The sequence below is a fragment of the Pleurodeles waltl genome, chromosome 4_2 (genome assembly GCF_031143425.1).
Source record: "Pleurodeles waltl isolate 20211129_DDA chromosome 4_2, aPleWal1.hap1.20221129, whole genome shotgun sequence".
In the NCBI taxonomy this organism is placed as follows: domain Eukaryota; kingdom Metazoa; phylum Chordata; class Amphibia; order Caudata; family Salamandridae; genus Pleurodeles; species Pleurodeles waltl.
Window position 1 is genome coordinate 432,106,655 of NC_090443.1, and position 507,651 is coordinate 432,614,305.

The 507,651-nt window shown below is 45.1% G+C and overlaps 1 pseudogene; it reads right to left on the reverse strand.

Moving 5' to 3' along the window:
- Window positions 1–34,830: 34,830 nt before the first annotated feature.
- On the reverse strand, window positions 34,831–280,666 carry LOC138293885 (serine/threonine-protein kinase N2-like; annotated as a pseudogene).
- Window positions 280,667–507,651: the final 226,985 nt, after the last annotated feature.

Genomic DNA, 507,651 nt, shown 5'->3' on the forward strand with positions numbered 1-507,651 from the left:
AATTTCACAGTTTTATTGAATATCATTAGGATATAGGTATTTTGTTATGTGAAACCTCTACGCATATCTTTTTTTTTATCATAAGCTTTGCAAAATTTGGCAGTTGAAAGCCTCTATCAGGGAGAGAGGCGCATGTGCTGGCCTCTGGCTGAGTTTGGGTCACTTACAATGAAATGAATAAGATTTTAATGGTATATGTAATGTTTAATGGTACTAAGTGTAATGTACACTGTTACATTAGCATTGTTTACCAAGAGTTCCCATTCTGATTGCCTGGGTACAGCTCCTATACACTGAACCCCTTGCTAGGGAGAGGGTAAACAGGGGCCTATCGCAGATTTTTAAACTCCATCAAGGTACGAGACAGGGCTTTCCCCTCTCCCCATTATTATTTGTCTTAACACTGGAACCCCTGGCAGCCTGGATACAAGACCCTTTAGTCTGGGCACTCCGATGGACACATCATTGGGAGGACAAGATCTCCCTCTATGCACACAATATCTTACTGTATATTTCAGACACAGAGCTCGCATTACTCTAACTGATGCAAATTTTTCACATTCACAAAGACCTCTCTGGCTACACCATCAATTACTTAAAGAAATGTATGTCCTCCATAGGAGAGAATTATGGCAACCGAGGGATTGCCCAGCTGAGGTGGTGACCGAAGGCTTTCTCTAACTGGGGATCTACATTACCAGGAACCAACTTTCCTACTATGACACAAACCTACATCCCCCCATTAGACAGACTAAAGTGAGATATCCAACACAGTAGAACTCTCCCCCTGACACTTTTGGGCAGTGCAGCATTATTTAAAATCATGTCACTGCCTCACTTTCTGTATGTGCTGCAGAACACACCTTATCCCGTCCTCCACCAGGTACTTTAAGGCTTATGACAAAGAAGTGGCGTCACTGCTATGAAACGGTGGTCCCGCACGGATAGCGCAATCGAAATTCAGACAGGGGTGGTCTGATGGGAGAGTGGCATTACCAGACATTCAGAAGTATTACTGGGTGGCACAACTGACCACCATCAATGACTGGGCCTGGGAATCATCAGATAAACTACATTGGATCACCTTAACCTTCAACCAGGTGGCTACGAGAGAGCCCTTTACGGGGCCCCCTAAATGACTGAAAATCCAAGGACCAGCAGCCACAACTGTCCAGATTTGGCATTAAAAAACAATAGATTTCTGGGATGGTCCGAGAAAACTAAGCTAGCCACACCTTTATGGGACACAGTGAAAGTGGGGAATTTTAAGAGACCTCTCCGGGTTCTCTAAGAGGGACATTATAGGTATCTCCAAGGTGGGGGATGTATGGAACCAAGATGGGATCCTATCTTTCGCGGACCTGAAACGAGAATACCAGTTGCCCCCTACATAAATGTATTGATTCTTACACATATGGCATGCACTAACCACCGCTATACCCAAAGTCAGACAACTCCCTGACTCAACACCACTAGAAAACTGTCTGCTAGACGGCTATATGACATGCAAATTCATCTCTCTCACATATCAGAAAATAATCTACAACTTGCCTGGCACCCTAATATACCTCCGGGACAAATGGGCTAATGATCTGGCAGATTCAGATGACGCAGATTGGGCGAAAGCCACAGCCTGCCCTAGGGAGACAGCCATTAAATGCAGATTCTGAATAGTACAGTTAAACATACTACACTGCTCGTACTACTCTCCGACAGCACTGTACAAAATGGGAAGAACTACAATGACCAACTGTAGGCGAGACTGTTACCAATTAGGCACCTTCTGCCATGTGATCTTGGAATGCCCAAAAATCCAGGCCTATTGGCAGGCAGTTTTGAATTGTGTTTATAGGGTCCTGGGATCCGCTTTGTCCCAGTGCCGAAATGGTGTCTTCTGAATGCATGAGGGGCACATGACTCTCATGCGGGGCCCAGATATGGGTAACACTGGGTCTAACTATTGCCAAACGAAAAATATTGCAAAATGTTGGGGAGTTGAGAATGTACCACGACTAGCTGAATGGAAAAAATACATCAACAGGTGCATGATGGCAGAAAGAACAATATATAAGGGAAGAGGTTGCCCATGGAGATGGGATATCATTTGGGGTGTATAGAATACCTACGGAGGTAACATTTGCAGAACCCCCTGATGGGATGACTCTTTAGAGCCACAGTTCTAGGGAAACATGCAGGTGACCCAACCCCTAGAAAGTAATACGAAGAAGAAGGGACTATCAGGGTAATTCAGATTATTTACTAGGCAGAATGTGGTGTGATGATCTTCTCTGTACCGTTGTTGTTGATTTCTTTAAAATCACTAATAAAAGGTTTTGGAAAAAAAACGTTCCCAGCCTGATGACGTGGGATAATTAAATCATGTAAATATATGAACGTTCCAATACTGGGAATCTAAAGTCATATTTCTGGCTGATATAACATATTAGCTCTTGGATTGGAACAGTTCGAGCTGGACAGTGAATGTTGTTTGTAGGTAGATCTTGTGCACTGAGGCAGAGGAGTGCATGCTTTGGACAAAACCAGTTTCTTTTCCCTTTATTCCACCAAGCTGACCAAAATGTACCCAGGTAGCTGAGGTAGGAAGGAAAGGTGGGCTTTAACTGTGTTGCCTATATCAGCAAATCTTAAGTCTGGTGCAAGAACTTACCAGTCCGCAGCAAGCAGGCAGTTCACGACACTAAATGTTTCTGCCGACAACAGCCCTTTCTTTTGATTGTTTTGGGAAAAGATATCTGCAGGGGCAAGGCAGGTACTAATAGATGAACTATCACCTCCTCGTTATGGGTCATCACTTGTGGCTCGCGTAGGGTGCATAATTAATAGCCATTATTTTCCATGGTTGTGGCTATGAGTCAATTAACATCGCCCAGAGTCACGGTCACAATGAGGCCCAAACAACCAATTGCTACTGCAATAGCAGTCTCGCACAGAGGGCTCTTTTGAAAATAAAGTCCCACTCCAAACTCAGTCTTAAAAATACAAAATGCACACCAAAGATTCTCTTTAGATAATATTCAGTAATTTCCTTGATAATACCCAGAAGCAAGGCATAGGCTTAGCATAACCCAATCAGACACAAAGCTTTCAGCGGTCAGCACCCGATCACATAGAGTCCTCATCAAGATAAGCTCGTGCCTGTCTGCTCCCTCGCGGGGACTGGCACCTGCTAGTGCAAGCGAGTTAAAAGGCAACCGTCCTCGAGATAAGAAAACCCGGCATACTCATTGTTTTAGGTAATTGTGGCTGAGGTACCTGTCCTTGGGCTTCTGCTGTGTGCTAAACAGGAATTTATGGATTTATCTACCCACTTAATACTTGTCACGTGGCCAAGTGTTTTCTTAAGCAGTATGTTTTTAAAAGTGGATTTGCAAATGTTCCTAACCACATTTAAGATTGGATGTGCTACTATCTTTGAATTGCAGTTGGTTAAACTGTATTTGATTTGTTAAGTATACTATGCTGGACATACTAAGATGAACTCAGTCATCTTTAAAGTGGCATTATTTGGTAGTGTGCAAAATAAATAATCAAGGTGAGTATCAGGAGCAGACCAAACCAGTTGTAGAGTTCTAATTAATTTCATAGCTTACTGCCCCAACCCTACAAAACCTCAGAGAAACAGATTAATACCAGAGAATATGTAATCAAATGATGGAGCAACAATTCAAATGTATTTTACTTCTGTAGTTCGTAAAAGGGGTATGATTTTAATAAGAGCCTTATTAACAAATAGATTATAAACCTCAGCACAGAAAGTTTGACTACTTGTGCTGATGTATACACACTGTTTCCGAAAGACCTCAGATATACTCCATCCAACAGTTCTGGTGTTAGTATCAAAACTGGAATATGTCTGTGTCACTTTACCCGATGATTGTGGATTGTTTGTGTTGTGGAAATTGGGCACTTGAAGAGCTTGGGTACTTGTGAATTGCACAAAAACCTTTTTTTATTTGTTTCCTTTTCACGGAAATCATTTGCTTTAGCAACTATCAGAAACTGCTCCAAACTTTCCCTTATCAAAGGTGTATAACCTGGGATGAAAAGGATTCACATGGAAAATTATTCTCCAAAGGAAAGAAAACATGTTTAAGTTTTCAATTTCGTAATTCTAACTCCGAATGCAAAAGTAATAGAAATTTAAAATATACTTATGTTCCTACTTTCATTTCAAAACGATTTTTTATTAAAATACTTTGCCTTCCTTATCACCTTCTGGAAATCAGACCATTTGGTGCAAATTCAAATCACTTAATTCTGATTCATTAAGGTGTAAATTTAGAAGTGCAGACTATCCCTAAAGCTGAGACTTTGTGGGTATTCAAGCGTGTGTAAGGACCAAATCCCTAAAGCTCGGTAGTGGGTGTTAGTTACGACCAGGCAATCCCAGCCCATCCTGCCTCCGTAGGCAAACTACTATTCAGGTGAGGTTAGTGGGTTCATGTGCCTTTCACATAGGCTCACAAAAACAAACGCAGAGCAAAATAGCATTATTCCATGAAACCGCTGGCAACACAGCATAAAATAGCATTGGCCCTGGATCTGACGTTTCTGAACATTGGTATTAGTAGGTCTGCAGTGATGTAACTTTCTAGTGAAAAACCACACACAGAAGTCAGAGCCCAGTACAGGTGAAAGGAATCCCCTATAGAGGACTGACTTAGGAACTCAAACATGCAAAAACGTTGATACCACTCTGCGGTGGCGAATAGATTGAACAAGTGTTCTCTGTATTGCTAGAAGACACCCTGTACCTCCTCTGAGTGTAACCACCATTTGTAATCCACTAAGCAACAGCAGCTGAGCCTGTCTGCCCTGGTGTTCAAAGATTCTGGCAACTGTTGCATAGTCAGAGATGCACTGAGTGCTCAGCCACTTCCAGAGAGGTAGCGCCTCACATCTCGTTTGCTGCAGTACCACATGGTGGTAGTGTCTGTAAGCACCTGTACCCAACTCCCTTGATAGCAAAGAGGAACATCTTCAGTGCAAAACAAGTCAATCGCGACTCCAGCAAAATTATGTGGAAGAAAACTTCCACTGGAGACCAGAGTCCTCTAATTTCCACCTCTCCCAGATGGCTTTCACAATCAAGCAATGATGCACCCATCACAACCATTAATTCTGGGTGGGGTAAGGACAGGGGGTCAGCTCCTAGTCCATTTTCTATTGAGCAGCCATCACTGCATATCTTTCGCAGTCTTTTTTGACACCTGAATCATCACTGCATGTCTTTCGCAGTCTCCTTTGACACATGGGTGGAACTGGACATATTGCCTTGGTGCTGCACTCACAGATTTCAGATCCAGCTGTAGAGCCCACTTGTGCTACCTGGTGTGGGACACATGTATGAAGACTTAAAGCCAATCTCATTGAGGCCCAGGCTGCAGAATGAAACATCAGGATCATAGTCCGAATATCCTAGACCTGTTGAGGGGGAGGGATCGCCTAGAAAAGCACTCAGAAGGAGTCATGTGTGACTTTGGCAGACTGATGTAAAAACCCAACATTGCCATTAGGTCGGTCATCATCTGGAGGTGACCTGAGTCGAGCCTACATTCAGCAATCGGTTGATGAGACATAGGAAGACTGATATTCTCAATCTCCGAAGATGAGTTGGGACCATTACTTTTGTGAACCCCCGAGGTGCACTGGCCAGGCTAAACAGGAGCACCGATGCCTAGAAATGTTCATGGCCTACCTTAAACAACAGAAAGCATGTCTGAGACTGCCAGATGGGGATGCAAAAATACACAGTCTCCAAGTCGAGCGCTACCATCCAGTCTCCTGGATCCAGGGCAGACATATCTTGGGCCAGGGTGAGCGTTTCGAATTTATCCTTCTGAAGGAAAAAGTTCAGAGGGTGCAGATCTGGTAGGGAATTTCAGCATCAGAAAATAATGTGAGTAGTAACCAGTCCCAATCTCTGATGCTGGTGTCCTCTCTACAGCTCCAAGGAAGCTAGATCTTGCATTTTGGAGCACTCTGACACTTACAGTGCAAGACAGAGTGTCCTTGTCCAAGATGGTAATGCTCCCTTGGCTACTTTAAGTTTTTCATAACCTCCCACTCCGTGTCTCCAGATCCACATTTCACACACTACACTCAGCCCTAGGGAGTTTCATTTGGACTTAGGAGAGACGCCATATTGCACTCTGTAAATTGCAGTTATCCGTATACAAGGGAGGGTTGAGGGCTCTGAATTTTGAGCATTGTTACTTGGTAGCACAGTTGCAGAGGCCCACATGCTGGATGGCAGGACATCTCACAGGTGAACTGGGATCTCCCACAGAAGCCCAAGCACAATGTGTGGTCCAACAGACCTTCCTTCCCCGTGCAAGGCCCCCACATTACGCTACTGGAGTATTGCATATAAGAGCTTTAAACTCAGATTGTGACTCATGCTGCAGATTCCTCGCTGCTCACCTGAGATACCTTTGGGCTCCATAACTTCATTCAGTGAAATGTTGGGTAAGGTGGGTATGGGGGTCTGGAATGAGGCAGGCATGAGTAAACTAAGTACCCTGATTCAGGAAGGTGCATTCAACCCATGATCGCTTACAGGAAAAGCATGACATTCCAGCAGGTCATTTCTTGGCATACACTTGCTGGCTGACCTGGAACAACTCTGGGGCATCACCGACACTAAGCTAGATCAGCACCCTCTCATACATACACTATACATAATGGGTGGAGGCCACAGACTTGTCACCTGGTTTGTTAGTACACTTGCATACACCACACACGACCCATTGAATTTAGTCTGCAGGCAGTAGGAGAGGGACGTAGATCACAAGTTGACCAGGAAAGAGTGAGAGAAAGTACTTACATACCTTGGGAAGTTGTCACGCAATGCGAAGTTCCAGTACATCCAGCATAACACCCCCGCGACTGGCCCAAATGGTTGGGCCTTCCTTCGGTTGACCGAGATGCCAACAACCCAGAGCCAACAGGGTGCATATGTTTTGGAGGTAATCATAGGTTGTAGCCTTATGGGTGGTGGTGTCCACCACAGTGGGGGATGTGACAGTTCACATGGATGTATGCACGGAAAAGGTTGCATTGCTGGGATTGTTTAGGCGCTCAAAAACAGATAAAGATGCAAACTGTTTAATAGATCTGGCATTGCTGATAGCTCGAAGACTAATTGCCTTGTACTGGAAAGCCAGGGGCTGTCAGATATAGATCGCTAGTGTGTGGCAATGCTTAAGTGGGGGCAGGCGGTGGCAGCAGCACTCAGGAGGCAAGAGGCAAGCAGATTGTGCAAATACCGCATAGCAGCACACTGGAAAGCACTATTAATTGACTTACATACAAAGATGAGTTGAGAGACCGGCACTAGTGTCTACCCCGGTGGGGAAGTACCAGCTCCCCCTCTTGCAGGCTCCCCGCACCCATGCCCACACCCCAACCTGCTGTAACCCCTCCTAGCCCGTCTATGGGTAAGTGAAATCGCCCTTCCCTAGTACCCTCTGATGCCCCCCATGCAGATTCCTAGCAACCACTGGAATTATTCTGATGTCACTGTCGAATCTCCATGTTTGTAGTACCTGCCTGAGATGGAAGATTCTGTAACACTGCTGATAATATTACAACATGGGTCAACACCACCACATGACTTGTTTTCCACTGTTACTCTTTGTTCTTGTTTGTAAGGACTGAACCAAGGACTTCTGTTGATATTAATATTGACTGTGCGATGGGACTATTAATTCCACCACTGTAAACGTAATTTGCATAAATGAGAAGCATGTAAACTGTGATAATACAAAATGCAATAAAATTGGTTCAAAAACAAAAAGAGAGCTAGAACTTGGAGTATAGACAAGAGATTCTCCCGGAGATGTTGCAGAGTCGGTGGCAAGTCCAATGGAACAAACACGAAGGGTAAAGAATAGCTATGTTCTATAATCTGGATCACACATTGGTCAGATGTGATGCTCCTCCTACCAGGGAGCTGACAGGTGACTATCTCCTACCGATTGTGAGCTGCAGATGGCAAATTAAAGCATCTGTGTGAACGCTGTTGGGGGGGGGGAATTGGTGGTTAGAACATTGTCCCTGGGATGCTGCATGCTGATGGCCTGTTCCTCTGCCTCTACTTCGAAAGGATTGGGAGGCTTCCTGCTGGCGCCTTTCTAGGTAAATCCTTGTTAAGCCTCGAAAGGGGTGATACGTATCATGATGATGGGGTCATTTTTGAAGACCTGCAGGATGCCAGTGTTCTAAACACCTCTCCAGGCATTAGCCTGTACTCACCTAGCCTGGCTACAGCAACAGAGGACTCTGCCTCATTCTAGACAGTGATTAGGAGGACAGCAAAAGTGTAAGACTTCATCCTGCCAACTGCGGATCAAAACTAATGTGCCCAATGAATTCCTCATCCTCAAACAATCAAGTCAGAAACCTTTCAATGAGGTATTGAGTGGCACCTGGGCAATATCAGGATCTTGCCCGCCAGTCAGTAGGCAACTAACACAGTTGTGTACACCTGCTCCTGACGTCCCAGGTTTTGTACTACAATATCCCACCCTGGAGAGTTTAGTAGTGCAGACATCCACCAGCTGACTGAGCCCAAAGGCCTTCCCAAAACTACCATAAAATACAGTAAAAGCGATTGGAATAATTTGCAAAATGTATGTTTTCGGCCGCCAGCCTTGATTTAAGGTCAGTGAATGCCTCTTGTCTCCTGGGCAGGTGTTCACAGACCCTGTGGGACAAAGTGGCAGAGTTTTTGCCAGCTGTTTCAGACGTCATCCGAGTCACGTTGCAACAACCCATCCTGGGTTAACCCCTCCAGTCCACCACAACAACACCTGCAGCCTGAATCCGGAGGATCCTCTGATCGCAACAGAACCGGACAAAGATTCCCGAAGCCAAATGAACCCCTGCACCCGCAGCCCCCTGGCGTTAAGGAATGCGACCTTCAGTGCAGCTACATCCAGCACATGCCACCCCCACCCTTGTCCAGCCTTTGGTTTCCCGGAACTGACCCCCTGGACTTCACCTGTAGCATCTTTGTGGCCCCCGGGGTTACCCTATTGGAAAGAATTGGGAGCCCGATGCAGTGTTTGCCCCTTGCACCCGATTGCCCCTGCATTGCTGAGGGTGTGTGTTTGGTGCTGACCTGCGCCCACCCCTAGTGCTCCTCTAAACTCCCCCAGCTCTGCTCTCCAGAGACGTGGATACTCACCTGCAAGCAGGCCTGATTCAGAGTGCCCCTAATCTCCATAGGAGCCCATGTTAAATTTGCCTCATCTTTGACCTCTGCACCCGGGCGGCCCCGTTTTGCTGGTGGTGGGTGTTTTAGGGTTAACGTGAACCCCAACCTGTGGAATTCCTAACCCCCAGAGACTGGAACTGTAAATCTTGTACTTACCTTTAAATCGTACTAACTTTTCTTTACCCCAGGAACGGTTTCTGAATATTGCACTTTCAACTTTTGAAACAGATTATTGACATTTATTTGGAAACTGTACAACTTGCCAATTCTAACAAAAGTGGTATTGATACATATGTGGAATACTTGTTTATTCATGTACTTACCTGCAACTTGAATCTTGTTCTTCTAGAAATAAATTAACAAAAGTTATTTTTGCTATATAAAAAACCATTGGTCTGGAGTTAGTCATTGAGTGTATGCTTTCCATATTTTGTCTGTGTGTCTATAACAAATGCTTTGCACTACTCTCAGATAAGCCTAACTGCTCAGTCACAACTGAGAGCATTAGTATTATCTACTTTAGCCTCTGTTAAGCCTCTGGGTAACTCCTGGATTCTGTGCACACTATGGCCCTCATTCCGAGCCTGGCGGGCGGCGGAGGCCGCCCGCCAGGCTTCCCCCCTCCGAAATACCGCTCCGCGGTCGTAAGACCGCGGAGGGTATTCCGAGTTTTCCCCTGGGCTGGCGGGCGGTCTTCACAAGACCGCCCGCCAGCCCAGGGGAAAACTCCCTTCCCACGATGACGCCGGCTCGTAATAGAGCCGGCGGAGTGGGAAGGTGCGACGGGTGCAGTTGCACCCGTCGCGTATTTCAGTGTCTGCTTTGCAGACACTGAAATACTTTTAGGGGCCCTCTTACGGGGGCCCCTGCCGTGCCCATGCCATAGGCATGGGCACGGCAGGGGCCCCCAGGGGCCCCGCGACTCCCCCTCCCGCCATCCGGTTCCCGGCGGGAGAACCGCCAGGAACTGGATGGCGGGAGGGGGAGTCGGAATCCCCATGCCGGCGCAGCATGCTGCGCCGGCTTGGAGGATTCCTTTGGGGCAGCGGGAAACCGGCGGGAGACCGCCAGTTTCCCTTCTCTGACCGCGGCTGAGCCGCCGCGGTCAGAATGCCCCGCGGGGCACCGCCGGCCTGTCGGCGGTGCCACCGCGTCCCACGGCCCTGGCGGACTTGTTCCGCCAGGGTCGTAATGACCCCCTATATCTCATTTTGAGATAGTATATGCCGAGCCAGCTTCCTACAAGGAGATTTTCACTACCAGGACATATGAAACCTAAATGTACATTGAGGACAATTAGGGACCATGCACTCTGCCCCTAGTGCTGCTTAGGGCCTTTCCTAGGGGTGACGTGCATTAAAAAGGAAGGTTTGGGTCTGGTCTGCCCATGTGGCTCGGGGCCTACTCTATAAAACCCAAAATAACTGAGTCTATATTTTACAAAGGAGTCAAAACGTTAAGCATCCCTATTCCACCTCCTCAGAATTAAATTCAACACTGAGGGTTGTCTGTTTAACCCTATCAGGAGTTTCTCAAACTACCTGATTATAATTTTACTTCGTATGAGATTGGCATTCCATCTCTTAGCAATACAATGGCTTCAACCAAGCTTTGCAGTTCAGGGTTTGTTTGCACTGCTTTTAAATTGCAATTGCACCACCTTGATGTTTCAAGCAGCATTTGTCCAGAGATGTATTTCCTATTCTATTCTATTCAGTGTCTGTGGCTATTAATAACCATCCTGTGATGCCAGAGGCAAAGTTATTAACTTATAATCCTGGTTCTGCATCGTAGGAATCTTCATTGGAGTCATAAACTACCCCTCCTCCTCTCCATCTTAAAGTCTTAGATGGTACGAAGTAGTACATTACGGATCCATGTACATACATGTTATTCCCATCAGAAGAAGTTAAGTTCTGGAGCAACTGCCAGTTTAAGTCATGATAGCACATCGAAGTTGCTAGCTTCTTAAAGGAGCAGAGCTTTTTTCAGCTTTCCTTGCCCATTTGTCTACATTTACTTTAATTTGCTACATGTTTTGCTGTGCCTCATACAGCAAGGTTAAAAATATGTTGCAATATTGTTATAAGTGCATTTTAAACGTTAATTGGGCATTTATTTTTTAAATGAAATTAAATTCGCAGATTTGGCCTAACATAGGCTGTAACCTTATTAGCTTCCATTTCATAGTATCAGTGTGCTACTATTTATATATATATTACCCAGTGGCAGTTGCCACTGGGTAGCTGTTGTTAGGTCTACGTTTTCCATAGGAAAGGCCTTTTTTGGTTAGCTAATAACTTGGCATTATTGGATTCACAAAACTTTCCAAAAAAGTGCACTTTTTGACTCGTTTCTTCACGGAAAGTTTCAGGATGGTCTGTCACGTGGGGGCGAGTAAAAGGGAGGTTCCAGTGCTTAATTTGTAAATAAAAACGTGCTGGTACCCAAAGACCTCCTCTTAAACATGTGGCTGCTGCAATTAAATGGGCGAACATGAAATATTGAGGCAGCATGATCCTGAACACATCTCGGGCCTCTTCAATCCATTTAAAGTCATTCCCTGCCCCTTCAGCTCACTCTTGCAGCTTTCTTCTTTCTCCCTTTGTGACGCTTTTTCGACTACCTCTTCCTCCGTCTTTCCCATATGTGTCTTTTGCTCGCAATAAATGTTTGAGGCAGAAAAATAAGTGGTGGCCTTCAAAAATAAGTGCTGGTGCTCCGCACCGGAAACAACAAGCACAAATTAACCACAGGGGTGGGGTTTGAGGGTGGAGTTCCAAAACACAAAATCTTCATGTATTTTTCATAGACTTTTTTTCGGAAGTGGTACCTCAAAAAACAGCTCAACGGAATGACACAGAATTTGGCAGGAAGCTGTATCTTGGTCCGGAAAGCATGCCTTTTATGACTTAGTGTGAATCAGTGCAATAGAAAGCTCTATTTTTTTAAGCTGGGTTCAGAGGACACTTGACAGAGTACCTTGAACCTAACCATCTAGATATACATATAGTTTTTATCCTTAGTTTTTGAGAAATTAAGGATCACAAATATATGTATATATGGACGGTTGGGTTCGAGGTACCCTTGCAAGAGCCCTTCAAACCCAGCTTCAAAAAACTAAATCTTTGTAATTGGCCTAGGAGGCTTTCTTTCATTTTGGCCTCCTCGCTGCACTCCCACAGGAGAGAGTGCTCTGACTGGCTGGCCGGAACATGAGAAAACATTGTTGCAGGCAGCCATTACAGAGATTGGGGATTAGTCCCCTGTCCTGAGTTTAACAAAAAAACTTATAGGAGAGCAGGGTAAGGATCCCCTTTTCCCCTAGCCCTTGTTGAGGTGGGGCTAAACTAAAAAATAAAATGCTTTGTCACAATTCTGTTGGAGTTCCGTGGATTGCAGCATAAAAAAGTGAAATGGTGGCCTGTGGTCCTTTTAATTAAAATTAGGAGGTCTTGCTGTAAAATATTTGGGGAGGGGCTGGGAGTAAGGCCTCCGTCCCCGAGCCATTTTGTGCCCCCAGAACCCATTCCCTCCGAACAGAAAAAGTTTTGAAAGGGGAGGTGGTGCACCCTGTTGAGGCTCCAGGAACCCTATCCCACAGGGCTGGCTCAATGACTTTGTCCCAGGGAGTGAAATCCCAAGACATAGGAGCGTAGGAAGGGAACATGTCTCCTCCTCCCCAGTGGGAGCTTTAAAAATTACTCCCAACAGGTTGAAGAAGACATGTTTTCCTGCCTGTGGAGATGGGGCCCCCAGGGCAATAAAGGGCCCAGAAAGGGGAGCTGCATGCTTCGATTCCCTTATTAAAAAAATAAATAGAAGGCACCAGGGAATTGGGTCACCAGGGCCCCAAAAGGCTTGTGGAGGGGGACAGGCAACCGCTCCCTTTAAAAAAACAGAAAGACCCTTGGAGATGGGGTCCTCAGGCCATGAAGGCCTGGGGAGGGGGGTGGCCCAATAAATATTTAAAAAAAAGGTGTTGTGGGTGGGCGCCAGGACATGCAGGACTTCTTTTTTATGAAAAGTGAATAACGAATGAGCAGGATTCACTGCTCTTTCACGCCCCATTATTGCCCTGTAAAAGCTTTTTTGTTTATATATTTTTGAGCTTGGCGGTACCCCAAGAGTAAGGAGGGGGACCACCAAGCCTATGTTTTTTTATGTTGTTGGGAGCTGAAGGGTGTTTAGCAGACCTGCAGCAACACCAAAAATCTAACAGTATTTCTCTTTGTTGATTAAATTCATGACCCCAGGAGAAATTATCATATTTTTAAAAGCACTAGGAGCAGGGGCTCTATGCTCTTCAGGTGGAGCGCAAGGCTCACTTGTGGTTGTTTTTATGATTGCATTTTCTGGGCAAATTATTTTTTTTTAAAAGACTCAGGCCCTCATTACGACTTCGGCGAGCATACTAGAAGACCGCCGAAGCTGCGGGCGCCATTATACCGCCAGTGCTTGCTGTATATGTGGCTCCCTATTATGACTTTTCCGCTGGGCCTGTGGACGTTAACAGTGTTTTTGTCCGCTGGCCCAGCGGAAAAGTCACATCAACATTGCAGCCGGCTCATAATAGAGCCGACGGCAATGATGATGTGCAGCAGGTGCAGCAGCACCCGTCACACATTTCACTGCCTGAAATTCGGGCAGTGAAATGCACGATGGGGCTGTGCCTGGGGGCCCCTGCACTGCCTATGCCAGGTGCATGGGCAGTGCAGGGTCGCCCAGGGGCACCCGAGTCCCCCCTTACCGCCAGCCTTTCCAGGGCAGTGTTTACCGCCATGGACAGGCTGGCGGTTGGGGATTATGACCTACAGGCACAAGCCTGGTGGTATGTTGGAGGGGCCGGCGGTATGGCCGTGGCTAATGCGCCACGGTCATAATACACCAGCCTGTTGGTGGTGTTAGCGCCAGCTAACCGCTGGCCGCCAGGGTCATAATGAGGCCCTCAGTGTCATGTTGATTTAAAAAAAAAAAAGTCTCAACTATTTAAACATTTTCATCAACAAAATATAATAATAAAACCTATAATAAAAGAAAGGCTCACAAACATTTTCTTTTATTAAAACTTTATTAAATATTCTTATGATAACATTAATAAACACTGCATTGTGTGAATTACTGAAATATATATTGGATTAACATATTGGTGATATTTAGAGAAAGATGATAGATCTGCTTTACATATATACTGATATGCTCACCCCTTGATAAAGCAAATAGGCTAACTTTTTATATTTTGGCGTTTTGACGCCTGACACAAATCAGTAAGTCTGCCTGAGTGCCGCCAGGACCTGCAACACCATCTGATTGCTGCCCCTGCCAGAATGCTCTACATGGAGTGGGGTTGGCTGCTCACAGGCCTGGTCCTGCAGCCAACCATGTGCGTGGTAGGGGTTTACTGCTCGCAAGGGGTTGGTCACTGAGGTTGTCCACAGGCCAGGCGATGCAACCAACCAGCCACCACTCACAGCGTGGCTGTGGGTGACAGGGATTTGGATACCTGCAGAAGTTTGGCCACAGGGCCTAGGCATTCAGCTGTGCACAATGGTGGTTTGGCTTTATGAATGTTAATTAAAAAATTAACTTTCTGTTTAAAAAAACAAAAAAAAAAACTAACATTTCACAGAAAAACAAAAAAGTTAAAGTGACGGTATAGTTAGGTGGAAATTTCAGTGACAACATAACATTTTAAACTCAAAACACTGAAATTCATTAATGAGAAGACTGTGCATGGGGAAGGCACGACTTGTAGTTACCTTAGGGCACACGCTATGGTTACTTAAGATAACTAACTAATCAATTGCTATTTTTGGAGTTTAAAACGTTATATTGTCACTGAAAAATTTCGCCTAACTATACTGTCACTTTACCCTTTCTTTTTTCAGTGAATATCTAGAGATGTTTAAAAGTTAAGTAATATGTTATTACTGTATCAAAGGCCCTGCACGGCAGGCCCTCCGGCTAAACCCTTGCAGACAAGTAACCCCCTGCTGCGCTTGACTTTCAGGCTGCATCGAACCACCTGCTGGCAGCCAACCCCATGCTTTGCACAGCCTTAGCCTGTGCTTAGTATGGGGTTGCCTCAGTGCCTGGCTTACAGCCAACCCCCCCAGGCAGCCTACCCTACCCCACTCAGAGCCTTTGGCATGTGCAAAGTGCAGTTGGTCTCTCAGGTCCTGGCCACACTAAGGCAGAACCCATTCCACAGGGAACATTTGTAAAAAAAAAAAAGAGAAGGGGGTGCAAAGCCCTCCTCTCTGAACCTTTGCAGGCCCCTGGGTTTCTATCCCAGGGCAGTATTTTGGTATTAATGGGAGAGGAGGAAGGTAGCCCAGCAGAGCATTTGTAGTCTCCTGGTACCCCATTCCCCAGGACCTTTTTTTTTTTTTTTAGGGAAGTGAGGAACTCAGCACCACTTCCCAAACTGCTCCTGGCCCCAGGGACCCCATCCCCCAGGGTCCAATTCATAATAAAGGGAAGGGAAGGGGAGCGTGCAACCCACACCTCCCCATCCCTTTATTGGGCCCTGGAAACCCCATCCACTTGGACTGAATTCATAAGAAATGTAAAGGGGGCATGAGGCACCCCTTCCCTTGTCTGTTTTGCGCCCCAGGGACCCCACCGTCTGAGCCATTTATTTTTAAGGGAAGTGGGGTGCACAGCCCACCTTCCCAAAACACTTTGGGCCCCCATCTCCTGGGGCCTTTCTTTTTTTTATGGGGAGAGGGAAGTGTGCTCCCCCCCAAGCCAATAGTGTCCCCGGCGATCGCATGGGGCCTTTGTTATTTTTTTTTAAAGGGATAGGGCACGCAGCCCCCCTCTCCAAGCCACTTTGGACCCAGGATCCCCATCCCCTGGGGACTATTGTTAATTTATTTTATTTTTAAGGGGAGAAGGTCCACTGTACCTCCCTCCCCAACCCACTTTGGGCCCCAGGGACTAGCACATCCTTTTTTTATGCGGCGAGGCTAATAGTGGCTTAAGGACCCCATCCCTCAGGGCATTTGTTAGTTTTTTAAGGGGAGGGGTCCTGTGGCACCAGAGGATAGGAGATTCTGGAGCCCAAAAGTGGCTTGGAGAGGGGGTTCACTGCCCTCTCCCATTATTAAGTAATCAGTCCCGGTGGATGGGGCTCCATTAGAGGCAAAGGAGGGCTGAGGGCATGCCCTTACCCTTTATTGTGAATTCAGCCCCAGGGGATATGGTCCCTAAGGGTCAGGTCTGGTTTGGGGAGTTGGAGCCCTACTGATGCCCCATCTGCAAGACCCCTGGGCCTAGCACACTCGAGTGTCAAATAATTTTATACTTAAAAAAAAAAAAAAAAAAGGAACATGGGTCAGCGTTTTGCTTTAAAAAAAAAAAGGTTTTTAGCCCCATCAGACTCCTGCTGGGTCGCAGTGCTTTTATAATAAAAAAACTAAACTAAAAAAACATGCTGCCACTTGGCGGGGGTGCTCTACAACCCCCTCCCCAACCACCAAGGATGGGGGTGGGGGTAGGGGGCAGTGTATCCCTACCCTGCCCACATATAAATATTTTTTAATATTCTCAGGATAAGGGACTAAGGGGGTCATTCTGACCCTGGCGGCCGGTGACCGCCAGGGTCACCGACCACGGGAGCACCGCCAACAGGCTGGCGGTGCTCCCGAGGGCATTCTGACCGCGGCGGTTCAGCCGCGGCCAGAATGGGTAAACCGGCGGTCTCCCGCCGGTTTACCACTGCCCTTGTGAATCCTCCATGGCTGCGGAGCGCGCTCCGCAGCCATGGGGATTCTGACACCCCCTACCGCCATCCTGTTCCTGGCGGGTCTCCCACCAGGAACAGGATGGCGGTAGGGGGTGCCGCGGGGCCCCCGTAAGAGGGCCCCGCAAAGTATTTCAGTGTCTGCTAAGCAGACACTGAAATACGCGACAGGTGCAACTGCACCCGTCGCACCCCTGCAACTACGCCGGCTCAATTCTGAGCCGGCGTCCTCGTTGCAGGGGCATTTCCTCTGGGCCGGCGGGCGCTCTTTTGGAGAGCGCCCGCCGGCCCAGAGGAAATGTCTGAATGGCCGCCGCGGTCTTTTGACCGCGGTGCGGTCATTCAGCTGCGGTACCTTGGCGGACGGCCTCCGCCGTCCGCCAAGGTCAAAATGACCCCCTAAGTCCCCAAGCCCTGTAATGGCTGGCTGCAACATTTTTCCTCAAAGTGCCGGCAGCCAGTCAGAGCACTGACTCAGCACTTCTTCAGGAGCGATTTGGCACAAGGGAAAAAAAATCCTCTGGGCCAATCAAACAGTTTTAATTATTTCTTTTTAATTGGGCTTGACGAACTCTTGCAAGAGTCCCTCAAATATTATTGTTTAGATATACAATTGTTTTTCTCCTTAATATCTAAAAAATGAATGAACAAATTTACACCAAATACCAAAAACCCCATCTTCAGATTCTTTTTTTTCCTCTCTCCTTTTCTTCATCTTTCTGGTGGAGGTGGGTGGGTCACTTGTGAATCCAGAAAATTCTTCAAGCTGCAAAACTGCACCTGCAGGTAAGAAATTTTATGTTTTGCAGCAGGAACGTTTTCTGGATTCACATGCTGTGCATAGATTACGTAGCAATATAATTGTCTTGTGGAGGATTGGATGAAGATGGATTTTAAATTGAAAACAAGTGTTTTAGTACCTTCTGAAGCACTTGAGCTTGCTCATTTGGATGTCTATGCAGTAATGCGTTGTAAAGGTGTGTCTACATTGCTGTCATAAAAATCTCTTGTAATGGTGTGTTTAAAAGAAAGGCAATGGTTGCCTCCTTCTTCCTTGTTGAGTGTCTTCGGTTTTGTTCCCAATCCTCAAGCAGCATTAGTGTGACATATTTGTATTGTCTTTGAAATACATCTGGCCACTGTACCCTTAGTAACTGGCTTTCCAGTGGTGTTCTCTGCACGAGACAAATAGTTGTTTTTATTTCCTATATGGTTTTGTCCTCTCTATATAGTACATTAATGCTTTTCTAGCGTCCAATGTAGGTAAAGCTCTCTCCACTTGATCTTTTGGGTTTTGGAAAAAACTTGGTATTTGGATAGTTTGGTTCAACTGATGATTTGTCCTCATGACAACTCTGTCCTAATGAATTTGCATATATGGCTCTTGGACTGTGAGAGCTTGTAATTCAATCGCACTCCAAAGCATCGCTATAGCCTCCAAAAATGCAGTCTTTTAATGTGAACATCTCATGTGAAACTCTGTGTAATGGCTCAAATTGTGGTTTCATCGATTGGGTTAACACCAGGTTAAGGTTCCATATGGGTGCAGGTACTTTCCTTGGAGGTGCTATTCTTTTTGCACCTTTTGAGAATTTTTTTAATACTGCTGCAGTAAAGAAACTTCTTCCTAAACTAACCCTTGTGTCAGCTACTATTGCCGATAGATGTACCCATAATGAACTAGAAGTTAGATTAAAATCCATTAGGTATGTTAAGTATCCTAATACTGATGATTCCTTAGTGTTCTTTCATAACAACTCCTTTTAAGGACACCATAAGGTGTTTTGCTTGCATTTTGAAGAATAACACTTTCATGTTGTTGGTCTTTTTGCTTCTCCGAGTACAGCCATCATTTTTTCAGATAACTTTAGGTGTCCGAATTATGGGCCATATTTATACTTTTTGACGCAAAACTGCGCTAACGCAGTTTTGCGCCAAAAAAATTAGCGCCGGCTAACGCCATTCTGAAGCGCCATGCGGGCGTTGTATTTATTGAATGGCGTTAGCCGGCGTTAGCCGACCGGCGCTGCCTGGTGTGCGTGAAAAAAAACGACGTACACCAGGCAGCGCCGGCGTAGGGAAAAATGGCGTTTGGGCGTCCAAAAATGGGGCAAGTCAGGCTGAGGCAAAAAAATCGCCTTAACCCGATATGCGCCATTTTTTTTTGGCGCCCAGACGCCATTAACATGACTCCTGTCTTAGCAAAGACAGGAGTCATGCCCCCTTGCCCAATGGCCATGCCCAGGGGACTTATGTCCCTGAGCATGGTCATTGGGCATAGTGGCATGTAGGGGGGCACAAATCAGGCCCCCCTATGCCACAAAAAAAAATATTAAAAAATACTTACCACAACTTACCTTTTCTTCCCTGGAATGGGTCCCTCCATCCTTGGGTGTCCTCCTGGGGTGGGCAAGGGTGGCGGGGTGTCCCTGGGGCAGGGGAGGGCACCTCTGGGGTCATTCTGAGCCCACAGGTCCCTTAACGCCTGCCCTGACCCAGGCGTTAAAAAGAGGCGCAAATGCGGGTTTTTTTGCCCCGCCCACTCCCGGGCGTCATTTTTGCCCGGGAGTATAAATACCACGCACATGCCTGGGAGTCATTTTTTAAGACGGGAACGCCTGCCTTGCATCTCATTAACGCAAGGAAGGTGTTCACGCCAAAAAATGACGCTAACTCCATGAACTTTGGCGCTAGACGCGTCTAACGCCAAAGTATAAATATGGAGTTAGTTTTGCGTCGAATTTGCGTCGAAAAAAACGACGCAAATTCGGCGCAAACTGAGTATAAATATGCCCCTATATGTCTTCAGGAGCCAGGCTGTTAAGCTTAGGCTTTCACGTTCTGGAAGTAGAACTCTTCCCTTGTCCATAGATAACAGATTTTGTTGTACTGGTAACCTTTAAATCTTTCCCTTTGCCAACTGGATTAGTTCTGAAAACCGAGTTTGCCTTGCCCATTATGGTGCAAATACTATCAGTGTCATCCTGCTTCTTTTACATTTGTTGATCACCCTGTGCAAGAGTGGTATTAAGGTAACAGTGTAAGCAAGTGTCTGTGAGCAATTTATTGACAGGGATTCCCCAAGACTGGGGGTGATGTCTGGTTGCGAAGCTTTGGCATTTTGCCTGCCATGGTATTACAAACAGGTTGATTTGTGGTGTTCCCCATTTCTGAAAGATTATTTTGAGCACGTTCTGATTCAACTCCCATTCGTGTGAGCAGGATACTTGCCTGCTGAGTTTGTCTGCCTCCACATTGTCCTTCTCCAGCAGATATAATGCTGTTATAGATATCTTCCTTTGTATGGCACAGTTCCAGGGCTAATCTTGATAACGGGGGGATTGAGTTCCCCCCTGTTTGTTGATGTAGAACATTGTTGTAGTGTTGTCTGTTTGAATTAACAAGGATTGATCGGATAACTGCCTCTAAAATGCTTTTAAGGGTAGGAACACCGTTTTCAATTATAGGATGTTGATGTGTTGCACTGCCTCGTCTTCCTTTCAAAGTCCTCTGACTTTGAGTGAGTTCATGTGTGCTTTCCATCCCATATGTAAGGCATCTGTAATTATTGAAAGAGTTGGCTGTTGGAACTTCTTTCCCTGCGTTATATTTGACCTGTTCCACCACGCTATCCCCGTAATCTACTCTTTGCCTGACAACCACTAGATCTTCCCAATTCCCTGTCAGTTGTGACGATTGAGCTTGAAGTCATTCCTGTATTGGTCTCATGTGGAGTCACGCATATGGTATTAAGGCAGTGCATGATGCAATTTTTCCCAGTAGTTTCCCTACTGTCCTCACTACAAGAGCTTGCCCCTTCCAGTATTGATGAGTCTCCGCAACCAAGGATTGTGTTCTCTTCTTGTTTGGAATTTATTCAAGCTCCCAGAAATATGTTTCCTGTTTTGGATGTGAGGATGATTTCTCTATGTTTATTTAGAATCCCAAACTGAATTTATTACTTGTTGAATACGATTCTTGCATTTTAAGTAAGAGTTCGCTCTCACCAGCCAATTGTCCAAGTATGGGTAGACATGACTACCCCCTTCTTCTGAGGTGCGCTGCTGTCAGCACTTTGTTGGTATGGAAAATATTCTGAATGCCAGTACTGAGAACTGATAGTGAATCTTGTTCACCACAAACCATAGAAATCTTTTGTGATGTGTGATCATGGGAATGTGCAAGTAACTGTCTTTTAACTCTATAGTTGCCATGAAGTCCCCCTCCTGTAGTTGTGGGATGACCTCCAGCCATGTCGTTATCTTGAATGTTTGAGTCTTTATGAACTTTTTTATGAACCTTAAGTCAGTCAGCCAGTCAGTCAAAGAACATTATTCGGCAATTGCCATAAAAGTGCATACAAAGACACATGTTACAACTCTGTAAATAGTATAAAACACAATTAAAAACTATAAAAACAATTTCTAAAAACACCATGTAAGCATCCGATCTAAAGCCCCTTGACATGTAACAGATAAATATACTAAAACATGATTAAGAATCGCAAAAACACAGAAATTACAAATGTTATCTCAGAATAGAAATCTCTCACAAACATATAGAGATTAAAATAGAGTAGACCTTTTCCGAATGCTTAAAGAAGCGATAACAAAATTTAGTACGTGATAACAAGTTTGAATATCTGGCAATCTCTGAAAATATAATAGAGCTTCCTTATAATAGATAGGTCTAAGATGACATAAAATGGGTAAAATAAAAGCCTTTCTAGGAGCAGCGTATAGAGAACAAAAGAGAAAAAAATTTGAGGTACTCTGCTTTGATCTGGAATCACAGGGGCAGGATGGTAAATCCTTATTCCAAAAACATGGTTTGGGAAAGGCTACCTTAAAATGAATCAAATTAAATCAAAACATTTTTAAAAGAGAGGTTTTTTTAGAACTTGAAAACCAGATCAAATAAGGTTCAAGACGCTAAGATACATCCCTGTCTTACGCCCCTTGTTGACGGGATAGAAGTTCTCTGACCATATGGACCAGTCTGAACTGACACCGTTAAATCTGTGTGTAGGCGTTTAATAAGCTCCAAAAGGGATGTATCACAACCTAAAGCTTCCAGAATTTGCCATAACTTCGACCTATTAACCATATAAAAAACACTAGTTAAATCAATAAATGCCATATGAATAGACTCTTTTTTGGCTGTCACGTATTTACTAAGTATCAGATGCAGATTTAAAACTTGCTCAACTGTGCCTACACCAGGTCTAAAACCAAATTGAATTGGGGATAAAATCTGGGCCTCGGTCACCCAATCTTCTAAACGGGATAAGATCACACTTCCTAAAATCTTTACCGTTGAATCAATAAGAGAAATTGGTCTATAACAGGAAGGATCTTGTCTGTTTCCTTTTTTGAAGATGGGAACAATAATAGCAGATTTCTATGAAATAGGTACGTTACTGTTTACCGCGCTATTCAATACATTTGTAACTAAAGGCCCCCAAAGGTCAGTTTCAGATTTAAAAAGATCAGCTGGGACCCCGTCAGGGCCAGGAACCTTTTCCTGCCTTAGCCGATTAATGGCGCTTAAGATCTCATCGAGATCAAAGGTAATATCTAGGGCCTTGATATTAGAGTCTGAAATAGAATATGCAGTAAGGTTATCTTCTATATACAGGTTCTCATTATCATCGTTACCTGGGCAAAATGCTTTCCTAAAATGGGTCACCCATACGTCCTCTGCAATGAGGCACTCAACGGCCTTAGTGTTGTTATCTGAAAAGTAAGGGTGATTTATCACTTTCCAGAATTTAGAAGTGTCCTTCAGCTCAGAGGCAGCCAGTAGTTCATCCAAGGCCTTAGACCTGATTTCTGATTTCCTTTTTTCAAGAGCAGCCTTATAATCGGCCTTAGCTGGTTTAACCAGTTGGCGGGGGGAACTGCTTTAAGAGCATCTTTAAGTTTATTATGAGCAGAAGAGCACGCAGAATCAAACCATCTATGGGCCACTGGCCCCTTCAAGGGCCTGTCCACCACCAAGGCTCGCAAGATATCAGTACTTAAAGATTCAAATTCATGGACTATACATTCAGGGTCTAACTGCTGAGACACACATATTAATAGAGTCAGACCTACTTCTTACAATTTCCTGATTAAATAATTTAGGATTTATTTTGTCCCATTTTAAACGTAAACCGCAATTTGGATTGTAGACAGTACCAGCTCTCAAACGTTTATTCTTAGGAACCTGGTTGATTTTAAGATCCAAATTAATGCTGAGGGGATTATGGTCACTGGCGCAGTGAGGCGTGATCTTAAATTCTTGAATTAGATGATAATCAGAGGAACCAATAAGTATATAGTCAATAATGCTCCCCTTCGGTTTCCCTGTGAAGGGTGGTATATTACAGGCATCAGAAGCCAGTTTCTCCGTAACAAGTGCCAAATCAAACTTACATATAAAATAGTTTAGGGCATCTCCTTCAGTAGTGTGAGTAAAATGGATTGATGACTCTCTGCCCTCATCCGGGAAGGCACATAGTTCTGTGAGTTCCTTGCTACACAAAGGAGTGTTGAAATTGCCCACCCATAGTGTGATTAGATCGCTATCTTGTAAAACATTTGATGAATCAATGACGTCTGCTACCTCCTCCAGGCATCCCATAAGGAGACCCCGGGGAATATTGTTATAAAAATTTAAAATCAGGATATCTTTTTGTCCGCTAATAGATACTAAAACAACCATAAAATGAGGTGAAGACCAGATTAAGGACATGTTCAATAGAGGGAGATGTAAGGGTACAAGAACTAAAAGAACTAAAAGGACGCCACGTGCTCTCCCCATTGGGGAGGTTATAGCCGGCTGACACAGAGAAGTAAATCCACTCAGAAGGAGTGTATCCTTAGACCAAGACTCCTGTAGACAAATTATGTCATAAGAAGAAATAAAGCTCCTCCAATCCGAGTTGTCAGTTGTAGGCTGCAACCCCGCTATATTCCAGGTAAGCAGAGTTAGTGGTCTAAACCCAGGACATGGTGTTAAAACTCTAGTATTTATAAGAGTTGACAAATCCAATGCAGACTTTCCTGCATCCCGAGTACATTCATTGTGAACATTACCAGCTGTTGATCTCGCCATGTTAATAGGGCAGGGGTAAACTGTGGCCGTCAGTCAATCGTTTTCGTCAAGATAATTGAGATCCAAAAACCGGTTACTAGTGGGTACATTTACCTGCGATTGAGACCTTACTGGGTCAGGTGTGTGGGTTCTTAGGTTAGTAGCGGAGCGATGTGGTAGGAGCACGGGGTCATAAAATTGACACAGGGGATGTCTTTAGATCCTATTACATGACCTATTGCATTGTTCTGAGTTGGTCAAAAGATAGTCCACTGAACAAGAATTGGCAAAATTTAAAACAACATAGTCTCCCTCCTCCATTTTCTTTGAATATCCTACTGTCCTTACTCTGTAGGCCATAAGAATCTTATAATTATGATGAAAGTTAGGTTTAATATTAGATTTCAACCAGTGGCCTGCTTCCCTGATTAGGGATTGGGTATCCTCTCTTTTTGAACTCACCAAAGGGGATACATTTGATAGAACCAGTACATACGGATTGCAATCTGGGGTAGATGTAAAGAATCTGCATAGTTTATAGATTTATTATGACCCGTGACATGCAGCCTAGAGGAACAGACTTCCCTGGTCAGCCCCTGTGCAGAATCGTCAACTAAGTTACCTTGGCCAGAAATGGCCTGTAGAGGTGGGGAGGGATTACTTGCTCCTTGGGGTAAGAAAGTAGATAGAGGATTGGTTTGATGAACTACGTCTTGGCTGTAAGATTTTCCCGTACTTACTAATCCTGGCTTAAGTATATGAGATAAAGTACTATTCACATCATTACAAAAGCAGTCAAGCTTCCTAGTAATCATTGTGATGAGTTTCGCCTCTAAGGTTGCACAAAAGGATTTGAGTATAGAATCGATAACACTCGTAAAATCTTCAGGGGCATCCTTTCTCAGAAAACATTCAGGGGTGGAAATCAGGGAAACTGGATCTTTAGCACTTGAAACCAAAAGGGTAGATGTTCTCTTTTTCAGGGCCCAAGGCCTTTTTTGTATTTTTAGACTTTTTCCCGGCTCTCCTCTTCTTCAGAGGAGGAGAGTCAACCTGAGAAACAAGAGATTTCCAGAGGTGGATTAACAAATGGGGAAGAAGAATTGTTTAAATCTGTGGGAGGAAGTATTTCATGGCCCGACTGTATAATACTAGAAGGCGGGCCGGTAGTAAGGGCCCGGTTCTGGAATTAGTGTTTATATGAACAATAGGTTCCACGGGGGCTGCTGAACAGTGCTTTGGACAGCCCCAATCCTTTCTTCTACTTGCTCTAGTTCGGATTCAATGGCCCCCATCACAGAGGATAAATAGCTAGTAATGGAGGACTGGAGAGAGCTGGGCCCACCTTCCCCCTTTTGCAAGTTAATCTTTCTCTTCCCCATTTTAGATGACGGTCTCCCACAGCACCTTTAACAACTTCCAAAAGAAGTTACCGCAAAGCGGGAGGAAGAGACGTTAGAGGGGGGGCACAGCCTCTTCCGGTTGATGAGGGGCGAAGGACGGGCCCGCCCTTGGCCCGGGCGCCGCCCGCGCACGTCCCGCGAGGCAGGAGCGCTGTGAAGATTTTAAAGGGCTCCTGCCCTTGGAAATGCTGCCGCCTCCGCCTCCTCCCAAAAGTGCTGTCAACGCGCGTCGCGCGAGGCGGGAGCGCTGTGAAGATTTTAAAGGGCTCCTGCCCTTGGAAATGCTGCCGCCTCTGCCTCCTCCCAAAAGCACTGTCAAACCTTAAGTCTAACTAAAATTGGAAGAAGTGAGCCGTCTACTTTGGGAATAAGGAAATATGTTGAACAGTTTCCCTTATTGATTTCCTGTTTTGGAACCTTTTCTATTGCATTTTGTGCTAGTAATCAAATCTTCTACTTCTTTGAGGAGCTGTGTTGTTTTCTCCTTCGAGTGCATTTTACGCCTTCCTTCGACTCTTTACTGGTAGAATTTTTTAAAAATCTATGCAATATCTTAATTGTATTAAGTTTAGTATCCATTTGTCTGTATTTACTTCCTCCACTCCTGGAGGATATTTTTAAACTGCCCCCTACCTGTGTTGTATGTAGGTAAGGCTGTTTGTTGTCATCTTTATAGTTGTTGCCTCGATTTGATGGTACTTGTGAGAGGCTTTGTGTTTGTGCTGAGCCACTTATATGAGGGGTTGGATCCCCACTTCTGGGGCTGACCCCTTCCTCTGCCTCTCCCACGAAAGGGCTGTCTGCCCTGCTGTTGGCTCTGCCATCCTTGTTGGGATCCCACTGTCTGATTGGTTCCCTGAAAAATGGTGTATGTTTCCCATCTGAAAGCTTCCCCTTCCGACGGGTCTGCGTAATGGTGTTGTTCCCCTACTCATTTCTCCCCGAAACTGCAGGATGCCCATTGATTTTGCTGTCTCATTATCTTTAATTGGTTCAGCTTGTCATCCACTGAGCTACCAAAAAGTTGTTCCCCATTGAATGAGCTATTGACGATGTTGGCCTGTACTTCTGGTTTGAATCCTGAGATTCTTAGCCACGAGTGCCTTCCAAGGGTTACCCCCATCATCATCTGACAATTGGCTGTATAATTTCCGTCCAGCGCAGACTTCAGGTGTTTTTGTGGCAATGTTTTTACCATTATCCATCAAGTGTGCAGCCTGCTTGCTGTACTGTTTTGGGAGGTGCTTCATTAGCTCTCCAATTTCCTCCCAATGCTGGTGTGCATTCCGGTTCAAGAGAGCACTGGAGTTGGGAATGTGCCACTGGTTAGCAGCACTACGTTCCACTTTCCTCCCCACGAGCTCCATCTTTTTGCCTTCATTTTCAGGAGGGGACGTTGGCTCTTTTCCTCGCTGTTGAGATGATGATAGAGTTTGCTGGTACTGACCCTTTAATATAAGCAGGATTCTTTGTTTTTTCTCAGCTCTTGGGGTTACACCTCTGCAAGTCTCAGGCTCCTGAAATGCTTCCCTTCCCCCATCCAGAACACTAGGGAGCATCAGCAGAAAATGCCTGTGTTGGTGTCAAGGTTTACAAAAGAAAACATGATTGTGTTTTTTCTTCTTCCAACTAAACCCCAAATTTATCAGCAGGCTGTTTGATGACTTGATTGTACATGCCTATGTCATCAGGAGGTGAAGGCCTCAAAGGGTAAGAGTCTACTCCTTCCTCTGGGGAGTCCGATTCTAACTCCTGCCATTGATCCATGTACTCAGCTTCTGAACCTTTGAAGCATTACATTAGTTCGTCTTCCTTTTCTTCATAGAAGGGTTCTTCCTCCTCTTCTTGAGGTTCAGGAGTCATGTGGGGGGGGTGGGGGTTCAAAGTCCTCGACCCTCTTGTCCCCAAAGTTCTTGTGCACTGAAGCCTTTGGTAGGATCCTGAAACTGTCATCTAACTTTTTCACCTCCTTTCGATTTTGTTGACCCATTCTTCGTGGTTGAAACTGGGAGTTCTCCTCTTGTCTGTGGAAGAATCTTTCAACGATTTAACATTGCTGAGTTTTGGTGGTCATGTTTTGACCCGTCTCTTTTTGATATTAAAGCATCTTGACCCTGTATGTCCTTCTACACCGTGTGTTTCTGGAGTCTTTCCTCCACCTGATTCCCCCTCAAGGGATCTGTGGGACTCCTTGTCTTTGGCGTGCCTGGTGGTGGCACGTGTTTCAATGCGGCGGCTTCCCTTGATGTCTGCGAGCCAGATTTGTTTGACTATGTCGATTTTTTCACACCCGAAGGCTCTCTTACCGTGACTCTCTTCATCACCTGCTCCAAAATGTCGACAAACTTCACCTCTGCGTCCGATGTCTCTTCCCCTGCTTCCTCGTCAACATTATCCTCCTCTTCGCTAGAGACACCCAGGTCTCTCAAAGATGGTGTTGTCTGCTGATTTTTCATGCTGTGGTGAGCCCTTCTCCGTCTCCCCCATACCCTCAGTGTTTTTAGTGTAAACGTCAAGCAAGTGTTGCAGTCCTCGTTATGGTGCTCAACGGGGAGACAAAGGTTGCAGACTGGGTGAGGATCCTTTTGACAAAGCTTGTGGTGGCAGTTCTTCCAAAACTGAAACTGTGTTTTCTCTATATACGCCCCTCAGCGAGCTCCCTGATCGGTTATTCTCAACTTGCTGAACTTCAATGTTTCTCTCAGGTTACTGCGTTGATGTAGATGAATCCTGTTACTTTCTTGGCAGTTTTTGCACCTTTTCAGTCAAAATCTGTGTAGGAGACCTGTCAGCAGGCTTCCAGACCCAACGGCAGAAAAAAAGAATCTGAAGATGGTGACCAAAGGTAGGAGTTTCTGGAGGAAGCACATCACAAGGACACCAAATGGAGGTATCGTTGATGCCCACCAACAAACAAAGCAAAAAAAGAGGAAGGACTACGCAAAGAAAAACGAAAAAGAAAAGAAGAACTACAAAATACTGAAGAATTCTGGACCCAACCACTAGATGGCACAATAATGCACAGCACGTGAATCCAGAAAACATTCACGCTGCAAAGGCACGCTTCCTGTACCAAGATCTAGCTTCCTGACAAATTTGGTGTAATTCGGTTAATTAGATTTTGCGGTATCGCTTTCCAAAAACGTAAATGGAAAATGAATGGGGAAATTTAGTTTTGGGATCCCCCCTTTTTTTCTTGGCATTCGCTTGACGCATCACCCCCAGAACTTTCCAGGAAGGAGCTGATGTCAGTGAACTTGTTTTTTGGAAAGTTTTGTGAAAATTCATCAAATCACCCCAAAGTTATTAGCTAACCAAAAAAGTCTCTTATTGCGGAAAATCAGATCTAACTATAACTACCCACTGGCGACTGCTAGTGGGATAGATTATGGAGATATATAAATGTTATCACTATAAATATTATCAACATAAATCCTAAATTACAGATTATAGAATATAGACCATGCCCCAGAAAGAACTGGTCTATGTTATTTACTTTTCAAGGAAACATACAGTTTGGTCTCTAATCATCATTAAGATTACACGAACACTCTCACATCTACGGCATGGTCTCTAGCCTACCTTGGTCATGTCTATAGGAAACAATGTGTGTTTTTCGTAAGATCATTAGAAAATTTAGGGGGACACACCATTGCATCTGACCAGAACCTGGGTAACACCGATAATCATATTGAATATGGGGTTCACTAAGAGAAAGATGCCTCTGCAGTAATGCACCGTAAAATGCCTACGTGAAATTACTAACATCAATTCAATTGAAACAAACATCTGTTATTGTATGTAGTCACAAAGAAAAGAGTCCCAGTCGTTGCTGTGCAATACCATATCACATACATATTCAATTATTTTCTTTAGCATCACGTGCACAACATTTAGAGAGGGCAGAGCTCATCAGTGCCTTGAGACAAAATAAAAATCTGACATTATATAGCTAATCTGAAATGCCAGCTAATAATGGTCACAGCAAGTCAATGAATTGCACATTGCTTTTGTATATAACAACACTATGCTATTTTAGTCTGTAAACGTTGACATTTCGACCCATTAAAGCCAATGGCAATCATCAGGACAAATGGACCATCTGGTGTGAATCATACTTTTAAAGAAGCATTTGCAATGCAATAGGTCTAGCATTTGTGAGAGTTAGAGCTATTGGCTTTGTAAATGACAATGTCTTTTACCTATGTGTTTTGGTTTGGAGTGCAGTCAATGTATGGCAGGTACCACAGCAACCCTCCCGAGGCATGTCGTTGCAGGAGAGAGGACACAACGAGGCCGCTATCTTGGGAGTGTTTGTGCCTCATTCCTTCAGACTGGTTGTGATACCCTAGAGAGGCAACCCTTTCTAGTGTCTTTACCTAAACTTTTATAGCACCAAACAAGCGAAGAGAGGCAAATTTGTGGCATTTAACCCGGAGAATGAGGGAGTCAAAGGAGTCAGAGGCAAAGAAAAGGGGGGAGCCATATATTTCTGTGTGTTAAACTTTTAAAGGAATTATTCCTCTACATTTGCAAAACCAGCCTAACTTTTAAAAACATTCACTCTATACAAAGAGAATAACAGAAGAAGCAGCTTAACTGCAAATTAATTATAGCAATTTTGTTAAGAATGGCACCTGCTTTGCAGCACTATGAAATGGAAGAACCTTTATTCTCAAGTGCTATATTTAAAAAAAATAATAATAATAAAAGAGAGAGAGTGTTATCCCTAGACTGTCCCAACACGCACCACACAAAGAACCCTAGGGGAGAGGATGTGGTGTAAGGACCACAGCTGCTGACTTTGGAGCTGGGGAACACAGTTCGAGTCTCAGCGCCAGCTCAACATCTTGTGAATCTGGGTAAATCACTTAAACTCCCCTTGCTACCAAAAATTACTGTGTTCTTGTGCAACGTAACTGGTGCTCATGTAAAGCACTGGAATACCTTTGTATCGAGTTCGCGCTAACTGTACTCTATTTGAAGAGGCACAAGGTTCATCCAAAGGCTAGATGTTTTCAGCTATCAAGCCTGAGGCTGTGAAGTGCTCGAGTCTGGAGTAACGACTCCTTTTCCACCATTTTGGAGATGATACCTTTCGCCATCTTCTTGCCTAGAACTAACCCATGTGCTTGGTTGGCGACCCTCTGGAGGTTATAAAGAGCACGTGCTATCGCCTAGTGTTAAGCTCTATTCAAGTCAGTTGGTTAATGCACCCACTGCAGAGGTCTTGACAGAATGAGAATGTCATGGAATACAATGCTGACATAGCTTTTTCACCTCTTCATCTCTGCAAGGTCGATGCAAATGAATTATAGCGATTTAGTTAAGAATGGAACCTGCCTTTCAGTGCTATGAAAAGGCAGAACCTGTATTACCAAGAGCTGTAGGAGAAAAAATGAGTAATTGCCAGACTGCCCCAACACGCACCAGACAAAGAACCCTAGGGGAGAAGATGTGGCGTAAGAGCCTGCGCTACCGACTTTGAGCTGGGGAACACGGTTCAAATCTCGGGCGTCGGCTCAACATTCTGTGATTCTGTCCAAACCACTTAATCTCCCCTTGCTCCCAAAAATAAATGTGCTCTTGTGTAATGTAACTAGTGCTAATGTGAAGCACCGTAATACCTTTTTATTGAGTTTGCGTTATATAAAACTGCAAAAAGAAAAGCACTCCAAAACCTTTGTGTTGAGGTTGCGCTGTATAAAATTGCAAAAACAATTAATAAAAAAGCCTTCGCAGACATTGCAAAGAAACAGCAAGATGCCCAAAACCAAGGAAGATGAAAAAACAACGGACTGCCATAAGCGAAGCCGCGAGAAAAAATAGTACGCCACACTAAGGTACAAGCCCGATCGTGCAATAATACATGTAACAGGGTCAGTCTCCAAGACGGTCACAAAACAGCTTCAAGGCGGGACATACGTAAAGCATTTACCAACAACTCAAGGGATTTCTGAAATCTGAGTAGGGCAGCGATTGCACGCTGCTATGCTCAATCTAAAAACAAAGTGAAATCCCCCATTAATGCTGTGAATAATGTTTTGATTCTGAAAATTCACTAATAACGGGTAAAAACTACCCACAAGAATACATAGCCAAATGAATGAAGCTTCCCTGGTGCTCCTTCAGATGCAACTGGGGTTCTAATACCACAGACGTTTTTTACTGGTACTGAGACTACAAGAAAAAGCAGTGAAGGCTAATTAATAAAATACCATTCTAGATTAGACGTTTATACATGGAATCGTCTTACGATGTGCTCGAACTTACTCAAAAATCACAAGGTGCTAGGAGAAAACAGTTGGTTACAGTAAACCTGTTAGTATGGAACCCTGAAACTACATGAGCGGACTCCACCAGGAAGTAACTGTGTGCCACTGGACCAAAAAGAGCCTATGAGGTATCAGTTGTGAATGCATCTAAGCTAACTCAAAAATTGCAATAGATATCGGGAAACAGCAAGTTTTAGTACACCCATCTGTCCAAACTGTTCAAGCCGGATGAGTGGGCTCCGACAGAAACATGATCTCTGATTCAAACAGCTACACCACTGATTGGCAATGGATGACGCTATTATGGGTAGTGACTGTGTATGTAAGGACAACTAATGTGTCATTCCTCTGAGTAGAATTATGAGTTATGTGCATTGGCAGACATAGGTAGCGTAAAGACTGAGCTAATCATACTGTATGACAGTGACTGAAGGGTATAATGGTAAGAATTGTCGATCAAAGGATTGCGCTCTTAAAAGTTTGTTGAGTCAAATTGAAAGCAAGTCTATACATGCATTATTGTGGCGGGCGAGACAAACACTGTGCAGTACATACAAAGATAAGCCTTAAGTAAAATTTTCAAGTTACATATACACAATTATGAACATATCAATCAGTCACAATCGCCTATATTCTGCATACATACAACCTTGTTAATTGCACAGCTGGACAGCAAGAATTGACTCAATATTTTGATACGGAAGCCAAATAAATCCAAGATTTCAGTTGAACATTGCCACATTTCTGAGCTCACGTAACTGAGTTTATTACAGTAATGTGTAATAAGTCAGTCCATCTACACTGTCGTTGGTAATTGCACTCAGGCAATTTAAGGTGTATTAATTTAGGCATCCTTGTAGCAGTGAATCACAGGAGCCACTGTTCATGATTATTTAAGCATGATTGTGTCATTAGAACTTGCATAATGTAGACAAGAGAGTATGTCATCATTGGAATGCCCCTGAAGCTTGAATAAAGTAGACTAATGATGAGGAAGGTGTGAAAGGGAGTTTGAACGTGGAAGGGTAAACCAATGACGGATGTCTCCTTTAAATGCAAGTGAAATACATGCGTCTCCTTGAAAATGAAAAAGGTAAATCAAGATATCATACCTTCGATTTGATTGTGTTCTTGGATGGTGAATATGGTAGGCTACAGACCACGTCGTAGATGAGACTGCTTTCTTAGAAGGTGAATAATGTTGGCTACAAACCAAGCCATAGATGAGTTTCTGTCATTAAGGCGTAAACATGGTACACTTGGGATCAAGCCATAGGTGTCTGTATTCCTGGAATGCTGCAGGCCTAAATGAGCAATGGTGTAACAGAATCCTTGAATGGCCAGGTGATACAGAAGAAATCTGTTCAGACAGTGAATCATTGTGCCACCGTAAAAACAAAAAAACACTCAAAACGATAGCAAAAGGTGGCAGTGTTTTATTGTATTTCAATGTGTAACATAATACCATCCTCTGATCTCTTTGCAGTTTTCTCTTTTGGTATGATGCCATTTGTTGCTAGGAAAAGCCACAGCAGCACTAGGGCATTGGTATAGGGAAGGAGAGGGCCTTCTCACCTCCTGCTGTTGAGAAAGGCACACAGAAACAGTAAAATGCTACAGTTCGCAGAAGGGTGCAGATGTAAAATCCATGTTACATCTCTGTATACCTTACTGCATAAGGGATAACTCGTCAGTGCCATACTCCTATTTGAAGCAAGGAGGGATTTTGTTTTCAGAATTTCAGTGTTTTTCGAAGTACATTCAAACTGTATACCGTGCAGTGGACTAGGGATACCTTCCCCTGGCTTTGGGACATCAGAGACTCCAACCCTACACCAAGAGGGGGCTTAGTGCTGCTTTGGGGTCAATAACAGTAGAAGTCCTTTAATCTAGATATACAACACTTCTTCTCCATTGGCACAGTCTGGTCATAATGCCTAATAACAGATGCCAACTGAGTCGGAAATAAAAACGACATTACGCAAGTTCTCCGGAGTGGGATCTTCAGGCTTCACAAGCAGGTAGGAAGTGGAACTGGATTTGTAAACAATAACACACTGAGCTCTTGGAAATGTTCCAAAGAAATTTACTTCATTCTTCTTATGACGTTTCATTTTAGCTGATCTCAGGCTTCTCCACCAAATCCGAACCGTGCTTTCGGATCCTGAGGAAGTCCAGTATCTTTCAGCCAGCATTTAGGTAAAGCATTTGGGAATAACAATTATGATTTTTGTCATGATATTGTACGAAATCAGATAGGCTGTCCATTCATAGGTGGCACAAACGTGGATTGTCTTTACCCTGAAGTAGAGGGGTGTACAAGCGACCTAAATAAAAGACAAAACCATGATCTCTAATTTGATATCAAGAAGTAAGAGTCCTAAGTTAGTCTTTAAAAACCTCTCTTCCCATCAAAGGATGGCATTCACCTCTATCAATCCATCAACCTCTGGGAACAGAACTCTAAAAACAGGAGCACCCAAAATAGAAATCTGGACTTTTCAAGGCCTTCCTCAGAGAACAGGAGAGACATCTGTCTCTGTTCAGCAAGGAATAGTTTCTTACCTGTAACTCCAGTTCTCTCGTAGGGGTATTTCCATGATAGTCATAAGCACTGAATAGTTAGGCAGGCGTGCAGAACTATCCAGTGCTTATGACTATACATGGAAATCCCCTACGAGAGAAGTGATCTTTCTTCAAAAAAGTGGTTCATATCTGTTCCCAATTTTCTAACCACTGATGGACACTTTGATTTCATCTCTCTCTTCTAAAATGACCTCTTCTCCAGACGTGCCATCCCCAGATCCCCCCCTCATAGACCTCTGCTTTTCTCACCCAGACCCCAGCCAATATTACTCTGTCATGTTACCTTCCATTACCTCCACAAAAAGACCAACCTTCACTCATCCACCACAGGCTGCTCTTCTAACATGAATCACTCGAAGAACCAACTCTGAACTCACCTCTACTTAAAATACTTTCTCTCTGCAAGTATCAGCTAAAAACACATACTTGCTGGAATGGTTCCTCTTATCATGAAAGACGTGAGTGGACATGGCCCCATGTTCCACAATATAGATACACATTTGGAATAGGACATGCCGATCTAAAACCCCAGCTAATCAGCTCTTTCTACCCGCCTGTCATCCACGTGGATGCATGTCCCTATTCAACAGCTAGTACTGATCCAGCAATGCGGAACATAATCCCAAAGAGGGGAGCTGGCTTAGCAACACCAGTCCTGAGGTGAGGAGCATAAAAACCAGATTATGGAGATGCAAAGCCACTGTGGAGAATTGCCATGTCCACTGTGCATGGCTGCTGTCGCATGGATTCAGGCGCACTCAGAGGCATGTCTTTTCTCCGCATATCAGCCTCTTGCCCTCATGCAGAGCTGGACACTGATTACCATCAAAGTTAATTTTAGAAGCTAACAAGAATCGGAGACATAATCAAACTCTTTGAACATGTCCTGCTCCTTTTTGGTGAGAATCCGGGGCTCCCGTGGGGGGGGGGGGTCAGCTTTGGAGGTTCTGCTGTGAACTCCTCGTCAAAGTTACTAACGTCTGCACGCCACTTAATCACTGGGACAAACGGAGGGTTCAGGCACTTACTAAGGAGAGCTTCCCAGTCCATGTTCTGTGGGAACAAAAATAAAGAAATGTTACAAGGTACAACTTTAGAATTCTTTAATAATACATTCTCAGTTTTTTATCACCCTGGAAGTACTTAGGATTTAAAATGTTTAGATGTTTTAAAAAAAGAGTAGGTCAAACAAGTGCCACGATACAGCCATTCAAACAGTCCGAATAGGCCCTTCTAAAACTGAGAATGTTTCCTCAGAATGAAAAATAAGAAGCTACTGGACAACTGAAAAAGATCTAAAACTGGGAGAGGAAGTGAGAACATATGGACATCACGAATTAAAATACTGTTAGTGTGGAGTGTATTCGTTCTCGGTGCTGAACAAATATTATGCCACATAAAGAGGGAAAAATACCTTCACTGTACCTCACTCTTAATCCCTGTTCTTCCTTCGCAATTGCTATGGAACTGACTGTGCTGGCAGTCAGGACTGGAAAGAGTTGCTATGAAATGAATGCTCTCACCTTTAAAAGTTCTGTTCTCTGTGTATAAAGATCTATCCAGACATGAGCCACACTCCATTCTAGCATCACCTATATCCACATTTAGTCCCTACATGCCCTTTTTAACAAATACAGCAGGTAGGACCATTGCATATGCTAGACGTGGAAATGGCCATGTGCATGTATTTAAGGAGGAAGACAAATGACGAACAGTAGTGGAATGACCATGTAGGTATTTTTCCTTTCTCTGTATCCTGCCTTCTTTCTTTCCCAACTTACTTCAAAATGTGATTTCACAGCCTTTATTACTTCGAGGGAAGACAGTGTATGACTGACCATGCTTCAAGCAAACAAGTTCTGCAGAAATTCCTAACCAAAAGCCACCTGTTTTGCGGCCACTATTCTGCCATAAAAATATCTTGGGTGGAAATGTCTCTTTGGATTGTGACAGATGTTAATGCGGCTTCCAGGGGCATGGCGTTCCATTCAGCTCCCAGACCATATTCTCCACATTAGAATGCTTCCCAGGTGCCAGACTGCAGCCAGAAATGTACTTACAACAGTGCTCCTGGTTGCACTAAGTGGTGTGCAGTTATAGACTGACTTTACATTGCCCCTGAAGTGACAGAGCAGAACCTCAGAAAAAACGCTTGTGCGATTACATAAATTTCTTCCCTCTTACCCTTTTTCTATGTCCACAGACGCAGAGCATAAAGAATTGTTGGTAACAGTGACTGAATACTAATTTGGGACCTTTTCAGATGTTAAAAAGAGGCCACTCCACAGAATGGGGAGGTGGGAAAGCAGTAAGGAATCTCCACCAGAAAGAGCGTTAGTTAAGGTAAGTAACTTGTGCTTCTGATTTCTCACCTTACAATAGATTACAAAGCAGTACCTCACCAGGTGGAGTGTGTGTGGCGTCGGCAATGAACTGAATAATCTTGCAGAACAGCGATGCCAAAATAGCCTTTCCATCACACCTGTTGATCATGGCAGTGGTGCTTTGTGAAAGATATACACTGAGGACCAAGTCACAGCCTGACAGATATCAAGGACAGACACTCTGCATGCCAACGTTGTGGTAGCAGCTTTAACCCTGGTGGAATGAGCTCTCAGACCTTTCCGAGGGCTGCTTCTTGCCACTGTGTAGCAGATCCTAAAGCAGAGGACTATCCAACTCAACACTGTCCTCTTCTGCACAATGTTTCCTTTCTCATTCCAGAAAAATGAACAAATAGCGGACTATGGTTCCTGGTACAACCAATGGAAGGGCATAGAATTCTTATGGGTTCGAGCCGATGGAGCCTCTCCTCCTCTTTTGAGGGGTGAGGGGAGCAAAAAACGATGGCAGTGATGGACTGCCCAACGTCGAAGGGAGTCATGGTTTTTTATAGGAAGGCCACCTAAGTCTTCAGCACAAATAAGGCTAGGAAAAAGATGATGTGGGGCAGTTGCACTCAGAATGCCTACATTTTACTCCAGTAATGAGCCAATGTAATTACAATGAGAAAAACGGTCTTTAACATAAGGTGACTCAATGTGCAGTTTCATATTAGCTCATGGGGCATACACATGAGAAATGCTAAGACCAGGTTATGGTCCCAGGGTGGTATCACAAATAGTTTGTGAGGGAACGTGTCAAACCTTAATAAACCTCATCACAACACAACTGTTGATCTGGCAAACGCAGAAAAGACAAAAGGGTCAAAAATAACTTTTCATAGTGCCTGCTGAAAGGTGGTGCTGGGCCAAAGACAAAATGAACAAAAGAATATCTGCCAGCTAAGCTTGTAAAAGGACAATCTTGCGGATACCACAATAAGCAACAAATTTGTCCCAGCACGAGTGGATTTCGTCGCAAGGGTGCCTGGAGGCAAGGATGACATTCACCTCCTCAAGAAGGAAATTGAATGCAGTCAATTGCCACTGCTCCATCTCCCCTCCTGTAGGTGTAGATTGCATACACTGGATAGAGGAGATCCATGCATAGTGGCAGTTTAATCGGATCACGGATGCTCATGCACAGAAGTTCTGTGTACCACATTCTGGCCCAATTCAGAGCCATTTCGATGACTTGAGCCTGGCAGTTCCTGATTTTTTTCAGAACTATGGGCAGGAGAGGTAGGGGCAGAAGTTCAACACTGCATGTTCGACAGTAGTGGATAGACCTAGCCAGTTTTCTTCTCCCATTGCTGGAAGTCAGCCTGAACCACTTCAGGATGTAGACAACACTCTTGATCGGTCAGATGCTGCCTGCTCAGTTTGTTCGCTCTGGTATTAAGGTTCCCTGCTAGGTGGTTTATGATCATCAAAATGCTCAAGTGCTCCAACCACCTCAAGAGGTGCAGGGCCGCCAGATACAGGACCTAGAACCCCACTATGGTTTGCCAGTTACAATGCCACATTGCAGTGGTGTTGTCATTGAGAACCAGCACCAACCTCCACCTGGACAGTAAGTAGGCCTTCAGAGCACGAGAAAGGGCTGCTACTCCAATAAGCAGATTGATGTGGAGCTGGTCCACTCCTGGGAAACAAAGTTCCATGATCTCTGCCTTCCCCTCATAAACTTCCAAACCCAGCAGGGACACATCCATTACCACCATCAGCTCGGAGTAGGGAACGGAAAGAAAGTCTTCCAAGTACTGGGTGGACCAATTGTGTCCGAACAGCCACCAGTGCAAATTCTGAGCAGAGTTCTCAGGGATTTAGAAGGTGTTGGCCAGATTGCGCTTTTCTGATTTTGTAGTGCAACATCAGTTGAGCTTGAGCCAAAGTCACTTTAACACTGGATTCAATAGTAGATCATCTTCTAAAAAGGATGGCGTTATTACTGGTGTTGGGGTGGGAGGGACCGGCATGTTTCTCAGAGTACAAGTCTGTTAACAAGTCTCACTGGGACCACTGGTCCCAGAAATGGACTCGCAGGTGGCAGCATGACTGGAGGTCCCTACAGTTCCCTTGGGCCCAAGAGCGCTCCAGAGGGAGCCGAACCAAATTGAAAATTTGCAGCATGGCTTCCCTGTAGGCCTTGATATACTGCAGGATCTGCAATTCAGATAGTGATGGGAACAAATAAGAAATTGGTTACGTGGCCGGAAACCTTGAAGTGGTGCAACTGACAGTGTGATGCTATTGCTCCTTCTTCTTTCAAGTCAAAGTTGTGGGATGGGGTTACACCCACTTAATTTTTTTATACTTGCAGTTGGACTATGACTTACTGGAAGACTTTAAACCTGAAGTTGAACAGTTGAAGGAGCAGCCCTAAGACTGGGATGAAGTCCAATCCCATAATTTGTAGCGTTAGCAGGGCCTACATGAAGGCAGAGACTTCTTGTGTTTGGCAACATACAACTTTGCCTTCTGGTCTCAGATCGTCTTCGGGTGCATAAGGGGGCACATATCGTGCTTAGATTTGTGTCTAGAGCCCAGACAAACAAGTTACTTACCTTTGATAAATCTTTATCTGGCAAAGACTCTATTAAACCACAGGTTCTTCACCTTAGAATGTTTCTCAGGGCTCAAACTAGATCTGGAAAACCTTGAGAAGTACCTATGTGTGCCTGAAGGTGGTGTTGATCGGCCCATGTCACTGACATCTGAAGTGACGTTTGTGGTGCCCTTATATGTGCCATGCCAGGGTGCTGACATCAGTTTCTTTTCTGACTATTTCCACACCAAAAATATGGAGCTACATAAAAACCAATGTTTTGACCAGTTATCAGTGTCTAATGGGATCTTTAGAGTGAACATCCTACATGGCAGAACACAGAGGATTGGTGGTTGGGTGAGGCATCTGCTGTTAGAACCTCTACCCGAAAAATTGTTTCCGAAGGTAAGTAACTTGTTCTTTTGACAGAGACTTATAAATGAAGATTCATCACCTTGGAACAGATACCCAGGCAATATCTCACTGGAGGTGGGGCTGAGAACTGGCTTAAACCAAAATGTCCTGGAGGTCCGAACAGGCGAAACATCCATCTTGACAGACCTGACTGTCCAAGCAGTAATGCTTCATGAACGTTTGGAGTGACACCCATGTGGGAGCTTGGCAGATGTCCAGGACAGGACTTGGTGTGCCGTAGTAGTGGCAGCTATGGCCCTGGTGAAATTACCCACCAGCCACAATTCAAGAGCTTGACCATTTTTGCACAGCCTTGCCCTTCTTTGCTCCAGTAAAGATGAAGAGTTGATCATCCACCCGGTGGTCTTTGGTGCGATCTGTGTAGAGAGAGTTTTTCATTTTTTTGGGTCCAGGCGATGGAGTGTCTCTAACTCTTTGGAAGGATGAGGTGGAGCGAAAAAGGTAGGCAAACTGATGTCCTGGCCAACGTGAAAAGTTATGACCACCTTTGGAAGGAAAGAGAAAAATATCCGAAGGTCCAGTTTGCCTGGAAAAAAGGTGGCGTATAGAGGATGAAGGTCAGCGACCCTCTGGGCTGATGTGGTGTCTATTAGAAAAAATGCCTTGAAAATCAAGAGCCTCAGAAAGCAGCTGTAAAGGGGCTCAAAAGAAGAACATATTAGGTATGTGAGGACCAGACTGAGGTACTGTTGGGGCATTATGAAAGGGGTAGGGCAAAACAAATGTTGCAAACCTTTCAAAAAGTGAGTCACAGCTGGTGACCTGAACAGACATGTTTGATATGGCAACCAAAGGAAAGCTGAAACTGCAGAGAGCTAACCCACAACATTGCCAAGGACAAGGCATTGCCCAGCTAAAGATACAACAAACAGTAATACTTCTGACAGAGGTGCAGAATGGGGGTCCGCTTCAGGTGAGAAACACCAAGCCACTAAGCAATCCCAGTGGCAGGGGTGTACAGTAGAGGGGACGCCTGGCTGCCAAGATAACATAACAGACCTCAGGAGTGAGATCAAAAAACCTCCACTGTCGCCACTCAATCTCCAGGCATGAAGTTGAAGAGTGTGCTGGTTCGGGTGTTAGACCTTGCCCTGTTACTGGGACAGAAGAGCCGTCCAAAGGAGCACCCTGACCGCAGGAATGATGCTCATGCTTAGATCAGAAAACCATACTCTTTGTGCCCAATCTGGAGCCACTAGGATGATTTGGACCCAGTCGGCCCTGGTCTTCTAGAGAATTCTGGGGAGGAGTGATATTGGCAGGAAGGCATACAGGAGTCCTGAGTTCCACTAGATATGAAACACATCTTTGGTTGAGACACAGTTGGGAAACTCCAGTACGAGAAGTGATGGCTGGGTATTCCCGGCGATGGCAAACAGATTGATCCAAGGTTCTTCCCTTTCTTGGAAGAGACGTTGCACCACCTCCAGATCTCAAGATGTAATTGTCATCTGTGATCTGCAAGGTATCAAGGGCTGAATTTGTCTGCCCTCATGTTCAGGGATCGCAACAGGTGTTGTACAACTAGGAAGATGCCTGGGCCCTCCCGCCAAGCACACAGCCCTCAGCTCCAGAGGACTGATGTGGAGCATCTGTCTGGTTCCTGGGTGGATCCAGAGGGCCCACCCAGGAACCAGACCGAGGGGAACCTGCTGGCAGTATTCCAGCCCGGGCACTTCGCAGCTCTGTGGGGCTCAAAGGCGCTCCATAGGGAGTCAGTGGCCCGAAGATCGCGTGATGGTGCCATAATACTCTTTGACTGTGCAGGTGTTGCTTCAACTCCTGGGAAATTGTGCAGGTGTTGCTTTGACTCGTGGGAAATTGTGCAGGTCGAGATGATAGTTCCGCAGGTGGAGTGTGGGAGCAAGGTCTCAAAGCACGCTACTTCAAGGGGAAGCCAAAGAGCACATTGACTTATTTTTCTTGTGCTTCTTCTACTTACCTGACTTGGAGCAGGAGATCTGGAGCGAGAAGAAAATCATCCACAGGATTGGCCTCATCACAGGGAACAGAGCAGAGACTTCTGTTCGCAGATTGTCTTGGGGTGCACAGACTTCCACTCAGCACAGGCCTTGGGGTTGTGGGCACCAGAGACAGACCAAGTGGGAATCAGACACAGACATCTGGCTGTGAAATTTCCCATTAGGTTTAAACCCAGTAGGTTTAGAGGGGAACATGTCCCGAGCACACCAGGAGCAATTACTCAAAAAAGATCTACAAAGAGTCAAAAAAGTTTGTCAAAAATGACTGAGGTAGCTCTCTGGATCCATGCTGTTGGTGCAGAAAGGAACTTATGTCAGCAAGCCACGGTTGGCACCATGACGTCACTTCTAATTCAGACGATGTTAACGAGCTGCCAATGGATGCCACCTACTGGTGCACAAAGGTAGTGGTCAAGATTTTCCAGATCCAGTGTGATGCATGGGGAATATCTGAAGATGAGGAATCTGCGGTTAGAAGTCTCTATCAGAAACCAAAGAGACACCTCATGTGGGTATGTGACCGCCATGGTCCCAACAGTTGCTTGAAACCTGGTGGGGACATTGTTCCCCAAGCACATTGTGAAATCATTGGAAAACGAACAAAAACGGGAGCAGAGCTTTAACTCACGACAGAATGTGCAGGAAAAAAGGAACTCATGTCAGTGCACAGGGGTAGCACTTATATGCAGCTCAGTCCTGTCACATCTGGGGCATTGTCAAGCCAGTGAAGTCACTCGATGCTACCAAGCAGCGCACAGAAACACTACTATGAAAACGTTTCTGAATCCAGTCTGACAACCGAGGATTATGCAAAAGTGAGGAATTGGTTGTCAGAAGTTTCCATAAGGAAAAAGACATCTAAGAACTAAGGTTGCCACCCATTTACTCTGATGAAGATGTGAGAAGATTTGGTGGAGAGCCAACATGCTAAACTTTTCTCTCTTCACCCAACTGATGGCACAGGTCTGATCTAATACTGCTCGGTATTCTAGACTTTGGGGGTTATTACAACTTTGGAGGAGGTGTTAATCCGTCCCAAAAGTGACGGTAAAGTGACGGATATACCACCAGCCGTATTACGAGTCCATTATATCCTATGGAACTCGTAATACGGCTGGTGGTATATCCGTCACATTTGGGACGGATTAACACCTCCTCCAAAGTTGTAATAACCCCTTTGTCTTTTCTTTTCCACTTAAAGGTAGCTGGAATAAAGGCTGCGCTAATTTGGCGTTTTAGTGGCCGTTCTATCACATTATTCTGACAGAGGGATTGAACTTCCTGTTCTAGCCTGTCCAGGAGGAAAGGTCTTGACACTCTGGGGGACATGTTTTGTAGACAAGAAAATAATATGATTTTATATTCATCGTGGCAATATCAAATACCGAACTTTCTTTGTTTTAGTCTCTGCCATAGGAGGAGTTTGAAATGCCCTCCATTTCCAACACAGCAGTGCTTAATGATAGTGGCAGAAAAGAGGAGCCACTACCTGGAAGTGGAAGCCTTGCTTGCAGCTGCAGAACGTTGTTGGAACCTCAACCACTAGGGAATTGTTTGCTCACTGCCTCATCCAGTAATGGATACAGAAGTGCTCCTCTATCATAACTTCTGAATAGGACTTTGGGAATTATTTACTTTTCTCTAGGAACAAAGGCAAAGACATCACAGTCTATGCTTCAGTCTTCGTGCCGGATTGATTCAGGATGATTACCAGAATGACAAGATTTTTTGTTGGTTTTAGTCTGGGACAATGAGTGAGAGAGGAAAAGAAAGAGATATAAGTCAGAGGCAGGAAAAGTGACTGATTAAAAGATATCACATATCTCGGGCTATCAAATCTGCCTAGTCCTTGCAAGCGCTTAGCCAGATCAAATATTTCATGCTCTCTTTTAGGATGTTTCAAGGACTAACAGACCACAGCTGACATGTATGATAACACTTGATCTGGACTATGAGAAATAGGTTTATTCAGAGCAACAGTTTCAAAATCTCCACCTCAGACTACATACATTAGATTTCCTCAGCGTGGGCACTAGAATGAGATACTGCACAATATGGCATATTCACGATCTTCTGTTGGGCCTAAGAGGACAGAGGCTTTCTTTTTCTGGGGGGGTCTGACAAATAGACCCCAGAGATTTGTAGAACTTTTCGGCTACTGAGAAACAGTGTCCCAATGAGGACTTTCCTTAAAAAAGAAACTGTTACACTCTAGAAATATATACCACTTCAAGCAAATTTCTGCTGGATGGAGGAGGGCAGGTGTGCCTAGTAGGTTCTAATCAGTACTCACATCTTGCTGGTGGTTTACACTGAAGTATTTTATTTTATTTTTTAAAAGAAACTGAGGTCGCATACACCTCTTAGCTCTTCTATTAATTACTTTATTAAATGTTACCACATCATTCCTCGGACGTGCTTTATGAGAAGGGGCGTCCAAATAGGCACACATGCAGCTGTACTAAATTTTAAGAAGTAGGGGGCGAAACGTGTTCTCAAAGCACAGTGTCTTGTTTTGAATCTGGAGGAAGTAATCTGTACACGATCCTGAAAGTTTGCCTTCCCTGTGTCCTCCTGCCTGTTAAGTAGGGGTGGGCAGTAAACTTTGATCTGCTGGTGGAGTTCGTGGAGTTTTGCCACTCTGTGGAGTTTGACAAAAACGTCACCAACCGTTGTGTGAAAGAGTTTACCGGCGCCTACCCCTACAATCTAAAGCTGCCTTGTTAACCAGCATGGTACCCAGCACTGGCATAGTCTCTTTAATGGGTTAGACCTGTTGATGTTCACGTCTGTGTTCATTTGTGACGCACTTTACATGAAAAGCAGTTTCCCTGAGAGTAGACTTGTTGTGATGCAAATGCATCCCCCTGTCACATGTGCAGGGCTGGGGGAGGTCAGAAGAGAAGATGCTTTCGGGTATATTGTTTCCTGGGAGCTAGAAGCTGAGTCAGCGGTTGGAGAAGACATCCCCTCGGGGTCAAAAAGAGGTAAAGAGCTAGAGGGGTGTGGGTAGGGCTTATAAAGAGCCAGAGAGAGAGGGTGTTGGTAAAGACCTTCCTGCCTCTGAGAATGCACAGCAAGCAACACAGGGTAAAGGCTGCTGGAGCTTTACGGTGCAGGAATGCGACTGAGGAATTACTACCATTTTATGGTTTAAAGTAGTGTAAGGTGTAGGGAGTATGGTCCAAGAGAGTCCAGGGTGTGTAGGAGCAAGATTCCCCAAATTATTGGTGGGGCACAGTTCATCTGTATAGTTTAAGGGGGAGGAGAGATGAGATGATGAGCATGCTCTACAGAATGCCCTTACTTGCTTACTATGATGCTTCAAGAAAAAACATAACCACACACATGCTTGTTATATGAGCAACACGATTTGCTCATATAACAAGCATGTTTACTCACCCTTCCAATTTTATTTTGGGGGTTTCTCATTTTACTTTTAGCAGTTGTTACGATTCTGCATGTGCGGCAACTTTCAATGAATTATGCTTTCATTAAGAATCACTGACATGACTATAAATTCTTCTCAATACGCAGGTCTGGGGTGTTAAACTGAGAGGCGGAGCTGCAAAACACAGACATGTTCCCCTGTCCCCTCATCAGCCATCCATATTTCCCTTTGTCACTTCATCTTTCTTTACATCCACAGTTCTGCCTGTCCCACCTATATCCGTCATCTTAATTCCCTTCTCTGTCATTATTTTCTCTTGTCCGCTGTCTCTTCATCCATCATTCGTTCTCTTCCCCCTCTCAACTTCCTAGTTACCCTTCTCGAACCTCACTCTTTCTAAATCTTTCTTTGCTTCTTAACCAGTCTTTCTCCTGTTCAATGCCAGTTGCTCCTCTACCCTGCTTTATTTCCAGCCTCTTTGCACCTTTTTCATTCCATCAACTCTCCCCTTCCCTCCGCTCTATCCATCTCCTCTGTTTTTGCCCAAACTCCTAGCTCTTTTTTAACCTCTCTCCACCCTTTCCTCCTTCTCTATCACTCCCATTTCTGCTCTTTATTTTCCCTTCGCTCCCTCTCTACTCTTCTCCGCCGCCACTCAGAGTGCCTACGGTTTTAAAGTGATGATACAGTGCAGAGCAGCCCTTGACAGCCCTTGGAGAGCACTTGAAGTGACGCTCGAGCCCTGGATCTATGCGATGTGCATCTTTCGAAGTCCAAGCTCTCTGGCAGAGTTTGGAATACAAAGGGTGGGTCGAACTCCACAGAATTTCAGAGTTTTTCTGTAGGTCCATGGAATACCACAGAGTGAAACTGCGCATGTTTCACCCTACTTTTAAACAGAATGGGGATTCTTATTTTTGATTTGAGTTTTGTCACATCTTCTGCTTTTTTGACTCCTATCCTTCCTGGAGATATCACCCTTTTTCTGTGCAAAAGAAGGTTGGGGCGATTGCAAAGATGCAACACTGGAGCTGCTGGCATGGTTGAGTCCACTGGAGCCGGTGAAGGCTGGGAGTCATCTGCTGGTGCTGGGCACAGGGGCCATTTCACAGCCAAGGGCTCTGGCTATAGAAAAGAGGCCAAATTAAGTATCCTCACCTAAGAAGTCAATTTCACTATAGATGTCAGAATATGAACCTTTGTAGCAAAAGATACTAAAGGTTTAGATGTGGACCCTCTTGATGTGAAAGCAAAACTCAAGAAGGATGAGTACCTCAACGTGGGAGGAGAGGTTTGGACACCCTCAACTGGGAACAGGAGTTTCAATAATGAGGCAGATGTTCTGGGGGCCTGTTGGAAGAGGGGGAGGGGGGTGGGAGAAGGATGGTGATGGGAGGAGGGAAGCTTACGTAACAAAGGTGAGGTAGGTGTCAAAGAGAATTTTCAGGTTCCTCACTTTGGCAAGAGGGTATTCCAAGGTTTACAGGTAAAGCAAATGGCTTCGATCAATAAGACCATGGTCTTATCATTCTTAGAGAGGTGGCAATCTATAGATGAACACGTTTGCCAAAAGACTCTGTGAGCAACTCTCTTATCTGGTGTAGCAGTGCATGGAGATTAAAAATCCCTTGACAATCAGTCTTCAGCTAAAATAACAGACTGCTTTAACGATGTTTGAAAGACAGGAAGGTGAAGTGTTCAGCTCGTCATAATTTTTCTCCAACCTGGAGATATTAACTGAAGGGGACGCTAAGTTTCTAATTTGCATCACTTCTTCCTCCTGGAAGAGGATCTGCTCTCATGTCTCTCTAAGACAATGCTTAAAAAAAAAAAAAGAGAAAGTATGATTTCTAAGTAAACGAGAAGGACAAGCTAAATTTCTGCAAAGATCTTAAAAACAGACTGAAAACAACAAACGTTATCCAGGAAACTGGACTAGCACCTTCCAGAAGGACGACATCCAATTCAGCATCCTTGCCAAAAGATGGACTTCAGTAGTGCTCAGGTGGATCATGAGCATCTTGGTCTCTTTAAAACTTTTGGCAGCATGAAGTAAGTGGACCTGATTTTCTTTTATCAGCCTCACAGTATTCGAAATGGTGGCGGAGGTGACACAGGCTGTCTGTAGCTAAAGAGCTGAAGTCATAACATGCGGTAGTACCGGAGGCTATGATGCTGCAGCAGTGGTACCTGTAATGAAAAAGGTGGCACTGGAAGATAAAACCTTTGGTATATGTCTTGATCATATTCTGCAATTAAGTGAAGAAATCCAATGGATGTTCAGATACTTAGCCAGGGAGGGATGACCATCGGAACTCGTTGTGCTTTTGGTATTAGTTGCTGAAAATGTCTTCGACTCAGTAGCGTGGTCATACCTGCAGATGGTTCTGGAGAGGATGGGCTTTGGTCCTTCTTCCCAGCACAGGGGAAACTGCTGTGCCTGCACCCTACAGCCCGAGTTAGGGTGAATGGTGCACTGTTGGACTGGGAGGGGTATAAAACAGGACTGCTTGCTGCCCCTCTTCCTGTTTGCGATAGCAATGGAACCAGTGGCTAACTGCATTAGCAGAAATGCTCTGACTAGGGGCCTTCAGTGGGACTACGGCTGGGAAGACATGGTCTTGCTTTATGCGCACAATGTCCTGGTATATCTGGCAGAGCCATTGAGCTCCACTGATAGAATACTGGAGATTTTTCACAGTTTTCAGGTGATACTCCGGGCTCTGCATCAATTGGTCCAAATCTTGCCTACACCCAATTGCAGGTTGGCAGTCTAAGGCGCACTGTCAGTGCCACATTCCGAAGGAAGGCACAGGTTTTAAGATACCTCAGCATCTACATCACATGAGAGTGGACTGCTTTAATGAACACTATCTGGGCAGTCTCCTGGAGAAAGTCATCAGCGATGTGAGCCAGTGGTGACGTCTGCCCCAGTCATAGATGGACAGGGTAGCCCTCTATAAAATGATCTACTTACCAAAACTTTGCATGCCTCACAGAACTCTTTGTCAGCGATACCCGAGGTGTTTTGAAGTCAGTGTCCTCTGAAATCTGATGCTGCTTTGAATCGGGGGTATGCCATGCATAGCTCTGGAGATACTCACCAAGCCATCTGCAGAGGGGGATATTGTGTTACAAAATCTCTGCTTGTACTACTGGGCAACGCAATTGGTGGTACCTAATGAACTGCTTGTTGCGGACTAGAGAAAAAACATTCTAAGGGTGGATAGGAGAACCCTGGACTCACAGGGGTGTAGCCAATGGCAATGCTGTTAAAGAGGCCAAAAGAGTTACCCAGCTCCACTACAATAGTGGTACATTTTTGGAGGACAGCTACAAAATGGACTGGGTGGCAGTGAGTGTTGATGCTAGAGACATCACAGTGGGAGGCAACCAGGATGGCCTCCTTGCAGTGGGTAGAAGGTCACAAGAAGTTGCATGTGATTGACATCTCGAAACTGGGAGACGTTTGGATGTCTCAAGGAATTATGACTTTTGAAGAACTCCAGACTCAATGTGACCTGGCTGGGGGCCAATATCTACGATATCAACAGGCCAGACACCTACTCTGGGGCTGTATAGGCCCAGAGGAAGTAATATCAGACGAGAGTCGGAGTATGGGGTCCTGGGTGCCCCACTCCATGGCCACGCCATCTCAGTTACCTAAAAATAGGACTCTATTGGCCAATAGCACCCCCTCTCTGACAGTGCTGAGGGAGAAATGGGAAGGAGATTTCAGTAAATTGGGAGACAGGGACTGGGGAGTAGGCTGCCATTATACAAGTGAACTGACAATCATGGCAGGCTTTAGGCTGATCCAGCTCAAAATCTTGCACTGAGCGTATTACACCAGATCTAGATTTTTCTGTCATGGGCAGGATAACTTCAGATTGATGCCTCAGGAGGTGCATGCAAACAGGTACACTCATACACACAATATGGGTGTCCACAAATCCGCCTGTTTTGGGAGGCAATTAAAAGCAAAATATCCTTAGTGCTGGAGGAACCCTTGGAATTAAACACAAGGGTGGTGATGCTGGGTCTCAAGGGGGACCAAACATTGAATAAATACACACTCCTCTTGTGTAATGTGACTCTGTTGATCGAGTGTGATATTATACAGAAATTGGTTTCTTCCGCACCGGTAAGAGAACAGCATAGATTGTTGCATGAGAGTAGAAGAACAGATCTATATAGTGCTTGGAAGGGACAGGAGGAAATACAGTCAGGTGATGGAACTGAAGGGCGGATCAATGGATAATGTTGGGTTCTACATATTGTGTTGTACTAAAGTGTCATTATTTCTCCTAGAGTTGTCCTGTACTGGGAGCACAGTCTCTGGAACTACACTGACCAGCCAGATGATGTGACACAATATGCTTAGGTGGCGGGGGGTCTAGTGTGATAACTGGAAGCTTTGATATTGGCAGGCTATCATACTGCATGTAATCCCTTCAGTGAAGCATAAGAGATGGTGCTTAATGATCCTCTCTACATCCGAAATACCCCGGACACAGCTCTTCCTCTTTTAATTCGATGTGTACATACTTAAATCTCCAAGACCAGTGTCCCTTGGATCACCATTTTCCTGAGTGTTGCCATCTTCACTAAAGAAGGCATGGACGATTGCCATACCTGGTTTCCTGTAATCCTGTTCCTGGCTCTCATCTTCACTTTCCTGCCCAGAACAAGGGTACTGAAGCTGGATGGGGGCCAAAGAGGTATTCTGAAGGTTAAAACATTGAGTAAACTGAGCAAACTGACGCAAGACAAAGTAGAGGAAATAGGCAAGGTAGATTTATAACCTAGACTAAGGTTACTGACAAGGCCACTATCAGTGAGGAAAAAAACTGTGGTTGAGCCAGAGGCACATGAAAGTCTCCAGGAGCTGATGTCAGTGCAACAATCAACTGTCTAGAAATCTACAGGAGCCCAGCTGACAAGGATACCATTGATGGCGTTAGAACCGACAAGACTGGATTTGAAGCACCTGTCATCAACGATGCAAGAGCTCACGATTGGACAGCAGAGAGCAGCAGTTGATGTCTAGAAGCAGGTCAAAGGAGAACCAGAGGTCAGTGCTGATGAGACGGTCATTCATTCAGATAGTGACTTTTGATGGGAAAAAACAGCTGACAAGGCAGCAAGCAACACTGAGAAAAACGGTTTGACAGTGGACAAGGTAGTAACATGCTAGCTTAGGCTTTTTGACAGTGACCCCTTGAACACTCAGAGAGACTGACTTTTTGAAGGAAGTCTTAAGAGACAGCTTCTTTGGATTTACAGGAGATGGCCACATAAATTAAATGTTTCTAGCTCCAGGGGACGATGGGTAACCTGCTGCCTGAATCCTATGGGAAGGATCAGAGGGTCTCTAGTTACAGAGGAAGCCCATGGGACAGACGTAACTGTAATTAGCATAATTCCAGTTTTTACTTTGTGGAAGAAGGCAGAGTTTTTCTTTAATAAATGCAGGTCTGTGAGTTCCTTCGTAGAAAATCTAGGTCTAATATCATACTTTTTTAGTGTCATATTCGGAGTGAAGTCAATCTGTGCAGCTTATCTATTAAGGCCTTTAGGAGTATGATGTATGGCATTGCTATAATCAAAACAAAGCACAATCACAGCCCCAACGAGGCTTACCTTTCCAGAATGACTGATGGAATAATCTTTTTTTAAACTTTTGGCAGCATGAAGTAAGTGGACCTGATTTTCTGAACCTGGGCTTCAAAGTTCAGATCTTGATCAACCTAAACTGGGTTCCAAAGATCAGCTTTTGATAAAACTAAACTTTTTTAGCTTTGAGAATAGGAGCAGAAGCCATACTACAGTATTATGGCAGAGAGCTTTACTCTAGGCAGAAAGAATCACCTCTGATAATCTTGCACTTATCACCATTCCGGATGAAATTTTTTCTGTTCCACCAATCACGGTTGGTTGTGAGCCACTCCTAAACGTTTCAATGCAACCTGAGGCCTGGAGTTCGAACTTCAACGTGAGCTGGGTCTCGCTGCAGTGCTAGAGTATCTTAAAGTTGAATGTCAATCATCTCTTTCAACTACTGAACATGCATCACAAATAGTACGAAGCTGAGTGCAAACCACTGTTAATTTGTTTTATTCATTTGAACATCTTCTGATGTTTTAAAGAGGAAACAAACAAGTTACTTGCCTTTGGTAACGCCTTGTCTGGTAGAGACACTATCTAGCTGCAGATTCTTTACCATAGAATTATCCCTAGGTGTCAGGCTGGATCTGTAAATTGTTTTGTGAGCAGTACCCCAGGGTGTCGGAGTCCACACCAGAAGTGACATGCCTATATGGGTGCCACCCCAGCACGCTGGCGGCAGTTTGTTTTTGTGACTTTCCATGCAGGAGCTCGGAGCTAAGAACACTGACCACTGGTGTATGAAACTAGGGCCCTGAAAAAGGAAACAGCCCTGTATCTAAAAATCTGTTCGCAGAGCGGGGAGGATGAGTGGGTCAGTAAGGAATCCGCGGCTAGAGTCTATCAGTTAAGGTGATACCGAAGGTAAGTAGCTTGTTCATCTGACAGACTTCTAGCCGCAGATTCCTTACCTTAGGACAGATACCCAAGCAATACCTCTCTGGAGATGAATTAGCAAATTTGATTCAGACTAGAAAGTCCTGCAGGACCAAACAGGCAAAGACATGTCCTGTCCAGGCAGTACTGTTTAGTGAACACATACAGTGAGGCCCACATAGCTGCCTGGCAGATGTCCAGGACTGGAGCTCCACGTTATAACGCAGTGGTTGCAGCCTTGGCTCTGGTGGAATGAGCACGCAAACCCTGTGGGGGTTGCTTCTTGGCCAATATGTAGCAGATAATGATCCATTGAGAGATGGTTTGTTTCTGCACGGCCTTTCTTTTTTTTGCTTTAACATCCCACGTAGAGTTAATCATATACTCATAATGGTTCTGTGTGGTCAAGGAAGAACGAAAAACCACTCTTTCTGGGTCCAGACTGTGGCTTGTCTCCTCTTCCTTAGCGGGATGAGGCAGAGTGCAAAAAGTAGGCAAAGTGATGGATTGGCCTATGTGGAATGGGGTGACTACCTTCGGCATAATAGATGCTCGAGTCTCAAGAGCCAGTTTGTCTGGGAAGAATGAGACGTATGGAGGCTGTGATGACAGCGCCTGCAGTACACTTACCCTCTAGGAAGATGTAATTGCTATCAGAAAGGCAGCCTTGATGGTAAGAAGCCTAAGATGGCAGGTCTAAAGTGTCTCAAAGGGAGTACACATGACAAAAGTAAGAATAAAGTTAAGGTCCCCTTGAGGCATAACGAAGGGAGCTAGAGGAAATAAGTATTGAAACCCTTTAAGGAAGCTATTTACAGTAGGAGACTTGAAGAGGGAAGGCTGATCTGGCAGCCTCAGGAAAATGGAGATGGTAGATAAATAACCTTATAATGACCTCAATGAGGAGCCCTAATGGGCTAGGGTAAGGGTAAATAAAAAAAAACTGGGAAAAGGGTGCAGATAAATGGTCAAACCTGTTTGGCTGTACATCATGCCAGAAATTTGCTCCACCGGCCGGCGTATACCGTCTTGGTGGAGGGATGTCAAGATAACATTGCAGATTTTGGATGGAAGGTAGAAAGCTGTCAAATGTTGCTGTTCGATCTCCCTCCATGAAGGCGCAGCGTTGTCAGGTTCAGGTGGAGGACCCTCTCCTGCAACAAAAGATCCTCCCAAAGGGCCAGCCTGATTGTAGGACCAATGGGCATGCTCAACAGCTTGGATACCAGACTCTCCGAGCCCAGTCTGGAGCCACAAGGATGACTTGGGCTCAGTTGTTTATCTTCCTGAGAACTCTGGGTCAGGACTGGTATGGGCGGAAAAGTGAACAGGTGGCCTGAGCTCCATTCGAGACAAAAAAGCATCTCTGAGCAAGAGCCCCCAGGACACTTCAGCATGCAAAACTGCTGACATCGTGCATTCTCAGCTTTGGCAAACAGATCTAACCTTGGGTCTCTTCACTGCTGAAAGAGACCTCACACCACCTATGGATGGAGATGCCATTCATGATCCCTTAAGCATTTTCAGCCAAGTTTGTTGGCTCTGGAGTTCAGAGACCCCACTAGGTGTTGAACCACCTGTGAAATGCCTTGACATTCCATCCATGCTCAGAGATGTACGGCCTCTTGACAAAGGGTCCACGACCCCAACCTGCCCGGTTTGTTGCAGTACCACATAGCGGTAGGGTTGTATGTGAACACTTACATTTGTCTTTCCTTGATGGAGGCTTGAAAGGCTTTCAATGCCAGTCTGCTCGCATGAAGCTTCAACATGTTTATGTGGAGTCTGGATTCTGATCTCCACATTTCCCAGGTGGTCGCCCTATCCCAGGAGTGACAACTGTCACTACTGTGAGGTCTGTTTGGGGCAAAGATAGGGGTCTGCCTCTGACCCAATCGCGGTTCGATAGCCACCACTGCAGGTCCTTTGTAGTTCCCTCCGGGATCTGGACTCTGTCAGAGAGATTCCCCTGATGCTGCGTCCACTGAAACTTCAGCACCCACTGCAGAGCCCGCATATGCCATCTGGCATGTGTCACTAGCAGAATGCAGAATGACATGCGGTCCAGCTGCCTTAGAGTCAGTCTCACTGAAATTCAGGATAGAGGCTGAAATATCTGGATTATTGTCTTCGGGATCAAGCGCAGACAAGACCCGAGTCAATGTGAGCATCTTGAACTTATCCTTTCTAAGGAAGAAGTTGAGGGTTAGGAAGTCTAGGAAAGGGCAAAGGCCCATGTCCTTTTTGGGGACAGAAAGTAGCAGGAGTAGCAAGCATACTTCTGGCCCTGGAACCCTCCCTATGGCTCCCTTGGCCAGGAGAGTCTTGACTTCTTTGCAGAGCAAGGTCAGATGACCCTCCATCAGCCGGTCGTAAGATGGAGGTATGGCGGAGAGTAGATTCGAAGGGGAGGGAGTAGCCCCTCCGAATGATCTGTAAGATCCACTTGTCCGATGTTATGGACTGCCTGTGGTGGAGATGCTGGTAGAGTCTGTCACCAACTGGATGCCCATGATCTTGATGGGCTAGACTGAAAGGGCTTAGAGGCTGCAGCTGCTGGGGGATGGAGGGGAGGGGAGGGTGGTGGTGTTTGTAGCTAGCTAACCGACCCACAGGGTTGGGAATAACTATGCCCTCACCCATGCATAGGCTGGGAAGCGTACACGGAGCGGTGGCTAGGATAGGGCTGGCGCATCTGAACATCATTTCTGTAGCCACGAAAGGGGTGAAAGGCAGACTGGGGTTGACCTCGGGCAGCTGAAAGGCCCAAGGACTTGGCAGTAGCCCACAAGCCCTCAATGTGCTCCAGCACAGAGTCTGCCTTGTCTCTGAAGAGAAGTTTGCAATCAAAGGGCATGTCCATGTGGGTGGCCTGGACATCCCCTGAAAAGCCAGATGTTCTCAGCCAGGTATGGCGCCTGAGTGCCACCGTCAATGGAACTGCTCTGCCCAGCGAGTTGGTTGTGTCTAAACAACAGCAAATAGTGAGCTTGGCTGTGTCTTCCCATCCTTGACCCCTTGGGAGTGAATGGGCCGGGCCTCTTCTTGGTCCCGTGGCAGGATATTCGCACCCGTGTCTCACAAGGTGTGGGAATAGCATCCCAACAAGCATGCAGTGTTTACTGACCGCAATGCAAGGTTGAGGGAAGAAAACATTTTCTTTGTGAAGCTATCCACCTCTTGGATGTCCTGGAGTGTGGCATGTAATGCGCCATGGGAAGTGGAAGCATGGACCACTAAGCTTTCTGGGGTGGGGTGTTGGCTGAAGAAAATTGGGTTCCCTGGAGCGGGGTGATGGTGGCGGATCATTGTCCTGTTCACAGGAGCCCGTGCTGGGCTTGGACTAACTCCCCAGTAGGACATCTGTTAGTGCTTCATTGAAAGGGAGCAGGGGTTCAGAAGAGGGAGCACCCGGCTGTAGCACTTCCGTCAAATGTTAATCTTGACTGCCACTGAGGGCAACTGGAGGTCCAGGAACTCAGCCACCCTCTTCACCATTATAGCATATGTAGCTCCCTCCTCTGTAGTCATAGTAGGGGGGGAAAGCATGCTGGTATCTGGAGACGTGCCCAGACTGCTGGCATCACTCGGCTTTCGGGACCACTCCTCAAAGCCTTCAGTGCCACTGACCGCAAGGCAGAGCATGATGTGGTCGTGCCCCAGACACCATGGACACACGAGGTGTGGGTCCATACCCAACATTCCTCAGTGACCGGTGCCACATGGTTTAAAACCCAACACATCAGGAGGAACAAAACCTCAAAAAAGGGGTCGACAAACATTGAAAAAAGCCTATAAAAATGTGACAGAGGGTAGCTGTCTCGGGATCTGCGATGACTGGTGCGGAAAGAAAAGGACTGACATAAGCGAACCAAGGTGGTGCCTATATAGGTGACACAAATGTCACTTCCAACACGGACGATGCCACAAGGAACCGATCAACACCTCCTATTTCTGTATAGGAGTACTGCTCAAGAAAATCTTCCAGATCCAATATGATGCCTGAGGAAATTCAAAGGTAAGGAATTTGCAGCAATAAGTCTCTACTGGATGAAAAGAACTGACGTACGCACTTCCGGTACAGACAACATGAGGAACTGAACAACTACATCTGAGGATAATTCCAAAGTAAGTAATCTGCAGCTAGAAGCCTCTATCTGATAAATATAGTCATCCTAAGGCTTAAAATAACATAAAGCCGGAGCTCCTATAACCTCTTTCAGTAAAACATTAACGGCCTATATCTCTCCTTGACATCGTTTGCTGGTGTAAACTAAAATAAACATTCATTATACTGTAAGTTTTAAAAGTAATGTTAACTTTCAATTATTGGTTTCATGCTTCATCTTTCTCCAACAGTGCCAAATTCAGCACCAGGACTCTTGGTAAATGGAAGACTATAGACACTCCTAGCAGACTCACCCGGAAAAATTATTGCTTTTTACATCTTCTGTGTCACGTTCACTGGAGCCCAAACGTCGCTCTGGATTCCTTCTCAGGAGCTGAAACATAAGACATATTTTCTTAACACTGCTTTTATCCTGTAATTCTTAAATCAGTGCCAGAAAATGTTTCTGTAGCTTAGTCAGCAACAATTAAAAGTAAAAAGTGCTTATGGCTACTCACCCTTCTCATAATCCCTATTGCCTCCGTGGACAGGAACCGTGGGTATCGGACTTCATCATTCACAATGCTATCAAACACCTCCTCCTCATCGTCACCAGGGAAGGGGGACTAAAGGAGATAGAGACACAAAACAAGTGAATATTACATGGACGAAGGGAAATCAGACTACTCCACAAGTCAAGGATATCCTCTTCGGATATATTAGCAGCACGCTTATCAAAGGGGTAATGCATATGATGAACATACCTGCTGTATTACAATGAAGAGTAAGGATAAAACTTTGTATGCTCTTCAGGTCAAACATAAGCACCGTTTATTCTGTCATAGTGCCTGAGTGCTTTTGCCACCCTAAGCTGTATAAAGGAGTTTGAACACTGCCAAAACTGTTATTACTGCAGATAATGCTTGTAAACATATGCCACCTGAGGTTGCCAAGGCTCTGCCCAGTGTCAATACCCTGGTTTTCCATCCCACTGTCTGGTTCAGTGCCAAGCTAGATAATGTATGCACTCTTGGTCATCTCATGAAAGCTACGCTACTGCCTACAAACATCTTATGCAGAAAAGATAATTGCCAACCCTACTTCTATCACCTGTGAAGCCTGAATTTTATATGTGCCAACTATTTCCTCATGAAAATTTGGGCTACTTTCCTCATCTCCTTCCACCATAAGACAAGGCTGTGTACTTCACAAAAACCTACATTGTCCGATGCACCCAGCGCACTGCCCACATCTAGTATAAAATACAGAACTTAAGTACTACTAGCATTAGGAGCCATCCTCTAGGAAGCCAACCTACAATCCACACCTTCAGCCAAGACATGGAAAAGCAAAGATGCTGCCTGGAGACCTGTTCCATCTGATGCAACCAAGGAAACACACCTACACCCAAACCAAACTGCTGTCCCATGTATTGAAGGGATACTACTCTTGCCTTCAGCCATCACGTGGAAAACGATTATACTGCCCACAAACCATGACTCTTAATCATGTGCAATAAAAACACATTTTGGGTGCCCCATGTGATTTAATACTGGCACACATATTTATCTTACATTTTAAACGTCTAGGGAAGTTCACAGACATTGGGCCTATGTTACCACCAATAAGCTGATGGCATAGGTTTATGTTACAGTTATTAACAAGACCTCCATCAACATCTTAAAGAATACCTTTTGGAACTGCAAAGCTGGATGACTAGAATGAAAACAAAACTCAATCAAAACAAATCCAATACATTCAAAATCAATAGTGTTTTAATAAAAAAATTAAATTAAAAAGAAAAAACTAAACACCAAATTCCTGTAAATCACCTAAGACTCCAAAAACAACACTAGAAAAATATGTCTGCCTCACCTCAAACAAGTAGATCTTTGCCCCGAGATAATCCGGAATGTCAAGTGCCTTCATGTTAGATAACAAACTAAAACTAGATGCCCATAAAAAAAATCACTTAGGTGCTCAACCTCAGAAAAGACTAATCAAATCAATTATGAGACTCATTGCAGAGAAACATCTTAAATAGACACTGATAACCCAGATCATGGAATATGGGATCGCTACTCTCACTGCCCCCTCTCCTCCCACCACCCACACTATTCTATGAGCTCCACTGAAAGTTGTCCTTTGTACAACCTCGAAAACGATTAGACACCCAACGGAATTTTAAAACATCATGCCAACATTGACTGAACCCACTTAAAGCCCCCTCACTTTTAAATATCCCTGCATTCTATTCAAAGCTCTCGATATAACACGGGCACATTACCTGAAAAGCACATTTTATATTATTATGAAGATGGAAACACACGTTTTTTTAAACAAAGTATTAATTGCATTTTTAATTTTGAGAGCATTACAACTCATTGTAGAAATGCACACATGCAAGGGTGAACATAATCACAACAATGGCGTATATATTTTATTGCATGATAGTAAGAACAGTTAGATGACTCAGAGTTGCTGCTGTTTTTGGTAGTGTGAAAAGTGAGCGATTTCAGTCTCTTTTTGCGGCATCCATGAGAGACTGGAAAAAGAAGGGAACAATATTGTGTACTAGGATAGGTCCAACATGATTGACGAACTGGGAATGGGGGGTGAGGGGAGAAAGAAGAAGTGTTTAAGCAGGGGGCATAGCCGGAGCAAAAGGGGAACCTGTCAGTATGACAGAGGCAGGTGGGTAACTTCTTGTGGCGAGGATAACTGTTAGTTGGGGTGAATGCTGTTGCTGTGGCCTCCAGGGGGAGCACTTCTGGCCACTGTAGCTGTTAAGGACTCTAGGAATGTCTTAAGCTGTTGCAAGGGTACTCTTCCAGAGCCTTCTGGTCTCTTCCCTGTGGAGTGCAGAATGTTTGCACCGCCCACTCAAGGAGGGCCATGGACAATGTGGTTGATGAGGGTGTGGCTCCTGACTTCCATTGGGAAATGACTGTTCGCTTTGCTAGGATGAAGGCCAGACTGGCTAATCTTGTGGCTGTAGGGTTGATGAACATACCTTTATGGTACCAGCATTCTGATACTGGAAACAATTAGGAACGAAGCCTCCATTCTAACCCACTCCTTTTTGGGATTAGCTCCTAAAATCTGAAACCGCAACCTTGCACGTTTCAGACATGACCCATTTTTCAATCATGTTTTGTTTTTTAAAGCTTAAAAAAAATCACCTATTCCTGAAAATGCAGGGTACATCCTGTAGGACTCCTGCCCACTATCAACAGTATCCTCCTCTTCAAATAACCATGGACAGGAATACTGGTGGAAGCTTGATAAAATTTTACAGAGTGTGTGTTCCCTGTAGCATATATGTGACAAACCATATAGGGAGTCATTACAACTTTGGCGGCCAGCTACCGCCGCCCGCCAAGCTGTAACCGCCGGGCGGCCGCACTCCCGCGGTGCCCATTTGGTCATCCCCGCTGGGTCGGCCGGCGGAAACCACGTTTTCGCCCGCTGGCCCAGCGGGATGTGGGCCGCAACATGGAAGCCGGCTCCAAATGGAGCCGGCGGTGTTGCGGCCGTGCGACGGGTGAGTTGCACCCGTCGCGCTTTTCACTGTCTGCTATGCAGACAGTGAAAAGCTGCACGGGCCCTGTCAGGGGGCCCCACGACTCCCCGTACCGCCAGCCTTTTCGTTTTCATTTTAGCCCTGGCGGTCCCGTACCGCCAGGGTCAAAATGACCCCCCTAATGTGAAGAGCATAGGAACAGTAACATTTGATCAAACGTAATATTTAAAGAGAACTTTGTAGAGACTTTCTGGGGTCTTGCACACGGAGTTTTGGGGAAATTGAGGGGTTAACTTTGAAGCATATGTGGTCAGTGATAGTGGTGAAAATTGAACAGCATTTAAATGCATTTTGAAGCGTGCCTGAACATTGCTTTTGACACTATTTTTAAAAAACTAAGTGGACATTTAGCCGGAAACATTGATCATACATGGCTTCAGTGTACATTTACAGGGAGCAAAATGTAAGTCTCTTTGGGAACGTTGAGCACACTGCATGGCAAACAATGTATTCTGAACAGGATCTGAATGTGTTTCGAAGGCAAGAATAATCTCTGGGTAAAGTAGACATACTGCATTACTGCCTCTAACTATTGGCAGTCAGTGCAGCAAATATTGCACCAGGAAACCTGGAGCAGACATCCAACTGCATGGCATGTAGTCAGGGTAGGGCTATGCTAGTGGGCTTCTGTAAAAAGCGAAGTGGTTATGCCTCTGCTCATGCTGAGAGTACTGGCTCTGTCTCCACTGACAGGGACAGTAATGAGTCAGGCGAAGTCCAGAACTCGATCTAGAACGAAGTTTAGTGCCACAGGATGGGTCCAGACTTGCTCGTCATGCATGTATGCCCCCCTCCCTCTGTAGAGGGAACAGAAACTGAAAATGTAACAAAAGGTCTAACCACTAAGTGAAGGAAGACCCCTCCCCATCTCCTCTGCACACGTAGAAGGCCTTTCATTGACATATAGGCATTGACTCCCTCAACTTAGAAATGCAAAATATTAATATTACCAACAATTTACTCTGAGAATTTACTATAGTAAAAGAGAGGTTACTAGAAGCATGGATGAGGATTCACAATGTAAGGCAGCTGCTTACTTAAAATAAAGATTAGGAACCTATTGCGTCACAATCATTTTGGAACCATCACTTTTGAAGAGGACCTTTCATAGACAGTAATAATGGCTTTTTTAGGAGGTTCTATTGTTCAGAAATCTACAAAGAAAAAAACGTGAGGCTATGAACATTTAAAAGTATTTTAAAATACACTTTGCAGGGTTGTTTGAGGATATTCTCTAAAGGAAACGTTTTAAAAATGAATGTACATCTGTTCATTCAAAAGCCCACTGGGCCAGTTGCAGTGGTCCGCACTTGTTATGCTTGAATTGAGTTTAGTCCCTCTTCTCTCCTATCTTTATTTCTCAGATTGTCCGTCTTCCATCTCTCCATTCCCATCTCTATCCGCCTACATAAATGCACGCGGTGTAAACAGCATTCATCCCCTCTCTATTATGAGATCGTTTTTTTTTTTAATGGCAAACCCAGTCCCTACTGCATTGTCATTTCGGGCCTGTAATCAGATACATGTAATTCAAATACAAATGCAGGCAGAGGCATAGGGTGCACCCCAAAAGACACCTACTGACACATACATGACAAACACACAATAGCACGCATGAATCATTTTTTATTGCTATAGTTTATTAAACTCCCTGGAGCCCACGGGATAGTGGGGGTTAAAATAGTCTGATGGTGCAATGATAAAATAGAAAATAGAAAGAAATGAAAAATACACATAGGTTAAACGTTCAAAGCCATAGTTAACTGCCTGGGTGCACAGATATTCTCACTTCCCCTCCACGCAAAGTTTATTTGTGTTATGTTAAGTCGTGCATCCCTGATAGAGCGAAACCGTGATAACAATTTACCTGTGTTCGGACGCTCTTTAGGCCGATGAATCTTTTGACTAAGTGGGAACTCTCTGTACTCTTAATCGATCAGTCGCATCAAATCAATAATCAATAACGTACATAAGCAATACCTTGATCAACATAACACTTAATGATTAATCCAGAATACATTTCGGCGGACCCTGACCTTTCAGTCAGGAATAACCACACCAGTTTATTGCCAAGTTAGTGAATTTATTTCCCTATATTAACAAAGCTAGCACAATATAAATGTGTCTCAACACCAAATGATAAACATAAATGAACATTAATAGCTGTCCATATCGTCGAAACAAGTGTAATCTATGTAGCATTTGAATCACAAGACATTCGATAATGGCAATGCAAAGCACTAATACGATAATCTGTAATGGGCTAATTGCGTACATTTAGTCAGCATAACAAGATCTCAAATTGCATCGTGCGATATATGGAATCCTCATCTAACCTCAAATTAGCATCGGCATGTGGGTCTTCATGCAAAAACAATTTAGCAACATTAATTTAGAAAACTCCTAGCTAGGGACCTTATCAAAATCAGCAGTTGGTTACCTAAAAGAAACACAATGCAATTTTACAATTTCCTTTCATAATTACCAATTCTGATCAGCAATCAATGAAGTCTTCGTCTCACAGGTATCGTTTCTCGGTCAGCATGGGACGGGACAAAAGGGCAGGGGTGAACGGGGCAATTGCCTCACGGCGGCAAGGTAAGACTACTACTTCATGCAAAGGGATCAAAGTTAAAGTCCCTAGGGCAAGAATCGTTAGAGTCTCTTTCTCTCGACTAGAGAAAGCATCAAAGTCTCTCAAAATGGCGTCGCAGCAAAGTGGGCCATAATAGCTACGAAGTCAAAATGGCGGGATGTCCAATGATAGAGAGCTTTCCTCTCGTGCACCTGGGTTTTATAGACAACAGTTCGAGTCCAGTAGGGTCTCCATTGGAGGGTTCATAGGTTAGCTTCAAATTGTCCAATCAAAAACGACAGTTCTCAAGCTTTTACTTAAGCATACATTATCCTTGGAGATGGGTACGCAAATCGCAACATTGTCTCCCAATTAGCTCACTTTCAGAGCCTCCATTGTCCGCATCTGCAAGTCGACCTTGAATTAAAGAGAAAATATGCCATGCTGGCACGAAACTTTAAGATAAGCATGTGAACAGTTTCTGTGGAAAAGTACAGCTTCAAGCAAAAATACACGTTTAATAGCACATTGGAAAAATACGAACATCTAAACCGTGAGACCAGGCCACTAGGCCAAAGCCTCCTCTAAAGTAATGCTAAGCTAACGCATTTCAAACAAGCAAATCGTAGCATACGTTTATGATTATGTCGGATTAGTGCAATTCTAATACACCACGTTATATAAAGCACGCGTATAAATGTTGGCAAACTACTCTGAGGGCACATTTTGTCCCCGTACAATCTTTATTAGTTCGGTTAATGTCACACATGATTATTTCACACTACGTTTATGCGTTAATAAATCAAAACCTTCATTTTCTGCTTCATCAATCCCTCCTCTGATGACTACTTGTCATCACACAAATTTAGCCCACAAATTTTATTCCATTAAAATTCTGTCAGTTCCCTCTTCCTTTTAGTTCCCCTAGTTTGTGCTTTGTATTCTTCTGCCATTCTTTTCATAATTTTCTCCTCCTTTCTTCTTTTAATTCTTTCCATAATCATTATTATTCCCCTTTTTATTCCCCAAATTCCAAATACACAAATTATCACTATTAAAATTCCCTCTATTATTTTTAACAATATTCCATTCCAAATTCCCCCAATCCAATGTCCCACTGAAGCAAGTCCTTTTCCAACCTTCTCCCACACTCCTGGTTCTTTCAGTTCCTTCAAATCTGCACTTTCTTTTGTTAGATTAGCAAGCATAGTTTTAATTTTCACACTATTGTCGGGTATATAAGTACAACAGTGTCTTGCACCAAGCATTTTGCAAACACCTCCATCCTTTGCTAAAAGAATGTCTAAAGCAAGCCTATTTTGAAGAGTCATAGCTCTTTCCGCTGCAAGTTCAGCATCTATCAGGATTATAGCACCTGAAAACTTTGTCAACATGTTATCCACTATAGTAGACAACTTTCTTATTTTGATAGAATTCAGCACAACTCCCAATGAAGGAATCATGGCTCCAAATATATCACCTACCACAGCAGCTGCGGTCTCTCTTTTCTGGATACGATGGGATCCAGATGTCTTTTGAATCATCGATACGTCATCCAGCTGATAAACCTTTGGGAATACTATACCCAAATAACATCTTCCCCACCATCCCTTTGGAAGACGATAATAGGCATTATACCCACAAATGTAATATACACCTGGAATGACAGGGTCAAGTCCGTCCATCATGAATGTCCATTTGGCCTTAAAGATAAACGTGTGTTTACACTCACTTGCTCATACAAAAATATTATCATAATAAGATTCACCTCGATATATACAAAACTTCCCTACATGCCAAGCATCTAAAGCAATTTTCCCTTGTGGCTTTATTGCAGCAAAATCATAATTATCTACTGAAGTCCTCTTATGTAACTCCTTTTCTAATTTCGCCTTCATTTGTGCCCTTCTATCATCTGTGCGATCTAAAAAGCTTATTTCTACTGCAGAGAGTGAGCAGGTAAGATTTTCCCTATGAGCGTGAGCCGTTTCAAAAGGTTGCATTGGCTCGAAAAATTCCCTCATAATTTTAGCATCCCAATCTTTTGCAGTCTGGCTTAGCTGCACTATTATAGGAACATAAGCAAAGGTAACATCATAATTTGAGTAAAAATACTGTATGTTAGTTTGACCATAAAACCTAGACATTACTATACTACATGTAATCCCGTATGTAAGAGGCACTGATGTCGGTATCTGGGTACACACATAACAATCTTTTGCATCCATTGTCTCAACATATTCTGTTAGTAAGCGATAGAAAACATTATACGAAAGCTCTTTCCTTTCATGCAAGAGTCTCTCATCCAGTGCTAGCCTTTTCAATGGGGTTAGTTCGGTGACAGTAACAGGAGCAATAGTAGAAGCAGCAATAGTCTCACTTTCACCCTTTCCATGAATTCCAAACACAATTGCCATTATTATTAGTACACATGTAACTACCAAGGCTATACACACATATTTACAATATTTCTTTCTATTGTTTTGCGTCATGATCTGTATAGAATCAGAGAGCTAGAAGCACTTATAAATGAAACTATTTAGCAATTCAGTTACAAAGCTGAGCGAGCGCAATGTTCACACCGTCTTCTTCAAAGGCCAAGTCACTTATCGGTTAGCAGCATTTGTCTCAATTCGGCAATAACTCTGTCTTTATCGGTTTAGCAAATGTCTCATCCGGTTTAGCAATGTCTCATCCGGTTTAGCAATGTCTCAGCTGGTTGTTTATTTCACGTTAGATTGTAGCAAGCAATGTCATTGATCACCCTTTCAATCAACACTGTCCATGAAACTTTTCTTTTCTATTGGTATCTCTTCTTCTTCTTCTTCGTTCTCGATGCTTAGAGATACAAACTCGTCAGTCCAATCGTCATTGACTGCATATGCCCATTCAGGACCGGAATACCTTCTGTTCGGTATCCTTTTCCTTTTCAATTTTGCTTCTCTTTTCGATTCTGCCTCGCTGGTACTTTCCTCTTTTGTCAAGTCTTTCTCTTCACTCGAGGTTGGCACCACGACAGACACTTCTTTCCTTTTCTCTTTTACTTTTGGCCTTTCTCCGTCGTTCAATCCTTCTCCAGACCTTTGTTTTACTGGTGATATACTTAGTCTCCTCTTTGCACCGTGTCCATTTGATGGACCTGCGACCTTTTCTGTAGAAGTTTGAACTTTTTCGTTCTGCTCTGCCTTGTCCCCTCCTTCAGGGGAATCGATCACGTTCTCTTTTTCTTTTTCTGTATCGTCTGTTTCTGGGAAAGCCCTCCTCTGATCAGGCTCTCCTGCTTTTTCACTTTTTTCGAGCCCTTCGTCACCGTTACTTTCGTCAGGCTCTGTATCACTTTCAGCTGCTTCAGGTTCTTTGTCACCTTCAGCTGCTTCAGGCTTTTTGCTACCTTCAGCTGCTTCAGGCTCTTTGTCACCTGCAGCTTCTTCGTCGCTGTCTGAACTTTCTCCTTGGTCTTCCCCAAGTGAGTCGGACTCTTCGTTCTCCAATAATATTTCTCTCTCTCCTGCTTCTGCCTGTTCGCTTTCAGTTCGCTTTTGTCCTGTCTCAGCACTCGGCACTGTTTTATCAGGCACTGGCAATTTCAGCGCTTCAACTTCCTCATCTGTGGGACACAACACCTTCTTTGTGTGACTGGCGTGAATCCAGTTGGGAACCCCCGCACACTTCACAGCGGTAGTTGTCGTCAGGATCACTTGGAAAGGGCCTTTCCAACGGGGTTCCAGGCACAACTTCCTCACGTGCTTCTTCACCACGACCCAGTCACCTGCTTTCAGTGCGTGTCCTGGACCTTGGATCGGTGGCAAGGTGGTCGCTTCCACCTGGTGAGAGAAAGAGCGAACCACGTCAGCCAGTCCTTTGCAGTAGTCTAACACCATATCATCTGTAATATTCAAAAGCATGTTTGCGGGAACTGCAGGAAGTCTCATAGCCCTGCCCATGAGAATTTCGTGCGGAGACAATCCAGTTTTTCTATCAGGAGTGTTTCTCATTGACATTAGCACTAAGGGCAATGCGTCAGGCCATTTCAAATTTGTTGATGCACATATTTTCGCCATTCTTGATTTCAGTGTACCATTCATCTGCTCCACCAGTCCTGATGCTTCAGGGCGATAGCTACAATGCAGTTTCTGCTCAATGTTCAGCGCTTCGCAAAGTAACTTTATCACCTCGTTGTTGAAGTGACTTCCCCTATCTGATTCTAAAGAGATCGAGAATCCGAAACGTGGTATCAACTCTCTCAATAATAGCTTGGCAACTGTAAGGCTGTCATTTCTACGTGTGGGGTATGCCTCAATCCAGTGACTAAAAATGCACACAATCACCAACACATATTTCAGACCTCCATGCACAGGCATCTCAATGAAGTCCATCTGCATACGACTAAAAGGACCGCTTGCCCTACCAATGTGACTCGCATTCACAACTGTTCCCTTCCCTGGGTTCATCTGCTGGCAAGTGACACATCGATGGCAAACTGCTTCTGCAGCTTGACGAAATCTGGGGTTAAACCAATCAGTTTTGAACAATCTTATCATGGCATCTCTCCCTAGGTGAGCTTGCCCATGATAGAACCGCGCAAGCTGTGATAAGAGACTATTTGGCAAAACAAATTTTCCCTCATGTGAAACCCATAACTCGTCTTGTCTCTTTATACATTGTGATTTGATCCAGGAATCTCTTTCATCCTCCTTGACATTATTTTGTAGTGCTTTTAGTTCTTCTATTGTATCTACGACCTTCAAGGCAAATGCTTCAGCTTGTTCGAGTTCTGGCTCACTTATTGAGTTCCATTCATCTCTCAGTAATAGACAGTTCAAGGCACAAAATCTTGCGACTTGATCCGCATATGCATTTCCTAGAGAAACATAGTCCTGTCCTTTCGTGTGAGCACTGCACTTTACCACTGCGACTTCAGCTGGCACTTGAATGGCATGTAACAATTCCCTTATTCTTTCCCCGTTTTTCACTGGGGATCCTGAAGAAGTCAGGAAACCTCTCTGTGACTATAGTTGTCCAAAGTCATGCACAATCCCAAACCCGTATTGACTATCAGTGTAAATGGTGACTTTCATCAATGCAGACAGTTGACATGCTCTGGTAAGGGCTACAAGTTCTGCTACTTGTGCAGAATAGACTTCTTGGAGCCATCCCGCTTCCAAGACCCCTGTTATAGTGCATACAGCGTATCCTGCTTTCAAAATCCCCATCCCGTCTCTTAGACATGAACCATCAACAAAAAGAATTTGGTCATTTTCATCAAGCTTAGTATCCTTGATGTCCGGTCGGGGTTTTGTGCAAAATTCAGTCACCTGAAGGCAGTCATGCTCGACGTCTTCAGCGTTCTCAATTTCGACATTTTCTCCAGGAAGCAAGGTTGCTGGATTCAACGTAGTGCACCTTTTCAGCTGCACATTCGGTGAGCCCAGAATGATCGTTTCATACCTTGTGGGTCTTGCTCCAGTCATGTGTTGCGTTCGGGAGCGGGTCAAAAGTATCTCAACTGAGTGAGGGACCATGACTGTTACTGGGTGTCCCATCACTATTCCTTCACTCTGAGTGAGGCTGATACCAACTGCTGCTACGGCGCGCAAACACCCTGGGAGTGCTGCTGCGACCGGATCCAAAGTAGCTGAAAAATACGCTACTGGTCTGTTTACGCCACCATGGGCTTGAGTCAAGACAGACAAAGAACATGCATCACGTTCATGGCAAAACAATGTGAAAGGCTTTGTGTAATCAGGCATACCTAAAGCTGGAGCCCTACACATGCATTCTTTCAATTCAACAAAAGCATCCATCTCATCTCCTTTCAGCTCAATTTGATCCAAAATATCCTTCTGGGTCAGTTTCAGTAAAGGCTTCGCTAGAGTCGAGAAGTTGGGAATCCACTGGCGACAGTAGCCCACCATTCCCAAAAACTTCCTCACCTCCCTTCTAGTCTTGGGCGGACTCATTTGAAGTACACTTGTTATTCTTTCCTTCATTATTCTCCGTGACCCTTTCTCTATCTGGTGACCCAAGTATTTCACTTTCTTCTGACAGAACTGCAATTTGGAAGGAGACACCTTGTGTCCATTCCCTCCCAAATGGTTCAACAGAGCAATGGTATCGGCTGTGCAGCCACTTTCTGTCTTTGATGCAACCAGTAAGTCGTCAATGTACTGTACTAGGGTTGACTCGAATGGCAACTCTAACTCTTCCAAGTCTTTCTTTAGAACCTGATTGAATATCGACGGTGACTCAGAAAACCCTTGAGGAATTCGACACCAACTGTACACTCTGTCTAGGAATTTGAAACAAAAGAGAAATTGGCTGTCCTCATGAAGAGGCACAGAAAAGAATGCTTGTGACAAATCGATGACTGAGAACCACTCAGCATCGCAAGGGATCTGAAACATTATCACAGCTGGATTCGGTACAACAGGGCAGCATTTAACTATGATGTCATTTATTTTCCTCAAGTCCTGCACGAGTCGGACCTTTCCACTTGGCTTTATTAGTCCCATTATCGGTGAATTACATGGACTGCTTAACACTTCTTTCAGTACCCCCTGTTTCACAAATTCGTCAATGAGTTGGGCAACTTTCATGAGGGTATCTTGTGGCATGTGGTATTGTGGGGTCTGGGGAAAGATCGCATTTGGCTTTACCATCACTTTCACTGGTTCCACTCCTTTCATCAATCCCACCTCTTTCCCTGTCATGTCCCACACTTCCTTTCCGACTGTTTCCCGTAATTCTGCTGGAATATCTTCTTCAGTTATCATCAGGAAAAGACAAATCAGAGGATACTCTTCATCGACCGTTTCCATCTCATCTCCCTCTACACTATCCTCTTCTTCCCCATCACTGCTCGTCTGGATGGTTATTCCTTCGTTCGAACACATGATTGAACAACCCAATTTGCATAATAGGTCTCTCCCTAACAGTGCTATCGGGCTTGAGTCACATACCACAAACTAATGCACCCCTTGATAGTTACCGATGCTGACTGGTACCGGATCTGTAATTGGGTTCGTCAGATGTCTGTTTGCTACTCCCACCACTTGAACTGTCCTCCCTGAGAGTGGCAAATTTGGTACTTCACTACTCTTAACAGTTGAACGTGTGGCTCCCGTGTCCACCAAGAATGAAACACGATGACCCATTACTCTTCCCTCTACGTACGGACCCTTTTGATCAACTTCTAAGGATGCTGCAAGCACACAATCTCCTTCCTCCTCTGAGCTCTCACTCTCCCATACATTGTTTATTCCACTCTCACTGTGTAATGGGAACTGTTGTACGGTGCCATTTGTACTCATTACCTGACCCGAGACCTGTGGAGGAACCATCACTTGCTGCTGACTCATTGGTGCCAAAGGTATTTGCATTTGCTGATTAGGTACCATGGGTAACTGCTGTTGCATCGGCTGCATTTGCGTCATCTGCATACGAGGCATCTGCATCTGCTGCGGCTGCATAGGTTGTAATCCCTGCAATTGATTTACGGTCTGAAAATTTGGGTTTGGACCTCTCATTTTCGGTCCCCTCATTGTCTGAAATGCATTGACATCATTGTTTTGCTGACCAATACCTACACCTGCACCTTCCTGCACCACCATCGGGCACTCGCGTTTCCAATGACCTACAATTCCGCACGCGTGACACGGCATCACTTTCTTCATTGCCTGCACACCCGTCACAACAGTGTTTAAATCCGGACCATTATTCACAAAACCTCCTCTGCCTCTGCCTCTCGCCTGTGGCTGAAACGTCATGTTTCCCTGCGACTGCGGCTGCGGCTGCGGTACCTGCTGTTGGAACCCTTGCATCCCTGGCAAACCTTGCAGACCTTGCAAACCTGTCTGAGCTGCTTTAAGTTGCATCATCATCACCTTTTCTTTCAGCTTTTTCTGTTTCACCTCAATTTCGTCGCTACAGTATTTCGCGTAAGTCAGGACCTCATCAATCGGTTTCGACTGCCAACAAATCAAATGCGACTTTATCATCTGACTTATCTCTGGTCTCAACCCTTCCACAAATCTAAACACAAAATGAAGCATATCCTTCGCCTCAATTGTTTCCGTGCCACTGTAATTTTTGAACGCCTTCAACAACCTCTCATAGTAACTATGAATCGATTCTTTTGCCTCTTGGGCCGTTCGATCAATCTTCTGCCAATCCACATTTTTCGCGGCAACCTTCGTCTTCAAATGCTCAATCACCTTATAGTACAAGCTCATCACCATAGGTGATGGTGCACCTGTCTCCCTGTCTCTTTCTGCTTCACTTGTCGGCCAACCTACAGCTCTTTTGCAATCCTCCCACAAATCTGCCGGAACCACAATCTCAAAAAGAGTGTTCAGGTCTTCCCAGAGACATTTTGCAAGCTTCACAAACCTATCAGTCTGTTGATACCACTCAATCGGCTTCTCTCTCAGTTTAGGAAAATCATCCGTAAATGACTGAATGTCACTCCTGTGCCATGGTACATGTACTAATTTTCCCCCTGCTGTCTCCCTCATTGGTAACATGGTTACTGTCTCGCTGCTCTGCGGTCTTTTCTCGTTATGCTCTGTAGCACTGTCCCTTCTCTTATCCTTCCTCTTTACCCACCTGCTTTCCCACTTGTCTAAGCACCTCCACACTTGGGCACTCTGCAACAATTCTCTAAGGTGTGCCTTCATGCCTGCTGACCTCATGTGTTCAAAATCTGTGGTCCCAAAATCCAACCTATAGCTCCTGCTCAAGTGTTTCGTCTTGCCTATGTCAATCCCGTTTCTGTCCGCTACTTCCTGCAAACTTTTATGTACCTTGTTCACTTCTTTTGTAATCTTTGGACATAGGTATCTCAGCTCTTCTTCCGTGTAGGACTCTAACCTATTCACACCCATAGTCCCTTCCACCAATTCTTGTGCTTCCATGTTCAGCCTCATCCTATTCAGGTAATCTTCTCCTTTCCCACTGTCTGAACTTTGTGTGGAATTCAAGCTGTTGAACCACTGTGTCAGCTGTTGCGCATTTACCCCCATCAGTGTAGCATTTACATCGACTGCCATCGATGGTTGCGGCAACTTTTCAGTATTCGATGTTAAAGGTATTATCAGTGGGGGACTCGACCTCACCAGTGTAGACTGAGCACATATGGGACTAAACTCCATCAAGGATCCAGATCCACTTGGCTGAGCCGCTATCGGAGTTATCCCTGGAGTGTTCTCTATGCACCTCCTTTCTGTCCCATTCTGCAGCATTGATCCCTGACTGTTCATGCCTAAGTTAGGCTGGCTATACAGAGGTACCGGTGGACCTACAGTAATGGGTAGTGATATCGCGTCTGGGTTCTGTCCATTTCCCATGTTCTGAGGCATGTTCATCCCCATACTATGGGTCGTCATTGTCGGCATGCCCATCTGACTCCCTGTCATCTGACCATATGCGTTTCCTCCTTGCACCTGCTTTTGAGGCATCATAAACTGTGTTGATTCAGCCTGTGTCATTGTTGGATTGTGACCATTCTGTACTCCCCTTACTGTTTGTTCTAGAACCATTCCTCCACTATTGTCACTGCTGTAGTACCCTGGCATCTGCGGTTGATAATTTTCTGCTGGTTTCAACACGGGCACATCTGGATATATTCTCCTAACCTGTGGTATCTGCGGGGTGAACAGTAAACTCAGGTCCTTAGATCCCGATGGTGCTCCTGAACTCTGATTTTCACTGTTCTGTACCGATGCCGGAGGGGCAGAACTGGTACTTGGACCTTGTCCATTCTCCGCATAAGGTGGTGGACGGTCGTTCAGCAATTGCATTATTAACTCCTCATCCTCTAACTCCTCTTCTCTTCTCAACTTTTCCTCGTCCTCTCTATCCTTGGAACACTTCCTGTCTGTCTTACAGGTAGCTTTCTTACCTGTCTCCTCTTCTTCCTTAGTAATTGCGGGAAACAATTTTATTCCCTGCAATATATCTGACCTCCACACCTTCTGCGCATTATCCCACCTAGCATCCGCTAGTGTCTTTTCTACCTTCCTCATCCTGGTTTCAAACTTATTTTTCTGTTGCTGTCTAGCCATTTATTCCCAGATTGCTAGAGCCTCAAACTGTGCTGGCCTTGGAGGTACCTTCATGTCATACATCGTGAATCTCAAATTCTCTAGAATCCTTATATTGAATGTCCCATGTATCGGGAACGCTACGCTCCCATGTTTCTCTGTCAGTTTGTGCCATTGCTTTAGCCAAAGACACGGAGCTACCCCTTTTTCCTCCATTACAATGTAAGCTGGTGTGCCCTCGGACGGCGTCTCCTCTCCTACGCTCGCTTTAATGTAAGACTCCCCCTTCATCGCACTCCTAAATGCTTTAAGGAATTTCATTTTCTCGTCTTTTATTTCACAAAGTTTATAATCAATAGGTGCTTTTATTCCACAAAATTTGTAATCAATAGGTGACTTTAATTCCCGGAATACTCTTCGCTTGCCTTTCCCCTTCCAATCGAGTCCCACAGACTGCGTCCAATCCGTGCGCGACCCTTCTCTCCAACCAACCTATCCCAGCGCGGCTCCTAGTGACGTCACACTCACACACACTGCGGCTGACAAAGCCTCGCGGCTAGTCTTCCTTCACTCAGCTCCTCCCGTAACAACTTCTTGCATGTATCGCGAGCTACCAAAAACTAAAACAGATCTGTCGGTTTACTACAGGAAGGGTAACACAATCGCTTCAGGACCTTAGGGACTTTTCACTAGCCTCGGCCGCTATTCCGTCTTTCTCAGTCCCCACATTCGCAAGCAAATCTGACCTGCAGACCTACTCTCAACTTGTCAATGATCTGTTCTAGTGCACTTAGAATCTTGTCAGAGCCCGAAGTCGAAGTTTCTTTCACTCCCTAACACACGTACCGACTTGTTGACCACGCCCGATCAACCTACTAAACCGCCCAGACCACAACATGGATCAACATACTCCGGAGTCTCTTGACCTCGCAGGGCCCGTCTCAACAACAACAACCACGTGGACCTTTTTATGCACAAAGCGCCAGACGCACATGAAGTTCGACGACTTCCCTACTCTCACACTCGGAGCCGCACCTCCGATATCTCTATGAAGTTCGACGACTTCTCTACTTCTACACTCGGAGTCGCACCTCCGCTATCCTTTAAAAGAAAAAAACATCCTCGCAACCTTTTCACACACCCTGCGGCAATAAGCTGTGCAAGCGCAAAACCCTAACTTCACTCATACCATCACTAGTACCGCCAACGCTGTTTCCACACCTCCGTTCTCTCCATTCGCAAGCTCCGAGATCCCGGGAAAGACGCGGTGGACCTAGCCCATCATCATTCTGTCAATCAGTTTTATCCAAGAAAAATCTAATTCAACTTCTCGAATGAGGTCTCAAAATGCGTAACCGTTAATTCAACACCATGTATTTTAATAGTACAGGGTCCCAAAAGACGAAACCGTCCTCTGCTACCATCTACTGATAGAGCGAAACCGTGATAACAATTTACCTGTGTTCGGACGCTCTTTAGGCCGATGAATCTTTTGACTAAGTGGGAACTCTCTGTACTCTTAATCGATCAGTCGCATCAAATCAATAATCAATAACGTACATAAGCAATACCTTGATCAACATAACACTTAATGATTAATCCAGAATACATTTCGGCGGACCCTGACCTTTCAGTCAGGAATAACCACACCAGTTTATTGCCAAGTTAGTGAATTTATTTCCCTATATTAACAAAGCTAGCACAATATAAATGTGTCTCAACACCAAATGATAAACATAAATGAACATTAATAGCTGTCCATATCGTCGAAACAAGTGTAATCTATGTAGCATTTGAATCACAAGACATTTGATAATGGCAATGCAAAGCACTAATACGATAATCTGTAATGGGCTAATTGCGTACATTTAGTCAGCATAACAAGATCTCAAATTGCATCGTGCGATATATGGAATCCTCATCTAACCTCAAATTAGCATCGGCATGTGGGTCTTCATGCAAAAACAATTTAGCAACATTAATTTAGAAAACTCCTAGCTAAGGACCTTATCAAAATCAGCAGTTGGTTACCTAAAAGAAACACAATGCAATTTTACAATTTCCTTTCATAATTACCAATTCTGATCAGCAATCAATGAAGTCTTCGTCTCACAGGTATCGTTTCTCGGTCAGCATGGGACGGGACAAAAGGGCAGGGGTGAACGGGGCAATTGCCTCACGGCGGCAAGGTAAGACTACTACTTCATGCAAAGGGATCAAAGTTAAAGTCCCTAGGGCAAGAATCGATAGAGTCTCTTTCTCTCGACTAGAGAAAGCATCAAAGTCTCTCAAAATGGCGTCGCAGCAAAGTGGGCCATAATAGCTACGAAGTCAAAATGGCGGGATGTCCAATGATAGAGAGCTTTCCTCTCGTGCACCTGGGTTTTATAGACAACAGTTCGAGTCCAGTAGGGTCTCCATTGGAGGGTTCATAGGTTAGCTTCAAATTGTCCAATCAAAAACGACAGTTCTCAAGCTTTTACTTAAGCATACATTATCCTTGGAGATGGGTACGCAAATCGCAACATTGTCCCCCAATTAGCTCACTTTCAGAGCCTCCATTGTCCGCACCTGCAAGTCGACCTTGAATTAAAGAGAAAATATGCCATGCTGGCACGAAACTTTAAGATAAGCATGTGAACAGTTTCTGTGGAAAAGTACAGCTTCAAGCAAAAATACACGTTTAATAGCACATTGGAAAAATACGAACATCTAAACCGTGAGACCAGGCCACTAGGCCAAAGCCTCCTCTAAAGTAATGCTAAGCTAACGCATTTCAAACAAGCAAATCGTAGCATACGTTTATGATTATGTCGGATTAGTGCAATTCTAATACACCACGTTATATAAAGCACGCGTATAAATGTTGGCAAACTACTCTGAGGGCACATTTTGTCCCCGTACAATCTTTATTAGTTCGGTTTATGTCACACATGATTATTTCACACTACGTTTATGCGTTAATAAATCAAAACCTTCATTTTCTGCTTCATCATCCCTACTTCACTACTTTATGTGATCCTGCACAAGTCACTGAGGGACATATGTACCAACACATTTTCCCATAGACATAAATGGGTAAAATCCTTTGATACATCTGGCCCTTAATCTCCCTGGAACTCAGTTACCATATCACCTAAAGTACGAGCTCTTAGTAGTACACTGGCACAAGTGCAAAAAAAATGGGAAGTTGTGTTTATCTTGCGAGTTATTTTTAAATAACTAGTCACGCTGCCTCTTATTTCTAGCATTTTACTAACTTTTACAGTACAAACAAAAGGAAAGGCAAACTTATGGCAAAAGGTTTACCAACTCGCACAATAAAACATCGAAACGTTGACATACCACGCAGTTATCATTTATTTCCCAACTGAATTTTGGGCGCTGCAAATCTATACGCAGGATCACGAATGATTACGGTCCGGGGCAGGTCGCCCGCACTAGCGGAAACTATACTAGCAGCTCTTCTGCAACCCTCCTTTTCTGAAGTCTCATGGACCACAGACCGTACTTAATTGCAGATAAAACCTACTTTTTTGCCTCTATTATCAAATGATTTTTGAATTGCCAAACTTCCACATACATATATTTTTCCTTGCTCTTGGTCATTTTAAATCATAATTGTTTGCTGCTGTATCAAATCTATTAGTTAATTTTCTGGACCAATGCATAATTAAACATTATTTGATCTCATACATTTATTTCATTTTCTTCTAGTATGCTCCTGCTTTACAAAAATCTAATTTAATAAATAATGATTCCGAGGAATAAGAGGTACTGCTCACACCCATTACTATCGTATAGAAAAAATATACTACCATCCATAGCCTCTGCCAGCCTATAAGTATACATAAGCAAAAAGATAGATGCTAAAACTCACTAAACATGGCCCTCATTTACGGCTCAAAAGAAGTGGGCAAGCCATGAGAAATGGCTGAAACCCTGACATCCTCTTATGACGGTTTGAAGCTTACCTCTCCCACCATCATCTCATACACCAGGACACCAAAGCCCCACCAGTCCACTGCTCGTGTGTAAGATGTATCCGTTAGCACCTCTGGAGCAAGAAATTCTGGGGTACCACAGAAAGTGCTGGTGCGGTCTCCAAAGCCCATGCCTAAGCGAGATAAAAACACGTCACTGGGTAGAAATAGCAGTTACCTAATTTCAGATATCTATTTAGGAGAAGGCTGGGGCTAGACCGCCGTGCACCCTCTATATTTTTCATCAAAACAAGGTAGGAAAAACACACTCTGTGTATGCAGCCGTTCAGAAACCCTCCTAGTTGCAGCTCAACATGCATGCAAACAAGGAAACACAACTTTCATAAGGAAAGTCTCCTCCAGTCACTCCATCACACCTGCTTCAGAAGAAACTAAACTGGAAAGCCTTGCTGAGGGTCACCATATGTACATCTGTACTCACGTCAAAGCCACCTTAAAGGGGCATTTCATTCTACAGCTGTTCTTGTATCAAGACCCCTCCTTAGCAACCGTTCCAACTCCATCTAGATGACATGGATGCCTGACACCCACAAACCCCATCATCAATGATCGATCCACTGCACAAACATTTCCAACTGTACCTACACTACAGCCACAGTGAGAACTCACCTTACCATTGCTGTACACCTATGCAAAGGCTCCAAAGTGAGCGAGCGCCTCTGCGAAAACTCTTCAAGCTACACTCAGACTGTGACCACACAGAGACCACTCCCAACCATCTCTGCCTGCGCCCAGACTCAATCCACACTGAGTCACCTAACCTAATGACAAGGGCTATTACCACTGCTGAAGCCAGATCTGGCATGGGGCCTCAAAACTTACTCGTAGAAGGGTACTGTCTAGTTTCGGCTCCAACTAAGACCTCTCATTGCCAACATTATACTATGCTCCTAGCATAGTGCTCTAAAACATCCATCTATATTACCACCGGTATGTAGGATGAAACCTAACCAAAGTGCAAGATTTTTATCGAGACTGCCCCACAAGCAACAATTCAGCTGTATCCCCGGATAGACTTCATTGAGCGACTTTGCTATCAGCAGGCCACTCGACTGGAGATAAGCTTGCTTTCACTGAAAGAACTCACGCACCAGCAACAGTTCAATTTTACCCCGGCGGGATTTCACTGAAGGTACCCTCCATGAACCGACAATTCAAATGGAAATAAGGTAGCTTTTAACTGGGAATGCGCTCGACCAAACAACATACAACTCTACATAGTCTAGCATTCACAGAGCCCTTCTGCACTAACCAACAACTCTACTGTATGAAGGCTTGCCTCAACTCAGATGCCTCCCCAATATTTCCAACTGTAGTTAAGACAGCTTTCATCAAAACAATTCCCCCACCAGTTAAAAAGTCAACTGTACCCACACTAGCCTTCTCTGGGACTCCATCACTAGCTGAGAATTCCAACCATACAGAAGAAAACTGTTATGTACTTTTAAAGACAGAACCCCAGTTTTGGTACACATGCTTGAATTATTCTCACCTGTCGGTAGTCAATAACAGTGCACATGTAAACTCAATGAGCACCGCAGTATAACCACAACACTATTTCACTCATACTTCAGCCAAAGAGGTGGAGAGAGATGGAGTCTAATGAAAAGGGAAGGAGGTGGATCACATGTGAATTTATGAAAAATACAAACGTTACAGAAGGAAAATGTTACTTACTCTGTAAGCAGCTGTTTGTAGCATGTAGTGCTGTAGACCCACATGCTCAGTATACTCCTGCCATCTCATGTTGGGCTGGGATGCTTCAAGTTGTTTTTCTTTAAAGAAGTGTTGAGTCACGGGGTATTGAGGGACTCCTTTCTCAGCACGTATTCACATGGCCATTGACTCCACAGTCAGATTGTTTTTCGCATAGCGGGTGAAAGTATGGAGTGAAAAGTGAGGATCGTGTGAGGTTTAAGTGCTGAGGAAGAAGACATGCAACGGACACTGGCTCCTTGGTAGGTGGGTGGGTGGGAGCATGCAAGTCTACAGCACTACATGCCACAAACAGATGCTTACAGGGTAACATTTAATGTTCTTAGCATGCGGGATTGTAGATACAGATACTCTGCTTAGACTGTAAATAGTATCCCAGAAAGCGGTGGTTAGCTAGCGTAAGATGCAGATGTCTGAAACACTGTTCTCAAGTCTGTCTGGCCACCTCTAGCCTACTGCAACACATCTAAACAATAGTGTTTGATCAGAGTATGTTGAGTTGACTACTTAGCTACCTTACATATATTGGCTATAGGAATGTTTCCCAAGAAAACCATGGCGACTATGGGAGTGTTTCCTACGAAAGCCATTGTTACAACCCTCTTACAGGTTGAGTGTACCCTAGGAGGGATAGGCAGAGTTCTTTTGGCATTATCATAGCAGGTTTGGATACATTTGCCAACCCGCCTAGCTATGCCAGGTTTATATATTGCCTGACCTTTATGAGGTTTAGCAAAGGTGACAACTAATTGCTGAGTTTTATGAAAGGGTTTAGTTCTGCCTGTATACTACATCAGAGCATATTTGACATTTAGTGTATGAAGAGGTCCTATAGCCACGGAGTCTGGGTGAGGGAAAAAGACTGACAGGTCAAACGTTTGGTTGCAGTGAAAGGGAGATATAACCTTGAGGAGGAACTTGGGGCAAAACCCTGGGTGGAATGACTCTTGAGGTCTTCCATAAAAGCCCTAATGACAGGAACTGAAGAATGGTCTCCCTTTTGTAAGTAAGTGGCTACTGCAACTAAGAACTTAAGAATGTTCTCTGTTTTGTAAGTAAGTGGCTACTGCAACTAAGAACTTAAGAATGTTCTCTGTTTTGTAAGTAAGTGGCTACTGCAACTAAGAACTTAAGAATGTTCTCTGTTTTGTAAGTAAGTGGCTACTGCAGCTAAGTATAGGCATATGGATGTGTAAGTTAACCCTGTCTTTTGAAGATGAAGTAGGTAGTGGACAGTGGGTTTAAGGGGATGAAGTGGCCACTTAGTGGCATAACAAGCGTGGGGAGTGGGTCTGTGAGGTTTTTTTTTAGGATGCCTATGCATTCTTGTGGCAAACGGAGGTATCAGGCTCTAAGAACACAGGTGACAGTTTTTTTTGTGTGTGAAAGTCCAGCCATTGGGGAGATTGTCGTCGCAAGTGACGGAACTCCTGAGGAGTGTTGAGAACCAGGGTTCTCTGGCACAGGTGGAAGATACCAAAATGAGAGTGAAAGGTTTGCCAAAGCTTCCTCACCAGAAATGGAAGAAATGGGAGAGGAAGAAAATCGTAAACAAATACTCCTGACTAATTCATCCATTGAGCATTGCCTCTATTCTGGGGGTGTGGGAACTCGAGGCAAAGCTTTGACATTCTGTGTTTTCGTGAGTGGTGAAGAGGTCTATTTGTGGGACAGCAGTGGAAGTATGAGAGGAGGACTTGTAAATGGAGTGCCTACTCATGGACTTGTTGATGCATCCTGCTGAGGAGTTCTGCAAAGCTGTTATCCACTCCTAGAAGATACACTGCTAGTAAGTATATCTGATAGTGTATGACCTACGGCCATATCTGCTGTGCTAATGCTGAAAGCTGAAGTAAGTGAATGCCCCCCTACCTCCCATCTCCCCACCCCACCCCCTCCCGTTTCTGTAGGTAATACATGGTGGTCATATTGCCTTTTTTGACGAGGACTACCTTGCACGGAAGTTTTAAAAGAAAACTTCTACAGCTAAGAGAATGGCTAGAGGCTTTAGACAATTGATTTGGAGACCTTTTTATGAGGGAATCTCAAACCCCGAATTTTCATGATTTGGAAATGAGCCCCCATCCTGAGAGGGAGGTGTCTCTTGTGGTCACTTGCGGATGATGTCTATATAGGGACTGCCCTGCAACAAGCTGTTGATGTTCCACTCCTGCAGAGAGCAATAAGTATTGGCCATTATCAACACTAGATCTGCCCTGTGACCCTCTGCTTGTGACCACTATCCTGAGAGGTGCTTTGATAGCAGACCTATGTGGAGTCTGGAATGGTGAACTATGGCTATGCAGAAGGGCATCATGCCTAGGAGGCACATACCTATTCTGACTGCAAGAGGACCATTTGACTGGGAGACAGCAGCTGTTGGAAAGCTAGCACTCTTTGTTGGTTTGGGTACGCCTTACCAGTAACAGCATTTAGGATGGACATGAGAAAAGGTTGCACACGAAGGTGCTGGAGGTGGGACTTAACCCTTACTATGGAGAAGAGAGATGGTAGCTTCAATGTGGCTTCAGCACTGCTGCCTGCTAGCCATCTTGATCAGCCAGTCATCTAAGTAGGGTAGAACGTGAGTGCCCTCTCCCCTGTGGTGGCAACTGGTAGGCATCTTTTGAAGACCCTTGAGGCTGAAAAGGAGCCCTTTGTATTGGAAGTGCTACCCACTTACCATAAACCGGAGATCGCGCTGATGAGCAAGGTGGATTGGTATACGAAAGTAGAGACCTTGATGTCTAGCACCATCATGAGGTTGATTTGCTGTAGTAGAGGGATCACATCCTGTAGGGTTGCCATGTGGAAATCTTCTGAGAAAATGTGCGTGTGGAGAGTCCTGAGATTGAGCATTGGCTTTTTTGGGGGGAGGAGTAAATATTGAGAGTAACCTCCTTGGCCTCGTTGATAATGAGGCACCGCTTCTATTGCTTGTTTTAGGAAAAGGGATATGACATTCTAGTGTAGAAATGGAGGTGGTCTGAGCTCATGGTATGAGACTGGGGTGGAATGTTTCGTGGGGTTGAGAGCAGTTTTAGGCAATACCCGTGGGTGATGACTGTAAGAACCCATCAGTTTGATTTCCTCCTAGCGTGGAAGGACATCTTGAAATCCCCCCCTACCAGTGCTGCTTGATGGGAGGTAATGTGGGAGAAGTAGGCCATTGCTGTAGGCCCTTCTACCTCTACCTTTGTTGTAGATGCTCTATAGCCGTAGCCCCTGCTGCCTTTATGGGGTGACTACTGCTGCTTTTGGTATGTGTGTGATTGCTCAGGGGAAGCGGTCTTTGCTGTATGGCAAGAGACCCATTGACTCTGCAAGATAGTGTCCCTTTTAATTTTTTTCTAGTCTCATTAACCTAGGTTCGAAAGAGATGCACTCCATCGAAAGGCAGGTTACTGAGATGTCGCTGGACTTCTAGCTTGTAGCCAGATTTGCAAAGCTAAGCGTGATGGCAGCTAAGCGTGATGGAGATGTTTACTTCTCTCACAGTGGTGTCAGCAGCTTCAGAGGCACAGTGTAAAGTGGTGTTTAAAGTGGTTTTCCCTTTTGCTATTATTTCCTCCTTCCTTTTCCTGAACTGGCCAGGAAGACGTTGGATGAGTTCCTCTATCTCCTACCACTGAGCCCTGCCATAACATGAGAAGAATCTAATGGAATTTGCAATCTGCCTCTGAGTGGTAGGTCTATCTGCTATCCTTTTCCCGGCTGTGTCAATGAGTTTGCTCTCTATGTGGGGGAGGCACGTTCCGAGTGGCTTGTGCAGAGGCTCATTCACAAGCAGTGTGCACCACCAGTCAGAGGGCACATGACACTTGGGGGGTTATTCTAACTTTGGAGGAGTGTTAATCCGTCCCAAAAGTGACGGTAAAGTGACGGATATACCACCAGCCGTATTACGAGTTCCATAGGATATAATGGACTCGTAATACAGCTGGTGGTAAATCCGTCACTTTTCCGTCACTTTTGGGACGGATTAACACCTCCTCCAAAGTTAGAATAACCCCCTTGATGTATAGGGGGTCGGATGGGGGTGGGGGGGTTAAAATCTTCTCTAAGTGAAGCATAACAACCTTGGCCTTGATCCATTGAGCAAAGATGGCAGGAGCTGCCCTAAGCATTCCCTTGAGCATAGTGACAAATTGCACAGAGTGATCTGATTTTGAGTGTATAAATAGGAAATCCTCCTCCTCAGGCATGACATGAAAACAAGAGGATTAACCCCTCTACATCTCTGACTAGATTCTACTTCTGACTTCTGTATGGAAATGCAATGTGTGTTACCTATTTTCCTGAAATTGACCACAGACTCATCAATGGATGTGTCAAGTAGTGGCAACAAAGTCATTTCACCTTGCTTCAGTCTGGCTGTAGAGGGAACCTTGCCCTCTTCAGACAGCTTTTCAATGAAAAGGAGATATAGTATACCACTCTGTCTTGCTGCTACCAAATGGATAAAGCATTCACAATGTTACCAGAGTTGAAGGTTTGCCCATTAAGGGCCAGATGTAGCAAGCCGTTTGCATGTCGCAAACTGCGAAAATCGCAGTTTGCGCCATGCAAACGGCCTAACGCGATGCACATTCACAAATTGCGAGTCGGTACCGACTCGCAATTTGTGAATGCGATCGCAAATAGGAAGGGGTGTTCCCTTCCTATTTGCGACTCGCATCGCTATTCAGAATTGCTTTGTGACCGCGAATGCGGTCGCAAAGCAACTCGCAGTTACCACCATTGTCACACTGGTGGTAACTCATTTGCAAAAGGGAAGGGGTCACCAGAGGACCCCTTCCCCTTTGTGAATGTCAACAAAAATATTTTTTCAGAGTAGGCAGTGGTTCTATGGACCACTGCCTACTCTGAAAACACGAAACCAAATGGTTTCGGTATTTTTTTCATTTTGCAACTCGTTTTCCTTTAAGGAAAACGGGCTGCAAAATGAAAAAAAAAAACTGCTTTATTTAAAAAGCAGTCACAGACATGGAGGTCTGCTGACTTCAGCAGGCCACCATCCCTGTGAGTGCAGGGACTCGCTATGGGGTCACAAAATGCGACCCACCTCATGAATATTGATGAGGTGGGTCTTTGCGACCCCATAGCGAGTCGCAGGCGGTGTCTGAGACACCGTTCTGCATCTGAGATTGCGACTCGGAAATTGCGAGTCGGACAGACTCGCAATTTCCGAGTCGCAATCTCGGACTTTACTACATGTGGCCCTAAGTCACAAGTGCAGTCCTCTTGGTCTAGTTGTGCAGTACACAGAAGAAAGTATTTCTTTACTGATATGAAGCTCCAGCTGAAACCATTGAATCCATCTCCACTTTAGAAGGTAAGATATAGTGGTGTCTGAAGCCTTATGTTTTTTCCAAGATTGAAGAGTTAACTGAAGCACAACCTGGATCTTTCATTTGTAATCAGACCTTCCTCTCATAGGTGATCCAAAACAAGGATAGCCATGATAGCTACTTGTTACTATTTTATGTGTATTTGTGTAGCACACAACTCACGTAAGATGGTATCCTGATGCTGAAGAAGGAGCTGTATGGGCCGAAAAAGGGTTGGGGATAGGAAAAGAGACAAGCCTTTAATTTCTTTTTGGAACTGAAGAACTGAGGCGGGGGAGGTCGTTCCATTTGGGCATTTTCTTTAAACTCAAAAAGAAAACTAATTTTTCATTGTAGGAAATGGGCAGGCTAAACTGATGCCTTTTTCAACAGACTATGACAACAGCTAATATCCGAAGGAGTGACCCTAGGAGCTGGTTCTGGACTAGTATTGTCTGGAATGACAAAAGTATACCATTCTGCATCTTTAGCAATCAGCAGCTGAGCTTCGGTATCGAGCTGGTCCTGCGTGCCTTCGCCTGTACATTCCCATTCACCAGGACCATCGCCATCATAATCATAGTCTGTATCCTCCTATGTTTGTATGGAGGTTGAGGAAGAAGGCAGAGGAGGTTTTGCTAGGTCTGTGAAACGGGAAGAATAACTGATTGCAGCAAAGTAGGTTGTGGTGACCCTGATGTAACATGAGGTGCTGACACAGACACCAAAGAGGCATTACAGGTGGAAATGCCTGGTATTTATCCTGAACCATTCTGTACAGGTGAAATCAGTTCCCCTAGCTGAACCTCTACCACAGGCATTTTGGGGCCTATGATATTTCGTGTTATCTCTGTGGTGCGGCATAAGAGGGGGTCCATGGTAATATTCCCAAAGTGTACAATATGATGGGTGTAAGGTCTTTACTGATTTTTGTTGAACATGAGTTGTCCTCATGAGGAGAACTATCATGTGTTCTTTCTGTTGTTCATTGTCATCCTGTTTTTATCACCCTCACCGTCTTGCTCAGTAGAAGAATCCCATAACCATCTGGCTGGAGGCTTAATAGGTATTCTGATAGAGGGAATAAGAACAGTCTTCATCGGTACAGTAGATGTAATCTGTGAGATGGGAAAGACTGAACTGGCCTGGAAGAAGCTGGATGAGTTTCTCCATCTTCTTCCACTGAACTGCATCATACATAACAGGTGAGGAAACCAATGAAATTAGCAATCTGCCTCCAAGTAATGGGTGAGACGGGTAAGACAGGACAAAAAAGACAATGGCTGGGCAAGTAACGAGGCAACAGACTACAAAGGATGATCTAGAGGTAGAAAAGCAGCTGTGGTAAACTCTGTGGCTGATGATGAAAGTATAAATAACCACAAAAGATGGGCCAAGGGAGATTTAGAGACCTGCAGGTCTACACTCCCATCTTCTATATCTAACACACACAGAAACACCTGGGTCTGAGGACAGTCAGAAAGCGTTAGAACCCCCCCAGCTGGACAGAAAAGCTACTTTTTAAGGACAAATGCCCTCATCCACAAGGGGTGGCATGCTTCATCATTGGGATTCTCTTCTCATTGTGACAGCTGATCACAGTGGAAGTCATAAATACCTCTCTAAGAAGGAGGTGCTCTTCGGATGTTTTAAGAGATTTGGTAGAAGCCCTATGGTGAACTAGCAGGTGGTGAGGCTTGCAGAGTGTGCACTAAGTTAAAAAAAAAGATTAAAATTTACTCCTGAGCAGGCGTACAACTTTATTAATGCTGGACTGGGTCAGGATTAAAAAGGAGAGAAGGGACACTGCAGTGGTCAACTGACCTTGACTCCATGTGTCACTAGATGAAGGGCAACATATTTCAGCCAACTAGACCCTCAAAAGAGGTGTAATGGCATTTGTCAGAACCTCTATGTGATGCTTCTGCTCAATTAATAGGCTCAAGGGAAGAAAAAATACAAAACCAATAGGTGGTCCATAGTCACTGCCAACAATGGATCAACTACATTAGAACCCACAATCGGTGGGAGTTGACTCTCAACTCGAGAAACTCTGGCGTGGAGCTCAGGGTGCGCTCAGTCCGTAATCGAAAGCCTCTGAAGCGTTCGAGGACCCTAAACATAACCAATGTGAATGCCGTCCTGATGGATAAGATGACAAGGCTGTTACTGCAGCAGCTGCAGTAGACAATAGAACAACAGAGGCACATCTGACTTATGGGCAGAAAACAGAGAAGTACAAAACTGTTGATCGGTTCAACTGTGGGGCATCTAACTTCAGAGGTGATTACTGGTGGATGGAGACAGTTGGTGAGGTGGCAACTGTCGGCTGTGAAAGCAACTCAGCAGAAGTCAGCTTAACAAGCAGATGAGGCAATAAACTGCCAATTTCTATTTTTGTTAATGAAGTATCAACAGAACCTGAAGAGACTGAGCTTCTCAAAAAAGTGTTGTGGGTGCCTATTTTTGAAATGTCCTCTATGTGTGAAGATAACTGTGCAGTTCAAGTCTTTGCTTTAGTTCTAGGTCAACATCAAGCTTCTACTTTATTAGGAGCAAAACTTGAAGTACTAGCAGACTTTTCTTTCAAAAGAGCAATGGTAGAAGTCTATTATGGTCTTTGAATCTTTTACTGAAAATGTAAAGCAGATGTCTTATACTTTATTTATGACCAGGTGCAAGAGAACAGATGAAGAGTAGTGAGGGGAATTTATGTACATTATCTTTTTGGCAGAGGAACTGCAAGCTGTGAAGACAGACTTCTTTGAAAGTATCTCAGACATTTTGAAGAGGTCTCCGCTGCTCTTAACTACCACACAAAAGGTGAAAAAGTGTTGCTGTAAGCCCTTTATAAAGCGGAGAATGAAAATGTATCAAGAAGGCAAAATACAGAGATTGGAAAAAGTGACGGTGACTGGGAGACCAGCAGCAGGTGATTTCCTTACACTGGACACACTGCAGAAAATCTGAGCATTTGAGCCTTTGATGAGGGTATTTGAAGCATGTAAATCTATGAAAGATCCAAATGTGGGAGTAGCTTGCATTCATTAAGATAACTGCAGCATTAGGTAACAATTCTACTTTACCTAGGTTAGCTATCACTAAGACCCCCCTAACCAAGAAATAATCAAACCAAACCCAGGCTGTCACTATGAAACCTCCCCAGCACATGACATTTCCAACTGTAGATAAGCTGGCCTTCAATGGGAGATCTTCCCTGCTGGTCACCACTTCAATTATACTCAAGCAAGCTCACACTGAAAGAGAAACACTCTACCCAAAAAATCAACACTCTTCAAGCTAGACTTCACTAAGTGAGCTTTCCCATCCAACTCCATCTAAAAGTAGACTGGGAACTCTCTAAGAGACCCCCCCAAAGCCACAAACACACTTGCCGCAACTCAGCTAAGCCTCAGTCTAAGTCACCAGTATGGTGTCAACAGTTCTAATTTGCTGGGAAATATACTTCTCACTTTGTCAAGCAATTAAACAACCGCTAACATACCTTCTTTACATAACCCAAAATCAGCTATTTTCACGTAACCTTCAGTGTCGAGTAATAAGTTGTCCAGTTTAAGGTCCCTGAAAAGAAAAAACAACATAATTTTATTTGTAATCTGGCATTATCAAGTATCCCACCCACATCAGATAATAGCAATTTATTATTGAGTCTCCACATGTGCATGTAATGTAGGGAATTCACTATGTATATCAGAAGGCACTGTCTGCAGCTCACAGTGGTGCTCCTATGGTAGTACTGCCTGAAACACACACTGCTTCTTGGCTGGTGCTTCCTGGGGTTTACTATGCTCCCTGGCTTGTGTTGCTTGGAGCGCACACTGTTTATTGGCAGGTACTATCTCGAGTTCACATTGGTTGTAGTGCGATATTTGCACTTTTGACATATCATTTCTTTTGTGAAAAGACCAATATAGAAGTATAGTCTCACTCAATGCTGCTACCGAAAATGTCCATTTTTTCCTGATCCACATTATACGTGGTCTGTAGTGTTCCTCACACTTTTCCCTTAATGTTTATAATGTGCAACAAGTTAATCTTCTTTCTTACCGGTAGACTATTTTGTGATCATGCAGAAACTGCAATCCAAGCACCACACAGGCTGAATAGAACCTGTAAAGAGAAAACATTGAGGTATCAATACCCACCCTCTTGTCTTTATACTCTGAGTGAACGTAACTATGATTATAAATGATCTCTTGCTGATTGCTTTACACTGTTAACAAATGGCTGCAACAAAACTATGGGTTCTGATTCACCCTAAAGGTTGTTATTGCATACACAAACCCTGCTCTCCTTCTATCTCAAATGAAAGGCTATTTGATTATACAACCTCTAAAATACTGAGAAGAAGAACAGCGCATACGCCAGGCTGTGCAGTGCTTTCAGACCTAAGGCTGCATCTCGAGACAAAGATGCATCCAGCCAATGACTGCAAATGGTGGACAAGTGATCCATGTGGCTGCCCTACATATAGATATAGATATTTCTGCAACTGGTACTCAAATTCTAAAAACTCAACTTCTGTTTAGTCTATTGACTTTTGATAGGCACAAAACTACCCAACTCACAAGAGCAGCTTCTGTCATTTTAAAGCCATGAATAAAATATCCCACTATTTCTGAGAAAACTTTAAGAGAGATAAAAATATTCAGATTGTTTATAGTTTCCAAGACCAAGTGAGCTGGTTGTCGCACTTGATTAAGTTGCAATATTGTCAAAACCATAGGCATAAATGCGTGGTCACTCTCAGTATTACTCATCTTAAGGAAACTTAAATGCAGATCTCTTAAAGAAAGCTCACCTATTTTTCTGCCACGATAATTAAGACTAAGATAGCCGTTTACATCTCTATAGGTTTTCATGAGATGCCCTACTCTTGCATTATTTTTGCTTTAAGGAGCAAAGGGTTGGTGTCTCATATGGTTTGCAGGAGTTCAGTAGGATTCCTGAACGAATCAGTTGTGTCAAACGTTAAGTCATCATTTAAGGAGGCCTAAAGTATTTGAAACTGGTTATTTACCTGTAACTCCATTTCTCCAGTGTGGGACTTTCAGAAAATCACATGCTTGAGTCATTCTCCCTTGTCAGGCTGAGAATCTTCTGTATTCTTAAAATAGCAATCAACCATGTTAAAACAGCCATAGGTCCAAACAGCAGTATTTATTTAGTGCTGCATCCTCATATGAAACAACCTAAGCTTTAGCCAGTGAGCTGAAAGTGCTAAGCAGTCTACTTCCCCAAAAAGCCATAATGGCTCTGATTGCACAGGATACGTTTTAAGTTCTGACTAAAGGCAGAGAAGGAGAAGTGTCTTCTGCAAGAAATATCTGAGATCCACCCAGCTGATGGCCTCAAAGGGCTGCAGCATCAGCTGACTGAGAATTATGTTCAGCTCCCATGGAACCTGAGGCAGGCAGGAACCCTCCATGAATCAGTTAATGATCCTTTGAGCAAACAAATATGCACCATCATCACATCTTCTGACCTTTGAAATTGCTAATAACTGAACGCTAGCTGAAGAAATTCATATAGGCTTTCCTTCACTAAGGGAAGAACCATGCGGTAGTATTTGGTGTGGTTGTAATGAAACATGGTTTAGTCCTTTAATGTTGAACCATAAGCAGAAAAGTTTCCACTTAGCATTGTACTTTGTGGTCATCACAGTCACACTGCTTGTGCTGGTATAACTCGGCACTTTGCCGAGATCTCCCAATGCTTCAACTCGAGAGGGGCAGGTACCCACACTATCTGGTTCTGCGACTTCAAATTGTGATGTAGGACATGCCCATTGATCTTGGACAAGAATTTGGGGGTAAATCTTCAGTGGGATAGATGAATGTCAGTCAGTCATCCTAGACCTGTGCACCAAAATTGGCCTGGCCATGCTGAAACTGTCAGTATCAACAAATATGACTGTTACAGCCTTCCTTAGAACCTGGGGAATGAGAGGAAACAGCAGAAAGACATAGATGAAAACAGTCAACCATGTCATCGAGAAGGCATTGTTGCTGGTTCTCAGAAGCTGCTAGCATAAGAGGGTATTTTCTGTTCTGCAGGATAACAAACAGGTCCAGTGTGGAATAACTCCGCTTCATAAGATACGTTAAAGTTGTTGGCTGTGGAGTTCCATTGGTGATAATCCAATAAGTAATGGCTAAGGACATCTCTCTGCATGTTTTGAACCCTTGGTAGATAAAACTCAAGATATAGCTACTCTGTTTCCTGTTGCCAAGGCTCACAGTTGTTGTGATTCCTCAGACAGGGTCTTGTACTGGCCTGTTTCGCAATGTAATACATAGAGGTTATGTGGCTGAATCAGATTAGAACAGTTTGGTTTGTCAGCCACTGTAGAAACAATTGGATACCTTATCAAATGGACTGAAACTCAAAGACTGTGATGTAGAAGAATTTCTCAAACATCAATTGCATGCCTCTTGTGGATAATGTGTATGCTGTATGTGAGACCCGGCCGTCCATGGAGGCATCTGTTATCATGGTGATCCTCTCAGTTGTTGCCTGAAAAGGGAAGCTTGTGTTGATGTTTTCTGGATATTTCCACAACAGGAGAACTTCTTTGTGGCAATGACTCATGAGATTGTTGTGACGACCCATACCACCTACCCAAGCCTTACAACTGCAGCCATCCACTGGGTAAGACTGTTTGGGATGCCAGAAGCTGCCTGGGGAAATTGCTGCAGTACAGTTGCGCTTCATAGCAGGCCTTCACCGAAACGTAGGTTTTCTCTTCCTATGGCATGTTCACCAGTTACTTGACAACATATGGAAGTACCTGTGGTCCTGACTCCAAAGATGATGTGCTCTGAGTTGGTAGTGCTGCCCTGCCACTGAGAATCTCTCAGTACTGCTGGTTTGGGTGTATGGGTGGGTGAAAGCAGACATCCTCTGGGTCCAGAACATTAGGATCTCTCCCTCTTGCAGCAACATAAAGACTTTAAGGGGTTTCCAGTCCAAAGGACTGTTTAGGTCAAAACCTACCAGACATCTGGGCTGTCTGGCAGTAAAGACATATTAGGGACATGCTAGAAGATGAGCAAGAAATGCATTTGCCCACTGCTTACCATTAGCTTTGCTTTTTGTCCTCAGATTTGCCTGCTTACTGTTCACTGGCTGTGTTTTAGGGTGCCTAACTTGAGTAAGTCCCTCCCGTGGGGCATACCACCTCCCTGAGTGGCTCCTTGTATTCTTTCACGACTACTCGCTTTTTGGGAACTTATTTTTCTTTTCTGTGAAGCACTTTAGGAGAATGCATGTTTTAAAGCTATCTGGCCTTGCATGCTTCTCCTCCTCAATGCTCTATGTACGGCTTCTGTAAGACATTTTGTGGATTCTGAAGTCACTGTTACCAGCGGCTGTTTTGGTTTTTGTTGTGATTTACGAGGCACATTTTATGCACGAAAATGAATGTTTTGTTAAGAGGACACTTTTCACAGGGTGTGCGTCACGAGCTCCCATAGCATGCCTTCTGCTGGGATGCCAGAAGCTGTTATTTTGTTTTTATAACTGTTACAACTGCTAAGACTTGTAGGTCAAATAGCCGGTGAAGAAAGGTGTTATCTTTATAGAAGGGAACCAAACATCACTGGCTCATTTACTGCTTGACCAGGGGCCTGAAAAGACAGAGTTTATTGTTTTCACTTCTGTCTGCTTTTAAACTTCTTAATGCCGGTAATGAAATGTGTTCCTCTAACACAAAAGAAAATACCTTAGCATAACTATGTTCATATACTACTGATACTTTGCAGTTCACAGTTCTATTTAGTTTTCTATTTAGATGTCTTTCTGTTGGATGCCTATGTAATGTAAGCAAGCATTCCTTTGATTTCTTGGAATGTGCTTCCCACTACGTTAAACTACTTAGCCAAAGTTGTATAACTCAGTTACTTTCATTTATTGTTTGACAATTCAATACGCGGAGTACTACTCTTCTGCATTTAATACAATAATCGAACCAAGGCATATTGTTCTGTTTTTATAGTGATAGCTTTTCCCAACGGCATAATGTTTCACATGTGCTTTTTTTAATAAGAAAAACATAATAAAAAAATACATCTTTCGTAGTTGGCTTTGGACCCATCACGTAAGGGAGACCGTGTACTGTTTTTTCAAACACCCATGTTCTTCTTAATAAACCCATCGTGAACTGGAACATTAAGCACCGTATATAAAATAGGACATGTTGTAGGCGACTAGGGATGGAGCCTGCAGTAAACAGCAGCTTAAATGTCACATCCTCTTGTCTCAGTGCTGGTTTATTGTCGAGCATGACTACACCCACTCAGAAGATAAGTATAACTACTGTAACTATATAAATTATATATACACACACACACACACACACACACACACACAAACACGCTCACTACCCACCTCTTAACTCTAAAATTACTCTTACCATTACTCACCCCATAACCCTAAAATTACACTTACCACCCTTTACCACTACACCACCCCTAAACCCTAAAATTACCCTATCCACTACCCACCCCTAAAAACCGATAATTATCCTTACCACCCTTTACTACTTCCTACCGTTAAACCATAAGAGTATCCTTATCACCCTTGCCATTGCCAACCGCTAAACCCTGAAATTACCCTTACCACCCTGTGCCACTACTCACCTCTTAAACTCTAAAACTACCCGTACCACTACCCACCCCTAAACCCTCAAATTACACTTACCACCCTGTACCGCTACCCACCCCTACACCGAAAAAATTCCCTTTGCACTGTTTGGTACTACCCACCCCTAAAACCTAAAATTACTCTAACTACCCTGTACAAGTACTCGCCCCTAGCCCCTAAAACGCACTTCATCACCCTGTACCACTACCCTTCCTAAGACCAAAAGAGAGATAGCGAGAGAATTAATGAGTGTGAGTGTATTTTTAAATCATGCGTGACAAAGGATGTGGGGTAAAGGCAATTTCCTATATATATATATATATATATATATACAGGGAGTGCAGAATTATTAGGCAAATGAGTATTTTGACCACATCATCCTCTTTATGCATGTTGTCTTACTCCAAGCTGTATAGGCTCGAAAGCCTACTACCAATTAAGCATATTAGGTGATGTGCATCTCTGTAATGAGAAGGGGTGTGGTCTAATGACATCAACACCCTATATCAGGTGTGCATAATTATTAGGCAACTTCCTTTCCTTTGGCAAAATGGGTCAAAAGAAGGACTTGACAGGCTCAGAAAAGTCAAAAATAGTGAGATATCTTGCAGAGGGATGCAGCACTCTTAAAATTGCAAAGCTTCTGAAGCGTGATCATCGAACAATCAAGCGTTTCATTCAAAATAGTCAACAGGGTCGCAAGAAGCGTGTGGAAAAACCAAGGCGCAAAATAACTGCCCATGAACTGAGAAAAGTCAAGCGTGCAGCTGCCACGATGCCACTTGCCACCAGTTTGGCCATATTTCAGAGCTGCAACATCACTGGAGTGCCCAAAAGCACAAGGTGTGCAATACTCAGAGACATGGCCAAGGTAAGAAAGGCTGAAAGACGACCACCACTGAACAAGACACACAAGCTGAAACGTCAAGACTGGGCCAAGAAATATCTCAAGACTGATTTTTCTAAGGTTTTATGGACTGATGAAATGAGAGTGAGTCTTGATGGGCCAGATGGATGGGCCCGTGGCTGGATTGGTAAAGGGCAGAGAGCTCCAGTCCGACTCAGACGCCAGCAAGGTGGAGGTGGAGTACTGGTTTGGGCTGGTATCATCAAAGATGAGCTTGTGGGGCCTTTTCGGGTTGAGGATGGAGTCAAGCTCAACTCCCAGTCCTACTGCCAGTTCCTGGAAGACACCTTCTTCAAGCAGTGGTACAGGAAGAAGTCTGCATCCTTCAAGAAAAACATGATTTTCATGCAGGACAATGCTCCATCACACGCGTCCAAGTACTCCACAGCGTGGCTGGCAAAAAAGGGTATAAAAGAAGGAAATCTAATGACATGGCCTCCTTGTTCACCTGATCTGAACCCCATTGAGAACCTGTGGTCCATCATCAAATGTGAGATTTACAAGGAGGGAAAACAGTACACCTCTCTGAACAGTGTCTGGGAGGCTGTGGTTGCTGCTGCACGCAATGTTGATGGTGAACAGATCAAAACACTGACAGAATCCATGGATGGCAGGCTTTTGAGTGTCCTTGCAAAGAAAGGTGGCTATATTGGTCACTGATTTGTTTTTGTTTTGTTTTTGAATGTCAGAAATGTATATTTGTGAATGTTGAGATGTTATATTGGTTTCACTGGTAATAATAAATAATTGAAATGGGTATATATATTTTTTTGTTAAGTTGCCTAATAATTATGCACAGTAATAGTCACCTGCACACACAGATATCCCCCTAACATAGCTAAAACTAAAAACAAACTAAAAACTACTTCCAAAAATATTCAGCTTTGATATTAATGAGTTTTTTGGGTTCATTGAGAACATGGTTGTTGTTCAATAATAAAATTAATCCTCAAAAATACAACTTGCCTAATAATTCTGCACTCCCTGTATATATATATATATATATATATATATACACACACATACATACAAACACACATATATATAGTATATATAAGAACAATGTAATATATAAAGTATAAAAGATATTTATTTACATATTCACTGAAAAAACAAAGGTTAAAGTAATGGTATAGGTAGGTGAAAATGTTAGTCATAACATTAACGTTTTGAAATAAAAAAAACACAGAAAATCACCAGTTACATTTAGCAGAGCGAACTATAACTTGCACCCCGCCACTGCTTAAGACCACCCATTTTACATCACTCATGATGTTCTATGACATCACTGATGACATCAGTGAGAGAGAGAGGTGGCCCTGGACCAATCTAAATGCTCCTTTTTAAATTGACGCTCCTGCGAGACTCTCATAGCCCCAACTGTCCGATTATACAAATATTAAATGCTGAACCTTAATTTCTCAGAAATTGCTGAACAGATTTACACCAAATCACAAAATCTGTGTGCCAAGATCTAGCTTGCTGCCAAATCTGGTCTAATTCCTTTTAGCAGTTTTAGCTGTATCCCCTCCGAAAGAATTCTATGGAAAATGCAAGGAGAAATTTGCTTTTGGGAAACCCCCCATCTTCTCTACCAATGCTTGACGGATCACTCTGAAACTTTCCAGGAAGTTGCTGAAGTAAATTTAGTCTTTTTTGGAAAGTTTACTGAAGATTCGTCAAACAACGTTAAAGTTATTAGCAAACCAAAAAAACACCAGGTCTATGGAAAGGCAATCCTAAATATAACTACCCAGTGGCGATTGCCCCTGGGTAATATACAGATGCACAAGATTGATTTATTTCCGACATATTATACACTAGCATATCGAGATAAAATAGAAAAATCTGTCTGGTTGCAAAAGACTTGCTCTTCTAGTTCTTGTAAATGCAAGGGATAATCCTTTGCTGCAGAGTGACGAGATATTTTTGGGAGAAATTCCAGCATGCGCCCCAGTTCCACAATCTGTAGCTTCCTGTGGCTGGTCATGGTCTTCCTCCTTTCAGACGCAAATTGTGAAATTACCCAGCCCCATTGCCTGATTGATCTCACATATTATATCACTCATCACAAGGAAAAGCAGCATTACGGAGTCAGGCATGGTGGTGGTATTTAAAAAGTGCAACTGGGAATCTTTCTGACTGTACTGTACTGTGTTGATAGAGTTGAAACTGTTGGCCTCTGTTTGAGCTGTAACCCTGATCACAGCTTGTAGAGGTAAATATTGCCTGCCCTCGCTGCAATACAGGCTTGAAGCAGTTCTATATCCTTGAGACCTGGCACCATGAAACGAAGGTCTTCTTTACTGCAGCTCCAAGGAAGACAGTGGTGACTATGTCAGTTATTTATGGATGGTGGTTTATTAATGACATGTTGCCGAAAGAGTTTTTGTGTCAAAGGGCATACTGAGAATCTTGGCTTTCTCCTCGGATGAAGGCGGTGGATTTCAACCAGAATTAGTAGCAAATCTAGGGTTGTATCCCAGGTCTCAGTAAGTGTTGCACTACCTCCCCATTCCAATTTTCTGGCCACACACAGGAGATCCCACAACCCCCAGTATTCTGTGGCTTAAGTTTGAATTAGCCACAAGAGCAGGCTATGGCACTGTCATGTTAAGAGATTCTCTGGTTTCTGTCCATCTTCGCGCTGAGAGGCACTTGGTGAGTAGCCATGTGCTTAATAAGTAACAATCAAACAGAATAGAATAGAACCCTTACAGATTTAGGGGGTGATTCTGACCGCGGCGGACGGCGGTCGCCGCCCGCCAAGCGGTTCAAGCCGAAAGACTGCGGCGGTCATTCTGGCTTTCCCACTGGGCTGGCGGGCGACCGCCGAAAGTCCGCCCGCCAGCCCAGCGGGAAACACCCTTCCCACGAGGAAGCCGGCTCAGAATGGAGCCGGCGGAGTGGGAAGGTGCGACGGGTGCAGTTGCACCCATCGCGAATTTCAGTGTCTGCAAAGCAGACACTGAAATTCTTTGTGGGGCCCTCTTACGGGGGCCCCACGACACCCCATACCGCCATCCTGTTCAGATGGCGGTATGGGCTGTCAGAATCCCCATGGCGGATTCCCATGGGCAGCGGAAAGTCAGCGGTACACCGCCGGCTTTACGCTTCTGCCCGCGGCTGTACCGCCGCGGTCAGAATGCCCGGCGGAGCACTGCCAGCCTGTTGGCGGTGCCACCGCCGACCTCCGCCATGGCGGTAATTACCGCTAGGGTCAGAATGACCCCCTTAGATTTGCAACTTAGTCCAGTAGTTCTTACGCCAGGTTTAATTTGGAGAGAAACTCATAAGTCTTTGTGCTCGATTTTGTCTCATTTCTTTGCTTTGGTCATAGGTGGTGCCTGTGTAAGTGACTCATAGATCTGGTGATGTGATGGGTGTCATCTGTGCGTTCCGTCCTCACGGGTGATGTGACAGGCATAGCTCTCGTCTTCCATCCTCATAGCAACATCTCCTCAGCAGCAACGATGATGGATAATTACAGCAAGGTGGGCCTGGACTTCATGGCACAACTTCTTTGGTTTCTTGTTCCCAATTCGACTGGACTTCACTTGGCAGAGACGTGTAGTTGCATCCTCCCATGCCAACTGGGCTCCATTTAGAAGTGATGTGTCCTCTTTCCTTCTGGCTCAGGCAGCACCAGTTCACAGCCCACAGGAGCTGCCAGCAGACAAGGCAAAACTTGATTTCATGAAGTCTTTCATGCATTTCTCAGCAGGATCTATGTAAAGAGACAAGGAGACCCACTTACATTGCAGGTGCTCCTGACTTCGCTCTATCTTGTAGTCTTGCTTTCTCTGGGTGGTCCTCGTTGGGTTTCAGTTTCTGGACAGTTCCCACCTGAAGGGTCAAGCAAATTACTTCCCTCTCTCAGCAGGTAAGATAGGCAGCGAGGCACTGGACAGACCCTCAGCTCTTTCAACACAAAGTGCAGTCTTCAGGTGATGACCTACACCTGTGGAAGACTGGCTTTCAAGCAGACTCTAGCCTTGGTCACACAGCTCCTCTTTGAGTACTTTGTGAAGTACTCCTTTCCTTGGTGAAGAAGAACTTGGGACAAGAACAAAGGGGGGTGGTTTGGACTCTGAACCTTAATTGCTATGCATGTAGTGTTAACTAAGTCTTTACAGATTTGAAGGTACTCAAGGTCAGGGTCTTTATCTTACCAGATCGAGGGTATACTTTTTTTGCTTCTTCTAGAGGAGGAATATCAGTCAATATTTCAGTGAGCATTCAATTTATCTAAGATACTGCAGGCCATAACTGTGAAGAACTCCAGTTGTCTCAGAGCTATATTTAATTTGCTGTCCAGTACTGAGCAAGCCGGAGGTGCTGTGACTACAGAATATTAAGCCATGACCTTTCCTTTCAACGCAAACCACATTTTTGGGACACAATATTTCCTTGTTCATCCTTTGGCTGAGTGTCAGTATCACTATGTACTCTTGCTTTTGAGTCTTTCCTATGGCCATGGGCTGTCCAGCTAACTGAGTGGAAGGATCAGGACTATACAGTAGGGAGAAAAAGTGTAATTTTGTTTTAATCAGTTTGATCAGTACACGCAAAACAGTAACAAGTAATATGCACAGTTCATGGCTGTATGAGTCATTTCTTTTATCATGTTAATTTCAGTACCCACATGGTGTAACAAGATCTCATCAGCAAACATGAGATATATTGCATATTAATATGTAGTGGTAATTTTAACTGTAAATTTGTGTTTATATAGCACTTACTACCCCTGACGAGGCGTCAAATTACTTTTGGGTGAGCAGCACACTACTCCGGAACCCAAAAGAATTAATGGTGGATTAGTATAGGGAAATATGAGTACAGTATTAGTATTAGAATGGGGGATATAAATTAATTTAAGCAGAGGACATGTTAGTCTGTTAGTTGATTTGAATAGAATAATGGAGGGATAGGGGAGGGAAGAATCCAGAAGTGTTAATTGGGAGTAAGATGAGGTTTAGGATGAGTAAAGGAGAGGTGGAGGATGTAAGAGTCTGTAGAAAAGTATTAGGGAGATCATAGAAGTTAAATGGGGATTGGGAGGAGTCAAAGGAGAATTAAGTAGGGTTGTTTGGACGTTCACAGTTGTAAACTGAGGTTTGGGGTGAGCCAGGAAGGGGACAGGAGGGAGGAGTCTGGGAAGGGTTATTTTGGAGAACATAGTAGTAGAATGTGTTTGGGATGTGTCAGAAAGTGGAGATGGAGGATAGACTGATAGAGGGATAGGGTGATGGTCACACGGAGTAAAGCTTTCAAGAAAGTAAAATGTTTTTTCTCTCTTGTACAGTAGGTATAGAGTAGTAAATATATAGCTACATGATTACATAATCAGGGAATAAATGTGTAAGGGATATAGGGGGTCATTCTGACCCCGGCGGTCATGGACCGCCGGGGCCAGGGTTGGCAGGAGCACCGCCAACAGGCTGGCGGTGCCCCGCAGGGCATTCTGACCGCGGCGGTTTGGCCGCGGTCAGAAGAGGAAAACCGGCGGTCTCCCGACGGTTTTCCGCTGCCCAAAAGAATCCTCCATGGCGGCGCAGCTCGCTGCGCCGCCATGGGGATTCTGACACCCCATACCGCCATCCTGTTCCTGGCGGCATGGCGGTATGGGGTGTCGTGGGGCCCCTGGGGGCCCCTGCAGTGCCCATGCCAATGGCATGGGCACTGCAGGGGCCCCCGTAAGAGGGCCCCACAAAGAATTTCAGTGTCTGCTCAGCAGACACTGAAATTCGCGACGGGTGCAACTGCACCCGTCGCACCTTCCCACTCCGCCGGCTCCATTCGGAGCCGGCGTCCTCGTGGGAAGGTTGTTTTCCACTGGGCTGGCGGGCGGCCTTTTGGCGGTCGCCCGCCAGCCCAGTGGAAAACCCAGAATCACCGCAGCGGTCTTACGACCGCGGTGTGGTGTTCTGGCGGGGGTACTTTGGCGGGCGGCCTTCGCCGCCCGCCAAAGTAAGAATCACCCCCATAGTATATTGAGATTTAAAGATGCATCATATAAACACATGCTTTCAAAGAGTTACAGTACTTGAAGCTAGTTTATTTGTGTACTTTTATAACAGTATTTTATATTTGCTCAATATTTCAATAGTGAAATGCTTGTAGATAAATAGTTAAGATAATATTTATCTATTGTGATAGATAAAAACAGATTCATAAGCATCTAATCAAGCAACTTATATAAAAACTACACAATGACTTATGAACATGTCAAGGATAATAAACACAAATATATATATATATATATATATATAGATATATATGTATATATATATATATATATATGTATATATATATATAAAATGTCACTTACTCAGTGTACATCTGTTTGTGGCATGAGACGCTGTCATAGGTATATTCCCCAGAGAAGCAATTGTGGCGCCTTTTTTCCTAGTGGAATGCACTTTTGGTGTAATAGGTAGATCTCTTTTCGCTTTGATATAGCAAGTTTGAATATATTTAACTATCCATCTGGCAATGCCTTGTTTGGATATAGGATTACCTGCATGAGGTTTTTGGAATGGTACAAACAATTGTTTTGTTTTACGAAATTGTTTTGTCCTGTCAATGTAATACATTAGTGCTCTCTTTATGTCTAATGTATGTAAGGCTCTTTCGGCTACTGAGTCTGGTTGTGGAAAGAAGCATGGGATTTCCACTGTTTGGTTTAGGTGGAACGGCGATATGACTTTTGGTAAGAATTTGGGATTTGTACGGAGAACCACTTTATGTTTATGTATTTGTATAAAGGGTTCTTGTATAGTAAATGCTTGTATCTCACTTACTCTTCTAAGTGATGTGATAGCTATTAGAAAGGCCACTTTCCAAGTTAAGTATTGCATCTCACAAGAGTGCATGGGTTCGAATGGTGGTCCCATGAGTCGTGTTAATACAATATTAAGGTTCCACGAAGGTACTGGTGGTGTTCTTGGGGGTATGATTCTTTTTAGTCCTTCCATAAATTCTTTGATGACTGGGATTCTAAAAAGCGATGTTGAATGTGTAATCTGCAGATAGGCAGATATTGCTGTGAGATGTATTTTAATTGAAGAGAATGCTAGCTTAGACTTTTGTAAGTGCAATAAGTAGCCTACAATGTCCTTTGCGGAAGCATGTACTGGCTGAATTTGATTAGTGTGGCAGTAGTAAACAAATCTTTTCCATTTGTTTGCGTAACAATGTCTTGTAGTGGGTTTTCTAGCTTGTTTAATGACCTCCATACATTCTTGTGTAAGGTCTAAATGTCCAAATTCTAAGATTTCAGGAGCCAGATTGCTAGATTGAGCGATGCTGGATTCGGGTGTCTGATCTGTTGTTTGTGTTGCGTTAACAGATCTGGCCTGTTTGGTAATTTGATGTGAGGTACTACTGATAAATCTAGCAGTGTTGTGTACCACGGTTGGCGAGCCCAGGTTGGTGCTATAAGTATTAGTTTGAGTTTGTTTTGACTTAGTTTGTTTACCAGATAAGGAATGAGTGGGAGAGGGGAAAAAGCGTAAGCAAATATCCCTGACCAACTGATCCATAATGCATTGCCCTTGGACTGAGGGTGTGGGTACCTGGACGCGAAGTTTGGGAACTTTGCGTTTTCTTTTGTTGCGAATAAGTCTATTTTTGGTGTTCCCCAGCGTAGAAAGTAATCTTGTAGGATCTGGGGATGAATTTCCCATTCGTGTGTTTGTGGGTGATCTCGACTGAGATTGTCGGCCAACTGGTTCTGAATGCCTGGGATGTATTGTGCTATTAGGCGAATGTGATTGTGACTTGCCCAATGCCAAATTTTCTGTGCTAAGAGACACAGTTGTGACGAGTGTGTCCCTCCTTGTTTGTTGAGGTAATACATTGTCGTCATGCTGTCGGATTTGACAAGAATGTGTTTGTGGGCTATCAGTGGTTGAAATGCTTTTAATGCTAGAAACACTGCCAACAGTTCTAAAAGATTTATGTGCAGTTGTTTTTGTGGATTGTCCCATTGTCCCTGTATGCTGTGCTGGTTGAGGGGTGCTCCCCACCCCATCATGGAAGCATCTGTTGTGATCACGTCTTGAGGCACTGGGTCCTGGAATGGCCGCCCTTGGTTTAAATTTATAGGGTTCCACCATTGAAGCAAGAAGTGTGTCTGGCGGTCTACCAACACTAGATCTTGGAGTTGACCCTGTGCTTGTGTCCATTGTTTTGCTAGGCACTGTTGTAAGGGCCGCATGTGTAATCTCACGTTTGGGACAATGGCTATGCATGAAGACATCATGCCTAGAAGTTTCATTACAAACCTTACTTGGTAGTGTTGGTTTAGCTGTATGTTTAATGTTATATTTTGGAACGCTTGTACACTTTGTGGACTTGGAGTGACAATCGCTTTTTGTATGTTGAGTGTTGCTCCCAAGTATTGTTGTATTTGGGATGGTTGCAGATGTGATTTTTGGTAATTTATAGAAAACCCTAGTTTGTGTAGAGTTTCTATAACGTATTGCGTGTGAAGAAGACACTGTTGTTGAGTGCTGGTTTTTATTAACCAGTCGTCTAAGTATGGGAATACGTGCATGTGCTGTCTCCTTATGTGAGCGGCTACTACTGCAAGGCATTTTGTGAATACCCTTGGGGTTGTTATCCCGAACGGTAACACTTTGAATTGATAGTGCACTCCGTGTATTACAAACCTTAAGTAATTTCTGTGACAAGGATGTATGGGTATGTGAAAGTATGCATCCTTGAGATCTAACGTTGACATGTAGTCCTCTTTTCTTAGTAAGGGAACCACGCCTTGAAGTGTTACCATGTGGAAGTGATCCGACTTGATGAAGAGATTCAGCGTTCCGAGGTCTAATATGGGTCTTAACGTTTTGTATTTCTTTGGAATTAGGAAATATAGTGAGTAGACACCTGTTCCTTTCTGATGGTTGGGTACTAACTCTATTGCTTGTTTTTGTAACAATGCTTGGACTTCTAGTTGTAACAGGTCTAAGTGCTGTTTGGACATATTGTGTGCCCTTGGGGGCACATCTGGTGGGAAATTTATGAATTCTATGCAATTACCATGTTGGATAATGGCCAGGACCCATGTGTCCGTAGTTATGTGTGTCCAGTTTTGGTAGTATGCAGTAAGTCTCCCCCCCACTGGTGTTAAGTGTTGGGGTTTTGTGACATTGAAGTCATTGTTTGGTTTGACTTGTCTTAGGTGTTTGGAATTTTCCCCTTGCTCTTAGGAATTGTCCACCCCTATATGAGCCTCGAAACCCTCCTCTCTGGTATTGTCCCTGATAGGTGGGTCTGGTTTGCGAGATGGAAGGCTCTGGTGTTTGCATACGAAACCCCCCTCTAAATTGTGGCTTTCTAAATGTGCCCCTGCTTTGTGGGGAGTAGAGCGCGCCCATGGCTTTGGCCGTGTCCGTGTCCTTCTTTAATTTTTCAATTGCTGTGTCCACCTCCGGCCCAAACAATTGTTCTTGGTTAAAAGGCATGTTTAACACAGCTTGTTGGATTTCTGGCTTGAATCCTGAGCTTCGTAACCATGCATGCCTGCGAATGGTTACCGCAGTGTTGACTGTTCGTGCTGCTGTGTCTGCCGAGTCTAATGCGGACCTTATTTGGTTGTTGGATATTGCTTGTCCATCTTCCACAACCTGTTGGGCACGTTTCTGGTGTTCTTTGGGCAAGTGCTGTATAATATGTTGCATCTCGTCCCAGTGCGCCGTGTCGCAGCGAGACAGTAGGGCTTGCGAGTTTGCGATCCGCCATTGATTGGCTGCCTGTGCTGCCACTCGTTTGCCCGCTGCATCAAACTTCCTACTCTCTTTGTCAGGCGGTGGAGCATCTCCTGATGATTGAGAGTTTGCCCTCTTTCTTGCTGCTCCTACAACCACTGAGTCTGGTGTAAGTTGCTGTGTTATAAACACAGGGTCCGTTGGGGGAGGCTTGTATTTTTTCTCCACCCTAGGCGTGATAGCCCTTCCGTTCACTGGCTCCTGGAATACCTGTTTTGGGTGCTTGAGCATGCCCAGGAGCATTGGCAGACTGTGGTAGGAAGTGTGGGTGGATGCCAAGGTGTTGAACAGGAAATCATCCTCTATTGGCTCTGAATGTATTGCTACATTGTGGAACGTAGCTGCCCTTGATATTACCTGCGTATATGCAGTACTGTCCTCTGGAGGTGACGGCCTTGTTGGGTAACAATCTGGGGTGTTGTCTGATACTGGAGCATCATATGAGTCTCATGTATCCGGATCATCCTGTGTCATCCCTGTATGAGTAGGTGACTGCATTGGAGATGTTGTTACCGGGGACAGCTGAGGTGAGTGTAGTGGGGAAGGTTGTGACGAAAACCTCGGTGGTGGGGTTTTATCTCTGGCCACTTTTGCCTTTGGCTGCATTTCTGACTCTTGAAATGCCAGCTTTCTTTTGGTTTTGATTAGAGGAAGCGTTTGTATTTTTCCAGTCTCTTTCTGGATATGCAACCTCCTTTGCGTATGGTCTGGTTCCCCCATACTTATTTCCTGCTCAAATCTGTGTTTTTGCATTTGGCTGGAAAGTCCTTGCTCTTCTGTTTAAGAGCTTCTTTTCGGCTCCAAAGCCACTTTTTTCGGTACCGATTGTTCGGTGCCTGAATCTCGACCGGAGTCGGATGTCTTCGGCAAATCTTTAGCCTTTTTCGGTGCCGATGTTTGGTCACCTTTTTTTCGATGGGTTAAGCCATGGCCTGCTGGCGGTGGCATCCCCTTGGCCTTTACGATCTTTGTGTGAGTTTTGGACGGGGCAGTTTTATTCACTGTTTTCTGCACCGTCGTGGGTCGTTCGCTTTCGGATTTGTCAGAAAGACGAGAGAGAGAGAGAGAGAGAGAGAGAGAAAATGTCACTTACCCAGTGTACATCTGTTTGTGGCATGTAGTGCTGCAGAATCACATGCTGTGCATATATGGCCATCTAGTGTTGGGGTCCGAGTGTTGCAAGTTGTTTTTCTTTGAAGAAGCTTTTTTCAAGTCACAGGATCGAGTGACTCCTCCTCTCAGTGATAGTGCGCATGGGCATCGACTCCTTTGTTAGATTGTTTTCCCGCAGGAGGGTGAAGTAAAGACTGAAGAATTGTACAGGTACAAATATATATAGAAAGTAAAAAAGATGTCCATGCAACGTATGGAAAATGTCACTTACCCAGTGTACATCTGTTCGTGGCATGAGACACTGCAGATTCACATGCTGTGCACTGTTGCTGCCATCTAGTGTTGGGCTTGGAGTGTTACAAGTTGTTTTTCTTCGAAGAAGTCTTTTCGAGTCACGGACCGAGTGACTCCTCCCTTTCGGCTCCATTGCGCATGGGCGTCTACTCCATCTTAGATTGTTTTCCCCGCAAAGGGTGAGGTAGGAGTTGTGAGTATACTAGAGGTGCCCATGCAATGGAGTAGCAATGTATGTACATAGTGTGTATTAAAATAATAATTATATATTTACAATTTTCATGCAACTAAAAACGGCTACATGCTCCCGGGGAGGTGGGAGGGCGCATGTGAATCTGCAGCGTCTCATGCAACGAACAGATGTACACTGGGTAAGTGAAAGTTTCCGTTCAATGGCATGTGTAGCTGCAGATACACATGCTGTGCATAGACTACAAAGCAGTAATCTCCCCAAAAGCGGTGGTTAGTCTGTAGGAGTTGAAGTTGTCTGAAATAATGTTCTTAACACAGCCTGTCCTACTGTGGCTTGTTGTGTTGCTAACACATCTACACAGTAATGCTTAGTAAATGTATGAGGCGTAGACCAGGTGGCTGCCTTACAAATTTCTGTCATTGGTATATTTCCAAGAAAAGCCATTGTGGAGCCTTTCTTTCTAGTGGAATGTGCCCTTGGTGTAATGGGTAATTCTGTTTTAGCTTTAAAGTAACAGGTCTGAATGCATCTAACTATCCATCTGGCAATGCCTTGTTTGGATATAGGGTTACCTGCATGAGGTTTTTGGAAAGCTACGAACAATTTTTTTGTTTTACGAAATTGTTTCTTTCTGTCAATGTAATACATTAGTGCTATTTTTATGTCTAATGTATGCAAGGCTCTTTCAGCTACTGAGTCTGGTTGTGGAAAGAAGACTGGGAGTTCCACAGTTTGGCTTAGATGGAATGGTGATATGACCTTTGGTAAGAATTTTGGATTTGTACGGAGAACCACTTTATGTTCATGTATTTGTATAAAGGGTTCATTAATAGTAAATGCTTGTATTTCACTCACTCTTCTAAGTGATGTGATGGCTATTAGAAAGGCTACTTTCCAAGTTAGAAATTGGATTTGACAAGAATGCATGGGTTCGAATGGTGGGCCCATGAGTCGTGTTAATACAATATTAAGGTTCCACAAAGGTACTGGTGTTGTCCTTGGGGGTATGATTCTTTTTAGTCCTTCCATAAATGCTTTAATAACTGGGATTCTAAAAAGCAATGTTGTATGTTTAATCTGCAGATAGGCAGATATCGCAGTGAGATGGATTTTAATGGAAGAGAAAGCTAGATTAGACTTTTGTAAGTGTAGTAATTAACTTACAATGTCTTGTGTGGAGGCATCTAGTGGCATAATTTGAATAGTCTGACAGTAGCAAACAAATCCTTTCCATTTGTATGCGTAACAATGTCTTGTTGTAGGTTTTCTCGTTTGTTTAATGACCTCCATACATTCTTGTGTAAGGTCTAAATGTCCAAATTCTAAGATTTCAGGAGCCAGATTGCTAGATTGAGCGATGTTGGATTCGGGTGTTTGATCTGTTGTTTGTGTTGAGTTAACAGATCTGGTCTGTTTGGTAGTTTGATGTGGGGTACTACTGATAAATCTAGCAGTGTTGTGTACCACGGTTGGCGATCCCAGGTTGGTGCTATAAGTATTAGTTTGAGTTTGTTTTGACTTAGTTTGTTTACCAGATAAGGAATGAGTGGGAGAGGGGGGAAAGCGTAAGCAAATATCCCTGACCAACTGATCCATAACGCATTGCCCTTGGACTGAGGGTGTGGGTACCTGGACGCGAAGTTTTGGAACTTTGTGTTTTCTTTTGTTGCAAATAGGTCTATTTTTGGTGTTCCCCAGCGTAGAAAGTAATCTTGTAGGATCTGGGGATGAATTTCCCATTCGTGTGTTTGTTGGTGATCTCGACTGAGATTGTCGGCCAACTGGTTCTGAATGCCTGGGATGTATTGTGCTATTAGGCAAATGTGATTGTGACTTGCCAATGCCAAATTTTCTGTGCTAAGAGACACAGTTGTGACGAGTGTCCCTCCTTGTTTTTTGAGGTAATACATTGTCGTCATGTTGTCGGTTTTGACAAGAATTTGTTTGTGGGCTATCAGTGGTTGAAATGTTTTAAATGCTAGAAATACCACTAGCAGTTCCAATTGATTTATGTGAAGATGGTTGCAAATGTGATTTTTGGTAATTTATAGAAAACCCTAGTTTGTGTAGAGTTTCTATGACCTATTGTGTGTGAAATTGACATTGTTGTTGAGTGATGGCTTTTATTAGCCAGTCGTCCAAATATGGGAATACGTGCATGTGCGGTCTCCTTATGTGAGCTGCTACTATGGCTAGGCATTTTGTAAATACTCTGGGGGCTGTTGTTATCCCGAACAGTAGCACTTTGAATTGATAATGTTTGCCTTGAATTACAAACCTTAGGTATTTCCTGTGAGAAGGATGGATGGGTATGTGGAAATACGCATCCTTGAGATCCAGTGTTGTCATGTATTCCCCCTTTGTTAGTAAGGGAACTACGTCTAGAAGTGTTACCATATGGAAATGATCTGATTTGATGAAGAGATTCAGTGTTCTAAGATGTAAAATAGGCCTTAACGTTTTGTCCTTTTTTAGAATTAGGGAATATAGTGAGTAAACGCCTGTTCCTTCTTGGTGATTGGGTACTAGCTCTATTGCTTGTTTTTGTAACAGTGCTTGGACCTCTATATGTAATAGGTCAAAGTGTTGTGGAGACAGTCTGTGCAGTTTTGGTGGCACATCTGGAGGGAATGTTGTGGATTCTATGCAATAACCATGTTGGATAATTGATAGGACCCATGTATCTGTGGTAATATGTGTTCAATTGTGGTGGTATTTGGTTAGCCTCCCCCCCACTGGTGACAAGTGTTGGGGTGTTGTGACATTGAAGTCACTGCTTGCTAGGGCTTGGTTTGGCGGGCTGGAATTTCCCTCTTCTTCTTGGGAATTGTCCTCTATAGGAACCGCAACCCCCCCCCTTTGGTATTGTGATTGGTAGGTGGGTTTTGTTTGGGAAGTGGAAGGTTCAGATGTTTATTGCCGAAACCCCCCTCTAAATTGTGGTTTTCTAAAAGTGCCTCTGAATTGTGGGGAGTAGAGCGCGCCTTTGGCTTTGGCCGTGTCCGTGTCTTTTTTCATTTTTTCGATGGCAGTATCGACTTCCGGCCCAAACAACTGATGTTGGTTAAACAGCATATGTAATACCGCTTGTTGAATTTCTGGTTTGAATCCAGAATTCCACAGCCATGCATGTCTGCGAATCGTTACAGCCGTGTTGACAATCCGGGCTGCTGTATCTGCAGAGTCCAATGCAGACCTTATCTGATTGTTAGATATGGCCTGTCCCTCTTCAACTACTTGCTGGGCACATTTTTGGTGTTCCTTGGGCAAGTGCTGGATGATGTCTTGCATCTCGTCCCACTGTGCCCTGTCGTAGCGTGCAAGTAGGGCTTGCAAATTAGCAATTCACCATTGATTGGCTGCTTGTGATGCCACTCTCTTGCCCGCCGTGTTTAATTTTCTACTGTCTTTGTCGGGTGGTGGGGCATCCCCTGATGATTGTGAGTTCGCTCTTTTTCTTGCCGCCCCTACAACTACTAAGTCCGGTGTGAGGTGTTGCATTATAAACACTGGGTCTGTTGTGGGTGGTTTATATTTCTTTTCGACCCTAGGCGTTATAGCTCTTCCCTTTACAGGCTCTTGGAAGACCTGTTGTGCGTGCTTGAGCATGCCCGGTAGCATTGGCAGGCTTTGATAGGATGCATGGGTGGATGCCAGAATGTTGAAAAGGAAGTCATCCTCCACTGGTTCAGAGTGCATCGTTACGTTGTGAAACGTAGCTGCCCTGGCTAGTGCTTGCGTATATGCTGTACTGTCCTCTGGTGGTGACGGCTTGGTTGGATAACACTCTGGGCTGTTATCCGATATTGGTGGATCATATAAATCCCATGCATCAGCATCATCTTGGGTCATCCCAGTATGTGTGGGTGACTGCATTAACGGTGTTCCCACTGGTGACAAGTGTGGTGGGTGCAGTGGGGATGGTAGTGGTGAGACTTGTGGTGGTGGTGACTTGTCTCTAACAACTTTGGCCTTTAGTTGCATCTCTGTTTCTTGAAATGCAAGTTTTCTTTTAGATTTGAGTGGCGGTAAAGTCTGAATCTTGCCAGTATCCTTTTGGATATGTAACCTTTGTTGTCTTTGATCTGGTTCCTCTATATCCAACTCTTGCTCAAATCTATGTCTTTCCTTGAGTTGCATGGAAAATCTTTGCTCCTCAGTGTATGAGGTTTGTTTCGGCTCTGAGGCTGCTTTTTTCGGTACTGAAGTTTCTAACGTAATAGTCTTTTTCGGTTCCGAGGAGCTTTTACAGGGTTTGGTCGATTCGATCCCTCTGTATCGAAATTTTTCAGTGCCGGAATCTCGACCGGAGTCGGAAGTCTTTGGCAACTCTTTGGCCTTTTTCGGTGCCGATGTTATCTGGTCACCTTCTTTTCTGTGGATTGGACCATGGCCTGCTGGCAATGGCGTCCCCATGGCCTTGAGTTTCTTGGTGTGACCCGGAGTCTGGGACGGGGCAGGTTTACACACGGTTTGTTGCACCGTCTAGGGTCGCTCACTGTCAGATTCATTTGAGTCCGTTTCTTGGATGGAGATTCTTTCTTCCTCCTCGACGTCGAGCTGTTTTTTCGGTTTTGACGCCATTTGCAGTCTTCTTGCACGTCGATCTCTCAAGGTTTTCTTCGATTGAAACGCTCGGCAAGCATCACAAGTATCCTCTCTGTGTTCGGGCGACAAACACAGGTTACAGACCCGGTGCTGGTCTGTATAAGGATACTTTGCGTGACACTTAGGACAGAAACAGAAGGGAGTCCGGTCCACTAGTCTGGGACGAAGGGTGTGGACGGGCCGACCAGGCCTCGAAGAAGAGTGGAAGCCCCGAAGGGCCGCCGACGCGGTCTTAATGTCAGTACCAATACTCCAACACTAAACCAGTACCGAACGAGAACAATAGCGTCAAATTTTCTATACTTTAGCTAACTTTCCCGATTCGAAATACAGAGCGAAGAGGAACACGTCCGAACCCAATGGCGGAAAGAAAACAATCTAAGATGGAGTCGACGCCCATGCGCAATGGAGCCGAAAGGGAGGAGTCACTCGGTCCTGTGACTCGAAAAGACTTCTTCGAAGAAAAACAACTTGTAACACTCCGAGCTCAACACTAGATGGCAGGAACAGTGCACAGCATGTGTATCTGCAGCTACACATGCCATCGAACATACATATTTACATAATAAAGTACTACGATGGCTACAAGTTTCCAGGGAGGAAGCATGTGAATTTGCAGCACTACATGCCATGAACAGATGTGCACTGGGTAAGTGACATTTTGCGTTCAATGGCATGTGTAGCTGCAGATACACATGATATGCATAGACTGAAAAGCAGTCCCACTCCCAAGTAAGCAGTAGTTAGCCTTTAGGAGTTGAAGAAGTTTGAAATTGTGTTTTAAGCACTGCTTGACCGACATTTGCTTGTTGTCGAGAGAGCACATCCACACAGTAGTGTTTAGTAAAAGTGTGTGGTAAGGACCATGTGGCTGCTTTGCATATGTCTGCCTTTGGTATATTTCCCAAAAATGCTATTGAAGCGCCTTTCTTTCTAGTTGAATGTGTTTTAGGAGTTATGAAGAGTTGCTTTTTAGTTTTAAGATAGCAGGTTTGAATACACTTTACTATCCATCTTGCCAATCCCTGTTTGGAAATGGGATTACCCTTATGATGTTGTTGGAAAGCCACAAAACATTATTGAGATTTCCTAAAGTCTTTTGTTCTATCTATACAACACATAAGAGCTCCTTTAAGATCAGAAGTGTGAAGAGCTCTTTCAGCAACTGAATCTGGCTGTGGAAAGAAGACTGGCAATTCCACTGACTGATTAATGTGAAATGGTGAAACCACTTTGGGTAAAAAATGTGGATTTGTCCTAAGTACTATTTTGTATTTGTGTACTTGAAAAAAAGGTTCTTCGAAAGTGAATGTCTGAATTTCACTTACTATTCTTAAGGAAGTAATTGCTACTAGGAAAGCAACCTTCAATGAGAGAAACAGAAGAGGGCAAGAATGCATGGGTTCAAAAGGTGGGCCCACAAGTCATGTGAGCAAAATGTTAAGATTCCATGCTGGTCGAACTGTAGGTGGAATAACTCTTTTAAGACCTTCCATAAAAGCTTTTATGAATGGAGTTCTAAACAGAGAGGTATGTTGTCTGTTTTGGCTGATATTGCTGTTAAATGAATTTTAACAGATAATTATGCAAGATTGGCATTTTGTAAATGAATCAAATAGCATACAATATCCTGTACTGATGCTTTAAGTGGATCAATGTTTTTAGGTTTCCATTTATTTGTGTAGCACTGCCTGGTTGAAGGTTTACATGCTTGTTTTAGAATGTTCATACATTCTGGTGGAAGCTGTAGATATCCAAATTCCATGACCTCAGGAGCCAAATCGCTAGGTTGAGCATACTGGGATTGGGTTGCCTGATCTGACTGTTGTTTTAGGTCTGGTCAGTTTGGGAACTTGTGATGTGGTACTACTGACAGATCCAATAGCGTTGTGTACCAATGTTGACGTGCCCACATGGGAGCTATGAGTATCATAGTGAGGGAAGTGTGACGGATCTTGTTGTCCAGAAACGGAATTAATAGGAGAGGGGGGAAAGTGTAAGCAAATATCCCTAACCAACTGGTCCATACAGCATTCCCCTTGGATTGTGGGTGTGGGTATTTGGATGCAAAGTTTTGGCATTTCGCGTTTTCGCTTGTTGCAAAAAGGTCTATGTTTTGTGTTCCCCACATCTGAAAGTAACATTGAATTACTTGTGGGTGAATCTCCCATTTGTGTATATGTTGCTGGGTCCTGCTTCAGAGGTCAGCTAGCTGGTTGTGTATCCCTGGGATGTATTCCACTAGCAGGTAAATGTGATTGTGAATTGCCCATTCCCAAATTATTTGTGCTAGAAGTGACAATTGGGATGAATGTGTCCCTCCCTATTTATGCAGATAATAAATTGTTGTCATGTTGTCCGTCCTCATTAAGACTGTTTTGTGCATAATCTGTGGTTGGAATGCTTTGATGGCTAAGAACACTGCCAGCAATTCCAAGTGGTTCATGTGGTAAGTTTGCTGGATTGAGTCCCATTCTCTCTGTACTGTAAGATTGTTGAGATGTGCTCCCGAACCTGTCACTGATGCATCTGTGGTGACTATAGTCTGTGGCACAGGGTCCTGAAATGGCCGCCCTTTTGATAAGTTGGTGTGATTCCACCATTGCAGAGATTTGTAAGCTTGGCAGTCCTACAACACTAGATCCTGTAATTGACCCTGTGCTTGAGATCATTGTTGCGAGAGACACTGTTGCAGTGGTCTCATGTTTAGACGTGCATTGGGCACTATTGCTATGCATGATGCCATCATTCCCAAAAGCTTCTTAACAAACCTTACTGCGCAAGTTCGATTGACCTGCAATTGGGATATGAGAGTGTGAAACGCCTGAATTCGTTGTGGACTTGGTTAGGCCAAAGCTGACTGAGTGTTCAGAATTGCTCCTAGATAAGGTTGAATTTGTGCTGGCTGAAGGTGAGATTTCTGGTAATTGATTGTGAACCCTAAATTGTGTAGGCTTATCTATTGTGTGTCATAGACAGTTTCGAATGGTGCTGGCTTTATTAACCAGTCGTCCAGATAAGGACACTCTTCTGAGGTATGCCACAACTACTGCTAGACATTTTGTGAATACCCTTGGTGCTATGGTTACTCAAAAAGGTAGTACCTTGAATTGATAGTGCTTGCCTGCTATCACGAATCTTAAATAATTGCGGTGTGCTGGATGTATAGGAATGTGGACGTAAGCGTCCTTTAGGTCTAACGCTGTCATGTACTCTTATTTTTGTAACAAGGGAATGACATCCTGTGAAGTGACCATGTGGAAATGCTCTGACAGGATATACTGATTTAAAGGTCAAGGATCGAGAATTGGTCTGAGTGTGGCATCCTTTTTTGGTATGAGGAAGTATAGAGAATATACCCCTGTCCATTGCTGACTGATGGAAACCATTTTTATTGCACCTTTGAGTAGAAGAGATTCTACCTCTTGTTATAACAGAGCAATGTGTTCGAGAGAAAGCCTGTGTGAACGGGGTGGAATGTTTAGTGGAGTGGAGTGGAGATAAGTTCTAGGCGATAAACATTGCGGATAATTGTTAGTATCCATTGATCTGTTGTCATTTGTTGCCAGTGGGGATGGAGCTATTGTAGACTTCCTCCCACAGGAGATGTTTGCTGTTTGGGGGTGCAGGGAAAGTCACTGCTTTGATGAGTTGGAGGCACCTCTTGCAGCAGGGGATTTACCTCTGGATCTGAAATTGTGTCCTCTATAAGATCCCCTAGGATAGTATTGTTGCCCCTGTTTTTATTCGAACGTAGAGGCCTCTGAAATTTATGGCTTAAAACCTCCTCTAAATTGAGGTTTGCGAAATGAGCCCCGAAAAGATGTTGTATAAAAGGCTCCAATGGCCTTTGCTGTCTCAGAACCCTTTTTTAGTTTATCAATGGTTGTGTCCACCTCTGGTCCTAAGAACTGCTGGTTATTAAAAGGAATGTTAGGGACCGCCTGTTGTATTTCAGGTTTAAATCCTGAGGACCTCAACCAAGCATGTCTTCTAATTTTGATGCTAGTGTTTATTCCCCTAGCTGCCATATCAGCTGCGTCTAGTGCTGATCGGATCTGATTATTGGCAATGGCTTGTCCCTCTTCCACTACCTGCTGTGCTCTTTTCTGATGTTCCTTTGGGAGGTTTTGCAGGAACTCCTGCATCTCATCCCAATGTGCCCTGTCATACCTAGCTAACAGAGCTTGGGAGTTAGCAATGCACCACTGATTTGCAGCCTGAGTTGCTACCCGTTTGCCTGCTGCATCAAATTTGCAGCTTTCTTTGTCAGGGAGAGGAGCATCCCCTGTGGACAGGCTATTTGCCCGTTTTCTGGCTTCACTAACTACAATGGAATCTGGTGGTAACTGCTGTGAAATAAAAACTGGATCAGTTGGTGCCGCTGTATATTTTTTATTTATTCTGGGTATTAACACCCTAGCCTTCACTGGTTCTTTAAAAATGTCATCGGCATGTTTTAGCATACCAGGTAACATTGGCAAACACTGATATAATTTGTGAGTTGAGGAAAGAGTGTTAAATAGAAAATCCTCTTCTAATGACTCAGAGTGCATCTGAACACTATGTTACGCGTCTGCTCTAGAAATGACCTGATTGTAGGCTGTGGTATCCACAGGTGGAGATGGTCTTGTAGGATACAAATCAGGATTATTGGGTGGGATTGGGTCCGAGTCATACATGTCCCATGGATCCATATTATAAATACTATCACCCATATAGTCTGGTGGTGGTAGTGTATGAGGTGGTGGTGAAGAGGAAAGATAAGGTGAATGTGGTGAAGAAAGCTGAACAGTCTTTGGCTTTTCCTTATGTTTAAATATTTTCGGCTGTGAAGGGCCTGCATCCAAACTCTCCTGGAATGCTAAATTTCCTCTTTGTAATTGGAGGGGGAGAGGCAATAATCTTTCTAGTTTCTTTCTGGATTTGAATCCTTCTTCTTTGTGTTTGGTCCATGACCTCAAGAATGGATCTAATGTCTGTCTCATCTCCCTCCTGTTCTGAAGATGAAACCGGTTTTCTGCCTCTTAATGAATGCTCTGAAAGCTTGGTGGCAGCATGCTTCATACGGGCCGAAAAAGTGGTCTGAGCACTAAAGGAAAGTGTTTTCGGCTCTAAAGATGGGCTTCGATGTTTCGACTCCGAAGAGGTGCATGGATGTTTCTGGTTCGATGTGTATGAAGCTGACTCGATTCTGAAGTGGAAGCCTCCATCTTTCGACTTGACGCTGAAACAAGCATGATAGTCTGTTGTTGTGAGTGAGACTTGGTCTTTTTCGGGACGAACCAGAGGGTCAGTCGATGATTTGTTGTTTTCTGGGTTGAGCCATGGCTAGCATGCAGTGGTATACCCAAGGTCTTATGTGATTTTATCTGAACCTCGGTCAAAGTCAGTCTTGAACGGAGACTGCAGTCTGTGCTTGTTTCTCACCAAAGATGCCGAGCGTTTGCTCTGTGAACTTCGACTCCATCTCCAACCACCCTGCTCTTCGATCTCGCTAGGTCTTCTTCGATCAAAAGGACCGACGCGCCTCGAACATCTCTTCTTGGTGATCGGGAGAAAGGCAGAGGTTGAACACCAAATGCTGGTTGGAGTAGGGGAACTTGGCATGGCACCAAGGATAGAATCAAAATCAAGGGCAGGAGCGCCTAAAAGGACGTTTAATCGAACCAGACGCTACAATCGGATCAAGTGTAGTCAGAAACTGCGTTTGAAAACGATACAGACGTTAGGAAAAAGGAAAAAAAAAAGTTCAGATAGCACCAAACCAAAAGTACCGGAGCGAGAGGGAACACGTCTGAACCCAACGGCGGAAAGAAAACAATCTAACAAAGGAATTGATGCCCATGCGCACTATCACCGAGAGGAGGAGTCACTCGATCCAGTGACTCGAAAAAAGCTTATTGAAAGAAAAACAACTTGTAACACTCCGAGCCCAACACTAGATGGCGAGATATGCACATTTGTTAAACAGACCTAAAGAGCATGTATATATTTTAAGATAAAATAATTATTATAAGTATTTGTACAAAGAAATACACAGATCTAGATATATGCACATAATGAAACTATAACATGTTTACGTACATGGGGATATGCAGTCAATTGATGTTTGACTATGGTGGTTACGTAGGAAAAGAGTCATTTTTGAGTAGTCTTCTGAAGATAAGATAGTTGTCTGTGGATCTTATATTTTGGGGTAATGAATTCCATAATTTGGCCGCTTGAACAGAGAAAGATGTACCACCTATTATCTTTTTCTTGTATCAAGGTGTTTTGATGTGGGGTGCCGATCTTAAGTGGAGGTTTCTTTGTTGGATGTATTTGATGATTTTATTCCTGATGAAAAGCGGTCCTGTTCCATGTATGATACATAACTGCTTGAAGGTGGATCTTCTGGCAACCACTACCCAATGTAGGGCCCTCACGGCACGGGAGATGTGGAGTAGTGGCTTTACATGCAGGAGTAGTCTGCCCGTGGAGTTCTGAATATGTTGTAGTTTTTTCATAGTAGATAGAGATGATCTATGGTAGAGGCCATTGGCATAATCAGTTTAGATAGTACAAGAGAGATATTAGCCTGCACCTTTTTGGAAATCCGAGTTAGGAGAAGATGTGTCGCAGAGTTTTCAAGGTGATGAAGTTTGATTTTGCTAATTTGCCCACTCACCTCAAGCATTCATTGTTAACTTGGAGTCCATGGTTATGCCAAGGTTTCTTACTTCCTTAGATAGTTTAGGAAGTGGCCCTAGATTGTCAGGCCGGGTTCAGAGTGGGTCATAGTTTTTCCAATCGTCACATGAGTGGTTCTGTTTTGGAAGCATTCAGATTGAGATGGCTCCATGTCATCCACTTATCAACGGCTCTGAGACAACTGAAGATTTGTGAGTTTGCAATGTTTTGGGGTATTCAAAGTTTAAGGAATATTTGTGTGTCATCTGCACAGTTGTAGTATGTGAGTTGAAATTCATTGACCACTGTTGGTAATGACTTCACGTAGATGTTGAAAAGCATGTGTGAGATCATTGAGCTTTGAGGGGCCTCTTGCTTTTGTGGAGTAGGGTTTGGATGAGAAAGTGGGAGTATAGATGACATTAGTTATGTTTTGAAGGTAGGATGTGATCCAGTTGAGAGCAGTCCACTCTATGCCGGTGTTGCTGAGTCTTTGTATTAGAGTTTCATGGTCAACTGTGTCAAAGCCAGCTGAGACGTCCTGGAGAAGTATTGCAGCAATTCCATTGCAGTCTTTAGTGTTTTTAAGATCATTCCTGAAGGCGATGAGGGCAGATCCAGTGCCTTTTCCTGGGTGGAATCCAGTTTGATAGTCTCAAAGTATGGAGTTATCTTCAATGAATTGTGACACCTGGGCGAAAGCTTTCTATTTCTATCAGTTTGCCCAGGAAAGGACCATTTGTAGTCGGTCTGAAGTTGTTGGGGTCCTGCAGGTCCAGGTTTGTTTTCTTTAATAACAGGCATATGTATGACTTTTTAAGATCTTCAGAAAAGATTCCTGTGTAGATGAAGAAGTACTGATGATTCTTCTTACTGGTGTGGCAGCAGAAGCAGATAAAGGAATATACCTGAAGATGTGTGGTGGACATGGGTGAGAAGGGCAGCCAGAAGGCCTGCTTGCTTTGGCCAGATCCATAAATTCACTTTGTGATATTTGTTTGAAGGAGTGCGGAGGCTGTGTTAGCTTACTGTTGGAGGGAATTGTTGGAAATGGGTTGGTGCTGGTGGTTTTCCTTTGTTTTAAATAGGAGTCCAATGTGTCTGCCTTGGTTGTATAATGATTTGCCATTTTGTCTACAAAATCTTGAGCAATGGGATGAGTAGCAAGGGAGGAGAATTTACTGTCTAGGAAGCTCAGTCTAGCCATGGTTTTGGTGCTACAGAAGCTCTTTATACACACCTATACCTTTTGCTAAAGTAGAAAACAGAGTATTTGCCAAGATCCTGGCAATTAGGCTAGCCTTGGTCTGGTCTTGTGGGTGCACCCAGTCCATTCTGGGTTTGTTTGAAGCTGCAGCACGAGTCTCAATTTTAGCAGATTACACAGCTATATGGAAAGTTTGAAGTCATTGGAATAGCCGGCAGTTCAAATGCTTTTCCCTCCCTGGAGTGCCAGTTTATGTTCCAGATGCTCAAAAAGATTAATACTGGCCCAGAATACATGAAGTGTGTCAAATCGCTCGATCATAAACCCTTTATTTATTTAAGACTATATTAAGAGCTCTTACAATAATTTCCTCTACTTTGAAGGACCAGACAGGAGCCCAGGAATTTTTTGCGTTGGCAATGAAATGTAAGGTCAGGGAGAATCCCTTGGTGGAAGGGATAGCTGTTGCCTCTGACTGGTCAGAAAGAATATTACTTTATCTCCTGTTGTACGATTTAAATCCCAACAGATTAATGCAAATAGTACAGAGCTTTGGGAAGGATAGTGATTTCAAATAAACTGGACCAAATCAGTGATCTATCCCCCAACGAACTGGACTCCAAAGAAACTAATTAGGCAGCAGCTTCAGATTTGCAAGGAGGGGCTTTGCTACCTAGGTATTTATATCATAAAAGATCAAGAGATATTCCTAAAATCTAACTTGGGTGTCATCCTAGGGAAATTCAGAGGATGTGAGCTGCTGAACATCCCGACTGCTCGCACAGTACTCCACGTAAAGTTCCAGGGAGTTTGTTTTAGACTGGTGGAGGGAAACATCCATTGGCTGTTAAGCTGGTAAGGGAGGCAGAGATGTTCCAGTGTCTGCAGTACTGTCGACACAGAAAACAAATGATCTAGTAACATGAACATTGGTGAAAAAGGAATGGGGGAGGAGGCATGAAATAAAATTCCAGAGAGCCTAGCACCATCTGGCAATGAGCAGCGGTTTGGTCTTTGACTTATCGTTTGAAACTCTGGTAATATCTTATCAAGTGAGACTGAAAACAACTTTGAACGCTTAAACACCACCCCTAAAGCAATGAAACATAAGTGTGAGGCACTCGGCACTCTTTACAAGTAAATGCAAATTACAAAACCTTGTCTGAGATATTACACCAAAGGATTTGACAATCAAAGTCAAAACAGTTTGAATACGTGGTTAAGTCCGCGTAGTTTATTGAGTGAAGTCGGTTTCTGGATTGCTTTGCGGACTTGGTTTATATTATTCTGGATCTGTGGACTTCATGTGAACGGACGACGTATGTGCAGATTCATTTCACTTTCATCATGTATCGGCCCTGAAGAAGTCGTCGGGGTTATTTGCCCATGGCGAAACACGTGTTGGCTTGGAATAACGGGAGTTTGGACTGTTTTTGAAGACTTCACTCAAACTACGCGGACTTGACCAAATATTCAAACTGTTTTGACTTTGATTGTCAAAACCTTTGGTGTAATATCTCAGACAAGGTTTTGTAATTTGCATTTACTTGTAAAGAGTGCCTCACACTTATGTTTCATTAGTTTTGTTTTTTTGTAAACCCTTAAGGTTGGGTGTAGTCCCTTGTGAAGGCACCTTTTGAGGTACATTTATGGCCTGACTTTCCCGGAGTGCCTTTTCTTGCCCCTCATTACACCCCCCCCTTCTTTACCACCCCTAAAGCAGCACCAAAATGGTCAATGATATCAGTTCTTAAGCTTGAATTTTAGCCTATTGTATAAGATGAGGTGACATTACTGTATCAGTGTAGAAAAGCTGCCCTCTCAGTTGTCCTTCATATTGTGCTTTTTATGATGTATAGAAGTTGCACCCCAAGAAAAGACCTTTCCCTTCTCAATGGTTTCTAGATTAGAATGAAAAGCTTTGGACTCACCTGTGCAGATGCAACAGACTAAGGCAACACTTTTACAGATATTCCAAAATGCTAGATCAATATGACAGCCAATAATAAAAGTTATTCTTGTTGAAGAGAAAGAGACCTTACAGTAGATTTGACTTGGCACGGTTCATGAGCTCCAGAACTACCCGGGCCTTTCTGGTCGTGGTCCAATTCCTTTGGAATACCATAATACCATGAACAGTCCCGTCAAGCACCACTTGATCTGGTCTTGCGGATGAGTGCTCTGTGACAGGCTAGGTGACCCTCACACTTCTTTGGATAGACAATGCTGAAACTGGAACCAAGCCTGGTTCTGAACCTTGGTTTTACAGATGCCCTACATATCCAACAGTTGACCTCATCAGAAGTCTCATTTTGGTTCTTGTAAAGAGACAAGAGTCAATCTGAAAAATGCCCTCTCTACCAGGGGAGGCAGTAAAATGGAGAAAACACCCAAAAAAGGCACTATATGAGGAGAAGCACTTCTATGCATGCTGCTAAGTGAAACAAATTGCAGCTGTGCTTGAACAGTTATGGACTCACAGGTAGAGTGCAGTCCCAGTGTGTAAGGGGAAGATGTTCTTTGAGGTGGTCATTCAGAGGTCCCTCAGGCAAAACTTGTAGATTGCAGCATCTTTTGGAAAGGTTTGTTTCTGGTTTTGCCTACAGCACAGTCACTCCCAAATAATTGGGAAGGAATGAGATGGCAAGGACAAACTACAAAAGAATGCAGGTTTTGCTGGACCTCTGAACAACGGGCTTTCCAAATAACCCACTTAGAACTTATCTATACAGCATGGGTTATGTATACTTTCATTCAGGCAATCACAGCAGTGAACACATTTAGGAAGCTGTTGCGTGGGATGTAGAGTATTCTGAAGTCTCAATATGAATCACAATTAACACAAAAACAGAAGATCTAGAAAACATTTCTTTAAAAAAAAAAAGGAAAAGAAAAAGCCCAGTTCTCCTTATATCCAAATTATGCAAAATATGCTCTGTTCGGGATGAAGCAGTGTATAAAGCAGATTAAGAAATTCGCTGTTTAAATATGAAAAAGGGATCATACCTTCATCAAAACTGAAAGTTGATTCACAATACTACCTTACAAAGGACTCATCAAAGCACATAGGATGACTCATCACTCTTCTTGTGGAAGCAGTCCCTCAAATGTAGCCCTTAGATGGACACCCTTCCTGATCTAGTCTGTTTCTTTGAACACGTCATACCACAAAAGTACTACAATAACAAAGTTTCATTACTTTTTTTTAGCCAAATGTTTGTGACTCACATGGCTCGAGGTTCGGAGAAGACGTCCGAGTGGATATGCATCATCAGGTACCCACCAGCTGTGTACTCCATCACAAAGCACACATGGTCTACCGTTTGGAAGCAGGCTAAAAGGTTTACCAGGAACGGGTGCTGGGAACTGTTCACTGTTTCAAAGATCCTTTTCTCACACATGAGGCTGGAAAGAAAAGGGGAGAAATTGGGGTACTAACCAACATGTACACAGATTATCAAACACGGGTCTCCAAGCAACCCCTGTGCTGGGTAAACAAGGCACTCATCAGAGGCCCAGACCCAAAAACAGATGGTTGCTACCCTCACCTTAAAGACGAGCCTGCTTCGAGGCAGTTATAGCTGGTCAAAGCCTTACACATAATCAGCAAAATCACTTCTCTTCCGATGACCATGGGCTCTGCGCTGGTACATGGGCTCAGAGTTAGCATTCCTCTCTAAAGATTTGTCTGGAATCAGAGATTGGATGGCAGCGAGGTATCTGTAAAATTTCTGACAATTAGGCAGTGTAGGAAGCTGGTTGTATATGTAGTGTAGCAATGTAAGGGGACACTATTCAGATAGTGCAGGGCAATCCTTTTTTGGCTGACATGGGTTAAAATAATAACCCTAAAAGCTCTCTTTTGTGGTAGTGTGGGTGAGCAGTTAGGCTTATCAGAGGACAGTGGTAAGCATTTATTGGACACACAGAGCCAGTAAGCGAGACACACACTCAGTAAAGAAATCGAACACCAATTTATAAAAACAACATTTATTTTTATATGATTTTAGATTCCAAGATCATCAGAATCAGGTAAGTACTTTTTGAGCTATTGTTATACGTTTCAAAAGTTGACTGCGATTTCTGAAGCAGTAATGTCATTCTATGGGGGAAAACATGCATTGCATTCAGGCATTTGTCAGCTACTTACAGGACTGTTTTTCAGGACTTAAGGTGAGTATGGGGCAAGGTCCATGGCCACACCAACAGGTCACCTCAGGGGGCTTTGGAGCATCAGGATGCAGAGGTGTGTTACTGCATCCGGTGCCCCATGCAATGGAGATCTGTCAGCTTGGAAAGGGGTTGCAAGCAGGGCCTAGTGGGCCAGTCTGGGGGAACCCACAGGGCGGCACGACCCTTGTGATGCTTGGGCATATAGGGACAACCATTGGTCCACTTCTCCTTGGGCTGGCGAGGGGCTTGGGAGCAATGGTGTCTCTTGGCGTCAGGTTTTTGTGCCGAGTCACTCGCGGTTGAAGGGGCCAGTGGAAAGATGCGAGTCCAGTCTGGCCAGACCCAAGGAAAGGCTCGGCTCTTGTGGGTCTCAGGGCCCTGTGGGCACTGTCACCTCCCTCAAACTCAGGCTGTGAGGAGTGGGTGCAGAGGCTCTTTGAGGTGTTGGGTGGCGGCAGTTGAGGACTCACTCTGACTTGGGTTTTGCAGAAGGGGGGAAACAGGTCAGCTGGGCCACTCATGATGTGTGTCTCCCTGCCCCTGAAGTCCCTCGACTTGGTTTTCCTCGGCATTGGTGTACAGACTGGAACCAACAAGCCTTGGCTGCTGCAAGGCGTTCCGGTACCCCAGGTGTTGGTGTTGTGATGCTCCCGTCAGTCCTGACATCCCCACACTTGGAGGGAGGATGTTTGAGACCTGTAGGAGCACAGTGACCTTTTCCTGGGTGGCTGCTGCGTCTGTAGTCCCGACAAGCGGCAGGACAGTGAACCGGACCTTGCTTCTTTGGTGCCTGCGGCTGCAGGTGAATAGCTTCTCTATTTCAAGGGAGATTCTCCAGCGATTGGCTAAGCAATGGCAGCTCTCTGGGTTTCTTGGAGTCTGCACAGCAGCAGGGCAAGTGTTTTTTTCCACAATTGTCAGGGGCAGCAGGCAGGCTGGCACCAAGTCAGTCGTTGCTCCTCTGTCATCAGGTCAGCAATCTTCTTTATCCACTCCTTCTCTTTGTCAGTCGAAATCTGAAGTCCTGGTATGAGTGGGTCCCCTAAATACTCAATTTAGGGGTGTTAACGGTAGTAGCCAAACAAGCTACTTACCCCTGGGGTCACTAGACTCCCTAGATTATCACTTCCTTTGGGGAGTGGGAATCACCTTGTCCCAAAATTCATAATTCCACCACACACAAGATGGTGGTATTCTTAACTTTGTGTTCACTTCAGGCTGGTCACCCTAGAAGTGTCCCCAGCCTGGCATTGCAACACGCCTCCTGCACAGCTAATTTTTCCAACTGGGGAAGCTGGGGGAAGGACTTTGAAGTCCCTGGCATGCAGATTTACCAGCCATCCTGCTGGCAGAGGTGATAACACTGTTGGCCAGAGTAGGCATTGTTTCTGACCTCGGAGAGCGGAGGCTCTCCCCTCCAGGGGGTCAGAAACTCGTATGCGGTGGCAGGCTGGTCAATACCAGTCAGCCAGCACATCAGAGGACTAGAAGGTTTCAGGGGGCACCTCTAAGATGCCCTCTGGGTGCATATCAAAATAAATCCATTACTGGCATCAGTATGAATTTATTAAGATGAAATGTTTGATACCAAACACCAATATTTTGCATGCAGCCATCATGTAGGTGGGTTACTCGTGCTGACAAAATGTCCAGTAAATGCTTTAAGATGAATGCAATGTCTGGGAATAGAACTAGGCATCAAAGAGGTATATCTGCTCATGCAGATATGTCCTCACATGTATTATAATGCACCCTGCCTTAGGACTCTCAAGACCTTTTGTAGGGGTGACTTGTATATAATCTATGCAGTGACTTTGGCTTGGCAAAAAACGTGTGTGTCATGTCGTGTTTTCACTTGGAGCTCGCACCCTAACACGCAGTCTGCAGTGGCAGGCTGTGTGCAATTTTTGTGTGGGTTCCGTAGGGTGGCATAAGTTATGCTGCAGCCCTTAGGGACCCACTTTAGTACCCATGTCCCAAGAACCAGGGGTACCCATTTACTAAAGACTTACACGGGGTGCTAAATTCCTGTGCCAATTGTGAAAAAAATATACTCTGTGTTGGAAAATGGGTTATTGGTAAGGGCAGGTAGGTACCTACACCTAGCAACAAGCCACCAACCTCCACTTAGGTACAGTTAGGTTTCAGTAAATTAATCCCAGCTCAACCCTTGGTAGCTTGGCAACGAGCGTCAAGGCTTAACTTAGGAGACAGTGTGTAAAGCATTCAAATATCACAAAACAGTAATTAAATAAAACACAGGAAACAGTTTAAAAATCCAAAACCAATTTATAAAAATAGTTTATATTTTTATCTTTAAAATGACACAAAAACGAATAAAATCAGATAAAGGGAACTGGAGATATGAATTTTTAAAGAATTATTATTTTTCTAGCGCTTAGAAACAAAAAGCACCAATCGGGTCATCTGGTTGCACCAGGACCGGGGCAAGGTCAAAGTTTCAGGCCGACCGCGATGGAGCCCTGCTCAGCTACAAGTCGCGGGAGGCCTCGGTTAAAAAGTTACCTTCTGACTTAGTTTTTATTTTGAAGATTTTCTTCAGCGGGACGAACATGCCAGTTGAATCCGACCTCCTGGAGCCCTTGTCCGGATACGCGATGTGGGTTTCCTCGGTGGAGATTTTTACCTTCGGACTTAGTCGTTTTTTCAAGGTGAAAATCCTTCGACCGGGGTAAACCTGAATCTTGATCCGACGTCCGTGGAGCCCTTCTCGGATACGATGGCTGGGAGGTCCCGGTCAACTTTTTACCTGCGGACTTAGTCTCTTTTTCAGAGGTTTTTCTTTACCGGGACGAACCACCAAGTCAGGCTGGGTCGCGGTTGAGGCAAGCCGGCTAGAATTTCCGCAGCGGGTCGGTCCCTCTCTGGAGCTTTTTTACAAAATTTCTCAAATCTTCTCCAAACTTCTGGGGCTTCACCCAGATGTTCTTTTAAGGTTCTTTTGGGGTCCACAGCTCACCCCAAGGATCCAGAAGTTCTGTGATGGTCCTTGGGGGGTGCGGACTTCAACTCCCAGAATGCACCTGGCGCAAACTCCTTTTTGGCCACTGGGCAGTGGTCAACTGGTCTCTTTTTTCAGGAGTTGGTGCAGGGGACTCTGGATAGCAATTTTTCACCTGTAGCAAACAGGGAGTCCCTCCTTGAACCAGTTGAAGCCAGGCAAAGTCCTTCTTGTGGTGAAGCCCAAGTGTGCAGCTGGTGCAGTCCTTCTGAGTGCAGGTTCCAGGTGCAGGCCAGGGGTCCAGCAGGGCAGTCCTTCTTCTCCTTTAGTTCTTTTCTTCTTGAAATCTGGCAGGGATCTGAGGTGTGGGGGCAGGCCTGCCAGTTTTATCCTTGCTCCTGTGTGAAAAGCAGGGGGGTCCTGGTTCTCCAATCAGGTACAGGGTCGTCCCCCTGTGATGACCACTTCCTGGGAAGTGTGGCAAAAATCCATCCCAAAAGGCAACATTCTCTAAAAATCCAACATGGCTGAATCTGATTTTTGGAGGTTACATCTGGCTGAGCCCACCCACTGGTGTGGCTAAAAATCATAAACACACCCCTCTCCTGCCCTCTCCTAATCTAATCAAGGGGGCACCTAGTTGTCTGGGGTTGCAGGATGTGGGGGTGTTGCTGGTTGCTCCAAATGTCCTTCTCTGCCTTTGAAGACCAGTTTGGCAGCCCTCCCCCTTCCTGCCTCACCATCTGCTGAGGGGAGATTCTCTCCCCCAAGCACATTCCTTTGTGTGAAGCCAGGCCACTTCACACCTCATCAAGGCAGCTTTGACTAAGCTGCTGCAGGCTGGCCAATCAGAGCACAGCAGCAAAAACAATGCAGGGCTGAAATTGGCAACTTTTTAGGTAAAGTCTAAAACTCTTTACCCGAACAAGTTATATTAAATCCAACAACTGGAAGTTGTGGGATTTATTACAACAATTAATTTGATAGCAAATTCTTGGTATGCAACATTTAAGGAGACTTTAAAATTTAAAATAAAGTCTCCCCATTCTAGCCTATGCAGGCCATTTACTTCAATGAGGGAAAAACGAATTTGGCTGTTTTTACCTCACCAGGGTTTATAAACCTATTTTTATAAAGTCCCTGCTTATAGTTACATGGCACCCAGCCCTAGGGGCACATAGGGCACACATTAGGGGTGACTTATATGTAAAAATAAGGTAGTTTAAGACTTTGGAACTACTTTTAATTCCAAAGTCGAATTTGCATATAACTTTAATTTAAAAGCAGCCAGCAAGGCAGGCCTGCCTTTAAAATGACACTGGGCACCTCAGCAGTGCACCTAGGTGTGCACTACCTATGCTGTGGTCCCTAAACCTACATGCCCTACCATATACTAGGGACTTATAGGTAGGTTAACTTAGCCAATTATAATTAGCCTAATTTGCATATTGATTTTACACAGAGCACAGGCCCTGGGACTGGTTAGCAGTACCCAGGGCACCATCAGAGTCAGGAAAACACCAGCATAAAGTGGAAAATGGGGGCAAAAAGTTAGGGGGCCTCTGCAATCAGCCCTGTTTTCTCACACTCTGTGTTAAGGAAAGAGCACTAGCACTTAGATCGGATTAGTAGGTCGCAGTGTACTGCCATAGTCGCAAATCTAATGTCTCTCTATGGTCTGGAAATAAAACTGAAAGCAGTCTGGTGGTCTCTCTCTGGTGGAAAATTCAATCCTTTCCGGTATCAAGAGTGGAACTGGGAATCTGTCTGCAGCACTTGAATTATTGGGTCATTTTACATTTGGTTTTCACTGATTCAGTGGACAAATCGGTGACATTTGCCACCCTGTCGATGCAGGAAGCCAAGGCATCAGGCAACGGAAGGATGATAGGTGGGTGGGGCTATTGGAGGGGGGTATTGCTCTGGCATTGACTCGGAGATGTGTTTTTCTGTATTGTTGGATGAGAGAATGTAGGTTGAGGGTGAGTGAGGGCTCCGGGCCAGAATAGGGGGCGCTCTCCCCCCCACACATAGCCCTGGACTCTGGCATTGGCCCAGGGCTGTTATGCAGGAGGGATGTGTGAGGAGGTGAAATGTAAAGGTCTGGGCTAGACTTGGATGAGCATTTTTGCTGCCCTATGGAGATCAAGGGTTCAGATGGAGCCAGGCTATGGCCATGCCATTTATTCACCTGCCATTGATTTACTGGGTGCACTGCAGCGTCAGGTTAAACCAGGTAAGGTGTCTCCTAGACTGGAATTATGGACTGCAGAGTTTTGCACTCAGGATTACAAGGTGTGGAATCTGCGGAAATGGTGATACTGCGCTAGACGCACATGGCCTCAATGAATGGCCAATGGCTGAATTCTACCCAGTTACCACTCCGAGGGAATACCACAACTGGTACTAAGGACCTAGGTATCTTCGGAGGATTGTATGGGTTTGAATCTAACCATGTTTATATGGAGACCCTCACTGAGCTATCCTTTTTTTTAAGGACTAGCTAAGGAATTGGACTCTATCTTGGAAATCCTATTTCAAGGATATAATGATAGTGCAGCTTTAACAGAAGTTCCCTTTTTTCCAATATTCATATAGCACAAAGTTGGCCAAAGGACATTAGAGTGCTTGACACAACACAGGGAGATTAAATGATTTGCCAGAATCACAGGATATTCAGCCAACGCCGGGGCTTGAAAGTCAGCAGCCCTAGCTGTTAGGCCACATCTCCTTCTCCCTTTCTTTTGAGAACAGTAGCTAATTTTAACGGGAGAAGCAGGATGCTATGTCAAATGCACTGCATTTAAGGGGTGAGATATAGGCAATATAACAAACTGAAAATTGATTAGTACTGTTAATCGTCCTGAGACTGAGCACCCATGGAGAAAGGGATTCAGCATTTGCTATTGAAGCTCAACTGGATACGCGGGACGAGGAGTACAAAATAAATGAAAAAGGAGGCCAGGTTCCTGCTCTCACCTTTCAACTTCATCACGAGCAACTATGTCACCTTTTTTCAGTGCTTTGATGGCATACAGGCCTCCTGTCCTCTTGTACTCAGACAGCAGAACCTGAAAATTGACAGAGAAACAAAACTTAACTCCTGCACAATGGCACATAAAGGGAGATCTGTAGTACTTGAGAAAAAACTGTTAAGATTAAAGGTTGAACGGAAAGAAACAAGTAGGAGGGGTTAAACGCCACTTGAAGAAATTAGCTTTCTGATCTAGATGCAAAAACAGAGTGCATGATAGGAAAGTTTGAAACAATTGATATTTAATTTTGTAAGGATGGATGTGGAAGAGTGACTCCAGTAACTTTCTTTATAGATTTCACCACACGTTCACACCCCAAACAAGAGAGCAAACACTTTCACTTCATTAGTCAAAAGTCCACAGTAAACAGTTATAACCCGAAAACCTGTACACACAGAGCAACTGGTGGATACAGTTCCCCTTTCTGCCTTACAGGTTAACAGCATAAAATACAGACAAAGCTTTGTCAATGGGAAAAGAGCTCACCTTAAAAATATAAAACCAGATATATATCTGTAGAAATAGTTTTTATGCTTGAAGCGCTTTGAGATTTACATGCTATGTGTTATTGTGCCCTCTAGTGGTTAACATAAATTGAGCCATAAAGGCTCTGTCTGCTATCGTTGCTGCCCAAAGGAACAAGCTTTGGGGAAGTGTATAGGTCTTGCCTTTGCAAGCTACTGGCCTTGACAATATTTTGCCAAAGACGTACAGCATCAGAAAAAAATAAATGCCCACACAGGTGTACAGGTCATGACACTATGAAGACCTAGCATGATGATGACGAGTGGGTGCATATGTCACCAAGCATGTATTAAGCATACAGCATTATGTAGCTGTCATTTTGTATATCTTTTTTTATTTACCATGTTAATGTGTAAATCAGTTCCGCAGTTTGGGCTGTAGCTGTGTCTAAAATTACTATAAAAAATGAATAGTAAGACAAGTTTTGGGACCCCCTTCTCGGTGACCTCTTGATGAATCACCCCAAAACTTTCCTTGCTCAAGTAGGCAAAGATCACTTTAAAAAAAAAAAAAAAAGAACGTTTCATGAAGTGTCGTCAGACAGCCAAAGTTATTAGCAACACATAAAAGTAATTTCCTATGGAAAGACCATCTTAATGAAATTGTTACTTACCAGTAGGAGTAGTTTTGCAGCTTGAAGAGTTTTCTGGATTCACATGCTGTGAATGCTGTGTGTCTATTCTGCCATCTAGTGTTTGGGTCTGGAAATGTCTGTTTTCTCACCCTTTTATTTTCTTCCTTTCCTCCTTTGGGCTTTGTCGACCACAATTTGGTGCTTGGTCCATCCCCTATGTGACATCAGATGGTGCCCCGGACGTTCCTGTGCGTGGTAGCCATCTTCAGATTCTGTTTTCTCTTTTCCTACTGGATGTAAAAAAATATAAATTTTCTTTTCTTTTTTTTTTTAATATGACCTCAAACACACCTGTTTGTAGTGTTCTCATTTCTGGGAGGTGGATGAGTTGCATGTGAATCCAGAAAAACTCTTCAAAATGCAAAACTACTCCTACTGGTAACCAACCATTTCGTTTGCAGCATGAATCCTTTCCTGGATTTGCACGCTGTGCATTAGATTATGTCTCGGTTTCATCTTCCCTGGGTTGGATGGGGTGAAATGAGGATGAGTTCGCAAACAGGTGCTCTAATACTTTCTGTCCCATCTGTGCCTTTTTATGCATTTGTATATCCAGGCAGTCTTTAGAGCAATGTATCGCAGTTCTGCTTTAAAGACCTGTCATTAGTTGTGATAGGACCTTGTTTAGGCTCCACATGGGGCCTGATTTTCTTCTTGGTGAAGCTATTCTTTTTGTGCCCTCTAGGAATCTTTTGATTATTGGCGCTGTGAAGAAATTTTTGCATGATGCTATTTTAGTGTAGGCCACAATTGCTACTAAATGGACGTTGAGAGATGAATAATTAATTCTGTTGTCCAGCAAATGTGTGCCATACGTTGTGACGGGTTCCTGTGTGGCTATTGCCTGATAGGTATTGTTCCTTGTGGACCATACGAGACAGCTTTTCCATTTAGCTGCCAAGCATTGTCTTGCTGTTGACTTCCTTGCTTCCTTTAGTATTTCCATGTTCCTAGGGTGGCAGCCATAGGTGACCAAATTCTATGTATTGAGGTGGCAGGCTTATACGGTGAGTGTGGATGGTTCTGGGTGAAACACTTGTCCTTTCTGCATTGTCAGGAGGACCTGCTCCACCATGATTTAGATCACCTGCCCCTGGACAGTTCGAGTAGATCCGACTACCAGGTTTGTCTGGCCCATTGTGGGGCTATGAGAATGAGATATGTTTCCAGTTGGTTGGCCTTCTCCAGTACCTTTGGTATCAGTTGAATCAGTGGAAAGGTGTAGGCAAATCTCCAAGACCAGTTTAGTGACATGGCATTCCCTTCAGATTGGTGGAGTTGAAACCTGGAGGCAAAGAGTTGGTATTTTCTGTTTTCTGCACTTGTGAACATATCGATTGATGGTGTTCCCCAGAGCCTGAAGATGCTTTCTAGGCTTTTTTGTTTTGTCTCCCATTTGTGTGAGCTGCGTTCCTGTCTGCTCAGTCTGTCTGCCTCTATGTTGGCCTTTCCTGGTAGGTGGATTGCCTGTAAGTTGATCCTCCTCTGATGAATTGCCCATTTCCACATCTCTTGGGCTAGTTTGCTCATGGTTAAAGAATTTGTGTCCCCCTGCTTGTTCAGAAAGAACATTTGTGTTGTATTGTCCGCCTGGATTAGTATGGTCTTCCCTGTAATGTGTGTTAGAAAAGCTTTCAGGGCTAGCAGCACTGTCTTCAGTTCTAGGAAGCTGATGAGCTTTACTGAGTCTGTGCTGTGCCACTGACCACAGATTTTCAGCATTCCTGTGTGTGCTCCTCACCCCTTGTGGGAAGTGTCCGTTGTAATGGTCACTGATGAAAATTGTTGCTTTGAAGGGTCTCCCTATAGTTATGTGTTTTCATGCCCACCACTGTACCTCCTCCTGTATTTTTGTTGTTACAACCACTAGAGCTTCCCAACTCCTGGTGTTTTTTTCACCAGCTGTTGCATAGCCATTCTTGGAAAGAGCACATGTGGAGTCTAGTATGGGTTTTGAGGGAAATGCATGATGCCATCATGCCCATCAGTTCCATGACTGTCCTCACTGTCATAGATTGCCCCCTCTGGTAGAGGTGAGTTTGGTCTGTGATTGCCTGTATTCTCCTCTGAATTAGATATGCGCTTTTTCTTTGACCATCCAGTGTTGCTCCCAGGGATGAATTTTTGTGGTTTATGAAAACCCAGTTTTTGTAGAGTTGTGATCACCGTTTGAATGTCTTTTGACATTTCTCCTTTGTTTTGGCCGTTACAAGCCAGTCGTCCAGGTAAGGGGTAGATGTGGATTCCATGTCTTCTCAGGAAGGCTGCAACTGTAGCTAGGCACTTTGTGAAAACCCTTGGTGCAGACTTTATTCCAAAGGGTAACGCTTTGCATTGATATTGTACCTTCTCAAGCACGATTCTGAGGTACTTTTTGCGTGCTTGATTCATAGGTATGTGCAGGTAGGCATCCTTTAAGTCTATGCTTGCCATGTAGCCCCCCTTTTACAGGAGCGGAATTATCTCCTGTAGCGTCGTCATTATGAAGTATTGCATGCGAATGAATTTGTTTATGAATCTGAGGACCAGGATTGGTCATAGTGTGAGGTGCTGTTTTAGCACCAGAAAAGAAGGAGGGTAGTTTCCCTTGCTTAACTCCCTTGTTGGTAACCCCTCTATTGCATGTTTCTGCAGGAGTTATTTTACTTCATTCCTTAATAGTACCAGTCATTTTTCCTAATACTTTTTCCTCTTTGGTGGTCTTGGTACTGGAGGTCTTGTTAATTCTATTCAGTAACAGTGGTGCACCATGTTTAATACCCACTTGTCTGTTGTTATTTTTGCCCATTCTTGTGGGTAAAGAGCTATTCTGCCTCCCGCTGGTGGTGTCTGTGGGTTTAAGGCTGTTTTTGAGTCACTTTGAGCTTCACCCACCTCCATTGGAGGTTTGCCCTTTAGTCACCCTTCTACCATGAAAGGGCTGTCTTGCAGGTTGTTGCCATTGGTGGTATCCCGATTGTTGACCAATTTGTTGTGTGCAGCCTTGGCCTTGTTGTTAATGTTGTTGTCCTGTTAGAAAATGTTCCCTTCCTAAGGCCTTCTGGGTTTGTTTCCACTTCTGAAAGTACCGCTGTATTGTAAGGGACCCATTGCCTTTGCTGTCTCATTTTCCCTTTTTATTTGCTGTACAGACTCATATAATCCCTGGCCAAACAAGGCCTCTCCTGTGAAGGGTTTATTGATAAATTTAAGCCTGGACTTCAGGTTTAAAGCCTGAGATCCTGAGCCAGCTATGTCTTCTAATGGATGTGTCTGTACACATTTGTCTGCTAGCTGTATCTGTTGCATCCAATGCAGATTTTAAAAATGTGTTGGTGATGTTTTTCCCCTCCTGAATAATTGCCTTGGCTCTTCTCCTGCCCTCCTCTTGGAGTTTTTTATTTAGTTCCTCCACCTCATCACATTGTTGGTGTCCCTATCTATTGAGTAGGGCATTTTAATTGGCTAATCGCCACTGTGTTTCAGCTTCCCTTTCCATTTTTCTCCCTGCCATGTCCAGCCTTTTGCTTTCCTTCGCGGGTGGTGGGCCTGTGGTGGTATGGGCATTACTCCTTCTTCTAGGGGTCATAATAATGATAAGAGTGCCACAGTGTTTCCCTGGATATATTTGGGGTCCTTTGAAGATGGCTTATACTTCTTTTCTATCCCTGGCGTTACACCTTTACTTGATGCTTGATCTTTGAAAGCTTCCTTGCCCTGGTCCAGTGTGCTAGGGAGCATAGGATGATACAGGTTTCCCTTACTTGGAGGTCTCTTTTGTGGACTCCGGAGCCTCAGTGCATTTATTCTGCTTCGACGGTCTGCCTTCGTCTGTCTCCCTGTACTAGGATCCGTGGACCACTTTTGCTCGTAGCTGACCTTCCAGCGCCATTTTCTTGAACGTCGGGCTGCCTTATGTGACTTTTTTGGTCAGGAACCTTAGTCTTCGAGGGTTTCGGCAGTCATTTTACCTTGTCATGTTTTTTCTCTATGTTATTTGTTGCACATTTCTTCTCTGCATTCCCCTAGAAGATTTCTATGTCTGATACCCCGTGGATTGATTCAGCACCTCTAGCATGTTGCTCACCATCGCTGGAAAGGCCTAGATCCTTCTGGGATGTGGTGGTTTTTGGCTGACCATTGCAGGGTGATGCTCTTCCCTCTGTTTTCGGCAAGCCTTACGTCTCTTGGGCACGAACGCAGCGAGGGCCTCACAGTCCTTGTCCCCATGGTCCCCCTGAAGGCAAAGGTTACAGACTTTATGCGGGTCACGCTGTACGAATTTGTGGTGGCAGTTTGGGCAAAACTTAAAAGGGGTGTTTTCCATGACCCCCTACCTTGTTTCTCTCTGATCATGTGAGAAATCTGGTGAGTTCCTCTGTCGTTCTCCTCCATTGGCTTTGGACGATTTTCTTGGAAAAAGCCCTACTACTTTGGATTCTTTGGCGTTGTTCGTAAAAACTTCGGACCTCCTCCTTTTACTTCCAGACCCAATGGCAGAAAAAAGAATCCAAAGATGGCTACCAGGCAGAGGAACTTCCGAAGCACCCTCCGACTTCACACAGGGGACAGGCCAAGCACCAAATGGTGGTCAACGACACCAGAGAGGGGGGTGAAAAAAAAAAAAAAAAAGAGCGAGAGAGAAAACAGAAAACAAAGACATTTCCAAACCTAACCACTAGATGGCGGAATAATGCACAGCATGTGAATACAGAAAAGGATTCATGCTGCACAACTATAACTACTCAGTGGCAGTCGCCATTAATATATATGCGCTCCAGGATGATTTAGGTCTTTATTAGCAGTGGAAAGCAGATCATCATCTTCGGGATCTGTCACATTTTTCTTTCAACCCAAGAAAAGCCAGGAAGCATGAATGCAGCTGTGTGCGGTGAAAAATGGACAATAAGGCCTCACTGAAATACTTAGAAAGTCTTATTACAAAACAACCAGCAGCATGTCTCTCAGCACAGGAGCAGGGATAGCTTACAGTGGAGTTAGTTGTTTCACATGTTCGTAAAGTGAATACAGCATTTTCATGCAAAACAATATTGTATTCTGCTGTACATGAATAGGGCTTAACTTTTTATGTCTGAAAATTGCAAATATGTGAACAACTCCTCACAATGTTGTACTCTCAAACACCCTCGATGTCATCTTAATTAGATGAACAACTTAAGAAAAATAATTTGGTGAATAACTTAAGGGCACTAATTAAGTGAACAACTTAAGGGCATAGCTAGTTGAATAGACCTTTTGCAATTGTGCACTTTTGCAAATAATGCAGTAATTGTAAACCAAAAGCAGAATGTTGGAACCAGGTAGAATCAAATTCTGGAAAGTGTGTATGCAGAAGGGCATTCTCTGAAGGTTTTTGTTTTGGTCTTTTGATTCAAATGAGTTTGGAAAAAAGTGCTGTTTATTAGATTATAGAAGGGCCACCAGAAAAGATACCATTTTGTAAACAGTAGCTACACATTATGCAATGTGTGTGTTTGTTGGCGGCTGGGGCTCAACGTGGCACCAAGCAAAGATTATTGCACACGTGTCGGATTAAGCAAAGAACAATTTTAACAGAAGAAACCTCACCTTTTTCACTAAATGGAACATTTTTGGGGCCAATAATGCATTCAAATTGTTGTGCATGAAAGAATACGTTCATATGTTTGATAAACGGCTAAAAGCCCTTTCCCATATGCAACACTTGTCAAAGCATGCTCCCACCCCCTCAAGACATACACAGGATGCTCTGCCCTCAGGACACAGACCTTGTTATAACAAGAACAATTATAATGAGGGCTGACGCTTAATGGGAAATTGGGGGCCAGCCCATGCTCTGAGCACCATATATCAGCTACATATACATATAAGCTACACACACACACGCAGAAATCTCTCTCTCTCATATAAATATATGTATATATGAAAAATGTTACTTACCCGGTAGACATCTGTTCGTGGCATGTAGTGCTGCAGATTCACATGCTTTGCATAAGTGTGCCATCTAGTGTTGGGCTCGGAGCGTTACAAGTTTTTTTCTTCCCCAAAGAAGGTTTGAGTCACGAGATTGAGTGACTCCTCCTCTTGGTGATAGTGTGCATGGGCATCGAGTCCTTTGTTAGGTTGTTTTCCCACAGAAGGGTGAAGTAAAAAGTGTAGAAATGTACATGTAAACACACACACACACACACACACACACAGAATGTATATACATATTTACAGAAATAAAGTACCACAACAGCTACAGGCTTCTGGGGAGGTGGGAGGGTGCATGTGAATCTGCAGCACTGCATGCCACAAACAGATGTCTACTGGGTAAGTAACATTTTCCGTTCGATGGCATATGTAACTGCAGATACACATCCTTTGCACGGACTGTAAAGCAGTCCCCCTCCCAAAATAAGCAGTGACTAGCCTATAGGAGTTGGAGTAGTCTGAAATTGGCTTTAAGATAACAAGTTTGAATACACTTTACTATCCATCTGGCTAATCCTTATTTTAAAACAGATACACATCCTTTGCACAGACTGTAAAGCAGTCCCCCTCCCAAAATAAGCAGTGACTAGCCTATAGGAGTTGGAGTAGTCTGAAATTGGCTTTAAGATAACAAGTTTGAATACACTTTACTATCCATCTGGCTAATCCTTGTTTTAAAACAGGATTACCCTTGTGAGGTTGTTGAAAAACCACAAAGAATTGTTTAGACTTTCTGAAATGTTTTTGTTTTATCTATATAGTACATGAGAGCCCTTTTAACATCACAAGTATGAAGAGCTCTTTCAGCAACTGAATATGGCTGTGGAAAGAAGACTGGCAATTCCACTGACAGACTGGTATGAAATGGTGTAACTACTTTTGGAAGGAATTTTGGGTTGGTGCTAAGGACTATTTTATTTTTTTGAATTTGAAAGAAAGGTTCTTCTAAAGTGAATGCTTGAATTTCACTAACTCTTCTTAAGTAAGTAATTCCTACTAAGAAAGCAACCTTCCATGACAAAAACTGCAAGAATGCATGGGTCCAAATGGTGGACCAAGAAGTCTTGTGAGCATGATGTTAAGATTCCAGGCAGGAGCTGGTAGAGCTCTAGGTGGAATAATTCTTTTAAGGACTTCCATAAAAGCTTTATAACAGGAATCCTAAACAGAGAAGTATGCGGTCTGTTTCGGAGGTAAGCAGCTATTGCTGTTAAATGGATTTTAATAGATGAATATGTAAGATTTGCATTTTGTAAATGAAACAAACAAAAGACACTATCTTGTACTGATGCTTTAAGTGGGTTAATGTTTTGGTTGGCAGTGATATACAAAATGTTTCCATTTAGCTGTATAACACTGCCTACTTGTAGGTTTGCGTGCTTCCTTTAGAATATCCATACATTCAGATGGAAGCTGTAGATAGCCAAATTCTATGACCTTACTAGCCAAACCGCTAAGTTGAGCATACTGGGATTGGGATGCCTGATTTGACCTTTGTTCTGAGTTTATAGGTCTGGTCTGTTTGGCAGCTTGTGATGTGGTAGTACGGACAGATCCAATAGTGTTGTGTACCAATGTTGACATGCCCAAGTGGGAGCTATGAGTATCATAGTGAGGAAGGTGTGACGGATCTTGTTGACCAGAAATGGAATTAGTGGGAGAGGTGGAAAATCATAGGCATATATCCCTGACCAATTGATCCATAGAGCATTGCCCTTATGAGGGTGTGGTTACCTGGATGCAAAGTTTGGTCATATTGCATTTTTGTTTGTGGTAAAGAGGTCTATGTCTGGGATTCTCCACATTTAAAGTATTGTTGAATCACTTGTAGGTGAATCTCCTATTCGTGTTGCTGCGTCCTGCTTAAGAGGTCCGCTAGTTGATTGTATATTCCTGGAATACACTGTGCTAGTAGATGAGTCTGATTGAGAATTGCCCATTTCCAGATTGTCTGTGCTAATGGGGCAACTGAGATGTGTCCTCCCCCCCCCACTGTATTTGCAGATAATACATTGTGGTCATGTCGTCGGTCCTTATCAACACTGTCTTTTTTATGATCTGTATTTGAAAAGATTTGAATGCCAGGAACACTGCTAGTAATTCCAAATGGTTTATGTGGTAGGTTTGTTGAATTGAGTCCCATTCCCCTTGTATGGTTGAGATGGTCTCCCCAACCTATCATTGATGCATCTATTGTGATTATCGTCTGTGGTAAAGGGTCCTGAAAGGGCCGCCCTTTCAATAAGTTGGTGTGATTCCACCTTTGCAGAGAGTGATAAGTCTAGCGTGTTCAGAATTGCTACTAGATACGGTTGTATTTGTGCTGGCTGCACTTGAGATTTTTGATAATTGATTGAGAATCCTAGGTTGTGTAGGGTGGCCACTGTATACTGTGTGTGCTGTTGACAGGTTTGAACTGTACTGGCTTTTATTATTCCAAAAGGTAGTACTTTGAATTGGTAGTGCTTCCTGCTATTACAAATCTTAGAATTTTCAGATGTGCTGGATGTATGGGAAAGTGGAAACAAGCATCTTTTAAATCCAATGCTGTCATGTAATCTTGTTTCTGTAGCAGGGGAATGATGTCCCGTAGAGTGGACATGTAAAAATGTTCTGACACAATGTACTGATTGAGGGTTCTGAGATGTAAGACTGGTCTGAGAGTACCATCTTTCTTTGGTATGAGGAGGTATAGTGAATAAACTCATGACCCTTGTTGGGATATAGGTACCATCTCTATCGCAACTTTGAGTGGAAGTTATTGTACCTCCTGTTGATACAGAGTAAGTTTGTGTGAGCGAGGGGGAATGTTTGGTGGAGTAGAGATGAGTTCTAGGCGATAACCATGTTGGATAATTGATAGAAAACATTGATCTGTAGTAATGGTGTGTCATTGTGGGTAAAATATTTCAGTCTTCCAACCACAGGAGATGTATGCTGTGTGGGGATCTGTAAAAAGTCACTGTTTGGTAGAGGTGGAGGAACCTCTTGGGGTAGTTGATTTACCTTTCCCTCTAAAATTATTTCCTATTTAAGAGCCTCTGAAGGAGCCTCTGTTATTTGAATGTGGCCCTTGTTTCTGTTGGGATGTGGATGGCTCTGAGGTTGATGGTTTGAAACCACTCCTAAACTGCGGCTTGCGTTAAGTTCCCAGAGTAGGTGTAGGGTAAAGGGCACCCATAGCTTAGCTGTATCATTCTTGTTACAGCTTTTCTATGGTGGTATCAACCTCTGGGCCAAATAAGTGTTACTTATCAAAGGGCATATTCAACACTGCCTGTTGTATTTCTGGGTTAAACCCTGAAGTCCTTAACCATGCATGCTTTCTAATGAATCACTGGTGTTGATACCCCTTGCTGCTGTATCTTCTGCATCTACTACAGATCTAATTTGATTATTAGAAACAGCCTGCCCTTCTGCCATATGTTGTGCCCTTTTCTGGTGTTCTGGTGGAAGGTACTGTAACAAATCTTCTATTTAGTTCCAATGAGCTCGATCATATCTTGCCAACAGTGCTTGAGAGTTTGCAATCCTCCAATGGTTGGCAGCTTGAGTTGCTACTCTCAGCAGCATCAAATTTACAACTTTCCTTGTCTGGAGGAGGAGCATACCCTGTAGATTGGCTATTTGCTCTTTTTCTTGCTGCACTGACGACTATAGAGTCGGGGGCAATTGAGCTCTAATAAAAACTGGATCAGAAGGTGCAGGTTTATACTTTTTATCCACCCTTGGTGTAATAATTCTAGATTTTACGGGTTCTTTCCAAATGTCCTATGCACGTTTAAGCATGCCTGGGAGCATAGGAAGACACTGATACTCCTTGTAGATATTAGTGTATCAAATTAAAAATCATCCTCAATGGGATCTGTATGTAACTGTACCTTATGATATGCAGCTGCCCTAGCCTAGCTATTACCTGATTGTAAGCAGTGGCATCTTCAGGTGGAGATGGTCTTCCAGGGTATAAATCAGGATCATTAGAAGGGATGGGATCTGAATCATATAAGTCCCATGGATCTATATCCTGTTGAGTGTCACATAAATCATCTCCATGTGTTGAGATAGGGAATTGGGGAGAGAATTGTGTAGGTGAAGGTGGTGGAGTATCTGATGGTGGAGAAGCAGGGAGTAAAGGAGAATGTGGTGGTGAAGGCTGATGTGGTGCCTTTGGTTTCCCCTTTTGTCTAAATATTTTAGCAGATGGAGGCCCAGTTTCTAAAGTTATTTGGAAAGTCAATTTTCTTTTGATTGTTGGAGGAGAAGCTGTTATTCTTCCTGTGTCCTTATGTAAATGGATTTTTCGCTGTTTAGCGTCCATTACTTCCAATTTGGGCCTTATTTCAGACGACTCCTCAGTAACTGGAGCATATTTTCCACTCACAGGTTTCAGCTCCGAAAGTTTGGAAACCAAATGTTTAAGTCAGGCTGAAAATATCGGCTCCAAAAGCGTTGTTACTTTTCTCTGCTCCGGAGTGGAAGTCTCTGATTTTCAGCTCGATCCTGAAACAGGTGTAGAAAGCTGTTTGGTCGGTGCTGAATGCACCTTTGTCTTGTGTTTTGGTGCTGAACCCGAAGTTTGGTCATCTGATTGTATTTTTTGGGTCCGACCATGGCTGGCAAGCAGTGGGGGACCCAACACAGGTGCTGAAGTCATATTTTTTTTTATTGATGGGAAGGGGCTGATGTACTCATGTAGTGAGCCGGGGAGATGGATTGTCTGTCGCCATCAGAATCTCAAACCAAATTGGAGTCTGCGATAGAAACAGCTGTGTGATGAGCCAATTTCTTCTTGTGCGTGTTCTTCCCTGAAGATGTCGGGCATTTGTTCCGGCGACTTGGACGCCATCTCCAACCGAAGTGCTCTTTGATCCTTAAGAGTCTTCTTCGAACTAAAGGACTGCCAAGCTTCACAGCTCTCTTCTCTATGAGCCGGAGAAAGACAGAGATAGCACACCGAGTGCTGATCGGTGTATGGAAACCTGGCGTGACACCGAGGGCAAAAGCGAAACGGAATACGTTCCATCAGCCTGACATTGTTCGACTACCATGCGTCGAAGTAGGCCCAAGAAGGGTGAGGTCATCCGTAGAGGCCGTTTAATCGACCCCGACGATTACAATCAGATTGAATTTAAGTTTGGAAAACACGATCAAGAACTATACCGACATTTATAGAAAAGAAGAGATGAGTTCAGATAGTAACAAAACCCCGATCTACCGGAGCAAGACGAAACATGTCCGAACCTGATGACAGAAAGAAAACAATCCAATAAAGGACTCGATGCCCATGTGCACTATCACCAGTAGGAGGAGTCACTCGATCTTGTGACTCGAAAACCTTCTGCAAAATAAAAAAAAACAAAAGACAACAAGCAACTTTTAACACTCCGAGCCCAAAACTAGATGGCGGACTTATGCAAAGCATGTGTATCTGCAGCTACACATGCCATTGAATGAATATATATATATATATATATATATATATATATACATCTATATATATATATATATATATATATATATATATATATATATATATATAAGGAAAATGTCACTTAGCCAGTGTACATCTGTTTGTGGCATGTTCCGCTGCAGATTCACATGCTATGCACAGGTCCTGCCATCTAGTGTTGGGCTCGGAGTGTTACAAGTTGTTTTTCTTCAAAGAAGTCTTTTTGAGACACAGGACCGAGTGGCTCCTCCTTTTCGGCTCCATTGCGCATGGGCATCGACTCCATCTTAGATTGTTTTCCCGCAGACGGTAAGGTAGGCGTGATAGAGTGAGAATAGAAAGATGTCCATGCAATGGGATAGAGATGTACATACATATGTACAAATTTTAAATGTAACTTAAACGGCTACAGGCTCCCGGGGAGTTACTTGGTCACCACTTGATTTATTCCGGGTGGAGCCGTGGCCTTCAGTCAGTAGCGTCCCCGAGGCCTTTTGTTTGGTCTTGTTCTGGGTCGGGGCAAGCGTACTCACCTGCTAGCCCGCTGTCGGTGGTCGGTCGACGTCGGATTCGTCCGAATCGGATCCTTGAACGGAAATAGCAGTGTGGATCATCTCTTCTTCTTCCGCGTCGAGGCATTCGGTTCTCTTGGACGCCATTTGTAGCCTTCTCGCCCTTCGGTCTCTCAAGGTCTTGTTGGAACAGAAGGATCTGCAGGCCTCACAAGTATCCTCTTGGTGATCTGGAGACAAACACAGATTACAGACCAGATGTTGGTTTGTGTAGGGATACATGGCGTGGCACAGAGGGCAGAATCGGAACGGGGTACGGTCCATGGGGCTTCGATGCTTCTTGCGGTCAGGCCGACCAGGACCAGGTTGGGCGCGGGTGCCCCGAAGGGCAACTAAAGGTGTGAGCCCGCCGGTACCGAGGTGTCGATGCAAGATGGGGCGCGATCGTGAACAATACCGACGTATTCCAGTGAATTATAAGTTTTCCGAATCGAACAGCCGGAGTGAAGGGGAACACGTCCGAACCCGATGGCAGAAAGAAAACAATCTAAGATGGAGTCGATGCCCATGCGCAATGGAGCCGAAAAGTAGGAGTCATTCGGTCCCGTGACTCGAAAAGACTTCTACGAAGAAAAACAACTTGTAACACTCCGAGCCCAACACTAGATGGCAGGAACCGTGCACAGCATGTGTATCTGCAGTTACACATGCCACCGAACATATATATACATATGTACAAGTGAAAGTTGAACTTAAACGGCTACAGGCTCCCGGGGAGGTGGGAGGGTGCATGTGAATCTGCAGTGGAACATGCCACGAACAGATGTACACTGGGTAAGTGACATTTTCCATTCTATGGCATGTGTAGCTGCAGATACACATGCTATGCATAGACTACAAGGCAGTTTTACCTCCCATAAAAGCGGTGGTTAGCCTGTAGGAGTTGAAGTTGTTTGAAATAATGTTCTTAGTACAGCTTGACCTACTGTGGCTTGCTGTGTTGCTAACACATCTACACAGTAATGCTTGGAAAATGTATGTGGTGTTGACCAAGTAGCTGCTTTACAAATTTTGGCCATTGGTATATTTCCTAAGAAAGCCATTGTAGCCCCTTTTTTCCGTGTGGAATGTGCTTTAGGTGTAACTAAGAGCTGCCTTTTAGCTTTAAGGTAACATGTTTGGATGCATTTTACAATCCATCTTGCTAAACCTTGTTTTGAAATAGGGATACCAGTATGTGGTTTTTGGAATGCCACAAATAACTGTTTCATTTTCCTAAATGATTTTGTTTTATCTATGTAATACATTAAGGCTCTAATATCAAATGTATGCAGGGCTCTTTCTGCTACAGTCTGGCTGTGGGAAGAAGACTGGTAGTTCCACGGTTTGATTAATATGAAAAAGTGATACCACTTTTGGTAGAAATTTAGGGTTAGTTCGTAGTACAACTTTATGTTTGTGTACTTGTATGAACGGTTCTTCAATAGTGAAAGCTTGAATTTCACCGACTTCCCAATTATGTAATTGCAACTAGGAAGGCAACCTTCCATGTTAAGAATTGCATCTGACATGCCTGCAAAGGCTCAAATGGTGGGCCCAGAAGTCTTGTAAGCACTATGTTTAAATACCAAGAAGGATCTGGAGGTGTTCTGGGTGGAATGATGCGTTTTAAGCCTTCCATGAAGAGCTGTACTGTACATTTTGCAAATATGCTGAAGTTGCAGTAAGATGTATTTTTATAGAAGAGAATGCTAAATTTGATTTTTGTAAATGAAGTAAATAGCATACAATATCTTGTATTGATGCTGTAAGAGGGGCAATCTGTTTAGATTGACAGTAATATACAAATTGTTTTCATTTGTTAGCATAGCACTAATAGTGGGTTTTCTTGCTTGCTTAATCACTTTCATACATTCTGATGGTAGCTGTAAATACCCAAATTCTATGACCTCAGGAGCCAAATCGCCAGTTTGAGTGTGTTGGGATTTGGATGCCTGATCTGCCCTTTGTTTTGTGTCAACAGGTCTGGTCTGTTTGGGAGCTTGGAGTGTAGTACTTCTGACAGGTCTAACAATGTTGTGTACCATGGTTGACGTGCCCACGGTGGTGCTATGAGTATCATACTGAGTGTGTTTTGATGCAATTTATTGACTACAAATTGAATGAGTGGGAGAGGGGGAAAAGTGTAAGCAAATATCCATGACCAATTGATCCATAGAGCATTGCCCTTGGATAGGGGATGTGGGTGTCTGGATGCAAAGTTTTGGCATTTTGCGTTTTTGCTTCCGGCGAACAGATCTATGTTTGGTGTTCCCCATTGGTGAAAGTATTTTTGAAGTACTTGACGGTGAATCTCCCACTCGTGTGTTTGTTGATGATTTCTGCTGAGAACATCTGCCAATTGGTTGTGTATCCCTGGAATGTATTGTGCTACCAGGTGAATTTGGTTGTGTATTGCCCATTTCCAAATTTTTTGAGCTAGGAGGGAGAATTGGGACAGATGTGTCCCTCCCTGCTTGTTTAGGTAATACATGGTGGTCATGTTGTCTGTTTTGATTAGGACATTCTTCTGAGTGAAAAGAGGCTGAAAAGCTTTGAGAGCTAGGAAGACAGCTAACAACTCTTAAGTGATTTATGTGTAGCTGTTTGTGTTGGGCATCCCATTGTCCTTGGATGTTGTGATTGTTGAGGTGAGCTCCCCAGCCAATCATTGATGCATCTGTTGTAATTATGGTCTGAGGCACAGGGTCTTGAAATAGCCGACCTTTGTTTAGATTTGTGGAATCCCACCACTGAAGGGACATGTATGTTTGGCGGTCAATCAACACTAGATCTTGAAGTTGACCCTATGCCTGTGACCATTGTTGTGCAAGGCACTGTTTTAAGGGCTGCATGGTTAGTCTTGCATGTGGAACAACTGCAATACATGATGCCATCATTCCTAATATTTTCATGACAAATCTTACAGTGTGCTGTTGACCTGTCTGTATGTGTGCAATTATATTTTGGAATGCTTGTATTTTCTGCGTATTTGGACTTGCTAGCGCTTTTTGAGCATTAAGGATTGCCCCTGAATACTGTTGTATTTGTGCAGGTTGTAGTCGCGACTTTTGGTAATTTATTGGGAACCCGAGTGTGTGCAGAGTTTGTATTACGTAATGCGCATGGTTTTGACACTGCGTATGACTGTTTGCTTTTATTAGACAATCGTCTAGATATGGAAAGACATGTATATGTTCTCTTCTTAGGTAGGCTGCGACTACCACTAGGCACTTTGTGAATACCCTTGGAGCTGTTGTTATTCGGAAGGGTAACACTTTGAACTGATAGTGCTTTCCTTGAATCACAAAACTGAGATATTTTCTGTGCGCCGTATGGATGGGTATATGAAAATACGCATCCTTGAGATCTAATGTTGCCATGAAATCGTGTTTTTGGAGTAGTGGGATAACATCCTGGAGAGTTACCATGTGAAAGTGTTCTGACAGGATGTAAAGATTGAGGGTCCTGAGATCTAATATTGGCCTTAGGGTGCCATCCTTTTTGGCAATCAGGAAATACAAGGAGTAAACTCCTGTCCCTACTTGATTTTGTGGCACTGGTTCTATTGCTTGTTTGAGTAATAGAGATTTGACTTCTTCCTTCAACAGACTGATATGTTCTGTGGATAGTTTGTATGGTTTTGGTGGAATGTTTGGTGGAGTTTGTATCAATTCTAGGCAATAACCATTGGGGAGGTGTGGAGTGGAAGGGAATGAAACAAGTCACTGTTTAGTGTTTTGTGAGGCTTGTTTAGGTGTTTGATATTTCCCTCTACCTCTGGGGTACTGGCCTGAATATGTGTTCTTAAAACCACCTCATTTGTATTGAGGTCGGTAGGCTGGTTTTGGCTGTGATGTGGATGCCTCTGCAGAATGTGCCCTAAATCCACCTCTAAACTGAGGTGTCTGAAAGGATCCTCTGTATTGTGTGGTGTATAGTGCACCCATCGCTTTTGCGGTGTCTGAATCCTTACGCAATTTTTCAATTGCATTGTCCACTTCTGGGCCGAAAAGCTGTTTTTTGTTGAACGGCATACTCAACACCGTTTGTTGGATTTCGGGTTTGCATGCCTCCTGATTGTTACATCAGTGTTGACGCTCCTGGCAGCTGTATCTGCTGAGTCTCGGGCAGACCTAATTTGGTTATTGGTGATGGCTTGCCCTTCCTCCACTATCTGCTGTGCTCTCTTTTGGTGTTCCTTAGGGGGATGCTGAATTATGTCTTTCATCTCATCCCAATGGGCCCTGTCGTATCTAGCCAACGCCGCCTGTGAGTTGGCTATTCGCGATTGGTTGGCTGCCTGGGATGCCACTCTATTCCCTGCAGCATCAAATTTTCTACTCTCTTTGTCTGGTGGGGGTGCATCACCTGACGACTGTGAGTTAGCCCTCTTCCTGGCAGCACTTCCCACAAGGAACCACAAGGTTACCACTACTGAGTCTGGAGGGAGTTGCTGAGTTATATAGACAGGATCAGAGGGAGGTGGCCTGTATTTTTTCTCTACCCTGGGAGTTATTCTTGCTTTGAGAGGCTTGCTAAATATTTGATCAGCATGTTTTAGCATGCCCGGGAGCATAAGGAGCAACTGGTATGTTGTGTGCGTGGAGGATAGTGTATTAAACAAAAAATCGTCCTCCAATGGTTCAGTGTGCATGGTGACACTATGGTATTCTGCAGCCCTAGCTAGTACTTCATTGTACCCTGTACTATTCTCAGGTGGTGAAGGCTTAGAGGGATAGCAGTCTGGGTCGTTACCGGGAATGGGATCTGGATCATAAAGATCCCATGGGTCCACATTATCTTGTTGCGGGTCAAAGGAATGTGATGGTGAGTGCATTGGTTCAGGACTGGTAGGAGGAGAGATACGCAGGTGTGCAGCATGAGGAGGAGTAAATTGAGGAGGTGGTGGTCTCTCCTTTGTCTTTGCCACTTTAGCTGGAGGCTGTGTAGTGTCCAATTCCTCCCGAAAGGCTAATTTCCTCTTAGGTTTTAGAGGAGGTGCTGTTAAGATTCTGCCAGCTTAATATAAATCCTGGCTTGCCTTTTGTACATTCCTTCCAGTGTTGGCAGTATTTGGGAGTCCTCCTCAGAAGTTTTTTGGCTTTCTTTGAGTGTCTTAGAAAGTCCATGCTCCTCGGTGTAACCTGCTCTTTTCGGCTCCGAAGCTGGCTTTTTCAGTATCGAAAAAGATGGCGTTGTGGATAGTCTCGGCTCCGAAAGGGATTTCTGAAATTTTGACTCGGAAGAGCGTTGTTTGCTCGATTCGGAGACGGAGCTTTTGGTCGACTCCCATGGCTTCGGAGGTGTGGCCTTTTTCGGTGCTGAACCTGGGGTTTGGTCACCGGGTGTCTTCTTTCGGGTTGAGCCATGGCCTTCTGGGAGTGGCATCCCCAAGGCCTTATATTTCGGTTTAGTTACTGTGGCAGGCGTACTCACGTGCTGTCCTGCTTCCTCGGATTCCTGGTCGGAGTCTGATCTTCGAACAGAGAGTGCAGTCTGCATGATCTCTTCCTCTTCGACGTCGAGATGTTCAGAGCTTTTTGACTCCATCTCGAGCCTTCATGCTCTTCTGTCCTGAAGTGTCTTTTTTGATCGGAAGGATAGGCAGGCCTCGCAATGTTCTTCCTGATGATCTAGGGAAAGGCAAAGATTACAGACAAGGTGTTGGTCTGTATAAGGGAATTTGGCGTGGCACCGAGGACAGAATCGGAATGGAGTCCGATCCATGAGGCTTCGACACGGTCAGCCCGACCAGGCCCGAGTTGGGCATCCACGCCCCGAAGGGCAAGTAGAGATGTCTGTTCCGACGGTACCGAAGTGTCGATAGAAGATGTAAAGCGACCGATACAATACAGTCGAAAAATTACGCGTTTTCAAAGTTTTCGGAATTGAACTATCTGAGCGAAAGGAAACGCGTCCGAACCCGATGGCGGAAAGAAAACAGTCTAACATGGAGTCGATGCCCATGCGCAATGGAACCGAAGAGGAGGAGTCACTCAATCCCGTGACTCGAAAACACTTCTTCGAAGAAAAACAACTTGTAACACTCCGAGCCCAACACTAGATAGCTGAAGTATGCACAGCATGTGTATCTGCAGCTACAATGCCATCGAACACACACACACATATATATATATATATATATATATATATATATATATATATATATATTGCCCACCGGTTGTCTCGCAGCGCCCGTTTTCAAACCAACGTATTTCGACCCTAGCTTTTAGGCAGCAATATAAATGTCAAGATAACTCTTGTGATTATGTTCTTGGTAGAGAAAGAGATCAGACGTTTGATGCCATAAAGTAGTAAAGAAGGTGTATATGCCTGCTGCAAAGAACAGATCTGTATTTTATATGAATAGCTGAGTGGATTAGTAAATCCAGCCATTACCTGCGCTTTAAAACAAATGAAATGTATGTGCAAGGCAGGCTATGGAAAGATGAAGTGCACTTCTGCTGTGTGGTAGTGAGGGAATCCGAGGAGGTGGTCATGGGACTGGGAGCACCAAAAATGATTGTCTGACTGGGCGCCACCAGTGCTGAAGGCTGGGATGATGGGTATGTGGTAAGGTGAAGTAATAGTGTGTCTTTTTGGGGTTTTTTCAGGGTCTTCAGAGAACCTGCTGATTGAGGGAAAAAGCAAAGTTAAGGTGACTGACACACCAGAAATTTTGTGACCGTCTACACAGGCTAGTGTTTTAAAGGGACAGTTTAGTCAGTAGCAGAGATGACATCTCGCTGGATGACTGCTGCTCAAGCCCTAACTCGGGTTATGGAGGATAGCTCTGAGGCAGGATGAGAGACTGAGACAGCAGATAGTGAGACCACATCTGACGGAGAGGACAATGGAGCAGTCTCTGGGAGTGATATTTCAGTCAGAGGAGTCCCATCTGACAACTCCCCTTCCAGTGATTATGATGGAGACGATGAGGACAGTCATGCTGACCCTTTGCAAGCACAGTCTGTGCAGCGGGACAACAGCAGGTTAGCCCAACCCAGAGAGCACATGTGTGCAGCGGCAATCACAGACTCTCTTGGCAGCCCCCCAATTTAGTTCAGCCACAAATGTCACCTTTTATTGGTGATGCTGGATGTAAAGTCGATACGGCCAACTTTTGGGATGTTGACTTCCTTCAGAAAATTGTGCAGCAAACAAATTTGTGCAGAGAACAAATTCTGAGGGAGCATAGAGGCACTCTAGGGCCCCGTTCTAGGACACGCCAGTGGACTCCCACTTCGCTGGCAGAGTTGAAGATATTTTTGGGCCTAACGCTCAAAATGGAGTTAGTGTACAATGCCACCTTGCAGTCCTACTGGACGACATGCACGGTTTGGGTAATCCCCATCTTGGCAAAGGGCAGTGACAGGGAAAGGTCCAAATCGTACTGTGGAGACAACACAAAGATCTATCACAAAAACAACCTTGTTTTGTAAGGCGGGCACTTGCGTTTTTGGTCCTGGGCTTGGCAGCCATATAAGGAAACCTACCAAACCCTGACATTTCTGAAAACTAGACACCAGGGTAAGTCCACGGATGTGTGGCTTGTGTGGATCCCCCAAAAGTTTCTTACCCAGAATACCCTGCAAAGGTGAAACACTGAAAAAAAACCTCTATTTTACCTTGCATTTCTGTCAAACATACTACAGGAATATGTGGGGATCCACAAAATTCCTACTACCCAGCGTTTCCCCACTTGCCTTGATAAAAACGCTGCCCAACTTGTGTGTCTGTGCCTAGTGCCTGCGACAGGTATGGATCGCCCCAGGGTCAACAGTAGCCCTCATGTAAGGACTACCGTTGACCGTTGTGTGATGCTTTCCTTTCACAGGTACTAACCCAAGGCAGGATGTAGTGTTTTTATTAGAACAAGTTGGGGAATGCTGGGTGGTAAGTAGTTTGTGGATCCCTGCACATTCCTGTAGTTTACATCACAGAAATGCAATGAAAAAAAGTGTTTTTATTCCACGTTTTACTTTTGTAGGGCATTCTGGGGAAAATAACTTTGGGGAATCGTCACAAGCGATACTTCCCTGGACTCCCCTTGATGTGTACTTTTCAGAAATGTTTGCGTTTGGCAGGTTTCCCTAAACGGTTCCCGATCTCAGGACTAATTAGAACAGTCCCCTTAGTTATCATTATTGCCACAATATGTTTTGAGGACCTTCCCTGTTGCGGGCACTTGGTTGAACCAAGTGAGGTACCATTTTTATTGGGAGACTTGGGGGAATGCTGGGTGGAAGGATGTTTGTGGCTCCCCTCACATTCCAAAACTTTGCATCACTTAAATGTGAGGAAAAAGCCACATTTTGAGGTTTGCAAAGGATTCTGGGTGACAGAACATGGCGAGAGCCCCCAAATCATCCCATGCTGGACTCCCTTAGGTGTCTAGTTTTAAAAAATTTATTGGTTTGCTAGATTTTGCTAGGTGCCGGCTGAGCTAGAGGCCAAAATCCACAGCTAGGCACTTTGCAAAAAACACATCAGTTTTCATTGGAAAAATGTGATGTGTCCAAGTTGTCTTTTGGGGCGTTTCCTGTCACAGGCTCTAGGCCTACCCACACAAGTGAGGTAAAATTTTTATCAGGAAACTTGGGGGAATGCCGGGTGGAAGGAAGTTTGTGGCTCTCCTCAAATTCCAGAACTTTGCAATGCTGAAATGTAAGGAAATGTGTTTTTAGACACTTTTTGAGGTTTGCAAAGGATTCTGTGTGACAGGACCCAGTGAGAGCCCCACAAGTCACCCCATTCTGGGTTCCCCTAGGAGTCTAGTTTTAAAAAATGTATTGGTTTACTAGGTTTCCCTAGGTGCCAGCTGAGCGAGAGGCCAAAATCCACAGCAAGGCCCTTTGCCAAAATCAAGTCAGTTTTCAGTGGAAATACCTTGCGTTTTGGGGCATTTCATGTAGCGGGCACAATTTTTATTGGGAGACTTGAAGGAACACAGAATAGAAGAACAAGTGCTACTGCCAATTGTCTTTCTGTACATTTAAACCTTCCAAATGTAAGACAATGTGTAAGAAAGAAGTCATTTCGAGAAATGCTCTATAATTCACATGCTAGCATGGGTACCCGCGAATTCAGAGATATGCAAATAATCACTGCTTCTAAACTCCATATCTTGTGCTCATTTTGGTAAAATATAGAGGTTTCCTTGATACCTATTTTTCACTCTTTATATTTTACCAAATGAACTGCTGTATGCTGGGTATACAATCAAAACCCATTGCAAGGCGCAGCTCATTTATTATCTCTGGGGACCTTGGATTCTTGATGAACCTATAAGCCCTACATATCCCTGCAACCAGAAGTAACATTATATTGCTCCCAAAAATATGCCAGAGTTGAAAAAAGATACAGAAGCAAACAGACAGAAATGGCTGTTTTTTTCAACTCAGTTTCAATATTTTTATTTCAACTGTTAGTTTCCATAGGAAAACCTTGAAGGATGTACACAAATTACCCCTTGCTGAATTCAGAATTATGACTACTTTTCAGAAATGTTTAGCTGTCTGGGATCCACCATTGGTTTCATACCCATTTCTGTCACTAACTGGAAGAAGGCTGAAAGCACACAAAAAAAGTAAAAATGGGGTTTATCCCGGTAAAATGCCAAAACTGTGTTGAGAAATTTGTTTTTCTGATTCAAGTCTGGCTGTTCCTGAAAGCTGGGAAGATGGTTATTTTAGCACTGCAAACCCTTCATTGATCCCATTTACAAGGAAAAAACAGATGCTTTCTTCTGCAGCACTTTTTTGCCATTTTTCCCAAAACAACCACTTTTAGCTGTATTTTGGCCATTTTTTCGGTGTCCTCCATGGAAAGCCACAAACTCTGGGTCCCCAGCGTCACAGGAGGACACAAATTTGGCTTGGATAGCTTATATGGACAAAACGTTATGGGGCCTAAGCGCAAACTACTTATTCCATATAGCCAAAAACGGGCTCAACAATTTGGGACGAGGCAGCAGCTAAGGGGTGAATGGAAGCTAAATGTCAGAAAACAGAGGGCAACATTTATTCTTGTTTTTTTTTTTTTTTTTTAAGATAAAAATTACATTTTTATCAAAAGTGAAAAATGACGACAAACCTGTGCTGGACATGAATCCTGCTCTGATAGTCAGCAGTACGTAAATGCAAATGCAATGCAGTTCTGTGCTGATCTCCTGATTCAAATGTTAGTGCTGTAGCCACTAAGGCAGGCAATGATTGCACAGAATTAGACTTAGCTTATGATTTGCTCACGTTGTGTGAGCAGGTTGTGCAGACACATATAACTGGATACTATATGCTGCTGGATAATAGTGTTAAAGCCTGGACTGTTGCCAGCAAATGTACAAAGTAGAGCCATTCAGTGGAAGGAAGTGAATAGCAAATACAGAAAAAACAAACAAAACAAGCACAACAATGGAATGGGTGAAGCAATGGATGAGATGGGGCTAGGTAAGAAGTGCATGAAGCATGGCGGTGGCGAGTATTTGGTGGGTGAAGAAGTAAACGAGAGAGACATAGCTGGCAAAAACATACACTCTGATGGAGTGCTCAAGCAAAAAGAAAAAAGTATTGCCCTAAAAGTGAGCTGTGGAAGCAGAGAAGGCAACCAATTAGAAAGAAGGTAAAGAGGCTATGCTACAGGGGAGGGACAAATCCAAGATTGACAAGTTGTGATAGAAAGGCCATCGAATCGGAAGCAGGCAAAAGAAAACTAGTACAGGTACGCATTGGGTGGGCTGGGGGCCCTGGATGTTCTTACCCACAATATGTATTTCGCAACCAGAGAGGCAAGCTGTCTGATAGGCTTGATATGAAAAGTTTGCAATGAAACACTTCAGAACCCAACCACTAAATGGCGGAATAATGCATCATGTTATCTAGAAAAAAATTCACGCTGCTAAACGAAACCTTCCCCTTAGATGGCAGAGCTTCCCCATCCGATATTAAAACAGACACTATAGATAGCTGATTTGAAGGCAGCAGAGCTATTAAAATATATATTGCAGAAAAACAACACAGAGGGGAATGCACACATGATAACAATAACATCAGTGTGAGGTAACTATTGGACTACTGTATTCAAAGGTTTTAAGTCTAGAAGTGATATGAAGTTTACAATCATTTCTTCATATTACCCATGAATGGAATACCCTGCCTAAACTACTGGGACAAAATGAGTGACTGGGAGAAGTTGGCAACAACTGAGCAAAGATGTAAAGAGAGAGAGTAGTAAAAAGTGAAGACATTCCACGTTGTTACACAATAACAAACATTTTAGAATTACTTTCCCAAAGTGTCCCCGGCCTAAAACTGCAAGTAGTTTGAAGTCCTGTAGAGTCAGTTCTGTTTTTATCTGGCTACTGTAGAGAGACAGAAATAGGGTCAGGTTATAATTACATGTCGAAAGCACAAACATGAAGGTTATATCTTACACCTACACAACATTAATCAAGCTGCGTGCCCTGGCTTTAGAGGGCAATAGTTTAAAGGAAGAAAAACTGTTTCCCCAGTATCTTTCATGCATGCATTTACTTGAATTAATTTCCTGTTGTCAGCCTGAGAACCCCCTGTAAACAATGTTAGCAAAGCAGTGTAAATATGCAAATCAGCCATAGACTATATGCAGAACAGGAAAACGGAAGTAGCTGAAAATAATTTTGTAATTAGCTTAAGCCAGTGGTTCCCAACCTGTGGTCCGGGGACCCCTGGGGGTCCGCGAAGCCTCCTCAGGGTGTCCGCGACTGCTTAGAAAATTAAACAATATTAACAGATTAGGTCCCCAGCTTACAGTAATGACTTAGTGGGGGGTCCCCGGACTCCAATAATGAGTCAGTGGGGGTCCCCGGGTTCCAAAAATCATAAAGTGGGGGTCCACAGAAGTCAACTTCACTGGCTTAAGCTAAACCCTGCGCTGCTGCTCTGATTCCATATGTTCTGCTGAAACAATACCATATGGAAAGAAATGTACTCACATTTAACAACTTCAGTTCCCAGGGTCAACTAGGGCCTTCACAGCAAGAGGAAAGGTGGCCCCAAATGCACAGCCACCAACAAAAGATTACAACAGAGTGGTGTAGTTAAAAGGTGAGAAACAAGCTATGTGGCCGATTAATAGGAAAGAAAAACAATGAAAAGACTACCTGAAAAGAGCCCCCTTGAAAGAATGGTCCCAAAAATAATTGGATACAAATGTTAATGACAGACACTCAGACCTTGTCAAAAGCCTAAAAACATTCTTCTGACAAAAGTTCAATCTTTGGAAACAAGTGCGGGCACCGGTCTCTCCTTTTGGAAGTGTGACGACTTATCAGGGCAGAGCCCTTAATGCAATATATAGCAAAAGGCCAGTTTCAGAGGTCAGTGGACTCATATGGGCTACATTACATTTCTAAATTGCTCAAGACAAGACTGGAGTCTGTGTGAATGGATGACACTCAATAGAAGGAAACACAAATTTCAGTCCTTCCTTACTGTACTCAAGTGCATATCAATACAATTGAAAAACTGCACAGAATTGTAAAGCACAAATGAGCTTCCCACATGGTGCAACACCGATCACATATGGTAATAAACCTGGCCGAGTATAAACTGTATTTGACAATAAACATAATGCCTCTGGAAGGTGAATCTAAAGATTTTCTGCTGGGTCAAACAGCGGATCCAGTTTAAAACAGTAGCCATAATTCAAGAAAGGTGATCTAGTTTCTTTGGTTTATTATAATATCCACACAATTCTACCAAAAGCCAAGCCTTGAAACGCCACAGTTTCAGGTTCCAGGTCAATGTGCACACATTTAACAGTGTCAACTGAGGATGCAGGACTCTGCACCGTAACTGCGGCAGACAATTTCAACACAGACCATTTACAGGATCCCCAAAAGGGAACAGTGGCAGCTATGCGAAACAAACCTTAAAAGGCAAAGATGGAATTAGCACAATTGCATTTAGACTACCTCTAATACCCCTGACCACCCTAGAAATCAATGTAGCAAGTGATTAAGCGCGCAGAGGACAGTCTACTACTTACTGTTGGACAAAAAGGAATTCTTCAGTTTGCTAGTCAGCCAGTCCTATATACATATGGATGACGCTGCTTGTTAACTCAAATGGAATTGATTTACTGCTGCTTATCTAAAAAGGTCAAAGATCTCCAAAACAATGAGCTCATTTGCCAATGTACGTCAATACACTGCACTGCATCTGTCAGGGTTTGTATGGGTAAGTTGGTCAACTGAAGAATGTAAGGGGTGGCTGGATTCCAAAAAGAGTTCATCTTTCCACATGAGCCAGTACCCAATGCCAGCTGCTGGCTGAAGTAAAGCAGAACATTGCTGTTGTATTCAGGTCAGGGTATTTTTATTTTCAGTCATAGGGAGGAATGTCTAAAGAGTCCAGTAAACAGCACTAAGCTAAAGGTGATAAAGAGAATGGACTTCTTTGCGAAACAGAGGGCTTCGATGTTGAGTAGTAGGGGTTCTTTTTACAAACATGCCTCTGACGACATCAACTCTGCGAAGGTGCTGTTTTCCCAAGTCGCATGCTCAGCGACGCCCGCGGGGTGGTTGGGGGGGTGTGGGGAAGGGAAGGCGAGGGGAGGGTTACATTTAAAAATAAAAAAATAAAAATACATTTACCTGTGCCGCCACGTTCACAACTGCTCTGCTCCTCTCCTCTGCCAGCAGGTGCAGACTCCCAAGCCTGCCCTGCGCCAATCCTGATGCTCCTCTGAGCAACATCAGGATTGGCTGGGGGCGCCCAGGTAGACTGTGTTGCTGGGCTGAAGAGAGCCCTGTGCGCATGTGTGTTTGGCCGGCCCGAGACGGCTGGCCAAATATACATGTGCTCTCAGGGGGGGTTGCTAAGCACACCCCCTCATTGCTCGTCACCCCCGTGGCCCCGCCGCTTTTCCCCCAAAACGATATTGAGCAAGGTTTATTGTCGTTTTTGTGGAAATTATTTGCAGATGCCGCTGCTGGCAGGGGGGCTACACTCCTTCGCCCTTATGGAGGAGCAGCCCCTGATCTTTCCTACAGGCGGTGCCGGGAACCAAGCTCTGCACTGCCAGTTATTTTGGCTGCTCTGTGCACTGAAGGAGCCTTCTCACACCTTTTGGCTTCCCGGTGCACTGTCTTTGGTTGCTGGCAGTGGCTGGGTATGTGGTGGTATGGAGGGTTCTGACCAATTTTGAAGCTACTGCTGCATCACTTAGCCAGTAGATGTTACTCCTTGGCTGACTTGATTCCTGGAGCGCGTGGGTTACAGCCAAGCTAACGGCAGTTTGATAAGATAGTTTATCAGGCCTCAATAAGTTTAAGGGCAGATATTACCAATGTCTGTTACAGCCCTATTCAAGATGGCTACACATATTTTAAGGAGGTATTTACCCATTCATCCTGGTGCAATGTTACTTCCTGTCTTTTTAAGTTTGTTCTTTGAGGTACACAAGACTGCAGAGAAGTTCTAACACTGTATTGCAACACAGTTGTGAGCTTCTTTGTTGGTTAAGCCAGATTCAGCTCTAGTTGATCTGATACTTCAGCCATGGTTTTAGGACTGTGTGCTAGTTCTTCTTAAGTCAGTTTTCTTCTACAGTCAATCATTTTCCTTCCAATCATCTATGAAGGTTTTTTTATGCCTTGTGGCTTTTTCCTTATGTCTAACTGTGACCCCCTCACAGCAGACATCTGACATAGCTCATGTTCTATTCTGTGAAGGAGCAAGGTGGCTACAGAAGGAGCGTCACCTGTACGTTATAGATCCCAAGACCAGGTCATCAAAGAAGATCCATCATTCAACCAATGACAGTTCTTCCACCACATCAGCGGAAGCTAGAGAGACTTAGTTATCAAGCTACATAACCTATCAATTCTAATGCCATCTTCTTCAGTGGAAACACTAAGCATGTCCTGTGTGCCATCTTGACAAGGATCCATACACTATGGAATGTCTGTATTGGAGGCAATCGTACTGGTGCTATAACAGGGCAGTGTGCTAGGCCTTCCCTTCTAGGAAGAGTCAGAAGGATCTACAGAGCACAGTCACTTCCCATTCCTTGCATAACACATTGGCCGGTAGTGATTCCTCAAGATTAATACACAGAGAACCATTCTCAATACAGGGTGAATCAAGAGGGATCCACTAGATGGAAGTCAGTGCAGCCAGCCAATACCCTAGTCCTGGATCCAACTACAGGTACAGGTCTGGCGATGTTCATGATCTCTCGAGTAAGACAGATCACTGCTCATGGTGATACTTTGACTTTGAAGAATGACTGGTGAATGAAATCCTGGCGCTGCTCCGGTACAGATGCTTTATTAGAAACCTTAAGTAGAAGCAAAGCTCTGCCAACAAAGGACCATCTGATCTGAAAATAAAAGCGGTCATAAAGCAACGTTCTTGACATCCTCAGCCATGATCACTTGCTGTGTGCAGCACCCTATGCCTTCAATCTTTGTCTATTATTTGCCTACTCAAATATTTCTGGTCTATGGCAGGACACAGAAGCCTCAGATTCTCCCCATTCCTGGAGGTTTCCAGGTTAAGGTGGCAATCTTCAGAAGTCATGTAATGTCCCTGTATCCCCACAATGGATAACAAACAATATCCACTGGACAGATCAGGGTGCAGGATAGGTGCTTCCCACCAATGGATATTTGTGCTGCACATTAACAGGATTATTTAGTTCTTTGATTCTGTCACAATCTAATGATATATACAAATAGTACACACTTGCCTGCACAGACCTCAACCTTATGGAAACCTATATATATGTTGTATTGTAAAACTCAAGACATTCAGGTCAACATAGCTTGATTAGCTTTCCAGGAGTTTTGTTTGTTTGAATAAATAAACAAAGCACTAAGCAATATCAATAAAATATTAAAGTCTTTATATGTTTTTAATACGTTAAAACGCATTATAAACCTGTTTTATTGATACAGAGGCCAAATAGTGCAAAATACCTCTGGCACAAGGGCACATTAAGGCTCATTAGTTAAAAAGGTTGAAATTGAGATATTGTTAATAAGAGATATTTCTCTTTATGAAAAGTGTTCCGGGCTTGTATAGATGCACCAACATATTCTACTGCTAAGGAATATTAAAGAAAGTCCCTGAAAGAGAACCTGGATAGATTTACAGTAAAAAGGTAGGGATGTGGTGTACAGCAATGTTCTCATTTAGTAAGGCCATACCTAAGTACCGAAGGATTGTAGTGTCTAGTTCAGACTACTTAAACACCGTTAGCCTAATTCCAGGCTTCCAATTGTTAGTAAAACGAGAAAAGAACTGATCCTTGACCAAAAGCCTAGAAGCATTTTATTGGCAGCTTCTTTTTGAGTGTTTTGTAACATGTTCATGTCTTGTTGTATCCTCAGAATTTTTGTCCAATCTCCAATCATAGTCATCCTTTTTTATGGTCACAATAAATATCAACTTGCTTAAGCTTCAAAAAATGATGCAGTAACAATGCTCCTGATGTAAATTAGACGTCTGACTGTTACGCTGCTTATCATGAGACTTCTTATACTGAGTCAATGAGTGGTGTCTGTATTTGGCATCTACATCGTGGCATGAGTTTACATAGCCGTAGATGCCCTTTTGTAACAATCCTCTATATGCTTTGTGAAAATTCTCAAGGAAGTCATAAGCACTTCCATAGTCAAACTTGGGAGCAGCGGCTTGGCAGACCTTTTTAATTTAAAAAACATTGATACCAAATATTGCAATTTTTAAATGCAGATAAAACATTACACCCTATCTATGATTACATTTTTTAAATTTTCTTTTACTGAAAATTGCATTTTAAAACTTTGCAGTATATTACATACCTTTTAGAATGCTAACAAAGCTACCATAATAGAAAGAGAAACTTGTCTTTCTTGAAATCATTGTTATGCATCATTTGAATTGTAGGAAGCTGGCCTGGTGTGAGGTGGGTATCTAAGGTACTTACACCTTATACAAGGTCCAGGTATCCCCTCTCAGTGTAGTGTAGGCAGTGTCTAGAAGCCAGACTCTTTAGAGGTAGCTATGGATGCGCAGCCAAGGCATATCTAGGAGACATGCAAAGCTCATGCAATACCACTGTAGTCACACAGCACTTACACACATGAAAGAAAACACTCAGTGTTACAAAATAAAATTAGTTACTTACCTGTAACTGTGGTTCTCCAGTATTAGTATCTTTCATAGATTCACATGCTTGAATCATCCCCGTCGTCGAGGTGGGAGCTTCACCGTAACCCCAAATACACATAGCTGTAAACTTTACACACTAAGCCCCAATGGCCCACCTAAGTTCTTTTATAGTCTATCCATGTACTTTAGCAAAAAAACGGAGAAAAAAAACAAAGTTGAGCCACAGCCAATCAGGCATCCCCACCCTTTAGAACACTCCCAACAGAGGCTCTTTCCCTCAGATTTTCTAGTACAAGTGTGAAGTTAAGAGTTCATGTAGAAGGGGAGCCTCTGAGGGGGAGGAGGGCATGTTGCATGTGAATCTATGAAAGATACCAATACTGGAGAACCACAGTTACAGGTAAGTAAGTAATTTTCTTCTCCAGTATTGGATCTTTCATAGTTTTACATGCTTGAATTAGAGTAGCGAGCAGTAACATCAATTAAGTAGGCCTGTAGCTGTACCCTTATAAACAGAACAAGCATAAGAATAACAATAGTAATAAGAGTACCAGTACCTCCATTTAGCATTCAATGGTAATGTAGCAATGTTCTTCTGAAAATAACAATCAGGCACAATAAGCATAGATCTCTGCATTACAACAAGAATCTAGCTTGCTACTATAACCAAGAACTACAATAATCATTAAAAATAGAAAAAAGTTTAACCTTGACTAGAATAAGGAACCATTGCTCACCTACCCTGTTTGCGGAGGTGGGATGACTCCAGAGGCTCACCTTAACGAAATAAATGCCTCAACACTGCTTGCCCCACCGCTGTGTCCATGTTATTCGTCTCCTCGAGACAGTAATGTTTTGTGAACGTATGCTGGCTGGACCATGTGGCCGCTCTACAAATATGCCGCAGGGGCACCACTGCGAAGAGTGCAGATGATGTGGCTACCGTCCTTGTCGGATGGGCTCTTACCCTGCTGTGGAGCAGTTTACCAGCCTGAATATGACAGAATTGGATCGCCAGGCCAATCCACCTGGCTACGGTCTGCTTGGATACTGGAAGGCCCTTCCTTGCGTCTCCAAAGGCCACAAACAACTGGTCTGATTTGCGTATGCTCTGAGTCTTTTGCAGGTAAAACTTGAGACATCTTTTAATATCCAACGAATGTAATGCCCTTTCTGCCACTGTCTGCGGATTAGGAAAAAAGGTTTTCAAGATAACCGGTTCATTCAAATGGAAAGTTGAGGGCACCTTCGGAATATACTTAGGATTCGTTCTCAGAATTATGCTAGTAGTGGTGAACTGAAGAAAAGGCTCCTTGATGGTGAATGCCTGTATGTCACTTACTCTCTTAGCCGAAGTAAGAGCCAGCAATAATGCAGTTTTCCATGAAATGAACTTCAGTTCCGCTCTGTGGATCGGCGCACAAAGGGGTTTCATGAGCTGCCCCAGGACCACATTTAGGGACCACAATGGTGGAGGCTTCCGCACCGGTGGAAAAGTACAAAACAGGCCTCTCCGGAATTGTTTCACAATCCTGGTGGAATATAAGGAGACCGTATTCTGAGACCTGCGGTATCTTGAAATTGCCGCCACGCGCATGGAGGAATATGAGAGTCCAGACTTTGCTAGGTGCAACAAATACAGTAGTATCTGTTCTGGAAGAGAGGAGATAGGATGGATCCCTTCCGCTGCACACCACACACAAAATCGCTTCCATTTCAAGCTGTAGGTCCTATTGGTAGTATCCACCCAAGCTCTGGCTAGAATCTCCCTACATTCCGAAGAGATGTTTACGGTGGCGTACTCATGGAACTCAGAAGCCAGGCCGATAAGTGGAGAGATGACGGATCCGGATGTCTGACCTGGCCCCGGTGCACTGTCAACAGGGATGGCTTCCATCTGAGTTGCACATGTGGCTGTTCCGAGAGCATCAGGAGCTCCATGAACCACATCTGTCTGGGCCACCTCAGTGCAATCAATAGGAGGCGACAACCCTCCACCTTCATCTTGTGGATGATTCGCGGTATCAGTGGGATCGGAGGAAAAGCATAGGCATAAACGCCGGACCATCTCATCGAAAACGCATTCCCCCACAACCCTCTCTGGGGAAGCCAGCTTGCATAGTAAGGGCATTTCTTGTTCTCGAGAGTGGCAAACAGATCTATGTTTGGTCTGCCCCATAACTGGAAGAGTTGGTTGAGGACCTCCTGGTCCAGTTCCCACTCATGGTAGGGGATAATTGTCCTGCTCAGGGTATCTGGCAGCATGTTGGTCTGTCCTGGCACGTGCTCTGCCTTTAGAAAAATGTTGTGCGCTATGGGCCATTTCCAGATGTTCTGACCCTGCTTCGAGAGCTGTAGAGACCTTGTGCCATCCTGCTTGTTTAGATAAAACATGCTCGTAGTATTTTCCGTCCTGATTAAGACATTCAAGCCCTGAAGACTTGGTAAGAAAGGGTTTAGAGCAAAATCTATTCCCTTGAGCTCCAGCTGATTTATGTGGACTTGACTGTCCCTTGGAGTCCAGGATCCGCTGATCTGAAGATCTTGGAGGTGGGCACCCCAATCTTCGAGGGAAGCATCCCTCGTCACTATATAGCGGGGTACCTGATGAAGAAATGTGAGACCGCTGGACAAATTTGCCGGTGTCGCCCACCAAGCCATGGCTGTTAGCATTTCCGATGTGATGAGAATTTTGTCCTCGAAAGAGCCCTGTACCTGGCACCATTGAGCGTCCAATTGCTCTTGTAGGGGTCGCATATACAGTCTGCAGTCTGGAACCAGCGGAATGCATGACGAGATCATTCCCAGCAATGACTTGCAGGTGCAAACTGAAACGCACTTTTTTGCCGAGAGCTTGCGGGCTAACGTGTTCAGCTTTAGTTTCCTTTCCTGAGACGGGTACGCTTTGCTGCGGACAGTGTCTAGTACCACTCCTAAGAAATTCAATGTCTGTGTGGGGCGAAGATGTGACTTCCGGTAATTGATGGTAAGCCCTAGGTCATCAAACAACTGGAGGCAGACAGAGATGTGTCACCCCACCTGAGCCTTTGAGGGTGCTTTGATGAGCCAGTCGTCGAGATAGGGAAACACCTGCATGCCCGACTGGCGGAGGTGAGCTGCCACTGGAGCCTGCATCTTTGTAAAAATTCTGGGGGCTGATTTCAAACTGAAAGGAAGGACCCGAAACTGTAGATGCACACCAGCCACCTTGAACCTGAGGAATTTTCAATGGTTGCGGTGTATTGGAACATGAAAATACACATCCTGGAGGTCTAGGGATGTCATATGATCTCCGGTACTCAGGAGACGCAAGATGTCCTGCAGTGTTACCATCCTGAACGATTGTTTCTTCAGAAACTTGTTTAGTGACCTTAAGTCCAGAATGGGGCGGTAGTTTCCTGAAGGTTTCTTTATCAGAAAGAAGCGTGAATAGAACCCCTTGTTCCTGTGAGGAGCAGGGACCACCTCTATTCCGCCCTTGAGTAGCATCACCTGTACTTCCTTGAGGAGTTGGGTTAATCGTGGAGGTGGAGGGCCCAACGGAGGGACGTCCGGTGGTTTCTGTATGAACTCCAGAGTATGCAGTCTGGCCACTACATCCAACACCCACCTGTCTGATGTTATGGCCTTCCAACGAAGGAAGTGAGAAGTGATGCGACCCCCGATCTTGGAGCCCCTGGTAGCATAGGAAGCTGGTATGGCTAGCTGGTCATTGTTTTCTGCCGGTATCTCTTCCCTGTGGCGCCGGCCTTCCCTTGGCTGGGTGCCTATATGCAGTGGTAGGTGGCAATCGATAATGCTGCTGATGCTGGCAGTATTGCTGCCTGAGTCCTGTTGCAGAAGACTGATACTGGGGTCTGTACTGTTGGAAGCCACCTCGAAAGGAATAACTTCCTCTACCCCTTGCCCCACGAAAGGGCTGCTTCCGGTACTGCAAGGTACCAAGCGATCTCGCCGTATCAGTATCCGTTTTGATGGACTGTAGCATGTCGTCCACATGCTTCCCAAACAGACTTTCCCCATCATATGCCATATCCAGAATACGGCTCTGGACCTCCGGACGGAAGGATGTAGACTTGAGCCACCCCTGCCTACGTAAGATCGCTGCTCCTGCGAGTTGTCGGAATCCTGTTAAGGAAATGTCTATTGTGCAGTCAATGATCTCCGCCGCGATCCGCTCACCCTCCTGCAGCACCTTCTTTGCTTCCACCTTGACATCTTCAGGCAAGAGATCTATATAAGCAGACACGTCCGCCCACATCTGGCGATCATACCTTCCTAGTATGGCCAAGGAGTTAGCCGCCTTTACCGTGATGGCTGCCACTGAGGAAAATCTCTTACCAATATTGTCTAATCTCCTCCCCTCCTTGTCTGGAGGCACTGCGATAGGTGCCGAAGGGTTTTTAGATTGACGCTGCGCTGCCTGGAATATTACCGAATCCGGCTTCAGTTGTGATATTAAGCAGGCTGGAGTGTTATCAGGGACCTTGTACTTCTTTTCCAGCTTTGGCATTTGGGAAGGCACTGTTGCTGGATTTTTCATTGCCTTCAACCCCTCCTGCCATAGGAAATCCACTATCGGGATCGCTCCTACTGATCTCCTTGACGGCTCTTTGAAGTCATATAAGAAACAATCTGTTTCCTGACAAATAATAGGCAAGTCGAATCTCTTGGCTGCCCTTTCCATTAAATTGTGAAAATCCCTGATGTCCTCAGGGGGTGAATCAACTGGTCCTGCCGGCGGCGGTGACGGTGTGGGAATGAGGTAGTCATCCCACTCACTAGGAGCCACCTCCATTATCTCCCCTTCTTCCCTCTCGTCATCCGTCGAGATGTGGTCATCCTGTGGTTGGGGAACCAATGGGACGCTTCTGCGTGGTGTTCCCGGGAGACTGGTCATAGGGGTTTGCATAAGTGTCCGCTGACTGTAAGGCCTGGATGGAGTTACAGGCGTCGACAGTGGAAAACACAAATAGTAGTCCATTAGCATACCCTGGAGATCCATCACCAATGACCGAGGCATGGGGAAAGAAGATTCTTGTTCCCCCGTTGGGTATGAAGAGTCACCTTGATATGTAGTTGAGGAATAATAGGGCTGCTCCTGCCCTTCCTCCTCCTCATCCAAGTCCTGGCATTTTACATGCAGCTGAGATGGACTACTGGCTGCACCAAACATTCCCGGAATAAATGTCCTCATCATCATCCAGGAGATGCTGCTGGGGATATGGCAAGACCTTGCTTGGAGAAGTATGCCTTGGAATAATTGGTGATGTTTTTTCTCCGGTGGTGATAAACGAAAGAGGGAGGAACCTTGCTGAATCGTGCTCCACTCCCAAATCATGGCCGACGATTGAGGCGACGAAATTTCCATCGTTGTCGTCGACAGTTCCGTTTTCGTCGTCAACAGTCCCTTCGTCGACAGTTCTCTCGTCGACGGTGGTGTCGTCAACGGTTCTTTTGTCGATGACTCATGCGTCGTCAACGGGTCTCTCGTCCATGGTTGTCTCGCCGACGGCGCAGATGTGCTAGTCGACGGCGCCTTCTTGATCCTCATGGACAGGTGCTTCGTGCAGTCGGCAGTGTCGTCGTCGACAGATGGACTATTGATGCTTCCACCGTCGACGATGTTTTCGTCGACGATGCCTTCTTGAAGATTTTAGCGGTGATAATCGTCGTCGATGAAAGCGCCGATGATGTTACTATCATCGGAGACACCGTCGTAGTAAATGTCAAAGTCATTGTCATGACCGTCGACACAGTCGTCGACGGGGTCGTCGTCGACGGGCATTTCTTAGTAGCATCAGAAGAAGGTCTCACCGGATCCCTCTCAGGCGACAGGGACAGAGAGGCACTTCTTGTGGGTGCCTTTTTCCCCACAGGCGTCGTAGCCTCTGAGCGAACCTTTTTGAAGAGTCCTGCCTGGGTCTCTGATCCGGAGGTAGCAGGCTCTTGGCACCCCTGCTTCTCCATTGATGTATACCTTGACTTTTTAACCACTTTCTTCGGTGGCTCCTCGGGTAGTCTTCCTTTCTCCCCAGGTCTCTTGAGGGAGCGAGATGATGTTTCACCCTCATCTGAAGATGGGTTTTCCATGGCCTACCTTCACGGTCCTTGGGGGTTTTCAGACTAAAGGTGTGACAGATTTTACAGTCTCTCACCTTGTGGTCAGGATGCAGGCAGCAGATACACTTTTTGGGGGGGTCATCAACATGAAGTCTCTTCATCCCACAACTGCCACAATCCCTAAACAGACCGTTCTTAGTCTGCTGAGACATACTGAGATTGTAAGGTGAAATTTTCTGACAGAAAAACTCCTGTCAGAAAGGAAAACTGAGCAGAGCTCAGGGAGACTCCCTTCACACGACGTGCGGTAGAAAATCTGAGGGAAAGAGCCTCTGTTGGGAGTGTTCTAGAGGGTGGGGACGCCTGATTGGCTGTGGCTCAACTTTTTTTTTTCTTTTTTTTTGCAAAAGAACATGGATAGGCTATAAAAGAACCTTGGTGGGCCATTGGGGCCTAGTGTGTAAAGATTACTGCTATGTGTATTTGGGGTTACCGTGAGGCTCCCACCTCGACGGCAGGGATGATTCAAACATGTGAATCTATGAAAGATCCAATACTGGAGAAATAAAGGTACTTTATTTTAGGAAGAAATCACCACAAAATACTAGAAGGATAACCCACCATTAGGAGGTAGGTACTAAACTAAATATATACACTAGCAATCAGAAACAGGCATAGAAAAGGTTAGAAAACAGTGCAAATAGCAATAACAATAGTGACCCTAGGGGGAGCACAAACCACATACTAAAAGAATGGAATGCGAATAAGGTATCCCCCCCACCTACGTAAGTAAAATGTGTAGAGGGGAGATGGGACTAATAGAAAACCACAGAGGTAAGTAACAGTACCCCCAGCGACCAGGAATGTAGGAGTAAATCACTGTATTTTCCCCAAACCACCCAAAAGGAGGAAAAGAAGAAAAAGAAGAAAAAGACACCCAGACAAGACTGCAAGAAAACCAGCAGTGGATTTCAGAAGAAAGAATACCTGTGGAGAGAGAGGACCAAGTCCAAGAGTAACAGTGGACTCTAAGAGGAGTAGGAGCCACTACCCACCCAGCTTTACTTGCAGCAGTTGGTCAACGGGGATGAAGAACAGGTCAGCACTGCAGTCCTAGAGCCAGAGAAGAGCTCCTGATCGATGCAGGTAATGTCCCATGCCGGAAGGGAGAAGGCAGACGGATATCAGTGCAGGAATCCGACCAACAAGCCTTGGCAAATGCAACTTGCGGTTAGTGAAAAAGTGGTGCTGCCAGGGACCAGCAACGCCCAGAAGGACTCATCCCAGGAGGGGGAGCCAGATGTACCCTCAGTGTCACAGAGTCCACAGGAGCAGAGGCAGCACCCATAGGAGTCCACAGGATGGAGACACAGGAGTCGCAGAAGAAGTGCAAGCAACACTACAAAAGAGGATTTCATGCCACAGGACAACCACGCAGGAGGCTGTGCTTTGCAGGATGGAGTGCTGGGGGCTGGAGCTACACGTCACCTGAAGATCCCTTGGATGAGATGCAAACAAGCCTTGGCAGCTGTAAGAAATGCAGTGGAGGGGGGTACTTGTCCTGCGAGGGAAGGCAAAGGATTATCTCCACCAAAGTTGGACAGCTGGCAGAGAGGATCAAGAGGACTACTCCGGACCATCACCCGTGATGCAGGATTCATATAGCTCAAGATGAGGGGAAATCCATGCAGCTGGCCGTCGCTTGTTGTAGTTGCCTGTGTTTGCAGGGGAGTGATTCCTTCACCCCAAGGGAGATTCCATCTTCTTCTTGTGCAGGCTGAAGAGTTGCAATCTTCTGAGGATGCATGGCCAGGGAAATGTTGCAAAGCTGGCAGGAGACATGGAAACAAAGTTGCATAAGAGTCTTCTAGCAGCGTTTGTCGATTCCTGGAGGGTCCAGTGGTGGTTCCAGTGGCCAGAAGTCAAAGTGGAAGTTGCAGAGGAGTCCTGCTGGAACCTGCAAGCCGAATCTGAGGACCCACCCAAGAGAGAGACCCTAAATAGCCCTGGAAGGGGGACTGGTCACCTAACCAGGTTAGCAACTAAAAGGGGGGAACTCTGACGTCACCTACCTGGCCTAGTCATTCCAATGCTCCCAGAATTCTCGGTCAACCTTGGAAACAAGATGGCAGAACCCAGGGACGCCCCTGGAGGAGCTCTGGGCACCACCCCTGGGGTGGTGATGGACAGGGGAATGGTCACTCCCCTTTCCATTGTCCAGTTTCGAGCCAAAGCAGGGACTGGGGGTCCCTGAGCCGGTGTGGACTGGTTTATGCACAGAGGGCACCAAATGTGCCCTTCAAAGCAAACCAGAGACTTGGGGAGGCTACCCCTCCCAAGCCGGTCACACCTATTTCCAAAGGGAGAGTGTAATACCTCCCTCTCTCACAGGAAATCCTTTGTTCTGCCTTCCTGGGCTTGATGAGATCAAGCAGCAGGACGGCAGAAACCTGTCTGAACACCAATGTGGGGGTCCTCTAAGGAGCCCCCAGAGTGCATGGAATCATCCTTCCAATACTTGCAACAGATTCAAACATGTTTGATACCAAACATGCCCAGGTTCGGAGTTACCATTATGTAGCTGGACATAGGTGGTGACCTATGTCCAGTACATGCGTAAAATGGCGTCCCCGCACTCACAAAGTCCATGGAAATGGATCTGGAGTTTGTGGGGGCACATCTGCTAGTGCAGGGGTGCCCTCACGCACAGGTACCTGCACCATGCACTCTGGGCCAAGAGGACATACCATATGGGTGAGTTATAGTGACCCGTTTCACTCAGGCTGCAATGGCAGGCCTGCAGAACCATTTGCATGGGCTCCCTATGGGTACCAGAATAACTGCTGCAGCCCATGGGGATCCCCTGGAACCCCAATGCCCTGGGTACCTAGGTACCATATTCTAGAGACTTACATGGGAGGACCAGTATGCCAATTGTGGGAAGAAAAAGGTACAATTTAGAGGCGAGAGAAAAACTACTGGGGTCCTGGTTAGCAGGATCCCAGTAGACACAGTCAAACATACTGACAACAGGCAGAAAATGGGGGTAACCATGCCAAGAAAGAGGGTACTTCCCTACAGGAATCTTCACTGAAGTTTGTTTGTATTTCGCTCTGTTTCCTGAACGTTTTCCTTTACATATAGGCAGCTAAATTATTTTTAATCCTGCAAACTATTTTCAAATTAACTTTATTTATATATTTTTAAAACAAAGAGAACATTTTTAAAATTCAAACATTTGTAATATGCTGCAATGTTTTCTATGCATTTTAAATTGTCACTTTTTCAAATAAGCATATATTTCTTATGTACATTGAAAAGGGTTCACAAATACAGATACGGGTGGGACTATTCAACAGAACATAAAAACTGAATGAGACAAATAACGAAGGAGAAGGGAAAAGAATGGAGTAGTGCTTGTGTATTGGAACTGAAGCAAGAGAATGGTAAAATAGGCCGAAGGACTCAAGCGCACGTTTCAGCCGAGCTTACTTTTTCTGAAAGAGCGAGAGGATGGTGACCAATTTAACTCCAAAGGGAAAGATAAGCATGAGAGATATGGTTAAGGGATGTAGAGTTGCCACAGGAAAATGTCTGCTTGAGTGTTTGCAACGTACTTGCCGTCAGTAGACTTTTTATAGCGTGTGCACAAATTGCAAGGGCGGAGGGTGAGAGCAGGTCACTTGAGGCAGCCTTACCTTTGTAAAGAGTTACCCGCTGACCCTTTGTTGTCTCGCCCCGACACCAGCTCCACTTGGGTAAATGGCTCGAGTCCCACGAGTTTTTCGTTCTGGAAGAGACATGCATGAGCTTAAGTAAGCCGGAACCTAACACGCCCCTTTCTCATCCACAGTGGCAGAATTCTGTTTCCTATTCTGTATTCTTGCCCTTTCAATCCACCTGCAGCACAGTGCATTACTAAATGTCAACTGTGATTCTGCAACATGAATATGTGACAGAACAACTAGGTCCTAAACAACTATAGCCTAAACCACTACTGCTAAACAACTAAAAAGTCTCTACAACTAAGTACTGAACAACTACTGTCTGAACAACTACTGTGTCTGAATAACAATTGCCTGAACAACTAATATATATATATATTCTAAACAACTAATAAACCATAAAAACCAAAAGGAAAACCTTACCTTAAAATTAGTTGTTCAGTACTTAGTTGTAGAGACTTTTTAGTTGTTTAGCAGTAGTGGTTCAGGCAAGTAGTGGTTTAGACCTAGTTGTTCAGGATGTTTCCCCTGCAACATACCACATATGTAAACATACCACATGAACAAACTGGGGAAATCTTACATTGTCCTCTAACTCTCGCTCACCTCACAACCATGCCTTGGTCTCTGAATAAACATTCGCACGGATCTTTCAAAACTAATAAAACCCAAACTACTGCTGTACACATGCTAAGCACATCTGATTTGGAAGCAAGAGGAACAAGTGAGAGGAATGACAGATGCCCTGCAAGGGTAGGTCTCCTACTACTACTCATGCTATTGGCTGTGATAATCTTGAGGTGACCCACTGATACTGTCCACACACAACAGGCCCATACCATACCACACCATACCATAGATAGAAGCTGATTTTATTACATGAGGTTAAGTCACAAGGCATGCACCACAATCAAAAACAGCCAGTGGGTGTTGCTGCATGACAGTTAGCCACCTATAAGTATCATCTTGCGATGGACACACACTTAAGTGAATTCATCATGTGTGTTCTCAATGCTGAGATTATACTGGGATTTATCTTTTTAACTCAACCCATATGCAGTTCCATGATAATGTGCCTGTGTGTTCAAACACGTCCAGTATTCTTGAGTAAACTCTGTGCACAATCTAATTATCAAGGTATATGCATACAAGCCAGCTTCCTTGGTGTACCATCATGCCCTCTACCAATGCTGCCATCCACCTAGCATGTCTGTCCACTCTGTTTACAATCTCCCAACCTGCCCGGTGGACAAGCTCCAATCAGAATCCTGTCTACAGTCTCACCCATGAAAGCCTCCCAGGGGTGTCGATGTTTCCCTGCTCACTTCTGTGCTCATGATCTTGTTTCTGTGGTGTTGTCTCTGCATCCAGGTTCAATTTCTCAATTGCAATATCGCTGTAAACAAGAGGTTTAAAATATGAGGCATGCCCAGTCCGGGTTTATGCTTCATCCATCAAAACAACAATGGGCCTGGGAAAATGCACATGACAATTCCACATTGAGCCTGATGGTCATCTTTGGGAATCGCTGTCAACATGATTTATAACAGCTATGTCTGAAGCTGGATTTTTTTCTTATTTTGGGATTACTTTTTCCAGCTAGCACACTGGAGAAAGAGAAGAGCTTACTCTGTATCATAGTTGCACAGCATTGAGGAAGGAGAGTCGATCAATCCAAGATTAAGTATTCCTTATAACATAAATGTACACACAGTGATTCCTAAAGAAAATCAATTTAGAGAACCCATTCTCTTCAGGGAAGAGAGCGACTGGACTGCCACTTTAGCAATATTTTAGGCTACTTTTCCCAACCAGGTAAACAATCAGCACCTCTTAGCATGTCTCCAATAGACGTCTTAACAGGATCAAAGCCTAAAGGTCCACTGGTCACTGAACCCTCCTGGAGGCACACTAGTGGGCATCTGGGCAATAGGTAAGGCCTTGGTTGTTTAATAGGAGTGCTCCAGTCGCTGCTTACAACAATCCTATTCCCGACTTCACTAAGCTCATGTGCTGTTTTACTTACTCTTCTGTGAGTTTTGCCAGTGTTTTCTGTAAGAGGCCGAAAACCCCCCACTAGGAGATGTCATAGTCAGCCTTTAGTAAAGAAATGAGAGTTACAACTAATTTAACATGGGAAATACATACAGACTATCCTTCCCCTCACTCTTACTTGTCTCCAAGCAGCTTGTAAAAGTGTTCATGTCTTTTTGGGTCCAAAATTAATATTTGCATCTATCCCTGTTAGAGAGAACAATTGGGAGTGCCCAGATGGACAGAGGGCTTCTTCCAAGGCCAATCAGGGCACGGACGCACTACACTGCGAAGAATCTAGGCCAAACAAAGGTCAGATGGATTTTCTCCACAAACCTTAAAGAGGTGAGCCCAACACGTTAGGTACGACCCAGCAGTTGACATGTGGGCACACAGATTGATTGCTGACCTTTAGACTGGCTTTTCTAACCGGTTCATCGGTCTAGAGTTTACATGAACCCAGGCCTGGCCCCAGGATAGGGGGTGGAGGGAGGTAGTCATAAATTAGTAGGCGAGTACAAACTTTCGAATGGCAGGACAGTCCATGCTATTGGGATGCTCAGGGCAATTGTAGAATGCAGCTATGTTTAATACAGCACATGAAATGGGGAGAAGAAAAACAATGTTTTTCTAGCATCAGTACCCAAAACTTTTCTGAAGAGAGGGTACATTTGGCATGCCATCCCTTAGGACAACAGTTTCTCTTTAATGACTCTCACTGCACTAAAAAGTAAAGTTTCCTAACTGTACGTGTAGTTTTGCTGCTTGAAGAATTTTCTGGATTCACATGCTGTCCGTTATTCTGCCATCTAGTGGTACGGTACGGAATTCTCCAGTATTTTGTAGTACTTTTCCTTTTGTTTTCTGTTTTGCGTAGTCCTTCCTCTCCTTCCTGTTTTGTTTGGAGTGACCGTCAACAGTACCTCCATCTGGTGCCCTCTGTGACGTTGTGTTTCTTCTGGAAGCTCCCACCTTTGGTCGCCATCTTCAGTGCTCTTTCTTTTCTTTCATTTTTCTCCATCTTCCTGGTGGAGGTGGGTGGGTTGCTTACTTGTGAATCTAGAAAATAGTTCGAGCTGCAAAACCACACCTACAGGTAAGAAACTTTACGTTTTGCAGTATGAATCTTTTCTGGATTCACATGCTGTGCATAGATTACGGAGCAGTATGGTTGTTTTATGGAGGATGGGCCTAAGATGGATTTGAAAATAAACGTTTTAGTTCCTTCTGGCCCATCTGAGCTTTCTTGCTCATTTGGATGTCTATGCAGTAGCGGCCAAACAAATTTCTTGTAATGGTGTGTTTGAAAGAAAGGTGATGGTTTCCCCTTCTTCCTTGTTGAGAGTGCCTTAGGTTTTCTTCCCAATCTTCCACCGTCATTTGCATGACAAATTTGTATTGTCTCCAAAATCCATCTGGCCACAGTACCCTTAGTAACTGTCTTTCTCACATTGTTCTCCGCAAATGAGACATAGTTGCTTTGATTTCCTAGATGGTTTAGTCCTCTCTGTATAATGTATGTAAAGCTCTCTCTGCTGGATCCTTAGGGTTTTTGGAAAAAACGTGGTGCTTGGATAGTTTCGTTCATGTGAAATTGTGAAACTACTTTTGGTAGAAACTGAGGATCTGTCCTCAGCACAATTCTGTCCTAAAGAATTTACATATATGGCTCTTGGATTGTGAGGGCTTGTCTTTCACTCACCCTCCGAAGCGACATTATAGCCACCAATAATGCAGTCTTTAATGTGGGCATCTTTATGTGAAACTCTATGTAGTGGTTCAAATGGTGGTTTCATTGATTGGTTTAACACCCGGTTAAGGTACCGTGTGGGTGCAGGTATTTTCCTTGGAGGTGGTATTTTTTTTGCACCTTCCAAGAAATGTTTTATTACTGGTACAGTAAGTAAGGAAACTTTTTCCAAACTACCCCTTTGTGTAACCTACTACCGTTAGATGTACTCGTAATGAACTATAAGTTAGATTACAATCCTTTAGGCATGTTAACCCGTAGGGTGCCCTGGGCGAGGTGGTTACGTCCGCTGCCATGCGCTCAGGAGGCAAGGATGTAACCACCTCGGCCAGTAATGGGTCCTCGGGGGAAGCGCTCCCCTTTCTCCCATGGGCAGGGATGGAAGGGAAATTGCTTCCCCTTCTATCCCCGTCCAAGCCCCCCCCCACTGACGTCTGATGACTTTAGCGCACGACTGCGCGCTGACCTCATAAGAGGCCACCCCCACCATGCTGCGGATCGCAAGAGAAATGCTTCGGCATTTCTCTTGTAATCACAGACTGGGGGCAGAGAGCATATCTGCAGCGAGGGGTGTCAGAAACCTCTAGACATCAGGGATCTTTTTTTTTTTTTAAATAAATTTTACACGAGGGGGAGCGACCCCTTAGGAAAGGGTCGTTCCCCTGGGGAAGCAAATTTATCTTAGGCAGGAGGGATTGGACAGAAACCACTAGACACCAGGGATTTAATTTTTTTTGTGTGACAATTTCACGCAATGGGAGGGACCCCTTTGGCAAGGGTCGCACCCCTGGGGGGCAAATTTATTTTAGGCTATTTCTGGCCCCCTTTAGGGCAGACTGGCTTATTTTTATTAGGCTAATCTGCCCCCAAAGGGGGCAGAAACCACTAGGCACCAGATATTTTATTAGCGCCAATTTCATGCAAGGATCGCTTCTCTGGGGGGCAAATTTATTTTAGGCCATTGCTGCCCCCTGGGGCCAGGGGCAGAAACCGCTTAGGCACCAGGCATTGGTAGGTGTGTGTGTTTTGTTTAAGGGCGCGGGGGCAGCCCCTTGGGCATGGTTCACGCCTCATGGTGGTACATTACTGATGGCCATTTCTGCCCCCCTTGCGGGCAGATCGGCCTATTTTTGTAAGGTCCATCTGCCCCAAAGGTGGAGGTGGGGTTCAGAAAGCCCACAAGAGATCAGGTAAGATTTTTTTTTTATTATTTTTTTTTTTTAAAAGAGGGTGGGAGTATGGCCATATCCCCACCCCAATTAAATGGGGACAAAGTTGTTCTGTCTACTAGTGGGCAGATGGGGCAATTACCCCCAATCCAGTCCCCAGGGGAGCAGAAAGCCTACTAGAGGACAGGGAATTAAAAAAATATAATAAATAAATAAAATAGTGGGGTGGTGGCTACTAACCCGCATGTGTATGGTTATGCCCTCACCCCAACTGAAGGAGGTAACAGTCTTTCAGCGCTCCCCCCGCACACTAAAACATCTTATCCCACGGCAAGCAAGAAAACTTTTGATTATTTTGGGTTTTGGTTTTACACTTGGGCCATGAGAGCTTGTCTAACACTCAAAATTGTCCAACTTGGAATGGTGAGGGCTGCACTTTTTGGACTTTGGGACGCTGCCATGTACAAAAATCTACAAGACCTAGACACATCTGAAAACTAAACATCTGGGTGAGTCCCACAACATTTTCTTACCGACAATTCCCTGCAAACCGCCAACTTTTCTGGAAATCACACATTTCCCCCACATTTTTGTGGTGGAACCTTCAGGAATCCACAAAATTCCCACCACCCAGCATTGTCGCATCCTTACCGATAAAAATTCAGCCTAAAACCTTTTTTTTCAAACTGCCCTTTTGGTCCCGGTTTGGTTCCTCCTCATTTTTGACATGTTTTTGGCTCCTCCCTGTCACAGGCAGCGGGCCCACCTACACAAGAGAGGTATCCTTTTTACCGGGAGGCTGAGGGGAACGTTGAGTGGTAGAAAATTTGTGCTGGTGCAGTGATCCCACACACAAATGTGGGGAAATGCAATTTTTTAGCTAAATTTGAGGTTTGCTGAGGATTCTGGGTAAGAAAACACTAGGGGATCCACGCAAGTCACACCTCACTGGACTCCAACGGGTGTCGTGTTTTCAGAAATGTTTGCGTTTGGTAGGTTTCCCTATATGGCTGCTGAGCCCAGGACCAAAAACGCAGGTGTCCACATAGTGTTTTGGGGCATTTCCTTTTGCGGGCACTAGGCCTACCCACACAAGTGAGGTACTATTTTTATCGGGAGACCTGGGGGAACGCTGCGTAGATGGAAGGTTGTGGCTCCCCTCAGATTCCAGAACTTTGCAGCACCGAAATGTGAGGAAAAAGGTTTTTGCCACATTTTGAGATTTGCTAAGGATTCTGGATAACAGAACCTGGTGAGAGCATTACAAGTTACCCCATCCTGGGTTCCCCTAGGTGTCTAGTTTTCAGAAATGTCCAGGTTTGCTAGGTGTTCCTAAGTGCCGGCTGAGCTAGAGGCCAAAATCCACAGCGAGGCACTTTAAAAAAAATAAGTGAGATTTCAATCTCAAAATGTGATATGTCCATGTTGTGTTTCCTGTTGCGGCATTAGGCCTACCCACACAAGTGCGGGACATTTTTATCGGGAGACTAGGAGGAACACAGAATAGCAGAACAAGTGTTATTGCCCCTTGTCTTACTCTACATTTTTTCCTTCCAAATGTAAGACAGTGTGTAAAAAAGATGTTTATTTGTGAAATGCGCTGTAATTCACATGCTAGTACGGGGACACGGAGTCAGAGATCTGAAAATAACTACTGCTTCTCAACACCTTATCTTGTGCCCATTGTGGAAATACACTCTTTATATTTCACCAAATGAATTGCTGTATACCCGGTATAGAATGAAAACCCATTGCAAGGTGCAGCTCCTTTATTGGCTTTGGGTACTTTGAGTGCTGATGAACCCACAAGCCCTATATATCCCGCAACCAGAAGAGTCCAGAAGACGTAACGGTGTATTGCTTTAAAAAATCTGACATGGCAGGAAAAAGTTATAACATGGAGAAAAATAGCTTTTTTTCATCTCAATTTCAATATTTTTTTTAATTTCAGCTGTTATTTTCTGTAGGAAAACCTTGAGGATCTACACAATGACCCCTTGCTGAAATCAGAATTTTGTCAATTTTTTTTTAGAAATGTTTAGCTGTCCGGGATCCAGCATTGGTTTCACACCAATTTCTGTCACTAACTGGAAGGAGGCTAAAAGCACCAAAAATAGAAAAATAGTCCAATGTCCCAGTAAAATGCCAAAATTGGGTTGAAAATGTTGGTTTTCTGATTCAAGTCTGCTTGTTTCTGAAAGCTGGGAAGATGGTGATTTTAGCACCGTAAACCCTTTGTTGATGCCAATTTCAGGGGAAAAAAACACAAGCCTTCTTCCGCAGCCCTATTTTCCATTTTTCTGTTTTAAATTAAATTTTTGCTGTATTTTGGCTATTTTCTTGGTCTCCTCCAGGGGAACCCACAAACTCTGGGTACCTCCAGAATCCCCAGGATGTTGAAAAAAAGGACTCAATTTGGCGTGGGTAGCTTATGTGGACAAAATGTTATGAGGGCCTAAGCGCGAACTGCCCCAAATAGCCAAAAAAACAGGCCTGTCACCTGAGGGGGAAAAGGCCTGTCAGCGAAGAGGTTAAGTACTTTAATAATGTTTAATAATTATTATAACTTTAGGTGTCTAAATTCTGTCTTCAGCAGCCAGGCTGCTAAGCTTATTCTTTCTGGTTCTAGATGTAGACTTCTTCTCCTGTCCATAAATAACACATTTTGTTGTACAGGTATAGTGAAATATTTCCCGTTTGCAACTGGATTAGTTCTGAAAAACAAGTTTGTGTTGCCCATTGTGGTGCAATTAAGATCAGCGTCATCCTGTTCCTTTTGCAATTGTTAATCACCCTCTGCAAGAGTGATATTGGGGGAAAGCATAAGCAAATGTCCCTGGTCAATGTGTCGACAGGGCATTCCCCAGGGACTGGTGGTGATGATGCCTGGATGCAAAGCTTTAGCATTTTTGCGTTCTCTGGTGTTGCAAACAGTTCGACTTAAGGTGTTCCCCACTTCCAAAAGATTTTTCTGAGCACTTTCTGATTCAACTATTCGTTCTATTCAGTTCTATTCGTGTGAGCAGGATTCTTGCCGGCTGAGTTTGTCTGGATCCACATTGTCCTCCTCTGGCAGATGTATTGCTGTTAAAGATATCTTCTTTGAATGGCCCAGTTCCAAAGTTCCTGGGCTAATCTTGATAACTGTGCGGATAGACTTCCACCCTGTTTGTCTATGTAGAACACTGCTATAGTGTTGTCTGTTTGAATTAACACAGATAAACATGATAGCTGCCTTTGAAATGCTTTTAAGGCTAGGAACACCGTATTTAATTCTAGGAATTTATGTGTTGCACTGCATCCTCCTCCTTCTAAAGTCCTCTGACTTTGCATGAGTTCATATGTGTGCTCCCCCTCCCATATGTGAGGCACCTGTTATTGATGGAATTGACAGCTGAAATTTCATTCCTTGTGTTATATTTGATCTGTTCCACCATGCTATCTCTGTTTCTACTTTGCGTGACAACCACTAGATCTTCCCAAATTCCTGTGGCTTTTGACCACTAAGCTTGCAGCCATTCTTGTAATGGTCTCATGTGAAGTCTTGCATATGGTATTAAGGGAATGCCAAATGCAATTGTTCCCAGAAGCGTCCCCACTGTCCTCACTGTAAGAGCTTGTCCCTTCTGGTATTGATGAGCATCCACAATCAAAGATTGTGTTCTCTTCTCATTTGGAAACACTTTCCCTTGAATTGAATTTATTCTTGCTCCCAGAAATAAATTTCCCTGTTCTGGAGGGGAGGATAATTTCTCTAAGTTTATTGAGAATCCCAAGGCGAACACTGTCTTTATTGCTTGCTGAATATGATTCTTGCATTTTTGTAAGAGTTTGCTCTCACCAGCCAATCTTCTAAGTATGGGTAGACAAGAATACCCTTTCTTCTGAGGTGAGCTGCTGCTGATGCCAGGCACCATGTGAACAACCTTGGTGTGGATTTTATTCCAAATGCCAGTACTGAAAATTGATAGTGAATCTTGCTCACCACAAAGTATAGAAATCTTTTGTGATGTGTATTCACAGGAATGTGCAAGCATGGGACTTTTAAGTTTATAGTTGCCATTAAGTCTCCCTCCTGTAGTTGCAGTATCGTCATCTTGAATTATTGAATTTTTATGAACCATAAGTGTAAAATTATTCTAAGTGAGTTGGTCACAGGGGGAATAAGGAAATATGTTGAATACTTTCCCTTGTTGATTTCCTGTGTTGTAACCTTTTCTATTGCTTTCTTTGCTAGCAATTCATCCACTTCCTTGAGGAGCAGTGTTGTTTCGTTCTTGGAATGGATTAAGTTTAGTATCCACTGAGGCCATTTGGGACAGACTGGACTGTCATGTTTTGAAAAATTATAGACAGTGGTTACACCGAGAGGGAGACCGGTCGGACCGCATGTTGGCCTGGTTGCTCAAATGCAATAGACCCCCACCACTGATTCTATCCCTGTGTGGACTGGATAGAGAGATGGTTGTAGGACAAGTGCCGATCAACTCATTGTTATGGGGCCACTTGATAGGGATATTTGCATCCCCGACACGTGTAGACACTCCTGAAGTGGGAGAGTTCCTTAATGAGATTAAAATCCCCAGATTGACGGAGGCCCAGTCCGAAGGTCTGAAAGGAGACATACAACTGGAGGAGCTACAAGAGGTCCTCTGAGAAATACCTTGCAGAAAAAGCCTGGGTCCGGATGGACTCCCGGTTGAGTATTTTCAAAGGTAGTCCACCTTTATGCTCCCTGGATTGCCGGAGACTCTCTGCGAGGTGTACAATGAAGGTGCCTTACCAGCTCACATGCAAGGAGCCCTGATAATCATGTTACCGAAACGGGTAAGGACCCTGCCGACCACAGCTCCTACCGGCCGCGGTCTATGCTCAATGTAGACATTAAATAACATGCAAAAGTTCTAGCCATGTGGTTAGGCTGGGTGATCACCCACCTGGTCCACTAGGACCAATGTGTGTTTATGCCAGGGAGAGGTACGCATGCACATGAATCTGCGGAGGCTCTCCCATGTGATGCACAAAACCCAAGACACAGCGATACGGGAAGCACTAATCGCCTTGGATATCGAAAAGGCATTTAATTCCCTGTCCTGGAAATTTCTGTGGGAGGCAATGAGACGGATGGGCCTCAGGCCGGGCTTCCTATCGTGGGTGCGCCTGTTATACACAGCACCAAGAGCTAGAGTGTGCACTGGACAGGCGGTTTCTTACTTGCTCAGCGTTGATGGGCGAATAAGGCAGGGATGCCCGCTGTTGCTGCTCCGGTTTGAGCTCGCGTTGGAGCTACTGGTGATATAACTTAAGACAGGACTTCAGGACTGTGGTGTACAAGAGTGCACAGTGACACATATTGTGTCAATGTATGCTGACGACATCCTGATACACGTGTCTGACCCAGAACGATCGGTGACCCTCCACATGCGACATATGACCAGGTTTGGGGAGATCTCGGGCCTCTGCGTCAACCGGCACAAGACAGTGCTCTTTCCCTTGGCATCCCTAGCTGGGCTTGCAGCGCCCAACGTGGGAGACCCGATCGTTTCACAATTTGGGGATACAGGTAACTCACAACCACTACTTACAGTATGATTTGAATATGAGCAGAGTACTTGCTAGTCTTCGGACCTCCATCCAGTTTTTGACCACGTTGCTGTTATTGGTCATGAACAGGGTGGCCCTGAGTAAGATGATCCTGCTACCCCGCTGCCTTTTAATCAATGCAAAAGTTGTTCTGCTACTGACACCATCTTTATTTTGACAGCTCTACAAGTTGCTAGTGTCCCTGGTATGGGTGGGAACAAGATGCAGGGTTCACCATGTGGTCTTAAAATTGGACACAGACAACAGTATTCATACTATCTGGTGGGCCAGCTCCAATATGCGGCCCTGTGGTGTAAGGACGGTCTTAACTGGGAGAAAAAGTTACTGGAAGGCTCTTGGCACTAGATAAGCTTCCTAAATTACTTATGCAAGGTTCCAGACTCTTGGCGGACACCTCCTTTGCCCTCTTGAGGTTGCCCAGACTAGGGAGCTGGCAGTTACGCAGGTTCTTCAACGAGCACTCTACGCACGGCTCCTCCCACTTTGGTGGCTGCACCAATTCGAGCACATAAAGGGCTCTATGGATATCTCAAGATGGTTGGAGGGAGCCTATAAGAGCTAGGGACTCATTTCAGAATTGGCTGGAGGCAATTTTTGCAGTATGCAGGCGTATCACGATCAATCCGGGAGATTTGGACGTCCTTCCCAGAGGAGCCTGTCGTATTGCAGATGATATTGGACCCTGGCTCTGCCAAGGATATTCTCTCCGGACTATATGCTGCCCTTCAGAAGAACAGATGGATGGATGTGTCGATGGCATGCAGAGCTTGGGAAGCGGACCTAGAGATAATGCTCACTGACCAGGAGTGGAACAGGGCCTAGGCACAATTACAGGAGATGTCAAGCAAATGGCAGGTTTAAATTGACACAATTTTATTACCTGCAAAGAGCATACCTGACACCGCAGCACCTGCATAGGATTTAGCCAACACGCTCCGCTGAGTGCGCACGCTGTGGCATATCCCCGGCCACATTTGGCTATGTCACATGAGAATGTAGGACGCTGCACCCTTTTGGAATGAGATAATACGGGAGGTGGGCAGAACAACAGTGGTAAAGGTGGAGTTGACAATACGACATTGCTTGCTTAGTCTACTGCCAAGCTGCGAAACAATGATGTACAGATTTGCCAGATTTGGGCTAGCACTTGCAAGACGATGTATTGCCATTCACTGGGCTAGCCCGATCTCTCTGACCTAGAACAAATGGCAGACCAATTTACTGGAACGGGCAGTGGCAGAAGAATGCCGACTCTGAAACGTACGCGTGGACGAACACGCTGAACAGGATTTGGAGCTCTGGGGTGCCATGATGGATTGTCTAGGGGAGGTGGACACATTAGTGACAGCTGATTTAGCCTCGAGCTCAACTGGGGGCGGAGGCGGAACCATCCCTCGGCTGTCTGTCAAGGTGGATGTATCCTAGTGGACTCGGTGAGACACTCAGGGTCCCACAGGGGCAATTAGACACCTGGGAGTACTGTAGATGTGTATTTCAGAGTAGAAGATGCTAGAAGGAATAAGGGAGGAGCTCCTCGCCCCCTCCTTTCACTCTGGGTGTACTAATACTGTATTGACATAGATGCAAAAGTTTGTTCATTGAGGTGGCTGCTGGTAGCTCACTCTGGCCCTTGGGGACTATGACACCTACAATCCTGCGTTTCACCAGCCTCCCGTAGAGTGGGGTACTGAGAGTGCTGCAAGTGCACCACATGGTTCTCTGTAAAGTTATTGTGAGGAATCTGCTGCTTTATTTATTGTTTTGCCTCTGTTGAGACCTCTGTATTGTTTGATTTAACCAGTTTAAATGTGAATAAACAAAGTGAAAGAAAGTTTAGTATCCACTTGTCTGAAGTTATTTTTCTTCACTCCTGGAAGACATTTTTTTAATCTGCCCCCTACTGGTGTTGTATGTAGGTAAGACTATTGTTTGTGGTTGTCTCTGTGGTTGTTGTCTCACCTTGATGGCACTTGTGAGAGGCTTTGTGTTTGTGCTGAGTCACTTATGTGTGGGGTTTGATCCTCCCTTGTGCGGCTGACCCCTTCCTCTGCCTCTCCCACGAAAGGGCTGTCTGCCCTGTTATTGGCTCTGCCATGCATGTTGAGATCCCGCTGTCTGATTTCTGTGTGTTTTCTGTCTGAAAGTTTCCTCTTCTGATGGGTCTGCATAACGCTGCTGTTCCCCTACACATTTCTCCCAGAACCTGCAGGGCGCCCATCGATTTTGTGGTCTCATTATCTTTCTTTAATTAGTTCAGCTTGTCATCCACTGACCTGCCAAAAAGTTGTTCCCCACTGAATGGGCTATTGAGGCCTGTAGCTCTGGTTTGGATCCTGAGAATCTTAGCCACGAGTGCCTTCTGAGGGTTACCTCATCATAATTTGAAGGCCAGATGTATGAGCTACAGCTAGTGCTGACTTCAGGCATGTGTTGGCAATGTTTTTGTCACTATCCACCAAGTGTGCAGCCCTCTTTCTGAACTGTTCTGGGAGATGCTTCATTAGCTTCCCAATTTCCTCTCAATGCTGGTGTGCAGGCGGTTCAAGAGGACACTGGAGTTGGCAATGCGCTAATGGTTACCAGCACTGCGTTTTACTTTCCTCCTCTAGAGCGCCATTCGCTTGCTTTCCTTTTCTGAAGGAGTACCAACTGTTGTTGGTTCATTGGCTCTTTTCCTAGCTGTTGAGACTATGTCAGAGTTTGCTGGTACTGGCCCTTCAATATAAGCTGGATCCTTGGTTGAGTTGATATTTTTTCTCTGCTCTTGGGGTTACACCAGTGCACGTGGCAGTCTGCCGAAATGACTCCCTTCCCTGATCCAGAGCACCAGGGAGCATCAGCAGAAACTGATTTATTGCCTGGTATGGAATTAAGGTTTCAAGAGAAAACATGACTGTTTTTTCTCCTTTCAACTGACCCCAAAATTTGTCAGAAGCATGTTTGATGACTTGATTACACATGCCTATTTTATCAGGAGGTGAAAACCTCGATGGGTAAGAGTCTACTCCGTCCTGTGTGGGAGTCAGCTTCTAACTCCTGCCACTGATGAATGTATTCAGCTTTGGAACCTTGGACGCTTTCCATGAGTTGATCTTCCTCTTCTTCATAGAAGGGTCCTTCCTCCTCTTCTTGAGGTTCAGGTGTCAGTCAATTCCTAAAACCCTCTGTCCCCAAAGTCCTTGTGTGCCGAAGCCTTTGGTGGGATCCTGAAACCCCTCAGACTGTCATTGAACTCCTTTTTTTCAAGGAACACAGACATTTCAGCCTTCAATCTTTTGCTTCCTTTCGATTTCGGCAACCTGACCTTCGGGGGCTAGACTGGGAGCCTTCCACTTGTCTGCGGCAGAATCTTTCGACAATGTAACAGTCATTGAGCTTCAGTGGTCAAGTTTTGACCCGTCTATTTTCAATGTCGAAGTGTCTTTATCATGTATGTCCTTTGACACCTTGGAATTTTCGGAAGTCTTTCCTCCACTGGATTCCCCCTTGAGGGATCTGTGTGACTCCTTCTCTCGGGACATGGCTGCCGGCGGGTGCGTGTTTCGACACAGCTGCTCCCATTGATGTCTGCAAGTCAGATTTCTTTGACTTGGATGATTTTTTTGTGCACAAAGTCCCTCTTACTTCTGTGTCGCCTTCTCCTCATTGTTGATGAACTTCACCTGCACGTCCGACATCTCTTCCCCTGCTTCCTCAACGACATTGTCTTCCTCTTCGCTAGAGAGGCCCAAGTCTCTCAAAGATGGTGTTGTCTGCTGGTCCTGCATGCTGTGGTGTGCCCTTCTGTGTGTCTCCCTTACCCTCAGTATTTCTGGTGTGAATGCCGAACTAGCGTTGTAGTCCTCAGACAAAGGTTGCAGACTCTGTGCGGATCCTTTTGGAAAAACTTGTGATGGCAGTTCTTACAAAATTGAAACAGTGTTTTCTCCATCTAAGTCATTCAGGGTGCCCCCTGAACGGGAATTCAGTGAATTTCTTCCTGATTTCTTGAACTTTCCTTCTCTTATCTTCCTCTCAGGTTATCCTGTCGGTGTTGTAGACTAATCAGGTAACTTTTTCGGCAACTTTTTCGTCGCAATCTTCTTCTCTGTTTTGGAGATCCTTCAGCAGGCTTCCACACCCAAATGGCAGAAAAAAAAAGGTTCTGAAGATGGTGGCCCAAGATGGGAGTTTCGGGAAGAAGCAAGGCGACGTCACAAGGGACAACAAACAAAGCAGAAAAGAGAGGAAGGACTACGCAAAACCAAAACCAAAAAAAATAAGGACTACAAAATACTGGAGAATTTTGGACGCAACCACTAGACGGCAGAATAATGCATAGCATGTGAATCCAGAAAAGATTCATGCTGCAAAACTAGACAATTCAATTTTCCCTAAAGCTTAGTGTGATTTAAGGTGACATTCATATAGCCTCTGGGGTGAAGTTCAAATAACACCATGGGCACATGTAGAGGAAGGCAGTAATGCAGGATTCACTGAACAAATTGCATCCTGCCTTTACATTTTCCATTTTCTGCTCTGGTGGGGTAAGCCACCCAATTTAGAGATCCTTAGTGTGTGCCCTGTCCAATGGGACATTTCCAGCTTCACCGAGGTGTGCTTTAAATGATGGCTGGTTAGCCTGTGATAAATTCAATTTCCTAAATATGTTTTGCAAAAATATCTTCCGCAAAACATCTTTCATAATAAACTCAAACTTCGCACAATCTTACACTAATTTTAGTCTTGCACAGTAGGGCATAAAAAAGGAACTTTTGTCAAAAATATTTTCTCACAAATAGGACAGCTCAGGTTCGTTAGATTAATAAACTAAAGATAGTAAGATATTTTTAATACCCAATATTAGTCCTTTACCATGTTAAAAGTGAATAAAAAATAAGAAAGAAGCCAACGCAATATCATTTTTGCACTTCTAATTTGAAAACAGGTAGCTTATAATATGTATTGAAAAGAATGCTGAAAGGATATGTTTGTGTTATTGGAAATAGATGCATTAGGGCATGACTGTACGAGGAATGTAATTAAGGGTAATGCAGCTAGAACAGTTTCAATGTACTTGCAAGCACTGTCAATACTTTTTGCCATGTACGTATACAAACATGTATGAAAAGAAAAATACAGTTAAAATAAGAAAAAATAACTGGCTATAAAATGGAGATTCGGAATTTATAAAAAGAGGTTTTCATCAAAACAACAGTATATGCAGTAAAGCAAAGGCATTGCAAAAGAAGTTTTGAAATTAAATTTTAGCAAAAATATTTGGAAAAACTGATTTAGCACATAGAGATAGTGGCAGTTCATCCATCTAAAGTTGCAGAACCACCATCATGTTTGAATAGGTTACCATTATGACTACCCATTTTCATAAAAAGTTATGCATATTGTCTTTAGCGTGCTGGGAATCCGCTCTCAGGCTTAGTGGCAGCCTCAACATGCTGGTACAGACAAAGTACCTCAAATTCAGGGACCCATTTCTAATATCAAAACTTCAGTCATCATAGATGGGCATTAGCAGAATTTCCATAAAAGATTCCCTCGAACATTCCAACTTTCATGGAAAAAGCGCTGCTTCTATGACATTTCACTGAATTTTCCACTACTGGTACGGTGAGGATTTACAGCTGCCACACTGGCGGAGAGAAACTTTTTCAGCAATATCTTAATCAGCTACCTACAGCCTGAGGAAATCTGGTCCCACACAGAACCCCCAAAAAGGAAGCCAAACACAGCCACAAGCTAAAACAGCTTTTCTACAAAATTATCACAGAGGCCCCTCTTTTAGCCAGCCTTCCTTGTGGGTCAGTAAAGCTCACATACATATTTAGAAGTAATCTTACCCTGCAGTGAAAGAGGAAAGGCTGTTCTGGCCATCAGAAATAAATCCGGGGTGCATCTGAGCAGAAGGGCTATATGTTCCTGTGGTACTGGCAGTGGGAAATGCTCTTTGCAGGAGCCGCACCCATGTAGCAATGTCGATGTTCATCTGGCGAGCACGTAGGAAGGCTTTACCTACAAATAAATACACAACTATGTAAATTCATCCAAGCACACTCAGGCCATGTCACCCGTATGCCAATGTAGTAACAAGAGCATTTGAGCTTGATATTTCACACATATAGTAGGAAACATGAAGGGTCTGTTTTCAGTAGGCTACATCACAAGGATGACGTTACACAAAACTAGACAGTGCAATAAGAGACCCTGTCAGTGTGATTTTAACTGTGACAAACTTGCCCCTGTTCAAAGGAAGGTATGACTGATTGATCCCTCCGCTTCCACATCTAACTCACCAAACCTCACTGGACTCCAACGGGTGTTGTGTTTTCAGAAATGTTTGGGTTTGGTAGGTTTCCCTATATGGCTGCTGAGCCCAGGACCAAAAACGCAGGTGTCCACATAGTGTTTTGGGGCATTTCCTTTTGCGGGCACTAGGTCTACCCTCACAAGTGAGGTACTATTTTTATCGGGAGACCTGGGGGAACGCTGCGTAGATGGAAGGTTGTGGCTCCCCTCAGATTCCAGAACTTTGCAGCACCGAAATGTGAGGAAAAAGGTTTTTGCCACATTTTGAGATTTGCTAAGGATTCTGGATAACAGAACCTGGTGAGAGCATTACAAGTTACCCCATCCTGGGTTCCCCTAGGTGTCTAGTTTTCAGAAATGTCCAGGTTTGCTAGGTGTTCCTAAGTGCCGGCTGAGCTAGAGGCCAAAATCCACAGCGAGGCACTTTAAAAAAAATAAGTGAGATTTCAATCTCAAAATGTGATATGTCCATGTTGTGTTTCCTGTTGCGGCATTAGGCCTACCCACACAAGTGCGGGACCATTTTTATCGGGAGACTAGGAGGAACACAGAATAGCAGAACAAGTGTTATTGCCCCTTGTCTTACTCTACATTTTTTCCTTCCAAATGTAAGACAGTGTGTAAAAAAGATGTTTATTTGTGAAATGCGCTGTAATTCACATGCTAGTACGGGGACACGGAATTCAGAGATCTGAAAATAACTACTGCTTCTCAACACCTTATCTTGTGCCCATTGTGGAAATACACTCTTTATATTTCACCAAATGAATTGCTGTATACCCGGTATAGAATGAAAACCCATTGCAAGGTGCAGCTCCTTTATTGGCTTTGGGTACTTTGAGTGCTGATGAACCCACAAGCCCTATATATCCCGCAACCAGAAGAGTCCAGAAGACGTAACGGTGTATTGCTTTAAAAAATCTGACATGGCAGGAAAAAGTTATAACATTTAGAAAAATTGCTTTTTTTCATCTCAATTTCAATATTTTTTTAAATTTCAGCTGTTATTTTCTGTAGGAAAACCTTGAGGATCTACACAATGACCCCTTGCTGAAATCAGAATTTTGTAAAAAAATTTTTAGAAATGTTTAGCTGTCCGGGATCCAGCATTGGTTTCACACCAATTTCTGTCACTAACTGGAAGGAGGCTAAAAGCACCAAAAATAGAAAAATGGTCCTATGTCCCAGTAAAATGACAAAATTGGGTTGAAAATGTTGGTTTTCTGATTCAAGTCTGCTTGTTTCTGAAAGCTGGGAAGATGGTGATTTTAGCACCGTAAACCCTTTGTTGATGCCAATTTCAGGGGAAAAAAACACAAGCCTTCTTCCGCAGCCCTATTTTCCATTTTTCTGTTTTAAATTAAATTTTTGCTGTATTTTGGCTATTTTCTTGGTCTCCTCCAGGGGAACCCACAAACTCTGGGTACCTCCAGAATCCCCAGGATGTTGAAAAAAAGGACTCAATTTGGCGTGGGTAGCTTATGTGGACAAAATGTTATGAGGGCCTAAGCGCAAACTGCCCCAAATAGCCAAAAAAACAGGCCTGTCACCTGAGGGGGAAAAGGCCTGTCAGCGAAGAGGTTAAGTACTTTAATAATGTTTATTAATATTGTTATTATTATAACTTTAGGTGTCTAAATTCTGTCTTCAGCAGCCAGGCTGCTAAGCTTATTCTTTCTGGTTCTAGATGTAGACTTCTTCTCCTGTCCATAAATAACACGTTTTGTTGTACAGGTATAGTGAAATCTTTCCCGTTTGCAACTGGATTAGTTCTGAAAAACAAGTTTGTGTTGCCCATTGTGGTGCAATTAAGATCAGCGTCATCCTGTTCCTTTTGCAATTGTTAATCACCCTCTGCAAGAGTGATATTGGGGGAAAGCATAAGCAAATGTCCCTGGTCAATGTGTTGACAGGGCATTCCCCAGGGACTGGTGGTGATGATGCCTGGATGCAAAGCTTTAGCATTTTTGCGTTCTCTGGTGTTGCAAACAGTTCGACTTAAGGTGTTCCCTACTTCCAAAAGATTTTTCTGAGCACTTTCTGATTCAACTATTCGTTCTATTCAGTTCTATTCGTGTGAGCAGGATTCTTGCCGGCTGAGTTTGTCTGGATCCACATTGTCCTCCTCTGGCAGATGTATTGCTGTTAAAGATATCTTCTTTGAATGGCCCAGTTCCAAAGTTCCTGGGCTAATCTTGATAACTGTGCGGATAGAGTTCCACCCTGTTTGTCTATGTAGAACACTGCTATAGTGTTGTCTGTTTGAATTAACACAGATAAACACGATAGCTGCCTTTGAAATGCTTTTAAGGCTAGTAACACCGTATTTAATTCTAGGAATTTATGTGTTGCACTGCATCCTCATCCTTCTAAAGTCCTCTGACTTTGCATGAGTTCATATGTGTGCTCCCCCTCCCATATGTGAGGCACCTGTTATTGATGGAATTGACAGCTGAAATTTCATTCCTTGTGTTATATTTGATCTGTTCCACCATGCTATCTCTGCTTCTACTTTGCGTGACAACCACTAGATCTTCCCAAATTCCTGTGGCTTTTGACCACTAAGCTTGCAGCCATTCTTGTAATGGTCTCATGTGAAGTCTTGCATATGGTATTAAGGGAATGCAAAATGCAATTGTTCCCAGAAGCGTCCCCACTGTCCTCACTGTAAGAGCTTGTCCCTTCTGGTATTGCTGAGCATCCACAATCAAAGATTGTGTTCTCTTCTCATTTGGAAACACTTTCCCTTGAATTGAATTTATTCTTGCTCCCAGAAATATATTTTCCTGTTCTGGAGGGGAGGATAATTTCTCTAAGTTTATTGAGAATCCCAAGGCGAACACTGTCTTTATTGCTTGCTGAATATGATTCTTGCATTTTTGTAAGAGTTTGCTCTCACCAGCCAATCTTCTAAGTATGGGTAGACAAGAATACCCTTTCTTCTGAGGTGAGCTGCTGCTGTTGCCAGGCACCCTGTGAACAACCTTGGTGTGGATTTTATTCCAAATGCCAGTACTGAAAATTGATAGTGAATCTTGCTCACCACAAAGTATAGAAATCTTTTGTGATGTGTATTCACAGGAATGTGCAAGCATGGGACTTTTAAGTTTATAGTTGCCATTAAGTCTCCCTCCTGTAGTTGCAGTATCGTCATCTTGAATTATTGAATTTTTATGAACCTTAAGTGTAAAATTATTCTAAGTGAGTTGGTCACAGGGGGAATAAGGAAATATGTTGAATACTTTCCCTTGTTGATTTCCTGTGTTGTAACCTTTTCTATTGTTTTCTTTGCTAGCAATTCATCCACTTCCTTGAGGAGCAGTGTTGTTTCGTTCTTGGAATGGATTAAGTTTAGTATCCACTGAGGCCATTTGGGACAGACTGGACTGTCATGTTTGGAAAAATTATAGACAGTGGTTACACCGAGAGGGAGACCGGTCGGACCGCATGTTGGCCTGGTTGCTCAAATGCAATAGACCCCCACCACTGATTCTATCCCTGTGTGGACTGGATAGAGAGATGGTTGTAGGACAAGTGCCGATCAACTCATTGTTATGGGGCCACTTGATTGGGATATTTGCATCCTCGACACGTGTAGACACTCCTGAAGTGGGAGAGTTCCTTAATGAGATTAAAATCCCCAGATTGACAGAGGCCCCGTCCGAAGGTCTGAAAGGAGACATACAACTGGAGGAGCTACAAGAGGTCCTCCGAGAAATACCTTGCAGAAAAAGCCTGGGTCCTGATGGACTCCCGGTTGAGTATTTTCAAAGGTAGTCCACCTTTATGCTCCCTGGATTGCCGGAGAGTCTCTGCGAGGTGTACAATGAAGGTGCCTTACCAGCTCACATGCAAGGAGCCCTGATAATCATGTTACCGAAACGGGTAAGGACCCTGCCGACCACAGCTCCTACCGGCCGCGGTCTATGCTCAATGTAGACATTAAATAACATGCAAAAGTTCTAGCCATGTGGTTAGGCTGGGTGATCACCCACTTGGTCCACTAGGACCAATGTGGGTTTATGCCAGGGAGAGGTACGCATGCACATGAATCTGCGGAGGCTCTCCCATGTGATGCACAAAACCCAAGACACAGCGATACGGGAAGCACTAATCGCCTTGGATATCGAAAAGGCATTTGATTCCCTGTCCTGGAAATTTCTGTGGGAGGCAATGAGACGGATGGGCCTCAGGCCGGGCTTCCTATCGTGGGTGCGCCTGTTATACACAGCACCAAGAGCTAGAGTGTGCACTGGACAGGTGGTTTCTTACTTGCTCAGCGTTGAGGGGCGAATAAGGCAGGGATGCCCGCTGTTGCTGCTCCGGTTTGAGCTCGCGTTGGAGCTACTGGTGATATAACTTAAGACAGGACTTCGGGACTGTGGTGTACAAGAGTGCACAGTGACACATATTGTGTCAATGTATGCTGACGACATCCTGATACACGTGTCTGACCCAGAACGATCGGTGACCCTCCACATGCGACATATGACCAGGTTTGGGGAGATCTCGGGCCTCTGCGTCAAACGGCACAAGACAGTGCTCTTTCCCTTGGCATCCCTAGCTGGGCTTGCAGCGCCCAACGTGGGAGACCCGATCGTTTCACAATTTGGGGACTCACAACCACTACTTACAGTATGATTTGAATATGAGCAGAGTACTTGCTAGTCTTCGGACCTCCATCCAGTTTTTGACCACGTTGCTGTTATTGGTCATGAACAGGGTGGCCCTGAGTAAGATGATCCTGCTACCCCGCTGCCTTTTAATCAATGCAAAATTTGTTCTGCTACTGCCACCATCTTTATTTTGACAGCTCTACAAGTTGCTAGTGTCCCTGGTATGGGTGGGAACAAGATGCAGGGTTCACCATGTGGTCTTAAAATTGGACACAGACAACAGTATTCATACTATCTGGTGGGCCAGCTCCAATATGCGGCCCTGTGGTGTAAGGACGGTCTTAACTGGGAGAAAAAGTTACTGGAAGGCTCTTGGCACTAGATAAGCATCCTAAATTACTTATGCATGGTTCCAGACTCTCGGCGGACACCTCCTTTGCCCTCTTGAGGTTGCCCAGAACAGGGAGCTGGCAGTTACGCAGGTTCTTCAACGAGCACTCTACGCACGGCTCCTCCCAATTTGGTGGCTGCACCAATTCGAGCACATAAAGGGCTCTATGGATATCTCAAGATGGTTGGAGGGAGCCTATAAGAGCTAGGGACTCATTTCAGAATTGGCTGGAGGCAATTTTTGCAGTATGCAGGCGTATCACGATCAATCCGGGAGATTTGGACGTCCTTCCCAGAGGAGCCTGTCGTATTGCAGATGATATTGGACCCTGGCTCTTCCAAGGATATTCTCTCCGGACTATATGCTGCCCTTCAGAAGAACAGATGGACGGATGTGTCGATGGCATGCAGAGCTTGGGAAGCGGACCTAGAGATAATGCTCACTGACCAGGAGTGGAACAGGGCCTAGGCACAATTACAGGAGATGTCAAGCAAATGCCAGGTTTAAATTGACACAATTTTATTACCTGCAAAGAGCATACCTGACACCGCAGCACCTGCATAGGATTTAGCCAACACGCTCCGCTGAGTGCGCACGCTGTGGCATATCCCCGGCCACATTTGGCTATGTCACATGAGAATGTAGGACGCTGCACCCTTTTGGAATGAGATAATACGGGAGGTGGGCAGAACAACAGTGGTAAAGGTGGAGTTGACAATACGACATTGCTTGCTTAGTCTACTGCCTCGCTGCTAAACAATGATGTACAGATTTGCCAGATTTGGGCTAGCACTTGCAAGACGATGTATTGCCATTCACTGGGCTAGCCCGATCTCTCTGACCTGGAACAAATGGCAGACCAATTTACTGGAACGGGCAGTGGCAGAAGAATGCCGACTCTGAAACGTACGCGTGGACGAACACGCTGAACAGGATTTGGAGCTCTGGGGTGCCATGATGGATTGTCTAGGGGAGGGGGACACATTAGTGACAGCTGATTTAGCCTCGAGCTCAACTGGGGGCGGGGGCGGAACCATCCCTCGGCTGTCTGTCAAGGTGGATGTATCCTAGTGGACTCGGTGAGACACTCAGGGTCCCACAGGGGCAATTAGACACCTGGGAGTACTGTAGATGTGTATTTCAGAGTAGAAGATGCTAGAAGGAATAAGTGAGGAGCTCCTCGCCCCCTCCTTTCACTCTGGGTGTACTAATACTGTATTGACATAGATGCAAAAGTTTGTTCATTGAGGTGGCTGCTGGTAGCTCCCTCTAGCCCTTGGGGACTATGACACCTACAATCCTGCGTTTCACCAGCCTCCCGTAGAGTGGGGTACTGAGAGAGCTGCAAGTGCACCACATGGTTCTCTGTAAAGTTATTGTGAGGAATCTGCTGCTTTATTTATTGTTTTGCCTCTGTTGAGACCTCTGTATTGTTTGATTTAACCAGTTTAAATGTGAATAAACAAAGTGAAAGAAAGTTTAGTATCCACTTGTCTGAAGTTATTTTTCTTCACTCCTGGAAGACATTTTTTTAATCTGCCCCCTACTGGTGATGTATGTAGGTAAGACTATTGTTTGTGGTTGTCTCTGTGGTTGTTGTCTCACCTTGATGGCACTTGTGAGAGGCTTTGTGTTTGTGCTGAGTCACTTATGTGTGGGGTTTGATCCTCCCTTGTGCGGCTGACCCCTTCCTCTGCCTCTCCCACGAAAGGGCTGTCTGCCCTGTTATTGGCTCTGCCATGCTTGTTGAGATCCCGCTGTCTGATTTCTGTGTGTTTTCTGTCTGAAAGTTTCCTCTTCTGATGGGTCTGCATAACGCTGCTGTTCCCCTACACATTTCTCCCAGAACCTGCAGGGCGCCCATCGATTTTGTGGTCTCATTATCTTTCTTTAATTAGTTCAGCTTGTCATCCACTGACCTGCCAAAAAGTTGTTCCCCACTGAATGGGCTATTGAGGCCCGTAGCTCTGGTTTGGATCCTGAGAATCTTAGCCACGAGTGCCTTCTGAGGGTTACCTCATCATAATTTGAAGGCCAGATGTATGAGCTACAGCAAGTGCTGACTTCAGGCATGTGTTGGCAATGTTTTTGTCACTATCCACCAAGTGTGCAGCCCTCTTTCTGAACTGTTCTGGGAGATGCTTCATTAGCTTCCCAATTTCCTCTCAATGCTGGTGTGCAGGCGGTTCAAGAGGACACTGGAGTTGGCAATGCGCTAATGGTTACCAGCACTGCGTTTTACTTTCCTCCTCTAGAGCGCCATTCGCTTGCTTTCCTTTTCTGAAGGAGTACCAACTGTTGTTGGTTCATTGGCTCTTTTCCTAGCTGTTGAGACTATGTCAGAGTTTGCTGGTACTGGCCCTTCAATATAAGCTGGATCCTTGGTTGAGTTGATATTTTTTCTCTGCTCTTGGGGTTACACCAGTGCACGTGGCAGGCTGCCAAAATGACTCCCTTCCCTGATCCAGAAGACCAGGGAGCATCAGCAGAAACTGATTTATTACCTGCTATGGAATTAAGGTTTCAAGAGAAAACATGACTGTTTTTTCTCCTTTCAACTGACCCCAAAATTTGTCAGAAGCATGTTTGATGACTTGATTACACATGCCTATTTTATCAGGAGGTGAAAACCTCGATGGGTAAGAGTCTACTCCGTCCTGTGTGGGAGTCAGCTTCTAACTCCTGCCACTGATGAATGTATTCAGCTTTGGAACCTTGGACGCTTTCCATGAGTTGATCTTCCTCTTCTTCATAGAAGGGTCCTTCCTCCTCTTCTTGAGGTTCAGGTGTCAGTCAATTCCTAAAACCCTCTGTCCCCAAAGTCCTTGTGTGCCGAAGCCTTTGGTGGGATCCTGAAACCCCTCAGACTGTCATTGAACTCCTTTTTTTCAAGGAACAAAGACATTTCAGCCTCCAATCTTTTGCTTCCTTTCGATTTCGGCAACCTGACCTTCGGGGCAAGACTGGGAGCCTTCCACTCGTCTGCGGCAGAATCTTTCGACAATGTAACAGTCATTGAGCTTCAGTGGTCAAGTTTTGACCCGACTATTTTCAATGTCGAAGTGTCTTTATCATGTATGTCCTTTGACACCTTTGCATTTTCGGAAGTCTTTCCTCCACTGGATTCCCCCTTGAGGGATCTGTGTGACTCCTTCTCTCTGGACATGGCTGCCGGCGGGTGCGTGTTTTGACACAGCTGCTCCCATTAATGTCTGCAAGTCAGATTTCTTTGACTTGGATGATTTTTTTGTGCACAAAGTCCCTCTTACTTCTGTGTCGCCTTCTCCTCATTGTTGACGAACTTCACCTGCACGTCCGACATCTCTTCCCCTGCTTCCTCAACGACATTGTCTTCCTCTTCGCTAGAGAGGCCCAAGTCTCTCAAAGATGGTGTTGTCTGCTGGTCCTGCATGCTGTGGTGTGCCCTTCTGTGTGTCTCCCTTACCCTCAGCATTTCTGGTGTGAATGCCGAGCTAGCGTTGTAGTCCTCAGACAAAGGTTGCAGACTCTGTGCGGATCCTTTTGGAAAAACTTGTGATGGCAGTTCTTACAAAATTGAAACAGTGTTTTCTCCATCTAAGTCATTCAGGGTGCCCCCTGAACGGGAATTCGGTGAATTTCTTCCTGATTTCTTGAACTTTCCTTCTCTAATCTTCCTCTCAGGTTATCCTGTCGGTGTTGTAGACTAATCAGGTAACTTTTTCGGCAGCTTTTACAACTTTTTCGTCGCAATCTTCTTCTCTGTTTTGGAGATCCTTCAGCAGGCTTCCACACCCAAATGGCAGAAAAAAAAAGGTTCTGAAGATGGTGGCCAAAGATGGGAGTTTCGGGAAAAAGCAAGGCGACGTCACAAGGGACAACAAACAAAGCAGAAAAGAGAGGAAGGACTACGCAAAACCAAAACCAAAAAAAATAAGGACTACAAAATACTGGAGAATTTTGGACGCAACCACTAGACGGCAGAATAATGCATAGCATGTGAATCCAGAAAAGATTCATGCTGCAAAACTAGACAATTCAATTTTCCCTAAAGCTTAGTGTGATTTAAGGTGACATTCATATAGCCTCTGGGGTGAAGTTCAAATAACACCATGGGCACATGTAGAGGAAGGCAGTAATGCAGGATTCACTGAACAAATTGCATCCTGCCTTTACATTTTCCATTTTCTGCTCTGGTGGGGTAAGCCACCCAGTTTAGAGATCCTTAGTGTGTGCTCTGTCCAATGGGACATTTCCAGCTTCACCGAGGTGTGCTTTAAATGATGGCTGGTTAGCCTGTGATAAATTCAATTTCCTAAATATGTTTTGCAAAAATATCTTTCGCAAAACATCTTTCATAATAAACTCAAACTTCACACAATCTTACACTAATTTTAGTCTTGCACAGTAGGGCATAAAAAAGGAACTTTTGTCAAAAATATTTTCTCACAAATAGGACAGCTCAGGTTCGTTAGATTAATAAACTAAAGATAGTAAGATATTTTTAATACCCAATATTAGTCCTTTACCATGTTAAAAGTGAATAAAAAATAAGAAAGAAGCCAACGCAATATCATTTTTGCACTTCTAATTTGAAAACAGGTAGCTTATAATATGTATTGAAAAGAATGCTGAAAGGATATGTTTGTGTTATTGGAAATAGATGCATTAGGGCATGACTGTACGAGGAATGTAATTAAGGGTAATGCAGCTAGAACAGTTTCAATGTACTTGCAAGCACTGTCAATACTTTTTGCCATGTACGTATACAAACATGTATGAAAAGAAAAATACAGTTAAAATAAGAAAACATAACTGGCTATAAAATGGAGATTCGGAATTTATAAAAAGAGGTTTTCATCAAAACAACAGTATATGCAGTAAAGCAAAGGCATTGCAAAAGAAGTTTTGAAATTAAATTTTAGCAAAAATATTTGGAAAAACTGATTTAGCACATAGAGATAGTGGCAGTTCATCCATCTAAAGTTGCAGAACCACCATCATGTTTGAATAGGTTACCATTATGACTACCCATTTTCATAAAAAGTTATGCATATTGTCTTTAGCGTGCTGGGAATCCGCTCTCAGGCTTAGTGGCAGCCTCAACATGCTGGTACAGACAAAGTACCTCAAATTCAGGGACCCATTTCTAACATCAAAACTTCAGTCATCATAGATGGGCATTAGCAGAATTTCCATAAAAGATTCCCTCGAACATTCCCACTTTCATGGAAAAAGCGCTGCTTCTATGACATTTCACTGAATTTTCCACTACTGGTACGGTGAGGATTTACAGCTGCCACACTGGCGGAGAGAAACTTTTTCAGCAATATCTTAATCAGCTACCTACAGCCTGAGGAAATCTGGTCCCACACAGAACCCCCAAAAAGGAAGCCAAACACAGCCACAAGCTAAAACAGCTTTTCTACAAAATTATCACAGAGGCCCCTCTTTTAGCCAGCCTTCCTTGTGGGTCAGTAAAGCTCACATACATATTTAGAAGTAATCTTACCCTGCAGTGAAAGAGGAAAGGCTGTTCTGGCCATCAGAAATAAATCCGGGGTGCATCTGAGCAGAAGGGCTATATGTTCCTGTGGTACTGGCAGTGGGAAATGCTCTTCGCAGGAGCCGCACCCATGTAGCAATGTCGATGTTCATCTGGCGAGCACGTAGGAAGGCTTTACCTACAAATAAATACACAACTATGTAAATTCATCCAAGCACACTCAGGCCATGTCACCCGTATGCCAATGTAGTAACAAGAGCATTTGAGCTTGATATTTCACACATATAGTAGGAAACATGAAGGGTCTGTTTTCAGTAGGCTACATCACAAGGATGACGTTACACAAAACTAGACAGTGCAATAAGAGACCCTGTCAGTGTGATTTTAACTGTGACAAACTTGCCCCTGTTCAAAGGAAGGTATGACTGATTGATCCCTCCGCTTCCACATCTAACTCACCAAACCTCACTGGACTCCAACGGGTGTTGTGTTTTCAGAAATGTTTGGGTTTGGTAGGTTTCCCTATATGGCTGCTGAGCCCAGGACCAAAAACGCAGGTGTCCACATAGTGTTTTGGGGCATTTCCTTTTGCGGGCACTAGGTCTACCCTCACAAGTGAGGTACTATTTTTATCGGGAGACCTGGGGGAACGCTGCGTAGATGGAAGGTTGTGGCTCCCCTCAGATTCCAGAACTTTGCAGCACCGAAATGTGAGGAAAAAGGTTTTTGCCACATTTTGAGATTTGCTAAGGATTCTGGATAACAGAACCTGGTGAGAGCATTACAAGTTACCCCATCCTGGGTTCCCCTAGGTGTCTAGTTTTCAGAAATGTCCAGGTTTGCTAGGTGTTCCTAAGTGCCGGCTGAGCTAGAGGCCAAAATCCACAGCGAGGCACTTTAAAAAAAATAAGTGAGATTTCAATCTCAAAATGTGATATGTCCATGTTGTGTTTCCTGTTGCGGCATTAGGCCTACCCACACAAGTGCGGGACCATTTTTATCTGGAGACTAGGAGGAACACAGAATAGCAGAACAAGTGTTATTGCCCCTTGTCTTACTCTACATTTTTTCCTTCCAAATGTAAGACAGTGTGTAAAAAAGATGTTTATTTGTGAAATGCGCTGTAATTCACATGCTAGTACGGGGACACGGAATTCAGAGATCTGAAAATAACTACTGCTTCTCAACACCTTATCTTGTGCCCATTGTGGAAATACACTCTTTATATTTCACCAAATGAATTGCTGTATACCCGGTATAGAATGAAAACCCATTGCAAGGTGCAGCTCCTTTATTGGCTTTGGGTACTTTGAGTGCTGATGAACCCACAAGCCCTATATATCCCGCAACCAGAAGAGTCCAGAAGACGTAACGGTGTATTGCTTTAAAAAATCTGACATGGCAGGAAAAAGTTATAACATTTAGAAAAATTGCTTTTTTTCATCTCAATTTCAATATTTTTTTTAATTTCAGCTGTTATTTTCTGTAGGAAAACCTTGAGGATCTACACAATGACCCCTTGCTGAAATCAGAATTTTGTCAATTTTTTTTTAGAAATGTTTAGCTGTCCGGGATCCAGCATTGGTTTCACACCAATTTCTGTCACTAACTGGAAGGAGGCTAAAAGCACCAAAAATAGAAAAATGGTCCTATGTCCCAGTAAAATGACAAAATTGGGTTGAAAATGTTGGTTTTCTGATTCAAGTCTGCTTGTTTCTGAAAGCTGGGAAGATGGTGATTTTAGCACCGTAAACCCTTTGTTGATGCCAATTTCAGGGGAAAAAAACACAAGCCTTCTTCCGCAGCCCTATTTTCCATTTTTCTGTTTTAAATTAAATTTTTGCTGTATTTTGGCTATTTTCTTGGTCTCCTCCAGGGGAACCCACAAACTCTGGGTACCTCCAGAATCCCCAGGATGTTGAAAAAAAGGACTCAATTTGGCGTGTGTAGCTTATGTGGACAAAATGTTATGAGGGCCTAAGCGCAAACTGCCCCAAATAGCCAAAAAAACAGGCCTGTCACCTGAGGGGGAAAAGGCCTGTCAGCGAAGAGGTTAAGTACTTTAATAATGTTTATTAATATTGTTATTATTATAACTTTAGGTGTCTAAATTCTGTCTTCAGCAGCCAGGCTGCTAAGCTTATTCTTTCTGGTTCTAGATGTAGACTTCTTCTCCTGTCCATAAATAACACGTTTTGTTGTACAGGTATAGTGAAATCTTTCCCGTTTGCAACTGGATTAGTTCTGAAAAACAAGTTTGTGTTGCCCATTGTGGTGCAATTAAGATCAGCGTCATCCTGTTCCTTTTGCAATTGTTAATCACCCTCTGCAAGAGTGATATTGGGGGAAAGCATAAGCAAATGTCCCTGGTCAATGTGTTGACAGGGCATTCCCCAGGGACTGGTGGTGATGATGCCTGGATGCAAAGCTTTAGCATTTTTGCGTTCTCTGGTGTTGCAAACAGTTCGACTTAAGGTGTTCCCCACTTCCAAAAGATTTTTCTGAGCACTTTCTGATTCAACTATTCGTTCTATTCAGTTCTATTCGTGTGAGCAGGATTCTTGCCGGCTGAGTTTGTCTGGATCCACATTGTCCTCCTCTGGCAGATGTATTGCTGTTAAAGATATCTTCTTTGAATGGCCCAGTTCCAAAGTTCCTGGGCTAATCTTGATAACTGTGCGGATAGAGTTCCACCCTGTTTGTCTATGTAGAACACTGCTATAGTGTTGTCTGTTTGAATTAACACAGATAAACACGATAGCTGCCTTTGAAATGCTTTTAAGCCTAGTAACACCGTATTTAATTCTAGGAATTTATGTGTTGCACTGCATCCTCCTCCTTCTAAAGTCCTCTGACTTTGCGTGAGTTCATATGTGTGCTCCCCCTCCCATATGTGAGGCACCTGTTATTGATGGAATTGACAGCTGAAATTTCATTCCTTGTGTTATATTTGATCTGTTCCACCATGCTATCTCTGCTTCTACTTTGCGTGACAACCACTAGATCTTCCCAAATTCCTGTGGCTTTTGACCACTAAGCTTGCAGCCATTCTTGTAATGGTCTCATGTGAAGTCTTGCATATGGTATTAAGGGAATGCAAAATGCAATTGTTCCCAGAAGCGTCCCCACTGTCCTCACTGTAAGAGCTTGTCCCTTCTGGTATTGAGGAGCATCCACAATCAAAGATTGTGTTCTCTTCTCATTTGGAAACACTTTCCCTTGAATTGAATTTATTCTTGCTCCCAGAAATATATTTTCCTGTTCTGGAGGGGAGGATAATTTCTCTAAGTTTATTGAGAATCCCAAGGCGAACACTGTCTTTATTGCTTGCTGAATATGATTCTTGCATTTTTGTAAGAGTTTGCTCTCACCAGCCAATCTTCTAAGTATAGGTAGACAAGAATACCCTTTCTTCTGAGGTGAGCTGCTGCTGTTGCCAGGCACCCTGTGAACAACCTTGGTGTGGATTTTATTCCAAATGCCAGTACTGAAAATTGATAGTGAATCTTGCTCACCACAAAGTATAGAAATCTTTTGTGATGTGTATTCACAGGAATGTGCAAGCATGGGACTTTTAAGTTTATAGTTGCCATTAAGTCTCCCTCCTGTAGTTGCAGTATCGTCATCTTGAATTATTGAATTTTTATGAACCTTAAGTGTAAAATTATTCTAAGTGAGTTGGTCACAGGGGGAATAAGGAAATATGTTGAATACTTTCCCTTGTTGATTTCCTGTGTTGTAACCTTTTCTATTGTTTTCTTTGCTAGCAATTCATCCACTTCCTTGAGGAGCAGTGTTGTTTCGTTCTTGGAATGGATTAAGTTTAGTATCCACTGAGGCCATTTGGGACAGACTGGACTGTCATGTTTGGAAAAATTATAGACAGTGGTTACACCGAGAGGGAGACCGGTCGGACCGCATGTTGGCCTGGTTGCTCAAATGCAATAGACCCCCACCACTGATTCTATCCCTGTGTGGACTGGATAGAGAGATGGTTGTAGGACAAGTGCCGATCAACTCATTGTTATGGGGCCACTTGATTGGGATATTTGCATCCTCGACACGTGTAGACACTCCTGAAGTGGGAGAGTTCCTTAATGAGATTAAAATCCCCAGATTGACAGAGGCCCAGTCCGAAGGTCTGAAAGGAGACATACAACTGGAGGAGCTACAAGAGGTCCTACGAGAAATACCTTGCAGAAAAAGCCTGGGTCCTGATGGACTCCCGGTTGAGTATTTTCAAAGGTAGTCCACCTTTATACTCCCTGGATTGCCGGAGACTCTCTGCGAGGTGTACAATGAAGGTGCCTTACCAGCTCACATGCAAGGAGCCCTGATAATCATGTTACCGAAACGGGTAAGGACCCTGCCGACCACAGCTCCTACCGGCCGCGGTCTATGCTCAATGTAGACATTAAATAACATGCAAAAGTTCTAGCCATGTGGTTAGGCTGGGTGATCACCCACCTGATCCACTAGGACCAATGTGGGTTTATGCCAGGGAGAGGTACGCATGCACATGAATCTGCGGAGGCTCTCCCATGTGATGCACAAAACCCAAGACACAGCGATACGGGAAGCACTAATCGCCTTGGATATCGAAAAGGCATTTGATTCCCTGTCCTGGAAATTTCTGTGGGAGGCAATGAGACGGATGGGCCTCAGGCCGGGCTTCCTATCGTGGGTGCGCCTGTTATACACAGCACCAAGAGCTAGAGTGTGCACTGGACAGGTGGTTTCTTACTTGCTCAGCGTTGAGGGGCGAATAAGGCAGGGATGCCCGCTGTTGCTGCTCCGGTTTGAGCTCGCGTTGGAGCTACTGGTGATATAACTTAAGACAGGACTTCGGGACTGTGGTGTACAAGAGTGCACAGTGACACATATTGTGTCAATGTATGCTGACGACATCCTGATACACGTGTCTGACTCCAGAACGATCGATGACCCTCCACATGCGACATATGACCAGGTTTGGGGAGATCTCGGGCCTCTGCGTCAAACGGCACAAGACAGTGCTCTTTCCCTTGGCATCCCTAGCTGGGCTTGCAGCGCCCAACGTGGGAGACCCGATCATTTCACAATTTGGGGATACAGGTAACTCACAACCACTACTTACAGTATGATTTGAATATGAGCAGAGTACTTGCTAGTCTTCGGACCTCCATCCAGTTTTTGACCACGTTGCTGTTATTGGTCATGAACAGGGTGGCCCTGAGTAAGATGATCCTGCTACCCCGCTGCCTTTTAATCAATGCAAAATTTGTTCTGCTACTGCCACCATCTTTATTTTGACAGCTCTACAAGTTGCTAGTGTCCCTGGTATGGGTGGGAACAAGATGCAGGGTTCACCATGTGGTCTTAAAATTGGACACAGACAACAGTATTCATACTATCTGGTGGGCCAGCTCCAATATGCGGCCCTGTGGTGTAAGGACGGTCTTAACTGGGAGAAAAAGTTACTGGAAGGCTCTTGGCACTAGATAAGCATCCTAAATTACTTATGCATGGTTCCAGACTCTCGGCGGACACCTCCTTTGCCCTCTTGAGGTTGCCCAGAACAGGGAGCTGGCAGTTACGCAGGTTCTTCAACGAGCACTCTACGCACGGCTCCTCCCAATTTGGTGGCTGCACCAATTCGAGCACATAAAGGGCTCTATGGATATCTCAAGATGGTTGGAGGGAGCCTATAAGAGCTAGGGACTCATTTCAGAATTGGCTGGAGGCAATTTTTGCAGTATGCAGGCGTATCACGATCAATCCGGGAGATTTGGACGTCCTTCCCAGAGGAGCCTGTCGTATTGCAGATGATATTGGACCCTGGCTCTTCCAAGGATATTCTCTCCGGACTATATGCTGCCCTTCAGAAGAACAGATGGACGGATGTGTCGATGGCATGCAGAGCTTGGGAAGCGGACCTAGAGATAATGCTCACTGACCAGGAGTGGAACAGGGCCTAGGCACAATTACAGGAGATGTCAAGCAAATGCCAGGTTTAAATTGACACAATTTTATTACCTGCAAAGAGCATACCTGACACCGCAGCACCTGCATAGGATTTAGCCAACACGCTCCGCTGAGTGCGCACGCTGTGGCATATCCCCGGCCACATTTGGCTATGTCACATGAGAATGTAGGACGCTGCACCCTTTTGGAATGAGATAATACGGGAGGTGGGCAGAACAACAGTGGTAAAGGTGGAGTTGACAATACGACATTGCTTGCTTAGTCTACTGCCTCGCTGCTAAACAATGATGTACAGATTTGCCAGATTTGGGCTAGCACTTGCAAGACGATGTATTGCCATTCACTGGGCTAGCCCGATCTCTCTGACCTGGAACAAATGGCAGACCAATTTACTGGAACGGGCAGTGGCAGAAGAATGCCGACTCTGAAACGTACGCGTGGACGAACACGCTGAACAGGATTTGGAGCTCTGGGGTGCCATGATGGATTGTCTAGGGGAGGGGGACACATTAGTGACAGCTGATTTAGCCTCGAGCTCAACTGGGGGCGGGGGCGGAACCATCCCTCGGCTGTCTGTCAAGGTGGATGTATCCTAGTGGACTCGGTGAGACACTCAGGGTCCCACAGGGGCAATTAGACACCTGGGAGTACTGTAGATGTGTATTTCAGAGTAGAAGATGCTAGAAGGAATAAGGGAGGAGCTCCTCGCCCCCTCCTTTCACTCTGGGTGTACTAATACTGTATTGACATAGATGCAAAAGTTTGTTCATTGAGGTGGCTGCTGGTAGCTCCCTCTAGCCCTTGGGGACTATGACACCTACAATCCTGCGTTTCACCAGCCTCCCGTAGAGTGGGGTACTGAGAGAGCTGCAAGTGCACCACATGGTTCTCTGTAAAGTTATTGTGAGGAATCTGCTGCTTTATTTATTGTTTTGCCTCTGTTGAGACCTCTGTATTGTTTGATTTAACCAGTTTAAATGTGAATAAACAAAGTGAAAGAAAGTTTAGTATCCACTTGTCTGAAGTTATTTTTCTTCACTCCTGGAAGACATTTTTTTAATCTGCCCCCTACTGGTGATGTATGTAGGTAAGACTATTGTTTGTGGTTGTCTCTGTGGTTGTTGTCTCACCTTGATGGCACTTGTGAGAGGCTTTGTGTTTGTGCTGAGTCACTTATGTGTGGGGTTTGATCCTCCCTTGTGCGGCTGACCCCTTCCTCTGCCTCTCCCACGAAAGGGCTGTCTGCCCTGTTATTGGCTCTGCCATGCTTGTTGAGATCCTGCTGTCTGATTTCTGTGTGTTTTCTGTCTGAAAGTTTCCTCTTCTGATGGGTCTGCATAACGCTGCTGTTCCCCTACACATTTCTCCCAGAACCTGCAGGGCGCCCATCGATTTTGTGGTCTCATTATCTTTCTTTAATTAGTTCAGCTTGTCATCCACTGACCTGCCAAAAAGTTGTTCCCCACTGAATGGGCTATTGAGGCCTGTAGCTCTGGTTTGGATCCTGAGAATCTTAGCCACGAGTGCCTTCTGAGGGTTACCTCATCATAATTTGAAGGCCAGATATATGAGCTACAGCAAGTGCTGACTTCAGGCATGTGTTGGCAATGTTTTTGTCACTATCCACCAAGTGTGCAGCCCTCTTTCTGAACTGTTCTGGGAGATGCTTCATTAGCTTCCCAATTTCCTCTCAATGCTGGTGTGCAGGCGGTTCAAGAGGACACTGGAGTTGGCAATGCGCTAATGGTTACCAGCACTGCGTTTTACTTTCCTCCTCTAGAGCGCCATTCGCTTGCTTTCCTTTTCTGAAGGAGTACCAACTGTTGTTGGTTCATTGGCTCTTTTCCTAGCTGTTGAGACTATGTCAGAGTTTGCTGGTACTGGCCCTTCAATATAAGCTGGATCCTTGGTTGAGTTGATATTTTTTCTCTGCTCTTGGGGTTACACCAGTGCACGTGGCAGGCTGCCAAAATGACTCCCTTCCCTGATCCAGAAGACCAGGGAGCATCAGCAGAAACTGATTTATTACCTGCTATGGAATTAAGGTTTCAAGAGAAAACATGACTGTTTTTTCTCCTTTCAACTGACCCCAAAATTTGTCAGAAGCATGTTTGATGACTTGATTACACATGCCTATTTTATCAGGAGGTGAAAACCTCGATGGGTAAGAGTCTACTCCGTCCTGTGTGGGAGTCAGCTTCTAACTCCTGCCACTGATGAAAGTATTCAGCTTTGGAACCTTGGACGCTTTCCATGAGTTGATCTTCCTCTTCTTCATAGAAGGGTCCTTCCTCCTCTTCTTGAGGTTCAGGTGTCAGTCAATTCCTAAAACCCTCTGTCCCCAAAGTCCTTGTGTGCCGAAGCCTTTGGTGGGATCCTGAAACCCCTCAGACTGTCATTGAACTCCTTTTTTTCAAGGAACACAGACATTTCAGCCTCCAATCTTTTGCTTCCTTTCGATTTCGGCAACCTGACCTTCGGGGCAAGACTGGGAGCCTTCCACTCGTCTGCGGCAGAATCTTTCGACAATGTAACAGTCATTGAGCTTCAGTGGTCAAGTTTTGACCCGTCTATTTTCAATGTCGAAGTGTCTTTATCATGTATGTCCTTTGACACCTTGGAATTTTCGGAAGTCTTTCCTCCACTGGATTCCCCCTTGAGGGATCTGTGTGACTCCTTCTCTCGGGACATGGCTGCCGGCGGGTGCGTGTTTCGACACAGCTGCTCTCATTAATGTCTGCAAGTCAGATTTCTTTGACTTGGATGATTTTTTTGTGCACAAAGTCCCTCTTACTTCTGTGTCGCCTTCTCCTCATTGTTGACGAACTTCACCTGCACGTCCGACATCTCTTCCCCTGCTTCCTCAACGACATTGTCTTCCTCTTCGCTAGAGAGGCCCAAGTCTCTCAAAGATGGTGTTGTCTGCTGGTCCTGCATGCTGTGGTGTGCCCTTCTGTGTGTCTCCCTTACCCTCAGCATTTCTGGTGTGAATGCCGAGCTAGCGTTGTAGTCCTCAGACAAAGGTTGCAGACTCTGTGCGGATCCTTTTGGAAAAACTTGTGATGGCAGTTCTTACAAAATTGAAACAGTGTTTTCTCCATCTAAGTCATTCAGGGTGCCCCCTGAACGGGAATTCGGTGAATTTCTTCCTGATTTCTTGAACTTTCCTTCTCTAATCTTCCTCTCAGGTTATCCTGTCGGTGTTGTAGACTAATCAGGTAACTTTTTCGGCAGCTTTTACAACTTTTTCGTCGCAATCTTCTTCTCTGTTTTGGAGATCCTTCAGCAGGCTTCCACACCCAAATGGCAGAAAAAAAAAGGTTCTGAAGATGGTGGCCAAAGATGGGAGTTTCGGGAAAAAGCAAGGCGACGTCACAAGGGACAACAAACAAAGCAGAAAAGAGAGGAAGGACTACGCAAAACCAAAACCAAAAAAAATAAGGACTACAAAATACTGGAGAATTTTGGACGCAACCACTAGACGGCAGAATAATGCATAGCATGTGAATCCAGAAAAGATTCATGCTGCAAAACTAGACAATTCAATTTTCCCTAAAGCTTAGTGTGATTTAAGGTGACATTCATATAGCCTCTGGGGTGAAGTTCAAATAACACCATGGGCACATGTAGAGGAAGGCAGTAATGCAGGATTCACTGAACAAATTGCATCCTGCCTTTACATTTTCCATTTTCTGCTCTGGTGGGGTAAGCCACCCAGTTTAGAGATCCTTAGTGTGTGCTCTGTCCAATGGGACATTTCCAGCTTCACCGAGGTGTGCTTTAAATGATGGCTGGTTAGCCTGTGATAAATTCAATTTCCTAAATATGTTTTGCAAAAATATCTTCCGCAAAACATCTTTCATAATAAACTCAAACTTCACACAATCTTACACTAATTTTAGTCTTGCACAGTAGGGCATAAAAAAGGAACTTTTGTCAAAAATATTTTCTCACAAATAGGACAGCTCATGTTCGTTAGATTAATAAACTAAAGATAGTAAGATATTTTTAATACCCAATATTAGTCCTTTACCATGTTAAAAGTGAATAAAAAATAAGAAAGAAGCCAACGCAATATCATTTTTGCACTTCTAATTTGAAAACAGGTAGCTTATAATATGTATTGAAAAGAATGCTGAAAGGATATGTTTGTGTTATTGGAAATAGATGCATTAGGGCATGACTGTACGAGGAATGTAATTAAGGGTAATGCAGCTAGAACAGTTTCAATGTACTTGCAAGCACTGTCAATACTTTTTGCCATGTACGTATACAAACATGTATGAAAAGAAAAATACAGTTAAAATAAGAAAAAATAACTGGCTATAAAATGGAGATTCGGAATTTATAAAAAGAGGTTTTCATCAAAACAACAGTATATGCAGTAAAGCAAAGGCATTGCAAAAGAAGTTTTGAAATTAAATTTTAGCAAAAATATTTGGAAAAACTGATTTAGCACATAGAGATAGTGGCAGTTCATCCATCTAAAGTTGCAGAACCACCATCATGTTTGAATAGGTTACCATTATGACTACCCATTTTCATAAAAAGTTATGCATATTGTCTTTAGCGTGCTGGGAATCCGCTCTCAGGCTTAGTGGCAGCCTCAACATGCTGGTACAGACAAAGTACCTCAAATTCAGGGACCCATTTCTAACATCAAAACTTCAGTCATCATAGATGGGCATTAGCAGAATTTCCATAAAAGATTCCCTCGAACATTCCCACTTTCATGGAAAAAGCGCTGCTTCTATGACATTTCACTGAATTTTCCACTACTGGTACGGTGAGGATTTACAGCTGCCACACTGGCGGAGAGAAACTTTTTCAGCAATATCTTAATCAGCTACCTACAGCCTGAGGAAATCTGGTCCCACACAGAACCCCCAAAAAGGAAGCCAAACACAGCCACAAGCTAAAACAGCTTTTCTACAAAATTATCACAGAGGCCCCTCTTTTAGCCAGCCTTCCTCGTGGGTCAGTAAAGCTCACATACATATTTAGAAGTAATCTTACCCTGCAGTGAAAGAGGAAAGGCTGTTCTGGCCATCAGAAATAAATCCGGGGTGCATCTGAGCAGAAGGGCTATATGTTCCTGTGGTACTGGCAGTGGGAAATGCTCTTCGCAGGAGCCGCACCCATGTAGCAATGTCGATGTTCATCTGGCGAGCACGTAGGAAGGCTTTACCTACAAATAAATACACAACTATGTAAATTCATCCAAGCACACTCAGGCCATGTCACCCGTATGCCAATGTAGTAACAAGAGCATTTGAGCTTGATATTTCACACATATAGTAGGAAACATGAAGGGTCTGTTTTCAGTAGGCTACATCACAAGGATGACGTTACACAAAACTAGACAGTGCAATAAGAGATCCTGTCAGTGTGATTTTAACTGTGACAAACTTGCCCCTGTTCAAAGGAAGGTATGACTGATTGATCCCTCCGCTTCCACATCTAACTCACCAAACCTCACTGGACTCCAACGGGTGTCGTGTTTTCAGAAATGTTTGGGTTTGGTAGGTTTCCCTATATGGCTGCTGAGCCCAGGACCAAAAACGCAGGTGTCCACATAGTGTTTTGGGGCATTTCCTTTTGCGGGCACTAGGCCTACCCACACAAGTGAGGTACTATTTTTATCGGGAGACCTGGGGGAACGCTGCGTAGATGGAAGGTTGTGGCTCCCCTCAGATTCCAGAACTTTGCAGCACCGAAATGTGAGGAAAAAGGTTTTTGCCACATTTTGAGATTTGCTAAGGATTCTGGATAACAGAACCTGGTGAGAGCATCACAAGTTACCCCATCCTGGGTTCCCCTAGGTGTCTAGTTTTCAGAAATGTCCAGGTTTGCTAGGTGTTCCTAAGTGCCGGCTGAGCTAGAGGCCAAAATCCACAGCGAGGCACTTTAAAAAAAATATGTGAGATTTCAATCTCAAAATGTGATATGTCCATTTTGTGTTTCCTGTTGCGGCATTAGGCCTACCCACACAAGTGCGGGACCATTTTTATCGGGAGACTAGGAGGAACACAGAATAGCAGAACAAGTGTTATTGCCCCTTGTCTTACTCTACATTTTTTCCTTCCAAATGTAAGACAGTGTGTAAAAAAGATGTTTATTTGGGAAATGCTCTGTAATTCACATGCTAGTACGGGGACACGGAGTCAGAGATCTGAAAATAACTACTGCTTCTCAACACCTTATCTTGTGCCCATTGTGGAAATACACTCTTTATATTTCACCAAATGAATTGCTGTATACCCGGTATAGAATGAAAACCCATTGCAAGGTGCAGCTCCTTTATTGGCTTTGGGTACTTTGAGTGCTGATGAACCCACAAGCCCTATATATCCCGCAACCAGAAGAGTCCAGAAGACGTAACGGTGTATTGCTTTAAAAAATCTGACATGGCAGGAAAAAGTTATAACATGAAGAAAAATAGCTTTTTTTCATCTCAATTTCAATATTTTTTTTAATTTCAGCTGTTATTTTCTGTAGGAAAACCTTGAGGATCTACACAATGACCCCTTGCTGAAATCAGAATTTTGTCAATTTTTTTTTTAGAAATGTTTAGCTGTCCGGGATCCAGCATTGGTTTCACACCAATTTCTGTCACTAACTGGAAGGAGGCTAAAAGCACCAAAAATAGAAAAATGGTCCAATGTCCCAGTAAAATGCCAAAATTGGGTTGAAAATGTTGGTTTTCTGATTCAAGTCTGCTTGTTTCTGAAAGCTGGGAAGATGGTGATTTTAGCACCGTAAACCCTTTGTTGATGCCATTTTCAGGGGAAAAAAACACAAGCCTTCTTCCGCAGCCCTATTTTCCATTTTTCTGTTTTAAATTAAATTTTTGCTGTATTTTGGCTATTTTCTTGGTCTCCTCAAGGGGAACCCACAAACTCTGGGTACCTCCAGAATCCCCAGGATGTTGAAAAAAAGGACTCAATTTGGCGTGGGTAGCTTATGTGGACAAAATGTTATGAGGGCCTAAGCGCGAACTGCCCCAAATAGCCAAAAAAACAGGCCTGTCACCTGAGGGGGAAAAGGCCTGTCAGCGAAGAGGTTAAGTACTTTAATAATGTTTATTAATATTGTTATTATTATAACTTTAGGTGTCTAAATTCTGTCTTCAGCAGCCAGGCTGCTAAGCTTATTCTTTCTGGTTCTAGATGTAGACTTCTTCTCCTGTCCATAAATAACACGTTTTGTTGTACAGGTATAGTGAAGTCTTTCCCGTTTGCAACTGGATTCGTTCTGAAAAACAAGTTTGTGTTGCCCATTGTGGTGCAATTAAGATCAGCGTCATCCTGTTCCTTTTGCAATTGTTAATCACCCTCTGCAAGAGTGATATTGGGGGAAAGCATAAGCAAATGTCCCTGGTCAATGTGTCGACAGGGCATTCCCCAGGGACTGGTGGTGATGATGCCTGGATGCAAAGCTTTAGCATTTTTGCGTTCTCTGGTGTTGCAAACAGTTCGACTTAAGGTGTTCCACACTTCCAAAAGATTTTTCTGAGCACTTTCTGATTCAACTATTCGTTCTATTCAGTTCTATTCGTGTGAGCAGGATTCTTGCCGGCTGAGTTTGTCTGGATCCACATTGTCCTCCTCTGGCAGATGTATTGCTGTTAAAGATATCTTCTTTGAATGGCCCAGTTCCAAAGTTCCTGGGCTAATCTTGATAACTGTGCGGATAGAGTTCCACCCTGTTTGTCTATGTAGAACACTGCTATAGTGTTGTCTGTTTGAATTAACACAGATAAACATGATAGCTGCCTTTGAAATGCTTTTAAGGCTAGGAACACCGTATTTAATTCTAGGAATGTATGTGTTGCACTGCATCCTCCTCCTTCTAAAGTCCTCTGACTTTGCATGAGTTCATATGTGTGCTCCCCCTCCCATATGTGAGGCACCTGTTATTGATGGAATTGACAGCTGAAATGTCATTCCTTGTGTTATATTTGATCTGTTCCACCATGCTATCTCTGTTTCTACTTTGCGTGACAACCACTAGATCTTCCCAAATTCCTGTGGCTTTTGACCACTAAGCTTGCAGCCATTCTTGTAATGGTCTCATGTGAAGTCTTGCATATGGTATTAAGGGAATGCAAAATGCAATTGTTCCCAGAAGCGTCCCCACTGTCCTCACTGTAAGAGCTTGTCCCTTCTGGTATTGATGAGCATCCACAATCAAAGATTGTGTTCTCTTCTCATTTGGAAACACTTTCCCTTGAATTGAATTTATTCTTGCTCCCAGAAATATATTTTCGTGTTCTGGAGGGGAGGATAATTTCTCTAAGTTTATTGAGAATCCCAAGGCGAACACTGTCTTTATTGCTTGCTGAATATGATTCTTGCATTTTTGTAAGAGTTTGCTCTCACCAGCCAATCTTCTAAGTATGGGTAGACAAGAATACCCTTTCTTCTGAGGTGAGCTGCTGCTGATGCCAGGCACCCTGTGAACAACCTTGGTGTGGATTTTATTCCAAATGCCAGTACTGAAAATTGATAGTGAATCTTGCTCACCACAAAGTATAGAAATCTTTTGTGATGTGTATTCACAGGAATGTGCAAGCATGGGACTTTTAAGTTTATAGTTGCCATTAAGTCTCCCTCCTGTAGTTGCAGTATCGTCATCTTGAATTATTGAATTTTTATGAACCTTAAGTGTAAAATTATTCTAAGTGAGTTGGTCACAGGGGGAATAAGGAAATATGTTGAATACTTTCCCTTGTTGATTTCCTGTGTTGTAACCTTTTCTATTGCTTTCTTTGCTAGCAATTCATCCACTTCCTTGAGGAGCAGTGTTGTTTCGTTCTTGGAATGGATTAAGTTTAGTATCCACTGAGGCCATTTGGGACAGACTGGACTGTCATGTTTGGAAAAATTATAGACAGTGGTTACACCGAGAGGGAGACCGGTCGGACCGCATGTTGGCCTGGTTGCTCAAATGCAATAGACCCCCACCACTGATTCTATCCCTGTGTGGACTGGATAGAGAGATGGTTGTAGGACAAGTGCCGATCAACTCATTGTTATGGGGCCACTTGATAGGGATATTTGCATCCCCGACACGTGTAGACACTCCTGAAGTGGGAGAGTTCCTTAATGAGATTAAAATCCCCAGATTGACGGAGGCCCAGTCCGAAGGTCTGAAAGGAGACATACAACTGGAGGAGCTACAAGAGGTCCTCCGAGAAATACCTTGCAGAAAAAGCCTGGGTCCGGATGGACTCCCGGTTGAGTATTTTCAAAGGTAGTCCACCTTTATGCTCCCTGGATTGCCGGAGACTCTCTGCGAGGTGTACAATGAAGGTGCCTTACCAGCTCACATGCAAGGAGCCCTGATAATCATGTTACCGAAACGGGTAAGGACCCTGCCGACCACAGATCCTACCGGCCGCGGTCTATGCTCAATGTAGACATTAAATAACATGAAAAAGTTCTAGCCATGTGGTTAGGCTGGGTGATCACCCACCTGGTCCACTACGACCAATGTGGGTTTATGCCAGGGAGAGGTACGCATGCACATGAATCTGTGGAGGCTCTCCCATGTGATGCACAAAACCCAAGACACAGCGATACGGGAAGCACTAATCGCCTTGGATATCGAAAAGGCATTTGATTCCCTGTCCTGGAAATTTCTGTGGGAGGCAATGAGACAGATGGGCCTCAGGCCGGGCTTCCTATCGTGGGTGCGCCTGTTATACACAGCACCAAGAGCTAGAGTGTGCACTGGACAGGTGGTTTCTTACTTGCTCAGCGTTGAGGGGCAAATAAGGCAGGTATGCCCGCTGTTGCTGCTCCAGTTTGAGCTCGCGTTGGAGCTACTGGTGATATAACTTAAGACAGGACTTCGGGACTGTGGTGTACAAGAGTGCACAGTGACACATATTGTGTCAATGTATGCTGACGACATCCTGATACACGTGTCTGACCCAGAACGATCGGTGACCCTCCACATGCGACATATGACCAGGTTTGGGGAGATCTCGGGCCTCTGCGTCAACCGGCACAAGACAGTGCTCTTTCCCTTGGCATCCCTAGCTGGGCTTGCAGCGCCCAACGTGGGAGACCCGATCGTTTCACAATTTGGGGATACAGGTAACTCACAACCACTACTTACAGTATGATTTGAATATGAGCAGAGTACTTGCCAGTCTTCGGACCTCCATCCAGTTTTTGACCACGTTGCTGTTATTGGTCATGAACAGGGTGGCCCTGAGTAAGATGATCCTGCTACCCCGCTGCCTTTTAATCAATGCAAAATTTGTTCTGCTACTGCCACCATCTTTATTTTGACAGCTCTACAAGTTGCTAGTGTCCCTGGTATGGGTGGGAACAAGATGCAGGGTTCACCATGTGGTCTTAAAATTGGACACAGACAACAGTATTCATACTATCGGGTGGGCCAGCTCCAATATGCGGCCCTGTGGTGTAAGGACGGTCTTAACTGGGAGAAAAAGTTACTGGAAGGCTCTTGGCACTAGATAAGCTTCCTAAATTACTTATGCATGGTTCCAGACTCTCGGCGGACACCTCCTTTGCCCTCTTGAGGTTGCCCAGAACAGGGAGCTGGCAGTTACGCAGGTTCTTCAACGAGCACTCTACGCACGGCTCCTCCCAATTTGGTGGCTGCACCAATTCGAGCACATAAAGGGCTCTATGGATATCTCAAGATGGTTGGAGGGAGCCTATAAGAGCTAGGGACTCATTTCAGAATTGGCTGGAGGCAATTTTTGCAGTATGCAGGCGTATCACGATCAATCCGGGAGATTTGGACGTCCTTCCCAGAGGAGCCTGTCGTATTGCAGATGATATTGGACCCTGGCTCTGCCAAGGATATTCTCTCCGGACTATATGCTGCCCTTCAGAAGAACAGATGGACGGATGTGTCGATGGCATGCAGAGCTTGGGAAGCGGACCTAGAGATAATGCTCACTGACCAGGAGTGGAACAGGGCCTAGGCACAATTACAGGAGATGTCAAGCAAATGCCAGGTTTAAATTGACACAATTTTATTACCTGCAAAGAGCATACCTGACACCGCAGCACCTGCATAGGATTTAGCCAACACGCTCCGCTGAGTGCGCACGCTGTGGCATATCCCCGGCCACATTTGGCTATGTCACATGAGAATGTAGGACGCTGCACCCTTTTGGAATGAGATAATACGGGAGGTGGGCAGAACAACAGTGGTAAAGGTGGAGTTGACAATACGACATTGCTTGCTTAGTCTACTGCCTCGCTGCGAAACAATGATGTACAGATTTGCCAGATTTGGGCTAGCACTTGCAAGACGATGTATTGCCATTCACTGGGCTAGCCCGATCTCTCTGACCTGGAACAAATGGCAGACCAATTTACTGGAACGGGCAGTGGCAGAAGAATGCCGACTCTGAAACGTACGCGTGGACGAACACGCTGAACAGGATTTGGAGCTCTGGGGTGCCATGATGGATTGTCTAGGGGAGGGGGACACATTAGTGACAGCTGATTTAGCCTCGAGCTCAACTGGGGGCGGTGCGGAACCATCCCTCGGCTGTCTGTCAAGGTGGATGTATCCTAGTGGACTCGGTGAGACACTCAGGGTCCCACAGGGGCAATTAGACACCTGGGAGTACTGTAGATGTGTATTTCAGAGTAGAAGATGCTAGAAGGAATAAGGGAGGAGCTCCTAGCCCCCTCCTTTCACTCTGGGTGTACTAATACTGTATTGACATAGATGCAAAAGTTTGTTCATTGAGGTGGCTGCTGGTAGCTCCCTCTGGCCCTTGGGGACTATGACACCTACAATCCTGTGTTTCACCAGCCTCCCGTAGAGTGGGGTACTGAGAGAGCTGCAAGTGCACCACGTGGTTCTCTGTAAAGTTATTGTGAGGAATCTGCTGCTTTATTTATTGTTTTGCCTCTGTTGAGACCTCTGTATTGTTTGATTTAACCAGTTTAAATGTGAATAAACAAAGTGAAAGAAAGTTTAGTATCCACTTGTCTGAAGTTATTTTTCTTCACTCCTGGAAGACATTTTTTTAATCTACCCCCTACTGGTGTTGTATGTAGGTAAGACTATTGTTTGTGGTTGTCTCTGTGGTTGTTGTCTCACCTTGATGGCACTTGTGAGAGGCTTTGTGTTTGTGCTGAGTCACTTATGTGTGGGGTTTGATCCTCCCTTGTGCGGCTGACCCCTTCCTCTGCCTCTCCCACGAAAGGGCTGTCTGCCCTGTTATTGGCTCTGCCATGCTTGTTGAGATCCCACTGTCTGATTTCTGTGTGTTTTCTGTCTGAAAGTTTCCTCTTTTGATGGGTCTGCATAACGCTGCTGTTCCCCTACACATTTCTCCCAGAACCTGCAGGGCGCCCATCGATTTTGTGGTCTCATTATCTTTCTTTAATTAGTTCAGCTTGTCATCCACTGATCTGCCAAAAAGTTGTTCCCCACTGAATGGGCTATTGAGGCCTGTAGCTCTGGTTTGGATCCTGAGAATCTTAGCCACGAGTGCCTTCTGAGGGTTACCTCATCATAATTTGAAGGCCAGATGTATGAGCTACAGCAAGTGCTGACTTCAGGCATGTGTTGGCAATGTTTTTGTCACTATCCACCAAGTGTGCAGCCCTCTTTCTGAACTGTTCTGGGAGATGCTTCATTAGCTTCCCAATTTCCTCTCAATGCTGGTGTGCAGGCGGTTCAAGAGGACACTGGAGTTGGCAATGCGCTAATAGTTACCAGCATTGCGTTTTACTTTCCTCCTCTAGAGCGCCATTCGCTTGCTTTCCTTTTCTGAAGGAGTACCAACTGTTGTTGGTTCATTGGCTCTTTTTCTAGCTGTTGAGACTATGTCAGAGTTTGCTGGTACTGGCCCTTCAATATAAGCTGGATCCTTGGTTGAGTTGATATTTTTTCTCTGCTCTTGGGGTTACACCAGTGCACGTGGCAGGCTGCCGAAATGACTCCCTTCCCTGATCCAGAACACCAGGGAGCATCAGCAGAAACTGATTTATTGCCTGGTATGGAATTGAGGTTTCAAGAGAAAACATGACTGTTTTTTCTCCTTTCAACTGACCCCAAAATTTGTCAGAAGCATGTTTGATGACTTGATTACACATGCCTATTTTATCAGGAGGTGAAAACCTCGATGGGTAAGAGTCTACTCCGTCCTGTGTGGGAGTCAGCTTCTAACTCCTGCCACTGATGAATGTATTCAGCTTTGGAACCTTGGACGCTTTCCATGAGTTGATCTTCCTCTTCTTCATAGAAGGGTCCTTCCTCCTCTTCTTGAGGTTCAGGTGTCAGTCAATTCCTAAAACCCTCTGTCCCCAAAGTCCTTGTGTGCCGAAGCCTTTGGTGGGATCCTGAAACCCCTCAGACTGTCATTGAACTCCTTTTTTTCAAGGAACACAGACATTTCAGCCTCCAATCTTTTGCTTCCTTTCGATTTCGGCAACCTGACCTTCGGGGGCAAGACTGGGAGCCTTCCACTTGTCTGCGGCAGAATCTTTCGACAATGTAACAGTCATTGAGCTTCAGTGGTCAAGTTTTGACCCGTCTATTTTCAATGTCGAAGTGTCTTTATCATGTATGTCCTTTGACACCTTGGAATTTTCGGAAGTCTTTCCTCCACTGGATTCCCCCTTGAGGGATCTGTGTGACTCCTTCTCTCGGGACATGGCTGCCGGCGGGTGCGTGTTTCGACACAGCTGCTCCCATTGATGTCTGCAAGTCAGATTTCTTTGACTTGGATGATTTTTTTGTGCACAAAGTCCCTCTTACTTCTGTGTCGCCTTCTCCTCATTGTTGACGAACTTCACCTGCACGTCCGACATCTCTTCCCCTGCTTCCTCAACGACATTGTCTTCCTCTTCGCTAGAGAGGCCCAAGTCTCAAAGATGGTGTTGTCTGCTGGTCCTGCATGCTGTGGTGTGCCCTTCTGTGTGTCTCCCTTACCCTCAGCATTTCTGGTGTGAATGCCGAACTAGCGTTGTAGTCCTCAGACAAAGGTTGCAAACTCTGTGCGGATCCTTTTGGAAAAACTTGTGATGGCAGTTCTTACAAAATTTAAACAGTGTTTTCTCCATCTAAGTCATTCAGGGTGCCCCCTGAACGGGAATTCGGTGAATTTCTTCCTGATTTCTTGAACTTTCCTTCTTTAATCTTCCTCTCAGGTTATCCTGTCGGTGTTGTAGACTAATCAGGTAACTTTTTCGGCAGCTTTTACAACTTTTTCGTCGCAATCTTCTTCTCTGTTTTGGAGATCCTTCAGCAGGCTTCCACACCCAAATGGCAGAAAAAAAAAGGTTCTGAAGATGGTGGCCAAAGATGGGAGTTTCGGGAAGAAGCAAGGCGACGTCACAAGGGACAACAAACAAAGCAGAAAAGAGAGGAAGGACTACGCAAAACCAAAACCAAAAAAAATAAGGACTACAAAATACTGGAGAATTTTGGACGCAACCACTAGACGGCAGAATAATGCATAGCATGTGAATCCAGAAAAGATTCATGCTGCAAAACTAGACAATTCAATTTTCCCTAAAGCTTAGTGTGATTTAAGGTGACATTCATATAGCCTCTGGGGTGAAGTTCAAATAACACCATGGGCACATGTAGAGGAAGGCAGTAATGCAGGATTCACTGAACAAATTGCATCCTGCCTTTACATTTTCCATTTTCTGCTCTGGTGGGGTAAGCCACCCAATTTAGAGATCCTTAGTGTGTGCTCTGTCCAATGGGACATTTCCAGCTTCACCGAGGTGTGCTTTAAATGATGGCTGGTTAGCCTGTGATAAATTCAATTTCCTAAATATGTTTTGCTAAAATATCTTCCGCAAAACATCTTTCATAATAAACTCAAACTTCACACAATCTTACACTAATTTTAGTCTTGCACAGTAGGGCATAAAAAAGGAACTTTTGTCAAAAATATTTTCTCACAAATAGGACAGCTCAGGTTCGTTAGATTAATAAACTAAAGATAGTAAGATATTTTTAATACACAATATTAGTCCTTTACCATGTTAAAAGTGAATAAAAAATAAGAAAGAAGCCAACGCAATATCATTTTTGCACTTCTAATTTGAAAACAGGTAGCTTATAATATGTACTGAAAAGAATGCTGAAAGGATATGTTTGTGTTATTGGAAATAGATGCATTAGGGCATGACTGTACGAGGAATGTAATTAAGGGTAATGCAGCTAGAACAGTTTCAATGTACTTGCAAGCACTGTCAATACTTTTTGCCATGTACGAATACAAACATGTATGAAAAGAAAAATACAGTTAAAATAAGAAAAAATAACTGGCTATAAAATGGAGATTCGGAATTTATAAAAAGAGGTTTTCATCAAAACAACAGTATATGCAGTAAAGCAAAGGCATTGCAAAAGAAGTTTTGAAATTAAATTTTAGCAAAAATATTTGGAAAAACTGATTTAGCACATAGAGATAGTGGCAGTTCATCCATCTAAAGTTGCAGAACCACCATCATGTTTGAATAGGTTACCATTATGACTACCCATTTTCATAAAAAGTTATGCATATTGTCTTTAGCGTGCTGGGAATCCGCTTTCAGGCTTAGTGGCAGCCTCAACATGCTGGTACAGACAAAGTACCTCAAATTCAGGGACCCATTTCTAATATCAAAACTTCAGTCATCATAGATGGGCATTAGCAGAATTTCCATAAAAGATTCCCTCGAACATTCCCACTTTCATGTAAAAAGCGCTGCTTCTATGACATTTCACTGAATTTTCCACTACTGGTACGGTGAGGATTTACAGCTGCCACACTGGCGGAGAGAAACTTTTTCAGCAATTTCTTAATCAGCTACCTACACCCTGAGGAAATCTGGTCCCACACAGAACCCCCAAAAAGGAAGCCAAACACAGCCACAAGCTAAAACAGCTTTTCTACAAAATTATCACAGAGGCCCCTCTTTTAGCCAGCCTTCCTTGTGGGTCAGTAAAGCTCACATACATATTTAGAAGTAATCTTACCCTGCAGTGAAAGAGGAAAGGCTGTTCTGGCCATCAGAAATAAATCCGGGGTGCATCTGAGCAGAACGGCTATATGTTCCTGTGGTACTGGCAGTGGGAAATGCTCTTCGCAGGAGCCGCACCCATGTAGCAATGTCGATGTTCATCTGGCGAGCACGTAGGAAGGCTTTACCTACAAATAAATACACAACTATGTAAATTCATCCAAGCACACTCAGGCCATGTCACCTGTATGCCAATGTAGTAACAAGAGCATTTGAGCTTGATATTTCACACATATAGTAGGAAACATGAAGGGTCTGTTTTCAGTAGGCTACATCACAAGGATGACGTTACACAAAACTAGACAGTGCAATAAGAGATCCTGTCAGTGTGCTTTTAACTGTGACAAACTTGCCCCTGTTCAAAGGAAGGTATGACTGATTGATCCCTCCGCTTCCACATCTAACTCACCAAACCTCACTCTACTACTGTGACCTCCCACACAACCCTACTAAATTATCCTGCATTTATCTCACCCTGCTACTATGCTCTCCCTAACCCTTCCACATATTCTTCCCCCTCCGCCCCCCTTTACTCATCCCAAGCCTTTGGGTTGAGTAAATGAAGGATATACTCCCAATTAACACTTCTGGATTTCTTTCCTCCTCCGCCCCTCCATTACTCCAGTCAATCTAACTAACAAACTCTCATATCTGCGGCTCAAATTAACTCATAATAATACTAAAACTGTACTCATTATTTAACAATACTAATTAATCACTAAGTCTTGTTGGGTTCCAGAGTAGCGTGCTACTCATCGAAAAGCGATTCAACGCCTCGTCAGGGGTAGTAAGCGCTCTATAAATACAATTACAATACAATACAATAGGACAGGGTGAGAGAAAGCCAAAAGATACTTGTAGTTATAATACTATAAGAATAAACCATACCATCTAGAACCATGCCATTGACACAAATTGGTTGAGATATGGAAAATTTCATCTCTACAAACTGTTTTCAACCACAGATGTTTAAGATGAACCAATTTAAGATGACACTGGTCATGCTATTGCTTGAACTGAGAGTAAGATTGATTGGTCAACAGTATTAAAGGCTGCTGTGTCATGTAGCACAAAGAGATATGGTTCACCATAATAAGTGGATTGATAGAAGTGTTTCAGAAATGCTGGACCCCTGTCCACCCAGAAAGTCTTCTCTGTTTCAGGTCAATGACTGGTCGCACAAGATGAACATGATTCTGAGATAACAAGGACCACACTTTTATAACATTCATAAAAAGCCCGGTACTTTTTCTTGATTTCGGGAGCAAATGAAGTAGTCAAAGCAGAAGTGACTCTGGATATGTTATCATCTAAGAAAAGAAAGACCTGTAACCCTTTAGCTGCTGACACCGCCAGGCACTCCATGATTATCCTGGAAGCTCATTCTAGTGGAAGAGAAGCTTCTGCTAGTGTATCAAGCCCACTATGAAACAAAACTAATTCTTTAACAGTATTTGATCGCTATATGGAACTAGGAGACTTAATTTAACATGACCAAGAAACTTCATAAGGAAAGAAGCAATTAGCTCTATGTTAAAGATTTTGAATTTTTCTCACTGAATGCATTTAATGATTACTCACATTTAGAACAGGCCTTTGCTTAAGCACTGTATTTAATTGTAAAATTATTTTAAAATGTTCAAACTGAAAAAATTGCTACTTTTAATATTTATATTTTAAATTTAAAACGTTGTGTTTTGGGGTAAAGCCTGGAAGTCTGAATAAACTTGAAGGTCATGCCGAGGGCATGGGCCCTTGTCTGAGAGGGAAGTTACTTCTATCGATCTGGAAGGAGTATGTGTTACTTACTGTGTAGGCATCTGTTTGTAGCTTGTAATTCTGTAAACTCACAAGCTCTGCATACTCCTGCCATCTAGGATCGGGTGTACACTTTGCAAGTTGTTTTACTTCGAAGATGTCCTTAAGAGTCACTGTAATTCCTCCATTAGTAGGGAATGCGCATAGGCACTGACTTCATTGTTGGAATGTTTTCAGCACAGCAGGGATAATGTAATTGTGGAGTAGTTAGTAGTGAGAAAGTGGTGACCGTGCAAATAGTTTAAAAAGTATATACTTAATGTTACAGAGATGTGCAAACAAGACATTGGGGGTTATTCTAACTTTGGAGGAGGTGTTAATCCGTCCCAAAAGTGACGGAAAAGTGACGGATTTACCACCAGCCGTATTACGAGTCCATTATATCCTATGGAACTCGTAATACGGCTGGTGGTATATCCGTCACTTTACCGTCACTTTTGGGACGGATTAACACTCCTCCAAAGTTAGAATAACCCCCATTGTCTCTGGTGAGGAAGATGAGCGCATGTGAATATACAGCACTACAAGCTAAGGACAGATGCTTACATGGTAGGTGCCGTATTGTATACCTAGCATGTGTGACTGTAGATTCACATGATCTGCATAAACTGTAAAGCAGTACTCCCATAAGTGGTTGTTAGTCGGTGGATGATGCAGATAGTTGAAAACGTTCTTAATACTGTGTGGCCAACCCTGGCCTGTGGACAGGTGAGAATATTAAGACAGTAATGTTTGGTAAAGGTGTGTGGGGTTGGCCATGTAGCTGCTTTGCAGATGTCAGCTTCAGGAACATTCCCTAGAAGTGCCATGGTTGTCCCTGTCTCCCCAATGTGGCCTAGGGGAGTGGGGAGAACCTTTTCTGCTTTAAGTTAACATGTTTGGATACATTTGATGATCCATCTAGCTATGCCACATTTTGATACTGGGCGCCCCTTTACGAGGTTTAGCAAAGGCAACAAAGCTGTACACGTTTCCTTAAAGGTTTGTTTCTCTCAATGTAGTACATTAAGGCTCTTGACATCTAGGGTGTGGAGAGACCTCTCAGCTGTAGAGTATGTGAAGGGAAAAACAGTGGTAACTCAATTGTTTGGTTAGGATGGAAAGGAGAGACCACCTTAGCAAGGCATTTTGGGTCAGTTCTGGGAACAACCATATCCTGATGGATCTGGATAAAGAGCTCCATCAAAGTGAGGGGTTCCAACTCACTTATTCGTCTTAGCGAGGTGATGGCTAAAATAAAAGGCAATTTCCAGAAAAGGAAATGCAGGGAGCAGGAATACAATGGTTTGACTTGGGGGGGGTCGCATGAGTTTAGTGAGAGCTATGTTAAGGTTCCATAGACCAACAGGCGGCACTGCAGGTGTAACCACTTGAGGTTTTCCTTAAAAGCATTAGTGACAGGACTTTTGAAGATGGAAGACTGCTCTCCATTTTGCAAGTGTGCAGCAATGACTGAAGGATGTAGATGAATGGAAGTGTGTGGTAACCCTGATTTCTGTAGGTGAAGTAAGTACTACTAAATGTCCTGGACCACAAGCTTAAGCGAGTCTAAACCCTTACGTCACAATAGGGACAAACATTTTCCACCTTGCTGTGTAGCAAGACCTAGTACAGTACATCTGTGCACTTCCTTTAGAGCTCTCATACAATCTTGTGTAACACATAAGTAACCAAATTCTAATATCTCAGGTGCCAAATTGTTATATTGAGCTGCCTTGGATCTGGGTGTCTGATCTTGCCCTGTTCTCGAGTGTGAAGGTTCTGAGGAGTAACAGATATCTCGAGTAAGACTGAGAAACATGGCTGTATGGCCCATGTGGTGACTACCAGGAGGAAAGTGAGAGATATTTGCTGTAGTTCCCTGACCACATATGGATGGAGTTGAAAAGGAGTAAAAGTGTAGGCCAATATCTCTGACCAGTTCATCAATAGCGCATTGCCCATGGACTGGGGTTGTGGAAAGCTAGTGGTGACGTTTTGACATTTTGTGTTTTCATGAGTGGTGAAGAGGTCTATTTGCAGAAACCCTCACCTTCATGAATACAGGAATAGGATTTGTGGGACGAATTGCCATTAGTGGACTTGATAATGCGTCCTTCTTACAGGCCCACAAATTTGGTGTCCTCTCCAGAAAGGTACTTCAGTAGGAGATGTATTTGATTGTGAATCACCCAATCCCAAATATTCTGTGCCAATGCTGAGGTGAGTGAGTGCCTCCTGTTTCTGTGGATAATACATGGCTGTCATTTCGTCAGTTGTGACCAATACCACCTTGCTGTGAATATTCTGAAAGAAGACTTTGAAAGGCAATGGCAATAAGCTTGAGGTAATGGAGGTGAAACCCCGGTTGCTGGGCTGACCAAAGGCCCTGAACTGTCAGTGAGGAGATGCACAGCCACAGCCAGAGAGGGAGCCATCCATGGTGATCGTTGCCTGTGGAATGGGGTCTACGAAGGGCCTACCATTCAGATAATTGTTGCTGTTCCACCACTGCAGAGAGCGATGACGACTGGCCTTTTCCAACACTAGATCTTGTAGATGACCCTCCGCCTGTGACAGACTTCGCTGTAGTGGATTTATATACGATCTTGCATAGGAAACTATGGTTATGCAAAAAGCCATCATTCCCAAAAATAACCAGGCTGTTCGGACTGAAAGAGGATGATCTGGCTGAAAAAGAGGCAATTGCTCCTGAAAGACTTAGCAGTCTTTGGGGCTTGGAGTAAGGTTTTCGGACAGTGGTATTTAGAATTGACCCCAGACAGGAAAGGCTGGGTTTGTAGAGGTTGTAGGTGGGGAAATTGTGGTATTTATTGTAAATCCCAACCTGTCAAGAAGGACAGTGGCAGCTTGAATGTGTGCTAGGCATGGCTGCTTGCTAGCACTCTTCATCAGCCAATCGTCAAGATAGCGGAAACGTGTGTGCCTCCCCTCCTGAGGTCAGCAGCTACAACGGCTAGACATTTCATAAACAAAACACACCTAATGATGGTAACTGTAAGGAAATGGCTCCCTGTTGCAGTTACCCCCCACTTTTTGCCTGATACTGATGCTGACTTGACTGAGAAGTGTGCTGGGACCCTGCTAACCAGGCCCCAGCACCAGTGTTCTTTCACCTAAAATGTACCATTGTCTCCACAATTGGCACAACCCTGGCACCCAGGTAAGTCCCTTGTAAGTGGCACCCCTGGTGCCAAGGGCCCTGATGCCAGGGAAGGTCTCTAAGGGCTGCAGCATGTCTTATGCCACCCTAGGGACCCCTCACTCAGCACAGATACACTGCTTGCCAGCTTGTGTGCTGGTGGGGAGAAAATGACTAAGTCGACATGGCACTCCCCTCAGGATGCCATGCCAACCTCACACTGCCTGTGGCATAGTTAAGTCACCCCTCTAGCAGGCCTTACAGCCCTAAGGCAGGGTGCGCTATACCACAGGTGAGGGCATAGGTGCATGAGCACTATGCCCCTACACTGTCTAAGCAAAACCTTAGACATTGTAAGTGCAGGGTAGCCATAAGAGTATATGGTCTGGGAGTCTGTCAAAAACGAACTCCACAGCTCCATAAAGGCTACACTGAATACTGGGAAGTTTGGTTTTAAACTTCTCAGAATAATAAACCCACACTGATGCCAGTGTTGGATTTATTAAAAAAAAGCACACAGAGGGCATCTTAGAGATGCCCCCTGTATTTTACCCAATTGTTCAGTGCAGGACTGACTGGTCTGTACCAGCCTGCTGCTGAGAGATGAGTTTCTGACGCCATGTGGTGAGGGCCTTTGTGCTCTCTGAGGACAGAAACAAAAGCCTGCTCTGGGTGGAGGTGCTTCACACCTCCCCCCTGCAGGAACTGTAACACCTAGCAGTGAGCTTCAAAGGCTCAGGCTTCGTGTTACAATGCCCCAGGGCACTCCAGCTAGTGGAGATGCCCGCCCCCTGGACACAGCCCCCACTTTTGGCAGCAAGTCCAGAGAAGATCATGAGAAAAACAAGGAGGAGTCACCCACCAGTCAGGACAGCCCTTAAGGTGCCCTGAGCTGAGGTGACCCCTGCCTTTAGAAATCCTCCATCTGGGTTTTGGAGGATTCCCCCAATAGGAATAGGGATGTGCCCCCCTCCCCTCAGGGAGGTGGCACAAAGAGGGTGCAGCCACCCTCAAAGACAGTAGCCATTGGCTACTGCCCTCCCAGACCTCCTAAACACACCCCTAAATTTAATATTTAGGGGCACCCCAGAACCGAGGAAACTAGATTCCTACAACCTAAGACGAAGAAGGACTGCTGAGCTGAAAAACCTGCAGAGAAGATGGAGACACCAACTTCTTGGGCCCCAGCTCTACCGGCCTGTCTCCCCAATTCAAGAGAACTGCAACAGCGACACGTTCCACAGGGTCCAGCGACCTCTGAAGCCTCAGGGGACTACCCTGCATCTAAAAGGACCAAGAACTCCCAAGGACAGTGGCTCTGCTCCAAGGAAGAAGCATCTTTGCAACAAAGAAGCAACTTTGAAAGAACACACGTTTCCCGTCGGAAGCGTGAGACTTTGCACTCTGCACCCGACGCCCCCGGCTCGACTTGTGGAGAACCAACACTACAGGGAGGACTCCCCGGCGACTGCGAGCCCGTGAGTAGCCAGAGTTGACCCCCCTGAGCCCCCACAGCGACGCCTGCAGAGGGAATCCAGAGGCTCCCCCTGACCGCGACTGCCTCCTTCTAAGAACCCGACGCCTGGTAAGGACACTGCACCCGCAGCCCCCAGGACCTGAAGGATCCGACCTCCAGTGCAGGAGCGACCCCCAGGTGGCCCTCTCCCTTGCCCAGGTGGTGGCTACCCCAAGGAGCCCCCCCCTTGCCTGCCTGCCTGCATCGCTGAAGAGACCCCTAGGTCTCCCATTGGACTACATTGCAAACCTGACGCCTGTTTGCACACTGCACCCGGCCGCCCCGTGCCGCTGAGGGTGTACTTTTTGTGCTGACTTGTGTCCCCTCGGGTGCCCTGCAAAACCCCCCTGGTCTGCCCTCCGAAGACGCGGGTACGTACCTGTTGGCAGACTGGAACCGGGGCACCCCCTTCTCCATTGAAGCCTATGTGTTTTGGGCACCACTTTGACCTCTGCATCTGACCGGCCCTGAGCTGCTCGTGTGGTAACTTTGGGGTTGCTCTGAACCCCCAACGGTGGGCTACCTTGGACCCAACTTTGAACCCTGTAGGTGGTTTACTTACCTGCAAAACTAACAAACACTTACCTCCCCCAGGAACTGTTGAAAATTGCACTGTGTCCAGTTTTAAAATAGCTTATTGTCATTTGTGTGAAAACTGTATATGCTATTTTGCTAATTCAAAGTTCCTAAAGTTCTTAAGTGAAATACCTTTCATTTAAAGTATTGTTTGTAAATCTTGAACCTGTGGTTCTTAAAATAAACTAAGAAAATATATTTTTCTATATAAAAACCTATTGGCCTGGAATTGTCTTTGAGTGTGTGTTCCTCATTTATTGCCTGTGTGTGTACAACCAATGCTTAACACTACCCTCTGATAGGCCTACTGCTCGACCACACTACCACAAAATAGAGCATTAGAATTATCTCTTTTTGCCACTATCTTACCTCTAAGGGGAACCCTTGGACTCTGTGCATGCTATTTTTTACTTTGAAATAGTACATACAGAGCCAACTTCCTACATTGGTGGATCAGCGGTGGGGTACAAGACTTTGCATTTGCTGGACTACTCAGCCAATACCTGATCACATGACTAAATTCCAAAAATTGTCATTAGAAACTGATTTTTGAAATTTGAAAAAAATGTCTACATTTTTAAAAGTCCTGCTAGGGCCTTATGTTAGTCCCTGTTAGCATTTCTTTTAGAGTTTAAAAGTTTTGTAAAAGTTTGAATAAAGTTCTAGAGATAGTTTTAGATTCTTAAAAAAGAATTCCAACTTTTAGAGAAATAATGTCTACTGCAGAAGAGACGGTGGTGGAGCTCAACCTCATCCCTTACCTGCATCTCAGGATTTCAGAGTTAAGGACTCTATGCAAAATCAAAAAGATAAAAACTGGGTCCAACTCTACCAAAGTACAGCTCCAGGAGCTTTTGGCAAAGTTCAAAAGGGACCACCCCTCTGAGGATAATCCTTCAGATGGGGAAATTAGTGAACAGGAGGATGACTTCCCCCCTCCTGTCCTAAATAGGGAGAACAGGGTCCCTCAACCCCTGACTCCTCAAATCATAGTCAGACAAACTGGTTCTTCCACAGGGGAGACCATTACCTCTGAAAGCATTGAGGGCAGCCTCAATGAAGAGGACCTCCTGTTAGCCAGGATGGCCAAAAGATTGGCTTTGGAGAAACAGCTCCTAGCCATAGAAAGGGAAAGACAAGAGATGGGCTTAGCTCCCGTCAATGGTGGCAGCAACTTAAATAGGGTCAGAGAAACTACTGGCATGCTAAAAATCCCCAAAGGGATTGTAACTAAATATGAAGATGGTGATGACATCACCAAATGGTTCACTGCTTGTGAGAGGGCTTGTGCAACCAGAAAAGTAAACAGATCTCACTGGGGAGCTCTCCTTTGGGAAATGTTCACTGGAAAGTGTAGGGATAGACTCCTCACACTCTCTGGTAAAGATGCAGAATCCTATGACCTCATGAAGGCTACCCTGATTGAGGGCTTTGGATTCTCCACTGAGGAGTACAGGATTAGGTTCAGGGGGGCTCAAAAATCCTCGAGCCAGACCTGGGTTGATTTTGTAGATTACTCAGTGAAAAAACTGGATGGTTGGGTAACTGGAAATGAAGTACATGACTATGTTGGGCTTTATAATTTGTTTATGAAATAACACATTTTAAGTAACTGCTTCAATGAAAAGTTGCATCAGTATCTGGTAGACCTAGGTCCAATTTCTCCCCAAGAATTGGGAAAGAAGGCAGACCACTGGGTCAAGACTAGGGTAACCAAAACTTCCACTGGGGGTGACCTAAAAGAAAGGGGTTACAAAGCCTCCCCAGGAAAAAGTGGGTGACACTAGAAATAAAGAAAAATAATCCTCTGTAGGCCCCCAAAAACCTGACCAGGTGGGTGGGCCCCAAGACACAACCCAAAACAAAGGTGGGTACCAGGGTAAGAACTGGGATGCCACTAAGGCATGGTGCCAAAACTGTAGACAGACAGGGCACCACACCAAGGACACTTCTTGTCCCATAAACAAACCCCCTAGCAAAATCCCAGGGGTGACCAGTGTAGCCATTGGGGATGACTCCTCAGATGAGGAGGTCTTCAGAACCTTCAGCTGGAAAAAGGGCCCCATAGGTGAGTTGGAGATTCCAGAGGGAAGTAGACACTTCCACCACCTACTGGTGAATGGAATCCCAGCCACTGCCCTGAGAGACACTTGTGCCAGTCACACTATTGTGCATGACAGGCTGGTGTTCTCAAACCAGTACATCCCAGGTGAGACTGCCAGAGTAAGAGTTAGCCCAGACAGGGTCACTGATAGGCCTGTGGCTTTTGTGCCCATAGAAGTGGGTGGGACTTTTAGCTGGAGAAGGGTGGTAGTCAGTACAGACCTCCCCCTTGATTGACTCCTTGGAAATGACTACCCAGAGGTTAGTCAGAGCCCAAGAGAGGAACTGGTCCAGTGCCAGTCCTCTCCCAAGGATTCTGGAGGTTCTTTCCCTGCAGTAACTGCAAGTGGGCCCCAAAAGAAAAAGAAAGGAAAACATAGTAGGAAAGGTGGACAACCTTTAGCCAAGGTTCCAGCAAGCCAAGGAGATTCTGCTCCAATAGGGGAGAACTCCAAAAATGGCACTGGTAAAGTGCAACCTGACCCACAAGAAGTCCTGGCTAGTCAGGCAACTGTTAAACCTGAGTGGGTGGCTCCTCAGTTAACAGAAGAAAGAGTGGAAGAAGGGTGTTTACTACAAGATGTAGTAACCCCCACTCTTACACAGCAGACAGGTACCTGAACCCAAAGTAGCCTGTAACTTACTTCCTTCCCTTGCAGGTGAAGAGCTAAAGGTGTGGTTCTGGGCACTGACAGCTGTCAGTGGCCTCTGCTGGGTGTTAGCCTTTATGGCTGCACTATCCTTGGCATGGTGGTCTGACCCCATGACAAATATAAAGTTAGGCCCCCTGACCCTGTTGGTCATGGTGGGGTTACTCCCCTCGGAGTAACCTCTTTGGGGAAGCAAGGGGTGACCCTGGCTAAAATAAGCTTAGCAGAGGTGGATACCTCTAACCCCAAAATAGAGGGAATGGGTGAAGACATTAAAGACACAGACAAGAGGCAATTCAGACTAGATCCTATCACTGTGGAAGTGGGTCAGCTCCCCAGAGGGAATGACCTGAACAGGAGGATGTAAGGCAGAGAAGGCCCTGCAACAAATCAGCCTATTTCCTCTACTCTTCCTCGCCTGACAGACTAGGAAGACTCTCCCAGCTTTGGCTGAGTCTCCTGGCCTGTGGGCTGGGGTGGGGGGGCTTGTGTAAGGAAATGGCTCCCTGTTGCAGTTACCCCCCCACTTTTTGCCTGATACTGATGCTGACTTGACTGAGAAGTGTGCTGGGACCCTGCTAACCAGGCCCCAGCACCAGTGTTCTTTCACCTAAAATGTACCATTGTCTCCACAATTGGCACAACCCTGGCACCCAGGTAAGTCCCTTGTAAGTGGCACCCCTGGTGCCAAGGGCCCTGATGCCAGGGAAGGTCTCTAAGGGCTGCAGCATGTCTTATGCCACCCTAGGGACCCCTCACTCAGCACAGATACACTGCTTGCCAGCTTGTGTGTGCTGGTGGGGAGAAAATGACTAAGTCGACATGGCACTCCCCTCAGGGTGCCATGCCAACCTCACACTGCCAGTGGCATAGTTAAGTCACCCCTCTAGCAGGCCTTACAGCCCTAAGGCAGGGTGTGCTATACCACAGGTGAGGGCATAGGTGCATGAGCACTATGCCCCTACACTGTCTAAGCAAAACCTTAGACATTGTAAGTGTAGGGTAGCCATAAGAGTATATGGTCTGGGAGTCTGTCAAAAACGAACTCCACATCTCCATAAAGGCTACACTGAATACTGGGAAGTTTGGTTTTAAACTTTTCAGAATAATAAACCCACACTGATGCCAGTGTTGGATTTATTAAAAAAAAGCACACAGAGGGCATCTTAGAGATGCCCCCTGTATTTTACCCAATTGTTCAGTGCAGGACTGACTGGTCTGTGCCAGCCTGCTGCTGAGAGACGAGTTTCTGACCCCATGTGGTGAGGGCCTTTGTGCTCTCTGAGGACAGAAACAACAGCCTGCTCTGGGTGGAGTTGCTTCACACCTCCCCCTGCAGGAACTGTAACACCTAGCAGTGAGCTTCAAAGGCTCAGGCTTCATGTTACAATGCCCCAGGGCACTCCACCTAGTGGATATGCCCACCCCCTGGACACAGCCCCCACTTTATTTGGCGACAAGTCCAGAGGAGATCATGAGAAAAACAAGGAGGAGTCACCCACCAGTCAGGACAGCCCCTAAGGTGCCCTGAGCTGAGGTGACCCCTGCCTTTAGAAACCCTCCATCTTTGTTTTGGAGGATTTCCCCAATAGGAATAGGGATGTGCCCCCCTCCCCTTAGGGAGGAGGCAGAAAGAGGGTGTAGCCACCCTCAAGGACAGTAGCCATTGGCTACTGCCCTCCCAGACCTGAACACACCCCTAGATTCAGTATTTAGGGTCACCCCAGAACCGAGGAAACTAGATTCCTGCAACCTAAGATGAAGAAGGACTGCTGAGCTCAGAAACCTGCAGAGAAGACGGAGACACCAACTGCTTTGGCCCCAGCTCTACCGGCCTGTCTCCCCACTTCAAGAGAACTGCAACAGCGACGCGTTCCACAGGGTCCAGCGACCTCTGAAGCCTCAGAGGACTACCCTGCATCTAAAAGGACCAATAACTCCTGAGGACAGCACCTCTGCTCCAAGGAAGAAGCATCTTTGCAACAAAGAAGCAACTTTGAAAGAACACACGTTTCCCGCCGGAAGCGTAAGACTTTGCACTCTGCACCTGACACCCCCGGCTCGACTTGTGGAGAACCAACACTACAGGGAGGACTCCCCGGTGACTGCGAGCCCGTGAGTAGCCACAGTTGGGCCCCCACAGCGACGCCTGCAGAGGGAATCCAGAGGCTCCCCCTGACCGCAACTGCCTGCTTCTAAGAATCCAACGCCTGGTAAGGACACTGCACCCGCAGCCCCCAGGACCTGAAGGATCCGACCTCCAGTGCACGAGCGACCCCCAGGTGGCCCTCTCCCTTGCCCAGGTGGTGGCTACCCAGAGGAGCACCCCCCCCTTGCCTGCCTGCATCGCTGAAGAGACCCCTAGGTCTCCCATTGGACTACATTGCAAACCCGATGCCTGTTTGCACACTGCACCCGACCGCCCCCGTGCCGCTGAGGGTGTACTTTTTGTGCTGACTTGTGTCCCCCCCGTTGCCCTACAAAACCCCCCTGGTCTTCCCTCCGAAGACGCAGGTACTTACCTGCTGGCAGACTGGAACCGGGGCACCCCCTTCTCCATTGAAGCCTATGTGTTTTGGGCACCACTTTGACCTCTGCACCTGACCGGCCCTGAGCTGCTGGTGTGGTAACTTTGGATTTGCTCTGACCCCCCAACGGTGGGCTACCTTGGACCCAACTTTGAACCCTGTAGGTGGTTTACTTACCTGCAAAACTAACAAACACTTACCTCCCCCAGGAACTGTTGAAAAGTGCACTGTGTCCAGTTTAAAAATAGCTTATTGTCATTTGTGTGAAAACTGTATATGCTATTTTGCTAATTCAAAGTTCCTAAAGTTCTTAAGTGAAATACCTTTCATTTAAAGTATTGTTTGTAAATCTTGAACCTGTGGTTCTTAAAATAAACTAAGAAAATATATTTTTCTATATAAAAACCTATTGGCCTGGAATTGTGTTCCTCATTTATTGCCGGTGTGTGTACAACAAATGCTTAACACTACCCTCTGATAGGCCTACTGCTCGACCACACTACCAAAAAATAGAGCATTAGAATTATCTCTTTTTGCCACTATCTTACCTCTAAGGGGAACCCTTGGACTCTGTGCATGCTATTTCTTACTTTGAAATAGTACATACAGAGCCAACTTCCTACAGTAACCCTGAAGGGCAGTACTTTGAACTGGTAGTATTCCCTACTTAGCACAAAACAGAAGTAGCACTGATGAACATGATGTGTAGGTATGTAGAAGTCAGCGTCTTCCAGTTCGAAGGCAGTCATCATGTCACCTGACTGCAGCAGTGGGATTACATCCTAAAGAATGGTCATATGGAAGTGTTTTGACAGGATGTACCTGTTTAGAGGCAGGGTATCAAAGATTGGTCTCGAGGAGCCTTCCTTTCTGGGGGTTAAAGAGGACAGGAAGTACACCCATGCACTGGTGGTGAGAGGATCCTGCCTCTATGGCCCAATTAAGGAGGAGCGCTTGCCCTCTTCTTATATGTCAGGAGTGTTCTGCGTTTAGGGTGTGTACACGGGGTGGAATGTTTAGAGGAGTTGAGAGAAAGTGTGGACAATAACCTTGCTGTATTATGCTTAGAACCCAGCAGTCTGATTTGATTGCTTCCCAGTGTGGAAGAAATCATTGTTAGTTTCCCCCGCAGGTGTAGTGTGATTGTAGGGGAATGCGTGGCAAGTCTCAGCTTTGTGGCAGAGGCCACCTTAGGGGAATGCTTCTGATTTTGCCTCTGCTAGAATTACCCCTGTAGGAACCACATGAGTACCCCCTGCTTACCTGCTGATGATATGACTGCTGCTGGTATTGGTATGAATGTTGCTGATCTGGGGAAATAGCCTTTGCGGCACCCTGTATTGTTGCCTCCGAAAGGAGCTTCTTGAGGAGGCTTCTGGAGAGCACTTATACTTTTTGCGATGTCTGTATTCTCTGTTATTTTCTCTAATATCTGGTCAAGTTGTGGACCAAAGAAGTTCTCCACATCAAAAGGTAGGCTCACAAGGAGTTGCAGTACTTATGGGCTTCAAACCAGAAATTCAGAGCTAAGCATGTCTACACAGGATAACAGAGGTTTTAACCTCCCTGGCTGTCTAGAGTGCTCTTTATGGTGGCATTGGAAATTATCCTACCTTCAGACACAATATCATAATCCCTCTTAATAAACTGTTATGGAAGATGCTGTAGAAGGTTCTCCTTCTCTTTCCAATGGGCTCCATGAGATCTTAAGAGGAGGCCCACTGTGTTGATTTTAGCCAGTGGGTGGGTGCTTCCACTGCAACCCTTTTCCCAGCAGCTTCTAATATATTGCTTTCGTTATCTGGTGGCAGAGCATCTCCTATGGCTGCACAGAGGCCTGTTTCCAAGCAGTGTGCATTACCAAGGAGTCTGGAGAGACATTACCCATAATGTACATGGGGTCTGAGAGAGAAGCTTTATACTTTTCTTCTACCCTAGAGGTAACCCACTGGGCCCCTACAGGTTCTTTCAAAATCTCTGGGGCAGACTTAAGCATACCCCTAAGCACTGGAAATAACTGCATGGATTGTGCCGATTTGGATACTTTTTCCACAAGGAAGTCTTCCTTCTCAGGAATGATGTGCATAGCCACCTTATGGTTCAGCCCTCTGAGTGACCCCTTGGTAGTTGACAGTGTTGTCAGCAGGAGAGGTCCTAAATGGAATAGGCTCCACGACTACGTTCCCTGAACATTTTTTTTTATTTTTTAAACAAGGTTTATCCCCTGAAGGGTTTACAGCATAATCTTCCCAAGGGTTGTTTGTTGGCTGAGGATAAAACAGTGCCTTCACAGTTAGCAGGAGCGATGTAAATACTGGGGCTGCATATGTCAGAGCATGAATGTGGAGACCCTGGAGGGGAGCGTGAGAAAGATGATGTCAGGGCCACTGCCAGTGGAGGTGCCTTGAGACCCTCAGGCGTGAGTAGCCGCACTTTACAAAAACTGATTGATTGTGATGGGGAAACAAGCACTTAAGGATGAGGGATAGTGAGCCCCATTCTGCTTGGGATAGGTTATGGGGCATTAGCTTCCTTGGAATAGATCTTACCCCTGTGTGGGTGAATGTAGATTCAACAAGGAAAGTAATCAACCACTTCCTATAGACTATCAAGAGTCCTTGGAATGAGCAGTAGAATGGTTTTGGCACCAACTGCATTTTGAAAGTAGGCTTTGATGGTGGTTTTGAGGGTCAATACAATTTTCTGAGTTTGAGTGTAGTGTTGGCACAAATGCGTCTTTTGGATTTGATGGCTGCTTGTGTTTGTCGGAGCCTTAGGCCAGATGGGGTCCAAAGACTTTGTGCGAGTACCTCTTCAGGTAAAATGCCTCTGCCCTGTGCCAAGTGGAGCCTAAGGGCTGGGGAAGCCCTGGAGGTGGCGTGTGTGGGCTGGATTCCCGTTCCCCAGAAGGGCAGTGCTCAGTCTCGTCGTGTGTCTGATTTTATGTCGAGGTGCACCGATACTCACAACTGTTTGAGAGGATTTTGTTTGTGGCACAGAGTAAGATATAGATGAAGCCTCTTACTGTTCGGGCTCCTCTGGGTTAGAGATGTGAAATGGGACTACCTGTAGGCTGGGCTGGAGTTCATAGTATTGTTTACAGAGGATTCCCAACCTGACGACAGGGAATATTCAAGCATGTGAATCTATGAAAGGCCCAATCTTAGAGAGTTAGGCAAAATGTTCTCTTTTGTTTTTAAAACCTCTCAGCTACATTAAAATATAACTTGACATTTGACAAAATAGCGGTAAAAACAAAAAGAAATGCAGAAAATTGTTAACACTTAAAAAATGATCCTGATCTTTTAACTGTCTTGGGGACTTCACTATCCTATTATTCTCAGCAGGAATTTAATTAGAGCAAACTAGAAAACATGTCCAATTTGCAGAACATGATGCATAATTGACTGCGGCGATGGAGAATTAAGATGGCCTCCCTGTCAAGAAGTTCTGGCTTATGTTGGTGCGTAAATGGTGTCATAAGATAAAAGCTTTTTGATGAGTTCAGAAAATCTACTCCTTTCATTACTTTAGGTCTTCTACTAAAATTGCTGTGCAGTAGTTTCTAAGCTGGGGAACGCTGTAGAAAACTGAACTGTGGGACATTAGAAGACACGAAACATTACTCACCAGTAGCACTAATTATTTTATACGAGTATACTTCTGCTATACCCAGAAATCCTTCTCTGTCATTAAGCGATACCAAAAAGGCAGGGTAAAATTCTAAACATTATATATAGTAGGGACATTTATCTTGTTAAAAAGGGAAATGAGACATGGAAAAACTGTCTTTTTAGGAAGAGTTTGTAAGTGAGGAGAGTGGTTAGTCCTCTTATGTGCTACCATACGTCTTTTAAGGATGCTTAAATATATCCTGGGTTACATTATGCAATTTAGCACGCTGCAGGATTATTTTGGACCACTGCATTTCTTTTAACTGTGGCACATACCTTGCTGCTTCGAGAAGATCTTTTTCTGCCGCTGAAGCTTTGGAATTCGCTCTATGATGGGATTAAAAAATGTAACCTGAAACAAAAAGCTAGAAATTGGGTGAGAAAGCTTTACTTAATCACAACATTTCAATTTAGATTGTCATAAAAAGGCCTTTCCATCATGACCATCAGGACCAGATTATCTCAAAGGACCAACCCGAAAGGCACCTTCTTTTCGTAACAATTCTAAGACCTAAATTAGAAAGCCACCACAGCCAACCCTCACGAGTCTAAAATCCCCAAAGAACATCTGTATTTTTATTTAATTTTAGGCACTGAGGTTACCCAAAATTGGGACTAAAAACCAGTAGAGCACTTAACAGACAACATTTTCATAAAAGCAGGAGTGTCTCGATCAGGAGGCGCTTTATACAGAGCAATGCGGGACACAGTTGAGAACAGATTACAAAAACCAAGATATGAAAGTGAGTGGCCCAGGACATAACTGGGACAGTGATGGACGGCCAGCACAGTATAATATTCCTTTACCTTTTACAATGCAACAGATATATATTTACAAAGTGAAACAAAAGATAAAGTACATACCAATGATGGTCAATCCCAAAAGTTTGATTAGACTGCAAGGGTTCATCTACATCCAAATTGAAACCAGCAAACCCTTATTAATATCTCTTTAACCTGATTAAAATGACAAGTAGTGTGCTGATTTCTGGTAGAGCAGTGATACTCAAAGTATGTCCCAGGGGCAGTATGCAGCCCTCCTGACATTTACATGCAGCCCCCAGGTCAACAGCAGAACTATGCTGTTTTCTAGACTCAGCACTAACACTAAACATTTTAAATAAAGGGGCAAGTATTAATTTAAAGGCTAACTGAAGTTAAAGAAAGCAAGTAATTAGGGTGTCCTGGACCGCTTAACTTTAGAAACTCCTTCATTATTAAAGGCTTCTTTAAGCAAAAGTACAAAAACATGAAAAAGTTTTGGAAAGTGATAGTTTTAAATGTGAACTTAGAAACTTTCATTCTTCCCTCCACCCTGGCAACAGTGCTTATTGTGAACCAAGAGAGGCAAGTCAGTTGTTATATGAACTCTTTGGAAGGCCTGGGTTTCAATTAAACATGAACAACATTAAAGTTTATTCAATTAGACACAGAAGGTTTTGTACAGCATACATACTGAAGTCATGTATTTCAAGGTCCATGTATTTCAAGGTCCTTGTGTGATAATGAAGAAAAAAGAGGTAAAGTGAAATAAAACAATTCCTATGATCACACAGTTTGGTTAAGTGAAGAAGTAGAGATTAATCCCAAGTTTATGGTTTCACATTGTGCAGTTCAGACACTAGACGTATATGCTTCACATCATCTACATCCATCTTACTACTAACCTTCCCCTCTCATAGCCCTCTGACTAACACCCTGCTGGCTTCAGTGCGACCCTCGATCACATCACATACCAAATTGTGTAGCCCCTGGGAAAATGTTTGTGAGTGCCATATTGGTAGGGAATGTGTTTCAGAGCCATAACAAAGTGGTCAGCATTAAACATACACAAATACCCTAACTTTGCTACCTTTGTCCTATTCCAGTGCCGACCCCAACAACACAACTTGTCAAGATAGCAAAACATACAAACTTCTGAAAACAACAAAGTGCTAAAAATAACTGAGGCACATCATAAAAATCAAACCAAGCATGGCAGACAGCATTCTCAAATCAATTTATTCTGCTACAATTTTAGAATGAAAGTGCTACAGATAATTCCATATGCAAAATAAGCAACAGTTGTTGTCTGCAAAGGTCCCATCAGTGGCTCATTAGCAGTCATAAGACGTGCTTTAAATGATGGTAGTAAGCATACTACATTACAATGACGACGGGGTGTGAGTCCTGCCAACACAACCATAGTTTAACCACCACAGAGAAGACTCAGTCTCCACCACAACCAAATTTCACTGATGGCCCAACTGATAAAAGGCCGTCAGAGAACTGGCTTATATGTGTGTCTGCCCAATTAGGATGGGTGTACGAACTGCAGTTTTTTACTGCCTGTCGCTGTCAAGCAAACCCTGGCGGTAAGGTGTGTGGAAAAAAAAAAACATGCACCCCTTGCCATTAAAAATTACTCCCATGTCAAGGGGGCATTGTTTTTGTTATTTTATGTTCAGAAATAAAACAAAAATGCTGTATGGCCCGTCAGCTTTGACGGAGCCACAGGGCAAAGTTCCAATGCATTCACAGGAACCGCCTTGAGAGTGGTTCATGTGAATGCTAGAAAGTGTGTTGGCCCGATGGGCATTTCTAAATGTCACAGTCAGGCACTCCACCAGGGCCAAAGAATGTTTTACTTCATTGCCCAGGCTGAAAATTAGAAAAAAACAGAATTATATTGGGCCCCTAATCATAGTCTTAGTCTTAGTTAGCTGCACGTTCTAATTGGAGGATCAATGTATTGAATCGGGAAACAAGTAGTAGAGAAAGAAAGGCTGTACTGGATAAGTGGAATGAAAGTGGTTACAAAGGGCTAATTGTGCCAATAGTCAAAGACCTGTCCTGATCTGTCAAGGCCATTATATTGATCCATATATTGTGAAGATCTGGACTTAACAGCATCAATTCATTGGCTGCTGTTTTCTTTGAAGATGGGGTCCTCCATATCGCCCTTTCTTGATTTGTTCAGCTTTACAGAAGTCACATTTACAGCTACAAATCTCAAGAGCCACGACTTGCTAAGTGAGATATATCATGACATCATGAAGAGCTCTTTCAATGGAAGAAGGATTTTGAAAAAAGCGATGGAGTACCCTGTAAATGTGCTCTCTCTTCAAGACCCTCTGATTTCCAAGTCTCCGTTTCATTTTTCATGGAGACCAGCTCCTCCTCTGTGTGTTGGCCAAATGGGGATAATCAAGAGAAAGAAGCATTGAGAATCTTCAGTTAGGTATCTGATTTTAAAGATGTTAGACACCCTATCTTATCTCCCGCAATCAGGACAGCAGTCCTGGCAACCTTGAGGGCTGTGGCAGCAGTACCACAGATCTTTCTCCCTGCAGTGCCCATCCTTTTGCTTTCCCTGTCAGGAGGAGCAGATATTTCTGAGGCTGAAGGGTGAGGACAGGACCTGACGGCTGACAATATTACTTTGTCCAATGTAGGAACAAGCCATGGAAAAGTCAAGCCTTTTTCTGGAGACCTGCAGTGAGAGGTGAGGTGTGTTGTTGTCTTCGTCATTGCAGAAGTAAACATTTTTCCTCTGCTAGCTCCAAAAGGCCAAGTACTAGCAGAAATAATGGTGTAAGTGTCAGGCAGTGTTGTGAGGTCTCAATAAATATCATGACAGCCGTATGAGGAGTGTCACTGGAAATGTTTAATTTTGCAGTACCTCTGGCTAGGGCATCCTGAAATGCAGTGACATCTTCCATGGGTGAAACTCTAGCTGGTGATCCAGCAAAAGAAGATGTCAGATTATATGATGTCTGCATCACTTCTGGACGAACTCAAAAGGAGACCTCTCCCTTCTGTGCTTCTGCAGATGATAGACATCCTGTCGAGGAGGTGGTGGAAATGGCAGCTGAAGTGACTTCTGTGGAGAAGGAGGCCTTTTTCTGATCAGAAACATAGATACTGGACTTGAGATCTCCAGCTTCGGAGTTTCAGGAGGAAGTAGGTTTGTAGTTGGAACTAGATAATCTACCGGTATTCTGAAAGACAAGAGCCCAAGAGGGGCTGCTGTTGCTTCTGGGCATAGTCTAAGTTTTGTCCTTCGTGAGAATACTTCTGCTGTGGAATATAGAGGAGACAGAAACACCCTCAACATCATTCTGAGTGAAGCAGTGAAAGGCTAATGTCCAGTGTATTGATGTTAACAGTGGGGAAACGTTTCTCGCCATCACTAATCAACTCAGCAGCAAAGCCTGTTTCGAAATTGAGTGATGTGTTGTTGAGCGGATGGGTGACAATGGACAGTGGGGGTGCTTTTGCTTCAACAATGAAGTTCTTCCCAAAGCCGAACGGTAGCAGTTAGGTGTTGAAACAGAGCCAACTCCAGAGGGAGAAAAGGTCTGTGTTGAACCTGTGGGCTGATCTCTTCGACATCAAGTGGGATCAACAGAAGCAGTGGGAAAGCAAATGTATCATCTCTCTTCCATCATGGATCTTTTCACCTTGGAACACCAAGTTCTATAGTTGTTAAGGGGTGAGGGTTTTGACATAGAAGAGGCAGAATGCTTTCTGGAGGCCTTTTTGCTTTCTCCTTGGCTTTCATGTCTTCTAGCCTGCCACAGTCTGATTCCCTCATGATCTTTTGAACATTTTCACCCAAAATTCACATTCAGTGGTAGAAGGAAGGTGAACTCAAAAGGCAGACTACCCAGAACTGACAGGGTTCAGAAGCTAGCTTTGATTCTGTCACAAACTGCACTTCACAAAGTTTGAAGGCATTGTGACTGAAGAAAAGTGTCCAATAAACGGGGAAAATTAAGCTCTGACAGAAAAACTGTTGAACCACGGGATCCCTAAGTTCCACTTTCACGAGCCAGACAAAAAGTGGTTTTTAGAGGCAACTGCCTGTACGGTGCACTCTGGGAATGAAAAACTTTAGGCTCCTTGCAGGCATAGGTGACTTTGTTTGCACTACGGTAATCTCATGCCTATTAGCCCTTATATTACTATCATCCAACACCTTTTAGCAGCAGTTTAGAATCAAGATGCTGTAATGTAGTTTTGTATGTTTTTTCCTGACTAGAAAAGAATATATTTAAAAAAAAGAAAAAACCTCTGCCTTAATGGCTAATTAGTGAGTGTCGGTTGTACATTTTAAACGTTAAATTCACACTTTCTCTTGAAATATTTGTGGAACAAGTGTTCCCTATCCTCCGCACGCAGTGGGAAATCATTCTAACATTTACGATGGTCAATAAAGATCACATGAAACAGAACAATCTTTCTCACTAAGATTCTCTTAAAAATATCTGCTCCTTTTCTATCCAAGGGGATCCTCCACTAGGCATTGCAAGAGTTCCATGGAAAGTCTGCTGCATCTTCATAAACAAAGCACTTGCACTTATCTCTTCACTGAAGTTGGAGATGTGCCACTCCATATTATTCCTATTGAATCCAGTCTCCTGTTGTCTTTGTCCAGAGATACTCTGGTAGCATTCTTTCTTGGTATATATTTTCGTGAAAAATAATGATCAAGAATAGTAGTTTTTATGATGGATCCAATACACAAATGATGAATTAAAGTGTTCACATTTGAAACAAGTTTAATATGGTGTATAGGAGTGTACTTATCTGTGTAATCTAGTTATGCCACATTTCTATAGAAAAGCCATATAGGATAACATGGATACTGGTCTGATGCTGCTTTACCATTCACTCCTGCTCTCCCCCCTCCCATCCCGGTCTCCTGTACATCTCCTCTTTCCATAGGCACTGAAGAAGCAAACCTAGTCAATGTCGTGTTATTTTTCTTTTTTTTTTCTTTATGAGTTCTCTTTGAATGAACTTTCTTGTTTTCTTAAATGTAGCACAAGTTTCAAGGCTCTTCTGCTGTAGTTCTGCTGCTGGGCCAGTCTTATTCATGGGTGTGACATTTCGTTGTCTAAAATGTTGCACATTACTTTGAACATCTCCAGATAGCAATAACACAGATACTTCTCGATACTTTCTTTAAATGAGATAGTGCTTGTGAACTTAACATGATGCTGAACGCTCTGATTTGTCTAAAACTAATTACTTGTGAACATGCCATGATTAGACTGTGTTTTCTCTCATTTGTTATGCTAGAATTGTGTATAAGAAGCCCTTGGTTTTGGGGGTGAGCAGAAGACGTTCCCATTCTACTAGGGATGCTACCCTTTTTCTTTATGATTTTCCTGCTCATTTACCACTTAGAATATCTCTGATTCTTTATTACTCTGTATAACATTGTGATTGAGCCTTCGTTGCATTTATTCTGTACTGCCTGATTTTTAGATTTTTGTAATAAAACCCTTGAACTTTTCTCTGATCTAGAACTCAATTATAGAGCGGTCCCAGTTACTTATGATTATTACTCCGATAAACGGATGTGTGAACGGATGCCTTTTAAAGCAATATCAACCTGAATTTTGTGTGTCCTGAATACTGGGAAATGGCTCCACTTCCACAAAACCAATGACGAGTGAGACATGCGTGAGAGTTTCTGACTGCATACACATTTGCCAAATCCAGTTAAGGATCTGCCCTAAGTAAAGAGGCATACTTGTTCCTGATGCCGGTACTTCTTTTGAAGCAAATGTGATGAACAACTCCACCACATTTTCAAGAAAGCTCAGTCCCTGAACGGTTTTCGGGAGGTGTTTTGGCAGAAGGTTAACTGGGCCAAATAATTCCTGTTTCAAAGAAATCCGTGATCTCAATGTTGCCGAGTCCTCCTGGGGTGGGCAGGAGGAGCACTGGGAGGTGATAGAACACATTTCCTAATTTTGTGTATAAAACGCAATTAACTGAAAAGTGTCAACTTCAATGCTGAGTAACACACACCTAAGAAAAGCAAAATGTGTAGTATGCAATCATTCTTACGCATTATAAGTAAACATACAAAGTGACATATTGTACTGACATAAGTTAGCCTAATGGCTGATGCCATTTTAAATGTTGATTTTACACGTTAGAACTTAAAGGCCTGATTCTGCATTTAAACTGTTGTTTTGCATAAGATGTTTTTCTCTTCCACTGCCGATGCTGCAATTTTCCTGAAGTCTTCTGACAGCCTCAATAGGCATTTGTTATGCATTAGACAACTGATAGTGAGGTTCTTACAGGGAGGAGAGGGGGTGGCAGAAAACACAGCTCGTAGGAAGAACTGTCTGAACCACAAGATTTGTTCGATATAACAAACCAAGGACATCATTATGTAGGTCAATGTGATTAGTAGAATTCTATTAGTGTGCGTTGCAGAGGCCCCTCAGAGCCCATTCTAGAGGGTCCTCCATCTTTCAGAAAGCTTCAATTTTCCTCACCTGGAGTTTGCTGTATAACTTAGGAAGCAGACCTTAAAGAGGTCTTTGACTTTGACTTTGAGCAGTGAATACTGTCCAGCTTTTGCAAACTTTCAGTGCTTGAGTGTTTAAGGTGTCATGCCTATGCATTCTTATTCTCTCATCAGAACCTTTCATTTCGGTTTCTGAAACTGACACCTTATCTTGCCTTTGAAAATAATTGCACTTTATGCCTAAAAACACCATTTATTGATTTAGATTAGGGATTTTCCTTTAGGAACACACTTGTTGCATTCTCCTCATTATATTTGTAATTTGTATTCTTATTTTATCTTGTTTTGAAATATAGACTAATGGAGTATTTACATTTGAAACAATGATGACCAAATGTAATACTTTTTAAGTAAATAATTTGACTTGAATTAATGTGTGAATAAAACCCTTTAAACTTGCATAAAACTTTCTATTGATTCTTGTGATACCCCAACTGGACTTCACTGCTCATGATATTTGATGTAAATGATTGCTCCTAAGCATCGCTCCTTGTCGACTAACAAAAAGCCCATAAGTCCAAAGAACAAGGGTTACTTAATGATTATACTTGACAACTGAGTTACAAGGATCCCCTCTCTGGCAAAGGCCAACACGATCCAATGCCTGGAGATTAAGGTGTATAATAATAAGACTGACAGTTGTGATGGGTTTGCTAAGAGCATAAGTAGCATTTTGGCAGACATTGTGTTGACGTAATGCACAGTACTGTGAAACATTTTGCCTTATCTGCTCTATTTGTTTGTCACTCTCACTCTTATGGTATCCAGATTTTTTTTTGTAGGGATTTCAATGCTCTGATAGCGGAATCAATATTGAGTTCTGGTCGGCGCAGGGTGTTCCTGAAGAAACTGAAGCTACTGGCAAAACTAGAAGAGAATGAGGGGCCGGATTACAAGCTCTGTTATTTAGCAGTTCAGCTGCGAGGGGTAGCATGCTTGGAGGCTGGTTTCCACAAACATGAGACACTGGTAGGAACCGTTCATACACATGAGCACTTAATAAAATAATATTTCCAGCTGCATCGTCTGACACAGGTTTGCCCCACCTAGTGAGAGTTGCCCTGGGGTACTGGAGGAAGAGTACAGACCTTACTCGAAGGGTACTGCATTTATCACCGAATACCCCTCCTGGGTCTACCCACTCAAACAGGATGGCCCACTGCAGGGGAGTCGAGAGCTTGGAAAGAGGTGGGGATTACTGTTGCGGGAAGACTATTCAGAAAGTGCAAATTGGCTTCGTTCAAACCCTGTGGGAAAATGTGGCACTTTTTACTGTATAAAACCATAGTTGATGCCAAGGGGGAACAGTGGAAAATAGCCCAGATGAACCTTTAAATCATGCATTGATACAGTCTATGTGCTGGGAGGCAGGAGAAAATGTGTAACCTGGATCTGTAAAGCGTTAATAGAACACACAAGGACACCTCCAACTCCACTCTAGAATGAATGAGAGGAGGAGATCAGGAGGACATTTAATGACAAGGAGTGGCAGAGGGCCTCTTTTGTCACACAAAAGCCTACATGACATCCCTGAAGACTAGCAATATATATACACTGGGGCCTCCTCAGGTTGTCTGCGATCCCACAAAACTCAAGTGGAGTTCAAACACATGGCCTGACTTTCACCAGTGAACATGTCCTTTTGACAGAGCAGATTTGTCTAGATTCAGACTGTAGTCTAGGGCTCATCACGCACCCAAAATAAGAGAAAGTTGCATATAAGTTTATCGAACTGATCTTGTTATTAGCCAAAAGAGCTACCATAAAGGCTTGGAAATCACTCAGGGCGCCCACCTTATGGGGATGCCGAGGGGGAAAGTACAACTTTTTACAGGGAGGAAACATGGGGTAAACATAGAAGCCGCGGCCCAACACCAGGCCACAGTGATCCTGGCTTTGAACAATAAAGAGAAAGATGACACCAGGGGCCAGATGTAGCAAAGGGTTTTTCCCATTCTGTGTCAATGGGAAAAAGTGTTCGTACATATGGCCCCAGGTCACCTAAATGCCGGAACTGGTAATACTATGAATGTTATCAGAGGTCAGGAACAAAACAATACATGGAACAAAAAAATAAGACAATGGTGGCCCTGCACATTGGGTCTGACAGCAATTATTAGATTGTTAGAGTATTCTTCTGGATTGAACTACTCGCTCAGTTAACTGTTATTAATAGCAGCTGATATGCTATTTTGCTTTCCTTTTCTCCCCTCTCATTTTCTTATTTTAGAAACAATGATTACTGCAACATGTATAAACTATTATACATAAATAGTTGCTGAATCTAAATGTAACAATGGTATTACTCGAGAAACAAAGATGTATGTTATTAATCCGTGATAGCGAAAAAACAATAAGATATTTTGTAAGTATATTTTAGGGTCTAAACCATTACACCAGCCAGCAGCACATGGCGATACAATTAGACAGCATGTGAGCAATGGGTTACCCACATCGTGAGGCAGCACGCTAGCCTGATTACAGAATGTGAGCCATCAATTAAACAGTGCTTGTGCTTTCAGAGATGCAGCATGTAAGATGTGAATGCAGCAGCATGTGAGCTATGAATTAGAATTTATCTAAGTGGGCATGCCAGGCTTATGTTGCCATAACAACAATGAATTAACTAGTATGTACGATTGCAACTAAGCCTTCTATTAGGTAGTCTGAAAGCCAAAAATGAAGGAGCATTAAACAGCATGAAAATCATTACTTAGCCAGTATGCGAGCCATGCAATAGCCACCATGGGAAACTGGATGCAAGACATAAATTAGTCGGCACTTGGGACTGAAATAAGCGGTAAGCACACTTGGTGCACATAGCATGCAGCCCGTCATTAGACAGGATGCGAGTTCTGAATCACCAAATAAGTAAGGCAGTAAGTAAAACCGCATGCAAGCAAGGAATAAGGGAATATGTAAGAAGCCACACAGGTCAGGAACTAATGTGAACAAGAGAGTCCTAAATTCACTCAAATAGGTCTGCATGTACCCTTTTGATCAGAAAACAAACAGCTCTTCAGTTTGAAAGTCTTTGGGCTCCAACACAAGTGCACATGCCAGCCTCCTACTAAGTGGCACAGAAGTAATGAATGAAATCACAAGAGAACCAGCACACCAGACTTGAATAAAATAGCTTGAGTGCCAGCATACAATCCATAAATTAACTCTCAACTCAGCACTGAATTGGACTGTGTATGAGCTACGGAGTAACTAACATGCAAGGCAATTGATAATTTCAATGTGATAGGCACGTTTTAATATAACAATATTTGAGGCATAATTTCGCCCGTGTGCAGGTTAATTTATCAGGTTGTGAACCAGGCCCTAATGTACAAATATAGCTGCATGTTGGTATCACATACACTATTCCTACACGATAAATAGTAAAACCTGAGCAGACGGTGTTATATCCATAAAGTGAAATTGAATCCTACTGCACAGTGGTCACTGCAGGCACATTTAGTTAAGTTCTGGAGCCATAATTTACTCAACATGTCAGTTGTAAATCAGCCAGTGTACAGAAAGCAGATCGGACCCAAGAGTCTGTGCCATTGCTGTGAACCTTCCAACATCAAGGAAACAAATTCATAAATTCTAAACACACGGTATGGAAAACCCCGGAAAACTTGCACTAAAAGTGCAATTAGCACAAAGTCTAAAACAAACACCAAAAAATACAACTCACAATACAAAGAGTGTCCAAAGGAAAATGCTGTTTGCGAAAAGCAATTCCTATTAGGCACGTGGTCGTTGAGCATGCATATGATGCTGGCATGTACGCAATGTTTAGCCGAGTTCACCTCAGTAGGTTTAAGGTACACTTCATGGCGGAGAGTGAAGAATCATAAAAAGAACAAAATAACACAAATTAAAAAATTCTAATAAATTAGCAATGTTAAGTTTCTCGGTTGACTAAACCTGCGTATAACATTATCAGAAATCTGTAGACAACCCATTTCATCACAGCAGCATTTACAAGAGTAGAAATAGGGTGCAGTAGATTTGCTGGGGAAGGATACGCTCGGGACCAGAGCTGTAATCCAGAACATGCTGCATCACTAACCTAAGTGTGAATTTTGCGCAAATTACTCTACTTCTTTGTGCCCGGCTCACATTTAGTTCCACTGGGAGGGCTTAAAAATGAACTAATTTATAGTATTAGGCGCTTTACCTAAATCTGTTAGTTCCTAACTGGTGATGATTAAACTCAACATATAGAAACAACTCTGAAAAGTTCCCCATGAATATCAATAAAATATGATCATAAGGAATAGCATACACCAGAAAAAAGGGTTGATACCTCAGAAAGAAGAGTTCCTTGCGGCTCCAGATCAAGGTGGATTTCGTGCCTCTGGTTGTCGAGGAAGTCCTCCAGCTTCAGGTACTTTAAGGCACACAGACAACGATAATCTCGCCAGTACACAGAAATCTCCAACTCACGGGCCTTAAATTCAACAGAGTAAAAAATATTACTTATTTGGAAAGACAGGTCTCAGATTAACAACCTTAGCATCAAGAAAACATACTATTTTTCTGCCACTTTACTCCTGCACCACTTTACATTTTTGTTTTTATAAACAATTTTTTTGAGTTTTGGTTACGAACAGCACAATAAAACAATTACAACATATAATCGCACCATCGTCCCATACACCCCGGAATGGCTCACTGGCCATATGCAATTTATCATATGAAAAGATTAAACCTAGTCCATGTAGTGCATCCGTTTACTCCATATCTGCGAGTGCTTCTGTGGACAGCCTCTGGCAGTGTATATGTTTTTCCAGTCGTGCAAACCAGTCAATTCCCCTTTTCAACTCAATGATAGTAGACAGTGTGTTCAATCTCCATCTGCACGCTGTGATTCGTTTTGCCACAACTGTTGCCAGGCCAATCATGGATCGATCCCCACAGCTAACCCCAATCTCATAGAGAACGTCCAATAGTGTCCGTGCAGGTGTAAGAGCGATATCGGTTTTCGAATCTGGGCCAGAACAGCCACATAATATGTTGCCAGTAGGATGCAATGGGAAGGAATTGCCACATAACATGATTGAAATCAGTGCTAGGGCATGGACATCGGAGACAATGCAGGGTAGAGGTGCTGCCGGTCCACCAAAACCATAGTGGAGTGAGGTAGGTGGTGTGCAGGTAGTTAAGTTGTATGTGCCTAAGTGTCAAGGATATTGCTATTTCTCGTGGGTGAAGGAGGTTTGGGGGGTGAAGGCATTTTGCGTCAGGGTCCAGTCCACTTTGTTGAGTCATCCGATCCATTCATCCGATCCATTCCTCCCACTTTAGTCTCAGCAACAGGAAACTGTGGGGATATTTATCACCAAGTGTGCGGTACAACTGGGACACCCCTCCACTCCCCAGTCTGTTCATCAGCAACTTGGCCTTGAGAGGGCTATGTTCATGAACAGTGGAGAAGGCTGTAGGACATGTCACAGCTGGAGGTAACTGTGTGACTGAGAGGGTTACGTGTGTCTGAAGGACTTGGAAGGAGCTAACCACACCACACACACAGATGTCCCCAAGGGTCATAATGCAGATCCCGTCCCACTTTGCAAAGCCTTGCAATCAGGCAGTGTGTTAAGGTGGTAGCCCTGCCACAGTGGGTCTGGCGCGTTAGATTTTTCTCTCAGCCCATGTCCGAGGAAGCCTCTCTCCCAACCGAGGACCACCATGGTAACCTAAGGGAGGCCACTGGGGATTGGGTCATGAGTTAATTATGATAGCCGGGGTCACCCTCCCGTTAACCATTCATTAATAACCAGTAGTTGTGTGGCTTTATTCTAGAGCTGGAGGCCTGCCATACTCATACCTCTGCCATTCACTGACTTCCTCATTCTACAGTGGGCCATGCATGAGGGGCAGTGTAACCACAAAAATGAGCAAAGTGTGGGCTTCAGTTCCCAGAACCAGTGGTGTGCTATGAGGCATGGTAAGTTTTGGAAAACGTAGAGATACCTGGGGAGTACAATTATTTTAACTGCAGCAATTTTCCCAAGGATCAGCTGTCACACCTTCTCCCAATGTTGGAGGTCTGTTTTTCCTTTCTGGGTCAGGGAGTTGAGATTGAGATTCCAGGTCTCAGCAGAGTCTCTGGAGATGTGAATCCCCAGGTATTTAAAGCTAGTGGTGCAGATCGGCATAAATGGTCGCCATGTTGCGTGTTCGGAGGTAATAGCAACAATTTCCTCAGGCTAGCGAGGAGGCCCAATGCTTGTTCATAAAGGTCTAGTATTTCCATACAATTGAGACCAAAGGTTGGAGGGTGGTAGAGGTAGCTCAAGATATTTTCTGGGCACAGGGCAACCCTGTCATCAGAGCCGTCTGTCCGTTCCTAGCCCGCCACCAGGTCGTCAAAATGTAATTGTCAGGCCAAAGGCTCAATCGCCAGGGCAGAAAGGAGTGGTGGCAAGGGACAACCCTATCTGGTGACCCTGCGGATTGGGAAGATGTGCAACAGACCTTCATTGACTAGTACCCGCGACTGCGGCTCAGAATATAGAATACCAATGTATCTGCAGGGTCTGGGGCCCAGTTCCATTCTCTCCGGTATCCAGGCTAAAAATGCACAGTCCACTGTATCAAAGGCCTTTTATAAGTTTAGAATGAGAAGTGACATGGGTCTCGGAGGTCAGCCACGGGGGCCATGGCCAGATGAAGTTGCAGGATAGTGTTTCTAGTGCTGCATTCTGACACAGCTGCATTTTAGGCCCAGTTTCTGCAGTACTGGGCTGAGACCATTAGCTAGAAGCGAATATTTTGACCTCTGCACTGATCAAGGAAATAGGCCTGTAGGAAGTGCACTGACCCCCGGGGATCCCTGGTTTAGGTATGATGATATTGGCAGTGTTGATGTCTGAGGTAATTTACCTGAGCAAATGGTGGTTGAGGGGTCGGTAGGAGATGGGGGGGGTAGCAGGGTTGGGTAGTTACAGTACTACTCTGCAGGGAATCCATCTGGACCCGTCATCCTATCAGATTTTAGACCGTGAATGGCATCACTGAATATGTCTGCCATGACAGGACCGTCAAGGGTTATGTGGTCTGCGCAGTAAAGTGTTGTGAGCAGGATATCGTCCAGGACTGAGTGCTGGCGTTCACAGTGCAGGCGTTCTTGGGTGCGTAGAGCGATTCGAAGTAAGAGTCAAAAGCTGCAGCTGTGTCTACTATAACGGGGGATGGGGACTGTTATATACCTCGGGGACAATAAGGGATGCCACAACATCAGTATCAGCCAGTATTTCACTTTCCCTGACTTGTCACCATTTGCTGGAACGCCTCTTTCGCTGCCATCAACTGGTGGTAGAGAATCTCACTCGGGCACCTAGTATATGGCCTTTAAAGATCCAAGACACGAGTTTCAAGAGCAACCATGGTGCGTGTCTTCTCTTCTTCTGCACTTCTAATATAATCTTTGGCAAACCCCTTGGTGGTGGCCTCGCCTGCTGGCCAGAGGACACCTGGGGAGTTCACTGTGCCTTTGTTAAGTGCAAAAAAGTGTTCTAATTCAGTGGAGAGGAGTTCTACACAGTTCTCATTCTGGAGGTGCCAGGTGTTGAAGTGTCACATCAGTCGCATTGCCCTGCTGCTGACCCTCAATTCCACCGCTACTGGAGAGTGGTCAGTTATACCCCTAGGGCAAACTTTTTAATTTTAAAAACTGTTGGGTCTTTGCATGGCTCTGCACTTCTGGCACGGAATTTCTGGAAAAGTACTGACATAGGTGCAACTGGGTGGTGCCTTTATAGGGGACCGTGACATCACAGACAGCTCCAACGACGCCATGCGTATCCGAACGACGCCACCTGACGGCAAACGCAAAGGTATTGCCCAGCAAAAGTTCCGGATTTTATGCTGAAGCCACGAAATTCTAAAGGTAAGGAATCTGTGGATAGAAGTCTCTATCAGATGAACAAGTTAGTTACCTTCGGTAAAGCAATACCTGGTAAAGACTATCTAGCTGCAGATTCCTTACACCCATGCATGCCTCCCCGTTCTGAGGACCCATTTCCTAGAGTTAAGGATTGTCCTTTCAGGGCCATAGTTTTTTTGCACAGACAAAACTGTTGGTTCTTTCTATGGCTCGGCACTTCTGGTATGGAATTTCTGGAAAAGTACTGACATAGGTGAGCCTGGGTGGTGCCTTTACAGGCGACCGTGACATCATAGACTGTTCCAATGACGCCACGCGTATCCAAACAATGCCACCCACTGGTGCGCGCAAAGGTATTGCTCAACAAAAGTTCAGGACTCCAAGCTGACGCCTGGAAATTCTAAAGGTAGGGAATCTGAAGCTACAAGTTTCTGTCAGATGTATTTGCTAAGAACACAGCCAAAAGAAAGGAGACAATGCTAGACAGCCCATACATCCAAGAGTAGCCAAACAAAATGGGGTTCAGTATACATCGAAGAACTTCTTCAACGTCCAGAAAAACAGTGCACGCAGGTGCTAGTCTGGTACAAATCTCCCTGCCACCTTAGATGAGCGATATCCAGCCTGGAGAGCCAGAACAGAAAACTAGTATTTGCAAGTACCAGAGCACGCTGAAAAAGTGTTAATGATAAGTCCAACAGTCATAAGGTCATGACTCATTGAAGTGCTGGTTTATTGCTCAGAAGAATGCTAGTAAGGTTGACAATATTCTCACAGAGCAGCAGCTGACACGTGTTTCATCCCTTGGATTTTTTCAAGGCTGTTACGTCTGAAATAATAAAAAAGAGTAAGGATGTCATCATGTCAGAGGATTATCAAGTCAATTGCCTATGATATGGGTGAGGCCAAATGTATCAGGTCAGAGTCTTGTAGCATTACCAAAGCGGAGTGGTAAGTATTCGAGATGGCCATGATAAGCCTCATATCAGTCGCCACAGTATATAACAGGTTTCTCTTCGACACATTTAGCCTCACAACATATCACAGGCAATTGACCTGTGGGGGTGGGGAGGTACTAGATGGAGGGGGTGGACCTAGGAGGGAAGGGGAGCGGTGGACTTAAGCGAGTGATGAGCTTGCTCCAGCATGAACCAAGGCAACAGTGCCCCCTCAGGTGCCCCTTCAGGTATGCACAATTTCAGCCAGAACTCGAGAAACGTCTCAGGGGACTGGGTTTCTACCTCCTTGGTGAACCCAAGGATACAAGGGCAATTCCTTCTTTATCGGTTTTCGGCCACATCTATCTGCCACTCGAGGCTGACTTTTAATGAGAGTGTCTTTGCCATGTTGGCTTTGGGAGGGAGAGGGGGGTTACAGTGTCTTTAACTGTGGAGATCCTGCCCTCTGCTGTGGGCACCCTGGTAGCCTGGTCTTGTTTCAAGAGCGCTATGTGGGCCCAAGCCTCTCGGGGCACTCTGATAGTCAGAAGGATGGCGCCCATATATGCGGGTCTATTGTCGGCATCGGGCCTGCGGACAGGTCTCACTGGGTTGATCCGCCAGTTGAGGGAGCAGACTTGTCAAATCTGGACAGGATTTAGTGTGCTGGGGCCCTGTCCGTCCCTATTCTTGAGTTGTAAAGGGGGACTTGGAAGGTGGGCAGTTGTGGCACTCTAGGGGGCAGCAGGTGAAGAAGGTTTGGCTGTCAGCCTATGCACATAGTCTGCTGAGAGGGTGTCGTGTGCATCCCAGTCGCCGCAACACCAGTGAATCAAAGGCCGGAGGGCTGCCTTTTTCCAGCCTACTTGCCCCAGGCAACCCACATTTGGCGGCATGTGCAGCCAGTCAGTATCTCTTTTTGGTCCTGGGTGGAACCAGCACCCCTCCTCCAGCAGCCCGTGGCAGATGCAGTCCAGTTGGTAGGTGGAACCCCCGGCCCAACCAGCCCACTTTCCCAAAACAGGGAGGCTACATGTGCACCCCGGGCTGAATCTCCACTGGGCGCAGGAGGGCAGGCGCTGCTATCCACCCAGCCTACCTCTTAGCAAGGGGGGAGTTAGCCCTAGTGCGCCAGAAGGGGAAATGGCGGTCCCAATCCCCCCGCCCTCCCCCCCACAGGGTTCCACAGCCCGCCAGTCTCTTCCACCCCAGTCCAGGACAATTCAGTCAAGGCCTCAGTCTGGACTGGCCACATAAACAATTATGGAGGGAAGCTACAGGAAGGACTAAAGCCGCTGTTTGTGTGGCACTCCTCCTGCTTGCTCTCTTGGCAGGGGAGGCACGCCCTCAGTGTGGCCGCAGACAGCACCAGCAAATGAGCAAGACATGGGCCTCACAGTCTCTTAAGGGGGCTTTGGAGGTACAGATCTGGCTCAGTGCCGCAGGATTCAGGCCGGGGCATCACACAGGGAAATCCGAGCCATACAGGGGGGGTAAATCCATCGGGTCCGAGTCACAGATGCTGGAGGATGGCAGAGGTTGTCTTGGAGCACAGCTAATGTACGTCCACCAACTTGGCGGGTCAGACCATGACCCACATATTTTTTTTTTAAACCTTTAAAACTGTTATTATGTTTTTATGGTACAAAATGGAGAAGATATAGGCAGTTTCAGGTACACTTATGAGCCTGAATGAAAGGCTGAGAAAGAATGATCAACCCCAACATCTAAACCTCTCAAATATTAAGGCTTGTCAACAAGCACTGCAAAACCCTGTTTTGCAGTGTTTTTCAATATGCTTCTCTAAATCTTGTTATAGAATAGTAACTGGAATGATACTGCAGAATGGAGATTTTCTAGTTTCAAATACGATAATAAAGTATGTCTTAGTAAGTAAATCTTTATTGTTTAGTTAATAAAAACCATAATCAATGCATTATATACAATATATAAAATTCTATAAAAGAAAGGACAAACTAAAGGAAAAAAATTCTATAAAAATCTTTGAAATAAATACACTTGCAATTCTAGAGCAGTCGAGGGGCGGGGTGACCATTAAACTAACTTTGCAGACACTTGATGCCCGTGGTGCGGTTGATGTTACATGCTAACTCAATGTGTACAGTCTGAGAACCTGCTGTTGCGCCAACGGGCTTTTCTTTTGCCTTTTTAACTGAGTTATCTTAAAATGTGTCCTTCCACATGCTATAACATTATCAAAACTTTAATACGCGACTAAAAAAATAAATGAACACTTAAAAGTGAGCCAACTGTCAGCTATGGTGTGTCCTAAATAGTAAGTTCATGCTTGCGGTGTGGACAGTCAAAAAGTTGATGAATCTGCAGATTGACTGTGGATCGTGACGGTCAAACAATGACATAACTGCTGGCCGACAGGAAAGAGTCCCATTCCTCTCGAAGACTGGTTTTAAGAGTTGTCGTCGTGCTTCCTTTAAGGCCGGGCAATACAAATCAGATGGACCATGTCTTCCTTGGGACCTTTACATAACCTACAGGAAGATTCTCCTCCATTCTTCTAAGATAGTTGGTCCGCTCTGGATGGTAGAACGCCTAGACGAAGAGCCAGAAAACAACACTTGATATGTAGTGCGAAAGTTGAAATCAAATATTGTGATGGTGCCAAGGTGGTGTAAGTGTGCATAAGAAGCCAGGCGTGCGAGCGTTGTGCAAATTTAGATTTATCAGCTAGAAAAGACTGCAATCCCATTTCCTTTTTCAACGCTCGACACAACAGTGAATATGAGATGTTGGAGTCCCACAAATGCATCATTTCTGTCTCTTGCAGAGAATTATACAGATACCTTTTATATACTGATTTTGGATTGTTGCTCACTGAATACCATAAAGCCATGACTAGGGGGCTGGTCATATTTTTTCTTATGTTGTACCAGGACTTTATTGTATGCGCTTTCCTGCCCAACTGCTGTTGTATTAGGCCAAATTCTAGCCTAACCTGTGAGGGAGAAGCGGAGCCAGGAAGTTTAAAGACCTGCTTATAGATTTTTATTTGTTGTTGGTCCAGTAGGGTGGCATCTTTCCCATATAAAGCCTTGCTTCCGTATGCAGTGGCTGGGAGGAATTTGGCCGACATAACAGACAGTAACGGCTTATACGATGGGCCATTTAATCTTTTTGCTAGGGTACAGAAAGCGAACGTTAAGGCTTTGCACTTCTGTGCAATGTAGCGCTTCTGCGGCGCGAAATTGGCCTTATTATCGATAATGATGCCAAGGTATTTATAGCTGCGAGTTGTTTCAAGGGTAATGCCATTCAACTTTATATTGTTGGCTAGATTCAAAGGACATCCCATGGACATGGTTTTGGTCTTTGAGGTGTTAACTTCTAATTTGTTTGTCTTTGCGTATTCACCTAAAGTAGTGACCAACCGCTGCAGCCATATTTTCGTATGGCTTAGCAGAACAATATCGTCAGCGTATAAAAGGTGTGATAGGGACAAACTTCCCATCCTTGGAGAGTGCGAGTTGGTTGCATCCAGCTTCGAGGAGAGATCTGACGTGAAAAGGTTGAAGCGGTGCGGGCCAAAACACAACCCTGTTTTAAACCTATATTTGTCAGTATCCTCATAGACATTTTTGAGCCATCTGCTACCTTGACCTGCACCCAAGTTTTATCGTATAGCATTTCTATGCATCTAAGAGTTCGCTCTTGCAGGCCCCACCTTCGCAATTTGCTCCAAAAAAAGTGCTCTATTGACTCGGTCAAAAGCACTTTTGAAGTCCACGAAAACATAAATATTGTTTTTTCTTTAAGCATTTTGCTCGGTTGGCAATGTCTCCTAGTGTAAGGATGTTAATCACTGTACCATATCCCTTCCTAAAACCAGTTTGATTCAAAGGAACCAGGTTATTTGAGTTTGACCAATTGAGCAGGTCGGCCAGGACTAAGGTGGCCTCACTGTCAATTAACGCTATCAATCTGTAACTGGCTGGGTTTGCTCTACAGCCCCCTTTGAATATTGGGTTAATGATGGATCCTCTCCAACTTTCTGGAACGATTGTGTTACACTCAACTTCAGTATACAGGATTGACAGTGTTGTTGACCAATATTCAGGGTCAGCCTTAACCTGACGTCTGTGAGTTTTATTGACTCCTTCAGAGGCTGATTTACTTCAGATGAGGGTTGTTTAAAGAAAATGTTGGCAAGGTATTCCACCCATTTTCCTTCTGGAACTAATGTGAAGTTTATTGTTCTGACCTGCCGGCCGATTCCATTCACTGTTGTCCAAAAGGCCCTTGAATTAGCCTTCCTTGAACTATGAAGTAATTTGAGCCAGAAGTCGTCCTCCTTTTTGGTTCGCATTTGCCATACCTGATTCTTGTAAATTTTTCGTAGGGCTTTTATTTGGGCGAATTGGGTTGCTGTAGGAGAGCTATCTTTCATTAGTCTAAGGTTGAGCCTCAGCTCCTTCCTTAGTTCTAAAATTTTTACTGGTAGGTTTGAAGACCTTGCCTGATTATTATGTGGCAATTGATGCCTGGCGAGGCCAAGAGAGGGTACTGACTGAAGAAAAGTGGCCCACGCTTTCACTGTTGGTAGGTCCTGGCATATTGCCAAATGAAGCAAAGATTTTATGTTTTTACACAGTCTTGATAATGAAGACTCCGACCAGATCAGGCGGTTTAGGTTGATAGATGTTACTGTTCCTAATTCCTTTATAGCTGGAAGAAGGCACGGAGCGTTCCAAATGAGTTCTATGTGCTGAAATGAGTGGTCCCTATGGAGAGTAGGTTTAATTTTAAATTTGCTAACATAAGCTAGCAAAGGAAGTGACACAGCTGTATAGTCTATTATTGTCGCGGACTTTGCGCTATGATGAGTAAAGCTTGGCGGAACGTCATTGTTGATCCTGCCATTTACTACCCTCATCCCCATGTGCTCTAGTGCCTCTACCAGTTGTTTACCCTTTGCGTCCAGTCTTTTTTTGCAACGGCACTGACCATATGGCATTTTCAGTTGCCAGTTGCTCATCTGGTTCTGGAGTGTGCACTAAGTTAGCATTGAAGTCGCCTGTCACTAATATGTCCCATGCTGTATTAGCGCATCGTATCTCTTCCACCCTATTCAATAATTCATCATAGAGCAGTACTTTTTCTGCAGATGGGCATTTACATTGAAAATGACTAGCGGGGCGTGCTGATTATTACTAAAGGTGATTTTAATGGCCTGCAAGTCGGTCTTTGAGAAAGCCAACTGCTCTGTTGATACAAGTAGTGCCGTTGAAATGTATGTGGCTAGACCACCGCTTGGCCTACCTGATTTCTTTGATTTTTTGGCACTAATGTGGTGTAGCGAATAGCCTCCTAATTCGATTGGGTCCTCCAGCCACGTTTCTGGAAGCACGTTTATAGAATAATTGCAACTAGTCATTGCTGTGAACCCGTCTGCTATGATAGTTTTTGCACCAGCGATGTTCCAGGACATTATGGTGACAGCCAAACTTTGATCTGCGTTTACTGCATTTAATGCGCTAGGTCAATTGTATTTCCTCGAATTTAAAGTGTGAGCCATCCATCTGCAGAATGGAGATTTTCTAGTTTCAAATACGATAATAAAGCATGTGTTTTGGTAAATAAACGTATTAAATTGTATTGTAATAAGTGGTAGATGAAAATGAATGATTATTTACTAGTAATACTAGTTCTCCATTTATGTGACCCCCCCCTCCACAAGCACTGGTTTCAAGAGCAAAGTTTGTTTTAAAAAAAAAAAAATAAGTAAAAGTTAAAATGCTTATGCGTTCCACCATTTTCTATCTTCCTTTCAAGCGCCAGTGCTTAGAGAAGTAGATTGAACCAAGGGAAGACAATACTAGCTTATATTCCATACCTGGCCAAATTTGGTATTTCATTTTCCTATACACATGAACTGTGGCTGCAACTAATGCTTATAACGGTTTTCTCCCAAATCTTTTTTCTGCTTCTTAGTGATTAATGGTTTTTTCGCAGCCCAAGTAAGGAATAGCTGTATTCAAGTTTTCCTGCTCAACAGGGAAGAAATCTGAACTGCTTTAACTCATGTGGACTGCGTTGACAATTTAATGGAGCAATCCCAGTGTTTTTCTGAAAGAGTGCTACGTATTATGCACCATATCTGTCTTTTAAAGGGAAATTTAAATGGATTAGTAAGGCAAATGTGTTTTACAGTGTTGGAATATGAATATCATTGGCTGTTTTTTTAAATAAAGTGAATACAGAAAATGTGCATCCTAAAGGAATGTTTTCTTTTTTAATATAATTTCCCAAAATTTAGCTTTTACCTATAGACTTTAGGGATCCATATATTCACTTGTTCAAGTTGTAAATACGTTTATAATGATTAATTGAAATCATTACAATTAGTGCCCAAAAATGTATTTTCAGCTAAAACCTTACATACATGTAACAAAAGTTGGCCTTGTGTCTAAACATAGTAAAAATATTTTAGCGTATCAATTTAAAGCATCAATATATCTAAATATAGTTATTGTATAGAGTTAAATATTATTATAAAACTTCTGGTTAGAATTAATTAATTGGTACTTAAAATCTAATTGGAAGTAGAACTAAAAATGTCAGAATACTGCAGGAATAATTTATCTAATTTGCTTTGACCAAGTGCAGATGAAATCTTGCACTTATCTTCTTATCTAGACTAACTGACGTCAGGTCTATAAACCATGCTAGTCTTCCAATAAAGCAGCAATAATACCCAACACACAGTTCTGGTGTTTCTATAAATGTGTGGACATTATACTTCCAGAAGATCAGCTTAAGGAGTTTGATTTGGACTCTTAATTGTGGGGAAAAAATAGAATAAGTGATATTGATTCACATTTGCTTCGTCAGACAAAATATACAATTATACTGCATGCAGTTTAGACCTTCTACGGCCAGCTCCGATACTGGAAATAGGAAATTAAACCTCATAAAGTTATATTCAGTGCTAACTGGTCAGGTGTATAGCCAGTCCACTTTTTTGCAAATGTGCGGGTACCAGATAGTTAATTACAAAGCTTATTCATCAGCGAATAAGTTGTGGCAATCTTTGATCGATGACAGTAGTTTATGAATAATGAGGTATTTTATAAATAGTATTTTATGAATAATAGCTCAAGTATTAGTTTAATTCTGACAAGGCTGACCTCTAATTTTAGCTGACTAGAACAGCAGGCATTGGGCTGCCAAAATATACATTTTAGGCAAGAACCCCATAGGCTTCTTTCACATTATTCATTCAGTTCCAAATGTTAGAACTCCATATGCAAGTGTGGCTTTCAATTTAGCTTTAACCACTTTGACAATGAATGGTACTGTCGGAACAGAGTAAACCTGTGTTTAATTTTCAAAGCATAAACCTCATGTGTGTCCATTTGATTTTAATGCTTGCATTCTTTCCTACCAAATCCCAAAATAAATTTGTTTGTGCTTGCTCAATTCTTTCACAGCACAACCTTTAAGTGAACGTCTTCCTGCATCTATTATACATTATTTAGATGCATTAAGTGTGTCGTAAGGATTTACTGCTTCAAGGGGCCCTGTGTAGACAAACTGAGGTGGTGCCTAGTTTGATCGCATCCTCTGCATACTGAATCAGTACTAGTTGTTTTCTTCTCCGCTTTAGTGAAATGACTCACCTCCCTCAGCCTGACTTCCATGCCGGCTTTATAGAGATTAAAAACTGAAAGTTGAGGTAGGGCTATTTACTGACATCTCTGTCTATTGGTATTTTGCTTGTTGACCTTGCCCTATCTCCGATCTTAAATGGGACCCAGATATTCCAATGTAGAAGTTGAACGGCTCTTAGTAAAGATTCAGAGGCCCACCACTCAGATAGTATAGGTTTTCCATTGGACAGACCTATTTACAGTATTAAAGGCAGTTGAATAATCTAAAAACAGGAGGTTAATTTGTTACCTTGACATAACGGGTTTATTAAGGCCAGAAAGTTAAATGGGAGAATGTTATCTACTCTTACCGAAGCAGGTCAATACATGTGTATGGCACTTCTGTTGCCTGTCTATGTTTCTAGCTCTTCTAGAGGAAAGAACAATGGTGTGATAAGTCAGGGGGGTGTTTCTGTCCCCTTTCTTAATTCTGGATGCAGAATCAATCCCAGTCATGATTCTGCGATCGCTTTGAGCTCCAAAGGAGTAGAGGATACAACAGTTAAGGGGTTGTATCCAAATATTACAATCCTCTATGATTGTGTTATTTGGCGATTGGAAGCCCATTATTTACATGTTCATGAATGCTAAAGTAAGCCCCATGATGGAGAAAATCCCTTCATGGTGCACTTTTTTGCTTTTAAAGTACATTTCTGCTTTTGCACATACAATGCCTTCATTATCAAGCTAGTCTTGTCCTGGACTGACTGCATGATCTTCTTGCTGTTGGAGCCCCATGGAGCGAGCTGTATCCTTTTAAATCTTTATACTTTATAACAGAGTATCAAACTCTGTACCAAACAAGGGACGTATGTCAAACTGAACTATTGGTTCTATACACTTTCAGACAGAAATAAAAAAACAGTAAGAAGTTCCAATCTTACAGATAACTTCAGAAGCAAGTGTAAAACAAAATTGCCCCATCCTTGCATATGTATCCAGCATTCTGCTCCACCTAACTCGTAACTCTGGACAAATTAATGTAGTATTGCAAGATTCTGTTTTTACTGTGTTGATAATCTGAATCTAGAACCACATATTTTTGGCTTTGCTTATGTGGAGCAGTCAGGGGTGCACAAAGTGTCTTTGAGGCACTATTAATACATTCACAAAATATATTAAAGACTGCTGAGGCACTTGGTGAAAATTTAGAATATAGTAACATATCTTCAGTCTAATTATTCTCGGTGATAACAAACTCACAAGCTTGTTCTTATATTAGAATGTAAAGGTCTGACACTTTGAGGTGGCAAACTTCCATGTGATCATATGGGGAGGAGGTCCTTCATTCAGCAACTAGTTTAACCTGTTAATTTTGCAGACCAACATGCTCCTGTGTATAATTTTACCTGTCATGTTGAATACCTTCTTGAATAAACCAGCCCGTTATCGGAAGGTGAGCAAGTTGTGACCTATGCCAGGTAATTAAAGTCATCCTTGAAGATGTAAATTCATCAACAGTCACACAAAGGTCCTCAGCTTCAATAAATAAACTTCAGACTCTTCTCATCCTTAAGACTTTGAGTTTCTTGACTTTAAGGTCACTGCTTATGGCAAGGGCTTCCGTAATGCTGATGACATCGTTGGCAATATATTTCCAATTTTGACGCAGACAAATGGGAACACTTCCATCCCCAAGACACTAATGACTGTGCAAATCTGGTAAAAAGGAAGACACCAAGAGCAGCATAAAAGACTAGCCCAGAAATACTGAGGAGGCACTTTGTCTGAACCAGATCATTGCAGCCACATCAAGAGGAGCTGTGCCCCAGTGACCAGTGGAGAGGTGGCATGGTCTTTGCCTGGAGAGGTGTGTTCCGTAGGGACCGGTTGGCCTCCTGCGGTGAGGGTTCAGACTCAGTGCCTGTGCCGGTGGGCCCTGAGTTGCAGTGTGCACCTGGGGTCCACAGAGTAGCGGTTTTACACCCATAGCTGCTCCCAGGGACTTAAAGTGGGAGATCCCGGCTGCCTCCCCCAGTGGGGGGCCTGTGGCCGGTCAGGGGAAGGGGACTCAGTGGAGCAGAGGTCTGGGCCAGGTGCCTCTGTGGAGAGAAGTTAAATGTGCAGTACTGTGGGTATTTTCTGGGCCCAGATTTCGCCTACAGGCACAGGGAGGGCATTTGAGGGCAGCAGTCCAGTCCCCATGGACTGTATAAGGCTGGACCCTTATGGGAGGTCACCCAGTTGGGAACGCTGAGATGGGAGGGGACCATGCGCATCAGGATTACTGGGCAGCCTGGGAGAAACTTGTGGGGACAGGACCAGAACGAGCACTCCTAGCTGCTCTAGCTACCCATGGGTCGATGGAGCATGGGGCAAGCACGCTGAAGTTGATCAGCATCCATGGAAAAAAAGGAGCTTCAAGCCAGGACAAAGAAGGGATGACTGCTCTCAGCTGCTCGTCCCCCCCGTTTAGAATGTGGTGAAAGGAGCAGTCAAGGCTGGTGGGCGACAACTACATGAGTAGCCTCAGCTCCTGCAGCCTAAACCCTTACATTTGGAGGCTGCCCTGTGGATGAGGGCCAAGGACGTGATCTTCGAGCTGATAGTCGGGAGGTGAGGGGATAGGGCAGGCCAAATGCCCTAGTGACTCCTCACTAACCACGATGGACAGATACACCACTGCTGTTGGGGACGTGCAAGGGGCGGCCCAGTGTGATGCCCTCATCTTGGCCGTGGTTACTTTGTACACAGCAATGATTCTGCAGGAAATCAGTCCCTCACAAGTGGCTGTGGAAATGAAAATTGGTGAAGCGGGGGCCGATGTCCTGAGACAGGACCTGCGTATTGCATTTGAAAGAGCGAAAGAGGTGGAGAGATGGGTAACGATAGTAGAGGATGAGATAGCTACTCTATGTACAGAAGTGAAAAGGCTTGTGGCTTCCACTGATGAACTGGAGGAGATGGCTGATGATGCAGAGAACTGGTCCAGACTCAATAACCTGCAGTTCCTGTGGTTCCCGTAGACAACGTCACCAGGGTCTTTTTTGATGTGGCTACCTTACTGGGGCACTATCACAGCAGTTCAGAATTGAGAGAGCACACCAAGCTCTTGAACTGAAACTTCCCCCAGGGAGCCCTCCCCACCGACCACTGATTGCTTGTATCTTTAATTTCCAAGAGACAGATACAATCTTAAGAGAGACACGCAAAAAGGGGGACCTAATGTACCATTCTTCTTGGATGCTGATCGTCCCATCTTATACCATACAAGTCCAAACCAACGTAAATCCTTCGAGATGGTGAAAAGGAAACTCCTCGGGATCAACTTATTGTACATGCTCTTTTTTCCAGCCAAAAAAGTGGTGCATGGAAACAAATCCCTTTTTTGTGACACCCGAGAACGCATGGGAGTGAGAGGACAAAAAAGAGAAAAAAGAGGACTAATATGTTACGAACCCCAGCCTGCATTTATTACAGGTAGACCTGGGCGAGGCGAACTGAGAGGGGTAGAGGATGAGCTGGCAGGTGCAGAAATCCACATGGAAAGTAAGTTGAAGCACGCAGGTCTCCTCCGATTCCTCAGATACTGAATCTGGCTAGATATTAGCTGGTTGACGAAGCTCGCAAACGACAACCCAGGCCAAAGCAAGGGAGTGGGTAAAAATGAGGGACTTCCCAGTGTGGTAGGAGGAGGCCCCTCATGACTGGCAGGAGGCAGGTGATGGATGACTCTTAACATGATCTTCCCCCGAAGTGGGGCCAGGTGAGGCTGACAGCTGTGGGAGACGGCAGAGGACTATAACACATTGGCCCTCATTCTGACCTTGGCGGGCGGCGGAGGCCGCCCACCAAAGTCCCGCCGTCAGATTACCGTTCCGCGGTCGAAAGACCGCGGCGGTAATTCTGACTTTCCCGCTGGGCTGGCGGGCGGTCGCCTTCAGACCGCCTGCCAGCCCAGCGGGAAAGAGGCTTCCACTATGAAGCCGGCTCGGAATCGAGCCGGCGGAGTGGAAGCTGTGCGACGGGTGCAGTTGCACCCGTCGCGTATTTCACTGTCTGCGCGGCAGACAGTGAAATACATGTAGGGGCCCTCTTACGGGGGCCCCTGCAATGCCCATGCCAGTGGCATGGGCACTGCAGGGGCCCTCAGGGGCCCCGCGACCCCCCCCTACCGCCATCCGGATCCCGGCGGTCGGACCGCCGGGATCTGGACGGCGGTAGGGGGGGCCAGAATCCCCGGGGCGGTGCAGCAAGCTGCGCCGCCGTGGAGGATTCTATGGGGCGGCGGTACACTGGCGGGAGCCCGCCAGTGGTGCCGGTCCGACCGCGGCTTTACCGCCGCGGTCGGAATCCCCATTGGAGCACCGCCGGCCTGTCGGCGGTGCTCCCGCGGTCCTCCGCCCTGGCGGTCAAAGACCGCCAGGGTCAGAATGACCACCATTGTGTCCTTCACCACGAGAGGGCAACCAAGCCGTCTCCTCTAATAGTTTTTTTTAGTTCATTGTTACTTGTGTGGGACTTAGGTAAGGGGGACCACTGGTTTAGTTTGAACTTTTGAAGTGGAGACAATAAGTGGGTGACAGACTTTTCCGGAGTTAGGGATGTGGGTAGCTCTGAGCACATAACCAGGAAATATTGAGAGGGCGGGGCAGTTGGAGAAGTTTGCTTCATGTTATAGTTACAATGAAGTTAGCACACTAGATTGACTTGAAATGCAGAATCAAGACAATCCCAGACACCTTTTTGGCTGCTTTGTTGCACAATGATGCCACGATGTAGATCAAAACCCATAGGCAATCCATTAATGGAACGTTAATGGTCTTGTCAATCAAATTAAAAAAGGGGTGCTGGTCCAGTTCATTCACTGACAGGTGCCAGACTTGGTGCTGCTCCAGGAGACTCATCTCCTAGTTGTGCACTGTTGGTGTCTCAGGCAGGGCCCATATGTATTGAGTGCACATTGGGCTTTACAAGGGGATTCAGAGGGTGACAATCTTAATGAGGCGGATCTCCCGCTTCAGTTTCCCCAGAAATGAGCGGACCTGGCGGGACGCAACGTTGATGTCCAGGACTCTTGAGGTCATCAATCCATATTAATCCTGAATGTCTATGCCCACCCTGCAGACTACAGACAAAGGTTTATGAGGCTATAAGCCCTGTACTTCTGCAACCTACAACTACAAGGCACATCACAGTGAGAGACTTTAATGACATCCTGAATAGGGAGAGGGACAGGTCAGCACCTCCAATTTGGCATCACAGCAGAACACTGTGGGGGTCATTATGACCCCAGCGGTGAGTGTTAATGTGACAGTAATACCGCCAACAGGCTGGTGGTACATACCGCCACATTATAAGAATGGCAGGTTGGCTGCAGCCAACCCGCCACTTCTCCACTCATACCGCCATGGCGGTATCAGCCACTGGGCCAGAGATATCATCAATCCTTTTCCCTAATAGATTATGTATTTGCACCAGCCACCAAAGCGATGACGGTTCAAGATGCAGAATACCTACCTCAGGGAATACCTGAGAACTCCTCCCTGAGGCTAACCTTGGGAATGCGAAGAGACAGGGCAGGGGGCTTTGCAGGGCATGGAGACTTAGCACCTGGGAGTTGCAGAATATGACAGTACAGGAGTTGAGGGGGAAATCCAAGCTCTATTTTGTGGAAAATGGTGGTACAGTAGCCCCCCCCATTGACACTTGAGGAGGTATATAAACAGTCCTGAGGGACAAAGAGTTAAACCTAATAATACAGGCGGAAAGGGCTTGGAGAGTAAAGGAACTGGAGAAAGACAGGGAGATAACTGATATAACGACTAGGGCAGAGGAAGGTTTGAGACTACTACAATTAAGGAAAGAGGAATACATGATGGTGACCAGAGAAGCGGCCAAGAACCAATATGTTGCCCAGGAAAAAAGGATATAGTAGGCAGGAGACAAATCAGGATGGTTACTGGCTTGACTCAGTCAGTGAAAGCAAGCTCTGAGATGGGTTGGAGGGATCAGTTCAGATGAGGGAGATATCATCTGAATCGACAGTGGCATAGCAGAAGAATTTGTCCGTTACTTTTGTAAATTATACGAGGAACAACAGTAGATGAGCAGGGGATAATTTTCTGGCTGAGCTGTGCCTACAGGTGTTGCCAGCGGCTGACAGGTCCGCCCTTGGCAAAGGGATCTCAGTGAAGGAGCTCACAGATGCACTGGCATGTGTGTCCCTTGGGAAATCACCAGCGACTAATGGCTTCCCGTCAGAACTATACAAAAGACTTTCGGTGATCACTATTCCCTATATGCTCACTATGCTTAAAGGGGTCTTTACAGAAGGTACTCTGCCACGCCACCAAGGCCTGGCAAACTGAAACACCTGTGTAGTGCTTATCGCCCCATGTTGCTCCTCAGAGGTGAAGGTGCTCAGTTAAATACTGGTCAATCGCTTGATATGTGCAATCTCTCACTTAGTGCATATAGTTCAATTGGGTTTCTTGCTGAGGAGAGCGGCCCGGCATAACTTGTGGAGACTATATAATCGGCTAGACCTTGTTGGGCGAATGCAGGAGCTGCTAGCCATCTTGACACTAAATGCTGAACAAGTGTTTGACTCCATGGACTAGGTTTACATTCACCAGACATAATGGACCTTTTTGATTTGACCCCTATTTCTGTGAATAGGTTGCACTCTTCTATAAAGCGCCTAAAGTAGTGGTAACTGTCAATGGGTCTCTGTTGACCCCCTCCTTCCCCTTGGGCCGCGGCACTAAGCAGTGATGCCCTCTTTCGCCCCTTCTCTTTGCGTTCTGTATAGAGTCCCTGCCCTGCTGGGTGTGGCCAGACGTGAAAGGGTTTTCTGAGGTAATAGGCAAGGGGGAAAAATGTTGTTTTGTGCAGACAATATCTTGTTGTACATCTCGGACCCATGGATCTCCAGCCCCACAGTCCTTGCAGTATATTGCAAGCCCCTGAAAGGTACTCAGGGTACAAAAACAGGGGAAAATCTGCCTATATGCTGTCGGAACTTGGGCATTGTTGGGGGACTCCTATTGTAATCTGCAGGTGGGAAGGGATGGGTTCAGATAGCTAGGCTTTGAAATAACACAGGACAAAACACAATTTCTCCATAGAAACCTAGAATTAGCCCTCCAGGAATATCGGACAGACGGGATAACTGGAGACTGTTTCTGCTTTCATTGCTGGGAAGGACCACTTCCTTAAAGATGGTCACACTCCCCAAATTTCTGTATATGATGCAGAACACCCCATTTCGCTTTCCTGAGTCTTATTTTGACATAATAGACAAAACACCACAAGTTCTACTATGGGGAGAGGGCATTCCCACAAACAGCCTTACAAGCACTTATGCAGTGGATGTACACAATGCAATTGCACTACTGGATGTAAGGGCATACTGGTGGGCGACACAACTCCAATACATTAATAAATGGGGGTTCGCTCAAAGACTGGACCCAGCATCCAGACTGGAGAGCGCATTTATGGAAGACCACTCATATCTGCAAAATCTGTATGGCAACAAGCAGGAGCAAGCGTCATCCGTTACATCCCACCCAGGCCACCCTGGAAGTGTGGGACAAGGCCAATAGAAGTTTGGGGCTGTGTGACCGGAAGCACACCACTGTGGAAGGGGCACACTACCAGAGGCGAGTAGGCTTAAGGGATTCAACCATTGGGACCATATCGATAGCTACACCATGGGTGACATTCTAGCTACGGGGCAGTTAAAATAATTTGAAGTCCAACAGAATATGAATTGGATCTCCCCCAACAATATACGTACTTGCAGCTGAGACACGCCCTGCAGGAGGAACATTTGGATTAGACTTCCATTCCTGAGGCTAGCCCCCTGGAGAATAGGGTCCTCAATGAAAAACTGGGCACAGGGGTGTTATCTCAGATTTACCATACCATAATTTATAATTAACCGGACACCCTAGGGAGCCTCTGAGCAGCCTAATAGAGGGATTAGTTCAATTAAAAATCTTACATAGAATCTACTATAATAAAAGCCAACTGCATATGATGGGCTGGGCAGCAGACCTAAAATGTTTAAAATGCAGGGTGTACAGGGGCACCTTCCTACATACACCTCTAGGAGAGCCCTGGAATGACCACATATTGGGTGACTATTGAGGAGTAGACTAGCAGTGGTCCTGGAGGTCACTATTCCAGACAGCCTGCAATACTTCCTTCTAGGGATATTGTGCAATGCAACTCTCACAGGTGCACAGCTGCTACTCTGGAATTTCATCTTCATGTTAACGAAAAAAGATATTGAGATGTGTTGGGGTAAACAACAACTACCTACGAAAAGGCAGTGGATCACAGGTATGGATTTGTATATGGTGCCAGAAAAGGTGGTGTATAGTGCCAGAGGGTGCACTTGAAAGTGACAAGATTTGGAATGGAGGGAGAAATCATTATGGGCTTGGTTAAGGGACTCATAACAAATAACTGTGGCGGTCCACTGAATAGGGCACTTGAGAAAGAATGTATCATGCTAGCAGGATGGTCACAAGGTAGGGGAATAGAGACCCGGTTAGAGAGGAAGGAGGGTAGGGATGGTAACTACCTTCAGGGAAGAGAGGCTGGCAAGGTGGGGAAAGGGAGAAGTGATGAACCTGATGTAATTTCTGTGATTACGATTTAATTGCAGTTGTCGACTGTGTGTACATGTTCAAAGCAACAATAAAACTGTTTTTAAACCAATATTTTTGTAAAGTCTAAGGGAGTGCAACTTGCACAGCTTAAGAACATTTCACTTAAAAAGCCTGTAGAGTCCTACAGCGACAACAAGCAGCAGATGCAGGTATCATGACCATTGCCCTGCATCACTTTTATCCTGAATACCTGTTATCTCATTGCAAACCAGCAGGGAAAAAGGTGTAAATATTTTGCTCAGGGAAATTACCTGCCCCTTTAACATTAAGGGCCTGATTCTAACTTTGGAGGACGGTGTTAAACCGTCCCAAAAGTGGCGGATATACCACCTACCGTATTACGAGTCCATTATATCCTATGGAACTCGTAATACGGTAGGTGGTATATCCGCCACTTTTGGGACGGTTTAACACCGTCCTCCAAAGTTAGAATCAGGCCCTAAGAGTCTAAAATGCAGAAGGTTAAGTCATTGCTGAAAATCTAAAAACCTGAACTGAAGCAGTTGTTGACCAAATGCTTTGACCAAATGATCCCCAAATGGAAAAGCTCCAAAGTGAAAAAATATCTTGGAATTCTCACCAAACCCTACATATACTGCCTAAGAAATCTCTAATTAACTCACCCTCTAGGGGCATTACACACCGGTAACAATAGTTTTACAGGTTGAAACTACTCTAGATTATTTGTCTGTGATCCTTCCAACATACAGCGGTTAAGCTCAGTAAAACATCTTGTGTAAAAAAAAAAAAAAACATTGGGGGTAGGCTTTGTGTGAGACATCACAGTAGTTAGCAACCCATAAAGCTAGATACTTAACTGCTTTTGTGCTCCAGCATGTCCATGAGGGATAGAGAGGCGGTTCAAGAGACAATCTATGGAAAACCTGAAGGATCGGATCAACAGCTTCATCGTCTACAACCAACTTAGGTGGTCATTCTGACCTCGGCGGTAAAAGGCGCCTACCGCCGGTCAGAAATCCTCCATAATCCCGCCGCGGTCGCGGAAACCCGCCACGGTCATTCTGACCCGCAGAAGGCAAACCTCCGAAAATCCGACCGCCACAACAGACCGCCAGACCAGCAGTCGGCGGAAAGGTGGAGGTGACAAAACCTCCACCGTCACGCCAACAGAAATACGCCCATGCCATTACGACCCACGAATCCACGCGGCGGTCATTCAAACGCGGTATTCCATTGGCGGGACACACCGCCGCGGTCAGAATACACACAAACGAACAAAACTCAGCCACATTGGACGATTTGAATCCCACACACCTGATACACATACACACACCACTCCCACACACACAATACAATATAAAACACCCACCCACATCACCCACAAACCCCTACGCTAAAAAATTTGTAAAGAAGGCAAGAGCGAGACACCAGCATCCAAAAAATAACGGCCACAGCCACTCAACACCATCACCCACACACTATCCACACACAAAACAACACACACCACCACACTCAACTCACTTAAATACACATACTCCACCTCACACATCATACACACCACCCCATGGCACCCCAAAGACAACCCCGCTTCACAGACGAAGAACTCAGGGTCATGGTGGAGGAAATCGTTCGGGTAGAGCCCCAGCTGTTCGGCACACAGATACAATACACCAGCATTGCCCGGAGGACGGAGCTATGGCAGAGGATTGTCGACAGGGTGAACGCAGTGGGACAGCACCCCAGAAATCGGGAAGACATCAGGAAGCGATGGAACGACCTACGGGGGAAGGTGCGTTCCATGGTATCCAGGCACAACATCGCCGTGCAGAAGACTGGCGGAGGACCCCCACCTCAACCCCCACAATTCACATCATGGGAGGAGGAAGTCTTGAACATCCTGCATCCTGACGGCCTCGCAGGAGTCGGCGGAGGAATGGATACTGGTAAGTTGAAGCTTCAATACTGCTTCCCCCCCACCTGCATGCCAAATCAGACCCCAACCCTCACCCCCATCCTCGAACCCCACCCTCACCCCCACCCCCATCCTCACCCCCACCCTCACCCCCACCACCATCCTCACCCCCACCACCATCCTCACCCCCACCACCATCCTCACCCCCACCCCCAGCACACCTATTCCCCGCCAATGTCTCACCATCACAACCCACACATCCCAAAACCTAGGCCTGCATGCGTCCACTAAGCATGGACACCCATCACCAAAGCATGCCCAATGCATATACACATCCCCCCCACAAGCCACCCTCACCAAAGCCCCCACACACGAATGCCAGCACTTGGGGACACGAGAACCCACAGATACACCCATATGCCACACATTGAAACTATAACCATACCTCTATACCCCTGCAGGACCCGACCGTCAACACACCGCGGCGGAGGGGCCAGAATTCTCCACACCCCCCACCCAAGAGGCCGTCAGCGATGACAGCAGCTCTGTCGACCTGGACACCGATGACCAGCCCGGACCATCGGGGACCTCTGGACAGTCGGTTCCCCTCACACAGGCCCAGGCCACTACAGACCCAAACCCCTCTGGGAACACCAGCACAGCTCCCACCCAGCGGGCCCATGCCTCTGTCTCCAGGGCGCGTCAATCTGCGGTGTGTCTACCACTACAGGGCACCCAGGATAACCCACCACCCCAACAACAACAGGGACCTGGGGGCAGTGGTAGTGGGCACACCGGCCAGGGGGCAGAGGCCCAGGGAAACAGGGGAACTCGGAGGGCAGCTGTGCGACAGGGGGGGGAGGAGAGGCCCAGGGAACCCACTCTCCACGAGGTCCTCACCACCATCATGGGAGCATACAACCGCTCCCAGGAGACGATGGCGACGGTACTGGCCCGGTTCCAGGAGATCCAGGTACTGCAGGAGGAACACTATCGGGGGTACAGGGAGGACATCAGAGCCATCAACACCACCCTGGTTACCATGGTAGGGCTGCTGCAGGACCTCGTCAACAACAGGGCGGACACTGAACAACACCCAAGGGCCCCTGCCACTAGCCTGGACCAAGAACAGCCAACCACCTCCGCCGGCGCTAGTGGACAGGAGGCCCCCGCACAGCAGCAGCCCACCAGACCCCCACCTCCTGCAGGAGAAGAACCACCACGCAAGAGGGCCCTGAGATCTCGCAAGAAGACAGAGTAGGATGTCAAGACCCCCGCCAGCAATGGATACCACCTGATGTCATCCCACTGTCCCACATTGTCACCCTGTCCATCCTTGAACTGCCCATGCTCCATCTCTCCACAGGCCTCTGGACAATGCACCTGTGTGACTGTTACTCTGGACTCTGCCATGGACATTCCTTCACCATAGCCCCCACCCACTTGAAACCACCCATCCCATTTTGAGCACTTAAATAAACAACTATTTTGCACCAAAATATCTGGAGTCTGGCTGTGATTTCAATAGATTGTAATTGACATGACAGTGCAAATATGTCCTTGTACATGGTGAAGTCAACAAACAGCTGCCACAAAGCTGTAGTCCATGGGGAAACGAAGCACAGGACTCGTAGTGGGGACCCCAGATCTGAAATAGGGAGGGAAAAGCCAAAACTCAGTCATCATACACTGGGGCAAATAGACAGGCAGCAGAGATGCTGGAGAGTAGTTAACATTTACTAAATTATCTTTGAAATGTTACCTGTGTCCTATTGGAAGTACTGTTCAATGATTCTGTCCCTGTTGTCTGTTTCAGCCCCGTCGTCTTCCTCCTCGTCACTCTCCTCAGGTTCCACCGCTGCCACAACACCACCGTCTCGACCATCCTCCTGCAGGAAAGGCACCTGGCGGCGCAAAGCCAGGTTGTGAAGCATGCAGCAGGCCACGATGATGTGACACACCTTCTTAGGTGAGTACATTAGGGATCCACCTGTCATATGCTGGCACCTAAACCTGGCCTTTAGGAGGCCAAAGGTGCGTTCGATCACCCTCCTAGTACGCCCATGGGCCTCATTGTACCGTTCCTCTGCCCTGGTCCGGGGATTCCTTACTGGGGTCAGTAGCCACGACAGGTTGGGGTACCCAGAGTCCCCCACTAGCCATACACGGTGTCTCTGTAGCTGTTCCATCACGTAAGGGATGCTGCTATTCCTGAGGATGTAGGCGTCATGCACTGACCCTGGGAATTTGGCATTTACATGCGAGATGTACTGGTCAGCCAAACACACCACCTGGATGTTCATTGAATGGTAATTTTTTCTGTTCCTGTACACCTGCTCCCTGTCTCTTGGGGGAACCAAAGCCACATGGGTCCCATCAATGGCACCAATTACGTTGGGAATATGTCCAAGGGCGTAGAAATCACCCTTCACTGTAGCCAATTCGCCCACCTCAGGGAAAATGATGTAGCTCCTCACGGATTTCATCAGGGCAGACAACACTCTGGATAACACCTTCGAAAACATGGGCTGAGACATCCCAGAAGCAATTCCCACGGTTGTCTGAAATGACCCACTTGCCAAGAAATGGAGTACTGACATGACCTGCACCAGAGGGGGAATCCCTGTGGGTTGGCGGATGGGGGACATCAGGTCGGGCTCCAGCTGGGCACACAGTTCATGGATAGTGGCACGGTTAAGACGGTAGGTCAGGATAATGTGGCGTTCTTCCATTGTCGACAGGTCCACCAGCGGTCGGTACACGGGAGGATTCATCCGTCTCCTCGCCCAACCCAGCGGACGGTGCCTAGGAAGGACAACATGGAGCACACAGTCAAGCAACCCACAGGTACGTACTCACAGCTAGCACAGTATACGATTCTCTATGCAGTGAATGGCGTGTCTGAGTGGCTATGCAAGGCCTAGGCCTGTGTGACGCAGTTGAAATTGAGCCATGTGGTCCCTGGAAATGGCGGCTGCCTGACCTGTGAAGTGTGACAATGGGATGTGAGGTCAATGCGCTGGCGTGGCACACCGCGGCGGGCGGCGGGCGAAGACCGCGGCGCAAAGCCGCATTGGTTAACATTGAAGCCTATGGGTTTCAGGAGCCAATGGCGAAGGGCGCCGGCGGTGGCGGGACGCACCGCCGCGGTACGCACCGCCGCGGACGTCACCGCCATTTACTATCTACTTATCCACTTGCGACTTGAACTTTCACAGGAGAGGACCTATACTGCAAGTGTTGCTGTGACCTCGGTCTGGAAGGGACAATGGCTGCTGCGCCTGGGGAAAGGGCCCCTGCCTTCACTGGAGAGGAGTTGGAGAAACTTGTGGATGGGGTCCTCCCCCAGTATGCGCTACTCTACGGTCCTCCAGACCAACAAGTGAGTTTAATTCAATATGGATTTGGGGCCACTGGCTGGCTTGGGGGCCTGGCGGGGGGCCTGGCGGGGATGGGGGGCATGTTGGGCCTGGCGGGGGGCCTGGCGGGGATGGGGGGCATGTTGGGCCTGGCGGGGGCATGGCGGGGGGCCTGGTGGGGATGGGGGGCATGTTGGGCCTGGCGGGGGGCCTGGCGGGGATGGGGGGCATGTTGGGCCTGGCGGGGGGCATGGCGGGGGGCCTGGCGGGGATGGGGGGCGTTGGGCCACTGGAAAGGAAAATGCTGACAAACTTGAACGTGGTATTTCTCCCTCCCTGTACGTGTCACATAGGTCCGCGCCCATGAGAAGATCGGGATTTGGCGTGCCATCGCCAAGGAAGTCCGGACCCTGGGGGTCCACCATCGACGGGGCACCCACTGCCGCAAGAGGTGGGAGGACATCCGCCGCGGGACCAAGAAGACCGCCGAGTCTCTGCTGGGGATGGCCTCCCAACGTAGGCGGGGTGCCTGCCGTCAACTGAGCCCCCTGATGTTCCGGATCCTGGCGGTGGCCTACCCTGAATTGGATGGGCGCGTGAGGGCAGCACAGCAGACACAAGGGGGTGAGTCCAAGCATTATCTACTCTGTTGTCGCGCAGTGGAGGTGTCTGGTTGGGGGAGGAGGGCTGGGGGTCCCCCTAGGCCAGGGCGATATCTGTAGGCTGGGCACCCCCGTAAGCCCCTGTGTCCCCAGCCACCACCCTCAGTAGTTTGTCAGTACAGCCATCCCTGGGCCGTGTCATCCATGGGTGCAGTTGTCAACTCTAGGCGTGTAGGGCATGTTCCACGGAATGCGTAGCGGACCCCAAGTGCGCAACTTAGTGCAGGGGGCATCTGTGTCTGTCATGTCCGCTAACTGTACCGGAGATCCATGTACTCAATATCCCTTTATTTCTCTCTCCCCCCCCCTTTTTGTTTGTCTTTCTGTGCTTGTGTGCATCAGCATCATCAGGCGGAGGAGAAGTGGCATCGGGGCAGGAGGGAGCTGCATCTCACATGGCCCAGGAGGGCCATGCCACAGAGTCAGACTGGACCAGTGAGACGGAGGGCGAGGGGAGCTCCACGACGGGGATGACTGGACCCTGCAGCGACACGGACACGTCCTCGGAAGGGGGCTCCCTTGCGGGGGTGGCACCATCCGTGCCCCCCGCCATTACAGGTACAGCCGCCACCCAGCGCACCATCTCCGCCCTCCCAGCAGCCCCTCAGCGTTCGCCCCGTGCCCGCTCTGCCAGGAAGCCGGGCATCTCCTTCGCCCCAGGCACCTCAGGCCCTGCCCCTGTTACCCCCGCTGCCCTCAGTGAGGAGGTCATTGACCTCCTCCGAACGCTCATTGTTGGGCAGACTACCCTTTTGAATGCCATCCAGGGGGTGGAGAGGGAGGTTCATCGCAGCAATGCGTACCTGGAGGGCATTCATTCGGGTCAGGCTGCCCATCAGCGATCGTTCCAGGCTCTGGCCTCAGCACTGACGGCAGCCATTGTCCCTGTCTCCTGCCTGCCTCTACTAACTCCCTCCTCCCAGTCTCCTGTTCCTCTGCCTGTCCCACCCACACCATCAGACCAGCCTGCACACACCTCAACACCCAAGAGAAGCTCATCCAAACATAAGCACCACAGATCACGCAGACATTCACACACGCAACATTCCGATGCAGACATGCCAACAGTCACTACCACCTCTGTGACCCCCACCTCCTCGTCTCCCTCCTCCCTCCCTGTGACGTCTACACTCACACCTCCATTCACCTCACCATCAGCCAGTGTTTCCATCACCAGCACACCCTCCACTCCAGTCCGCACACGTGCAGTCACCACCCCCACTGCCATTTACACGTCCCCTGTGTCCTCTCCCACTGTGTCTGTCACCCCCTCTTCCACACCACACAAACGCAGCCACCCACCCACCCAACAGCCATCCACCTCACGACAGCCTATCCCTCCTGCACCTGCACCCAAAGACAGCAAACGTGACTCACCTACAACCACATCCTCTCCCTCCACTCCCATTCCCACTGTACCTCCCACTCTCCATTGTCCCAAGAAGCTCTTCCTCGCCACTACTAACTTCTTTCCTGACCCTGAGCCCCCCCCTCCTTCTCGTCGGGGTAAGAAGAGCACCTCAGCCACCACCAGCCCTGCAGCCCCCTTGACAAGGGTGCAGGGGTATTGAAGCCCGCCAGCCCGCATGTCTGGATCTTCGCCCAGCAGCAAGGGGACAGCCAGCCCACCCCCTGGGAAGAGGAGCAGAAGGCGGAAGGGGCGCCGCAGGAGCCCGCCTTCTACATCCCCCCCGGACACCACCCAGAGACAGTCACCAGCCACAGCTCCAAAGGGAGGAAAGGGCCACAGGCCCACGACTAAGGAGGGCAAGGGCAGCAAGTCGGAGAGGTCAGGCAGCAGGCCTGCTGCCCAGGAGGAGCCCACAACCCCCATAGCCGCTGCCCCGGGAGGAACCGGCACAGCTGCCCCGGGAGAGCCCACCACCCCCATAGCCGCTGCCCAGGGAGGACCCAGCCCAGCTGGCCAGGAGGGCCCCACCACCCACAGCCCAGGTGGGCAGTGAAGGAGCACCATCCCCGCTGCCCAGGAGGGCACCACCAGGCAATTAGCAGTTGGCCATAGACCGTCCGCCGTCTCAAGAACCGCTGAACTGGGCCCTTCAAGGCAAGGAGCGCTGAACTGGGCCCCGCCGTCTCAAGAACCGCTGAACTGGGCCCTTCAAGGCAAGGAGCGCTGAACTGGGCCCCGCCGTCTCAAGAACCGCTGAACTGGGCCCTTCAAGGCAAGGAGCGCTGAACTGGGCCCGCCGTCTCAAGAACCGCTGAACTGGGCCCTTCAAGGCAAGGAGCGCTGAACTGGGAACCGCCGCGCTGTTTGTTTGTACCGCTGTGGCGGGCGGAGTGTTAAGTTGGCGGGCTGTGTTGGCGGTTCCCGCCAGGGTCAGAATTGCATATTTTAGACCGCCGGCCTGTTGGCGGCTTGGCCGCCGCTTTATCACCGACCGCCAGGGTCAGAATGAGGGCCTTAGTGTCGGCAGCAATTTGCTCACCCCAAACATCTGATGGATATTTCGAGATCTTCAAACTGCATTTAAAATGTCAAAGCATCTTTATTTTCTTATCAATAAATTCTTACATTTCGATTCTCAGAGAAATGTACAATAAACATATCACACTATACTCTGATATGGTATGTTCTGGGGAGAATCTCCCTTCATCTGAGTTTCAGTGAAGCAAATTCCGAAAACTGAGAGGCGGATTTCACCCGGATTTATATGCGAGCGACTAAGGAACCGTTAATTCAGTTACATTATTACAGGTTAAATAACTCCATAAATATTCAAAGCTCTTGGCTAATCCTTTGTCCTCTGACAAACATGTCTTTTCGATGGGGCAAGCAATGCTACATTTAAAACTTTCCAAATTGAATTGCCAATCAGTTAATTAAATTCAACAAGGACAAGTGGGAAACAACCAGCACGAAAAACAGTTTTTGACGTCATTTTAAGTGCACAGCCACAACAAACGTTTTTAAAAAGGGAAAAATCACATAACAGGCCTGAATTTATACATTACAAAAACACCTTAAGTCCCCTCTCTTTGGTCCTTCACACAGGCGGCAACATTTGAAATGTAAAAATGCGTTTTACTTCCTTTTGACTGAGAAACAAATCTCTGTCCCCTCGATGTACGTACATTGGAGCTGGATGTACTACCAAATACTTTATACTAGTAACATCTCTATTTCCTGGTATACGTGTTCAGCTAGGGTAGGAGGTACTCACAAATATTCACATATGGGGCCAAAATACATTTTAGAGTTTGACTGGGTCCCGGACGAAGTTATTGCGGAAGCAAGGTAAGATTGAAAACACAGTAAATGTGTACCCTCTTCTGAAACCTGCTTAAAGGAAGATGCGTGTTTAGTATCCATAGGATGTACTCTGTAAGTACCAATGGGACTATTCAGGCTTAGAAGGTAATTTTAACAGGGTACTTGAGGTAGTCCCAGAACATTTTAATGTACAAGCAACAAATTGCATCTTAAGTAAATGCCACCTATAACAATAGCTCAAAGTACCCAGGCTTGAAAAACATATACAAAGGGGAATGTTTTTAAACAACAAAATGGTGGCTTTTTAGGTAGAACTTACTTGTCACACTGTGAACAAAATATGCTTCAAATACCATTTAGAAAGATGGCGTGAGGTTTACCTCAAGAAACGTTTAAAATAGAATTTTTTAAGAAAGATTCCATACAATAGTCTTCCGTAAAATTATTTAATTCAGTTCCACCATACACAGGTATTGCATTGGACTCCAGGGATCTATTCTGAGCCCTTATTCTAAAGACTCAGGGCCTAATTATGACCCTGGCGGGCGGCGGAGGCCGCCCGCCAGGATCCCGCCCTCCAAATTACCGCGCCGCGGTCAAAAGACCACGGCGGGTATTACGAGTTTTCCCCTGGGCTGGTGGGCGGTTCCAGTAAAACCGCCCGCCAGCCCAGGGGAAAACGACCTTCCCACGAGGATGCCGGCTCGTAATCGAGCCGGCGGAGTGGGAAGGTGCGACGGGTGCAGTGGCACCCGTCGCGTATTTCAGTGTCTGCAAGGCAGACACTGAAATACTTTTCGGGGCCCTCTTACGGGGGCCCCTGCCGTGCCCATGCCATTGGCATGGGCACGGCAGGGGCCCCCAGGGGCCCCGCGACCCCCCCCTACCGCCATCCTGTTCATGGCGGCTTTCCCGCCATGAACTGGATGGCGGTAGGGGGGGTCGGAATCCTCATGGCTGCGGAGCGCGCTCCGCAGCCATGGAGGATTCCAAAGAGCAGCGGAAAGTCAGCGGGAGACCGCTGACTTTCCGCTTCTGACCGCGGCTGAACCGCCGCGGTCAGAATGCTCATTGGAGCACCGCCAGCCTGTTGGCGGTGCTCCCGTGGTCGGTGGCCCTGGCGGCCACCGGCCGCCAGGGTCAGAATGACCCTCTCAGTGTTATGTTTCCTCCAGGGGAACTAGGTTAATGGACCTCACCTCAGAAATAAACATCCCTTGATAATGGAATCCAGATCCTCAAAATGCATGTGTAAGGCAGGTTTAAAGGATTTGTCCCACACATTTGTGTACAAATTCCCCATTCCCCTCCAGTAACTTCTAGGTCCTAATCATCGAAGAAGAGTTTAACTATTCTGCTGGAAAGTGTCTACCTCCCTGGGCTGAAGAATAATGAGCCCTTTTTTGATGCATTGTCCGTTCCTAGGCACTAATTATGCTACCTGTTCTGGGCTACAGAAGAAATGCGCTCCAGACTCTATTGCACCCAACTTATCCCACCTCCACCCTACAGGCACCCCTATCCTCAACTTGGCTCACAGACTCCAGCAGTGTCAAGAGCACCCTGCAAGTCTACTATGAGCAAACCCTGCTTTTCTGTCCTGGGATCTGAACTGAGCGCCCTGGTATCTACACCAAAAGGGCCTTGCTGTAGCCAGCAGCCAGGAAGAGACAGATCCGACAAGGAGCCACATGGCATAATCTAGCTTGCATAGCTGCTAAGTGTGATGCTCCTTTTTGTGTAAGTGGAGCTTGCACATCGGTGGTGATCACTACAATCAGGCCTACATGACACCTGATTACAGTCAATCTGCACGCACGTAGAAAGGAGACAAGATTGACTAACAAATTTACAAAGTCAGTCACCCTGCACATGCTCTTTCCAATGTGCACATGGACAGCGCGGTGATATTCAATGCAGAAGCTCATTTAGCTCTGCTGTCAGGAATATGGTACAACCAGTGCTTGAAATAGAAATGTAGAAGAGCAGGTTTCAGTAATATAATAGTAGTACCTTTTTGCTACTGAGAAATACCAGTATTTTCCCAGTAAAAATTATTGAACCCCTGCTAAGACGTTTTGGTAGTCTCACTTTCAAACTAAAAAAGTGCATGTACTCTGTACTTGCCAATTTAAAGAACTGGGAACAACTGATGTGCTCAAGGACTTTGTGCACACATATAATAAAAACAATAACGTAACAACAATAGCAATACTACCAACAACAGTAATAGCAATAGTAAGATGAGTATTAACAATGATAATAGCAATAATCATCACAAATCAATCCAAAGAGGAGACGGAAACTAGGGATGTATATCTAACCGTATTGCAGAAAGGTGTACATGTGACATAGGGGTTTCACAAGAGTGAAAGTTTCCACTCTTCCTAAAATGATTAGGGCAGATACTCCAGTGGCATTGTGTGCACACAGCTGCCACGGGCCCTTATGATGTGAAGTAATTCAGTCAATTCTAGCATTGCTACTAAGCAGCACTAAGGAGGACTGGATGTTTCTGAAATAGTCTGGCAAGTTAAAAACGAACCTACATGGCCCAGAATCGCGCATGATATTGGCTAAAACGCCAAGCTGGCTGTCGCCCATGAGCTAGAAATCACATGCACCAGAGTGGTGATTCAGAAATCCATGTCTTCTTCTCCAATTCAATTTTGAAAAATTATTTAAAATAATGAAGGTGGGAAACTGCAGTGTGAAAAGCATGGCCCAATACCGGCCACACTCTGATTTACTACAGTCTTAGCAGAAAATGCTGTCATATATATTTGTATTCCTTCTCCTCAGTTGTTTTTTTTTTACTTCACTCATAAAGCAGAGAAAATAAGTTAAGAAAAGAAAGGTAATGATGGGAAACAGAAGAAAAGACATCATATGTACACCTAAGAAAGCAAATTCCGAAATAAACAAATGATTTTCATTTTTAAAGCGTTAACAGGACAAATTCACGTGCCTTAGATCATATGTTTGGTTTCCTTTCTGCGCATTTACTGTGTACCACCCTTGTGTACTGTAACTTTGTGCACGATTCAATGGTAAAACCGTCAGCACCCTGAAATTAGACTGTCTTCTTCCCTTCTTCAAGCTTAAAATAACAGCCCAAGTGTTCACAAAGAGGTCCTCAAAAATGGCTGGGGGACTACATGTGCATATTTGCTAGTACCCCATTCAGACGGAAGACTCCTGGTTTTTGAAGCCACAAATGGCTTTATTTTATGTGTGTAACCCATAAAATTGGCTCTGCTGCAATATAAGTCAATGTGGAAAATACAATCCAACCGGGCAACTCCCAGAATAGAGGAACCAAAGGTGGTAACACCACATCTGGATCACTATGGAAAGAAATAAGGGCTGGGGTGTCGTATGCATTAAGACATGAAGTGAAATCTAAAAGACTGAATAAATAAAATCGGCCGGTGGTGAAACAGATGATGAAAGGTGCAGGGCTCAAAGATGAGGCCTGCGGAACTCCACAGTTCAATGATTTGTGAAAAGATGGAAAGGAGGAAGGCATACAGCTAGTATGTGACGGTAAAGAAAAGTGAAGTGCCACTTGAGGGCCATGTTGTGAATACCTTACGAGGAATAACTGCGAACTAAGGTAGAATTGGAAACTGTGTCAAATGCGGGACTAAAGCAGAGTAGATTAGGAGCAGCTCTACTGCCCTGATCAAGAATGCGTCAAAGGCCTTCAGAAAGAAAAATCAGTTCAATACGGTTCACACACCTGAAACCAGATTAGCAACAGTCTAGCATGTCGGAGGACTCAATAAATTCAGACAGCCGTCAGGTGACCTCCTTTATCTAAGATTTTCACAGGAAGGGAGAAGAAAGAAATAGGCCTGTAATTGCTCAGTGTGGTAGGATCGGCTGTAGGGGTTTTTAATAGTTGTACTACAAGAGACTCATTCATATCTGAGGGAAACCGAAGCAGATGAGAGGGAGAGGTTGCATAAAGAATTAATCATAATATCCAATTCCTTTTAAAGACTACGAGAAAGACATTGGGGGTGATGGAAGCCTTATTTGGTTTTCGACAGAGAAGCAGTGGTATTATCCACAGATAGATAGTTAAAGAATTTACAGAGAAGAAAAGGAAGTCAAAATGATGGCCTGTTGCACGTGTGGGGGCAAGAATTAATTGAGATGCGCCTTAAATAGCCACAGAGAAAGACACTGTCTTGGTATCAGCCCTATTAAGGTCAATGAACAACAACTCAAGGTCTCCTAAAATTGTGAAATTAGTGAATTTAAAAATGTTACGGAAAGACGTGAGCTAGAGAGTGAACAAATGAGTTGGTCGGGCAATTTTGAAGCCAGGTTGGACGATTAAGGCTATGTCAGTGCCGGAAGATTCATGCAGCTAAGTTTCAGATAAAAATATGAAGAAATCAACAGGAGTCTATCAAAGATCTAACCACGTAGGAACCCAGTTTTACCTCTATATCAGAGTCTGACGATGATAGTTCATCCAACAATCAATAAACCTTCTGTAACTAAGGATCCAAACAAATGCTGAACTGTGACAAAAACATCTGTACATACTTAGGCCAGCACTATAGGCAATAACGAGGGGCAAACTATGAAACGGTGCTATAAAACTGGTCTCATACTTTTACATACCAATGGTCATAGTACCGGTAAGAAACTTTGTAAGGAGCTGAACACCCATGGAGATCTGGGTGCTGTAAACCATTTATCTGCAACAACAGTCATAGACTGTAAGAAGATATGAAACACAATCAGCATTTCCTTACCCTCTCCAACTCCACAGTGAAGGTCTGGTTCCAAGCCTGTAAACTAATGGGTTTCCAGGAGGTCTGCCCAACAGTTGCATTATCTAGCTTTAGCACTGCACACACTTCATCTGGAAAGGCAAAAACAAAAGCTTAGCGCAAAGCAGATGTGTATATGTGAGTAACATGAACTGATGCACATCGCCAAACACAGAAAATAGCATTGAAGAGGCAGTGTTGTGATGGGAAAGAACATATTGGGACATCGCAACATCATGAAACACATGCACTCAAGTACATCTCTCAAACAAATCACAGGCGATAAGCAAAAGACCAGATTCAAAGACAATCATGATACTGCATGATGGCAATAAAATGATATGAAGGACAGTGACAATGGATTTGCAATGCAGGGACCTGATACGTATGATGTAAAGATGGGAACAAAGATAAAATAAAGACAACTGAGATACTGGAATTAAGTAAGTAGTATAGACCCTATAGATCTGCATTAAACTATGATATTTGACTTTGAAAGACAGTGAAGTTACAATGGTGGAAAAAGGATGTTCTCACGCGTTTTTATTATGAAATATCTTAGGAGAAAGAAAAAGCAAAACATTTGTGGATAGGTATGGGCACTCAACTGGAAACGCCATCTGATTTGACCGTACTGCGGCCGCTCACACTGCTGCTGCGGTTGTAAAGTCCTCTTCCACTCCTGCTCATAAAGGATGCTCTTCCTTCTCCAGGACTATTACAGGGCAAGGAGGCCACTGTTCCTCGACTTCGCCCTGGCACAGAGTCCAGCAAGCCACTGCAACCCAGCAGTCGAACTTCCAATGTGCCTGAAAGGGAAAAGGAGTGAGTCACAGTGACATGACAGCAGTGGTGCGCTCCTACACCAAATGTGAAAGGGATCAGAAGGCCTTCACATCCTTTTTCTTTTACGTTAGGAGCCATCTTATACAGCTCCAACAGTGACAGCAGAGCACATTTACCAACTAACATTGTGACCATGGAAAGCTTTTACATCCAACAAACTGTGACAGAATCAGCAGAACTCTCTTCCACCCATGTCACAGTGAAAACAGGGGACTAACATCCCCAAGCTAACAAGAAGTGCTGTTGCCAGGACAAGCAGGGCAATATGTAAATCATTAAAGCGTGGACTGGGCTGGTCTCGCTGGTTAGAATAAGAGAATGATGGATAAGACAGAACAGCTGTTACCTGTTAAAGGTGAGGGTTTGGACAGTGTGTTGTACTGGTTGTGCTGGTAGGAGGTGTTGTTCCGTGAGCTGAAAGCAGGAGATGAGACGAGGACCAGCTCCTCCTTCATGATGCTACACTTAGGATGGTCTTCAGGCAGTTCGCTCAGTCTCTGCTCCAGGGAATGCTTCAAGAGGTCTAACTTCTGGCTGGACTCGCTTAACCGGGTCTGGGCCTGGAAGAAGTCAATAAGGTAATTAAAACCTTACTACCACAGACTTACCTTCATTACTACTTGCGACCATAGACCAAACACTGTCCCATTTTCCAACGCAGGCCTCACTAACAAGTTAGTTACCTTTGTTATGCTATTCATGGTGGATACTCTGAATTGCATATTCCTCACCCTAAGACTATCCCCAGGCACCAGACCGGATCTGGAGAGTTTTTACAGCAATGCTTCAGTCACGACCAAACATCATTACCTCTCACTAATGTAAAAACTCCGCATTTTTTCTCTTCACTACTGCAAACCCAGTATTGCATTTCCTCACCATACTGGCCCAAAAGTGAGGTATACTCTATAGCCCTCTCTCTTTCAGAGGCAAATCCCCACTAGAACATTGCTGCCAGAGAACTACAGTATTTGGTTTATCAGAAACAACAGCATTAGTGCACTTGAACTATTGGTGCCATCAGCATACTAGTACTATTACTAACACATTATTGCTCGAAGCACTGTTGTTAGTCACTCGTCACCAAGGGCACACTAGAAATCCCTCTCCTATCCTTCACTCCATCCACAGTGCAATTCCATCAATCACTGATTAAATGAAAACATACAAATGATCCGACAGCCCATCAATAACACCATCACTGTCCATCCCAACCTTATTCAATCCCAGAGGTCACAAATGGTATTCACTGGAAAAAACCCTGTGTTGGTTCTCCTCCTACCTAGCCATCTAACACTTGTAAAATCACATGGTTACCTGTGGTGTCTGAAGAGAACGATCATAAGGAGTATTAGAGGAATCCATTTTGTCCCCGACATCTTCAACCTCTACATTGGGCACTTTGGGACTAGAATCACTGATAACAGCACACATGACACACAAATATATTTTTAAGTTTCCAACACGGGATGGTGATAAAACCATGCTCCAAGGCCTTCCAAACTCCTAAAGCCTCCACATTATATGCATCCTACACACTGCTGAACAGCTTATCAAAGGTCTGAAGAAATGGGACCACATCACCCTTATCTTTAAGGAGCATCATTGGCTCTCCTTATCAGTCTTTGTCAAAGCCTTCTTGACCCCCACCATCTCTGGGAACTTTTGGCACACCTACGACACTATTGCACTGGAGACAAAGGGGAAAAAAAAGCATTAAGCCGTTTCCACTTTTGCACTCAGAATCTGGAATGGCATCCCCATACCCATACCCATTGAGGCTGCCCAAACCATGGTCCAATTTACAGAAGATTTGAAGACATTTCTTTAACAAACTACATCAGGAAGCTGTTAATAGTCTACTTTCACTCTTGGAAACAGGTACCCCTCCAATAGCACCCTGACCGTATATTTGGCTGGTCAGTCTGGCCCCCCTTTCATCTCTCTCCACCACCACCTACCCCCACACAGACGGATAGCTGCATGTCTGCAGGCCCAGTGGCATCGATTCCTAGTGTGGGACAGTGCTGGCGGACAGTGGCATCCCTCCTGAGGGTCAGAAGGGAGCAGAGCCTGGCGGGCGGTGGCCTGGCCCCCACATCAGGCCTTCCGGCATGAGGGGGTGCTGCCGAGTGGCCTCCTCTCCTGTTGATGAGCCAACAGACCCTCACAAGATGGTCGCAAGATGAGGAGCTCTTCCCTAGGCTCACGGATAAAAGGCGATGGAGGGCCGGTGAATGGTGAGTGCCAGCTGCGGGAGCGTGACTGGAGTGCAGATTCTTGGTCTTCCCCCTCCACACCTTCGAAATGGTGAGCAGCCATTTCCATGGAGGTGAGCAATTGTTGGGGGCTGTGTGGTTGGTATGGGTCGCCACACTGCAACTCCTTTGGGGCTCGGACGAGAGATGGGGAAAGCAGGCCTGGAATAATAGGCCCCTTACTGCGAGGACAGAAAATCAGTTGCGTGAGCGCCAGGGCCCTGGAATTTGTGGGGGCCAGCAGAGAGACCCAGGGGCCCTGCAGTACTATCACTGGTAAGGTATGTCAGGACAGCCTTGGAGAGGACATTGCCTGCTTAGGCTGAAGAGTGGCTCTATATTGCTGCCTCCCCATGCCTAGGGAGGATTGCGATCCCTGATGGAGTAGTGCTGGTGTCGCTGAGGGAGAACAAACAAGGGTCCAGAGGTGGAAGAGGCCCACATACTCGGAGTCTCGAGCATCCCGACCCCTTCCTCGCCTGGACTGGGTATGCTGCTTTCACCTACTCCTGGCGCAGAGGGGCTCGGTATTGAGAGATGGCCAAAGACAAGGATCCTAGGCCACCTCAACAGGGGAAAATTTAACACTACACCAAGGTGGTCACCCCACCAACTGGGACTAACATGAAGATGCCAGGTATGCCATACAATTCAGCTCTGCTTTCTGCGATCCAGTCTTCCCAAGAGGCACTTGAGGGGAGGATAGGTAAGGTGCGTTCGAGGTGTCACTTCTGCGGCAGGACCTACAAAATATGGTGAAGAAGGTGACGGTGCCAGAGTCCAGGATCTCTGACCTACAGGAACCTGTACAGGGGCTCTAGAAAGATGCGTCACGGTTCTGTTCTGCTACCAGGGATGCGATATGGAGATTTGAGGATGCAGAAAATCATGCACAACACAACAACCTCCACTTCGTGGGATTCCCGGAGAGGATTGAGGGCACAGACATGAGGACATTCCATGGTAACTCATTGAAGGCGACCCTCCACAGGACAAGTTCTCATTCTGCGTCATCATAGAATGAAGGCACAGAGCATTAGGTGGAATCATAGAATGAGGGCACAGAGCAGGTGGAAGACCTCCTCTGCCTCCCCCCCGCCCCAAGGCCCACCACCTCAAAGTTTCTGAATTTCTGAGCTTCTGAATTTTCAAGATCGTGACATGATCTTACCTGAGGTCTGGGTGCAGGGGGAGGTCCGCCATGAAAAGTCAAAAATCCGTGCACTTCACTCACCAGGAGGGAGCTCCAACGAAGGAAGGGCAGTCAGCCCAAATATGGGGCTGTTCAGCCGCATGTGGTGCTGTAGGAGAATCGCTAAATGGAATGCGTACCTCGCGAGGACCAGGGGCCTGCACCAACACAGAGGAGGAACAAACTGGGTGTAGGAGGCTGGCCTGGCTTGTAGTGGGTACCAAGGGGTACTTACACCTTGCACCAGGTCCAGGTATCCCTTATTAGTGTAGAGGGGTGTCTAGCAGCTTATGCTGATAGAAAAGGTAGCTTAGCAGAGCAGCTTAGGCTGAACTAGGAGACGAGTGAAGCTCCTACAGTACCACTAGTGTCATATGCACAATATCATAAGAAAACACAATACACAGATATACTAAAAAATAAAGGTACTTTATTTTTATGACAATATGCCAAAGTATCTCAGTGAGTACCCTCAGTATGAGGATAGCAAATATACACAAGATATATGTACACAATACCAAAATATGCAGTAATAGCAATAGAAAACAGTGCAAACAATGTATAGTCACAATAGAATGCAATGGAGGCACATAGGGATAGGGGCAACACAAACCATATACTCTAGAAGTGGAATGCGAACCACGAATGGACCCCAAACCTATGTGACCTTGTAGAGGGTCGCTGGGACTGTAAGAAAACAGTGAGGGTTAGAAAAATAGCCCACCCCAAGACCCTGAAAAGTGGGTGCAAAGTGCACCCAAGTTCCCCAAAGAGCACAGAAGTCGTGATAGGGGAATTCTGCAAGGAAGACCAACACCAGCAATGCAACAACAATGGATTTCCTGACGAGAGTACCTGTGGAACAAGGGGACCAAGTCCAAGAGTCACAATCAAGTCGGGAGTGGGCAGATGCCCAGGAAAAGCCAGCTGTGGGTGCAAAGAAGCTGCCACCGGATGGTAGAAGCTGTGGATTCTGCAAGAACAACAAGGGCTAGAAACTTCCCGTTTGGAGGATGGATGTCCCACATCGTGAAGAGTCGTGCAGAGGTGTTTCCGTGCAGAAAGACCGCAAACAAGCCTTGCTAGCTGCAAAGGTCACAGTTAGGGTTTTTGGATGCTGCTGTGGCCCAGGAGGGACTAGGATATCGCCAATTGTGTGAGGAGACAGAGGGGGCGTCCAGCAAGACAAAAAGCCCACTCAGAAGCAAGCAGCACCCGCAGAAGTGCTGGAACAGGCACTACAAAGTGGAGTGAACTGGAGCTCACCCGAAGTCACAAAAGAGGGTCCCACAACGCCGGAAGACAACTCAGGAGGTCGTGCACTGCAGGTTAGAGTGCCGGGGACCCAGGCTTGGATGTGCACAAAGGAAATCCTGGAAGAGTGCACAGGAGCCGGAGTAGCTGCAAAACACACGGTTCCCAGCAATGCAGTCTAGCGTGGGGAGGCAAGGACTTACCTCCACCAAACTTGGACTGAAGAGTCACTGGACTGTGGGAGTCACTTGGACAGAGTTGCTGAGTTCAAGGGACCTCGCTCGTTGTGCTGAGAGGAGACCCAGAGGACCGGTGATGCAGTTCTTTGGTGCCTGCGGTTGCAGGGGGAAGATTCCGTCGACCCACAGGAGATTTCTTCTGAGCTTCTAGTGCAGAGAGGAGGCAGACTACCCCCACAGCATGCACCACTAGGAAAACAGTCGAGAAGGCAGCAGGATCAGCGTTACAAGGTCGCAGTAGTCGTCTTTGCTACTTTGTTGCAGTTTTGCAGGCTTCCAGCGCGGTCAGCAGTCGATTCCTTGGCAGAAGGTGAAGAGAGAGATGCAGAGGAACTCTGATGAGCTCTTGCATTCATTGTCTAAGGAATTCCCCATAGCAGAGACCCTAAATAGCCAGAAAAAGGAGGTTTGGCTACTTAGGAGAGAGGATAGGCTAGCAACACCTGAAGGAGCCTATCAGAAGGAGTCTCTGACGTCACCTGCTGGCACTGGCCACTCAGAGCAGTCCAGTGTACCAGCAGCACCTCTGTTTCCAAGATGGCAGAGGTCTGGAGCACACTGGAGGAGCTCTGGGCACCTCCCAGGGGAGGTGCAGGTCAGGGGAGTGGTCACTCCCCTTTCCTTTGTCCAGTTTTGCGCCAGAGCAGGGCTGAGGGATCCCTGAACCGGTGTAGACTGGCTTATGCAGAGATGGGCACCATCTGTGCCCATCAAAGCATTTCCAGAGGCTGGGGGATCAGAGGCTACTCCTCCCCAGCCCTGACACCTTTTTCCAAAGGGAGAGGGTGTAACACCCTCTCTCTTAGGAAGTCCTTTGTTCTGCCTTCCTGGGCCAAGCCTGGCTGGACCCCAGGAGGGCAGAAACCTGTCTGAGGGGGCTGAGGGTTTGGCAGCAGCAGCAGCAGCAGCTGCAGTGAAACCCTGGGAAAGGTAGTTTGGCAGTACCCGGGTCTGAGCTAGAGACTTGGGGGATTATGGAATTGTCACCCCAATGCCAGAATAGCATTGGGGTGACAATTCCATGATCTTAGACATGTTACATGGCCATGTTCGCAGTTACCATTGTGGCGCTATACATATGTCGTGACATATGTATAGTGAACACGTGTAATGGTGTCCCCGCACTCACAAAGTCCGGGGAATTTGCCCTGAACAATGTGGGGGCACTTTGGCTAGTGCCAGGGTGCCCACACACTAAGTAACTTAGCACCCAACCTTTACCAGGTAAAGGTTAGACATATAGGTGAATTATAAGTTACTTAAGTGCAGTGGTAAATGGCTGTGAAATAACGTGGACGTTATTTCACTCAGGCTGCAGTGTCAGGCCTGTGTAAGAATTGTCAGAGCGCCCTATGGGTGGCTAAAGAAATGTTGCAGCCCATAGGGATCTCCTGGAACCCCAATACCCTGGGTACCTCTGTACCATATACTAGGGAAGTATAAGGGTGTTCCAGTATGCCAATCTGAATTGGTGAAATTGGTCACTAGCCTGTTAGTGACAATTTGTAAAGAGAGAGCATAACCACTGAGGTTCTGGTTAGCAGAGCCTCAGTGAGACAGTTAGGCATCACACAGGGAACACATACATATAGGTCACAAACGTATGAGCACTGGGTTCCTGACTAGCAGGGTCCCAGTGACACATAACAAACATACTGAAAACATAGGGTTTTCACTATGAGCAGTGGGCCCTGGCTGGCAGGATCCCAGTGAGACAGTGAAAATACCCTGACATACACTCACAAACAGGCCAAAAGTGGGGGTAACAAGGCTAGAAAGAGGCTACTTTCTCACACTGGGACACTTGGACTTGGAGGAACACACACAAGAGAGGCTTATCTCCTCACATCTCAGGAGAGCAGGAGTCAGCTGGTTCGGAAGAGCAGTATCCTATGGCAATAGCGAATAACATCCTAGAGCAGGAACCAGTCCTATCTCCTAGCAGCACAGCAGGTCAAGCCCTGGGATCCCAGGGAGATACTTCTGAGAAGGTACTGTAGGTCAGAGCCAGCAACACCTCCCCACCCCTTAAAGCGCTTCATGGGTGGTACTGACTGCAAACTTCTGTTTTCCACTACAACATCAATATCGCAGAATGGTAAGTGGTCCAGGTTGGGACAAGTTATTCTAGAGGGTTAAGTTTACAGGCAGGAGATGGGCTACAGATCTCTCCTCGCACAAATGATCCAGTTCAGCAATTTGGTTTATTGCTTGTGAAGGTGGAGGGGTGTACTAGGGTAAAGGGAAGGAATGTATGTTCTTAAAAGATAACAGGGTTTAAAGATGAGGGAAACTAATACAGAAGCTCTTACATCCTTTCAAACATCACACCTTTCCAGGTACATGGCACAACCAAGACTCTTAGATGATATGGGACTCACTGTTTTAACGTGGAATGTTAATGGCCTGAGTAATAAGGTCAAACAGGGCCTAGTTGTAGAGTATAAAAAACAACTGCGGGCTGACATACAACACCTCCAGGAGACACTTCTGAGGACACACTGCAGTTTCCTGGGTGGAGGGGCATATACCACTCTGGCTCACACCAACTATGTGTTGGGATCATGAGGTGTTGTTATCCTGATAAAGAAGAACCCCTGCACCCCCATTTGGAGTGACAAGAACGTCTATAGACCCTAATGACAGACACATGGCGGTTAAGGGGCCGTGGGGAAGGATAGCCATGACCCATGCACCACATTAATTGCAAGCACCTACCATAGATAAAGCTGCTAAAATACTCCTCAAAGCGGACCCCTCTCTACACTTAGTGGGGGAGGGGGATTGTAATGATGCAATGGACGCAGACCTAGACCAGGAGGGAACTCCTGCAACCATATGCCAGGCCACACCTCTTATTATGAGTCTGTCTGATCTGTAGTGACGCTCACATCTGGAAGAGAGATGCTACTCATACTTCCCAGGGTCCCATAGAGTCTTTGCAAGGCTCAACTATGTGTTTACCCCAGGAGGGGAGGTAAACACTGTTGAGTGGGTAGAACACAGGGCGAGAGGGCTGTCAGACCATTCTCCCCTGCTGAACATGATGGGCCACAGGAAATGGCGGGGGCAATGGGTAGAAACTGAGTGCATAGGACCAGCAGGACCAGTAGGTGGCGCTTGCACTCCAAAGTGCCACAGAACTCTACTTAAGGGAGGTTGAGGGATCTGTTACATTTAAGATAGTTCTGTGGGAAGCCTATAAGGCAGTAGTTCCCAAACTGTGCGCCGCGGCACCCCGGTGCGCCACCAAAACTAGAGAGGGGCACCACGGTAACAGTTGCTTTGTAGTGTCCATTAGGAATTACACCGACTTCTAGAGTGCTTGTCGGGTGTGCTGCGTCTCATGCCCATTGGGTGGTGCACTTGCTGCCTCTAAAAACGTCTAGTATGAAGTGTTCCTTAAAGTATTTTGTTTCATTCTACAAAAATAGAGCAGTATCTCAGACTTACCATAGTAGAAAGGGATGGTGCCAAGTTATGCTATTACAAGTGTGCGTGCAGTACACGGATTCACTTATTGTTACCTGACATTGTTTTTACCTTTTCCACCGCTTTTCTAAAAGGGTGAATATGGCACCTGTACTGACGCTATAAGACCCAAAATCCCGAAATGGTTAGCCAGAATCTGTAATTAACACAATGCATGTTGTTTTTCAAAACTGACATTTTGAAAAATACCGCTTTTAATGAAAAAAAATGTGTTTGGTAGCAAACTACTACAGAATGTGGAAATAAATGCAGTTTGACGATGTGTTTACAAATTGCAGGAATTTGCGTGATGCACTAACTGGACCAAAGGCACCCTTGGGACAATTTAAGATCTTTTTACTTTTTTTCTGTGCTTGCAATCTTGGAAAAAGTAAAAGGAGCAACATGCCATGGAAAATGTCAAAAGACAGGATTAAATGATGTGATTATTACTCTATGTGAGTGCATTGCGATTTGATCAAGTCATTAAAAGAAATATATTCTTTGGAGTACGGTGACTCTGAAGCTGGTGGGAGATTTTTGTTACGTGTTTTAAGGAGGAGGTAACACAAAATGACAGGACCCCTGCAGAATATGAAGAGCGTCCACCTGACCTTGGCATATGTTCATTAGTCTTCAACTAAATGGGGACCCCTGAAGTGCCCCTCACCCCGTGCAGCAGGGGTCTGCAATATACCCAAGCTTATTTCTTGCACCAGACACCCTCCTCAAAGTGCCCGCTATGCCTTGGGTAGGAGTCTGCCTCTAGCAGCTGCTTCATATTAATTGAAAGCTGTGTGCCTGCCACAACAATGTAATAGAGGCGTGAAGTCATTGTAAATGGGCTGTGCAAAGTAACAGTACTTGCTATTGTAACCCATCAATACATCTGACGGGCTAACCTGAGCTAAAGCACCCCAGATACCCTGTGTAATCTGAGACACGGAAATAAGTAAAACTCATTCAGTTGGTTGGCATTGCTTCACACCACCAGGCCCATATGTAGTCCGATTTTAACATGCATAATAAAAGCCCCTATTAAGTACACATTTTTAGACTAATGCAGGGATTCAATACTTTCTGTTCAGTTTTTTTGTAGTGGATGACCATTGGGCAGAACTATACAGTGTCCACATTCACTGGAAAATATATATATGGCTTTAAGGCGTAGCTATCTCCATATGTATTGATGTACCCTTTATTTTAAATAATGGCCATGGAATGGACTTTAATGCCACCCAGAGTTTAACCCGCTCATCACAGGTTATGGGAAATCATTCCACTTTTTATTAAGTACTCACACTGGAGTGCATGATGGGCTAGTTTATATCTAAAAAGTACCATTAATCATCTCCTCATATTCAGTTTATCTCCCATGTGTATTATATGCAGAAGAAAATGCATTTTGCTACTGCCCTACCATTACCCTAGGGAAGACCATGGGTGCACGCAGTTCATGCAAACAGAATTTATGAAAACCTTTGGCACTGTAATGCCTGGCCTGTTGGCTTTGCAATTGCTTGTGCTTTCTGGGTTATAAATAATGGTGCTGCATTATAAGTTTTCATATTACTGGTGTTCTGAACCTTGTATCTATATACCCATAATCTGGAATTTTGAAATCCCAACAGTGATACTATGTATATTCTTCCACTCTTCTAGGTAGCTATGCAAATGCCTACATAAGAGTTGTAGAGTTCTTAACAAGTTATGTCATATCTAGCAGTCATACTGGAATAGTCGCCTGAATTTGCTAATGGACTTCAGTTTAGTAGAATATTGTGGATGTTTCTTACATTTCAGTTTGACTGCATTAATTATCCAAAGGTCCTTTGGCTTGCTGGAAAGGGAGTAAAGTCCTGTATTTTTATCTCTCAACTTGTGTTATCACTTTAGTCCAAGCATGGGACCGGATTCCATTTTGCAAAACAGATTCATGAAATCCATTTTTTGACCTGCAGTGCTGATCATTGGATATGAACTGATCGCCCATTTGTTCATATGAGTAATGTGGGGTATGAGCTTGTAACCCAGTGGTTCCCAAACTCTACGCCGCAGCAAATCAGTGCCACTGGCTGGTTTTGGCTGGATGTTGCCAGCTCGAGGCTGAAAGCGCATGAACAGGAAACAGATGCAGTTACTGCGTGGCCTATGGGTGCACAAATATTGTGAAAAGAGAGAGAGCAGACACATCCTTCCATTGCACGCACTATTCTCCATACCTTCATCCCAATTATTATCAAGGATTAAAACAGAAGTACTCCCAAGGCTGGGTTTAAAGCTCCCACCCCCTAACATCCCCCACACCACACTGCACCGCCAAACAAAGTCATGTAATGGGGAGCCGTGGCCAACATCCAATTGGTCAAGGGGGCCGCAGGTCAAAAAAGTTTGGGAACCACTGGATTAGGATACTGAAAAACCCACATCACATTTGATGGGTATAAATGTACAGCCAACATCACACCCTTTGGAAATGACATATGTCCTGTCTATTTCACATGTGAAGGCCAAAATCAGAGGACCGCAGCTATGACACACATCCATGTTGCCAACATGGTTCATTGCAGCACATGATTACAACTAAGACACCATCAATCACAAGGTTAAAAAGCTGTTTCATACATGAGGCAGTGGATGTGCTGTTGCATTGGTAACTGGAATGTATGACCAGTCCCTTGATAGCAGTAAGTGTGACATCACCTATCTTTGTAAGGAGCATGTGTGACAAGGAGTCCAACTACGCTGAAAATGGATAGCATGAGTGCCCCAGTTATGACAAGCATTGCTCACAAGACATGCCCTGCACAGTCCATCCCAGGTAATAAGTCCTGCCACTGCCATGTTTTAAGTCTCTCCCCACCCTTCTCTAGGGGGCTTAGTAAATGGACAATCTGTACCCTGATACCCTTCATATACACACAACCAGACTCCCAATCTGACTCCTGTGTGCTTCCCTCTTCAGTATGGCATAGCCATAGTTCATCAGTCTGCATGGACTTCATGTCCGATAATGCATTGCCTGGTAGTCGGTAGGACCTGTATTCAGCTGTCCATTGCTTCCCATGTGAAAGGTCCTTTTGGCCTTTTGAACTTGATTCTCAACTACTGGACTTGTGAGAGACTGAAGGTGCACACACCTGTGAGCACTTACATGCAGACCAGCCATTTGAACCTGCACTGCCATTGCTGCTGCCTGGAACTGCTTAGAAGCTGACATTTTCTGAATATCCTTGTTGTGCATTGCTGAAAAAATCACTTGTGTAACAGAGCCCTTGGTGGATTGTGTAACGTTGCAGCTCACAGCACACATACCGTTTTTAGTTCCCACAGTGTTGTTCCAGCTTTTCCCAGTCAGAGTCTGCTCACAGTGTATTTGCCTTGTCCATGTTTGTTCCTGACAGAGCCTGCATCCTGTTAGCCTGACTGGTTCCTGTCTTTGCGTTAGCAATAGAGGTTCCCTGTGGCTACATTTGCCCCATAGTTGCTTTCCATGCCCTCTCTTTCCTCCTGGGTTATTGTGTCTGGTAGGTCTATGATGAATCTTCAAATGTATAGTATAGTTTAATCAGTTTACTTATCGTATTATGGTCTGGGACATTCATTCAAATTGCCTAATCCAGCCCCCATCCATTGTCTGGGTTTCATGTAGTCATGAGTGCCAAACAGTGACAGTGTACTATGGCTGTATGCATGGATTTGGTACGGTGCCTCCAGCACAACAAACAAGGTTTGCTAATGTGTATGAAAGGACAAAATATGTTTGTGCCCTGACAGTCCACACACAGATTCACATCGGCCGCAACCTATTGATGGGGCTTGCGTGGTGACTAGCTGTGAGATTAATCAGCACAGAGGCACTGATGTTCCCTGAGGCAGTGGGAATTGTAAAGGCCACCCTGTGTACAAATGTTGTGATGAAACCTGCCTGTTTCCTATTACTGATCCATAAAGTTTTTGAGCACACCAAGGTTGCCCTGTCCTCAGCCGTATAAAAGATCTGCAGCGCCATAGCTGGACTATCCCCATGTGTGTTGTAAATTTATCTTTGGCTTTAGGTCAATTCTGCTTTGAAGGATACCTGTTAATGCATGGAATGGCTCCACAGACTCATGAGTAGACCTGCACGTAGCTGTGACAACATGGAGGCCAATACTGACACAAGGTCCACATGTCCACACACTTGAACTGGACACCTTTGTGCAATGAACCAATGGAAATATGTGAACACTTGCAGCATGGTCTGCTAGTCCTCCACAGCCACAGAAGAAACATAGGTCATTTATATGACTCAAAGTGTGGTGTACCATAGCTTTTTTAGATTGATGTTGGGACTCTTGTGATGGCTTACCCTTGTAACATTGTCATAATCAACCCTCCTCTATCTATCCTGTGCATATTTAGTCATCGGAGATGTTTTGTCCCCAAAGTCAGGGAAGTTCACACAGCATAACACGCTACGGGTATGACAAACCCATATCCTGACTGATGTATCTCAATGAATGGCTTGTGATGATTATCCACATTTACAATACATGCATACAAGCACATTATTCAAAACACGTCTTGTGACGTTCACACAGAGGCACAACAACAATTGAAATATACAATTCACAGACATATACACACAGGCCATGAGTGAATGTATTAAGTTGCTTAGCCTTGCTATCCTCCATTGATGCACCACCTGCTCAAACTAGGGAATACCAATTTTAATTCCAAATGTTTGGGTTGCTGTTGCGTCAGTTAAGAGTGCTAATCTAGCACAACAACATGAGTATTATGGGCCGCAGTAGTGTGGCCTGCCACATGTGCCCAAACACTGGAAAACACACAGCAGGCCCTAACAGCCTATCTCTGTATAGTTACAGCTTTCATGTAGGTAAAAAAATGAGAAAAGTGACACAAACACAGTTAAAGACAGATATTTTGCTGCACACGCGTAAAAAAAGACGCATATGCATCAAATTTTGCTGCATATGCGTTGAAAAATGACGCTCACAGCCATTATACATCCATTGGTCCCTAGCGGTAATTCCAACACTGCACCCCGTGAAATTGGTTATCCGTGAAAAATATATTCATCTTTGAATGCAGAGGAATTTTTAAGCATTTGCGTCAAAAACATTAGAGGCAAAGGCCATAAGCATCATAAGATTTTCACGCATCATAATATAAATGTACCACATTTGAGACAGGAAGTGATGTATTAGGATATCCTGTTTACAGAAATGGTACAGTGGGTGTACTTTCACTTTCACTATGCAGTCTGTGATTCTTCTAGACTGTGTGGCTGTGTTGAGAGTTGCGTCTGTCCAAATTGTGCTTTTGTCTCCTGTGTGCCATTCCATTTGTCATCTCTTGTTTTTGTAATTGTCTCATTAAATCTGTGTAAGTGATTTATTGTCATTTTTTGTGTCTAATTTTGACTTCATACTGTTGGGAGTGTGTAGTGGGTATTGTTAGTTGGGGTATTGTTGGGCGTTTGTGGGTTCTTTAAGTTTCATTTTCCTACTTCTTTTCCCTGTATTTTTTCTATTTACCCTTTCCTATCTCTGTTATTTTTGTCATGTTGGGAAGGCCATGTCTGGGGAGAATGGGTGAGGAGCGACTGGGGGCTTTCATTTGGCTGGTGTGCCACGTCCTCCCCCTGATGTTAGAGGCTGGTGGCAGGGCGACACAGGGGTATCGCACGGAGGCGAGGAGGCTCAGGTGGTCCAAAGTGCTGTTCCATCTGAAGAGAATATTCAACAGCCAGCGCAACAACCACCAACTAAAGCATTGCTGGGCTGGCCTTGTGGCCAGAGAGCAAGACCTGCTGGACCACCTGGGTGTGGTGAATGGTGGCCCTGTTGGTGAGTACAGATCAGACTATTGTGCACATTTAAATGCTCTGTAGTGACAGTAGCAGATTTGTTTACATGCTGCATGCAATGTTTGTGGATATGTGGAATGCAAGTTAAATATACAGTGGCCCTGATTTATACAATATTTGCTACACATTACCGTCATTTGTTGATGCAAAAGCTGCACAAACTTACAGAACACAACTTGATCCTGTAAATTAGAGCTGCTTTGACGTCAATAGATGATGGTAATACGTCTCAAACATATGTTTTATTCATGGCCTGTGAGTGTACCAGGGATGAGATGTATTTCACATGCTAAAGCAAGGAATGAATGTAGACTCCAATTATTTGGAATACATGTCTGAACTGAATTTATGGCCATACCTACAAAGTTCTTCATAACCTCTGGTAATATCTTAGGCTGATACTTTGACTTGGTTTGTGCAGCATCTAAATTAGAAATGGAGCCCAAAGTAATGCACACGGGATAATATCTAAATGTTTGGTGCTACTTTCCATAACTGTAGCGTAAAAACATGAAGTAAATGCTACACATAAAAAAAAACAAAAAACCTCGTGCTATGTTCATTGTTCCTGTGTGTTTTAATTTGCCTTGGGCACAATTGCTGGTATAGAGCTGATGCATTTGCCGTCTGTGTCACTTTATAGCCAAGCAGTGTTCATAAGTTAATGGATCATAGTGGGATCCCTGAAATAGGTGAATGCATGGTCACAAAGTATTTATTTGCATGATGTTGTGCAAGGGACCCCTGACTGCTTCCATCATACATTTAAATAGACAAAATATTTTGCTAGTTTACCTTTGGTACACCCCTGCTGGTTTAGTGCAGCATATGTACAACAGTTAATTTCTCAGTATGAAGGCTATGACAGACATGGGTGTATGCTAAGATCAACAGACCAGCATTCCTGTGACTGCTGCCATTCCCAAGGTGCATACAAATTGAGACCTACCTCATCAAGATTGCCACAGTAGGACATTTCCTAAACCATGTTTGAATTAGGGGACAGTGTCAGTTCGTTGTATAACCACAGATCACCCAACTTGGCTAATGTAATTCGATGAATGTGGCTACCTGTGATTTACAATACCTTATATAGGTACACAGGGCCATGAGTAACACATTTCAGGTGCAATGACTACACCTGTGCCCATATATTCTGTCACGGATTATCAAATTAGACACTGTCTGCATATTTTTTTTTGTTGTTTTGATTTAAATAAATGGCCAATCCATGTTTAGCGAAACATTGTCATCAAGTAACACACAGGATCCCTGCCATCATGGTGTCATAGGGGCCATGAACGGCTCTGAGTACACTGGCAATGTGGCATATATAACTTACAGACAACACACCCCACATATAATGGACCATAGAAAGTATAATACTTCATGAGCTAAATTCAACCCACATGAGCATCAAACAGTAACTGTTTTTCCCTTGATGCACAAGCCACAATACCTGACTTTGCGGTATTGCAGTGCACCAGGAATGTGGCTTTGCATGTCTCTCATAACAACAAATGTACATGCCTGAGCTTCTGCTCTATCATATAAAATGTCACACACACAGTGATTTGTTGTTCCAAGTTTTGTACAGTGAGCAGACATGGAGCCCATTTCACCCTTCAATGTTTTACAGGTGGACCAGCCCCCTACACAATTGGAGAAGTGGCTCGATTTGCGGACCCAGACATATTGAGTAAGTGTTGATATGTTAGTTCTGTGTTGTGTTTGCAGATGTTGTGTGATTGACTCCTGTGTGTTGGACACATAGCAAGGTATGATGTGCAGGTACATGATCTGATATGTGACTTTGCTGGACTTTTACATTTTGTTCCATATTTTAATAGTACAATCAGTGGCGGAGAGCCAATTTAGTGATTCTAGTGCTGCGCTGTAGGCATGGGCAGGTGAACAGGGTGATATTTGTTGCTACATCTATGACAATGAAAAATATGGAGGGTAGCCATGTTCATGATATAGTCAGCAAGTCACACCCTGATTCACACAGACCAGTGGTGCCAAAGTATTACCCACAGACTTGAGCCTCCCTGTGAATTAATGAACATGTAGGACTGTATGTTTGACTTCCTAGCAGCATCTAGCTCCACATGTTGTGCTACGTTTATGTTTGACTTGAGTAGAATGTCATAGGTGTGCATGCAGCTCAAGCCCAGTTGGTTGCTTGCATCTATGTGTTTGATTTTGGAAAGGTATAAGTGAGATCAAATGATGCTGACAATTGTCAGCATGTAGGAACATAAATTTGGATGTGATTGTCCAATGTTTGAGTCTATCCTAGTTGGCAGACCTCCTCACCTGTGGTGTACTGACTAAACCCATGGGCAGCTGTCCAAAGCTTCCTGTCTGTCCTTGATGTTTGAAAGTATGAGTTGCATGTCCATCACCCCCTGAGGCACAGGGTTAGGATTATGAAATATGTGTACCTAGGTGTGAGGATCCCAGTGTAGAAGACAGACATCTCATTCCAACATTCATGTGTTCCAACCTACAATGCTCCCTCATGATTAGCAACTGCACACCGTCCTGGCAATTTCATTTACAAATCATAGATCTTGTGGGACTTGATTGTCATCCAGAAGATAGTCATTATTTGGCCTGTCACCCGTGGAATACCAGCAGCATTTGTTATGTGACTAATGGCAGAACTATGATGCACAGATCATTTAAGTAGGTACACACCTTTTTGACCATTGCTGTGCTTTTAGATAGGAGATGTGTAGGCTGCATTGGCATGTGATCCCTCAGGGACAATCTATGATCTGTACTGTGATTTGGACTGTTTAAGCTAATTTTGAGGAAGTGTTAGAATATCATCAGTAGATGTCTCACACAATGATGTCACTAATGTTTGGCTTTCTCTATTTTGACAACTGCCAACATGGATGCCAATGAGATCCGAGAACTCCAGAGGCGGGCGATGTGTTACCGCAATATTCTAGATGCGGAGTGTGGGTTCCGCAACATGGCACAGTGTTATCGCCATGAGAGAGCCACAGGGGTCTGGAGGGCATTTGACCAAGGGGGGCCATCCTTGCCCACAACAGCCACCACCACCAGCACAATGGCTCAAACGACAACCACACCCAGGATGACAGCCACTGTTGCAGGTCCCTCTACCTCCTCAGCTCCAGGCCCACAGACAGCAGCTCCTGCACCTCCCCCTCCAAGCTTGGCACCGGCACCAGCAACAGCACAACCATCCACTAGTGGCACCCAAACAACCCCTGCTGCAGTCATAGACAATGCCGAATTTATGAACATGAGACGTGACAAGCAACGGATGTTGCGGAGGATGGACAGGCTGCAGCAGGAGGTGTCCAGGAATAGCAGGAGACTGCGTGGGATAAAGAAGATCCTGCAGAGGGCAAACTTGTAACTTTGTGACCCTCTGCCATGATTCCCTCCCCTCTATCCTCTTTCCTGGTTCTTATATTTAGTGGGTTTAGGGGGATGAGTGTTAGGTTAGAATAGGCTGTTAGTTTAGTTAGTATAAGTGGGTTGGGGGGTGGAGGGTATTATATTTTAACATGTGTTTTGTTTGTGGGTGGGTGGGTGGGTGATGATGTTGGGGTTTGTGTGTATGAAAAAAATATATATATAATTGAATAAATACCAAAAAATATATATTTGTTTAGGATAAGATAGTATGGTGGTCATTCTGACCCTGGCGGTCTTTGACCGCCAGGGCGGAGGACCGCGGGAGCACCGCCGACAGGCCGGCGGTGCTCCAATGGGGATTCCGACCGCGGCGGTAAAGCCGCGGTCGGACCGGCACCTCTGGCGGGGTCCCGCCAGTGTACCGCGGCCCCATTGAATCCTCCGCGGCGGCGCAGCTTGCTGCACCGCCGCGGGGATTCCGACCCCCCCTACCGCCATCCAGATCCCGGCGGTCGGACCGCCGAGATCCGGATGGCGGTAGGGGGGGTCGCGGGGCCCCTGGGGGCCCCTGCAGTGCCCATGCCACTGGCATGGGCATTGCAGGGGCCCCCGTAAGAGGGCCCCTAAATGTATTTCACTGTCTGCTGCGCAGACAGTGAAATACGCGACGGGTGCAACTGCACCCGTCGCACAGCTTCCACTCCGCCGGCTCGATTCCGAGCCGGCTTCATCGTGGAAGCCTCTTTCCCGCTGGGCTGGCTGGCGGTCTGAAGGCGACCGCCCGCCAGCCCAGCGGGAAAGTCAGAATTACCGCCGCGGTCTTTCGACCGCGGAACGGTAACCTGACGGCGGGACTTTGGCGGTCGGCCTCCGCCGCCTGCCAAGGTCAGAATGAGGGCCTATGTGTTTAGGTTAGTATAGGTTGTCCTATATGTGTCTCGTTATATAAGGGGGTGGTGGGTTGATGTTTAGAGTGTTTAGTGAAATGTGATAAGTAACTTTAGATTAGGGTTGTTAGGGCCAGTTGTGGGTAATGTGTAGTTAGGATAGGTTAGGTTAGTTAAGGTGTTTCTCCTAGTTTTTACTGTTAAATAAATATTTAGGTACTCCTTTACTGTATGTGTCATATGCTTGGGGATCAGGGCCTTGGCATGGGTGAACAGTGTCAATTTAGAATTTGCATTGGTGTTCCATCCTGCATCCAAATCCTGTTATTGACATGGTTATTCCCAATTCCAATTGAGCTGTCACATTGGCAGCTACACCGAAGCTACTTCTCTATGTATCTGCCATCCATTGCACCCACCACTCAAGGTTACTATGGATCCCAATGTATTGTTAAGTTTGGATGTGTGTTTTAAATCTGTCATTGTTTGAGACCTAATTTGGAATCTTGGGCACTGTGGTACGTCTGCCTGCAGCCTGATGTTCATGTGAACCCTGATAAGGTGAGTGATGTTATAATCTTATGTAGTATTGTATGCATAACTCACACCTATAATTTCTTACATTGTATTCCCAGGTTACATATTTGTCCATACACTTGTACACATCCATTCCTGCTGTATGGTGTGTGTGTGTGTGTGATGAACGTTGATAGTCAGATGTCACATACATGAAGATTGTCTAGAAGGGAATTTTGAACATATTGATTTTCTGCTTAAACATCCTTTGAAGCGGACTTTTTCTGTCCAACACAGCTTTATACTGTTAGTTTTGTAATTACTTCAGAAATAACCATCAGGAAGTGCAGATGATGATACAATCCAGACCCCATTGCATCGTTATCAGCCCACAATCTTTCAAGGCAGTTGTATTGACATTCTATGGCCATTGACATGTGACATACATCACTAATCTCCTACACGGTTGTTGTGTCACATTACATAGAGACAAAGTGGTTGTGTAAGTGCTATTTATTTGAAAGTGCTATAGTGCAATATTTACAGAGTCCAGGAGTGTGAGTCCATTAGTGTGACGCCTTCTATTGTGATACTACACAGGTGCAAGTGGACATGTCATTCGACATGCTGGGGTGAAGTGTCATACAGTGCAGAGAAACATGAATTGCCAATGAGGTAGTGAGAGACAATCCCAGAGCATAGTGTCAAGGTAAACAGTGGGCTGGAGAACACTGCATGTGAGCATCTGTTGCTAGACTGGCATGTTAACAAGCACAGGACCTAGGATATAAGTGCCCATCTGGCATGGACTTGTACTATCGGGTACTATTACGGGTGAAGGTGATCTGTTCCATGTCTTCATCTTCTGATGTGTGTGTCGTCTCCTCTGCCCTTGGTGGTGGTGGATTTGAAGGGGCAACACACACTTCAGTGTTTGAAGACGTGGAGTCAGAAATCCCGGCAGCTGCCAACTATGGGGCTATTATGGGCAGTACTGCAGCAAGGAGGAGATGCTGGTTCTTAAGTATAGCAGCTACATCACTGGGGTAGTCAGCCAGGTTGGAACTGAGGGGGTCATTATTGCATTCGTGCATGCAGTGAAAGGTTTGGTGCGCAAGGTTTTGTGGCAACTCCCTTACTGCTGTGCTGATTTCCTTTACACTTTGTTGAAGTTCTTGCAGGATAGATGTTTGTGATTGCATGGCTGCTGCCTGTTCTACAGATGACAGCATGCACGAACACATCTCCTACAGGCTGGCTGCCATATTTTGAATCCCCACCCACACCTCCTTGGCCAGCTCCCGCTGTACTCCAACTACAGTCCTCTCAAAGCTGGTGCCAGTGTCATCAGAGTCCTCAGCTGGGTTGGAGCTGGCAGGTCGTATAATTGGGATCTTGGGTGGGTCCTCTGTGATGGCTGATACCTCTGTGCTCCTCCTTGTGACTGGAGGTGGGGTCTGGAGGGTTCCAAGGACATCTTGGAGGGTCTGCTGGCTGATGTTTGTCAGCTCATCATCCATGTCATTAGGGAAGTCCAGGACAGGCACATCCCCAGGAGAGCCATTGTCCTCTGCAATGAGGTATTGTACAATTAGTGTGTCTGTGTTGTGGCATTTGTAATGTGACGTGCCTGACTTCCTATTAATTGCACATTGTGATCTTGGTTCCTGTTCATTGTACCTTCATTAATATAGGCATTCTCCCAGGCCTATGCTCCACCTGTATGTCACATGTAGTGTGGGCAGTTTGGGGAAATGTCTGCGTCACATCCTCTAGGTGTAGGTTCTGTCCAAATTGTATGTTGCCACCTTCTTGTCCTACTCAACCCTCTGTCTACTTCCATTATCATGGTGTAGCCTTGCACTGACTGTGGGTGTTCTGATGTCACTTCCACCACACTTATCAATCTGGAACTGACCCAGTCTCTGATATTTCACATCCACCTATATGTTGCTGAGACCTAGCATATACTAGCATTGGCATGGCATGATACAGGTGTCAGCATTGGTAGTTTGTACTGCTGATGTTGGGTAATGTGTGCTACATTGGATTGCACTGATGGTCCTAGCAGTGTTCCATTTCCTCTTATGACTGTGCGGGTGTGTTTCACTAGCTGGAAACATGTGTCCTCCCCCTCAATGCTGTTGCCATGGCACTCTGACACTTGAGATGTTGCATGGTGGCATTGCAACTATTGTGACGTAGGCACAGGGTAGACCCTGACATGTGCAGCATGGGTATGACATTACTGCTGTGTACCTCATAATGTTACACACAATACCTGATGTTTGTAGCACCTATAGACATGAGCATTTGACAGGGTTTGCACATTTTTATTAATTACAGGGGATTGATAACGTTGTCATCCTGAACCCTCTATTTTGGGTGTGTTAGATCCATGGGCATGTAACTGCCATTAGCAACTTGACCTGCACACACAGCAGAGGTGGTAGTGGCAATTGTTGTCATTGGTAAATACCAATTGCGGATAAGGCCTGAGACTGGAAATTGAGCCCTAGTTCATGTAGCGACAATACCAGCTGTCGTGTGACAGCAGGCCAGTTTTACGTTGTACCCTACACTCCTGGACTGGCTTTGCTTTTCCCACATCCTTGGCATGGCAGAGTACCCCCACGCAAAGGTTGTTGGTGTAGTGTTGTGCTGTGCCCCAGGTTTGCCCAGCACAGCCCATGCCCCCGTGCTGTGCCCCTTTGCCCTTTCCACTACCTGTTATCATGGCTGAAATGCATTGTGTAGTAGGTATGTCTGACAATTAGGCATTTTTGTTCCACAAGCCACTTACTCTGCATCTGTGTTGTCTCCTGGTAGTCTGCGCTGTCCTGTCCTTGAATCCCTGTGACTTTCTCCTCTGGGATGACGGCTACCACCATCTCCTTCATGTGGTCCAGGGCTTCCTGTGGTGCTGGACTCCCACCTCCAGTCTGCACTGCTGCCTTCCTGTTCCTGGCCATTTTTTCCTTGTCCTGCGCTTGCAGTCATGCCAGCGTTTCTTGCACTCGGTTACTGTTCTCCATACTTCTGACACACTGTTGATCTTATCGACAATTTGTTGCCAAATTGCTTCTCTCCTACCAATTGGCAATTTGAAGGTGACAAAAAGTTGATGCTGGTGTTCCGTCACCTCTTTCACCAGTATTTCATGCTCCTCTTCACTGAACCAACACTTCCTTTTCTTTTTCTCCCTCGCCTGGGTCTTGTGTGGGTCCTCCTGGCTGGTTCCTGGTCGGTTGTCATCTACATGGGGTCTCTCATGGCTTCTGGGATCCATTTTGGGACTTCCTTGCACATTTTGCTGTATTTGCGCCGCTTTTTGACGCTATTGCGGCGAGAAATGGCGCATATCCGGTATGCGACGTCGCAAACCGGATTAAAGTCATTTTCGCTGTGTTAACGTAATTTTTCTTTACGACGTGGCGCATTGGTTTGATTAAAAAAAAAAAGACTCTAAATAGTGGTTTGCGCAGCCGAGCATCAAAGTATAAATTTGACGCCCGGATGGCGCAAGGAAATGGTGTTAGCCGGCGATAACTTTTTTGACGCAAAACTGCGTTGGTGCAGTTTTGCGTCAAAAACTATAAATATGGCCCTTAGTGTTCTTCAGCTCCTTCTATCAGTACATCCATTGTTAGTTCCTGGGAACATTACTTTCTCACACATCTCAAGTTAATAATTGTAGCAACTTTATTACACTAATGTTTCTACACACATTACCTAATACACAGTAGCTTATGAAGACAGGAAAAACATTTGCTTATTCATAAGATTTGGTCAACCTTCGAAACTGATACAATTAGTTATCTTCAACTCAGCAAGCTTGAGATCATATTTTAGTCTGAAATTCCAATTTCAAATAAACAAGAGTGCAATACGAAAGCTTAGGCCTTGTTAGCTTGAGGCCTACAGTTAAATTAAGCGAATACATAGCATTGAATTGTAAGTATGACATACTACTGCATTTTATTATTAATAAAGACTCATTAATATATCTTTAATACAACAATTTCTATTATGTGATGGCCATTCAAGTGGGCACATTTTACGAGTTACACGTTATTTTTTATATTAAGTTATTTTCTACACATATTCAGTGTACAAAATCATAAAATATTTATTAGTAACATTTCAGCGCTCACAAAGGTGAGTTATGTTGTGCGGTGACACACTCGCAGTGGCTAGGGGGAAGTATTGGCCGAGGTCTCTTGGCTTTTGAATGTTAATGTCCTCCCCAGCGGCAGCTCGCTACGGTGCATGAAAATGGGATTGGGGTTCCATCTGTCCTAGTGTGCTTGTGGGGCTGTCCTGGGTGGAGGGAATAGGGGGGAGTGCGATTGGGGGTTAGGAGATTTTTAAGGGATAGTCCTTCCCCAGTTGTGCTGGGGGAGGTGGTGAAAACAACACTGATCACTAAGTAAAATACTGAAACAATTGCTCATCTCCCACCCCACTTACCCAGGAGTCTTGTAGCTTTCGTGAGACAACCTCCTTTCCAAGCCCCGGGTGCATTGAATGAACGGCTGCTTTAGTGCTTTCTTGAATGTTTCTCAAGGCCTTCCTCAGCTCTGTGGTTGCGCTTGTTAGTATCCTGCCTGGAGGTTTTCAGTATTGACCCCGTGACTGGCAGAGTGTGCCTCATCACTAAATATATGAGCCTGATTTAATGCGGGGAGCTTGAGAGGTAAAATAAATAAAATAACACATATTATCAAGATATACTGGTGTCTGAAGATGTTTGAGACTAAATACACTCCCTGCTAGCCGAATCCACACACCCGCGGAGGGGAACATCTAATGCCAGGTTTAAGAACCGCGGGACATGTGATGCACTTAATATGTCTCCTTTACATGGTTTCTCATATTTATGAATGGGACAGATAGTACCCATGCCTGGTGCTCCCAAGGGACATATAATATCGATAACCCAGCGCAGGGAGGCTTATCAGAGAAACACCAGGCACCCACTCTGAACGCATGATGCTGTGTCCTATTATACAGCAGAATGCTCTGCTTTTAACGTGCTGCACTGAAAGATGGCCTCTTATTGAGTTCCCGACATCCTACACATATGTATTTCGACTCAATATAGTACTTGCGTTAACCCAAATAAAAATACCACCATCTCTGCAGAGTCTGCCATTAATTCTTTTAATGGCCACTCCAGTCTTCTTTTAGTTTCGACTCAAGTCATCCTACTGTTACCAAAGGTCCTTCTAGTTTGGCACTTGATCTTTATATAACTCAGCGGAATTCAGCTGATTCAAACTCTGTGAGTTCCACTCAGCCCTAGTGAAAACACACAATGGCACACATATTGTGTGCCATGCCAAAGTCGCTACATGTACTATATATAAATCAACCCTACAGCAGGCCTTAAGAACCCTAAGGTAGAGTGCATTTTAATACATGTGAGGACTTGTCGCTTGAGCAGATATGCCCCTGTGAAGCCTAGTTCTATTCCTAGATATTGCAAGTGACCAGGCAGACATCTTAAAGCATTTACTGGACACTGGTTAGCACGAGTGAACTAGCTACGTGATGGCTGCACTGAAACTAGTGGCTTTTGGTATCAAACACCTTGTCTTAATAAATCCATACTGATCCCAGTATGGGATTTATTATGACATGCACCCAGAGGGCACCTTTGGGACACGCCCTAAAATCTACTAGTCCTCCATTGTGCTGGCTGACTCGTTCCAAACAGCCTTCCACCACAGATGAGTTTCTGACACTCTGGAGGTAAGAGTCTCTGCTCTCCAAGGTCAGAAACAATGCTGCTTTGGTGCAAGGTGTTATCACCTCTGTCAACAGGATGGCTAGTAAATCTTTATACCAAGGCCAGGGACTTCAAAGTCCCTGCCGCCTTTCGTATGCAACACCTCCATCTCCCCCCAGATCTGGGAGAGGCAATCCTCCTCCCTTAGGCCCACTGGGCACCAGGACAGGCAGGAAAATTAGCTATGCAGGAGGTGTGTTGCGCTATCTGGCTGGGCACACCTCTAAGGTGGCCAGCCTACAGTGAACACGAAATCAGGATTCCACCATCTTGTGTGTGGTGGAATTAGGAATTCTAGGAAAGGGTGATGCCCACTCCTCACAGGAAGTAGTCATCTAAGGGGTATAGTAACTCCAGGGGTAAGTAGCCCATTGGCTTCTACCCTTCACTCCTCTTAACACCCCTAACTTGTGTATTTAGGGTACTTCTGATATCAGGACTTCAGATTTGCTAGAATAAAGAAGAAGGACATGAAGAGACGCAATAGCCAAAAACAGGAGCAGCATCTGACTTGGCCCCAACCCCACTGGCCTGCCTGCTGTCCTTGACAGTTACACCAAAGACGCCTAGTCCTGCAACTGTTCTGCCTCCAAAATTCTCGGAGGACTGCCAACACTTAGAGAAGTAATCAGGATCTCCTTAGGAGTAATGGAGCTGCTTCCTTGCACCCTGCAGACACCAAAGAAGACTCACAAAGACTCCAGAGGGACACAACACGACACCCAACAGCACAACTACACTTTTGCCCCCAAGCCTGAGTTAAACTAGGCCAAGGTTGCCAGTGTGGTCCCCAGGCCCTCCAGAGACAAAGCCCACCTTGAGTTTGCCAACAGTGGACTTCCAGACGCCACCTGCAGCCTCTTTCTGCAGGCGCCCTCTAACTGTGAGTATTCCCTGCACCAAAACCCAATTTCAAAAGACACCACTGCACTCAAGCTCTACACCCCAAGGAGAAGTGCCTGAGAATCTCAAGGGTTGAGCCCACCTGTGGCTTCCCCTGGACTGGCACCCCAGTCCCTGCTTGCAGCCACTTTCTAACCGGACAGATCACCATTGAAGAGCATGGGACAACCAATGCTGTAACACACCTCTGCAACCAGATGCCCCAGAGCACCCCGAAGTTACCTGTTTGTGTGGCCTTGGACCAAGCCCCATACTCACCTCAGGTCCAGAAGAACATTCTTGTAAGTCATTGCCAGGTACCCGTGTGCAGTGTCTGTTTCTTTCCCATGGGATAACATTAGGGCACCAAGGCTGAAAAGCCCCTCTGCACCCGAACGCCTCAATGCCTCCCAAAGTGACCTGTTGGTGATGCCTTGGACCTTGCCCCATACTTACCTTAACTCTTGTAAGTATCTGTTAAGTGCCTGAATACAGTACATGTCTTCTCCCCAGAGGATAACATTATTGGTTCAGAAATTACACAGTGTCAACTTTTGAAGCGCATACAAATTAATGTCTCCAAAAGTACTTACCTGATTTTGATGATCTTGGTATCTAAATTCATATAAACTCTCATTTTGGGTCCAGACTGTGAAGTCACTCCTCTTCTTTGGAGGGATGTGGGGGGGTGTAAATGGTGAGCAGGGTGACTGGCCCAGATGGAATAGCATCACCACTTTGGGAAAGAGGCCCTAGTGCAAATTATCCTCTTTTCTGGGAAAACAGACAGGAATGGAGGCTTGGATGATAAAGCCTGCAGCTCTCTCACCCTCCGGGCAGATGTTATTGCCGCTAGAAAAGCCACTGTCCTGGCAGAATCCATTAAGGCGTGAATATAGTGGCCCAAAAGACAAGTAGTGTTGGCTGACTTCAGAGCCATACTCCCAGAAGAAAACACCTTCTTCACAGATTGCTCCATCTTCTTAGACTCCCTGTCCATGGTGGAAGTTGGAAAGGACACTAGAGTCAACACTGAGGAACAGGGAGCCCGCACTACCAAGCTTTCAGGTGATGGATTACTTAAAAACAAAGGATCCCCTAGTGCAGTCTTGTGTCTTCTGCCAATAGGTCGAGACACTACCGGGGCGGACAAAGGCTTCTGACAAAAGTCCAACATAGTCTTCGATAAAGCCTTATTAAAAAGTAACATGGGTTCTGACACAGAGGAGGCAGAATGCAGCACCTCCATCAACAGATTAGGCTTAAGTTCAGCTGTAGGGAGAGACTACCCCAACATTTCTGCAGCCTTCCTTATCATCGCATGATATGCATGACCTCAGGAGAAGGCATGCCTTTTAGTGAAATCAACTCCCATTCTTTGGAAATGTCCAAGCCACTTGCGACATCCAGGCCCTCAAAATCTGGATCATGTGAAACTATCTCACATTCTTCCAGGGCAGAATTTTGCTGAGCACACAAATATTGCTCCTTCTCAAAAAGATGCTGAGCTTCCTTAAGGGATCTATGCCTCAGCTTCAGTACCAGTGCCGTATACTTCGATACCTGCACACCAGGACCTGCAGGAATTGAAGCCGAATAATGCAACGCTGGCAAGGAAGTATCCAACATCGGTGAGGGCACAAGCCGAGCCGGTGATTCCTGCAGGGTCTCAACTGGCAAAGGTGTCACCTTCCTCTGTAGTGGAATAGGCCAGGATACCTGGGCCTTCAGCATAAAAGTCAGGAATAGCGCCTGCTGATATTGAGCTGGAAGACACCCAGTGAAAGCGACATCGGACCCAGAGGGCCCGCAAGTGCACCAGATGGAGTCATGGCCCTGCTAAAAATGCTGTACATCACATTTAGAAAACTGAAAGGATCGGTTCCAGGATCACGTAAAGCTGGGGACTCCTGTTATTGTCGAGGAGGTGGAGGCAGTACAGGAGAGGGAACAGAAACCACCTCTGGCTCTGGCTCTGGATCAGGATGCCCAGGCGAAGTTGGAGACCTCATCAGAGTTGAAGGCGATGCTGGACAGGCTACAAGAGATGGAGCCTGAGAGCCTTCAGGTGGCCTCAGATGCAGAGACACCGACGTCGGAGAAACATCCCTCAAGATCGGCGTTGGGAACTGTGATGCCGCTTCTTTTGTGCTTCCTCTTGGATTACATTGAGAAGTGAGGCAACGGCAACTCAGAATGAGGCTGAGACTCCCGACAACCCTTTTCTTTTTCCTTGCCTTGGCTAGGAAGAGCTTTGGCTCTCTTTCTTTCAGGTCCTTCGTGTTCATCTTCTGGTACGATGAACAGACATCAACATCATGGTCTGAGCTGAGATACCAGAAAGAGTTGTAATGAGGGGCAGTGATCAACATCTGACTCTCACACTACCAGCAGGGCTTGAAACTGGACTTTCTTGGTGGAGGCATTGTTTCAAAGAACGGAGCTACTGCTTTATTGCCTGAAATAAAGTCACCAAACAGCACACTTAAAAGAGAGATGAAAAAAGTTATGTGTCAAAGGTGTGGAAAAAAGGGAATTTACGTCAGCACGCCAACGAGGGCTTCTTATTCCTTCAATGACGTCACACGGAGCCGATTGTAGAGCCACGGCATTATAACGTCCTCGCCGACGTGGAGAGCTCCAAAGGAAAGTTTCTGTGGAATGTTGGCGCTTTTCGATATTCAAGAGGTCAGTAATCCACAGGTATGTGTATCCATCAGAATGTTTCAACTCACCATGTGAGTGAGACTAAGGGTTTGATTCACAAAAACAGTTTTCTCTAATAGGTGTGACTATGTCCTAGAAAATCAACAAAAATATTTGTTAATCAAGCATTTGTTTTTTCCATGTTTATGCTACTGGCTCCTTTTAAGGAGACAGTGAAGTGTTAATGAATTGACCTAACACACTTATGATGGTGCACCAAGATTTTTAGAAAGTAGTTCTTACTTTTCCATCTTGGGATATTCAATAGATGCATGACTGTGGAAGACAGTAGTAGGCAACCAATATTGATGGAAAAAGCAGGAGGAAGAGAAAACAAACATTGGTAAAGGTAATAGATCCAGCCTTGCCCAGCTGGTGCAAAGGTTATTTTTTTTTTTTTAAATTGCAAGCATATGTCACACACATTAAAAAGAAGTAAATAAAGAAAAAATATGCTGCCACCTTAACATGGAATTCATGTGCTTGCAATAGAAATATACAACAGAATGGGAGCGCCACCTGAGGCAGCTCTACTTAATACATCTTTGAACCACCACAACTTCAAGACACAGTTTGAAAGTGTTAGAAAACAGCATTTTATGTGTGGGGTACCACTGGATTTTTGCCTTGGCTGTTTATGTTGGCTGTAGAACTCATTGCACTGTATCCCTGTTAACCAGTGGTAAAGTGCCTGTGCTTCCCCTTTCAACATGATGAAATTTGTATAGCCTTAATTGGCATATCTGTCTTATTTATAGGCCTCTGGAAATGGTACCCCAGGCGTACACATGGCCTGTAGGTTAAATGTCACAAGTGGACTGCAGCACACATTGTACCACCCACTGCAGTGACAAGGAACACTTGACAAAAGCTCGTAGCACATTAATGCAAATTTGAGATGTCAAAATAAACCTTTTCTGACATGCCTAAACCATCTTTTTAATTATTAATATTTATAATCCACCCCTAAGTAGGCCTTGCTGCCCGTTATTCTAGGGTGCATGGTATTTAAGAGTAAGGTATATAAAAGTTTAATGTTAAACATGTTCTTACAGATGAAAAGGCCTAAAATTGTATTTTCATTGTAGTGTTTTTTTCTCTTCCCTATGAAAGTATTAGGATAGAATGTTTAATTTAATATTGTTATCTCAAGGTAGAAAATAGCTACAGAGTTAATTTGTGGACATTTTAAAATATTTATTACAAACTAAATTAATTGGTAAAGTTGGATTAGTAATACATGTTTTGGAACAGCTACTTTTACAAAGTTGCCTGACGCCTGCCTAAAGCCTCTAAAAGCCCATTTTCATCAGCTTTCAACTGTCACCCAGGAGATGAATGGCCTCCTTGTTGAGATGTAAACTTACTCTCAGAGCTGAGACAAAGGCCTTGGCTGTGGGGAGATGTTTGGTTTCTCTAGCCAGTTGACTATCCAGGCTGTGCCCAGGAACTTAATTAACTTTAAAGGGCCTACCCTGTCATGGGCAGATATAGCTAATACCTGGGTCTGCCCCCATCCTTTGTCTCCCTAGCTGATCAGGTACTAGGCTCTAGGCAGAGCTGGTTTTGAGTGACAAACGAGGAGGGGTTCAAAATGAGTTACTTACCTGTAACTGTAGTTCTCCCGTATTTGTACCTTTCATAGATTTGCATGCTTGAATCATTCCCCGTCGTTGAAGTGGGAGTCCCAAAGTACCATCATAAAGTAGTATGTGTCATCATAGGCGATAATAGCAATGAACAATCACTTAAATAGCCTGTCTATGTCTTTTTTTTTTTAAAAGAACCAAACTCCAGCCAGTCAGGCAATAGCACCATCTCGAATAATTCCAAGAGAAGCTGAGTCCCTCAGATTTTCTACGAATAAGTGGGAATAATAATCCTAAACTATAAGGGGAGCTTCTCAGGGGAGGAGGGTGGATCGCATGTGAATCTATGAAAGATACCAATGCTGTAGAACTACAGTTACAGATGAGTAACTCATTTTCTTCCCCAGTATTGGATATTTCATAGATTCAAATGCTTGAATCAGAAAGGCAGGCAGCTACTGCATTTGAATAATCTTTTTAGCATAGGCACAAATAGCGGATGGTGGGTAACAAAATATAGACATAAAATGATAATAATATGCAATTAAATACACATGTTACATACTTATTATTTGTATACATACATAACCAAACATGTATAAGCAAAGGAGGCTCACCTTATTGAAATAAGTGGCATAGCACAGCTTGTACTACAGCTGCATCTCTATTCTGTGCTGTGCTGACTCTAGGCAAGATTGCTGCATGAATGTATGCACATTATTCCAAGTCTCAGGCAACATATTTTTTCCACACTCCCACAAACAAAGCGGTTGATATGGAAACTGCCCAAGTTGAGTCTGTCTTGATCTCAGCTGCCTTTGAGTGGCAGAACTGGATTGTGAACAGTTGATCAGTCTTGTTTTGGGCAATGTAAGTAGAATTTTAGACATCGCTTGATATCTAGCGTATGCAGAGACCTCTCTGCTGGTGATGTTGGATTTTGGAAGAAGGTTCGTAATATTATAGGTTAATTGAGATTAAAACTGGAGGGACCTATGATCTAAATGTTGAATTGGTTTTGAGAATTACTGAATCGTCTGTAAAGAGCAAGAAAGGTTATTGTGTTGTAAAAGCCTGTATCTCGCTTATCCTTCTGGTGGAAATAAACGCTAGTAGCAGCATGACCTTCTCTGAAAGAAAATTGAGGTCTGCTCTGTGTATGGGTTGGAATGGACTCTTCATGAGTTTAGATGGAACTATGTTATGGTGCCAGTCTGGGGAAGGAGCTGTTACTGAAAGATAGGCAGAAATATTTCCATTTTACCCTGTACATTGTTATCGTGGCAGTTGCCCTTGCCTTCGAGAGAATGTCCCTGCAGTCCTGAGGTCTATTCAGATGTTCGCTATTCATGGAATTCAGGATCCATGTGCATAAGTGGAGAGAGGTTGGGTCTGAATGAAGGACCTGGCCTTGGTTCATTGTTGAGAGTGTTTTGTATGGTTGCAGGTAAATGTGGTGGTATTCCGATAGTAGGAGAAGCTCCATTATTTAATGCTGCCTGGGCCACCAGGGGGCAATCAGGATGATGCAACACTGCTCCGCTTTCATTTTGATGAGAATCTTTGGCATGAGAAGTAGTGGGAGAAAAGCACATGGATAGATCTTTGACCATCTGATCGAAAAGTCATTCCCCCACTAGCCTGGATGCTGATGCTGACTTGCATTTGCGGTTCTCTCTGGTTCCAAAGAGATCCCATGCTTGTTTGCCCCAGGCAAAGATGATTTAGTCCAGCACTGACTGATCCAGCTCCCATTTGTGGCGGGCATTCTTGGTTCCGCTTAGTATGTCTTCTATGAGGTTACTTGCCCCAGGAACATGTTTGGGCTGCTTTGTTATGCTGTGTGCTGTCATCCAGCTCCAAATTTCCTGAGCTTCTTTGGAAAGCGTCAGCAATCTTGTGCCCCCTTGTTGTTCAATTAGTGCATGCTGATGGCATTGTCTGTGGAAACTAAGCCTGAGGACCCGACTATCCCAGGCAAGAAAGCTTAGAGACTGAGGTAGATGGGTTTGAGCTCCAGGTTACTAAGCTGCATGTTTTTCTGGGATGCTTTGCACATCTTGCAGATGACCGCCCCCTTCTTTTAAGGAAGCATCCGTAGTTATCACGAAGTTGGATATTTGAGGTAGGAACGTAAGGCCCTCTGATAGTCAAGCTTCTTGGGACTACCAGGTTAGTGCTTCCAGTATACCAGGTGTGATCTTCACTAGGTCCTTGAATGATCCTTCTGTTTGAACTCACTGTGTTTGTAACTCTTCTTGCAGGGGTCTCATTTTCAAGCATGCAAGAGGGACCAGATTGACCACTGAGGACATCATGCCCTGGAGCGATTTGATCAGATGCACTGAAACTGACTTTTTTCTCGAGAGTTTGTAAGCTAGTTCCTTGAGTCTACATTGCCTGTCCTGGGATAGAAAGGCCTTGTCTTGGACAGTATCCAAGGGTGCCTCCAAGAATATTATCCTCATAGATTGAATAGTTGATGATTTTTGATAATTTACAGTAAGACCCAATTTGTGGAACAATGCCAGACAAGCCTCTGTGGCCTTCAACACCTGAGAAGCTGTCAGTGCTTTTATCAACCAGTCATTGAGGTAGAGGAATACCAGATAGCCATCTTTCCTGAGAGAAGCTGCCAAAGGTGTTAAGCATTTTGTGAACATGTGGGGAGCTGACTTTAGGCCAATTGGGAGGACTCTGAATTAGTAATGGGTGCCGGCTACAGTGAAACTGAGCAAGTTGCCATGTTTGTGGTGAATGGTTAAGTGTAACTGTGTATCCTGCAAACCCAGAATTGTCATATAGTCTCCATGGTTTAGGAGATGCAGGATGTCTGAAAGGGTAACCATGTGAAAGGATTGCTTCCATAAATACTTGTTTTATTTTCTGCGATCCAGAATGGGTCACCATTCCCCTGTTTTTCTTGATCAGGAAAAAAACGTGTACATATATCTATACTCTTCTGGGTTTGCTGAACCTTTTAGTATTGCTCCCTTGGTTAGCATAGAGAATGCTTCCTTTCTGAAAAAGTGAAGGCAAGGTGGGTGCACTGCCTTTGGTGGAGTATTTGGTGGCCTCTTGATAAATTCTAGGTAATGACCCTAGGTGTCAAGATCTAATACACATCTTTCTGATGTCACTTGCCACCGTTGCTTGAGGTAGTTGAATATCTTTGCACCCAGAGTCTCTGAAGTGTTGGGAGTAGCTGCCACCTGGGTGAGATGAATGTTTGCGGCTGTGTTTCACCCTTCGGGGGTCTGTTTCCTATTCGGACCCTGTTTATTGTATGCTGCTGCTGGTGGTTAGTAGTGTTGGTATCTGTTTTGATGGCCAGTAGGCCTTCATCTGCGTGTTTGGCAAACAGGTTTTCTCCGTCATAGGACATATCAAGTAATTTTGACTGCACGTCTGGTTGGAAAGAGGTTGCATGGAGCCAAACTTGCCTTCTTAAAACTGCCGATAGCTGCTGAAATTCAAGGCTATTACCATTGCACAGTCAATGATCTCCGATGACGTGCGTTCTTCCTGCAAGATCTTTTCTCACCTCTGATCTTCTGTCCTCATGCTCCAGGTCTATGATTTCACTGATGTCAGACCACATTCACCTATCATACTGACTCAGTATGGCCAGATTGGCTGCATGAACTGTGATGGCAAACATAGTAAAAAATCTTAGTGCCTGTCCTTCTTGCCTGGTGGAGCAGAGATAGGTGTAGAGGTGTTCTTAGAACGACGCTGAGCCGCTTGAGAAATTATGGAGTCTGGTTTAGGATGGTTGATTAGGCAAGCAAATGAGTCTTCTGGTGCCTTGAATGTTTTATCTATATGCTGCAACACTGCCGCTACAGTAACTGGGGTTTTCATAATTTTCATGCCCTCTTTCCATATTTAGTCAACAATGGGAATAGCGCGCACTGGTTTCTTTACCAGTTCTTTAAAATTATAGAGAAAGCAGTCTGACTGCTTAATTGATATTGGCAGTTGAAAACTCCTTGCAGCCCTCCATCAAATTATGAAATCCCCCTATGTCCTCACGAGGTGAGTCCACAGGCTGTGTTGCAGGAGGTGAAGGGGTGGGAATCAGGTAATTGTCGCATTCATCATGAGCAGGTTGAGTCTCAGAGATTTCACCCTCCTCTCTGTCATCATCTGATGATGACGGATCCTCTCCAGGAGGCACTGGTATGTTCGAGGCAGGCGTCATCCTGGGCATTACAGGTGGAGGGATGGGCCCTGGTGTACTGGGAGGTGGAGGTGGGGCAGCAGGCTGTTCACTTGGAGGTTCCAAGAACCTTTTTTGGTAGTCTTTAAACATTGCCTGGAGGTCTTGGAATAGAGGTATAGTTACCTGAACGGCATCCTCATGAGAAGGCAATTTGCCATAATTCTGGCCTGTCCACACATTTTGTTTGTTGTGGATTGTAGTAGTCTCAATAATATTGTTCATACTCATCCTCGTCCTTTTCTTTCTGATATTTTACATGGAGTTTCTGATGGACTGTCCCAAAAAGGCCTCATCCTCCAACTCCTCCAGAATATGGTTTGGGGAAGAGGAAACACCAGTGAAGAGTACTGTGGTTGGCGTAAAGCTTTTGGAAGGTTCAGTGTTGTCAACCGTGTCGCCGATGATGTTGTGGAAGCAGGTATCAACTACTGGGGTTGCCGAATGGCTTTCAGCGTTGTCAGTGTAATTCTTGTTGGCTGGTTGGTTGTTGACAGTGTCGACGTTGATGGTACCATCGTCGACATTGCCATCATCAACGGTACCATCATCAACAGTAACCATGGTGTAATCATCAACTGAGTTTTCATCGACGATGAGATCATCATTGACTGGATCGAAGCTGAGGCGGAGATGGAAGGGGTCATTGATGTTGCCGTCGTTGATGCCGCCGTCATTGACGTGACTGGGGTAATCATGGACATCATCCTTGATGATGTTGCTCTCGAGGGTGAGGTGATTATCGACAAGAGTTGTTTCTTAGTCGATGGTCTAGATGAGGACCTTGGAGGATGGGCTCCAGTTTTTAACGATGGAGTATTGAACTAATATCTGTCAGTCTCTGAGGAGATTTTTTCCTTTTTCTCCTTTTTTGAGAAGTCCTTGGCAGGCCGATGGTGAGATTTTTTTAAGGGTTTTTCTGCCTTCCTCTGACATCCCCTGGTCATGGATCTTTCCCTTTCTTGAGATCTCTCTTGAGATGTGGAAGAGGTGTCACTATTTTCCTCAAAAATAGGAGATCTAGTAGACGTGGCCATCTGCAGCCATAGAGGAAGCCTCTCCTCCCTGTCCTTCAAGGTTTTATTGGAAAAAGTATGACAGAATTTACAGTCTTTTACCCATTGCTGCGGGTAGAGGCAGTACAGACAGTCCTTGTGGGGATCATCTACACGAAGTCTCTTCTTCCCACATGTCTTGCAGGGTCTGATGAGCCCTTTCTTAGATGTCTCGGACATGGCAGAGCACTCTGCCTAACAAATCTTGAAACCTGGGTCATAGAAACGTTTTGCCAACTTTTTGCTAAGAGAGCTGAAGAGGACAGAGGCAAACTGCCAAGACCATCTGACAAAGATGCATTGCCACTGGACCAAAGATTCAGGTTGCTCCTGTGATGTTCTTCTCTGCAGCAGCAAATCTGATTCAGCGGGACCTCACGGAGAAGGTATCTGGCCTCGTGGAGCCTTCTTCAGCTACTGCCTACAGCCTTCTCCCAATAGAAAAAAACAAGCTTCAACAAGTGATTGTGTACAAAGGTAGAAATCTTCACCAGGCAAATGTGCAAAAAGTGTCTAGCTGGCAAGGGACATTCTCTAGGGGTGAAATTCACATTGTTCCCTGTTAAAGCTTTCTCACTAAATGTCAACCACTTTACCAAGACTTCGTCCAGCGGCTATCCATTGACGTGACCCCTCTCTTTAGCAACAGCCTGACACCTTGCATCTCTAAGGATACTTTCTTTGATCTCACAGTCAGAGGGTTAAACCTTTCCCTGGAACAAGCCTGGCCCTTGTATCTGACCCGTGCTCCATCGTGGTCAGCCGTAAACCTTACCCTTGTCCCGGTCAGATGCAACCAAATTACTTTTGTTGGTGCTTAACACTGGTGCTATTTTTAACCTTAAACTTTGAAAATACAGAGCACCAGATCTACTGATTTGATTTTTTGCCATTTTGTTGTCATTCTATTTATTAGAATTTAATGTAAAATAAGTCTTGAGTTGAGTTGTGTTTTGATTTTATTACTGTTTGAATACCTCATGAATAATTTACACATTATCTGTAGGATAAGCATGTCTGCTCTGTGCCATAGCTACCAGGGTGTTGAGCTCTGTTTTATTTAATAACTTTAGTAGTTCACTCTGACAAGTATTGCCATTATTATTGGAGGTGGGTACTTAAATCCCTCAACTAAACCACCAATTTCTCACAAAAAGCAGAAGTATGACCAAACTGATGGTGCACAATAGTGATAATTTTTCTGATTGTGCTTTGTGGTGATAGTATTGATAGTGTTGTTTATACTGATGGCAGTAATAATGGTTGTCATCAAAGTGATGGTGGTGTGATGGTGTTGGTGGTAATTATGCTTGTGGTGGTAGTCACTGGTGTAATGAACCCCACTGTAATGGCTTAAGCTGTGGCTGCCTCTGGGCTTGATGGGCAGGTGAACTGTGCCATATTAAAATATGATTTTTTTGTGAGTTTCCTCTGTGGGCAGAAAACATTTTTTATAAACACCACTGTTAGGGAAAAACAACAACAAAGGGGCGTGGCCTTAATATGCACTGTGAAGAAATGAAAGATAGAGGAATGATACCAATAAAGGAAAACACCAAGGGGAACAGATGGGAAAAAGTAAGCATGTAGGAGACAAATAGGATAAGAAATGTATGAATGAAACAAAGGTTGGGTAGATAGGTTGAAATACGAACAGGGGAAGAAGAAAGTCAATGTGAAAGAAAAGAAGTAAGAACATGTAAAAGCTATAATGGAAGGGTGAAAGGAAGGAAAGCTGTAAGAATGAATGGCTGAAGGGGTGCAAAGATGGACATGTGCAAGGTCAAAAGAAAGATTAGATGGTTGGGTGGAAGAGTGAGAGGATTGATTACAGAAAGAGTGTATGGATAGAACAATGGGATAATGGGCAGATGGATGAAAGGATGGAGGAAGGAAGAGTGAAACGATGGAGGGATTCCTGGATATACAGATTGATTGGTGAATGAATGGAAGTATATATGATAAGGTGAAAGGATGGATGGGTAAATGGAACAGAGTATGGTTGTATGGAATGGATGGGATGAAAAGGTCACGATGGAATGATTGACGGATTAACAAACACAAATGAACAGGTGAAGGGTTGGATGGAGGTTGGGAGGATTAAAGTGTGAAGGATTCTTTCTAAGGAGGTTTGGGTTTGTTTGCTGCACATGCTCTGTGTAATCAAAGTAAAGACTGGGATAGAAGTGGAATAGATTCTAATTTTCTGGCTACCCACTGGTGGTAGTAACAGTGGTGTTTGAGGTAATGCTGGTGGTGGTAGGCAAATGGTAGTGGTAATGCGCTTTTTAAACTTTAGAATTCATTCTATTTGCTAGGTTAGCACTGAATTTTACAGAGGCAGACTTGTAAATAAAGTATATTTGAAGTCTAATAATTAAGGCATATTCAGCACAAAATAAAGAGGTGAATAAAAGCAGACAAGACAAGAACAACTTTTGATGTTGTATACAAGTTGATTTATAATACTCAAATTAATGTAGAAACAACACTTTCTTTTTCAGCTACTCCAGCACCTTTTAAAGTGCTCTGCAGGCTTCTTTTCTTCTGAACCTTTAGTAAGTCTTGATCTCATTTACTTCTCTATGGTGCTGGAAAGCTTGTTTTCTGACATCAAAACAATAAGAATGACGAAGTATTGCATTGCATTGCAACATTTATATAGCACATACTAACCCTATGTGGGACTCTGAAGCACTAGACTACATGGGCAACGTGCCACTCCTTGTAAGGCGGGTGGTTGTAAGACTCTTGTCTTTATTGTTTGATCCTGTGTGTTAGTGTGCCATGTTGTGCATTATGGCCACCCTGTGCAGTTATTGTGTTATGGGACACACAGCTCTTAGCAATATGGGGGATGAAGAGGTGGGAGAGTTAAGAATGCAGGTTACGTTTTTCAATAATCTATCACTCTTGAGCTACTCTGCAGGTCCCTTTACCCGCTTTGGGATACTTTATTTAAAGTTCTAAGTTTATGAGCAATCATGGATGGAGAAAGAAATGCAGGGAGATCTGTTGAGAGGGACTTTGTTATTCTCATCCCATATCTGACTGTCATTGTGAGACAGAAAGAAGCAGTCATAATATGGAGCTAGTTGTGATCTTCAGTGGGGGACTATGAGTACCCCAATTAGCCAGTAGTATGTGGATTATATGTTCAGTTATTCCATGCCTGTTCAGTTGGTGAGGGCTGGTTTATAGATTCGTAGAGGATTGGATGATGAGACCTATAGCAGTGTAATAGGAGAGTGAGTTTGAGTTTAATAGGATTAAGCAGAATAAGGAAGCTGTATGTAGCCTGGATGGACTACAGTTGGCTGCCACTAGAGGGTGCTAAAGTATTAGGATGAGTGTGGGAGACTCGTAGTTATTTATTTTAACTCTAGCATCAGCGTGACCTGTTGATTTTCAGAAAATGTCATGTAGGATTTACTTACTTATAGGGGCTTTCAGTCAGCACTTTTCCTCCATTGGGCTTTTATTGTGACATTCCATTTTTCTGCTACCTAATACTGTACACACAATGGCCAGTGGATCAGCTTACTTCAGGGAGTGGCTAAATTCACAGTAAGTGAAGACTTTCTGCCCTTTGCAAAGGGGCACATATACATACAAAGGGGCTCCTTCAGCGCCAGGCACTACCATGGCAAAAGGGGCATTTGGAGACTAAAACATGTTTTTGCTTTTAGCTGTTTGTTTTTGTAGTTTGACAAAGGAAAAGCAGCTTCTTAACCAAAGTTTTGCAAAACACATAAAAAAACTAAATAAGCTTTGACAAATGGAAAATGTTTAACCATATTTACATATATATATATATATATATATATATATATATATATATATATATATATATATATATATATACATATATATTTATATGTATATAGATATATATATGTATATATATATGTATATATATAAAGAGTGATATACATATACTGTATATATACGTATATGTATCTATATATATATATATACATATATATATATATAGATAGATATATATATATTCACTTAAAAAAATCAAAGGTTACAGGGACGTTATAGTTAGCTTCACATTTTAAATGTACAAAACCGTAGAAATTCACCAGTTATAGTTAGAGTTACCTCAAGTAACTATATTGTATGTCCTCAGGTAACAGTAACTCGCGCCCCCACCAGACACTTTTTTTTGTCACAAATTTTACTGAAAATATTACATTGATACTATCAATTAAGTTATCAAAGTTGTCATGAGTGCCTCTAATTTGTGGGGTCATTAGCAGTGTATGAGGAGGGGGCGAGTTATAGTTACTTGAGATAACACTATAACTGGTGAATTTCTATAGATTCGTATGTTTAAAATGTGAGCATAACTATAACATCCCTGTAACCTTTGGTTTTTGAAGTGAATTTCTATGATTTTTTTAAAAACAATTCCTAACTATAATGTCCCAGTAACCTTTTTTTCAGTGAATTCCTATGTTTTTTTAATGTATAGCAATTTTCATTACTATATGTAAAATCAACCACCGCCGCTCATGGCCTATGGCCGTGCGAGGTCGCAGTTGGCCACAGGGCCTGGCCTCTGGCAAGGCCCTGAGGCCTGTCCCCTAAAGGCACCCAACCTTGAACTACGCACAGTCTTCACCAGTGCACAGGGCAGGTTGCCTGCAAGTCCTGGTCTGCAGCCAGACCCTGCTGCCAACTCCCCCTAACAACCCAACCACATGTTGTGCTCGGCCCTTAGGCCATGTGCTGTGGGAGTTTACCACGGCCTCCTTGGGTATGAGAATAGGTGTGAGAGCTTGTATCTGGGGGTGAGAGTGACTGTCAGATTTTCCGCCTGGATGCAAGAGTGCGTACATCAGTGTTTTAGTGGGTGCATCAGTGTGTGTGTGGGTCTGTGAGTGGGTGCCTGAGGATGTCAGTGGGTCTGTGAGTGGGTGGGTGACAGTCTGAGTGGGTCTCTGAGTAGGTGCGTAACTATGTGTGCCTCAAGGCCTCCCCCACGGTCCCACTGCTTCAGCAACCAAGGAGCTGCTTTAAGCAACAGCTCTGTGGTTGCTGAAGCAAACCTTTCATATCTGTCCCTTGCATACATACCTGTATGAAGGGGACAGCGATGAAAGCTTCGGTTTTTGACAGAGGGACCTGCTTGACAGGTGCCGCTGCCAAAACCCAAAGTGTTTGCTGTGGCTTGGCTGCAGATGCAAATCTGCAGCCAAGCCACAGCAAACAGCTTTGTCCCGGGGGTGGGCACCTCGGGACATAGCAGGATCTGGCCCTGGGGGGTGGCCGTCCCCAGGGTCATCAATGGCTTCTTGAGAGGGGCTGCATGACCAAATACAGGTGATCGGGGCTCCACCATGGAATAAAAGCATTTTTGCCCCTGGGGGTGATGGTCACTGGGGTACGGGGGTGCTTGGCCTCCCCGCTCATATTTCAGAATAGCCCCGGATAGGTGGGGGCACCCGAGGCTGTTGGGGAGCCAGAAGCCCTCCCCCGTTAAAAAGAAAAGAGTGCCCCCAGGACCTGGCCTGCTTGGGGGCTTGTTTAAAAAAACAAGTGCAGGAGCCTGCGCTTTTTCTTTTTTAAAATTTTCACCACAGATTTGCCACCCTGTTGCTAATTCGCAGTAAATATTAAAAGAAAAATATGCTTATTAGCCCTGGCAGGGGGGTGGGGTCCCTTGGCAGGGTGGCAGGATGGTAAAATTTGGCATAAAGGAGCTGACTTGAGCCCTAATGGGAGGACTCTGAATTGGTAATGGGTGCCCGGTACGGTGAAACAGAGAAATTTGACATGTTTGGGGTGTATGGTTAAGTGTAAGTATGTATCCTGCAAATCCAGAGCTGTCATATACTCTCCGTGGTTTAGGAGATGTAGGCTGTCTGAAAGACGTGATCATGCAAAAGGATTGCTTCCGTAAATACTTGTTTAATTTTCTGCATTTGAGAATGGGTCGCCATTCCCCTGTTTTTTCTTGATCAGGAAAAAATGGGAATAGATACCCATGCGTTTCCGTGGTTATAGAACGTTTTTTATTGCTTTTTTGGTTAGCATAGAGAATGCTTCCTTTCTGAGTAAGTGAAGACAAGGTGGGTGCACTGCCTATGGTGGAGTATTTGGTGGCCTCTTGATCTATTCTAGGGTATGACCCTAGGTGCAAGATCTAATACACATCTGTCTGCTGTCATTTGCCCAGTTGCTTGAGGTAGTTGAATATCTTTGCACCCAGAGTCTCTGAAGTGTTGAGAGTAGCGGGCACCTGGGTGAGGTGACTGTTTGCGGTTGGTGTTTCAGCCCTGGGGGTCTGTTTCCTTCTCTGACCCTGTTTATTGTATGCCACTGCTGGTGGTTAGCAGTGTTGGTGTCTGTTTTGATGACTAGTAGGCCATCATCTGTGTGTTTTGCCAAACAGGTTTTCTCCGTCATTGAACATGTAAAGTATTTTTGACTTCACCTCTGGCCGGATAGAGGTTGCCTTCTTAAAACTGCCGCTAACTGCTGATATTCAGTCAAGGCTATGACCATTGCATAGTCAATGATCTCCGATGACGTGCGTTCTTTCTGCAAGATCTTTTCTCGCCTCTGATCTTCTGTTCTCAGGCTCTAGGTCTAGGACGCCACTGATGTCAGACCACATTCACCTATCATACTTGCCCAAATTAGCCAGAGAGTTTGCTGCACGAACTGTGATGGCAAACATAGTCAAATATACAAGCACCTGCCCTTCTTGTCTGGTGGAGCAGAGATGGGCATGGATGTGTTCTTAGAACAATGCTGAGCTGCTTGAGAAATTATGGAGTCTGGCTTAGGATGTCTGAATAGGCAAGCATGTGAGTCTTCTGGTGCCTTGTCTTTTTTATCTATGTGCTGCAACACTGTTGCTACAGTAACTGGGGTTTTCATAATTTTCATGCCCTCTTCCAATATGTAGTCAACAGTGGGAATGGCGCAAACTGGTTTCTTAGCCAGTTCTTTAAAATCGTAGGGAAAGCAGTCGGACTGCTTGAATTATATTGGCAGTTGAAAATTTCTTGCAGCCCTCCATCAAACTGTGAAATCTCCCTATGTCCTCAGGAGGAGAGGCCATAGGATGTGGTGCATAAGATGATGTGGTAGGAATCATGTAATCATCTCATTCATCATGAGTAGGTTGAGTCTCAGAGATTTCACCCTTCTTTCTGTCATCATCTTGTGGTGATGGATCCTCTCCATGAGGCACTATATGATCGAGGCTTGCGTCATCCTGGACATTACAGGTAGTCTTTTAACATTGCCCGGAGGTCTTGAAATAGTGGCATAGTTACCTGAACCATTCCCTCACGAGAAGGCAATTTGACACAATTCTGGTGATGTTCCCGATGATGTCTATGTCTGTCCACACATTTTGTTTGTTGTGGATTGTAGTAGTCTCCATAATATTGTTCATACTCTTCCTCGTTCTTTTCTTCCTGATATTTTACATGGAGTTCTGATGGGCTGTCCCAAAAAGGCATCATCCTCCAACTCCTCCAGAATATTGTTTGGGGCAAGAGGAAACACCTTGCTCAGTGAAGAGTGCTGTGGTTAGAGGAAAGTTTTTGGAATGTTGTCAACCATGTTGTTGGTGACATTGTGGAAGCAGGTATCAACTGCTGGGGCTGCAGAGTGGCTTTCAGCATTGGCAGTGTAATTCTTGTTGGCTGGGGTGTTGTCACCAGTGTCGTCATTGATGGTACCGTTGTCGACATTGCTGTCATCAACTATACCGTCATTGACAGTAACCATGGTGTAATAATCAACGGAGTTTTCATCGACAATGAGATACTCGTTGACGGGATCAAAGCTGAGGCAGAGATAGAAGGGGTCATTGATGTTGCTGTTGTTGACGATGCCATCGTTGACGTGACTAAGGTAACCGTGGACACCGTCCTTGACGATGTTATTCTCGAGGGTGAGGTGATCATCGATAAGAGTTGTTTCTTTGTCAATGGTTTCGATGAGGACCTTGGAGGATGGGCCCCAGTTTTTATAGATGGAGTACTGATATCTGTCAGTCTCTGAGATTTTTTCCTTTTTATCCTTTTTTTAGCAGTCCTTGTCAGAGCCATGAGGATATTTTTTAAGGGTGTTGCTGCCTTCGTCTGACATCCCCTGGTCATGGATCTTTCCCTTTATGAGATCTCTGCTGAGATGTGGAAGAGGTGTCACTATCTTCCTCAAAAGTAGGAGATCTAGTAGACTTGGCCATCTGCAGCCATAGAAGAAGCCTCTCCTCCCTGTCCTTCAAAGTTTTGTTGGAAAAAGTATGACAGAATTTACAGTCTTTTACCCTGTGCTGAGGGTAGAGGCAGAACAGACAGTCCTTGTGGAGATAATCTATATGAAGTATTTTCTTCTCACATGTCTTGCAGGGTCTGAAGAGCCCTTTCTTAGATGTCTCAGGCATGGCAGAGCACTCTGCCTAACAAATCCTGAAACCTGGGACTTAGAAACGTTTTGCCAAGTTTTTGCTAAGAGAACTAATGGGGACAGAGGCAACCTGCCAAGACCATCGGACAAAGACGTGACCCCGCTCTTTGGCAACAGCCTGACTCATTGCATCTCTAAGGATGCTTACTTTGATCTGGGCAAAGGAGCAAAAAGTGTCCAGCTGGCAAAGGACATTCTCTAGGGGTGAAATTTAAATTTTTCCCACTTGGAGCTTTCTCACTAAAAGTCAACCACTTTACCAAGACTTCGTACCAGCGGCTATCCATTGACGTGCCCCTCTTTTCGGCAACATCGTGATGCTTTGCAGTTCTAAGAATGCTTACTTTGATCCCACAGTCAGAAGGTTAAACCTTTCCCTGGGACCAGCCTGGTCCCTGTATCTATCCCATGCTCCATTGTGGTCAGCTGTTCACTTTACCCATGTCCCGGTCAAGTGCATCCAAATGACTTCTGTTGGTACTTAAGACATTTTGGTGCTATTTCTAACCTTAAACTTTGAAAATTCAGAGCTCCAGTTCTACTGATTTGATTTTTTTGTCATTTTGCTGTCATTCTATTTATTAGAATGTAATGTAATAAAAGTATTGAGTTGTGTGTTGATTTTATTTCTGTTTGAGTATTGTGTGAATAATTTACACATTACGTCTAAGTTAAGCATGTCTGCTCTCTGCCATAGCTACCAGAGTGTTGAGCTCAGTTTTATGTAATAACTTTAGTGGTTCTCTCTGACAAGTATTGTGGTTATTTTTGGAGGTAGGTACTTAAGCCCCTCAACTTAAACACCAATTTCTCACAAAAAAACTGAAGTATAACTAAACTGATGGTGCACGAAAAGGTTTTCATTTGCTTGTTCAAAACACACTTTCTCTTACACATGCACAACACTGCCAAACACACAATACTCTTACACACACTTGCATGGGTATATAGCTGTGATGGCTGTGATGATGGTGGTCTGAGTGGTAACAATAGTGATAGTGATAGTTCTGCTGATGGTGACTTTTGGTGATAGTATTGATGGTGTTGTTTATGTTGATGGAAGTGATAATGGTTGTCGTCAAAGTGATGGTGGTGTGATGGTGTTGGTGGTAATTGTGCTTGTGCTGGTAGTCACTGGTGTAATGAACCCTATTGTACCAGCTTAAGTTTGACGGGCAGGTGAACTGTGCCATATTAAAATATTAATTATTTGTGGGTTTCTTCTGTGGGCAGACAAAATGTTCATAAACACCACTGTTAGGGAAAAACCATGACAATGGGGTGTGGCCTTAATATGAACAGTGAAGAGACGAAAGATAGAGGAATGCTACCAATACTAGAAAACACAAAGGGGAACAGATGGGGAAAAGTAAGCATGCAAGAGAAAAGTAGGAAAATAAATGTATGGATGAAACAAAGGTTGGGTAGATAGGTTGAAATAAAAACAGGGGAAGAAAAAAGAAAAGAAGTAAGAACATGTGAAAGCTATAATGGAAGGGTGAAAGGAAGGAAAGCTGTAAGAATGGATGGCTGAAGGGGTGCAAAGATGGACAGGTGTAAGGGCAAAAGAAAGATTAGATGGTTGGGATAATGGGCAGATGGATGAAAGGATGGAGGAAGGAAGAGTGAAAGGATGGAGGGATTCAAGGATATACCGATGTATTGGTGAATAAATGGAAGTATACATGATAAGGTGAAAGGATGGATGGGTGGATGGAAGAGAGTATGGTTGAATGGAATGGATGGGATGAAATGGTCACAATGGAAGGATTGATGGATTAATAAACAAAAATGAGCAGGTGAAGGGTTGGATGGATGTTGGGAGGATGAAAGTGTGAAGGATTCTTTCTAAGGAGGGTTGGGTTTGTTTTCTGCACTTGCTCTGTGTAATCAAACTAAAGATTGGGATAGAAGTGGGATAGATTCTAATTTTCTGGCTACCCACTGGTGGTAGTAACAGTGGTGTTTGGGGTAATGCTGGTGGTGGTAGGCACATGGTAGTGGTAATGCACTTTTTAAACTTTAGAATTCATTCTATTCGCTACGTTAGCACCGAATTTTAAAGAGGCAGACTTGTAAATAAAGTATATTTGAAGTCTATTAATTAAGGCATATGCAGCACAAAATAAAGAGGTGAATAAAAGCAGACAAGACAAGAACAACTTTTGATATTGTTTACTTGTTGATATATAATACTCAAATTAATGTAGAAACACCACTTTCTTTTTAGCTGCTCCAGCGCCTTTTAGTCTGCTCTGCAGGCTTCTTCTCTTCGGAACTTTTGGTAAGTCTTGATCTCATTTACTTCTCTACGGTGCTGGAAAGCTTGATTTCAGACAACAAACAATAAGAATTAATACAAGGACGATCAACAACATAAGTATTGTATTGCATTGCAACATTTATATAGTACATACTAACCCTATGTGGGACTCTGAAGCACTTGCCTACATGGGCGGTGTGCCACTCCTTGTAAGGGTGCGAGTTATAGTTACCTTAGGACACAAGTTATAGTTACTTGAGAAAACTCTAACTATAACTGGTGGATTTCTATAGTTTGGTACATTTAAAATATCAGCCTAACTATAACGTCCCTGTAACATTTGTTTTTTTAAGTTAATTTAAATGTTTTTTTTAATTCTGTTTTGTAACTATAACATCTCTGTACCCTTTGGTTTTTTCAGTGAATTTCTATAGTTTTTTTAATGCATAGTAATTTTCATTACTATAAATTATTTAAACCACCGCTGCGAACGACATCAGGGCGTGTACGCCTGGGGTTGGCCGCAGAGCCTGGCCTGCAGCCAGAACCTGATGCCAACCCATATAACAACCCAACCCTGCATGCCCCCCCTTCCTCAGACCGATATCGGGCCCAGGGACCCCATCCCCCAGGGCACAGTGTAAATATCGAATTTATTTGGTGGGGGGCTGCTTGCCCCTCCCTGCTCCCCCCAGGCTACTCTGTCTCCGGGGACCCCATCCCCTGGGGCCCAGCCATGTGACTTGGGTGCCTCACAATGTTGGGGACTGTGAGGAGAGTCTGAAGGCTCCTACAGTCCCGGCTGGCTCCCCACCTCCTGTAGGAGCCAGCATTGCTGTCACAGAGAGGGCGCTGCTAGAGCAGCTCCCTCTCTGTGAGAGCAGTTTCCTCCATGTGTCTACCTGCATCTCCATGTGCAGGCAAACAGAGGAAAGCTCCGCTCCGAAGCAGGGGTAGCTGTTTGACAGCTTTCTCTTCATTGGACCGAAGTGTTTGCTGTGGCTCAGTGGCAGCTGTCAAAGCTGTCACCAAGCCACAGCTAACAGTTATATCCCGGGTTGGGCATCCCGGGACATAGAAGGAGCCAGCCCTTGGGGGGTGGTGGTCGTCATGGCCATCAGAGGCTCCTCAAGTGGGGCTGCCTGGTCCCCTTCCCACCAATATAGCCCTGGAGAGGTGGTGATCCCGGTGCTACAGGGTTCTGAAACAGACCCCAATCTCTTTTTTATTTATCATTTGCTTTTATGAGGTAGTGATCCTTGCGGCTGCGGGGGTTGGAGTATATGGTCCCACAATTAAGGAAATGCCCCAGGGCGGTCCTTGGGGCAGTAGGGGGGCTCCGTGGCCCCTCTGCACACAATTAGGGAAATGCCCTGGAGAAGGGGTGGTTCCCAGGGCAGTAGAGGGGCAGCATGGCCTCTGCATCATATTTATTGTAAGCCCCAGGGAAGTGGTCCCTGGGGCTGGGCACACAATTAAGGAAATGCGCCAGGGAAGTGGCAGTCCCCGGTGCATCAAGGGACCACTTGACCCCTGCAGTCATAATGATTTGAGCCCCAGGGAGGTGGCAGTCCCCATGGCTGTGGCATTGCCGGGAGGCCCCCCTGCACTACAACAAACCATGGCCCAGGACTTGGCCCACCGGGGGGGGGTTCTGAGTAATTAAGTGCGGGAGTCCGTTTTTACTGTGGATGTGTGACCCTGTTGCGATTCTGCAGTAACTGTTTTTTTTAAAAATGCTTTTTTGCTGGGGGTTCCCTCTGGGACCCCACCACCAGAGCTAAAGGGTCCGGGTGTCCATACCCTGGATACTTTTCTTATTTTTTACATTTTTTTTAGAGAATCGGCTGAAGCGGAGTCCCAACATGGCTGATAACACTTTGTTGTTGAAGTGTTGGCAGCCAATCATATCTCAGCACGAGATCTGGAGGATTCACTCAGCCTTTGCGTCCCTATATATATATATATATAAATTTAGATTTGTTTTAATTTTTCTAAAACTACTGAACGGATTTACACCAAATAACAGAAAGGCCTATTTTTCTGCCAAATTTGGTGTAAATCCATCCAGTGGTTTTGGTGCTATCGCTGTTCAAAATCCCTATGGAAAAATGAATGGGGAAAACATATTTTGTGACCCCCCCCTCTTTTTCTTGTCCCTCAGTTGACAGAACACACCAACACTTCCCAGACAGTTGCTGAAGTGACCTCTGTTGTTTTTTTGGAAAGTTTCATGAAGATTCCACACCAAAGTTATTGGCAAAACAAAAAATCCTTTTTCTCTCGCAACTAAGACCTAAACTTAACTACATAGTAACTATAACTACCTAGTGGCCTATGATTTTTAGGAAGGGCTCTGGGGTCCCCACAAGTGGGCAGGACTATTCAGTACTTATGACTGTTGATGAGGATCCCCTAGAAGAGTAGAAATCCTTCCAAAGTTTCCCTTGGGGATCAAATTTGGTTTGGTTTGAAAGATAGAAGAACTTCACCTAGACAGAACAATGATATAACTAACTAACTTTTTTTTGGTAGCCTTTGGTCTAGCTAACAAAGAGAAAAGGCCATCTACTACTACTACTATTATTTAATGGGTTAAGCAAGTCATTACTAAGGGGTATGATATCATGCACTTATAACTCCTGAACCGGATTAAGGGAAGAGCTACCAAGGGGATTTCAGCATCATGTGCAGTGATGAATAGTGTCTCCTTAATGGTAATTTGCAGAGTGGTGATTTGTAAAACACTACAAGTTCAGGCTTGGTGAGTCTATAAATCTTGGTTTGGAAGTGCTGAAGTCTGCAGTGAAGGAATAGTGCTCTCCGTTGCGACTTTGTGAGATACTAAATCATGTGTTTTCACCTGTATTGTCAGTTTGGTTCTTTTGCCAACATTGAGGAATGGCGTGTGGTTGTGTATTTCCTCAAAGACTAAAAACTGTGACGGGAAGCACAGGTTTTGCGTTAATGGAAAATATTAGTTAGGTAATATCCAGAATGCACCTTCCAAACCTTGCTCCTCATTCTTCAATGCGAATTGATGAAGCATTATTGGAAGGGCAGGAGGGCCGTTGTAGTGGGGGCAGGGGGCATGCTCTACAATAAACATTGTAGAAACACTTGCTAACCAACATGTCAGAGGAGGAACGCCTCCTCATTGAGTGAGAACTGGGAGGACTATGGTTTTAGATAAACGCCGGGACCAAAAAGAGCCAGGAGAGGAGGAGAGTGGAAAAGCAGCTGCCAGCACTGCCGTGAATATTAGACAGACGCTGAGGCAGTCGAATGAGGATAATAAAACAAAATAAAAAATACGGGGAATCAAAGAAATCACAAGGGGCATTGAAAACAGAAAAAGAATATGGGAACTTTTTGTAAAGTGGATGTGCATATTGGACACTCGTTGTCATTCAGAGGGGCAAGGCAACGTGCGAATGATACAATAACAGACCAATGGATGATGCGGTCTGGTTGAACGCCCATCTATGTATGCATCTTTATGTATAATTTTTAACCATCGTTTGATATTGCTGACAACTTCACAGAGAATAACTGCTTCTAAAATGGCATTAAATTGTAAAGGTGAAAATGTCATTCTTACCTTTGCCCCAGGATCTGAACTTAGTAGCAGAGAAAGAGTCTCCTGAAAAGCAACAGGACAAATGCACATAATTATTTCAGTAGGTGACCACTGTAGCAACATGGAAATATTTCAACATGTGCTGTGACCCATTTTAAATTGAGAACTATCTAGTGTACATAACAAGCATGACCCGAAGTTGCAGATTCTCCTAATCAGTCTTGCAATATTGTGCTATCATTTTATTTTTAAAAAAGAGGCAATTATTATGCAGTTCGTTTTCTTACAGCTTTTTAACAAACAACATTTACCATAATACATTTCACAGGCAAATAGGAAATAAAAAAATACAACCAATGATGAGTAAGGTATATAAAGATCGTCAACTGTTGGTTTGCCTCTTTTTTGGATGCCAAGAATCAAAAACCATGTGTGAGCCTTATGATAAAAAGCTTAAGGAGAAAAGTCCCAAAACAAAACAAAATAAATAAGATCATCCCATGTTTGCTCAGGTTTCAATTGAGAAGTCCATGCGTAATCCACATAGTAATGTCCAAAGTCCATATCCAACTCTCATTGCTCAGTTTGATTCTTGACAGTAGGTTCATTTCGGGAAAGTAAAAAAGAAAGAAAAAGGTAAATCAAGGTCTAAATATATAACAATTATTGAATAAGCCAATGCCAGAGACTGGATAAATAAATTGAGATTTATTAGTCATCAAACTGATTAAGTAATTTGAGACTTTAGAAACACAGTCACATTGAAATGGTTGAACCATCCAAGCAAGAAGAGGGCATATAAAAATGCTGCATCACTGAACGTGTAGTTCACGTACAGGAACTGAACCCGTAACCATATTGTTGTTGACGCGTCTAAAAGACATTTAGAGGAAAAGCAACCTAAATACTTGGTTATAGGTCTTTAGGTTATGGGCTCAGCTTCCGTATGCGAACTACACCTCCAGGAGTGGAGCGTTTTTTTATGCCCCCTTCTCAATTAAATGGCTAGATCATTTAGGGGTCCCCTTGAGATGCATCCTTTTCTGGCTGGCAGCACTTGTAGGTTTTGTCCTCTCTGGACATGCAGCTTCTTGTGATATGCAGTGTTTTGCTAGGGGCTTCTTTCCCCCATCTCTATGCTGATTTGCTCTTGTGCTGAATGTAGGAAGCTGGCTATCTATGCAGCGTTCCAAATGTAGGGGTGCACTATGCAGATAGTACAGGTGTTGGAGGCTGGCCTTGTTTGTAGTGGGTACCTATGGTAGTTACACCTTATACCAGGTTAAGTTATCCCTTATTAGTGAAATGTAGGCAGTTCCTAGAAGCCATGTTCTCTAGAGGTAGCTGTAGCTGAGAAGCCAAGGCTTATCTTGGAGACATGCAAAGCTCATGCAATTACACTATAGTCACACAGTACTTACAAAACATGAAAACAAAATACTCAGGGGTCATTCCAACCCTGGCGGTCGGTGTTAAAGCGGCGGCGGTCACCGGCAACAGACAGGCGGGAGACAATGTACCGCCCACCCTATCACAACCCATCAATCCGCCACCTTTTCCGGGGCGGTAGCCCCGCCGATAAAAACACGGCGGAAACAGCCATTTCAAACGGAAAACGCTCACCTCTACACCCTCCACGAGGAGTCAGGACAGCATGGAACCCGAACTACTCATACTGCCAGCTATTGTATTTCTGCTTCTCTACCAGGAGCACGAACGTCGGCGCAGAAGACAACGGTGAGTACTGCACCTACGACACAGGGGAGTGGGGAGAAGAAAAGATTACGGGCACACACATACGCGACACACCCACCCTCACCCTCACCCACCACTACACACACATCAATGCATAGCAACAACTCATAGTGAGACCCCCAAACCCCCCGGAAGAATGCAAATAAAAAAGGAAATGATGATGAAATTTGAATTATATTGTACGGCTGAGTAAAAAAATATATAAAACATCTATAACTATATATATATATATATATCAAAAGTCCAGTCCGAATTGGGTAATAGCCATTGTTCGTGGGCTACTGGGCCAAAACACATGGGCAAAGCCCACACAGGATACCAGACTCCAATGGAGAGAACACTGCAGGGGCATCAGATGGGAAAACTACAGGCACCTCAGGGGGAAGGGAAAGGGGGGCACCTCAGCCAGATGAGTCCATGATGCCAGATCCACGAGGGGCCTCCATGGCCACTGTGCAATCCTGGGGAGTGCAAAGCCACAGTCTTTCAAGTCCAGACAGTGGGTGGCCTGCCCACTGTGCAATCCTGGGGAGTGCAAAGCCACAGTCTCTCAAGTCTCTACAGTGGGTGGTTTGCCCACTGTGCCATCCTGGGGAGTGCAAAGCCACAGTCTATCAAGTCTCTACAGTGGGTGGGTTGCCCACTGTGCCATCCTGGGGAGTGCAAAGCCACAGTCTATCAAGTCTCTACAGTGGGTGGGTTGCCCACTGTGCCATCCTGGGGAGTGCAAAGCCACAGTCTCACAAGTGGAGTACAGACTCCACTGGTTCTGGAGGAGGCATGGTGCCCAGAGTGCTTCGTGCAGCCCTGCCTGACATACATGCGGGCCTGCCCCTTCTGCCAATGGGCCAGCGGTGCTTGAGACGGCGGTGCCCAGCAGAGCGGTGCTTGAGACGGTGGTGCCCAGTGGAGTGGTGCTTGAGACGGCGGTGCCCAGCGGAGCGGTGCTTGAGATGAAGGGCCCAGCAGAGCGGTGCTTGAGACGGCGGTGCCCAGCGGAGCGGTGCTTGAGATGAAGGGCCCAGCGGAGCGGTGCTTGAGACAGCGGTGCCCAGCGGAGCGGTGCTTTAGACGGCGGTGCCCAGCGGAGCGGTGCTTGAGATGAAGGGCCCAGCGGAGCGGTGCTTGAGACGGCGGTGCCCAGCGGAGCGATGCTTGAGATGAAGGGCCCAGCTGAGAGGTGCTTGAGATGAAGTGCCCAGCGGAGCGGTGCTTGAGATGAAGGGCCCAGCGGAGCGGTGCTTGAGACGGCGGTGCCCAGCGGAGCGGTGCTTGAGATGAAGGGCCCAGTGGAGCGGTGCTTGAGACGGCGGTGCCCAGCGGAGCGGTGCTTGAGACGGCGGTGCCCAGCGGAGCAGTGTTTGAGATGAAGGGCCCAGCGGAGCGGTGCTTGAGACGGCAGTGCCCAGCGGAGCGGTGCTTGAGATGAAGGGCCCAGCGGAGAGGTGCTTGAGATGAAGTGCCCAGCGGACCGGTGCTTGAGATGAAGGGCCCAGCGGAGCGGTGCTTGAGACGGCGGTGCCCAGCGGAGCGGTGCTTGAGATGAAGGGCCCAGCGGAGCGGTGCTTGAGACGGCGGTGCCCAGCGGAGCGGTGCTTGAGACGGCGGTGCCCAGCGGAGCGGTGCTTGAGACGGCGGTGCCCTGTTCAGCGGTTCTTGACTTGAAGGGCCCTGTTCAGCGGTTCTTGAGACGGCGGTGCCCTGTTCAGCGGTTCTTGACTTGAAGGGCCCTGTTCAGCGGTTCTTGACTTGAAGGGCCCTGTTCAGCGGTTCTTGAGACAGTGGTGCCCTGTTCAGCGGTTCTTCACTCGAAGGGCCCTGTTCAGTGGTTCTTGACTTGAAGGGCCCTGTTCAGCGGCTCTTGACTTGAAGGGCCCTGTTCAGCGGTTCTTGACTTGAAGGGCCCTGTTCAGCGGTGCTTGACTTGAAGGGCCCTGTTCAGCGGTTCTTGAAACGGCGGTGCCCTGTTCAGCGGTTCTTGACTTGAAGGGCCCTGTTCAGCGGTTCTTGACTTGAAGGGCCCTGTTCAGCGGTTCTTGACTTGAAGGGCCTTGTTCAGCAGTTCTTGACTTGAAGGGCCCTGTTCAGCGGTTCTTGACTTGAAGGGCCCTGTTCAGCGGTTCTTGACTTGAAGGGCCCTGTTCAGCTGTTCTTGAGACGGCGGTGCCCTGTTCAGCGGTTCTTGACTTGAAGGGCCCTGTTCAGCGGTGCTTGACTTGAAGGGCCCTGTTCAGCGGTTCTTGACTTGAAGGGCCCTGTTCAGCGGTTCTTGACTTGAAGGGCCCTGTTCAGCGGTGCTTGACTTGAAGGGCCCTGTTCAGCGGTTCTTGACTTGAAGGGCCCTGTTCAGCGGTTCTTGACTTGAAGGGCCCTGTTCAGCGGTGCTTGACTTGAAGGGCCCTGTTCAGCGGTGCTTGACTTGAAGGGCCCTGTTCAGCGGTTCTTGACTTGAAGGGCCATGTTCAGCGGTGCTTGACATGAGTGTCCAGGTCACCAGATCCGGCCATGCCATGGATTTCACTCGCCACCTGACATGTGGCTGCCGGGCCCTTCCTGCCCATCTGTCTTTTCGCTTGCGGGGCCCTCCTGTGCTGCCGTACCAGGCCTGTGGGTGTCCTCCTGCACACCTGGAATGGGGCTGGTGGGGCCCTCCTGGGCAGCTGGCCTGCTGCCGGACTTGTCGGGCGTGCTGCCCTTGCCACCCTTCCCTGCTAATCTGTGGCCCTTTCCTCCCTTTGGCGGTGTGCCAGGTGGCACCCCACTTCCTGACGGAGCCAGGGTAGGGGTTTTGGAGCATGCTGTCTTTGGCCTCTCGCGCCGGGCACTGGCTTTCTTTGCTTTTTTTTCAGGGGGTGGGCTGGCCGTCTCTTTGCTCCTAGCCGAACTAGATGGCCTTGAAGGTGGGGGACTCCAAAATCCTTGGACTATTGTCTTTGTAGGTCCAGGTTTTGTGGTGGCTGAGGTGCTGATTGGAGTCTTATGAGATGGACGGGGTGGGTGAGTTGTTGGAAAGAGGTCAAGTTTGGAAAGGAAAAGCAATTTAGAAAGAGAGGGACGGGTAGGTGTAGTGGGTATGGGAGTGGAGGAAGAGGATGTGGTTGTAGGAGAGCGAAGTCTGGTGTCTTTGGGTGCAGGTGCTGGAGGCTGTCGTGAGGTGGATGGCTGTTGGGTGGGTGGCTGCCTGCGTTTGTGTGGTTTGGAAGAGGGGATGACAGACACACTGGGAGAGGACACAGGGGACGTGTAAATGGTAGTGGGGGTGGTGACTGCACGTGTGCGGAGTGTTCTGGTGGGTGTGCTGGTGATGGACGTAGTGGCTGAAGATGTTGTGCATGCAAGTGTGAGTGGAGACGTCACAGGGAGGGAGGAGGGAGACGAGGAGGAGGGGGACACAGAGGAGGCAGTGGCTGTTGGTATGTCTGCATGTGGATGTTGCTTGGGTGAATGCTTGTGTGATGTGTGGTGCTTATGTCTGGATGAGCTTCCCTTGGGTGTTGAGGTGTGTGCAGGCTGGTCTGTAGGTGTGTCTGGGATAGGCAGAGGTACAGGGGACTGGGACTGGGTGGAGGAAGTTGGAAGAGGGAGGCAGGAGACAGGGACAATGGCTGCCGTCAGTGCTGAGGCCAGAGCGTTGAACGATCGCTGATGGGCAGCCAGACCAGAATGAATGCCCTCCAGGTATGCATTACTCCTGTGCACCTCCCTTTCTACACCCTGGATGGCATTCAAAAGGGTAGACTGCCCATTAATGAGCGTCCTCAGGAGGTCAATGACCTCCTCACTGAGGGCAGCAGGGGTAACTGGGGCAGGGCCTGAGGTGCCTGGGGCGAAGGAGATGCCCACCTTCCTGGGTGAGCGGGCACAGGGCGAACGCTGAGGGGCTGCTGGGAGGGTGGGGCTGGTGCGCTGGGTGGCGGCTGTACCTGTTGTTGCGGGGGGCACGGATGTTGCCGCCACCACAAGGGTTCTCCCTTCCGAGGACGAGTCTGTGTTGCGGGTGTCACCACGTGTCCCCGCTGTGGAGCTCCCCTCGCCCTCCGTCCCACTGGTGTACTCTGAGTCCGTTGCATGGCCCTCCAGGGCCATGTGGGATGCAGCTCCCTCGTGCTCCGATGCCACTTCTCCTCCGCCTGATGATGCTAATGCACACATGAACAGGAAGAGCACAAAAAATGGGGGGGGGGAAATAAAGACATGTTGAGTGCATGCATTGGCGACACCGTTGGCGGAGAGGACAGACACAGAAGCCCCCTGCACTACGCCGCGCACTTGGGGTACACTACTCACTCAGTGGGACATGGCCTACAACCCTATGGACGACAACTCCACACATAGGTGACACAGGGCCATGAATAGCTGTACTAGGCAACTGACAGAGGTGGGGGGTGGCGGCACAGGGCCATGCCTAACGGAGGGGCCTAGCCTACAGAAATCGCCCTGGCCTAGGGAGACCCACAGCCCTCCTCCCCCACTCAGACACCTCCACTGCGCGCAAAATCAGCAGAATGTGCTTGTACTCACCCCCTTGTGTCTGCTGTGATATCCTCACGCGCCCATCCAAATCGGGGTAGGCCACCGCCAGGATCCGGAACATCAGGGGGGTCAAAGTACGACTGGCACCCCTCCTACGTTGGGAGGCCATCCCCAGCTAAGCCTCCGCCGTCTTCCTGCTCCAGCGTCGGATGTCCTCCCACCTCTTCCGGCAGTGGGTGCCCCGTCTGTTGTGGACCCCCAGGGTCCGGACGTCCTTGGCAATAGCACGCCAAATGACGATTTTCTGATGGGCGCTGACCTATGTGACATGTACAGGGGGAGAAAAAAAATCATCACCTTCTGCATGCTCGATGTGAGTGGCCCCCCATCCCCACCCTTGCCATGTGGCACATGCTCTCATCTGTCGTTTGATGCATACCTCATTCGCTCCCCTCCCCACCATCTTTCATTCACCCCACTCAACACAGGCATTGGCCACAAAGCATGGTCCCAGTGTACTTACCTGTTGGTCTGGAGGACCGTAGAGTAGCGCATACTGGGGGAGGACCCCATCCACGAGTTTCTCCAATTCTTCAGAAGTGAAGGCAGGGGCCCTTTCCCTAGTCGCAGCAGCCATTGTCTCTTCCAGACCGAGTTCACAGCAGCACTTGCAGTATAGGTCCTCTCCTGTGGATGATCAGGTATCGAGTGATTAAGCAGATAGAAAATGGCGGTCACGCCCGCGGCGGTGCGTACCACGGCGGTGCCTATCGCGACCACAGGCGCACATCGTCATTGGCTCCTGAAACCCATAGGGTTCAATGTTAACCAATGCGACTTTGCGCTGCGGTCTTCGACCCCCTACTGCCACGGAGTGCCATGCCAGCGCATTGACCTCACATCCCATTGTCACACCTCACAGGTCAGGCAGCCGCCATTTCAAGGGCCCACATGGCTTAAATTCTACTGCGTCACACATACCTAGGCCTTGCATTAACACTCATACAAGCCATTCAATGCATTGAGAATCGTATTGTGTGCAAGCTGTGGGAACGTACCTGTGGGTTGATTGACTCTGTGCTCCATGTTGTCCTTCCTAGGCACCGTCCGCTGGGACATGCGAGGAGATGGAGGAATCTTCCCGTGTACAGACCGCTGGTGGACCTGTCGACAATGGAGGAACGACATGTCATACTGACATACAGGCTTGACCGAGCCACTATACGGGAACTATGTACCCAGTCGGAGCCCGACCTGATGTCACCCATCCGCCAACCCACAGGGATCCCCCCTCTGGTGCAGGTGCTGTCAGTGCTCCATTTCCTAGCAAGTGGGTCATTTCAAACAACAGTGGCCATATCATCAGGGATGTCCCAGCCTATGTTTTCCAAGGTGTTGTCCAGAGTGTTGTCTGCCCTGCTCAAACACATGCGGAGCTACATAGTTTTCCCTGAGGTGGGGGATTTGCCTACCGTGAAGGGTGATTTCTATGCCCCTGGACATATCCCCAACATCATAGGTGCCCTTGATGGAACACATGTTGCTTAGGTCCCCCCCAGCAGGAGTGAACAGGTGTACAGGAACAGGAAGAGTTATTATTCCATGAATATCCAGGTGGTCTGTTTGGCAGACCAGTACATCTCCCATGTGAATGCCAAGTTCCATGGCTCAGTGCATGACGCCTACATCCTGCGGAATAGCAGCATCCCATATGTGATGGGTCAACTCCAGAGGCACCGGGTGTGGCTATTAGGGGACTCTGGTTACCCCAACCTTTCCTGGCTATTGACCCCAGTGAGGAATCCCAGGACGGGGCAGAGGAACGGTACAATGAGGCCCATGGGAGAACTAGGAGGGTGATCGAGCGAACCTTTGGCCTCCTGAAGGCCAGGTTTAGGTGCCTCCATATGACAGGTGGATCCCTAATGTACTCACCAAAGAAGGTGTGCCAGATCATTGTGGCCTGCTGTATGCTTCACAACCTGGCATTGCGACGCCAGGTGCCTTTTCTGCAGGAGGATGGTCCAGATGGTGGAGTTGTAGCAGCTGTGGAGCCTGTGGAGAGTGAAGAGGAGGAAGCCGAAGAGGACGACATAGAGAACAGGAACACAGTAATACAGCAGTATTTTCAGTGACCCACAGGTAAGAGTCCAACCCGTCATTTTACATATACTTCAACTCTCCTATCTCTCTACTGTCTGACTTTTTTCCCCAGTGTATGGTAACTGTGTTGTGACTTTCCCTTCCGTTTTCAGAGATGTGGGCCCCACTGCGTGACATCTGCTTTGTTTCCCCATGGACTACAGCTGTGTGACAGCGGTTTGTTGGCATCACAATATGAATGGACATTTTGGCACGGTCATGTCTAATACATTTGTTCAAAATCACAGCCATTCTCCAGATTGTTTTGTGCAACAAGTGTGTTTATTCAAGTGCTCTAAATGGGATGGGTGGTTGCAAATCGGTGAGGGGTGATGGTGGAGGATTGTCCATGGCAGAGTCCAGACTATCAGTATCACAGGTGCATTGTCCAAATGCCTGTGGGAAGTGGAGCAGGGGCAATTTAAGGTTGGACAGGGTGACAATGTGGGACAGTGGGATGACAATCAGGGCGGTATCCTTTGCTGGCGGGGGTCTTGACATCTTACTCTGTCTTCTTCCTGGATCTCAGGGCCCGCTTGCGGGGTGGTTCTCCTTCTGCAGGGGGTGGGGTTCTTGTGGCCTGTTGGTCTTGTGTTGGGGCCTCCTGTCCACTAGCGACGGCGGAGGTGGTAGGCATTTCTTGGTCCATGCTAGTGTCAGGGGCCCTTTGTGGTGCCACAGTGTCCCGCAATGTGGTGACTACCTGATTCAGGGCCACTACGATGGTACCCATTGCGGAACTGATGTTTCTTAGTTCCTCCCTGAACCCCATATACTGTTGCTCCTGCAGAAGTTGGATCTCCTGAAACCTGGCCAGGACCGTCGCCATCGTCTCCTGGGAGTGGTGGTATGCTCCCATTATGGAGGAGAGGGCCTCGTGGAGAGTGGGTTCCCTGGGCCTGTCCCCCCCCCCCTGTCGCACAGCAGCCCTCCCAGTTCCCCTGTTTCCCTGGGCCTCTGTCCCCTGGACCGTGTGCCCACTACCACTGTCCCCAGGTCCCTGTTGTTGTTGGGGTGTTGGGTTATCCTGGGTTCCCTGTAGTGGTGGACACACAGCTGATTGACGTGTCCTAGGGACAGAGGTATGGGCCCGCTGGGTGGGTGCTGTGCTGGTGTTCCCAGAGGGGGGAAGGTCTGCTGTGGCCTGTGACTGCCTGAGGGGAACTGACTGTCCCGAGGTCCCCGATGGACCGGCCTGGTCATCTAGATCCAAGTCGACAGAGCTGCTGTCCTCACTGTGGGCCTCTTCTGGGGGTGGAGTGGACATTTGTGGACCCTCCTGCGCGGTGATGTGGCGTTCGGGCCCTGCAGGGGTACAAACGTATGATTATTGCTTCTGTGTGTGCCATAGTGTGCAATGGGTGGGTTCCCGTGTACCCCAGGGCTGGCATTCCTTTGTGGGGGCTGTTGTGACGGTGCTTTATGTGCAGTGGGCATGCTTTGGTGATGGGTGTCCATGCTTTGTGGTCGGATGCAGGGCCAGGTTTTGGGATGGGTGGGTTGTGATGGTGAGACATTTGCAAGGAGTAGGTGTGATGGGGGTGGGGGTATGATTTGGCATGCAGGTGGGGTGGGGGGGATGAAGTAGTGAAGATGAGACTTACCAGAGTCCATTCCTCCAGCTACTCCTGCGAGGCCCTCAGGATGCAGGATGTTCAAGACTTGCTCCTCTCATGCTGTAAATTCTGGGGGAGGAGGTGGGGGTCCGCCGCCAGTCTTCTGCACCGCGATGTTGTCCCTGGATGCCATGGAACGCACCTTCCCCCGTAGGTCGTTCCACCTCTTCCTGATGTCGTCCCGATTTCTTGGGTGCTGTCCCACAGCGTTGACCCTGTCGACTATTCTGCTCCATAGCTCCATCTTCCTGGCAATGGTGGTGTGCTGCACCTGTGTCCCGAACAGCTGGGGCTCTACTCGTACAATTTCCTCCACCATGACCCTTAGTTCATCATCTGAGAACCTGGGGTGTCTTTGTGGTGCCATGGGGTGGTGTGGGTGATGTGTGGGGTTGTGTGTGTGGTGATTAGTGTGGTGATATGTGGTGGTGTGTGCTGTTTTGTGCATGGGAGTTGTGTGGGTGATGGTGTTGTGTGCCTGTGGCTGCTAGTTTGTTGATGGTGGTGTCTCTCTCTGGCTTTGGTTCGTGAATTGTTGTCGTAAGGGTTTGTGGGTGATGTGGGTGTGTGTTTTATATTGTATTGGGTGTGTGGGAGTGGTGTGTGTATGTGTATCAGGTGTGTGTATTTTGAATTGTCCAATGTGATAGTGTTTTGTACAGGTATGTGTATTTCGAGCGCGGCGGTGTGTACCGCCAATGAAATACCGCGGTTGAAAGACCGCCGCGTGGATTCGTGGGTCGTAATGGCATGGGCGAATTTCTGTTGGCGTGACGGTGGAGGTTTGGTCATCGCCAGTTTATCGCTGGCCTTTGGTGTGGCGGACTTTTGTGGATGTCGGGATTTTGGCGGTTTGCCTGTTGTGGGTCAGAATGACCGTGGCGGTTTACCGCGACCGCGGCGGTGTTATGGCGGTCTTCTGTCTGGCAGTAAGCGACTTTTACCGCCGAGGTTGGAATGACCCCCTCAGTGTTACAAAAATAAAGGTACTTTATTTTGGTGACACAAATGCTAAAATTACCATAGAGACTATACTAATTTAGGAGGTAAGTAATAAACAAATTACATACACTAGTATGCAGGAATAGGCATAAAAACGGTTAGAAAACAGTGCAATTAGTAAAAATCACAAAGGTTAGAATTGGGTCCGGGGGAATGCAAACCATATACTAAGAAAGTAGAATGCAAATGTCGGTTTCCCACCTAGGCAAGTGTAGTGTGCAGAGGGGCACTGGGAGTACTGGAAAACACCAAAGGTAAGTACTAGACTCCAACCCCAGAGCCCAGGAAAGCAGGCAAAACAGAGTAACTTTCCTAGAACACACAGAAACACCAGAAAAAACAGAAGAGACTGCAAGACACCAACAGTGGATTCCTGGACTTGAAGACCTATGGAAGAAGGGGACCAAGTCCAAGAAGCTCAGAAGAGTCCAGGGAGAACAGGGGCCCCTGCTAACCCAGATAAAGGTGCAAAAGAGGAACTACCGGTGAAGAAACAACAGTCAGTACTGCACCCAAGAAGACAGATTTGGGTTCATGGTTGGTGCAAGTGATGTCCCATGGCGGATGGAGGATTGCAGTATGGTTTGCGTCGCTGGAGATCATCAACAAGCCTTGGCACTTGCAAAGCTCGCTGCTAGCGGAAAATGGCACTGCCCTGGACCAGGAAGGACCAGGTGGACTCTATCCAGAAGAGGGAGACAGAGGGGGATCTCAGCAACTGAGAGAGCCCACAGAAGACCAAGCAGCGTGCACAGGAGTCACACAGTATGGGGACAAAGGAGGAGCAAAAGGAGGCCCACGGAGCACTACGACAAAAGCTCCCACACCGCCGGAGAACCACTGAGGTAGATGTGCGTTGCAGGATAGAGTGCTGGGGGCCGGAGCTGCACGGTGTAGAAATAACTTCATGGAAGGATGCCAACAAGCCTTGGCAACTGCAAAACATGCAGTGCATGGGGGTACTGTCTTGCGTGGGGAGGCAAGCTCTTACCTCCACCAAAGTTGGGCAGTAGGACGTGAGGACCGTTGGGACCACTTCACTCCACCACCTGTGTTGCAGGATCCACGCAGCAGAGGGCATCCATGCAGCTGGTCCTCGTTGCAGTAGGTGCCTGCTGAAGCTTGGAGTGACTCCTTCACCACAAGTAAGATTCCTTCTCTCTTCTGGTGCAGGCTGAAAACAGGCTGTCCTCTGAGGAGGCACGACCATGAAACAGTTGCAGTTGCTGGGAGGAGCTGAAGATACAATGTTGCAGAAGTCGTCTTTGCTTCTTTGTTGCAGTTTGTAGAGTTCCTGGAGGGTCCAGATGCAGTTTCTTCGGTGAGAAGGTTAAGTGGAGGATTCAGAGGATTCCTGCTGGAGTCTTGCAATCCGAATCTGAAGAACCACCCAAAGGAGAGACCCTAAATAGCCCTGAAAGGGGGAATGGTCAGCTAAACAGGTAAGCACCTATCAGGGGAGGGCTCTGACATCACCTGCTGGCAGTAGCCACCCAGATGCTCCCAGAGTTCCCTGCCAACTTGGAATCCAAGATGGCAAAACCCAGGGACCCTCTGGAGGAGCTCTAAGCACCACCCCTGGGGTGGTGATGGACAGTGGAGTAGACACTCCCTTTTGCTTTGTTCAGTTTCGCGCAAGAGCAGGGACTGAGGGTCCCTGAACCATTGTAGACTGGATTATGCAAGGAGGGCACCAAATGTGCTCTTCAGAGCATTTCTAGTGGCTTGGGGAGGCTAGCCCTCCCAAGCCTGTAACACCTATTTCCAAAGGGAGAGGGTGTAACACCCCTCTCCCAAAGGCAATCCTTTGTTCTGCCTTCCTGGGCTTGAGCTTTTCAAGCAACAGGAGAGCAGAAACCTGTCTGAGAGGTGTCAGCAGCTGGGGCTGCCTGGAAAACCTCAGAGGGCTGGAATGGCAATACTGGGGGTCCTCTAAGGAGCCCCCAGAGTGCATGGAATCATACAACCAGTACTTGCAAAAGCCTTGGAGTATGATTCCAACATGTTTGATACCAAACATGCCTATGTTCGGAGTTACCATTATGTAGCTGAACATAGGTAGTGACATATGTCCAGTACACGCGTAAAATGGTATCCCCGCACTCATGAAGTCTGAGAAACTGGTCCTGGAGGTTGTGGGGGCACCTTTGCTGGTGCAGGGGTGCCCTCACACACAGGTACTCTGCACCCTGCCCTCGGTGCTGGAGGGCCTACTATAGGGGGGACTTATAAGTGACCTGGTGCAGTGTAAATGGCAGTGAAAGGGTGCATGCACCTTTTCACGCAGGCTGCAATGACAGTCCTGCAGAAGCCTTTGCATGGGCTCCCTATGGGTGGTGAAAGATATGCTGCAGCCCATAGAACCCTAATGCCCTTGGTACCTAAGTATCATATACTAGGGACTTTTAAGGGGGCACTAGTCTGCCAATTGTGGGTGAAATACTGGGTTACCAGTATGCAACAACCAGAGGGGAGACAGCATAATCATTGGGGTCCTGGTGAAGCACACTGACATCAGGCAGAAAATCGGGGTAACCATGGCAAAAAGAGGGTACTTTCCTACACCCCTCCCCCCCAAATGAGGGACAATAAGGCTAACCTTGCCCAGGTGAGTCTTCATTGTACAAGTGGAAATATCTGGAGAGTCCATCTGCATTGGAGTGGTTACTCCCAGGTCTATGTTCCACTGTAAAGTCCATACCCTGTAGGGAGATGGACTACCTCACCAATTTTGGATTTTCTCCTTTCATTTGCTTTAGCCATAAGAGAGGTTTGTGGTCTGTCTGAACAATGAATTGAGTACCAAAGAGGTATGGTCTGACCTTCTTCAAGGCCCAGACCACAGCAAAGGCCTCCTTCTCTTTGGCTGACCAACACTTTCTGGGGGTCAACTTTCTGCTGATAAAAGCAACTGGTTGGTCCTGGCTCTCTGTATTGAGTTGTGAAAGCACTGCCCCAACCCCTACCTCTGAAGCATCAGTCTGTACTATGAACTTCTTGGAGTAGTTTGGGCTTTTTCAGACAGGTGCAGAGCACATGGCCTGCTTTAGCTCCTCAAAATCTTTTTGACAGCTGGCTGTCCATAATTCATTTTTTGGCATCTTCTTTGAGGTGAGGTCATTACGAGGGGCAACAATGGAGTCATAGTTCTTAATGAACCTCCTGTAATACCCAGTGATACCAAGAAAGGCTGTGATCTGGGTTTGGTTTGTAGGGGGAGTCTAGTTTAAAATAGTCTGGATCTTCCCCTGCAGTTGCTGAATCTGTTCCCCACCTACTATGTGTCCCAGATAAACCACCTTCCCCTACCCTATCAGGCATTTTGAAGCCTTGATAGTAAGGCCTGCCTTTTGCAGATCCTCCAAAGCTTTCCAAAGGTGGACCAGGTGGTCATCCAAGGTAGAGCTAAAGACAGCAATATCATGTAGATATGCTGCACTAAAAGCTTCCAGACCTTGGAGGACTGTATTCACCAACCTCTGAAAAGGGGCAGGTGCATTCTTCAAACCAAAGGGTATAACTGTAAACTGATAATGCCCTCCAACAGGTGAGAAAACAGTTTTTAGTTTAGTATCTTCTGATAATTTGATCAGCCAATACCATGCAGTCAAATCAAAAGTGCTTAGATACTTGGCAGATGCCAGTGTATCTATTAGCTCATCTGCCCTGGGTATAGGGTGAGCATCAGTCTTGGTGACTGTGTTGAGTCTTCTGTAATCTACACAGAACCTTATCTCCCATTTCCAATTTTGGGAATGAGGTTTAGGTACCAGAACCACTGGGCTAGCCCAGGGGGTGTCAGAGTGCTCAGTCCCTCCTAAGTCAAGCATTTTCTGAACATCAGCATTTATGCAATCTCTAACATGGTCAGGTTGCCTAGAAATCTTACTTTTAACAGGCAAACTGTCCCCTGTATCAATGGTGTGTTCACACCATGTAGTCTGTCCAGGTGCTAGAGAAAACAGTTCAGAGAACTGCCCTAGGAGGTTCCTGCAGTCTTCCTTCTGAAACTCAGGAAGGCAGTCTGCTAGGACAGCTCCATCTACTGAACCATCAGCTGCAGTATGGGAGAAGAAGTCACTGAGAGGGTCACTCTATTCCTGCTGTCCTTCATCAGTGGCCATGAGCAGGGTTAAGTCAGCCCTGTCATAGTAGGGCTTTAGGTGGTTCACATGAAGTACTTTAAGAGGACTTCTAGGAGCGCCAAGGTCAACTAAATAAGTGACCTCACCCTTTTTCTCCACTATGATGTGTGGTCCACTCCTTTTGTCTGTGAGTATCCTTGGTGCCACAGGCTCCAGGACCCACACTTTCTGCCCTGGTTGGTACACTGTCAGGACAGCCTTCTGGTCATGCCATTGTTTCTGCAATTCCTGGCTTGCCTGAAGGTTCTAAGTGGCCTTCTTCACTTACTCAGCCATTCTAGATCTTAGACCAAGCACATAATCTACTATATCTTGTTTAGGGGGCTTCAGGGGTTGCTCCCAAGCCACCTTTACAAGAGCTAATGGACCCATAACAGGGTGACCAAAAAGGAGTTCAAAGGGGCTGTAGGGGCTGTAGCCCACTCCTTTTTGGGATAACTCCCGGTAGGCAAAAAGGAGGCATGGTTACAGGACATCCCGACATCCTATCTCCTACCCTCTCAAAGAGTGCCCCAACCACTGGCAGTGGGATTAAGGGGGCCTTTGGAGTGCCAACTGTCTTGCCACTGGATTGACAAGTTACATAGGAGTGACAAAACTACTTGGTATCATCAGACATGTGAGGCCAGTGAAAGTGAGGGACCCGTCTGTCCCACGTCTTACTTTGCCCATGATGTTTAGCAAGGGGAATAGCATGTGCTAAGGTCAACAAAAATTCTCTGTATTGCAAGGGAATGGCCAGTCTCCTGGTGGCACCAGGTTTTGGGTCCCTTGCCTCACAATACAAGAGATTGTTCTCCCAGTACACTCTATGGGTGCCACTGATATCCCGCGCCTCTTCTTTGACAGCTTGCTGTCTTAAACCATCAAGTGTGGGGCAGATTTGCTGTGCCGCACTTAAATCCTCCCTGGCAGCCCCCCCTGCACCTAGGAGTTCAGCTGTATCAGCCTGAAGTTCTTCAGTTGTAGGTTCTGCCCAAGGAGTTGACTCCTCGTCCTCAAAGGGGGAATCATCAGTGGAGGGAGGGATAGTGAATAACCTTTTACCTTTTCTACCCCTACTTTTGGGAAGCTCTTGGTCCACTCTTTCAGGATCCAAGTTTCCCTGTCCTCTTTGCATCTTGGCTTGAGCCCTTGTCAAGGCAATACTATGCCCATGAATGGCCAGCATGGCTGCATGGGCCTCCAACTTCACTTCAGCCCAAGCTGAAGTCTCCAAGTTGTTCCCTAGTAGACACTCTACAGGTAGGTCTGTGGATACCACAACTTTTTTAGGACCAGTAACCTCCCTCCCCCGCCCCAATTGAGATCAACAACAGCCATGGGGTGGCTTACAGTATTGTTATGGGCGTCAATCACTTGGTACTGATGACCAAGTAGGTGTTGCTCAGGGGCCACCAGTTTTTCAGTCACCATTGTGACACTGGCACCTGTGTCCCTCTAGGCCTCAACCTGAGCACCATTTATTAGGGGTTGTTGCTTGTACTTATCCATATTAAGGGGACAAGCAACAAGGGTGGCAAGGTCAGTGCTACCATCAGAGACTAAAACAGCTTCAGTGATTTCCCTAACTAAACCAACCCCCACTACACTTCCCAGAGTGAGCCCTGATACACCCTTGGACTGATTATTTGTAGCGTTATTTTTCCTACCACCACTGCTATCGCTAGGGGCACTAGTTGAACCAGTGGGGGGTGTGGGAGGCTTGGTGCTTTTCTTAGGGCAAGAACTGTCTCCTGCCCTATAGCCTTTATTCCTACAGGTAGCTACAGATATAACACAAAGGCATTTTATTCTGATGGTTGTGTGAAGAGGATTTAGACCCACCCTCAGAAGAGTTTGTGGGCCTGATGAAGACATTTTGTTTTTATCTTTGTCCCCACCCTTGTCATGAGACTTACCATACTTCTTTTTGTCCTTGTCACCCCTCTGAGGATGCACAACCATGAAACAGTTGCAGTTGCTGGGAGGAGCGGAAGATACAATGTTGCAGAAGTCGTCTTTGCTGTAGAGTTCCTGGAGGGTCAAGATGCAGTTTCTTCGGTGAGAAGGTTAAGTGGAGGATGCAGAGGATTCCTGCTGGAGTCTTGCAATCCGAATCTGAAGAACCACCCAAAGGAGAGACCCTAAATAGCCCTGAAAGGGGGATTGGTCAGCTAAACAGGTAAGCACCTATCAGGGGAGGGCTCTGACATCACCTGCTGGCACTAGCCACTCAGATGCTCCCAGAGTTCCCTGCCAACTTGGAATCCAAGATGGCAAAACCCAGGGACCCTTTGGAGGAGCTCTAAGCACCACTCCTGGGGTGGTGATGGACAGGTGAGTACACACTCCCTTTTGCTTTGCTTAGTTTGGTGCAAGAGCATGGACTGGGAGTCCCTGAACCACTGTATACTGGATTATGCAAGGAGGGCACCAAATGTGCCCTTCAGAGTATTTCCAGTGGCTTGGGGAGCCTACCCCTCCCAAGCCTATAACACCTATTTCCAAAGGGAGAGGGTGTAACACCCCTCTCCCTAAGGAAGTCCTTTGTTCTGCCATCCTGGGCTTGAACTTTTCAAGCAACAGGAGGGCAGAAACCTGTCTGAGAGGTGGCAGCAGCTGGGGCTGCCTGGAAAACCTCAGAAGGGGGTCTTCTAAGGAGCCCTCAGAGTGCATGGAATCATACAACCAATGCTTGCAAAAGCCTTGGGGTATGATTCCAACATGTTTGATACCAAACATGCCTATGTTCAGAGTTACCATTACGTAGCTGGATATAAATAGTGACCTATGTCCAGTACATGCGTAAAATGGCATCCCTGCACTCACAAAGTCTGTGATAATGGTCCTGGAGGCCATGGGGGCACCTCTGCTGGTGCAGGGGTGCCCTCACACACAGATACCTTATACCCTACCCTCAGGGCTGGAGGGCCTGCTATAGGGGTGACTTAGAAGTGACCTGGTGGAGTGTAAATGACAGTGAAAGGGTGCATGCACCTTTTCACGCAGGTTGCAATGGCAGTAATGCAGAAGCCTTTGCATGGGCTCCCTATGGGTGGCAAAAAATATGCTGCAGCCCATAGGGATCCCCTAAAACCCCAATGCCCTGGGTACCTAAGTACCATATACTAGGGACTTATAAGGGGGCACCAGTATATCAATTGTGGGTGAAATACTGGGTTACCAGTATGCAACAACCACATTTAGAGGAGAGAGAGCATAATTACTGGTGTCCTGGTTAGCAGGATCCCAGTGAACACAGTCAAGCACACTGACATCAGGCAGAAAATGGGGGTAACCATGGTTCACAGGGGTAAAAGTAATAATCCCAAAAGCTCTCTTTTGTGGTAGTGTGGGCGAGCAGGTAGGCTTATCAAATGGTAATGCTAAGCATTTGTTGAACACACAGAGTCAATAAATGAGAAACACACGCTCAAGAAGGAACCCGAGACCAATGTTTAGGAAAAATAGCTACTGTGTTTGCATTATGTTTCAACACCAGAATACTTTCAAGAAGATAAGTACTGTTGAAATTTGTATCATTTAGCAACTAACGCTTTTACCTAAATGCACGTTTACGCTGTAAATGTTCCAAAGTACTTTTACTGCAAAGGGGCCCTTGTAGACAGTCCTCAGGGATACCCTGTGGATAGTAGGGTGCTAGGGGTGCACAGTCACAAGAAAGACCAGTGATACAATTTTACCTGCCCTTGGGGCATCCAGGTGCAATGGTGCTAGTCGAGCTGGTTGTCTTATGCACCACACAGTTGGTGACTGGGTGGGCACCTAGAAAGAGACTGCAAAGGGGGACTTGGGGCTCCCAATGGTGGGCTCAGTTGGACGGAGTCCTGAGAGCAAGAGGTCACCATTGGTTGTCATGGACCTGTCCGGGGAGCTTGGTACAGCAGCTCTTTTTCGTTGGTGCTCCTGCATCAAGGCACCCATTGTTCTTGGGTGGACCTGCAAGATGAGTGGAAAAAACAATGCAGCTGGACTCCTCTGGATGATGTCTTTAGCAATGCTGTCATCCCTCGATGGGTGGTCTTCGCATGCAACATTGGAATCCGGATTGAGCTTCAACAAGCCTTGGTTACTGCAAGGGGTCCGGTACTCCAGGTATTAGTTCAAGACAGCTCCAGTTGGTCCTGATGTCTTCTCACTTGGTGGAGGGACAAGACTGGCCTCTTGGAGCATGGTGACCTCCTCCTGGATGGCTGCTGTATCTGTGGAATCAGTGGTCAGCAGATCAGTGGACCCGACTTTGTGAGTGGTGCCTGCAGGAAGTGAAGGGCTGGCAAAGTGCTGGAAAACCTCTGAGGCTTTTGGAGTCACCACAGCTGCAGGACCAGTCGGGATGTTTCAATTGTCGAGACAGAAGCAGGCAGGCAGTGTTTCACGTCAAAAAGTCTATCAGTAGTCCACAATTCTCACTCCTTCGGCTCTTCTCTGTCCTCTTTTTCTTGGGTAAGATGTGGGGAGTGGGCATAACCCTTCCCAGTATTCCTAGTTCCACAAAAATCAAGATAGTAGAACCTTTCTTCAAGTGTCCACTTTGTGTAGCCCATCATAGAGGTGTGACAAATTTTCCTGCCTCTTGTAGTGCCAAGTGTGCCTCAGGGCAGAGGGTGGCCACTCCCAGATCTAGGGAAGCTAGGGTTGCATACTAAAGGTGGCAGGGTCTTTGAAGTCCACGACCTTGGTATGCAGATTCACTAGCCATCCTGCTGAAGTAGATGATAACACATTCCTCTTGAGCAGGCATTGTTTCTGGCCTCTGAGAGCATGAGCTACCATCGCCGGGGGGTCAGAGACAAGTCTGTGGTGCAAACTGGCCGTAACTGGTCAGCCAGCGCACTAAGAGACTAGAAGGTTTCAGGGGGCAACTCTAAGGTGCCCTCTAGGTGCACATCCTAGTAAATCAAAGACTGGCTTCAGCCTGGATTTATAAAGATTAGGGCCCATATTTATACTTTTTTAGCGCCGCATTTGCGTCGTTTTTTGACGCACAATCGGCGCAAACTTACAAAATACAATTGTATTTTGTAAGTTTGCGCCGTTTTTGCGTCAAAAAGCGGCACAAACGCGGCCCTAAAAAAGTATAAATACGGGCCTAGGTGTTTGATACCAAACACCATATTTTTCAATAAAGCTTTTATGTAGCTAGGGAACTCATAATGTTGAGTGTCCCGTACATACCTTAAGATGGCCTCCTTGTTCACTTGCAATATCTAGTAGTCGTACTAGCATCACAAGGGCATGTCTGCTCATGCAGATATGTCCTCACATTAAATATGATGCACCCTCCCTTAGGGCTCTAAGGCCTGCAGGAGGAGTGACTTACACATAGTTAGATGCAGTGAGTGGGACATGGCACACAATGGATGTGCCATGTTAGGTTTTTGCCTGGCTTGCACCAGGACACGCAGACTGCAATGGCAGCTGTGTGTAACTTGTTTTAGGGGGGTCCCTGCGGGTGATACAGTACATGCTGCTGCCCCTAGGGACCCTCTCCAGTACCCAGGCCCTAGGTACCAGGGATATCGTTTACTAGTGACTTAAACAGGTACAGGAGTGTGTTCCATTGTACACATTTTATCTTATTTTTAAGGAAAGAGCACTGGCACTGGGGACCTGGTCGGCAGGGACCTGGTGCACCTCAGTCAAAAAACCTCAGTACCAGTGAGACAAAAAGTGGGTTGACCATATCAAAAAGAGGCACTTTCCTACACTGAAACATTACATTTGTGATGACTTCTTAGTTTCTTCAGCTGTGCTAAATAAAACATTTTGGAGCATATTTAAGAAAGGTTGTGCTGCATACGGAGCAGCGCCACTTTGTTGCGCCCTTTAGCGCCCACCCCTCCCCCATGACCCCACCATGTGTGCGGTGTATTTAAAATACGGCACACCATGGTGCAGGGTAGGGGGCAATAGCGTAATTTTTTTACGTTATTGATGTTCTCTGCAGGAGTAGTGCCAAAATGTAGGCACTACTTCTGCAGAGTCCATAGGGTCCCATAGCATTCAATGGCATGCCCCCTTTTAACGCCTGCTCTGATTAGGTGTTGAAAGTGCCGAAAGAAATGACGCAAGGAAATTTGTAAGATTTCCTTGCGCCATTTTGTCAGCCCCCCTAACGGGGGAAAGGCCCCTTTTGCATACATTATGCCTGGTGCAGGCATAATGAAGCGCAAAGGGTTACAAAGTGGCACAATGTGTGCATTGAGCCACTTTGTAAATATGCCACTGAGATTTTGGCCTTCTAAAACCACATTAGCGTCAAAAATTGACCCTAATGTGGCCTTAGAATGGTGGTAGGGCTTTTATATATGCCCCCTTGTGTTTCATGTGGGCCATATGTGTGAATTTCTTTGCCTGCATTTTCAGGGTTTATCAGTGCCCTTGGCTGGGACGTCCCTCTCTATATTTCGTTCTGTGTACTTTAGCAGACGTCTCTACATTGCTTTTCCTCTAAATACCTTTTGACACTGTCCTGATGATAGCCTTGGTCAAGTAAACCATAGGGGAATAAAATGTCAACGTAATTCTTTAATATGGACTAAGAAAGTTTGTTGAATATCGACCGTCAGACTTCAAAATCTTTAGCTGACCGAGAAATATTTCTGAAGTACTGTTAGTTTAAATCAGCCTTTTTTGTTTTCATAGTGTTCTTAATTATTGTACTGCACCAGAGTTTCAGTCATCTTTCGCTGCATTTTCACACTTTTTGCACTGCACCTTTGCAATTCATTGTGACTGTTTTTCAAAAGTCTCAATTTACATATCCAATGTTATGATTATGACTTAAAAATCTCTATGTATTTACTCATTCTCTTTTTTTTGGGCATTGGCTTATTTAATCATTTGTATTTAGATCTTTGCTTACCTTTTTCTTTCCTTTATTCTTTCTCCGAGTGAATCTACTGCTTGATATGCTTTTATTACCCTGGTCCGGATTCTTGATTCATTGTGCCATAAGGTAACTATAACTCACAGCCTTACCATGCACTGCTAATTACCCCACATATTACATCAGTCATGACATCTTCTATAACATCATTGATAATATCACTGCAACATTTGCAATAAAATAATTGATGAGAAAACCGTGCATGGCTGGGACGCAAGTTATTGTTACATTAGGGCATGAGCTATAATTACTTGAATAACTTGAATAAGTATAACTATACCTGCTGAATTTCTATGGGTTCTTGTGTCTAAAATCGGAACCCATCTATAATGTCCCTGTAACCTATGTTTTTTAGTGAATTTCTAAGGTATTTTTTCAAATCTATGTTCCAACTATAATGTCCATGTAACCTCTGTTTTTGTCAGTGAGTTTACCATGCGTTAATCCAGCTGCTGCCATGCATGGCCTTTGGCTGTGTTTCGTGATGTTGTTGGCCGCAGGGACGGCGGCCAACCTCCCGCATGTGGCCACCCCATTGCATGAGGCCAATCCCAGCAAGAGGCCAACCCCACACTGCACACGGCTTTTGGTGGTTGTGAGTGGGTGTGGTACTGGCTGTGTGAGTTGGTTTATGGGTGTGTGTTTGGGTATGTGAGTGGTTGGGTAGGTGTATAACTGGATGTGTGAGTGTGTGTGAGTGGGTGTATGAGTGTTTGTGTCTGTCTGTGAGTCGGTGTGCAAGCGGTTTTGTGGGTCTGTGAGTGGGTGTATGAGACACTGTATGGGTGTGTGTGAGTGATTGTGTGGGTGTGGGTGTGTGAGTGACTTTGTGTGTCTGTGACTGAATGTGGTAGTAGTCTGGTGGGTTTGTGAGTGGGCGTGTGTGAATGGGTGTGTAGGAGGGTCTATCTATTTTTTTTTTTAATTAGGGCCTGGATCCACAGATCTGTTGCTCATTGACATGGAGGCCATGATTTGTGCAGCAGAGGATCCGTAGATCCTCCCACACACAAAAAAAAATTATCCGGGTAATATTTTGCCCATGGCGGGTCCCTTAGAGAGCCCCGTATCACTCCCAGGGGGTCAAGGTACCTCTACCCTGATCCCTTCTATAAATTCTAACTTTTATGGTTAGCCCCACAGGGACTGAGTCCTGATTTACAAAGCGGTGGCTGAAACTTTTTCTTCAGGCATTGCTGGTGGAGCGTGGATCCACCGTTATATTATGATATACAGAAATCATTTTTCTTTGCTAACCCCGAAATTACTGAATGGATTTACACCAAATTACAAAAATCACTCACTCTGGACCAAGATCTAGCCTTCTGCCGTGTTTGGTGTAATTCTGTTCCCCGATTAGGACTGTAGTCCTGTTCAAATTCCCTATGGAAAATGTCACAGGGAAAACGTGTTTTGGGAATCCCCTTTTTCTCAGTCTCTATTTGACGAATCACCCCACAACTTTCCAGACAGAAGCTAAACTGACTGGCACACTAGTTTTGAAATTTTCTTAAGATTCGTCAAACAGTGCCAAAGTTATTAGCAAAATAAAAAACACTTTTCCTATGGAAACTAGATCCTAACTATAACTATCTACTGGTGACAGCCAGTAGGTCAAATATAATTGCTAGATAGATAGATAGATAGATAGATAGATAGATAGATAGATAGATAGATAGATAGATAGATAGATAGATAGATAGAAAGATAGATGTGGGATAGTGATTGCCCCCTTGGTCTTAATAAAATCAGGTCTCACCGCTAGGTGAATCTGCAATGTTACTACACAACTGCGGCTTATGTCATGCATGTTAAAAGCCTATTTACTGCAGTAGGTGCTGCATTTTTACTGGTTTTCAACAGAAAGTTTTAAATGTTGAAATTCTACACCAGTCTGCTGTCCTGAGGATTTCTTCTAGAAAGGCACCTGCCCAGGATGTTTCTGAATCCATTGCTCTGCTAGCTGAATGTACACCAAACTGATCTGTATTTACCCACCAATGACATATTATATTTAACTCACCTGGTTAGGGTGGATGAGGGCACGGAGTGACAGGTTTAGGCACATCTATTTTTAATTGATGGTTTTATGTCCATAGGCCCTTAGTTACCTCTATCTACCCACTAAGTCATCTTACCATGAACAGATTTGGATATGAAGGGAAACGTGGAAAATATGTATAGGTAGAATAGCAGTTATCAGCCTTACTATATTAAAATTGACACCATCTGGGGAAAAAACTATTTCTAAAATGTCTAAAGTCCTGATGCCCGATACTCTCCTAAGAGACAGCAGGCATAGCAATAACACCAGTTATTATTATTCCTCAATCTTTTGCGCCTCTGTAGATCTATATTTCTTTTTCTTTTAATATCTCAAAAACTACTGCACAGATTTACACTAAACACAAAAAAGGCTTCTTTTTGGACTGAAAGCTACCTTTCTGCCAAATTTGGTGTAATTCAGTCCAGCAGTTTGGTTCGTGTTAAAAACACGATGGGAATTATAATGGGAAACACGCGCCCACCCCCACCTTTTCTCATCCCCCGCATGACGGAACAACCCGAAACTTCCCTTGCACAACAATATTCTTAGGAACACTTTTTTTGGAAAATCTTGTGAACAGTGGTCAAACGAAGCCAAAGATATGGTCAAATCCAAATATGCGTTTTCTATGGAAACATGGTCCTACATATGGCGATCTCCTGTAGGTTATATATATATATATATATATATATATATATATATATATATACATACATATGTATATATATGTATATATATGTGTGTGTGTGTGTATATATATATATATATATATAGATACATAGAGGCTCTATGCAGCCCTGCCACGCACCACACATTGAAGGTTATGAAAATGCTTTTTAGTGCGTGCCCACACATTGCTGCATTAAAGTGCAGTGCATTTTTAGCTCCTGTAAGCATTCCTCAAGTCACTTTAACTTCAGCCTTGTTAATTTTTTCATGCACCATATAATTCCTGTATAATGTATTCTACAAGCGGAGGTGCCTCGAGATGTCTGGTTAAGTTCAGGTTATAGGTGGGTGTCCATGACGGGAAACGATTTAGAGCTCTGCAGTTGAGGCTGAAGTCAGTGAAAGTTTCTCACAGCGCCTGTCAGCCAAAATTGTTTGTACTAGAAGCTAGTCCAATCTGGACATAGCCTCTCTATGGAGCACACAGTCACACCAATGAGCCAATTGCAAGTATCATTTTATCTGAAGGAGTGTGAAGGTGATACACAGCTGTTGAAACACTGACAGCACCAAACTAAGGAAAATAAAATACTGTTGTTTACAGATGAAGGCAGAGAAAGTTTGATTGTGTGTGTGAGCATGGCGAAAAGGGTGACACAAGTACATGCAGAAAGGCAGAGTGAAAAGAAAGTGGAAGGAGATGACGTGGGACATATTCAGATGGAGCATATCAGAAAGATGCAGCCCTGCCAAGAGTCATACATCTTGCATGAGAAAAACGAATTTCCAGTCATTTCCCCGCATTACTGCAATGCCTGAGGTTGTCACGCAAGTCGTGAAATACAGGGGGTTCCATTATCACTTTGCTAGGTAATCTCCTAGCAGTGTTTATCTAAGGCCACAAGGTGGCGTTGGTGTACAACAGGAGGTATAGGATTTGCGGTATATTACAATATTTATATGGTTCCCTTGTCTTTATCACTTGATTTTGCTTGCAAGAAAGTGTCACTCATTGTCGTTGAAATGTCACTCAGAATTACACTGAAATTATGAAAATGCCACACATAGCAATTTGAAACCTTGGCAGCTATGAGGATGTGAGGTGCCTCATGCCATAAGTGGTTCACAGAGGGAGAAACTAGAGAGGATGATGATGTGATGAGAACAACTTGTCACAGGCTACTCATTGTTTATGTCTTTGGCCCACTGGAACTGCAGAGAGATCTTGATTTTTGTAGGTTCTGCCTTGACCCAGGTAGGGGTGTCCCTTTCTGGTAGCCACAGTGCTGCAGATGGAGGAACGCCAAAAGCAGTCCGTACCCTCCAGAAGGAGTCCCAGAGGAAAAAAAAACAAAAGGGAAAAAAAATCTGTAAGCAGAAACTCCCTGGAACAAAAAAGAAGCAAAAAGGGAAGTCTTTCAACAGGCAAAATAATACTAAAAGAAGCTGGAACAGGCAAGGAAAAATATAACTGGCGAAAAAAGTAGCAGGCGCGAAGATCACCACCAAAGGCAGTGTTGCAGAGCAAGGAGAACAACAATCACCCATCTTATATACCCCAGAACAGGAAATGACCAACAGGAAGTAGAAAGTCACCAAACTGGATTGGGAAAGAAGCATAGAAACATATTCAGAAAAGACACCATGTTGAAAAAGGTTTCTGAAGCATGCAGGGAAAAAGAAGGCATGCTGGGAAGAAGAAGAAAGAACATGGCAACTGAAGACACACATAAATACAGGAGGAAAGGAAGAACAAGAAAAGAAGGAAAGGAAAAAGGATAGGCTCAACAAGTAAGTGAGGGGTGTGCGGGAAGGTTCCCAAGGAAATATTGAGGGCGCGCCACGTCCAAAACTCACCAAGGCCTCATGCCCAATTTGGGGCCTCAAGCAAGAAAATAGAGTACAGCAGGGGCGCGGCATGCCAGGCTGCCATGGATCATGGTGACGCCCGAGCCGAATGCTCGGCTCACACCGCGGTCCACACTAGATTGTTTCTTGGACTCTAAAGACCACTACTCTTTCGGCAGGCCTAGTAATGTTCAATTCACTGTCTAATTTCTCAGAATTTAAACATTGTCAGTTCTAATTATTCACAACATAATTATTACTCATTGACCTAATACTTCTAACAAGCACTGAAAGGCAATAGGTCTAGCTGGTGTTAAATATGTGTTCGTTGTGTGGTAGGTCTGAATGTGGTGATAAAATTCACAGGCAGGAACTCAAGTAATGGCCATTGGTTTGGTTTACTCGTGAGAACGTACCTTGAAGTGTCAGATGTTTGATAGTAGAATGTCACTCATACACCAACTGGAACCGTAGGAATGTCACACATAAGTGTAGGAAGGTAGCCTCTTTCTAGCCTTGTTACCCCCACTTTTGGCCTGTTTGTGAGTATATGTCAGGGTGTTTTTACTGTCTCACTGGGATCCTGCTAGCCAGGGCCCAGTGCTCATAGTGAAAACCCTTTTTGTCAGTGTGTTTGATATGTGTCACTGGGATCCTGCTAGCTAGAACCCCAGTGCTCATATGTTTGTGGCCTATATGTGTTCCCTGTGTTGTGCCTAACTGTATCACTGAGGCTCTGCTAACCAGAACCTCAGTGTTTATGCTCTCTCTGCTTTCTAAATTTGTCACTGCAGGCTAGTGACTACATTTACCAATTCTCATTGGCACACTTGTACACCCATATAATTCCCTTGTATATGGTACTTAGGTACCCAGGGTATTGGGGTTCCAGGAGATCCCTATGGGCTGCAGCATTTCTTTTGCCACCCATAGGGAGCTCAGGCAATTCTTACATAGGCCTGCCACTGCAGCCTGAGTGAAATAACATCCACGTTATTTCGCAGCCATTTTTCACTGCACATAAGTAACTTATAAGTCACCTATATGTCTAACCCTCACTTGGTGAAGGTTGGGTGCCAAGTTACTTAGTGTGTGGGCATTCTGGCACTAGCCAAGGTGCCCTCACATCGTTCAGGGCAATTTCCCTGGACTTTGTGAGTTTTGGGACACCATTACAAGTGTGCACTATACATAGGTCACTTCCTATGTAAAGCGTCACAACGGTAACTCCGAACATGGCCATGTAACATGTCTAAGATCATGGAATTGTCACCCCAATACCATTCTGGTATTGGGGGGACAATTCCATGATCCCCTGGGTCTCTAGCACAGAACCCGGGTACTGCCAAACTGCCTTTCCGGGGTTTCCACTGCAGCTGCTGCCAACCCCTCAGACAGGATTCTGCCCTCCTGGGGTCTGGGCAGCCCCGGCCAAGGAAGGCAGAACAAAGGATTTCCTCTGAGAGAGGGTGTGAAGGGCTGGGGAGGAGTGGGCTCCCCCAGCCTCTGGAAATGCTTTGATGGGCACAGATGGTGCCCATCTCTGCATAAGCCAGTTTAACCGGTTCAGGGATCCCCCAGCCCTGCTCTAGCGTGAAACTGGACAAAGGAAAGGGGAGTGACCACTCCCCTGACCAGTATCTCCCAGGGAAGGTGCCCAGAGTTCTTCCAGTCTGTCCCAGACCTCTGCCATCTTGGAAACAGAGGTGTTGGGGGCACACTGGACTGCTCTGAGTGGCCAGTGGCAGCAGGTGACGTAAGAGACCCCCTCTGATAGGCTCTTACCTTCTTGGTAGCCAATCCTCCTTTCTTGGCAGCCAAACCTCCTTTTTCTGGCTATTTAGGGTCTCTCCTCTGGGGTATTCTTCAGATAACGAATGCAAGAGCTCACCAGAGTTCCTCTGCACTTCCCTCTTCGACTTCTGCCAAGGATCGACCGCTAACTGCTCCAGGACGCCTGCAAAACTGCAACAAAGTAGCAAAATGACTACCAGCAACATTGTAGCGACTCATCCTGACGGCTTTCTCAACTGTTTCCTGGTGGTGCATGCTCTGGGGGCTGTCTGCCTTCACCCTGCACTGGAAGCCAAGAAGAAATCTCCCGTGGGTCGACGGAATATTCCCCCTGCTAACGCAAGTACCTAAAGACTGCATCACCGGTCCTCTGGGTCCCCTCTCATCCTGACGAGCGTGGTCCCTGGAACACAGGAACTCTATCCAAGTGACTCCCACAGTCCAGTGATCCTTCAGTCCAAGTTTGGTGAAGGTAAGTCCTTGCCTCCCCATGCTCGACTGCAAACCTGTGTACTACATGATTTGCAGCTGCTCCGGCTTCTGTACATTTCTCCAAGGATTCCTTTGTGCACAGCCTAGCCTGGGTCCCCAGAACTCCATCCTGCAGTGCTCAACCCTCTGAGTTGGACTCCGACATCGTGGGACCCTCCTTTGTGACTCTGAGCCAGCTCCAGTTCACAAATCTTCTAAGAGCCTGCTCCGGTACTTCTGCGGGCGCTGCCTGCTTCTGTGGGGGCTCTCTGAGTTGCTGAGCGCCCCCTCTGTCTCCTCCTCCAAGGGGCGACATCCTGGTCCTTCCTGGTCCCCAGCAGCACCCAAAAACCTCTACTGCGACCCTTGCAGCTATCAAGGCTTGTTTGCAGTATTTCAGCGTGGGAACACTTCTGCAACCCTCAGCACGCCGTGGGACATCTTCCATCTAAAGGAGAACTTCCTAGCTCTCTTCGTTGTTGCAGAATCCTAGGAATCCTTGGCACAGGGTGTAAGTACCACAAGGTACCCACTATAAGCCAGGCCAGCCACCTACAATAAGCAATCTTAAAATCTGGCAGCTATGCCTTGTGCAAATAGTCTGACTGTCATTTACACTCTGCTTCCTTCCATGACAGCATACTGCATGGGGTGAGGGTTCAATCTACACCAATCATTTTTTCTCCCGCCCTGTGTATAATAGCTTTTTATGATCACATGTGTGCATCCACCTGAATGAAAGTCATTTGTTGCAAAGTTGTTAAATAAATTCCCTGATTCTGCATGCCATAAAGGACAACAGCTAACCCAAGGAAGCAAAAAAGAACAGCAAGGAAAAGTCCTTTCCAACTTGTTGAAAAGTTGAGACAAATCAGGCAAGGGCATAAAATGAATATGGTTGGCGAAAAGGGAACACGAAGAACATTTCTGGGCGAAATTCCTTTGTGATGGTAAGGATAAAAATTCAAGAGAATTTTAGAGAAGTGTAAACAACCTGGAAAAGCTCTCATTCTGCCAACAACGCAATCATTAGTGAGCCAGTCTGTATATAGTACCTCACCACTCATTACACCTTTTCACCGGAAGAAGTCTTAAAACTCGATAAAGACAACCTGACACTTTTAGACCAGTCCGAGCAGGAAACTGTAAATCTGGACATAGAAAATCTTTCATCCCAGGCAATTAGAGAAGTCGATCCCAAATAGCAAAGCTGAGGGCGTCCTGGGGCAAAAGGGGGTGCTGCATGCCCTATTCAAACTGCATCGAGTAAATTGGGTGGTGCAACTAATCCCACTGCTTAACTACAGCCTCGCAGGCGGTATGATACATGATTCAAGGCGAGGTGCGATTATCTACCCAATATCTACTCAAAATTCAAGGTGGGAGTAAACGTGATCCTGTTAATTATCGTGTCGTCGCTCTGTTAGATAATGAGGCAAACTAAGACATAGGGCTCTTACTGCAAGATCTGAATGTGTGGGCGGAGGCGCGACAGAGAGTACCATGCAACTAGACAGGTTTTCGCACTGGATGGGAGCACTGTCCAACCTGAGAGCGCCAAGTATGACGATAAACGGAGTATTAAAAAGCAAAACCACCCTGCATGCCTGATTTGTAGACCTGGAGGCTGCTTTTGATCGAGTCGACCGGTCAAGACTCTGACTTAAGAAGGCCTTAAACAGGGCTGTGTGTTTGCACTTGCCTCATTCAATATTTTCGAGGCAGAGCTTGCAGACTTGGACATGATTAACGCTCTTGCTCCTAAATTAGGGGGAAAATATAACCAGCATGCTTTATGCTGATGACTAGTCCTATTGAGTAGAACTAAAGTTGACATACAAAGACTTCTACAGAAATTAATCAACTGATTACACAGCCTCAAACAAGCTTGAAATTAACCTTAATAAAACAAAAGTGCTTACATTCAGTAAAAGGCCCATCAGAACAGGACCATGGTAATGAATACAAACTAAGGGCTGATTTAGAGTTCGGCCGATGGGGTTACTATCCTGTCCGTCATATTATGATTCCATGATATCCTATGGGAATCGTAATACGGCTGGCGGGATATCCGTCACATTTCGTGACGGAGTAACCCATCCATCCGCCAAGCTCTAAACCATGCCCTAAGTCAGGAGCAAGAGTATAGATACTTTGGGGTTATTATTGACACAAAAGGTTCCTACCATGGTCATAAGGCCCAAATGAAAACTAAAGCTGGGGCCCTCCAACCAGCATTTGTTTCACTGTACAAGAGATTGTAGGGGGGTAATCCTGCAGCCAATATTGAAAGTCATCAGTGTAAAGCTTCCCCCTACAATCTCATATGGTTGGAAAGCTCTTTGTGGTTGTGAATCAAAGTTGCTAGAAGTCCTCAATTTAAACAACTAGGCAGCTCTTTCATAGACCACGTAACGCATCTCCAGAACTAATTACACTGGAATGCAGCCTAGTGAAGGAAATGTTTGCAAGACAATGTGCATTTGTCAAACTCTTGCAACTTAAGAGCTGCCAGGGAGCGCTAGGTTGACCAACTGTTCTGGTTAGAGTTGTCCACTGGCACAGGAAAGTACACTTTCAGAGATTATCTACAGAGTTGTATAAGGAATCTACAAGTTAACGATCCATGGGTGCAGCCAATTTAATTTCAAGTCTTCCAAGAAATTCACTAACAAGAAGCAGTCATTCCTTGAAAATAAGATTGCCTTTGCAAAGCGCTCTCATGGATGGTTCATTATAGATTCATAATAAGTTTCAATGCATAGACATATCTGGGTACTAGTTATTTCACTTACATGAAAATTAGATTTCTGTTTCAACGTTTTGGAGGCCTTCTGACCTTGGACCTTTGTCCAAAATGGCTAGTTAAGGAAAATAATAACATCTGCAGATGGTGCCATCAAGCCCAAGAAACCATTGAGTACATCATCTGCAGATCCCAGCACTTCTTTATGGTTGAGGACATCTACTACGTCAACTTTTCAATAGCCTGAGAGTGCGAGTTTGTCGGCAAGTGGTCATTGTATGCTACAACTGGGAAAACATAAGAATTAATGCATACATTTTAAGGTTTTTTTATTCTAGCTGAGAAAAAGCTATACTAAAAATGCTGACTATGGACACTGCCTCTTAATGCTATTTTTGTTCTTATCAATTTTTTTAATTTTAAGATCGATTTTATAATGATATTTATGCAGTGGTTTCTATTAACTGTGCATCAATAAATCTGATTATTTGATTTGTATGACAACCAATAGAAACTTTTGGTGAGCAGTACCCCTGTGCAAACGGTAGGTAGGGTTGTTTAGCTCCATGTGGCGTCGTCGGCGTTGCTTGTGCCAGAAGTGATCTGCGCTGTGCCTATATAGGAGCCACCCCAGCGCGCTGACAACTTTTTCGTCCACAACATTTCACATCAGAAGCATGGAGCTGGGAGGAATCTATGGCTCTGATAGGGATAATCCTTAATTCTATAATCTGGACGTAAATGGGGGAGCAGGGGGGTGGTGGATGAGTTTGTGAGGAATCTGCAGCTAGATAGAATCTCTAGAAGGTAAGGCATTACCAAAGGTAAGTAAGCAGTTCATCCAATAGGGCTTTCTAGCTGCAGATTCTTTACTTTAGAATAGATACCAAGCAATACCTCCCTGGAGGCAGGGATGCAATATGGAGTACACTAGGATGTCCTGTAGGACTAAATATGTAAAATGACTGTTTCACCAGATCTGACTGTGTAGGCAGCAGTGTTTCGTAAATGTGTGTAAAAAAGCTCACGTTGCTACCTGACAAAGATCGAGGACAGGAACTCTGTGAACGAACGCAGTGGTTGCAACTTTGGCTCTAGTAGAATGAGCGTTCAAACCCCAGGGGGTTGCTTCTTGCACAGTGTGTAGCAGATAAGGATGCACAGCACTATCCGTTGCAAGATGGTCTGCTTATGCATTGCCTTTCCGTTCTTGGCTCTGACATACCCTAAGAAAAATTGGTCATCCACCCCAAACTCACAAGTGTGATCAAGGTAGAACAACAGCACTCTTTTTGAACCCAGTCGCTGGTGTCTCTCCTCTTCTTTAGAAGGATGAGGTGGAGCATAAAAGGTAGGCAGAGTGATGGATTGGTCAACATGGAAGTGGGTAAACACTTTCAGTAAGAAAGATGCCATAGTTTGAATAACCAGTTAGTCAGGGTAAAACATAAGGTTTAGAGGATGAGCCTCTGGGCGGATGTTATCTCCACTAGGAATGCTATTTTGATGGTAAGAAGTCTGAGCGGACCGCTGTGGAGTGCGCATCAGAAATATATAGAACCAGATTTAGGTCTCAATGACACTTAATAAGAGGAGCTGATGGGAGCATGTGTTGAAGACTTTTTAGGAACCTATGAACAATAACGGCTTTGAAAAGCGATGGCTGATCTGGCAACTGCAGAAATGGCAATAAGATAACCCTTTTACATGCCCAGAGCAGAGCACTGGAGGCCAAGGAAAGGTCAAGGATGTGGATAGAGAGTCAACATGCTTGCCTGCACACCATGTCACAAGTTTACTCCAACGGCAAGCGTATACCGTCTTGGTGGAGGGTCGCCTGGCTGCCAGAATAAAATTGGAGACTTTGGGCAGGTCAAAAGCTGTGAATTGTCGTTGCTCAAGCTCCACACATGAAGGCGAAGCATTTTCAGGTTTGACTGCAGGACTCTGCGCTGTTACTGAGATGGAAGATCCTCCGGAAGAGGCAGAGAAACCAATGCTCACAATCAACTGGTCTGGATATCAGACTCTTCGTGCCCACTCCGGAGCAACAAGAATGGACTTGGGCCCACTCTTCTTGATTTTCTTGAGATCTCTGGTCAGGATTGGTATGGGTGGAAAGCAATAGGTTTAGGCCAGAGTTCCCCTTGAGATACAAAGTGTCTCTGAGGAAGAGCAGCCTTGGAAACTCCAGAGTCCAAAATCACTGACATTGTGCTTTCCTATTCATGATCCTCTATGCACCAACGGCTGACTTTGTCTGCTCTGGGATTCAGAGAACCCACCCATGTTAAACTGCCCAGGTGTTCCAGCCATGTTCAGAAGTGCAGTTCCTCTTGCAATTAGGGTTCACAACCCCATTCCGCCTTGCTTGTTGCAGTACCACATGGGGATGATGGTGTCTGTGAACACCTCTACTAGCCTCCCTCTGTTTGAAGGAAGAAAGGCTTTCAGTGTTAATTGGATCACCCGAAGATTCAGTAGATTGACGTGGAGTCTGGATTCTGCCCCTGATTTCCACCTCTACCCAATGGCCTCCGCAGCCCAGAGTGATGCATTTGTCACTATAGTCAGCCCTGGTTGGGGAAGGGAGAGGTGTCAGCCACTGACCCAATCACGGTTTGTTAGCCACCACTGCAGATCCTTTGTAGTTTCCTCAGAGATCTGGACCATGTTGGAGACATTCCCCTTACGCTGTACCCACTGGGCCTTGGGATCCCACTATGAGATAAGTCCTCTTTTGTCATGGTTAGCCCCCACGTTTTGCCTGGTATCTGATGTAGTCTCAAAGTTGTTTGTGCCCAGGGCCCCTGTTAACCAGTTCCCTGGGCCAGATTTCTTTCACTAAAACTGTTGTGATGCATTGGCACAATTGGCAACACCTTTAGCTGTCACTGTAAGTCCCTAGTAAATGGTACCTAGGTACCCAGGGGATTTGGTACTAAGGGTAGGCCCCTGAGGGCAACAGCACAGATTGTGCCATCCATTAGGGCCATGCATCCAGAAGAACACAGCACTGCCATTGCAAGCTGAGTGTTCTGATGCAATCCTAAAAGACAAACATGACATGGCACACATCCTGTGTGCCCTGTCCACTTTACACTGAATGCACTATATGTAAGCCACTCTTCTAGCAGGCCTTCCAGTCCTAAGGCAGGGTGCACTATATTGTATGTGTGGGCATAGATGCATAAGCAATATGCCCCTACTGTGTCCTTGAAAAACCTGGGACATAGTAAGTGAACAGGGCAGCCATTTTAATACATGTGCTGGATACTGGTCAGTACAAGTTTCACAGCTACATGATGGCTACTTTGAACCCTGGGTTGTTTGGTATCAAACAACCCAGGATGATAAATCCAAACTGGTGCGATTATTGGATTTATTACAAAATGTACCCAGAGGTCACCTTAGAGGTGCCCCTGCTAAAGCTAACTACCCTGGCATGGTTGCTTGCCAGTCATAAACAGTCCACCACCACCAGAGAAGTTTCTGGAACCCTGGGGTGAGAAATCCTGCTCTCTCGGTCCCAGAACAAAGCCCCCTCCCTCAGGGATGTGCACTGTCCTGCTAGCAAACCTCAAAGGGCTTACTGTCCTTGAAACTCAACCCCCAAGCCTGTTGCTAGCAGCAGATGGCCACCCCTGTTGCAAACCCCCACTTTGGCAGGAGCAACCGCAGGAAACCACAAAAGGTAGGAGGAGTGGTCATATCCAGCTTGCACCACACCTAGGGTGTTGCATGCAAAGCGACCCCTCCATTTAATTGTCCTCCATTTTGCATGGAAGGAAAATAGCCAATCAGATGTAGGGAAACGACCTCTGCCCACAGGAAGTGGTCACTTAGTGGGTGTAGTGACCCTTAGGTAGATGACGCATTGGTCGCTACCAGGTACACCCCTACAAGACCATTAAATACAGTATTTAGTGGGCATCCCTAGACCAAGAACTCAGATTCTAAGGACAAAAGAAGCTCAACAAAAAAGATGAACCAAGGCTCAAGAATTGAAGTCCTGCTGCACCAAAAAAAGACACCAAACCCTGCCTGCTGCACCTATGACTCGACAGTCACTGTTGCAGGGTTGCTTGGATGTTGGACAGACTCTACAGACCCCCAGAGGACCTCCACTCTTTGAAAATCACCAAAGAGCACCCTCTAGAGTAAAGGCATCCCTCTTCTGCAATCCAAGATGAAATACCCAGTGAGGGCCACTTCACTGACCGACTGCTGACCAAGGAACCGGACGCCGCATCCAGACCAAACTCAACCTGAGGGACCATGGAAAAATTCCTGTAAACCAAGTTTGCACCCTCCAGTGGCCAAAGTGTGCAATAGCCCTAGGTACTGATCACCTAAGGTCGAACACCCAGAAGGACAGTCCATTTCAGACTGTAAAAGGACCAGGAGGAAACTCCAGTTGAGGGACTTCAGAAACCACCAGGAAACCACCAGGACCTCCTGCCAGAGTGACCCTGCTGACCTACAAGCGACCCTCAACGCGACCTACCTCCTGCTTCCAAGGGCAACTTTGCGCACAGCTTCTGGCTCCCTGATTCACTCTGCACACGGCCGGCCTGTGACCTGTACCAAATGACCAGCTGTGCCCTAAGGGTCCCCCTCCCCTTGCAACCTCAATTCCAAGGTAAGGAATCTGTGGCTAGAAGTTTCTGTCAGATATTTTGGATATACTGCATGTCAGGGTTGAGGTGCTGTGCCCGGCTGCTGGCACTGGAATTATTTGGTAGTGCATTTGTGCAGGACAGAGAGCCACCTTATACAGCTACTGGAATATTTGGGGTGCAGAAGAACTGAGGAGTAGTGGTATGGTCAAAGCAGTAGGAGGCCATCCTTAAAGGTCGAGGGTCCCACCTCCCCACCGTTTTCCAAACATGGAGAGTGTTTGACAGGGTTAGCAAATGTCAGCTTGGCACTCTTTATGTTTAGGTCAGGCAGCCAGGTGCTGTACAAGTGCTATATGCGCAAGTGCCTGGCTGCCTGAGATGAACTTTGCTGGGCTGAAAATTTCACATCCCTACATGCGTGTCCTCTTCAGCCCAGCAAAGTGCTGGCGGTCCTCTCCCTCATAACAAGGGGGCTCGCCACAGACACACAGACAGACTTGTACCTAGGTGCTTAAGTTTTAAGCCCTGAAGTTCCCAGGGCCAGCTGCCCACAGGTGAAGCCTCGTCACATAGTGGAGTAAGGACACTCTGATCTTGTCCTTCTGAAAGAAAAAGTTCTGAGGGCAAACATCTAGATGGGCAAAAACCTGTATCCCTTTTTTGCACCAGGAAATAATGGAAATAAAAACCAGTCCAAATCTCTGTTGCTGACACCTTTTCTATGGCTTCCATGGCCAAGGCAGCCTGAGCTTCCCCTTGAAGTACGGATAAGTGGTTTTCTGGGAGGTGTTGTGGTGTAATTGGCTTATTCAGAGGATGTGAAAGGAAGGGTACGGAGTACGCGCGTTCCACAATTTGGATTACTCATTGGTTGGATGTGATGCTCCTCCACCCATGGAAGTGAAAGGTAATGGGACTTCTCATGGGTGATTGTGCACTACTGAGATACAATGGTTTTGCAGTAGCCTTCTGGAGGGGGAACTGGAGTTTGGGGGGATTGTTGCCCATTAGGGCCTGGATGCTGGCAGCCTGGTCTTGCAGCTGCATCAAAAAGACTGAGAGGCGTGTTGTTGCTGCAGCACATTCTAGCATTACCTCTATTGATAGCCCGTCCGGGAGCCTCAAAAGGGGCAAAATTGTTGGAGGAACTAATTGACATACTAACAGAGCAAGCCCAAGAGAGCATGTCATTGCTTTATTACCTTTGAAATGCTGTAGGGCCGAATCCACCTTGTCTCCAAAGTGACAGGACTACTGGACGTCACTGGAGAATCTGGAGGAGCAAATCCAAGCGTGGCACCTAAGCACCACACTGGAGCCTACTGCTCTATCTAGACGATCCGTGTGTCCAGGCCCTATTGAATGGATACTTACTGTGTCTTGTCCATCTGGAATAAAACATTATAGGTTATATCATTAAGGACAGTGGCCAAGATATTTGCCACCATGTCCCTCAATATGTGTGTGTATCTCCCCAAGAGGCAACTGGTACTGACTGATCTGAGGGCAAGACTGGCAGAGGAGAACATCTTTTTGGCAAATGCATCCATGCGTTTTGACTCTTTGGAGGGATGGAAAGAAATGCATTAGAGTTCAAACGGCTGGTGCAGGCCTGTACCACCAGACGTTCTGTTGGTGGATGTTGGAGGATGAAGGCTGCATCTTGTAGGGCAGGCCTTGGTCTACTTGCAAACTGTCTATTGAAAAGAGGGAAAGATCCTGGTTTTGCCTGTGCACCCAAAAGTGTGTCTATGAGGGCCTCAGTACAGGACAACCAAGGCATCTGGTTAGTTTGTCCATTGTGAGGTACTTCTATCAGCTTGTTGGTTTTCACCTTAATGGTAGGTAGTGTGAGATCCAACAGTTTGCTCTCCTACCAATTACTGTGGTAAAAGAGGTAGGCTCTTATGCACCTACATTAGGAAGAGGAGGAAGGAAGCTAGTGTTAGAGAAGGTATCTAGGCCACCAGCATCCTGCAAGTTGATAAAAAAGTTCTATCATAATCGTGAATTCAAATTCATGTAGGCATTGCAGGAACGATTCAGGGTCAGAATGGGTATAGAGATGAGGTTGGTGTGATGCTGGTAAAGGTCACTCGAGGTGCGACTTTGAGTCCAAAATTACATTTGGATCATCCTCCAGTGTCAGCTGCATTGGTGTTGGAACTCAGGGATGCGGCGCCGTAAAAGGCATTGGTGCTGAGCTGGAGGTAGGCATTGGGGCAAGTGGCACGATCGGGGTCAGGGGCCAAACACACCTGCAGGAGATCAACTAGTGGCCACATCAGATCCTTGGGCCTCCTTAAATAACCAGAGCTCTGGTGGTAGGTCTGTGGGGTCTGTATTGAGGGTCGCAAAGGCATCAGGGTCCGAATTAGGAACTAAGTTTGCAATCTTGTGGTACCTGGGGTGTTGCACGAATAAGTGGTGGGAATGGCTGGACGTGGAAGAGCCGCGTTAAGACTTCTTGTGGTTTTTACTTTTCTTAGACTTGCCTGATGACCTTGACTTTTGAGGATAAGCGGTCACAAGAACAGCTCTGAGAGCGCATTTGCACCCTTGGCCTCGGCCAGTACCTCTGCCGATGTTCTGTTACATACAACTCAGCTTTGCACTCGTAGATGGCTTTGGGGTTTATCTTGGTGCATTTCTAATATGGTGTAAAGCCGTACTTGGAGCCCAGACACCAGAGATAGACCTTGTGTGGGTATGTCACTGATATCTGCTTGAGGCAGTCTTTACAAATTAAAACCTGGAGTTTTAGGAGGGGCATGGGCCTTGCACATTGAAAATTTGTTGTGAAAAACTGTCAAGTCTGATCAACTCAAGGGAGCTCCAGAACCACATTGGAAGGTATGGAAAGAAAGGAACTGATGTAAGCATGCAGAGGTGATGCAGATATAGTGGGCTGATGTCACATCCAGGACCGGCCAACCTGACGCTGAACTGCATGACACCTACTGACACATAAGGGAGTTGCTATGAAAATCTTCCGGATTCAGTCTGGCACCTAGGAAATGTCACTAGGTGAGGATTCTGCAGTTAGAAGTTTCTATCAGAAATCTTAATATAAATGTGTGCAATTACTGCATCAAATAGACCTCAACCGAATTTTGATTATGCCACAGGAATTAGAGTAATTTCAGTAATTCCTCATTACTCTTTGATGTGGAATTACCGATCATTACGCGATTACTCCTCCTTGCGTAATTGAGTCATTTGGGGGAAAATCATAAAGTAAGGCACATTTAGCGAACACTCACTCGTTATTTGTGTTTTGCTGCATTTAGCTCTGTTTCTTAGTGCAAAATGCATCCTCGTGTCCACTTTGGATGCAAGGGGGCAATTTCTGCTCTAAGAAGTAGCGTTAAATGCAGAATTACTCTTCTTGCATAATTGAAGTATAATCTTGCAGAATTTTAAGTTAGTTCTGTGTGATTATGCTACATTGAATTACACAAGTTACGCCCACCCCTAATATCAAACTGTTCTTACATTTAAATTGAAAAAGTGATTTACATTTGGTAATTTGGTAATATTCTATCTGTTAAATACTGTAGCTACCTGCTGATTCCTCACTGTTTAATATCCTCGGCATCAGACTGAATCCTGAATCTTTTCAATAGCTCTCCACCTCAGAAGAGGGTTCTGGCTGCACTTTGGTGGGAAAAACAACACCATTCTGATGTCACTGAAACCACAGACGGTCCCTACTGGCTCCCTGAAATAAGTTTCTCATCAATTTTTTATGTGCCGTCGAGGTAAATGGGATGAGAATGACATAATATTTACTAGGTGCAAAACAATGTCTAATGAAGAATCTTATTAATTTCTTCTTGGACATAAAAACAAAACAAATCTCCAGTTCTAACCACAAGTAATGCAGTAGCAAAACCCCTATGAAAACCCCATAACAACCCTACTATAGTTAGAGTACAAATAAAGATTCTAAAACAAATGGAGAACAGATAGTAGGGAAGAATTAAATCAGATTATACAGTTGACTCTGACCTACTACCAAATTTATATTAACTTGAACCCATGGGAAAACTACTGTAAGACCTCTATACCGGGAACTTAAAAAGACAATAAAAAGTTTGAAAAATTTGTGTAGGGTATACAAAAAAAATTAAACACTTGATACTCCATTAGACCGTTTTCTTTATAAAATAGACCCACACAATTAACATGTTCCCTGGCAGGTACAAACAAATAGTTGAAAAATGAAGGCAGATTTAGATCTTGGTGGATGGAATACTCCTTCACAAATGTGACGGCTATCCTGTCCACTGTATTACAATCTCCATAGGATTTAATGGGATCTTAATACAGCGGATGGGATATCTGTCACATTTGAGACAGAGTATTCTCCCCCACCAAGATCTATATCAGGCCCTAAGTTTCTTCCCTCCACTGAGCGACAGGAACTCTCTGTCCCTGACCACAATACACCACTGAGTGAAGGAACAGACACAATGAGAGAAACTATTGTAAGAGTCAGAAGACACAAAGGCTAGCAATGTGCTGGCTTACATAAGCTGCAAACAAACATGTCGACTTATTACAGAAACTAGGGTGAACAGGTAATTATACCCTGAGATCACCACCAGTGGTGAATTTTTAATCTGGCCCAGGCGGCACTGTAATAAAATTTAGATATTGTCCGTTCTGAGACAGTTTTATGACTCTGTTGTTCATCCTTGGTCTCCGTTTTTCATATTATTTGTATGTTGTGTGCCTTTATGTTTCCCCGCCCTTTCTGCTCCACTCCGACTTGGGATTATGAAGGAGTGTGTTAGCAATAGCCCGATGATAAAGCATGCCACAATTTGTGGGTGAGGGCAGTGTTTTCCTACTGGTGATTACCCTCTTTGGGGCATTTACGCTGGTAATTTCCTGTCTTGTAGTGTTAGTGTTCTTGATGTACTTCAGAACTGCAGACAGGAAAGGTAAAGATGGGACACATACTGGAGTCCTGAGTTCCACTCTAGGCAGAATGGGTTTTCCAAGAAAAAGCCTTTTCGGGAACTCCAGTGATCGAGCCAAAGTTCTCCCCATTGATGGTAATTACCCTCTGCCACCTCAAGTGCAATTGCCTTACTCCAGTATTGGAACTTTTTTTATAGATTCACATGCTTGAATCATTTCCCATCGTCGAGATGGGAGCCTCCGGTATAAATTACACAAGTAGTGTTAAAATATATTAATAAAAAGGCCCCAGGCCTCTTCACTTTAACAGTCTATCAGAGTCATTTTAGGAAAAGGACCAAACTTGAGTATCCACCAATCAGGCAACACCACCCTCTAGAATCCTCCTGAGAGAAGCTCCGGCACCTCAGATTTTCTACTGCACGTCGTGCTAGGGAGTCTCCTCAGAGCTCTGCTCTTTCTTCACACCTTTTCAACACATTTTCTCAAAGAAAAACGTATCTGACCTGATTGGAAACCCATCCTCAACATGTCTGATAAGGAGCAGAAGGGTCTTTTCAGGAATTGCAAAACTTGTGGAAAGAAAAGACTTCATTCTGAAGACCCTCACCAGGATTGCATTTACTGCCTCTATTCAGACCATTCAGCCAAGGAATGTAAGGTTTGCCGTACCTTTTCCTCCAAGACTCTAAAGGATAGGGAAGGAAGATTATTGTTATGGCTGCAGAAACTAAAATACAGGGAAAATCCAATTTCTGACTCTGAGAGTGATGACTCTTCAACATTTAAAAGGTCATCAAAGAGGGCGAGATCAGACACAAGATCTCCCTCCCAACACTCAAGGAAAGCCCACAAAAAGACTGCTTCAGGGTCTTACAAGGGCCGCAGCCCATCTTCTTCACCTCAGAAATCTTCCAGCAAAGGGGAGAGAGGTCATGCTAGCAGTTCAGAGAGGCATAAAAAATCCTCCTCTGTCCCTCCATCTGTGCCTTTCAAGAAACCATCCTCTGTTTCTGCGAAAGCACCGTCGACGACAGATTCATCGTTGACGAGACCGTCGGTGAGTGTTTTTCTGACGGCGCTGACGTCTACATTTCCACCGTCGTCGACAGCTCCGACAACGACGTCGTCGACGACAAATACCCCACCGTCGGCAAGAACTGCATCGACGACGCCATCGTCGACAAACGTCTACACATCATCATCGTCGACGGCGCTTATGACAGTATCAGCTCTACCGTCGTCGTCGGTGAGGCTCTCTTCCATCAAGATCTCCAAGCGTTCATCGTCTACGACACCACCGACAACGAAGGCCATGTATGTTGTAGACGAGAGAAAAACATCACAAAACTCAGGAAAAACTGACCCCAAAACATACATCACCTAGTAAGGTGACCTCCCTTATTCCAGTACACCTGTTAGAGGGAGATGAAGACTCGGACGACGAGGGGCCATTCAGAGCAGCCCATAGTCCATCCCAATTGAATGTGAAGTATCAAGAAGAGGATGAGTATGATGAATCCCATGACCCTCAATTTTATGGAGAAGAACAACAATACCAACAAGGGGCATATATTCCATCCTCCTTATTGTCTGACCTCAGAGCAATGTTAGCTGATTACAGCAGGCGTTTTCCTCCTCAAGGGGAGCAACCTCCTCCATCGCCCATCTCTGGGGTTACCACTCCAAGTCAGAGACCAGCTTCTTTACCTCTCATGAACGTGGCTACTCCTGATATGACGCTGCCTCAGGATACGAACATTTCAGAGGGGGATCATGAAGAAGGGGAGCTCCTGGACACTCATTCCTAGTGGGATGAATACATCATCCCTGCTCCTCCTTCTCGTTCTCAATCAAAGGTGGAGTCCCCACCAGACGACATCAGAGGATTTCTCAATCTCCTAGAAAGAGCTGCCAAGCGTTTCGCTTTGCCAATGCCATCTAAACAAACAGACTGTTTTCTCTATGACTTTAAAGAGCCTTTCCAAAAATCTGTGCGCTCTATTCCACTGGTTAACTATCTGTGGGAAGAAGGTCTAAAGGTCATGTACAATCTTGCTACAGTCACAGCAGTACTGCCTCGTTTAGACAAAAGTACAAGGCACCGGACGATGCACCAGCATGTCTAACTGGACATCCTCATCCGGACTCAGTGGTGGCTCAAGCGGCACAGATGAAGTCCAAAAACCCTCCTGCCCCGATTTCCGCACCCCCAGACAAAGAGGTTAGGCGATTAGATAACATCGGAAAAAGGTTTTCCTCTATGGCTAGACTAGTGGTAAGAGCTGCCAACTCATTAGCTGTATTGGCTAGGTTTGACAGGCAGCTATTGTCAGACATTGCCCCACATATTAGCCAGTTGCCGGAGGATGCAAAATCAGACACAAACAAGACTTTGCAAGAGGGTCAACGCACGTCAGCAGAACTTATTGACTGTGCAATGGACATAGCAACGACTGCATTTCGACAGCTCGCAGGGGCAGCTGTTCTTAGAAGACAAGGTTGGCTAAAGGCTACCTCATTTCGGCCTGAGGTGCAGAATAAGATTTTGGACTTACCTTTTGATGGCCAAGCGTTATTTGGAAAACACATTGATGAGGCCTTACAATCCATTAAGTCGGACACAGACACGGCAAGGTCATTGGGGTCTCTACAACATCGAAAGCCCTCCTTTCGAGCTAGAGGGTGTGGCCACCCTTCATATAGAGGAGGATATCAGCAGTACAGATATTCCACCTATCCTTCCACTTCTCAACAATACCGTCAGTACTACCCCCAGAGGCAGCCGCCGCAACCAGCTTATGGTAGATCAGGTGGCAGAGGACGCTCAACTCGCCCGGCTAAAGACTCGGCTCGGAGAGCCTGATGCATCCGAGGCGCCGGCTACATCCAACTTTCCTCCTTTGGTTCTAGGCGGAAGGATATCCCTATTCCTCAAACAATGGCAAGTCATCACATCAGACAAGTGGGTCCTCCAATTAGTGAAACTGGGCTACACTCTAGAATTCACCCTACTGCCTCCCTTCAATCCTCCTCACAGGACTCCTTCAAGATACCCACAACTCAAGGAGATCAACAAAATGCTTCTCAAAGGAGCTATAGAGAAGGTACATCGAGCACAGCAGGGAAGAGGATTTTATTCCAGGTTCTTCCTCATTCGAAAAAAGTGGAAAGATTGGAGGCCGATCCTCGACTTACGGGAACTGAATACCTACTTAAAAAAGCAATCATTCTGTATGATCAGCCTACAAGATGTCCTCCTGCGCCTCAACCAGGGAGATTTCATGTCTACACTAGACCTGAAAGACGCATACTTCCATATTCCCATCCACCCTGCCCACAGAAAATACCTGAGATTCACTGTAGCCGGCAGCCATTTTCAATTTTGTGTCCTTCCCTTCGGCCTAAAATCAGCTCCCAGGATATTTACCAAATGTCTAGCACAAATCGCATGTTTCCTCAGAAGGAGGAAACACCAAATTTTTCCATATTTAGACGATTGGCTGATAAAAGCAAATACCTACGCAGGAGCGCACAGATCAACAAGAAAGTGCGTTTCCTTACTAACCAATCTGGGACTGACCATCAACTGGGAGAAGTTCAAACCTCTACCAGCACGCAGTATCACCTTTTTAGGGGCAAAGCTGGACACGCAATCCACCATGGCGTGTCCCACTTTAGACCGGCAACAAAGGTTACTGGCACTAACAAGATCTATACAAAAAAGAGGCTGTGTTTCTGTCCGCCTGTTCAAGTCTCTGTTGGGCATGATGTCATCATGCATAACTCTAGTTCCTCTATGCCGACTAAAGACGCGCTCATTACAGTAGCAACTAAATCGTCAATGGCTCCAGGTTTCAGGAAGCTTCAAAGATCGGATACAAATAACCCCAGCAATACTCAGAGCATTGACATGGTGGTCTCAAAGACATCATCTATCAATAGGCCTTTCGTTCCTACATCATCCGGCTCCGTGGACCATCACTATGGGCGCATCTCTGGAAGGCTGGGGAGCCGTGCTACAGGATCTTCAAGTAAGTGGCAAGTGGCCACTGCAATTAACAGCGATGCGTATCAATTGGCTAGAGCTCAGAGCAGTGTACCTCGCTTCACAGGCTTTTCTCCTGAAAATCTCAGGATTGCACATAGTAATAAGAACAGACAACACCACTACAATGCATTACCTCAACAAACAAGGAGGCACAAGATCTCTCACTCTCTCCAGAGAAGCCCAGAGAATGTGGAATTGGGCCTCGCAGCAAGGTATCACACTCTCAGCTGTACATTTGCCGGGAATAGAGAACAAGACAGCAGATGCACTCAGCAGGCAAAAATCAAGCTGCCTCGAGTGGGAGCTGGACCAGTCGATAGTGGACTGCATCTTTTCCCAGTGGGGAACACCAACAATAGACCTGTTTGCCAACAAAGACAACGCCAAATGCCAGTTCTTCGCAAGTTGGCATCACCACAAGGGATCTTGGGGGAATGCGTTTTCGATAGTCTGGTCAGACATCTTTGCTTACGCCTTTCCTCCAATTCCATTGATCCCAAGAGTCCTCACAAAGATGAAAGCAGAGCCGTGCACTCTGATATTAATAGCTCCGTATTGGCCGCGCCAACACTGGTTTGCGGAACTTCTTCTTCTGTCAATCAAGCCTCACATTCCGCTGAAGCCGTTTCCACAATTGTTAACAATGAGCAAAGGGCAAGTATGGCACCCGGATCCGCAGTCGATGCGTTTGTCAGCATGGCTCCTGGGCACATCGAGTTCGCACATTTGAATATTCCACAGAAGTGTAGGGATATCGTGTCCAAAGCGAGAGCGGATAGCACTAATAAGGCTTATTCTTGCAAATGGAAACGATTTTGTGTCTGGTATCATCAGCGGCAGGTGACCCACTATCTTCACCGCCAGAGCAAATATTGCCGTACTTATTGCAGTTAGCGCAAGCAGGCCTGGCACATTCTTCCATTAAAATACATCTAGCGGCAATAGCAGCATACAGACGTTCGGATGCTTCACCCTCGCTCTATTCCTCTCGTCTGATCAAGAGGTTTTTGAAAGGGCTTTTCAGGGTTTTCCCTCCATTCAGACCACCACCTCCTTTGTGGAACCTAAATATTGTCTGAGCGCAACTGATGAAGCATCCGTTTGAGCCAATCCATCGTGCCTCTCTCAAATTCCTTTCATGGAAGGTTGCTTTATTGGTGGCTCTCACATCAGCCAGACATGTCAGCGAAGTGCAGGCCCTCTCTATTCAAGAGCCGTTCTTACAGTTTAAACGAGACAGACTGCTGCTGCGTACTAATCCGCACTTCATCCCAAAGGTTCCTTCAGACTTTCACATCAATGAACCTTTAGTCTTCAAATCCTTTTTTCCTCATCCTTCTACTCCGGCGGAGAGAGCATTACACTCCTTAGACGTTAAAAGATGTGTTCAATTCTATTTGGACAGAACTAAGGGCCAGATGTACCAAAAATCCAAATTGCGACTTGCAATTTGCGAGTCCCTGCGACTCGCAAATTGCATGTCGCAATTTGGTATGCAGAAAGGTGTCTCAGACACCTTTTGCAACTCGGAATGAGGTCGCAAAGACCCACCACATTAATATTAATGAGGTGGGTCACAGTTTGCGACCCCATTGCGAGTAGGGGCACTCACGGGGATGCTGGCCTGCTGGAGTCATTAGACCACCATGTCCGTGACTGCTTTTTAATAAAACCGTTTTTTTTTTCCATCTGCAGCCCGTTTTCCTTAAAGGAAAACGAACTGCACTTGGAAAAAAATACCAAAACCTTTAGTTTCTGATTTTTTCAGGGCAGGTAGTGGTCCATTGGACCACTGCCTGCTCTGAAAAAATATTTATTTGTCCAGTCACAAAGGGGAAGGGGTGGGGACCCCTTCCCGTTTGCGACTGGGTTACCATCCACTTCAAGTGGATGGTAACTGCGATTCCATTTGCGACCGCTTTCGCGGTCGCAAATGGAATTGAATTGCATTGCGAGTCGCAAATAGGAAGGGAACACCCCTTCCTATTTGCGAGTCGGAAATGCATTTTGCGAGTCGGATCCGACTCGCAAAATGCATTTCTGAATACCGGTGAGGCTTTTGGGCCTCGCAAACGGCATTTTTCGCCATTTGCGACTCACAAACGCTTTGGTACATTTGGCCCTAAATCTTTTCAACGCTCTAATCAGCTATTCGTAGCATACAGTGCACCTAGAAAAGGCCAACCACTCTCCAAGCAGAGTATTTCCAGATGGATCGCCTCAGCCATTTGTTTCTGCCATCAAGCAGCGGGTAAACCTCTGCACTCTCTGTACATGCTCATTCTATGAGGGCTGTCTCTTTGTCAGCAGCGCTGTTCACGGGAGTTTCCCTACAAGACATTTGTAGGGCAGCAACATAGAAGAGCTGTCATACATTCACAAAGCACTACTGGTTGGAATCTCTATCTCAGGGAGAGGTAGCAGTGGGTCAAGCAGTTCTCAGGAATCTCTTCAGGTGAAGGTGAGCCATCTCTTTTCCATCCCTCCATCCTAGAACAGGTATGCACATTGTTTATATCCCTTATGTTCGGTTTCAGAGTTATGATTTAAAAAAAAAAAAAAGAAAGAGAACAGTGTAACATAGAGAGAAGTGGACATAATTAATGATAGCATTCATATACCATATGTTCTTTGAAGTATTCCTTGATATATGTATATATATATATGTATATATATATATATATATACTCCAAAGGTCGGTCCTAACAGCAATGTGCCTAACTGTCGGTGCTGCGTTGGAGCAAAGGACCAAGCCCATAATATAAAATAGAAAGAGAAACGCTGCACTCCCGGAGATTACATCAGCTGAATATTTATTCCAATCAGTAAAGCATTTTGGCACCACAACGCGTTTCGACATCCGTCTTTATCAAGTGGTTTCCGCCATCAAGAGTATCAGGCGGCATGCTGGTACTTATAGTTCTCCCTATTGGCTGCAGCTGAAACATTGGCAAGGGAATTACGGTTACACCGTCATTTCATTAATTTGACTCATGTGAGTAATATACTTGAAAATCAAAAAGTCACCAGGGTAATCTCACGTTCGAATTGTGTGTTTTAACAAAATTAATATCACCAAAGTCCGCATGGTAGCTTAATCAAAAAAACGAACGTGCAACAGTAGAAATCCACCTGATGAAAACACTTTGTTCTTTTTGCCAAATAATTATGCCAACGTTCCAGAACACTCTCTCCTAAAGAATCACAATGTTCACAGTAATCACAAGCCTCGAGTGATTGTCATCCGACTGCATTTTCAAAAAACCTTCACGTTTGTAAATGAAATCAATTCAAGGGTCTCCACTGCATCCGATCTAATTATAGCAGCCTTGTTCTTCAAACAGCCGTGAAGTATATTCACTCGTACTCTGCTATTTCACTCGATTCTTCCATCAATGTCATTTAAATATTTCCACCTAATCTGCGCAGTCAAATTGTTCCAGTATGCAAGTAATAACATGTTTTATTGCTCACCTGCGCCTCAGAGCCCAACGTGTAAAAATAAATAAACGATGAAAGTCCATCTCCGGGCCCCAAAATTTCGGGCCACATCAGCAATAAAGTTCAGGGCAACCACATCCCCTCTAGTGCCAAGGGGTAGTGCCTTTCACGAAGAGAGCACTAGGCATGTCGAAACGCGTTGTGGTGCCAAAATGCTTTACTGATTGGAATAAATATTCAGCTGATGTAATCTCCGGGAGTGCAGCGTTTCTCTTTCTATTTTATATTATGGGCTTGGTCCTTTGCCCCAACGCAGCACCGACAGTTAGGCACATTGCTGTTAGGACCGACCTTTGGAGTTTGATTAAATTACACACAGCGATGGTGCCCGGCTTTGGGTTTGGAATTTTGAAGAAGGCAGAGAGATACTTATCTCTTGCATGGTGCACAGCACTGGAGGATTTATTGACGATGACTGTCTCACCTCTACAATGCCTAGTGCTCTCTTCGTGAAAGGCACTACCCCTTGGCACTAGAGGGGATGTGGTTGCCCTGAACTTTATTGCTGATGTGGCCCGAAATTTTGGGGCCCGGAGATGGACTTTCATCGTTTATTTATTTTTACACGTTGGGCTCTGAGGCGCAGGTGAGCAATAAAACATGTTATTACTTGCATACTGGAACAATTTGACTGCGCAGATTAGGTGGAAATATTTAAATGACATTGATGGAAGAATCGAGTGAAATAGCAGAGTACGAGTGAATATACTTCACGGCTGTTTGAAGAACAAGGCTGCTATAATTAGATCGGATGCAGTGGAGACCCTTGAATTGATTTCATTTACAAACGTGAAGGTTTTTTGAAAATGCAGTCGGATGACAATCACTCGAGGCTTGTGATTACTGTGAACATTGTGATTCTTTAGGAGAGAGTGTTCTGGAACGTTGGCATAATTATTTGGCAAAAAGAACAAAGTGTTTTCATCAGGTGGATTTCTACTGTTGCACGTTCGTTTTTTTGATTAAGCTACCATGCAGACTTTGGTGATATTAATTTTGTTAAAACACACAATTCGAACGTGAGATTACCCTGGTGACTTTTTGATTTTCAAGTATATTACTCACATGAGTCAAATTAATGAAATGACGGTGTAACCGTAATTCCCTTGCCAATGTTTCAGCTGCAGCCAATAGGGAGAACTATAAGTACCAGCATGCCGCCTGTTACTCTTGATGGCGGAAACCACTTGATAAAGACGGATGTCGAAACGCGTTGTGGTGCCAAAATGCTTTACTGATTGGAATAAATATTCAGCTGATGTAATCTCCGGGAGTGCAGCGTTTCTCTTTCTATTTTATATATATATATATATATATATATTAGATGAATTCTCTTTTCTGTTTAAAAAGAGAAACCGCACTCCGACGTTGTGCCTTATTGATTTACTTTATTCCATTTGTGAGATCACGGCAAAACAAATATCAGGAATCCCCTGACGCGTTTCAGTCACACCGGACCTTGTTCACATATATATATCTGTATATAGTTCTATATATTTATATAGATGTATATACTTATGTTTTATATATGCGCGTGTTTTCCATCATATATGGTTACAATGGTACAATATGCATAAGTACTGCTCTCTACTCTGATTCAAGCATGTGAATCTATGAAAGTTCCAATACTGGAGTAAGAAAATGGCCCGAATCGCAATTTGCGACCCCGCAAAATCGGAAATGGGATGCAAAAACCCCATTTCCGAATCGCAAATTGCGACGTGAGCCATTACTGACTCGCAAATTCTGTGACCCCATTGTGAGACTCGCAAATAGGGAGACGCAATTTGCGAGTCGCAAACCATATTAAAAAGGCACTCGCAAATTGCGACTAGTTGCAAAAAGCCCATTTTGCACACCCAAATTACCACTAACTCAGAGCAGGTGGTAACCATAACCAAAGTATAAAAGGAGACCCAGAAGGCATCTGGGTTACTCAAGATGGCTGAAATATATGTGAGAGCAAGGAGGAGGAGAGTCCACGCCGCCCAGCAGAGGAGGAGGAGGAGCCAGAGACAGGAGAGGATATACAGAACCAGGCAGACACTTTTCCAACAAACTGAGGAGGAGATATATGATAAATACAGACTCAGCAGTGCAGCAATATTAGAATTAATAGATCTACTCAATCCGCAGCTTCAACGACAGACTGTGAGCGGCAGCGCCATCCTCACACATGTGCAAGTGCTATGCACACTGCACCTCTTGGCCTCGGGTAGCTATCAGGGGGTCATTGCAGTGGCAGGTGGGGTATCTCAAAGTGGACTCTCACGGTTCTTCAGATGTTTCTTAGATGCCATACTCACACACATGTCCAGATACATATACCTACCCAGGAATGAGGCAGAAATCAACAGCACCAAGTTGGAATTCTACAGAATTGCCAACTTCCCCCATGTAATAGGGTGTGTAGACAGGACACATATACAAATATGCCCTCCTGCAAACCTGGAATATCTGTTCTGCAATCAGAAGTGTACCCACTCACTGAACATAGAGGTGGTATGTGACGCACATTATGTCATCACTGACATGGTAGCCACATTTCCAGGGAGTACACATGACTCCTACATTTTCAGGCACAGTGGGATACACCAATGCCTAGAACGTGGGTAGTTTGGAGATGGGTTGCATGTGAATCTATGAAAGATTCCAATACTGGAGAACTACAGTTACAGGTAAGTAACTTATTTTCTTTCGTGATCCGCTAGGCATCAGTGGCTATGTTTGTCACCTTGAATTTAATGACCCCGCCAGGTGGGGTCGCGAGCAGGGAAATGCCCTGAAAGTTCAGGCAGTTGCAGACGCACAGAGCCTTCTGGATCCTAAATTCCACCTGATGTTCATAGTCTCATCTGAAATCTGAATTAAATTGTTAAGATTCCCTTAGTGTTGATCCCACTGAGACTTCAGGTCCCACTGTAGAGCACGCATGTGCCATCTGGCGTAGTTCACAAGAAGGATGCAGGATGTAGGAGGCCACGAGGCTAAGAACTAGAGGTGGGCATAATTTCTGTAATTTTCTGCAGCGTTTTTACGTGTAATTACAGCACAATGATGCAAGGTTAGGCAGTATGCAACAAGTATAAACCAGCATCTAGTGCCATTTTCTTAACGCAAAACCACCCCTCACATCCAAAATGGCACTAACTACAGCAGAATACGAACAGGAGCAGCCAGCAGCTGCTTGCACTCACATTGTTCCTGTGCTCCTGTGGTAGGACTTTCATGCCAAATTATTCATAATTACGAGAATGGGTGATATTGCATAATTTTCTGTAATTTCCCTTCAAAAAGCAACACAAATGTACTTATATCACTAATTACTATGACATATTACATTTTCACCCACAACTTCTGAGAAACATCAGAGCCATGCTCACTGAGATCCAGAACCAAGGCTGCAACATTGGGATAGTAGCCCATATGTCCCATACTCGTTGATCTGGAGAAAAGGCTTAAAATTACACCAGATCCAGAAAAGCTTCAAAGAACAGAAGCCACTGCAAAGGAGTTAGGTGTGACATCGGTACAGGGATCAAAAACCCGAAAGATGTCAAGACGTCTGCTGTTGTCTGGACGTGGTTCATGATTGATTTTGGGGAGTACGTCATTAACAGCCGGTCATCAAGGTAGGGTAAGACTGCTATATACAACCACCTATGATGTGCTGCAGCCACTGTATCACTTTTGAGAACGCAAAAAGGCACTGGGGAGGCTGAAATGGAGCACAGAAAACTGAAAATGCTCTTGATCCAACAGCAGATAATGCATATGGGCCTCAGGATAGCAATAAGAAGATAGGTGTCCAGCAGGTCCAGCTCTACCATTCAGTCTCCTGAAAATAGGATAGATAGAACCTGGACCAACATGGCCATCTTGAATGTGTCCTTTTTCAGGAAGAAATTGAGAGGGTGAAGATCCAAAATAGGATGAAGTTGCCACTCTTCTCTGGCACCAGGAAATAATGAGAATAAGATCCAGTCCCTATCTGTAGTGTTGGCACTGGCTCTATGTCTCCGTTATTCAAAAGAGCCTGAACATCCTGCAGCAGAATGGATAACTGGTCTTCCGAATGCCACTCTGATATGAATAGGTCAGAAATAGCAGGGTGTAGCTTTGTTGAATGATTTGCAGTATCCATTTGTCAGATGTGATGCTTTGCCACCCTTGGAGAAAATAATGTATCCTGTCTCCTACAGGGTAGCCATCTGCAGCCAGTGTCAAAAGAAAGCAGCTTGGAAGCTGAAGTGGGTGGCAGGAGATTAGGCAGTATGCTGCCCCTGCTTGCATGGATGTTGTTGGCTAGATTGTGATCTTTTGAAAGGTCTAGTGGTCAGTTGCTGGGGAAGGGACTTTGGCACTGAGTTCATGCCGAACACCTTCTGGAACTTTAAAATAGGCAAAGTTTTTGGGGATGCTGCTGCATGGCCACAGAAAGGCTTAGGGAGTAAAAATGTCCCTGCATTCCTTGAGGCGCTCTAGTGGCGAGGTGCATTATCTCTGAACAGACAGGTACCATCAAATTACATGTGCATTGGTGAAGCTTGGATGTCATCCAAGAAGCCAGTGGATCTTATCCAGATGTGGAGTTGAAGCATCACGCTTGTACTGACTGTCCAGCCTAAGCGTCAGTAAAACCCAGCCCAGAACGGATCACACTAGAAGGAGCAAGAAGGGTGCCAAATATGCAGAGCATGGCCTCTAGGAAAATCTCTTTCTGCTGTGATGTCACTGATAGACCAGGAAACTCGGGCTGCATCAGAATAAGGTGATGGCTCAGTTTTTCTGTAAAAAATCAAGAATGAGATCAAGGGACCCCTTGAAGTCGTGCAATTTCTTGGGTCGATAGTAACAGGGCGGGGAGGAATACTGCTTCAATTTCTTGTTTTTGTTTTTCTTGAACTTAACGGAGGACTTTAAAAGGGAAGAACACGACACAAGAATGGCCTTGAGTGCAGATGCGAGTTCCTGTCCTAAAGTTTGACTGGGACTGGGACATGTTCTCCTTTTGTCTGTGTTCGGCTACGCAGAATTTGGCTTTTCAGTCCTTTGGGAATGCCTTGGGTTCATTCAGGTGCAGCCCTCGCTTGAATTCATGCAACAACCTTAAACACAAGCAGCAGACCTTGTCGGGATCTGTCACAAATATCTATATGTGACAGTCCCTACAAGACTTAAACTCTGTTGTTTAGGAGAAGCATGTTCTGGTGCACACCAAAGGTGAATCTGGTTCACAAAAGATCTTATAAAAAAAGTTGAAAAGGTTTGAGGGAAAGATCTGAATTTGCATTTAAAGGCACAGAAAGAAAGGAACTGATGTCAGCGAGCATCGGTGGAGCTTATACTCATCTCCATTGTTACTTCCTGGGGCATGGTGAAGTCAACGTGGAACCACACAATGCCACATGCTGGCGAGCGGAGCAATGCTGAGAAAAATCTCCTGATCCAGTATGGTGCCTGGGGTTATTCACAAGACGAGAGGAGTCTACTGTTAGAAGTATCCATCAGAAGCCTGCATTACTAACACAGCTCCTGCAGCACACTTTAAAGTGATGAACATGTGGTAGATCCACATGCTCAGCCTATTTAATGGAAGGAAAGTTGGTATTTAGTATGCTTGACTAACTTAGTGTCTATTAAGGAGTACTGGCACCTCAGCATACTTTCCTCAGGTCAGCAAGCTCAGTCAGTAAAATGGCACTAAACAAACTAGGGGTGGTTGTCGCTTGATTAATTAAATTTGAGTAATTGAGTAGTGTAGTCATCCAGAATTACCGGTGAGATTACGTAGAATTACTAAAGAGGAGTAATTCTGCCTTTAGCGCTATTTCTTAATGCAAAAATGTCCCCCTTGCAACCACTAAACATGGTCTTGGGGTAGAATTTTCACATAACTTGCCTCTGGCAGTTACCTCTATTTTCTTATCACAAAATATCCCCTTGACATCTGAAATGGGTGCGAGAAGGCATTTTGTGCTAAGAAATAGTGCTAAATGTGCTGTTGGGGGTAGAAATTTCCCCCAACTTACTCCTGGCATCTAGCGCTATTTTCTTAGCACATAATGCACCCTCGCATCGAAAATGGACATGAGGGTTCAGTTTTCGGCATGAAATAGCACTAAATGCAGCAGAAAACAAATAACAATGGCAAACGGCTGTTCGCAGTCACTAGATCTGCTCTTGCAGTACAATTGTTTTACCCGTTACTTTTTATTACACATGCAGGCCTAATCACTTTATTATTGCTAGTTCTGCATCAAAGAGTAATGCAGAATTACTAAATTACACTACCAACTAACACTTGCACTCAAATTTATAAAAGGCCAGTCCTCTCACAAACTATCTGAGATCCATTGCCTAAGTCACACTGTGCTGCCTTCATGTTACAGGGCTTCTACCTGTTAGGCTCCCATTCACAGGAACTACTATCCAACATTCTGGCCTACCACTCTCCTCCAGAGTTTGAAATTGCACTGAAAACACATATGTGGCAAGATGAAAAGGTAAAGGAGAACTACCCAGTTTACTATTAATAGGTACCTTCTTGCCTTTTTATTCCTTTAGCTAGTGATACAAATTCTTCCTAGACATATGTTGTCTCCACTAGCAGGTCATTACAATGGCTCAGTTATCCCAGCCCTAAAGAAGAAGTTACCTACCTTTGGTAATGCCTTATCTGATAGAGACAATATCTAGCCGCAGATTCTTTACCTTTGAATTTCCCCCGGCGTCAGACTGGATCCAGAAGATTTTTCGTGAGCAGTGCATCTGACCGCCGGTAGGTGGCATTGGTTGGCATTGTGTGGCGTCGTCCGCTCCGGAAGTGACATCTGCATGTATAGGCACCACCTCAGCGCACTGAAGTCAGCTACTTTTCAGGACTTTCCACGCCAGGAGAGCAGTCATGAAGTGCACTAAAACTGGCGTGTCCAAACTCGGGTCCTGAAAGGGATCATCCCTAACCCTAGAAATCTGTCTGCAGAGCGTGGAGGATAGGTGGGTCATTAAGGAATTTGCAGCTAGATATTGTCTCTACCAGATAAGGCGTTACCGAAGGTAAGTAACTTGTTTATCTGATAGAGACTTCTAGCCTCAGATTTCTTACCTTTGAATAGATACACCTGTGATGAGACTGTGGACAAATTTAAATTAGGAAGTCCTGCAGGACCAAATGAAAAAAAATGCACATCCCTGTAGACCTGACTGTCCAGGCAGCAGTGTTTGGTAAATGTGTGGAGGGCAGCCCACGTTGCTGCCTGGCAGATGTCCAGGACTGGGACTCTACGTGCTAACGCAGTGGTCACAGCTTTTCCTCTAGTGGCATAGGCCCACAAGCCCTCAGGAGGCTGCTTCTTAGGAAATCTCTACCAGATCTTTATACAGAGAATAACCCAGCATGAAATGGTCTGATTGTGCACTGTCCAACTTTTCTTTTCTCCAACATACCCAACAAAGAGCTGGTCATCCACTCACTACTCTCTTGTGCTGTCAAGGTAGAACGACAACTCTCTTTTTGGGTCCAGACGGTGGAGTTGCTCCTCTTCTTTAGAGAGATGTGGAGGACTGTAAAAAGAGAGCAGGGGGAACTGACTGGCTCCTTTCGGGAGGAAAGCAGCCCTAGTGTGAAGCACCAGTTTGTTTCGGAATACAGATAGCAATAGGGGTTTGGATGACAAAGCCTGCAGCTTACTTAACCTCTGGGCAGATGTTACTGCCACTAGAAAGGCTGTCTTATTATGCAGAGGCCCAAAGAGAGCACACATTAGGGAGGTGGGAACCAAATTGAGGTCCCGCTGGGGCATAATGAACTGTGAAGGGGGAAACATGTAAACGTCATTTAAGAAATCTATTTACAATAGGGGGCTTAAAGAGAGAGGATTGGTCAGAGCTCTGCTGGACAAGGTAAAGGATGAAAAGAAGAATATCAGAGAGAGTCAGAAAGCGGGTCGGCAATAATTTACAATTGCTTGCCATTGGCAGGCATACACCGTCTTGGTGGAGGGATGCCTTGCGGCCAGAATAATATTACAGGCTTCAGGAGGAAGTTTAAAGGCCATCAAGTGTTGCCACTCAATCTCCACGCAAGAAGGAGGAGAGTTGACAGAATCGGGTGGAGGACCCTCCTCTGCTGCTGTGACAGACGATCCTCCCAAAGGGCCAGTCTGATCAGAGGATCAGTACTCTTGCAGATAAACTCCAGATACCAGACTCTCTGAGCCCAATTGTTCCTGATCTTCTTGAGAACTCTGGGCATGAGTGGTATGGACAGAAAGGCATACAGGAGGCCTGAGCACGACTCAAGACAAAAAGCGTCCCTGAGCTTGAGCCTCCTTGAAAACTCCAGCATGCAAAACTGCAGACATTGAGCGTTCTGTGTAGAGGCGAACAGATCTAACCAACACTCTCTCCACTGCTGAAAGAGACCTTACACCACCCCCGGATGGAGACACCATTTGTGATCCTCTAGGCATCAATGGCTGAATTCATCTGCTCTGGCGTTCAGGGAACCTGCCAGATGTTGATCCACCAGGGCTATGCCCTGCTGTTCCAGCCATGTCCAGAGACTCAAAGCCTCTTGACAAAGGGTCCAGGACTCCACCCTGCCCTGTTTGCTGCAGTATGATATGGTGGTGGTATTGTCTGTGAACACCTGCACCAGCCTTCCCTTGATGGAGGGCAGAAAGACTTTCAATGCCATTTGGATAGCCTAGAGCTCCTGTAGGTTGATGTGGAGTTCAGATTCAGTGGGAAACCAGAGGCCTCTGATCTCCATCTCTCTGAGATGGCTACCCAAATCCAGAAGCGGTGCATCTGTCACCACTGTCCGATCTGATTGGAGAAGGAAGAGGGGTCTGCCACTAACCCAAATGCTGTTTGTTAACCACCACTGCATATCTTTTGTAGTTCTCTCTGAGACCTGGACCATGTTGGAGAGGTTCCCCTGATGCTGCAGCCACTGAAACTTCAGGTCCCCCTGTAGAGCCCACATATGCCAGCAGAAATGTGTCACTAGCAGGATGCAGTAGGCCATGAGTCCCAGAAGCCTCAGAGTGAATTGCACTGAAACCTAGAATAGAACAGCTCAGATAAAAGGGAGCACCTGTTCAGGAATCAGGTGTGACTTAAGCACATTGATAGTGAATCCCAGCGAGTGTAGGAGGTCCACCATAATCTGGAGGTGGGAGATGACTGCCTGGGATGAACCCACCTTCAGCAGCCAGTCATCTAAATAGTGAAAGACTGGTACCCTTCATTTCCCTAGTTGAGCTCATTCATTACCATCACCATGTCGAACACCCGGGGTGCTATAAGTGATTGTGGCCCACTATGAATTGCAGGTAACATCTGTGGGCAGGAATGTGAAAATATGCATCCTGCAAGTCCAGTGCTGCCATCCAGTCTCCAGGGTCTTGGGTGGACAAGACTTGAGCAAGAGTGATGTTATAGATCTCCAGTGTTGCAGGTGATTGGGAATCATGCCTCCCACTGGTTGCCCATTATGGTTGGAGGGCAAACTAAAGAGGTTTGGAGGCTGTGAGTGCCGGAGGGTGGTGGACTGGCCTGACCTTTGGCTTCCAGGTCCAAGGTGTCTGGGGGTACCAGGTCTTCGGCCATACAGAGGCTGGGGAGCCTGCGTGCTGTGGTGGCTGGGTGGATAAGGATGTGGCTGGAATCTCATTCGTGGCCATGAAAGGAGTGAAAGGCAGCCTGGGGTAGCAGAGGGCCCTGGGAAGGCAGAAAGACCTGGCCATAGCTCTGCTATTCTTGAAGTGCTCCAACGCTGAGTCTGCCTTGCCCCGAAGAGAGGAAAAGCCATCATTGTGCATGTCCTTAAGAGGGCTTGGACATCCTACAAAAGCCAGTCATTCTCAGGAGGGCATGATGCCGTAAGGCCACTGTTAGACGTTTCATCCTTGGCGTGGTCTCCCTTAACTTTTTGCCTCTGTTCCCCAGGTTGTTGATGTGTGCTGGACTCTGATTTTACTGTTTTTGTTACTCTGGGCACTTTACCACTGCTAACCAGTGCTAAAGTGCAAGTGCTCCTTTACAAAATGTGTATGTAATTGGTTTATCCATGATTGGCATATTTGATTTACTAGTAAGTCCCAAGTAAAGTGCACTGGATGTGCCAGGGCCTGTAAATCAAATGCTTCTAGTGGGCATGCAGCACTAGTTGTGCCACCCACATAAGTAGCTCTGTAATCATGTCTCAGCCTTGCCACTGCAGTGTCTGTGTGTGCAGTTTTAACTGTAAATTCGACTTGGCAAGTGTACCCACTTGCCAGGCCTAAACCTTCCCTTTTCTTACATGTCAGACACCCCTAAGGTAGGCCCTAGGTAGCCCCAAGGGCAGGGTGCAGTGTATGGACATATAGTAATGTGTTTTACATGTCCTGACAGTGAAATATTGCTAAATTCGTTTTTCACTGTTGCAAGGCCTGTCCCTCTCATAGGTTAACATCGGGGCTACCTTTAAATCTGATTAAAGTGTAGATTCCCTTTGGGAGCGGATAGACATGTGGAGTTTGGGGTCTCTGAGCTCACAATTTAAAAATTCATCTTTTAGTAAAGTTGATTTTAAGATTGTGTGTTTGAAAATGCCACTTTTAGAAAATGAGCATTTTCTTGCTTAAACCATTTCTGTGACTCTGCCTGCTTGTGGATTCCCTGTCTGGGTCAGTTTGACAGTTGGGATGGTTGCACCTCACACTAGACAGTGACACAAAGGGAGCTGGGTGTAGTCTGCATTTCCTGATGGGCCATCTGTGCTAGGAGGGAGGGGAGGAGTGGTCACTCACACCTGAAAGGGCTGTGCCTTCCCTCACACAATGCATTCTCCAACCCCCTGGTGAGTGTCTGGGGCCTGGCCTGGGCAAGGCAGGACTTCACATTCAAGAGAGACTTTACTTTGAAGTAGGCCTACTTCAAAGGAGAAATTGGGTATATGAAGGGCACCCAAAACCACAGACTGGAGAAACACTTCTGGAAACAAGAGGAACCTCTGCCTGGAGAAGAGCTGAAGAGCTGACGAAGAAGAGCTGCCCTGTCTGTGACTGTGCTTTGTGGAGCTATCCTGCAGTTGCTGCTTCTGCCAGAGTCAGAGGGCGAAGACTGGACTTTGTGTGCCTTCCATCTTGAGAAGAACTCTCAAAGGGCTTGATTTAGAGCTTGCCTCCTGTTGTTTGAAGTCTCAGGGACAGAAAAGACTTCTCTCTGCCAGCACCTGGAGTCTCTGGAGAGACTCTTACTCTGCCCTATGGTTTCCATCCAGTTCCTGGGACCCTGAAAGGAGAACCTGGCAGCCTAAAGAAAAGGAAATCCATGCACAGAGCGGCGTGTGGGGAAAAGATCGACGCAACTCTGATCTGCGGCTGAAGAAACGACGCGCCGCTGGCTCCGCGGCTGAAAATCAATGCTCGCTGGAAACCCGACCAAAAAATCGACGCACGGAGCAGGAGAAATGATGCACAGCATCGCTGACGGAGGCTGGGAGATCGCAACCTACGCTGCGTGGTTTTCAGATCATCGTGCAGCTGGATTTCCGACGCAAGTAGTGCTGGGCATGTAAAAACAATGCAAGGACTGCCCGGACCCGAGAGTGCTGGCCGGATCGACGCCTCACTCTCCTGCTGAGAGAAGGAACGAAGCACCAGACGAAAGGAGAAATGACGCAAGGTCCCCCTCGTGAGTGGAATCGACGCATCGCAAGCCCTTTCTGATGCACACTCGCCCGTGCTGGGTTATTTTTGACGCACCCAATGTACTTTTTCAGTGTTAGTGTGTGTTTAAAACTACTTAAAGACTCCTTTTGCATTTTTACTGATAACTTGACTTGTGTATTGTGGATTTCTGTCATTTTGGTCTTGTTTTGTTTAGATAAATATTTCCAATTTTTCTAAACCTATGTTGTGTCATTTTGTAGTGTTTTCATTTAGTTACTGTGTGTGTTGGTACAAATACTTTACACCTAGCACTCTGAAGTTAAGCCTACTGCTCTGCCAAGCTACCAAGGGGGTAAGCAGGGGTTAGCTAAGGGTGATTCTCTTTTACCCTGACTAGAGTGAGGGTCCTTGCTTGAACAGGGGGTAACCTGACTGTCAACCGAGACCCCATTTCTAACAGCCACCAACCAAGAAACCACTCTGCCTAGGAAGTCCTTTGTATTCAGCCCACATTTGATTGTGAACTTGGCTGTATCCCTCCCATCTACCAAAGCTTGGGAGAGTATGGTTTCATTAAAAGGGAGAAGCGGTTCCGAGGTAGTCACTCCTGGCTGAAGCACCTCTGTCAAGACTAGGCCTGGGCAGAGTTTGCGGAGTTCTGCCATGCGGAACTTCGCGAAGTGGGCGAAAAACTCAACTGTGCAATGCGGAGTACTGTGAGCGGCGGACTTTGGGTAAGTCGTACTATTCGCACTGATATCTCCAGCTTTGTAAAATCAGCACAAACTGCTTCATGCAGAGCGCCAGAGGGCACTAACTTCTTTCTGCCACTCAAGTAGATTTTCTACCTGAACGGCAGCTTCCTCAACGTGAGCGGCAGCTCTCTCAATCTAGTGGTCGTGGGCTCACATGACTGCTTGCGTTCAGAAGTTTCACTTGTGCTCGCCAACTTACCGCATCACTTCGCAGAGTTTTTTGGAACTCCGCACTCTGAGGAGCAGAATTCTTCTCCCACCCCTAGTCAAGACATCAGTCTTGACTTTTATGAGGGAGGGCTAGGGTCCAGGACCATCACTACCATAGCAAAAGGAGCTCCCTCCTTAATAGCCATGGTAGGAGTAGAGACCTTGCCAGTATCTGGAGAGGTGGCTTGTCCTCTAGTGTCTGCCAGTTCATCACACCAGTCCATGCTGGGGTCTAGGGGATGCTATACCTCAGGGTCCAGTGGCCCCTCCCAGGAATAGGGCTTAGGCTCCGGTCTGGAGGGCAAGGCTCCAAACGGCGGTGGAGTCAGCATCATGCGTCACCCCTCCAGTTCTGTGTCACAGTCAGGGGTTAGAATGGGGATGGTGCCAATGGAGGGCACAGGCAGTGCCAGGAGTGTCCACATCGGTGTCAGGGAAGGTCGAGGTGGTACAACTGGTGCCAGTCTGGATATATCCATGGATCCAAGGGGCCTGACTGGCACTGGGTTGGACCTGCCAGCAGGAAATCAGAAGGGGCCCTTCCTCAACCTGTGGGGCCCAAAGTCATGCTGGCAGGGATGGGACATGCTAATATGAGGTGCAATACCTCATAACATTTTTGTTATTGGGCAGGGGTCACTCTGACTCGCGGAAAGTCGGGGAGGTGTAGAGCCAGCCCAGGCACAGGCTCATTTGCGGAGCGAGGCCTTGAATGACGACACTCCCTTGTCTTGTCGTAATACTTCGACAGACGAGGTGAAGTCGAAGACCTCTTCACTTCTTACTCTTCTTCATTTTGAGGGACTTAACTGATCACCTGGACAACTTTGACGAAGATTGATGGATCTGAGAAGGATCCCTGGACCCTCCTCTCAACCAGGATCCAGGCCGTCGCAAAGTCACATGTCAAGCAGCATGGAGCTTGAGGGACCGCTTCCTCATGGCCTTGGGGTGCATGGCAAGGCAGTCGATGCAGGACTTTGCGTTGTGGTCGCTCTCCAAGCACCAGAGGCAAACACTATGAACGTCCATCACAGAAATCTGTCGGTAACAGGCGTGTTAGGGCTTGAAGCCAGGTTTGCTAGTGGACATCCCTGTCACACCAGGAAAAAGAGCTGAAAAACTTTGACAGAAAGTCAAGAAACAGTCAGTGAAAAAATGACTTGAGATAGCTCACTTCAGATCTGCGCTGACAGGTGTGGAAAGGAAAAAACTGACGTCTGTGCACCGGGTTGTCATGTATAGAGGCACCGTGCACATCACTCCCAGTGCGGACAACGCTGCTGATGCCACACTGACCCAAACAACATCACCTACTGGTGTGCATGGGTACTAATGAAAAATTTCCAGATCCAGTCTGACTCCTGAGGGTAATTCTAAGGTAAGAAATCTGTGGCTTGTAGTCTCTATCAGATTTCAAACACATATATAGAGGTATACCGGCAGAGTGTCTAGCACAGATGATTGTCCTTACTTCTGGAGATTCAGGAAGGCCATCACAGACCAATCTGGATGCCCCACACTTTACAACTGGTCACAGGCTTCTTGAAAGTATCATGTATATCTAGTGTCTATACTGCAAGTGAGAAGTTTTGTCGCCAGTGTTTTGGTAATTCACCTGATGTAAATCGTCTTGTTTGTCGCTTTTATGCCACATTTCAATTTATTTTGCATTACGTCACATTTTTTAAGACTGTGACCCATTAGTCATGTCATCTTTGCCCAGTGCTTAATTTGTGCTTGTTGTTTCCGGTGCTGAGCACCGGCACTTATTTGTGAGGGCCGGGGCTTATTCTTCTGCCTCAAACATTTGCGGCGAGCAAAAGACACATATGAGAAAGACGGAAGAAGGAAAAACAAAAAAGCGTCATGAAGGGTGAAAGTAGAAAGTTGCAGGATGAGCTGAAGGGGCAGGTGTGGCCGTAAATGGATTGAAGAGGCCAGAGATGGCTTCAGGATTACGCTGCCTCAGTATTTGGTGCTGGCAGATTTAATTACAGCAGTCTCGTGTTCAAGAGAAGGGCTTTGAGCACCGGCACCTCTTTATTTACAAATTAAGCACTGTCTTTGCCTACAATGTGAGCTAGACTTCAAATAAACACCACTTTAAACATAGTCTTGACAACAACAATAACTATTACATGTCAACCTGCATTACACATATTTCAAAATAAATACATTAAAACATTATTTAACATTGTCAAATTGTTCTCGCTACAGCTTCTTCTGAATCAAGACCTACCGCCACCAGCGCCGCCTTCTTCTTGTGGCAAGATCCTCATTTCTGCAGTGAGAAATAAGCGGAGTAAAGTCAGATTTTGAAATCTGTGATGTTGTCCCTCCCATCCTAACATCCCAAGAAAATTAAGAACACTGAAAAGAGTTAGGTACTGCGAAGAGTACTTGAAATGCAAATGTGGCATTTCCAATAAACAAATTGCAATTATACACTACTAGAACTGAAATCTACTGTGTCTGCAATCCAGTGTTATATCCTCCATGAGTTGCCTAAACATTTCCTTACTGTTACCGTCTTGAATTTTCACAAAATAGTGATCACTTAAGGTGCCAGCATGAAATAAGAAATGATGAATTAATAGCTCTTGAAGAAAACCTACGGATGGGACCCACTGGAGGGTTATAATGGTTATAATGGCATTTTGTGTCAGGCAATACACTAGTACAGGCCTTTACTTTGAATGTGGGCTAACTGGCATGGGGAAAGTTAAATCAACAATAAAGCAACTGTACTGAAGTTATAAGGGTGGCTGGCACAGAGTTGGCATAGTCCAACAAACATTTGAACCTGCAAATGATAAGTACAGTGTGTCTCAAAATCGGTTTATTTCATATAGGCCAAACCCTGTACATGAAGACCGGCTGCTACAACAGCATAGCAGCCAGGGGAGGGGGCTAGGAAATTAGATGTGTGTGTGGTTGTGAGTCCATGTGTTAAAGCACTGAAATCTGCCATTTATGGTAATGACCATACAACCTACGTCATGCCTCATGCTGCTCTCCATGCTCACCAACCCAATTTGCCAATGATACAGAAGCAAAGGAAACTACTATGAAGACAACAGCATGACAAACGGCATGAGCTATGATGTGTGTTGGGTACGTCCATAGACATCACTAGTAAATGTCAATGATTTTACACGTTTGAGCAGAACCATAGCTTAGTATTAACTAAGTTTTTTCAGGCAATAACGAATCATGTTGAATCAAAAGATATTTCTAAATGTGAGCATTCATCCCTGACAATAAAAATACATTTCTATCTAATATCTACAGTTGGATGATTTTACATTTTCTTTCAGATAATTAGTTACACCTTGTTTTGGTTGCATGAAGTTTTGAGGCTGCAAGATAACCAGTGATCTGAGGGTTTAGCACTGTGTGAGACCGGTCAGCCCTAATAACAGTGAAACCAGTGTTGGATTGTTTGTGTTCCAGTTCAGAGATGACCCAGCCTGGCAGTTCGGGCTGGAGCGTTCCTATTGGATCAAGGTCACAAGTGACTTTCATTTGGCAGGTTCAAACTAAGGTGGCATAGTGTGCAAAATAACAATGGCCTGCGAAGTGACCCTGAGTAATTACCATTGGTTGAGAGTAGTTCGAGGATTCCATCAATCACCTTTTTTTGTAGACATCAGTATGATGTCCCTGTCCATGCAGTCCTTTCCTCTTTAGTCAGCTTGCTGCCCCAGTCCTTTCTGCCCTCTGCTGTCCGAGTACATGCCCCTGCCCCCTTCCTCCTGCCTAACATGGTGTATTGCGCTGCCAGTGCCCCTTACCTTGCCCTACATGGTTAGCTTGCTATGCATGATCTGCTCCCCTATGTTGTCCATAGCTGTGCCCTTGCCTCCTGCCATTCTTGTTCCATTGAGCTGCCAGTTCTCTCCTGCCTGCCCTGCTACTGCCAGTGTCTCTCCTGCATGGTCTGATTGATGCCCCTATCCTGGACCCCTTCCCCATGCCTTCTGTCATCCAAATTCATGCTCCTATACTCTCTCCTGCCCTCCATGATCCATTGTCCTAACCCTTCCTTCTGCCCTTTATGATCTTTTGTGCTGCCATTGCCCCTCCTGCCTGACCTGGGTAGTCTGTTGTGCTGCCACTGCCTCTCCTACCCGCCCTGCATGGTCAGCTTGCTGTCCCTGCACCTGTTCCTTTCCCCTGCCCGAAGGTCTATGTCCAGACGCTGCCTCTTTGTTCTTTGTGCTTCCCCTGCCCGATGTTCTATGTCCAGATGCTGCCTCTTTGTTCTTTGTGCTTGCCCCTGCTCCCACCCCTTGTCCACTGTGATCAGTTGTGTTGCCATTAAACCTTCTGCGTACCATACATGGTTTGCTGTGCTGAGACTGCCCCTTCCACATAACCTGCATGGTCAACATGCTGCCCTTGACCCCCTCCAGCCTTTCCTCCGTCGTCTGTGTGTGTACCCCTATATTGTCTCTACTGTTATGGTTCTACTGCCCATCCAGCCTGCATGATTAGCTTGCTGCTCCCATCCCCTGCCCTCTGTTGTCCATATGCAAACCCCTGCCTCTCCACCTTGCCCTGCATGGTCTGTTGTGCCGGCACTGCCTCTCCCGCCTGCTCTGTGTGGTCAGCTTGCTGCACTTGCCTCACCCCCGCCCCTCCATTGTCCATGTGCAAGTCTCTGCCACGTCCCTCATGGTTTCCATGGTCCATTGTGCTGCCTCTCATCAGCCTGCATGCACTGTGTGGTCCATTGTGCTTCCACTGCCCTGCAACCTACCTCCTGCCCTCCGCAGTCCGATGTACTGCCATTGCCCCTCCTTCCTGCTCTCTATGGTGCATTGGCTGCCACAACCCCTTTCATCTGTCCTGCATAGTTGATTTACTGCCCATCTCCTCTCCCCCTTGTCCTACGTGGTCCGTTGTTCTGCCATTGCCCCTCCCGCCTGTCTTGCGTGGTCCTTTGTGCTGCCACTGACCCTCTTGCCTGCCCGGCATAGTTAGCTTACTGCCTTTGCTCTCTCCCACTTGCCCTTTGATATGCAAGTCCGTGCTCCTGCCCTCACCCTCCCAACAGAGTGCTAATGAAGAACTAAAGTGCTAACAGTCTGTATTGATTACTAAAATGTGGAACACATGAAGTAATTTTGATGGATTTATAACTGTAAATCCTAAAGCATTTCCTTTCGAAATGAACAAAATGAAAGTGTTATTTTTCACCTAAAAATATGGTTACACACACAAGCCAGTAAAGCAATTCATAAGGGAGAAACATGATTTTGAAAGCAATACACGGTATGATTTCAGTTGTCTTCTGGCTGAACTTGCCTCTCCTTCTATAGAAGTCAATGGAGAAAATACATTACCTGATTTTTTTAAACATCCCATGTCTTCTAAAATGTTGACATTTTCTGAGTTCTCATACAGCGACAAAGAGCTTTTAAACTAATTGCCATATTTATGTTTTATATCCAATTGATCACTTATCACAATATTTGCTGTAAGAATCACTTAAGTGTTTTGCACACTCCTGTTATTGGGTTGTTTTTTGGACAACATTGGAGTGGTGTCACGATTTGGGCTCTTTTTTCTGGGTGCCATCTTGGAGGACTTTTTTGTTACTAAGCCCCCTCATTTCTTTATTTACTGCAGCATTCGCTGTATGAAATTCTTTCAGTTTTACAGCTGTAATTCCATTAACATGGTGTTCAGGTGTGCCACACTTTTGTCATAAATATAAAATGTTAGCACTCCAGTTGGTCATTAGAACATTGTGGCAAAACTGCAGTTGATTGTTAAATGGCTGGCTGTTGCTGGTGTTGATAGTCATAGCTGGCAACATTCCCAGCTCCATGCTTGGCAAGGGATGCTAGTCACTGTTTTTTTCTTAGAATTGTTTCAGTTCTCTTTTTATGCTTGGTTAAATAAGACTACAATTCCCATAACTCTAAAAACAACAGGACTGGCCTAACTAGTTATCAACGGACTTGAGAAATGTGGCAGCCATAGAAAGTACATTTTCAGTCTGTATATCATACTGTTTTGCTGAAATAGATGAGGAACATATTAAAAACCCATTGAACTTGTGTCCTAGTTTTGCTTTCCACTCCCCTAAACCTAATTTCTATCACAAAACGAACCCCTTTATTTTTTTAATTTCTAAAGGAAATGTTTTCAGTTTAACAGCTTTGATTCAACAAGGTTGGTTTCACCTTTTCCACACTTTTGTCATAAGTAAGAATGACACCACACTATTTATGCATTAAAATACTCTGGGAGGCTGAAGAAGAACACTGGGGAATCGACTGACAGGCTACAACTTGTATTTGAAGTATGTTTTATTTGGTATGTCTCACTTTAACTTGGCTGAGGAAAATAGTATGAATTTACAGAAAATATCTGAAATACCTTTAATAACCTCTATGAGATATCATGAGAGGAAACAGTTTTTTCTCAACCATGGTTCATCAAATGCTAGCAGATCAGCATTTTACAGATGGTAAAATAATCTTTGACTGCACCCCATTTCCATTCCTAAAATTAGTACAGTATCTCCTGCAAATTATTTATTTTGTGACGAAAATGTGATGCCACCCTTTATATGTGCTCCTTTTTGTGACCTTCAAATACAGGCTTTTTGTACTGATTTTCGATGGGAACCAAGTCTTAGAGTCCTGTAATGGCTGCACGTTGTCCATGTTGTGGCTAATCAGTAATGGTAAGGAGTCCTTTTGGACTCCCTCACATGCCCTTTTGGGTCAGGATGCCTGCAACCTTGATGTTTTTTACCATTGTTCTGTCAACTTAAAGCACTTCGGATGGACAAGGAGCAGTGTTAATCCCCTAAAGAGTTTGTTGCTCCTCAACTGGGTCTGGTCAACAAATTATAATGCAATATGTAAACCACATTAGGCTTTACAATGAAAGCAATACAAATATGAATGTGAAACCATGAATGTTTACTAAAAGTTGAAATCATTACATAAGGCGCAATAAATGATTAAAATCATTCACTTACACATTTAAATCAAGAAATAGCATTAAGCTCAGAATAAAATTCACAAAATGAATAAGCAGAACCAAATATACAGATTTATTTACAAGCCCTTTGCACCTCTGTAGAGTCATCTTATTTTTTACGCTGCGGCAGTGTAAGCAGTCCCCCACACTGTGCCACATTTTCAAACTGTTGTAATGGGACCACTGCACCAGTTTGTAAAGCCCTGCCCCACGTTATACCTGCGTAGGTTTAATGTATGCAGACTGAGCGTACCCATGTTAAAAGCCACGCAGAACTGGCGGAGTGAAGTTTACTACATCTCATAGCTTTGTTCTGCGACTTCACTGCATCAAAAATGTAATGCCTGCTCTGAGAAAAGTCTGACTGCTTGAACCAAGTTACAAAGGTGGTGAGCAGGGGTTATCTTAGGTGTATGACTCCCTTACCCTGACTAGAGTGAGGGTCTCTACTTAGGCAGGGGACAAACCACTGCCAACTAGAGACCCCATTTCTAAAACTGGTGTTCAGCGGTGAGGATAGGACTTGTATGTGTACTTGACATACAATGATGGGAGTACCCTACTTCCATATCACAGACCAGTACCCAACCACATACTGTTTTTTTCTTTTTGTTGGCCGTCTCTTCTTTTTGACTTCTTGAAACTTTGCAACTTTTTGATTATCCACAATTATGTCTCAGTCTGGGGAGCCATCAGCAGCTGCCGGGGATTTGGTATTTGAGCAGGAGAGGTTTGAAACCTATTCAGTGCCTCAGCTCAAAAAGTTCTGTAAGGAGTTCAAGTGTCCTATTAAAGGCTTCACTTGAAAGGAGGAGCTGAAAATGGCGCTGAGGGCCTGGTTGGCAGCAAAGGAGGCTGATAAGCCCACAGAGGAGGAGAATGTTGTTGTGGAGGGAGAGGAGGAGAACCTGCATGAGAATTTGGTGGATAACCAGGATCTGCCTGGGAGGAAGATATCTTCCAGGGCAAGCAGCAGTGTTTCCTCAAGAGGTCTGACCCCAGAGGAGCTGGAGGACAGGTAGGAGGAAAGGCGGCTCTGGATGGAGATGGAGAAGATGACGCATAAGGGGGAGCTTCAGTTTGAAATATTTCTTAGTGGAGGGAAGCACCATCTTGTTGGCTTTAGAAATAGAGGATCATATGAGGTACCCTGCCATGAAGGATGTCCTGGCCAGGAGGTAAGGTCCCACTCCAGAGAGTTACCTTGTAAAGTTTAGTTTTCCAGAACTGCACCAGCAGTTGATTGACAGCAAGCTTACTGACCCCAAGAAGCTTGCCAAGGAGGCGGACCACTGGGTCTACACTAGGGTCCAAAAGAAGTTGTATGTGGGAGACTCAGCCAAGGATGGGCAGGGTCCTCAACAGAAGGAGGGGGAGGTCAAAGGAGACACAGACAGGCCCCAGGATAAGGGGGAGAAAAAGGTTCCTATGTCCCTTCTCACAGGAAGGAGGGAGGTTCTGGTGAGCGGGAACCCAGGGTGCCCTATTTTCAACCCCCTTGCTTTGAGTGTTCTTAGCTAGGACACAAGAAAGGGGACTCTGTCTGTCCTGAGAACATCCACACTGGTGGCTACTGCACAGGGGTGGCCAATGTCATCTTAGGGGGAGGTAGTCCCCAGGGGCAGGTCATAGCCCAGTCCATGATATCCTTTAATTGGGAGATCCCTGTTGATGGTCAATGTCACATCCACCAGGTAACAGTGAATGGGGTCCCAGTCATTACTCTAAGGGACAGTGGAGCTAGCCATACCATGAGGTTGGAAAGGCTTGTCTCCCCAGATCAGTATACCAGTCAGGTGTGTACGGTGACACCAGCCCATGGGCAGGACTTCTTACTCCTCATGGCCATGGTATCCCTAGAATGGTGGTGGGGAGGTGACCCAGAGGAGGGTCATAGCTAGTCCCCAGATGCTCATAGACTGCCTTCTGGGGAATGAGTTGCCCCAGGAAACTGGAAGGGATGGTTACCAAAGGCCCTCTCACAGTTCAGTTTTCTGAGGCTACCCCTCTCAAGCAGAAGGTACAGTACCCCATCAAGAAGGACAGGAGGAGGAGGATGGAGAGCCCACCCCTGTCCTCTTCTCTGCCTAGACCCTAATTTGAGTGACCAGTCTCAGGATAATATCTCTGAACTTGTGGGAGGTGAAGTGGAAAAGGGGTGCAAGGCACCTGGGGCTACTGCCCCCCCCCCCCACTTTTCCAAAAACACAGGGGCTAGAGTGTAGCCAGCTGACAGTAGCCTCTGTTGGTTATTGTCCTTGTGGTCAGAGCTTTCTGTGGGTGGGGAACCGAAGTCTGACCCATGGGGTTGAATGGGCAATACCACACTGCCGGCCATGGTGGTACTGTCTGCCTACTGCGATGCATCTGTGAGCAAGGTAAGGTTAGGTGCTGCACAGATAGAGTCCTTAGGTGAGGAAAAGGGTTCCCCCTAGTTTAGGCCAGTGAGCCCTGAGAGTGTAAATAGAGGGATCCACCTGAGTTCAGAGAGGCGTGGAACTGGCAAGAGCCCCTGCAGTAGTGGGCCATTGTCTAGGAAGTCCAGCAAGGTATTGATTGGCCTCCCCTGGCTTTAGGCTGGGAAAGGGTTGTGTTGGAAGTGGCCCTTTTTACAGGGTTATCCCCAAATGTTTTGCCTTCTTCCTCCTATTTTTTCTGACCTTGTTGTTTTGGCTTTAGGACTTTGGGTACCTTACTACTGCTGACCAGTACAAAGTGCAAGTACTCTCTGTCTAAATTGTATCGGTGATCGGTTTATCCATAACTGGCACATTTGATTTGCTAGTAAGCCCCTAGTATAGTGCACACCATGTGCCCAGGGCCTGTAAATCCAATGCTACTGGTGGGCCTGCAGCACTGAGTGTGCCACCCACAGGAGCAGCCCTGAAAACATGCCTCAGACCTGCCGTTACAGTGTCTGTGTGTGCAGTTTTAAACTGCAATTTCAACCTGATAAGTGCACTCACTTGCCAGGCCCAAACATTCCCTTTTACTATATGTAAGTCACCGCTGAAGTAGGCCCAAAGCACCTCCATGGGCAGGATGCAATATTGGCTATTTTTCTAAACTGGTGTGGAGTACTTTTCTTGCGTTTTCACTGTGTTAAAATTGTGTTAAAACTGTGTGTGTGTGTCTGGCAAGAGCCACAGGAGTAGCCCTGAAAACATGTCTCAGACCTGTGGCTGTACAAATACTTTACACATTACTGCTGAGATAAGCCTGACTGTTTGAGCCAAGCTACCAAGGGGGTGAGCAAGGCAGGGGTTATCTTAGGTGTGTGACTTCCTTTTTTTTTGTCCTCATAAAATGTCACCAATTAACTCTATTTAGGTGCTACCAACCTTGTGAGCCCAGGGAGACACTACCCTCTGGGTCATAGGATGAGACCAACTCTCAACCTAGCCAAGTCAGGGGGTACATAATCATTGGACAATACATACATACAGACATACATATAAAACCTCATATCTTTAATGATTCCCAAGTCTGATTTCCCCAACCTGTTTACTTCTCTTCTATCTACTTCCTTAAAACAAAGAACAGATCTCCTCCATTCCCTCCAATTAGGGGGGAAAGGTCGGACCCAACTTTTGCAGACCCCCCTTCTTGCAAGTAATATCAAATAAAACACCAACTTTCTTTGATGTAACTTAGGAAAAGGAGAAGAAAGGGATAAGGAGGTAGGCATATCAGACTCTGAGGTCAAAGTCCCAAACATAATTAGGCGGGGGTCATTTCAACTTAGTAACCCAAAGAGTTCAAAATTGTCTTACCCACCCGACCAAAATTCCTTTAATTTAGGACATGCAGCAAACATATGAAGGTCACCTGCCTCTAAACTACCACAGCGTTTACACTCTGGTACAGAGCTACCTCTCTTTATCTTTGCCAAACTCTAGGGAGTCCAGAACACTCTGTGAAGGGTAAAAAGGCGGTTCCTTCTTAATGCTGCAGGTTTGACCACTGAATATAAACTAACCAACAATTCTTGCCACAGTTGTTCCGACTCCTCCTCCAGCACAAGTCCACTCCATTTCTTCTATAAAGGTTGCGACACACTCTCTACTCTTGATAAGAAATGTTGGTACCATCGAGAGACTTCCTTCTTTTTGCCATCAACTATCTGTAACTCCTGTTCCATTTGGGTGGAGTCTGGACTGAGACCCCCTGACTTTTTAGCCACCCATTCAATTGAAAAATCTTAAATCTAGATAGAGTCCTTTGAGTCTTATTATTCCAGGACTCCCAACTCAAAGTTGGCCCATCTTCAATTAACTGTCCCCATCTCGTTACTCCATTAAGTTTCAAGGGCTCAGCCAAGCTATCCAGGAAGCATTTTTGATTACTATTGGACACCCTGGATTACCTGATTTTGCAGAATCTTAATTATGAATTCCCATACAAGCACGTAGTCGCCTTGAAAAAGTCCCTTGGATGAAACACTTGTTGGCTGTTTGTGAAACATGTTCATCTACGACTGTTTTGTTGAATTACAAAAGGAATTAAAGCCTAATCTGGTTTGAATAACAACTCTGCTTGATCTTTGGACTTCTTTTTCCACTTGATATTATTTGGACTGCCTTTCTGGAGTGCCCTGGTACCATTTTCCATAGCACCCATTGAGGGGGGCCTGGAGGGTCCCAGGGCACAAAGCCTGCTGGCTCTGAACACAACCAGAGGTCCATCCAGGAGAGCCTGGCAGCCCTGGACTTGGAGGAGGGACCTTAGCTCTGGCTCAAAGAAGTTTGGCCCTAGAGGAAAGGAGGGCCAAGCTGGGCTTAGAGCTCAGAGAAGATGGCAGCAGCAGATCTGGAGGTGCTGACAGGGCTGCCTCTGGTGTATGTTGCCCAAAGGGGTTGCCCCTAGTTCTGGTCAGAGGGACGGCATTGACAAGTGGCTGGCCTCATATGTTAGAACTCTCAAGATGAGGAAGGTGGGGACACAGCACTGAGGAACACTTCTGTGGGAGTTGGTATGAGGGGTTGGTAGAGATAGGTTACTCACACTGGAGCAGGAGGTAGCTGAGTCTTACACTCACATAAAGGCAGCCCTTGTGAAACTCTTTGGGTTGACTCCTGAAGAGTATCAGCTGAAGCTTAGATACCCTCTGAAAGGTAGCACCCAAAGATGGGTGGACTTCTTTGACACCTCAGTTAATGGATGGATGGATTAAAGACAACAAAATGGATACATCCGAGGGTCTCTACAATCTATTGTTTAATGAGCACATTTTGACAAAGTGTCATTCAGAGAAGTTGCACCGACATCTGGTGGACTCTAAGCTGTCTAGCCCTCGGGAACTGGGCAAGATAGCCAGTGAGTAAGAACCCTGGTACCGAATAAGATCGTGGGTGGTGACCAGAAGAAAAATGGTCAGGACCCTTCTCAGGGAAAGAGGAAGGAAGAATAAAAAGAAAGATAGTTCCAAAGAGTCACCAAAAACTTGTAAGGTTGAGGAGTCCTGAGCCACATCCCAGTCAAAGGGTAAGGGGTTATCATGGAAAGAGGTTTGAATGTAACCAGCCAGGGCAAAGAGAGGGGATGTGCATCAAAAAGGTACCCTCTGATGACCGGTTCAAAGGGTTGGCTAATGTAGGGATTGGATGGGAAGTTGCCCCTAGAGATCCTAGAGGATAGATAGTGGCCATCTTAGTGTCTCTGGGTGGGGAGAACATGGAGCATTTGGGCCATTGGCCTCTTAGCTTGGAGAAGTATAGGCAGTGGCCAAAAATCAACGAGACGGACATGAAGGATCTGAGGGATACAGATGGCAGAATAACCACGGTCATAGCTAAACTGTTTTCCCCAAGCCAGGTCCTACCTGAGGAGATACACAAGATTGCCAATGCTGACAATGTAACAATGTCACACCATGTGGCTGTGGTTGACTTTGAGTGGGCAGAAGTTCCTGGTCGAAAGGAAGTAGCTGTGTTCCCTGCTATCCCAGTGGAGTGTTTGCTAGGCAATGACTTAGAAACTTCTTCTTAGGCAGAAGAAGAGAGGCTGACCCATGCAGCAATGCAGGGTTGACCTGAATGTGTGTGTGTCATGTGTGCGTCACACCCAGAGCACAGAAGGCCCTGAAGGAGAGTCAAGGGAACCTGGAGCCTGAAACTATGGACCAGATCTGGCCAAGAAGAGGGGCCGGATGGCTAGTAACCCAGTACTTAAAGGTCCAGAGAGTCAGAAGGAGCCCGTCCCTCAGGGGAAAGGCCAGGTGCCTAAAGAAAAACTGACTCCTGGAAACCTGTCAGATCTGACAAATCTCCAAGAAGCAGGGTGTCCTTCTAGGGAGGACCTGAGCAATGGACAAAGGACCTATTCCACTTCAGAAGACCTGCAACAGTTAGCTGTTAAACAGGCACACAGGGATACCAGTACTACTCATTAGGGATACTGGAAGGAGGGGCGCCTGTACAGGGAGAGAAGGGACCCCAAACCAGGGGCATCCAGGACACTGTTGGTCCCTCTACAGTATAGGGAGTTTCCCCTTACCCTGACCCAAGATATCTCCTTGGCTGGGCACCCAGGCAGACCACAACCTGGTTAGTCAGCCACTTCTACAGGCCCCAGATGTCTGAGATCGGGTCAATGAATTCTGTCTCTCCTTTATGACCTGCCAAGTCAGCTGCAAGGCAGGAGGCAAGCCGAAGGCTCCTCTTATACCACTACCAGTGATTGGCACGCCCTTTGAAAGGGTGGGGATAGACATTGTTGGTCACCGAAACCCACTCACAGCTTCGGATAACAGGTTAATCTTAGTGGTAGTGTGCCATGCCACTAGATATCCTGAGGCTATTTCGTTTAGAACAGTCACTGCCCCTTCAGTGGCTAGAGCCCTTCTTGGAATTTTCACAAGGTTACTTCAGATAGAGGCACACATTTCATTTCCAATTATCTGAAGGCAATGTGGGAAGAATGTGAGGTGAGTTACAGGTTCACCACCCCATAGCATCTTCAAGGCAATGGTTTGAGGGATTCAACAAACTATACAAGGCATGATCATGGGTTTGCCTGAGAAACTCAGGAGGAGATGGTACATTCTCCTCCCATGCCTGTTATTTGTGTACAGTGAGGTCCCCCAAAAGGAGTTGGCTTCAGTCCCTTTGAGCTACTCTTCTGACACCATGTGAGAGGTCCACTCAGCTTGGTTAAGGAAGGGTGAGAAAGACCCTTCAAATAATCTAAGCAGGACATAGTGGACTCTGTGCTGAGCCTCTCTTCAAAGGTGGGTGAGTACATGAAAAAGGCAAATAAATATTTTGTGGCCAGCCAGGAGCATGTCAAGCACTGGTAGGACCAAAAGTCCTTTATGGTAGAATGCTCACAAGGACATTTGGTGTAGGTATTACTCCTGTAACACTCAGGGCCTTACAATACAAGCAGACTGGGCCCTACACCATTTTAGAGAAGAAGGGGGAAGTCACCTACTTGATGGAGTTGGGTACTCCCAATTATCCTCACAGGGTAATCCATGTGAACAGGTTCAAGCTAAGCCATAAAAAGTCAGAGATCACTATGTTGATAGTGACAGATGGGGCAAGGGAGAAGAGAGTGACCCTCTCCCAGACCTCCTGTCTACTAACACCCAAAATAGAACTGTGGAGGGAGTAATGTGATCCCCCACACTGACAGACCAGTAACAAAGGACCTGCTATCACTTGCTGAAGCAGTTTGCTGGGTCGCTTTATCTGACCTCCAGGTCTGACAACATGGTGTACAAGTGATGTGGACACCGATGACAGTTTGCCTGTCAAGAGTTAAAATTTCAGGTTGTCTGACCTGGTCAAGGCCAACAACAAGGCTGAGGTTGCCAAGATTTTGGAGGTGGGGTAATTTAGCCCTCCAGTAGTCCATAAGCTAGCCCACCTGTACTGGTGCCCGACCACAACCCCAAGGGGAGTAAACCTGAGATGAGGTTCTGTGTAGACAACAGGAGCCTCAGTGCAGTAACTGAGACTGATGCCTACCCCATTCCAAGAGCTGATGAGCTCATTGATAAGTTGGGGGCACCTAAGTGTCTGAGCACCTTTGACCCAACATCAGGTTATTGGCAGATTGCCCTTACTCCAGGATCTAAGGAGAGTCCTGCTTTCTCCACACCAGAAGGCAGCTTTCAATTTAAAGTGATGCCCTGTGGATTGAAAAATGCCCGTCACTTTCTAGGGGTTGATGAATTGAGTACTGTCAAGATTGGAGAGCTTCACTGCAGTGTATCTTGAAATAGCTGTATTTAGCTCCACCTGGGAGGATCACATGGTCCACCTCAAGGAAGTGCTTCAGGCATTTCAACAGACAGGCCTGACTATCAAGGACAGTAAGTGCCAGATAGGGCAGGGCTCTGTTGTGTACCTGGGCCACCAAGTTGATGGGGGCCATGTGCAACCTATCCAGCTCAAGATCCAGACCATCCTGTCTTGGGAGTCTCCTAAAACCTAGACCCAGGAAACAGGCTTCCTAGGCCGGACTGGATACTATAGGAGATTCGTGAAGGCCTGTGGTACCAAAGCGGCACCATTAAATGACATGACCTCTGAAAAGCAGCCCAGAAACGTTATCAGGACTGAGTAGTGTGTAAAGCCTTTTGACACTCTCAAGGAAGCACTTTGCTCATCACCTGTCTTGAAGGTCCCTGACTTCAGAAATAGGTATATTGTCCAGACAAACGCCTTTGAACATGGGATAAGTGCAGTGTTGTTCCAAGGGAATGTTGTAGGCCAGGATCAGCTAGTTGGTTTTATCAGCAGGAAACTCCTTCCGAGGAAGCAGCATTGGTGTGCCTTCGAGGGAAGCCTTTGCCGTGGTTTGTTCCTTGCAGAAGCTAAGACCCTACTTGTTTGGGACTCACTTCACAGTTCAAACTGACCAGGCCATTCAAATGGCTAATGCAGATGAGAAGGGAAAACCCCAAGTTGCTAAGGTGGATCTATGTCCCTACAGGGGATGCAGATAGTCTTTCCAGGTTCTTCCACTTAGATGATAAAAATCACCAGCACAAAAAAGGTTGGTTACTAATGACCTTTCATCTGGGAACACCTAAAGGCCTGCAAGCCATGTAAGGAAATGTTGCTTTTTGTATGGTCACCCCAGGTTTTTCAACTGATGCTGCTGGTTTTTCGACTCTGAGAGTGCACTGAAGCCTGCTAACCAGACCACAGTGCCCGTGCCCTGACCCTAAAAGTGTATTGGATTGGCTGTACCCTATTGGAAATGGCTAACTTAGCTTTAAGTCCCTAGTAAATGGTACTCTGTGGCCCGGAGTATATAGGTTTAATGCGGTACCACAGGGTTTGCATCACTGATTGTGCTACCCTGGAGGTCCCCCAAGTAAAACAAGTCCCCAAGTCTGCCACTGCAGATTGTTAGAGCAGTTGTGCACTTCTAGCACTACTCTGCCATTGCAAGCAATGGCAAAACACTACTTTTCCTGGACATGTGGGTAAGCCACCCCCCTGGCAGGCCTACTGAGCCCTAAAGGCAAGTTGCAACATGTGACACAAACAGGACATATACTTTACATGTCCTGACAGTAAAACATGCAGAATTAGTTTTACTGTGGAAAAACTTGGTTGCTTAATTGGCAAGTACAGGGTTACGCACTGATCCCTCAGGTGTGCTAACTCCATAATGATGCGACCAAGGTGGGCCTTCCAAAGCATCAAAGAATTCGTTACATTGAGCCCAACTTGTAACTCAAGTCAAAATTAAGGTAACGTGTTGCAGTGTGCAGCTTTAGCAAAGCTGCCACTGTATTGCCCTCAAAATCCCTGTGCCTCCCTAGGCACACATGGAGCCTGCCCACGAGACAGCTTTCTGTCCTCCTGGAGAGACGTGCCAGCGACTCTCAGATAGACTGCCCCATTGTTGAGGTAGACAGGCTGACACGGGAGGTACAGAGGGGAAGCCAGTTGCCGGACTGGTTTCCCAGGGGCCTGTAGCTCTGAGGTAGCCACACTCCGGGGATGGATTATGGTGGTCTGTATTCAAGGAGAAGGATCTCGCCATCTTGGGAGCAGGCAGAATGGTGCATCCTGGGATAGCCAGATGCCACACCCCAAAGGTAGTGATCACTAGGTGGGACAGATCCTAGTAGTCCATTGGCTATCAACCGCATCCTGCCTGAGGGCATTAATTTAAGTATAAGAGTGAGAGCCCTAGCACCCAGACCTTAGGCCTCAACTGTCTCAGACGAGGGACCGAAGAAGGATTGCTCTGCTGCACCAAGGGACCACCAAAAAGAGGCTGCACTGACAAGGACTGCACCTGCTGAACCTTGTGGCTAGTGAAGAGAGCTGCTGTGCCAGTCATGTTCTGTTCAAGTAGAAGCCGTCCCCAGCAGCCACCGTAGCCAAGAAAACTCCAAGAGCCAGATGACTGGCCTCTTTTTTGTGGCTCCGGGACACCACAGCTGAAGAACCTACTGGGGCAAATTGGTAGCTCAAAGGCTTCAAACTGCTACCACCACTGCAGTGCAGCACCGTGGACCAAGACCTAATGCATAGAGTTGCACTCGAGTTCACTGAGCCAGGGAATGCTGTTGGAGCTTTGCTGGGACTCTCAGAAGGAAAGTTGCCAACCATGAATGATTGACCTTTGACTGTGACAACGTCTGATTAATAGTCCAGTGGGGACTAGACTTTGGCCAGACTGGAGAGGACTTTGTGGGACATCGACCCTGCAACCAGGACCCCTTACCATCTTTGTGGGCTGAGGAATCCCTGTAGGAAGACCCCCATTGATTACATCTGGACCACTCCATAGGAATCACTTGAAATGCAGATATAGTGCCTAGAACTGCTGAAGGACAGTTTTTCCTGTGAAGGTAACTGTTCTTGAGCACCTTGCTGGTCCTTTTGACTATCTCCCTGCCTAAGGTGGTTTCCCCATGTACTTCTATCCAACTGCATCGCCACTTACCTGTGTTTTCTTTGGAAACGTTTTACGAGACCAATTTGTTGATTTTCCCAAAGCTTGTTTGAAGTTGAGTGAAAACGCACAGATTTATTATTGCTTGTATAAACTATATCTCTGGAACCCTCCAGTGGATATTTTTTGGTCTAGTGTCTAAATTCCTATATTAAATACAACCTATTTTCATAAATCTTTGTCGATTTCTTCTTCAATTGTTTTGGTGTTGTTTAAATGCTGAACACTTGTTCCTCTGTGTAAGCCTTGCTGCTCAGTTCCACAGCTACCCAAGTTTGAGCTGAGGGTTTGACAGGTGACCCTCAAGTGTCCTAAGGGGATTTGGTATGTGTATTACATGGTGAGGTTGCACTACCACACCACGTAATATACCCCATTTCCTCACAATTCTGTACATCGGAAAGTGACATTATATCTCAAAAGAACAAATTACTTACCTTCAGTAACAATCTATCTGTGAAAGACTATATCTAGCTGCAGATTCCTTACCTTTGAATTTTCCAGGTGTCAGACTGGATCCAGAAACTTTTGCGTGAGCAGTACCCCTGTGCACCATTGGATGGCTTCATTCGGTTCCATGTGGCATAGTTGGAACCAGAAGTGACTTTCACCTATATAGGGGCCATTCAGGTGTGCAGATATCATTTAGTTTCCACAACTTTCCACGCCAGGAGCGCAAAGCCATGAAGTGAACTGACAAATATGTGCCCAAACCAGGCCCTGAGAGGGATCAACCATAATCCTAGAAATCTGTCTGCAGAGCGGGGAGGCATGGGTGGGTGTAAGGAATCTGCAGCTAGCTATAGTCTCTACCAGATATTACATTACAAAGGTAAGTAACTCATTTATCTGACAGAGATTTCTAGCTGCAGTTTCTTACCTTTGAATAGATACCCAAGTCATGGGCTGCAGACACATTTTCTAAACTAGAAACTCCTGCAGGACTGAACGAGCTAAATGCCTGTTCCTGCGGACCTGACTCTCCAGGCAGTAGTGTTTGGCAAACGTGTGCAGGGACATCCACGTTGCTACCTGGCAGATGTCCAGGACTGGGACTCCACAAGCTAACACCATGGTCACAGTTTTATCTCTTGTGGAATGGGACCTAGAGCCCTCAGGAGGCTGCTCTTTAGTGAGGGTATAGCAGATCTTGATACAGAGAACGACTCAGTGCGAAATGGTTTGTTTCTGTAATGCCAAACCTTTTTGAGCTCCTTCATAGCCCACAAAGAATTTGATCCACCCGAAACTCTTTTGTGTGGTCAAGATAGAATGACAACGCTCTTTTTGGGCCCAGATGGTGGAGTTGCTCCTCTACTTTAGAGGGATGTGGAGGAGCATAAATTATGGGCAGGGTGAGAGACTGTCTCAAATGAAATGGGGTCACCACTTTTGGAAGGAAAGAGACTCTGGTGCGAAGGACCACTTTGTCTGGAAACACAGTCAGATAGGAAGGCTTGGATGACAATGCCTGCAGCTCACTCACCCTCCCAGTAGATGTTATCGCTGCTAGAAAGGCTTTCTTAACAGTAAGAAGTCAGAGGTGACAATTGTGTAGCGGCTTGAAGGGAGCACACAGGATGTGAGAACCAGATTGAGGTCCCACTGAGGTTGGAAGCAGCTTTAGGGACCACTCCCACAAAGCTTTCAGCACCATAGTCCAGCAGTGCGAACACAACTTTGAGCTATGGTCGCGCTCGTGTCACCATAAGTATACCATGTGCAGGTATGTTACCAACATGGCAAGGTGACAGGTGCCAACCCTACCTTTCATGATGACATTTGGACACACAGGAAAAAATACTCACCAAAATGTCAAAAAAGGCTGTTATAAAGAGCCACAGGGTAGCCCTTCTCTGGATCAGAGCTAACTGGTGCAAGAAGAAAAGAAATCAAGAAAAATAGCAGCACAAAATGCATATCAATTCAAGTAAACATCATCAGTGTGCAAAGAAATGTACACCAGTCTAGCAGCAATAGGGTCAATGCAAAACATGCAAAAATATTAAAGTGCCAAACGAGCAAGCTAAAAACTAAAGTGCGAATCGAACAATAATATGACAAAGTGCATATCAATTCAAGTAAACATCAGAAATGTGCAAAGGAATGTGCAACGGGCTAGCAGCAATAAGGACAGTGCAAAACATGCAAACATGTTAGAGTACAAAGCACTCACAGATGTTTAAGTGCAAACCGGCATAATCATAGAAGATGAAAATGAATGAGTCCAGTAAGGGAAAGATGGCGAAAAATCAGGCAAGCATCATGAGTGTGCAATCGACAATAAGTCCGCTGTCAGCGGGATAAGCAAAACGCAACGTGCAAAGATGTTAAATGTGAAAGATATATAGATCTATCGAACAAATGCACATGAATGTGCAATTTACGGTACATCAGCTATCAGCGGTGTAAGCAATGCACAACATGCACAGATGTTAGAATATAAAGTGCATATAAGTATATCAACATGGGTGAAAATGGTATAAAAACCTGCCTTCATGTTGAATGGTGACAAAACCAATAACCTTACAAAATACATGTCATTCTTTTCTAAGTAATTTCAATACAGGAGCACCAAGCATACAAAACCATACAAGTCTTACAGAGATTCCAGAAAATGCAAAACTCCTCCAGATGTAAAAAGATCAAATAGTGTGTCAAATATATATCAGATTGGCATCGATGGAAACAAAGCAAAGCATGCGTAAATGTCAGGGTGCAGAATATCCTAACTGTCAATACTACATGTCAATATATTTGACGCAATTGGAAATGATGCATGAACCAGCATACCAGCATTCATATTCAGTTGTTACAGCTAACATGATCATGCAAACTAGTCTAACAATCATAATGACTTTATCACAGAAGCACCAAAGATATGCAAACCATGCGTAGATATTTAAAAGTACAACTTCGCCCATATGTTAAAGATGTGAATTTCATATATACACTAAAATAGTTCTTAATATACATAGGGCCGAATAATGTCAATCCCAATTAAAAAGTCATACCATTATGCCCAAAATCTTCAATACATATCTACAAATACACTTGTCCCCATCTTTAACACCAAAGGTAAACACCAATCTAGGGAAAGCCTAGTGATGCCAATCCCAAAAGGAGAAACTTCATAAAGAACTGAATGAAATAGATCATAAATGGACATGTAACTCGGCATCAATATTATGGCCCCATGGTAACTCAGTGCCCTGCATCAAGCTCATACGTGACTCCTCTCTCATTAAATCCTTTTCTCTACTCCTGCCCAGAAGGTGAGCCCTGACATGTTGTATACCATAATTTCGAAACCTCCCTAAAGAGTGTTCATGGTGCTGTTCAAAATGTGAGGCCATGGGGTAGCTCTGAAATACGTAACCTCAATCTGTTAATCGTACTCCCAACATATTGTTTCCCACAGCCACATTGGAGAACATAAACAACATAGTCCAAGTTACAGGTGATCCTCTCCTTAATCAGGACCTCATGGCCAATGTATGAAAGACTTTTTGACTAACACCATATTTACAGTCTTTACATGAATTGCACTTAATGAAGACTTTCATATTTTGTTGCAGCCAACCTCCGCTCACCATTGGGGCCAAATAATTACTTGTCAACATGTTGCCAGTAGATCTAGTTCTCTTGGAAATAATATGTGGGCCCATTTGACTAATATCCCTGAGCTGCTCATCCATGCTGAGCACATGAAAATTCCTTTGTATTATAGTTCTTATTTGAGAATCCGCCTCACTGTATTGTAAAACCAAACGCTTCACATTGTCATGTTCACTTTCTAACCTTTCCTTTTGTCTATAGAGCACCTGATCCCTTTGTTTGTCCATCACTCTACGTTTTGCATCAGTTAATACACTCAGTGGGTAACCCCTCATCAACAATCTATTTAACATCCCATCAATCTCCTGTCTAGACTCCTCATCCATGGAGCAGATTCTTCTTGCCCTTAACATCTGATTATATGGAATGCTCAACTTCAACCCCTTGGGGTGCCAACATTAGCATGTAATATTGAGTTGGTCAGAGTAGGTTTTCTATGATTACAATTCAATCTCTCAATGATATCAATAAGCTCAGTCTCACCTCCTTCCCATAACACAAATAGGTAATCTATAAATCTCATCCACAGTGCCACCTTCTGCATATATTGATCAGTCATCACCCCAGGCCACCTCCTTTTCCCACCAACCCATGAATACATTTGTGTATGTGGGGGCAAAAGGGGTTCCCATAGCCAGCCTCTGTTGCTACAAATAATATTTGTTCTCAAATATAAACACATTGTGTGTAAGGCAGTAGTTGAGCACATCAAAGATCATCTGGGTGTGTTCCAGTTGTTCTCTGGGTCTATTTCTGAGAAACGACTCACACACCTTCACCCCATGCTCATGGTCTATTGATGTATTATAGGGATACCACATCCAGTTTGACCATGACATATTCGTCCCTCCATGGGATCTGATCCAACTTCCTTAAGAAGTTGTTCGAGTCTCTCTGGTAACATGGCAATTCAGTTACATAATGTTGAAGATGTAAATCTAAATATCTTGAAGTATTTTCTAATAATGACCTACTTGAACTCACTATGGGTCTGCCAGGTGGCACTCTGACATTCTTTGGATTTTGGGGAGAAAGTAGATAGTGGAAATCCTTGCATGTTCAACCCTCAGATATTGATGGTCGTCCCACTCTAGAAGGTCATGCTCATACCAATGTTTTAATTTAAGATGATATTCCATCTTCATTTCTTTAGCAGGACTCCGAGTAAGCCATTCGTAATGTGCCATACTGCTCAATTGCCACTTGGCTTCCACAAGATATGATTCTCGGTCCATAAGAACAATATTACCTCCTTTGTCTGATGGTTTGGTTATTAATAGGAGGTTATTTTTTAATACTATGAGGTCCCTCCAATCCTTTTGTGAAAATGTACTTTTCCTTGCTCCTTTCCTTTTGTCAGGCCACTTCCTCCACAGATTATTCAATTCATCAATCACCAACTCAACATGTAAACCCTATTGCCCAGTGGTAATTGTGGACAAAATTTAGATTTAACTTTCAACCCACTAGTCACCGTACAGTGTCTCACAAATCCCATTGCATTAAGGGTCTCCTTCTGGGGTATAGATACAAGGACATCCCTCTCCACAACTTCACTGCCCAAGTTACCCCTATTACCCACTTCTTGCACTTCCATTTCACAATTGGGAATTCCGGAACGAAGATCCAATAATTCATACATATCCAATATTCTGGAAGTGTCTGCAAACTTCATCTTGGAGGGGATCACAGAAGCACTCCCCAACACCATTCCCTTAGGTTTTGTTAGATGGTATTTATGTAGTTTCATCTTCCTGATGTATTTATAAAGTGTTAGCCTAATGTCAGTAAAGTCCGGGGCTCTGGTGAGACATATGTATATAGTACAGAGGTGTAGTAGCCCTCTAGTTGCACCTCTCTGGTTAAGTTAGACACCTCACTCATGAAGAATGCTGTTGCTCACAGGAGTATGAAGACTACCACCATCACACATTCAACATCATACTACAACAGAGCCAACCTCATACACCAATTCACCCACCATACTAGAAAAAGACAGATAAGCATATGTATGTATGATAGATAAATAGGTAGATAGACAAATAGATAGATGGATGGCTAGATATAGATAGATAGATAGATAGATAGATAGATAGATAGATAGATAGATAGATAGATAGATAGATAGATTGATAGATAGATAGCTTTGGTTCATAAGCACTGTCCAAGGAAGAAGCATTTTGTCGCATTCTAATAACTTTTGTGCTGTTTGAAGAATCCGCACAACATTTGGTAATCACTTGCTTTCATCTAGCTAAGTCAAGGGAGGAATCAAAAAGCATTCCGTATTTTTAACACCCATAGGAAATTTAAGCTCTTGGCTACAAAAAACAATAGCATAATACTAAAATGTCATGAAAGTAGGACTTTATTCAGAAACAGTGGCGGCTGGTTTCGGGGCAGGGTGGCAGGGTACTCAAAACAAAAACAAAAACAAAAAGAAAAAATAATACCTGCCACATTGCTGCTCTTCAGGCTCCACTGCAGGCCCAGGCACCCTGCCTGCCCTGGGGCCAATCCTCATGCTGCTCTCATGTTGCTGGCATGACAGCAGCATCTGGATTGACCAGAACACCCAATTTGCACTCCCAGGCAGACTGGGAGTACGTGCCTGCTGTCTCTGAACTGGCAACACAGCTGGGTTGGAGACAGCTCAGTGTGCATGTGGGTTTGGCAGTCATAAGACGGACGGCCAAGCCCACATGTGCACAGACAGCAGTGCCACCACTCCTTTTCCCTGTCTGTCATCCCCCATGACCCCGCCTCCTTGAAAAATAAAACGATAATAAACATTGTTTATTATGTTTATTCTTCAAGTTTTGCAGCTGCTGGCAGTGGGGTGGCACTCCTCTGCTGCTCAGAAATGGTTCTTTTTTGCATTTTAGTGTAAAATCACTTAGTAGGTTTTAAGAAATTAGCGTACGTAACTTTTTTTTTTATTATTCCACATATTTCCCACATTGTGTTTTGCGCTTTATGCAAAGGAGGCCCTCTCTCGAAAAAAAAATAGATAATTTTTCGGGCACTTATTGCTACATATATCGTTTCGCATTGTGACATGCTAAGATCTGCTAATTCGGGCATAATCATAGGACTTTTCTTCCACCTGAGGGCTGCATTTCATTTGGCCAGGCATCATAGTGACTAAAAATAGCCTTTTGCAATTTTAGCTTGATTATTGTGCACTGTAAATAGATATCTTACTGTCAATTACCAATCAATACATTTTGGAGGAAAGTCCGTAATCCTGTATTTACAAATTAGTGGTCTTGTCCTCTTTTTAGCCAAACGGAACTAGACAATATTCATTGTATTCTATAAACTATGGGCATCAAAGGGTGAGACATTGTCAAGGAATAATTTGAAGAGGTCTCTGTTAAAGGGGTAGTAGTATTACTCAATGCCCAAATATACTGCTGCACAATATAAATTAAGGCCCAGATTTACAGAGGATTTACATCTGGTTTGCGTTTATTTTTTAATGCATAGCGAACGCAAACTCCTGTTTGGAATTTAAAAGTCAGTGCAAATAGTGATTTGCCTTGGTTTGTAACAAAAAGTAATGCAACACAGCATAATTCACTGCCATACATTACTTTGCTGCATTCTATAGGTGGTACATGGGCATTCCAGTACTTCCATCAATGTATTTTGATGCAAATCCATATGTAAATAGACTTGTAGGCATGGATTTCCATCAAAACCCTGTGGCTCCCTGAGGCTGTCACAACGAGAAGAGCTATTTTTTATTTCTCCTTATTTATTATTCCTGGTTTGGCTGTAATCGGAGTCCAGTAGACCAGTGGCAACTGGTTTTTCTGCTGGACTTCACCCAAACTTTGTGGGACATTGATCCCTGAGGCTAAAATCACCCCTCTGTGTTTGGGGACTAAGGTATGGCCATAGGAAGACCCTGACACCCTGACACTGGCTCAGTACCTTTGAGCATCTTCAGCATCCTGCATCCCTTGCACCAGGACCATTCCAATGACTTCTTTTGTGGTTTGTTCACATGATGTGGAATGGACTGGAGACTGCTTAAACCATGAGGTAAATGTTTGACTAGAACTGACTGGTCTCAGTAACTGGCTCCCTATCAGAGTTGGACTCCACAAGAGTACCCTTATAGCCTTTATGTAGTTACTTGTTGTGGCTAATCCTAAACTATGAGTTGGAGTACATTACAACTATTTATTCTTTGAGAATTCATATCTCTGTAAGCCCCCAACGGATTTTTGTCATTGAGGTGGCTATTTAAAGATAAAAATACAGCCTATTTTTATTATGTGTTGCATTCTCTTATTCAGCTGTTTTGGTACTACTTAATACTTTACACTTGTTCCTTTGATAAAGCTTTGAGCAACAGTTACCCAGGACTGACGTAAGGTTTCACTAACAAATCTGTCTAAACCTGATAGAGAATTGTGCCTTTATTATACAGCAATGCTGCACAACCACGCTATGCAATAAACCACTTTACTCAGATAAAGGATGAGTGAAAATGTATAGGTCAAGTGGTAAGTGTAGAACTGAGACCTGTATGCGGTTGAGGATGGGCATAGACTCAGTTCTCTTCTATAAGGATAGGTACATAGGCTAAGTCACATAGCCGAGTGGGTGTGGGACTTGAACCTTCTAATCCCCCTGCCCCACAGAAACAAGTAGTTCACATGTCTCATTCTTTTTTTCATACACTCTTATCACGTAACCTCAGTCGAGGCAGGGAGAACATGTTTGCCCAAAATATGACTGAAAAACAAAACCACCTATCATCAGAGCAGCAATTAGGACAAGTATAATGCATATAATGTGTAGAATGCATATAACACACAGAAAAATGACAAAAGGGCCACAGGACTATTCTGCATCTTCATCATCAGGGATGTTGGGTATTCTACAACCGGACAGAATCTCTAAAAGTTTGATAAGACTTCCTTCCATTTCAGCGCATTGCAATGCTCTTTCATTCCACGGAGTGAAAAAAAGTTTTGCCTGCCACTGTTAATATTGAAAATAATACAAAGGATATTTATAATTGTGATCTGTATAATAGGAGCATGGGGAATATGTAAATTGTGTCACAGGATTAACATAAAGAAAATGAGAAATGATCAGAGGAGGGAAGAAATTAAAAGGGAAAATTTGTTTAGGGAAAGTTCAAAGAGGGAATGAAGATTAAGAGGGATAGAGATGACAACATTTTAGCTTAAGCAGAAATATTTGTGTGGGAAGATGTAGGTATGATGACATATTTAGTCATCAGAGAAGGGATTGTTAACGCTGAATTTTACTAATGAATATTCATGTATTCTGAGAGTTGAATTTGCATAGAAAATGAGTTGACATAGAGAAATAATGCACACATTTGAAGTTGTGCCTAATTGAGTAACCACCAGTATTCCTGTGTAATTATTAATAGCTTCTAAATGTAAAATGTTGAGCTAATGTTTTGACTAATGTAGTAGTATGTCATATTAAAGGTTATGTATTATCTATTTGCTTTATTAATTGTAGGCCTTAACTTTAGCAAGGTCTAGGGCCTAGTTGCACGGCCTCATGTCAAGCTGCATTTCTTAAGCGACTTATAAAATGGCTGCTTGGAGAATTAAATTGTGATTTCCACAGTACTGACCAAATGTTAGTAGCTGAAATTCTTTCCCATGAGAACAGCTTGCTAGAATATGCTGTACTAACTAGGGATACAATGTATAACGTAGTGTGTGTAAAGGCGACCATCCCATGAGAAGACAATGGATGCACTGACTGGAGTATAAGCTGATACAATATTGATACCTGACAAGCCCAATGACGAGAACAGGAGAAGAGGAGCCAATCATCAACATGTGAACCGTGTACTAGTAAATTCTTAGATTTGGGGTTCTACTTTCATTGGACTAAATATAAACATATGATTCTTTGACCAATAGCCATGTGTGAAGTAGTTTTAGGAAATCTAACTTAGCCAGACTGCACCGAGAAGAGATGCGCCATTATTTTCTTTACCATTCTGAGAGGAGACGTGCTCAACATTCCTTAAATTTGTTGCCTAGACGCAACATTATGTATGTCTATTCTTGAGATGTTTCTATTCTGAACTTTAATATTGAATCCTGATGGTTTGCTGACCGAACTGATGCTCAGTTGACGAAGACTGTCACAGCTTGCTGAACCATACTGAGGCAAGGTTTAAGACGATGTTACTGATTGTATGTTTATTTGCTTTTGTCTCTAGGTACCAACGGCTAGTTTTGATAGCCATAGTTAGATGTTTTTCCAAATTTGTGTTCACTAAATTGTTTTGCATGAAGTCCAAACTTGCTATTCTAATCTGAAGGTTAGTTAGGGTACTCACTGATGATGCTAGCTACATGTAATAACAGCTGATGTCTTTTCTTTGCTGACTCTAAATGTATGCCATTTCGTTTGCACAGTTATTCTTGCTATTGATTTGTACTGTAACCTTAGAATGTTTACTGGTCCAAGCCTTGATTAAATTGAGCTTCTTTAGGAGATTGTGTCAGCCAATATTGTTTTTGTATGCTTACCATTTGCTTTTGAGACTACGTTGCGTGTCATTAGTATTGTTAATATAGGGAAATAAACTTTCTAACTTTTACATAAAGGTGTGGTTATTCATATCTGAAAGGTCATGGTGCATGGAAATGACTTACTGTTATTGATAATTGATGTTACTGATTGTCATTGTTATTGATTTGTATTGTTACAGAGTCTCATTGTGGGAACTACTCTAAGCACAGTCAAAAGGTCCATTGACCTAAAAATCGTCCCTTTAAAAATTAACCAAATAAGGTCCAAAGCGCTATCGCCACTGATGGTGGACTTTTTAGATGGAACTACAAGTGCCGCACAAATGCCTGCAGACCAGGTTTGCCTGAATTGAAAATGGTTTCGGCACCAGGAAGCTCATTGACTATCTCTAAGAAAATGGTGATCCACTTACCTGGGGCCTAGATCCCCTTCCTCTTGCTCTTCATCCTCCTCTTCCTCTTTCACTTCTTTCTTCTCTTCTTTCTGTTCATAGGACGTAGAGGGCATGCTGAGACAGGAAATGAACAAACACACCAATTAATAATTATTAATTATTTAGTGTTCACACTGAGCCATAATAATGATAAGACACAGTTCTTGCTCATCCACTCGTGCAGGGATTACAGAATTTCCTTAAAACATATTGAACTGCGACATAGGGAATTTACACTTCACTTCAACATTCTTGCCTGAGTTCCCTATCACTGGTTACTGAAACCAACTAGAATTCAATCCCCATAATGGGATGAATTTAAAAGATACATATGTCACAAATAGTAACGATGACAAGAAGGTTGTCAGTCTTGGCTTTATATTTCAGCCATACATTTTTATTATCTCTCTAGAAAGTTGAATGTGGAGATTTCCTGGCTTAAGTTCAACAAATGATCAGGAACAATGTATGAGTCGTCTGTCCAGTTGTTAGTGCAGCTGGGAACAATCCTTAAGTCATTTGCCAGTTTCAAAATGAACAAGACCACAAGGAGGATGCTGTCTTTGATCTATTGTGCTGGCATGAGGTTGCCTACAAATATTGATGGTGTATACTGAGCTAGGGTTTTCAATATCCTGTCATGATCAGCCTCCTTAAATGATGACCAGATGGTTTTAGAATGGTTGCAAGGGTTGATCATGGATTTGGTGGATGGACTGACGTTTTGCAATTTCTACTTTTATTTTCACAAACTTCTCAATGAAAAAGATGAACTATGGTGGCAATGGATTCAGAGTTATAACTGAGTGCGTATAGCTAGGAATAGGATTGTCAATGTCAACAAACAGATATTTTATACACTTTCAGGTTTTGATTGTATTTCACAGTAAATGAGAAAGAGAAAGGAGTGAGGCAAAATGCAACCTTGGACAGGTTATGCGTAGAAAAACATGTTGTGGAGAAGTTTCTCGACAAGATTGTACAACTCTAGTAGAAGCCTTGAGAATGTACTGGTGGTGAGATGTGTGTCAAGTCATTATAAAAGCACAAGGTTTACTTAATGTCCATGTTGTGTAAAGTTTCCTCAGCTGTAATGCAGTGAGGACATACTGCAAAAGGCAGGCAGGAGAACAATATTTTCATTTAGATGAATTTGTGACAGTACTTTTGATAGGAAGAAAGAGTAAATCCAGAGAACTACCAGGACGTTCTCAGAGGAAAATAAGGGTTGTAAGTCACTTATGTATTTGGACGATGTTATGGGCACCAAAAACGCTGCCTTCCCTTAATGGTACTTACTGCAACAGGACACAATGGTACATTTGCCAAGCCAAATTTACAGTTAAAACTGCACACACAGACACTGCAGTGGCAGGTCTGAGACAGGATTATAGGGCTACTTATGTGGGTGGCACAACCAGTGCTGCAGGCCCACTAGTAACATTTGATTTACAGGCCCTGGGCACCTCTAGTACTAGGGACCTACTAGTAAATCAAATGTGCCAATCATGGATAAACCAATTACATACACATTTTGTATGGGAGCACTTGCACTTAAGCACTGGTTAGCAGTGGTAAAGTGCCCAAAGTAACAAAAACAGCAAAAAGAGTCCAGAACACATCAACAACCTGAGAAACAGAGGCAAAAGGTTAAGGGAGACCACACCAAGGATGAAAAGTCTAACATCTTCCATATGTCTGATAGCTTCAATGTCCATGGTAATGGATTTCCCATGATTTTTCTGGTAGGTCCCAATGGCTGCGAGGAAGGTTTCACTGGACTTCAGCAAGGTGGCAAGAGAAATACATCACACTGTCAAAAGGGCTGCTGTTCTTCGCTTGTGTACTGTAAGAAAGTAGCCTCTTTCTAGCATGATTAGCCCCATTTTTGGCCTGTTTGTCAGTGTGTTTGACTGTGTCACTGTGATCCTGCTAGTCAGTACCCCAGTGCTTATGGTTTGTGGCCTACTTGTCAGTATGTTTCAATATTTTTGTCACTATGCTTGACTGTCTCACTAGACTCATGCTAACCAGGACCCCAGTGCTTATGCTCTCTCTGTTCCCAAATTTGTCACTACATACGAGTAGCTCAGTATTTCACTTCAAACTGGCATACCATTTACGCTGCACCAGGTCACTTATAAGTCACCTTTATGTCAGGCCTTCCAACTGAAGGTTGGGTGCAAAGTACCTGTGTGTGAGGGCACCCCGCACTAGCAGAGGTGCCCCCACGTCACCCAGGACCATTTTCCCAGACTTAGTGAGTGCGGGGACGCCATTTTATGCGTGCACTGGACATAGATCAATTCCTATGTCCAGCTTCACAATGGTAACCGCGAATATGGCCATGTAAGGTGTTTAACAACTGGGAATTGTACCCCAGTAATAATTCCAGTATTGGTTGCACAATCCCATGCACTCTTGGGGCTCCACAATGGACCCCAAGTACTGCCATACCAGCCTTCTGAGGTTTTCCAGGCAGCCCCAGCTGCTGCAACCTTACAGACAGGTTTCTGCCCTCCTGTTGCTTGAGAAGCTCAAGCCCAGGAAGGCAGAACAAAGGATTTCCTTTGGGAAAGGGGTGTTACACCATCTCCCTTTGGAAATAGGTGTTACAGGCATGACAGTGGTAGCCTCCCCGAGCCTCTGGAAATGCTTTGAAGGGCACTGATGGTGCCCTCCTTGCATAATCCAGTCTACACCGCTTCAGGGACCCCCTGTACCAGCTCTGATGTGAAACTGGACAAAGGAAAGGGGAGTGACCAATCTCCTGTCCATCACCACCCCAGGCGTGCCCAGAGTTCCTCCATAGTGTCCCTGGGTTTTTCCATCTTGGATTCCAAGGTGGTGGGGCACTCTGGGAGCATCTGAGTGACCGGTGCCAGCAGGTGACGCCAGAGACCTCCCCTGATAGGTGCTTACCTGGTTAGGTGACCAATCCCTCTTACAGGGCTATTTAGGGTCTCTCCACTGGGTGTTTCTTCAGATTCGGATTGCAAGACTCCACCAGGAATCCTCTGCATCCTTTACTTCTTCTTCTACCGACAGAACTGCAGCTGAACCCTCCAGGAACTCTACAAACTGCAACAAAGAAGCAAAGACGACTTCTGCAACATTGTAACTTCGGCACCTGCCAGCAACTGCAACAGTTTCCAGGTCGTGCATCCTCCGAGGACAGCCTGTCTTCAGCTTGCACCAGAAGAACCGGAGGAATCTCCTGTGGAGTGACAGAGTCACTTCACTGCTTCAGCAGGCAACTCTCTGCAGCGACGACCGGTGGCGTGGGTCCTCTCTCCAGACGAAGAGCGTGGATCCAGCAACACAGGTGGAGGACTAAAGTGACCCAAACAGCCCCAAGGTCCAGCTGTCCAACGTTGCCGGAGGTAAGAGCTTACCTCCCCACGTAATACAGTACCCCTGTGCATCGCGTGACTTGCAGTTGCCAAGGCTTGTGTGCGAACTTCCAAGAAGCTCTTCATACACAGCACAGCTGAGGCCCCCAGCACTCCATCCTGCGAAGCACAGCTTCCTGAGTGGTTCTCTGGTGGCGTGGGATCCCTTTGTGTCATGCTGCGTGGGCCTCTATTTGCACCTTCTTTGTCCCCGTGCTGTGGGACTCCTGTGCACACTGCCTGGTCTTCTGAGGGCTCTCTGAGTTGCTGAGAGCCCCCTCTTTCTTCTCCTCCTGGGTAGAGGCCAGCAGGTCCCTCCTGGTCCCGGGCAGCGCCATTTCCCGCTAACCACGAGCTTTGCGTGTGCCAAGGCTTGTTGGCGGAATCCAGCGACCCAAACCAGACTGCAATCATCCATTCAGGGTGGGACATCTTCTGCACCAACCAGGAACCTGCATCTGTCTTCTTGGGTGCATAACTGACTTTGTCTTCTCACCGGTGGTTCCACTTTTGCACCTTCATCCGGGTTAGAAGGGGCTCCTGTTCTCCCTGGACTCTTCAGTGCTTCTTGGACTTGGTCCCCTTCTTCCACAGGTCTTCAGGTCCAGGAATCCATCATTTGTGTCTTGCATTCTCTTCTGGTTCTTGCAATATCTTCTATTACTACTCCTTGTGTGTTCTAGGAAACTTACTGGGATTTACTCCTGTTTTCCTGGGCTCTGAGGTGGGTTCTATTACTTACCTTTGGTGTTTTCTTACACTCCCAGTGCCCCTCTACACACTACACTTGCCTAGGTGGGAAACCAACTTTTGCATTCCACTATTTTAGTATATGGTTTGTGTTCCCCCTAAGCCCATAGCAACCTATTGTGATTTTCACTATTTGCACTGTTTTCTGACTGTGTACTTACCTGTTTTTGGATACTAGTGTATATATTGTGTATATTACTTATCTCCTAAGGGAGTATAGTCTCTAGGGTATTTTTCTCATTTGTGTCACCAACATAAAGTACCTTTATTTTTGTAACACTGAGTATTTTCTTTCATGTGTGTAAGTACTGTGTGACTACATTGGTATTGCAAGAGCTTTGCACGTCTCCTAGTTCAGCCTTGGCTGCTCTGCTACAGGCTACCTCTAGACAGCCTAGCTGCTAGACACTGACTACATTTCACTAATAAGGGATAAGTGGACCTGGTATAAGGTGTAAGTACCTTTGGCACCCACTGCAAACCAGGCCAGCCTCCTACATGTACAGTAACAACTATTTGAATACAGAGCAGATATTTGGGGATCTGAGGCATCCCAGTTGGGTTATTTCAAGAGAGCCATTACCATAGCTTTTTGAGATCTGAAAGCATTAATCATGCGATAAAAATATTCAGTGACTATGAGTGCAGATGTGTTATGATATTTTCTAGACACATATTGTTCGGGCAATCTAGTGGGAAGAGTTATTAGTTTTTTCATTATAAAGGAAGAAGCATTATTGCTACAATTCATCTTATATTTAGGGACAGGTAAAGTCTATTGATATATATAATCTCTTTCTTGAAAGTTCACAGTTATTTGCCTCATCGTGAGAGTATAGCTCTGTTAGGACTTGAGAATATTCTTCAGTTGTGCAAGAGGAATTAAAAAGCCTTGCTGCATGTAAGAGGCCTTTGCGTTTGTATACGGCTGTGGTATGCCCTTGATTTTTGCATCCAGATTATCAACATTTTAGCGTGTGCAAATGACATCAGAAAGGAACCATTTATTGATATATTTTGGATAATCAAATGAACCTGTTTTACTAAAGCTATTTGATCAAAACACCCGTCATCGGTTCTTAGTGTTATTTAATATTGCTTAAGTGAAAGTATCATTCATACTTCATGAGGGCTTAAGATAACAATTGTGGCAAAGAAGATTTTTTTCCAGTATCACATTTTATTCAAATGCCTAGATTTTATTGGCCATTTTAACCTGAAACTCTATGACATAATTGTTAGACCAAGGAACTGCATTTACTGGTGAAACTTTATTCAAAGTATGTCCTTTGTTATGTATTCATCAGGTTATCAATTACTGTTGTCCAACTGTTGAGCACCTATCTATGGTCATTTCATTAAGATGTATGTTTACCATATTGATCCACAAAAGTTGGTTTGTCAGAATAACAAACACTCTATGGAAGGTTGAGAGAGATCATTGCCTCTAATACACTTTCTATATGGAATGTGGCTGTTTTAAATAGGTAGCGAGTGACAAATGAATGTTACTTGCCTTTGGTGATGCTCTTACTGGTCAGGACTCTAAATAGCTACAGATCCCTCACACTTTGAATACTTCCCCAGGTATCAGTCTGGATCCAGAATCTTTTCAGCAATACCCTTGTGCATCGGAAGTTGGCACCAGAGACTCTGCGTTGACATTGTTCTAAGCTGAATGTGATATGTGTGGGCCTACATAGGCTTGATTAGATCAGTTGCTTTCTTGACACTTCCAGGCATGCAGACAAGGAGCCATCAGATTGGATGTGACCAGTGTACAGATTCTTAGACTGGGATCTTTTTATGTGAAGAGACCAGGGCATGGAATGGAGAGGAGAGCAAGTCAGGAAGAGTCTATAGTTAGATAGTCTCTCTCAGAAAGAGCTTTCACATAGGTAAGTGAGAGAGACTTCTAACTGCAAATTCCTCACCTTTTGAAGAGATACTCGACCAACACCTACCAGGTGGTTGGTCCGCGAACAGGTTCAAACTAAAACAACCCAAACGACTGAGTGGGCAAAATTGCTTTCTTAGCAGACCTCGCTGCCCAGATAATAGTGCCTTATGAACATATAGAGAGATGCCTGTGTAGAGGCCTGACAGATGTCCAGAGCAAGCACCCAGGGGCCAACACAGTGGTAGCAGTCTTGGCTATGATAGGGTGAACCCACAAGCCTTGAGGAGGATGTTTTTGGCTAGAGCATGGCTGATCTTGATGCAGAGTATGATCCAGTGCGAGTTGGTGTTTTCCTGCACAGTTTTGCCTTTCTTCACTCCAGTGAACCCGATAAAAAACTGATTGTCCACCCGGTGCTCTATGGCATGATCAATATAGAAACTAAGAGCCCTCTTCAGATCCAAACAGTGGAGTCTCTTCACCTCCATATTGGGTTGAGGTGGAGCAAAGAATGCTGGAAGGATGTTGGTCCGAACAATATGAAAGGGCATCACGACATTCGGAAGGAAGGAAGCACGTATCTAGAGGACTAGCTTGTCTGGATAAGACATAGTATAAGATAGGTTAATAGCAAGAGCTTGAAGGTCATTGACCCATGCACTGATGGTATTGTGATGAGGAAGACTGCTTTGAGACTAAAGTCTGAGAGGAAATCCGTGGAGGGGCTCAATAGGTGTGCACATGAGGAATTTGCAGACCAAATGCAAACATATGTTGTAACCCTTTAAAGAACTTCTTAACAACAAAGGCTGGTCCGGCAAGCATAAAAAGGCCGAAAGAACCAATAAAGTACCCTTTAATAGTGCTCAAAGCAAGGCCTTGCTGGGTGAGGGACAACACAAACAACATAAACTTTAGACAGCTTGGTATGGAGTGGGTCAACCTTTTTAGGAGCACATCAGGCCACAAATGTATCCCAATGGCAGGAGTATACAGATTTGGCTAACAGACATCTGTATGTCAAGATGACATCAATCACTTCTGAAGAAAGGTCGAAGGCACTCAACTATCACTGCTAAATCTCCAAGCATGGAGGAGGAGTCTGCGCAGGACAGAGTGCAAGACCTTGCCCCTGCTGCCCCAGCAGGAGATCCTCCTAAGGGGGCAGCCTGATTAAAGGCCAGATATTCATGCCCAGGAGTTCGGGCTACCATACTCTCCATTCCCAATCTAGAGAGACTAGGGTGCTCATTGGTCCTGATCTTCTCCAGAACGTGGGTCAGGAGAGAATGTTTTTTGCACATTTGAGGAAGATTTTTTCAGATGTATGAAAAGAGTTATTTGTGTTTATTTCTAGCCCTGATGAAGTTGTATGGGCTATACACCTAAGACGATGAAATGTGTTGGCAAAGGGTGAAGAATCCTAATCAATAATGGACCTATCAACCTGAATGGACATCTGGTGTTCTGAAACAAAAAACTCTATTTTTGGTCTCTTAGCCTGTGCTTAAAGCATTGAGTTGTGGTATAACCCCCTGGGTTTGTGGAGGGTGTAGGATGGACATCCTCCCTCTGAGCACCGTGATTAATAATAGAGTGTAAAACATGTGAAATATATAAGTGAGTGCCTAGTCTCCAATCTTAACTTTCTATCTAATTGGCTTTATTGGCCTGCTCTAGTGTTCATGGAAGCCACCATGTGGTGTGTCACCTGTAAAATTCCCACCCTGTCATGCTTGTTGCTGCACCACATGACAAGGGTGCTGTCCATGAGCACCTGCACCAGCTTTCCCTTATTGAGGACAGGAAGGATTTCTCTGCCAAGCAGGTGTCTCTCTCCTCTAGAAGGTTGACATGGAGCCAGGCTTCAGCCGGAGACCAGATGCTTTTGATATCCACCTCTCCCAGATGGCCTCCTCAACCCAGAAGCAATGCATCGATTACCACTATGAGGCCTGAGTGGGGTAAGAAGAAAAGGCTGCTGCTCATCCTGTCCTGCTGCTGTGTCCACAGTTCACTGGGTCTTCAGAGCCCAGTGCAGAGCCCACATATGGCATCTGGCGTGCTTGAACAGCAGGCTGCAGGAGGCCATAAGTCCCAACTACCTCAGAGTCCTCCTCACTGAGATCCAGGATAGAGATTGAAATATTAGAATCATAGCTTGAATGAGTCATGTGTCAATTAAGCATGCTGACATTAAACTTCAAAAATGTTAGGAGGCTTGCCATAGTCTGGAGAATAGGCAATGACTACCTTAAGCAAGCTAGCCCTTAACAGTCAGTTGTAGAGGTAGGGGAAGACCGGGACTCCCGACTTCAAAGATGTGCTGCAACCACCGCCATCACTTTTGTGAACACCTGAGGGGCCCTGTAAGGCCGGAGAGCATCCAGCCTCTGGGTCCTGGGAAGACTATTCCCGTGCCCAGTTAAATATCTTGAACTTGTTCTTTTTCAGAAAGGCTTCGAAAGGGCAAAGGTCTAATATGGGACAGCAGGAAGTAGTGGGAGTAAAAGCCACGACTGGCGTCTGGCATCCGGACGCTCTCCATGGCTTCTGTGGTCAAAAGAGCCAGTATTTCCTGTTGCAAGATAGACAGATGTTCCTTTGTGTGAGAAAGTAGCCTCTTACTAGCATGGTTACCTCCACTTTTGGCCTGTTTGTGAGTGTGCGTCGGTGCTCATAGATACAAACCTACATGTCGGTATGTTTGGCCTGTCTCACTGGGATCGTGCTAGCCAGGACCCCAGTGCTCACAGTTTATGGCCTAATGTGTGTGCCTGTGTAGTGCCTAACTGTGTCACTGAGGCTCTGCTAATCAGAACTTCAGCGCTTAAGCTCCCTCTGCTTTTAAATTTGTCACTGTAGGCCAGTGACTTTATTTACCAATTTCAGTTGGCACACTGGACCCCCCTCATAAGTCCCTAGTATATGGTACCTAGGTACCCAGGGCATTGGGGTTCCAGGAGATCCATCTGGGCTGCAGCATTTCTTTTGCCACCCACAGGGAGGTCAGACAAACCCTTACACAGGACTGCACACACTATTTCACAGCCATTTTCACTGCACTTAAGTAACTTATAAGTCACCTATATGTCTAACCTTCACTTGCTGAAGGTTAGGTGCAAAGTTACTAAGTGTGAGGCACCCTTCACTAGCAAAGGTGCCCCTCCATAGTTCAGGGCCATTTCCCGGACTTTGTGAGTGCGGGGACGCCATGACACGCGTGCACTACATATAGGTCAATACCTATACGTAGCTTCACAATGGTAACTTCGAATATGGCCATGTAACATGTATAAGATCATGGAATTGTCCCCCCATTTCAAATCTGGTATTGGGGAGCCAATTCCATGCATCCTGGGGGCTCCACCATGGACCCCCAATACTGCCAAACCAGCTCTCTGAGGCTTGAACTGCAGCTACAGCTGCTGCCACCTCACAGACAGGGTTCTGCCCTCCTGGGGAAGGCAGAACAAAGCATTTCCTCTGAGAGCAGGGTGTTACACCCTCTCTCTTTGGAAATAGGTGTTTCAGGCTGGGGAGGGGTAGCCTCCCCCAGCCTCTGGAAATGTTTTGAAGGGCACAGATGGTGCCCTCCTTGCATAAACCAGTCTACACCGGTTCAGGGACCCTTTCTCCCCTGCTCTGGTGGGAAACTGGACAAAGGAAAGGGGAGTGACCATTCCCCTGTCCATCACCATCCCAGGGGTGGTGCCCAGAGATCCTCCAGTGTGTCCCAGACTTCACCCATCTTGTTTTGCAAGGTGTAGGGGCACTCTGGAGGGCTCTGAGTGGCCAGTGCCAGCAGGTGACGTCAGAGACCCCTCCTGATAGGTCCATACCTGATAAGGTAGCCAATCCCCCACTCAGGGCAATTTAGGGTCTCTCCTGTGGGTTCTCTTCAGATTCTGCTTGCAAGTTTCCTTCAGGAATCCTCTGCACCAACTTCAGCATCCTCTGACCTCGGATCTACCGCAGCCTGCTCCAAGAAATGCTGTAACTGCAACAAAGTGTCTACGAGAGACACTTTTCCTCAGCAACCTAAGCTCCAAGTCAGCAACTGCAACAGTTTCCGTGGTGTGCATGCTCTAGGGTCTCCCTGTCTTCATCCTGCACCAGAAGGACCTAAGAAATCTCCTGTGGAGTGACAGAGTCACTCCCTTGCTCCAAGCAGGCACCTTCCAAGGTGACGACTGGCACCCTGGGACTCCTCTCACAGCAACGAGCGTACTCCTCAGGACACAGAGGGTGCACATCATCAACATAGACTGTCCTGAGGTCCTGCTGATGTAATTTGGAGGAGGTAAGACCTTACCTTCCCCAATAACAATGGTACCCCTGTGTTTTGTGTCTTATTGGCCTCCTGAGGCCTCTCTGCACTCTTTGCAATATTACTTCATGCACAACCAGGCCCAGGTCCCCAGCACTCCACCCTGTGACGCTCAACTCGCTGAGTTGTTCTCCAGCAGCGTGGGACCTTCTTTTGTTGTGCTGCATCAAATGTGTTTTGCACTTCCTTTGAACCCGGATCCTGCGGCTTCTGGGGGTGCTGGCTGGCATACTGAGGGCTCTCTAAAGTGTTGAGAGCCCCCTCTTCCTCCTCACACAGAGTTGACATCCCCAGGTCCCTCCTGACTCCATCCAGCGCCATTTTGATGAAAAACATACTTTGGCCGTAGCCAAGGCTTGTTGGTGCCTTCCAACACGAAATCTCATCTGCAACAATCTTCACACCGTGGGACATCTTTTGCATCATGCAGAAACCCGCTGGCATCTTCCTGGGGTGCATTTCGGCAGTCTTCAACTAACTGGGGACTCTCCTTTTGCATCCTCTTCTGGGTTGGCAGGGGCTCCTGTCCTTCCTGGAACTTCTTTCGACTTCGGGACTTGTTCCCCTTCCTTTGCAGGTCTTCAGGTCCAATAATCCAGCAGTTGTTCTTTGCAGACTTGGTTGGCTGCTGCAAAATCCCCAAAACGAGATGTAGTGTGTCCTAAGGAAACTTGCAGTACTTTACGCCTGCTTTTCTGGGCTCTGGGGTGGGGTAATTTCCTTACCTTTACTGTATTCTTACTCTCTCAGTGATTCAGCACACACTACACTTGTCTAGGGGGGAATTCTTGATTCACATTCCACTTTTTTAGTATATGGTTTGTGTTGCCCCTAGACCTATTGTCTCCCATTGCATTATATAGGATTTCCTACTGTTTGCATTGTTCTGACTATTTACTTTAATTTTGGTGTCTAGTGTATATATTGTGTATAATACTTACCTCCAGAAGGAGTATTGTCTCTTAGATATTTTTGGTACTGTGTCACCCAAATAAATACCTTTATTTTTGGTAACACTGAGTATTGTCTTTACTATGTATACGTACTGTGTAACTATAAGTGGTATTGCATGAGCTTTGCATGTCTCCTAGTTTAGCCTAAGCTGCTCTGCTATAGCTACCTCTATCAGCCTAAGCTGCTAGAACACTACTACATTCACTAACAAAGGATACCTGGACCTGGTGTAAGGTGTAAGTACCCAAGGTAAACACAACAAACCAAGCCAGCCTCCTACACTTTGTCAGCCAGTCTGAGGGTGGTGGTAGGTGTGGCTGAGTTTTGAGAAATGATAAAGCGTAACCCCACTGAACAATTTGCAGGACTAACCTGTCTGAAGTTATTGCCTGCCACCCTGGCAGACATTGTCAGATCTTGTCTCTGACAGGATGGCTGTGCGTCAATATGGAAAGCTAAGGAAGCATGGAGAGGATGGTAGGTGGGGTTGAGGAAGACTTGGTTGCCCCCCTTCCTTGTTGTCCTCTCTGATGGGTACTGCGGCCACGGCCATGAAAGGGCTGTGCAGGTTGTTGAACTGTTGAGGGCTGCTGATTGTATTGGTGTCCCCTACCAAAAACCCCGGAGAGGGCAAAACTGCTGGTGTGACTTATGTGGGAGAGCAGAAAGGTTCAAGGAGCATGCTGTGCCCTTGCCATCTTTCACACGCTCCAGGGCTGAATCAGCTTTGTTTTCAAACAGTCAGGAACCATGAAATGGCATGCCCATAAGACTGGCCTGAATGTCTCCTGAAAAGCTGGTGAATTGTATCCATGTATGCCTGCTAATGGCCACACTAGTGCCAACAGCTCTACCAATGGAGTCTTCAATGTGTAATCTGCAGCAGATGGTGAACTTTGCCGCAGCACAACTATATTTCATGGTCTGCAAAGAATGGTCTGGCTTCTTCCGGAACCATGGGCAACGCTGAGTCCAACAAGCCAGGAGAATAACGGCCTAAAAGATAGCTGGCATTGACGGAACGTAGAGCCAAACTTATAGAGGAGAAACTTATTTTGCCAAAGGTCTCTATGTTCTTCAATTTCCTGTCAGTGTGATTACTAAAAAACAAGTTTGGTTTCACTCTGTTAGCTGGAGCCTGCACCACAAGCTGTTCCGAAATAGTGTGGTGAGTTAGGAAGGCCAGGTTGAATGGAGTAGGGTGATGGGGCCTAAGCATTGTTTAGAACAAGTACCCAAGAGTGTATTTGTGAGTACCTCCTCAAGTGGAATCAGAGGCTCAGAACTCAACTGCCAGGCTGAAGCACCTCCTGAGTGGGAAGGTGAAGATCAACGACCTTCTCTGCCCTTTGCATAGCAATAGCAAAGGAGGCGCTTATGTCTCGCAGCAGGTCGACCAGTGTCTGGGGAGGTATCCAACACACTGGCATCCTGGAGTTCCTCATGCCAGTTCTCTCCTAAGTACAATTAGGCAATGTCATCTCTAGCATCATAGCCCCCATTGAATGAATAGGTGCCAAAAGGTTCATGGAGAACTTGAGGCCTAGTGGGAGATTAAGAAACTGTGTCCAAGGTAGCAGGATGGTAGAAAGGTTACAGTTCATATAGGAAGCGCGTGGCTTTGATGGATGTCACATGACCACCACCATGTCATGGGACAGGAATATTTGTTGCCCACTGTTGTCCGGAGTCAGCGGTACCTCCATTGGTGTTGTTGAATCATGGTCTGGAATGGGGTATAGCACCGGGCAAGGAACCAGTACTGAAGTCAATCCAGAGCACTGAGCGGATTCAAAGGGTCCAACAGAAATGAAATGGTAAATTTGCCGGTGGAAGCCTAGATGGGAGGCCTTTCAGCTCCTTGGGGCCCGTAGGCACCCCACAGAGAGCTGCTAATGTGCCATAAAGGCGCAGCATAGCTGAGATGATTGCCTTGACAGGCTGCATTGTTGCCGACGGACCCAGAACTGTTGCAAGACCGAGGTCAGAATAGACTCTGAAATGGATCGACTTTGGGAGCACGACCTGGCCTCCTTGTGGCTTCCTGGGGGACTGAGAACAGTAGCAAAGGGCAGAGTCCCTCTTGGAGTTTTTGCATTTCTTTTTGGACTTCTCTGAGGATTTAGAGTGCATAAAAGACAAGTCACAGGACCGACCTTGGGAGTGGGACTGGGACCTACCTTTGTACCTTGCCCGACCCCTGCACGGGCTCCTGCAGTGGAGCTTAGCTTCCTGATCTTGAATGGCCTTGGGGTGCACCTTGGCATGATCATTGCAGGCCATACAGTTATAGGCATTTGATTTGCAATATTCTCTACAGGATTTAAAACCTAGACGTCGGTGGTGACATAATTTTCTTGCACACTGTAATTTAGTACAGGTTTGAGTCTCCAGGACAGAAGGGAGGATCTGGATCCATGTCAGTTTGCATGGAAAGAAAGAAAATGATTTCAGTGTGCATGGGTGGCGCCTATATAGGACCACACACTTTATATTGAGAGTATAACCTACGCTGCCTGCGCAACATACCACTGCACGGCGTTACTAGTGAAACATTTCTGGATCCTGTCTGATGCCTGGGGAGGTATTAAAAAATTAGTTATCGGCAATTAGAAGAGTCTATCAGGAACATTATACAAAAGTTTGACTGGGAACATTCCAATAGCACAATTACTTATTCAGATTGTACCATGGTGACTACATTACAGTCAGAGACATAACTCTTAATTACCAGTTACCTGAAGTGTAATCCTGTGAGGATATTCCCATGGGCAATTACAGGTGTCTCAGTGTCCTCTGGCCCAGAACAAACAGGTTTGCAAATATCAGAACTAGTCATTCTCTGATAGGAGACATCTGAAAAGGCGTTGCTGTGGCTTAGGGCAGTGGGTCCACCTTTCCCCACTTGCCCTCTGCCTGCAGCATGATGGGGCAGCAAATGCTTCCTCCAGCTCTCCACCCTACTCTTATCCCTTCTCCTTCCTTTACACCCCCATCTACCAGCACCATATGCCAAAAGAAGGCCCCCATATCCATTGAAAACAGCCTCCTAGCAGGTTGTAAATTGATGCATATTTGGGTCCATTTTTCCAGAAAAAAACCAAAAACAAATTCAACCTGGTATTCCTGCTTCCATCTGTTATTCCACATTCTGCACTTCTAATGGCCTTAATTTGGTACGTGGATACTAGCTACAATTGTTGATTCCTGACCCAGTATCTCTGTGCCAACATATGGGGGACTCATAATAGGGACCATAATGACTGAATTATGCTCAGATAATATACTTCTTGTGGCTGCAGAGTGAGCATTGCTGTATCTAAGTAAATAGTGGGATGGCAAATTCTTTTTTTTCTTTTTGATGAGAAATCATGCCATTAATTATGTTTCCTAAGGTCATGATTTACAGTTCGAAGATTTAAGAGGTTATTTAGTGAGATCCACATGTGGGCCAAGGCAATGCACAGAATTGCATTAATTTACTTATAATTACAAAAGCATGTGGGCACGGGCCATTGTTGTGTAGTGTGCGAGTGCCTACAGAACCCTTAGTAAATTACCCCTTTAAAATGATACATTTTTATGTGGAGAAACATGCTACAGACCACATCTTTGACAATATTTTTCTTATTTTATGACACCTTGGGCCAGATTTACAAGGCCCTTGCACCACCAGAGTGTCACTTTTTGTGACGTTGTGGTGGTGCAGTACAGTGCGTCACATTTACAAGGGCCCCTCCAATTCAGTTTTCTGCATCAGAGGGCTGTGAAATGGGTGTTACTGTGGGCATTCCTCTGCAACACTCATTGCTTTTGACACTGCCCAAATTTACAGGAAGTTGCAAAACTGTGGCAGCGCCAAAAACTAACGTCACCCCAGAGGTGGCTTTAGCATGACACGAGGAGGAATACTTTTATTCTTCTCGTTTTTTCTTTTTCCATTTATGCAGCATTCTAAAGCACACATAGAAAGAGCATAAGGCCATGCATAATTGTTTATATGCAGGAGGGTGTTCCTTCCTGCACATAAACAATCATTCAAAAATGACAATTTGCTTTTTGTATGTGTGATGCATTCTGCAGCACTCATAGATGCGCCAAATTGCCATTGTAAATTGTTTATGTGCAGGAAGGGACACCTTCCTGCACATACACATTCATTCCCTTCAACGCAGACACGCTTGCACTATGGTGGAAGGATGCCTGCGCTGGCTGCTATATTTAGTGCCGGAGTAGGAGATAACACAGGGGTGGGTCGTATTTTAGTAAATACATCACATCTCTGTGTTTCTAAAGTGATGCAGCGTGGCACTGCAAATTTTGGCGCAGCACCAAGTTGCACAACTTTCTAGAAAATCTGGCCCCTAGTTGTCTGTCAGCTTTCGTCTATGCGGAAATTAAATTTCCAGTAGTTATATTTGCAAAAAATACTCAAAAAAACCCATGGAGCACTTCAGCACTTTATCAATTTTATGCAGAAAATGTATTGTTTCCAGAACAGAGAAAGAATTAAAAGTTATCCAAAAGTATATGACAAAAGTCAGCAAACATTTTACGGAGTTCTTCATTACAACAAAACATCAATTTAGCGTGAACTGGCAAAACCTGAATAAATCCTCCCCATTCCAATTTATCACCTTCAGTCAAAATGTCTTTGATCCTAATCTGGCAGTAGCAAATTGTATGTGACTTCAAGGCACTTCTGTGCATTCTCTGTATTGTCTAGGGCAATACTAATAATATCCAGCATAGAGCAGTGCAGATTATGATCATATTGTAGGTAATACTTATCAAACCAGGCACACTGGAGCTACACTATCTTTTTCAAAAGCAAGATCCAAGGTGACCCATGTCAGTGTCTACAGGTTAGAGAACACCCGAGGAGGATGTACAGGAGGCAAGGAGTTAGCAGACATTAAAAAGATTGAAAAGCTTCTGATGTTAGGATGATTAAGGAAAAGAAACTGTCGTTTGGGGGCTATGAGAGAAGCCTGGGTTAAATTTGTAGTAAACATGAATCTTTATTAATCTTTTTAGAAGGAAACTAGGTTATGTTTATATTTATTTTCATGTGTATGTTTTTATCGAATACACTTTGAAATGAACTGCAAACCTGTTAAATGGTAAAAATGCAATTAATGTACTAACATTTTCGAAAATCACTTTACCTGTATGTGTGCACCTTTTGGATATCTGCACAAAATAGGAAAGAGAAAAAAGAGTGATTACTACGATAACATCTTGGCAACGGCTATAATCCAATCTATCTATCTATCTATCTATCTATCTATCTATCTATCTATCTATCTATCTATCTATCATTTAAAAATATATATATATATATATATATATATATATATATATATATATATATATATATATATATATATATATATATGTCAATAGTCTATAAACAGAAACATACCTGATACATCAATCCACTTGTTTGATTAATTTAACTTCAAACAACAAATTAGTTAATATTTTAAACCATTGTTCATACTGGAGTCCCCACCATGCACCCACAGCTGGTCATTGGGGGAAGGGATGGAGCAGGTTCATAGGAATATCAATAACATTGGTGTTGTCAATTCCTGCTTTGCTTCTATCACATACAAGTCAGGAGAAAGAAAGCAGAGCCAACGAAGATTGACATAAAAAAATAACATTTGTCTCAAAAAAATACTCCAGAATCAAATGCCGTTTGCAAACAGGGTGGTGAGAGGGCTTCGAGGAACGTGCGGGAAGATCAGTAGCCGTCAAATTATGGAACCACAGTAACATGAGGGTTTTAATGTATCCGTCCACGCCAAACAAATCTACTTCAATCATATCATACGGACCTCTGAGTGCTGTAAAATCCATGATATTTAGAAAAAGAAAAGAAAACAAAAATTGATGACTTACGATTTTTTACGTCCAGTCTCTGTTTCTGAAACAGAATAAAAAGAGTTGTATTTTACTTGTTTATAGCTGTCTCTCTCTCCCTTTCTCTCCCTCTCTCTCTCTCTTTCCCTTTATCTCTCTCTCTCTCTCTCTCTCTCTCTCTCTCTCACACTCACACAAGCACGCCATAGTGCCCAATACCGAAGCTGTGTAGTCTTGATACACCCTCATGATCTTTAATCCATGACCGGGCACCCACTCTCTGTCCCTCAAACCCACTCCTGTACGTTCTTTTGTCCTTGCTTTTCTCTCTTTGGCACTCCTTTTCTGTCTTTCTTTTCCTCCTGTCCTTTTATGTTTTTCTCTTTCTTTTTTCTGGGCCAAAGTCAGGTGAGGAAAAGTAAGGTAAGTGCCGTGCCCAAAAAATGCATCATTACAAGGTTCCTAGTGATTAGCCCAGTGATTTAATCCCCCAAAGTTACTGTTACAAGCCTGCATAGTGACTACGGGAATTGGAGAAAACCTGTAATAAGCACTTGAGTCATGAGGGTCCACTAGGAAATGTAGGATATCTGGGAGAACTGAAATCACTGCATCCAGTTCCATTGGCTTTTCCTCTTTATGAGGCAAATTTTCAACCGCCCATTTCTGCTGTGTTGAATATCAGAGTCCCTGGGGCAACTATGTGGGCTCACACGTTTACTGCATCACTCTCAGGGTCTTATTTATAAACCCCTAGCTCCACCAGTCTGCAGCACACATAGGAAGAGCAAAGCCATTAATCATTGTTTATGTGCAAGAAGGTGTCCCTTCCTGCACATAAACAATCATTAAATTATGACGATTTGTTACTTCTATGTGTGCTGCATTGTGCAGCACACATAGGAAAAGCAAATCATCATTATTGATTGTTTATGTGTAGGAAGGGTCACCTTCCTGCATATAAACCATAATTCCCTGCAATGCAGCCACCCTTGCGCTATGGTGCAAGGGTGGCCGCATTGGCGCTAGGCAGCTAATTTAGCGCCAGCGCTAGGGGAAAGGTAGGGGTGCACCCCTCTCTTTCTGAAGTGACGCAGCACGGCACTGACAATATTGGCTCAGTGCCACACTGCACTGCTTTCTTGTAAATGAGGCCCTGAGTGGCCTGGTAAATGCCAGGGGTTATGAACATCTAGTTACAAGGGCTTTAGTCTCTTCAAAAACACAGTTGATATGCACCTGTAGTATCTGCCAGGTGCATGGAGATTACTCTTGCACCTACGTAAACTGCTGGCGGATGTAAACAGATTATGGGCCTGATTTAAAATATTGTGGTATATACTCTGTCCATCAGGGCTATGAGGACACTATGTTCGCCACCCTGACAAGCAGAAGATCGCTATGTTTAGAGTTCACCACCAGACCAGCAGTGATCTTTGCTTCTTTAGGGATGTGCCCTCATCGTGTTTTCTCTGAAGGTACCAAAAGTCTGGTGGACAATCACCCTCAGCTTTAACACCCAAGTGCCAAACCAGTGGCCCTGCATACCACATAATTCCAGTGGCCCTGTATATAACTAAAGCACTTCCATTTACCTTCTTCCTCTGCAGCAAAAAATGAAAATATTGCCATTGTTTTTTTATTTTTTTTAATTATTATTTTGGGGTCCCCCTTACCTAGTGTGGGGACCCAGAGATGACCTAATCAAAAAGAGCACATCATGCAGTGAGTTATGGGTAAATGTGTTTTGTGAAAGGAATGTTCCGGAATGCATTATGGGGTGAGTTTCCAAATACAGAGAATATTATACTATCTTGACTGTAAAGCTCAGAACAGCCCCTAGAGGGCACCACTATAAAAATAACATTAGTTAAGAAACACGGACATTTAACCATATAGTCAGTTCCTAGAGAGCATAACCACCCAAAAACAGAATGGCAGAATGTAATGCAGTGTAACCATATATTTAGCCTCTAGAGAGCGTAGTGCATTACACATTTTCAGGGCTAGTAGACCTATTAGAATAATATTACAAAAAAGGCTCTTAAAACACAAACTACTCCTGGCTGTAAAACAAAAGTTCCAGCCATGAGAGAACTTAAAAAGACACTTACTGGTGGGAGGGGTTATTATTTTGCGGTCTCCCCAACCTAGTAAGCTGACCCAGAGCTGACCTAGACAGAAAGAGTGTGCCGTGCTGAATATTTTGATGGTGGTCCCATTGTCCTAGGAACACCACACGGTGAGTTATGGGCAAAAATGATTTGTAAAAGGAGTGCCCCGCAAAGCATTATGGGACAAGTTTCCGAGTGCAGCGAATATTGTAGTATCTTGATTGTAATGCTCAGAACAAACCCTAGAGAACATCATAATAAAAATAGCATTTGTAAGAAACATGGTCATATAACCATACAGTCAGCCCCTAGAGGACATAACAACATGAAAACAGCATGGCAGAAAGTACTGTAGTGTATCCATATATGTAACCCATAGAGGGCATAGTGCCTTACATATTATCAGGCCTGCTGCAATACTATTACCAACAAGGACTTTAAAACATAGACTACTCTCAGCTGTAAAACAAACGTTCCAGCCATGAGAGAGTTTGAAAAGATATTGAATGATGGAAGAGGTTACTATTTTGGGGTGCCCCCAACCTAGGGTGGGGACCCAGAGATGACCTAGACAGAAAGAGAGTGTTGTGCTGAATGGTTTGGTGGTGGTCCAATTGTCTTAAAACCACCACAAGGTGAATTGTGGGCAAAACTGTTTTGAAAAAAAATTCCCCTCAAAGCAATATGATGCGAGTTTCCCGAGTGCAGTGAATATTGTAGTATCGGCTCTCCTGCTGTGCCGGGAGAGCCTCTTTGAGGAATTCTGTGTTTTCTTTCTGTGTTAAATGCCCCAGTTTGTATATTTTTCAACTGCTAAACTTGTTAAATGGTACTCATTAAAGCACTCCTCAGATCTATGTTGCGCTATATGAAACTTCACATAGTCATGTAAAGCGCTACAACGATCAAGTTCGCGCTGTATGAAACTCAACGTCCTCATGTAAATCGCTCCTTCAATCATGTTTGCGCTATATGAATCTTTTTTTCAAAGTTATTAAATAAATTAAAAAGACCCCCCCTCCTGCTTGCAGCCTTTGTACGCAGGCATGACAAAGAAACAGCGGCATGCCCAAAACAAGGAAGAGGAAGAAATAACATACGGCCATGCAGCGCGAAGTGGCAAGGCAAAAGAAAACATTAGTCCACCACACTAAGGTATATGGCCGATCGTGCAATAATCCATGTCACAGGGTCAGTCTTCAAGGCAGTAACAAAGTTACCTTAAGGCGGGATAAACATAAAGCATTTATCTACGAAATCAAGGGAATTTTGGAAGGCAAGACAAGGAACTAATGAAGTGAGAAGCGTGAGATGGGCATATTGCAAGCGCACAGATGTTGATTACAACATGTCGAGAGAGAGCGCTTGCGCGTTGCTTAGGCTCGACCTGAAAAGACATCAGCCCAAAATAGAGCGGGCAGTGTTATGCCCTTACTTTGACAGCTGGCACTCCCCTTCTGGCTGTTGGAAAAACTTTACTATAAGAGAGCCAACAGCTGCATTGCCAAAAGAAAACTGACGGACTGCCTGAATTTAAATAGGGCTTGTGGAGAGACAGTTAAGCAGACAGAATACTGAAACATGTTTGTGACAGACTACCCTGTCCAACAAACTCAATATTAGGTCCTATGTCATTTACTTTTTAGAGAGGCTTAGTTTGAGCTGAAAATGTCTAGCTGTAGCACTTGTCACCAGGCTTCCAACATACTAAAGCTGGTATCACACAAGGCTTTCGTAAACTGGGTCAGAAAACAAATTGTTGCAACGGGCCCAAGTAGTATAACCCTGAGCAATGGTAGCCTCCACCAGGTCAATAATGGTGGAAAACATTGGAAAGAATCTGCTAGGTTGTCCACTTTGCACAACCCTAATACTTCTGCATACATTCCAGACCTGTCTGGTTGTTCTATACTCATGCTTGTAATGTTGACCTTTTGAAGAGATACAATTTAGGCTGGTAGTTACCTGTTCACAAGCAAAACCTCATAACTCACATCTCTACTTCTTATAAAAATGAGAGCCATTAGAATATCTAATATATTATTGTTTTCTTTTACTTTGACTTTTTTCTGTTTATGTTGGCAAGTATTTACTAATGAGCCATGACAATGAAAGAAAGTGATAGGTCACTTTAGTAACACTAACCCGAAATGAGATATGTTTCTTGCTGCAGATTAATGGTCCAAATACTCACCTGTAAATGTCATTACTCTGTGTCCTAGACATCCTCTTCAAAGCCCGATATGTAAGGTAAGTGTTCATCCAAAGGCATATAGGAATTCATTCCATGACTGGAATGAATGCTTTTATTCATGTTTGTGCCTTGTGACTTTCCTGTATTATAAGTTCTAATATATCAACCTCTTCAACATAATATGGGCTTCACAGGCCACCACCACAGAATCATCAACAGTCACAATGGCCACCCAACCTGAGTCCTGGCAAGGTGTACAAGAGAAGGATTCCCATAAGGGTGTGAGGCTGGTTAGATCCCTCTATTGAGGAAGGCTAAGACCTTCATTAAAGAAGATGTACAGTAAACAATCAAGACCTCGTTGCCCATCTTTGTTCCAGTCCTTAGATAAGCAAGGCTGCACCAAGACAGAAACCCATTCCTGACACTCAAAACAGAACAAGATACAGGGCACCAGTGGAAAAGAAGATGTAATGAAGATCTGACAATTATGCAGCCTACAGCACACCTGCACTAAAAAAGATCTAGATGATAATGTCAAACTCTGGAGGACCAAATGGGAGACTTACCAATGCAAAAGAATGTGCATACATCTGCCCAGAAAGCATTCACTCCATAAGTTGAGTACACCCTGGCCCTGTGTAATGCCTGAGGACTAAATAATAATCAAGTAAATCCTTTTTTTCAAAGTAGTAATAACAGGCTTCTTATCCTGGCTAGCCAGATCACATAAAAAGAGAATCAGTGGACCTAAAATCCTCTGTTCTCTCTAAGTAACAAAGGAGAGCATGTGAGCATAAATGAATAGTGATTCAAAGGAAGGGGAGAGACAGAAAATTGACAAAACAATCTTTACAGATGTGAAAGTGGGAGAAGGCCTTGAAAACTAAACCTGATCGTGGTCGCAGGACAACTATACCAGGAAAGAAACAGAAATGGTGCTGATACCAATTTACCCAAGCAGGTTTAAGGCACAGGCATTAGTAAAGGAACTTCACTTTTTAGCTAAGGTGAAGTAGCAGAATCCAGAGACTCAGAGAGAAGGCATTGAAGCCCCTGTAGTTCCAAAAAAACCTAAGAGGGTAGTGCAGTATAAATAACAGGCCTCTGATTACTGTGGCTGCGAAGCTACATGGCTGCCAATGTAACAATTTCCAATACCAAACTTAAGATTTGCAGAAACTCTAAATAGTTTTTCCCTGTGCCTTTAAAAGGAGTGCATCAAACCCATAAATTAAACCTTTGCACCTGGACTCTAAAATGTAAACTATGTCACAGGATCTAAGTATTTCCCCAACACCATGCACTGGATTTCAAAGCATGAAGAGTATTTGGTATTACCATAAACCAGAGATTAATTTGTGACTCCTAAATAGATAGTGTAGGCATTCTTGAACAAACCTCCTCTGCAACTTCACTGTCAATTTTCTGGCCTTGTGAAACTGCAGGAGAGACAATGAGACACAAGAGACAACAGTGGAACCGGAAGATGGAAAGGAGCACCTATTAACAGCCTGGTCCTCTGCCTATTCACACAGGCTTTTGACACCTCATTTTGTTCTATAGGCTAGATCTGAATGGTCCTGGCAGTGAACAACAAACTCACGAAGAGCTCAGAGAATGTCCTAGAGTTCCTGACATCTTGAAGATTGGTAGGCCTCCACCTGTGGCCAATGATCCTGCAAATTTAGACCCTCCAGGGAAATCCCAGGCACCTGCTGCAAGAACAACTGGAACAGGAGAGGAGAAAGGAACTCCACATGCATATGTGAACTGTGAGGAAATGCCTCTTTTTGTATGCCACCCCCAAATCTTTCCAACAGATGCTGCTGTTTTTTTGACTCAGGGAGTGTACTTTGGCCTGCTAACCAGACCTTAGTGCTAGTGCCATGACCCTAAAGTGTATGTTGAATAGGCTATACCCAATTGGAAATGGTTAACTTATATGTAAGTCACTAATAAATGGTACCCTGGTTTGCAGGGTATGTAAGTTAGAGGATACCCCAGGTATTGCAGCACTCATGGTGACTCCCTGCAGGTCCCTGAAGTATATTAATCCCCCCCAGTCTGCCACTGCAGACTGGTAGAACAGTCATACACTGATAGCCCAACTTTGCCATTGAAAGCAAACCCTCAATACGGAGATTCTGGGATATGTATTGATGAAGCCCCAGGAGTATGCACATTGTGGGGGGAAGGGCCCTCCAGAGCACTTATGAGGATACAAAAAGTTTATGGTATCCAAGGGTGAGGGGAAAAAAGAGGAGATGGGAAGGGGACCACATGAACGGGGGTCATCAGGGAGAGGCCGCCACCATTGTGACTGGAGAGTGGTAACATTAATAGAAGTAGCAGCGAAAAGGGGGTAGGCCCAGTATATGGCAGTCGTAAATCTGAATCTGGTTCAATGTGAGTTGTATGATGTCACATCCCATAATTTGTGGGGCTTTCCCAGTCATGTGTCACAAAATCCTGACCACATTATGCTCTGCTTGAGACCAATGTCGCAGTTCGAATACCCAGGGAGGGACAGGAGAGGTGGTAGCCGCCTTCCAGTTCATCACCCACCAAGCAAGTGCAAGGTGGATAAACTTGGAGCCATCCTTCTCCGTCCAGATAAGAGACATCAAGTCCAGCAAGCATGTCTTCAGGGTGCTGATGCGGTGTCTACCTATGATATGTATTAGGTATTCAAAAACCTCGATCCAGAAGGGTCACATCACCGGACACAGCCAGGTCATAGGGAAAATATCTATGTTGTCAAAGTTGCATTTAGAGCATCTGTGAGAGATGGCTTGAAACAGCATAATCCGATGCCACCAGTCCGCCGGCATCTAGATGAAAGAGCATTTTATTTAGTCACCTTGTGTCTACTCGCCTCCCAGATCAGGTCAGATAGCCAAGTGTTGAGCTCATGAACCTTAGATTTATACAGTATCAAAGGGAGGTTGGCGAACAGGTACCATAGGCATGGTAGAGTCACCATTTTCAATAAAGCTATGCGGCCCATCAGAGACAATGGAAGCAATTGCCAGAAAGCCCAAGAAAGGTGAAGTGCTGTCATCAGTCTGTTGAAGTTGGCTTCACGTGTCTTATACACAAGGACATTCAGGTACTTCAAAATATGTGGGGTGGTCAGGACTGCGAATGGCGCATTCTTCATCAGAAAGAGTGCAAATGATTCTGACACTGACATTTTTTTTGTGTGCATTGATGCAGAGTCTCAAGAGCATGTAAAAAAAATCCAGTATGGTCATGATTGGCGCCAATCCAAAGGACATGTTGCACAAATGTATTAGGACATCATCCTCGTATAGCAATATTCTTGATTATGGGCCGCTATCTGTAGTCTTTGTCTGAGGCTCTCAAGACGTACCCTGCACATCAGTGAGCCCATCACGAGTGCGAAGAGCAGTAGTGACAATGGGAAACCCTGCTTGCTACTTCTGTGTGTACCCCAGGGCACAGATTACTCCTGCCCGGTTCAGTCCCGCACGACTGGGTTTCTGTAGAGCACCTTAATCCAGGATATTATCTCAGCGCCAAAACCTGTGCCCTGCTGCACCCTCCATAGACCAGGAGAGGCTATTGAAGGCTTTCTCCATATGAATGGAGACCATGAGAGCTTGTGACAGTCCAAAGTGCGGGTCGTCCACCACCTGGAACAGGATCCTGATATTCGGGGACCTGCTACTGGCCAGAATAAAGCTGTTCTGATCGGAGTGAACCAGGGACGGCAAGTTTGGCTGTATACGGTTTGCCAGGACTTTCCCTATGTCTGACAAATGGGTCACTCTACTCTGCAAGGTCTTCCCCAAGTCTTTTGCCTTCTCCCCCTCCTGTTTTGCAGAATTTGTGTTTGTTGGCCTTAGGACTCTGCACACTTTACCACAGTTAACTAGTGAAAAGGTACTTGTAAAAATGGGTTATATTTGCTTGGCATTTTTAACTTACTTATATGTCCCTAGTATAGTGGTATACGTTATAACCAGTGCTGGTAAATTAAATGCAACTTGTGGGCCTGATTGTACCCCTTACTCACGTAGCCCCTTAAAACATGTCTCAGGCCTGTCATTGCAGGCTATCTGCAGTTTTAAACTGCAAATTCAACTTGTCAAAATACATTTTTTGCCAGACCTAAACCTTATTTTTTAATACATATAAGTCACACTTAAGGTAGGCCTTAAACAGTCCAGAGCAGGGTGAATTGTATTTCAAAAATTGGACTTGCACTTTTAAGGTTTACATGTCCCAGTAGTGAAAATCTCTCCAAGTACATTTTTACTATTGTAAGGTCTACCTTTCTCATAGGATAACATTGGGTTACCTTATTACATTTAATAAGCAACAGATTTTGTTTGGCGCAGATGGGAATGTCATGTTTGAATTGTAATTTACAACCTTCTTTAATGGTAACGTCAGATTTTAAGTCACAATTCTGAAAATGCCACCTTGGGAAATTTAACATTTTCTTGCCATGAACATTTTGTGCGTGCAATCTGTAAATTGGGTCAAATGACTAGGTATAGTTGGCCTTTGTGCATTCCTCCGAGACAGTATCACAATAGAGGGCCTGAATGTTGGCAGGATAGGCCATCCTGATTTGATGAGGGATGGACCTGTTCACATAACACTTCCATTGCAAAGACACTACCTCGGCTCACATACAAAGAAGTTCAGACTAGACAATTGCCACTGCAGATAGACTGGGACCAGGGCAGGGAGGCAGGGAATCTGAGACATTTCTGTGTGAAGAAACTCCAGAAGGTTCTCCTACTTCAAAGCTGGCGTCAGGTATGAACATGGGACCCTCAGACCCACTCTTCAGTATGCTCCTGGGCCTGTGGACACTGCAGAAGAACGACTGCTCTGTAGCCCAGACATGCTCTGCTGCCTGAGGTCTGCCTGCTTTCTAAGAAGGAAGACTGGACCTGCTCCCTTTATCCCAGGCTACCTGATTGACTCCAAGGGCTAGTCAGCTTGCCTCCAGTTCTGAGCTACAGGGACACAACAAGCTCCAGAGGCCTCCTTGCAACTACCCAGCTGACCTGCTGCCCTGGACCTGCCTGTACTTGCAACTGGACCTCCCTGAGCCTTGCTTGCCTCTGCTGGAGTGAGTTCCTGATCTCCAAGAGGTGCTCCTCAGGTCCTAGACCTGTGGTGTGGTGTCCGTTGAGCTCCTCCTAGAAGAAAAAGAGAAATCCTGGTGTTTTGAGCTCTTTGTGACAACCAGTAAGCCTGTTTGTGGCAAAATCCTTCCGCCCACATCAACCGGAAATGCAAAATTCTGGTCAACCTGACTCTTCACACAACAGCAGCAACAGCTAGCTGTGACCGACAACGCAAAGCTCCAGCAACAACTGTCTGAGACACCCAACAGGATCTTCGCACCACAGTGATGACCATCCACGATATTCGGCCTGCTCACCGCGCTACAGCAATGAGCACCTGCTCCTCACGGCATATTCGACAGAGAACTGGGTTCTTTGTGCTGGACTTTAGAAGGTCACTTTTTCAGCAGGGCTAACCTGGTCCCTGTATCCGGCCTGTGCACCTTTACAGTTGGCCTGAACTTGTGACTTTCCTCTGGTCTTGCGTGATCAGATAACCGTGAGAGGTGCTTTGTGCTTTGATATGCTATAATTACCTAAAATCTTTAAAAATAGCATATTTCTGGTTCTACTGATTGGATTTTTGTTGTTTTGGTGTCAAACTGTTTATTCAACTTTACTCTATTTTACTAAATTGGTGTGGGATTTTTCTTGTGTGTTTTGTTTTTACTTTATTGCTGTTTAGTGTTGCATAAATACTTTACACATTGCCTCTTAGTTAAGCCTGGCTACTTTTGCGCCAAGCTTCCAGAGAGGTTACGCATAGGTTAATTCACTGTTTGTGGTTCACCCTGACAAGGATTGTGGCTGTTGCTTGAAAAGGGCTCAAGCCCTCATCAACCAACAACCCAATTTCTCACTGGGATCATAACAATGAGGGCCTCCCTGGCAGATAGAGGCAACATGCCTGTTTCCTATGCTGCCTTGCACAGTGACACTAACCTTTTGATGAGGTTAGCCCGGCAACACTTATAGACTTCTGTTGCTTCCTTGGGTGCTTCCCTGTAGCCTGTAAGGTTGTTGCATACGTAATGCTCCAGCTGGACCTCATCTGCTTTGCAAGATTGCTAGGGGGAATACAATAACCGATAATAGTCGATAAACATAGCAATAATGCCTGTCTGCCTATGCACGGAGTGAGCATCGGAATGGTGGAGGGCAGTGATCACAAATAGGTCATGCTCTAGCTGCATCAGTACCGTAAGAAGCCTCCTCGCCATGTTGACCTCTAAGAGTCTGCTTGCCACATATACCCTATAATTGTGTCGGCGTTGCTGAGGTGTCAGTACCAGTAAGAGGAATTTCTACCTCTGACACTGTTTGAAGTTCCAGAACGCGAACATCTTGCTCCGTACGTGTCAACTGAGTACGCAAAATGGCATGCTCCGTTGCAGAAGGCTTAATGCAGATCCGCGAATATGAACTTTAATAGTTTTCCATTCTATCAGAGGGTCAGACACTAAATCCACATTGGTGTCGAAATACTAATGATTTTTAGGGGCGAGTGCAAACTGCTCCGTCCCCTGTTGTAATCTCTCTTTGGGCTTCTAACCACACCCATGTCACGTCTGTCGCTTTCATTGGTTCGTGGGCTTGCCTTTTAAAATCCGCTTGCTTTATGCCTTTTCCGGTGTTTGGCCCTCCTCGAGTGCATCGACCAACTACTGAAAACATACAAGGCTCAATGTTTTCCGTCTGGTTTCTGGACTACTTTTTCTCTTTATTTCGCAGCATGATCTCGCTAGGCAGTAGCCGAGCACTTTGCATGACATCAATCCTGTTATATAGGTAATTGCACTTTTGCCGGTTACATAGATAATTGCACTTTTGCTGGTTACATGGATAATTGCACTTTGCCAATAGGTTTCACTGCAAGCAAACTTATATTTCCCTTTGTGTGTCTGCTTTGCGCTGATGGAGGCCAGCGGCTCGCTTATGTGAAACTTTTACTTTTCAGTTTATTTGGCAAAAAAAGTCCAGTTAGTTATGTGAAACTGTTAATGCTAATAGCTCTAACTCGAACAAATGCGAGACCCATTGCATTGCAAATGCTTGTTTCTGTTGACAGTGCCTCGATATGCAGCATCTTCCACTGCCGGGCATTCAAAACACTAAGTGGAAATACGTGTCTGCAACTGGACCAGTGCAGTGACACCAAGAGCGTGTATTTTTTGCTCAGGGTTCAGTATTATGTTTTGCGATAGCCAGATGGTGAGAGGTTAAAAACATGCCAGTCCTTGTGTGTAAGGCATGTGTATGAAGAAAATGGGAGTACTCTGTGCAGAGGGCGTGCCTTGCGCCACATGTCTAATAGGTTCCAGTTGTGCACAAATGCAGCCATGCTTGCAGAGGCACTGCGCACCCAGTAAGGGAGGATAGGATCTTTCTAGTGTGATATTGAGTACACAATTAAAGTCCTCGCCCAGCAGCAGTCGCTCCATTAGTGAGTGAGTGTTGCATGAATTCGTCCAAGGTGTATATATTTGTGGCTCAGCCTGTGTTGGGTGGAGTATAATCCAAGAATGTGAATAGAGGACCCATCCAACTGCTCAGACAAAAATACATAATGCTCCTTGGAGTCAACCTCATGATCCTCTAGCTGAAAGGAGATGCCCGGCCTAACTCAGCTACTGACCTCTCTTGAATATGCCAAGAACGTGGTGTAGTAAAGTTGGCCCTTTCACTGAGGGTGCAGACGCTAGTCTCTGTTATTGGTCAGATGTGTTTCCTGTAATATTAATGTGGGAGGCTGGCTCAGTTTATGGTGTACACCTATGGAGTGGCACCCTATACTGAGTCCAGGCAACCCTTAGTGATAGTGTTTAGGTGTCCAGATAGCAAAAGCTCTCGAGGGGTAGCTGTGGTGAACTGCTAAAGCCTATCCAGGTGGAGTGTAAAGCACTTGCAATACCCCAATAGTCAATCAATGATTGTCACACAAGAAAGAACCACAGCAGGTGTTGCAAAAAATAAAGTATTTATTACAACACTACTACTATACTAATGTTGGAGATAATTACACACAAAATATATACTTAACAATAAGCAGGAAAAGCATAAAATTACACGGAACCCTATGTGGGAGGACCATATACTGAGAAAGTGGTATAGGAATGGAGGTGCCCAACTAAAGTAAGTGTGTTAGAATCCCAGGGGCTGAGGTAGTAAGGAATTACCATTGGTGAGTATCAGAAATCCCACAGGCGCCCGGGTGCAGCGGGGTTATCAAGACGGGATTCCCATAGGCTAACCCAGGACCATCGCAGTTGGAAGTTTTAGGATTCAAGACCCTTCCCAGAGGACCCAAAGGAAATAGTTGGCACAAAGAAGGTTGGATAGTACCCCACCATGGATATCCAGAAGATTGGAGTACTTGCACCTGAGAACCCAGATGCATAGGGGTGAAGTGACGTTTGAAACCCTTGTTTGAGTCAACGGGAGCCTCGATTATCCAGCTGCTATCAAGACCTGTGGGCCAGGTGGATTCCAGATGTAAAGAACCTGAAAAAGAAGGGGACACTTGGAGATGTCCAGGCGGTGCAGGTAGGCAATGCCCACCCTCCTAGAGGTTAAGTTACTGCAGGTCGGTGAAGGATGAAGTCCAGCTGCAGAGTCCAGGGGATGCAGGAAGATCCTGGTAGTTACCCACGAACTGTCCCACTTTGGTCACCGGATTGTAGGATGGTCATCTGTGAGGAGGACCACCAACAAGCATTGGAAAATCAAAATGTCAACACAGCGAAGCTTGCAGGTTTTTGGGGACTGGCAAGATCCACACGACTCGACCCCTGAAGGGGAGTCAGGGCTGTCCCTCAACAGGAAGGAAAGCCAGCACGAAAATTGGAGCCCCCACAAGTTACCCACTGGCAGCAGGCACAGGGAGTCGCTGGAGGACTCTACAGCACAATAAAACAGGCGTCTCACGCAGAGTGGAAGCTGAACTGGAAGATGCACAGTGTTGGAGGCTGCGGCTTCTTGGAACTTGAAGATCTTTTGGAGGAAGAGTCAACAAGCTTTGGTAAGAGTAACAGTTGCGGTGCACAGCAGTTCCATTCCAGTGGCTGCAGCAAGGGTCCACCACATCCCAAGTTGGTCAGAAGACAAGTTGGACCCTAAGAGGACCACATAACCACCACCTGTGTTGCAGAGCCTTTTGATGTCCATGAGACAGCAGGATCCACCAGCAACTCATTGTCGTCTTAAGGTGCCTACGGATGCAGGGGAGTGACTTCTTCACTCCAAGGAAGATCCCTTCTTGCTTCTTGGTGCAAACAGACTCCTTGTGACCCTGGAGGATGCACAGCCACCGATGTTGCAGACATCTTGCAGGAGCTGGAGAAACAATGTTGCAGTGGGAGCCCTCCCAACTGGATACAGTCTTGTTTCAGTTTCAGAAGCAGACTAGCAGCAGTTCTGGAGGCCAGGAGCAGAAGATGTCTTACAGAAAGTTCTTTGTAGAGTCTTGCTCAACGAATCTGAGGACCCACCCTCGGGGGAGCCTTTAAGTAACCCTAAAGAGGCACATGTTATTATCTGCAGCGACCCACATATCAGAGGGGATCAGGGATGGCATCTACCTGGCCTAACCAGTCAGATGCTCCCAGGGGCCTCTGCACATCTTATTTCCAAGATGGCAGCACCAAATAGCCATCTGGCAGAGCTCTGTACACCTCCCTAGGGGAGGAGCTGGACAGGGGGGTGGTCACTCCCCTGTCCTTTGTGTGGTTTGGCGCCAGGATGGGGACCAGGGGTTTCTGGACTGGTGCAAACTGGTTTATGCAAATAGGGCACCAAATGTGTTCTTAAGAGCAGACTGGTGGTGCTGGGAGGCCACCCCACCTTAGCCCAGAGATACCTAGGCCCAGAGTTTAGAGGGCCTAGCGCCTGATTGCACCACATTAGCGTCATTTTTTTGTTACGCTAATGGGGCCCAACGAGGACAAAATCGCCACGCCAGATTTACAAAGTGGCTCAATGCATGCATTGCGCCACTTTGTAAGCCCATGCTCCACATTATCCCTGCACCTGGCATAATATATGCAAGAGAGGAGTTCCCCCATTGGGGGGGGGAGGTGGGGCAAAAAATGGCGCAAAGAAGTCTGAAAGATTTCTTTGTGCCATGTTTTGAGCAATTTTTAGCACCTCCACAGAGAAGGCGTTAAAAGGAGGCACACTTATTTATAATGGACCTCAATGTACTTTGCAGGATTAGCGTCAACATTTTTTATGCTAATCCTACAAAGCACCAAAGTAGCATCAAAATGTTGACACTAGTTATCTAACCACCGCCATGGTGCACCATATATTAAATACAGCACACACATGGTGGTGTTAGGGGGGCGTTAAGGGGTGCAAGAAAAGTGGTGCTGCAGTGGATGCAGCGCCACTTTTCTTAAATCAGGCCCTTAGTTCTAAAGGAAAGGAGGTCACACCTCCCACCTACAGGAAACCCTTTGTTCTGCCTTCCCATGTGCAAGTTGGGCTCAGCAGCAGGAAGGCGGAACAGTGTCTGGGGGTCTGCAGCAGCACGTGCTGGAAGGCAGACCCTACAAGGCTGTACAGGCAGATCTGGGGGATCCTCTAAGGAACCCTCAGAGTACAAAGTATCTTGCAACCAAACCTGGAATCTGTGTAATTGCATTATTCCAACATGTTTGACACCAAACATGCCTAGGTTTAGAGAAGCTATTATGTAGTTTGACTACTTATGTTGACCAGTGTCCACTACACACCTTAAAATGGTTTCCCCCCACTTACATAGCCCAGGGAATGGAGTCTGGGGTTCGTAGGGGCTCCTCTGCTTATGCAGGGGTGCCCTCACACTCAGGACCATGCACCCTGCCCTTGGGCTCAAGGACCTACCATAGGGGTGACTTACATTGTCCAAGTGCAGTGACCGCAATATAAGGCAAACCTTATATCTAGGGTGAAAAGTGGATGCACCATTTCACACAGACTGCAATGGCAGGCCTGCAGACACAGTTTGCATGGGTTTCCATTGGTGGCATAATATATGCTGCAGCCCATGGGAGAACACTAGTGTACACATGCCCTGGGTACCTGAGAACCACATCCTGGGGACTTACATGGCTGCACCAGTATGCCAATTGTGGGGTGTAAAAGTTACTAAACAACCAAATTTAGGGGAGAGAGCACAGGCACTGAGGCCCTGGTTAGCAGGATCCTAGTATATTATAGTCTAAACACACTGACACCAGGCAAAAAGTGGGGCTAGCTATGTCAGAAAGATGCTACTTCCCTACAATTACATATGTGTTGTGTCTAGTCAGATACACAGGTGTATGAGGTATTTGGTTAGGCAACCCATCCTCTGAACATTCCATGTTATAAGGTTATAGGTAGCAAAGTGATCCAAAACATGTTGCAGTTATATAATGGACCCCCAAGCCAGTACCATGTGTCTCTGATAACCAACTCAGCTGCCCTGGAGAGTCAAAGACCCTGCTCAGGGTGGCAATCTGACTAGCTCTGCACATTCCTGTAGGCCAAGTTCAAGAGTGTTGCTAAATTGTCTTCCAAGAGCAGGACTAAGAAAGTAAATTACAATACCCAGCAACAATTCCCCATCCAAGGCTTGGGCAAAAACCATATCCTGTCCAATCGAAAAGCAGCTCAGAATGAGCAAATTCCAACAGTATGTAAAGAAGAATAAGAGGAAAAGGGGGAATGGAGTTAGAAAGATAGGGAGGTTGAGGAAAAAATAACAGAACAAAAGAAAGTATGGAGATAACGAGAAGGAAGAAACAGCAATTAAAGTCACAGGGATGGGGCGTGCACGGTAGGGCTGCCTTGTGCTCTATGCTTGTTTGGCAGGGCCAGTGCTTAATTTGTGCTTGTTGTTTCCGGTGCTTATTTTTTAGGGCCGGCACTAATCTTTCTATGTCAAGCACTTACTGCGAGCAAAAGACAAATATGAGAAAAATGGAGGAAGAGAAAAACGAAACAGTGTCACAATGGGAGAAAGCAGAAAGTTGCAAGAGTGAGCTGAAGGGGCAGGGAGTGGCTTTAAAAGGATTGAAGAGGCCCGAGATGGCTTCAGGATTACGCTGCCTCAGTATTCCATGTTTGCACATTTAATTGCAGTAGCCGCATGTTTAAGAGGAGGGCTTTGGGCACCGGCACATTTTTATTTACAAATTGAGGACTGGACAGGACCCATATCCTGTCAGCCTATTGCGGTTTCAGGGAGTCCTGAGGGGCCACCAGGAGGCAGTCCATGGATGGAGCCCACAAAGCAGAAGTGAGTACAGAATATTGCCAGTGTGCTGGGTGGAAAAACGGGAAAAAGGGTAGTAGAAGACGGGAAGGATTAGGCCGAGCCACGATTGCTGATGTCATTGGCAGTGCTTGGCTCCATTGGGGTATGTCCTGGGTGAATTCCATCCAGTCACATGTGCCCCGAAAGATATATCAGATCCTCAGACAACTGTAGTGTGATTTTGTGGAGAGTTGTTTCATCCTCAGAGCTAGTGAGGAGCCTGCGATTCTCGCTGTTGCTGCTTATACTCACAAATGTGGAGGGCCCTTTACTAAATGGCAACTCCATGTCAGTCTCTGCCTGAGCCTTGCCAGGTGACAGGGCAGCACAGTAGCCGGCCCTACTCTGATTACTCTCTCATCTAACCCGAATTCTGTAAGAGTGCTGTGACCAGACCTGTGATGCCCCAGCCTGAGAAAAAGGGCCATGTGCTTCCACCCAGTCTCATGCTTACAGCAGGTCTGTGAAGGAAAAGGATTTAATGTCATCGGTAACCCTTAGTTTGGCCAGAAGGACAAAGTGTATTTCAGGCCCCTGAGCTTGCATTTCACTTTGAGAAAAGGATGTCCTTTGTCTCTGAACTGCTAGGTTGCAATCTGGGGAAAAGAGAACTTTGCTATCATACTTCATGTAGCAGTCTGCAGACCTGGCTGCCTGCAGGATGGTGTTACAGCCACAAAAATGGAGGATTTTGGCCACTACCGGTCTGGGTGGGCCTCAGCGGGGATGTGTCTTTTCTAGTGAGAAAAATGGAGACATGCCCTAGGGCACAACAACTCTAGACAGCCATACCTCCAAGAAAGCCACCATGACTCTTTGCCCGTAGGAAGCCCAATCAGTCGAATACTGCTGTGATGGGCACCCTACTCTGCTTCTTTTCCCTGTTCTTCAGGTGCTCAAAGGAGGTCAGTGAGATGTTGTACCTTATGATGAAGATTGTTTCTTTGCAGCTGCAATTGTTGTATTGAGGACTTGGTTTAGGCCACTTTCTCCTGCAACTTCCTCGGATCCTCGCAGAGAAGGCTCACCTCCACCACCACATGATCATGGTCTCCACTAAGGTCCTGATGGAGTTTACCGCTTCGAGAATTTGTGCAACTCCATCAAGGCAGAGAGCCATGGATGTCAAGCCCTAAGTCAACACAGTGATCAATGCCTCTGGCATCATTGAATCGTGTGTAGCTCCACTGCCACAGTGTGGGAGAGGGATCACAGTTGGGCTAGTCGATTCTGGTTTCTTCATGATGACTACTGTGAGGAGAGTTTTACGTGCCATAGGTGGCCCCCCATAAATCTGAGATCAGCCCACTCGCTGGCTTGGTCTAGACCCGGCAGCATGAGCAGCCAACCCGTAGGTGCCGGGGCTCCCTTCAAGACTTTTGATTTTGTTGGTGGAGCAGGGAGGAGATACAGTGGGCACCTCCACCCGAGGAGCAGTAGAGCAGCACAGGAGCCCCCCTGATTGCAGTAGACTGGCCCAAAACTTTCTGACTGGGAGGGTCTCAGTGTGACAGTAAATGGTCAATGGGGCATATGCTGCGGAAATATAGGGCATGGCCCAAAGGGTATTTAGACCACCAGATTAGATGTTGCTTGGACAAGAACACAAACATTTATGACATTAGGGTTGGCACAGTGGGTAGTCAGTGTGGTGCTCTAGGGCAGTGGTTCCCAACCTGTGGGGCGGGCCCCCTGAGGGTCCGCGAAGCCTCCTCAGGGGGTCCGCGACAGCTTAAAAAATATAATAATATTAGGTCCCAGCTATCAGAAATGACTCAGTGGGGGTCCTCGGGTTCCAAAAATGATTCAGTGGGGGTCCCCGGGCTCCAGTACTGATAAAATGGGGGTCCACAGAAGTCAAAAGGTTGGGAACAACTGCTCTAGGGGGGTCCTGGCGGTAGGCCTTAAAAGGCTGCGGGGTTATGGCAGCACCAATGGCTGGGACTAAGGAAGGCCTAATGCCCTGCTCTGCTGTGATGTGAGTCTGGGAGGGCTGCTCCAGTGATCCAGCAAAACTTCAAGTAGCCTGAGAGAGTCATTTCCATTTAACAATTCCCTTTGAGAAACACCTCTGTGCAATAGAGTTCAGCAATGAATTACAGAAACTTAAAAGTTTAAACAGAATAAGTACTATTCCAGCTCTAGATGGCGATATGTTATAGTGCATAATACGTATAAGAACACTACTTATATAAAGCATGTTCTACCTTCTTTGTAGTCATATTGTTTTACCTTTCAGTCTCACCAAAGACTGTGGCATTGCCTAACGACCCAAGCTTCTCTATTCATTTGATCTTACACTTTGCTCTGCTATTTGACGATCTAATTTGATCCAAGTTGTATCCTTTTTGAGTCCATGCCCTACCGATTTTTAGGTCGAGCATTAGCCTTCGGCCTGGTATATACTTTTGGTATACTTATACTGTGAGTTAAAGCAATTTCATTTGTCGATTTCCCTGTCCTTTAAAAATTCTTGCTCGCTAATGGTCAGTTCTGCCTTTTTTAAGGTCGAGCACAAAGCGATCTGTCCCTGGTGTAATCTCTCTATGGGCGTTTAACCACACCCATCAGTTTGGTTCATTCTTGGGCTTGCCTTTTACAATTCGCTTCACTTCATTAGTGGAAGGCATGCATATGTCATGCCTTTTCCAATGTGAAGCCCTGCTCCAGCGCACCTGCCAACTACTGAAAACATATGAGGCTCCATGTTTCCGAATGGTTTCTGGAATACCTTTTCTCTTTATTTCGCAAGCAGCGCGATCTCGCTGGGCAGTAGTCGAGCACTTTGCACGACATCGACCTCGTTATATGGTTAAGTTTGCCGGTTACATGGATAATTGCGCTTTTGACGGTTACATGGATACCTCTGTTTCCTCTTGTGTGTCTCCGTCATGTTTTATGGTGGCCGTGGGCTCGCTTGTGTGAAACTGTTTTACTTTTCAGTTTAAGTGGCAAGAAAAGTCCGGTTAGGCGTTTAAAACGCGAATAGCTCTAACTCGAGCAAACGCGAGACCCGTTGCATTGCAAATGCTTGTCTCACTTGTATTGCAACATTTATAGTATAATACAGCTACGTGGGCTCCGAGCATTGCTTACGCAGGGAGCATGCTGCCAACAAAAGTCGGGTGTCCCCCATTTGTATCAGCATAAAGTAGGCTTGACGTGCACAAAGGGTGAGGATGCTGGCCCCTAAATGGGTATTCGGTTATCCATACTCCAAATAATATAGGCAACTTGCGCAGATCAATAGCCTGTGCGAGTGCCATGTTGCAGAGCAAGAGGTCTCGTGGTATGTCTTGAAGTGAGAGCGTTATTGAATTTGACTACTGCCTAGCATCAGAAATGTCTGCAGGCTTTAAACTGGTCGATGCGACGAATACGATTTATTGTACCGGGCATGCAGTTGGAAACACACTAGGCATTTCCAAATGTTTGAAGACCAGGAAAGTGAGCTTAGTGGTATATATATGTTTTGTACAGGATCACATAACTTGTTAATATGCGGAAGCTGTGATTAAAATCTTGGCCCACCTCCTGGTATGTGTAATTCTCCCCATAAACCAATGTCCACCGATGTAACTTTAAATAACGTCCAACCGACTCCCTACTGCTAAACAAGAAAAGTTAACATTTAATGTACCGTTCAGAAACCTCTTAGAATTCAACAGAATGGTCGCTGCAGTTGTTTGTTGGCCCTGGCTTCTAATGCTCAAATTCTGCAAAACATGGCAATTCCTCAACGGTAATGTTCCATTGCTTAATCTAACGCTTTTTCCCTCAGTGTATATTGATAGTTGAGCAATTAGAAACTGTGACGTGGGCTAGAAACTGTGGAGGTTATGCGGCACGTAGCACCACAGACAAGTGAGAGGGAGTTCAGTGCTTTTAGATATGGATTTTACTTTTACCTGTGTTTTTTTAAAGCACTTTATCTGGTTGTTATACCAATCTACACTTCGTTTTCCTCAACTTTTCCAGTCGTTCGTTTATTACAATTAAATCACTTTTTTCTCAGAAAGGTGGGAATCTACACCAAGTGGATAAAGCCCACAACTGAATTTATATAATTGATGTTTTAATTATTCCTAAATCTCAACATGGAAAATGCTCATGATGAAGAATGTAGTGTTGGCTGAAGGTGCCACACCTAACGTGGAATAGCTAGACATTCAAAATGGTGTGTTTCATTATACAGATTTATGAAAAAACATTTATCACGTTTGCAATTGGAATTGGTGTTTGTAATATTTCATAAACCGCGCTACAGAGTTCACAGAATTTAGATGCAGGACTGTAGGCAGACACTGTCGACTGGAAGCGAGACTTGTAAGCTCTCCTCTAGGGCAGTGGTTCCCAACCTTTTGACTTCTGAGTACACCCTTGCTGAATCACTACTGAAAGCAGGGGAGCACCAAGCAGTTTGTACACTTAAATTTCAAACATTAATACAGCAATTCGCAAAAAATACACAAACAAGTGCGTATCAAACAAATACTTGACTTACTAAAGATATATTTGTTTTATATTGAAAAATATGCAAGAATTGAAACATTTTTCTCTCCATAGCCTCTCTGTCACATGTAATTCATTTGTTTTATAACACCTCTCATACCAGTGTAGAGAGCACTTTACAGGGGAATACAAGGTGTGGGATTTACATGTCATTCACAATGGTAGGAATTTTTTAAGAGTGCTTGGTCTGGAGAAGCACAAACTCAGGATTCAGAACATAACAGAGTGGTTCGCATTGACTTTCATAATAAGAATGTATTTATTTGCAAGAAAACATTTTTTTAGCAGCATAAAGATAATGAAAGGCTGGGAAACAACATAACTTTCTAATTTGTGCCATGCAGCTTGCATGCAGCTCTTTGATGGCAGTTCATGGCTCACTGTGCTAGATTATGATTGTACTTATGAACCGCACAGTAACAAAAGAATCGCTGTCACAAAAGCAGTAACCCACTGTGCTATGCAGATAAAATACTGTTCCCTGCATGACACACGATCTTTGCAGCAGGCATATTAACCATCTGTGCTACCTTAGATGAGTCAAAACTGCCACTAGACAAAACTCCTATCTCTCTCCAGCAAGTACATTAATCACCAGAGTTATCTGAAAGCTTTTTATTTTTGCCCAAAAGCTGCTGGATATACAAGGAACTTTGCAGTGCTTTTAAAACTCCTCTACAAAGGAAGTAATACATATAAAAACAGGCATATTTCTGTCGAGAGGCCGCAGCTGGAGAAGTGCCTTCCTGCTGGCCCAGGTCTGCATGCCCCTGGGAATGTGTCATGGACCTCTGGGGGGCTGCGGACCGCAAGTTGGGAACCGCTGATCTAGGGTGTTGTAGACCTCGTTTTAGGGTGAGCATAGCAGCGTGCAAGCGCTGTTTTTTCAAAATGTGTATGTATCTGGGCTTTTAACCATGCCCACCGCACGCCCATCACTATCACTTGTCCGTGGGCTTGCCTTTCAAAGATCCTTTCTTTTTGTTGGTAACTGCTTTACGTTTGTCCCTCCTTAGGGCGGTTTTGTTACCGCCTTGGCCATTGACCCTGTTACATGGATAATTGCACTTTTGCGGATAACTTTGACTGCGAGCGAACTTCTTTTGCATCTCGTTTATGGGGCTAAAAATCTTCCTTAGCTGCTAACTTCATTAGAGCTTTTTTTTTTGCTTGTGTTCGCTGTTTTCAAAAGATGACAATTAACTTGTTCAAAATGTGTGAAACCTATTGCATTGCAAATGATTGTCATGAATTGTAGGCACTTCCTAAACTCATAAGGACATTACCCTGTACATCAGGGTGTTCAAGTTGTATTCCTTGCACACAAATTTATTAAGCAGACATTCCTGAAGTACTTTGGACGTTTCACATCACAAAGGCAATAGGAACAAAGGCAATGAACCAGAAACTTCGTGTTCCATATCAGCTGTGAAAGTGGGAGGCTCTGCATTAAAGAGATGCTTAGAAGTGTAAAGCTCGTTTCACATTAGGCTTGCAAAACTAATGGCGGAAAACAATGCATACCTCCGAAGCTTGAATCAGACCAACCACAAATCCCATGTGTGAACTCTATAAGTAGCAAAGCTGCTCCTGCAATGTGAACATTCTAAAATGGTTCAAGGGTATATGTTGGACTAACTGAAACATATATTTTTGCTCTGGAAATCTATCCTACTAAGATCTATGTTTGTGGGGTGCACTTTTCTCTTCAGTACGATGGCAGGCAACAAAACAAAGCTCAGCAATAAGCAATTTCTGTGCTGGGACTTTTCAAGCCGCTGTGTGAACACGCCTGAGAGTAGGATGGCAGAAAACCCATGGGCTTCGCTCTGTACACTGTGGAGATGTTTGTGGGTGGACCTCTGTCAGGGGCGCATTTTATTTTGCTTCCATAAGTGACACCCTTGCTCAACAGATGGGGCGCCTCTTTGTGGCCTGTGATGCTCCATTGTTTCTGGATGATCAGATTATAAACCATGTGAAATGTTTACAGCTGTGCCCCGACTGATGGATTCACTTGATTACAGTCTTATGTCAGCAAACGCCACTTCCAGCACCCCCTCTCTTTGGTGCATGGAAATTAGTTATTTTACACGAAGCTTCCCGGTCTACTAAGGACGTTGCACAGTTTGCTGGTTTATGTCACTGAAAAGGTTTTGGGTTTAATGATGTGTTTCAGTTCAACGTGGCTCTCATATTTATTTGCAAAATCTATTCAAAGTCCAGTCGATGGAATTTCGTCGGAACCGCATGTCTTTTTTATGAATAGTGGGGCTGACTATTGTTCACAATGTTTGTGGACCTGCACAGCACACACTTGTGTTATGAAGATCTGCACAATTCTGTAAGCACTGACCTCATGTTAGGTTTCAGATGCAGTGGTTTGTAGGATCTGGGTGTCCATGCACAGAACTGCGTGTTCTGCCCACCGCTCGCCAGCGTGTGTTCTCTCTTATTCACATTACCAAAGCGTATTGTCTTTCTGGTCACGCACCTCCCTTCACATAGATCATACTTGTGTCATCCCATACCCCTTTAAAGCACATTCATTCCTATTAAGTGCAGGCCAAAATATGCTTTTATTGAACTTGTCATTAAGTGATAGATCACAGTGTGCTCTGAGGAGCATTAATGACAGAGAAAGTGTGCCATATCTTAAAATTGAAGTCAGAGATTCAATTATTTTTTAAATTTGATACAGAATTAGTGATAGCTTTCTTGATTTGGTTTAGGCAGGGGCAGTGTCCTAAAATGGATCATGCAGTTTTTTAGTGACAGGGAATAGGCTATTGTTATTATTCACATATCGTTCTGATTTTTGTTCTTTACCACGTGGGGCTGCTCAGGGATCTTCATTGAGCCCAGTGCTCTTTCACACACTTATGGACCATTTAGACCCCCTGATCTAAGTACATGGCTTTCATATTTTTTGTGAAGCAGCTGGTTTTCCTCATGAACTATTTTAATGAATCGTCACAATCCTCTCAGACTTAATGCTACACTACATAATGGCATAACTGAGAATCATTGCAGGTTGGTCCCTCCGAGCATCAGGTAAGCACTGGGTTCATATGGAAAGGGCTGTGGGAGGTAGAATAATGATACCTGATTTGGAAGTCAAAGACAGACAGACCAGCCAATGTGTACCTGAGTACACCCACAAATTCGACTTTGGACACATGAAATAGTCTTACTAAATGTCCTGGGATCTCTTTTTCCACTCACCCCACACCTTCATAACTTACAACCCCATCTTCATCACTGCCCTAGAAGCCAGGTATTTTGATTGCTGGAAAGCTGGTGACTGTCTAACCATCTCCAATATTTGAAAAAACAAGAATTATTTTCCTTTGAGGCTTGCAAACAAAAGTCTTAGTGTTTCCACCATACACAGTTGAGGCATTGGGTACCAAACAACCCATACAAGTGTAAGCTACAAGTGACCTATCCCCATTAGAAATGTTTGCTAAAATGACCTTGTTGGCCAGAGGGCGAAGCATTATACTATATCACAACTTGCTCCAGGCAGCCATCCTGCAACCACATCCACTCAGGTTTATGGGGAGTAATGGAATGGACTTCAAGCGTGACAAACTCTGGTGTGACATATGCAAGAATTTGTAAGCAGAAGAGGCACAGAAACACTCTATATACTAGTATGTGATTGGTATTTTTACATCACCACACTTAGGAAATTCTTACTTGCAAGCCCTCTATGGTGGAGAGAACGTGGTGTGTAGGGTGGCCTTAAGCATATCTTGAGGGAGTGCCACCAATTAAGACCTAGAAGGCCAAAGTCTTAGCGGCTATTAAAATGATGTTAGAACATCCACAGCAGACAGACTTTCCATCTATCATAATGCAACTTAGATCCTCCATTCTGTTTCTAACCATGTGTAAATATATGTGCAAAAGAGCCATTTTGTACTCCCAGGGGAATCATCAACCCTCACTTCTTCCAACCTTGACAGCATCTCATCCTGCAGCAGATCCCCTTTAGATGTTAAAACCCAAAGGCAGAGCGGTGACCCCCAGGCATATTTTCCGCAATCTGTATAATGTAAAATATGTGTGATGTTAATACATTAAACTGAATAAGCTAAAACTGTGCAGCAAGGGACACCTGTAGGGAGGTACACACCTCCCTCTAATTATCATCTGTCAAAGGAGTGCATGGATGGCAATGGAGAACGGCTAAGGAACAAGAAGTAGTGTGATGGGGACAGGAGGCATGAGCTCCAAATGGGGTTATTTATGAGCCCAAATCAATGGTCTAGGAGTGGAAGGAAAATTAGTAAGCACTGGAATTTGGGAGTAGTCTTTTTCAATGTGTGAGTGAGATGGGGAAGTGGGATGGGATAAGGTAAGTATCTGCAAAGCATTCCCTTGTAGACAAAGATATAGAAGAGACAATAGTGGAGTTCAGGAGGGTGGAAAGAAATGCTTGTTATTGACAGACAGAGTAAGAAGGAACATGGGGAGTGATAAAAAGAGGCAGTGAAGTTGTGAAAGAGTGGTATTATTAGGGAGTAAGGTGGTCTGATAATTAAGCGTGGATGAGGAAGGATGGAGTTTAGTTAGGAAGGTGATATAGAGGATTAAGGTAGCCCTCATAGGAGATGCAGAGCTGAATGAGCAGCAAGTGGAAAGAGTGTTTCATTGTAAGAAACAGACAAACTAAGGAACCTCTCTGGAAAACTCACATGCATGAATGTTTGCTGTGCCTTTGTCTGGAACCTCCGTGCCCTAAAAGGTCGGATTATGTATAAGGGTTGGGTGTATATCTGTAGAGAGGGCATGTCAAATACCTTCCAGCTTCTGCACACAGAAATGCTAGGATTCGACACAATCTAGGAATTTCACCCAGCAGCAATATGGATGGGGCAAAATGTTGTGCCAGTCTCAATGGTTGTCATGGATAAGGCCAAGGATGGTGTAGTTTCCAGAATCCAAAACCGCTACCAAGGCAAGGCCCAGCTTCCTAGAATCCTAGCAAGGAGGTTTTTTTCCTACTCTTCCTACAGCCTAGATGATAATTGCTATTCAAAATACGAGAGTTGGTAGAGTCAATAGTTGTAACCAAACAGAAATTTCAATTCAGAAGGAAACACACAATTCAAGATAAAGGGACTGTTTTATATATCAGCGGTTGGCCTATTTCTCCTCCAGGGTGGCAGAGTAAATTATTCTGTCGTCCGGACAGAGATGTCACCCACCAATTTTAGAAAGGTCCTCCCAGCTGGCTATCATTTCTAAAACATTGGCTGGAACTGCTGCCACAATGGCTCCTGTCACTGTTTTTCACAGTTTTGGTGTAGAGCTCCATCAAGATGACTGCGTCTTGCACCAAACTGTTTTGTTTTTCATTAGATATAAAATAAGAAATATAATGCCCCATGGCCAAGGGAGTCATCGCCCCTGGTGAGGGGGAAATGTTGTTTTGTTCCCACCACTGTTGCCAAACCTATGGTCGGTCTGCTTTTAAATAGGGCAGACAGACAACTGTGTTGGCGGGGATGGAGCACCATCAACGTTGACATGGAGTTCACACTCTGTCAACATCTAAATCGACACCAACGTGTTTTAAAAAAAGCAAGTATTTCAAGCTACAGGAGCTATATTTGAGTATCCAGATTTGGGAGATCCTAGTGCTCCCTGATAGGAGCATTTATATTCTTATGTGTGAAATGCTATACAGCACAATACAAAATAATGTAAAAACCATCTCCCCATCTATGGTGAGTAGTAGATACATTAGGAAAGCGCTGAAAATCAAACTCCAGAGTAAAACCATGTGGAGGGTTTCAATACAGAGCAATCCTACTCATAGGAAACAAAATGTCCCCTCTACAAAGCATCTATTACCAGGCAGCACCTTTACCACACAGTCTTTGCCATGCAGGTACTGTGGTACTCCTGCAGTACTACTATACATGCTTCACCCCTGGCACCGCAGGACCGTGCAAGCTTCACTCATTGAAGGTTGCAAGGTCCTGCACTAATAGGCAGGTGACTTTTGAGAAGCAAATCCCATAGGAATCCCTCAGTACCTCATGGGAGGGCTACATTTGGTCCTGCAGGATTACTGAGGTACAATTCTTATTTTTATTTTTTGGCCCATGGTGGGGTGGAAGGTTTCTAGGTCCTCCCAAAAGTCCCGAGAGGTTAGGGTTAGGGGGTCGCTACCCTGCCCCCTTATATCTTTTTTATCAGGTTCAGGACCAAATGTCGTGTAATAGCAGCCCCAACATTTATATGTTAGTCTTGGCTGTACAAAGACCCGTCCAACGCTTCACATTCAACATGGTCAGTTGTGTGCTGTGGTCAAATGGAATATTTGTAGGCACAAGGCCAGATCGTGACTTTTTGGGTGTGAAACAATTAGACAACTCAGGGTACAATTATGTGTCGTAGATTAAGGTAGGCTGTAACCACTTGGGTAGCGAAGGCCCACCATGCGTAGCATGTGCTATTTATGCCTATCACTAATTGACTTCCTCAACTTTCTCAAAGAGTAGGTGTGTAAAAGTAGAATGAACACTTTAATCCATGCTCAGAAATATGTTAGTCTTGGCTGCACAAAGACCCGTCCAACATTTCACATTCAACATGGTCAGTTGTGTGCTTTGGTCAAATGGAATATTTGTAGACACAAGGCCAGATTGTGACTTTCTGGGTGTGAAACAATTAGACAACTCTGGGTACATTTATGTGTTGTGGATTAAGGTAATCTGTAACTACTTTCATTCCTAATCTAAAAAAGGAATCTTAGTCCTATGACTCCAAGAGATTCTCTAGGAGAAAAATGTGACAAATTGTTGAGGATCTTCTCACAATGGCCTTTGTCAATAAAATCTGAAATGGTGAGCATCACTGTAAAAATACATATCCCTCCAATCTAGGGAAGGCTGCTTTTAAAGGTGCGCTTCATAGAACATAATGAGATGAAGGGCCAGATGTAGGTAGGTATCAGATTGCGAGTTGCAATTTGCGAGTCATAGCAACTCGCAAATTGCAACTCGCAATCCGAGATGCAAAAAGGTGTCTCAGACACCTTCTGCGACTCGCTATGGGGTCGCAAAGACCCACCTCATGAATATTCCTGAGGTGGGTCGCAGTTTGCGACCCCATAGCGAGTCTAGGCACTCACGTGGATGGTGGCCTGCTGGAGACAGCAGACCACTATGTCCATGACTGCTTTTTTAATAAAGCAGTTTTTTTCTCTTTGCAGCCCGTTTTCCTTGAAGGAAAACGAGCTGCAAAAAGAAAAAATTCCGAAACCATTTGGTTTCGGTTTTTTCAGAGTAGGCAGAGGTCCATAGGACCACTGCCTGCTCTGAAAAAATATTTTTATTGACATTCACAAAGGAGAAGGGGTCCCATGGAGACCCCTTCCCTTTTGCGAATGAGTTACCATCCACTTCAAGTGGATGGTAACTGCGAGTTGATTTGCGACCGCTTTCGCTGTCACAAATCAACTCTACATTGCGATGCGGTCGCAAATAGGAAGGGAACACCCCTTCCTATTTGCGAGTCGGAATCACATTTTGCGATTCGGTACCGACTCGCAAAATGTGACTCTGCATCGCGGAAGGCCTTTTGCGCCTCGCAAACTGCGTTTTTCAGCGTTTGCGAGGCGCAAAAGGCTACCTACATCTGGCCCGAAAACTCTTATTAAGGGACTAAGCAGAAGGATGAGAGATGTAAAGCAAAGAATGCAGTAAACTTACCAGGTTGTGAATTTCCACACCCATCTTTCTGATTAGAGATGTCTTTTGAGAGCTGAAAGACAAAATTATGCAGAAATTTGAGTCATATTTTTGGTGGCTTGCACATATGCCTTACAATATAACTTAAATAGATAGAATACGCTGACTTGCTAGTCCTTCCAGAACATTTTACCTTGAAGGAAAGTCTTGATGCCGTAGTGCATAACAGAAATAAATTGACATGAGATTGATAGCACCTGAAAAACTGCATTCAATATAGGTATATGCCCCCATTGGCTTCCCTCTGGCATAAAAGAGATATAAATTCCATAGGTACTGAATTCCACCATGGCACTGGGTTTCTTTCGCCCACTTTATGAGGTGGAATAAGGGTGTTGTGAGAGTAGTAGTAGCCACGTTGTTTGTGTTCCTGTGGTTGTATGGAGAACTCAGCACCCCAGTGAACCTGTTACAAGACTTTTTTTGACTCACTACTCTTTCCTGTCTCAGAATATATCATCTGTATGCCCAGCATAATTTACAACCATACCATAGGACAAAGTCTTGGAAGTCCCAATCCCCAAATAAGAACAATCCCATCCTTTTAAGATTTTGTGGTGAGAGAGTGGGGATCCCAACGTCTTTTTACAATTGATGCTCTATATTTGCATTGTGGAATTGCATCTCAAACAGTTAGACACATTTATCTATGAAGTTACTTTGCAGACTTCATAAGTGAGACTTGTCTAGTTTCCACATAGCTTAACCAGGAATTGTCCATAGCTGCATATAGAGGCAATCCCAGCACCATTGAACCAGATGGATCAGCCAAGGTCATATAACATGAACTTGCACTTTGGAGGAGTAGTGACTATCCTGAGATGTGCCTCGAGTCTTCAACCAAAGCTTGCTAAAGCTGTGAGTACAGAAGGTACTGCAGGAGTTGGAGGTGGAGAGGTTTGCAAAACCTAATGAAAAGTAGGAGTTGTGTGAGCTCAGATGTCAGGCTTCATCTTAGAAGAGTTTTATGCATCAGCTGGGAACACTAGCTAGTGGAAACCAAGATCTAGTAATAGCAGAAACCATGCTGAAGCATTTCTCTGACATAAGGAGGAGACATAAGCATGGAGATAGTTTAGCAACTCAGGCAGAAGCTGATGGCTTCTGGATGGTTGCCACCCTTGATACAGAATGGTTCAGTCAGAAAGTTATGCATTGTTGAGAAAAAGGTGACAAACCCACCACCTTGCAGGGCTTTTTCTTCATCTGTCACAAGTAGTAGAGATTTTGGATAGACACCTGAACCAGTGGGAAACACAAATCATGGACATCACCTGTCCTAATGATTAACCTTCCAAATAAGATCTGGGGAATTTCTTTATATAAAAACATTCTAGTATTTTAGACTAATAGGTACATGCCTTGTGGCTCCAGTGCCCATGGTACCTTGTCCTCTACACTCAAAATTCTGTGACAGACCAGTCCTCAATGATACATCTTCTTGAAGACAACACAATAGTGTGTGCCAGTGTAGGTGATATGTAGGATAGATCGTTTAACAGGTTTGTCATGTAGAGTGAGTGTGTGTGTGTGGAGGGAAGGGAGAGGGAGAGGGGTAGTGAGGAAGGTTCTGTCTCAAACTGGTTAGAGCAAGCTCTTTCAGCAATAGATCAAGCATGGCTTCTGCCCTTGATTCAAACTTTATCCTTCTCCACATGCTACAAAGTTTGGCATATTTGGATGCTTGAAGAAGCCTCTTTGCCCACCCAAGGTTAATCTAAATGTTGCCTTTGGTGCTGGATTCAATGTAATAGTCCGGTGTCCTTTCACTCTTGCCACATATACCAGATTAACATAAAATACCATTTGGTGAACACGTCGCTATCAGAGAGAAAGGGTATGTCTCAGGCACGCAAAGAGATATCACAAGCACACAACAAGGCAAATAACATCTATGTGGTGACTAAAATGAAGGTACGAGGTGGGAATAAACAAGAGAGATTTGTAGCAAGAAGCACATACCATCTGAAAGGGCAATGGAGAGTGAGTGTAAGATTTAGAGAATCAAGCAGAGGTTTGTAATTTGGGACAACGCATCAGAGTATACAGAGATATTACAGAATAATCCCAAGAGGCAAAAATGCATTGTATTTGTGATATGAGTGTAGCTACTAAAATTATGTTACATAAAATAACAACTGAAAAACAGTTTATATAAAAGAGATGTTATTCAAAATAGATATGTTTAAAGCCTGGATGGTAACATTTTATTCATCATTTATTTCGTGTTTACCGGTTTTGAGTGTCATAATATTGAGGTGCAGAGCGTCAGAGAAGATCGCTCTGGATATCAGAAATCAGAGCAACAGAGATGGACTTCGGACTCAAAACAATGTTTGGGTGAGGGAAATGAGGATGCACAAAATATACACATAAACATATGAAAGCAGAGAAGTAACACATATTCCAGTAGAACATTCAAAGGATAAAAACATAGCTCTAAAATACTTTACCATAACTCTTCAAATCTGTCACCTGTAGGGAAGCAGAATGGACAAATTGTGAAAATTGCATAAAGTGACTTAACCACATAAGAACATCAAAGCATATCACAGAAGCATTTCACAGTGACCTTTCTGATTACTATGTGCTATACTTGTCTCTACTCCATTTAGCACTTTGATATTTATTTGGTCATCTAAACTTGAATCCATTTAATATCAAAGAAGTAATCCTTCACTTCTTATAAACTAAGGAATTCTGCAGCAGATTTACGAATGCTTAAACATTTTGGGAGTCATTTAGACACTGGTAGGCTGCACACTGGTTGGCAACATCTGCAGACGCTACAGTCCGCTGACAGGACAAACGAGAGACAAATTTAGAAATTCCCATCCACCATGCAGGGATATCATGCATTCAAAGGAGTTAGTCCTGCAGCAGTTTTCCTGAAGGCACATATTTCATATGGACCGTTGAGCCAATTTTAAATAAACAACTTCCAAAGAAAATCGGAGTTTGTTTCTTGTAAAGGAAAAACACACAATAACTCCTTAACTCTTTCTCATGGAACCAGTGTATACTTTTTTACCTTGAACTGCCATGTCTCATATTTATTATCCTGAACCAGCCTATGTGATCTGGACAGGGAGCACATGGGCTGGTCTCTTCACCCTATCTGACCAATTCAACTTCGAGGACCAGCGGAAGCAGAGTTTTCAGGTGAGAGGTTTATACCACTGAAGTCAGTGCTGATAAGGCAGCTGTAATCCCACTGCTTCCTCTGACTCTAGATAGAGAGGGGGAACAGTGAGCTTGGCTGGGGATGAGAAATGTCATTTTGCATAACTGCTCCTGCTCTACTAAACTCTAATGACCTGATTCACAAAGTTAAGTTACATTTTTGAGTAAGCTCACAGTTTTGAGTAAGTCTGCTACTTTTCAGTATTAACAAACCCTGAATGTAAGTTACTACAAAAAAACAGCAGTAAGCCCACCGATACGCTGGGCCAGTCGACCCTGAGGGTCCGTGACTGATTAGAAAATTAAATAATATTAAGTGTATATAAATAAAGTGGCTAAATGTACAATTTGCAATTTTAAAATGTATTGTAAATGTCAAGGAATTTGAAATTGAAGGCAAAAAATTGAATTAGTATCCTCAGATTGATTTGTGGGGGCAGTGAAGGTTCATCAAACAGAATATAATATGGACGATGTGTGGCTTAAATTGAAAAGCTCCAACCTTCATAATAAAAACTAAATTTTTATTGTTTTTTTATTTATATTTGTTTGCTAATTAAATAAAATGTGTTATCATTTGTGTATGTTTGATGAATGCTTGTTTCTGTATTTTTTGTATGTTGTTTTATGTTTCAAATTATCGACAATATTTAGTCTGGGGCCCGACTTTCAGTAATGACTCAGTGGGGGTCCACAGCTTCCAGTAATGATGCAGTGGGGGTCCCCAGATTCCATTAATGATAAAGTGGGGGTCCACAGAAGCCAGAAGGTTGGGATCCATTGCGCTAGGCCAATAACTGGTACTGCAACATCCTCCCATAGAAAATTATGGAGGTAGGGAGTTAAAATAAAACCCCATAGGAAATATTGCTTAATTAAAATAAATTATTTAAAATAGTTAAAAGTATAAATAGTTATAAATTAATGTTAACAACAATTTATAAAAATAGTACATTTATTATTTAATTATTAATTATTTTAAGAATGTACTTTGAATTTCAAAAATAATGTAACAATAAATTCAATTTAAAATAATTAAACACATTTTTATTGATTCTATACATGACTTTTAGTCATTGCTAATGCACATTATTTTTCCATTAGGTAGGAATGTATTTGTTAATATGTCAGAAAGATAATTAATTTAATATATTTCATTATTTGAAGTTGTAATTCAAAATTAATTGAACACTACTTTAGCATATTTTGTTGTGTTCTACATTTAAATTAAATATAAAAAAATTGTTTACATTAAAATAAAATAACATAAACACATTTTATTATTTAAAGTTTATTTTTGACATACATACATTTTATTTTAACCTATACTTTATCAGACAGAAATCTCTGCCCAACCTCGGAGTTTCCCAATGCTAAATTATAGGGAAAATTAAAAATGTAACTGTTGCATTATCTTTCAAAATAGGCCATTTCATATTTTATATCTACATGTTAAATCTGCTCTAAAGAGTAAGTTGCTACAAAAGTGTATGTTCCTACAAAAGTGCAATGAATATCAAAAAGTAGTAAACTTTCTCAAAACTGCATGTTTGTGAATCAGGCCCACGGTGCAGCTTTTTGATGTAAAATGCCACCAGGTTTTGTCTCTAGTTTAGGTCAACAGGGATGGCAATTGAGCTAATCCTAAACTCAAACATTTTACCATCTAAACTAATTTGTGATTGGCAGATTTAGAATATCACTGTTGTAGTCTATGAAATGGAGCAGCCCTACATCTAAAGACATGGACCTGCACTGTGTTCCATAAACTGGTTAGGTTTAGATTGTACAATATTATTTCAGTTGTATTCTCTTTAATAAAAATAAAAATGCCACTTACCTATGATAATGACTTATCTGATAGAGACTCTATCTAGAGACTCTATTTCTGGTAGAGACTCTAGCTAGACTGTATCTTACCTTAGAATTTTCCCCAGGCATCAGACTGGGTTTGGACATTTTTGAGAAGGACCCATGCGTGCAGGTAGGTGGCATTGTTCAGCTCTGAGCCGGCACTGTCTGCACCGGAAGTGACGTGCTCGGTGCATACATAGGTGCCACCACAGTGTGCTGATGTCAGTTTCTTTTTTGTGACTTTCAATGCCAGGAGTGGGGAGCCTTGACGAACACTGACAACTGGTGTGAATTTCTAAGGCCATTAGAAGGGTGACCCTCACACTATAATCAGTTCCTAGTGGGGAGAGGATAGGAGGGTCAGTAAGGAATCTACGGTTAGATGGAGTCTACAAGATAAAGCATTACTGAAGGTAAGTAACTTGTTCATTTGATAGAGACTTCTAGCCACAGATTCTAGGGCAAGACCGGAGGCTCTGGATTATGCTTTCTTTTTCATTTACTGACAACACAGCAGCCATTGAAAACAGTAAAAACTTTAAACTACACATCCCATGAACACTCAGACATCCAATCATGGCTTTTCTCTGATGATTTAAATAGCATGAACATTATAGTCCTTCCTCTTTCATTGATGCTACAGCAGCCACTTAAGTGTTTATTATCTCGTGCATAATTGATTTTGTATGTGTATATCTTATGTTTAAAGCGAGCACGTTCGCTCTTTATACTTCGTGCTGCTGCGCTATTGTTTTTTCACTGGGATCTATGATCCCTTTTATCAGCTGGTGTGGAGTGGGAGCAAGGTCGAAGGAGAGGTTTCTCCGTGTTCCTTTTTGAGGACGTAGTCCTCTTTCTATTACACATGCGACGCACATGCATTGAGCCGGCTAGGGGATTTTTCCTTTCCGATCGGCTCAACACATATGTCTCGTGCTGGATACACAAGACATATCCAGCATATCTGCAAATTGGCTAGTCAATCACCAGACGGGGCTGCAATAATACGAATTGGGCCTGGCCCTGGGGGATTAATTCATTCATTGAATTACACGAACAGGTGGCTCCCCCCACAAATAATTTACTGGCCAAACAGCTTCTAGCTGTTTTTTCTCTAAAACACGAGTGCACCTGCTACAGGGTACTTGGACATTATGTGCAGGACTCCGTGAATTGGGCTCTGATACAAACCTTAAAACCTTTCATCCAACCCTTGACCAATTTTGGCAGGAGAGAGTTTTTGAGTGAAGGCAGTCTGGCCTCTTTTTGCAGCGCTCTGGAGGTTCTTCCTCAGCAGAAATACTGGTGCAGATTGCAGCTTCAGTGCTGCGTGAACATGAATATGGGAGTTTCTTCCCACAAGAATCTCCAAATATCTTTCCCAAGTCCTCACACTCTCACTCAGGCTTGCAAGAGCAATCGTCATCTAAGTCAGAGTTGGATGACTCGCCTGCAGATTCTGTTCCACGCAAAAAGAAGCGCAAGTCCCATTGTGTTATTCATGATGCATAGGCCCCGGCTGGTCGGAATCTTCTATTCTCCCCTGAAGATATAGTTAATCCACGTTTCACCAAGTGGGTTCACAGTGCTGAGGTGGCTCATCATGTGCAAGATAAGCTGCACAAAAGCTTTTTTAAGAGGAAGTGCGAAACTCTCTCGGATCTGAATGTCCATGGCCTTCATTTGTTGGGAAAGTAGTGGATACTCCAGAGCTGGATCCCAGTATGGCGATGTTTCTGAGGAAATTAAGAAGGATCCCAAAAAGGGACAGGACTGTGATTGGCGTGGTTGCCAAGACAAATTGTTAGACGTGTCAGGTCCATTGACGAAAATCCTGGACTTAGCTATCCAATCTAAAGAAACAAATACTCCTCTGGACCCAGAAGTCATGCTGTAACGGGCGCAGTGGGCCATCTGTCTTTTGGGCAATGCCAACTGCGCCATGTTAACTGAACGCAGGTGTTCTTTCCTAATACGCCTAGACCCCAAATTCGTATTGTTAGCAACTATCAAGGCTGGTTCCTTAGCCAATGGCATGCTGTTTGGCGACAAGTTCATCAAAGATTTGGGCAAATATGTTGAGACTTTAACAGCTTTGGACAAAGCTTAATCCAATATCATGAAAGTATTCAACAATGCTCTTTTTGCCCGGGCCGAGCACTTCAGAGGCTGAGCACCAGGCCGTAGAATCCAGGCTTCCAGATTTGCCACTCAAAGGGGCAGAGGAGCTTCCTCGGACTATCAGACCTTCTACCCCAATCCTTATAGAGGACGTGGCTGTTCCTCCAGAGGGTATCGTGGAGGTGGTTCCACTCAAGACAGAAATACCCCAGGTAAGGATCATTCCATTTTCTGAAGTAATTTTGGGGGTCAGGGTGCAGCAGTTCCTCCTGGCATGGCAAAATATCACACAAGACCCATGAGTGTTACAAACATTCCAGGGTTTCCACCTAGAGGTTTACGCTTCTTCGGTTCAGAAGGTTCTTCCTCCTCTTCTTTTTCCCCTCATAGATCGTGCAATTATCAAAGAGGAGATTTTTGCGCTCATACAGAAGGGGGCAGTTGTACAGACTACGCCTCATCCTCATTGGTTCGTAAGCACGATTTTCTTAGTGCAAAAGAAGAGTGGGTGTTCCTGCTTGGTATTAAATGTCAAACATTTCAATTCATTCATCTTCTTCAAGATATGTTAAGAGACGGAGACCAGATGGTACGATTGCATCTCAAAGATGCGTACCTCTTGGTATTGATTTTATCTCCCCACAGACGTTTTCTTCAATTCCAACAGGGGTCCTGTTCGTTCGAGTTCACTGCTCTCCACTTCGGGCTGTCCTCAGCTCCTTTATGTTTCACCAAGCTTCTTCGACCGGTGGTGCTCTTTTTGAGGGAACGAGGAGTGAGACTTATTGTATACCTCGATGACATTCTAATTATGGCTCAGGACAAGGACACGATCCTTTGCCATCTCAATTGGACCGTCCAATTGTTACAAGATCTCGGGTTCGTCATCAATTCCGAGAAATCCAGCATGGTGCCAGCACAGACTATCAAGTTTTTAGGTTTTCAGATGGACTCTGTCAAGGACTTGCTACTTCTTCCTTTAAGCAAACGGACTTCGATCAAGAAAGAGTTGAGGAGAGTTTTTGCTTCTCCGACTATATCATTGATGGCATTAGCACCTCTAGTCGGCCTTCTTGCGTCTTCAATGAAAGCAATTTTTCCAAGGCCGCTGCATTACAGGGCCCTTCAGAGGCTAAAGATTTCACATCTTTAAATAGGTCTTCAGTATTCAGAGTTGGTTCCGCTCACGGAGAAAGCCAAGACCGAGATATCTTAGTGGCTTTCCCACATGGATGCTTGTAATGGCACAGTGATATTTACCTCCAGCCCAGATGTGATAATAGAGTCGGATGCCGGCTGGGGGGCTCATTGCGGCTCAGTGGAGATAGGGTGTCTATGGTCCCCGGGGGAATTTAATCATCACATAAATTGTCTGGAACTCTTAGCGGGGCATTTGCAATCAGATCACTTTCCCCTTGCAGAGTCCATTGTTGCATCCTCCTTTGAATGGACAATGTGTCCGCGGTATATCACTCAGCCAGGTGGGACCAGATCTTGTCTATTAGAAGAGATCGCAAAGGATTTTTGCCATTATTGTCTCCTGACCAGATTTCGGTGATCGCAGAATACATTCCGAGTCGTTCCAATACGACAGCGGATTTGAATTTGTGCTTCCTGCAGGATGGCAGCATTTAGAAGCTCAAACAGTAGATTTTTCATGCTCTTCAAATGAGGTGGGGGATTTGTCAAATAGATTTGTTTGCTTCCCAGTTGAACAACCAGGTTCTGTGTTATTCCAGCTGGTGGCCGGATCCTCAGTCAATGGGGACGGATGCATTCCTTCAACTGTGGCTAGGGGATCTGCTTTATGTGTTTCCCCCCTTTGCTATGATTCCCCGTGTCCTGGCCCAAGTTCTGCGACATAAAGTGGAAATTATCTTGGTGCCTCCATATTGGAGAGCATAGCCTTGGTTCCCATCTGCAATGGCCCTCTTGTGTGACTTTCCAGTGATGCTGCCAGTGTGCAAGGATCTTCTTAAGGATCTATTGGGCAACTTGCATCCACTGATTCTACAGGGACTATTGTCCGTGATGGCTTGGAGACTTTCAGGAGATGATGGCAAGTGCCTGGAGTTTCGGATCTGTACTGTTTTTCTTATCCCAGTCTTGGGTTCCCTCCAATCATAAAAGATATGAGCATGCCTGGAGGAAGTCGTTATGTTGGTGCAGTGAAAGGAGTCTGGATCCCGTGGGGTCAGAGAATCATGTCATGGACAATTTTCTGTCCGACTTGGCTTCTCAAGGTTTGGCTTACTGGATAATTAATCATTGTAGTTCAGCTCTTTCAGCTGATATTCAGGGTAGACCGGTGGGGAAACATCCCTTAATTTGTAAAATTCTTAGGGGCATTCGTATGGTAAATCCCCCTCAGCCAAAATATAAATCTTTATGGGATGTTAATATTGACCTTCGTTTTCTTAGAAGTTGGCCTTCTAATGAGGATTTGTCCTGTAAGCAATTGTCAGCGAAACTTACAATGTTAATATGTTTAATCTCTTGTAAAAGAGGTTCCGATGACAAAGCTTTGGACTTTGGAGTATTTACTCCTGAAGGAGTATCTTTTTCCATTACCAGACAAACTAAGTCTTCATCCACGTGTATTTCATACTCGTCTTTTCAGCATAATAAAAAGCTATGGCCCTCATTACAATCCTGGCAGTAAATCCTGCTTACCGCCGTGCTGATGGCCGTCAAGATACCGTGGCGGAAATCCGCTACAGGTATTACGATCCGCATCTCGTGATGCGCCACAATACAGACACCCACACAAGTCCACCTCACCAAAGGTCAGTGATAAAGTGGCAATACCAAAACCTACACCGTCACGCCAACAGGAATACGCCCACACTATAACGACCCACGAATCAACGTAGCGGTCTTTCAACCGCGTTAATCCATTGGCGGTACACACAGCCGCGCTCAAAATACACACACACTTACAAAACACAACCACATTGGACAATTCAAAATACACATACCTGATACACATACACATACACACACCACACCCACACACTCACACCACTAAAAAACACACACCCACATTACCCACAATTCCTCACAATGATTTTTTTGTTAATACGCACAGAGAGAGAGAATAGCAAACACAACACCAGCATCCACAGGCACACAACACCATCACTCATACAACATCCCCGCACCTCAAAGATCACACACCAACACATCACACAGCACAACAAACATCACCTCACACATCACCCACACCACATTATGGCACCTCAAAGACACCCCAGGTTTTCTGAGGAGGGGCTCAGGGTCATGGTGATTGAAATCATCTGGGAAGAGCCACGGCTTTTTGGATCACAGGTGCAGCAGACCTCCATTGCTAGGAAGATGGAGCTATGGCGGAGAATTGTCGACTGGGTCAACGCAGTGGGACAGCACCCCAGAACACGGGATGACATCAGGAAGAGGTGGAATGACCTACGGGGGAAGGTGCACTTGTGGTATCCAGACACCAGGTAGCAGTACAGAGGACTGGTGGTGGATCCCACCTCCTCCCCCACAACTAACAACATGGGAGGAGCAAGTCTTGGAAATCATGCATCCTGAGGGCCTCGCAGGAGTAGCAGGAGGACTGGACTCTCTTAAGTCAAATATTTACTACTACATCCCCCACCCTACCTGCATGCCATCACAAACTCCTACCCCTACTCTCACCCACATCACTCCACCACCTCACATATGCGCCATCACAACCAACCCTTCCCAATACCAAACCCTGCATGCAACACCTATGCATGGACCCCCATCACCAAAGCACGTCAAGTACAGATACCCACCCAGGCCCCAAAATCACTAATCACACAAGGGCAAACACAATAATGCAAGCACAGGAGTAGTGGGTAACTCACCCATTGCACAAGATGGCACACGCAGATACAATAACTATCGATTTACACCCCAACAGGACCCATACCCAGCGTCACTGGACAGGAGGTGCCAGACATATCCAGTCCCCCCACAGAAGAGGCCCACAGTGATGACAGCAGCTCTGCACGCCTGGATCAAGATGACCACCCCGTCCCATCAGGGACCTCTGGACAGTCGGTTCCCCTGCCACAGTCACAAACCACAACTGAACCTCCCCCCTCAGGAAACACCACCACAGCACCCACCCAGTGGACCCATCCCTCTGTCCCCAGGACACATCAATCAGCAGTGTGTCCACCACCACAGGGACGCCTGACCTGGGGTCAGTGGCAGTGGGCACACGGTTCAGGAGACAGAGGCACAGGATAACAGGGAAACTGGGAGGACTGCTGTGCGACAGGGGGAGGACTGGCCCAGGGAACTCACTCTCCATAAGGCACTCTCCAACATCATGGAAGCATACCATCATTCCCAGGAGACCATGGGCACGGTGCTGGCCAAGTTTCAGGAGACCCAGCGGCTGCAGGAGGAACATTACCTGGGGATCAGGGAAGACTTGAAGTCCATCATCACCACCCTGGTCATCATTGCAGGGGTGCTGGCAGACATGGTCAACACCATGAGGGACACAGTGGCACACATACGGGCCCCTGACACTAGCCTGAACGATGAACAGCCCTCCACCTCCGCTGGCGCTAGTGGACAGGGGGTCCCGCCACAGGACCAACAGGCTACCAGCACCCCACCCCCTGAAGGAGAACCAGCCCGCAAATGGTCCCTGAGATCCAGGAACAAGACAGAGAACATTGCCAAGACCCCCGCCAGGAAATAACACTCTCCTGATTCTCACCCTTTTGTCCCACTATGTCACCCTGACAACTTTGAACTGCCATTACTCCACTTCCTATGCCCCCTTGGACAATCACCTGTGATGCCAAGAGACTGGACTCTACCATGGACATTCCTCCACCATCACCCCAGCCCATTGCACAGCCCCCTCCACTTATTAGCACAGAAATAAACACCCTTGAATCACAAATCAATCTGGAGTCAGTCTGTACTTTCACAAATGTGTAATTGCAACCTCTCAGAAAAATAGCAATGTCAATGTTCATGTTCACACACCAATCTTTGACAGTTGTTGGGCATCAGTAAATATAGTAGAAGGCAGAAAGTGGGACCCAGATCTGTGAAATGGAAAGCCAAAGTGACATGCCAGGGTCCATAAACAGAGGTAAAAAGGCAGATTCATGCAGTGTCCAGCAGTGTATGATATGAGAGGAGAATAGCCAGTCTCTTACCTGTATCTCACTGGAAGTATTGCATGATGATGTTGTTTCGGTTGTCTATATCTTGTTCTGCCTCCTCTTCTTCACTGTCCACAGGCTCCATAGCTGCCACAAGACCAACATCAGGCCCATCCTCCTGCAGAAAAGGCACCTGGCGTCGCAAAGCCAGGTTTTGCAAAATACAGCATGCCACGATGATCTGGCACACCTTCTTCAGTGAGTAGTGTAGGGAGCCACCTGTCAGATGGAGGCACTGGAATCTGGCCTTCAGGAGGCCGAAAGTCTGCTCAATTATCCTACTAGTTCCCCCACATACCTCATTGTAGCGTTTCTCTGCCCTTGTCCTGGGATTCCTGCCTGGGGTCAGTAGCCATGACAGGTTGGGGTAACCAGAGTCACCTGCAAATATCGAGGGACAACTATTAGACATACACCAACCCTTAGGGACTCACCCATACCCAGACACCTATGTCAACTGTGTTGGGACCTTGGGCTCACCTATTAGCCACACACGGTGCCTCTGGAGTTGCCCCATCACATAAGGGATGCTGCTATTCCTCAAAATGTAAGCATCATGAACTGAACCAGGATATTTGGCATTCACATGGGAGATGTACTGGTCTGCCAAACACACCATCTGCACATTCATGGAATGGTAGCTTTTGTGGTTTCTGTACACCTGTTCATTCCTGCAGGGGGGGGGGACAAATGCCACATGACACCAATGATGTTGGGGATATGTCACAGGGCATAGAAGTCACATTTCACTGTAGGCAAATCCTCCACCTGAGAGAAAACGATGTAGCTGCGCATGTGTTTCAGCAGGGCATGCAACACTCTGGACAACACATTAGAGAACATTGGCTGTGACATCCCTGAGGCCATGGCCACTGTTGTTTGAAAGGAACCACTGGCCAGGAAAAGGAGTACTGACAGGACCTGCACTAGAGAGGGATTCCTGTGGGATGGCGGATAGCTGACATCAGGTCTGGCTCCAACTGGGCACACAGTTCATGGATTGTGGCAGGATCAAGTCTGTAGGTGATAATGATGTGTCTATCTTCCATTGTCGCCAGGTCCACCAGGGGTCTGTATACTGGAGGATGCCGCCATCTCATCACCTGCCCCAGCGGACGTGCCCTATGGAGGAGAAGGGTGAGCAGAGGGTCATACACTACATAGGTTTCACAAGGGTGTTTAAAATAATCGTGATGTAATCGGTGTGTGGCGCTGTCTGTCCGTATTCCTGGCCAAAAGTGCTGTGACGCAGTTAGTTGCCTTGCCATGTGCCGCCCTGAAATGGCTGCTACCTGAGCTGCAAGGAGGGACAAGAGGAAATGAGGTAACTGCGCTGGTGTTGTGCTGCGTCGCGGTAGGCAGTCGAAGACCGCGGCGCAACTCAGCATTGATTATCATTGGGCCCTATGGGTTCCAGGAGCCAATGACGATTTACGCCGGCGTTGACGGTACGCTCCGCTGCGGACGTTACTGCCATTTTCTCTCTGTTCACTCACTTGATACCTGACCTTCAACAGGAGAGGATCTACAATGCAAGTGCTGCTGTGACCTGAGTCTGGAAGCGACAATGGCTACAGTGTCTGGGGAAAGGGCCCCTGCCTTCACTGCGGAGGAGTTGGACAACCTGGTGGCTGGGGTCTTCTCCCAGTACACGCTACTCTATGGTCCTCCAGACAAACAGGTGAGTAGACTGTGAGCATGATGGATGGGACATGAATGTATGCAGTGGCGTGGATGGAAGATACGGGGGGGCCAGAGGCCAGCATGTGAGGGTGGTCAGTGTATGTTTGTCTGGGCCAGGGTGGGAGGCTTGTGGGCAATGAGTAAGAAGAACCAGACGGGGGAGTAAAATCCATTCTTACTTCACTTTTCCTCTAGGTCAGCGCCCACCAAGAAGGGTATTTGGCATGCCATCGCCAATGAAGTGCGGACCCTGGGGGTCTACCATAGACGGACCACCCACTGCCACAAAAGATAGGAGGACCTGCGCCGCTGGAGCAAGAAGACAGCAGAGGCCCAGCTGGGGATGGCCTCCCAACGTGGAAGGGGTGCCTGTCACACCATGACCCCCCTGATGTACCCAATCCTGGCGGTGGCATATCCGGAGTTGGATGGGCTCATGAGGGCATTACAGCACCCACAAGGGGGTGAGTACAGTCTCATTCAGCTGACTCTGCGCGCTTTATGAGATTTCTGGGTGGGGCAAGTGGTCTGTGGGTTCCCCTAGGCCAGGGCAAACGTGCCAGGGTAGATCCATTGTTTGGCAGGCTCAGTGGCACACCAAACCCAAAAGTGGTAGTGCCCCTCTACACCTAGTCAGGCTCCTGTGGGTTCCAGGTGTGCATCAAATGGGTCTAGGCACAGTCCCCTATGGGCATGTGCTTTTCCCCTGAACTGTTAGTGCATGGGCTAGTGCATAGGGCTGCTCCCTGTGTGTTGTGTCCGCCAACGGTGGAGTTGTTGCAGGCATTGACAATGTGTCCTTTCTGTCTTTCCTCCCCTTTTTGTTTTTTCACCCTGTCCTTGTGTGCATTAGCATCATCTGGCGGAGGAGCATTGGCACCGGAGCAGGAGGGAGCTGCAACCCACATGACTCAGGAGGGTGAATGTACAGAGCCTGAAGGCACCAGTGGGATGGAGGGCGAGGGGAGCTCCCTTGCGGTGGCAGGCACCTCTGTGCTCAACGCATCAACAGGTACAGCCGCAACCACCTCTACCAGCACCCACCTTCCAGCAGCCCCTCAGCATGATTCCCGTGCCCGTTCACCCAGGAGGGTGGGCATCTCTTTCGCACAAGGCACCTCAGGCCCTGCCCCAGTCAGCCCTGCTGCCCTCAGTGAGGAGGCTATTGACCTCCTAAGATCCCTCACTGTTGGGCAATCAACCATTTTGAATGCCATCCAGGGTGTCGAGAGGCATTTGCAGCAAACAAATGCATACCTGGAGGGCATTCATTCTGGCGTGGCAGCCCAACAGAGAGCATTTCAGGCTCTGGCCGCAGCACTGATGGCAGCCATTGTCCCTGTGTCCAGCCTCCCCCCTCCAACTTCCACTACCCAGACCCAATCCCCTCTACCTCAGCCTATCCCAAGCACACCATCAGACCAGCATGCACACTCATCAACACACAATAGTGGACATGGCAAACATAAGCACCACACATCCCACAGGCACTCACACAAGCACCATCCCAATGCAGACATGCCAACATCCACTGTATCCCCCTCCTCCACGTCCCTCTCCTCCCTCCCAGTCTCGTCTCCACTCACACCTGCATGATCTACATCCTCGGCCACTACCTCCATCACCAGCACGCCCATCAACACACACCGCTCACATGCAATCACCACCTCCACTACCATTCACACGTCCCCTGTGTCCTCTCCCAGTGTGTCTATGAGCCCTCCTCCCAAACTACACAAACGCAGGCACACACCCACTCAACAGCCATCCACCTCACAACAGCCTCCAGCCCAGGCACCCTCACCCAAATTCAACAGATGTACACCTCCTACAACCACTACCTCTTCATCCACTCCCAAACCCCCTCCATCTTCCTATCCCAGTGTGTCTAAAAAATGTTTCCTGGCTAACATTGCCCTCTTCCCTAAACCTCCCCCCCCCGTCCTTCCCCTAGGGCCAGGATGTCCAGATCCCAGCCCAGCACCTCAGCAACGAAATCATTGAGCAGTGTGTTCCCTGCAAGTCCAGTAACATTGCGGGCAGCACCCATCAGGGCTGCCAATGTGCCACCTAATAAGGCCAAGAATCACCCTATTACCCCACCTGCCAAGGTGAAGAAGGGGCCCAAATGCCGTAGGAAAAAGCCACACCAACCACCCAGCAAGGCCTCATCCAAGACAAAAGAGGACAGTGCCAAGTTCCCAGCAGCGACTTCTAAGGTGGGGAATGGACACAAGGCTAAAGGGAAGTCACCTCAGGGCACGGAGCCTCCGGGTGATGGACTGGTGTCACCCCTTCTGCCAAACAGAACAGCAACCTATATGGCGGTGGCCAACGCCGCAACCACCGCCACCTGCACCGCCACCTGCACAGCCACCTGCACGTCTGCTGCGTCTGCAACAGTCCCCAGCATCATCCCCAGTGGGCAGCTGTCTGAGGCTGCAGGAGACGTCCTGCTGTCTCCCTCCACAGGTGCTGACACATGCACCACCGGCAGCATCTCCGTCACAGACACCACCACCTGCCCCACGACGTGCACAGACAGTGCCACCACAGCCGACATGGACATCATTCCCAGTGGGCAGCCGTCCGAGGCTGCAGAAGACATCCTGGACCCTGCACAGACTATATGAGGCACCACAACCAGCACTGTTAGTACCAGCAGTTGGCAGGCAAAGTTGCTCGTTGGGTGTTGAAAGGTGAGTGGTTTCCCTTCTGTGTACTGTTTCCACCGTGCTTTTGATGGCGTTGATACTGCCCCAGAAAAGCTGGCGGATTGGTGCCTTGTACTACAGTGGGCGGTACATTGTCTTCCGCCTGTCTGTTGGCGGTTACCACCATGGTGTTTGTTTCTACCGTCGTGGCGGTCGGCGTGTTAAAGTGGCTGTCTGTGCACACGTGAATACAGACAGGATGTTTGTGGTCAATTGTTAATTTCTTTGCAGAAGCCTTTTCGACCAGTCGCTGCGGCATCTTTGGCTCGTTGGGTCAAATGGTAATTTGCAGAAGCAGGTATAGATGTAAACATCTTTGGAGCTCTTTCTCTCAAAGGAGCTATGGCTTCTAAAGCGTTTTCAACAGGAGCTAGATTGGAGGATATTATGGCAGCAGCAGACTGGTCAATTTATTCTTCTTTCAAAGTATTTTATCACAAACCTATTGTTGATGGGGTATCTGAAGTAGTAAATAGACTTAAAACTAGCATAATCCGATGCCTCCGGGCCTGCCATAGAATCAAATTTTTTCTAGCTATCGCGTAGATTCTATTAGGGACACGGAGGCGAGGATTATCCCAACCTTCGTAAGTTTATGCTATACATGCTTTGTATGATATAACTGCTTTGTATGGTATAACTGTTGTTTATCAAATATAAATATTAATAGTCGATGAAGATACCTAACCCGACTTATATGTGTGGATATTAGTTTTTGCTTGTCTTCTTCTGCAGGGGCGAATCATACTGCTTCTTGAGTTATTCGGTTATGATGTTGGATCAAGAGGAAGTCCTGTTCTTTGGATGAAGTTGCGAGAAGGAAAAGTTTTTGTGGATGATTGGCACGTTCCAGGAGGGCGTTCGTCGGACCAGTGTTCTGCAAGTTCTATATTGACTCTTAAATTTGTTGTTTTCTTGCAAAATAAGAGGAAGGACTATAGCGTTAATGCTATCTATATTGTCAGAGAAGAGCCATGATTGGATGGCTGAGTGTTCATGGGATATGTCGCTTAAAGTTTTTAATGTTTTTATTGGCTGCTGTGTTGTCAGTAATTGAAAGAAAAAGCATAATCCTCGCCTCCGTGTCCTTAATAGAATCTAAAATTCTTGACGCAATAGCTAGAAATGTTTTAATTCCTTACCTTAGAATAGATACCAAAGTAATACCTCCCGGCAGGTGAGTCTGCAAACAGATTAGACTAAGGCATCCTGGAAAACCAAACAGACAAAATGTCCATCACAACAGACCTCAATATCCAAACAGTAGTGTTTGGTGAACATATGTAATTGTTGCTGCCTGGCAGATGTCCAGGACAGGGACTTCATCATCTAATGCAGTGGTCGCAGCCTTGGCCCTGAAGGAGTGCACATGCAAACTGTGTGTTTTTTTTTTTGGCCAGTGCGTGGCAGATTTTATGCAGAGCAGTTTTCATTGTGATGTGGTCCGTTTCTGCACTGCCTTCTCTTTTCCAGCTCCAACATACCTATAATGAGTTGATCATCCACCAGTAACTCTTTAGTTTGATCAGTGTAGAATGGCAATACTGTTTTAGGGTCCAAATGGTTGAGCCTCTCCACTTCCACAGAAGGATGAGGCGGAGCAAAGATGGTAGTTAAGGTGATGGTCTGGCCTACATGAAAGGATGTTACAACTTTTGGCAGAAAGGAGGCGCAATTCTTCAGAACCAGCTTCTCTGAGTAAAAGGTGGTATAAGGAGAATACAGAGCTCCTGCATTTCACTCACCCTCCTGGTCAATGTAATGACCACTGCGAAAGCTGTCTTGAAGGTTAGCAAACGGAGGGGGTGGTTGTGCAGCATCTCAAAAGGTGCGCAAGAGAAAAGTGAGGACCAGATTTAAGTTCTATTGGGGCATGATAAGTGGTATGGGAGGAGCCAAATGTTGTAGACCTTTCAGGAAACTAGTCACAACAGGTGACTTGAACACAGAAGGCTGGTCTGGCAACCGCAAAAAAAATGAAAAATCTGATAAATAGCCCTTAACTGTGCCCAGAGCAGAGCCCTGCTTGGCCAAAGACAGAACAAATAGTAATACTTGGGAAAGGGGTGAACAGAGAGAGGGGGTTGAGGATCCTGAACACACATCATGCCACAAATCTGTTCCAGGGGCAGGCATTGATCATCTTAGAAGGATGACTGTCTGCCAGAATAACATTGCAAACTTGAATGGACGGTCAAAAGCTGTCAACTGTCACCGCTCAATCTCTATGCAAGAAGGCAGGAGGTTTGCAAGTTCAAGTGCAGAACTATCACCTGTTGTTGGGAAAGAGGATCCTTCTGAAGAGGAAGTCTGACTGGAGAACTGATGAGCATGCTCAATAGTTCAGCATACCACACTCTCCATGCCCAATCCGGAACCACAAGAATTACTTTGTTCCTGATCTCCTTGAGACCTCTGGACAGAAGTGCTATTGGCAGAAAGTCGTATAGGAGGCCAGAGCTCCACTGGAGTTAAAAAGAGTCACCTTGGAAACTTCAAAAAGCAGAACTGCTGACATTGTGTGTTCTCCGCGGTGGCAAACAGATCTAACCAAGGCTATCCTCATCCTAGAAAGAGACATTGTGCCACCTCCAGATGGTGAAACCATTTGTGTTCCACTAGGCATTGATAGCTGAGTTTGTCTGCCCTGGCATACACTAATGTTCCAGCCATGTCCAGAGGTGCAGGGCCTCTTGACAAAGGGCCCATGACCCCACCCTCCTTGTTTTTTGCAGTACCGAATGGAGTTGGTGTTGTGTGTGAAAACCTGAACCATCCTTCCCCTTATCAAAGGAAGAGAGGTCTTCAATGCCAACCGGATCATTCGGAGCACCAGCACCTTAATGTGAAGCATGTACACCCTGGAGACCAGAATCCTCTGATCTCCACTTCTCCCAGGTGGACACTGCAGCTTAGGGGTGACACATATGTGACTACAGTCAACTCTGCCTATGGACGGGAGATGGTTCTGCAGCTGACGCAATTGCAATCCGTCAGCCACCACTGCAGGTTTTTTGCAGCTCCCTCCCAGATCTAAATATATGCTGAGAAATTTCCCTGATTCTGTGCCCACTGGAGATCCATTTCCCACTACAGAGCCTTCATAATGTGTCATAAGGAGAATGCAGAAGGCCATGAGGCCCAACAGCTTCAGAGTCAGCCTCACCGAATTCCAGCATACATGCTGAAAGATCGGTATCATAGTCTGAATATGCTGGACTCGCAGCTGTGGAAGATAGGCCCGAAACTGTAATTTGTCCAGAACAGCACTGACGAAAGGGGAGCCATGTGTGACTTCAGCACAACTATAGAGAACCACAGCAAATGGAGAAGGTCCGCCATAGTCTGGAGGTGGGGGATGACTGCCTGGGGTGAGCTTGCTTTCAGCATCCAATTGTCAATGTAGGTGAAAACTGGAACACCTGACCTTAGGAGATGTGCTGCAACCACCACCTATGGGGAACACCGGAGGGGCGCTGGTAAGGCTTAAAGGGAGCACAACAAACTGAAAGTGCTCTTGGCCCACCATGAACTGCAGGTAACATCTGTGGGCAGGCAGGACTAGGATGCAGAAGTATGCTTCCTGCAAGTCCAATGCTACCATTGAGTTTCCAGAGTCTAGGGGAGACAGGACTTGAGCTGATGTGAGCATTTTAAACTTCTCTTTTTTCATGAAAAATATGAGAAAGAGCAAGTCGAAGATAGGATGAAAGCTGATGTCCTTCTTGGGCAGCAGAAACTAGTGGAAATAGCAGCCGCAAACTACTTCTGATGTAGGCACCCTCTCAATTGCTCCGTTGGGCAAGGGCACCAACACTTCCTGATGGATTAAGGAGAGATGGTCTTTTGTCAGCCAGTTGTAAGTGGGTGGATTGGGTGGAGAGGTGCCCAGAAAGAGGATGGAGTAGCCCCTTTGGACTGTCCATAAAACCTATCTGTTGGATGTTATCAACTGCCAGCAGCACTGGTGATGGTGTATTCTGTACCCCACTGGATGACTGTGGTGATATGAGGGCAAACTAAAGGGGTTAGGAGGCTGCGGCTGGGGGAGTGATGGACCTCTGAGTAGTTGTCCCTCATGGTCTGTGGGAACCAGATCCTTGGCCACAAAAAGGGCTGAGAAGCCTGTTGGCCTTGGTAGCTGGGAGGGAACAAATGTGGCTGGAAATCCCTTCAATAGCCTCAAAAGAGATGGAAGGCAGAACAGGGTTGTGCGGGGGCTATGGATAGGCCCAAAGACCTTGCCGTAGCTCTTCTATCCTTGAAGCGCTCCAGCGATGAGCCTGCCTTCTTGCCAAAAAGGCGGGAGGCATCAATGGGTATGTCCAACAGTGAGGCCTGACATTCCCTTAAAAAAGAGTTGTTCCCAGCCAGGTGTGGTGCCTTTGGGCCACCGACAATGAGATTGCTCTGCCCAGCAAATCAGTTGTGTCCAGTCCACATTGAATGGTTAGCTCTGCCACATCTCTTGCATCAGCAATTGCTTGAGAGAGTATGGCTTGGGCATCCTCTGAGACCATTGGCAGCACTTGCACAGCAGAATCCCACACAGTGTGCTGGTATCACCCCAAAAGGCACAGAGTGTTCACAGACTGCAGTGCTAGGCTGCTGGAAGAGAAAATCATTTTCCCAAAGGAATCCAGCCTCTTGAATTCCTTATCTGGTGGTGTGGTAGGGAACCCACTGGGGTTGATTCCTAAGGTGGGAGCTTGGAGCACCAAGCCTCTCTCGGGTGCTGTGCTGGGTGAGGAAATGTAGGTCCTCAGGAGCATGGGGATGGAGACAGGCAATCCTCCTCTACACAGGAGTCGCTGTGCAGGTCTTGGACCAGGGAAGGTTGCGGTTTCTCAGACAACACCGCTATGGATCCAGCATCGGATTCAAGGGGCCCGACTGGTACCCAGGGCGAACCCACCTGTGGAGAACAAGTGGGGGTCTGTCCCATAGCCATGGAGTCAAAGGCACTCTGGAGGGGTCAGGCTGCCTAAATATGAGGTGCATAGGCCCGTAAAACTCCTTGAGTTGTGAGGCGGTCGCTCCGACTCAGGGAAACTCTGGGAGACACAAAGCTGACCCTGGCACAGTCTCCATCGTGAAGTGAGGCCTGGAGTTTTGATGTTCATGTGCCAGCTCTGAGTATTGGATTCGAGCAGAGAAGTCAAAGACCACTTCAACTTCTTAGACTTCTTCTTGGACATACCAGACAATCGGGATAGAGACAACAGCTATCTGAAGTTGATCTACAAGCAATACCAAGACCTTCTCCGTGAGTGGGATTGAAAATGTAACCGCAAGGAGGAACTTGAGGAAAGTTTCTTCACTGCCTTCAGATTCATGGCATGACAATCCTCACATGTCTTGGGAATAGTGGTCGGGCTCCAGGCACCAAAGGCAAACCAAAGATCGCCTGTGACAGACACCACATGGTTTGAACCTGGTGGCCTTCTTCAGAGACATCCCTACCACACCAGGAGATGAAAATTAAAAAAAGGCCTCAGCTCTTTCACGATTTGCGATGAATGGCATTGAAAAAAAAAACTGATGTCAGTGCGCTGGGCTGGTGTCTATATAAGCACCACAACTTGATGACTAGGACAACACCCCCTATCTTTGTGCAGGGCTGCTGCTCCAAAATATCTGGGTCCAGTCTGATGCCTGGGGAAAAGTCTAAGGTAAGGTATCTGCAACTTAAAGTCTATTCAGGGTTGTGGAATTCCTATCACCCAGTGCCCAGGACATATTGCTTAGGGTTTACATGGTTGTACTGTCCAGTGGACAAGCAGACCAAACCCTCTGCAGCACAAACCCTTTGGCTTCATGTTTACTGTAGTATTTTAAAGGATCCTTAAAGAAGGCATTGGCCGCATCTCATCTACACGAATAAGCTGGTGGTCAGACTTGTATATATGGTTCATTAATGCAAAACCTTTATTATTAGTTTGAGAGTTCTAAGGAGATGCAGTGAACTATGAGCGCGTTATCCACAGTGGTTCCAGGCTACAAATGTGCTGACGTTTGCAAAAATTTTACATATCAAAGCTTTATTCAATCCTCTGAGATTGCTTTCTGATTACACACAAGTACAGGCAGTAATCTGAAAGCGAGATTGGTAATTGCTCACTTTCAGAATAAAATGTACAGAAAACCCCAACCCAAAAATAACTTTTTTACAATTTGAGATACCATTTCTTTTAAGCATCATTTGGTAAATTGTGCTTGATGCATAACAATGTTTAAATTAAGAAGAATAAAGGAGAATCATTGTGAAAACATTAAGATTTATAATGAACAATCATTATAAAACCAATATGGAAAACATTATGGGCATCATGGAAATATATTAGGGGTGCAGCTATTATAGAAAGTTACAAAAGCACACCCACAAGTATAGGTCCTTGAATTTGGCCAGGTTTGTGACTTTCAGGAATCCAGAACAGTTTACAGAAGTGTACACTAAATATTTACCAATAGAAGAAGGTGTGAATTCAATTTTCGCATGAGCAATTATACATACCTATATTTGCTCATAGAAACATCTGTTAAGCGATTGCAAATTCACGTTCCTTAAACCCCTTCTTTCCCCACCATGGAAAAAGATTACCTTCTACTTTTGTTAAGAATAAACTTCCAAACATTTCCTGTGTGGAAAGATATTGGAGAGGCATTGGTGAATACACTTAGATAAGAAATGTTTTTCTCACCTTACTGCATGCATCATAAGGGACAAGTAGATATATAATTTATTTACACTAGAAATTGATTTAGGAAGAATCCCGCCTTGTGGCCAATCTGCATGTATGTGCTTGTTTCTTTCATAATAATAGGGAAAACTTACTGCGTTTTTTTGCTCCTGCGAGATTTCTTTTCTGAAAAAAATAGAATACTTTTGTTACATTCAAAACTCTATGTGTAGGGAAACAAGATAAGGTTTCAGGGGGGCAATGCGCATTTCAGGTATCTAACCTCCTTCGAATGATGAATTTACTACTAAAATTGTATAAAATGTTAAACGTTGTGACACCTATAGAATACAGCTCGAAGTAGAAAGAATGGCAAAGCTGTATAGCTAAAGCCACATTTATCATGTGCGCCTGAGTTTGCCGAAAATACTGATCTATGTAAATGTTGCGCATCTTGTGATGGGCCTTAAGTTTGCTTAATGAGCTACAGATTATTTGACTCAGCCATTTTCTTTGTTGCGCTATGCATGTTAAAAACTGAACTATTCTAACAGCACATTTAACAATCAATGCCAAGTAACTTACTACTAGATACTAGATACAGTACAGGAAGAGGTGTGGCAATGAATTCTCATAGTTAGCGCTGTCTTACTGTTGGGATGGAGAAATGTCCCCTAACTTTCTTCGAAGAGCATGTGCCCCTACCTTGAGTGCACCACAGCATGCTGCAAATTTTGAGACTCACTTCAACAAACATTGCAAACTTGCATGCGGGCTAGTTACCTTTGCAATAAGGATTAAGACCCTATTTCATCAGTGTTGGAAATGGCGTGCTCTACAGGGTCACCCCAAACATTTTTCTTACTGGCCTTAGGACTCCGTGCACTTTACCACTGCTACAAGTGCTAAAGTGCTTGTGCTCACTCCCCTAAACATGGTTTGATTGGCATTTAACTGATAAACATATTTAGTTTACATGTAAGTCCCTTGCAGAGTAGTATACCATATACCCAGGGACAGCAAACTAAATGGTATAGATAGGCCTGCAGCACTTATTGTGTCATCCACTTAAATAGCACCTTAAAACTTGCCCCAGACCTGAAGGCAGTGTCCAACTGCCATGTTGGCTTGGCATTTAAAACTCTGTGCCAAACTTTAAACTCCCCTTTTCATTACATTTAGGTCACCCCTAAGGTAGGCCCTAGGGAGCCGATAGGGAAGGGTGCTGTGGAAGTAAGAGGTAGGACATGTACTTTTTAATGTTACATTTCCTAGTAGAGAAAAACGCTCAAATTGGTTTTTTCACTATTGTGAGGCCTACCCCTCTCACAGGATAACACTGGAGATACTTAATTAGACTTAATAAATTGTAATTCCTAAACCAGATGTGGTAGATTTGTCATGTTTGGTATCTATGAACTTGTAATGATAATCCCTCTTAATGGTAAATTGGATGTATAATTACAAGCTTGAAAATGTCACTTTTAGAAAGTTGTCATGTTCCTGCCCTTAGCCCTCTGTGTCTGTAGCCTGCCTTAGGTCACATGACTGGGTGTATCTGACAGTTGAGGCTTTGTGAATTCACCCCAGACAGCCACACAATAGTGGGATTAGCAGATCATGAATGGGTCAATACCTGACTTAATGTGGGGGCAGAGCCAAGCACAGCCCCATTTACAGCTGAATAGGTTGAGCTCTGCCACCACACAATAGGCTTAGCGACCCTGTATTGTCTGTGCAGCCAGCTAGGGGTATGCAGCAAAACTCCTGTAACCTCAAAGAACCCTTCTGGAAATGCCTCCCAAATTCTAGGAGCAGGGCACCAGGGTATAGAAAATAGGGCTGCCAAACCTATTTCTCAGTTCACTACTGGACCTGCGGAAGGACTCTCAGAGGACTGTCTTCTGCTGTGACCTGCTGTCCACTCTACCATACTGCTTTTGTACCTGGGAGGATTGCATTGTTGCCTGGAGCCTGCCTTCAACCTCCAGAGGCCAGCCATGCTGTGGAGCCCTGCATCTTCACCTACACCCAAGACTCCAGCAGTGACTCCAAGGGCTAGTTTAAATGGCCTCCTGTTCAGATACACAGGGACATAGGAGGCTCCCACCATCCCGAATCCACACCTGGACCCAGCATGAGTGATTCTTGAACCCCCAAGAGGTCTCCATCCACTCCTGGACCCTTGGTTGTTGTGCCAAAAGTGCCTGGGTGCCCTTTAATAAGGATTTGCTATTTTGAACCTTAAACTTTAAAAAGTCAGAACTCCAGTTCTACTAATTGGATTTATCTGGGTTTGGTATCAAATAATTTATGAAAACGTTCTCTATTGTTTCTAAATTGGTTTGGGGTTTTTATTGTGTTGTGTTTTCCTTGTATTGCTATACTCTGTAAATACTTAACAGGTTGCTTCTAAGTTTAGCCTGACTGCATTTTGTGCCAAGCTATCCAGGGGTAAGCACATTTTAAATTAGTGACTTCTTGTTGTTCACCTTGCAAGGAATTGTGGCTGTTGCTTGACCAGGGCTCACAACCCAGTCAACCAACGACCCAATTTCTCACAATCAGGTTATAATTAACTGACAGTGGTGGCAATGATACTGTTTATTTTGATAAAGCAGGACTTTTCAACTTATGGGGTAGGGAGCTTCACCATCTGTCTTCTCCGATCGTTTATGTAAATTAGTCTATTAAACTCCTGGAGGCGGGTCTTTCTCCGATGCAGTTGGGACAGGAAAGATGTAAGGGTGCTCCTTTTGGCGAGTGTATAGAATGCATGTATGGGGCATATGTGATACATTTGGCTATAACTATAATGGAATCTGTTTTGTATTTGCTGCATCCAAGTGGTACCTAAAATGGAGGATAGGAAATAGCCAAGACAGATAATGCTAATTGCAGGACTCTTCCAGGAAATTCCAGGGACTGAAAACCTAATATATTCAACCAAGTATGCCCAGAGAGGAGCTCTGTACCCTGCTTTAATGGTGAAAGCTTCTCAGGAGGGGCAATGGATGTACCCTTTCATGAGCAAGACACTGTTCAGAAGAAGAGGAACTGTGAAAGGTAACAGCATGGTATGAACCAAAAATACCTTCTGCACAGCAGTGGAGCCTCTAAACTGTTGTGGGAGGATGAGGCCCAGGAGTAACCCAAAGTTACTCCACAAAGTATACAGACTACATCCCTTGAGGGTGGAGGGAACTGAGTACTGTCTCAAGTTACAATACAACACCTGAATGCAGCTAAACCATGACGTACTAATAAAAACCTGACCTCAGTCCACAGTCCGCTTAAATATAATCTGGAGTGTTACAGAAGAATCACATTCATGAAGAGGCATGCATTGAGAGATAAGTATTCACTGGGGGTGCCCCCCTACATGTTTGAATGGTGAGTTCTATGCCTGACACTAGAGGTTCAATATATGTAGACTTTTAAGAGGAAAGCCAATCAATTTACAGAGGGCTATGTATAATTTTGAGACTATGGTGTTATTCTCATTGGATGGTAGACTTTTGCACTGTTTTAAAAGTTCTTCATTACAGGAATGGCAAAAAGAATGTTTTCTGTAATACTCCAGCTTGACAGACACACTTATAAGTGTCATAGGCACAGATTATTTAGGGAAGGAGATAAATCAGGCAGTCTGTTGGTATGACTGTGCAAATATGAAAAGTCCAGCGTGCATACACTATCACTGCAACAGAGCAATAGGAAGGCAGTCACAGCATGGAAACAGATGAATAATGACTATGTAAAACTGCAGGAAATTGGGTGACTGGTTGAGGGGGAGGTAAAATCTTACTCAAGCACATATCACAATTCTTGTCAGGGTGAAACACAAAAGAGGCCTGAAATTAACCTGTGCTCAACCCTCTGGTAGCTTAGCACAAAAACAGTCAGGCTTAATTTAGAGGCAAAGAGTTTATGCAGCACACAAACTACAATAAAGTGAAACAAGAAAAATCCCACACCAATGTAGAAAACCATAGTGAAATGTTATAGATTTATTTGACAACAAAACAATAAAAAAATCTAATTAATAGAGCTGGAGATATGCAATTTTAAATGTCTTGTGAAAATCAAGTGCTAAGAAGCTGTCATAATTTTAATACTACTCAGTTTATGAGAAGAATACTTTACTGGTTTGATTTCTTAGTTATACAAAGATTTGCCTGCTTTCCAATCAAGTCTCAGCTTGATAACTCAGGAAACAGGGTCAATTCTATCAAGCCATACGTTTACACACTTCTGCGTACCTACACTAACAACCCATCACCCACAAGGGGTCAGTTTGTTGTTGGCATTTTTCAAGCTACTGGGATATGGTTCCAAAAGCTCCCAGGAAGAATACAGTTTGTGCCAATATCCACACACTTCACACGCTTACATCTCAACATAGACTAGTTGTAGTCAAAATCATTTGGCTATGGGTTTGACCAAGTGTCCTCTCTCAGCAACTGGGCACCAGGCCTGATGGGCATTAAGGAACAAGTTACTTACTTTTGGTAATGCCTTATCTGGTAGAGACAATATCTAGCTGCAGATTCCATCCCTTTGAATTTCCCCAAGAATCAGACTGGATTCGTAAGATTTTTAGTGAGCACTACCCCCAGCCTCCGCTAAGTGATGTCAGTCGGCTCTGCACGGCAGCAGCGTAATCTGTGTTGGAAGTAATCTCCGCTTCACCTATATAGGTGTCACATCGGTGCGCTAATGCCAGTTACTTTTCACAATTTCCATGCCAGGAGTGTAGATGGGGTCTTTGGCTGGCATTCAGTTTACACCCAGTCCAAGTAAGGAAACTCACTCTAATCAGGGTAAGGGAGTAACACACCTAAAAGAACCCTTGCTCACCCCCTTGGTAGCTTGGCCAAAACAGCCAGGCTTATCTCAGAGGCAATGTGCAAAGTATTTGTACACACACAGTAACACAGTGAAAACACCACAAATGTACTCCACACCAGTTTAGAAAAACAGCCAATATTTATCTAAGTTAAACAAGACTAAAACAACAAAAATACAACATACACAAGAAAATATAAAAAAAAAAAAAATTAAGATTCTTACTCCATAGGAATCAAAGAATGCGTTGTTTTGGAACAAAGTACCTAGTATGTGTCAAAAATAAAGCCACAGGAGAGGTGATTTGTCAGAAAAGCAAGTTCAATTATTTCCCCGCAGGAGGACGATACTTCGATTTCTGGCCACGCAGCCTGGTTCCTTGTGCTGATGTTGAAGCTTTGACGCTCAGGGACGATGCGTGGGAAATCCAGACACACAGCAAAGATGGATCTGTGCTGAAGCAAGCGATGCGTTGATTTCAACAGCGCTGCGTGGAATTTTCAGCCGCAGTGCAGGTGCTGTGTCAATTGTTCTTCCGCAACAGCCGCAGTGTGTGTATTTTTCTCTGGGTCACCAGCTACAACTTCCAACAGCCCAGTGACTGGATTTGGTACCACTTGGCAGGTCAAGACTCTCAGCAGAAGAGCCCAGGCACTAGCAGATGAAGTCTTTGATGGCCCTGAGACTCCACAACATGAGGCAAGCTCAGTTCAAGCCCGTGGAGAACCTTGAAAACCAGGATGTAGAAAGCAAAGTCCAGTCCTTTCACTCCCAGGGCAGAAGTAGCAGTAGCAGGCGAGCACAGCAAAGCAAAAGGCAGAGTGGCAAGTCCTCCTCAAGGATCAAGCTCTTCTCCCAGGCAAAATGTCCTCAGTCCAGAAGTGTTCTGAAGTTGTGGGGTCAGCAGTCCAATACTAATACTCATGTCTGCCTTTGAAGTAGGCAAACTTCAAAGGAAAGTCTTTGTAGTACACTAGACTCTGCCTCTCCCTGTCCTGACCCCAGATACACTCCAGGGGTTTGGAGACTGCTTTGTGTAAGGACAGACCTATTCAGGCGCAACTGTCAGTTCCTCCCTCCTCTCTAGCCCAGAAAGACCGAGGATATCCCATCAGGATATGCGTGACACACCTCAGCTCCCTTTGTCTGACTGTCTATGTAAATTCACAAACATTCCAACTGTAAGTGTGACCCAGACGTGTATTTGACAGCCAGGCAGAAGCACAGAATGGTTAAGCAAGAAAATGTCCACTTTCTAAAAGTGGCATTGTCAAACTTACAATCTAAAAAAACTACTTCACAAAAAGATGGATTTTTGAATTGTGAGTTCAGAGAACCCCAAACTCCATATCTCTATCTGTTCCCAATGGGAAACTGCCCTTAAAAGATATTTCAAGGCAACCCTCATGTTTCCCTATGGGAGAGTTAGGCCTTGCAATAGTGATATTAAAAACCAAAATATCAGAGAGAGAGGCAGAAAGTGGGTCAATGGACTTTTCTGTACAATTTGATAAAAATCACTTTCAATGGCAGACATATTCAGTCTTTGTGGAGGAGACTTCGGTAGGAAGATTGAAGGCTATCAACTGTTGCTGCTCAAACTCCATGCAAGAAGGTAAAGTGTTGACAGGTTTGCGTGGAGGACCCTGCCCTGCTGCTGCGACAGAAGATCCTTCAGAAGGGCAGCCTGATCTGAGGATCGACACTCATATCCAGAAGCTTGGGATACTAGATTCTCTATGCCCAGTTCGGAGCCACATGGATGGCTTGGGTCTGGTCAATCCCGATCTTCTTGAGAACTCTGGCCAGGAATGGTATGGGCGGAAAGGTGTACAGGAGGCCTGAGCTCCACTTGAGCCAAAAAGCGTCTCCAAGCAAGAGCAGCCTTGGAAACTCCAGCAAGCAAAACTGCTGACATTACACGTTCTCTGCGGAGGTGAACAGATCTAACCAAGGCTCTCCCCACTGCTGAAAGAGACCTTGCACCACCTTCGGGTGGAGAGGCCACTTGTGGTTCGCTAGGCATTGATGGCTGAGTTCACCCCTCTGGCGTGCAAGGAACCTGCCAGATGTTGAACTACCAGGGATATGCCCTGCTGTTCCAGCCATGTCCAGAGATGCATGGCTTCTTGACAGAGTGTCCACAATCCCACCAGCCCTGTTTGTTGCAGTACCACATGGCAGTGGTGTTGTCCGTGATCACCTGCACTAGCCTTTCCTTGATGGAGGGTAAGAAGGCCTTGAATGCCAGGGCTATCACCCAGAGTTCCAGCATGTTGATGTGCAGGCTTGATTCCACTGTAGACCAGAGTCCTCTGATCTCCACCTCTCCTAAATGGCTGCCCCATCTCAGGAGTGACGCATCTATCACTACTGTGAGATCTGGTTGGGGAAGGGAGAGGGGTCTTCCTCTAACCGAACTGTGTTTCATTAGCTACCACTGCAGGTCCTTTGCAGTTCCCTCTGAGATCTGGACCATTTCAGAGAGATTTCCCTCATGCTGCACTCACTGGAACTTCAGGCCCCACTGCAAAGCCTGCATATACCATCTGGCATGTGTCATCAGCAGGATGTAGGAGGCCATGAGGACCAGCAACCTCAGAGTGAGTCTCTCCGAAACCGAGGATAGAGGCTGAAACATCTGTATCATAGCCTGAATATCCTTGACTCCCCACTCAGGAGTATAGGCCCAAAAATGCACTGTGTCCAGACAGCTCTGATGAAAGAGAACATTTGAGAGGGAGTCAAATGTGACTTGGAACGTTGAAAGTGAACGCCCAGAAAATGCAGGAGGTTCGCCGCAGTCTTGAGATGGGAGACAACAGCCTTTGGCAAGCCTGCCTTCAATGACCAGTAGTCAAGGTAGGGGAAGATTGACACCCCTGATCTCCGCAATGTTCTTTGACCACTGTCATTACCTTGGTGAACACCTGAAAGGAGCTGGTAAGGCCAAAAGGGAGCCCAGTGAACTTAAAGTGCTTGTGGCCTACTGTAAACCGCAGGAAGCGTTGATGGGAAGGCAAGATGGGATGTGAAAGTAGGAGTCCAGGGAGTCCAACACTACCATCCATTCTCCAGGGTCCAGGGCCGGCAGGACAGTTGTAACAATAGCAACCACAGCCTACTTCTGGCACTCAAACCCTTTCTATGGCTTCTTTGCCCAAGAAAGTCATGATTTCCTTTACAGAGCAATGACAAATGATCATCCAACAACTGGGTGTAGGATGGAGGCATTGAGGGAGGGGTGGATTTAAAGGGGAGGAAGTAGCCCTTCTGAACGATCTGTAGAACCCACCTCTCCGATGTTACGGACTGCAAGGGGTGGAGATGATGGCGGATTCTGCCACCAACTGAACACCTATGATTTAAATGGCAAGATTAGGAGGGTTTGGAGTCTGCAGCTGGCGGGTGTGGTTGTTGGGAGCAGGCCACTGGCTACCTGACCCTCGGGGTCAGTAGGAACCATACCCTTGTCCATGCAGAGGCTCGGAAGCATGCGCGGTCCAGTGGCTGGGATAAGGTTATCATGGTTGAACGCCTTTTCCATAGCTATGAAAGAAGCGAAAGGCAGACTGGGGATGAAGTGGGACAGGTGAGAGGCCCAAGGACTTGGGCGTAGCCTGCGAGTCCCTAATGTGCTCCAGCGGTGAGTCTGCCTTGATGGGTGCCATCAAAGAGCATGTCCATGAGGGAAGCCTGGACATCCCCTGAAAATCCAGGTGTTCTCAGCCAGGCATGGTGTCTGAGTACCACCATCATTGAAACAGCTCTGCCCAGAGAATCGATTGTGTCCAAACCACAGCATATAGTGAACTTTGCTGCATCTCTCCCGTCCTTGACTACTTGGAAGAGAATGGCCCAGGCCTCCCCCAGGACCTTTGGCAGCACTTGCACAACCATTTCCCACAGTGTGTGGGAGCAGCAGCCCAATAGGCATGTGCCTCCTACTGGCGGCAATTCAAGGCTAGCGGAAGTAAACATTTTCTTATCCAAGATATCCAGCCTCTTTGATTCCCTATCCGGGGGTATTGCAGGGAACACAACATGGGAAGTAGAAGCTTTGCCCACCAAGCTCTCTGGGTAGGGTGTTGGGTGAGGACGTTTGAGTCCCCTGGAGTGGGGCAATGATGGCAGGCAATTTCTCCTATTTACAGAAGCCCCTGTATTAGGTTTCGACCAGGTTCCCAGAAGGACTTCTGTGAGATCTTAATTGAAAGGGAGCATCTGAGAGGTTGTCCAGAGGAGAAAGCTCTCAGGTGCAGCACCTCTGTCAAGATATTGGTTGTGACTACCAGTGAGGGAAGTCAAGGTCCAAGACCTCAGACACCCTCTTCACCACTGTGGCGTAGGTAGCTCCCTCCTCCATAGGAACGGTAGGGGGAGAAAGCAAGCCAGTATGTGGAGACGTGTCCAGTCCGCTGGCATCACCCAATGCCTCACACTGGTCCATATACTGTTCCTCAGACTGGTATTCTAAAGGGTCCAGTGACCCCTCCCAATGACTAGCCCTTCAGAATAATGCTGACGCACCAAACTAAGACACAAGGGTCCTGTTGGTGCCAGAATCGGCATAGGTCGATGCTGTTCTGTCTCTATGCTGTAAAATGGGGCTGGCACCACTGATGGGTGCCAGCAGTGCTGGGAGCATTGGCGTTGGGGCCGGTGTCAAGGAAGGCCGTAGTGGCATGACCATTGCCAGTCCAGATCCATGACCAGATCCATAGGGTTCAAGGGCTCTCCGAAGGGGTTGGCCCAAGTGGCCTCATAAAACTCTTTAATTTCGGTGGGGGTTACTCCAGCTCCCAGAAAAGTGGGGAGGTGCAGAGTCAGCCTGGGAGTAGGCTCCGACGAACCAATCCACAAACACCGATGTTCCGTCATTGTGTCGGCCGATGGGCTAGGAGAAGTTGAAGCATGCTTCAACTTCTTGTGTCTCTCACCTGAATGTCCCGACGATTTCGAATGGGATGAAGAAGACTTGGGACTCCTGGAATGATCCTGTGACCTTCCTCCGGACCTGGACCGAGACTTCTGTGGAGTCGCACGACGTGGAGTCATGTGCTGCGTCGCTAACAACTTTAGGGACTGCTCCCTCAAAGCCTTTGGCGCCATGGCCCAGCAGTCGGAGTACGACTTAGAGTCATGGTCGCAATCCAGAAACTACAGACACACGAGACAGGTGCCACATGGTTTAAAACCTGTTTTCCTTGATGACATCCTCGACACACATGGGATAAATGACAAAAAGTCACCAAAAGGTCTGTCAAAAACTGGCTGAGGGTTAGCTCTTCTCTCGGATATGAGTAGACTGGTGCAGAAAGAAAAGAACTGATGCCAGCATGCCATGGTGGTGCCTACATATGGGAAGTGGCTGTCACTTACAGCGCAGACGCTGACGACGTGCGTAGCTGATCAATGCCAGGGGTACTGCTAACGAAAAATATTCCGGATCCAGACTGGCACCTGGAGAAATTCAAAGGTAAGTAATCTGCGGCTAGAAGTCTCTATCAGATGTTAATGGTTAAGCACTCTAAAATATATAGGAGCTTTACCTTACACAGTGTATGGGCTAGAGAGATGAGACCATTGATCATGACATCAGCACAACTAGGTGTCTGATGTGCAAAACCTACCTCATGAGGAAAAGGTGGAACTTGTGTAACCTTCTATCAGATGCACAGATAGAAGTGGACACACAGAGGTAGAGAAGGTTCTTCGTCAGGGGTGAGCCCTTGGCACTACTCCAATTGGTGTCATAAAGCTATTTGGGACCAGTCAGATTTAGAAATGCAACTGCTAAACAGCCTTCTTTGGATCTATTCACAATGACTTCTTCGGATGTATTTCTCAGTAACTGCGGGGGCTGATTCAGGGGAAACTGTTGCCACCATAAAAACAAAAGAACACTTCACTCACTTGAAAAGTGACTTACTTAAAACAACATACTTGGCAGATTCACTAGCAATTCCTGCAGCTCACCTATAAGGTTGTTGAAAATCTTGCTTTTGTTTTTTTTCACATTTTGTAATAGGTTTTTGTACTTTATTCCAGTACAGCCATTGAGAACAAGATACAGGCAGTTAATTCAGCAGGAAGGGAAGCATGTAGTACAATAAATTATGCTATAAGTTCAACTGGTATGCAAGCTGCTGTCCCAGCATGACCCTCAATAGTCTTATTATTAATGAAAGAGTGTTTCTAGGCCCTGATCGGTCACTTGTAGAGGGTGTAATTAGTGTACTAAGCCAATGTCGTGTTAGAAGAGTGATAGAAACCATTTGGATGCAATAAGGGTCATGAGAGGGACTAACAATAGCAGTCAGAGGTTGCGCAGGGGGCTGGAGATCTCACCGAATTCCACTTCTGGTAATCAGAAGTAGTTATTTTGGAGATACTATTCAGGAGGGGGAGGAACAGTGAACTTGAGAAATGGGGATGGAAAGGGGAAACTGTGGGCAGAAAACAGCTAATGTGAAGTTGCTGGGCTAGTTTAAACACCCAGTGACTGCGAAACCTGAGGGAGGAGTGATTTTGGGTCTGTCCTGGCTGTGATGTAGGGGGAAGAATTCCTATGAGGGATGTGATAGGATGAAGAAGGGAAGGTTGCCTAAGGATCGTGGCTCCTGTGGGAGGATAGTGCAAGAGGGAGTGTTCTGTGTTCCAGTGGTGGATGGCTGTTACTTACAATGAGGGGGGGGGCGGGTGAGGAGTATAATTATGATAAAACATAAAAGAAAAAATGGCACTTACCTTTGAATGGACATCTTCCTCTCGATGTCTCTCCTCTCCTGGGTCCAAAATGCGCTGGTACCCAGGAAACAGCACTAGCCAATCCCGGCGCTGCATTCATGCTGGTGACAAGCATAAAAGCAACGTCAGGATTGGTGGGAGCAGGCTCTCTCCAGAGCGCTGGAGGCCTGTGCCTTCTCTAACCCAGCTGTCTCAAGAGGCACTGAAAAATAAAATAGTAATAAACAAAGTATATTACCATTTTATTTTTCTGTCCTGGGAGCATTTTTCTAAGCAGCGCAATGCTCCTCTGCCCACATGGAGGGCCCGCCCCTGCTGTGTTCGGAGTAGTGGGAAGTCCCACATGTGTTGCTGATAGGGAGCTAGCTTTTCTGTTAAGGTACTTGACATCACATTAGTGCAGAGGCTCGAACAACAGACATATCAACAAGCCTATGCTAAGTTAAACTCTCACTGAGAAGCGACTTACTATGCAGAGGGAAATCTGTCAACCACTTCCTCAGTGTTTGAGAAACAACTCACGAAACCAAAAAGAGAAAGATCACTGTATTTCCTCAACCAAAGTGGCAGCAAATGCTGTAGAACTAGAAACCTAAAGCCTTATTGTTCACTCCGAAAAAAGGTCATTATGAAAAAAAATGAGATTTGACTTAAGGTTGAATATGGCTCTAAGTGAGTCCTGGAGTGCCAACACTTGGAAAAAAGGGTAGTGCTATTTAGGTACTGCTTGCCATCACATCACAAGTGCAGTACAGGGGTCATAATTGTCAACACACAAAGTCTGGGATATTTGAAAGATAAAAAAATCAGACGAAGGAGCAGTATCCATCGGGATGTGCAATAATTCCTTCATACAATATCCTGTAGGCTGTCTGATAGTACTCATGGTTAAATGACATTACTAGACCTGGTAAGGGAAATAAACAAAAGCCCTAAGGGATAGGGCCCCAGACCTGATGGCATCCCAATGGATACCTATCAATCCGAACCGGCCTTATTGGCTCCACCGATGACTAAGGACCTAAATGTGGTTAGAGCAGGATATATACCCACATCCTGGCTGAATTCACTAATTATTTCTATTTCTAAGAAGCGATCAAGGAATGACCCAAAATGTTATCTCCCAATCTCCCTACTCTACTGCACCACCAACCTTTTGTGGAAGGTCCTGTTAGAGACTTTGGAAAACTAGGCAGAGGTGAACTCAGTTTTAACAAACGCCCATGTTGTGTTTAAGAAGGGGCTTGGAATGGGTGAGCAGGTGTTCATTCTGAACCTTTTGATGGGAAAGTAAACCCTGGCAAAAGAAGGCTAATTGTGCTTATGCTTTATTGTTCTAAGCTGCACCTATGACCTGGTCTACCGCAGCAAACTTTGGGTCTGCGTGGACCAATTGGGGGTCCCAAAGGAGATAATTTCACTCTTGGCACATATGTATGCCAATCTCACAGTTAAAGTCCGCTATGGGACAAAGGAAGAGCTGACCCCACTGTTTGACATAGGGAGAAGGGTTCCGCAGGGGTGCATATTAGCTCCCTTCCTTTTCTCCCTATATATAAACAGAGTGGAGGAAGCACTGCTGGCAGTAGGTGCAGGCACCCCTAGAGTTGGGAGGTGACAATTTCCCATACTTCTTTATGCCGATGATGCGGCCCCTATGACCCTGACCCCAAGAAGCCGCAGAACCTGATTAATTGGCTTTCTGACTTTATAGGAGAGAGATTTGAAAATTAACATTGCAAAAACCTTCACTGTAAACTGTGGCCAAATAAGGGGTAGGCCTAATATTTTCTATATTAAGGGGAGTAAGGTAAAAAACACTAAATCCTCTACTTATCTAGGAATGCAGCTATCGTCAAACTCAGACTGGAAACAACGTATGGAGTCATGCATATCCAACATGATTAGAAATAATGAAGGCTAGTTCAGGTTTGCTACCAAACCAATCAAAGAACTGCCAACTTTATATAATACTAAAATTATCTCAACAGTTACACATGGAGTAGGCATTTGGGGTGTAGGAGATAACAGAATTGTTCAGAAGCAAGAGAACAGGTTTCATTGAAGACACTTAGCTGTACCCCAGTCATCGCTAGACTGCATTACTACTTGGGAACTGGGAGCTGGTTTTCTAACAGATTCTGGAATGCAGTCCCATTTTATTATGGCAATTCGTATGGTCTAAGGAAGAGAAATATCAAGGGATTAATCATCATGGACTGTTTGGGTCTTGAGCACGACATCACAATTTCCTGGTTACAACATGTCAAACATATGTTGAGGGGCCTAGGAGAGACAGAGAGGGAACCCTGGGTGCACCCAGAGGTCATTACTGGTTTCTCTAAATAAGACCTAAGGGAATATATACTCAAAGCATGTCATGAGAATAGGGCCCAGACAGATATTCATAAGGTGTCAGTGGGAAGATACATTGCACTGCATGAGCAGCCCAGATATAAACTGTACCTCAAGTTAACAAACAATACCTTCTGACTCACTTCCATCTCCTCATCTGCCATCTTATGGTTTAATTTCCTAGGAAGGAAGGGTGGGGTACCCACACTCGGAAGTGCCCATGTAATATTAAATCAGAACAGTTCACCAAGCACATTTCACTTTTTTGTAGGTTCTATTTGGCACCCAGAAAATGTTACCTTAATCAACTCCGTTTAAAAAAAATATTTTTTTAGCACCACAAGTTTATCCATGGTAGTTTGTTCAAAATGGAAGAAGGTGTCCAGAGGTGCTTGTTGTCTTTCTTAGCCAGCTAAAGCAAAGAGCACCTCACTTACTTTGTTATCTGATAGCTAGAGGTCTGGAGGCGAGGCCTCAATGAGGTTTCTATTGCAGGAAATGGAGTAAAATAATTGCAAAAGGTTTATTTTCTCACAGGCAGACAAGATCAAGGCATTTCTGCGAAACCTAGAAAGTGGAAGAACTGTGGGGTATATTTAACAAGGTTTTGCATCACTCTTGCACCACACAACGTGGCACAAGGGCGACACAAAACCTAAATGAGATTTATCAGGCCACGCAAGGCCACCTTGAGTGGCTCCGCATGGCTTGATGTGTCTAGAGTGACACAAGGCAGCCCAAATTGCTGGCTTTTATTACTCTGCGGCAGGCAGGGAGGCATTCCGTGGGTGGAGCGAAGAAACACCCACGCATCCACCCATGAATTCTGACACATTCCCATCCCCACCAAGGGCAAGGAGAAATACATTTATTTCTTTTCACTGTTTCCTCTTTCTAACCTTTCTAAGTGTGCTGCATTCTGCAGCACAAATAGAAAGAGGGGAATGCCCCTGAGGATTGTTTTTATTCAGGAAGCTGTCACATTTTCTGTGTTTTAAAGACAGAGGTAAAATGTCAGGCTATGTCTTCTACCCAATTGCTGTTTTTTTAAACATGTGGATTTGTTTTTTCAAACTCCTCTCACTTTGTAGTCAGAGAAATAAACTAAAGTTAATTATGACAATCTTGCTGGGGTCTAGATCTGTGAGAGGAAAGGTTGTAGGGTGTATTTTTTTGTGATATACAACAAAATGTAGATACTTGTAAATGAACTGTACACATTCAGCAGTTAAAAAAGTATAACTGAAGTATCTTTTTTGTAAATTCTGAAAAGTGATGGAAACAAAGATTTTAATGGATCAAAACAAATCAAGACACTTTTTTATGGTGCCCAAATGATAAATATTTACTGAAATCCGATTTCCATATATTATCATGTGTCTGCAACGTTGTTTTATCTGTAAAACTGTATGTCTGTGCAATTGTGGTGGCCATTTCTATGGAAAATGTGTTGTTTGTAAAACACAATGCACTACCACGCGATGCTTTAGTTACATTTTAAAAAACGCCCACCTCATGGCCATTAAAGCTAAGTGAGTTGCAAACGCTTGGCCTTCTAAATATTGATTTGTGATTGCAAAAAGGAACTTCTGGTGTAGGGGACATAGCTGACCTACAGATGCTTGGGTAGTGTTCATTCTGGATGGGTGGTGGGAGGATATTAGGTCGGGCCTGGATCTGAGTATTTTGAGACATGATAGATATTGCTACAACTGTTTCCTTTCTTTACGCTGTCCACTGATTTCCTCCTGCTACCTTATCTAGAGCATTTCTGCATTTCTGAGATGGCAATTGACATATTTTGTTCCTTGACAGCGAATTATTGCATTGTTCAAAGTAATGAAGGTGGTATGTTGATGCACTGTGATTCTAAACGTGTACCTGTGGTTTTGACAGGTCCTTGCATTATAACATGGTATGCTCTTGTTTTCATAGATCCTGATAAAAAGCATTATAACCTAAGTGTTGTGAGATCCCATATGTGTTCAGATATGCTCAGTGTTTATGAATATTGATGAAGATTCCAGGATATAGAGTCAGTAATGCAGTGTTTGTATCAATTTTTAATAATGCAACTCTTCCACTACTGTGTCTCTCACTGAAACATTTCTGCCATTTTTTGTTTTCATTTTCTCAATTTTCTAGTGGAGTTCCAAATCCAAACCCCTTTCTCGCGCCCAGTGTAGTTGTAATTTACTTTTAGAGCTTGATTTTATATATAAATGTATTTGAATGTCAGATGCAAGGATGGTTTAACATAATTAACATGTGAAATAGATTCTACCCTAACTGATAAGCACATGTAGGATATTATGTGGTTGTTTTTTGGCATGTAATCTTTTTTCATTCATTCTCAGGTATCCATAGGTCTAAGAGGCTTTATATTATTAGAGTTGTGTACCAGTATGATGATGATGTAATTTCTTGTTGACATGTGTCTAAATTGAAATAAAATGTTTCCGTTCTTCTAATTAAGCATAAATGAATCAGTGTCCACCAGGAATCACTCACGTAAGTACTTGATGAACTGGCAGGGGACTTAGAAAATAGAACTGTAAAGAATGTAAAGGACTTGTGCTAGCTAGTAAAGGTCTAGTATTGATGTATCTGTATTATGATTGGACATTGACTAAGGTATTTAATTATAAGCAGAATAATCTTACCAGTTTTTGAATGTCTTCTTGTATAGCTGCATGCATAGCATCCTTTCCAGCACTTGAACAAAAAGCAATGAGAATGTTAGCTGCAGAATCTAGCAGAGAAGCAACAATACAGCAAAACAAAACACAAAGCGAGTCTGCACAAATCCAGCTTACTTTAGAAAGCCTGGAACCAAGGAAGAATAAGTACACATATAGTAAGGGTGAGGGACAAAACAAAAAGAGATGCAATGAAATGCAGGTTTCAAGATATCAATTGCTTGCAAGGTGCTAAAGGAAATGTGTAAACAACAGAATTGACCAACAAGAGAAACCAAGAGCAAACTATTATTAAAAAGTGAGAGCAAGAAGCACATTTAAAAACTTTTTTTTAAACTGACAACATAGAATGGACATGCTGGTAGATAGCTGAATGAGAGTAATGGAGTTATAGGGCAGGGAAAAGTAAAGTGTTAAACCAACATAATGAATGAGGGGGAAACATTAGTGTTCAGGGGGAAAATTCACTTCATAAACCACAGATAACCCAAAAACTGACTGTGCATAGAGCTTGGCTGCCTTTTTCTTATACCTGGCTACAACACACTTAATTTAGAAAGTGTAGCTCAACACAAATCTCTCCTGTAGAAATAGCAAAAGTTTTCTCTTTGTTCAGTCTGGAACTGGCATACATACCCATATCTCATGAAAGAGACAAAGAAAACATTTCATATAAAAATAATTATAAGATTCTGAATAACCAATGTCTTCCAATTTCTTATTAGTAGGAAAAGAGAAGCATGCACTCAAGTATTAGATGATAGGGCTACTTGCTCTGTAATTATCCAAGGGCAGTATATTTTTTGCCAATGCTCCACCACCTTGCAAGGTCCCACCCTTTAATAAGTCAAGAAATCTTCTGCTGCATATGGCTATCTTAGTCAGATCTCAGCTGGGGGCGTGGACTGGCATGGAGAATCTATCAGAAGCCTTTCAGAAGTAAATGTGCACACTTACTGGTTCTCACTTGGGATAGGCTACACTTGAGTGTGCCATCTCCCTTTTATTTATTTACTTAGTGTTGACTGGTGTTGTGTGGATGTGTTCATGTCTTTAGATGTAGGTGCCGGTCAGAAGAGAACATTGTTTCCAGTCTCAGATTAAAACAATAACTAAATGCTAAGCTGAGGCATGCATTCACATTCAAGTTTCCTTTTGCCATATGTTGAATTTACTTTCCCCTAGTCTTGGCTCCATTTGTCTTCCTCAAAAACTGAAAGTTCTGTTGGTTGGAAAAATTATGCTTATGGCTGATGACTGCAATGCAGGAGTCAATCAATCAATCAATCAATCAGTGGATTTGTAGAGTGCTTCTCGTCAACCACGAGGGTATCCATGCACTGACAGGGTCCAGTTGATTAGCCGAACAGCCAGGTCTTCAAGGACCTTGTAACTCTGGAAGAGATTGGGCAGTCCAGAGATTAAACTGTAGCTTGTTCCATGTCCTCTCTGCTAGGTAGCGGAACGACCTCTGTATCTTGCTACATTGGATCCTTCGGGTGAGGATAAGAGAATGGGAAGTGAAGTAGAGGTGTCTTATTGCTAATAGAAGTTGAGGCAGTGGTTCAAATAAGCGGGTCCACAGGTGTGTAGGGCCATGTACGCATCAGTCAAGAGCTTGATCTTGCCTCGTTTCTGTATTGGAGCCAGTGGACGTCCCTGAGGATGGGGCAATGTTGGTTCTTCTGGGGAGATCCAGGACGAGTCTGGCTGCAGCCTTTTGAATGGTTTGTAGTCGGAGGAGGAGAGCTGCAATCCCTGCGTAGAGAGCATTGCCATAGTTCAGTTAGCTAGGGATTAGAGTCTGGGTGACGGTGCATCTTGAGCTTTGGGGGTAGTCATTTGAATATCTTATGAAGCATGCAGAGGATGAAGATGCAGGAGGAGGAGACAGAGTTGACCTGAGTCGTCATGGTTAACTTATTGTTCAGAACGATACCTAGGTTCCTAGTTTGGTCAGTGGGGGTAGAAGTAGTTTCGAGTTCCGAGAGCCACCAGGATGTGACTCATGGGAAGCTTTTGTTTCTGAAAATCAGTACCTCTGTGTTGTCCATGTTGAGCTTCAGGCAGTTGACCTTCAACCACTTGGCAAAATCTGTCATGCAGTTGTGGATGTTGGTCTTAGCGTTGGTGGTGTCTTCGAAGAGGGAGAGGATGAGTTTTGTGTCATCAGCGTATGATATGACGTTGAGTCTGTCAGTTTTGATGATGCTGGCCAGAGGTGTCATATAGGTGTTGAAGAGGGTGGGGCTGAGGGAGGATCCTTGGGTACTCCACAGTGGATTCAGAGGTGAAGGGGGAAAAGGTAGACTTTTTTGGGGTCCTTCCGCCAAGGAAAAAGGTAATCCATCTGAGAGCAGCTCTTTGGATGCCTTATGTTGTGCAGCCTTGTAACGAGTGTGTGGTGGGAGACTGTATCGAAGGCTGCTAAGAGATCGAGGAGGATCCGAGCTGCAGTCTCTTTTCGGGCTCACATGTCATTGGTAGCCACAATGAGGGCTGTCTTGGTGCTGTGGTTGCTGCAGAATCCTGATTTGGAGGAGTTGAGTAGGAAGTACCGTTCCAGATGTCCTTCTGCCAAGGAAAAAGGTGATCCATCTGAGAGCAGCTCTTTGGATGCCTTATGTTGTGCAGCCTTGTAACGAGTGGTTGGTGGGAGACTGTATCGAAGGCTGCTAAGAGATCGAGGAGGATCCGAGCTGCAGCCTCTTTTCGGGCTCACA